This window comes from Hippocampus zosterae, chromosome 9, assembly GCF_025434085.1.
Source record: "Hippocampus zosterae strain Florida chromosome 9, ASM2543408v3, whole genome shotgun sequence".
Lineage (NCBI taxonomy): Eukaryota > Metazoa > Chordata > Actinopteri > Syngnathiformes > Syngnathidae > Hippocampus > Hippocampus zosterae.
Genome location: NC_067459.1, coordinates 18,818,812 through 19,299,318, shown reverse-complemented (window position 1 = coordinate 19,299,318; position 480,507 = coordinate 18,818,812). Strand labels below are relative to the sequence as shown.

The window sequence follows — 480,507 nt, the reverse complement described above, 5'->3', positions numbered from 1 at the left end:
ATGTAGGGTACAGTATATTGTATCAATAATAATAATAATAATAACGACGATGATGATGAAATCAATCAATGAAAATGTGACATTGGTTTCGAACTGGTTCAAGATAATTGTTTTTTAAAACGCACGGATACAAAAGACCTCGAAAAATGTTGGTACCTTAATATTTTGTTGCACAACCTTTTGATTTTTTGACCTATGGCCTATGATTTATGTAACTTTCAATGAAACTAATGGACCTCAGGCGTTTGGCCCATGTTTCACAAGCTAACTGCTCGAGTGGTTTCTAGTCAGGTGTTTTCTCCAAATGGCATATTTCAGTTCCTTTCACAGACGTTCAATCCGATTTAGATCAGAGCCCATAGAAGGCTACTTCAATATAGTCCAATGTTTTGGTGTGTGTGTGTGTGTGTTTAGCAAATGTCAGTAGGTGCATCACAACATGTGCGAATGATGATGCTTGAAGTTACTTACAACATAGGTTTTGCAGACAAATTTGTCAAAGACTTGAGAAAGAGAGTTTATGTGGTGTTATGCAATCAGATGCCTTGTCCAAGGTATCCATGGCAACTGAAACAAGTAAAAGTAAGATATGAGCTCTACAGACAATTTGGAAAAGACAGAGAGAAGGACTTGCAATTGCTTAGTAAGGACTCATTTTAGCCTCCGACCCTCTTGTGGATAAGCGGATCAGATAATGGATGAATTAACTCATTTTACGAAGGAGCATTTGGATTTCTGGATATAATGCATTATTTTTCACATACAGTATGCAGTAGCTCTGATCTTGCTTTTATAGTTTCATATTTTTACTTGTCATCAACATAGTGGCTCGGTGGTCCAGTGGTTAGCGCGTGGTCAATTCCAGCTCCTTTGTGGAGTTTGCATGTTTTCCCTGCCCCCGTGTGGGTTTTCTCCGGGCACTCCGGTTTCTTCCCGCATTCCAAAAACATGCATGGCAGGCTGATTGAACACTCTAAGTTGTCCCTAATTGCCCCCCACATACTGCCCGAAGATGGCTGGGATAGGCTCCAGCACCCCCTGCGACCCTTGTGTGGATAAGCGGATTGGAAAATGGATGGATGAATGGATCCTGTACATACTTGAAAGATATGAGTGAGACTCCTTTTTGCATGACCTTGTAAGTGAGCACATAAATATGACAAAATCAACTCCAACATTTTCTTTTGTGCTATTCGGTCCCACTAATCACGGCATTCCGCTTAATATTGCATTTGTGGAATTTCAATTTAGTCAACAGGTGCAAGCATACAGAGATCGTAGACAGAGTAGGGGAGTGAGAATGCATGACCAAGTGCAAGGATGGGCCTGACTGCTGGTTAGTATTCCTGAGGCTTATAGCCACAGAGGCTGATGGTGCAGAGTGGACAGCACGTTGGAATTTCAATTGGGATGAGACAGCTTTACTGCTTTGGAGTCTGAGTTCCAGCGTTTGTGTACACGTTGTCCTACCACCTCTCGATAAAAAATGCCAATGGATACAATACAATACAATACATGCTGATTTATATAGCGCTTTCACAACATCGGCAGCTGTAACAAAGCGCTTTACAAAACAGTTAACATAAAGTAAAATAATAAACACAACACATAACATAAAACACGAACAAGTCATGCAGTTCTAACCACTTTTCCATCACACGCTTTGTTGTTTGAATCTAATACTGTATACCAGGACAGTGATCCGTAGATATCGTGAAATATGGTCCCCTTAGGTAGCTGCATAGCAGAGGGATGAATTTCATTCGATGCTTTGCGAGGGAAAGGGTCCATGTTTAAAAGAAAAAAAAAGTCAAATGATATGTTTGTTTCAATCAACACAGACCGCCCCGTCCAAAAATACACCCGATATTTTGACTTGATCCTGATGACTGACATGCAAATCAACCTTGTTGATGGATTCCATCGAGGAGATGAAAATGAAGCATGGTACTAAGAATTTTCCGATTGAAGCTTTCCACCGAAGCACTCTGTACGGATGATTGACATGCCTCATTTCAGCGACAACCACAGAAACGAATGAACCAACCGAGACTGAATGAAACCACGGAGCTCAATACAAGCAACTGATAGAGCGTGCAACACCGGGACAAGATACGAGTGGCTGGCGTGAACTGATTGGTTGACACGAGGACCTGGGCTGACAAGAATAGGTTTGATCACAAGGGACACAAGGAAAACATGAAACAAAACAAATCTAATCAAAACAGTCACCAAAAGTATACATCGTGGCAAAAGCCACAGCCCATTGAATTCCTATCTATTTCCTGTCTAAAAAAAGTGACATAGAGCATCCCTAGTATTAATAAGTCATACAACAATGACAGAGCAATAATCAATCAGCTCAAAAGTGACCAGCGGTGGTTTACATTTAATTCAAAGCATGTGGTCAATATACGTAGTTTGGTTTAATTTATACATGATAGTTCCTGTTTTTGCCAGTGGAAGTGTGCTTTTAGCAAGTTGAGCTGACTATGTACTAAACCGTGGAAAACGGACGTGAGTCCTAAGCTTGTCCAGAAGAGGAGCTTCTGGGACCGGTGTTCTCGCTTCCTTCAAGGAAAATTTCACTCTCATCGACCCATTCATTGTGGAACCAGCTGGATTGTTACGTAAAGCACAGTCGGGACAAAATAGCCCCAAGTCCTTTTGAAGAATGTGAAACAAGATTAGCCAGGTAGACTTTCCGTTCTCTCGCTGCAGTTTGGAGTTCAGTTCCATTGATCATCAATCATCTGTGCTCATTCATCTTATCAGGGCCAAAGAGCTCCAGGGCTGTCGATCCACGGCTGAACAATTTTCAATTCCTTAATAATTTATTGATGGCGGGCAGTCAAATTGCATATCAATAATGTAGAGGGGCTCAGTACAATGTTGATACAAAACACCCTCAGCTCATTCATGGTCAAAGACCCGCTGAGATATGTTCTATGCTTGGTCCCACATGATCCAGTGGTGGCATTAAGCAGGAATCCAAATTGCATCAGTGAGCTGTGTATTGCTTTTGATACTTCCTATATTTTATTTCTGTGGGAATGTATGCATTAAAAAGGTCTATGCGTAGTTTCGGTTTGGAAGGTCATCTGATACTCTCTCAGATGAAATAATGTCAAGACACAAGTATGAAAAATCATCCCGAAAAAGTGACTATAACTGTGGAAAGGAAATAAAGAAGTACCTACAAACCTATAAAAAAAATCTCTTTGGAAAGAGAAAAAATTGTTTTTATTTATATGTCACCCATCTAAGTACTGAAATCAGCCAGCACTGCAATTCCTATTTTTTATAGGAACAAGGAGAATTCGGAGAAAGAAACTTACAAATGTCACCATGACACGATAGCATGATGACCATTCCCACTCTCTGGCTTCCTGAATGATCACTTTCTGATTTTTGGACCTGGGCCAATCACACATGTAGGACAAATTAGCGAACCAATGGCCAAATTCCATCTGGGTCAGCATCTTTTATTCACGAGGCACGCGTACACAGTTACATGCCATCCTGCCCCCGGGGGCCCTGTGGAGACCCACTCTGCCACAGCGAGATGGCCCACCATTTTGTTCTGTTTTGAAAATTATCTCCAAAGAGATTAGCTAGGGGCCCCCGAAGTGCTTCTTCCCTTTGTTGTCTATCCCACTGTGTGTGTGTGTGTGTGTGTTTGTGTATGTGTGTGTGTGTGTGTGTGTGTTCAGATGATATCAGCTTGCTGTTGGGAGATTCACAGTGCTTTATCAATGTGCATATGAAGACACCTGATACCCGAAGCACATACTTTAATATGTTGACGCATGATGTGGCTGACTTTGTTTCTATTAAACACAGTCCAAGGGAGAAAACCCCCCCAAAACAATACATTGTGTTCAGCGGCTGCAAGTCTATTTAATTGATGAACTCCGCATGACCCCATTTCTGGTGCACACTGCCGCTGTGATGCATCATGCCCAATATGATTTGGGAAATGAACTAAACCACATGAGGAAACTGCTGGTTCCAAAAGATGGAAATTAGTTGTCAGAACAGAACCCTGTGGACTACACAGCATCAGATACAAATGCGCAGAACTGTAGTTCTACTTTCAAAGACAATAATACTGAGTTTTGATTCATACTGTGAAAGAAACACATTTTTTATTCTTGGTGTAGGTTGCAGCAGACGTTCAAGTACATGGCATCACACAAAGGGATGTTTCTAATACTTTGGCCACACCAGCTATGGACAAAGAGAAATACAGAATGAAACGCTCAGTATGACGCAGCACAAGTGGCCGAAAACTGTAAAATAAAAGCTCTGGAATAAAGTGCACATTGGACGAGTGATAAGTGCAATTCTATGAAGTTGTTTCTTTGTGTTTGAAAGCATGGACGTGAAGCGGCAATAGAGCAACTAGGCACAGAGAGAAATGGAGAGGGTGAGAGACTGGTGATGTGGTTGCTATAGAAACCATCTGGTAGGTCTGAACTGTTTCTCCCTGGCATTCATTTCATCATTGAGACTGTCTCTCTCTCTCTCTCTCTCTCTCTCTCTCTCTCTCTCTCCCCACATCTCTCTTATCTGCTCATCTCCTTCCAAATCTGCCTCGTTATACTTCCTAGTCTCTTCACTTCTCTTCTTGCGGAAAAAAACCCCCCAAAACCCCCAGAGTGTTTCACGTTAATACGGCATGTTCCCTTCTTTTATCCCCTTGGCTGCTATTCCGCATTTTCATTGCTATGTGCTTACAGTCCCATCTGCTGGACTTGGATTTTTACCCTCTTGTTGAAACAACACCCAAGGACAATGTCGCTAGGCCAAGAATTTGCTAAAAATGATTTAGAAATGAAAAAAAAAGGATCGATATCTAATAGCCACCATGGTGAAAAGACTGACGTCATCGGCAATCATTAATTTAGCTGCAAGCAAAGTGGATTCTAACAGACTTAACATCAATTAATCTCCAAATAAAGACATGCTGCTGAGATACATTCAAAATTTTAAGCTTGCTGCTCATTTTCTGTGAGTTGTCGCCCTGATGACCCTTACGAAACAAAAATATATTGCAATGTATTGGAAGATATCATGCAATACACGAAGATATATATTGTCATATATGAGAGTTTGTATTTATATTTTCTAACATAATTCAAGTTATTGCAGCTCAAAATTTCGAGTTACCTCAACTCAAAATGTGTATATTTTGAAATATATTACAATCGTAACAATATATAATGGACAATATATAATATATTGTACAATATATGTCTTGACAATATATTACAATATATTCATTCATTCATTCATTCATCTTCCGAGCCGCTTGATCCTCACTAGGGTCGCGGGGGGTGCTGGAGCCTATCCCAGCTGTCTTTGGGCAGTAGGCGGGGGGCACCCTGGATCAGTTGCCAGCCAATCGCAGGGCACACAGAAACGAACAACCATCCGCGCTCACACTCACACCTAGGGACAATTTAGAGTGTTCAATCAGCCTGCCACGCATGTTTTTGGAATGTGGGAGGAAACCGGAGCACCCGGAGAAAACCCACGCAGGCCCGGGGAGAACATGCAAACTCCACACAGGGAGGCCGGAGCCGGAATCGAACCCGGTACCTCTGCACTGTGAAGCCGACGTGCTAACCACTGGACTACCGGGCCGCCCATATTACAATATATTACAGTTAATATATTGGCAAATATTGTTTCCTGTCGTAAGTGGAGTGGGAAAATTTGATCCCAATGCCAGAGGTCAGAGGAGGTGGAAAGTCTCAGTAAGGTCTTGATATTGCTCCCTTACCTCCACTATCCACATTCTAATGTCTCCTTTCCGCACCCTGTTCAAAATAGCTCAGTGACAAGGAATGGCCTAATCAAGATGTTCTGCCGATTGTCTGCTTCGTCGTGGTAACAGAGCCATACCAAAGCTGGGGCAACACCTGTGTAAGTAGACACGGTTGGAAAGTCTCCTGCAATGTCTGACAAGTATTTGATTTGTCATGCCAGATTCTGGCGCTGGTGTCGTCACATCTGATTGCAGGATGCTGGGTTAATTTGGTGAATGTGAGGAAGGCAGCACGTCCAGACAAGATCAGTTCCCGGCTCCTCAGGACCTGCTCTGACCAGCTGTGTGACATTGTCCAGCACATGTTCAACCTGAGCCTGAAGCTGGGCAGAGCTCCACAGCTGTGGAAAACTTCGTGCCTGGTCCCAGTGCCCAAGACCCCCCACCCTAAGGAGCTGAACAGCTACAGACCGGTGGCGCTGACGTCTCACCTGATGAAGACGCTGGAGTCCTAGCCCACCTTCGACCACTGGACCCGCTGCAGTTTGCCTATCAGCCTGTCATCGGCGTGGAAGACGCCAATATCTACCTCCTCCACTCAGTGCTGTCACACTTGGAGAAGGCTGGGAGCACTGTGAGAATCATGTTCTTTGAATTCTCCAGTGCCTTCAACACCATCCAGCCCAACTTACTGGGAGGCAAACTGCAGAACGGCGGTGTGGACCACCATCTCACAGCATGGATCATAGACCACCTCACAAATCGGCCGCAGTACGTGAGGTTGCAGAGCTATGAGTCGGACAGGCTTCTCTGCAGCACTGGAGCGCCGCAGGGGTCTGTTCTGGCTCCATTCCTGTTCATCCTCTACACCTCGGACTTCAGACACGCGACTCCAAACTGCCACCTTCAGAAGTTCTCCGATGACTCTGCGATTGTTGGCCTCATTACAGAGGGGGACGATCGGGAGTACAGGGGACTGACGAAAGACTTTGTGGACTGGTGCCAGATCAACCCTAGGAAAACTAAGGAGTTGGTTGTGGATTTCTGCAGGAAACAGTCCTCACCAGCACCGATGAACATCCAGGGTATGGACATAGACAGGGTGACCTCCTACAAGTACCTAGGTGTTCTTCTGAACAACAAACTGGACTGGTCTACAAACACGGACACCCTGATTAGGAAAGGACAGAACCGACTCTTCCTACTCAGGAAACTGAGGTCTTTTGGGGTTCAAGGGTCGCTCCTTAAGACTTTCTATAACTCGGTGGTGGCCTCGGCCATCCATTATGGCATTGTCTGCTGGTCAGGCAGCATCTCAGCCCGGGACAGAAAGAGACTGGAGCGACTGGTCAGGATGGCCTGTTCTGTCCTGGGCTGCTCCCTTGACACTCTGGAGGAGGTGGGCAACAGAAGGATGCTAACTAAGCTAAAAGCTATGATGGCCAGCCCCTCCCACCCTCTCCAGCCCGCCCTGACAGCACTAGGTAGCTCCTTCAGCCAGAGACTGTTACACCTGCGCTGTAAGAAGGAGAGATACCGACCCTCGTTCCTACCGACTGCTGTCAGGCTGCTGAATAAAAATAACAACAACAATAATAATAATAATAATAATTAAATGATGTGATGTGTGTGATGTGAAAAACAATTGTAAATAGCACTGTGATTTATTCATTTTGTATTTATATCGCACTTAATTGAACGGTGTTAGTTTGTTTTTTCTTCTTTCTTCTTTCTACCCACATTCTTGCTGCTGGAGGCTGTAAATTTCCCCATTGTGGGACAAATAAAGGATATCTTAATTAAATAAAGCTCATCCAGGTGTACTGGATAGTGTGTGAAAAACTGAGGTGACAGTCTGGACAGAACTGCCGTTACAGCTCTGATGCAGGCTGTGCTAAAAAGAAGTTTGTCATTACTGAAAAGTCCTTGGGAGACAATATTATCCAATGTGTCAGACTTTTGGTTAATAAAACTTCACTCGGAACCCCAGTGGAAGTAATTAATTCAGTGTGGTGTGTAATTGCAAAGCTCCTCCAGCTGAGATGGCCTCCCAGACTAATTTCACGTTGAAGTCTGCCCAGCCGGAAGTGAGCAGGAGGATATATTGTGTGTCTGTGACCTTTCCGAGCCACATCACAGCCATAAATGAAGCTCCATCAATAAGCTGCCTTTGATCTTCTACACAGACCCCAACAAAGATGACATGCGTGTGATTTTTTTTTTTTTACACGCTGAGCCGGTATTCTGGAATCAGACAATTCAGATGCCCGGCAGGTGTGACGTATCGGAAAAGAAGAATAGAAAAAAATCAGAAGCTGCTTTAAAATTGTATTCACGGTCAATTATTCAACCATCGCTTTCAGATAAAACTCACGGAAGAGGGACAATGAATAACAATGACTTGATACAGACTGACAGAAACCAGTTGAACAAACAAATTGACGAGACAATGAGGCACACTTGGTCAGGAGTGGCTGGAGGGAGCTGATTGTTTTACACATGAAACAGGGCTGATGAAAACCAAAACCAACTTCCAATTACAAAAAGCGTAAATATTGGGTTACGTGAAGACTCTAATGAGAGTGAGAACATGTCATTCATTCATCTTCCGTACCGCTTGATCCTCACTAGGGTCGCGGGGGGTGCTGGAGCCCATTCCAGCTGTCTCCGGGCAGTAGGCGGGGGACACCCTGAATTGGTTGCCAGCCAATCACAGGGCACACAGAGACAAACAACCATCCACGCTCACACTCACACCTAGGGACAATTTAGAGTGTTCAATCAGCCTGTCATGCATATTTTTGGAATGTGGGAGGAAACCGGAGCACCCGGAGAAAACCCACGCAGGCCCGGGGAGAACATGCAAACTCCACACAGGGAGGCCGGAGCTGGAATCGAACCCAGTACCTCTGCACTGTGAAGCCGACGTGCTAACCACTGGACTACCGGGCCGCCGCGGGGGTGCTGGAGCCTATTCCAGCTGCCTTCGGGCCGTAGGCGGGGGACACCCTGAATCGGTTGCCAGCCAATCGCAGGGCACACAGAAACGAACAACCATTCGCCCTCACACTCACACCTAGGGACAATTTAGAATGTTCAATCAGCCTGCTACGCATGTTTTTGGAATGTGGGAGGAAACCGGAGCACCCGGAGAAAACCCACGCAGGCCCGGGGAGAACATGCAAACTCCACACAGGGAGGCCGGAGCTGGAATCGAACCCGGTAGTGAGAACATGTGTTTGTCGATATGTACCCCAGTCCATGGTGGAGCCCACCTGTGGAAAGTCGGCTGGGCTACAACCCAGCTCACCTGTAACCTTAATGAGGAAAAGTGTCATATAAAAATGAATCGATGGAGATCTCATACAAGAGCTGTGAGCTCATGAATACAGTATGTTCATCTCATGAAGCGTTATCAACTGCATTCCATCACCCTGAAATATTTTGTTCCTCATATAGCTAAATAGGATGAGCAAACAACAACTGTGTTGTTGGATGAAGTCTTATGATGATTCCGCATTTAGGCTCCAATTCGTATTGAAAATTGACCGCAACATTTCCAGATAAACCAATGCAGCCCAATAAAGTGTCATCCCTGAAGTGTGCAGCCTCCCATCCCGTGTGAGGGGACAGGCTGTTGCTGCAGTAAGCGCCATGCGTCGTCATGGTTGACTGCTGTCTTAGAAGAAGGGACCACATTGGTGGGATAATGTGGTCACGCCACATCGTGAATAGCCACTTTTGGAGAGATAAAAGAAGGGGGGAGCGTTCCATTACAGATGGCGATGGGATCAAGCTGAGGCTCTCGGAAAAGTGTTCCGTAAGCAAATCCACCGCAGCAGCCGTCGAGCTCAAGGTGCATCTGTTACCATGGTAGCGGGCCCAGGCAGCCCCTTTCGTGGCTGTCAATAGGAGGAGGAGAGCGAGACAAGCAATATGTTAGCCTGGGCTGCAGTTGGAGCTGAAAGAGACGTGCGTGCTTCGACGTGTTCGCGTCCCCTGTACGGGCGCGTTCCCTGAGCGCATCACGGCAGTCCCCGCTCAAGATGCCGCATGTTGACACTGGCTCGTCACACGACATGAATCATTTAGAGTTGGAAATGTCACGTCTCATCAGTGTTGCACATGCTTCAGTGCCCCCCCTCTCCCCCCTTTGCACCATTCGCATCTGCGAGACCGGGGACCTCATGCAGCACTTGAATCAAGAGGCCAGCTGAGATTGGCGGATGCAAACATACGTTTTATTGCTATTGATCTGAGCCGTTTGCAACACGATAGCCACCTTTGAGATGAAAGTCAAAACAACAGCGAGGGAGCATGTTTTTAAATCCTTCTTTTTATTGGTTGCTCATTTTTATCCCATTTTCGGAATCATAGGGATGATACCTTCTCACAGTGGAAAACGCTGATTTAACCTTCCCCGGCAGCCAGATATACAATCTCGTATCAACTGTACAAGCAACACATCTCAAAAGTCTGCCAAGTTACACTCTTGTGTTTCACCTCATCATATAAAACTAAACTTTTGTGGGGTTTTTTTTGCTACACTTGTAAACATTAAAAAAAAATCCACCTCATCGTTCATAAAACAGTAAATTGTTCCTTATCATCTTTATTACAAGATATTAGGCCACTGTACAAATAAGAGTGAATGATACAGTACAGTATTAAGACTGCTGCTTGAGGTTTGTCATTCAAAGCTGTTTCACGAAGTGCTGTAAGAAGAGCCTACACACAAGTTTCAGAAGTTCTGCTGCTGGGCATGCAGGGTTTTTAGTTTGCCATGCATGAGTTCATATTTTAAGTGTTAGCCCTAACAAAACAAAACAAAAATCCTTTAGGACTCATTGTAAAAGCACAAAAAAAGAACAACTTGTCCGGTGCAGCACAGTATATATCTCATGAGGCTTGGCACACGCACAATGATGCACAATGCAATATAAATAGTTTATCAATAGGGTGTGTACTGTCATATCAACCAATCCAGGTGAAAGCCCGGAAGCTTACACACAAAGATGGTGAGGTACATCATAAATAAATACATAAATAACATCAGCTGCAAAATGGAACCCCCCACCCCCCAAAAAAATAAACAGGCAACATTGATAATTAAATTGTGTGTGTGGGGGGGGGGGGAATTCTTCAACATGGAAAAACAACAAATATCAGGCGCAAATTCACTGCAAAACACATGGTTTCCCCAAAACAAAGAGAAATAAAATACCAAACTTGTGCAAGAAAATGTATTCCCTATGTACAAATGTATAGACCGCTATATATAATTTAGACAGTTACAGCAGAAATGTGTGCTTTTGTTTCTATTTAATCATTTCTGCATCCTCGCCCTGATTTTTTTTTCCTCCCCCACCATTCCATCTTTCTCCAGCTATTAGATTTATGGCAAAACCCCTTCTGCTAGGGTGTGTGTGCTGGTGGAGGGGGGATCCACCTGGGGGTCTCTTTTGCTGCCGGTGTGTGTGCATCACCCAGAAGGCCATGAATGCCTTGGAGAGGAGGGTGTGTGGAAGTGCTGCTTGCTGCCACATGAAACAAAGTGCGTATGTACAATGTCTTTGGATTACAACTGGTAAATATCATCATTAAAAAAAAAAAATTCAAGAGTGTCTTTATGGGTGGGGGTTTGTTTCTAAGCGTCCGCCGGGGTCTTCTCTGTTCCATTTTTCATTGCATCGTCATTGCCAGCCTCATCCTCGATCACAACTGCAGATGACAAGGGGGGGAGAGTGTTAATGAAGAGGCTTAAGTGTCTGTCTGAGTGACAAATGAAAGCTCATTATCTGTATGTGCCAAGTGGCTTGTAAATGCAAGCAAAACATCAATAATCATTCGAATGCAGGCACGAGGCACCTGCGCCTGTATTTGAGGGACAGGACATGCAAACAAATGCATACATGATGAACTGTCTCCCACTGTACTGTACATGCAAGCGCATGTTGTCGTTGTGCAGCACATCAAGTGCGCATGTGTGTGCGTGGCAGCACAAAGCACGAACTCACACGTTGGGATTCACTATCGAGAATGGAGCACGTATGTAGAGCCTCTTCAGCTTCATTTTGCAAATGGGAATTAAGCATTCATCCAGGGAAGGGGGCAGTGTGCATTTTAAAAGCATTGCACCACTGACTTCTGTTGCATTGCCAATAGCAAAGGAAAAAATAAAAATAAAAGAAAGAAAATAAACACAAATGCAATGATCTTTGGGGCGGGGGAGGGGGGGTATGGTGACAGACACAGAAAAGCCATTTGGTGCAGTCAACACAACAGCCATGCCAAGCCATTTCATTTGGAATCAAAAAATGTACCCCGTTTGCTCCGGCCTATTTGTCCCAGCTTGGGCGGGCGTTTATTCTGCGAGCCGTTGAAGAAGTTGTTGGTGTCCTGAAGGCGACAGGTGAAGGAAAGGTGTCCCTCGTCGCCCTCGTTTCCATAATGACTCATTTTCTCTTCGTTGAAAGGCAGCACTTCCGACATTTCCAGATGCGTCTTTGAGCAAAAACCGAGGCGCACTAAACGTGAAGATCCTCGCCGAAAGCGTGAAAACAAAAACGTCGTCTTCAAAAAAACAAAAAACAAAAACAAAAAAACAAAAAACAAAAGGAGGGAACAACAAGATAGAAAAAAATAAAACGACACACACGACGCAGACGCGATCAAGCCCTTTGCTGTTTACCCACAACACACGTGAGTGTCTCAGAAATAAGACACCGTGATGAAATGTGAATGTCCTCAAATCATCCAATTGTGCAGCTTGGGCAGCATTATTGTAAAATTCCTTATTCTACTTTCCCCTTCCTCTCCGTCGGTTGTAGTCTCAAAAAAAAGATGATTGGTGATGTAGAGTCTTGGTGGTTGCGCCCTCTGCACGGAGTCGCTGGCACGGAAAATGTGAGGGAGGGATGCAAATAGAGGAGCGATGCAAAACGCGGATCCCGGGGCGACCTGGCGAGGGAGCTGTTTGATTGAGGGGGAAATCACTGGTGCAACCCCCCCCCCCCCCCCAAAAAAAAACACTACACAACACACACACACACGAAAGACACACGAGCTTTCACCAGGATGTGCATTGAGAAAGGATGGCGCGTGGATTTGCTGTGTGGGAAATCCACTTGACACGCCACCACTCGACGAGGCAGGGATGTCAAAGCTTTAGTTTACCATTGTACTGCTTATTTGGACAGCAGGAGGCGAAAGCTCAGGCCAGTAGGTGGCAGTCTCGGTATGATTTGACATTTGGCCTCCTGGCGCACTTCTTTTTTCCAGCATTCCAGACATGTGAATTGCTGCTCTACTCTAGTTCGGTGATTCACATATTTTCCATCACAAAAATCTCAAAGCACACCACCTGACAAAAATGGCACAAAGTATACAGTACATACAGGTGTATATAAATAATACAATACAATACAATACATGCTGATTTATATAGCGCTTTCACAACAGCGGCAGCTGTAACAAAGCGCTTTACAAAACAGTTAACATCACCTCTCAGATTACTAGTGGTGAGTGGTCAGCTGTAGCAAGTAAGTCTCTTTTAATTTAAACATTCAACTCAACTTTAGTTACCAAGCCGTTTTAATGCAATCGTCGCAACATACAAAGTGCTGTACATGGACTAACAGTCCGACATACAAAAACATAGACAGTTAAAAACAATTAATTAATAACATCAACGGCGGCCCGGTAGTCCAGTGGTTAGCACGTGGGCTTCACAGTGCAGAGGTACCGGGTTCGATTCCAGCTCCGGCCTCCCTGTGTGGAGTTTGCATGTTCTCGCCGGGCCTGCGTGGGGTTTCTCCGGGTGCTCCGGTTTCCTCCCACATTCCAAAAATATGCATGGAAGGCTGATTGAATACTCTAAATTGTCCCTAGGTGTGAGTGTGAGTGCGAATGGTTGTTCGTTTCTGTGTGCCCTGCGATTGGTTGGCAACCGATTCAGGGTGTCCCCCGCCTACTGCCCGGAGACAGCTGGGATAGGCTCCAGCACCCCCCGCGACCCTAGTGAGGATCAAGCGGTTAGGAAGATGAATAATAACATCAAAACCATAAAACACTATATTAATGCCAAGTCTGATGCTGAGTCAAAAGCCGTAGAAAAAAAGGGAGGTTAAGATGCGTTTAAAACATGGACAAAGAGGGGGATTGCTAACATCTGACCGGCAACAGAAAAAGTTTGATCCCCTTTGAGCCTCTGCTTAATCCTCCGTACCTCCAATAGCGCTTGACCTGCTGACCGGAGGCACTGGACAGGTAGGTGCATCGGTTTGGAGGAGCTTGCAGAGATAAGGTGGGGCAAGACCATTTCAAGTTTTAAATACAACTAAAAGAATCTTAAAATCAACTAACTCTAAAGTTTTTTTAACTATAAAATATATAAAGGTATAGGGAGCCAGTGAAGGGAGGCCAGAATTTTTTATGCTCCCTCCTATGAACTCCAGTTAGGGGGTGAGATGCAGCGTTTTGGACCAACTGGAGACGCTTGATGGAGTGCATTCCAGTGATCCAGCCGGGACAGCAAAAGTATGGATTACTGTTTTTAAATGCTGTTGTGAAAGGAGTCTTCACCCGACCGAGCTGGAAAAGATGAAAAAGGGTTGGCTTTACAAAAGGGGCCAAGGGGCCCAAGTCAACAGGCTGGGATGTACAAGGGCCACTGGGACTTAATACCATAACTTCTGTTTTGTTTTGTATATTTCTCAACAACTGTCACAATACGTACAACATAGGCTGGTGGTCTTGACTACACGTTTGAGGAGAGAAGCAACATAATGATGAGCAGGATTCATTTGTCACCCACCATGAAGATAGGTGGCTCAGAATATTGTGTTTTAGCAATGTCAGTCATGCAAGCACGTACACGTATAAACACATACACGCTCAAGGTCAACTGACGAGACTGCGTCTAGTTGCCATTTACATAATGATCAAGCAGCGTCACGTTGGTGTTATCCTGGACAGAATGTTTGCTTTTAGACATCTGTGTGAACCATCTGTGTTCATATGAATTCCTGCTGCCGAGTCACTTACCACAACTCTGGAAGGGATATTCAAATTGTAGATGACAGTATTGAGACACACCACGTAATCAATTTATTTCACTGGTGCAATGACGTGACCTGGAAAGACAATCGGTGCAATGTTATTGGTTAATGTTGCTGCAAATAGTGAGCATTTAATTTCGGTGGGAAAGTTTTTCTATTTTATTTAGTTTTTTGTTTTGTTTTGGGGTTTTTTTTGCCTGTGGGATTGATAACACTGTCAAATAAATTCGAATCAAAAGCACATGTACGGTTGTATGACCCATGAAGAGCCTACAAAAAGACAAAAGGAGCAGGTGTAAATAAACCGCCGACTTTACTGGCACAATGGCTCACTGGCTGTATAAATACATATGTACATACATTCATTCATTCATTCATCTTCCGTACCGCTTGATCCTCACTAGGGTCGCGGAGGTGCTGGAGCCTATCCCAGCTGTCTCTGGGCAGTAGACGGGGGACACCCTGAATCGGATGCCAGCCAATCGCAGGGCACACATAGACAAACAACCATCCATGCTCACACTCACACCTAGGGACAATTTAGAGTGTTCAATCAGCCTGCCATGCATATTTTTGGAATGTGGGAGGAAACCGGAGCACCCAGAGAAAACCCACGCAGGCCCGGTGAGAACATGCAAACTCTACACAGGGAGGCCGGAGCTGGAATCGAACCCGGTACCGCTGCACTGTGAAGCCGACGTGCTAACCACTGGACTACCGGGCCGCTCATGTACATACATATACACTATAAATAAAATCTGACTCCATTTCCTCATTCTCTCAAAGGTACAGCTTTACGGCTCCATATAAAACCATTACATTTAAAAAACTATTTTTTACTCTATCTACAAATTTTACTGTGTTTAATTCATCACACAAGAACCACACTTAAGATTTTACAGCATTAGAGCTTTCAAGCAGGAAGATGCTCCTCTATTAAGGGGCGTAGTTATTGTGCAGGTCAACTGACACCAGCTTACCCAAGACCCTAATGAGGACAACCACGACCCAGGAAATGCCTGGGCGTACACAAAGGGGTGAAGTTTATTGACCTGTTCTGGGTACAGATGGACTTCTGTCACCTTGAATGACACTGTCTATTACCGTGTGTAATGAAGCTAATCTGAAGTAACACGACCTTCTGGTGTAGCCACTTTGCTCTTATGCAATAGCTACAGTACAGGCGACCACTGTACATTTGCTACGGTGCACTGGCAGATGAGCTGGGCTAATCTCCTGGAAAGATTTAGAACCTTGCTTCCAAGCTATTTGCATTATGTACCCTTTGCAACATTGTGACGCAACAAACCTTTTTTTTTGTTTGTTTGTTGTTTAACCCTCTGCATGACATCCACTGCACTGTGGATGTAAAAATCGTTCACTTTAGACTTAACCTGCTTGACCTTATATTATTGATGAGGCAACCCAATTGCACGGTGAATGGAGGATGAACACCCTGCGTCCCCATCCAGGTTAATGTCTCCGGCATCTCCTTCACAAGCATAAATCATCCATCACCATGGACTACTGTACAGGTTTGCAATGACAAAATGTCATAATCAGCTTTGTGGCAAGTCAGCATCACACACACACACCTCCCTTCTTGTCCCACATTGAGCGCCAGATGAATAATTTATGCTCTACTCAAGAGAGACGGCTTTGCGTGACCTCCCACAGTCACATATTTCCTGGAAGGGTGTTAATCCGCCAGAAAATCTAAACAAATTTCATCCATCCACTTATCCTCACGAGGCATGCGGGCGTGATGGAGTCTATCCCAGATGTCTTCGGGCAGCAGGCAGGGTGCACCCAGAACTGGTTGCCAGCCAGTCGCAGAACAAATTTCATCATGATTTCTTCATGTGTTGCATTTCTGATGGTTGGATGACAAACATAGCAACATTTCCAGCGGTGTCGCACTGTGCATTTAGTCACCAGTAATTAGTCTTAGCCCTTGTTGTTTATGCAAATCTGTGTCTTAGCTGCATTGACACGTTTCAAAACTGAAGTGTTAGGGAACTTCACAGAGAAGTGTGAGCTCATCTGTTAGCAACTTGGTGCTAATAGGGATTGGCTAGATTTGATTTAAGGCTCTTATTTATTCATTTCGATTATTTTCAATTCATTAAAACGAATTGATTAATGTGATCATCGATTCATCTTGACACCTCTAGATTAAGAACTATGTAAAACTTTACATCAGGAGTTCCTCTCCAACATTATACCCATAAGAACAAGGTCGCCCCAAAGGACCACGTGAGTAGCCCAAAGGCCTGGTCTAAAAACAGCTCACTGTTTATTAGTGTATGTGGTGGTGGACACGTAAAGACTTGCAGAGATGTATAGAAGCATCCGCGAACAACCATCTGCGCTCTCACAATCACAGCTTGGGACAATTTAGATTGTTCAATCAGTCTGCCATGTATATTTTGGGAACGTGGGAGGAAACCGGAGTACCCGGAGAAAACCCACGCAGGCCCGGGGAGAACATGCAAACTCCACACAGGGGGGCCGGAGCTGGAATTTAACCAGCTACCTCTGCACTGTGAGGTCGACGCGCTAACCACTGGACCGCCTTGTTGATAATTATGAGAAATCATTCACAATAATATTTAGCTTTTGTGTAAAGCTTTCAGCTTATCACGTCTCGTATGCACGGCAAAATGTTTAGGTGACAAAAAGTTGCTCTCAATTTCAAAAGGTTGGTGATCCCTGCTTTACATCATTTGTTTGACCTTTCCTGGAAATTAGCCTGCTCTTAGGGGGGGGGGGGGGGGGGGGTTCTTGCAAGCCAATACGAAAACAAAACAGACTCCGAACATGTTGCTCACGGATTGCTGACATCCCAGCAGGTGATTGGCTGTGACTGACCCTCTCCCCATTCCCACGTGCCACTGTTTCATTGACATTTAAAACCTGGCCTGTGCCACTGACCCATGAGAAGACAACCTTGCTAGCACCGACACAGGAAGGTGGAGAATGGACCAAGTCAAATACACGGGAGAGCTGATGGACACCGAGGGCACGGGCTCGAGACGTTTGACCAAGGAAACGGTGAAAAAGCTGATCCACTGCTCTCAGGAGGCAAAGAAGCATGCGTACTGCCCTTACAGCAAATTCAGAGTGGGAGCAGCTCTCTTGACTGTTGACAACTGCTTGTTTACAGGTAGTGTACTTGATTAAAGCCACTTCTGAGAACATAGAACAGAGCAGAACAGGTGATTGAGCAATGTGTGTGTGCGTGTGTGTGAGTTTTCTTAAGTTTTGCTGTTATTTGACATAACGTGACTCCCTGCTATAAGCAAAGTGAATTTTAATAAAATGCATTTGTCCCATTATGCAAACACATTTTTATCAACATGGCTAAACAGTGCAGTGAACCGCCATGACCATTCATTTTTATTGACTGATTTTTAGTCGTCCTAAACTAACAGCAAAGGCCGCCCTGGAAGGGATTTTCAATCATTATCAACAGTTCAGTTTGTGTTGCGGGCCTGAGTAAAGCTTTCAGCTATTCATGTCTCATGTGCTTGGCAAAATGTTTGTGAAAGAGGGGTGGAGGGGGGCAGGGGTGGGGGGGTGGAGGCTGTCAAAGAGCTGAGAGTGCAAAGGCTGTTTGATTCCCAAACACACCAAGCTGACCGTACCAGCTGTTCTGTCTGAGGGGTCAATTTGCGGGAAGGTGTTTGTGTTGAAGTGGACAGACAATGCACCCGCTGATTGTGACATCATCGATTAGAGCGCAGGCCACGAGGCTACCGTGATATCGACTTTTATGGATTCGTACACTACTAGAAATAAATGAACAAATATACTATCTTGAAAAATGTGTCATGACTGACTCTGATATTTCAAATCAATACATGGTCAGTTATTTCTACAAATTAGCCTAACCTAAATCTAAACTTTAAAAAATAGCCTTGGAGCAAATCTATTAACTCCATTGGACATTTAACTGTCTGAGAAATGTCATATACTGTAACTCCACCTCTTCTCGACTCTGCAGGAGCTTTGTGCTCTTTTTTGATATGCTTGAGTAATCTGTGAATTTCCCCAGTGTGGGACAAATAAAGGATATCTTAAGCCTGTTTTGTTAAAAAAAAGCAAACTGTAACGGTTCGTTACAGAAGGAAGCCCTTTAGCCATGAAGGTGAGTTTGCATGCAGATTCATTTCCACCTATCACAGCAGGGGTGCCCAAGTCCTGTCCTCAAGCGCCCTTTCGATGTCTCCCTCCTCCAAAACACCCGATTCCAACAATCAGCTCGGCAGCAAGCTTCACAGATGCCTGATAAATGCTCCTGATCATCAACTCATCAAGATTGGAACACTATCATTCCCGCTTGATTAACATAGTGTACATGTTCCCAAATACAGGATGCAACGTGGAGAACGCATGTTACAACCTGGGAGTATGTGCTGAGAGGAATGCCATTTCAAAAGCAGTGTCTGAAGGCTACACAGCATTCAAGGCCATCGCAATTGCCAGGTAGGATTATCGGTATAACTATTATCTGAAAATAAGTAAATAACATCCATGATCACTCAGGCATTGTTTAAAAACATGACTTGAGTCCACAGGGTTCAGTTTGTGACCCCCATCAAGGCTATAAGAGACTCGCTGAAGCCAAGAGAGATGTTTAACATTAACCTGAGGGTTTCTTGTATGACGGTTGCTTGTTTGTGTAGTGACCTGAGTGACCAATTCATCTCTCCGTGCGGTGGCTGCAGGCAGTTCATGAGAGAGGTACATACTGAGCACTCACTGGACATTCCAATAGGTACTTTAGGGGTGACACCGATTAACTGAAGACTTTTGCATAATGGCATAAATAGCCCATATCACGGCGCTTCGACTTACGTCATGTGTTCTCTCAGTTCGGGTCCAGCTGGGATGTTTACCTGTCAAAACCTGACGGGTCGTACACGAAGATGAGCGTCAACCAGCTGCTGCCGGTCTCATTCGGGCCCGAAGACCTGGACATGAAAAAAGTACTGGACATGTCCAATGAGTACTGAAACCGCACGTTACTGTCACTTTCAACTGTTGGCAGGTTGGAATTATGCCGTATTGGCCTGTCAACACGACACTGCAATTGCTGGATCGGTTCTTGTATTTTATTGTAGCTGATGTATATATGGTAAAAGGTATGCTCTGTTAATTGCTTATCAGAAGTTGTTTCGCAGGTAATGATACTGGTTCATTGAATGTGATAATTAGTCTTGTATTAATAAGCACACTGAATCATGTATATTCCAAAAAACATTTATTAGTTGAATGGGAATAAAATGATACTTTCATAAATAAACTTTTCAAACAAACTCTTCTAGTTGTATCGTCAAATGCCATAAAAATCAAGTATTACGTCTTCAGCTGCAATTTTTTTTATCACATCATTAAGAGATGATGGTGAAACTACAAGTTGTGAGTGCAAGTTCACTTAACGTTTATGCGTGGGAGACGACCTCCATAGCTTTTTCTCCATTTAAAATGGGAAAAACATGGATGAGTGCAGTATGGCTCATGCTTCAAAATGTCAACTGGTTTAATTATCTGTTATAGGCTGTGCCTGCCTGTGGTTCAGTCATGAAGAGGTGTCACGCAGATCTGATTTTGAATTTACCGTCAAGCACGTTGAACCATAGGCATTAACATAAACGCTTAAGCACGTGATGGCCGTAAGAATAATTTCATCCAATTTGAGCATTTATTTAATATCATGCTAGCGTGCTGAATTGCCCATTACTAGGATGCTCTTTGTCTGTCATGGTAAAACAATTGAGTGCACGAGTAGAATGGCTGTCCAACTAGTGAAGTTTTTGGTACTACTGTACTGTGCTGAAGGTGATTCCACTTTGTGGTACGTGGGCACCCTCTAGCGGTACGGGAGAATCATTTCATTAAATATTCAAATTTTGCATTGTGTTACAGTTCAAAGTTCTTCCTAGTTTTTTTGACGGATACTTGGACCTATAACGTTGCTGTATTTTAGTGCTGGTCAAGATAGTGGTTTGAGAACCACTGTATGTCGTTCCTGCATACAACTAGGACAGACTAATGAAGCACCAGATGTTAATTACAGGTAGTAGAATTTTACGTCACCAGTAATACCAGTACTATGTAGTTGTTGACTTGTGCACAGCTGTGCCACACGAGTAGCTTAGTTGTTCTGGTGTGTGCCCGAGTCATTCTATTGGTGCTCTCATCTTACGAGTGAGGACAAAGAGCGCACTACTCTGATATGGAATAAATGCTCGTACCATAGTAGTAAAAGATTTTCTCGGTATACATCTTTGTGATTGAACGATTCAGTTACAGTATTTGTGCGCCCCGCGCCCTTCCTCAAATGCAAATAAATAACAAAATAACACAGAGCTGATCATTGGGCGCCATCAAAAATAAAAGCATCCTAAATTCTGGAAACTAACAATCACCACGCCAGCTGTGGAGAGGCACAAACTCTTCTGCAGTTACCTTGAAAAGAAAGCAAGAGCACAAAGGGTGAGCACGACCTCGGTGCTGCCGGCCTCAGCTCTCAGTCGGGATGTTCTCAGCGTCGTTGAGGGAAGGCCAGGAAGGTACCTGCCATCTTGGCAGAGTACCCTCCATTAACCTTTCCATCCACAGCCCCAGCCGGTCAAGCTTGTGGTGCACCTCTATGCTTGTGGCTCTAGTGGAGCCTCTCTTGGACCTAGACCCATCATCTCTGGAACGGGATCGAGAGCCTGAGCTAGACCGAGACCTGGATCGTGACTTTCTCCTGTTTTCAGAACAGAAAGACGACTCCGAGACTGACGAGGCGTCACTCAGGTCGTCTCCAGTGAAGACAGGCCTGAAGTGGCAAAAGTACTTCTTGTAGCCGTTCATGGCCAAGACGTGGCCGGAGTAGTCTGACGAGTCCTCATCCTCGTCGAAATGACTTCCACGGCACGATGTGTCTGAGCATGATCGGAGAAGTGAGGGCATCCAGTGAAGATGCTTGTCAGCGTTGAGGAAGGAGAAGTGGATAGTCTGAGTCCTATGGTGGGAGAAATTTTCAAATGACTTAACTGGCAGTTGAACACATTCAAGTAAAACATCTTGACTGCAATCCGAATATCTCTAAGGGGAACAAATGCAATGCTCAACATAAATTAATACAGCCCCAAGTTTCCTTTCACAATCAGTAGTGCTAACCAGTCTGCCACCGTGCCCCCAATATTTTCCAAACTGAATTTGTTGGCAAAAGCATTCCTTATACGGCAATCCCTTCTCCTCTGTGGGGTTACATTCCAGTAGATTCAATTGACTGATGCCAAAACAGAACAAATGTGTTGATAACGATGTTTATCATTCCCGAGCTGCTCAGTAAGATTTCCGGCACTTACCCAGAGAAAGAAAAGACCTCCTTGGCGAATTTGCACAACAAGGCATTCTTTGAGGCGTTGGTGAGCACCAGAACAACATTGATGTGGCCCGGCCGCAGCTTCACCAAGTTACTGGTGTACGTGACGTTAGTCAGCTCTGTGACCTCCACAAAATCCTTCTTGGGGGGGCGGCTGCATGGACCAGGGACAAGAGTAAAGTACAAGTGTGTGTTACAGTTAAGTGCAAAAGCATTAGTTGGATGGCAAAGAATACAGTTCAGTTGCACACCGTTTTATTACAGATTGCTCAACCTGTCCAAGATTAGGTGTAACTGTCATTAAAGAGAAATGTCCCAATGTCCTAGTTGGTTATTAGAGGTTGATTCTCACAGGAGGCATCAGGTCCTGAGCTTGAATCATTCTCGATGAATAACAGAGGAACCCAGAAAATAGAATAAACCATGGCTTCCTCCTTGGCCTAAGCCCCGCCCCTTTTATCTTGGTTGAGTAGAAAACAGACCTTGCAGATGTAGTGCTCAAAATATGTGACCACGGTTACCTGGAGGTAGTGGAACGACTTGACGGATCATCGTTAGCTTGAGGTTGCTCCTTTGGTGCTGGTTTCTGGGGTTTGTTTTCTCCTGGTTCACTAAAAACAAATCAAAACAAAACAGAAAACCCCCATAATAATGCAAAACTGAATAGAAAAGGGAATCCTCCATATCAACAAAAATAGCTGTCCTTTACTCAGCTGGTAAATTGGATGCGAGAAACCTTCCTCACTCACCTGAAGGCTTGAATGATGACTGTCCCGAAAAAAATGAAAAGAGCCGAGAACATCAAGGACAGGATGGGCATCATCTTTTGCCTTGAAAGAAGACACATCACATCTTATTGAGAGGACTTTGGTTGTGTAGCGACATGACAAAATACTAGTTTGTCCTTGACACGTTCAGAACAAGCTTCATAAGAAGCTGGCCTTTCGCCAGCCATATTGTATGTTAAAATATGAAAAAATAAACATTTTAACTTAGAGCGTACCAGTTTCTTCCTCTTTTCATGAGAATGTGTAACTTAAAGAACACGATGAAAATTTTGACTTACCAGTTTGAGTAGAGAAGTTCATTGTACATTTGATGGAAGTGATCACGGGCAGCATTCAGCCACTCAATCAGGAAAAACTGAAGAGAATGTGAACATTTAAAACGGTTATCATTTTCGGGAAAAACGCTGTGCGGTGTGCGCCGTATCTTACAGGGGCCATTTCATTGTTGAGCTCTGGCAAGGTAGCGTCCGAGGTCAGATAGGTGGGGTCCTTCTGAACGAGCTCCAGATGCTCAAGAAGGCGGGACTTGTCTTCTTCGCTTCCATTCCATCCACCAATCACAGAGCGGTACAGCACCTTGCCAGCCGGGCTCCGCCTCTCAAGAATAACCACCTGTTCGTAGTGTGGAAAAATACACACTTGTGATTTGTATTGCACTTACAATGACACCTTTCTCCTCACAGTGTCAGTTTTGACATACATACTTTTAAGAGTCATCTAAACTTGTAATGAATGTTCTTCTTGATGATGCAAACCAAAGAAGTCGTGTGTGTGTGTCGCACCACTGACCTGGGGAGAGACTACAGCCTGGTTGGGAAGCAGAGCCTGGCAGAGAGGCTGCTGCCGATGCTGGTAAACGTACACAAACCGTAGCACCTCTTTCCTGTTGAACATGGCAAAGTCCAAGAAGGCCTTATTTTGGGCAAAAAAAGCGTTGTCGTCATTGGTGATCAGCAGCACGCAATACCTGCAAAAACAATGGTCTTGTTTCCATTTTTTTTTCTAGATGTGGGGAATCAAAGCGATGATCTTTGATGTCTTACTTCCTCCGTCTGTGAAACTGCTTGATGGGACACAGCTCGTCAAACAGTTGCTGGTTGACCAGACGGGGAACCTGCAGGAACTTGTTGTTGGAGACAAACACATCCATGATCTTCCAATTCAGTCCTTCAGCCTGGAACATAAAAAAAGAAGTGCAAGACAAAAAATGGGAGGTAATTTTTGATTTAGGCGACGTCTTGGTCTCATGGCGTCAAAAGGTGAACAGCATGATGACGAGGATTTTTTATTTGCGATTCCAATTTAACCCGAATGTTTGATGGTTACCTGTTGCGATTTTATCATGTTATCCCTCCTCATGTGAGAAGAGCATGTTGTACAAAACATACTGCAACTTTGAACGCTGGACATGTACATCTGCGCATATTTGCTTCATCGTGAAATGTCATGCAAATTCCAGTCATGTATTTTTTAGAATTCGATGCCCAAAAATCCAATTATCGGTATGTCCAAAAGAGCAGACATGAGGAATGGTAAGTGATTTCGAACATGGTTATCTTAATTAATATGACCCAGAGCTCTACATGTGTGGAAAGTACCTGGATGATGTCCACTGGGTTTTTGGTGTCCTCCTTAAAGAGCAGCATGATGGGAATGTATGAGTTTATGTTGAACTGGCGCAGGAGCTGGATGTTGTGCGTGTCGCCCTGGTCGACGTAACCAAAATGAATATAGTCTCTGAAGGCGAATGCTGTTAACTGGAGAGCACAAGGAGGAAAGCACTTGCATTGAAATACATTTTCAAAACTGTTAGAGAACAAGATTTCAAATATTTTAACTAGCTCTGAAGTACTTTTAACACAAAAAAAGGTGTTATTGCTGCTCCTGCAAAAAAAAAAAAAAAAAGCCTGCCTAGTGCATACACGATTCTTCGTATTAACGTACCAGTAAAGGAGTAAAGAGGAGTAAACCTGAAAACAAGCCTCACCTTGTAGACAATGGGAACGTTGAAGTCTTTGTCAAACAAAAGAACATTGGGCTTATTTCCAACATGCCAGCTGTCCAGAAAATGCTGGTAGTTGTCATCGGTAATCTGGGGAAGAATAAAAAATCTCAAAATTGTGGAAAATGTTTGCACAGTTCCCACAATGAATGCACTGAATTCATTTCTGGCACGTTAGCTAGCTGACAAACACAGAACTAAATAACTTTATGGAAGTTAAAGGGAATCCATCGCTGCCGTCGGGCCGGAACCAACAAACATGTCCTTTTTGGGTTCTCCTGAAAAATGATTACTTGGGAGGAACAAGAATTCCACCCGATGGCAGTGATATGTATCATTTGGGAATATTTCCAAAACACCTCAGCAGAATTTCCTAAATCTATCTGCATTTTTCACCCCTTTGCAGCCCCCCCGACAGAAAGTTCTCTCTATCTGTGGGCTTTTCACCTTTTCCACCAAATTTTGGGGAAGAAGGTCCTCAACGAACTGTCGCAGGTGTTCCCGGACGACGGCCTGATGGAAGAAGGACACTCTACCGTTCACCAGTCCAATGATGGAGGGAGCGTGGTGAGCTCCCAACTGGTTGGCCAGACGAGGCTCATAACCCAGGTCCACAATGCCGATGCCCACACCTGAACATGTGAAGTGAGGCTTTATCGCACACTGGACAGACAAGCAGTGTTTGAATGGGCTAATTGCATTTTTTTTCACTTTTGCAGTGGCGATTACATTTGATTAACTGTTGCAATGCTATTTTTAATTCAGGTGATGCTAATGGACAGCACAGCAAACATCAAGTTCATGTTAGAGAGGAAAAATAAAAATGTGGTATCATGACATCAGCATTCGTCTTACTGACCAAGTGGCTCAAGTTCCTGCACGGTCTCCTTCCACACAGGCTCTATGTGGATGCACGCAAAGCACCAATCGGAGGTCACTTTGATGAGGTACGGCCTCTTGTGGCTGTCTGGAAGGACATCGCTGTTAAACTGAGCGTGGTGAAGAAAGTACTTGCTGTCTGCAAAGTCCCTGAACCTGGACAACAAAAAGATGATATTGGTCATTTTTTTAAGAACAAGTAAAGTCTGACCGACACGATACAAAATTTAATGAAGCAAATTTTGATGAATTAACCTCCAAGCCAGGTCTCAAGCTGCGCAAACACCTGGCAGTTAAGAATGTGAAAAAGGATATATTAAAACAGTGCCTGTGCTGTTAAAGTTTATATGAAGGAGACATTTGGTTAATTTAGACTGGATTGTAAAAAAATACATTTGAAAAATGGGAGAGCGGCATCCCGGAATGAAATGTCAAAGCTAAGAGGTTCCTTTGTGCCGTTCTTGAATTATCATCTAAATCTGTCTTTCAGTTTTTTTGATTGAACATCTGATTTTTTATTTGTTCTCTTGAAAAAGTCAAAAACAAAAAATATGTTATCAGCAAAATTAAGGTGATTTTTTTTTTTTTTTTTGGTCGTGTTGTCAGAACATTCAGCCAATCGCATTTAACACAAGCAGATTGAAAATTTACAGCTAATCCGTATTGGGAGTGATGGTCGGATTTCATGAAATAGGAATCGACAGCATGAAACCCTGATTGGAGCGCCCCGAATAGATGATAAAGAAACATGGACATGTGTTGTTACCTGGAGTAATGAAAGAAAGACTCATCAAAGTAGAAGCCATTTTGGAAATGTTGACGCTGTGACTGGCCATAGGGCTCATTTTCATCTATCTGCCCATAGCGGTCAAAGTTGGCCCTTCGCTCCTCATTAGACAAAATCTGTGTGCAAAACATGACGAATACATGTTAGTTACATCCTCCCTTTTGTTTTTTTTCTGACACAGGGCATTTCTCTAGATTACATTAAAGGGGAAAAGTTGTAGTTTGGATTTGAAATACATTTTTTCTGACACACCTCATATAGAAATATGACAGGTTGATTGATCCAACGGGACGAATGACCAAAAATCAAGAATAGGCAACATTTTCCCAAGATGGCACTGTAGTTGGCAGCTATTTGCAAGAGCTCTTAAAGAGCTCTGCTTTTTTGGGGGGGCATCACGTGGTGCCTGTTATCCTTCATTGTGGGCTGTTTTCAGTGTTTTGGCCACAACACTCGAAGGAAATAAAATCTGTGCTTAATGGTTGCGCCTTCTTGGCAGCATGCGTGTACCTGCACTGATTTAGATTTTGTGTGTTCCGTTATTTTTGTTTTATGTTCAAATGGTCTATAAAGCGCTGGAGCTGTTGTAAAAGCGCTATATAAGTAAAGACGTCTGGCATAGTTGTTGAATACCACACCTCATACGACTTTGAAACCCTGATGAACATATCTTCAGCAATGGGGTCTTTATTCTTATCTGGGTGCCTGGGGGGAAAACACTGGAAATTAGAAATCGTGAAATAAGAACAGGTTGAAATGGTGGAATGACAATCATAGACGTTCAGCTGTCATTCAGTCGCACACAACTCGGGAGTTGCAGAGTACTCACCATTCTTTAGCAAGGTTCTTATACGCCTTTTTGACTTCGGCTTGGCTCGCACTCCTGCTGACACCCAGGACTTTGTAGGGGTCATATCTAGAGGTTGTTTCCACCAGACGCTGAGTAAAAACTAGCAAAAAGATGGCGAGCGCCAGTGGGCATGGCTCGGGATGTCGCCTGTTTCTTCCAGCAGTCATATCTTGTCACTTTCCGACTACGCTAACATGTAATGGCTTAAAAGCAAACCCCTTGGGGAACGATACACAAGGCAAACCGATCACATTAAAATCACTCTTTACTCCCTTGCGATTAAGGCAGAATGAGACATTCCGGTGTTTCACAAGCCGCAAGTTATTATTTTTCCGGCTAATGGTACACATTAGTAAAATGTCATCAAATGAGCTTCCGGTTATTCATGTCAGAGTAAAATCAAAATGACCATATCTTGAATGTAGTTCTTGCACGTGGGTAAAGACTGTTTGTTTACATTTAACTGATTCCGATAAACCTTTTTTTCATATTCCGTGATTTATATACAGTACACATAACTACTAACAATGGCAATAACTGTAGCTGGACAAGAACAAAAGCATGCCCTTCTGACAGCATATCTTGTGTTTTGCTTTGCTTCCTCAAAGCTTTATGATTTATTTTTGGGAAACCGACATAGGGGGAGACAATTTAGCAAAACAGCTAACAACAAACAGAGTAGTACGGCGGTTTAGTTAACTAGGAACGACTTAGTAGGCAATTTTTATTTACAATATGATGTTATAGAGGCCAAATAAAATTAAAAAATCAGTTGTTCAGTCTTAATTACATAAGATCTAGTTTTGAGGGTAAAACGGTTGCTGCATTCCCAAGAAAATGAAGGAGGCAGCGATGAGATAAATATCTAGTTGCTTTTTCCACATCCAATATGACGGCAACGTTGACTTACGTCTTTGGGTAAAATGCGTAGTTGATCTTTTATTATACGATCACGGATGTATCTTGTTAAATCTTCCTCCTCTCGCTTTCTTTTTTAAGACAGGAACGTGACCGTTTTAATTATACACAAATCTAGACGATAAAGCATGATACTAAAACATGCCATATTTGCGTTCAATTTTATTTTTCTCTTTATGGGGCTAAGTTTCCGGTTTCATCTACATCACCACCTTGCTCATTGCGTAGAGGAAAATCAAAATATGACGTTTGGCCCAGTGTTGGCCCTTCGAGTTTAAACCATTCTATTTGTGTTTCGTTTTGTCGTCGCCCAATTTACGCACCATGAGTGCTTTTGCTTTTTGTGGAGACTTTTTGCGCAGGGCGTCTGGACTCGGTAGCCAACGTCAACGTTAGCAAAGCTGCACGGCCTGCTGTGGCTCGACTATTCACGGACTGGCCACCTTCGTACTCAGGTAAATACAAGAACCAACGAATCTAGCATCATGAACTAAATATATTCATAGGGCTATAGCTGGAAATAACAAACACGTAAACAAAGATAAATACTATACAGTACATAGGCGATGTTTATTCGTTAACAAGCTGAGAGGCTAGTTACTAAAGTAAATGTAACATCATCCTTGTCCAGCCACCTAAACCATAATCCGAGGAGGTTGGGGCATTTACGCAATTTTCTTTTGCAATACTGATAGAATAAATTATTTCATCTGATACTGAATGACTGTATTTCATTATATGGCAATGGAGTTCATTTAATATCAATTATGACTCATCAGTCATCACTGATTTAATATGCAGAGCAGGCTCTATGAGGATGGTTTTTAGTGGTGTTTCTGTAGCTCTTTAAGAAATTCTACCTCTTAATGGCACTGGTCACTTTTAAATTGTTTTTTTCCTTCACTCAATTCATTGTTTTACCATTTAATTTGCCATGATGTATGTAAAAAAGGGACAAAGCAGTTCAATGGACTGCAAAAATTGCCAGTACTTGACGCCTCCTCCAGGAAGGTTTATTATTGCCTACAGATTCCACAACATGACAGCAAAACAATACATGAAGCTCCTCAACGTACCTCAATGTAGTTCCTGATTTACGTAGATGTAAAACTCAGTGTCTGCATTTAAAGCACATCTTGATTGTTTCGTTTCAAATCCATTGTGGATTTGTACAGAACTGAAATGGTGACAATTGTGTCAATGTTAAAATATTGATACCGGACTGTATGTTTTGATTACATGGCCACAAATTGTTTTTTTTTTCACCTCTATGACAGGCTCAGCACCATGAATTTGGTTCGTCTAGTGTGCCGCCACAAGACTGCGCTGTTCCTGTGCACTGTGTCCACTTTTGCTGTGGTCCTTGTCTTCTTGGCCAAATGTACCTCAGAAACCCTGAAGCAAGGCCATGCTGATCCACCGGGCTTTGCCCCGCGTGCCAGCGCTTTACACCCCCGTCCAGAGCAGCATGACCGATCCGCCCTTTCCAAAGACATGTCAGCATTCCTCGTAGTCCTCATCACAACTGGGCCCAAGTACACAGAGCGCAGGAGTATCATCCGGAGCACATGGCTGTCCAAGCGGGATTCAGATGTTCTGGCCATGTTTGTTGTAGGAACTCTGGGGCTTTCCAACGAAGACCTTCAGAACCTCAACGTAGAGCAAGGACGGCACAAGGATCTACTCCTACTGCCTGACTTGAAAGATTCTTATGAGAACTTGACCATGAAGCTACTGCACATGTACTCCTGGCTGGACCACAATGTGGACTTCAAATTTGTCCTCAAAGCAGATGATGACACATTCGCTCGCTTGGACCTTCTTAAAGAGGAGCTGCGCGGGAAGGAGCCCACTCGCTTGTACTGGGGTTTCTTCTCAGGCCGAGGGCGAGTCAAGACAGCTGGGAAGTGGCGGGAAAGCTCTTGGGAACTCTGCGACTACTACTTGCCCTACGCACTCGGCGGTGGCTACATCCTGTCGTCCGACCTGGTACGATATGTGCATCTTAACGCCGGCTACTTGAAGATATGGCAGAGTGAGGACGTGTCTTTGGGCGCATGGCTGGCTCCGGTGGATGTTCGTCGGACGCACGACCCGCGCTTTGACACGGAATATAAATCGCGCGGTTGCAACAATAAATATTTGGTGACACATAAGCAAAGTCTGGAGGACATGCTGGAGAAGCATCAGATGCTGCAGCGTGATGGCAGGCTCTGTAAGGAGGAAGTCAAGCTGCGACTCTCATATGTGTACGACTGGGGTGTGCCCCCCTCGCAGTGCTGCCAAAGGAAGGAGGGCATTCCTTAATTTATCTCCCTGTCACTCAGCTGAAGTCGACATCCAGTCCCTATTCAAGTCTTTTCTCATTGTGTTTACACTACAAGCCCCGTTGTAGCTTTGTATTCTCCTCATAAATCACCAAATGATTGGATTCGATTTGAGTGGATAAAAATTGAGAACATTTGGGGAAATGGAAGAAAGGTATCACAAGCTGTACAATTTTGTGGGGTATCATGATGAAAGCACACAGTATTATATAGGTGATGCTTTTTTTTTTAAAAGGTATTTCTCCTTTTCTACAAATTAAGCGCTCTGAGATCCTTGTGAGGATAAGCGGATGATATCCAGGATGGATGATATCCAAGTTAAGAGCCTTGTCCCAGTACACTTTTTTTTTCATTAGTAGGCCGACTTCCGCATACATGTTAACTAATAAAGCAAATGTGACAATTGTCTGCTATTGGTACGACTAGTGACATTCTAATCTTCTAACCAACGTCAAGCACTTCTCTCTGAAATGGGCTTTCACTTGTATCGTGCTTTTCGCGGTTCTCAAAGCACTTTACACTTGACTCCTCACTGCCCTACTGATGACAGGAGCAGCAACTGGGTTCAATATCTTGCCCAAGGACACTTCGACTTGGTTACAAGGGGCGGCAATCGAACCTATAACATCTGGGTTGCGTGATAACCACTATGCCAGTGAGCAATGCCGCCCCGCTATTGGTACGAGTAGCGCCCAATATCAAGAGATGGCACAGTTTTGTCTTTGTAGTAACGCAGTCCTGCCTCAAGTATGACAAAGTTGTCCTACAAGTGAGGACAGAGATCATACTAGGATGTGGACCTTAAAGCGGGCGTTTGCATTATTAAAACTAGGAAGAGTTTCACGAATGAGCACGGTTGTCTAATGCGCAGAGAACTATCCAGCTTGCAGCAAACCGTTGGTATCATGACTTAATGAAAATTTCTGCCTTCAGTCGAAGCCTTCCTCAACCTATGTCAATGCAGTCCATTGTGTTATACATTTCCTCCCATTGAACATCTTCCTAACATTTGTACAAATTTGTTTGACGGTCTTTCAGCCTGACGATTCATACATTCCATTATATTTTGTGATTTTAAAAAAATATTTGTATTTATTGTTAATTTATTATGCAGTAAGCACACTGGTTGTTATGCCGGCATATGAGGAAGCACAGTGAATTTGTATTTCTAAAATTATGATTAGAGGTCCACAAGGTTTCCTGCAAATTGAGTGGTACAGCGTGTGAAAGACAAAATGGTTGAATGTGTTTTGTTCAGTTGGCCTTCTTGGTTCTTCATGAGGTCAGTCGCATGTGCGTAGGGTGTGATGACAACGGACAGACCAAGCCAACACGTTTCTACAGCACTGTGCAGTATCGTTGCTGACTACAAACTCAATGTTAGAAATTGTCAAGGAGACCAATGCCAGCAGGTCATGTTTTATTTATTTTTTTGGTTGTGATTTTTCATGTCTGATGTTTTCTAAGTTTACATTACTCTGTGATCATGTTCCAAAACATCTAACAACTGTGATAATAGAGTGGATGATGATATGTTTTTAGTACTATTTTGAACTGGTTTTGTGTTTTTGTTTTTTAATTGTACATCATGCTCCCTGGATATGTTATTAAAATGTTGTTTTGTCGCATGTATTCGTTGTCTGGGTGGTTTATACATTTCCAGTTTGCAACAACAATCGGTCGTTTGTATTAATAACTAAAATGCATTTTATTTATACAGTATAGGTGACATTGAGGACAGTGAAGGTTACCTGGCAGTAATGATAAACTGCCAGACTGATTGACATTTTCAGTATCCAAGCATTTCCACGTCATGCTGTGCGGAGTACAATATCAAAGTGCCCTAGCTTAAAACTGGTAAAGTAAAGCCATCTGCACACGGTGCACAGCCCAATAGCCTGGGTTCTCCTGGAGGCAAGAAAGTTTTCCTTTCCTCATGTCTACATCCACGGGGACACCGTGTGACCACGCAGCACCCCAGTGAGCCATCAGAATAAGTTGGACAATTGTGTATAAATGGCTACGTCACCTAAATCCTGTAAATGTATTTGGAATGTGTGTGAAGGCCATCCTCAACGAAATGTGCCTCAACAAAGCAAAATTCAGGTTCGGATGCAAGTGATTTCTCACCAACGGCCATTTTTCCTGAGTTGAGCAGGTGTGTCTTGCAACCACAAAGTGGGCAGGAACATGAATGGTAAGTGACAAATTGACGTCAAGATGGCACCAAAATCAATTCTGCTCGTTTTTTGCAGGCCTTTTCCTTTTAAAGTCTATTGCATGCAAACGACAAATTACATCGATGTACAACTTAAATCATGACAAGGTCATTTTGACCTGTTATGGGTAAAACAGTAGAACATTTGGGTTTTGAGGGTATGGGACCTTTAAAAGGGAAACCACATTATCGAGGTGTCCATGATAATGCAAATCTCCTATACTGCAACACCTGTAAAATTTGACAGCTGTGTTGAATTCAGTCAAGCAGCGGTCATCTTATGTTTACAACTTTGACCTTTTCAACTTCAGAGCTGACTTCAGTAGCGGAACATCCTCAAAACAGGTGTCGAAAAAAAAGAACAAATGTTGTGACGTTCAGCGGTGAGACATTTCAAGCCATGCAGGTGAAATTACTTCTTTGCCATGAGGAGCCCCTCCAGTTGGACCTAAACAGAAGGACATGTAAGAATGAGAAAATAAGATAATAGTTACAATACTTGCTGTATTATTGTGATGCAAGACCTTGAGCTGCTGGTTGTTTTTCCTCAGGGTCTGAATCTCCTCTGTGTGCTTCTTTTCCTGCGCTTTCTGTTTTTCACCTGCCATTTTTTTGACATCCGCATATTTCTTTTTTTGTTGTTGCAGTTGCTCCATCAGCTCCTCTACTAAATTCTCCAAATCTGAAATCTATACAAGTAAAAAGAGACTAAGCAGCAATTGAAGTACCCCAAATGTGTTGATGAAACTTTGATAGCTTACAGTACATCCACTGCTCACAAAGAGGTTGGGATATTGGGCTTTCGGGTAACATTTCATGATTAACCTCAAATGCTGTTCAATATTTCAGTAATTTCACAAAACTTTATTTTCTTTAACAGGGAACTGAGCAGCAAAATTCACAACAGGCGTTTGATCCAATCAATACATTTCTCAGGACATCCACTTCTATGCTTTTCTGTGACTCCTCCAGTCGCTGTCTCTCTATTGCAACCTTCTGATGACTTTCTGTGACACTCGGAGCTCAGTGGCTACTTCCCTCTGAGAACATTGTTTTGAAGCCTTGCGAAACTCCGACGTGTCATCTTAGTCTTATGATGTCAAAATTTGAATAGCACGATGACAAAGACTCCATTGGATCAAACATTGTGTATTTAGCTCTTTGCTATAGAAGCTTTGCAAAGGTTTGTGTAATATTGAAGCGTTGGGCACGTAAATCCAACAGTTTCGAGATGATGACATTCGATTCACCAGCGAAGGCTACAGATTAGGTTCATCCTGAAATGTAATCCGAAAGCTGAATATGCTTAGCTTTCTGTGTTTTGTAGTTCTCCATTCTTACTCTGTCCTTCAGGGCCACCTTGTCCTGTTCATCATGCAGGGCTTTCCTCATGCCAAAAACCATACTGCTCTCATAGAACGCTTGATAAGCAGCAATGGTCATTTGGATCTCGTCTCTTACCCGCAGCAACAGGAGGCCCCTCTCGACACAAATGAGGACCACCTGTCTGATCAGTTCATCTAACGAATGACAAAAGTAGATATAAAAGTGGAACACAACCAAGTGAAATGTACGCATCGAGTCCTTACCAAAGCACTCAGTGTATAACTGCCTTCTCAGAGGGCAGATTCCAGTCTCCATGGCACGCGTTTGCAGTAGCTTCTTGTCTAATTCTTCCTCCAGATTCACCACATCCACTCGAGTGGATGGTTCATGGCACACTCTCTGAATCCACTCTTTGTTTGTCTCCTCCCATTTCCTGTCAGGAGGGAGACATTTATAAATAACAGTTTTGTGACACTGACTGAAGACTAATTTGGATACCTGGGTGGAAACATGAGATTGAGAATGTCCTCATTTTTCTGCTTGATATCTTCAAGCGTGGCTGTTATGGATTTACGAGGACGTAGCAAAGAGTCCGCAGGCTGTTGAGGTTTTGACTTCACGACTTTTGTAGGACGTCCCTGAAACAAGAAATGTTTGTATTTAAAATTCACTTCAACAAATTTGAGCCAGGCATGGGAGCAAGAAAACCGTTGCACTATATTTTAAATGTGGCTATAATGTCTTATAACATATGAACAGAGTATTTTGTGTATCTATATAAAAATCTGTCCTATCAAATAAATAAACGATAATAATGTTTTAAAACCTAACTGGTATTACTCACCTTTGCTGATTTTTTATCTGCACTTTTGGGAACTAAAACTGGAGGATCATATCTGAGTAGAGATTCGGCCGGTGCACTCATTGTGAGCTCCCAAAAAAAAAATTAAAATTCTATATTTTCATAAGAAATTCCCAAAAACTCGGTCCCATCTCTCATTTTTATACCAAAACAACTCAATTTTTGAGTGTCATTTGCGCCACTTTTAAAGCATTGCATTACCTGGAACTGAGTTACAAAGGTTGTTTACTAGTTGTAATCTTGCCACTTGTGAATACGTCACCAGCAGTGACATCACCGCTTGTCATTGACGGCGTGTGAAAAAAGAGACGTGATAAGGGAATATTTTCAACGGCATATCAATACAACGTTTAAGATGGGTCATGTGGAGTTTAGAAAAAGTCAACTCACATTGTGGTAGCACAGTGATTAAAAACGATTATTTTGCGCGCATGAGTCTATTGTAATGCTAAATTCCACCAGATGGCAGTCGTGCGCTATGCACGCCAAGCAAAGAAGTAAACGTAGGTTTGAATCCGGAAGCGTCCTTCCAGTGACTGCGAAGTCGTTTTCGCTAGCTTCCCTCTCCCGAAACACAGGATGGCGGTTTGATGGGCTTTAGTTATCTGTAACGTAACGTCGATAAAGGGCCACTGCGAATATGACAAATGGTAAGCATTATTTAATAAAATGCAGGTTGAATAAATGTCAGTGCCAGAATACGGTTGTTACTTTGGTTGACGACAGCTAACTTCAAGTTAGCTGTAGACGTGGCCCCGGAGCTTTTGCTTCAGTTACCCAAGATGAGGCTGCTCTAACTAATTTATCAGTCTAGAATGGTGACAAGTTGTCATTTGAATCACATCCGACCATTCATAGTGAAATACTTTTTTTCTTGCACAAGGTTACATTGAATTCCGGTAACTATCTGCGACCAGCGGACTTGAAGAGATACTCCCTGGTGTGTTTTTTTCTCAACCGAACCCAAAATAGTGATGCTGTTGTACTGTATATATGCGCAGCATGCAACATTTTTAAACCCGTGCCTAACACTGTCGTTATCATGTCATCACCTTTTATATTGTCAGTTCATTTGAAAACGTTTGAAGTGCTTTAATGATTTGCTCAGCAGCACTCTTACAATCACAAATCAAACCTACTTAAACGATTGCATGAGCATTGACGATCCCGAAAATCTGCAAAAGCATTGCTTTGATGTCATCAACGTCAACACAGATTTTTGCTCTTAAAAAGTGTTGTGCCCCTTTTGTACCCTTGGTGCACAGTGTACTCTTTCGATGGCATCCTTGTGTTTGGGCTGCTCTTCATCTGCACGTGTGCATACTTCAAAAAGGTTCCTCGCCTCAACAGCTGGCTGCTGTCGGAGAAGAAAGGAGTGTGGGGAGTCTTTTACAAAGGTTGGTGTGTCTTCCACTGAAAATCACAAATGGTGCAAATAAATAGGGATTGCTTTATTTTAATTTTGCATTAAACACACAAACACATTCACCAACAAAGTGCAACTCACTTCTTCCCTCACTCAAACTCATTCGCTTGAGAGAAATGACTAGTGAAACAATTTTTAAAAACTTTTTATTAGTATTCCATGATAAGCAGCGACTTTATAAAACAATATAACACTCATTTAGACTTCAGTGCCCCATGACACGATGTCCTTGTGGAAACAGACTGGTAAAGCTCTCTTGGTTAGCATTGTCTTTTATTTTTCCATGCAGGTTTCAGGCAGGCTCATACAGTTTTAACATTGTGTAAGTTCCTCTGTAATAAAGATATATGCAATTGTTAATTCCCAACGTTCAACATTATCTAAGACTATTATATATTTTAAGGTAAATAATCTTATTGAAAAACAATGATATGTAACTGTTAGCTCATATTACCACCATTATATAATAACATGCTAGTTCAGAGCCTACAGTCCTTATTAACCTTGTGTTACTATTCAATGAATTGTATCTTTTGATTCTTTCTTTGTAGCTGCAGTCATTGGGACACGGCTCCATATTTCTGTGGCAATCTGCTGTGTGGTCATGGCTTTCTATTTGATCTTCCTAAAATGATGAAACCGGACTAGATTGGGAAGTTTCGAATTGGCACAAGCGAGTGCTGAACCCGGTGAGGTCATGCCTCGTCCTTGCGGGACAACTAATGGACCATGTGACCCATGACGTCACCTCAGGTCATGGACTTGCTTTGAAAGATGAGTCTGCGCTGCCCCCTTCTGGTGACTTGGGGAGATAACGGTTCCCCCAAACAGATGAGGTCATCCTGAATCCACCCCTTAATTTTATTGCGGAGACGAGAAGTGGGTGGGCCCTGTGGTGTCACTCTTGTTTTCGACTCATGCTGTTTTTGTCTTATTCATCCTCATCATTATCCCGGAGATACGGCAATGAGTCATTGTATTGTTGGCCTCTGCAAGATGAATTTAGTTTTTGGGTGAGTAGTTTCAAACTGAAAATGATACATTTGTATTTTCCCCCGGTTACCTCTGTCATGCTTCTTCAATGACTGGATAAAGAAATAATTTATGATGTAATTTGACACAATTGTGTAACCTTTCACCATATTCCCCACAAACCAGATGGATTTGAAACATGTTCTTTCTCCACACAACTCAGCCCATCTTAATTGTATACCAAATAATGTTATTTTTTTTAAATCAGTCTAATGATTACTGTTACAAATGGATGTTTGTACCAATTGGACCAACATGTATATTCAATCTGCCTCAATATATGACTATAATGCAAAATAAGGACCGTAGTTATGACCATTTCATGTTATTGAAAGAAATGATTGGGGAGGGAGTGCAATGGAATCTTGAGTAAAAATGTTAACACAACTTGTATGTTGTTTTTATTAAAAAAAACAAAACAATTGCGTCAGTTTCCCACTCTTGTCTTTTTTGTTTCATCGCATTTTTTTTAGTGAGTGTGACATCAAGTGGATTGATTGTTTCAGTCTACCACAAGTAGAACAGCATCCATCTGCTATGTAATCACAGATGTTGATTTTATGTGACTCTTTCCCACTACAAACTGTTTTTGTTCCGTTTGTTTGACACTAGTACTCAGAATTAATCAAGCCTTTGTGGGTATTTTGCATAGACGGCCACTTTGAATAAGGAACATTTCTATTACTTGCCTCGAGCGACAATGTTTTATTAGGAGCATTGCAAACTACTGTAAGTTTGTTAACTTTGCAATGTGTGTTGAATAAAATTGAGTGCAATTGCTTGCACATGTTACTGTTTTCATTTAACTTTCATAAATGACAAATGTTGTAAATGACACCACCACTTTTTAGAGTCACTTTAATAACTATCTGTGATTTCTGATTTTAAAATAAGTCGACCATCCATTTGATGTGTATAATGATAAGGTAAGATATCCTTTATTTGTCCCACACTGGGGAAATTTACATTTATAATTAGATGTTTTCAAAACATGAATTTGACATCCCGCTTAAAAGTTTCTGTTAAGTTCTGGAAATAATTATCAAATTTAAATTTACAGTATGTCATAGAGGATATCTTTCCATTTTTTAAATATATTGTTTGGCTGCAACCACTATTCCTCTGTGAACAAATATGCATTTTCTTATTAATCTTATAATGTTGTTTAAATGTGCCAATACATTAATCCGAAACCTAATATTAGAAACTGAAGTCAAGCAGTACATTGGAACTATTAGGGTTATTCAAAATTCAATTAAATTCAAAAGCATGACATTTTAAAAATCTATATCTTTCAATGTAATATGTTGCTATCACCCCCTGGCCGTTTTGAGTTCTTAAAAAAAATGTTTAAAGGGTCGCAAAAGAGGACTAGGCGTTTGATTGACAGGGATTTTCCCGCCCTCTCCGAGCACCAAAGGAGAGAGCACCCCATGTTTTCTCGATGGCGAGAGAGTTCTCGCGAGACTTTATGCCGGGAGCGCGCTGTGACCAGGACAAATACGCGCTCATGTTTCCGCATGCCGAGCAGAACACGAAAGAGGGCGAATAATCGAGCTGAAGCTCGTCCAACCAGATCCAGCGCCTTTCGAAGAGGAAGTTACCTCCACCGAGGAGGTGCACGGAACGTTGCAGAGCTTTCCTCGGAACCTATTTTGCACCGCAGGGCGCCCTTAGTTCGCGTCCATTTGTCTAGAAATCGCGTTAGTTTTGTCGAATTATTACCAAGACTAACCTCGCCTTGTTGTGGGTGCCACACGAGGAGGAGAGGGCACAAGTTTTCCGCTGCCTTGTTTTCCCTCGTCTCCGCGGAGCTCCTTAAATCCGCAGGAATGTCGCAGGAGAGACCCACTTTTTACCGGCAGGAGCTCAACAAAACAATGTGGGAGGTCCCGGAGCGGTACCAGAACCTGTCTCCCGTCGGATCTGGTGCCTATGGTTCTGTTTGGTAAGCAGATGCTTTTAGCATTGCCTTTCTTTACATTTTTACAGTTCCCAAAAGGAGCGTGCACGCTCCCAAGTTGTCATTGTACTTCCTTTTAACAACTGGTTGTTTCCTGAATCGTCTTAAGTTGAAAAGCGCAGTTTTGTACCCGCTTGATTAGTAGTAGCGCGCCTGTGCATGCTCCTTCATCGGGCCCAAGAACGGTTTGCTCATTGGATTTGATTCCAGATTAGGACACTGCGATTGTGTCCCATGCTCCAGCATGCACAAGGCAACGCTTTGCATCGGCGTTCCACATGCATTATGCATTTTCCAGTTGGGTGCAGCCGGCCTGCAGAGCACCAGAAGGTCACGTGGTTTGCAGTAAGTAAAGTAGGCCCCCTTGTGCACAGTGAGGGCTTTGAATAGGATGCAGAGGAAAAAAATGAGCAGAATGATGACTCTAGAATGATGTCACTCTTTGTAGTACACCAATGACTCACTGTCCCGAGGTGAGGCACCCAACTCTTAGTCATCACTAAATCCTGTTATGGCACCTCACTCTTCAGTCGTGTGCGAGTTATGGTGCACTTCTCGATGCTCAACGTGTGAGCAATGACATCACCTATAGGAGCGAAACATCAAGCAGCTATGCAAGTAATGCAATTTAGCTCCCTGTAATCCAATTCTGTGCAACACTGAAGTTGCTACTTTAACGAAGAGGACGTCTTTTGACATACTGTACAAAAAAACTAAAGTATACCCAGTCCAAAGATTATGTGAATCTGCAGAGCTATTCGTTTAACAGTGTTAATTAAATATTCTGGTTTTAGTTGCCGTTGGTTTACAACTGCGTTGTATTAAATTTCCCCAGTGTGGGACAAATAAAGGATATCTTTCTTTATCTTATCTTATCTTATCTTATAAGTATAGTTGTTGTTTTAGCAGAGCTATAAGCCACATCAGACTGATCAGATCTGATTCTGATGTGAATTCAACCCTAAGTGATAATTTAATGGCCTATTTCTGAAATGTATTATCATACATTGTTTTTTTATTTTTCTACTGTGGCGGCGCAGTACAGAGGTCATGGGTCATGGGTTCAAATCTGAGCTCCGGCCTTCTTGTGTGAAGTTCACCCCACACCTGCTTGCATTATCTCCAGATATTCCGGTTTCCTCGACCATTCCAAAACATGCGTGGTATGTTTGTGGAACAATCTAAATTGTCCCGAGATGTGATTGTTGTGAGTGTGAGTGGTGCTTTCTCTGTGTGTGCCCTGCGATTGGCTGGCAAGTTGTTCAGGGTGTACACCGCCTACTGCCCGAAGACGGCTGGGATAGGCTCCAGCACGGCCGCGATAAGTGGATCAGATAAGTGGGCGAATGGATTTTTTTTTTAACTGTCAAATATATGTGTTCTGCTAAGAAAATAGTTTCCCGCATTTATTAACTTGCAGTGTTCAGCAAATAGAAAGGGAAAAAAAAAATCACACGATACGCCAGGTGTCACCAACATTTTTGAGGGTGAGAGCAACTTCATGTGTACCGATTGTGCGAAGGGCTACCAAATTGATACACGTCTGAAATAACATATTTGTCCAAAATACCTTCAATAATATGAGGATGTGTTATTTTTAATACTTGATGATTTAAATTGTCAGACTTTGATCGTGTTTCGAAATGTCTCACAGTACTGCCAATGTTTGCATTTTTAAATCATAATTTCTACTAGCAAATCACAATGTCCAGGCACTGGCGGGCTACTCAAGTGGTCTTCACGGGCTACCTGGTGCCCGCGGGCACCATGTTGGTGACCACTGCGATACGCTATCAATACAATACATGCATCTTTATTGGTATCATGCTTTAACAACAGCTGCAGCTGTAACAAAGCGCTTGTGCTTTACAGAACTTTTCACATGAAATAATAATACAACACATAACATTAGATATTGAGCATAACACGATCGTAACGACTTTTCCTACATACATTTTTTTTCGGCTGGCAAAAACAATTCTTTTAAACAAGGACATTTACGAGGGATGCCTAACTTCCAACAGTTTTGCTGACATTGTTTATGCTCCCGAGCTCACGTTTCTTCATGAAGCTGCTGTCTGTCACACGGACTTTTTTTTTTTAATCGTTTGCAGAGGTTAAAAAAGTAATCGGTCATTCAAAAAACTGCAATGCATTCAGAAAATCCAACATGGGTGGCCGTGTGGCTTTGTCACTGCAGCCTAAATTTTGAGCACACGTGGCTGGAATTGATAAAAAATGAACATGCTTCTTGTCCCAACGAACCCGTTCGATGCAGCGTGATTTTCAGTTTCCTGTGGCCTGAAGCGGAAAAAAATTATTCAAGTTCAAGTAGACCTGAACTAGTGTTATGGCATGGAAAAGTTGCAAAATTTGCACTCTTTTAGCACCCAGTGCAATGCAACTCAGAAACATTTTAAGCATTTTGCATTCCAAAAGCAAATGTTTTGTAAAAAGTGCAGACAATGACATACAGAGATAAAAGAATCACAGACGCCGCATGACAAAATGACCCGGGACTTCGGGAAAAACTTCGACCAAAGCTCCCGAACAACAAATTGCATCGCAAAAGTATGAGGAAGAACGTCAATGTCATCAAAACTATCATTTGCAATTATTATCCACTTGTATTTAATTGCGAAGGATGACTGGCAGGTTTAAGTTACCAAGTACTGACTTTGTCAAGCTAGCACTTCAAGAGCAAATGCCGCGAATGCTTTTACCAAGCGGGTTTCCATGTTCTCACTCATCTTAGTGTGGTTTACTTACAGACCCCAAGGCACGCGTACATATTAAACAGTCAATCTTCAGCGACAGTAAATTGCAAGATTTTTGACATTGCAACCTGTTCTCGCACAAGTTTGTTTTGTTGATGTCATAAACTGTAGTCAGGTTGACTATGTGGACTTGTGGTCAACAAACTGGACTTGATGATGTACGCCTGTACGGAACAACTTGTTCTGCTTCTTGTTTAATTGTCTTTTGTTACCGTTGGAACTCCCCCCCCCCTTTTTTTTTGTTATTGTAACACCAGTTCCTGTCATAAAGAGATATGTCCAGTTTACTGCCAGTGTTCTTTCCGTGATCACTGAGATAAGCTTTTAGACACACGTTAGATTCCTACTTGATTTTTACGTGTGCTATGTTACTTGCTGCGCTTTATTTGTGCGTCTTGTGAAAAAGTATTTGAGAGAAATGACTGTGTGTGGGAAATAAACTAGTCCATTTATGAAATGAAAACCCTGAAATTAAAATTCGAATAAGGAACCTCCGAAGTCGAGCATAATCTGTTTTTGGGACAGAAATTGACTTCCAATCTGTTCTCATTACATGGCCATTAATTCAGAGGAAATTAAATGTAAATTGAAATATGTTTCAAAGTCCAACAGGGACCATTATTAACACATTTAATTCGACAGCGTCATCTCCTTGTTAAACTGATTTTTGGATGACAGCGGTCTAATTTACTGTAGTCAAATTCAAGGGCACTCGGTTGTCGTGGTAACAACAATAACTGCTGTATTTAGGGAACGCTAGGAATCTGCTTAAGTAAAGTGACATTCTTTTGTTGAAATAAAAGTACATTTTTAGGCTCACGCAGTTTTGATGAACTTGTGATAACCAAATCGTTTAGTAATATGTATCAGAAAGGCGAGGTATTGTACACTGTGGTCCAGCTTTACCGAATAGGGGTTTGTCTTTTTCTCTCATGGCTCGGCTTTCGTTCTCCACTCACTATAAAATCAATGTCCTAATCCCTTTTATTTTCTGTGGCATGTACATATGAAATCAGGCAGATTGTGATGGCGTGATGGAAATAAAGCGCTGTTGTGTACGTCTCGAAAGTGAGTACATCCCTCACATTTCAGCAAAAGTGTGGTAATTGCGAGTAGAGATACGTGCTGTCTTTATATCTTCTTCATGCATCACTAAGTTATCAGATCGGGACTCACTGTCTGCAGCTACTCAAAATAAAGTGACCCCCCCCCCCCCAAAAAAAAAACAACACATTGGAACATTTCACAGGTGAATCGCTTCATTGGAAACAGGCACGTTTCATAATTGAGGACATGAGGAAGAATGAGGCTCGGTCAGTCACAAGCAAGGATGGGGTGTCGTTCAGCACATTCTCTGGAAGTGTGTCAGTGCCCTTTGATGCTTTTCCAAAGACATCCAAGATATTTCAGCCAGATTAGGCCAAGTCACATTCTGCACATGTTAAAACAGCCTGGCTTAATTCGGCGAGTACTCGACTGGCCCGCTTCCACTCCAGCACTGTCTTTTATGTAAGACGGACGGAGGACCCAAATATGTGGATGTCATAATTCCAATGAGTGACAATTGTAAAAGGTCCAAGTGTTTATCAAATATATACCATATTAGGACATTGTAAAGCCATGATACAGATTTTTTTTCACACTTGGGAAAATCATACAATCCATTGTGATTCTGTCGTCTTCTTGAAAACTGTCCTTACTTGCCTATGCTCATCTCTCCCCTTCACACCGTTGCTCCTTTTGCATTTTTATGGTCGCTTTCCTATGACTCTCGCTTTTTTTTTTATGTCCTAATTGGATGCTGTTTGCTTTGACCCGTCTTGTTTGTTCTGCAGATCAGTCACTCTTTAAAACGTCAGTGCGCACGCAGCTCGGTTAAATCGGTGTTTACCAAAAGTGAGTCTTCAAGCCAGGAGACGACATCAAAGTTGTTTCACAAGGCCATGGCACAGAAAGTCCACTGGCCGCGTGTGGTTATCTCGCTCGTGCTGAAGAAGGAAAAAAACACTCTGCTTTATCTTAATGTTGGTGTTTAAGCAGATCATCACAGTGGTACTGTGACACTGAGAGACTGCTGGAAGCGTCACCCGAGGAAATGACTCAAACGCATAGTGGAGCGATTATCATCCAAGGTCATTTTACACTTGCAGACTGGGTCACTGGTGCAGGTAGTTTGACAGTGAAGCCGCCGAGGCTGAACATAGGTGATACACTCCCTGCTTGGTGCGTCCCGCCGCAGCGTAACTAGTCAGCCTAGAAGGAATGTGAGTTATTGTAAGGGGGCCATATTCTCTCGGTTTACTCGAGCAGTGCAGGCCAGGCCCATCTGGCTCGCAGCTTCTCTTCCACCTCATTGTCTTCATCGAGCGTGGTTGTCAAATCGCTCGGTTTTCCATTTCAGCCGGCAAACCTTCCAATTCGACTACCGCCGTTAGCTCAGTCAGACAACTCAAATGGGCCTTATTTTCGACGTCTGTGTTTTGCTTTTGTCTGACGCCCGTTTCTGTTCTGGTTCGTCAGTGACGACAAGGAATACAGTTACACTCGATAAATGACCCAAGCGCTCTCAAGCCATGCATGTTGCACATTTCCGCGGACATCTTCACCACAAAAGCATTCGATGGGTTTCTCATGATAGCATGATGTGAATTGACACGTCATGCTATCATTGACTAGCATGAATTGACATAAATGCTAGTCAGGAAAACTAGAGTGGCGGTGAGCAGAACACAGGCCTATCAAAGCAAAACACTTTGGGCGACTCACGTGACGGTGTTAATGAAAGCAGAGCCCTCACTTTGAGTGTCTGTGATTCACAGAGAAATATAGAAAAAGTGCGTTTAGCTAACTTTATTTGGACCTGACGTTACAATGGGTTGCATTGAGTTGGCCGCTCACACATGCACAGACATCAATAAAATGGAACCCGCGTGTTGATCGGCACCAAAACCGAATGGGGTCTTCTTTGTCTGTGCCCCACACCTCCATTTCAGTGCCAGAAAATGGATTTAGTAGTTTGTAACAAAGAAGACTGAACACTTTGGTGTGGGAAATGAAAATGAGTACAATGCCTAAATGGAAGTGCCACACGGCAGTGAGTAATAAGTGTGGCTGCATTTTTAGGGTAACACCCAAAGATAATTTGCACCAACAATCTGGCTGAGTGTTTTTTGTTGTTGTTGTTGCTGTTCAGAAATAATTTTGGAACAGTTTAGTCAGTGGTTTTCTTCATTTAATAATTATGGGATTTTTGCATGTGTGCTTTTTACACAATACAGCTAATAAGTCACATCCAATTCGGTCATGTTGCTGCTCCAGCTTCTGATCATCGGGTTTAGGGATGTTGTCTACTTGCTTTGTTAACAATGTGGCCCACAGGTTGCCATTTAATCCAGGGAAACGTTCTAGACTTTGAAATAATGCATCTTTTACAATGAACATCTTAGCATCTTCTATCTACGTTTGTGTATCTTACAGTTCATCATTTGACATGAAGACGAACCTGAAAGTAGCAGTGAAGAAGTTGTCCAGACCTTTCCAATCCATCATCCACGCAAAGAGAACCTACAGAGAGCTGCGGCTGCTTAAACATATGAAGCACGAGAATGTAAGTCGCCGTTGTCCCCCAAAATTTGATGTTATTGTTGGGTGGGCAATTGCTAAATATGGGGATCGGCTATAGTTGTATTTGCACAATAAGGGAAAAAAAATCTGCAGTGAGAGTCAATGTTTCCCCCTCTGAATAAAGCTCATTGAATAGAGATGCTGAATGTCACCATGTGCTGCATTTCGAGATTGCACCCGAATATAAAACTAGCATGTTGTGGTGCCTTGTAGATACATCACCTCCAGACACTTGCCCACATGCGTTTTAGATGCTACGTGCTGTTGCTACTTTGACCACTTACAGTAATGTTACCTAATCACAGTAGCTTTGTCAAGCGACTCCAGGCAATGGAAATGTGCAGCGCTAAAAAGCACTCTCTGCGTTTGTGAAGTCGATACAAATATGTCACAGGAAACTTCAGATGATCAAGTACGGAAGATTTGAAACGGGAAATCACATTGGAAATATACAGTATATAGACCTTTAATCCTTAATTCCATTTGAAGGAAAACGAGTGCACAAATTTTTTTTCTTGTCCCCCCCCCCCCCAAGAAAACATGAGACGTAGACATAATGTGGTTCAACAAAGTTTAGGTGTTCAAACTGACTCAAACAGCTTTTTCCCCAAAGTTACTTGATACAGTGTATCTCCTGCATCTTTGTATTAGCCCACTCGTATGTGGCCTGCGGGGAAGTGGGGGGTGTGGGTGGCTCTTTTTCAATTTGTATTTTTTGCTTCTATGCTCGTGCTGAAGAGGAAGGACAAAGTAGTGATGCTCAATCCAAACCTCCACACTTCCTTATGTTGCGAACAGGTTCCACAGAGAAGCATTTTCATGCCAAAACATGATTGGAAACGAGTCTGTGCAGGCTCCCTGTCAACAGCTTCACAGCATAGCGTCTGCCTTTCGACCGGAGTACCAGTGTCTATACAGGCTCTTTCTTTTGTGTCACTGCACCGTATGGACGTTCTTGTTTAGCTGCTGTGCAAACAGTCCACCATTTCTGCCAAGATCACCCAATACAGTACATTTAGAAACAGAAGTGACAAAAGTAGTGACACACGCCTACGGTAAGTCATGATCAAAAGATCTGAAGCTGCACAGGTGGTCATATTTATATTGCTTCTGCTCAAATAGTCGTGATCACTATAATAGACGCAGTGTCTCGTTTATTGCTCCCACTATGGACGCCTGGGCTAATCTGCAGTTGAGTAAATAAACGCCCACAGGTCCACAATATGAGTGGAAAATGGCACGTGTTATTTGTCATCAAGCTTATTGCTACATGGTTTCATCATAACATAGAGAATTGCATGCATTTTTGTGTGTGTGTGTGTGTGTGTGTGTGGTTTCTAAATTCATCAGGATGGTATATTACTTACCTTTTGTTGCACAGACAGTAAGAGAGTAAGAGAGATGTTCTGTTTTCCTTCCGCTGTTGCCGGGAGACACTCTGGGTTTTCAGTTTGGAAGGCGAGGATGAACCAATCAGATTATTTGTTGTGACTGGAGCCTGCCAATCATCTGTGTGGTTGTCTTGCGCGGGCGGGCTCATGGCGAAGCTACTACGTCACAACTGCATTTTACAGTACAATACTGTATTGTACTTATCCGTGGCACTCCGTTTTGGAGGGCTGGGGTGGGGGGTGGGGGGGGGGGGGGGTTCATGGGCCTGCATCACTTGACCTCCTTCTTGGCATGCAGGGAAACACAATTTATTAATGTATACATATATTTTGTCATCAAACATGGAATGTAGCTAACTCATTTCCATGGCAATCCCCCATCACCCGCTTTAGCATTTAGCTATCTGTTACCTGTAGTGCGTGTGCGTGCGTGTGTGTGTGCGGGCTTTGTCACTATTCAGAATAATGTGCAGTGTTGCTCCAAACTTGGCTGCATGCCACACTGATCAACTTGTTTTTAGACGCGACGATGCTTTCAGACAAACAAGTTGAGTCGGTGAACTCGCCTATTTTCGGACTTGACCTCGTTATACTTAGTGCTGTTGATTTGCATTCACACGTCATATTTCTTGGGCAAACAACAATTGTTCTTTCCTGACAGCGGTTATGTTTGCCCGACCCAGTTCGTCTGATGAATTTGAACATACAAACAAAACGGGGTGTCATTATAATCTCATCTAACTACAAACGCTTGTGTGCACTGGCTTGGCTCTCTGCTCGAGACAATTTAAGTCCGGAAATTGAATAGCACTTATCTCGTGTCTTATATCAGTGTGTGTAAACATGATCTTTACCTTTTCCCCCCCTCAGGTGATCGGTCTGTTAGATGTGTTCACACCCGCAACAAGCTTAGAAGAGTTCACCGATGTGTAAGTCACACTTTTTTGTTTTTTTCTTTCATCACTTGAAATTGTCACGGGGAAGTACAGAACCTTATACCTTACATGCAGTGTTTTAGGTGAATGTAGGTTAAGCAGATGCACTCTGCGCATTGGAGTTGTTTCCATGGTAGCAGCCATCTGGCAGTCTGCGCATTTGTGTGTGCAGACGACTCCAATGAATGTGTAGAGGGGTCTCTGCGTGGGGGCCGACATCACGTATATATGAGATGAAGCTTGTGTTTGCACTTGTAGGTCACTACGGCGAAACGTGTGTGTGGTCCATCTCAACCCAGCCCCGTAACTACTCTTTGACATGTGTCAATAATAGCGGCCGGTTCTGTTTTGCAGCTACTTGGTGACCCATTTAATGGGGGCGGACCTCAACAACATCGTAAAGTGTCAGAAGCTGACGGATGACCACGTCCAGTTCCTCATCTATCAGATTCTCCGAGGCCTAAAGGTCGGTCAATGTAACGCTGAGTAGTCGTACGCGGCTGATAAGTTGGGTGTGTCGATGCATTACTTACTGCTTCATATTTGATTTATGACATTCGAACGTCTGAAGGCCAAACTCGGTCTGCTCCAGAAGACTGCCGGAGCTCGAATATGTTTGAATTTCAAAATGTATTCCTCATTGTGAAATGAACACACAACTTGGCTATAAAAAAATAAAATTAATTCAATAAATCCACTTCAGGAGCATGTGCGTTAAAATTTGATCTTTTTTTTTTTTCCCTCTCCCCCCCGTAGTACATCCATTCTGCAGACATCATCCACAGAGTAAGTACCGTTGTGTTTACGAGCATTGAGATCACATTTCGCTTGATATCCAATAAAAGTGTAAAGGCTTAAAACGACAAACTCAGCCTCAAATTTCCAAAGTTGTGTCTTTGTTGCGATGCTGCATTGTCACACGTCATCACTGTCTTTTAAATGATCTTCTCCACTCCCCAGGACTTGAAGCCCAGCAATCTGGCTGTAAATGAAGATTGTGAATTGAAGGTGTGTGACCATTGAAAAATCAAACACCGGTAACAATTTTCTTAACACCACTGGCCACACAATTAGGTACCTGTCGTCTCATGCAGCTTCAAATAGCAATACGTAATGCAGCCACATTTTTGTTCAATTGTGTCATGACAGAGACGGTTAAAACCATCTTGCATTATCTTTGTAACTGTATCATTTTTGATACAGCTCTTATATTCGATCTCATTTCATTGTATGGAAATGTTAGCGCATCACCGATTTGAGTGTAGGACAGGTATACTCCTCCTTAACTCATGTACCATTACACAAATATTTCTCGTTCCCCCAGATCCTGGATTTTGGTTTGGCCCGACATACGGATGATGAAATGACTGGCTATGTGGCCACTCGGTGGTACCGAGCCCCAGAGATCATGCTGAACTGGATGCACTACAACATGACAGGTACACGGACTCCCATAGACCTGCTTTTCTCATTGCATCGTTCATTTTTATCTAATCGGAGTATGTTTAGGGCTGTATTCATTCACACATCATGCCGCATCCACAAAAATCATTGAAAAAAAAATTGGTCATTTCAGTCTATACATTTTTAATTGGAACCCGATGCCAACACAAAAGCTTAACACTTTAAATGCACTGCAGTCATGACAATTGGGGCTTGTCCATATAAAAAAAATATTCATTTATTATATTCATTTTTTATGATGACATGTCAAATTAAATAGATTTTACTTGGTTGCTGGTTGCTTTTTGGGTACAACCTTTAAGATAAAACTTGCAGTTGAGTTTTCAACAGTTTTCAGTGAAATTATTTTCTTGCAGCGACGCATTGATTTGTGTTTTTAAAATCCATGTGCTTGCAAAACAAACCAACCGTGTATGAATTGAGAAAATAATGAAAGAAAGAAATGCGTTGCGTTTTGCAGATTTCACTGTGTCTGCATCAGTTGTGTAGGCGGCCCGGTAGTCCAGTGGTTAGCGCGTCGGCTTCACAGTGCAGAGGTACCAGGTTCGATTCCAGCTCCGGCCTCCCTGTGTGGAGTTTGCATGTTCTCCCCGGGCCTGCGTGGGTTTTCTCCGGGTGCTCCGGTTTCCTCCCACATTCCAAAAACATGCGTGGCAGGCTGATTGAATACTCCAAATTGTCCCTCGGTGTGAGTGTGAGCGTGAATGGTTGTTCGTCTCCTTGTGCCCAGTGATTGGCTGGCAACCGATTCAGGGTGTCCCCCGCCTACTGCCCGAAGACGGCTGGGATAGGCTCCAGCACCCCCCGCGACCCTAGTGAGGATCAAGCGGTTCGGAAAATGGATGGATGGATGGATGCATCTGTTGTTGCCAAGATGGAACCGTCTTTTGTTTCAGTCATTCTGAATAAGGAGCCAACATGATCAAATTCACTGTTGTTTTATTGCTTCCATGTTGCAGTGGACATCTGGTCGGTGGGCTGCATCATGGCTGAACTTCTCACCGGACGAACACTATTCCCCGGCACTGATCGTATCCTTCCACTCGGCTCCAAAACTCAGCCTCTTGAGTTGTGGACAAGGTTGTGGCCGAGTGCAGACTGTGCACGAGCTGTACATGAGTCGCGATGTGTTAAATTCACGAGGAATCAATAGAGTGTGAATAAACTTCTAATTAGTGCTTTGCGGGAGACAGCGTGCGTGTGCGCCTGCATGCGAGATGGACTTCCCTGTGGTCTATGACTCAGCCCTGCCCACTGTTGTCTGCGCGATACGATGCACCTTCCTGTTTCCCGTTCACCCACCAAGCATTCTATGCACAGCATTTGGACAATTCTTTGGAAACCGTTAGTCAAGGCCCTTGACTGTGCTCCAGTGCGCAACGCAAAAGCAAATAAAAAGTTGGATGATCTTTGGGTGGAAGGGCCCATCAAGCTTATTTGGCATCACTTCAAATGGAGATGTTGGGCCGACATCAGTGGTTTCTGATCGCACAATCGTTCTTTGAGATCAATCCATCACTGCACCTCGTTACAGCTCCCCAACCTCGCGGTGTTTAGTTTTCCTTCATCTCAGTGTGATAGACATTGATGAATTGAAGCTTTTCAACCCGGGGGCCCAAGCTCTTAACTCATTCACTCCCAAAGACGTTTTTAAACGTCTTTTCAGACTTGGTCCAGAATCGGCTGGTACTGAATGCGTTAATGGAAATTTCCTCGGGAGTCTGTGAGTGTCAGGCACCCAAGATTTTGCTGCTCCTCGTTCCTTGTGCACAAACTTTCTTAAAGTGCCCGTGCTCTTTGCCCTTCATGATATGAGGCCCCTTGACTCAGACACCATAGACATAAACCAACTGCAGCAGATAATGCGTCTGACGGGGACCCCCCCAGCCTCCCTCATAAGCAGGATGCCAAGCCATGAGGTGAGACCTCTGACATTCACCCGGAGATGCCATCAAACACCAACTTTACATGCAAGATATATCGACGGACATCAGACGCATCGTGCAAAACCGTTTCCGACCGTTCACGACGCATTGTTCTGCAAACAAGCATCTGCTCTCATTTCACTGATCCCGTTTCCTGTCTGTCCCAATGCAGTTGTCGCGGCCATTCAGTACTTTGCCAGTCTCGAGCTGATTAACATTTGACACCTGTTTTCATATAAGAACAAAAACAAATGCACATACTTGGAAGCATATCATAAAGAATCCAGGGCACCGGGCAGTGATGCACTGAATCCGCAACAATTGCAGTGCGGATTTTTCACCTCACTTTATAAGTTGGCTATGCTCTTGTTTTTTTTTTTCTCTTGCAGGCAAGGAACTATATCAACTCACTTGCCCACATGCCCAAGAGAAACTTTGCAGATGTATTCATAGGTGCCAATCCTCTTGGTAAGTGGGCCTTTAAAAAAAAAAAAAAAGAAATCAATCACCTTTGTTCTGGCGCAGGTAATTTGTGATTAGAGCATGAACACCAAATGGACGAAAATATGACATCAATGACGTCCAATTTGAGACATTACCCGAGATGATCACATTATGAAAGAAAATCTTGATACAATTGTTTACAGTAAAGGCAAATTCAGTGATTTAAAAAGTCTCCGATTAACTTTCTTTGTCTACGCTGTTAAAACAGAACAACAGACGTACCAGGTAGTGATTGGACATAAAATTGCAACGTGTTTTTGCAAGTTACAAGGGAGTTCTTGAAGGCTGAAATGTCAAGATTTTTATGCAGGCACGGATGACGGCTTTTTATAGTTTCATTTGCATACAGCTTTCCCCTCGCTTGGGTTACGAGTGAGCTGGACTTCCTGGCTCTATTTAATCGGATATCAGAGGGCTCACAGTCACTTGTACTCTCTTTGTCCTATTGTCATCAAGAGCCGGCATAGATAGGGTGGCGCTGTGATCCGAATGTCTACCGGTGGTTCTCATGTTGAACATTGTCCTCCGTCCTCTAGCTGTGGACCTGCTGGAGAAAATGCTGGTGCTGGACACGGACAAACGGATCACGGCATCCGAAGCGCTTGCTCACCCTTACTTTGCTCAGTACCACGATCCAGATGATGAGCCAGAGGCAGAGCCTTATGACCAGAGCTTTGAAAGCCGCGAGCTGGAAATTGAGGAGTGGAAGAGTAAGTCGGCATATTTTGGATAAATAGGAGAAGGTGGAAGAGCTCATGACAGAACTTGGGATATGACGAAAACATTTTCTTCCCCTTTCCTATCCGTTAGGGTTAACCTATGAAGAGGTGGTCAGCTTTGAGCCGCCATCGTTCGACAGGGATGAGATGGAATCATGAGGAAGAGTAGAGGCATCCATCCTTAAATGGAAAATCACTTAAAAAAAACAACAACAACAAGGAAATCTGTGTGTGTGAAACACCCTCAACATCACCACAATGTTCAAGTGCCTGCCATCTTTAAATCTCTGGGGGGTAATTTTCAGGGATTGAACTAGACTGTGTGTTTCTATGATCACTCATGTTGCAAGTTTCTTTTTTTTTTCTATCCTAACTAATAATTTAGTTAGATTAGCAGCTGGCATTGTGTTCTTGATATTGTGAGCAAATTGGAGCAACTTTTATTTAGTTGATAATGAAAGTAATAATAAACAAGCAAGATTGAAATGTTTTAAGGAGATATTTATCAAATGTATCCTCTTCCACTTGCAAATTGCCTATTTTTGTACATAGACGTGTTTTAGATTGACCACAAAAGCAGTGTTTGTATACAACTGATTCAGCCAGGCCAGTAATCATATTGGACACGCAGTATGAATTATGTCTTGAGGTATGAAAGAAGATTTGTTATTTAATAAATAAAGTGTGTATGACACATCTCTTCGGTATATGTTACAGTCGAGGCTTTGTTTTTATAATTGGATTCAGTTCCTCAATGTTTCTTCTCTATGGCCCTGAGATGTTTGTTTTCTGTGTGCCTCGATGATTCCCACTCTTATCTCCTGTTAGCACTTTAGTTTCTGTACATTCTTTCCGCATCCACTCATATCCAGCAGGACCACTATAGTTTGATATTTCTTGATGTTTTAAATGTTATCCATCACAACATGAGCTGGCAGTGTACTTTAATCATATTGCGTTTATAAATCACAAGTGTTCAATGAATGTTTTGTGGATATCAGGCTGTCTTATATTTATATTATCTGTTTTGTATATTGATGTTGAAGAATGTTATTTGTTAAAAAATAAGACAAAACATTAAGCCTTCAGTTCATTATTTATGGAGAGCTATCCTTGACCAGAAACCAAATGTATTATCTGCTAATTAAAGTCCCGATGACTGCAGTTACACCTTGTATCAGACCAAAATGGGGAAATTAAGACAATCCCACCAGTGTTTTAGTAGCACGCCCATTCACTTACTGTGTTGCCAGAATGCACTGCCATACACACTGCATTTTTAGTACAATGCCCATTGAAATTATATCCAGAACTGTCAGATTGAGATGATTTGCCAGCAAAATCAGAAACATTCTGACAGTTGGCTGAGTGATCTGTTTTCGGAATGCAGTCATATTTAGACATACCCATTCTGTCTTTCTTTCATTGGCAAATACTTTTTTCATATATAGGGCTTTTTCACATTTCAACGTCTTATTACTTGTGTGTTGAATCAAGAGCTCGTATTTTGTAGTACTTGTCTTTTTTTTTCGTTGAATTTGTCACTTTCGAGGATTGTTCTTTGCTTTTATTAGCACCACTGTTTTGGGGTGTTTTTACTATGGTTATAAAATACATACCTGTGTAATACTATCCTGACAAAATAAAGGTAACTATTTTTTAAACTGGGAAAAAGTGCACCATAGATACAATTAAGCTATTGGTAGTCCTACTACCACTAGGGGGCAGAATTACATCGTCTTTGCCCGACTGTATGTCGATGGTTATGGTTTTATGCATATAAAAATGCCATCATGTAGAACAGTCGTACTGAAACGGGGGTACGCAAAGTCACTTTAGGGGATACGTGAGATTTTAAAATATATTTTAAAAAGTAGCATGCCAAAAAAAAAAGCTTGATCACTGCATGAAACAAAGGGTAACAAAGATCCTCTGTTGAATCACATGCCCAAGTTGGTCTGTTTTCTTTCATTTTTTTAATACCACTACATATTGAGTTCCAAAATGTAATACAGTACACCATACACTGGTGACACGGCACTCTGTTTTGAGCTTTTTTTTCCCATCTAAAAATACTTTTTTGCTGGCTGGCTGGAAAAAAAAAATATTTCACAGGCGGTACATCGTTGAAAACACAGGTTGAGAAGTGGATAACCAGTATAGTTACTTTGACGTAAATGCATTGTTTAATATCTGTTGTGATTGTTTCGTCTTGGCAACAAACCCTCTGGTATGCAAAGACGTACTTATTAATAGCCAAGTTTTCTTTCAAACCAGTATGTCGAACCGGGTATTATTTACAAACTCCAACGAGTCATTATTCGGCACCTCAGGAGCATTGGTTATAGTGACATTTGTCACCGTGACATTTACATATTAGTTCGATCTACAAGAACCACTCGCTCTTATGCACGACTGTCCGTGTTTTGTTATGTGTTGTGTTTATTATTTTACTTTATGTTAACTGTTTTGTTAAGCGCTTTGTTACAGCTGCCGCTGTTGTTAAAGCACTCTATAAATCAGCATGTATTGTATTATATTCTGGCTACATAGAAATTGAATATTTCTTAGGTTTCCTGAACACACCCTCACTGGTTTCCGCGACGGAAGGACAAGAATTTCGGTATTTCCAACGTCTTCTGAACGCAGCACTACCTCTGGTTGATTTGCCGCGATGGAAAGAAAAGGTATGTTTGCCGTAAACTTAAAAAAACATTTTTTTCTGCACTACATTTTCGCTGTTACATTCGACGTTATCGTGGGCAGATTATGTCAGTATGATTTGTCGTGTGTATTGTTAAACCCCGTTAAATAATAGTTGAAAGATGGACCATGCGCAGTGTATGTTGTAGCATTTATGCTAGTCGTGTCCACGAGACTACCGCTGCGCGGATGCGCTTAAACTTTGTAAAATATGTCGCAATCGTCAACACCTTAATTACGAACAGCCCACTGAACAAATACAAACTCTTTTTGTTCCGGATAAAGGCTGAATTATTCGCCAACTTGGGAGCACCTCTACGCCGGTTTGCTAATTCAATTGTGTAATTTTGGTTCCACTGAACCTGTCAGTTTGATGCATCAAAAAAATTAAATGTTAGGTTATCTATATTATGATTTTTTGTTAGGCCATCTATTTTTGTTTGTAATCAGAGAAAGCTGCTCAAGGTGGACGTGGAGTGTTTTGATTTTAATGCTTTTTCTATTTGGCAGTACTCGCTTTACAGGCGAGGAAGAAGAGGACAAAGCCTCGGAAAACTGGAAGAAAGTAAGTTCTCATTACCGGTTGCAAAAGATGTCGAACAAAATTAAGCAGACTGGGCTATTTAGCTTGTTTTTGTACGTCATTCATCTTCATTCCATTCGTGCTCTGCACGATTGAAGAACTACTTCAAGCTGGTATATACAGGGGTGTCAAACAATTTGGGGTTTTATTTCAGAGAGTTGTTAAGACTGTGAAAAGCATATAAATCTGTAGTCACCTTCATATACATGATTGCCCTTGCATTGTACATCAATGGTTCTCAAACAAGGTGCCATGGCACACTGTATTGCTTTCCAATTTCACTTATATGGGGAGTTTGCAAAAAACTTTTTTTTTTGGTCGTATTTGTTAAAACTCTGTATGACCTGACACTGAACCAAATGATCTATGAAAAAATAGCTCTCCATGGCTTCGCCTAGTCCCTTAATATTTATTTGCAAGACACTTGCATCTGAGGAAAAACAACCAGAGATGATGCACCACATGCTCTGGCTGAGACAGAACCCGTACAACTGCCATGAGAACCTGCCCCTCTGCCAGGAGACAGAGGATGTGTGTAATAGCGAAGGCCGGGAACAACTGAAGCATGTCACGGGAACCCCAATCACATTTTTCTTTGGTTCGTGCTTTTCTAACCCTTTTTTGTTGTTTGGTGTTACCGGTAATTGTGTGGCGGGTGGGCTCTTTTTGATGCTCTTGTCCTCCATTAGAGGGGAGTGTTGGCGCTTGTTGCATTGTACGTTCATGCGGCGATTACTTGGCTTAGAATTTCGGCCGTGGGCTATAAGGCTGCAGAATTTTTGGAATTTGGAAGTTATTTTTCTTTTATTTGTTGGGTGGAGAATGTTGGTGCTGCTGGACTGTCTGAGGTGGTACGGCTGTGAGAACTGCATGAAGCGGAGTGTGTCACGGGGGAGGTGTGGAGAGAAATGAGTGACGCTAAAAAGTACAGTGAAGCCAGAAGGATGACTAGTTGAGAGAATAAAATTTGAACCAGTCTTCCTGCATGTGTGGCATTTGCCAACTTGTTGGAGGACTGCAGTTGCTTGTAGTCAGTCCTGCAATACATTTTTCTTTCTGTTTTCTGGACTGTGATTACGTCTATCATCCCAGCGTCCTTACAGTGGTCAAAGGAAACGCTCTCATCAAAGATTGTATTTTGCATGGAGAGGATCTTGCATATAAAGTAAAAAAAAATTGGTGTCAACAATATGTTTAGGGACACACACTTCCTTTGATTAGAATTTATTTTAATAAACATGGGTTTAGGTAATCCTGAAAGAGGCCTTTTTGTATTAGAGATGAAAACACACTTAGGGTTTCCAGTTCTTTTGATGTTTCTACATTTTTCCTTATCACTGATACATTTTTGGTTCCATTTCAATGAGGGGTGGAGGGGCAATCAATTTAAGCAACACATTGCCTATTTTATTGCACTTCTGAATTGTACAACCTCGGAGGGTTGTTGTAAACAAAATTCCATTTGGCTCTTAATGCCAAACTGACAAACCTGTTTGATCATTTATACGAGATGGGTGTAATTACATTCTGTATAATGCATTCCAATTACCCACATCAGTTGTTCATCCCGCAGTGAGTGTTAAGCCTCAGTGACATTTTGCTGCTCTTGTGCAAAGGAGCGCGGTGTGGATAATCCATCTCGCCTATGATTGAGGATATTAATGTTGTCGAGGCTCAAGAGAGAAGATGATGGTGACACAGAAGAGGGGTGGGTGAAAGAAATGGTTGGAAGGGGCGGCTGGTGTTGTCCCTTCACCTGCAATGCAGTGCTGAGCTGTTTTTGCCCAATCGTCTGCCAGCTGCCGTTGCAAGGGGTGGGGCCAGAGGCTTATAGCAGCCAAGGAGAGTTCTCGGTCAGAGATGGAGAGAGAGAGAGAGAGAACAAGAGCAATGGTGAAAGTGAGCGCTGATGTGCGAGTGGAGAAGCGAGAGTCTGCGAGTTGAGCGCTGATGCCCCGAGTGCCAGCCCCTTGTCTTCTCTTCTCATCTTTTGCTTCTTTTTCCACCATTCTATTCTATTTATTCTTTTTTTTTTCCCCCGCCACCCACTCTTGGCTAATGGTGTAAGAGCATCTTTGAACACCTGCCCTTTTTCTGTCACTGTCCTGTCTTCTTCCCTGCCTCACGTCCCATGGGTATCCGCGCATCCTGCAGGTAACCATTTTTGGTTGTTTTCTTGAACCGGGTCCACATGTTGAATTTCCCACATTGCTCTGTACCGTAAAGTACATTTTGCTCAAATTCACCCTTGGCTTTTGCCAATCAGAGGGTGTTTGAATGTCAGTGAATTTGTTTGTACTGTATATGTGCTACAGTCCTACAAAAAATGCACATGCAGTACACAAACTCAATTATGTCTTGTCGAGCTTCTGTTTCTTTGGTTGTTTTTTTTTTTCCACCCCTGACTAGTAGTCCAATTTTCCAAAATAACCGCATGTTTTTGGCATTTGTCTTGGCCATTAACAGGAAAAAAAATCCTTGTTCAAAATAACATTTTCTGATCATTTAAACATCTCTCAATTGTGCGAGCTGACGAGCATTAAAAATAAGTAACTGTGCTAAGAATGCTGCAGTGACTTCAAGAACTTGACAAAGACAGTTGGTCAGTAGGCAAACATTGGAGCCTACGTTTTTTTTTTTTTTTTTTTTTTTAGCTGCAGTGAGCAAGACGAATGCTGTTTGGTTCACTGTCTGCCTTGTTGCAAGTTAAAAAAAAACCTGGAAAGCACAAAGTGGTGTAAAGTCTCACCGTTGGTTAATTGATTCATCAAAGCGCTGCTGTTTTTTGTTGTGGGTTGTCTCCTTCTTAAAGCTGGTGGCTTGTTTTATTTTCCCCTCGGCAGTTTGACCTTTCAGCAATGCAGGGACTTCTTGTCTTACGACTTGACTTTCCAGGTTGAGTCATGTCCAAGTTTTTTTTTTTTTTGACGCACAAACACCAACTGTTACTTTGCTTTGAGTAGTACTGTATCAGAAATGGGGAGATTGTTTTTCTAATTCTTGAACGACTGTGTTCATATTTGCTCATTACAACCTGAACGCTTCGGCACCCTGCGACCCCATCAGCTGTTCAGCTAAGCAGTTAAAGTTTAATGATATTAGGTCTTGGTTGAAGGATTCTTAAATGCGTGACTTTGTGGTCACTCATTTTAGCACACATTTAGCGTTTAGAGTAAGTTTGTGCACATTGCAACACTGTCCTCCTGCAACTGGAATGAATTGAAAAGGGGGGTACAAAATCGCCAATACAATAGTTTGGCAGCTGCAGCCGTTGCTGTTGAACAAGTGCCATGGTAAGTGAAGTGGATCAGTTGGAGTCATTTGGATTACAATTTATCCAGCAGCAAAGCGTTGCAAGGATATCTATGTGCTTGTTAATTAGGGGGTGGCTAAAGGGGGAAACTGTGCTGACCCCAATTCCAGCATTGCCCTCTCGAGTATTAGCTGCTATTTTAGTAACGGCTGCGGCAAAGGCTTTGGATTTGCAAGTGATGAGAGGGCACAGTGGGAAAAATGTCAATTTTTCAGCTGCTCAGTCAGCAGGATTTGAGCGTGTTTTGCAATGCAGCATTTCTCTGTGCATCATAGACGTATAAGGATGTGTCTGGTGCAGCAATACTTTGTCAAAGTGGGACTTACTTATATACTTATGCACGATCATATAATTAACATGATTGGTTCGTGTGTTTTGTGATTGTAAAGTGTCCTTGGGTGTCTTGAAAGGCGCTTATAAATAAAATGTAATATTATTATTATTATTGCATTCGTTCTGTGATCTGCAATTCCCTTTTCATGTGACCAAAAAAAAAGTAATGGCAAAAAGTCTTGCTCTATTACTTTTAAACAGACTATTGCCAACTTTAGCACAATTTTCCTTTTTCTGCAACCTCTGACTCCATCTCCTCCTGTCACTTTTCTTGAAGACCAGAGCCTCAGAGCTGTGGTGGAAGCTCCAAGCCAACTCAGCCAGACTCACCCGACCCTGATCAGGATGAGGAGATCCTGGGCTCTGACGATGATGAGCAAGAAGACCCTGGTGACTACTGCAAGGGTATAGACTCTCTGTTTGTTATCATAGCAAATTATTATTATTATTATTATTTTTGAACGAGGACATGTATGTCATCTTTGTTTGGTCAGGGGGGTATCACCATGTGAAGATTGGAGATCTCTTCAACGCAAGATACCATGTGATCCGTAAACTTGGCTGGGGGCACTTCTCCACTGTTTGGCTGGCTTGGGACATCCAGTAAGTTGTCACTAGACTGCAGAGATAATTTCAGAAGACACCCCCCCTCCCCACGCAAAATATCCTATGACTGCTTTCCTAAAGCTTCCAGTGAACAAATATTATGGACAATTTAGATCTTGGACTGAAAGCGCACTGGTGCACATGGTAAACATTTGAATTTGAATAATGCTTATGCAATTGGGGTCGCAAAAATGTTTTAAAATTGTGTTTTTGTCTGTGTACCTTGCAGGGAGAAGCGCTTTGTAGCTATGAAGGTTGTGAAAAGTGCCGAGCATTACACAGAAACGGCTCTGGACGAGATCAAGCTGCTGAAATCTGTAACGTGGACAACCTTGTTTCTCATTTTTCTTTGTTTCAGCCAAATAGCCCTGATACGTCTTTCTCTGTGGGGTTTTGGTTTCAGGTGCGAAACACAGACCTCGGTGATCCCAGCAGGGAGAGAGTGGTGCAGCTTCTTGATGACTTCAAAATTTCCGGCATGAATGGCACTCGTATCTTTAATGATTTTGTCTCTAGACAATTCAGGAACCGTGTCCCCCCCCCCCCTTTTTTTTTAAACAAAAGCTCTGATGACATTTAATTGATTTTGTTTGTTTTATTCTCCAGTCCATTATTGTGGTTACAGATCACTCAATTTTGCATCCCCCGCACCCTCCGCCTCATCTCTCTGCATAGCTATTTGTGGGTCCTGTACCGACAGCTTGGTGTGCGCATTGGCACATCCTTGGGTGTCACAAGCTCTGATGCACTAATGTTGGCACCATCCCCTTTTTTTCCTCTCCCGCAGCAACAAGTCTGCAGCTGTGCTATCTGACAACTCGCCCACACACCCTCCGGATATCATTATTATTCATCTGTAGTTGCTTACGTCCATTGTGGTTTGTCAAAATAGAACTCGTTTAACGGGCGACGCCATCTTCAGTTCTTCCTTGACTTGGCGACAGATGTATGCATGGTCTTTGAGGTGCTGGGGTACCACCTACTAAAGTGGATTATCAAGTCAAATTATCAAGGCCTGCCGTTGCCTTGTGTTAAAAGCATCATTAGACAGGTAGTGTAGCACATCCTCCGAAAGGCTCGGTTGCTGTTTTTGCTTTGATATTGATGATGGTCCGTGTTCACCTCGTGCAGGTCCTTCAGGGTCTAGACTACCTCCACACCAAATGTAAAATTATCCACACAGACATCAAGCCAGAAAACATTCTTCTGACCGTCAATGAGTTCTTTATCAAGAAAATGGCCGTCGAAGCGACACAGTGGCAGAAGACTGGTGCGGCGCCACCCTCTGGTTCTGCAGGTCATACTTTTATTTTCTCCTCTTAGCGCCTCCGACCAGATTCATGTTTGATCTACAATTTGCTCGTCATATCATGAAATGCTGTTCGATTGCCAGTTTTGAATTGACATCACTAAACAATTAGCTAGAGGAGTTGTTTATTGATGCCATTTAAATGATCATAAACTTGAGGTTTGGAGCAGTTAGCTATGAGTCACCATTGAGTGTGGATGTGTAAATGAGCACCTTGCTCTTTGGAGTGAGAGTCTGCCTCTGCATGAGTCTGTTAATACATCTTGGTGTGAGTCAGCTCCCATAGAGGTGATGGATATGCCGCCCATGTCCTCTCGTAATGTAATCCTCCTCTCATTTTCCTCTTCCCACAGTGAGTACAGCTCCAACACCCAGGCCGGTATATATGTTTTTAATATATATTTTTTTCTGTTATTTCCACACACAAAAAAACCCATACTGACTCATATTGGTGATTGTGCATAACACATCAGGAGTTCTTATCCATTTGTTATTTCTTTCAAGATGGCCAAAATGTCAAGGAACAAAAAGAAGAAAATGAAGAAGAAACAGAAGAAGCAGGCGGAGCAGCTCGAAGCGGAAGGAGTGACACTCGAAGCAAAAGAGGAGGACACCGCAGAAACGACATCTGACATCTCCTCTGTGTCGGCCACTCTGCAAAATGACAAGAAGCATCCTGTCACCGGTGATTGACCAAACGACCGACTCAACCAACATGATTGCAAACCCTAAATGCAAACATGTAGAATGTTGAATTAATACCTCTCTGACAGTGTCAGTAAGAATATTTGCATGATCCTCCTTGCAGAGGCACTTATTGCTAGGGCTTATCTTGTAGAACGTCTTGAAAATAATCAAGTGGTTGGTGAGAATATTAGTGTTCTCATTTTATCTGTTACAGAGTCTGCAACTGTCGGGCTACCCCAACAGATGTCACAACAAAGTGTACCCACAGAGGGCGCCACCAAGGAGGAGAGTAACATGGAGGTCAACTGCAACGGTAACACCTCCACCCCGGTTAGCGAGGCCAGCTGGGAAGGCCAGGATGATGGGACCAACCAGTCTGCGGAAGAGCTAAAGGACCAACGGAACGCAAACCAAGTAGATGATAAAACGGAGACTCTTGACAAAGTATGCAACGAAGACAACCTTCAGAGCTGCAACGGTGCCCCGGAGGATCCCGAGCCTCAGCCTCAGCCTCAGTCGCAGCAGCAGCAGCAGCAGCAGCAGCCACCTGCTTCCCTCAGCTCAGACTTTGTCACCTCAGAGATGAATGATGCCGTCAAAGTCGAGAAAAAGGATGAGGATATGGACACACTAGGGGAGAACAAAACACGAGGTCAAGATGAAGAAAATAGCCAAAACGGTACCTGTACGATTTCTAAATAGACAAATAGAACAATTACTTTGTATTTGAGTTATTGGTGTGGATTATGCTCATGTAGGTGCCGTGCTTTCACACAGATGTCATGCTTTTGATTTGTGACCGCTGACAACATTATCAACTATGGAATAATTTTATGTAAATGACAGGGAACCACGTGTAATCTCCTTGTGTTATAAGTTTGTTACTTTTGTCAAGTGCGAGGGTTCTCCTGTCACTCATCAGCTGTGCTTGGACTTCTTCCAACAGAATCATCGAGTAGCTTGTTGGTAAATCCTCTGGACCCTCTGAATGCCGACAAGTTGCAGGTTAAGATCGCTGACCTTGGAAACGCCTGCTGGGTGGTGAGTATTATAAATACTGTGGAGCTGCATCAATCAATGGATTTGTCACAAATACGTGCACTGAAAAAAATCAATTTCTGCCTCGCACAGCACAAGCATTTTACAGACGACATCCAGACTCGGCAGTATCGTTCACTCGAGGTGCTGATAGGATCTGGCTACAACACACCGGCAGACATTTGGAGCACTGCCTGCATGGTAACGACGAGGAGTGCAAACGCACATGTCGCCTTCACAAACAGAAAAATATCATTATGAAAGGAAATGATATTCCATCCGTTTGTCATTCTGTACATGAAAACACAACGTTATTACATAGTTGTTAGTTACCATAAGACACGGGTTAAAGCCAATGGGCCTGCTCAGCAATCGCATTACTGCATTCCTCTGTGAAAAAACAGAGGCACTATTTATCTGTTCAATAAGAGGGCGTCATGAGAGTGGATTGATGACACTCCAAATGATTACCAAAAAAAAAATATGTGAGCCCTTGGAAAGATGCAAGCGCTGCTTTGACAAAGATACACTTTATGTGAACTTTTTTAAAATACTTAAGCTCATGGTTTTTCTCTGTCTTCAGGCCTTTGAACTGGCAACCGGAGACTATTTGTTTGAACCCCACTCAGGAGAGGATTATTCCCGAGATGAAGGTTTGTAGGAAATCATGTCTCCAACTAATATTTGACATATCCGACATGAACTGTAGGCGAAACAGAATATAGTTGATACTGCCTCCCTTTCTATGAATTGTGACTCACGTGTTTTGGCTTCAGATCACATAGCTCTGATCATTGAGCTGCTCGGGAAAGTTCCTCGCAAGCTGATCACGGCAGGCAAATACTCGAAGGAGTTTTTCACCAAGAAAGGTAAAAACACACGGCGCAGACACAAACCTCACCTTGAGCCCGATAACTCCAGGGAGCATCCGTCTGCTGCCTCAGAGTACAGAAACTGCTTGTAGACTGTAGTGCAATTTTTATATTACTGGTTGACACAAGTCCGACCCACTCTTAACTCTTATAATCCCCATGACATATAAAATAAGTCTTGGAAAGAAAAAAAGGCACTACGGCCGCCTACCAATGACATATTTTTACATCTTTTGTGGCACTTGTCACAATTGAGTGGCCATGATTTCCCAAAGTTTAACCCTAGAATGCCCATTGAGGCTAGAAGATGGGGACAAAGCACTATTTTTCTTTTAAATCGGACTGTGGGTGGAATAAGGTATGAGTCTCGCCTCACTGAAATAGTTTCGTTATGCCACGATGCCACACGATGGCGCCAAAGCAACAATGAATGAGCTTACCAATAATGGATGATAGCTTTAAAAAGAAACGAACAAATCTGATCATTGCCAGTATTTGGGAGATACCAAATCACTCTCTCACTTTTGAAACGTCATTTTTACCCAGGTGACCTGCGACACATTACAAAGCTGAAGCCATGGGGGATGTTTGACGTGTTAGTGGAGAAGTACGAGTGGTCCAAAGAAGAGGCCCACAACTTCAGCAGCTTCTTGCAGCCCATGCTGGACCTTGTTCCTGAAAGGAGGGCCACAGCCGCTCAGTGTCTCTCACATGCTTGGCTGGCTTAAGAGGCGGCCGCCGCATTGCGTGTACATTACTGGGCTTGAAACCGCAACAAAACGGTGTGACTGTACACTCTTCATGGCCTTCAGATGCAACCTGCACATACTTGTCAGACCAGCTAAAGACGGCGCCTGTCACCTTCGATGTGATGTAGAATACTGACGAAAGAGGAAGCCCATATCCTCTCTTCCTTTTTCAGGGCAAACCTTTTTTTCCTTTCTTTTTTTTTTTTCTTTGGGTGTCTCTTCCACATAACACTTTTGGACATTTAGGTACTCTTGCAAATGAAGCTCCATAATAGAAAGAACAGAGGTTGCCGTTAAAATCACCGATTGATTTAGATGACTCAGAAGCCAAATATGTGCGGTCTTGTTTACCATTGCATTAGCTGTGCCATCTTTTATATCTTGATGTCAAAAGCCTTCAAAGTACTTAAGCGAATAAATGCAAAAATGCTGACTGCCACAGAAAGGACGAGGAAGTCTTCTTGTCCCAGCTTGGGAAGCGTAAACATTTCTACATTTGTAACGATTAAAAGCGGAAAGAGGATTAGATTTTATACATTTTGCTATGGATATTGTTGTTTTCAGCTTGGCACAACGCAATGTCGACAACCCCCACGGCCTTCTTAATAATGTGAGACTAGATTTTAGTAACTAAACATCAATCTGGACCTACATGGATTCAAGTGTTTGTATGCAATCACGACCTCTGCAGCATAAGCATTCACGTTTCGGGAATCTTTCAGTTCAGGTCCTTTCCAACGGCATGAAAGTAGGCTGTGCTGAAATAAACGATAACGGTACACCAAACACCTCATTACGTACACACCTCATGGAATTTGCTTAGGTTCTCTGTCATGTCTCCTCTTAAGCCAAGTTTTTTTTTCTGTAGGTAAGAAGAATAAAATGTTTATAAAAGTCTGTTTTGACCGTTTGTTTCTTGACTCACAATACTGAAAAAAAAATCACTGGACACTCTTGAACACTTGCGTCAAATGCTTGAGACATTGATCAGAATTTGTTAGTTTTCTTTAACAGAGTGTGTGTGTGTCAGACTTATTCGCTGAAGGCTCTGGTGTTTGGAGTCTGGATTGTACCCAAAGATGCATGATTCATCACTGATGATGACCGCGGGCTATTACATCGATGGGGAAAGCTCATTTGGGTATGAATTAGGTCTTTTCTGACACACTTCAAACTTTACATCCAAGTAGGATTTAGTTAAGCACAAACAGTTCAAGGGAGACGAGATGAACATCTCTGGATAAATTGTCCCGAAAGTCTTGCTTTGGTGATCTCTAGTACTGTCAGCTCACGCGTTATCTATATCGAAGACAGAAACAGCAGAAATTGAGTTGTCACATTGAATTGAGACACTTTTACCTCACATGCTCTCTTGCTTTTCCTTTCAGTACAACTTCTGTCCTGCTCACCCACCCTCCCCTAAATGCTGGTACCTTTCTCCTCCACCTGGAAGTCCTCGGGCAGCAGGTTGTCCTGTCTGTTGCCAAGGCTAAAGGCCAGGAAGGCAAGGATGAGCGAGTCCATGATGCTGATGATGGCCAAGATGTAAGCCCAGCGCACCGTGCAGTTGCCCAGGGTGTATTTGTCGGTCCGTTGGCCGCACATCCGCTTCACCTCCTCCGAGTCCCAGCCGTCAGGATAAATCATGCAGCCGATCACCATGCAAGCGCCTGATAGAGAAAGGGGGGTGCAGGAGGGCGATGACCTTGAGGTGAGTCGAGGATTGATGAACTGAATGGACGAAAAGTTGTATCGGGTACGTCTTTCATATTTGTCATCTGTCCAGTGTGATTTTTCTGTCGCATTTCGTTATAGTCCTACGCAGTGAGAATGAACCTGTTCCATTTGAATTTGGACAAGCGACCAGTCTAGTCGGTCGCTGGTCACATATAACAAAAAAACAACAACTTGTATTTAATAATAATAATAATACATTTTATTTATAACTTCCATCCATCCATTTTTCTGATCCGCTTATCCTCAAAGGATGCGGTGGGTGCTGGAGCCTAGCACTGCCGTCTTCCGGTGGGGCGGGGGGCACCCTGAACCGGTTGCCAGCCAATCGCAGGGCACACACAGACAAACAACCATCTGCACTCACACCTAGGGACTATTTAGATTGTACAATCAGCCTGCCATGTAGGTTTTATTTTTTATTTTTGTTTTTTGGAATGTGGGAGGAAACTGGAGGACCCAGAGGAAACCCACGCAGGCCCAGGCAGAACATGAAAACTACACATAGGGAGACCGGAGCTGGAATTGAATGTGGTACCTCTGCACTGTGAGGTTGACACCTAACCACTGGCCCACCGGGTCGCCCTGTGCTTAACTTTAGTTGAAATTATTGACATTCATGGCAACAATGTTAGTTCGTGCAACAAAAGCAAGCAGGTTAGTTTTAAATTGGGGTTCAATAAAATGGGGAACCGGTCTGTAAACCCTTGTTTCTTTGTTGTGAAATGCAGAAACAACAGTTCTGTACAACAGCAAAACTTAAAACATAAAGTTGAATTTTCCAATTTAAAATACTATCCACGTTTGAATGCTGGAAGTTTTAGTTCACCCAACATTTTTTTTTACAGTGAATCAGGGATAACGTTGTGACTATGTGTCTGCTTTTTTTGTGCTCACTGACTGGAGGCCAGCTGCATCCAGGCGCAGATCTTGTACACGCTGCCTGCGTTGCAAAAGAAGAAGAGGCTGAAGCACACGATGCTGCCCACCACCAGCAGCATGGAGATGCCCACGAAGAACATGGCCGTCTTGAAGGCCCCGGACGGGATGGAGCCGAAGTCAAGGGCGCTACCTTTACAGGTGAGCTCCGAGGTGAGCGCGTTGCCGATGCAGTAGTGGAACAGGCCAAAGTAGCCGGCCTGGGGCGTGTTGACGCTGTCCCCGATCCAGTAAGGTTGGATGAACACCACCACCGTGATGACTGCGAAGGTGATGGTGAACGCGGTCCACAGCACGCCTACCGCGCGGGCGTTGCGCACGTAGTTAGTGTGGTAGATCTTAGCCGCTTCCTGGGCTGGCAACATGGTCACCAACTTTTAAAAATGTCTGCTATAACAACAACCCCGAAGGCAAACAAGAGATAATACCGCCCACCGGAGAAGACTTGCAATTTATCCCATTAGGCGCCACTCATGTATAATTCATTGTAAAATGATAACCTGGCAGGTGGCGGCCAGGCCTGGCCGATACTTTCAGTCAGAAGGTATTACTTTCACTGTTGTTAAAGTAACATTTATGAACACAATGTTCCTAAACCTTTCTTGCACCAATAAGGCAAATCGATACTCTCTCTCTCTCTCTCAGAATTTTTTTAATCTCGCGAGAACACCCCCCCCCCCAAAAAAAAATGCAAAATAGATCCTGCCTAAATCTGCTCACAAATGCGCTCACCGCGGAATGTGTGTCTAGTTGAGCGCAAAGCTATTCTGCTTTAATCGTGATTTGGATGAAGAATAACACACTGCTCACGCAGGCAGATTCGACATGACAATTATAACGAACCAGCTGTGTGGCATAAATGCATTTTGACACGATGACCGCTAGGTGACAGTACAGAGCTGGAAATTAATGCATCAGTTTGTACGTTCCTGCTATAACTGTATATCAAGAGATTCGAACGCAAAGGCAACGACAGGAATAAAGTATATAATTCAAAACACGATTCCTTTTGTGACGTTTAGTAACCCATTTTATTGTTGATACTGCAAGGGCAGACGGTTTACAATGCCCATAAAATCCCCATACCGAAGTTACTGTTTAATCTGAAATGGAACTACTTTTCTAGTTTTCCTGTGTTGTGTTCTATTTAATGCGGACTTGTTATCATATTGCCTCGAAGGAGCCCCTCTAATGCATAATAACGATACACTTGAACTACAAACAACCCCCAAACTGTAATCAGCCAATGCTTCCCCACAATAACCCTCGCGGATGATGAGCCTGATGTTTCGCCTGGGAATTGAGGCACAATATTTACGATCCTTCTAGTTTACTTCATATATTTGTTTACACCAGGTCGTTTGGTGAATGTGTATCATATTGATGTGTAGCTCTGCACAGTGCACGCGTACTCGAGTGTAGGCACCGACGTGTCAATGCACTTAACATTATTAAGTGATGCTCCCCACCAGTGCGAGAGGGAGGCTGTGTATAATCTTTTTTTTTCCTAGAGCAGCAATCCAATTTACTCATAGAAAATGGAGTAAGGGATTTGTGTGTGCGTGTGCGTGTGTTGTGTGCAAATGAAAACAAGTTTAAGATTTCATTTCTTTGCTTACTTGTGTTTTTATATTGCCGTGTGCATGCTCAGCTTTCTCTACAGATAAATAAAATATATCGGTCCTCAAGAGAGAGAAAGCATCTTAACAAAAAATACGTTCTTTTTTAAATACAAAATTTTAACATGCATTCTTAAACATTCACGGGTGTGGCAGATGAAGAATTCTTGTTTGCATACGTGTCGGGACTCGAATATGGAAGATTCCTCAAGACCACAGAGGAGGAGCAAATCGAGAAGATTCTTTGAGACCACAGTGAGTGAGTCGATGATGCTCACCAAGTTGGAATAAACCACAAAACCAATTGTATGGGAATGTAGATTTCTCTGGATCATGTCTAAATAAAGAACAACATTGTGGAAAGTGTTGAAAGCAAATGACCCAAGAAAATGTCAATAAAAAAATTGTGCTGGAAGGGGCCACTGTAACTTTGAGTGGTTTCATTTTACCAAGACGTTTTGGACACTTTCATGGGAACAGTCCTGGACTGTGAAAGAAAATTGGAGTACCCAGACAGATCGTACGCGAGCACTGGGAGGACATACAAACTTCATACAAACCCAAAACTGAGACTCAAACCCTGAATCCCATACTATGAGGCAGACCCTGGTAACCATTACCCTAGCGAGGTGTCTGGAATTTTCTTTCCTTGATTTAGAAATAGAAAACATAGCAACATGCAGCGGTCACACCAGAATATGCAGGACATACAAACACACAATAAACAAGGCACATGGAAGACAACTACGGCCTGGAATTCTGGTTGAATCCACTCGCAGCGACATCACTCAACATATTCCCAATCACTTCAAGGCAATGATGTCATGACATTGCTTCAAACACTTACCATGCATATCATGTGTGATGTCGCCCCTGTGCTGAGAAATTGAGAGCAGACCTGGGCATCTTTTTAGTAATAACAAAGAAAATAAATGATAGGAATTCAAATGACTAAAAGACATCTCACAACTTTCAAAACTCATAAAGAAAACCCCCAACCAAAACATAAAAGACAACGATATGCATCATATCCAGTACCCAGCCAGTCCGCCAGCTCATTCCTTTGAACTCTACTAACATCTCATCTGATACAATCATCTGATTCTCCAGGTAAACAATCTCAGCGGTAACTAAAGTGCATGCTTGTGTAATATGCAACTCAAAAGTTTTATATGTTCAATGAAACCAATTTCCCTTGCATAAGGAAGTCTGATATAAATTGTGCACTTAAAGTCAAAATCAAAGTGCAGGAATGTTCAGCTAAGGGCACAGTTGAAATATTTTTACAAATAGCCCGACATTGAAACTTCAAAATTTAAACACCATCGAGGTCATGCAAATAGTTAGCAAACATATTTTTATCACATATAAATAAATTAGCTGTCTTGTTTTGCTCTATGTTGGTCGTTTTTTTTTTTTTTTGTTTGCTACCAGTAATAGCAAGTTAGATGATGACCTTTAAACTACAAGTGGAAGTTTTTGCGACCTAGCATGATGACAAAAGTGGGTCTTGTATCAGAATGCTTGAATGTAACGGAATGTTCACTGCAATGTCAGCTGTGTTCACCCGTAATGTGAAGAGACGAATTTCCCAGGTGCACACAATAATCAACCTCATGTTTATCATCACATCCGTTTCCAAACGGCTTAAGCTATATTTATTTAGCCCCGCTCAACCATAGCAAATTACTGTCTTACGTTATTTGCATTTTGGCTAAAACGTGAACGGCCAGCAAGGAGGAGACTCTGTGCTTGGTGGTTGCGCCTTCTCGGCAGCATGGGTACACCAGCACTGTTTTTGACTGGGAGGAATGTCAGCGCCATTTGACTGTCGTTTCTGGACAGTCCCGGGGCGCTTGTGTCTTGCGCCTGTAATGGGCAGCATTTTTCACAGCCCCGTTTTGTTCAGCGGAGAGATCGGTGCTGTTGAACGGTCTGCGGCTGGATGGATGTAAGGCTTGAGCAGCCGACGATGAGAAGAAAGGAGCGTTAGTGCGGAGCGCCGATGGCGGATTTGCAACTGGGAGTCGCGGCTTGGAGTTTGAAGCGGATTACGTGGGACAGGAGAAGTGAACTAATCTCTTTTCGTCAATGGACGCTACAGCTTCGTGTTTGCTTTCAAAACTTAGCTTGTAGCAGACGTGTGCACATTTTCAGCATGACGTCTTTTACCCACTGGTGAAAGGACACTTTGATCCTCGTTCTACTTCTTCCTTTCATTACTTTGCTGCTGTAAATTTGGAATTTCTCCATTGAGAGACTAATAAAGGTTTTCTTAATTTCTTAAGTGAAGTATTTTCCAGATAAACAATTTGGAAATCTATGGATCTGCTGAATTAAACCCAACTAAATCGATAGTATTTCATTTTCTTGAATACAACTCCTTAATCTTTAAAAAAGAAAAAAAACTTTCATTCAAGTTCTTTTGATCTAGTTTCAGGACTTAAATCGGAAATGTATGCAAAAACAGGAAGTCACACAGAGTTGACAAACTTTCGAGCTCCCCAGTTCTCTTTCTATCCCCTTTGGACCTATCTGGTGTGTCAACACAAAGAGGCTTTTCTACCGGCTCAGCATCTCCTCCTGCATGGCTGCTTAAAAGACAGTTTCCATAGAAACGAGGTGCAGAATCCCCTCAGAGAAACAAGGCAGGACGATGGAGGGGACTATGAGTATTTTTTACATAAAATTACATCAAATTTACACCTGCCTGGCAGTTTCTGTTGATCTTGTCAGACAGCCCCGACGTAGATTTGTTGTCAGCTATTTTTAAAATCTGAAATTGATGCTCTGGAGTGAATAAAACAATCCACTGATGCAACTTTGAAACAAGTCGTGCAATTGTCAACAGCAAGCCAGCGATTAGATTGAATTAACATCACTGAATGATTCAGTTGGCACCCAATCCAAATATTATAAATTGAAATGCTTCCTTTTGGTTTCAACAGTATTTCACTTTATGACCAGGAGGATGTTTCTTTTCTTTATTTCATTTTTTTTTTCTAAAGTGGTGTAAAACTGAACCTTAGCACGTCGAGCGGCGTTTCTTGCACTTTGTTCCTCTTGCTAAGCAAAACTAAATGACCAAAATGCTAAGTATGACAATTTGTCGTACTGATTTGAATCTCCATCGAGAACGAATGCTTGTTTGTCCACACAAACACCGTGATTGAGCGCTGACCAGTACAGGGTGAATCCAAGTCAGCTGAGATCGGCTCCAGTACTCCCGTGACCCGAGTGAAAATTAGCGGTATAGAAAATGGAAGGTCGCCGCAGTATAAGCTTGTAGCTACAGCTGTGGGGGCTTTTGGCCTCCTCGTCTGTGTCATGTGACACAGATGGACTCTATTAGTCTTTTGTGAATGAGCGTGAGGAGGACTTGCCAAGAGTTTGTAGCTGACCATCAGGGAACAACTACTCTTTGTTGACTTTGTACTCTGAACACACGCACACACACACACACACACACACACACACACACACACACACATATAGAGACACATGCACGCACGCGCACACACTTCTTTGTAATAGGGTAGTAAGTCTCTCAATGAGTGAGACTGCTGAGGCCACTGCAAGCCACTACGATCTTCCCTCCAGCCATTAAACCCGCCGCCACACATTGGCAAACCCAGCGGGGGGCATCCGAGGCTGGGCAGATATGGAGCAAAGTGTGGGTCAGCTTGTGCCCGATGGCACAAGAGCCGGAATGTTCGTCCATAGTGGAGTGTTTATTACTCACTACTGTGCTGATATCTGACATTAGGGTGGGATGAGCAAACACGGGTTTGGTTTCGTTTCATGCAACAAAAAAAAAAAGGACAACTCATGAATTGTATTGTATTATTTATCTATTTTTTAAAATAATAAATTGTTGATAACGACAATATACAAGAGATTGTGGGTTCGATCCCCGCTCTGGCCTTCCTGTGTGGAGTTTTCATGTTCTCCCAGGGCCTATGTCGGTGTTTTCCGGGTACTCCGGTTTCCTCCCACATTCCCAAAACATGCCTGGCAGGTTAATGGAACACTCTAAATTGTCCGTAGGGGTGCGAGTGTGAGTGCAGATGGTTCGTTTCTGTGTGCCATGCGATTGGCTGGCACCCGGTTCAGGGTGTGCCCTGCCTACTGCCCGAAGACAGCTGGGATATGCTCCAGCATCCCCCGCAACCCGTGTGAGGATAAAGCGGAACGGAGAATGGATGGATGGATGGATACAAAATAAAACAGGGGTGGGTACATGATGTGAATGGTGAGTGTGAGTTCTGCCTCTCTCCCAAAGTCGGATACGATAGTTTTGAGCTCACCCATGACATGAATGGGGATAACATGCATAGAAAATGGTTGGATGGATATTGTATCTTTTGTTTTCTTTTTTTCATACAATCTTGCATTAGACCTAATTGGATTGAACATTTGTACATTGTGAAATTTCTTTTGAAATTTGATAGTGTCACTATAGGAACTGCAGCGCTTTCTGCCATCTGACACACACTTCAATCTAAAACACATAAGTGGCCCCTCTGTCACACACCATTCAACGTGCCTACACACACACACTCATTAAACCCAGCCACGTTTGCCCCGGAGGGGATGACAGGAAAGTGAAACAACTGTTCTTGATTCAACATCCCCGGCTCTCACTTGGCCATTCATTTGAGTCAGATGAGCGCCAATTCAGGCAGTTTTGTTCCGGCGGAGAGTATGAGAGATTAGCTTTAGCAGCTTCAAAGCCAAATATGGAAAATGCATGTGAGGGATTATAGAGACATCAAAGAATAAAGATGGGGGGAATACATTAGGGTGCAGTCTCATCTTCCATCTTTTGCTCATGGCCTCTTTTTGAGTCGCCCTCTCAAGGGGGAGAGGAGAAAAACGTTCCATAGCTGGTATTCAACACTCAATGGACTAATCTAATGTGATTGACGATGCCAAATATTCATAATAGTGTTTTATAATCTTTATTGAACCCAATTATGGACATATTTTATGTTGGGAAAAATCCTATAGTGCACCACCAAACAAAAATATGCATATACTCAAATAATTATGATTACGTCTTAGTTTACTTACACATTTGTTCAAAACAAGGCAAATGTTTTGCTCAAAATTATTTGAGGCCATCAAGATGACATCTGCAGATGCGGGGCTCCAGTTCTGTTATAGTGGGAGGGTGCTACAAAAGTGCCGGTATTGGATCTCAGCTGTTCATAGTGTGGCAGTTTTTCAGTGATCCAAAATGAGATTTTGCATCCACTGGGTGCTTTGGACATTTGCAAAATAACTATAAGATGATTTGTGATGGCAAAATTATGACTCTAAGTCTCTAGCTGGAGGAAGTACCGGTAAATGCAAACTGCACAGGAGTGCCATTCCCGATAGAGCCTAGAGGTTTTGCTTTTCTACATTATGAACATACTGTATATTGACTAAACATATCACCACCACACCTTGGAAATAAGGATTAGGGAGCACATTGTAGCAATTACAAAACTCAAACGTTTGGGGGATTTTGCAACCCACACTGTTATGTGCTTTTCTGAGGAGGTGGCATTCAGGGTAGTAATTTGTTATGTTTAAGAACATGCCCCAAGAGGAATAAATTAAACTTGGTGATCAAACAGAGCTACGTCCTTATGTAACTACCATGTGAAGTTCACAGGACAATCAGCTACTGTACACTAGTTATGTCGTCGTCATGTGTGTGTGTGTGTGTGTGTGTGTGTGTGTGTCTGTGTGTTGACCATGGCTGTTGTGCAGGCCGCCCAGTTCCTAGCAGCAGATCTAGGAGGATTGAAGCTTTATCCTCATAACTGGATGTTAATCTTGTGCGGAATCCAATACTGCTTCCGGGGAACGTCGCCTGTGTAGCACTTACATAGCCACCTGGACCGCCGTTCAGCACCCACTAAATCATAAGCTCCTCAAGCATGCAAACTGAGTTTATATTTCTACGTTTTATAACATGCTATCATGGTTAAAAAATGTATTCTTTTACACACTGCTGAGGAAGTAACACTTTGTACCGCAATGGAGTTTATTTGAAATGCTGTTATTTCCATCACTGAGCATGACTGTTGATGTGCCCTTGAGCAAGGCACAGAAATATAATGGCTCCCTGTTCAGCATTCATGAATATGCACAGATATAGAATTTAGTTAGCCTCTTGGGTTATTGTTACACGTCTTTAAAATAGGCAAAATCTTCGTTTTTTTATTACCTTGATAAGTTTTAGAATAGTACAACTTCAGGGGCATTCAAAAACAAATTGTACATTTCAACATTAACGCTTAAACGGAAAAAAAGACGCCAATCTGGAAATTGAAAAGACAAAAGAGAAAGGACTTCCTTTTCTGAATATTTTTACTCAGCAGGAGGAAGTGGCGCTGCGTGTAACTTCCGAGCAACCCAAAGAGAAATATAACTCCTTATTCTGTAAAAAAAAAAAAAGATAACAAGCAAGGACATAAAGTGTCTGAGTTTGGACTTTTAACCTCGGGCTGTTATAACCGTCATTGAATCACCGTGCCTTGTTGTCTGCAGTGAAACAACTCTAATAGCACAGCCGGTCCTTTTATAATGTCGGCGTGGTCTCACGTTGTGGGCGTGTGTTGCTGGGCGGTTCAGTGATACGAAAACACTGCAGCAGTTGGTTAAAATGCCTTTCAATCATATGTAATCATGATGCATTCACTGATCGTCAGTCATCCGACAAGTGGACAAGTTTGACTTTCCTTTTCACATTGCAGTTTAATTTTCACGGCAGAAAAAAAGTCCATAGAATGTACCATGCATGAATCTTATTTTTGAGAAGTATACCCCCCAAAAGCTAAATGGTGGTGAGAGACGACTTCAAATGATGTCCGGATGCATTGCGCGTGAGTTAAATCATTCCGACAGTCATTGAATGCAGCACTCTCTGGTTGAGTTTAATGGTCTCGCCTTTCAATCAGCCTGCCGTGCGTTACCGGAGCGTTACTTGCGTTGCTGTGTCCAGGCGCGATCAATTGTACAGCAGACAACATGCAGCCACGGGGACTCAGTGACCATAACACTGTTGTCACATAAACAGGTTCAAGTCTGCAATGTGACGGACGCAGACGACTCGGACAAGATGAGCTCCACCGCGGGGGTGAAACAGACAAGAGTTCGGGAGAGGCAGCCGTTAAAGGGCAGCTCTTGACGGCAACTCCCGCTGAACTGAGACGCCGAGAGCCGCCGCCGCCTCGCCGCTCCTTCATGCCGCTGCAGAACACCGCGGCCAACCACTGAATCCAAACAGAGCTGTTATCCTCCACGACCCGCGTGGGACCTGGGACGAGACAATGGCGAGCCAGGGTGACTGCTGCGTGAAGGTTGCATTGAGGTAAGCCCCCATCGTTTCTCTTTACCTGCATGTGTTTCTGTTTGTGGAGATCTGTAGACCACATTGTGTCTGTGCCCCCCGGCCATCAGTCTGAAGCATCACGCATTCCAGTCTTGAGTGACTGTCTTTACATTTTGAATGATATTGCAAGGTGAGCTAGCTTTACTTTATGGATATGATTGATAAAGTGTGCGTGCATGTGCCACATTCACTACATCTGCATTTCGATGCTGTCCTCTACAGCATGTTGAGCGGAATACTTGCATTGAATATGGGGCCAGTGTCACAAGGACAACTGCAGCCAGGTGCGGGCAGTTGGAAAGAGTGCTCATTAATGTCTATTCTCCGCAAAATCATTAAGATATACTGTATGTTTCCCATTATCATGGTACACATACTGGAGCCTGCTCTATAACCCCCCCCCCATTTGGGCACAAAGGCCCAGCTTGGAAGACGGTGCCTTTGTTGAAAAAGCACCTCCAGGCTTGGACAGTACAGCTCAGCAGCTTTTGTATTCACATGAGGAGATATTGCTGCCACCCCCCCACCACCAAATACAACATGTTCATATGGATATGCTTTTGCTGGACTTTTGAAATAAAAACACTTCCATCTCCTTTTGTTTACATGAAAACAATGCCAGTTTGTATGGATCTCATTACTAATGTGATTACCACTGCTGTACACTGTACCTACATTTTGTCCAAAGACCCTCTTGAGCCCCCACTTTGTGAGGCACTCATTCAATGAGCTTAAAAGGGGGATTGGAGACCCTTTTAAGATGAGCCGTGCTTCAGTTCCTGATTCCCCACGGCAAGTTTCGGAGTCACTTTTCCATTTACAGCTGAGTGTAACTCTTTTGTGCTTGCTCACAGTGACAGTAACAGGAAGTGGGGAGGGCCGTTGTGTTGACAAAAAAAAAAAAACAAAGAAAAAAAAAAGTGAAGTCTCTGAGCCAGCTGGTGGCTGCTGTTCAACTAAAGGTATTGATTGAAGTAACAAAGAGCAAGTGGTAGCCTTGTTTGAAGATGACAGCTGCCATCAAATGGCATTCACTCATAAGTATTTTTAATAAATAGCCAGTGTGTGACAAATGATTTTACAGTACGGTACTCCTCATACAAGGTTGAGCAAATCCATTTTGGGATGCTGATTGACATGCTATTCTACAAAAACCTTTTTACAATTTTATTTGTTCCCTCTTAAAATGTAACTCCGTTTACTGACATCCATCCATCCATTTTTTCCCGCTTATCCTCACAAGGGGCGCGGGCACGCTGGAGCCTATCCCAGTTGTCTTTGGGCAGTAAGGTGGGGGACACCCAGTTTGCCAGCCTATCGCTGTGTAGTCAAATGAACAACCATCCGCTCTCACACTCACACCAAGGGACGATTTTGAGCGTTCCATTAACCTGCCATGCACGTTTTCGGAATGCGGGAGAAAACCCACACACGCACTGGGAGAACATGCAAACTCCACACAGGAAGGCCGGAACCGGAATCGAACCCTGCACCTCTGCACTGTGAGGCCGACGTGCTAAACAGCTGACCACAGTGCAATTGACTGACATGTCAAATCTATTTTCCTCATTGGAATGAAGTGAAATACCATTCATCTCTTCCGGCAGTTCTTCTAACAAAGAAGCTATCACTCTTGTATAAAATGATACTAAAAGAGAATGGAAAGAAAAATTATTGTGTCGCTTGAGCTAAAAAAAAAAAAAAAAAAAAATTCCCTTTGGAAAATACCGTTAATAGAAACAGAATTAATCCTCTCCAGGTCCAAACTATCACCTTAAGCCCCTTAAAAATTGTGCAGGCAATTTCCAAGTCCTACTATATAGTAATTTAAGTAACACACACCCTCTCCAACGTCTTAACAAGAGCCTCATATTGTAATTAAACACATTTTGTGTAATGACAATGTTGGTGGGTGAGCTCACACTGCTCCTCTCAGCCATGTGTTTGTATTTACGCGCTCCCTAAGTGGCACCAAATGTATGTTTGACAGGAAATGAGACGCACACAAATAAGCATGTGAAGAAAGATAACTTCCTGCTGTACACGGGGCACTGACTTCTCGGGCTTTAACCTGAGAAAGTTGGCCACGATAAGAGGGTGGGGGGGGGGGGGGGGGGGGGGGTTGAGTTTTGTAATTGGTCCCATGTTGTGGTGCCCTCAGGCCAGGCTGCTTAAAGCGTGCGTGAATGAGCATACACGGCAGGGAGGGCGGGGAGGTCGGAGCGAGAGCCGACCCAGTCTTGAGTCGCCGGTGTCCATTTCCTGAATGTCTGGGCCGGCTTCGCACAACAATGACCACTGACATGACCTACAATCCTGCATTCAAAGGCGGCTGCTTGAAGAATTGCTAGCGACACAATTACACATAGGGCACATGCATCCAAATACACACTGACACATACATACAGTATACACGCACAGTGCATTGAATACTATTTGCTGCTGAGGCCTAATAAAAACGGAATGGTGTTAAAAACAATCCCTGTTGACGCAGACTATCAAAAAATGACTGAAGTCACTTTAAAATGCATGTAGTTGACGATATCACTTTATGTATGATGAAACATGAGCACAAACACCAACTGGCCGGTTACCCAGGCCAAGCAATCTTTTGTATCCCCTTCATCAGTTTGAGCGATTGTGACATCATGAAAAGGAACAGCGTTGCAGGAGCAATCCACTCGGGGTCAAAGGTTCCACAAAAATCTAACTTGATTATCTTTGCGAGTGTGTCGATAGCTTGCGGGAAAACAAACACAAGTTCATCAATGAGCAAAAAATGTACACGGTCCAACTCAAGTCTGTTCTTGGATTTCAAAATCAACTCTCCTCCATGTGGCGCGATTTAGTCGTCCTTGTTTTCTCCAACTCTTCTCCATATGTCTCTGCTCCTTGTTCTGTCCACAAACCACTCTACCAGGCCATACCTGTTTGGATTGTGAGGCATGCTGGGAGATGTAGTGCCAGTGTCATTTTCAGTAAAGATATGACATTCATTCATCATCTTCCGAACCGCTTGATCCTTACTAGGGTCGCGGGGGGTCTTGGAGCCTATCCCAGCTGTCTCCGGGCAGTAGGCGGGGGACACCCTGAATCGGGTGCCAGCCAATCACAGGGCACACAGAGACGAACAACCATCCACGCTCACTCACACCTAGGGACAATTTAGAGTGTTCAATCAGCCTGCCGCGCATGTTTTTGGAATGTGGGAGGAAACCGGAGCACCCGGAGAAAACCCACGCAGGCCCGGGGAGAACGTGCAAACTCCACACAGGGAGGCCGGAGCTGGAATCGAACCCGGTACCTCTACACTGTGAAGCCGACGTGCTAACCACTGGACTACCGGGCCGCCCCTAAAGATATGACATCTGGCATATAAATGATCAGGATATAAAATTAATGATGTCACATTGTAAAATGTTTGCCATTTTACACAGCACTGCCTATGCCGATGATTGGCATTCAAAAGACCATTCTGTCTTGGCGTACAAGCAGTTGGTGCGCATTCCTGCAGCGTTTCTACTGCCAACTACCGGCGTGACAGACATCTGCTTGTGAACTTTGTCATCTGCATGTGAAACGAACCAATCGTGTAAACAAAGGGCCGGAATGACACCGTTTTCATCCATTTTAAGTTATAAATATGATTTGTTAAGCACGGCGCACTCTTTTTTCACGACATGGCAATTTGACTTTTGCCCACCCCGTCATGGGACGACCCCAGTCAGCTCACCTCCCAGGGTGTCCGCCAAACGTCTGCCCCAAATTGAATGCTTCATGCGCGCGCCCCCAAGGACGAATGCGCTCACATAAATGTCAGCAATTCAGTTTCAGTAACACGACAGGAGCGGCGCAAACATTTCCCTCTACGTGTCGATCCGTTAGGGCCTAATCCTATTCTGTCTTTCACGGCAACTCCGCCAAGGAGTTCGTCTCAGAGTGGCAAGTCACTCTCACCGAAGCGCTAAGTCAGCATGTACAGCCAAGCGTAAATAGACACAAAGACTGTTTAGCGGCGTTGTGGTCTTTGACCTTGTGATGGCTGATAGATGTTCTCCCCTTAACAGTCTTTTCCTCGAGGAGCCTCTCTCGCTCTAATTTAAGCTCTATGACCCCCGAGGAATCACCGAGTTTGTCGCCTCATGAGTTCTTGGCGACAACCGCGAGGAGGCGAGACTATAAGAGCATCAAGTCAGCAAACAAATAAATGCATCCCTTGTATGTTCCTGAAACTTATGACTCTTTTTTTTTAACCCAGATAAAATAATAGCATATTAGCTGAAGGGAGGCATATGGAGAATTTCATCACACATCACCAAAATAATGAGATATTGGACAAAAGTGAGGCCCCTCCCAGCTGACCCCCCCCCAAAAAGCTGTAAATGGCAGCGTGAAAAAAGTTTTATTGTTGGACGTGTGTCCTGTGTAGGCTACCGGTCTCGCCAGTTTCCTGTGAGTGCTCCTACTTTGCCGCACTCAATCGCATCACCGTCGAGGTCCGCTACACCATACGTACTCCGCAAATGTGGATCCGCTGCCAGAAAAACAACCAACCGCACCAAAATGCAATGTTTTTGTTCTGATCTCAAATCAGTCATCATTTTCCATAACCTCAACAAATAAAACAAATCCCCGACTAATTACATTACATTGCATTGCAGTTCCTCCGCAAAGTCCTGTAAGAACTGCACTGAAGCATCTCTAGTGGGGGAAGGGTACGAGCAGGAAACATGACATGGAGCACACCCGACCGTGTCGGCTGTCCGCAGTTTTGCATCACTTCCTCTTCACCCTCACGATCACATGCCTCTCTCTTGTTGTTGTTGCCCGCCAAACCGTTTAGAAGCAACAGTCCTGGGTGAATGTTTAGAATGGCAAAGAGGGTGGCACTACGTCCGGGTGTCAGAAAGTCCTCGACCAAATTTGTGATGGCATTGCGAGTAAACAAACCCCCTGCGTGTCGATTGACCGAAACGCAGCGATGGCTGGAATGATGATTTTTTTTAGACCTTTTACTCCTGCTAAAGTTTGAAGGCGTCAAGTGTTAATTTGTTCCAAAGACGAAGTACCAACAACAGGTACATTGACTGAAATATCAACGTGTTGGAAATTCAGCCGTAGCGGTAGTTAAAATGAGCGGCGAATGAAATTGAAGTTGATCGGATGAATGGCATAGACTTTTTAGGGAAAAATGGTGCAATGGCTAAGCCATTATGTTTCGTCAACCCAGGCAAATATTTTAGACCCATCCGTGGGAAAATGTCTTCCACAAACCTGATGAGGGAGGTTTTCTTGTCTTTTCATTTTAAACACTCGCCATTCTCCCCGTCCAACTGTTGGCAACATTAGATTCACCTTCCAGTTATAGCTGAATTTATTTGAATTTTTTTTTTCAAAGGAAAGTCGGGGAAAAAAGACCCCTTTAGCAGTATAACTGGTGGTGCAACCCCAAGCAACATTTTTTTTGTCTGCATGGCCCATTTATCAATTTGACAGTTTGCACAATATGATTGGCTGCTTGCAGAGTTAAGTAAATGAGCCGCCTCTTTGAAGTTAATCCCTTCCAATTAACTTCTCTTTTTTTTTTCTTCTTCTTCTTGGGCCCAGAGGGGAGGGGCGAGCAGTTACGTATGGAGGAGGGAGTGAGCAAGGCGAAAGAGACACTGCAAGCTTGGATGCTTGCTCTGATTAATGTACATTGTCCGAAAAAACGATCAAATAAAAATGCCGCCAGTTGGTACTAGTTAGCCCCAAGGACAACATGTGTCTGTTCTAAAATGAGCTCCCCATTGATGGGACACGGACTCACTAAGAATTAAAAACAGAAGAATGTTAACATTTATTTTTTTATTTAATCGTAAGTAGCCAGATGATGATTGTTTATGAACATTAAGATATGGTTCAGTTCAGTTCTTCCGAGCCGCTTGATCCTCACTAGGGTCGCGGGGGGTGCTGGAGCCTATCCCAGCTGTCTCCGGGCAGTAGGCGGGGGACACCCTGAATCGGTTGCCAGCCAATCGCAGGGCACACAGAAACGAACAACCATTCGCACTCACACCTAGGGACAATTTAGAGTGTTCAATCAGCCTGCCACGCGTGTTTTTTTTGGAATGTGGGAAGAAACCGGAGCACCCGGAGAAAACCCACGCAGGCCCGGGGAGAACATGCAAACTCCACACAAGGAGGCCGGAGAAAACCCACGCAGGCCCGGGGAGAACATGCAAACTCCACACAGGGAGGCCGGAGCTGGAATCGAACCTGTACCTCTGCACTGTGAAGCCGGCGTGCTAACCACTGGACTACCGGGCCGCCCAAGATCTATTCAGCAAAAATCAAATATACATCATTCCCTTTTTGAACATGTTACCTTTCCTCATCTATTTTTCAAAATTAATTCAACAATTATCAAAAATTGTGATCTTAATTTATTATGGCGCCGCTGGGATTTCATAATAATACGAACTTACTAACTAAGGGGTTGTCTGGGTTAAAAGAGCCGTAGGTGCCGTGTCCGTCACCTGCTTGAAAACAGCTGACTGTTGTGTAATGGAGCTTTGCAAGCAGACCGTGTCAGACTGAGGGCACAAACAAGGGACAAAGGAGTCGCTAAGCTACAACAAGCCGAGACACTCAACAACATTTTTTCATGGCCTCGGGACGATACGCGGCCGTATACTTGCATTTATGATGACGTTTTATTCAGATTCCAACAGGGCGGTGTTTAACTACCCTGATTATTAGCATGTCGCATATATGCCGCTGGAAAATGAGATGTTGCATTTTGGTGCATGGTAGAACCGCCCCTCATGTGGTTTGCTGCTGTTGCAGAATGACTTCCTGTCGGTCCACTCGTGAACTATGCGCACGTCCTGTTCAACGGCTGCTTTGCGAGCTTCTCCGTTGACGTGATTCATCTCGATCGAAAGATGAATTTCAGTCTCAATGGAGGAAAGCCCCCCCACCCGCCATGCTTCTTTAACACTATTCCCTTATTGCAAGAAGTTTCAAAGTTTTCACCGCGTTTAATCTCGCTCGTACGAAACATGCACATTAGGTTAATTGAAGTGTGGGATGGTGGCTGACTCTGCTTCAACCCCATGATTAAGTGCTGACCTAAGCAGAATGTATGTCGCCTCCCTATACGCCCATGACGAATTTATAACTAAGCCTTGTTATACAGTTCCTATCTATATGACTTGAGATAATCCACTGTTCATGAAATTTTATTTCCAGTTTGAAAATGCCAATCTCTTGTTCATCCAACATGAGTTGGGACTCCCCCAGAAACGATGGCAAAGTTGACCGCATCCCACAATGCTTTGCAGTTCAAGATGTAAATTGATCCACTTTATTACATCCGGGAGATGTTGCATAATGGACAGCTGTTTGCTGTGTGTTATTTTGGTAAGCAAAAGTGGGTGTTTTTCCAATCTCCTTCTCGGCTTTATGACTCAAGAAATATCAGTTTTGTTGCATATCGAGTGCTTACCGTGGCTACATTTGATGATCTTACTTCGGCAATCCAGTGGCAATTCTCTGGCAACATTGTCCCTTCACTGTTTCACTAAAGTCATGATATCGTCACGGACTTTGAGTTTGAATTGTAACTTCAATCTGATTACAATGTTGAAAATATTAACGCTTTAGCCGTACGTTACTATATGATGACTCGAATGAATTACCGGTTACTCAAACACGTTACCGGCATCACTGAACACAGAAATATGATGTGCTTATTTTTTATTTTTATTTTTTTTATCACAAACGTCTCAGAGTGGAGACTTTGGACTTGGGAATTATGTAAAAACTGTTGATCATGTCTGTTTGTTTTTTTTTAAACATGTTTATGGGGTGTGAAGTGGAAGTTTTCAGTCAACTTGGGTCAGACCATTCATAAGAAACTGCATTTTGACCTTGGTAGAGTAGTTCGCCCTATACAGAGTACTTCTACTTGGATCATTGGAACCGTGACCAATGCGTCCTCTTCCCCATCATCTGCACACACACTTTGCATATTTTCTTTGGAGCAGTTTGTGTTGTTGTGGTTACACATAAACTGACAGGTCGTGTGTGTGTGTGTGTGTGTGTGTGTGTGTGTGTTCTCAGAGAGAGATAGAGGGCATAACACAGGCCCTTTTAACTGTGCACTTCCCGGGTGAGTGTATACAGAGGATGCTGTGTGACGCTAGCGCAGGTCTTTGTGCTCTGTGCTGAGTTTGCACACACTTGCCAATAAAGTCAGAGGAAGACAAGGGGTGGGTGGTGAAGCAGAGTCTGTGGGGGGGGGGGGGGGGGCTGCTGGGCATGGTTGTAAAATATCGGCTGTGAAAAGGGCTGCTGTAAACATGCAAATAGCATACCATGTGCGTGGGAGAGCGTGCATGTGGGGTAAGGGTTTGCATGTGGTTATGAGGAGGACCATCGTGCGCCTGAATAATTTGTGACGGCTGCACGTGTTCGCCATGTTATCATACATCTCGGAATTTGGGCCATGTTGTGTACTGTGCAATAAGGTTCACGCTCCACTGTAGCTACTGTCAGAATCTGCTGTGCCGATATGAAAAATTTGGGTGTGTGTCTGTCTTGTGTGAAGTGGCGACTGTGTTGCACTCTACAGGTTTGAATAGAAGGATAAAGTTTACCATTTGGTTAGGATTAACACCAACCAGTGTTAAGTGTTAGACTGTGATTAAACTTTTGGTGAAGTGGTCTGCAAAAGTGTGGTTGTACAGAAGTGTGTGTGTGTGTGTTTGTGTGCTTGTGCTGGCCAGCTGGCTAATAATCACCTCCAATGCTAAGTAGCTTAATCGCTGCTGGAGTTTGTCTAAGAGCTTGTTTTGTTGTGAACACAAATAATAGAGATACACTTGTACACGTTTCATTCATCACCAAATGAGGAACTGAAATGAAATAGTTTTATTATGAATTTGGTGGTCTGCCTGTTCTCCGGTTGACATCATAGCATTCAGTTAGCCTGAAAGAGTCATAAAGGGGAAACCAAGGAATGCTTTAGCCATCACCCCATTTGAGTGGTCTTCCATGCTTTTTGATGTTGTGAGGCAACTCAGGACTTTATGAAGGAAAATGCATTCCATATATTATTTACGATGATGAAGATTGACGACTGCTATGTGTGGCCGCGGCCACAGCTAAAGCAGTGTTTCACGCACACATAAATAAACTGTGGCTATGAAAGTATGACTTGTGGGAGGCGTTGCCTGTACAAAATCTTCTTCTTGACTTGACCGCAAAAAAAATAAAAAAATAAAATAAAGCGGTGTCACAAGTGCTTCTTCGAACAAACGTTTTGCCTCTTGGGTTCTTAAATCGAACTTTTTACTGGAATGATTGTTATTTGTTGGGCCTCTGAGCCACTTCAAAGGGTGCCTTTGTGCCAGTTGATGGCATCTGCTCAACTTCTATTGCCCCAGTCATGAGGCAGAGAATGAATCTTTCCAGCCTTTTGTTTGTTGCCCTTCATAAACTGCAGTGTATGTTGTCTCGAGAGTTTGTGCTTTCATCTTTGGAGAACATTTTCTTTGGCCTTTGGGAGGTTCCCCCCCCCCCCCCCCCCAAAAAAAACCCAGGCCTTCATCTCAAGTGTCATGTAAATTGTTTTAAAAAACACACGTCTCATTTTCCCTGTTGGGGAAACTCAATGTCCACAAGCAGAGAATCATATTTTAGCTCTGAGGCATCTACTGTACTTTGGTGAGTTCACTTCTCTTTCTTCTGGTGGCTCATGAGTGTTTTATTTTGTAACACAGAGCTTATTTATAGTTAGCCAATGGCTTTTTTGCTTCATGCTTCATTTTTGGAGTCTGCATTCAAATGTTGTTTGGTTTCTATCCAATCAATCTGCCAATTCATTTCTTTCATCATCTTTTGAAATCCCCTGCTCATTTTAAAATGTTGGCATTACCCATCTACAAGTGACATAATCATTTCAGCCCAAAGGCAAGTACCCCTTTCTTGCAAACATGCATCTAAAATGTGTTTCATACCTCTTTATTTTAAAACGAAGCCTATTACTCAAGACCACGTTTAATCTGTAAGAAATACAATTATACACATTCAACGCTATTCTCTTGTGGAAATTTATAAACTTTAACCGAACAGTCCATTGAACATTTTCAACAGTTGTACAATTGTAAAAAGAAGCTTACCTTACCACCGTTGATTGCAGCTTGGGCGTATTATCTAAACAAGTGAGGTGGGAAGGCTTCTGAAGGCGAGCCAACATAAACTTAATTAACTTTAATTTCTATGGTACTTTAATAATTGCTTTTGACCTATTGATTTATTTCATGGAGTGACTCACACAGATTGGCAGTTACTGATTTTGTTGCTACACTACCGTTATATGCCAATATGTTTGCTTTCTAGTTCTGTGGTTCTCATCGTTCGTTTCTCATGACTGATAAAAGCAAACGACGTGTTAGTCCTTCACATGCCAACTCAGAAACTGTAGTCTGCGAACGTGTTCAATGTTGGAGTTAATTAGACTCAAGCAGTCTCGCACCTCTCTGACCTTGTCAAGGCCATCTGTCATGAAAACAGGAAAGGATGCTAATTTGAATTTTTCTCGTCCCTCCTCCTCCTCCTGTGGGGGGAGCAGACGGGAATGATGGAGGCGAGGGGGGTTGAGCGGAAATGAGGGGGATTGACCCAGAATCAGCTCTGATGATGCGCGTGTAACTACGAGCGATGAGCATCCATTCGATTGATGGTTACTGCAGTTTGACAGCCGTAGCCAGTTTGTCACACATTTTTGTTTCTCTCCCATGATTTCATGAATAGTTATCTTGAAGCTGACTATGGTAATATTGTGAAATGACCTTTAAGTAATTGTTCTTATTGCCCTTCAGGTTGACCAACTGACAACTGCTGTTTATTAGGAAATCCCCCCCCCCCCCCCCCACCCCCCACAATTTGTGGACATCAACATAAAACAATTCTATTACATGAGGCTAGGGTGAGGCTTGCTTCTTAACTCATTCAGTACCAGCCAATTCTGGAGCAAGTCTGAAAAGACGTTTAAATACGTCTTTGGGAGTGAATGAGTTAATTAATCACTAAGTCAACAAGTCAAGTCAACAGTATTTATAGAGCACTTTCGAACTAAGGATCTCAACTGCGGTTGATTTTTCCTCTCAACATCTTTTTTTAAAATTAATTAATTTATTTTTTACATCCTGTCATCGTCTGCAGAGGTTATAAAGAGTGACGAGCCCAGTTTGAAAAAGTAGCGAGTTGAAAGAACAGATGTCACATGTACGGCGTACAAATAAAAAGTTGTCATATAAATAAATAATTACACTAAGCTCGGGGACTGAAAAAGCTACTTAAGGACAGCAACTAAATATGTGGATTACCTCCCACCACTGATGATGACGGCGATGACGATGAATGTGCCAAAAGAGATTTTTCAAAATTATTGTATTCCATGTGGGGGATAAAACAATACAACAATAAAAATTGGATTTGTTGTCTTCAGTTCGCTGCAGGTGACATTTTATTGATTCCAAGCGTAACCAACTCTGGTTGCTCTCACTGTTGTCCTGTGCACTATTAGCAAAAATGGGTTATTTGAAACCCTTTGACTCAGTTCGTCCTTCTTTCCCGTTTGAGCTTTCATGTCCTCAACATTGTCACGCGATAGGGACGGCAGCCCTCCGCTCTTTTAATTACACGGACAGTTGAAAGTAACGAGCCACGTGGTACATTAAGACATTAAGCCCCTAAACTTCACTTGACAGACTGTGCCTTTTCGAAAGAAACGGACTGAAGGAGATGGTGTGCAAACGTAGTTGCGTTCAACACTTGACCTAGACTTGTGTGCACAATGTAGGACAACCCTGAGCCCCGAAGTCTGGCTCGGTTAAGAACAGGCTCGCGTTGATGTCGATGAACCAGTTCCCTCGTCTGTGCCCCGGCAAGCGACACTTCACGCCAACACAAGCAGTCAAATCAATGAGCACGGAGAATGTGAGTGCTGCTGTCTCTTATCGCTTGTTGCCAATGGCCAACAGTGCCCGAGGCTGCACTTGGCCGCCCGTCTGGGGGGTTGGCATCATTGATAGATCGCAAAAAGTGTGTCACGTTTGCGCTCGTAGAGGTTAAAAAAAATAAAAATATGAAAAAATGTGCACATCTGGGCCCCATAATGGCTGTGTTAGCGTATCATTTTTATTTGATTGCACTAAAGTCAGTCGTTACACACTCGCGCTGTGGTGCATGCATGTTTTTTTTTTTTTTTTTTTGGGCTTGTGTATATTAGTCACAGTGCACTTGAGATGACCTCGGATGGCCGGAAACATGGCATATGTGCCTCAGTGCTGTAAGCCAGTTGCCAAAGTGAGGTGGCACCAGGATGCCACGATGATTCTACCTGCTCTCTACCGGGCGGGCCTGCTGTCAACATCCTGCATCTGCTTTCTGTACCCGCTGCCTTATATGTGCGCTTCACATTTATTTATTTATTTTCTCCCTATTTTCAGCGGGGCTCAAATAATCTTTGGTATTTTGTTTTTTTTTTTGATGCTCGCAGTTTCCATGCGTTTCAATGATTGAAGAGAAAAGAACTGAAACAACGATCGTTCAATGAAGATAACCGCATGTAAAGAGATGCAGACAGATAAACAGGAAGTCAATTAAAGGTGGGAAGCAGTTGATAGGTTTATGCTCGCACTCACGGGAGAATGATGATCCAGGGACTGAATGAAATGGACAGAAGGACGGGAGGAGATTTACTTCGAAATCAAGGTGGTGCCGTTAGTCAACAATCCTTAATTATTACAAGTAGTAAACAGACCCGTTCGGGGTAAATTCAATCTTGTTTCCTTAAGAGACTTAATTTCGAAAAGTCATTAGGATTAAAATACTCATTATGATAACATGATGAAATCTATTTGAATGACTGTTTTGTGAAAAAAAGAAAAAAAACAATCCAAACAAATGGCAACTATCCCCTCTTGCGAACAATTTTATGGACATGGAACATCGGAATAAAAAAATGAATTGTTTGTTCATTTTTCCAATCGTCAGCCAGGGAAATGTTTGCCATTCGTAGCCCATGACTGTACTTAAGTTGTCACCATTCGCCCATTTTTTCCCCCTCTATTGATTAAGTTACATACACCCCCCACCCGCCAACCCCTTAATAATTAAAAGACATTCAAAACCAAAAGTTTCGGTCGAGTTATTTATGCTACTTATTTTGTACAGTGTCAAAATCCGATTGGGATACACTGTTCTCAACAGTGATGATTTTTGGAGAGCAAATATTGGAGGTGTTTTGTGTTTTCCTTTCGTCGTCGTCCCCCCCCACCCTCGACCCCCACCTCCCTCCAGTCTCCTTTGAGAGAAATTAACATCTTCAGATGCATTCCATAATTACATTCATTGAGTCATTCATTTTCTATACCGATTATCTTGATCAATGTCTCGGGGGGTGTGGGCATGCAATGGTTGCCAGTCAATCACACCAAGAGACGGAAAAATATTCACACTCGTTGTTCACATTGGCACCAAGTGAAAAGTCAGCCCACGCTGCTTGCGTTGAAGAACAGCCGAGTGAACCGATACACCGTCATTGAGCGTTCTATCTCCTGTTTTGACCTCAGCGATCAGCCTCTTGCCACTGTATTGCACCTCAGGGGGTCTCCAGTTTCATCCCTCGGTCATCAATATGCTCTCAGGCTAAACACCCAAAATAGGTCAAAGCCAAATTGCTTGTGGTCGCACGCCTTTTCATGTAAAACGATCGGCATCGGTTGCCACGTTCTATCTTTTGTCGTTTATCTCTTTCTTTTCCCGCAGTACATTTCGAGTTGTGGGTTAGGCACATTCGGTTAGAACACTGCAAAAATAAATCATCCAAAACTATCAGTCAATTCCGCACAATCACTTTGCGCATGTTTTGTACTCGGCGTACATACGGGCTAATGTGGAAGGAGAAACGGAACCACTGAATAACCGTGACTAACATTCTCGCTGAATGTAGTTCATGATTTTATTTGGGCATGAAAAATGATTCCTGATACAGTCGTCTTGTTTCTTCGTATTTCCACAATCAAGCTGACAATAATCATGACTGGGTTTCATTTGCCAAGTTTTAATTTACCCAAACTTGAGACTCCTTCTGACTCAGCTGTGATTTGATGTCCTCTTGTCAGAAATCTCTGCTCTGGTAATTCTTTTTCATATCCACCAGCTTGTCGCTAATGCTTTCCGCCTGTACTTGTCTTCTGGGCAGAACTTTTATTTTTAGACTCTCCTCTCTTCAATATTTTGGAAACAATGCCAGTTGGAGCCGAGCAAGTCCCAGCCAAGTTGTGGGCCGAACAAACCAAAACAATGAGCTGACGTCAGCCACCGATGTGTTTGATGCATTTGCGCCTGCGGGTGATCAACCCCCCTCAGCCGACACCTTATTTGTTCGTAGAAATCCGAGTAGCCTAGCGTTAATACGTCGAGCCGTCACAGCTGTCGCCTTTCATTTCGATTTAGAAAATAAAAATGCAGATTCATGTCAGCCGAACGTGCTGCTCGACCGCTTCAAGCCCTCTCGCGCGCCCACTACAAAGTATGTGAACTTCAAGTTGAAGTATGAACCTCACTCTGTTGTTTAGGCTTAACACAGGTGGTAATGGACTTTGACTTACTCGGCACGTGGTTAGGATAAAACAAAGGCACAACTGCCGAGACGTGTTTTGCCTTAAATTCTTTCAAATGTAATCAAACACCATCGAGTCACTGATTTCAACGTGGTGCAAACTTGCATGACCTTGAAGAGTGTGGTTAAAATGTCAGCCACGCAGTCAAAGTTTCTTGGCACCTGCTTCAACTGCCCAAACTACCGATGGCTGCGATATTACTGTTGTTGACTGGCCTATAACTCACCACACCTGAACCCTATCGAGACACAACGGTGCCAAAAGGAAGTTGAGGGACATCAGACTCAATAACACGGACGTGCTGAAGGCGGCCATTAGCCTGAGCTTCCATCGCACTTCAGCAATGTCACAGACTGGCAGTTCCAAGACTCCTTCAATTTTCCCCTTTGTGCGTGTGTGTGTGCATGCGTGTGTGTCCAATTCCTCGCGGCCAAGCATATGTCATATTTCTTTGCTCTCTGTCGCGCGGTCATGAAAAGCATTTTAAAAATAGCAGCGCAAAGTGGAGAGACAGAGCAGATGACAATTTGAATTGGAGTACCAAAGTTAAAATTCAAGTCAAAACACATTAAAATACAAACGTCAATATAAAACATATGTTTTGTAGGCTTCCTCTTGAGCTTCAAGTAGAATCCTGAAAGATTTCCAAATTGACAGTCAGAAAAAAAAAGTAGTCTATGGTGGTCCTTTTCTGAAAGAGAATTTTTGTAAGTCGTTATCTGACACAAATCCATGTTTTCATTCTTTACTGGCATAGCAGACAGAGCCCTATCTCCCACTGGCTCAATTTTTGTCCTCCTTTTTGTTTGCTCGGTGTTTCATTGCTCACCAAATGTCATCTTTCCCCCTTTCCGCTAAGAAAATGATATTTGATGGCTTGGAAGAAAGCAAGCCAGGGTGATAAAAAACTGAGGCCGCCAGGAACGGACCACATTGGTCTCTGCGGTTATCAGAAGGAACGAAAATGGAACTGGCCCCGTGCTGTTGTGTTTTTGCTGGCAAAGGCAATGAAAGAACATGAAGGCGGTGTGAAGACGCCACGAGATGAATAAAATCAGCGCACCAGACTGAGACTTTGTCCAGGATAACGTTGACAACAGACGGGAAAAGGAAAAAAAGGAAATGAAGAATGCTTGTTCTAACTTCCAATAGAGCTGAATGGAATTATTTACACGAGCGTGTTTGTGGGTCTTATTCTCAGATAAATGGGCCGAGTGTTGTGTGAAGCAGTAGCGGGCTTCCCGTGCCAGCTGACAAACAACAGAGCCCTGAAACACTCCCAGCTCAAGTGAATGCGATTAACTCGGCCTGTGTGTGCACGTGTATGTGTGTTGCATTTGAGTAAACTAATTGCGCGAGGGAAAAGCGCTCTTTGGTGGTCACCATTCTGCCGCTTTGAAAGCTTGAATGGATGTGGATGCCCATAGTAAGGTGCGGCGTGCTATCGGTGTCCTGAGATCGTTGGCGACCGACTTGGAGTCTTGTTTTGATTAGTCTGTGGGTCCGGATTGGGTGTGAGGATTACAGCACGAGTGGATATGTTGTCAATGGTGTACCACTAAAGAACAATTTCAAATGAGGGGGGTGTAGGGGGGGTAATGCAAAAACACAATGTCCACACTGATATGGTCAATACACGCATTAGCAGTCCCTGAGTGGCTTGTGCCGTTCCCAAGGCAACTGGACTCTCCTGGACCAGCCCGGTTGAAGAAACATATGGGATCAAGGCTACATTAGCATTCATAGCGTTAGCTTAGGCGTTAGAGTGGTCAATCTACTGGTTATAAAGTCTTATCAATAATGATGGGACTCTTCATGCCTATCTATGCCCCCCAAACATCTACCTTTCCAAAGGTAATTAGCACATGTTAAGGAGTTATGCGTGTATTACAATGTTTTATCTGCAATTCATGCTAGCCAGAGGTGTAGCTTATATTTCTTGTGACTTCAGCTCCGTAAAAGAGGCGACATATGAAATGGCTGACAGCAGGATGGAGTACTTTTATACTCCACTGCTCATTAATTTGACCTTTTGTTAAATACAGATATTCATGGTGTGCTATTCACAAATTCACCTTTTTGCACCCCCCCACCCCCACCACCCAAAATGAAATCCCTGCTATTTTTGGACTCTATATTTAACACGGCATTGTTGTATGTTGTGGTAGAGTGAAATTGAGCTGCTGTTTTTAGCAGAAGAGCATCATCTCATCAATGTTGGCGCTTTTTATTTTTTTTGGGGTGTGGGGGTGTCGGGTAATCTATTTCTTTTTTGTGGGGCTGAGGAAGGAAGTCAATTACTGTGCTCTATTGGACCCGGAGCAGGAAAATATAATTTTGATTAATTCCTACGGGTATGCTTTTTATTTATTTATTATTATTATTTTAATTATTTATTATATTATTATTATTATTAATTATTATTTTATCCTACATATGAAACGATCCTTAATGAGCAACATTTAAACATGATCCCTCAGGTGCACTGGTACCATCATAAGTCAGCGCTAAAGATGTATCGTGTAATTGGTGTCATATTGGACTAAAAGTTTACTACACATTGTAAAATTTGCAATCTTCAAATTCCTTTTAATTGCGGAACTCACTCAATGAAAATAAACTGTCGAATATATTCCAGAGCATTACCGAATACGTACTCGACAGCCCCAATTGGCATCTTTGACTTTCACTGCTGTCAAGGTTTGAAGTAGCACAGTTAGTGTATGTGTACTGTGGGTGTTTGTTTTGCCTTTTTCAGACTACTCCTAATTAGCACCATTGGATTTGATAATTAGTCTAATAAGGGAATTCCCTCGGAGCTGGTGCATAATGAGTTTTTGACTGTGTGTGTGTGTGTGCGTGTGTGTGTGTGTGTGTGTGGTCTGACTCGAGGCTATGTAATCCGTTATCAACAAAGATGAGATGATTTTCACTGTGACGAATCCGCAATCTACTTCAAATGTTTCTCTATTTTGACAACTTTGATACCATACAGACTTTTAATTGCGAGGTTTCGGGCTATTTATTGTCGCTAAGTGTCCTTGAGAGAAAGAATGTGTGTGAGAGAGTGAGCGTAAGACATTTGCTGGCCCAGTCAATGTTATGGATCCTGTCCTTTGTCGCTACAGCGGAGACTTGTGTGGGTTTGTGAAATGAGTATTAATAGCTGATCCATTTTTTTTTCCAGTCGACACACTGACTTTCATCAGAGTGCGTTTGTCGCTCTTATTGTGTCAGTCAGACATGTTGGTCTGTCCCCCCATGCACGCAGAGGTTGTTGAACAATTTACACTTTGGCTTCATCCTAAATAACACTTGCACAAGAAGTCTTGTGACATCCAATTTGAATGACTCGTGAGCAGAGAGTAATTGTCGAAGTTGCCGCATAATGCAGAGATGTTGTCTTTCAAATGACAATGGAAACTAATTATCCCGATGGGCGAACCGCTGACGAGTGCAGAGTGTGACGATGCGGCACAAAGCCTGCCGGTCATTGTTTTTAAGTGACCAAGGAGTAAATAAAGAACAATATGACAGTACATTTGTTGGCCTTTGAAAAAGGTTGCTTGTACATGAGCAAACAGTAGAGCCGATCCCCACAATTCAGACAGACAGTCATCAAACATCATTGAGCCCATTCGCTTCCATGTCCATGCCATACCTATGCCTCCTTGACTTGGAATGAATCAAAAACTAGTCTGATCTTGAAATACTTCCGGTTTTCACTCTTCTTCTTTTAAGTTTTGACAGTGCAACACAATAATGCACTGCCATTTGGTGTCCGACAGTGGAATTACATACAATTAAACTGCAAGCAGAACAAAATTCATCCATCCATCCATTTTCCGATCCGCTTATCCTCGCAAGGGTCGTGGGGTTTGCTGGAGCAAGACGTGCAGCCGTCTTCAGGCAGTGGGAGAGGTACACCCTGTGCAGGTTACCAGCCAATCGCTAAATTATCCACCCAATTGCAGGTCACAAACCCAAAACTCATATTGGAGTTTTTTTTTTAATTTATACTACAGGTGTCAAAATAAATCAATCGACAACTGATCAATTATCACATTAACAACTATTTTAATAATTGGGTAGTCGTTTGGAGGCATTGTTTAACGTAATGTTGTCCAATTCCTGTGCTTTCATCCTTCATGAAAGCAGACCGGTTATATTTTATGTTTAATCAGAATAAGATACAGTATTTGCAAACATTTGCTTTTACTTTGGAAAACAAAGTCCAAACCAGAAACTGAATCAGTTTCCAAAAGGTTGGAGAGTTCAATTCAACATCAGTCCCTCCCCCGTGACATTGCTTAATTGTTGTTTTAGTTGCATCTCTAAACAATACCAAATAACCAACCGGAATTTATGAATAAAAATGGATCCGTCAAAAATGGTTTTGGTGTACATTTTAGTGCAAAAAAAAAATAAAAACAAAAAAGTAATAGTGAAATGATTATTCGATTAGCCTCACTGTTAGCATTACAATATACATGCTAACCGAATGTGACCAAAAAGCAGCCTGCCATATCCTGTCAACAAGACGCTTCAAAGTCCCTCATTTGAGATGTGTAGTTCCATTTCTGTTAACCTTGGTGTCAGTTATCTGAAGGTTGTGCTGTGCGCTCGATTTATACAGAATTTGATCCTCGGTTACCCTCATTCATGTCTGAAGAATTGAGAGATTAGGAGGGCCTGTTAATAGTGCGTGTGTCATATTCTTGCGACATCCACGTGCTATTAGTGCACCACGTTTTGATGCTATTTGGGTCCACTTATTTGTTTCTGTGTGTGTCCTTCTGATTCGGCAACTCTCGCCGTGGCATCGGATGAATGCAGTCTTACTTTTATTACCATACCACCAATGTGTGTGCCTTTTGTTGCAACACCCCATTGGCGGTCTACGGTTTGGTCTCAGTCAGAGAGCAAGTTGATTTGCATCCCCTTTATGATCGATCCTGTGTTTAGCATGTGGAGAGGTGGGCACAGTGCTCCAATCCCGTTGGCTCATCATGTTTTCTGCCTCCTAATGTGATTACCTCTCCGCATAAAAAAAAAAAAAACGACCAATACGACCACATGACTGTGCGACAGATCTCGTGTTTAAAGTACACTGCAATGTCTGAGAGTGTTTTTCCTGGCAGCAAGTGAACATACACGTACATAAATTAAACTCGCGCCGCTCAATTCCGATACGCATTAGTTCAAGTGCTCGCTTTTACGCAAATAACAGCACTGCTGTCACCGTTATTGCAGCCGTCTTGGTCATTCTGCTCACAGAGGAAAAAAAAATCCACAATTATCTAATTACATCCACATTTTAATACGCATTTTAATGAATTTGACCTCGTTCTGCCAGCGAGTTGCCACTGTTTCACGCTCATCAAGTCAAAGATGATTCCACACCTGGGATATCAGACAAGAGCAAAGAATTACTGTGAATTATACTACCCGTCAGAAGTGGAAATTTTTAGGTCAGTGATTTACAGATGCTGGATTATAAACTTTCGAGGATGTATGATTTTCTCTCAAAGAAGACGGGCTGGGTCTATATCCACTCAGCAGTTGCAACGGGTACCTCTGCAGAGTCTGATGACAACGTTGCTCCTCTCTTCACTCTGCATCAATCCAATGGCCGCTTTCATTTCGCATGGTATGATTCGGGTTTTGTTTACGTGTCCGTACGCAAGCTGTCAGGAATTCGCTCCCTGAGCCCTATGACCCGATCCTAACCCTGAAAGGTGTTTCTGTAAAAGGCGGAATAACATCACACTTGGATATTAAAACAATCAACGCAGACAATGAACAAAAAACAAAAAGAACCAGGCAAATTCACTGCTTTTTTGTGGAACTCGTTTGTCTGGACGATGTCTGCTCTTCCATGATTTTGTGATTCTTGCTCTCTTTGAAGAATGTTTCTAGCCACGTCGGCCATTTTAGATCATGTTTAAATGACTTGCTTTTGTGCACGCCATAGCTCATCTCGAGTCCGTGAGTAATATTTGATCGCCATGCTTCATCAAAACAGCACAGCCAGTATGTTTAAATCACATCCACTCCAGGCAAATAATATTTCAGTCACTCAGTACTTGTGTTCTGTCATCTCTTAGGATACGTCCTCAGATGGCCAAAGAGAAGATTGAAGGTTGCCACGTGTGCACATTGGTCACACCCGGAGAGCCGCAGGTCCTCCTGGGCAAAGACAAGGCCTTCACCTATGACTTTGTTTTCGACATCAACTCAGAACAGCAGAGCATCTACCAAGCATGCGTGCACAAGCTCATCGAGGGCTGCTTTGAGGGCTATAATGCCACCGTGTTTGCTTACGGCCAGGTATGTTGCCGAGGTCTCAGCCTTAACAAACGTCTGGTATGATCCCGTAACAAGTGTAATGTCATCATTCCCTATCACATTAGTTGGGAACAAAACAGCAAATTATGCGTGAAAACACAGTTGACTCACAATTCCTTCTCTGTAGTCCCACCTGTACTGTCAGTTTTTGATCGGATCACCCAGGATGAGTGTTAATCCAGAAAGGGTTTATGCTTGGGATTTATTTTGGGTTTCAATTTTCTGTTTGTACAGGTTCTGTTTGCTTGTACATCCATGATTGCTAAACATACTGAATGCATTTTACTGTCTTTCCACTTCAACAGGCTTACAAAAGCTTTGCAGTGAAATTTTAGGCCCAGTAAAAAGTTTGGAAAATGGGCAGAACATTTACTTGCATTTTCCAGTAAGATCCGAGCTGAAGTAACACTACGCTCTGAGATCCAGTGCAGTTTTTACCTACTGCAAAACTACAGTTGTTTGTAATAGACGAAGATATTTTTTTATGCCTCTCCCTCTGGACCAAAATGCAAGGGCGTTTTTCTCGACCCATGTAAATCAGGGTACTTCTAGACTCATTTTTCCATTCGTAATGGTTCTAAATTAAAACGATAAATATTAAAATCTGTTGTGTAAATGTAAATATTAAATATTGTGCAAACAAAACATATCATGGGCTAAAATGACACAATGAAATAACAGTGTTAGGATTCATTGAGTCCATTTTAATTTATTTAACATACGTTATATTATAAACGTAACCTATTTCTCAGTACATTAAATTTGTAATTGATTATAGTACTCTAAACCAGTGGTTCACAAACAATTGACATAAAAACACGTCTAAAAAACATATTCAGCTCCTTAAGTATCACCAAAAGGACCGCCCATTAAAATACAGTAGCGTAGTTGGCATAAATGTTCCTGGAAAAAAAGACAGTGACAGTATTTTGTAAAAAGCATATTTAACTCATTCACTCCCAAAGACGTTTTTAAACGTCTTTTCAGACTTGGTCCAGAATTTGATGGTACTGAATGAGTTAATATTATTGTTAGTTATTGTTCTCATCATGTGATAAGTGAGTGCCCTGAACTCTATTTCGGCAGTGATTCTTTCACACAACACTAGAGGGTGCCCACGTACCGGTAGTAGAATAGTGTTAAGAAACAACATCTTCGTGAGTTGAGGTCACAGTATGTGTGATGACCTGTCAATGTAAGTTATTTTGTAATGGCAGACTGTCGGTTCCACTATGTTTGGACGATAAACACCAATTTCACTGTGCTTGATTCAGACTGGCTCCGGGAAGACGTACACTATGGGGACCGGTTTCGATGTGAGTTTGGCCCTGCTGGAGCAGGGCATTATCCCACGAGCTGTTCACCAGCTCTTTGAAGGGATCCAGAGCAGGAAGGAGCAAGCGAAAGAAGCCGGCACCCAACCCCCCGAATTTAAAGTCAGCGCGCAATTTCTTGAGGTACGTGATGCAGAGGGAATTGGATGTACATGTGTGTGTGTGTGCGTGTGTGAACTGGGATGGCCTTATTAACTCTAACCAGATGGGGCGAAAAGGGGAAAGAATAGAATCAGACCCCCTTCCACAAACGGGAAGTGACAGGCTGATGACAAATTGAGCGGGAGTGTCTCCTGTGCTTCGTCCCGATGAATGTTGGCCATTACGTCTGACATTCGTCTCCATCACTGTTGGCTGCAAGATGGATAAGAGCAAGGGATGAGTGGGGAGAGAGGGATGCAAGTCTGCAAGCCATGAGATAAAAAGGCAGCTCTTCTGGATGTTTTTGCCTCCTCCGAATGTCAGTGGAAGTACGGGTGGGTGATTTGATTATGCTTAAAAGTAATTGTATTACCCCACTCAATAATATGGATTGGTTGTTGGTCTCTGGTGGTGGGGGCTTCCAATTGCTTCACAGGTCAAAAGGTTATCGCTGTTGACGTTAAACGTGTATGTGTGTGTGTGTGTGTGTGAGGTGGGGAAAGCTGAGCTTTCATCTTACTTGTGTGACCTGTGACCTCATTAGCCTCAGCCATCACTCATCCGATCCAATCGGCAAAAAGGCTGTTTGTATGTGTTTAGGTTTCTTTTGATAAGGATAATCAGGAAACCGATTGAGATACAGTATGTCAACTTTTTTTTTACTATAATTCCGATTATATAATTATATTTTTATTTCAATACTGTATTCAATTTAGCTTTACAACGAAGAGATCCTGGACTTGTTTGACGGCGCGAGAGATCCAGAGTGTCGGAGCCGGAAGTCCAACATCAAAATCCACGAGGATGCGAGTGGCAGTATCTACACCACCGGTGTCACTTCCAGACTTGTCCAGTCAGAGGAGGAGGTCGGTGCATTTTCTTTTTCACTACATTTGCACATGTCTGCCCTTGTGTCAAATAATTCTGCCTTTGGAATAATAAAAGGCCAAGTGGTTGATGCTGTCATTGTGCATTGTATTCTCAACTGTGAAGACACTTGAGAGACAAGTGAGGCAGATGGATGCTCCTCTGGGGGAAGAACATGTCAAGAATTTGTTTGTATTTTATGTTATGCGTGTGTACATTTCTAAACAGATGAAATTTCCCTGCATGTGGCCAGAAATTGCACTTGTGTGGAAGCAACACAGAGTGACAGTGAGGACAAATTGCACTGGGTTGCCTTGTCTTCATTTCGAATGAAAAGAAGAATCCATGTGATATTTTGTGTTATGTGTGCAGCTGCTGCAGTGTCTGAAACTGGGCGCGCTGTCCCGCACCACTGCCAGCACGCAGATGAACGCTCAAAGCTCCCGCTCACACGCCATCTTCACCATCCACCTCTGTCAGATGAGAGTCTGCCAACAACCGTTACAATTGGTGAGCCCCGCGGCAGGCTTGAAGGGATCGGGGTAATGATGAATAGAGACAAAAGACACAACGCGACGGAGGAGATCCGCCGGGAGTCTTATCGGAATTTCATCATAATCTGCTTTTACGTACAAATCTCTCAGTAGGCAGAGGAAGGAGGATTAGGATTAATGAGAGGATAGAAAAGGCAGGTAAGGGTAGGGAAGTATAAATATGGTAAAATAAAGATTTTTAAAAAATTCCTCTATTTTGGTACTTGAAACTGAAATGAACCCTTTCAGGGACAGAGGTTACTATACTACTTATTTATATTTATTATACTCATTACTTATCAACCTATTAGTAGGTTACAGGGTGTATGAAAGGGTTATCTGTACTTCAATAACACTACACATAAAAAAGGTTGTACAGTATTTACCAACTGTGGCTGCTATTTCAAAACCCGTCTGTTTATAGCATAATCCCAAATTTAATGTTGTAAAGTACAATCGTAAGAGCACGGATGTATAACTATCTGAGGAATGAAGCTGTTTGTGCTCTCATATTATCTCTTCTTTTCCTCCTTTCTAACACCTGCGCTTTATTCGTTTCGTGCGCACTCTGCTTGCTAGCCAAACGGAGACGGGGAGACTGAGGAATTAAATGGTGTGGAACCCCGTGCCATTGAGCAGCCAGAGTATGAAGCACTGATGGCTAAGTTCCACTTTGTGGACCTGGCCGGTTCTGAGAGGCTCAAACGCACCGGAGCCACTGGAGAGCGAGCCCGTGAGGGAATCTCCATTAACTGTGGACTGGTAAGGCAGAAACAGACTTTGCGTGTGTGTGTGTTGTGCGTGCGTGTCTCTGCTTTCACTGTATGGAAACCTTGTTTGGTTCATGTGATGCTAGCTTATTATAGCGTGCGCTTCTTGTGTCCGTGTGTGTTGTAGTTGGCCCTGGGAAATGTCATCAGTGCTTTAGGTGACCAGACCAAGAAAGGGGGCCACGTTCCCTACAGAGACTCCAAACTCACTCGCCTGCTACAGGACTCACTCGGAGGCAACAGGTACCTGACGTACACCACGATGTTAGCTTCAGGCTAAAGCTAGACGTTCCCGCTCATTTGACAGAATGAACCCACGTGTGGTACTCTGATGTATACGAGAGCCGTTGCCTTACAAAGATCCCCATCGAATGAAAAATATGACATTTTTCTCTCCAGTCGCACGGTGATGATCGCCTGTGTGAGTCCCTCTGACCGTGACTTCATGGAGACACTGAACACGCTCAAGTATGCCAACCGAGCCCGCAACATCAAGAACAAGGTGGTGGTGAACCAAGACAAGACCAGCCAGCAAATCAGCGCCCTGCGTGCCGAGATCGCCCGCCTCCAGATGGAGCTGATGGAGTACAAGGCGGTGCGTGGCGGAGGGGACTAATGGGATGGGGGGGGGGGGGGGGACAACAGGGGGGGGAACAACAGGAAACGGTCACACAAAAACATTTAGATGAGAAAGGTTGAGACTGAGATGAGGAAAGCGTTCGATATATGAAAGGAGCTATAGCACACAGTCCTCCGTCTAACTGATGGAATTGTGCGGAAAGGGCCCGACAGAAGAGCAGGCGTGCCGGATACAATCGAGCAGAAGTATAAAGAATTTGTGCAAGATATGTTTGAGAATGAAGCTTACTGAGTAGAATTAACAGAAAGTGAAAATGTCCAAATATTTTATAATAGTGGTGCAAAGTAGATAAACGTAGGTACTTTATTTGTGTTTTTTTTTGATGAGGTTACTCAGGTAAAATAAAATTCCCTGAAACGTACGACCACAACTATGAAGTGTTTCAATAATTGCCCGATAAAAGGCTCGAATGGGATTTTCCATGATTATTTATTGAAAATGACCAAACTTGATATCCCATTTCTCCTTTTAACTCTGCATGACGGCCTTCATTCAAAACAATGTGCCCACCCTAGTAAAAAGTAGACGGATGCGATTACTATGTGAATTCGCATACATTTTGAACAACCCAAAAAATCCTACTGGCTACTGTATATTCGACAAAGCAATTAAAAACAAAGCTAGAGCTGTGAACCCCTGAAGCAGTCTCCACTATTTTGACCTCTTGCTTGTTCCACCTACAATGTGATCAAGTGAGCTGTCGCCCTGACTCGAGGGGAGCGAATCCAACTTGGGCTGGATGTGGTTTCAGCGATGATACGTGACTGCAAGTCACACAGGCTTCTGCCACCGGACGTAATGAAGTTTGCGTGCTGCGAACGGATTAGACAGCGACTCTCTGTTCATCGGTTATGCAACACAGTTTTCCAGTGTTTCGCATTCAGGGTTTGACAATGAAAACTTGAAGAGCCCAACACAGTCGAACCAGTAGATAAGTCTCACACTATCGTATTGTTTCAAAACACATTGCCTCGACTGGTACTCATTGGGGTACCGGACTCCGCCGAGGCCGAACACTCCTCATTTGGATCAGCGCCAAATGATGCTGTCACTTGTAGATTCAAAAGTCTTAGCTGGTAATGGTTGTGGTCCGAGGGTGCTTGCTCTACTTTGTGTTTAATAGCACTGTTCCAAAACTTGAAAACATTCTTCCATTTTATATTCTTGCCACCAATAATGTCACATAGCTTATTGTAGTACATTTTGGTTCCCTCTGAATTCATATAGCATGAAACAAACTCAAACCGGGCAGGTTCTAATGATCTCTTACAACACAGGTGTCAAAGTCGAGGCCCGGGGGCCAGATCTGGCCCCCCACATCATTTTATGTGGCACGCGGGAGCAAATCATGTGTGTCAATTATCATGATTCTTGCTGACAAATCCCCCACCCCCAAATCCTCTGTCTCCTGTCACTCACGTGGACTCTCTCGGCATGTAGGGGAAGCGCGTGGCATGTGAGGACGGTTCGGAGGGTTACAGCGACCTGTACCAGGAGAACGCCCTGCTACAAAGAGAGAATGACACGATGCGCCTCCGGGTGAAAGCCATGCAGGAGACCATTGACCACCTGAACACCCGAGTCACAAACCTGTTGGCCAACGAGGTCAGCGTGCTGCTCTCCAAGTCAAGTACGTGCGCTCCTCTTGCATTTTATCGTCACTTGGGAGTCGTTTTCGTCTTGCAAATGACACTCATCAATGCAATTACTTTTCCCTCCTCCTTTCCGATCATGAAAAGTAGTAACATTGTCGTAATTCGCACGCATTTTTTAGTATTTTGATTGCATCTGACTCGTGCTTCTTATTTGACATCTAGGTGAGGGCAACCAGGAGATTGGGGCTCTTATTCAGAACTACATCAGGGAAGTTGAAGAACTCAGGTAAGCATCTTGCATTCCAATCCGAAAACTTTCAGGAAAGCACAGCGAGTTGCATGAGGTGAAAAGTATCAAACTTGATGCCAGATAATAATCAATTGTACAATTGGCCAGTGTTCCCTCTTACAGTTGAGGGGCTTTTGAGCAGGGCACTCGACTTCCCGGCCTCTCTGCTTCTCTGTCACTGCCAAAGCGTATGTTTGATGTAATTGTTTTCAGAAGTAAACAAATTATGCCACCGCAAAAATTGCCAAAGTCCCAATATGATGAAGAAAAAAAGTTATTCTGTCAGAGCACAGTTGTAATTTGACCATCATAATTTTTTTTTTAATCCCGCATTACAGGAATAATTTTGAGGATGTTGTCAAGTTGCGCTTTTGTTGCTTACTTTGAGTTTGAACAATGCCATCAATATTGAGTGACAGCAACACCTTGATCGGTATCAACTTTGAATGTGATTTTACGAATTATATGTCTGTTCTTGAGGGGGGGGGGATCAGACACAAATGGAAATTGCTTCTTTTTAGGTTTGTTAAATAATATGAGCAAAACTTCTTTTTTCTTTGTTTTTTTTTTGAAACAAATATGTACTGATACACTTAATAATCAATTTCTGTGCAAATTCTTCCCCTTACACAAAGTTATGAATTTTATATTATAAGAGTATTTTTTTTTCTTCCCCTTTTCTGTGCAGTCCGAACCCCCCTAAATTTTCTCGAATCCAAACGTCACAAAAAGCTCAGCTGTCTTTCTGACTTAGATCCAAGCTGCTGGAGAGCGAGGCCATGAACGAATCATTGCGACGTCAAGCTGCTCGGCTCCCCTCTCGCGCAGCACCCTTCACTTCTTCCTGCCTGAGCCCCGCCCCCGGACACCCACCCGGCTCCTCCCCGGCGGCCATGTCCATGGAGGCCGAGATGACGGACGTGTTGCGCAGAGCCAAGCTGGACATCGAGAGGCTGAAGAAGAAGGAGAGAAGGCAGAGGAGGATGAGGTGAGGAGATCATCGCCTCATATTCATCCCTTTTTAAATCACTCTCGCCGAGCTCTACCCTTCCCGTTGCTGATCTACTTGTGCTTAAGAGGTGCAGGCCAGGTCATTTAAGCAGTCGGTCACTGAATGGGATTGGGATGCAGCCAGGAGTAAAACTGGCTCTGGCTCCGAATGCTCTATTCAGATGGCCACCGGGTCATGAGAGAGGAGAGTGCACAGTCCAAAATGCTAATTGGGATTTAATGGGATGTAGATGGAAGTCGATGGGGGAATTTTAAGATGGAGCGTTTGATCAGATGCATGCTTGTAAAACTGAGAGCAAAGGGGAGGGTAAAAATGGTAATAACATCCGCAGAGCTAAAAGCAAAAGTGATGGGACTTAAAAAAAATAGACCTTGCTAATGAGTCTGGATTTTATGTTCAGCACATCACTTGGAATCTTTTTTTCAAAGCACTAATGGTAGAGCGGCACATTTTGCTCCAAAATGATCAATACCGTTTTAGTTTACAGTCGTATAAACCACAGGGACCGCCGTGCTCATTTAATTCATTATTTTTGCAATGAGTGACCATTTTGTTTTTGACCCTCCCTCCAGCCCAGAGTTGGAGAAAGGTTTGAAAAAACGCGTGAAGTTGCACAACCACGAGAACGGCGACAACGTGCAAAACGGACTGAACGGACTGAACGGGGAGGTTGATTCGGATGACAATCACGCCGAGGTAACTGAAGGGGTAGTGCCTTGACTCATAGCTGAGATGAAAAGAAGAGAGGCTAATGTCTTGATCTGTGTGGGCAGGACATCATGTCTACGTTGCAGGAAGAAAGTGGTTGCGAGGAGGAGGAGGAGGAGGAGGAGGAGGAGGGAAGGGAGGAAGAGTTTGACAGTGATGAGAGCCTGGTGGACTCAGACTCCGATTCTGATGAGAAAGGTGCGCTTCTTTGACCTTGTACACACAAGAAGTCCCCACAAAGACATATTGTGTCTCAATGTATTTGGACTCTTTAATTCACACTTTTCCATTGTATGTTATGGCACTGCTGTCTTAAGTTATGTCTTTTATTTATTTTTTGGGGGTTCAACTTGCAGCGTCACCGTTCCCAGTATTTTCTGAATCATGTAAATAATTGCGGTCATCAAAATATAAGATCATAGCTAATTTAGCAATCCGTTTTTCACTTGAATCAGTCTGAATGAGTTCACTCTAATTTCACTTTTATTCTCAATCATCCACTCAAAATATCAAATTGATTATCCAGGGTTGTCGATAATTGGTTCCACTTTGTCCTTTTGGCGTTTGGCCTCCAACTGTCAGCCAACTTCCAGGCCGACCTTGCCGATCTGACCTGCGAGATCGAGATCAAGCAGAAGTTGATCGACGAGCTAGAGAACAGCCAGCGAAGGTTGCTGATGCTGAAGCTCCAGTATGAGGAGAAGCTCATTCTGCTGCAGAACAAGATCCGAGACACGCAGCTGGAAAGGGACCGTGTGCTTCAGAACCTCAGTGAGTCCACTCGCGAAGACCCCCGACCCCCACCACACACACTTAAATCAGTGATGTAAGGACGTTACGATATGGTTTCACAGTGTCCATGGAGAACTACACGGAGGAGAAGGCAAACCGCATCAAGCAGGATTACGAGAAACGTCTAAAGGAGATGAACCGGGACCTTTTGAAGCTCCAAGCTGCACAGAAGGAACACGGGCGTCTTCTTAAAAACCAGGGCAAGTACGAACGGGAGCTGAAGAAACTCCAAGCGGAGGTCAATGAGATGAAGAAAGCGAAGGTGAGAGAACAAGTGTGGGACCACAGATTTGAGGTACAAAGCCATGCATGATCTCACCTTTCTCACTTGTCGGCCTGCTCTAGGTGGCAGTGATGAAGCAGATGAAGGAGGAGCAGCAGAGGAGGAGGCTGGTGGAGGCCAAGAGGAACCGTGAGATTGCCCAGCTCAAGAAGGAGCAGAGAAGACAAGAGGTCAGACAACCATTATCGAGGGACCGTACAGTTTACAGGCCATTAGTTTGAAGGGCTGGGTGATATGGACACATTTCGTATCTTGCTAATCATGCCAGATATCGCATAATGATATCAAGAGTGGGAGGGCGGGGGCGATTGGAATAAGCTAAATATCACTCCAATAGGATGACGAAAGAGCTTACCAGATTTTACAGATGCAGATTTTACCTGTACATATAAAATTATAAACATGGTTAAGTGTTGTTGTAAAACACTATATGTGCATTGTATGTACTGCATTACTATGGCGTACGGCTGCGTTTTGCTTGCTTAAAACCTCGATGGATAATTTGGGATCATTCGTAGTTAGTTTTGCAAATATGAATCTGTGTAGCCATACTTTCGAGTCAAGATTTTCCTCCCTTTTCCTTCTTGTCAGTTTCAAATCCGGGCGTTGGAGTCCCAGAAGCGACAACAGGAGCTGGTCCTGCGCAGGAAAACGCAAGAGGTGACCGCCCTACGCAGGCTGGCCAAGCCCATGTCAGACCGTGTAGCTGGACGCGTGGCCCGTTGGAACCAGACCGCCCCAATTAGTGACTCTGGCGTAGAGTTGTCCGCCAGCACAACGGCAAGCAGCTCTGAACCCGAGAGCGGGAAGACTGTGAGTGGATTAGTACGGCAGTGGAACAACAAAAACAACGGATTTGGATACCTGGGAGAGAGTGAGGGGACCATGGATGGAACGCGGGTCGTCGGGTAAGATGGCCTCAATGATGTCCGTGATGTGCAAACCGTCTATGTGGCGTCTTAGTCTTTCGCACCCATCTGACCTCCTACAGCAACAGGAAGAAGCTGCAGCGTAAGCCGGCCGTCGTCGGCACCACGGCCACAGCGGGCCGAGCCGCAACCTTCTCCAAGTCGGCCCGTCAGAAGTGGCAAACTCTCGAGCGTCGTATTATGGACATCGTCATGCAGAGAATGACCATTGCCAACGTAGAAGCTGACATGGATCGACTCATCAAGGTTGGGGAGGCATTGAGCTACTGAAAATCATTCCAGATATTAAACACTTCTTATCCACCCAACCACCACCCCACTCACCCCGAGTTAGAAACGAGAGGAGCTGACGGCCCAACAGGAGGCGCTCTCACACAAAAGAGTGGTACTAATGGCGGATGGGGAGGGTCCAGAAGCGGAGGACCGACTCCTGCTGGAGATTAGTGAGGATATCGAGGTTCTGAACGCTAACATCGACTACATCAACGACAGTCTGTCCGACTGCCAGGCCACAATCGTGCAGATAGAGGAGACCAAGGTATGGAGTCATACACACACACACACACACACACACACACACACACACACACAGGGTTGTTTGTAAATAAAAAAACAAAAACTTAAGAACTCCATTGATTTCTGTTCCAGGATGAGTTGGACTCAGTAGATACCTCGGTGGTAATCAGCTCGTGTTCTCTGGCTGAAGCACGCCACCTGCTGGACCATTTTCTTAAGGCCTCCATTGACAAGGTCTGTCAATATCAACACGAACGAATAAATGAGTCGAGAAATGGTAGAACTGAAAGAGCGTGTTTTGTGTTGAAACAAGGATTAGTATTTACTTGAACTCTGAAAAAAAAAAAATCTGGTCCAGTAATGAACTTTGTCTTTGATTTTTTTTCTATGAATAATCGGGGCGGCCCTATTTTCAATCTGAAATTGGGGTTATAATAAACATGATAAAAAAAACAACAACAACAGGAAAGGGGGATGTTTTATTTTTTTGGGTCAAGTTGTATTCTAACTTTAAATGAACCTGCAACTTGCCATAAAAATATGATCCTCGAGCTGTTTCCATTCCCTCAAGCATCTTTATGTGGAACAACTTGTCCGCAATGCTTTGACCAAGTTTGAATAGAGGGGAAAAAAAGTTTGCATTGCACAGTATGTACATCAGGTTATACAGCGATGAATGAAATATTTGTGTCTCTTATTCAACAAAAGGTATTTTCGCTAATGCAAATGACAGCGTTGTGATGATGCACTCTTTCCTGTTACCAAAGGATGAAGCTGACACTCATCAACACACTCGTGCGTGTGTGTGTTTGTATGTGTGTAGAGTTTACAGGTGGCCCAGAAGGAGGCTCAGATCAGACTACTGGAGGGTCAGCTGAGACAGACTGATGTGCTTGGTTCATCCCAAAATCACATGATCCTCGATGCTCTGCGGGAAAAGGCCGAATGCAACCCCGAACTGCAGGCTCTCCTCCACAACGTACAGCAGGGTGAGAGGCACACTGTTTTTGTAAAAGTGCGTTCTTGGGAAAAGAAATGTTTAGTATTTTTATTTTTTGAAAGATGATTCTTCGTGCGTGTGCATGTTCTGTAGAGGTTCAAAAGTCGTACACTACGCACAAGTGTGAACATATTGCTGAATCACAAAAGTGTGCGTCAAATGTGCATACACAGTACACAATTTAAGCATGAGTTTGTGCAGATGCTCTCTTATGACTTTTTTCCCCCCTCTACACTTTCAGAGAATGGATACGCCAGCACAGATGAGGAGCCTTCCGAGTTCAGTCAAGCGTCAGACAACAGGTGAAACCTCACTCAGCCCTCAGCCCCCTCCCCACCCCAGCAACCCCCCGTCTCATCTGCTATTTTAGTCACTTGAATTGTCAATGTATATTTACCCAAGCTCCCCGTTCCTTCCTCCAGCGTCTCTCTAATGAAAGAATCCAACAGCCAAGATGACTTCAAAATAAAGGTACAGCATCTTATTCACTGTGGCTTTCATTTACATTGCGCGCCAACACTTTGTGGTCCAGCCTTAGTTAGCGACAATTTAATCACTCGATTAAATGTGAATATTTCGTGATGACGTGTGCCAGTCTTCATGTTTGTGAGCGTACATGTGCTTTTATGAGCCACAAGGTGGCAGTCTAAGCAAACGATTACAAGTTGGCATGTCTCTTTGAAGTTTGGTGTGAAATAATTTATCATTTGACACAGTTCTGATTTACTCTCCCGGTAGCAGTCGCCTCCATCCTTTGCTTTATTTTTTTTTTCCAGTTTTGGTCGACCACACAGTTATTGCTGTATTATGTTCCTGCTTATCGTCTTGCTGCTCGGCTTCACCTTAATTGCATTTTGTGTTTCTGTTCGATTGTGTTTTGATGTTGATTTTACCTGGCCCTGATTGCCTTCTCCGCCTCTTCTCTTGGCTCACACTTCCCACGCAAGGTGGAACCTCGTCTGTCATCTCAGATGAAGGCGGTGTCGGCCGAGTATCTGGGTCCCGCCCTGGAGCATTCTTCAGGCTGCAAGCAGCAGCAAATCACCAAGTCTCTGGCCTCGCTCACCGACATCCAGGAGGACGGTCTGAGCACGGTCAAGGCGAGCCTGGGCCTTGGTCTCAGCCTCTCTCTGCGTGACCACTACCAGAGGGAGCGGGCGTCACGCACCATTAGCTTGCCTGTAAGAGGGCACACCTTGTAAGTTGAAAACATTTCACAGTAGAACAAAACAAAAATCATGAACCAATTAGCAGTGTGCTAATCATGTTTACTCAATGGATGTGAGTATGAACACATACTTGTGCAGGAAGGTTAACCCCGAAGAGGGACTGATCAAGAGCCCAGGCTTACAGTATATTCAAACCAAAAGAATGATATCACTTGAAAAAGCCACAGCCCCCGCCTTAACGCGACCGAATATGTGGATGATCAACAAGATATTCCCTCACACAGACTTTGACATTTTGGATGAAAGAGTAGGCAAATATCGTCAAGTCAAGGTGTTCCGTGCTGATACGCCCGACGCAAATCGACTGACGACTGCAATTGAAGCTGTTTGCGCAAAAGTATAGTCTCTATAAAGCCGTGAGCTTGTTTTGTATTTACCCCCATTATTAAGTATTGTGGTTTCACGTATTTACATATTTTGAGTGTCCTGAGTGTCTTGAAAGGCGCTTATAAACGAAATGTTTTATTATTATTACAATATTGATGCTTTATGTAAGTTCTAAAATGAAAAGCGTTGCGTGCCTTTTTAGTCATAGCCCTAAAAAGGAAAGATGAGGCACGCAGGATGTGTGTCTTTGCACTTTTAAAACGAGCCAGCTAGTTGTTTTCGTCTCAGTAACACCGCTTAGTTGTGTTACAACCATATTGCTTCTACTTGGCGTGTGCTATTAGCATGCGTTTCATCTCGTGAGGACTGTCTTAGTTTGCTTTTTTTTGTGTCAGTCCCAGACAGTCGCGAGGCTATGACACCTCCCCCATCACCAGAAGGAAATCTTACGATCGTTCATACAGGTACATGCACACCTGTTCTAAAGTCGTATTGGTCATGATGTCATTGCGCTAATTCTCACATTTACTGTACTTATATGTATTATTTTTCTCCCGCCATTTCTCAGGCCTACTGATGGCTACACACCCCCTTCCTCCCCTCCCCTGAGGACCAGGAATGACCGCAACGTGTTCTCGAGGCTCACCAGCAACCAAAGTCAAGGTTCTGCTCTGGACAAGTGAGTACAATAAAATCCTTTTTTTTTCTTTACATAATCTTATATTCTTACTCACAGCCAGTTAGTTATTGTTTACATCTTCTCTTTGGTATATTGGCCCTGTGGGGTGTCTGAAGTTCAGGTCTTTGGAGAAGAAAGGGCCTTCGTCCGTGGTTTGGTGTAGCTTAAGTGTGTGCAATTTCCAGTGAGTTTATCTGCACATCAATCTCATCGTGAAACCAAGAGCACTTCAAGGGGGCATTAATGCCAATCTCCAGGGCACAAGTGCTACCAGCAGTTGTGTTTCATATGACCAGGAGGCACTGACGATGTGCTCCACAACTGCAGGATGATTGGTGCTCAGAGAAACATATAAAAGCGGAATTTAATTACGGTCTCTCTTGCAAGACATTTTTTCCCCCCTATTTAGCAGGGAATACATACAAAACAAATCTGCAGAAAGTCACCTCTGTGTTGGCTTACTTTGGCATCGGAATTGTGGAAATGTACTGTAGGTTTTGTGCGCTATGATATTCAATTGCTTGTTAGGGATGGGCAATTTTTGCTGATTGATTTGATAGGAAATGTTGCCCCCTCATGTGGAATTCATTGTTGATGAACTGTGATTGATTGCCTGAAAAAGTAGAGGTCAACAAGCCTTGCATGACTTGCCTGCATCAGGCAGGCATTGTGAAGTCAGCATTCCGTAAGTTGCCAAGTTCCCTCGAACATGCACATTTTCTAATTTTATAACATCATTACATCCCAAGGCGGCCCGGTAGTCCAGTGGTTAGCACGTCGGCTTCACAGTGCAGAGGTACCGGGTTCGATTCCAGCTCCGGCCTCCCTGTGTGGAGTTTGCATGTTCTCCCCGGGCCTGCGTGGGTTTTCTCCGGGTGCTCCGGTTTCCTCCCACATTCCAAAAACATGCGTGGCAGGCTGATTGATAGGTGTGAGTGTGAGTGCGAATGGTTGTTCGTTTCTGTGTGCCCTGCGATTGGCTGGCAACCGATTCAGGGTGTCCCCCGCCTACTGCCCGAAGACGGCTGGGATAGGCTCCAGCACCCCCCGCGACCCTAGTGAGGATCAAGCGGCTCGGAAGATAAATGAATGAATTACATCCCAATGAAGATGCGCCTCCTAAAAATATGAGACGTGAAAATATATTATTTAAGTGGGTGAAGTGAGTTATGGGGTAGGGTTAGTTTGTATACAGTACGGTCGGCAGAATTGCATAAAATGTACATTTACCGAGAAGAGTTTGTTTTGTGTTCATTCACACGGAATGCTGAGAAAGTGTCTCACGACCTCTGCGTTTTTATTCCCCGTCAATACACAAGGTGTGAGGGGAAAACCTCCAGTCGCAAAGTGGAGACCGGCAATATCGAGTGGCAACACAAATGGTTGGGTGTGGGTGTCAGGTCAAGAGGGGGCTCGACGGACAAATATCAGCTGTTATTTTAGGCAGGTTTTGCACGTTCTTGGCATTTGTTTTGCAATCTTCACCGTATAGTTGTATTTTGCCTCGTCGTGTGCAGTTATTTTCTGCGGATGTTTACGTATGAATGCTTGAGATCCTGGTTTTCACAATATGAATTGACGGAGGCGTAGGTGAATGCTTTGCTGTTCATAATCTTTCAATGCAGCTGTTGTCATTCGCATCCATTTTGAATGAACTCAGCCAAACAATGTGGGCGGTTGTTCCTCTGCATAGCTCCCTATTTATTTATTTATTTATTTATTTATTTGGTTAATGAGCTCCTCACCGGAGACTTTGTCTTGAGTCTCTTATCGTTTGGAGTGTTTTTTCTTTTTTACATTACCGCTGCACCTGTATTGATGAAAGAAATGGATTGGAATGACGTTTTTTTTTTGCACAAAATAACGAATGATGGCCTCCATTCTTAAAGTGATCTTCACATGTGTTACCATCTCCCTGTATACAGTGTACCTTAATCATGATCTTTGCAACTGTGACTTTCTCGAGTTCACAAAAGAAAACGACATCCCTGTTTATTATCTGTTAGCCCTCCAATTTTTTGCAGATACAGTAGCACACACACACACACACACACACAATTGAATAGAAGATTTCTATGCAGTGTTCTATCCGATTTCATTAAGCGGTTTTGATTGAGAGAGTAAATCTTTACTTAATCTACACTTCACAATTCCTTTCCATAAAAGCAATGAAAAATAGATGGGTCAGAAATGGAACGTCACTCTTATAACAGCCATTGGCAGTAATATTATCTGAGCTAGTTTTACATGATCATATCTAGAAATATTAAGAGCCATGTTGTTATCTTATTTCATGTTCGGTGGCTGACAAACAAAGGCCATTAAAAGTTTATCATGTAAAAACGGTTTACTGCTCCTCTATTAAACACACAAACTTAGATAATTCTCACTGAGATGATATGGAGATAAGGGAGCGGGAAGGAGGAATTCCCTCAACACTGTTCTTCCCTGCAGGCATTATGATTGATAATTATTATCGCTTCTGCCTAATTATAACCACAAAGCGAGGAGGACACTGACATTGTGGACCTTGTATACAAAGATTAATGGATACAAAAATGTGCTGTATTTGCACCTCTGTGACTCTTCGGTAGTTGCAAAGGGCTCTTTGCACATGATGCTGAGACGTGAGGCTGCGACCCTCCCGCAAGGTCTGCGCATTGTTTCGTTACATTGCTCATTAATAAATTGGAGAGTTCATGTCAAAAACTGGTAAATTACTCTGCGGTGTTTGGCTGCAACTGTACAAGTGGGAGACACAGGGCCCTATATGCGTTCCGGGCCCAAGCCCAACGGAAAACTCAGACTAATAGAGCTCATGGGTGGAGTCTTCTTTCCTTTGGTCGTTTGCTGTAGACTTTGCGCCGGTAGAATTGCGTGTAACTGTCCGTATACGATCGCTGGAATGGAGTGTTATCGATCTATCTAGCTAGCTAGTTTGTTAGCTAGCTAGCTAGTTTGTTAGCTAGCTCTCTTTTTATTTATCTTTCCTGTAAGTGAACAAACAAGTTAAACGGCCGGGTGCACCCAAACATGACATCTTTCATCAGTCAAGCATAGCATAGAGCTTACACAGAGTTTACCGATCACTGGAAAAGCCGTGTCCACTGCTTTATATCTCAAACCTTTCCTGAGTCCCTCCTTCTTTGTCAACCCATTGCCAGTAACCCTTCTGTCTTTCCTTCGCGTGATTAACCTTTCCTCTCCCTGACACCCGACCCTACCCCGCTCTTTCCTCTTCTGCCCCCCCAGGTCAGATGACAGCGACTCCTCGCTCTCCGAGGTGCTCAGGTAGACCAACTGTGTCGTTTTCCTTCTCTGTCTGCGTCTTCTGCCATGTCCTTGTAAAGTCACCCTGACATCATCACGCTTCCTATGGTCGTCAGTCACCGCCTCTTCACTGCCTGTCCTTCTTCCACCCACTAGCCTCCTCTCCACCTGCACGTGATTGTGGTTTCTTCATGCCGTTGCGAGTACGCAGACCCTGTATGACTCTTGCCTGTCACCTAAAACTTGGTTGTGCAAATGGATGCTTCCAGAGTCAAAATGTCGCCGTCATAAAATCGTTGGTCACGTTGTAAACAATAAAATAAACAAACGAATATTAAGGAGACAATACAAAATGGCTATTAGCACTTGCATACTGACGACATGCAACAAACGATGGTGGATGAGTAGATGATACAGTGTTAGCTTCCACCCTCAAAACTTAAGCTCACTAATTAACAATTTTGCTCCAAAAAGGACACCCTTTGTGTGCTAGCATGCGGCCAGACTTTTTTGACCAACACATGCTAATTGGTGTGCTTTAGAGGTTCTGTGGTTTTATCTTTTGGACAGAGTCGGTGTAAGATAAAAGGTTTTGTTTCATTATGATATACACCTTTTTCTGTCCTCACTATCTCTAAGTTTCTCATTAATTCACAACTCGAAGCGGCTTTCGCACAGGCTCTTCTGTCTTGTTTCTCAGTGTGATACAGAGAACACACACTGATCTGCCTCCACGTTTCTCATTAGTCTGTCGGTCCCCCAAAGCTCGGCACTGCAACATCCATTAGCTGCTCTTACATACCTCATAACTCTGCACACTATGAGATCTGTCACGCTGATCGAGCGGGAACAATTGCTGCTATTTGGACCGGTGCAGTGCTGCAGACAAGCTTTATTCCTGTTTGGCTCTTCAATGGAAATAAAAGGCGGGATGAATGGTGTAAAATATTTCTCTTAATATAAACAGGATAATCTTTTTTAAAAAGTGTTCAGTGTTTCATTCTATGCAGTAGCAATGAGGTCCTTGTAGCCTTGACAACAGACAGGAATGAAGTTCGCTTAGAAAAACGCACCGCCCTCTTTCCCTCTGAGCTTTTAAAATGATAATTCTCCTCCCCCGACTCTCCTAATATATATATTTTTTTGTTCCAGTTTTGTGCCTTGCCCCTTTTTTAAAATTTATTTTACCCAAAAGCACAGGTGGGGCATAAGTGGCTTTTCTTGTAATGTTTCTCACTTCCAGTACCGATTGTACATGCATTGGTGACGCTCACATAAGGGGAGAGTGTGTGTGTGTAAGGGGTGGGGGGCCAGGGGGTTATTAGGATTCTGAGGCACCAAGGCCAACAGAGGCTCAAGAAAATAGTACTTTCAATGTCCGCCCTTGACGTGGAGGGGGCCAAAAAAATTTCTTTCTTCCTGAAACGTGCCCCCATCCGATGGAGGTGGTGAACAAAGGTGCTGTGTTTGGTTGTTGCATGATGTCACCTTATGTAGTGAGGGTTTTTTTTCTTCTGCAAGCTGGACTTGCATTTTTTTTTTGTTTCATGTGACTCTTTCCTTTTTTGGCTGACTGATGACTAACATTTTGATTTGGTTTGTTAATGCAATAGAAAGCAATGTGTGTGCATTTGTGTCTCATACCAATTGCGTTTCTCTTCCCCCCCTCAAAAGCTGTTCGCTCAGCTGCGTTTTTATATTTAAAAAAATATGGCACCGCCCATTTGAGCAGAACACATACCAGGAAAAGTGTGATTAGCACTCTTTCTTTCTAATAATGGACTTTTTTTTTAATCTTCCAATTTCTCATTCAACACCAACATGTAAAATCACACAGATGACTCAAGTCATTCTTCACAGGGACATGCAGTCCTTGCTGACAGAGCAACGCAGATCAACAGAATTTCTCCCAATTTTATTATTCTTGTTATTATTATTCAACACATGCCAATTGTGCTGGGCAGAATTCACAGAGCTCCAGTCGCATCGCCCAATGGGGAAAAAAAATATGTCATTCTATGCAGAAGCAATGATCTCTGCATAGAAGGAGGAAGGAACGTGAAAATCAGATACTCGTGAAACGTTCAAGATGACAACAAATGAAAAACACATATCAGAATGACAAACAACTGGCACTGTTCAATGTTTTCTTCGCGCTTACTGTTGATCCCCGCCTTCATCCTCATGCACTTCACACACGCACACAGGCCCCACTAGTGTTATTAGAAAGCCCACCAGAGACCAATTTTCTCACAATCTCTCCCTTCCCCTTCACCATCTCCCTGCACTTGCCTCACTCTGCTGACTTCTTTCCAGGATTTATTCGACTCTGGACTGTCAGCATTACATGGGGGGTAGGGTGGGGGGCATATAACGTACAAAGACCGTATGTTTCATGCAGTGTTAATGATGGCATGTTTGGGTGTGAGCGAAGAAGTGGGTTAACTAGCAAAGAGCTTCTTCCCATAAAACACTTGAATTTGACTTTTACAGAACAGACAATAAAGTGGGAGCGGGAGAGATCAGTCTCAAGTGTGTGCTTTCAATGGCTGCATCATTCGGTGCACCTGCACAAAACAATGACCGCCAATGCAAGAGCTGTAGTAACACCCCGCAAATATATCCATCCATCGATAGACCGATCTTTACCCTCACAGGGGGCGCGGGGCGTGCTGGAGCCTATCCCAGCTGTCTTCGGGCAACAGAGCGAGGGGCTACCTGAATTGGTGGTCAGTCGATGTATTCTGCCTCGAAGCTGGTTGAAGACACAAACGGGGGGGGAAAAAAAAGGAGACTGCGCTCCCGCATGTGTCCTGAATCACATAATCGACAGTAGAAACATGCACGTTAAGACCCGGCACCGCTTAGAGCAATGGTTCTCAAACATTTGACACCATGTAACAGCTCTCTGCTTTCCAACAATAAAATACAGTAGTGTACTAAGACCAAGAGTCCATCAAAAAACAAGCAGAGGTTTTATTCTTGAAAGGTAAATTTGATATTTTTATAAGCCATTGTAACATTATTTGCAGTTTGAACATGAATACTACGCTTAAATATTTGAAAAATAACCCCCGATTCAATCAAAGTGTACTGTGCAGACGTTAAATAAGACTTAATAATAAGACAACTTAATCAATGTTTTAAAATGAGTTTTGAATTGGACGCAACTCCCATAGTACTTCAGTTAAATACAACCGAGCTGAACTTAATACATTTATTAAACTTGATTGTGTATTTTTGTCAGAGCAGAATTATTGATGAAGCTCTCAAATTGGATGTCAATATATATTTTTTTCGTTCTGGAGTGCAGGTGTATAATTTTTATTGGCTTTATAATTTAAAATATATTTAATATATATTTGTTGTTGTTTTTTTTTTAACAAGCATGTTTGCCTTTGGTTGTGCTTCCATCTGTGGAAACGTAGGAGCGAGCATATACTCTCATTTTGCCTGAAGGTAGTCACACAGCGAATGATTTTTGTTTTTGTTGTTATTTTCTTTAGGGGCGTTATCAATCCTATCGGCGGTGTGAAAGGGGGTCGGACAGCCCCCCTGCAATGTATGTCTGTAGCCGAGGGCCACTCCAAGCCAGTCCTGTGCGTGGACGCCACAGATGAGCTGCTGTTCACCGGATCCAAAGGTACACACGTCACCAACGCATTGACAAAAAAAGTCAGCGATTGGTAATGAATCCATTGGAAACACTTGTCCTATGCGTACTCGTCTTAATATATTCCTCCAGATCGTACTTGTAAGATGTGGAACCTAGTGACAGGTCAGGAGATCGCCACGCTCAAAGGCCATCCCAACAACGTGGTGTCGGTCAAATACTGCCCGTCCTCGGGTCTGGTCTTCTCAGTCTCGACGTCTTTTATCAAGGTGTGGGACATACGAGATTCGACTAAATGCGTCCGCACCCTCACGTAAGTGACCGCCCCTCAACCAGCCACATACAGTGGAGAGCCGATAAATACAGTATTTGCAAAGGCACAGAGGCAAATGTTAATATGAGCTCAGTAAAGGGCAGCGAAAAAGAGGAAATATGAAGACCTCGGCCAAGGTTTTGCCATTGGCTGCAAATGAAAGAAAACATTGTATTTCTGTTTCGACCTCGGAATGTTATCAAGGTACTTGCACTTCGCGATTTATAGAAGATGGCATAAAACAACAAGGACACATAATTCTTTGTTTCGAGGCTGCGATGAATGTTTCCATTATGAATCTGCCATGGAAAATAATGGATATTAAAGTAGGGCGACACGGCGGGTGACTGGTTACCACATCTGCCTAACAGGGCAGGGATGCAGCGTTCGATTCCCAAAAAAGTTGGATTGTTGTTGTTGTTGTTTTTTGTTTTTTTAAATCCAGACAGCAAAATTATTATTCTCGTGACATTGTGCACATTAATTTTTTATTCCTCCTCAATTTCATTTTTGTTTTTGTCATCATTTTTGTTGTTTCCTTCCTCCAGTTCATCCGGACAAGTAGTGTCAGGCGACGCGTGCGCCGGCGCCACCACCCGCACAATAACATTTGCACACGGCGAATGTCAGATCAACCAGATTGCACTCAACCCATCGGGATGTGTTTTGTATGCCGCGACTGGAAACACCGTTCGCATCTGGGATCTCAACAGGTGCAGTGCATTCTTTTGTTTGTTTATTAGTGGACTGCTATTCATCCATGCATGTGTGAGCTCTTTGTAAAAATCGTTTTGTTTTTTTGTATGCAGACTGAAAACCCAGTGTTGACTATTATCGACTTTAGATGCCTCCTTCATGCTTTTTGTATGCTTTTGTGATACTCGCACTTGATTAACAAAATGATTCTCTTCTATTGAGTACGCCACCAATTCCCACAGAGAAATTGACTCAGGTTGACATGCTTTGCTGTAATATTTTCAGAATCAGACCATCCATGTTATGGTACCACATGTTCCTTTGCTGACACATTTTGATGTGGATTGACATTTATTTTTGATTTGATTTATTCCTTTGCCAATACACATGGGGGACACGTTCATCATTAATTCATGTATTTCTTAGTTTATGCTTTTTTTTCTGTATTGATTACATGATGCCAGACATAAATCAGACATTAACTGCAAGCACGATGTTTCAGCATAAAAGAGTTAAAAAAGGCTGCAGAATACTTGTGAAAAGATACAGGCCGAGCCTTTTTTTGGGGGAAGGTGCCAACATTCTCCTGTTCATTTTTATTGTTCTTGAGGGATGTAGGGAAACCAGACAGAAATGCTGGTACCATTTATTGATGTGTAGGAATTCCGCCAGGATGAAAACGCATTTAACAAAACACCCTGTTTGTTTCATCTCGGCCTCCGTGACGGGGGCTCCGGTTCGGCTTCTCATTCGGCTCTGGCGGGCGTCTTGGTGAAATGGAAAATGTCTCTGTTCATTGAAAAGTGGTTCTTTGAAAATCAACTTCTCGACATGTGTGCGCGCGTTTTAGGATGCAAGCTATGGGCAAGCTGACGGGCCACATTGGCTCTGTAATGTGTTTGACGGTGGGACAGTCTCTGCTGGGCAAAGACCAAGTCATCACTGGCTCGAAAGATCATTATGTGAAGGTAGTTAACATGAAGACACACCGTTCAGACCATATCTGATTTTTAGTAACACTGTCAGGAGAATAGTTATAGATACTGAATGGTGCCTTGTTGCTTCCATCTACAGGTATTTGATGTGGCAGAGGGGACGGCGGGTAACGTTGGCCCAGCTCATAACTTTGAGCCACCACATTACGACGGCATCGAGTGTTTGGCTGTGCAGGGAGACGTACTGTTCAGTGGATCGAGAGACAACGGGATCAAAAAATGGGATTTGGAGCAGCAGGAGCTCAGCCAGGTGTGCAGTGTATGCGTGTTTGTGTGTGTTCCGGCCCATTGTTTCAGAAGAATGCAAGCTGAATAATGAATGCGTCTAGCACGATGCAGCATCACTCAAGATTTAGAACAAGTTGGGGTGCGGTGGGGAATCGAGGTTACATGTGACTGATGCGCAAGGAGCCAGAAAAAAACCCATTCAAAATACATATTCACACTTTTGGTCAAGTTATGGGCCTTGAACAATTAACGGGTTGTGATGAAGCTGAAGACCTCCAGAAAAGAGCGCAGACGTTTCTCAGATTGAAAAATCACAGGCTGCTTTTTTGTTTGTTTGATTGTTTTTTGTTTTTTTTTTGCAAGATGCTTCTCTATCTTCCATAGCAAAGGGTTAGTGGGTCATGCTGAATGACTGAAGTCCAGCAACATTGCCCTTCTGTCCGGCTTGCGAGTTTAATGAGCTGCGGCATGACCATAGATCTCGAGTTGATCTGGCAGCATGTGCGTTATTTTTTTTTCTCCATGAGATATGTGAGGAGTGTCGCTGGGCGTTGAGAAGGCTCCCTATCACTGCCGCGTTTCCTTCATTTGCCTATTTGTGCACGAGATTCGCTCCGTGGTGCTGGTGAGTCATGTTTAAAGTGGCAAGAAAAGTATGTCAACATCAGGGCATAAGATTCACAGAGGAAAGTTTGTGTGTGTGTGTGCTTTTGTGCGCGAGCGTGTTTACTTCTGCGGCGTCTCTTGTGTATCGACTGTTGCCTGCCGATGTTAAAAAAAAATGCATACCGCTGCATCTTGTGGGTAGACTTCATTTGCATGCACATTCATTTGCATATTAAGCAGCACGTTGTCAGGTTTTTAATAAGTAAAAAAAAATGTGTTTTTTACTTCCACCTTCAATCATATTTTCTTATTTGTCCCAGCAGACTAAATAAGAAAAGCAAGGTGCTGTTCAAAGACTCATTTAAATCCGGGTTTGTGCTGTGGTCCGTGGAGTCTCACCTCTTCCTCATTTGCCGAAGAGCCAATACGATCAATTTTACAGCCTCTTGTCTAATTATGAAATTGCATCCAACTGCAAGCGCCCGGGTATAAAACAATATTGCGTATTGCAGCTCTGGAAACGCCGCCTCCTTTAGGAGCTGTTTTGTTCTCAACTTTTCTGCGGAAAAAGCACAGCGCGCAACCTCGTGGGAATCAACGAAGCACTTTGTTTGTAATTAATCTACAGAGTATGCTAGCCCTTCCCAAATGCCGCATGCAAATGTAAATATACTTTACAAACCAGTTGCGTGCAGACACATTTGTAGTTCCGCTCGGTTGCTGGGTTGACGCAACGTTGCATCGGCATCTTTTATTTGTTCCGCTACACCATCTGATGTTTTCTGTGCCGTCGTTTGGTCAGCAGATAATATTTCTACGCACTGGTCAGTGAAGCATCCAGATCATAATTTTTTTGGTGTGTGGGTGTAATTTCAATTTGCAAAGTTTGTACTCCTTTTGGCCTTGAAGATGCAATGGTATGCCCTTTCCAGTTCAAAAGATAAAAGTGCTAAACAATTTTAATAGACCATCGCTCATGAAAATGAGAAGCGACCATCCAGCATGCAAAGCTTTAATACGATGCGTTCATACCAATGCTTTCATGCCTTTGCCCTTTCAATGCCTTTCAATTCCACCAAAACTCACATTGAACAGAAGAGAAGAGAAATTCAAACGGAAATCACCATTTCGCACCCAATTTGAAGCGGCTCAGTGAGCCTCTGAGATGTCAGAAATGAATCAAGCATAAAATTTCAGCAACTTGAAAGTCTTTCTTTTCTGTTCATGGATTCATGAAGAGATAATATCCGCTTTTGATAGAAGAGAGTACATTTGAACATAAAAATATATATTTTAGCACTAAAAACGTAAGTTTGGTGAAAGAGCTTTTACATATAGATTCGTTACGTATTACAGAAACCGAGTCAATTCTTTTCGTAGGTATTCATTCTTTTGATACGACTTGAGACGTCTCACACTTTTTCCCATTTTGGCTTCCGGGGGATTTTCTGGGTTTCGGCACTAGCTCACCACCACTATGTTCTTCAGTTTATGTCCGAATAGAGAGCAAGTGACCTATAGAACCCATCTCACACTGACAACCCTCTGCTGATCCCAATAATGAGTTCAGTGAGCACATAAAAAGCTCCACTCCCCGAGTGCACTTCCAAGACCCGCAATACAAGTACACAGTAGCTTGAAATACGTTTCACATCTCCACGGTAGCGAGCGATCAACAGGCGGATCGGTGCAGCCAAAAAGGCGACGCGCTCAATATACCGGTCGATCTACGTTCTGCCCCTCGCCTATGGTCACGACCTATGTATGGGTCGTGAACCAAAGAACGAGATCCCGGGTACAAGCGGACAAAATGAGTTTTCGCCGCAGGATGTGCGGGCTCTCTCCCTAAGAGATTAGGTGAGAAGCTTGGTCATCCGGGAGCCGAGCCGCTTCTCCTCCACGTCGAGAGGAACCAAATGAGGTGGCTCGGGCATCTGATTAGGATGCCTCCTGGACACCTCCCTGGTGAGGTGTTCCGGGCATGTCCCACCGGCAGGAGGCCCCGGGGATGATCCGGGACACGCTGGAGAGACTATGTCTCCCAGCTGGCCGGGGAATGCCTCGGGAAGAGCTGGAAGAAGTGGCTGGGGAGAGGGAAGTCTGGGCTTCCCTGCTAAAGCTGCTGCCCCCGCGACCCGACACTTGGTTTTCCAAGTGTCATTGTCATTTAAAAAACAACAACAACACTGCAATTGTCACAGGCGACTTTTTTGCAGGAACATTTTGATGTAATTAATTGACCCCAAGGTACTTCAACTCCTCCACTCGGGGCAAGATCTCATCTCCGACCCGGAGCAAAAATTGTAAGACCTCCAATTTGAGCAGGGCCGATCCCAAACAACATGAGGAAGTTGATTGAATGAGGGTGTTGCGGAAATGAGCTCACGGTGGGCCGACTTCCTGGCTCACAGGCACATTTTCCGCAAACAGCATTTAATTGTTTGGTTAAATTCACACTTTATGGATGGGCAGGCTCTTCAGAGACACAACAATTTGCATAAAAGCAATTTAAAAAAAATAATCTATTTTCCGTCGTGTGCTTTCCCTTTTGAAGCCTGCATTTTAGATGTTTGTATCGCGTTTCGTTTTGAGCTCAGGCAAGGTTCAACCGGATCTTTCTGCAGCACTTTTACTTAAAAAGTCTCCAGGGCAAGTATTCTCTCTACACGACTGCCATTTGCCAGGTATTTTTGTCAGCGTGTGGTAGTTGGTTCCAAATGTGTCAGACTCTGCAGAGACCACATATGGGCGAAATTAGAGAAAAGAAAGAAAAAAAACCACACACACAGACTACGGACTGTCTTTGGAGAGGTGGAATATCATTTTTTCTTTGCATGGAAAAAGGAAACTATTTTTGTTTAGTAACGCTTTGAAAATTGCAGAAGGTATGCCTGTGGGCTGTTCGGAGTTTTTGAAAGTGGAATGAGACAAAGTTTGTCTGCCACTTGCGCACCAATGAGGTTCAACAAGGCACAAACAAATATAGAACTTCAGGGGTTTTTGCCTTTTTTTGGGGGGGGGCACCTGCTACTTTGAGGTTTGTGTCTTTGGGACTATCATTTTGTACATGAGGTGGCTCATGTGGTTTCGTGACTGATTTGTGCTAATAACTTCGCCTGTGGACCTCAAACTGTGCTTATATTGCCCAATTCTTTTGAGGGGCCGAAGAAGCATGCAAGGCAAAATAAAATAAAAATAAAATTCTCCCTTTGATGCTCACTGTGAGATAGGCTTTTGAGAGTCTAATAATCGCACCTTAGGAATTACGACTTGCCTCCGTGTTGCCGTCGACCGAGAAACTTTTGCTGACTCGGCATCGCTCTACTGTCACCCAACAGCAAATCCCCATCGCCCACAAAGATTGGGTGTGCGCTCTGGCTTACGTCCCGGGGAGGCCGTTGCTGCTCAGTGGCTGTCGGGGCGGCATGCTGAAGGTGTGGAACGTCGACAACTTTACTCCCATCGGAGAAGTCAAAGGACACGACAGCCCTATTAATGCCATCTGTACCAACTCCAGGCAGATTTTCACAGCGTCCAGGTAACTTCGGTTCCGACTGCATGAATATCACTCAGGAGCTACTACAGTCTGCAATCAATCAACTCTGTTGGAAAAGGACCCGATTTTTTTTTTCTGAAGCCTGCGTTCAAAGCAGCCCCCCTTACCCTGCACTGTGGGATAGAAAAATCTCCCGGTCAGAAATAATTTGATGGAAAAAAAGTTTCAATGAAATCATTCAGGAGAACATTTTTCCTGTCATTGACAGTTTCAGGCGATGGTTCTAGATTTTTGTAATGATTTATGCTTTTCTTAAACGGTTTGAGCAAAGCTCCTCACGCCCGACGTCGCAGGCATTCACTTTTATTCACAAGCACCTCGGCTAACGATCTCCCCTTCTGCTTTCCGTCTTCTCCTCGTGCTCGTCCTCCTCCTCTACTCGACCGCCACTTCAATCCTACCGGACAACAACTTGTTTGTCTCAAAACTCTTCCTCCGGGATGACCGCAGTGATTGCAGGGTGAAATTATGGAACTATGTGCCTGGTTTGACCCCGTGTCTTCCTCGCCGGGTCCTCGCCATCAAGGGCCGAGCTACCAGCCTCCCATGATAAACACCTTCCCTCCTCCCTCTGGTACTTTCTTATCCTTTCCTTTTCCCGCCCTAGCGCTTGATTTCCTTCCTTTTCGTCGACCTATTTCTGTTCTCCTGCTACTACGCACGAGGTTTACGCCGCTGTACAAGTGACAACTAACGTACTGTGATACAATCCACGCAGACAAAAAACAAACTGTGAAGGGTTGGGCTTCCCCTCTGGCACATTTTAATTCTTTTCAACACAAAAACTCATTGCGATTGTCAGCCCTGTCTTCCTCCACCAATTATTTGGAATTATGATTCTTTTCCCGGCACTGCAACTCGCATTGGCTTAAAAGTAAATTCCAATTAACAACCATAAAGGGAGCCCTGTCGAGTAAAGCTCCAAAGACTGAAAGTTGGAATGGAAATAAGAGCACGCAAGCGTCGTGCAACTTTTGTGTCTCCTGGACTCAGGAGCTTTTTTTTTCATGATTTAAAAAAACAAACAAACATGTTTTTGCATTTTTTTTAGGGTGTGGAACAAAGCCATGTGTTTCTTGGGAAATGTGAATTGGCAGTTTATCAGTGGGTGGCTGGGGGGTGTTGACATTATTAGAAAATGGTTTTCACCATTCACCACTAGATGGCTAATATGGCATTGATGCGCCGGGCATTTTTTTACGGCAGCCTTATCATGACATTGCGGATTTCATGTCACATGCGGGACAAACAGTACATTTGGTGTGAGTTGATTTTTGTGGGACCACCCAAAAAAAATGGCCCCACTATCATCATTTAATTTGCCCATCCCTGCTTTAAGTTGAAACAAAATGCTCTGCTGTGCTCATGAACACACTGCCAGCAGGTAAGCCACGTCTTCACCGTGTCTCAAACGGCTTGTCTGTTTCACCCACCAAGTTCAGTTCAGATGAGAGCATTCGCACCATTTTATTTTCACGAAACCGAACTTTGCAGTTGTGAACACAGCCTAAAAAGTACACGGGAATTTGATAAAGTGGGTGCTAATTCACAAAGAGAATCGAAAAAAACAAAAAAACAAAACCTTCCTACATTGTTTGAAAGTAACTTTGGAAAAGTGAAAAAAAAAAAAGCTCGCGTTGCATGTGTGATGTTCTTGCTCTCGTATTTTCCTGACTTCCTTTGGCTCCCCCTCCCTTCCCTGAAAACGCCTCACATCTCTCTTCCTCCCCCACCGTGTCTTGTGTGCAGTGACAAGACGGTGAAGATCTGGCTGTCAAAGGTGTGGAGGAAGAGGTGACAACGCAAGTGACGGACGGCGCTTGACCATTTTTTTTTCGTGTGGCTCTCACGCCCACCACCAAGGCAACCCACTTTTATTGGTCACTGTGAAAACTTTTTTATTTTTATTTTTTCATTTGAAACTTGAAAGTGCCATTTGTCATGATGCCACTCAGACAATGCAAATGCATCTTGCAGACGCATTTGGCAGGACCTTTTTTCTCATCGTAACAAAATGGCGAGTGCCGCGCTGTTTCCCCTCCTGTTTTGAGCGGAAGCGGCGGTCCGGGGGGGGGGGGATTCAAATACATATGAAACATTTCTGGAAATACCTTCAGTTCCTCCAAAAAGGATTTTTATACTTTTAACAATCAAGTCATCATCATTCGTAGCCCGCTGTTACACAACTAGCCCTCTCAATTTTTGCCCCAGGTTTTTCCTCTTAATTATTATAATCACCCGAGTTTCTGTGGTGATCAACAAGTCGAGTAATTTTTATTTTCCCTACCTCATTTGTTTTAGACTGTGCTTTCCACGTGGGTGAGAACACCTTTTATGGGTCTCTTTGCACAAAAAAAAAAAATCTGGTGCTGGAAATGTCTGGCTCTTTATGTCTGTAAATGTGTCCTCTGGTGGCTTTGCCTGTCTCGCTGCTGACCTTGCAAACAGGAAAGCACACGTCCACTAGCACAAGCGAAGTGATACTGCCCCTGGAGGAGCTCACTAGACTTCATTATCTTGTGCGAGAAGTCCTGACGACCGCAGAAAAATGAAAATAAAACGCCCGCAGCAGACTACGGTGCTTTCATTAAAGGGCGAGATTGGTCCCACCCTATACAGTACTGACTTGAGGGCCCTGACATGAACCCCCCCCCCCCCCCTCCACACCCCACCCTTCCTCCCCATACGTAAAGTGTACAAAAATCCCTCTCAGTCCGTTCACATCGTCGAGAATATCCAGTAATTGTCTTAGATCCGATCATGCTAATCAAGCTAACGCACACGGATCATAAAGTTAGCATGCTAAATGCGCACTTCTGGACTGCGATGATCCGGGTGTGCTCCTCGGCGGACTCGCAAGTAAACTACAGTGGGACCTCTTTGGTTGAGCTTGACGCGTTACTGATTTCTATTAGTCAAGCGTACAACCAAACATTCATCGTCACTTTAAAGCACTTTAACTTGAATAACGAAGGCGCCTCATTCTTCATTCTCCCTTGCTGTGTCGTGTTGGAGTCTTACTTCAGCGGATGCGAGTTTACTTAACGTCATGTAGTTCTTATTTTAATTCATTTCTAGCAATCATGAACCTCGATGTGAAGCTCGATTTACACTGAGTGGTATGCGTGCAACTTTAACGGCCGGCCTGTTTTTCCCAAAACACTGACAGACTTACTCAGTCCCCCGCCTTTACGATATAGGAATAAGTGTTTAAAAAAAAGCCAAAGAAAAAGTAAAATGTGAGCCACTAGTCTTTTCATTCTTGTGCGATGTGTTTACCTGGTGTGATTTCATGTTGTTGAGCCTATCTTTGCAATACGAGTGTCACTCAAACAAAAAGCCAAAGAAAAAGCAAAATCCGGATCCAGAATTATTCCCTAGACGCCTTCTGAGCCGACATCGTTTATGATTTTTCTGACGTCTGATGTCGATGACATCACATAAGAAGCTGCATGAAACTATTGTGTGACTTTAGAGGCGTATCCCCCCTTCTCCCCCAAAATAGCTTTCGTGTATTCCGAATTAGGGCATTCAATTGCTGAGGTGCCACTGTACTTGATGCCGTTAGTCCAGGGATAGAATGACCACTTTGGCAAACAAGTATTTCACTTTCCATATGTCCAAAGTGGAGGACGTCACACTGTCCAAATCGCTGTTCGTCGAATAGCTTCTTTACATGTATGTTAACTTGAACAACCGGGAGGCTAAAGGGGGGGTTTTCTACAACAGCAAAGCTTGAAAATCAGTTCCTCCAAGTCATTGAGCTTCCTCTCCCGCACTCGTGAATCCTGCTGGTCCTCACACTGAAGCCCATCCCCCACCCGCACCTCCCTCGTTTTCCCGGCTAGCTCAAGTCTGTGTGAAGCCAATTTAATTAGTGCTCTCACATTTCTCCCGCCTGCTCTGCGGAAGAGACTTTCTGGTGGAAAGCAGGTCACAACTGAGAGGGATTTTGAAGTCCTCCTTCCATCCTTCTGCCGCTCCATTAAACGGCAGGAAGACATTTCTTATCCAAGCAAATGGGCACAGACTTCAGACATCAATTCCACTGGATTTTCTCTTTTTTTGTTGTTGTTGATTCTTGCGTGTATGTTCAAATGTGTTTTTTTTCTCCCCCACCCTACCTTGTCATCCGAATCCCCCAAATTTGGACACGATGCTTTTGCTTCAGGCAAGCAAAATAAGCCAAATTCACCCCCTCAATCTCATGTGACCTGTACATGAGAGAAGTCCTTTCAAATGATGCAAGGATGTGGAATAGGCGGTGCCTGTGTTGCACTAAATTTGCTACCACACACTCCCAAAAGCAATGACGCTGTAATTCTTGTTTCTACGAATGCAAATATGTGGCGCGACGTGACCGACCAGGGGTGTTCTTGGTTTCTTTATTTTTGCTATGATGAGCAAACTCAGGTACAAGATGAAGGATCATTTTAGTTTGTATTGAACTCATCCCTTGACGTGATTTTTATTTTCTTTTTTTTGGGTCACATTTTTCAAATGCCTTTTTTTTTTTGAAAAAGAAATGCATGTCTTACCCTATTCGTACTACTTCTATATTTTTTATTTTATTTTTTTATCGATACAATGTTCTGTATATAGTCTTACTCTACTCTGGTGTAAAAAATGTTAAGGAGGTTTTTGAAAATGTGGCCAAAGTGTGTCAATGTTAGGGGTGGGGGTGGGGTGGGGTGTTACCGGTACAGGATTCTTGCTTGCGGCGTTGGTGCGGGTGGTACGCTCTTTAGAATTTATTTCAACGCGAGGTTACACCAATGGACCCTTTTACTGTATTTGAGTCTGTGCCAATTAGCCAAACAAACCCAGTTGCCACCTTTCATGTTTCTAGGTCATACCTGGTGAGGATAGCATCTCACTGTGAGTAACCCAACCCCCGCCCCCCCACCTCAACATGCAATGTTTATGTTCATGTTACTGAGTGAATGATTGCACGTCTGAGGAGATGACAGTGTCTCCCATTTGGAATTATCAGCCTCAGTGCTGAACACCTGCATCCATTTTTGCATCCAATTTTCCAAAGGATCACCCTGCTTGTTGAAATTTCACAGCTTTGACAATGAATTAGTTTTCCTTCCCATCAAGATAATCTTTTAATCTGGCCGACATTACCGTCAAAGTTTGTCCCCAGCTACAGGGAAATATCAATCCGACGAGAGCGCTTTGTATACAGTCCTGTCATGTCATAACAAGCTAACTTCATTATCGTGAGACTGTTCATATTGGGGCCTCGGTGGTCATACGTAGAGAATGAAGTCGTTTACGGCCAAAAGTCATTTTGATTACATTTTTGCAATTTTAATCGAGTAAAACAACAGATGTGTCTGAAAAATGAAGACTACTGAGGATCTTGTCAACCTGGCAAAACCATTGTGACAAACTCAAATAGTCTCGTTAAATTACCCCCCAAAATGTATTCACCATTTCTAAAATAGTTTTATTTATATTTTTCTGCTCTTGGAAAACACCAACTGGAAGTTTCTCTCTGAAAAAAAAAAAAGTTTTTTTTGGTCCCCCAAAATAGCGGGGTCCACTGGATGCCTGTCATCATAGTCCCAACTTTATTCACATAAGATTTCAACTTTTCTCCCATAAGAGTGGCTTACTTTATTCCTGCCCAACCATTTTGTGTACAACGTAGCTTTGTTGTCATAATTATTCATTCATCTTCCGAGCCGCTTGATCCTCACTAGGGTCGCGGGGGTTGCTGGAGCCTATCCCAGCCGTCTTCGGGCAGTAGGCGGGGGACACCCTGAATCGGTTGCCAGCCAATCGCAGGGAACACAGAAACGAACAACCATTCGCACTCACACTCACACCTAGGGACAATTCAGAGTGTTCAATCAGCCTGCTACGCATGTTTTTGGAATGTGGGAGGAAACCGGAGCACCCGGAGAAAACCCACGCAGACCCGGGGAGAACATGCAAACTCCACACAGGGAGGCCGGAGCTGCAATCGAACCCGGTACCTCCGCACTGTGAAGCCGAGGTGCTAACCACTGGACTACCGGGTCACCGTCATAATTATTACTATTTTTATTTTCATGAGCGGGCCCCGATATACTTTCATGCACTGAAAGTTAGGACTTGCCTGCTTTTTCGATAAGTAGGCACTCCTGTGAATAGTCCACATAGGTACTGTATGAAACGTAGTCTTAGACTGAACATTGCCTGTGCGTTCTAAACACGGCATTGAAATCCTTCTGCAAAGAACAGCCTTTTAGACCTGCAGTAGGTTGAGCAGACGATTCTATTGCCATTTGTCAAATGCACAGGCGCAGAAAGACACCTTCTGTCAGCCTTTCAACAGTCCTGTATTGTAAATGTTGAGAGTGCAGCATGCAGACCTTTAATAGTGCAAGTCCAGTCTTTCACTGGCACCTTTATTAATTTCATTTAATTAAAATATTAAAAAAAACATGTTGGCAGGCTAACAGTAAAAAAAAAAGTCTTGTTTAGATACAATTCAGCCTCCAACCCGCTCGAGGCGCTATGCCGCCAAACGATTAAAAAAAAAATGACCAAAGCTCAGTACAGTATAATTTAAACGGCTAATATCAAGCTCTGTTAAAAAAAAGTGCAGAAGTGCAAGGAAAATTTCAAGTTGCCATCAAATTTGAAATCGATGACACAGTGGCTGTCACGGGTCTTTCTGCAAGATCGTCAGCCAAAAGCGGCCAGTCACACGTGATTCGCTAGCCTGCGATTAGTACTTCCCGCCCGTCAAGAATTAGAAGCTCGGTTCGGTCGCGCGACTTCAGCCTTGTGCCTCAGCCAACAGGCCTTACACAATCGCAATGTCTGTGTAGCACAAACATCAGTCCGACAAATCGGGATTCTGTTTTAAGTCCGCGGATGTCTCGGCTCACTCGATCACGAACGGCTGAGAAGAAATCTTTTCATCATCTGGGCCTCCTCCGGCTGGATGACGGTCCGGGATCGCGCTCGCTCACAATCAAGAGGGCTTGCTTTACTTCTTTGCTGCTAGCCGCCAGCTCTCAAGTCACACGTCTCTTATCATAATCCACGTTGCAATGTCTGTGAAATCAATACTTGATGCCACATGAATGCAGGGTCAAAGGTCATTTGTGCCTTCTATTGCACAGACTACTCATTCTTACGTGAGTGTAAATGTACACTTATTGGATTTGTTTTTTGTTTTTTTGTAACGTATGAAAATATGCATGTGAGCAAGCCATGTACAAACAAGTCTCAGTGTATATAGTGTAAGTAAATATTTAATGACAAATACAACGTTCCCCCCCCCGAACAGAATAAATAAGTTGACAAAAACATGAGATGACTTTGTGGCGACTGCTTTCAGTTGTTTTGGAATGCCTTGTGTGCATACAGTGAACGTCTTATTCCAAAATATATATACAGTATACATCCATCCATTTTCTGGACCGCTCAATCCTCACTAGGGTCGCGGGGGGGTGCTGGAGCCTATCCAGCCGTCTTCGGGCAGTAGGCGGGGGACACCCTGGATCAGTTGCCAGCCAATCGCAGGGCACACAGAGACGAACAACCATCCACGCTCACAACTCGGGACAATTTAGAGCGTCCAATCAGCCTACCATGCATGTTTTTGGAATGTGGGAGGAAACCGGAGCACCCGGAGAAAACCCACGCAGGCCCGGGGAGAACATGCAAACTCCACACAGGGAGGCCGGAGCTGGAATCGAACCCGGTACCTCTGCACTGTGAAGCCGACGTGCTAACCACTGGACTACCGGGCCGCCCTATACAGTATATATATTTTTTCAAATGTTAAACATCCACTGGAGCAGGTTGTCATCCTCCACTTTGAAAAAAGTTATTTGAATGTATTAAGGACGAACATGGTTATCGGTTGCCCGTGATGAAAAAGAAAATGATCATTTCGCACGCTTCTCCTTGAAAATAAAACAAGGACTTTTTTGGCGTTGTACAAAGGTCATCTTTGCTGCAGCAGCAGTTCGTCTTTTAGTAGGACAACAAGCCCAAGTACACAGCCAAGATTTCAAAGGAATGGATTCAGGACAAGCTTTGTGTATGTCCTTGACTTGACTTGAGAAAAAGGAATGGGCGCACCGGCCTAAAGATACCGGAGGTGTGCCGAGCTAGAGGCATGACAGTATATTCAAAATGACTTGCGGCTGTCACGACTGCCAAAGGTCCATAAACAATGTGGGTTTTTTTCTCTTTTAAATTTCATTCATCTTCCAAGCCGCTTGATCCTCACGAGTGTCGCGGGGGGTGCTGGAGCCTATCCCAGCCGTCTTCGGGCAGTAGGCGGGGGACACCCTGAATCGGTTGCCAGCCAATCGCAGGGCACACAGAAACGAACAACCATTCGCACTCACAATCACACCAAGGGACAATTTAGAGTGTTCAATCAGCCTGCCACGCATGTTTTTGGAATGTGGGAGGAAACCGGAGCACCCGGAGAAAACCCACGCAGGCCCGGGGAGAACATGCAAACTCCACACAGGGAGGCCGGAGCTGGTATCGAACCCGGTACCTGTGCACTGTGAAGCCGACGTGCTAACCACTGGACTACCGGGCCGCCCCTTTTAAATTTGAAAACCTTATATTTGTGGGGATATTTGTGGGGAGCGAGATAACTTATTTGCGTTTGGAATAAGGCTGTGACGTACAGTAGATGCTGAAAAGTGAAGTGCTGTGAACTCTTTTCGTAAGCACAGTTGGTCTATGTCAGGGGTGCCCAAACTTTTTGGATCGAAGATCTACTTTTCGATCAACTAACCTCCCGGGATCTACCCTTACCGGCGCGCGCACGCACACACACATACAAATTTGAGATTTATCTGCTTTATTTTATTTTTTAAATATTTTTTTTGTGAAAATGAGACTGATAAGATGATTAGCGTGCAGTGTATATTAACACAAAAAATATATTACTAACATGTACAAAGACACACAAATGGTTGTTTGTTTCTTCTCGACACTCCTCGGATCTACCTAATGGGTTATGTCAACCCAGCCTGCACACATCTCGTGCTGTGTAAGCACGAATGTTCTCGTTCAGTAGTGTATGTGTGTGTGTGTACGGTGTTTGTACAAATGATGTCATTGAAAAGGATCTGCATTCATTTAAGAAGATTTTTTTTTTTGATTTACGTTTCAGAAAATAAAAAAAAAAACGGGCCATTCTCATAAATTTGTGCATAGAGTTCTCGAAAAAAAATAATTAAGAACTACAAAATCGGACCGTCACATGAAGAATTTGAAGCTGATACACCAAAGGCCATGTCAATTAAGACCTTTTTTCCCCCCCCTATTGATTATCCAAAATATAAGCATTACACTGCTTCTGCATGGAAAATGTGTGAGGATAATTATCACCATTTTCTTTCAGCATCGTTTCATAACTCAAGAAAAAAAAGTTAGGTTCAGTATTAGCTATAATCAACTATAATGTACATCTCATTGTAAATAGCACTTTATTTTTTCATTTTTAGTTTATTTGGAACTGGAACACTTTTAAGTTGCTCCAGTTCTGCTTGTTAGCGGCGTTCATACAAAGTCAACGTTACTTTGAAAATCACTTAACTAAACGTAATACATGTCATTGTTTTCTTTTCGAGGCTAGTAGTGAATGTCCATATTCATTATGAATAGGGGTTCCTTCCCTTTCTCGCCCTGTCACAAATTGTCAGCCTGCATTTATGTCAGCGGCTTTAAATAGAACTAAAACGCACCCAGTGGAGCACAAACCTCCTCTACGGTGGAATAGATTATGGTCTGCATATCAATGCATTTGCATTCTCGTGGGCGTGAAACTAAGGTGATTTACTTCATGCATCTAAAAAAAGAATATGTTCACTGAAAAGGACAAAATAGTCCACATTTAACTTTTTTAAATATGCTGACTACTAGTTGAACATCAAAGGAAAAATATAACATATGGGCACATGGCTAGATGTTTTATTTTTATTTTTCTCCCCACCAGAAGTTCTGTCAGTGTCAAGAATTGCTCAGAAGGAATACATATATCTTCATTCCCTTTGCGAATGCCGATCATTAACTTGTGCGGGCATCGCTTGCCACAGTCGCGGCGGGACGCGCAAACGTTGTGATGTATGACGGCCATTAACGTCTCGGAGGAGACGAAAGCCATTTGAAGATGCCAGTCACAAACAAATATCCATATACACAGCACAGCCATCGCATCCCAGCAGGATGTCTTCCATCTGCTCGCGCCACATAAAAAAAAGAGAGGAAAAAAAAAACTCGCGGAATTTGATTCCGGCGTCTTCTTCAGTTTGATTACATTGCAACATTTCAGCCAAGTCTGCTCTTACTTGCTGATCCGTTGATCTCTGGCCTTGTGTGGGCTATCAATCACCCTGCAACGTAAGGAGTCCATTCAGGCAAATAGCTGCAGTGAATATGAAAAACCCTTACAGTATGTTCACACTCCTCATATGTGTGTGAGGGTAAACATTAATAACAAGTGGTTATCATTGGAAATGAAAGTTCTCACTTGCTCATCCATCACCGTGTCCCACTGCGATACATTGGCAATAAAAGAAGGACCAGTCCAAAGACTCGAGAGGGTTCAACTTGCACAGACCAACAAAATAAATGTAATCACACATTCAATGCTTTAAACAACTTCTTGTTGTGTTCGTCTGAACATGTACAAAGCGAACAGTGAAGGCTCTAGTTTTATTTTTTTTTTACATGTCTTGATTTGATTAATGGAGAAATGTTGGCGATGTCTCGCAAAAACGCTTTCTTTTTGTGCGAATGGAAATTGGACTGTGATTTATATCTCACTTTTCTACCTCGGGTACTCAAAGCTGTTTACATTGTTACCTCATTCACCTCCTGATCTTACGTATTAGACGGAGTATCTCATTACGTGCCCACTTTTGGCAGGATGTTTGCTCATTTCATTACCTCCATTGAGGCTTTGCAGAATGCGCCGTTACACCGTAAATGTAACAATGTGATTAAATAGATATATTTATGTAGGATTTACCCGGGGCTGCCACTGACGGGTTGCCATTCACTTGACGTATTTTTTGAAAAATCGCAGTTTGGTTCTGCTTTGCTGTGTGTCCGTGGCGCTTTATGTTTGCCGCATCGCTTAACGTGACTTGCTGTTCGCAATCGGCAGTGCAAGCACTCGCTGGAGTAGCGTTTAACCCTTGTGTGCTCCAAATTAAAAAAGGCCTTAAGTTACGCATTTTACAATTTTTGTAATGATGTATTTTGTGTTATACAAACATTTTTTTTTTCAAATACTCAAAAAGTTCAGAGGCATCTGTGCTATCCATACATATATAGTTTTTATTAGTTCTTTGGGATTTTATATTCTTTATTTTTTGCAAAAGGAAAAAAAAATTGTCTGGAGGTCCCAACCAAGCCCTACTAACAATCCCGACCAGACGTGTTCATGTAAAATGCATTGGTTTGAAGCCTACTGCAAAAAGGCAAACTCATTTGCGATCCTCTGGCGCCACCTAAAAGTTGCACAATTGGAATGACCTCAACCCAACAATGTGACATGCATACGTCTGTCCAAGCGAAAACAAAGCGATTGACGTAAAAATTGCGTGAAATGCATGTTTACACATTAGGTTTACGATGCATTCAAAAATATGAATTATAATGGGTCTCTATGGTGCAAAATATGTAAATTGTGAAGATTAAGGTATTAAAACGTTTTTTATTATTGCTGCAATGCCTGAGAATTATCAGCCGGTGACGTCATGAAATTTAGGCCATTTTAGAACCCCTCCATAAGTTTCAGCTCTCTCGTGTTTTTCTGAATGCCTTTGCCTTTGATTCAAATACATCATTTTACATTTATGGCAAGCGGTGCACTACGAGGGTTAAAACAACGTGAGCAAAGGTTATTAAGTTTACGATGTGCTATTGCAGTGAAGTGGATGCCTAGTTCTGTTTTGTTGGAATGTCACCACGTCGTGTTTCGGAAAAGTAGTAGTGCCCGGCGCTTCTCTTCCGGGTTTGACCACTAGCATTTTCATTGGCCACTGACTTTAACGAAATACTTCCCAAGGATAACAAAATGGCTGCGCTAGCACCAAATGATTCATCTTAACCACCGCAATGTTTTGCTCAATATTGTGACACCGCCCACCCCCCGCCCCCACCCAACGTTTTTATCATAATCGCATCATCTTCATTATTTTGCTCTTTTCATTCACTGTGGCACTTAAACTCCTTCACAGAGATATCTATTTTTTGCGTGGCCATGAAATATTCAGCGCAGCTCAAGAAAGTATATCGTCCCAGTAAAAACAACAATCACTTTGTGATCATTAACAGCTCAATTCCTTTTTATGTCCTCGATAGGGAGGATGAGAGAGCATCTCAAGACAAGTCCAGTCCAACTCTGAAATAAAACCAAAAGCGTGCAAATTGGCGGCAAACAAAGCTGCTTGAGGAGAAGCGTTGAGCTTGACGGGTGGTGAGCTACTGCGGCAAGAAATTCCGCGAAAAGGACACGGGTTGAACAGGCTTTTAGAAAGAGCAATAAATGAGCAGAATACCTGAGGGCCGCGGATATTTATTCTGCTTTCAATAATGGATGATGCAGGAGGCGGCGTTGCTGATGCGCCAATTAGGGGGTTGGGGGGGTGTAAATGAGAACATACCTCACATTCACTGCCACAAGCGAAATGGTAAACAATGCTAAATGATGAACAATGGTACTGCATAACCTTGCCGGAAAATGTTATTTTACAAAAACAACCGTAAAGGTACACAGTTTTCTGATATCAATCAACATTTAATTCAACTTGCAAACATCACGAGATGATCTGAGTAAAGCAAATCATTGTGGGAGTGTAAATGACCTCCGAAGAGGATCAGAATGATGAGGAGTGTTTGCAAAAATATTCCCATTGTCAAATTGTGAGCATCTGCATGTCTATGGAAGAGATCCAAAGACGATTAACCAGCTCGTTACACAAACAACAGGATTTATTTTTTTTTCTGGGTAGATTCTTCTCTTTGTTGAAACAATGACTCTCAGAAAGCCAGTTTATTGTCCTTTTAATGATGTCACATGTGGAGGGAAAGCGAAAGGCATTTGTGAGATGAACAGCACGACCGGGGATGTATTTTGCCCCAGTGTGCCAAATATTCACCGCCGGTGGCAAACTGCTTATTGCAGCTGTTATAAAATGTCTACACACCCATGTTCAAATGTCAGATTTTGGTGGTATTTAAATAAAGACCATAATTCAAATGCAGAGGAATATCGAGACAGCAATCCATTATCTCCACAGTCGCTATCGAACGCTATCTGGACTGTTTGTTAAACTGCAAACGTGTCTTGTTTCCTCGTAAATCAGTCCATGTTTGGTCAGCAGAAAAAAAAATACAAGATGCAGAGAAGCTTTGGCACATTTTGAACGGGTGTAGCGTACATTCTCATGTGCGTGCCTCATCACACAACTCCTCAAAAATTGGATCATTTAAAAGGAAAATAATTTGGCTTTCTCATCGTACAGCATTTATTGGTAATATGAATTTCTACAATGGAAAAAAATAAACGCAAATAACACCAATGTATCCATTAGTTTCTACTCATTAGGACAAATTCGTTTCACACGGGCATTTTCATTTGTCTTCCTATAGCCACAAAAATTTGGAGAACCACCCCCCCCTCCCTGGAGAATCTTGAAAAACATTTTTTCTAAGAATGCAAGTTATGTAGAACCTTAACCTTATCTGCTTGAAAAAAATAAATCCTTTGTGATCATTCTAACAAAAAAAAAAGTACTTCATTTTTACCCTGACCAGCAAAATATATATTTAGGAATTTTTTCTTGTTTCATCCATATGTCTTTTCATTTCATTGCTTTTACTTTTTACTAACAATAAATTACCAAGCCAAAAAAAAGGGAGAAGAAAAACATTAAATGGTCCATTTAGTCACAATACTCGGACATGTCTTTTGTCATTCAACTTGATGTAAACGAAACATTCCCCCTCCACCCCCCAATATTTTGTTTCACTTTGTCTTCTTTGGGTCTTTTGTCATCTGTTTCGTCTTCTTCCATGGCAGGAAGTTGTAGGAGACCAGCGCGGTGAGGAGGTACGTGGCCATGCCGGTGTATCCTCCCAGTACCAAACACAGTGGCTGCGCCAGTACAAACAGACAGAAGACGTTCATTGACGCCCGATCATCCAGTTCAATCCGATCCGACTTGGTGGCGTTCATCACGGCAAAAAAGTACATCAGGGCCACGCCTGGGTAGAAAGCCAGCTCCACCATGGCGGCGCAACCGACAGGACGCCTGGCAAGAAAAACTTTGCCGATTTAACATGCCTACATAGAAATGGAGAAGTTAAATAAAATACTCACCGGTAAAAGATTTCTATTCCCTCTGGGGTGAAGCGTGAAGGCGGATCAAAAAGCAGATTTAGACCTTTGAGCCGTCATTCGATCATAACAGCAGTCCATCAAACATTAGCCACCTTCCGTCTTATCTTCCTTATGAGCTCACTTGGTATGTGTTACCTTCAAAATACACGGGGATATTCGAATCTTCCTTATCTAAAATTTGGTGGCGTGCGTTTTGGAAATGAATAAAAAGGGTTCACATGGAGAGAGAGGATTTTCTGCTTTTATTCTTGCCGGGAGATAGCTGAAGCCAAGTACAGTGTGGTACTGTATCTGTTGTATTAAAAACCACTGAGTGGTGTTCCACTTGTGATGACATGCAGTGATCAGCAGGAAAAAAATTCACCGTCACGTCTCTATTATTGACGAGCTGGTGAAGAACACATTCAATTTCAAAATTCAATTATTTTTGTCATCAGGGTCAAGGGAAACTAATCTAACTGGCTCCACCAAATCAAAAGATAGTTAAGTGTCTTTTGAGTTGGTGGAGCCATTTTGATTCAATTCAAATTATTATTATTATTACTATTTTCAATTCAGCTGACATCACTGTTGCATTTTTTTTTGGGGGGGGGGACAATTTTCATTGTTGATGCAAAATATCGTAACTGGAAGATAGAAGATATGGTGTGCACTGCTGTTGATTCACTTCTGCGGGACATTTCTCCTTCATCGGTATGATTATTTTAGAGACTGAAAGCCATGGTCAGTTTTGTGCAGTCCTTGAATGGTAATTTTCATTTAAGAGCCCTTTGCACTGGAAAAAACAAAACAGTACATAGTTCTTTTTTTGTTGGGTTGGTTTAGTGGCTCTTGTCGCACATTGAAAAAGGTACGATGAAAAATTACATGTATCAAGAGAACATATTTTGCACTTGGATTTAAAATAGCATGAAGTGTGTGATCCTATGTGGCACCTGAGTAGCACTGATGAAAAATTGTGCACCCCCCCTTCCAGGATTTAAGTTGCCCCATCCCGGCCGTAATCAATTTGAATGCCAACGGTGACCTAGAGCAGCTACCGCCGCGAACATCTCTGTGGCTTTCTAACTAGTCCCCAGAGGTCAATTTGCCCAAAATGCGGTTCATTTATTGCTTGTGAATGGTTCCCATTTACAGTAAAAGTCAAAAGCTGCTCTTCGAACTGCAACACGTTCGAAGGAGAGCCTTGTTTCATTGTGATTCATTTTGACTTGTTAAGTTTTGAATCAAGACTTCCCGATGAGTTTCTTTTTTTACATGGCAGTTGCTGTTATTCACTCACTCATCCAACATGAGACTGCGCTGCTGCGGTCTGAGGGGACAGCAGACCTTCCGCCAGTCAATCAGCCACATCCCCTCCCATAAATATTGCACGCGCGTTTTGCGTGAGCGTATTTCCCTTCTGTTTGCTTGCCAGTCACCGGCTAATCACTCAGAAAATGTTCCTCTTTCATTTTAGCCACCTCGGGAGACGTTTGATTTCGGATTAAACAACGGCACCGCAGAGTGAGATTACACCCAGGGGCGGCGGGGATGGATTGTGTGTCCCCCATTGAAGGGAGATTTATCAAACCCCGTGTTTCTGTGTACGCCACCGTGGAGGCTTCTACGTCAAGCAGCGAGGGGGGGAACGCAGCGGTGCGTTTCAGTCAAACTCCAAATACAAGTCAGTGGCGCTTAGCTTTCAAATGTACTTCGAGAAAAACACATCTAGAGTCTTTATGAAAGGTTGAGATCAGCCACAGTCTTGGGGAGGGCCTGGGGGTGGATATGACAAGCATGGGGAGAACACGCCAACGCTACACAGTAGTCCAGGGCTGAGCTTTGAACTCGGAACCTCCGATTTTTGAGGCGGATGTACGAACTAGTCATACGCTAATTCTGTTTAATAAAACAAAACAAACAACGAATATGTTCGGGTGTCTATGGCCCTCGTAGTTTCTTCAAGCACATTTTCATAGAGCATTCAGTTCTTCTGGAATCTATCAGGATGACTCATCTATACTGACTAGCTGAAGCCGTCGCTCCCAAAAGCTTTCCAAATTTGTGCACAAATCCCTTGAGCTCACATTTTTGTATTTTCAGTTTGGTTTAGGTCAGAAGCAAGTTCCAAAATGGTGAATTCTTGAAACTTTGATTTGGGGTCAAAAGAACCCCTCTCCATCTTTGTACGACCTCGCCTGTAAACGTGATCCAAACCAATATTAGAAATAAAAATGTATCAGGGAATCAGGTACGTCACAGCAAATGATCCGATTCCACTTGATTGGTTAAAAAAAATATATTATTTGCGACAAATAATGCATCTCTGTTCATTTACATGCATGCCAGTTAACGTTTTGTGACGGGCAGAACTATTCAATGCATTTCCACTAGATGGCAGAAGGTACAATGAACCTGCCATTCATACAGCAGAAGAAGAGCTTTTTGTTGTGAGATCATCGTTACTTTTGACGTATTTTCTTGTTTGGCGTGTCATGAGATTTTCTTGATGTCAAATATCTAGGTTGGCTGTATTAAGGCTACTTTTCATTTTTGGATCGTTTCAGGGTCTCTTGAACGTTTCGAAGAAATTATTCAATGCATTTCCACTAGATGGCAGAAGGTACAATGAACCTGCCATTCATACAGCAGAAGAAGAGCTTTTTGTTCAAAGAAGCTGATTACCTGATTACCTGATTAAGTTTGACTACCAATTATGCGCCGGACATCAACTTTTCCGCCCCTGAACGTGTGCCTCACACTTATTTGCCCAAAATGTTACATTCAGCCATTGAGGGCGTACTTTAAATCAGACGATGAATTGGAATCACACGTTAAAGCTGCTAAAATGAACATCTTTTAACATCGTGTATCTTGCTTGACGGGACATTTGTGTGTTTTTGCCCTTGGAAAAAGACGGTATTTTTGGACAGCATGATGTCAGGAAGCCGAAACTCAGTAATTAGCGCTTACGAAGCTGCAGGAAGGAGGAAATGGGACAAGAGATGGACGGAAGGGGACATTTGAATCCCCTATGGTGTTATTAATGTCACCACCAGCACAAAGCACTGACCACCTCCTGCTCCATCTCAGTTGGATAGAGCCAAAGCATTTAACGCAGGAATCCGGCATTTTGTTGCTCCGAACGATCGATTACACAACACGCCTGCTTGGCCGTGATTCCCTTTGGTAATTGGCATCTGCATTTTGATCTTCAGTTTCTCTGTAATTAGCTGATAATTGCTTCAAGTGTTTTTCCACCACAAACCGGTAGTTGTTTGCGGTGTTTGTAGAATTATTGCAAAAAAAAAAACAGCGTCTGTCATTCGAAAGGTCTTTCTATTCACATTTTCTTTTTTCTGTCTTATCAACCCACTCCTTGGAACCTCTGCCTTCACGTGAGCATCCACATTAAACCTTTCAAATACATGAATCGGAGGAAAAGGTGCGCATGTGGATATGTGTGTACTTCTACAAGGGTTGTTCAGTGACGTGCAGGAAGATAAACGTTTTTTTTAATGAGTGTGTATGCATGTGTGTGTATGTGTGTGTGTGTTGCTGATGTTAAGCTGGAGGGCTGTGTGGGCAGAGACCTCCTTTGCTGGCATAAATTGATTTCCAGAATCCAGACAACTATAGCGGCTTTTTGCAGGGAAAGCCATGTGCTTCTCTATCCATTTATGAGTGGGAAACTGTGGCAAAGCTGTATGTGAGATTGTGCGGTGGTGTGTATGCGTGTGTACATGTCAGCAAGAAGAGAAGCTGGAGACAAACTACGGATGTGTGGTCTCTTCCGCCATATAAAATCGAAAATGCCGGCTGTGCTCTCCGTAGTCCTTCAAAGGTGATGTTTTCCCCCTCATGAGATTGAGAGTGAGGGACTTAACAAAGGCTCCATGTAGACTGCTTGCATTTGGGAAGTGTACTTAGCTCAATATGGCAAACCCATTTCATTGTTGGCAGGCGCCGTATGCGCCACTTTTGCATATTTATTACAATAGTTTACTGGGTCCAAAGTCTTAGCGGCAAACAACTGGCCAATGATGGATGCGAGCCATTGAATATGTAATTCCCCTTTGTGTAATTAATATTGATTTGGCCTCAGCCTGCTTGAACATATTTTATTTGGTAGCTGCACTTCTTAAAACTGCTTGATCACACGTCTCCGCTGGCGCAAACGTACATGGAGCAACGCGAGTTCCACCTTTAGACAATACAGTAATGATTAGGACTTTTTTTTGACACTTCCAAAGAAACAATTTTTTTATTGTGGATGTAGTTTGTCGCCAGCAGACAGGGCTGTTTCTAAAGGTTAAAAATGATTAAAAATTACGGAGCCCCAGACACGACATGAAGAAAAAAAATGACCTTGTGCACACGCTGTGGCTATTATGTATGCACAAGGAACTACTTTATGGGCACGAATTACTACTTTGTGCACATTGAATACTACATTGTGTGGACAAAACAAACGAAAGTGCGCAAGAAGTAGTTCTGGCACCTTGCCGGTCAGTTGAATGAAAAAATCCAACGCACCTTCTTTAAAAGTTGAAAGGTGGAAGGAAAGTAATAATGGGCAGGGACAGCGTGATCGAATTTTATTTTAGGCTCGGGATGAGTGACAAGGACATCATGAAAAGCTCGGCATTGCAAGGAATGATGATCACCGAGAGAAAGCCAGCTTCATCGGCGGAGCAACTGCAACAATCTCTCCTGGGGGGCATCATGGTTACCGGTGGATGTATACAAAATGAAAACTTTTTGTCATAATATCACTATTTCATTTTGGTCTAAAATAAAAAAGATCAAATGCAGTAATTTGTGGGGTTTTGAAGGCACTGATTAGGTCAGTGAGAAGCGAATCGGTGAAGGTGCGCTCAATTTGTTTACCCTCTTGTCCATGCCGCATCTCTTTCATGCAAAAGAAGAAATAGTTTGTGCACACGAAGCACTAATTGCTGTGCATGAAATAGTATTCAGTGTGAACAAATAATGTCATGATTCCGTTTGGGACCAACAGGTGGCACTGTAGGGCTCTCCCTGCAGCTGCACACCTGTTGGTCATTAGGTAATTATTTCTTTAGAAGGACTCCAGCCTGAACACTCATTGTCGGGTCATTGTTGGTCTTTTGCTGCTGTCAGGTTTGTTTGTTTTTCCTGTTTAGGTTATGTTTCTGTTATTGACAGTTTTAAGCTTAAATCATGTTTTGATTTGTTTTGTTTGATACTTGGGACTTTGTTTGTTTTGGATTTAGTTTTCTCTATGTTTAATACAATTCGTCAAATACATCCTGCTGCTCCCTCTCGCCTGCTTTTTGGGTCCACCACCACCTGGCAAACGTGACAAATAAGAATGTTTGTGTGCACAAATGAGTCATTTGTCTTAGTAACGCTGCATGTTTGCCGTATGGCACCCGCAGATTATTTTGAAAAAAATGCCAATATTTTTTTCATATTTTAAGATTAAGATTAAGATATCCTTTATTTGTCCCGCAATGGGGAAATTACAATCAGAACTCAGAAAGGAAAAACGCTGGGTAGGGAGAGGGAAAAATTTTTATTTTGGATTTTTCCTAATTTTTCATGGACACCCACTGCCCCCCAAATTCCCCCCCCGCCCCTTTTTTTTAACAGTTGCCCATCTATGGTTGTGAATGCTAAGTATTTTCCCCAGCATTCTTTAGGGCAGGTGTCCGTAACAGTTGCCATGAAATGACCCACCCCCCCCTAAAAAAAAGTACATTTAACCCGTGAGTTATAGAATAGGTATTCGTTAGGTTTTTTTTTTTTTTTTTAAATAGACATAAGCATGCGCATTCAAAGCTCTTCATTCTAAACCATTGCCATAGTTTTGCCAGGTGCAAGTGACTGGGAACCCCCCTTTGAAATCTTTAGCGCATCAACAAACGCGTTTGGAAGCCTATGATTGAATTACATGCAACCTGCGTCTTTTTTTTATTTATTTTTTTTGCGATCACGTCAACTCTTCAAAGAAATCCGCGCGTGAACGAACCACAGTGCGCACACTCTCTGCATGCCGTGGGCTTTGGGCAGGGTCGCCAGTACTTGAGTGTGATTCATTCAGGGAGGAGGACGATACGTTCGAGTGCATCTGCTGCGTTTCTTCCTCTCCACATGCTCCACCGTGCGCACGTAGCAAGGAGAAGAACAGTTTTCATCTCTGCGCACAGTCACACCGCAAAACTTCCCCGGCTGTATGGACACATAACCAACTGCAACGTCTGCCGTCGTGGGTTTTCACCAGCACATTTGTTCACTTTCATCTCCAGCTTCAACATATCTGAAGTGGCTGCCTCACCGGGTCGGACCGGAGACCACCCGGTCTCTGATCTGGTCTCCGGAGTCGGTGGAGACTCGACGCGCTCCATCGGGGCCAGGCTTTGCGCCTCCCGGATCAGACCGGAGCCGCCGCGCGCTCTCGAGATGGACGTGGTAGAAAGGGAGGTGATGAACAAGATGGAGAACATGTCATCCGTGTACGACTTCGACCCCATCACCGGCAACATCCCCGCCACCAAGGTGGAAGTCACAGTCTCCTGCAGGTCAGTCTCCGCGCTGTTGGGGGGTGGCGCAAAGTCGGGCGAAAGTTGCGTGAGAGGTGCCGCACCCACTCTGACTTTTGCGTTGAATTCTTCTGATTCTTTTTATATATATATATATATATATATATATATACTGTATACACAGCTAAAGCACGTAAACGTATTTGCTTGAACAAATTAGGTGTCACACGGGGGATACATTTTACAATTTTGTTGAGGTAAGAATTTAAGACTTGACACCAAAAAAAAGAACATGCAGTAATTTACAAGCACTCAAACCTGAATGCATTGAAAATGTCTGCACTGAATAAGTGTTTTCCCCTAATCTCTTCCCAACAGCCTTTACCTTTCCACTATTAAATGTGAAGTCAGAAAACGATTCAGTCAATAATACGTGTTCAGATAGAAAAAAAAAACGCTTTCAAAATTCAAAAGGTTTTGAAAGTCAAGGCTCACAACACCCTCAGACTTTTATTCACAAACGCTCACGCTTGCACTCACATACTTTCGTGATGGGTTTTTAGGTTGTTGAGCCATTCGAGCGAGCCAGTTTGAGCTGTGTGTGCATTATTGATGTACTGTCTGACATAAAGAGAGCTCTGTGCCACATCCCTCAGCAAAGAGTGATTAAAAAAAAGTGGAGAATTTCATTTTAATTGCTGGACAACCGTGTTGCTGTAGTGTTGCACTGAGTAAAAAAAGGAGTGGTGGGGGTTCGGTTTAGAAGGGTTCCATGGTTGAAGTCTGCAAGATTTTTTTTTTTTTGATTGCAGAATTAAGCGGCATTCAAATACTTTGTGAGTGCAATTCATTCAAGAGGACCCCTTTTTGTGCAGTCTGTGAGGACCCTTTTTTGTGCAATCTGTGATTGTGAGATGGAGCAAGAAGGTGATATATTCCATTAGGAAAGCACATTTGCTGCTGGAATCCCACTTTTAGTCATAAATAAATCATACACGTTCATGGCATTTGAACCACAGTCACATAGCGCGTGTGTGTGTGTGCTTGCGTTTGCGCATGTTGTGGTGGAGCGCAGGCAAAGACACAGCTAGACCCATGTGCAAGAGAGCAGGGTTATGTAAAATATTTACAAAAAGGTGCCACGTTTCAAGGTAAAAATAATGAATTGACGAAAAAAAGATAAGATAAGAGAAAGAGTCACCACAACGACCGACAGCACAACAGGACAAGACACATGATGGAGGACAATGAACCAAAACTGACTGAACAGCCAGGATCCAAGGCATGGGGCCTTGTTGTGGCCATTTAGGTGAATGACTTGGAGTTGACATAGCCCCGACATGAGGTCTTGACTGAACAGCTGATGACGGCTGGCGGGGGGTTGGATGATGGCCGCTGAATGTGCTTATGACAGGGTAACTGGTGCGATGGTCCCGGCCGGCCAGTGACTGGCCTGGGGCTCACGTTTGGCAACTTGAAACGTTGATGGGTGACTAGTGTTGGGGTCTGGGCCGCCCGGTCTCGACATGAACTGGTGACTGAGTCACTGGTATTGGGTCCTTGAATAATCACAGGGCCAGAAATGTGGCGCTGAGTTGCCCGCCTGATTGGACAGCCACCGTATAGTTTGGAAGGAAGTCAAAATGGGGGAGACGGGGCAACAGAACGAGGTGACTTGGATTGTGCAACGACATGACGAGAATCCGTGTTTGGAATGAGAGGAAAACCAAGCAGAACAACATGTCAAGACAAGCTAGGTGATGACAGATCAAGGCCAACAGGATGACACTGACCTTTACCTGGCCGCCTCCATTGGCCACCATGCTGTGGTCCAAAATAAATAACCAAACACGGAACCAAGGAGAAGGTCAGAGGGAAAACAAATATGTGCCGGTTGGAATTGGGAATGCCTAAGTAAAACGGACAAGGGAAAGGGTCGGGAAAATGACACAAGTGGCTGGTGAGAGCTGATTTGGAGACACAAAGAGCAGGGCTGATGAGGACATGAAGTAATGAACACATAACCAGGGGACCGGGAAGACATGAACAAGAGACTCAGGGAACCAAGACACATCATGACACAAAACTAAATACACTCCAAAAACAATGCAAAAGTGGACAGAAAGAGGCACCCTGACACCCCCCGGTACTTTCTAGTTTAGGGTGGCCTTGCTCTACCTGCCCATCCCCGACACAGCACTTGACACACTTGAAACGCGGCTGAGTAAAAGTGGTGCTGCTGTGTGTCATTCAAAGTCGTGAAAAAGCTTCTGTGCGAATGTTGTGTGAGTCACATTTGTGAAGAAAGGAGGCTTCCTGCGCATTTGTGTCATGTTCTCTGGGAGGTCTGCAAGCATGATGATAGCTGTTCCCTGTTTTGGATAATATCCCCTATTACAAATTACAGCCCCTGCTTTTGACAACATATTATTATCAGGGCCAGTGACGGAGAAAGTGGGTGGACAGGGGATAAATCGACTCAACCGCAATAATAGGAGGAAAGTATTGGTCTTCAAGCCAGGGAGGATGCACATCATGTGGTATTTATTTAGTGGATTATATTCTTATGAAATTCAAATGGTGTTTTTTTTTTATTTTTTTCATTCCAGCAGTGCTCGTAGTCCTTCGCCTTAAGCCTCAGTTGACACACAAATCTTAAGTTTGCCACCAAAAGAAAAACGAAGAACAGATTCCCATTTTCTTATTTTAGGGTAAAATGACAACATTATGAGCAATTTGTCAATTTGATACTCTTTATACTTCATAGTATACTCAAGATTTGATTACTCCCAAGGTCAGTCGTCAAAGGTCACACCTCAAATCATGCGTGAGTTCACGCAAGTCACCCGCTCTGTAGCAGTCCTAACCCCAAATTATGAACCTGGCGGAGAGGATTTGTTTCCCGTAATATTGACCGTACTTCCTGCGCGCACCTCAAATTAGCTGTCGGCTACAATGGTACACGTGTGTGCTTTACAACAGCTGCCTCGCTCGCACTCCCGCTGCATTCGTATTACGGCCTCATACATTTCTCTGTCACAGCTGCTCAGTTCGATATTAAAGTTAATATATTGCTCTATATATATTGGTCAAACACTTTTCAGAGCGTAAGACTCACAATTACAGATGGGCGAATTATTGTTTGAAAATTCACTATACTGTAATTAACTTGAGCTTACACTTGCACAGTATAAATGTCCATCCATCCATCTAATCCGCTTATCCTCACAAGGGTCGCGGGCATGCCGGAGCCTATCCCAGCAGTTATTGGGCAATAGGCGGGGAACACCCTGACCTGGTACATTAAAAATGTAAAAATGTTATTTAAAAAAAGCTGTTCACCTTTTTTGTTTCGCTTACCAAACCTCTCTGGGGTGGGAAAAGCTACCCAAGTCGGTGCCAGTCCCAAGTCTGGAGAAATATGGAGAGATGGACATTCATCTATAAAACCTCCACCAAAATGTCATCCAAAATAATGACGGCGAATAGCAAAAAAGGTCTGCGGAAAAAGAAGGATGGCCACAGTTTGGAAATGAATAATGACCGTTTTTCCTCACTATAACGCCTTCAATTTTCTCAAAAGCCTTATATATCCGATGCGCCTTATACATGGATCAATATTCAAATTTCTTGGACGTAGTTTTTAAAATAATAATGGCGTGAAGCGCTTTGTTACAGCTGCAGGAGTTGTGAAAGCTCTATCAAGAAAACTGTATTGTGTTGTATTTCATGTAGCATAGCTCCATCTAGTGGATGTATAGCGCAACCGCTATTGTGGCTTCTATTCTATGCACCTTATAACTCTGTGTAGCTTGGATTCGTAAAATAGGCCATTCATTGAAGGTGCGCCTTATACTCCAAAGTGCCTTATAGCGTGGAAAAATACGGCACATTTCTGTCATTTCTTATGAAAGAAAATGTGATGCCTACACATGACATTTTCTAAAAGGCAGCAGTTCCATGGAACCAATTGTGATTTGTTTTCTTGGGATGTGCTTGTCAACAAGCTTTGAGCCAAAGTTTATACCGTGTGAATGTAACGCGGCTCCAATTAAGCTATTACTGTCATGGATTGTCCTTTTCTTCGGCGTGACACCTCATCACCGCCGAGCTCCTCGGGACGGTGAAGATTGATCTCATAGCTGATAAATCTCACCCTAATTGGAGGATTGAGCTCGTCACACATGTTTTAATGATATAAGAAACTGTTCGTGTGCTTCGGTGCCGTGTTTCCCCAAGGGGGGCGTGGGACGTGGAATTTCTCGACTTGTTTCCTTCGCGCGAGCATCACGGGGCTTTGATTACATTTCTGTGCTAAATATCGAGAGGGTGGGCATTTGCATACAGATTTGAGTTTATGAGAAACCTGGCTTCCGCCTCGGATAGGTGCCTTTATGAATCTGGGACAGATATGAAAGCATTGCACTCGGTGTGCAGCACAGCCCGCGGGAGATCCCCAGCTAAGGCTTATCATCACTCCTCGTCCCTGTCACTCGCTTTCACGTCCCGTCTCTTTAGGTTAGAGCACTTCTGATGAGAATATTTCATAAAATGATCCTTGTTGCTAATTAGCCATACAGAACCCACACCATATATAATGGCCAAGTAACATCTTTGAATTGCCACAAATGATCTGTGGAGATTGCCACTGGCCACATCATTAGGTACACCTCTACAAGAGTGAGTCATCCTCTTTTTTTTCTTATTTCTTGACATAGATACAGAATGTAACATTTTCGTTCCACACACGTCTCAGTGTTACAGAGCTGGAGAGTGTGAAGGGGCCAGAAACTCTTCACACGACTTAGACTGAAGCCAGCGGCTTCGACTTTCTTCACAAAGGGGGCTTTCACACAAACTTCAATGGTTGCACCTCCAACTTATTAGATCATCTTTGCTTCTCTCACCCTTCCGATCGGAAAATCTGTCAGTTGTATTCTTCCTGCACTGAACCTGCTGCAGCAACACAATTTAAAAATACCGCTACGACGACGAAAGTACGACATGTCAGAATTTCTGTTCGTCTCGCCGCGTAACGTGACATGTCCTACCTCGTCCAAGACACTGAATGACATTTATCTGCTAAACTGGCAACGCGATCACCATGAACGACAAAAACAAAAAAAAAAGCCGTGTAGTTTGACAAGGCCATTAGACGCATCAGCCATCCACCTAAGTGACCCTTGAAGAAGTTGAGACTTTTCCTCCTTATCAGGAACACATCCACACAAGCGACATGTGCGAATGCTAAATATGATGCAGTACTGAGGGAGTACTCAAAATTGTAGCAGAGGGAGTGCGAGTAGAAAATGATGACCACGAATGCTTCCACTAGTTCAAATGTTGGTGAAAGCCCCCACCAAATCCCTCCACTGCACCGTCTTCTACATGGTAATAATTTGTTCAAAACAGTTTCAAAACTGTTTGGATGGCACATGCACGCCTGTACCAGCACAGATTTTGATTGGGAGGAATGTCGACGCCATTGACTGTCGGTGCTGGACAGACCTGGGGCGCTTGTGTTTTTTGCCCCAGTAATGGGCAGCATTTTTCACAACCCCGATTTGTTCAGTGGCTATGTCAGCGCTGTTGGACAGTTGGCGTTGGTGCGGCTGGATGGATGGCCGCTGAAGTTGAGGATGAGTAGAGAGGAGCGTTGGCAAAGAGCATCGATGCATATTTGGAACCGTGAGTCGCCGCTTGGAATTGAAATGGATTTCCATGGGACAGGTGAAGTGAACCTATCTCTTTTTTCGTCAATGGATGCTATAGCTTCTTGTTGACTTTGAAACTTAGCTTGTAGCCGACGTGTGCACATTTTGAGCATTACGTCTCTGATCCATTGATTAAAGGACACCTTGATTCTCTCCTCTTTCATCTCAAACTGCTTCAAACAACAAAGCGTGTGACGGAAAAGTGGTTAGGACTGCACGACTGTCCGTGTTTTATGTTATGTGTTGTGTTTATTATTTTACTTTGTTAACTGTTTTGTAAAGGGCTTTGTTACAGCTGCCGCTGTTGTGAACGCGCTATATAAATCAGCATGTATTGTATTGTATTGTATTGTAATGAGGTTGAGCGTTTTATCATTGCACCTGCATCAATTAGAAGTAATTTAGAAGTACATACAGGTAATAACTGCGCACAAGCATGCACCCGCCTGTGACGGATGAAGTATTAGATCACACTTTACTACAGTTGAACTTCTACTCTAATTAATTCACTTTAGTTGATTTTAATGGCGTCTGCCCGATTCTGTCAAACTCACATGGACATGTTGTGTCCGCGTGGGGAGTGTCGCAGAAACTGGGTACGCTTTTTATGACGCGTAACTCTCATGACTTGAGACAATCGAAGCCCCCTGAGTGATATGATATGGCAACTTCTCAAAAGTTTGCAATCGAGTGAGGACAATGCAAATGTCATCCAACATCTCGTAGTGAGCGATGCACGCCTGGGTTGCATCGCATGCGTTTCTGTGCCTATTCTGAGCCTGCGCTGCTATTTCAGCTTTGGCTGCGTGCCCCCTTCTGCAGGATGAGATGATTGGGCAAGATGGTCCCGTGTGGTACGGCAAAGCCTGATACGTGTGAAAATATGTGTGGGTGAGATGACTGTATTTGATTATAGTGCCGCTGACACCCGGAGGGGAAATGGATAATGGATGAGTGGAAGAAAAAATGTGTTTGTGTTAGTGTATTGCTTCCTCTACTTACTACATTCATAAGGATGTAATTTTATTCCGGATGGCTTATAAGAGTTCTCGTTGAATTCAATCAAACTGCTGTCAATAAAGCTGTAAATACATACAGGTGGGGAAATTCCAAGCCCGTTATTTAGCTCTTTGTCATTCATCAATTTTATTTTTTTTGGGTGGGGGCGAGGGGGCAGGAATTTATGGATTTAGTAGCGATTTCAGTATCTTTGCACTCTATGGCGTGACATTTGTCTTTTGGACACCTTTATGGTCCTCTGAGGAAGAATTCTACAGACAGCAATCATCTCCTGCCCCGCCTATTTGTTTTTTTTTAAATCACCATGATGTTGGAAACCACCTTGTGAGCTCTGTAGAGATCTGCGACCCACAACACTTATACCTCATAAAAAAAAGACATTTTAATTCCAGTTTTACGTGTGTCTGCGGTGCATGTGTCACCCTAAAACAAGTCACCTTTGGTATAATAACATGGATGAAAGGAAATAGAAAATGAATTCACTCCTGTGTGTCTGTCAGCTCCCTATATCCCGGAAAAAAGCATTTCAGATTAGTGGAAGAGTGCAGCAGTTGCCATGGAAATATATAAACTGCAAAGTATATTAAAGGGGAACATATGCTGGTTCAGCCATTTAAGAATATCTCCTGCCCCCGTTAAGTCGCTCGAGAACTCTTTCCCAGGACACAAACATTGGAAATTCCTTCTCAAAGACGATAGTTTCGCTCCACGTCTACTTCTGTGATTCAATGTATCATGCTCCAGGCTAAAACCAATCAGTCGATAACGTGAAAGCACAGATTCTCGATTCATGTTAGTGATCATTTTGACTTGCACTTTTGGAAATTGACCCACTTCAGAAAAGTTTGTTTTTGCTCAGTAAGAAAAACCGTTCATATTCATTATCCTTCTAATCTTGCAATCCAATAAAGCAGCCGGTTCTCACAAGCAGTTTTCAAAGCGCTCCAGGGCAAAGTTGTAACGCTGTAAATTATATTCATGCCAAATTTTAGCGGTTATGATTTTTCCTCATGAACACATTATCAATGCCCTAAACCATCAAAGCTGTTTAAACAAGTGTCAATGATAGCATTTTTGTGACAAAAATAGCATGGTTCTGCATACAGGCACATAATTGGAAAATTCACCAAATGCCCAACAATCGCACAAGAGATTCGTATGGATAACTAAAAATGAAGAAAAGAAAATTGAAATAACGCTGTACCTACTCCAAAACATGGAGGAGGCTCGGTGGTGGGTTGCTTTGCTGCATCTGGAATAGCTTGTCCTGAATCTGTGGTGGGTGCAACAATTAAATCTCAAAACTATCAAGAGATTTTATGAAAAAGTGTTGCAGACAGGTACCAACAACTCGGCCTACTTGTGTCAAGAATTACCACTGGCTAACGATGTCACAACATCAGCGATGTGCAATTAGCCCTTCTCCTAATTAAACAACATGCACATCTGCCTGATGGCTGACCTGTTGTGTCGGCCAACAGCACAATTTTCCCCATTGGGACTTAGGGGATGATCTTAAATCCTTCACGCTCGGCAGCGAGCTCACTGTGTGTGACTGTCTGGCACACTGACTTGGATTCTCCCCAGAGGAAGTTCTGGCCTGAATAATTCAACAGCTGGTGGATGGAATGATCCTGCTTGTGTCTGCCATCGATTGGACACTCAAGTAATGCCAGCATTACAGTTAGACTCAGGTTGAAATTGAATTGTTGCTTTCAATTAAAATTCTTGCATAAATATTTCATACAAGATCTCATGAAGATGAATTATTGTGGATTTTATTTCCCTATAATTCCATGGACTTTATCTATCTAGCTAGCTCGCTATCTAGCTAGATAGCTAGGTATCATAGATACAGTAGCTATCTATGATGGCTAGATAGCTAGGTATCATAGATAGCTAGCTAGCTAGGTATCATAGATAGCTAGCTAGATAGCGAGCTAGCTAGATAGATAAAGTCCATGGAATTATAGGGAAATAAAATCCATTCATCTAGCTAGCTAGATGAAGTGCTGATATTTCTGTGTGAAGAAGCAGCGGGGATGGCTGAGTGCATTTTTTTTTTTGGAAGCAGTCATCAATTTGCTGCTTAATTTCCCCATACGCTCCCCTCCGTGCTCATCCAGCACTGTACACAAATTGCTCTTTCTTCCATCATCACTTGCTTCCCAATCTGTGCACATGGTCCTTTTTCATCTCACTTGTAGTCTCCCTTTTTTAGATTAGGCGTGTGCACGCAGTGTTTTTAGGTATACATTTCTTATAGAAATTTGTCATATGGTTATCATTTTATTCACTGTCATCGACATGTTCATAATATACAGCCTGCCCCCACATACACACAACTGCCATGCGCGCACAAGAGGTACACTTCCAGGTTGAACCTGAAAAGAGTCACCCACTACAGCATCGGGGAAAAAAAAACAAAACGCCTTCAAGGCGCGTGAACCGCTCACCCACAATCTACACACACGCTATGTATATATGCTTCCTGGATGTGCGTTGCCAAGGAATACGCTGTTGGCGATATGAATAAACACTTGACATGCATAATGTAAGAATAAGAGTGAACACTGTAAAACACGGTTAAGGATCATTGAGAAAGAGCCGTGCCCAGTGAATTCACTTCAGTTCTAATGTAGTACGTCTTTTTATTGGGTGGAAGGCTGCAAGTGTGAAACCTTCGCAACCCATTTATGCTCACTTTTAGTCAAGTCCAAGTCCCCACATCATATCGTCTCAAATTTGCATGCCCTCTTCAAACAGAAGCACTGATCCCTTGATATTTATTATCTCCTCCTCAGTTTGCACCGGCTGAGCGGAGCAGTTAAGAGTGGGAGAGGCGAGAGGAGCCTCCCGTTGGCTTAAAAGGAGCATCTGTCTAATTATCGGGGGTACGCGATATAAATAAAGTCTGTTCAGTGAGTGTCTGCCAAACTGGGGCTTGGCTCTCCAACATGAGGAAAGGGTGCTTTGTTCTTCTTGTCTGTTTCTGATCTCATCCGCAACAATTTCTGTTTAGACTCTCGTTACTACGCCGCCTCGCTCTCGCTTTCTCTCGCAAACACTTGCAGCTACATCGGCACACTTTCTGTGACACGTTTATCTGTTGTTCCGCTCTTGTGATTGATTTTCTGTCATATTGCTGCTCTCTTCACTCTGCAATATTCTCATGTATGCAGGCGATTTGGTTGTGCACGTGGGGGAATAACACGCGCACGCACACACACACACACACACACAATACTGCCTCGGCTGAATCTCAGATCTTTTTTCGAACCTCATTTACATCAAGTTTGTTTGAAATCCCTCTAGCATTGCTAGTATATTGCGTAACATCCAAATGCAAATCTGATGACACATTTGAAATTTGGAGTGTCTCAAAATTTGTTAAAATGGCGTCCTCCTTTGTTGTCGGGACTTTTGAAGCTCGTTCATCTTACTTGCTCATCTTTCCTTTATGTACCGTATTTTCCGCACTATAAGGCGCACGAAAATCATTGTGCGCCTTATAATCCGCTGCGCCTTATATATGGATCAATATTCTGATTTCTTAGACGTAGTATTTTAAATGTTCTGTTAAGCAATTTGTTCCAGCTGCAGCGGTTGTGAAAGCTCTATAATAAATAAAGTTGTATTGTATTGTATTCCCTTTTGTGTAGCCCCATCTAGTGTATGCATAATGCAACTGCAGCCACTATTGTAGCTTCAATTTTATTCACCTTATATTGCGGTGTACCGTATATATGAAAACAGTTTTAAAATAGGCCATTCATTGAAGGTGCACCTCGTACTCCAAAGCACTTTATAGTGTGGAAAGTACGATAACTTGAATATATACTGTACAACTAATTGTGCATAAAAAGACATATTGTCTTGAGGTCAAATTCACCCGACATTACCTTTATCTTCATTGTCCCATTCACCATCACCTATGATGCAGGATTTTTTTTCCTGCCTCTTGCCACGGTCACCTGGGATAGGCTCAGCAGAATATGCGGTAGAAAATGGACGGAGGGATGAATATGGAAATGGTTTCATAATACAAGATACCGAGGGAGCAAGATTTGACGTTGATTCTTCCCAATTTCGAGATGGGAAACAGCAGATCCCTTCTCTGATAAGGTGCTCTTTAAGATACAACGGTGCTTCACCCGAGTAGCAAAGCCAGTGCACCTTTTTCTTCTTCTTCTTCTTGAGATGCAGCACTGTAGATCCTCTGGGAATCTTTAACGATTGGTTCAAAGAGCTTGACAATCCCTTTCTCAGTTTGCGAGCCCCATATGAAAGAGCTGCCTAAAATAACTCATTACTTGCAATATGGATATAATGTGGATTAGAATAAAATATATATTTTTAAAGTATGCGCCAACTATTTGTATACAAGCAATTTAAAAAAAAGTATTTTTGCATCAAATTTAAAGTTAATGGCTTAACTAGCTTTATCTGAGCATGTGTACTTTGGTGAGCCTTGTATTTAACAACATTTGGGACAGTGAAGGGGTAGCAATTGAATTTAGGGCAAGACCATTGTTGATGTGGGCTTGGCGTGTGGCAAAGCAACGCACTATGGGGGCTACCCTCGACACAGGGTTATAAAAGAATCGCTTTGATGAGAATTCATTTCAGCAGATCTGGTTCTGAATAGATGAGCTCCTCCTGCTTGCTGGGTGCTTCTGTTTGAAGTTTGAGTTGTTGTCATCTTTTGCTTTTACCCCCGAGAGCTCTTTTTACCAACGTGTATTGATGTGTGTGTGTGTGTGTGTGTGTGTTTGACTGCCTGACGCCAGTGAATTTATATCTTGCCATTAGAGCAGTGTCTAAGGGGCTTGAGTATTGTTAACAGGACCCACTAAGCCCCTGGCAATGTGCACTTTGTCTTCTCCTGTGCATGTATACACGCCCTCTCAAATCTGTGGATTTCAATCAAGGAACAATTAGAACCATTTTATTTTTAATTAGTTAATCAGAAAACAAGTGGGAGATAATTTCTCCTCTGGGAAATAGTAAAGGTTGATTAATATCATCCGTGAACTTATATACCGGTACTATTTTTCGATTCGTGCCAATGATCTTTTCTCCATTTATGCATTTCTGGTAATGTGACATCTTATTTTTGGGGAGGTTTCTGAAACACAGGACTTGCATGAATATTTTTCGTGATGGCCAACATTTTTTTAAAAATAAATAATCTAACAAGCTATTTTCATTTGCTATGCCCTCAGTGTCCTGTAGAGGTAAACCAACGCCATTACTGCCAACCATACAAAGTGACAAAGGAGGTTTCTGAGGTTTGGCAATTGGTTGCAGTTTGATTTTTTTAAAGTCAAGCAACAGATTCAATGTTAAAGGCCAAACCGCGGTCATGAAGCACCTTTGCCTCAAGCAAGCAAGAGCTAACATGCTGCCTTCAACCCAGGCGTGATGTTTTGTCAGAACTGTCCCGAGCTATTTCCATCATGTTTCGTCAGATTAGACACATACTGTACACTACTTGTGCATCATTTCTTCTTCCGTCTTTTACATTATTCTGACTATAAAAGCTGGTTTCCAATCGTAACATTGAAATGATTTGATGACCAAGACACTGAGTGAGTTCATGATGGAAAATATTGTATTAGCCTTTCAGAGAGACATTTATTGGTGGGTCGTCTCACTTAGTAAAAATATCTTTGACATTTACGTGCTCACACTTACCTGACTTTTCCAAAAGGAAAAAAAAAGCAAAGGATAGACAACCCGGCCGCTCTGATAAAAGTACCGGAATTTCAACACTGATGTGCAAATGCAAAATGAGATGAAATGAAAGGTCAAACTTCGAGGTGTTCTCCGTTGGGTCAGTCTAATTTTTAGAGACAGATAAATTTACTACACAGTATAACTTTATTCATCAAAGTATTCCATGCATGTCGAGACCAGGTATATACTGTACGTAGTTAGCAATTTTTCAAATAATACATATCAAGGCTTACTGTCTACGAATGTAGTGCAGTTTAACTGTGCGCGGGGGTGGCGTTTTCTTTGTTTTGTCACTAAAAAGAAGTAGAATGGGGCGTTTTTGCCATTGTGGGAGTGAACTCAGCCGATTTACCTCCTGGCCAATGAAAGTTGCCCCGCTCGCTTGTTGCTGAGAGGCTTTATTGAAAGGTGTGGGGAAAGACGTGTATTGAGCCGAGAAAAGATCAGCTACGAATTTGGTTTATGAAATGAAACAGCACACAATTACAGGAACTAAAAGAGCACATGAAACAAGACAGGAAGTGAAAATAGAAAGACAGAGAGCAGCAAGCGAAGGCATCTCCAGTGCGGTTGTTGGTACGATACACATTGGCCTCGGGCAAGCAATGAAAAGGTCAGGCAAGTAAAACTGAAATGTAGCTCAGCCACAAGAAATTGAGGTGGAGGGGCACACAGATTTTGGAGACAAACTTTTGCCACGTGAAGTACATTGAAATGACGGAAATGCGGAAATACATTGATATGACTTTAATCCATTTGACTGAAGTTTATTTGATATTTTGTGTTTTTTGTCAGGAGTGCTTAAGGGTACTAAAATTTCAATGAAGTATATTCTGTAGTTTGTCAATTGGTCGAAAGAGAATCTTTGAATTCAAACGGTTGAAAGAAAATGTACTTCGCGGTCCTGCTTTTTTATTTTATTTATTAATGTTTTATTATCATTTCCATCCCCCCCGGAACACCCCCAGTGATGCATTCCTCTTCTTTTTATGGCTGATCCAGGTTTACTGTTTCAGGATGCACCCAGCCGAGCTGAGCTGAAATGCATCGCTTGTTCGTAACTGGCTTCAGTACATTTAGGCCAAGGGAACTTTGAGTATTTGAGCTTCGATCATGCGCAGCCCCCAGTGAGAATACTAATGATACAATCTCTGGCATCGGTACATTTGTGAATTAAGGATGTAAAGTAAAATTAGTTTCAAACCACAAAAAAGAAGAGAGAAAGAACCCTTCCCAACTACTTAAATGATTTTGATGTTTTAAATGTATCCTATTTACTCTGCTTGTGGCATCTAAAAGGAATAATCGTAGATTTCAATGGACAGCTGTTTTCGCCTCAAAAAGTAAATGAACCCCAGGCAATGGCAAGCTTTGTTCATACAGCATATTTCACACACACGTGAACTGAATGTTTTAAAATTAAAAAATTAAAAAAAGACACATGCAGTCATAAAAATATTTCATACTGTTATTCACTGCAAATTTTGCCGAGCGAATGAAAATCAAAATTAGACTATTACACTGTAAGTTCAACTGACACTGTGGCCTAAATTGCCAACCCATTTTGACCACAAAGGCGACCTAATGAGACATGTCCTCGATTAGGGACTGGCCGTGCAAATTAACAACCACTAGTGAATTAGTTACACAAGTTTGAGAATGTAGAACTGAAAAAACACACACACATGGGTATAGATCACGTGGAAGCAATAACAATGCCAATAAAATGATCATCCAATTATGAGTTAAAATGATTGTCTGACTCATTGGCTGAAGCAAGCCTTTCTGGGATGCTCCAGTGGACTCCAGGGAGCACAGCCCTTTGCAAAGGCTTACACAGTTCGGGGATTGCGGGCCATCTAATATCATCATCGCTCAGAGACGGTTACGTTTACAGACAGAATTTTGGTCTGCACTAAAGAGAAGAAAATGTAATCAGAACAACAAATTACAGCCTGATCTGACTCTGATCACGACTGGCATGACTTTAATAAGTTCAGGTTTTCCCCTGCAATATATCTATATTTTAATTAACAATCACCCATCCATTTTAATACCACCCATCCATCCATCCATCCAGTTTTTATACCGTGTATCCTCATTATGGTTGGCAGTGTGCTGGAGCCTATCCCAGCTGACTTCAGGCAAAAGGCGAGGTCCACCCTGGAGTGATTGCCAGCTCATTCCAGATGTAACCTACTGTGCCTTCCTGTGATATATGAAAATCCATTTAAGACTGCAAATAATATCCGAGCAAAATGATCCAATAACGTGATTTTGTTATGAGTAGAATTCCTCAGTGCACAGATGCGCTCTTATTCGTGAGTATTTGGAGAGCAGAGATTGTGATGGTGACAATCAAGCTGCTATTGTTCTTGAAATCAAACCCAACAATTTTCAGGAGCTTGCAACCAATCTGAATTTGCAATATATGAATGCCTTTCATTGATGAAAATAGTACGAAAACTCTGCTGTCGTTAGCCGTGCGCGTCAAAGGCTCATGCTCATGAACCGGACCAAAAGCCTTTAAAACTTCGCAAGAACAAACAGCTACAGTTAAATCGTCTTGCCAATCTTTGATTCAAAGCTCTATTAATCATGAGCGATACAAAAAAAAAAAAAAAACAAGCAAAAAAACTATGAGCTGACCGAGCAGTGTCACAGGCGGAGCTAAATCTGCATGCTAGCTTACCTTCGTGGCACACCAGTTCCTTCTGCGCTGTGACTCAAGCTAGCCATGTTGAACAAATCAGGCTTACTTAAACGTACAGTTTCTAAGCCAACTGTTTCACTCTTTATTGTCTAAAAAAATAATAACAACATACAGGCTTAAAATCATGTGGCAATATAATGCTGCCTGGCTCCCGCATAGCAAGGAAGAGGTTGTACCACACTTCTTGTTTGTCTTCAAGCTGTTTTCAACAGTTTAAATAGATTCATCATGTGTAAATAAATACATAAGTAAATAAAGAACCCCACCCCCACCCCACAAATAACAGAAGATTTGGGGGCATACCGATTGTATTGATTTGTGAAAAAAAAAAGGGATTTGACCATATTTGGGCATACAGGGCTTCAAACTAAATGTCCTTTCCTTCGCCTTGAAGGCTACAGCACATAGGTAGACCAGTTTTTACATTGTAAATCTGCCTGTATTTTTGAGGGACACAATTTGGATTCCATATAAATGTAATAATGTGTTTCGCATTCAAAAAACTCGAATCCCCCTGTCAGAAAGTTCCACTATGCCATGTTGTCATATTGCGTCAATTAACCAACAATGAATTAAAACGCTGCCCTAGATCTTTAGATGTGTGAAAGAAAATGATGGCCACCATTTCATACTGTTTGCAACGTTCTTTTGTCAGTAACAGCGATTTGTCTTTTTGATTTGCAGAAATCTTCTGGATAAAGACACATTTTCCAAGTCAGATCCATGTGAGTGATTTGACTATACTCTTTCTTTTTCTTTTGTACTTATTCTCTCTTTTTTTTCTTTTTTGTTTTGCTTTAGTGGTCGCGATGTTAAAAAAAACAAATCATTTTTCACACAGTGTTTTGGGAATTTTTTTTTTGGTTTCTCCCTGACTCACTTAACTGTTAGTTCACTGTACTGGAGTTAACCTCCACACACACACACCAAAAATTGATTTATCATTGCGAAGCAGGCTGTGTCTGATTGATGACTGACTTTTTCCTCTCTGTGTCTTCCATCCTTTACAATCTTTTATCTCCCTCTCTGCTGACGTTGTCCTCCTTCACAGTGTGTGTCCTCTATACCCAAGGTGTGGAAACCAAACAGTGGAGAGAGGTAAGTGGATTTGCGCCACTTTCACTGCAAAACTACACTGAAAGCTCTAAAGCCGAATGTCTCTGAGGCCGCACAACTCCTTAACGGTTTCCCGTTAAGCCACAAATAAGCACGTTTTTGTCAGCAGTTTTGTCAGCAATTCAACAGATAAAAATGTAAATTATATCCAGTATATACACATTTTAGTGGTGTAACCAAAAATGATTTGAATTTGAATATTTAGCAATTTGACCTCCAATCATGACATGATGAAATATATAGTGGCAGGTATCAAATCGGCTTTTATTGGAGAGATATTGAAGGAAATGCCAAAATTGCAGTACGAACAAGCTCATTCATATGTGTGTCAAATGACAACAAGAAACTCATTGCATCGTACCCTCTCAAAGGGAGCCTAACAAAATTGAATCAAATCGTAATCTCTCTGAATCGAATTATGCCACTATAAAATTGAATTACATCGCACCTTGTGTATTGAGATACGTATCAATTCATCCTTTATGAGATGCGCACACTCGAATTGTAGCACTTGTAAATAAATCATATAAAATATTAATCGTTAATTAACTACATCCTGAATTTTGTTGTTTTCTTTGAGTTGCATCCAAATCCTCCCCCGAGTTGAAATCAATGAATTTAATGGCAGAAATTGAAGGGGGATTGGTCAAGTATTTGTCACAGGCAGGGCGAAGAGCATCTTCCGGAAACACCTGTAAGGCACGAAAACAAACGACATGTGTGTGTGTGTGTGGGGGGGGGGGGGGGGGGGGCACACATGAGCAGGGTGGGGTGTCAGCCAGAGACATCCCGCCAGATTCTCATTAGCCAGCCCCAGCAGCCCACAAGTATCTAATGAACTCTGGAGCTTGACATTGTCTCTGCCACTCAGCAGGGAAATCACATTATGGAGCTCATCTTTGCCATCACCTGCCTCATCACTAGCATGTGCTCTGTGTCTCATCAACACCTCTGGGCCTTTTGCAGCGTCTGGCTAGTGCAGGGAAAGTGAATTTCTATTGTCTTCGTCGTCGCCGAAGTCGATGAGCTCAACATTTGTTTGTCAGGAAAATATAAAATAAGATAAGAATACTTTTATTTGTCTCACAATGGAGACATTTGCAATTTACAGCAGCAAAATTTTGAGAGGAAAAAAGTAAAAAAACCAAAAAGTATTTGCATGCACAAATATATATTTACAAATGAATTGTACACAGCACAGAATGAAATATAACAAATCTTTTTATATTTTATATATATATATATAATATAAATATAATATAAATATAAATATATATAATATATTTTATTTATTTTCATTTTGTATTATATTTATATTATATGTATATGTATATTTATATTTATTATATTTAATATATTTCCTTCAAATGGGTATTAAAGAAGATTTTGGGTATTACAGAGGAGCGAACACCAGAACTAAATTTGCGATTTGATTAAGATTTCGACAGCATTTAAAAAAAAAAATCATTAAAACGTGCTGAAGTATTGCAAGAAAAGTCTGCCGGATCTTGAAAAGTTTTTCAAACATACAAATTCCAAATATGAATAGTAAAAACAAAAACAAAAATCATATCCTTGTTAACATATGGTTATATCATCGAATTTGTCTTTTCGATTACCTTCTCATCATTTTTGTCACATTACAGTGAGATTCCCACAAATTAGAAAGTCTCCGCAAACTCATACTTCTTCAGCCATTCCTTTCCCCTAATTTCCTTTGCAGGTAGTGCCTCTGCCCCCTTATCTTCCCTCTTTCCCTCTGGGGGGTTTCAAGGGAATCTTATCCTGCTGTAATTAACGTGGGAGCGGTTCAGGATGAAGAAGCCCGGAAACATCGCCCTGGTTTCCTTTTTTACGTGTCAGAGCACTCGCCTTAATCAGGCCTCTGACAGATCAGGTGTTTGCAAGTGTGTGACCAGGGAGAAGATCCCAAATTGAAAAACCATGTTAAGTTTTCAAGTGCTCCACTATTCCTCTTTCCTAACATGCTTCCGTCTTTCTTTATTTGCAGTTTGGCAGAACCGAAGTGATCGACAATACCCTCAACCCCGATTTTGTTCGGAAGTACATCTTGGACTACTTTTTTGAAGAAAAGCAGAACCTTCGCTTTGACTTGTGAGTCTGTTTTCATTTGAAGTCACACCAGATTCTCTCCAGCACCTTGACACCTTGACACCTTGTTTTTTCTTTTTTTTTTTTTTTTAATGTATTCGAGAACTAGAAGCCAGAAGGGAGAGACAGCCTTGCTCTTTCTAGAACTCACTGACATTTTTTCCTGTCAGTTCCTTAGATGTGTTTCTGGCCTCATGGCTCTCGGGCGGCCATAACTGTTGAACATCCACTAAAATTGTGATACTCATCCATGGGAACCAAAGACTATAACTGATGAAGTCTTGCATGCTGTCCAAGTGTACTTAATTAAAGTGGAGGCGAACATTTGATTCATAATTCACATATGCACCACTTATTTTCATTGCTTTTTGATGATATGCAAATGAGATTAGAGCATCACTCGTGATTGTGGATGAAGGAAAAAAAAAAGTCTGAGTGAACCCAATCACATTGCCCACCAATGCTAACATCTGGTAAGTGACAAAGGCCTTTCTTAGGTTGGATAGTAACCCATTGTGTTGTTTTTAAATTTAATTCCCTAATGCCCATGACAATGGAATGATGCAACACATGTTCAATGTATGATCAATGTACATTAAAAAATAAAATTTATAATACACCACGAAGGTCAAACATCGTCGGGACGCTGATTTTTTTTATTAATTTATTTTTTAATACTGGTTTACAGATGTCGTGACAAATATGGAAAAGAACATAATTGCTTGGACCCCCCCAGAAGAGTCCTCTTTATTGTCATTCCCACTTTTACATGCATGTGATTGGAATTTGTGGCGAGCACACGCTGAAGCCCAGAACGACTTGTGCAGCAAAACAGACTTGTGGAGTTAAACCTCACTGAGGTGAAGTCACAGGAGATTTGCATCACGCACAAATTGATTGTTGCCTGACTATAGAGGTGTCTTATTTTCACCCCAAAATGTTGATTCCAAATCAACTCCAGAGAACTTCCAGTATAAATCGATCCAAATATGCCCACTTGTGTTTACTACAATTGTGTCATGTAGAAAATGGCCATTTTGCCTTTTGGGTTTCATTTCAGGTATGATGTTGACTCCAAAAGTCCAGACTTGTCCAAACATGTGAGTGCACATTGTTCTGTATTATATTTACGTATACCACTTGACACCACAGATAAGTGCAGACCAGTTTTGGCTGAATACCAAATTTTCATTTCCTAACTTGCTGCATGAGAAAAAAAAACAATAATAGTGCATGTGAAGTTCAAGTGTGACAAAGAGGCGACCGAGCAGCCTCTTTATCTGTGGTGTTTTCAATTAGAAGCTCTCGGTTGCCTGCTGCTGCTGCTTGACGGAATAAGGCAAACCCTTCCTAGTGCTTGCTCCGTTGCAACATCCAAATATGCAATGGTTCTTTTTCTTCTTTTTTCCGTCATGTAAATAGTTTTACATGAACAGCCCATTTTGAATTCAATTCTTTCTTCTGTTCATATGCGAGTCATGAGGATGGTTCAACAACTTCTCGTGTAACCACGTAGAAGGACTTTTCACAGTCACTTCAGACCACCCCTGCTTTTCTTCCTGGTGTTATCTTGACTTCCAAAAATTGTATTTGCTCATGATGAATAAAGGACAACATACCGGCTGAGAGGTGAGCTAATAGACAGATTTGCCAATCAGGCCGAGGGCTATTCCTGCCTCATTACTGGTTTATTTAAAAAAAAAAAAAGGACGCTGGCCTAAATATTCACCTCCGAGGACATAAAATCACGTGTGGACTTTTATGTCTGAAATTATTAGCCAAGAATGCTAAGGCCAGTCAAGCTCTCATCATGAAGCTCCGGAGACACTTGTCTGCGCTTCACAACAAACACGCCAAACTTTTCTCAATTGTAGAAAATTGAAAAGTTCTAAAAGGGACTGTCAGTTTTGACTTTCTGCAATTGTGACTAATGTAAATGATTCCGCTCACTGTCACTCCTATTACGCATTTGTTTGTCAGCTCGAGAAAGCGGATGTGAAGATAACTCCAGGAAGAGTGGTCTGACATCACAATGAAAAGTGTCAACAATGCAATGCTTTTCACCATTTCTTCCTCCTACACTGAAAAAATTAACAGTGTGTTGAATTGACTCCATTTTATTTTGTTAAGTGGTGGCACTTAATCAAATGATCCGGATCCAGATCATTTAAACCACATATCTGGATCCGGATGATTTTATTTTGTGCAACCACTTGCCGTTTGGCGTCTCAACTACGTACTTGATTCAGTGCTGTCTTGGCTTTCTTCATACAAGTGGGAACGATGGTGACTGAAAGCATTGAAAAAATATTGTTTCTAAATCATCAGCTGATGATTACTGGATGTATTTGGATTCACAGGGTTTGCATTTTTCCCCATCATGAGCTTGATTTCTTTTTTTTTGGGGGGGGGGGGGTCACGGAGCAGCATGTTGTCTTCCCATTCTTACCTCATCAGTAATAGGAGCACTTTGTTCAAGTGTCATGTGATCTGGTATATGATGGGCCTCTATTGTTGTTGTTGTTGTTGTTGTTGTCACTGTTGTTATTGTTGTCGCTGCTGCTGGCCAAACTTTCTGGAAGCCTGCAGAATTCAACGTAGGTGCTAGCATCGCTTTCACCTCTGACAATGCATGGCTGCCGTCACCCATTGGCTCGAGAGGAAGGGCGATGTCCAAAGGGCACTTCGGCAATCCGCGCAACCTTTCAACACACTTGTTGTATTGAAGGGTTCCGCGATGGCCGCACGATAAAAGGACGAGGATCAGTCATGACACAGTTATTGTTTGCTCGCATTTGGTCAAAAGTTCATTACATCACAACACACCAAAGAATGATTTCTTTGGTCTGGATTTTTCAACGCTTTCTCTGCTTTTTCAGCTGAAAAAAAAAGATATATATTGAGATGAGATGTATATTACAGGCCACCAGTAGTTTAGTTCTTAATAGCTTTCCTTTTGACAGAATTTTCTTGCTCATGAGAATCTTTTTGACATCAACGGATGCCATATTTTTTTTTCCACTGTTAGAGTGATTATGCGTTCAGAATCACATATGGCATCGCCTGTCGGTTGATCATCCTCCATGAAGCAGGAAGTGGCCTGCTAACGAACCAACAGATGGCCGATGAACCCACAAATAGAACGCTAACTTTGGCGAACACTTTTTGTTCTTTGGTGGAGGTTCGCAATCTGCCAAGTGACGTTAAATATTTCAATTCTATTTCAATTCGGGACCGAATAAAAGCCATAACAGGAGATCCGGCATTTATCTGCCTGTGCCTGTGGCACGACATCCTGCAAATCATATAACAACATGACGACATCAATGCCGTGTTATTGCCATGACATATTCATAATCTGATAGTACCTCATAAAGCAGAAAATCCAGATTTCGCCTCTACATCTTGTGAAGTTGCTGTTTATACAGAACAGCAGTGTCTGAGGTGGGGGGCGGGGGGTGGCGTTAAGAAAATAAAGCCTCGACACTGCTGCATTTTAACGCAATGTGAAAGTGGCTTGAGTGTAAATGGTCATGACAGCATTGCGAAAACAACAACTCTAATGCTTAGCACAGTAGCGTCGAGTATGTGTTAATGTATTGAAGTAGCTAAATGGTCATGAATCATTTTGTTTATCATTGTCACGATATGCTTTCAATGTCATCCATCTGTTGTGCATCAGTTATTGTCCACAGCTCACTGCAGTGTGCTTACTGTGTGACACGCCTCCAGTTTGTATCAAACTATGTCAAGACGGCAAATCTGTTGTTGGAAACAACAACAACAAAAAAGACTTCAATTTGATGCACTAAATAAGTTTGAACTGAAGCTTAGTTTTAAATTTGACCTTTTGCTGGAGTGTCCACAGTAGAGAGACAGCCGGTATATTCCTCCTGATCTGACCTCGCTTTAAAACATTTTTTTCGTTGTTGTTGTAATTCCTCAAATGCCAACCTGCCTCATTTCCTCCCTTCTTTGCTTTCCCACATTCTTAGGACTTTTTGGGTCAGATGTTCTGTACTCTCGGGGAGATAGTTGGATCGCCAGCCAGTCGACTGGAAAAATCTCTTGGGTGAGTGAGCTCATTCAACGACTTCAAGCCATTTATCAGAAAAAAAGAGTGTTAATTCTGTGTGATTGTATGTATGCCTGTAAGAATGATTCAACGCATCCTGTTGTTTATTTTATTTTACTAATGGGGGAAATGAAAGTCACATTCTCCTGCATATTGGCACACCACGCAGAGAACCACCAGATCACAGACATGCACGCATGCAAGGAGAATGAAAGGGGTGCAGAACAGTGCCGCACCTGTTCCGTTTGCCGGATGGGATCGTTGACTTGCTCAAAGGCATCTTACCGACAATTACTTGCCTTTTAAATTTCATCGCGGTGTGACTTGTAGCATAACCCTCTGGTTCCAAAGCCTGAGTCCTCCTCGATGGACTTCCGCCTTCCAGTATTGGAATTATATGTGCATATTTTGTCGTGGAAAATGAGGTACTTTTAACCCACAAGCAAAACTCAAGACAATACTCCCGCGATGATGCTTTGGAGTCCACCTCAGTGTCACCTAAACATAATGCAACACTTTACTGAGTTAAATAGCAACACCTTGTGTAGGCGGCCCGGTATTCGAGTGGTTAGCACGTTGACTTCACAGTGCAGAGGTACCGGGTTCAATTCCAGCTCCAGGCTCCCTGTATGGAGTTTGCATGTTCTCCCCGGCCCTGCGTGGGTTTTCTCCAGGTACTCTGGTTTCCTCCCACATTCCAAAAACATGCATGGCAGGCTGATTGAACACTCCAAATTGTCCCTAGGTGTGAGTGTGAGTGCGAATGATTGTTCGTTTCTGTGTTTCTGCCATTACATTCACTATAAAGTAAACCTAAAAGCTTTTTGGACCTTCCAAATACCAGAAGCTAATTTGACAAAAATACGCGTTACAAAGAAAACAAGGTGTGTGATACACAAACCGTGACAGGAAAAAAAAAGGCTTAGTTGGGATCGTCGACGTGAATCATATTTTTTTTCCACTTTTATATCAAGAATCACTGATTTGTGCACAGTAACGGTTTTGCTTGACTTGACAGGGATTTCGTTTTTATTCGTGCCAAATAATATATTTTGGGACGATCTGCCGCTGAGCGATAACGTGAGCGCTCGCCAAATGTTATTTTTGTGGCTGCCTTGACTGATTTTTAGCCAGAATAAATCTTTTTTGTGGGGGGAGGTTGGGTTGAAACTTATTACAATGCTCGATGGCAATTTCTGCTGCCCAAAAGGAACGCTTGATTGTAATAACCATCAGATTTAGGATCTTTTTTTTGTGTGTGTGACTTTGAGGCATATTTACGTTCTTTTAGAGCATTTGGTGAAGAGAAATGAGTGTGTGTGTTTTTGCTGCCAATACAGTTGAATTCTTACGTTAGGCTTTTGTATTTTAGATCACATAACCGATGCGAAATTGAAGAAGAGTGAGACTTCAAAAACCCAGCAGTTTGTTTTCATGTACCTGCGGTAAACGATACAGATTATTTCCCATTCCTCTAAAATGTCACGCCATTTTTCAGAGGCTTGCCGGTTTTGACGAGATGTTTTTCGAACATACAAAAACAACACACATCCATAAATGTTTTCAGTCCTTATGAGACCGAGTGGTTACCCGTAAACAAGAGACGACTGATTTCACCGATTGATGCGAGTCTTCTTTATCGCTTCAATGCAAACTGTGGATTTCACTCGTGCTCCTGCTGTTCCCTTTTCGTGAAGATTAGTCGTGCTGTTCATCTCTGTCTATTTAATTAGGCAGAAGCCATTGTGGGTTGTTGTTTTTTTTTTGTTCCATCAGTGAAATAGTCCTGCAGGATAGATGGAATGAGAGCGAGTAAGAGGATAGAAATGCAAAATGCAAAAGAAGAGTGAAGCTGATGACAATTAACAGCAAGCGTGAATAATAGTATAAATTAGCAATACAAACGTATACAGTACATGAGCTGTGTGTCTTCGGCTTAATAACTGTGCCATTTGCAGATTTCATCGGGGGCCACTGAAGCACAAAGCAAACACAAAGTCATTTTAGATGAATTGTCTACATTCTATTAGCGTGCTTATGTGTGTGTGTTGTATCTCAACCGCAATCAGGCGCAGAGTTTCTCTTCTGCCTGCCTTTACTTCTTGAGAAGTAAACGAATCCAGAAAACAAAGCCACATTGCAATTCAACATTGTCGGCGATGACAAATTCTGGCCTTTTTAAAAAAGGATTTCTAGACTTGGGTGAAGCAGCTTGCCGCCCCCCCCCCCCCCCCCCCCAACAGCATTAGACTTTCTAACCATTTGTATTAGGGCAAATTTAAAATCAAATATTGAAATGAGAAACTCAATGTGCAGTTCTACACTGGCAAGCAAAAAAAAAAGTGATTTATACGTTTTACGTACGTATAAATCGTACGTGTTTTTATAGAAACCGGAGGCGTTGCTAATGGAGCTAAAGTCATGTTTGTAGATGACCACAATTTATGCCATAAGACAGATGTATGGAGCGGTTATCGTGTTCGGTGCAAGTCTAGCTTGAGCCACAGTCTAATTCTGCGCGGAGGCAGGTTAGACCTTGTGTTGGTATTTTCAAAGACACGTTCAAGCCGGCACAACACGGTGGATTTAAAAAGGGTGTTTTGGGCCGTTGTGGGCGTGATTCAACATCAATAAAAGTGGCTCCTCTCATTTGCTTTAGATGCAGTGCATCAGGAGTGTGCTGATAGTCTTTGACATAGCGGAACGGTTCTCTGCATGCTGTTATCATGTTTTTGAATGAAATACAATGACAGCCACCGCACCTGTCCGCGGATCTCAGAATCTGTCTGCCTGCGCCCCGATGAAATTGACCAAAACTTAGATGTGCTTCTATCAAGTGTAAGATCTTTTTTTTTTTAAATGTACGGTAGGTTCATTGAAGACTTTAAAATGTTCATAGGTGTGAATGTGCATTTGAACCGTTGTTTTTCTATATGTGCCCTGCAATGGGAGATTTGAGTGTTACGAAAATGTTACAGTTTTTTTCTTAGCACTATTTGTACCTGTTGAGATTTTTATGTGACCTCATGCAATATGGAGGTGTAGCTGTTGAGTTTGGGTGAGGAAGGACCGGAACTTCATAGAAACAGGCATTGGGTCCTTTGGGTTTCTCATTTCTGACTGGCACTCACAGCTGAGGAAACTTTATCAGTGAAGGTGTTCATGTTGTCTCATTTTTGTCAGACCGAGCCTTAATAGAGAACGAGAAGCTGCAGTTAGAGGAAAACGTAGATTTGAAAATAACAGTGGGTATGCAGCGCAATAACCGCAACGGAATTGCCTTTATTTTAACGGAGAGCACTCATTTTGCATGCAGGCTGTTTGTTTGGAGGCGCTCACCAGGTGTAAAATTGAAACTCCAATCTCAATTAAATGTGTGTGCAATGAATGCCCGAGGAAGGAAGGACACATGCTGCATGAATAAAGTGCTTATGTTCATGTTTCAAACAGCCACAGTCAACATCTTTCATTTGAAGGCAGTCATTAGTTTAGTAAATTGCCAATTTGAACTTTTGAACCGACACTGCATCATTTCTATCAGCTACTGTACATGCAAAAAAAAAGCTATCGAGCAATGTATTTGAATACCTTCATATCTGTAGTTCTATGGTTGCAAATTGGAGGCTTCTGAAATAGCGGAGTAGTTGGTTAGTCAACATGGGAGAAGAGGTTGCTGTCAGTCGAGTGAAGATGATCCATGGCAGATGCATCCTTGCAGACAGCGCCCTCTAAACGTCACGTATTTCTGTGGCTCGTACCAAGTCGTATTTTTTTTTTCAGCTTGGCCCTAATATGTATGAAACTGAACAAGTGGACAAGAACAACAATTGGACTACAATTACATCCTAAATTTATTGGCCCTTCCATTCGTACCTGCTTACATGCCGATAAAACACATCCGAAAACTACAATGATCAGTTTTCATAGCTACCAACAAAGCCGTTGACTTTACACTCACTTTCATGGAACTCAATCATTCGACCGAAGCCTTACTGGTACAGAGTAGCATCCAGTGCAGTTCTATATCTCCGCAAGCTACTTTACATCAGTACACATCTTGCTGAATGAAAACTATAGAGGATAACTGGAATGGATTACATGCAAAGGTTTACAAAATATAGATACCAACATTATAACACAACAGACCATATGTTACATTTACACCCGTTCGTCCTCCCCATTGAACGATTTACTATTTTACCGACCGATTTGTAAGCACTTTTTCTCATCTTTAAGGTTGTGGCCAAAGCGACAGAGTAATCGCTTCGTGCTCAACAAACTGGAGATAAGTGGATCACCGAAATAGCAGACACAGAAAGGAACTTTGTCACAAAAATGATATTTATTACAACACAAAATCCCCGTCTAAACGGACAACAGAAAACGCTGGTCAAAAAGAGAACCAGGAAATAATTGTAACGAGGCAACAGAAAACGCTTGCGGAAAAAAACGGCAAGGAGAAAATTTACGCAAAATACTATGATCACTCACGAGAGGATAGCTAGGAACGCAACAATTGTCAATAGTCTTTAAGGCAATGTTTTAACCGAGAAGGAATAGGCAATAGCAATGGCACGGCGTGGAATACTCCGGCAGTGAGTTGACTGCCGGAGCGCCTAAATATAGCAGGTGCAATCGCCTACAAATGGGTGGCAGGTGTGCAGGCGGCAAGCAAGAACGCCTGCCCCCTGCTGTCAAATACGGAACGTTACATGGTCGAGCGAGCTGCAAATGTCAGCAACGTGCTCATTCAGATGATTCGGTATCGTCGCTGCTTGAAGTCAGCCACTGAAACGGGATCTGAAGTTCCAATTTACCAAGTTGCTCTTCTAGGTGAAGTAGCGACAGAAGGGAAGATTTTGCACCAACTCAGCAACTCATTCACCTTATCAGTTCAAATCTGCAGCTTTGAGATATTGGACAAGTGGATCCACTCATGCTGTCATCAAAATGTCTAAGGGTGCCTTGCAGTGGCTCACCCTTACCTTTCTAGGACACATCACACAGCACAGACGAGTGGAAAAGTGGCCTCGCTGGCCGATTCTCCTGGTCACGCCGCTCGTGTCTACCTTTAAGTAAATAAGTAGCATTTTTGTTTTACTTATGGGGATTTGGTTGTTTGGTGAACCATGGATTTATGTGTGTAGGTGAAAGCGTGGGCTTTTACATCCTGGTATTTGTCATTGTGCCTGTTATGCTGTGTGTTACCTCAACTAATGTACCTGAAAAAAAATCATAGAGAATCATTCCGAAATTTCCCAGGGAGTGCCTCGCTGTGTCCAACGAGAAATGTCTCCCACGAGTCCTCTGCATAAAGCATCGAGTCTATCTTTCCAGTCTTGAATCTGGCGATCATTTTGAGAGAGATTTCCTCATGAAAATGTCTTGCAAAGTCAAAACTGCTCTCTGTTGCTTACGTTTGTTAGTGCTGCTGCCAAGCCATTTATCTGCAGAGATGTTTACACTTTTGTGAATGAACTGAGCAGTGATCAACATCAAGCGGCTTGCTTTGAAACCGAACTGTCATTACACACACAGACTAAAACTAACATGAAAATGTCAACATTTTGAACTCCATGTGGAATTGAAAAGAAATCCAATTCATCTGCTGAATTTACCCATAAAAACATAACCAAAATAACATTTCAAACTGAGGTCCCTAAAGTGTCATCGTCAAAAGATTTAGCCGAGCTTTGCCCGGTCCCTCATGTCACCTGGTCCTTAACAGGGGTCCAATGCCCTCGACAACTTCGCAGCTCGGATCACTGGGACACACGAGCAAGTCCGCCACAGCAAGCTGATGGCTCAGGGAATAGGCAACCGATCATCATGATCTGTCATCGCCTAAATGGTTGCTTACAGGAAAGCATCGAAATAAAAGAAGTCTACTGCAACAGAAGTCTTCAATGCACTTCTACGGCGCAAAGAGAATTAAGGCATTGAGACATTAAATATGATGGAGGTGGCGGGGGGCAGAGGGAGTTCATAATGGACTCCGGAGCATTGGAATTGGATTATGTGGTTTGATGAGAGCGACCTCGTTCCAGACTCATTAGCACATCAGAGTAAAAAAAAAAGAGGATGGGTAAAGAGAAGCCATCTGGCATTGTATCAAATGCATATTTAGTAAGTCAGGTCAGCAATAATTTGTGAACTCCCAAATAACTTTTAGGATGGAATGTTTGCTCCTACCTGACGGCATGCAAGCTGAGTCGGCGTCTGTTCAGTGGCTAAGTGGCGCATGCATTCTTCCCTGTTTTCCTTCACTCAGCACTCAATGGAAAATGCTTGCTGCTACAATCGAAGTTAAAGACGTGTGTACTGTGACTTTATGAAGGATGGGTATCAATTGATCTGTTACTGCCTCTGCCAAGGAGGCGATGCTTTCACCCGCTCCTCTAGGCTTTGTTTATTTGTTCACTTTATGCGGAAACACGCCACTAAATCATTCTGTGCCAGTCATTTTACATAATGAAAACTGCATTGACTTCACATCCACCTCAGTAAGTGGCCGAGTTGAGTGTGTGTGACACAATCGTAATGCAAAATAATAGCGGTTGGAAGCCACGCTTAGAGCGCCAAACACCTTCAAGAGTGCGTGAAAACACTTTTTAAGTGGCCGTTAATTGTATTTTTGTGTACCGCTGATGTCTACAAAACACCCTCGCATCCATCTGTTGTCCTCCTCGACTGAGGTGTGCTAATGGAAGTCTGGAATAGTGGACTGATAAAGCTGTCATGACACCTCCTCGCCGCTTCTTCCTCGCTAGCATAAAGTGATAAATGAAGTGCCTCTAATGGTGTCCCTTTACAAATGTAACACCACACAGAAACGCACGCCACAGAATGATGCATTCGATCCTTTGGCGCGCGGCAAGATTTTGAGAGGCTAATTATAGCTTCTAAACATAAGTGTCTCTGCGTTTTGTTCCGCCATTCATTCTCTCTCTTTACGCACTTGTCATTCGGTCTGATTGGGCTGCATTTCACTCAATCCACAATGCAGCACTTTGCGAGCCCTCCATTGGTGGTCTGGCTCTGTGACAAGTCTAATATGTATTGTTGGAGTAACTGCAGTGTAGTGTCAGGTTTCCCTCAACCATACAGTAAATACAAGTTAGCAGACTTATTTCCTTGGAGGGAGGTTTGCTGGTCAGACAAGAATAATGGTCACAAGTGTAATTACCGGTACTACTTGAGGGCTGCTTTTCCTCCTCCTCCTACCTAAACCTCCAGTGAAGCTCGATTTATCAGTCTTTAGGGCCTTGGCAGATGCGAAGCTGGTGTTTTGTTTCAGGCTCCAGCTGCCTCTCTGTCTTCTGGGAGCGGTTCATGGAATATTTACCGAGAGAAGACCTTTGTTGCTGAATCTAGATCTCTGTAAACGGGTCACACAGTCAAAAAGCAAGGCACGGTTTAACAGTTCCTCTCAGCTTGAGGCTACACGAGTTACGTCAAATAGAAGGTGTAGGAGTTGTGACTAAACATTTACTGGCTGGCTGCTTAAATATTTCTTTGGGAGTACCTCGCAGGTTTGATTCAGTTGAAACAAACATCTGTTGTGCTGTTTGTTTGAGGGCCACAATACGAACCCTGGTGTGCACCAAATAAGTAGACTGAGACCACCTGAACAGGCGGTTTGTCCGTCCGCTTGAAAATTTGTTCTGGTGTGTTTCGGGTCTCTGGAGCTGAAATGTGAACACTACGGGTCCGGTGTTCACAAAAAACAAAGCATAGAACAGTACAACCTGAGTCAGGTGCTGTTGTCAGAACCACCGTCTGTTCCTGGCTTGATATGTAACTCGGAAGTCTGAATTTCACATTGTGACAAAAACATTGTTCAATTGATTTGCAATTTAGAGCGCATTTTTACAAAGCAACTGTGGTTCAATATTAAGTCAGAGTATACAAATAGGTACTACTGTAATGCACCTTGTGCATGTCCCTATTTTGATCTGGACAAGAGAACCACGTTTCAAGTTTAAACATAGTTTTTACTCTCTATTGTCCGAAATGGCTTGTTGAAAAGTGACGACTGTAGGAGATCCGATTACCGACCGCTGTCGCCTCATAGAGTGCCAACAAAAGACGATTCTCATTTACCGGTACACTGTATTCCTACAGCATCTTACATTGCACATGAAAGCTTAGAATTGCTGTCATCAAGCCAAATGCCACAGATGGGACTCAACTGAATATAGTGCCTGTTCACAAATTCCCTTGCAAGCCCCCCCCCCCACGCCCCACCCGACCCCACCCCCCACCCCCAAAGGCTGGGGCAGCACAGGGATGGCATCAGTCCAAAATGACTAAATGGTATGATCTTCCAGTCATGACACAAATTGCATTTCGGTCAATGTTCTTGTCTTTGGTTTCTGTCAAGTGCTCCCTCTTGTAATTGAAGACCCTTTTTTTTCAATTAACTTAGGATTGTACTGACAATATTAAAAAAAATCAAAAAGCACACAAATCTTTTCCTTTGTCAGCATTAACTTAAGTCGCAATTGAGAGAAATTGAGGGAAAGACGGAGGGAGCAATTACTCCCTTCCACTCCGACTCCCATCTTTAAAATGTACTGGGAAGTCCTTGATGCCATGATGAAAAGTGGCGTCTGTAATGCCCCAAGGCAGTTCCTGATTGAGGGGTTAGGTGATGGGAAACGGATGCTTCGGGGCTGCTGAGCTCTGTAGAAATCTGTCTGACGGCGAAGAGGCTGCCCCACAGGATCGTCGACTCCTTGATCAGAATCAAAAAGAAACTGTTTGAACAAGGCTTTGTGGAGCTGACATCCCCCACAGTGCCTGTGTGGCTGCTCATTAAGAAAAAAAACTTGGCTACGTTCTTCATCCTGGATGAGAAAGGGAAGCAAACGGACTCCTGTACGGCAAATAGGCTCGTGGATTTCTCTGCATGCTGACTTTGGTGGAGAACACAAAAAAATGCAACGGGCATCACTTTAGTCAGTCAGTCATGAAGAAAGCTTGGCGGGTTATCGCTTTTAGTCCATGTTGGTCACGATGTGCAATGCAGATTTTCATTCAGATTGCTTGGTGACTGGTTCAGTTCAAAATCCGTCTTGTGCCGTAAATCAGCTGGCGTCGTCTGAAGCTTCTACGGCAGGGGTGCCCATTATGTCGACCGACCGATAGCTCGCGGACCGTTCCCAAGTCGATCGCAAAGTTTGTAGAGGGAAAAAAAACAAACAAACATTTGTGCGTCTCTGTGCATGTTAGTCATACACTTTTTGTCTTAACGCACCCTAATTATCCGATCAATCTCACTTTCATAAAAAAAAATATTAAAGTACCCAAATCGCGTAGCCGGAAGTTGTTAGTGCTCAGCAGTCTGCAATTGCAACTTGCGATCAAGGCTATTGCAATGCCACCTTTATTATTATTATTGTTATCAGGCAAAGTGCATTTCGTGTACAATTCACCGATGGCACTCACAAAGAAAGGCACTCTAGACGGCCTCTCTGGAAACGTGAGATACGATCGTTAACAGGCTGCAAAAGTGCGTCGCATGCCTCGTGTCAGGTCTCCCACTAAGGTAGGCAGTGACTTCCTTTTCACAAGCTCAAAAACTTGTTACTGTTTCGTTCATCTTAGAGGGCCGTTATGGCTGATGCTCATCGTGGCATGCGTGTGAAAGTGTGGAGAGTAAATCTTCAATCAAAAAAGTTTGGGCGGTTTCTGCGGTGTCCTTGATGAACGCAACAAAGTCGGCACAAAAGAAGACGAATGCATGGATCAAAAGGGGGAACCTGTCGTAGAGTCTTACGTTTCTAGATGCCTTTGCACTTCAAATTACTTCGTCTTGCCTGTATGTGAATGTTCAGCGACGTGACAGAAAGTTGTGTGATCTTCCAACATTGATTGTCTTTAAACCTGAGTTAAAGTCAATTTCCTCTTCCTGCAGGTATCGATCGATCACTCGTCTCTCACTGAGCAGGACCATCTGTTAAGAAAACAAATTTCTGCCCTTGCGGATTCCATTTGACTTCTTAATCTGCGAGGCAGCTTCAAACGCAAATACAAGTGCGCAAATACAAGGATGTCATTTGGAATGAGCTCTTTTATTTGGTTACTCCGCACCTTGCAGTCATCCGCTTGGGAACGAGCAGACAGATGGGAAACCCATGGAACGTTCTACTTATTCACACGTCACGCAAGGCTTATAACACTCCGAGGTAGCTGTTTTAGCAAATGAAATAGTTTTTTTTTTCCCTCCAAAACAAATGAGATGGCCTAGCATCATTGATTGCAAACAAAGCGTACAATTGGCTGACGTTGTCACGACGCTGATTGCCGAAGGTGTCATTTGCTCCCCACCGAGTGTTAGTGGGATTGGAAGCGAGAAGAGTCCGAGTCCGTGCTGAATGCGTGCAAGTGCTCCATTTTCTCGTTTTTTTTTCTCTCAACACTCCTGTCCTCCCCTGGCTTGTTTCATGTTGCACATCATGTTTCTTCTGATAGGCAAGCAGTGGGCAAATGGAAGGGCGGCAAATCAAATATTAACGACAATCTGAATAATAAAATGGACATGAGTGACAGTGTCCCGATTAGCTGAGTTTTTCTGCCTCAGAGTGCCTTGTCGTCGCGGATGAAACCAAAACTCTGACAAAGACGGGCAGTGATATCTTTTGATGCAGCGCGTGCTTTGTTTGAGAGCATGATGGATACTGAGTCACTTTCTCCTCCCAAATAGAAGCTGAACTCACAAACAGGCACACGTTGAAGTCCATTCCCTTACTTTCATGGTGCGGCTGCAAACACTTTCAGAATACAATTTGATTAATGGTGCACTTTCGCTGGTAGTTGGAATAAAGTTAGATGAGGTCATGAATGGCTGAGGCATTGCAGAATCATCGGCGCGTCTCACCCTCCGCGTGTGTGTGTGTGTGTGTGTGTGTGTGTGTGTGTGTGTGTGTGTGTGTGTGTGTGTGTGTGAGAAAGTATTCTCATCTATTATTTCCCGCATATGATGAAGTTCGTAATTTAGTCGGACCCTCAGTATTGGTTTTATTATAGGTAGACAATCAATGAATACAATATCAGTTCACATCTAGTTTTTTTTACGCTAGGCTTTTATTTTCTTCATAGATCGTTAGCTTGGCAAAGACGCAGCACACTATTATTTATTTTATACCTATACAGTAATTTGCCCTAAAACCTCAAGACAATAAAGGAAATCTGGAGCGAAACATGCTGTCCAGTCAGCAATACAGACAGCTTGGTTTCAACTGCAGGACCATGATTAAAAAACACTCCCCAAAAATGGATGATTCGGAGGTGGCTTTGCATGTGCACTTTATCAAAATGCTATTGAATGACTGGTGAAGGTGCTCACACAAGAAGTCTAGAGAAGGCAACCTCCCTTTCACAAAGTACTGAAGAAAAGGAAGATATTGCCACAACCTGGGTCTCCAATTTCTGTGTCCGTGCTTCAAATGATCTGGAAAAATGACAATTTCCAAGTTGGCGGAGTATGTGATTGACTGGTGTGCTTGATGGATGTACTTCCCCTCATGTGGTGTGTGTGCTCAGGTGTGTTTGGTACTTGCTTTCCCCAGCCCCTCCCCTCCCCCCTTCCTCTCTCTCTTTGAATGTAAAATTTCAATTCAGTGCTCAAAACGGAATGATCGACTTCTACTACATCATATAAAGAATGGATTTTTATCCCCAAAACCCTGCGACTTCTATACAGTACTTGTGGCTTTTCTGTAACTGAGACCTGCGAGAAAAAAAAAATCCATCTTCTAATATCGTGGAAAGACTTAATTGTCTACTTCTTGACTTCTTTTTTTTTTTTTTTTTAGTCAAGTCAGAGGTCATTTCTGTGGACTGATTTTCAGGGAAGGTTTGATGTTCTCAATTGCATAGTTGAATCAATGAGATACTTTTGGGTTTTATTTTATTATTATTTTTTTAACTGCGGCTCTTTGCCCAAGTGCACTTCTGGACAACATCCAGCACAATCTCACTTTCAACTGTTTTTCTCGAGTGCTCCTTGTCAGTGAACCGAAGCTTGACTTTGAACATCTCACTGTCATCTAACTGTCACACTACTCATTCATTCATCTTCCGAACCGCTCAATCCTCACTAGGGTCGCGGGGGGTGCTGGAGCCTATCCCAGCTGTCTCCAGCTGTCTCCAGCAGTAGGCGGGGGACACCCTGAATCGGTTGCCAGCCGATCGGAGGGCGCACACAGAGACGAACAACCATCCACGCTCACACTCACACCTAGGGACAATTTAGAGCGTTCAATCAGCCTGCCACGCATGTTTTTGGAATGTGGGAGGAAACCGGAGCACACGGAGAAAACCCACGCAGGCCCGGGGAGAACATGCAAACTCCACACAGGGAGGCCGGAGCTGGAATCGAACCCGGTACCTCTGCACTGTGAAGCCGACGTGCTAACCACTGGACTACCGGGCCGCCCTAATGCTCCGATAAAAGGGAATAAAATATATATAACATGTTTCTGAGGACTAGACTTTTTTTCTAAATTTTCCACTGTTGAGGTAATCAGGTTAATATTTTTTTTTTGTCATAGCACATGTTTACATGTCACTTGTTGCTAGGCAGGATTCACAGGGATCAACACTTTGTGCCCTCAAAAAGAACCAAACCAAGCAGGTTAATTTCATTGGCTTCACATCGTTAGCATCTGGTCTTTCCTCGTTGACGTCGAAGTAACCACAAAGGCTTGACCGAAAAAGTATATTAGACATGAATAATGTAGGCAAAGCCAACAACCCAATTATTCCTCGTGCTGCTTTAATGTCAGAGGTTCAAAAACGAATGTATGTATGCAGAGTCTTTGAAGCATTGCGCTGATGGATGTGCCGGTTCTATTATACATTTAACTGACTCCGTCCTCCGTGACACTCATACATGAGGTCTTTTCTTTCACTCATCCCCAGTAATGGCAAAGTGAGCTCTTTAACTTTACGGTTAAAGAGCCACCACCACCAGCCACCATCTTCCAGATACATTTCTAAGATGAATATATTCCGTTTCATTGTTTTTGGTTATTTGTAGAAGCACCATCATCTGGCGTGACATCCTCAAGAGATATCTCTCCCCTCCAGAACTGGAGTCTTGCTTTTTGCTGTGGCAAATCGATAGTGAGGTTCAAATTAGATTTGCGTTCAATAATTTTCCATCTCGTCTTTCCAATAGCTCTGAGATGAGCTGGAATTCAGGCATCTAATAGTGAAATAAGAATGTCTAGATACAGCTAGGGACAGACAGTCATTTAAGATGGACTGTTACGGGATGGCAACCCGGTGGGCCAGTGGTTAGCGCAGCGACCTCACAGTGTAGAGGTCGTGGGTTCGATCCTGTGCCTGCGTGGGTTTTCTCCGGGTACTCCAGTTTCCTCCCACATTCCAAAAGCTGATTGAACACTCTAAATTGTCCCTAGGTGTGAGTGTGATCGTGGATGTTTGTTCGTCTCTTTGTGCCCTGCGATTGGCTGTCAACCGGTCCAGGGTGTCCCCTGCCTTACTGCCCAAAGACAGCTGGGATAGGCTCCAGTACCCCCCCGCAACCCTTGTGATGTGTGATGTTATGGGATGGCCGTGATGATCATGATATGCAAAAATATGGCTATAAAAATTACCGGTCGCCAAAAAATGCAAAAATATTTGGATTAAATATTGGAGGTTAAATGCTGACTAGAACCATCTTCATATCTTTTGGCTATTTGTGACATTGCAGACATGAATATTTCATCACCAAGTAGTACATCAGTACACGGTTGAGCATCGTGAAGTTCCTTGTCAAGCATGCATCCATTATTCGCCAAAGCATAACCTCTTTTATACTTATTGATTGTTGGATTTCACAACCTCCAGACACATCTGGTGAAATCCGCACGAGCTCGTTTCAAGGCTCTACCTCCTGGCCAGTGGCTGATGATGTTTTTTGTCGAGTGGGTGTTTACATTGAATTGTTGGTGCCAAAAAGCACTCACAGCTTCTCACATCACTTGACGGGGATTTTTTTTTTCCTCCCTGCCTGAACGTTGATGGAGGTCTTTCAATGCGTGGCGTAAATGTCTCCTCCGAGTTGACCTTGTACCTCTGCACACAGCTGGAGAGCACTTTGTTCAGCGCCTGTAAACCAGAAGGAATGAGAGTCGTGTTCATGGTTCCCCTCTTTTGGGTGCATCACATTAGAAGTCATAGAGGTCTCATAAAATGTTTTAAATTTCCACCCCAAAAAACTGATAGGGAGTCATTTCAAAGTTCCTTGTCTTCTTTGCAAAAGAATAATACAAGTCACTGCAAATGATAACAGTGAATGTGCTCGGAGAAATACGGCACATGACATATTTTGACCCTCTCGAGAGATATGGTGTTTCATGCATCCCTGTAAAACTACCACGGTAAAGACGTATATATATTGAGGAAATTGAACGTTACATTTGTAAATGTGATCTTTCAAAATGAATGTTTAAGCGCTAAGCACGTTTCAACAAATGTTGTGTCGACTCTACGGCGCAATTATGTTAACAAACCTCCCACAGATTGACTCATTATTATGTTCTTATCCTCCACGTCCTTGAGATGGAGCCCCTGCTGTTACAGTCCCACCTTCTGTGATATTTCCAAACTAATATGATACTCGGCGCTTACCGTCACACACAAATGATTAACAAGGTCATTCATCAACTTGTAAAATATCGGCAGCAACCTTAATAATCCTCAGATGAGGCACACAAAAATTTGATGGCCTGCTGTTTCCAACCAAGTGCCACATTTTGAATAGAAACCACAAAATGATTGCGCTGTTATGCTTTCAAAGCACCATTGGGGGGGGAGGGGGGGTTAGTGCGCATGTATAACTCAGCTGGTGTAATCAACTCAACACAGATGACAATTCGTTTTAGGAGAGAACAAACGGGAGTGGGGGTAACAATAGAAACCATTTTTAAGAATATCTACACTGGCACAGGCAAAAAATGTTTGTCGCCAGCGAATGCAGGAACAACATTTAAGGCGAGAGGACCCAGCGGTGCAGACAGCCACTTTGTAGAGCAAAATAGACTTTCACAGCCCAATTGGTTTTTCTGAACAGAACTAAGTTTTAATAAGGCTGTGAAAAGTTTTTGGAGTACGTTTTCAGCAAGTTGCACAATGTATGCTCTGGCACATATTTAATGGTTTTCTTTGGGAATATTTGTGACAGTAAACTCGGCAATGAATTATTAAGGGGATGAACATTATTAGTCTCCCGGGGCGGGGGTGGGGGGTGGGGGCACGTTATTAAGCCGCTCTGCAATGTTGGCGGTGAACAACTCTGATGACCGAGGCCCACAGTACTTTTAAGAGGCAACTAAAATGTCAAAAATGGATTTGCAAACAAATTGAATGATGCGGCCCGGAGGCTATTTTGGTCTTTTGCATCACTGAAATCATTTGGCTTTTAAATTAATGTAAATCACCCTTTTGACTGTACGTTGTCCAATATTACTGCGCTCACATCATTTCTCCCCCAAATCTGGAAAGTATTGTGAATTCTGTATGGCGGGTAATGTAATTAGTACAATTTATAACTGAATAAATAAGTAAAAATATGTATGGTATATTTAGGATATGGCGTATATTGCAGATAACAGACTATACTTTCTGCTTCTTACATTTTTCTTTTTCTTTGATAACCATTTGATCTGGACCGTTTAACAAACATGCAAATGAACACATGCGGACCACGACCTCAATTTGCATGAGATAACAGTGCAAGCCTCGTTTGATGTTAAATGTTCAATGCGGCACTCATTGTCTTTTGGCTCATGAGTGATCAGACTCGAGTTTGTTCATCTTCCATTTAGGAATGAGCCAAAGAGAGACAGAAAAAGTATTCCAATATTTTTTTTTCTTTTTAAGTTCGGCCACTTTTCCAACGACTTATCAGACTCTTTATTCGGTACCCGTCAGAGTCATATTTATTCATTATTTTGTGAAACTGTATTTGTGTTAGGGTGGTTGGATTTGGTCGGTGTATTTCTAATATGCAGCGCTGCTTTCGTGTATCTGTACTTTGTGGCGTATGCTTTTTGTCTGATGGTACTCTACAGGTGTACCAACTGTTGTGGCCGGTGAGCGTATTTTCCAATGCATAGCAGCGAGCTATATTGCTACGTTCAGCCAGAGAGTGACATATGTTCCCGTAGACGCTAGATACAGAGGTGACCTTAGCACAGCACAACTGCCAAAGCCACAAAATATGAATTCAATGTTGCCGAGCATGAATGATGCTCTAATTAATTGTTATCACTGATCATAAAATCTTTCGTCTGTCCTACCACAGAGGGATCCCAGGGAAGAAATGCGGCACCATCATCCTGTCTGCAGAGGAGCTGAGTAACTGCAGAGTAAGTAAACCGTCATAATTATCATAATTGACCCTTTGCAGAAGTTGCTCGAAATGCTGTTCATACCGCAGAATATCGATCACGGATTTACTAAACATTGCCACTTCACATTTCGTGAGTACATTTGGGACTAAAATGAGACGACAACATCAATACAGGCGTTACGGCATATACATCTTTGTGTGACATGTTTTCGTGGTCTTTTTTGAATGTAAAATATGAGCCTTGGCTCAGTAAAGGATAGGAAACACTGCTCTCAAGACAAAAAAAACAAACCAAAAAATATGCTTGACATCAAATTGTGAAACCCTTTTTATGGTTAAATAGATACAACGATATATCAACTTCACCCAGCGGCAATCCCAGCAATTTCTTTGGTCCCTCAGGGGAGGTAACGTGGCAAGAGCCAGAGTGATGACATGAATCACTCAAAGGAGTTCTCCACACCATCAATCTGGGACTCCTCCAATGTGATCTGCTCGGAAAAGTCGGAACATATAGTACAATACTTTGACTTGATTGGGCGAAGAAGAAACTTGTGCAGGCCTACCAAACTTTTGTTTTGACCAATCACGGCAACAAATGAAAACATCTCTTGACCAACTCAAAATGCACAAAGCGTCACCCGCTGTTCTTCCTTCAAAAAGGAAACGAGAACAGAATTAATTGCAACATCCGTGCATTCGTCTTCCGGTGTCGCCGTGCTTAGTTTGTTTATCTCCCCTGGCCTCGGCGCTTCCTCTCTCCGTCACAGCAGCCGCCAAACATACTGTTGCATTCTAGACTGGTCCGCACAACCAGTGATGCGTTCTCGGAGGAAATCGGCAGGCTGGGGACAAGATGGATTCTCTGGGATTTGTGAACTCACAAACACTGCGATAATTCATCTTGCTGGCAAGGTTTGACTTGAGGCGCCCTGTCCCACAGGTTGGCGAAAGTTTCAGGGGGCATAATTTGTTTCCACCAGCGAAAACCATTCCCCAGTATTTTAACCCTTTTGGGGATAGCGGTCACTACACTGGACAGGTTATTATCAAGTACCAGGTTATCGTTATTTTTGTATGAAAGGGTTAATAAAACGTCTGTGAGACACTATTGTGAAAATACCTCAAGGTTCAAGTATTACTTTCAACCTTTGGCAAACTTTTTTTTTTTTTGCATTGCAGTTTAATTAAATTTGCCTGTTTTGAGGGGCCACAACTGACCCCGCCCACCTTTAATGTGGAGTGTCCCAATGCACACACTGCTTTGTTTTACCATAATGCCCGGCGGCAGAATGAATTGATGGCCAGTAGCTACTTGTACGCATTTGCGGGAGCACTCAGTCAGATTGGGGAGAAATGTGTGTGTGTGTGTGTGTGTGTGTAGGGGGGGGGTGGAAGCATCGACCCTATTTTCACCACTGGATTCACATTACAGAGATTGCCAAATACCCCACCCATTGATATCAAGTTATTTTATCTCCCAACCCATATATGGTTGTGTGTTTATGCTAGCGGCTAGTTGTGACCCGTTCACCCCTCTCACAACACAGCAGACAGGACATCTGTTGTCACCCAGTGGAGTGGCACATTGTTGAATGAAATGGCCCCGCGACATGATGAGGTGAATGCTGATCATTCTCTCGACTAAGCCTGCGGTCTGAACCTGGGGATGTGCTCCACTGAACTCACCGCGCACACATTAGAGCAGGATATTGGAAAGCAAGAGAGTGAAACTGAACAAATTGTGCAAAGACAGAGGCAGGGAGGCGATGAAAAGGGGGGGAGGGGGGGCAGATGTGCAATATTGAAAACCAAAGCAAATGTGCAATTAAAAGATGAAGAATTACAGCGGCCGTGTGTGTGTGTGTGTGTGTGTGTGTGTGTGTGTGTGTGTGCACATTAGTCTCACAAAGGATGAAACAAACACAGTGATGTGAATCGATATAGGATTATTTCACACCCTGCAGGTACCAACTCGTACCTCCAAAATCAGCTTGGATAATGACAGTGTGAGACCGAGATTTGCTTAATTAAAACGCAGACCAGCCTGACCTTGTCCCCATACAGAGCACACGTACACACACTCAAGCAGAAACACTCACTTTTTGCAGACATTATCCTTTAATTGAATCCCTCGTTGCTATGCGAAACTATTTTCATCCTTTAGTGCATTTGGATCATCTACTTCATTCCCCCTCCCGCCATTGTGGAGTACATTTGATAATCTGGTACCAACCAGCCAGAGACCATTCAGTACGAAGCAAACTCTGTCGTGGTTCACTTTGTGAGAAAGCCATCTGACCATGACCCAAACGGCAAATGATCAAATCATTTGTAAGGCCAACTTGAAATTCTCAGTTCAAACTCTCTTCAGGTGATTATTTCAGTTCACCACGAAAAGCTGACAAGGGGTTCCAACTGTGGAAAAAGAAGCTTCAGCAAAAACTTTGTCCGTTTCATTTATTTTCTTATCCAATTTTCTCACCCACTGAGTATTCTGTAGACAAGCGAGTGCAGTCTGAAAGCACCGTGCGCATTTCTATGCAGCTAGATATGGATCACACCAAATATAATTAAAAAAAACAAAATCCAGAATTAATAGAAATGATGAGGTTATTTGAGTGGGAGGGGCACTTGCTGATGGACAGGGACACACTCACACACACGGTTTAAATATTGATTGCCTCCCTATTAACCGATGCTGTTGATCTTCCATCTGAGCAAGAATGCAAGTTCGTGCTACACAACATTAATGGGGCAGGAGCAGATGCATATTTAATATCCCCAACACTGTTCGTCGCCATTAATATTTTCATGCGCCTATTACCGCAATAGCACTTCCTTTGTATCCGTGTCCTTTTACTCGGGCTGAATGAGAGCAACAGCAGCAGCAACACACAACAGCATTGTAATGCTCGGGAAGACTAATGGGAAGCCGAGAACAGTGTCTTTAATGTGCTGGGAAGAAGAAGAAGAAGCAGATCTAGCTTTTGTTTTGCCACTTGCTTCTGGATTAATCTCTCGGAATATGACAGGGGTTTGCAAGTTGCCCCCAAGGCAAGAGAAAGAATAAAGTTTTCTGAGAGTACAGGTTCTTTAAAATGCATGAATTGATAAGAGGGGTTCCTTTGTCCTTTCAAAAAGACATGGTATTGTGTTATATAAAAGGTAAAACATGTTTTAAATGGCTGATAAAATCGTCTACGTGTAGCACGGGGAGAATTTTGTTTTTGCTCAGCTAAAAGGTTGGAACATAACCTAACATGCGAGGTAGCTTGTTTCACACAAAATATTAAAGGAAAGGGAGAATAGAAACTGGTTGGAAAAAGAGAAACACTCCACTTTCTATGACAGACTTAAACAACGTGGGGTGCTTGTTGTCACACATCTTTTCAGAGTACCTCCTGTTCATGTCCTGCGCAAGTCCAGCGTAAAGTTTCATCTAACTCAGTGCATGGGTGGGGTTTTCATTTGTTTTTGTAGCTTTTTTTCCATGACGGGCACCGTTAGAAGTGGACGTTTGCGCCATTGTGGGAGTGAACACAGACGATCTGATTCCTGCCAATGGAATTGGCTGCCCTCATCCCATTTAAATTCAGCGCAGAAGAGGTTTCCGATCTGAATAAGATTCACATGGTCACGCAAACACTCGCTAGCTTCTGGTACAGGTAAATGAATAGATGGATGAATAGAAGAAAAAAAATTAAATGGTTTTAGGGCTCCCACGGTTTGCTCAGAAGCTTAGAGTACAAGGTAGGATCTCAGAAAAAATACCACAAAAATTCCTGTCAATGCCATTTTTAATTGTATTGTAAATTCCTGAAATGCCTATACTACGACATACATCTAAATGCTTTTGAGTCAGCGGTAGCTGTCAGCTCCTGTCAGCCTTCGAGGCTCTTAGCCTGTAGAGTTCCATCCCCATGAGAAACACAGTGAGCAACTCCTGCTGTAATGATGCAGGTATATACAGTACATGCAGTATCGCTATCTCCAAGTTAAGATAAAACGGCATTTGAGTGCATGAGTATGAATAATTTTCAAACAGGTAAACACCTTTCGGTATAATGCGCCTCATTTTAAGATCATCTTGTGTGTTGCATGATGCACAGCTGTTCATGTGTCTTACAATGTAGAGTATGTGAGATGAATGCGCACCGAGATGATATGGAATGATCTCTGCAAAACGCCAGTGTCAAATGTGACAGATGTGCAGTAGGTACTGTATATACCCCCAGGGTGACGGAAGAAAGCAGGCAGATGAAGTTCTTCTCATTACTGGAGTGGTTCATGCTTGCTGCATATTGCTTGGCTGGTAGTGATGATAAAAATAAAAATAAAAACATTTTTAAAACGCAGGCAGGAGGTCACTGTGGGGGAAAAACGGAACCAGGAATCTGAGCGGGCAGAAACACTCACATAAAATCTGTCACATTTGAAACCTCGCATCCATCCCTCAACTGATATGCCACCCGGCACACAGCTGACACGAGGCTGTGACATTAAAAAGCTATCAAGCTATCATTAGGAGAGCTCTGGCTGCCTGGTGTACGACCTCAGGCGATGAAGACAACAGCAGCAATTTATTGTTAAAGTGTGTGAAAGTACTGTAAAGAACACTGTATCACGTAGATTAGCCGCAGCGTGCATCCAAGCGTTAGTCAGGCCTCTTCTGCTGCACACAATAAGAGACAGCCACTGGGAGGGGAACATTAAGTAAGTACCTTACGCCTTAAAGGCTTGCCAATGATTTATATTTGGACATGCTCTAAGCCCTACATGATAAACTATGTGGGGGGTGCACAATAAGGCAGAGGGAAAGAAAAATGTTTTCAGCATGAATTAATCTCTCAGCAGCACTTTTGCCTCATATATGGTCACGGTAATATTGTTCCTTTTTCTTATCGATGTCAATCGAGACCTCAGATTTATTCATCCAATTAATTTATTCGTCATAGGAGCCATGCTGTCTTATCTGAATCAATAAAATAAAATAAGTTCAGCTTCATCGATACCTTGTATGGTGAACTAATTAAAAAAAAAAGATGTAATTTGTAACATGTTGACCAAAGAATATCTCCTGTTTGACTGCAAGGGCCATTTTCACAAGGAATTACTTCCCAAAATATCATTATTTTGGCATTTTCATTTCTCAACTCATTGATTTTTACTGCGTAATGGCTTTGCAGTTGTTGTTGTAAATTGTCACTCGAATATAATGTTGTGTGGATGCATGCGGCGTGCAAAATCTACACAACATAATCCACATCTACCGGAATACAATTTTTAACGGTACTTATCGTACGCCGCCCTACTCTGCTTATTGTTCTCCCCATCTGCTCACATGCTAGGATAGCGCCACTATGCAGTTCTGTGCCAACAAGTTAGACAAGAAGGACTTCTTTGGGAAATCAGATCCGTTTATGGTTTTCTACAGAAGCAATGAAGATGGAACGTAAGTAATTGTCTCTATCCATCGATCTATCTATCTATGGATTAATCGATTTTATGATATGAGAAAAAAACTGTTAAGTACAAGAAGATTCCCAGTGCTAATTTTAGCTCGCTAACAACTGCCGCTAACAAGATCCCAGACTGTATTTCCTTTGTCATATTTCACCAACTTGTTTCCATAGTGAATTTATCTTATCCCAAGACTTAAAAAAGGAGGACAGTGAGCAGCTTGGAAGATTTTGAACAGTTGAACAGTCAATGTCAGTCAGAAAAACAATAAAAGCTGAAGGGCAACCCTGCGGCTCTCTGGAAGTGAATTACCGCACGTCTCCAGCAGCTCATCATAAATCCCATATTCTGTTCCGCAGCAGGATTCCAACCTTCCACACTCTGATCTTAAAATCAGGTCCTTACAAATGCAACTGCAGCGACCCCAATATATAAACCATCTTGGAGTGAGGAGAAGATGCTGTCCAACTATAAAAGCGCCTATGTGAGAGTGTGTTGGACTGTATGGACACTATAGTAGGAGCTGCAGTGTTTAATGAGTCGGGCACAACTTCCTATGTACAGAGGCATTGGTCACACCAGCACCACAAACAACTTCACTTGCATAAATGACTCAGAGAGAGCATACTCCATCTAGGAGAGGTAATTCATGCAAAACCAAATTCTTCCCATCAAACAGTACCATACAGTAAAATTAGCACTGGGATTCTTCCGTAGCCTTTAACGCCTCATTAGCACTCTTGTAGCTTTTTGGGGCCGCAAGGAAGAACATGTTATGGGGCCGAGTACCTAACAGACTTACGGAGGTTTCTAATGCTTGTGGCACTCAGTGGAGCACAAGTAATCCAAATAAAAGTGGCACGCCTGGTTGCTTTGTGAGAGGATGGTTTGCGGCATTTAATAGGGATTTATGCTCTGTGAAGCATTGTAGATAGCAGAAATCCAATGGCACAGAAGGGCTTGGTTGAGAGAGTCAGACTCAGATATGACATAATTCTCTGGGGTCTGTAAAACAATATAAGTGGGAGACCAGCCAAGAAATAAACAAAGCCGGCCGGACACAGCCCCTATTTAAAGTGTCCCCGCATTGGAGCCTCTGTCCTTTCCGTTTTACACTCCTCCTCCCCTTATTTGCATATTTATCTCTCACGTCTGCATAAAGGGAATTAATGAGCAAATTCTTTTCACTGCCACGTTAACTCTTGCCTCCTCCTCTACACTCTTTCTGTCTAGCTTTACGATCTGCCATAAAACAGAGGTGGTGAAGAACACGTTAAACCCGGTGTGGCAGCCATTTACTATTCCTGTCCGAGCACTCTGCAATGGCGACTACGACAGGTAAGCTTGGGCAACAAAGCTGCCTGCTGTCTCTTGCACTACTCCTCTTGATTATCGACATAGTCAGGCAAGACCTGCTGCATGCACGCACACACACACACACACACACACACACACCTTGATAACCCCATCCACATCATCTGACCTCATTGATTCCTGCTGGAGTCATCTATCGATGACCTCCACGGCCCCCGGTAGTATACCTCCAACATTGTCCAGTGTACTGATGGCAGCTATTACTGAACAACAAGCATCAACCGCAAGGATGCTTGTAACCAGCAAGAATCAATCCCATCTTAAAATGTTGCACTGTAAAGTTTTTTTTTTTCACAGTCACACTATTGTACTGTGGCTACATTCATACATTACTACTAAGTATTGATTCTTACTTGAAAGCACACAATGAGTGCCATTGTGTAACCACAAATTCAATGTAATTTAATTCATTCAAAGGATTCTATTTTCTTCCACCGTTGAAGTACAGCATAAGGCGAGGTCTAAATCTGTGGAGGGGCGGACTGGACTCTGTTTTGTTATTTTTACATATACACGCAGCTGGGCGCAGTTAAAAATGAGAATTTTGCGCCGTTGTGGGCGTGAACACAACTGCAATCATACAGTGTGAATAGAAGAGGCTTTCAAATCAGCAAACGATAGGCACAATCTTTGACATGGCGGGAACAGAAACTGATTTTCTGGACTAGATGCAGGAAGTCAAAGTGTACAAAGTACCTTCGTAGGGAACTGCAAGCAGACCTCCACGGACAGATGGTATAAAGTTTGCCAGGGAGATCGCAGATTTGTGAAGTGGACTCTTAGAGACCGTTTTCCACCCTGATCATTCATTTCTGTTTGTGCCTTCCACTTGAGTTCGTCAAATAATATAATAAACAAATAGGTCATTGTTTAAGTTTAAGTTTAAGAAAACCTTTATTAGTCTCGCAATGGAGAAATTCCAGATTCACAGCAGCAAAGTTATGAAAGGAAGAAGTAGAACAACAAAAAAATGAGATGATTTAGTTTCATGTTTTCAGTTAAAGTTCAAGAGTGACGGGGTAGATCAAGGTCAGTTTTTATTCATTTATTTATTTATTTGCAAAACAGTAAATGCAGGGCCTTGGCATTAGACCATACAAATGAGACATAGCATGGAATTACATTGAATTATTTTGAATGAACTAATGAATTTCCTCATTACATTGACCTTTAGCATCCGTTGGACTGCGCTGCGACAGAATCTAATGCTATGATGGATTTCTCTTGTCTTATTTGGCATATCATTAATAAAGACACATTGTGTTATAGGGGATTTTTCACCTTGGTGAGCTGTCTGCGTTTGATTTAGAAATCCGTGATGGAAAGGGAAAAAAAAGTGAAATCAGGATGCCATAGGCAGTGATGAAATAAAAGTGACAGGCACATTTTCTCCTCTGGACGGCAAGAAAGTTTTTGTGCGATTCTTGTTTTTGTCGTCACGCGTGTACCTCCAGTTGAACTCTAATTAAGGAGGATACTGTGAAAATAAAGGACGTGTGCGAGATCAAACCCGAGCAGACAGAATGGATGAGAGCTGCGCATTCCTAAAGGAGGAGCTGCAACATGTAACAATTTTTTTTTTTTGGGGGGGGGGGTTGTGTATTACACATGAGCTCCAAAAGGGGTCACTAACCTGTCAGAGTCGATCATACACTTGGGAGAGAGGTGGACATCAAAGCCAGGAACACACACACACACACACACACACATCCAGTGTTCACAAACATGTGAACAGTGAGTAATGGAATGTGACAAGTCACAAGCTGAAACGGTTGGAAACGCTGCAGGTCTTGAAATATGACCAGGCAGCATAGAAACAGGTTATACACTTGCTTATTTTTCCTGTTCATATTTCCAGTGTGTGTTTGTGTCAACTGACGCCATGTAATATTGCCATCAATGCGGAATTCTGAATGTGGCACCCACGAAGAAGAAGCCAATCACCAATAGCAGCCAAGTGTATGTAAGACGCTCCGTGTTTTGGACATCCCAAATTTCCCTAGTATGGGACAAATAAAGTGTATCTTATCTTATCTTATTAATATAAATTTTTTTTACGAAATTAAAAATGGGCGTACATGTTTTTCACAGGGACTCATTGAGACAAAGTAACAGTCTGTTTTACGCTTCTTGCATTCGTGTTTTTAGGGCTTAAATGAAACTAAATATGTACCGTAAGTATTAAATACAATAGCCTGACTAGCATTTATATAATTAGAGTGAAAATGAGAGTGCATATGAAGAGTGTCTGAAAATATAATGAAGACGTGAAGACTGAAACGCGCACTCAATTACACAATTACAATCCGGTTTGTGAATGATTTCACAATCCAAAGTGATGATCGGCTGCTTGATGTCACACACAGCGTCTTGCCCGTACAGTTGAACAGGAAATCGGCAAATTCAGCAGTGGTGATTTTGAAATCAGGGACTTTGTTTGTTTGACGCATTACATACACGGCACACAAAAAATTCATAACTAGTTTCACAATCTGAAGTTAAGAATAATGACTGTTATTGTGGATTACGATGACAATCTGACATTTTGGTTCAGACTTTAACAGGCATCATGAAACTTGAAATGCTTCATTTGCTTTTGCGGGCCATGAAAAATTATGTAGGGGGCCAGATCTGGCCCCCGGGCCTTGACTTTGGCACCCATATTGTGGATGATAATGGTGATGATTATGACGATTTCTATAATAATATTTATAATTATCATAGTTATTGTTATTCGAATCTTTAATGAGATTTGACACATTTCCCCCAGGCTTTTGAGCAACAGTTCATAAATGAATCTACCTTCGTGATTTAATTAAAACCTCCCAAAAGCTAATTTCGTCCATATACAAGCACCGTGACTCCTAAGTTTTCCTTTTTTATCTGTGGCAAATATTACAAGGAGATCTTTGTAATTACAGCTGAAGAATGGTTCACTGTTAAATGTACTCCACTTTTTTTTTTCTTTTCTTTTCTTTTTTTTTACTCTCTCAATCACATGTCCCTGCATTACTGGAGATGAGTCATTTCATTAAAGAAGTCTGAGAATAGCAGCAGATAGTCGAGGCAGATTAGTTCTGAAGTGCATATTGTTCTGTGAGTGCAAGGGAGGCACAGAAGGATCCAAAACTCTTATGATCCATGTTTTAAATTTGAAATCACGATGAAAATAATGTCTGTCTCGAATCTGTGTAACACCGTGCGCACAAACTTTAAATTAATTCTTGTCCACAAAGCAGTCTAATGAGAGGTAATATATTACAATTTTTTCTCAATTTTTCGATGCCGTCTAATTTATTCCACTGTCCTTTTGCAATTGAGAAGAGAGGCATCCTGTTGCCACCACCAAAGTGACAAGCACATGCTTGAAGATAACCTCAAAGGACCAACCTGTCACCACACAGCAACCAAGGCCAGATGGCAGAGAACTAGTTTGGCTTATTCTAGGCCTCGGTCCTCTGTGACAGCTTTCTTTGAATCGGGGCTGGTGGAACTTCTTACGTCAGGCAACATTGCAAGGACGAGAAGCACTGCGATGAGATCAATGGAACATAGATATGAAGGTGCCCAAAATGTTGTTTTTCCTCCGTCTCTTTGCTCCACAGGAACATTTCTTTCCTGCTGCACCGGTGCGACGTCGCAACTTTTTTTTATTTTTTTTTTCTCTAAATGACTGACTTCTCCATGTGCTACAGTTTGCAAGTTACATATTTAAGGCAAATTTCACTTTTCTACAATTTTTAAGGAACGCATAGTGGTAGCCCGGTGGTTGAATTTGTTTTGTTTTGAAAACAAATTTCCATAGAAAGTGTTGTGAATAAAATGGATGTCTTCCGTCAAGCTTGAGAGACTCATCATCTGGCTTGACTTGAATCAGAATCACGTCGCCGTTATTTTTTTTAGGTGTTGTGATCAACTTTCGAGGCATATTTTTATTGAGAATTGCAGGAAGTGTACCAGTAACCTCAATCGTCCACTGTGTAACCATCCATCCATCCAGTTTGTGTTTTCTTTATCGGTTCTCCCAATTTGGCTCACTATTTAGCTGGGGTACGCCCAGTAATGGTCGCCAGCCACTAGCGGTGCATATATAGACTAAAAACCATTCCCACCCACATTCACACCGAGGAGCAATTCCGAGTCGAGATTCCTCTCAACTGAACCTCTCAACCTGCGAGGCAGGAATTCGAACCAGCAGGTATACCTCACATATCAATTAGCTCTTGCATGCAGAGCATTTGTTTTTTCCTTTTTCTTTCAGCAAAATACACTCCATCCGTACATCCACATTTCCGATCCACTTTATCCTCACAAGGCTCGCCGGGGGTTGCTGGAGCCTATCCCAGCCGTCTTTGGGCAGTAGGCGGGGGACACCCTGGATCAGTTGCCAGCCAATCGCAGGGCACACAGAGACGAACAACCATCCACGCTCACAATCACACCTAGGGACAATTTAGTGTTCAATCAGCCTGCCATGCATGTTTTTGGAATGTGGAAGGAAACCGGAGTACCCAAAGAAAACCCACGCAGGCACAGGGAGAACATGCAAACTCCACACAGGAAGGCCGGAGTGGGATCAAACCCACGACTTCTGCATTGTGAGCTCGACGCACTAACCAATTGATCACTGGGCCACCTAAAATACACTCAACATGGTAAATTATAAGTCATCACACCACACTGCACAGACCATACGATTACCGGTGTGGTATTTGTCATACTGATGATAGTTAGTGGACACTTTCTTCCACAGCATGACATAATTATCTCTCATTACATACACTGTTGTGTTCTGAGAGTATCATGTGTTTGCCTTAAAAAGATTCCACTTGACATGTGATGCTCTTAAATGCCTCTCCACATTTTTGCACCATGTATGTGGATAGTCTTCGTCAATTGATTGAAGCATTGGTGGAAAATCCACGTAGATTGGTGGGTAAAAGGATAATGATATTCAGTGAAATGCAAACTCCACTAAAAAATTCATGATATACAGAGCGGGCATTATTGGGAATTGGAGATCTGCGGGCAAATGTACTCTGCCAATCCTCAGGGGGACGAAAACATTCTGCTTCATATCGTGTATAGTACTGCAGTACGGGTAAAAAAACATCGGCCGACAGGCAACCAAAAACGCTTGGACTGAAAATAGTGTGTTGATGGCTCATCTACCTTGACGAAATAAAATTTAATAAATTCACCACACCGTTTTCTTCCAGGGTATGTTTGGTTCAGAACGCTCCCTCCATCATGCAATTGGCACTTATCTGTCGATCCCTACGCCGAACGGTTCATGTATAATTTTCTGAAACACCAAATAAAAATCGGTTCCAACTTCCCGTCAGTTGCGTCAAAATGTGCTCTTTCTTCCAAACTACCTGTGGAGCCTCTGCACATCACAATTGTGCCTGGGAAAACTTGTTACGTTCAGTCTGCCAGCCTGGCTCTCGTCTCTCTGGCATAAAAGCCCTCTTCAGTTGCAGTATTCAACATGCTCGTCAGAACATATGGACGGAGGAATCCAATGAAATTAGGACAGATGGCAATGCGGCTCTTGACAAGAATTTCTGTATAAAGTGGATTTAATTGGCAAACAAAACAGTAGCAAGCTGGTTCAAGTGGGACCGTCGCGTGTAAGTGGTCTCCAGTACACTTTCCTCATCTTTCCAAACGACTGTTTGACGTAACTGTTTGAATTCTTTCTCCAGAACAATCAAAGTGGAGGTGTATGATTGGGACAGAGACGGCGGGTGAGTGGATTGTCTCTTTCTTTGGTGCCCGTTTGTTTGTCAGCCCTAATTGACTCGCACCTTCTTCCGCTTCGCAGCCACGACTTCATCGGGGACTTCACCACCAGCTACCGAGAGTTAGCTCGAGGGCAGAGTCAGTTCAATGTGTACGAGGTAATTTGTCGGTGTTTTTTTTTGGGTGCATCGTTAAAACCTACATTGGTTGCCAGCCAATCGCAGTGCACACAGAGACAAACAACCATCCACGCTCACTCTCACACCTAGGAGACAATTCAGAATGTTCCATTAACCTGCCGTGCATAGTTTTACTATGTGGGAGGAAACCGGAATACCCGGAGAAAACCCACGCAGGCCCGGGGAGAACATGCAAACTCCACACAGGAAAGCCGGAGCCGGGATCGAACCCGGTACCTCTGCACGGTGAAATCGACCTGCTAACCACTGGGCCGCCCTTTCATGCAGCCTGTAACATGATAAAGTGTCCACTGTAGTAACCGTTTTCCCTGAAAGGGTTCAATTGTGTCGAACTCTTCCGCTAAAATCGCCTGGATGCTCACACCACGGAGTGAAAAAGGATGATGAAATACAACTGTTTTGTCAGTGCCTCACAATTTATTCATTCATCTTCCTAACCGCTTGATCCTCACTAGGGTCGCGGGGGGTTCTGGAGCCTATCCCAGCTGTCTCCGGGCAGTAGGCAGGGGACACCCTGAATCGGTTGCTAGCCAATCGCAGGGCACACAGAGACAAACAACCATCCTCGCTCACACTCACACCTAGGGACAATTTAGAGTGTTCAATCAGCCCGCCATGCATATTTTTGGAGTGTGGGAGGAAACCGGAGCACCCGGAGAAAACCCACGCAGGCCCGGGGAGAACATGCAAACTCCACACAGGGAGGCCGGAGCTGGAATCGAACCCGGTACCTCTGCACTGTGAAGCCGACGTGCTAACCACTGGACTACCGGGCCGCCCCCTCGCAATTTAAGACCTCTTGATTTAAATGTCTACTTCCGAATCAGTCTCAGTTATGGTTCCAAAGTATGGGACACATACTCGATCACTTTTATAAGAACCATATTTATAGACGTAGACACCGTTCTCTTTTTTTTTAAACTTTATTTTAAGATAGCAATAGCAAATATTTCAATCTATGAAAAGCAACAAAGACGACATGTCAGGATCTTCATGCTGCTGTGGTTCACTAGTCTCACATCAAGGATAAATACCTGTCTTTTGGATGTCATCTCCATTATGTGTTACTGCCGCTTCTTCTCTACCTCCCAGGGTGTCTGAAAAGGCTTTTTACTTTTTTTTGCATCAGCAGATTGTTCAGGGTGTCAGACAAATTGCCATTCTTCCATGTTAAATGAGCGGTTGTCACTTTCATGCCTCAGAGTAATGAGCTGAGACGTCTTTGGTCTCACAATTGACATCTCTCTCTTGTTCTCCAGCCGGTTGAATGTGAGTCATGCACCTTGAGCCCGCTGTCCCCTCCACCCATCGAGCCGCATCGTATTTTGACACGTCAGTGTTTGCGCGTATGGTTGGCGTGCGCAGGACGCCAAGGCTAAATTGTTCATCAGTGCTCTTTATTGTACCTCGTGCGTGCGTTCAGACACTCACGCACGCACGCAACTTTCGGACCTTTTTTTCCCCTTGTTCTTTATTATTATTTCTCCCATTTATTATTGTAACAACTCAGCCATATTGCACTGAGCAAAGAAAAACCCACGCAGTACGCTCCTTTCATCCGAATGCTACCGCGTCATTGCAGTAAGTTACATTCCTGTTGCTGAATAATATTTCTCCTGGTTGCCTCACAAAAAAAAAAGCAAGTGTTCTGCTCCAATTTTTTTAGCTCCAAAAAAAGGTTTGAGATATGATGATTCCTCGAACCATGATGATCAGTATCACTTTTAAATGGGATTTGGTGCATTTTAATGCTTTACGAATGACTTTATGTTTTGTGAGATGGATACACTGTAGCGGCGCAACCAAGCTTGTAGCTTATAAATTTTCCTGTGGAGGTATGGGGGGGGGGAAAACTGGGAAATTGAATTGAATTGAATGAAATTAACTGTCTTTCGTTGTCATGGAGCAAACTATGAATCAAGGAGGTGCTTTATCACTATAATCTTTAAATAATGCTTCTTTCATATGTACAGTATTTTCCCATAGTTTTAATGACATTTATGGGATATTGTTTCTTTTTTTTAAATCTGTAGGTTATAAATACCAAGAAGAAAATGAAGAAAAAGAAATATGTCAACTCTGGAACTGTGAGTGTCTGCACCCAATCAAGGCTGGAAATTTGCCTCTTTTGTGTTTCACTCTTATTCTATTGTTCACTGATTCCGCCCAATTATCACATTTGCCGCAGAGTGTCGGGAACATTTGTATTTTTTTTTTATTTTTGGTGAACACGACAGATGGAGCCACAGTAGGTGGAGTACGCCGCAGTTTGTACACGTTGATCCTTTACATCACACCCAGTTGTGGACTTGGTCAAATTGGCCAAAAACAAAAATCATTCTCCTAAAATAAATAAAAATAAAAAGAATGGCATTCAAAGAGAGAGCTCACAGTGTTAGGTGTCAATAAGCACCCCCCCCCCCCACCAGACCCCCACACCCTCTCCAAGCCTCCTTGCTAGTGTGGCCATGTGTCAGTGATGGATACAAATATAAGACATATAAATCATCTTGAAACACACTTGTCTCGAAGAGAGTAAACGAATCACCCAGCAGCAGCCATCTCTTCTCTTCCGGCGAGCACTCACTCGACATGTTTTTTTAGCCAACAAACCAAATTGTAGATCGTATTCAATCTGATTGACATTTTTTTTCATTCTTTCTTTTAGGTCACCCTGCTCTCATTCTCTGTGGAGTCAGAGTTCACGTTCTTGGATTACATCAAAGGAGGGTAAGTACGCGGTTAGTTCTCGGACTGGCTCTCACTTAATTGAGCACCGCTATTGAGCTTTGCTTTTCAAAATGAGCGTCCGCAATTCCCTCTGTCATGCGGAGAGATGCAGTCACCAAAGAATTATGCCGTTATATATATATATATATCTCGGGTACCGTGCAAATATGCACGGTAGCGGGTGAAGACATCTGATGGATGTTTTTTGTGTACTGTGAAGTGGCTCCATTTACTGTCGGATTTGGCGAGCGTTGTAATCATGAATATACAAACTACGGTGATTGTTGATTTTAATGACAAGTAGCAGGCCAGGAATGAAACCGTTTTGCTTTTGCTGCTTCATGCAAAATGCGCTCACCTATTGGATGAAGTCGCTCATGGGGAGCTTTATAGTAACAGCAACATCTATTTGGCAGGAGAGACACAACAAAATGCTAAAGATGCAAATAATAAGGATCATATTCGATGATACTAGCAACAAGAATTCTTCAACAAGCATGAGTTTCTAAATATAATTAAACACTCAAACGTCTCAAGCGTGGCGTTTTGACACACTCAGCGGGACTGCAGTGTGAAGTGTCGTCGAAAGCGATCGTTTAACAGAGATTCACCAAAGTGACAAGAGGCTCCAAAAAATGTCACAGCTTTCCTAACACTGACCTTTAAATCAACAGTCCACACACACACACGCGCCCGCACAAGCAGGCAGATAACCCCAACAAAAATAATCATTTGTTCGGCGAGTTTAAAGAATGACATCACTGTCACTCCTTTTCCCCGCAGTCCAGTTTGCAAAGCGACCGTAGCGCACGGACGGGGTAGCGAATGCATCGAAGAGGCCTCATGAATAATACAATGGCGTGTAATTAATGCTCAGGTTGGCAGGGTCGGGCGTTGGCATATTCTCAGTCTCCGCCTAAAACTGAAAGGTTAATGTGAATCTTTAAGTCATTCATTTGGTTATCATTCTGCTGCCTTACCCCCCCCCCCCCCCCCCCCCCGGGGCTGGCGTTCACATGTAATGAGTGGCTGTCATTTGGGCGCCCCCAACCCCCACCACCACCCCCCGAGATCTCGTCACTGTCCCGTAAATTAACGAGAAGAAGGCAGAACTTCATCAGCGAGGGAGAATTAGATTATGATTTGTTCTTGAACTACTCCGTCACTTTAATTACTGGTTGGCGCCGTCCGCTTGCTCCTTCCGCTGCTCCTCGTGGAGGTGAAAGTGGGATAAGTACGCAGGTATAATCACTTCAATCTTTCAGAGCGAACCGCGGCTCTGTGCTTGACTAGATATGACACGCGGCACTGACAAATTGAAGTCGTGATGGCTTTTGGACCTTTGGCACCATCGGAAATCATTGATGAAACTTGATGAGGGACGTTTCGTATTCCTGCCTGTTGTAGCCTGACATTTTTCTTCCCATGTTTTCCTTTGCACCCACCTTCTAGGACGCAGATCAATTTCACCGTGGCTATCGATTTCACAGCATCTAACGGTGAGTGATACAAAGCGTATATGCGGGGCTGTGTTGCGGCAGAACAGATTGAAGCGCTGTTTGACTGCGGAATCAATCACAAGCAGACACACAAGCGGGCGGCTCCGTCGGATACTGTACATTGTCACCTGCAAGTGATGATCTTTGTTGCATCACCAAACGGTAAATAAGGGGAATGGCTGGCAAAATACAGGACAAAAACCTTCAAGAATTGATGAACAAAAAAAATGTTGTTGCTCCTCTCACCTTTTATTCTTTTTGTCCATTGGCCCAACTCTGAACCCAAAAGTGAATGACACTGTCCAGTATTTTGACTTATAATGATAGCAGCAGCCCTGTCATTGTCGTACTTGTGGATTCCCAATTTAGCGTTTATGTTATTGATATATGTAAGTTCAATATATTGATTTTATACTTCGCAAGAATGGCTCATTTTGAACGACTAAAGAAAATGCCGTTGCAGTCGGGATATTCAGAAAGGTCACAGTTATTGACAAGCTGTCCAACAAGTCCTGGCACAGTAATGAATGTGTTGAGATTTGAATTGTAATGAGGTCATGCAGTCGTATTGGATGCCACAGGAGAGTCGTTTAAGCAATAATTGTTCCCTTTATATTTTGGAGTACGATCACACAGTCATGTTTTGTCAAATCCTATGTGAGCTACAATAATGATTGAAAGGTTGTCTGAATTCCAAATTGTTTGACTTTTAGGTTGTTTGACTAGATAAATGAATGTTATATAAAATACAGGGCGGCAAGGTGGTCGACTGGTTCGCACGTCCGCCTCACTGTGCAGAGGTCCGGGCTCCGGGCTTTGTATGTTCTCCCTATGCCTGCGTGGGTTTTCTCCGGGTACTCCGGTTTCCTACCACAATGGAGCACTCCAAATTATCCCTCGGTGTGATTGTGAGTTTGTGTGGTTGTTTGTCTTTGTGTGCCCTGTGATTGGCTGGCAACCGGTCCGGGGTGTCTCCGGCCTACTGCCCGATGACAGCTGGCATAGGCTCCAGCACGCCCACGACACTCGTGAGGATGCGCGGATTTGAAAATAAATGGATGGTTATAAAATACAGTCAAATGTACGCCAGATGTCAGAACCATTCTGTAGAAACTACATGCACTGCATATTTAACCATGATCTGAAATAACTACACATCATTGTGGCAAAACAACACTCTTGTAAGTTGAAAAAAATGGAATGGCGAACTCATTGATGTTGTTATATAACAACACCAACAACCGCATCTGTCCTGCTGTTTACTTACAGGTATTTGCAATATCAAGCCGGCTGCAGTGGGGAAAAAAATCCTTAAAGAAAAAGACTGCGTTGCATCTGTACGAGCTGAGCGCAGCCGTTTGGTGAAAGTTTTGTGTTGGTTGTGTGCTCAATAGGTAACCCCTCTCAGTCCACCTCACTCCACTACATGAACCCCTACCAGCTGAACGCCTATGCCATGGCACTGAAGGCTGTTGGGGAGATCATTCAGGATTATGACAGTGATAAGATGTTTCCCGCTCTCGGCTTCGGAGCCAAACTCCCCCCCGATGGACGAGTGTCACACGAGTTTCCTCTGGTAAAGTCACATTCCGTTCAGCCTCGCAGAGAGCAGACTGCTTTTGTGTTTCAGTTCTATATGAAACTTAAAAGTGTCATTTGGTGCGCACTGCTTAGAATGGAAACATGGAGAATCCTTACTGCAATGGTATAGAGGGCATCTTGGAAGCCTACCACCAGAGCCTGAAGACGGTACAACTATATGGGCCGACCAACTTTGCGCCAGTGGTGAACCATGTTGCAAGGTGAACAAACAATACGGGAATCTCATGGCGATAAGTTGGGGGGGCTTGGGGGGAATGGACGTTTTACATTTTTCTCAAACTTTCTCCTCAAAAATGTAACAAGAACTTTATTTAAAACAAAGCTTAGTGGGAATTCGTAAAAACAAGTCATCTCTGGTATTGTATTCCATCTCGACAATTTCTATGAATGCAAAGGAATTGAGGCATGAGACAACAAATAAAATAGCACGCATAGTAAATTCATAAATAAATTTCTGTTTAGCATGAGTGCTACGCATGAAAGTGGAAGACCATGTGGGCAAATGTCATGCCTTGGGGGGGGGGGGGGGGGGCAGAAACGCCCAGTGAGACGTAGCGTGTCCACCAAATTCACAATCACGCCAAATTTCTCCATTTGCCCCCAGCAGGAAAATGATGAAGCACCAGTCTAGCAAAATAAGGCCCTTGACTTTCGAAGCATTTGAAATTCCATCAACAAAGATGACATTCGAAATGAGTATGAGAAATCAGCTGTGCATTCGAGAGCTTTTATAAATGACAAAGAAAGAAAAGGACAACAACAAAAAAAGATCTTTTGATGGATTCAGGACATTACAGAAAGGGAAGTTCATTACTTTCCAGGGCCATCTTTGAAAATTCTCCATTCAGAAAGATATTTTCATTTTGGTAAATTCATTTCAAAACCCCGTTCGCAATGTTCTGATGTCGTATTTCATATGAAATGTTGAAATCAAAAAATAAATGAAATCAATCAAGCGTGCCAATAGTAGTCTGCGCCACGTTCTCTCGTTTAATGATGCAAACCCAAAACCGCACAGACACAATAAATTGGACCTGACATCCGCTTGCACATGAATTTAGATCACATGGCAGCTGTCAACCGAGACTTGATTTAGTTGAAAGAACAAATGAGATAGGTTGTGTCAATATTAACATGCACTGAGATACACTCGCATGGACAAATTGTGGCATGATCAAAAAGAAGAAAAAAAACCCACTTCAAAGCTAATTTTGATCTCCATCGCCTGATGTGTGAAGCGTATATGCAAACATTTCCTTCTGCAAATCCATGTTAAAAACATCATCCTTTCACCTTCTTTTTTCACTGATGCGGCGGCTAATCGACCTTTGTTTGATGTAGCGTATGAAAATGTGTACTTGGGTAGAAATGGGTGGGACAACATGACAATCTGTGAATCGAACAGTTAATTTGACACTCTGGAATCTTTTTTCGATAAGGGTTATCTGATGAGTATTTTGCATGACAAAGCACATTGTGATCGCCGTTTACTTTTTGACGTCTAATCAAACGTGTGTGTGTGTGTGTGTGTGTGTGTGTGTGTGTGTGTGTGTGTTCATGTGCGTGCGCGCAGGTACGCGGCGTCAGTGCAAGACGGCTCCCAGTACTTTGTGCTCCTCATCATCACAGACGGAGTCATATCTGACATGGCCCAGACCAAAGAGGCCATTGTTAATGTAAGTGTGGGAAAGGCCTGATTTGTTGAAGACAGTTTCATCAAAATGCTGCTCATGAAGAAAGCGGCGGGTGGGGGGGGGGGGAGGTTAATTTAATTCATTAACATTTCTACACAATCCCCCCACAGGGGTCCTATTAAAGGAACAAGCAAAGGATTACTATAATCATTACTAAATGTGTTCAAATGTGTGCTTGTAACGGTCACCGAGCGCCCGCGCTCTCATCAATTTGCCACAAATCAGAGAAGGTATCGGGTAAAGACAAAACATACTCTCGCAAATCTATTTTTTTTTCTTTCTATCCGAACAGAAGCTTTTTGCCTTGTTCTCTTCTACAAAGCACCTACCGCCTCCTCCGCAGCCAGCCAGCCAGCTGTGGGCTCAGAACACCCAGCAGACTGGATTTAAAGGGAATTTGCGACTGTTAGTCAACACATTAGAACAGCCACACCTTCCTTTTAAGATCTTGCCTGCTGCTCTATCTCACAGTTTCTTCTGTGACTGCTGACTGATGCTTGCCTGTTCTGCTTTCACCCTCTTTGGAACTTGGGAGTTGCTTTCATACATGCTGGCAAGGTGCACGCCGCCCCCACCCTCCATCCCATTCCTCAAAGTACAAAGGATTGCATGTGAAAAAAGTTGCACAACTTTGTTTGGATGTGTTATTAACCTCTGCGTGTGAGCATGAGAGTTTACAAACGATAGCAGTTTTTGCTAGTCTAAAAAAAAAAAACATGCATCAAACACTCGTCACCTACCCTCTGGCCCCGTTGCCACCTCCCTTTGCGAAAGTGAGATTGATTCGCCTACACATAATGATGACTTCTGCTGTCTCTTTCATTCTCATCCCCTCTCTAGGATCAAATCCCACTCTCAACAGACATGTCACCCCTTTCCCTATAGAACCAAATCCTTCACAGCCTTTGATTTCTTTCGCTCGCTCGTCTTCTTATTAACTGTCAGCCTTTACCCTTCATCTTGCCACATATGCCAAAAGCACTGCGCTGCATTTTAGATTCGAACCGGGATATTCTTGAATGAAACTTTGAAATGATGTATGAGGGATGCTGTTAGGGAACGAGGGAAAAAAAACGCAACGCTGAAGCAACAACGGGAAATGTTCCATCATGATGTGAGAATCCATCCATCCATCTTGTATATTGCTTATCGCGTCTATGGTCATGGGGAGCGAGAACCTATCTCGGATAACTTCAGGCAAAAGACCCATCGTAAAAATAAGCCATGTAAAAAAAAAATTAAAAATCTTTTCTGATTGTAAGATATTGGCAGCAGCCTGTTTTCTAAGAAATAGAAATCGAGATAGAGGACGGCGGGTCACCTAAATAGACATCTTGTGCTGAAAAATTGTGCATGCCTGCTTCCACCTACATCTTGAAAAGCCCCATGCCCTAACCGCCCCCCCCCCCACCCAATATAGGATATGCGTGTGCGACATTTGCATTGAATGAGCACATCTGCAGTGAGTTGCTGAGAAAATGAATGATTTCTTTATTGTTTCATTACACTGACTCCAGGCTGTCAGTGGCATAGGAAAAAAATAGGGCATGGTATACTGCCAGGTTATTTTTGGTTTTAATGTCATTAGCTACACACACACACATATGCACACACACACTTTTCTTTCAGCCTATGTGTGGGAGGACAGGCACTGACAGAAGTGTTGAATACTGACTATTACGTTGATGTGTGGTTGGGGAAGCAATGGCAAAAGAGGCACGTTAATTGGCCAGACAAATAAGAGTAAAAAGCTGCAGTCAGGTCGCCCTGTTTTCACCAATAAAGAATTTATTCACCCAATTTATTTCACCAGTCTCTCATTATCACTCCCTTTAGAGACACATTGACTTTTTGAGACCCCTCCGCCCCCCGCGTCCTCATTCGCCCCCACTCCAAACAAGCTTCCAACCAAAATTGTGAAATTGTTTACTTTTTAGACACCGTTCATGCAATCGCAGGGTCATCTACATGCCAATCATTTAAGTAACACCTATCACATATAGTATATCCATCCATCCATCCATTCATCCATTTTCTGAGCCGCTTAATCCTCACTAGGGTCGCGGGGGGTGCTGGAGCCTATCCCAGCCGTCTTCGGGCAGTAGGCGGGGGACACCCTGGATCAGTTGCCAGCCAACCGCAGGGCACACAGAGACGAACAACCATCCACGCTCACAATCACACCTAGGGACAATTTAGAGCGTCCAATAAGCCTGCCATGCATGTTTTTGGAATGTGGGAGGAAACCGGAGCACCCGGAGAAAACCCACGCAGGCCCGGGGAACATGCAAACTCCACACAGGGAGGCCGGAGCTGGAATCGAACCCGGTACCTCTGCACTGTGAAGCCGACGTGCTAACCACTGGGCTACCGGGCCGCCCACATATAGTATATATCGATCATTACTTTCATATCACGATATGCAGCGGAAAAGTCATAAGGGAGCTTGCAGATCAAAAAATTGCCATGAGTTTTTTTACGTTGTTTTGTTTGATTTGTGATTGTGACAAGAGACAAAAAGTACAAAGCCCCAATGCAAAGTACGCCTATTAAGATTAATTGTCCTATGTGTTTTTGTTCTCTGTCTGGTATTTCGAAAGTACCTTTAATATGTTACAATTAAATGTCATATTTTATGATGCATAGTATTAGATTTTTGTGTGTATGTGTGTGTGTGTGTGTGTGTGTGGACGTGTGGCTTGGGAGTGGTTGGGCGAGTGACCGAGGTTGGATGCTGTATAAACTGAAGTTGGCATCTCCTCCCTTTCCCTCCTCTCCCTGCTCACAAAAGCTTCCGCTGATTCCGAAAACCTCCCGCGACATATTTTGTCGCTCATCACGGGGCTTCTTGCCACGGCTTTCCCTGTAGACTATTGCACTTGCTCTGTCACGGCAGATATGTAAGCAGCTGTTTATCAGCGTTAGCACTTCATCTCGTCACTTGATTTCACTTCCTCCTGCATTCAGATAAATATTTTGTGTGCAAAAGGGAGATACCGGGGGAGCGTTCAACAGAAAGGAATGTGGACTGAGGAGGGCACAAAAGCATGTGGAATGGGAATGTTCCACTGCAGTCGCATCCTTTCTTACCTTGCTTATCTGAGGTAATGCGCTGTTTCTTTGGGGAGGTTTTTGTCATTCCGTCCCAGCCTTGTCGTACTTAAAGGTCATCCGGCTAGTTAAAGAGTGTTACAGAACATTAGTGTGGATGTACCATGCATAGGTGAGCATGTCACTGCGTCAATGTCACAGTGTCGGTAACATTCTACAAGCCTAGACCTCCCTGAAAAAAAATCAAAATAAAAAAAAAGATGTACAGCCTATGTGCACACGTTTTTAATTGCTGCACTTTGATTATTCTCTAGGGTGCGAAGCTTCCAATGTCCATCATCATCGTCGGCGTGGGGCAGGCTGAATTTGACGGTACGGCGACTTTCATGCTTAAGCCCGCTGCAATGATAAAGATTAATCGCCCCTTTCGTTGTAGACAGCAGAAACACGCCCACGGTAACAATGCGGTTATTGCGGGGCTTATAGCATTTCGACTGCTCAACAAACCTGTTGAAGTGATGTGAACAAGTACTTAGTAGTCGCTCACATTTCAAATAGCAGCTCATTATTGTGAGGAAATTGCTGTCCGTAATCGTTGGTGTCCAAGGTAGGTGAGTGCATTAATTATGAGCTATTGTGGCTGATGGTAATTACTGGGTTGGCGGTGTTAAGAAGGAAAGATGACCGTGATTTTCAGAGGCCATAACACAGAACTTTGCAGTTGATTACCGTATTTTCACCACCATATTAAAAAGTGTAGTGTCAGTTACGGGTGCTAGTTTTGTATTTAACATATACACCGGACACACTGTACAGTATTATTGGACGCAGGCATGCTAAGATGTGCAATAGCTTAAAATAAACGTTAGCATGCATGTACGTGAGTTCAGTTCTACTTTACTGAAATATTTATTTATTGTGGTATCGATCATTTCCTTGCCTTCCACTCATGCCTTTATATTCTTGCAGCTATGGTGGAGTTGGATGGTGATGACATTCGGGTCTCTTCCCGGGGGAAACTTGCTGAGAGAGACATTGTCCAGGTAACAACTCCCGAGCATGAACGTTTTAGCACTGTCGTTTTAGAAATGCTTTGTAAGTCCAAAAAGGGAAAGCGGAGAAAAAGTTCCATGCCACACCATTCGTTTGTATAAAAATACTGATGCAATAGGCTGCATAGATGTCCTAGATGGCCTTTCCCCCCAACCCGCTCCATTGGCTCACAGTAATATACAATTTCCAGGTCATTACTGCACTTCTTGCCTTTGCACCGCCTGTTAAATTCGGTGCTTCCAAAAGCCACCCAAACAAAACAAAAAAAAAAGCAAAAGGAGCCCGATGCTAATCTCTTGATGCTTGATAAATTGAACTTGAAGATCTGCAGGAGCCTGATAACGATCCCGATCATGTAAATCGGGTGTGTTGCAGCAGCGAGAGATGGAAAACATGCAGTTATAGCGGAGCTCGACGCCTGTGTTCTAGCACACATCCAAAGCTCGCCGAACGATAACGATCTGCAATCGGTGTGTCATTCTTTTGCTTCGAGTGGGTTTTATATCACATCTTGTGTTGTTCCTCCTCAGTTTGTTCCCTTCAGAGATTATATGGACCGGACAGGTAACCACGTGTTAAGCATGGCCCGGCTGGCGAAAGATGTGCTAGCAGAGATCCCCGACCAGTTCATTTCCTACATGAAGAGCCGAGGGGTTAAACCGAACCCGGCGCCGCCGCCCTACACACCTCACGGACTTACGCACCACCACCACACGCACATCTGACCGGATGACATTTTCATTGGTGAAGCAGCTTTTTCTCGAAGAGAGGATGCAAACGTTCCAGGACTCGTTGGCAAAAAGCCCTTTTTTAGAATAAGAACTGCGGCGTAGACTGTTTGGCGTCTAAATTGACAGCAGGTGGATTGAACAACAGCAACAAAAAAAAAAAAGAGATCATGTTGTGGTTGAAACTTGTGCCTGTCTGTGCTCGTTTCTGACATTGTTTCAGGACACGTGAACTTTGACCTGAAGCACTACTTCTCAGTTTTTGATGTGGCCTAATCCGGTAAGATTTTCAGGCACCTTTTTCTTGTCTGGAATTAGTTTTTATATTTGGAGATGATCTCCTTTACTTTACGAAGCATCAGGACTGATTAAGGAAAAATACTGGTGTGCAGTTTACAATTTGATTTCTTTAAACATCAATCAGGTATTTCACACCCTCAGACCTTGACCTTCTCTAATCGAGGAAAACTTTGGAAAGAGTACAAGATCCCCCTTTTTTTATTACATTCTACTGTCAAACACTGAATAATGTTTGACAGTAGAATGTGGCGTGCATAGTTGAAAAAGCAAAACCTATTTTTATTTCATCTGCATACAAGCAGCAGATGGCTTCTATGGGTAGCTGCAGGTTAATCCTTGCGGATCTATTTCATTACAAATAGCGGAATTTATTCAAAGAGATATGAAGCGTATTTATTGCTAGATTATTTTTTACAAGCATCATCATTATTCTCTTCCCGCACCATTTTTGTTTTCTGACAGCGCTGTACTGATCATCGTATTTGCTCGTTGGCATGTCACAATCTTTCAAAGATAATCACACTATTTGTTTTTTTATCATTTGGTTTCAAACTCTTCTTTTTGGGGGGGGGGGGTGTAGAAAGAATGTGTTGGTAAAGGCAGATCATTCCTGTGCTACTGGGCCAGTATTGTGCTACTTTTTTTTTTAATTTAGACACCTTGCTTTATTGCTGGATGCAGAGTTGCAAAGGGGCGGAAATTTATGATGGAACTTCTAAAGTCGGCCATTCCATTCCACTGGTAGATCTCTGGCTTGTTCATATCTTGGGAAATTATGAAAACGGAACGTAACGGTCACAGGGTCAAAACGACACCGTGGGTTATTATGCAGTTTGTAGTCCGGTGTATTTGTTTTCGCAGTTGTTTTCTTATTTTTATTGAACTAAGCGCCTGGTCAGAGACATATGCGGCGCAGATCATTGCTAGGCTACTTCTATCGCAGTACATTCCATTTCCGGTTCCTCTTTGACATCATTGGCATCGGTCTGTGATGATCTCATGAAAAAAAAAAAAACAAGCCAAAGAAAAAGCTGAACACGTTTTTGTAGGACCTTCAGATGCAAGTGTAAAAAGATATGACCAAGTCGTATGAGATTCGTTAAAGTCCTGTGTGATGTCATGCGTCATGAAGTTTTTGTGCAATTTACTAGCTGTTTTGATTTTCCTGTCTTGAACTCGGCATTGTTTGACTTTAAGGGCCAATAGAATTTAGAGGTTCCATTCTATTTCCGAAATTTCTCCATGGGATGTTTGGCTGGGGGATTATTGAAAGTTACATTTCAAGGATGTGGCTTTTTTTCTTTTTAATTAGATTTTTTACATTAAAAATTATAAGATAAGATAACCTTTATTTGTCCCACACTGGGGAAATTTACAGTCTACAGCAGCAAGATTGTGGGTAGAAAGAAGAAATAAGAAAAACAAAGTGTTTGCATTCACAAAATAATGATTTCATTACCTTCGAATTTGGTTTATTTATGTGAGTAGTTCATTGTAAGAAAGGGTTTCTGCTTTTTGCAGTTGGCTGTAAGATGTACATTGCAGTCAAGTCTGTCAAATTAATTGACTGTATATGTCTTTACGGGGGGGGGGGGGGGTATGTATTTCGGTGAATTCCCATGGAAAATGTCCACCTTTTGCAGCCCTAATTGTATTATCTAATGGTCAACCCACTCACAGTATTGCTCCCGAGGCACTGCAAGGTGGGGAAAACTGGGTCTGTGCTTGATTCCATGCTTACAATGGCAAATTCAACGTGTGCAAACGCGCGTCTAAGAAAGCGACTTGACATTGCCCATTCTTAGATGAATTGATATAAGATGGAGATGAGTGGGTTGTTTTTGCCATGACGCTTAACGCTCAGTCAATCTGAACCTGTCAAATTTTGCCAATTGTATTCACATTCTTCTCCATGTCTCCTTTTTCTTTTGAGCTTTTGGTGTCCGCCGTAATATTCTGCGATGACTACATGTCTGGTGTCCTTTACTCTTAAAGTAATCATTGATTGATTCCATGTCATTCGTTTAGTAGCCTACAAAGAGACTTAATGTTACAGTTCAGTGACATTGTCTCACTATTGAGCACAACGGGGGGGGCAGGCAATGTTGTTTGGAAGGCAACAACATTTGCAGTGAAAACGCAAATGAGCCTCAATATGCATGAGAATGTAAAGCATATGTAAATGATGATTTGCATATTAATCCTAATAGCACCTTAACATGAAAGAGTGCTTATTGAAAAGTTTTATTTTTTTTAGGGGGGGGGGATACAAGTGTTTTGATTTTTTTTTTTGTATTGTATGAAAGGTTTCTTCCATCAGTTCAAGATAATTTCCCTTGAGGGTTGTGATTTTTCGATACGATCGACTGCATGTGTCTATATCTGTTTCTATCCAGTTATTGCCATTTAATGAAATAGAAACCTGCCCAAGGAGACAAACATGCATGTCAGTTTTGCTGTTTCTCCTCCATTGTACCTGCCTCTCCTTGCATTTCTCCTCTCACCGCTGGTCCAAAACACTAAATTGTAGCATGTAATTAGCATGTTACAGTTGATTTATTTTCAACTGCCACGATTGATCTTTGTTGTTTATACAGCATTTATTTCTCTTTTTTGTTTGTTTGTTTTGTTTTGTTCTTGCATGACACTCTGCTTTCCTTTATTGTACATGATTATTGTCAAATGGTTGGTTGTGAAATGCTTTGTCATGAATTGCCTTAAATTAAAGTTCAATTTCAAGAAAAAAATATATAACGCTCGCAATATCATTTGTGGTCTCAGGGTGACCGTGTTCTGCATTGAATAAACTTTGTCTGATTTGTTGGCTGACCAGCGACGCGGGCAGCGTGACTGATGCGGCTACTGACCTTGACTTGACAATGAGGCTGTGATACTTGCGGCATCGGTGAGCGTCCATGTTTTTGCACCGAATACAAGTATGTGTGTGACACGTATATGACCCCCACACTTCTGTGCTGCATTCAGAAGATGTCTTCGACACAAAGTTGAGGTGGCGCTACTCTTGCACCCACTGCCCAACCTGACTTGATTCGTCTGATTGTGCATCCATCAGAAACTGCGTGGAAGCGACCAAACTGAGAAACGAGATATAAGTACCGTATTTTCCGCACTATAAGAAAAACATAAAAGCATTTAATTTTCTCAAACGCCGACAATGCACCTTATAATCAATCTTATGACAATCTTATGACAATACACCACATCAGATCACCTTATGATCTGATGTGCCTTATATGTGGCCCAATATTCTGACTTCTTAGACATAGTATTTTAAATGTTCAATAAAGCGCTGTGTTACAGCTGCAGCGGTTGTGAAGGCTCTATTTAAATAAAGCTATTTTGTATTGTATTGTATTCCCTTTAGTGTAGCTCTATCTAGTGGATGTAAAACATAAACGCAGCCCCCCATAAATTGCAGCTTCTATTCCATGCGCCTTATAATGCGATGCGCCCTATATATGAAAACAGTTTTAAACTTTACAGTGCAGAAAATAAGCTAATAATGTAAGGCCTTCCAAACAATCTAATTTCGTATCGGTCATCATCAACATATCCAGACTTGTTTACTTCCACTTTTGTCTGCCTAACTCCAATCATAGAACACTTTACCAGTACAGCGTTCTTCTGTTGAGTCAGACTTTGACACTGACGAATAATAAATCTTTGATTCTGTTCAAGCCTTTATCGTGCTCCTGAGTCAATAGTCAAAACAAGTTATTTAGTTTAAATCCGCGAGTCAAATTAGAAACAAGATAACAGAGTATGTGTGCTTAATTAAATGGGAAGGTTAGTGGGTGTCTCACTGGTGGCCAGGTTATTCCCAAGGCATTTTTTTATTATAGTGGATTAATAGAGTGAATTCACATCAGCCATGGGGCTTCTCCTGTCATGACAATACCTGTTCTGCACCACCGATTTCTGCGCTTCCTCCTTTTGCTAGCAGCCCTCAAGTGCCCTCTCTTTGCCCCGTGTTCTTGTTCATGCACTACGAGTTCCCAGTGAGCTGGCATTTGCATTCAGAGCAACCTAAGACAGTTTGTCACTATATCCTCCCCTGACTGCCAATGTGGCTATTCACTTTGTAGAATAATAATATATTTTATTTTTTTTATAAGAGGTTCGGATAATGGATGGATGGATTAACCTTGTCAATGACATGTTGCAGTTTCTGGTTGAATTCTTGATTTTGATCATCCGTATTATCTGTCATTTGGAGCAGCAACTTTGATGTTGAAGGGCAATGGACGCTGGGTGGTGTTTGAGGACCCCCGTGTTTGATGGATATATTGACTCGCATGATTTGCATTTCTGCTTGCTTCGCCGAGGCAGTAAATAAACGGCCTTCATCAGTCTGTACTTAAACTCTATTCTTCCATCAGACTTTCTTTTGCTTGGAGCATGAGAGGTTCACACGTAGGTTTTTGCGGTCAATGAGTCAATATAACTACTCTGCGTCGATATTTCAAACTTGAAGCTGACTAATTATTAATCATGTGTATTTAGCATCTCGATTTTTGACTCGCCGTCTGCTGACGTCGTCGGACTATAATGCTCTTAATACTGCTCATGCTCCAATGCTCTATGACGTTTCCTAACATCAACGCGGTCCAAGATGATAGAAAATCAGATGGTTGTGAAGGAGGATACGTGTTACCGTCGCTAGCTTCAGCTATCCCAATCTCCACTAATCTTCAAATATTCAGGTTAAATCTGCCCATCTGACACCACCCCTTGCCCCAGCTAGGTGCATCTGTAAAAGTGATCTGGAAGTGCCGTTGGAAGTACGACGCGACGGTCAAAAGAATTCCATCTCCAAGTTTAACACCACTTTATATGACGTTGTGGGCTCACACAATCAAAAGACCAACAACTACTTGAAGCGTACTTAATAATTCAGGAATGGACTTGGAATTCCACATCTTTCTCGCAAGGGATCGACAGAGTTCACAATTATAATATGATCCACACGCTTTGAAATCCAAAGTAGGTTGCTGAATGATGTTATCTCGCTGTCAATTAGTTCAGCTTTAATGATTTATGAACTGCATCTTCATCAACGGATTTGCATCCAAATGAATACTGTAACTCGGATGCAATTGTTGATACCGTCCAACCCATCTTAATCCAGACATAATTTATAAAGTGTATAACAATCCATTTATCAGATGCAGTACCATGAATGCAATCTAACGTGTTTAAGATTAGAAAGAAACAAAACAAAACCGGGACTACCCTCTTAATCTCGCAGCATGGATGAAAATAAATCGCCTAAAACGTTCATAACTTTTGAAACTACTTCTATTGCATCGAGAAATAAAAAAAATAAAAGTCTCTCTCTCTCTCCCCCCTCTGCTTTTCTCTCAGTGCTAATTAAAAGTTAACATATCACTTTGGTGTCAGCGCCCCCCCCCTAAAAAAAATACCATTACAAATTCTACATTGTGTACATGTAGCCATTATATCACTACTGCAGGAGTACTGCCAGTAGTTTTACTCATAATTTATGGCTCTTGTGCCATTTTTTAACACTATACGGATGCTATTTAAGGATTTATGAGGAACACATCACCGTGCTAAGTAGTTTTATGAATAATTATTGTAGACAACATTTTTTAAAGTGCAATCAATTGGTGCAAATAGAGTACAGGATGTACATTTTGCGTTTTGTGTTTCGTTCTTGATGCAATGCAACACAAATAAGAATACAGTATTTGGAATCAAGAGAAATATTACTTCACGATAGGTGGCAGCACTTGTGCAATTTGTAAATGAATGGATATTTTTAAAAAACACTTTTTATTCCTTTTGGATCATTCACCTCGAGGCCTATCTATTTTCCTCTCGCAAACAAAATCCATATTGTACACAATTCTGAAATCACGTTAGCTCAATCGCTGTAACTTTAATCAAATCTGTGTTGCCCAACTTCAAGGCACTTGCATGCGCTGCCACACGTACGCATTTCAACAATGGGCCTTTCAGTACCCAGGGAGAAAAAAAGTGATAAACATAGCACTGGTGTGCCTGTTGGCAACCGATACGGCATACCTGTGATGCGAGTGGGCATCATTCTGCAGTGCACCATTTGCTTACATGCATGCACAGGGCGTGTTCATCTGAGTCGGAAGGTACTAAAAAGAACGTCATATCCAGGTGGATGGCCCCATCATCTGGGGAAAAGAGGTACTGTCTGTGGACCATTCGGAAAGTCAGACGAGACTATTTGTGTTGGTCACCAATCTAAAACATGATGGATGACTCAAGCCAATATGCTAGAATTATGGTTTCTTACTTAGAAACGATTTATTTATTCATTTATATATTAGCTCACCTGCGACGCTAAATTTCCTCTTAAAGGCGTCACCGGTAGATTTAAAGATATCTCATATCACTATGGAGATGACATGCAGGCATGAATACACTTCATGGCGGAATACACTTTTGAACAGGAAATTATCATTTTAGAGGCAGGACTAATTGTTAGAGTCGTCGTCTCCCAACTCAGAGGCTGAGGGCTCAAACACCGGACATCGCTACCTTGTCGAAGTGTCCTTGAGCAAGATACTCAACTCGCAGTTGCTCCTGATGCTACGGCATCGGTAGGTAAATGGGAAACAGTGTAACAGTATACCAAAGGTAGAAACGAGAGTAAGTGTCAGCCCATGTACCATTAAAAAAGTATCACTAGATTGTTTTGTATTCGTTTTTATATGATTTGTTTCTTTGTATTTTCCTTACAATGGCAGCTAAATGTAAAGGGTAGACTCTGTTTTACACATGTATGCTTGTGTTCTCTAACTACGTTAAGTCTTGTGCGTATTTTCCATACCTGTCAAGTCATACGGTTTGCCATAGTTCATACGGATTTTGTGGTGAATCTTACGTATATGGCCTTATCGCACAAATCATACGGATTCTGAAAATTTCCGTTTTTTGTCCCCCCCCCCCCAACAGGTAGTTCCGTCTACTTTTGCCCAGAATGGTGCTCGTCTACTCGAATGCTTTCATTTCCGGAATACAACTCTGAACACAGTAATGCCACTAAGTAGAATGATGATTAGACATTAACCAGACATTGTATTATGGAGAGCTACAATAAATATCATTGAAAATTTCGTGGGGTTTTTTTGCCGTTATTTTGACATATATTTCGGCGCTCCGAAAAGTTGACAAGTATGCTTTTCTGTCATGGTGGGTCCTGACTGCGCTTGGTGAGAGAGAGGGCAAGAGGTACAGAAAATGGATGGGTAGGTGTACTGATGGCACTCGGTAGGGGGCAGCAACCAGGTGAACACAAGCGACGAAGAAGAAGTTCGTCTTCCCCAAAGCCGTGCAGTTGACTGTGATACGAAGATCAGTTGCCGGCTCACTTGACTTCAATTTCGTGAGTGGAACTGGCTTGACCACAGTAATGGCTCGACCTGCACAATCGTTTCAAGTCGAGCGACAAATCACTCAAATCGTTCAGTGTTTGTTTGCGGACGATGACAACGTTGACAACCGTCAATTCGATGGAGATTGGGAGACTGACAGCCCGGAGGCTGAAGGTAAGTTTCCCATTAAGAGAATTATGATGTTTGAATTGGAAGCGATTTGTCAAATGTATTTCAGATTTGGTTTGGTTTTGTTCTTATGTTATGCGAAAGTTTGAGCTCCGTTATTTTCCACAGAGTCCACTTCTACCGTGCTATGCGACAAATGTTTGAATAAAGAGTTACTCCACATGACACTATGAACCAAAAAGTGCATTTACACAGGACAATATCTCACATTTTCACCACCTTCAGTACTCAAATTTGAAACCGAAAGGGAAGGCGAGCGATAGTCATTTTTTTAAAAGGGCGTGTCTTTTGTTCCTGAGACAAAGGACCCTTGACAAACGATGAAGAGAAAAAGAAGGTAACAAAAACACGATGACGCTAAGTGAAACCCTTACCTTTACAGATGTTCAAAATAGGAGAATATCATTGACGCATGCTCCAGTCTTACTGTAAATGTTTACACGCTGAAAAAGAAAAAGTGTTACATCACAGGTAGGCCAAAGTGGGTCTGCACTTTACGATGGTCAGGCATACGATGTTTCTAGGTTACGAACGATGACATTAGATTGTACTCAGAGATGTTATTTTTGGCAATGTTGCAATGCTGATTCACCAAACAATATTGTCGTGTTATCAAGTCAGGCACACGTGAGTCCAGCTGTCGTGTTAACGTGGGTAACTTTATTGAGCTTTTTCGAAACGTGTATACTCTCTCTAATCACTCTCTCGTCTCCCGCTCTCGGCGCACACTCATGACGTAGTCGTCCAGCGACTATCGTCATGCTGTACACAATTACACCACATCTCCCTTTTCTAGAATCATTGGGTAGACTGCCAATGATTCAACAGACCTTGAGGATTATTCTGCCTCGTAGTTGAGAGGTCTGCTCCTATCTCAGCCTGTGTCAAAAAATCACATGCACAAAAACAAATGTCATTCTTATTTTCAACAATGGCTCCAACACACATATGATCTGCAACCAGCTAGACATCGTAGAGCGAACAAAACAGCACATTCAAACACATCGCACCATACACCTCCCCCGCTACGCTCCTTTTTTTTTTTTTTTTTTTTTTTAAATAATTCAAACAACCTTACAAGCACAGCCTCATTGATTGTACCGAAACCGTAGGAGGAAGGGGGGGCTTATAAGTCCAACCTGGTTGGTTTCACCACGACTCTTCCAAACCTGGTCTTGGTATTTGGAGTAGCTGGCGGGTCTGGAAGGTTCTGCTGCGGTGGTTCAGCCGATGGTTTTCCTGGAACGCTTCCCGAGAACTGTTCCGCTGCACCACGGTCACTCTGCTCAGGCGAGGACCTCATTGGGATGAGATGACGACGGTTTCGTCTGATGGTCCCATGGGGCCCCTCCACCAGATATGATCGTGGGGAAGCATGTCTTTCAATGATGGCTCCTTCCGCTCCTTGGTCCTTAATCCACACATCCTGTCCCGGGTCGAGTCTGACGAGGTTCTGTGCCCGATGCCGCATATTGTAACGTTGAGCATCTTTTGTCCTCTTCTCCCGTTCACTCCGTACAACGGCATCACGGTCCGGGACGGCTGGGTCGAGCAGGGCAGGAAGGACAGGCACCGTTGTGCGGAGTCTCCTCCCCATGAGAAGCTGAGCCGGACTGTACCCGTTTTCAAGAGGGGTAGCCCTGTATGCGAGTAAGGCCAGGTAGGGGTCATCTGCCTTTTTCAAGAGGCCTTTGACTGTCTGAACGGCACGTTCTGCCTCGGCATTTCCTTGTGGATATCGTGGGCTACTTGTAATGTGACGGAACCCGTAGGACTCCGCGAAAGCCCTGAAGCCCGTTCCGGAGAACTGGGGCCCTCCATCCGAAACTAGAAGGTCGGGGATCCCGTGGCGTGCATAGATCGACTTAAGGTGGCGAATTACCTCATCCGATTTTGAGGAGGCCAACGAAGCTATCTCCACGTACCTTGACATGTAGTCCACAACCAGCAAGTAGGTCTTGCCTCCGAGCACGAACAGATCTGCACCCAACTTCTCCCATGGTCGGCCCGGGTAGGGTGATGGAATCATTGGCTCCCTCCGGTTCCGTCTCTCCTTGCAGCATGTTCGGCAGTTGAGAACCAACTCGTTCAGCTGTTGGCTCAGCCCGGGCCACCATACTGATCGCTGTGCTCGCTGTCTACACTTTACCACGCCTTGGTGACCTTCATGCAGTTTGGCGAGGACATCATTTCTCATGGTTGGGGGTATGACGAGTCTCTGTCCCTTCAGTAAGATTCCGTCGTGAACTGTAAGGAACGCCTGCTCTGCTCTGTACAGCCTGAGTGCCGGTTCATTTGGACCGTGTTCGGGCCAGCCTTCTGTGCACAGCTGCATCACACGTGCACACACACTGTCCCTCCGCAGCTGCTCTCTCAGCTTTCCTAGGTATTCGGTGGTCGCCGGTAGGTTCTCCATCACCATGTCCGCGTAGATGTTCGTATCTTCGAGCAACTCCTTGTCGGCTGGTGTCTCCACCCTCTCCATGGGAGCTCGAGACAGCGTGTCGGCTGTCCACAAGCACTTTCCTGGGACATGAGAGATGGAGTAAGAATAGCGCATGAGTCGCATCCTGAAGCGTTGGATCCGCGGAGGTAAGGCGTCCAAGGCTTGGGACCCCAGGAGACTCAGGAGAGGCTTGTGGTCCGTCTCCATCAGGAAATGCTTCCCGATGAGAAAGTTTCGAAACCTCTCGCAGGCCCAGGTCAGCGCCAGAGCCTCCTTCTCCACTTGTGCATATCTCTGCTCCGTAGGTGTGAGCGACCGCGACATGTAGGCGATTGGCCTCCATTCTTCCTCCCACTTCTGGAGAAGAACGCCTCCCAACCCGTATGACGACGCGTCTGCAGACACTTTGCTCTCCCTGTTGGGATCGAACATGGCTAGCACCGGTGTGGACGTCAGCGCATTTTTTAAATCTTGAAAGGCTCGCGCTTGGTCGACGCCCCACAACCAGCAGTTCTTTTTGGACAGGAGATCACGGAGAGGCTTGTCCCTCTCTGCCAGCTGTGGCACAAATCTCCCGAGTTGGGTCAGCATTCCGAGAAAACTTCTCAACTCTGTTGTATTCGTTGGCTCCGGCATCATCCTTACTGCCTCAGTCTTGCCTGGGTCTGGCCTGATGCCTCTGTCTGAGATCACATGGCCTAGAAATGTCACCTCTGACTTTGACAGCTCACACTTTTTGACATTGAGCGTGATGCCTGCCTCCTGGATCCTCTCCAAAGTAGCATGCAGGCGGGCATCGTGCTCCTCCTGTGTTCGGCCCCATATCAGCACATCGTCCATGTGGCAAACAACACCTTCCAGCCCTTCTGTAACCTCTGTTGCCATTCGGTTCTGAAAGTGTTCGGGGGCTGAGGCTATCCCGAAGGGTAGCCGTTTGAAATAATAACGCCCAAAGGGTGTGATAAAAGTTGTCAGCTTCTCCGAATGGGGTGTTAGGGGTATTTGCCAAAACCCCATTTTTGCATCCAGCTTGCTAAAAATCCGGGCTCCAGCCAGCAAGCCCAGTGTTTCCTCCACTGACGGCAGGATATACTTTTCTCTGCACACTGACTCGTTGAGTTTGGTGAGATCTACACAGATACGTACAGCACCTGATTTCTTGGGCACCACCACGATGCCAGCACACCAGTCTGTTGGCTCCTCGATTCTGCATATCACCCCGAGTCGTTCCATGCGGGATAGCTCTTGCTTGACTTTGTCCAGTAACGGCAATGGAATCCTCCTTGGTGTTTTTAACGAGAAAGGTTCAGCCCCAGGTTTCAGCTTGATGTTGTACGGCCGCCGCATCACTCCGAGCCCAGTGCATATTTTGGGGTAATTCTCCTTTAGTGTCTCTATAGAGACGCTGCCTAGGCGTGCGACGAGCCCCAACCTGCAGCTCGCAGATCTCCCCAGCAGGGCAGTATGCACTTGACGAGCGATGTACACATCCTCCATCACCTCCCTATCACCTTTCCTCAGCAGCAGCCTGGCGACGCCCACGACCTCAAGCGGGCTCCTCCCTGGTCCCAGGAGTCGTTTTGTTGCCTTTCTGAGTTTAGGGAGATTGTTTTTGTACGTGCCCCTGAAAACTGTGTGTGGCAGAACGGTGACATCAGCGCCCGTGTCAATTTTGAACATCACACCACGCTGATTTATGTCAATTTTGACCATCCACGGGTCACGGTCTGTCGTAACACTGTCAAGGAGGAACCCCTCCTCGTCCTCATCTTCTTCGTCCTCTGTAACTTCGTGCGCAGATTTAGACTTGCACACACGCTTAAAATGTCCTTTCTTTCCGCAAGCATGACATTTTGCCTCGTGAGCGGGACAATCACATTTTGGATGGGATGGAGAGCTGCCGCATTTCTGACACACAGACTGTGCACCCCTTTCCTTATTGTAACGAGAACTTTGGGACTTGTTTGTCTGGCTATTAGCACAGGTAGGTGTGTTTTTAGCATACCTTACATTGCTCTTGAACACTCTGTCAACAGATTCAGCGCCACTTGCCTCTGAGTTGGTGTCCCCTCGCAGATGAGACTGCTGCTTCTTCACCTCCTCGCTTTGCCGTGCAATTCTTATGGCCTTTTCGAGGGTTAAATCCGCGTCCAACTGCATGCGTTCAGACAATCCACTGTCTCGTAGTCCGACGACAATTCTGTCTCTGATCAGTTCATTGCGTAGCGCCCCGTAGCTACAATGCTCCGCCAGCGCATATAGTGCAGTGACGAACGAATCCACACTCTCCCCTTCTTTCTGACGGCGCATGTTGAATACAGCCCGCTCGAAGATGACATTCTTCTTGACAACGAAGAAGTTTTGGAGTGCCCCGCGCACTTCTTGGTATGTGCGCCGTTGAACCTCGGACAGATCCAGCCCGCGTAGGATATCATCAGCCTCGTCACCCATGCAGTAAATCAATGCGTTCACCTGATTTTCTTCGGAACTAGCATTCAGGTTACTTGCCAGTCGAAATCTTTCAAATCTCCGGATCCATTTGTCCCACTCCTGCGGCTTTGAGAAGTCAAAGGGCTCCGGCGGCTGGATGTTGAACGTGGCGCACGGCCCCGCGGTGACGACCGGTCCCGCAGCCCGCTGTGCACCTAACGCCGTGGCCCCATCCGCCCGCGCCGAGGTTCCTTCCCCTCCGTCGCTCATTTCGCCTTTTGCCCTTCACCGCCGTGTACAAAGATCCTCCTCACGCACTCCACGCCAACCACAGGACTTCTGACACCATGTCGTGTTATCAAGTCAGGCACACGTGAGTCCAGCTGTCGTGTTAACGTGGGTAACTTTATTGAGCTTTTTCGAAACGTGTATACTCTCTCTAATCACTCTCTCGTCTCCCGCTCTCGGCGCACACTCATGACGTAGTCGTCCAGCGACTATCGTCATGCTGTACACAATTACACCACAAATATTACCAGATTTGTCCCTGGCGTGATCTTGTTTAAGACCTGTGGGCTAACGTTGGTCAAATAGCACAACTCTAAGAGACAGTAGACTTAAATGATTCCATTTGTCTCTTACTTGATTTTGTGTCATCTTATCTAATTAACTCTGTTTTTTGTTTTCCAGAAGAAAACTTTGACCCAGTTCCAATAGCCAATAAACTGAAGGAAGTGGCTAAGTCTCTGAATGAAGATGCAAACTTTAAGGCTGCTCTGGCTGACCTAAAGCTTGCATTAAGACAAGAGGTAGACACACACAAAAAACATCATTCCCACACACGACTGTAAATCCTAAAAATAATTGCAGGGAGGTAAAGGGATTATGTGCGTTTTCATTGTGATAATAGGAATTGTATATTGTAGTCTTTGAATGAAAATTTGCTGAGGTCAACACCAAGGGCATGAGAAACCACTTCCTCTAAATGCCAATTGCTACATTTCCTGTAACTGTGACGAGACTGTTTGGGCAGTGCTAGATACACACAAATGATGACTAAATCAAATTAAATCTCAAACCTACACAATCCATTTTATAGCTTTGACAAGATAGAAAACCAAAACCGTCAATTTTTTGCATTGCATAGCTGTCAGTTTGAACCTTTAAAATGTGTGCAAGTTATGTCCAAGTACTTTCAAGTATTGTAATTCTCCTGTTGTCTAATGCACTTTCTCAGCCTTTTCTGCCTCACACATGCAAATTATTTCGATTGCATTACGAAGTTTCCCAAACAAATCAATGCTCCCTAAGCATAGCTGTAATGTGAGATCGTATGAATGCCAAAATTATCTTCACAAGCAGCACTTAATCAAGTTACTCTGCGTGGATGTTTGTCTTTAAAAAGAAAACTGACAGAAGTTTTCTTCTGTCTGAGAAATTCTTTCATTCTCTCCAGGCCATGGAGGGAGCCTTTAGCTCTGGCGTGGATGAGTTGTTGCGGACTCAAATCGCTCTGCAGGCTGCTGATGTGGCAACAGAAATACAGCTCATCAAAATTTGTTCTGCCTTCGGGCTTTTTGTGAAGAACTCATGCCCCGAGCTGAAAACCATAGCCCAGAGTGCCATGACGGCATTGCTCAGGAGCCGTGTTGCCACATGGGTAACTCGGCAAGGTGGCTGGGTGAGTATTTTTATTTTTGGTTGTCTTGTCAATGCTGTGGAAAGTCATCTGATTGCAAACTCATTTTTAGGATGATATTATTGATGTCAGTAATGTATCAGGTTAACCGCTTTCCTGCCTCGATCAATTACTGTTCTTTCCTTGTCTTTAAAAAAGTGACTTGTGCCACCTTTCAATGACACCGCTGGTTTGGTTCGCCCTTTTAGCTCTACTCACCTCATTTTAGAGCAGTCAATTTTTCACCTCAGAGTAGTTCCCAGAAGACAGTAACAGTGCCTCGATTGCATCAGTTGGGACAAGATACAGTAAAACTAACAAGCAGCCATTTACTTCCCTGTGACTCATTTTATTTGAGAGGCGACTGAGAGCAGCAAGAAAACTTGAGACTGTCAAGTAAAATACTGATAACTGAAATACCCTTAAAATACCCTGAAAGCATCACTGCCATGCGTCTTACATATTAGTACAATAGCATGATTTCCCAAGTAATTTTTAACTTACTGTCTGAATATCAACGAAAAATTTCTATGTGCTTGCAACTTTTCATTTGTTTTCATACATTTTCAAATATGTCCTAGGTAGTCCTACAGAGAAACGTTACATATATTTCTGGCTTGAATTATGAATAACACAAACATTCCACCGTCACACCAGGCTCATCAAGAGTATTAGCTAGCATACCAGCCTGAATAACATGCTAGCTCAAACTGACATGACATGTGACATGGGCTCTAGAACTTCACGCAAACGTTATTAAGTGGTTCAAATCATCTGTGGCCATTTACACCTAATCATCAGGAAATGTGGGCATTATTGTTAAATGGGGAAAGTAGACTGCAGGTAGAAGCATTGGGAGAGGACTCAACTCCCAAGATTCCACCAGATAGCAGTAAAAAAAAATGCTTTAATTATAAGGCCTTTTCAGTCAATAACAGACGAGAGAGTCTTAAGAAATAATTGTGAAATTGGGCTCAACAGGAACCCAAACTGGGCAATCATACTTGTAAGTACCAACTTTTGCCAATGTAAAGTTATCAGCACAACCTAGATCTGTGAAAGAAAGACATGTTGCCTCACATTTTATTCGCTCTTATACGTGGCGGAAGTCTTCCATCTTAACTGTTGGTTTATGCACTTTCTGTCTGGGGGAGTCATGTTTGAGTGTTTCTTGCTTGATTTCTTGCAGGAAAAGGTGAGTGCGGCTATAGCAGGCATTTGAATCATGTTTCACGGAGGGGGAAACCTACCGAAAAAGCTAAGCTGCACCGCAACACTTCTGGAGCCACATTATCAATAAGAAGAGGAATCTCAAATAGTTCTTATTAGATGATGACGATTAAGAAATCCAAATGTCAGACACGAATGGTGTGAAATTTGACATTATGCCGCCTTACATACCCTCTGTTTACCGTTAAGTCGGTTGTTAACTTCCAGCATGTCATGAGATTTAAATTTTAAAAGCACCGTGTTTGCTTTCATGTTTCTATAAAATTAGTTCCGTCTTCAGATTTTGTTGATATTGCACTTTGCTACAAAACCTCATCTCCCTTCTTCCCAACTGTGTTAAATCAGGTTGAGTGACCGTAAAATACACTTAAGCTGTGAATATAAATAGTAACAATTTGTAAATTGGTGTTTTGTAAAGCCAAAAAATGATGTTTACGCTACGGTACATAACATGTGGCGTCGATACAATACAATTTTTATATGATGCTATTACCTGTTGTTCATAAGGTAGAACATTTGTTTTTTACTGTAGTAAACAAAACACATCATGGATACAGTAATATCCCTGGAAATGGCTGAAGTCACTCACACATGATTCAAATAACGTCAGTTGTACATATGCATGATATTGCACACAAGATCCACACTTAAATATTCTTAAGTCTAAATTTTGTGACAATTTGATATTGATTGCAAATCACCGGTGGAATTTCAAGTGAACACTATTCTCGGTCCATCACTGCGCACAAAGATCAGTAAATATGCAATTAGCATTTGTTATGATGACCTTGAAACTAGTTTCATCTTTATTATTTTTCTCAAACCTCTGCCCTTCCCCGAAGCACTCTGGCCCACCTTGGTAGTTGCGCATGACACTTTGAAAAACGTGGATCGACACATTAAAAGTACTGTATTTGCATGCATATTGTTCCGCACTGTAGCCATTTGTTATCCGAACAAACGTCTGCATTGCATTGCCAAATAAATATAGCTTAGAGCTATCGTTCATTGTGTGTTGTGTGCTGTATTATTATTAATATATTGTGCTGTTAATTTTAAAACCACAAAGAAACATGAAACTTCAGCGTGCATGTCCCCAGAAAGTGTCTGATATAGCTTGGCAATGGCTATTTTACTTAAGAACAGTCATTCTAAGGCAGGGGTCGGCAACCCACAATGTTGAAAGAGCCATATGGGACAAAAACCAAATATGTCTGGAGCCGCAAAAAAAAATAAAAGCCTTCTATAAAATTTACAATGAAGGACACATGCTGTATGTGGGAGACTGGACTGTCTAGGAATTGTTTGTTATTCATTCCTTTGTTGTGTGTTCACAAACGCCCTGTCAAGTGAGCTCACTCAATGAATCACTGAATTAAAAGAGCATCATTAATAAACCTTCTAGTTGTACATACAGCCTGTTTAAAAGTTCTTTTAAAATCCAGTACAGTAAATTTCTTTTTTTTTCTCCAAATGACAGTTAAAATGTATGTCATTTGAAGTACAATACGGGAGTCGCTTGGTGAAAAAAGTTTTGAGAATCATTGCTTTTGAATTATATGGCATACAGTCATCAGGGGGCAGCACAAAGTGAAGAAAATGCCTTCTGGCATTTGCACAAACAATTTGAAACACATCAGGGGTGTCTGGCACATTAGGCAAGCAACCATCTGGATCGACGAAAAAAAACGTTACAAGTTACATGGCAAAAAAATAGCGTTGTCACCTCGGAAAAGCACAAGTTCAATTTCACACGGGTGTAAAATTTTCTCAAACAAGAAGATTGTAAATACGGTATTTAAAATACCGTACTCGCCCCACTTTTGAGACTCGGTGCATTAAATTAGTTACAAAAAAACTGTTCATGAAAACCCTAAAGAATCTTCTCAAATCCAACCCACTTTCCCTTTGCTGCATATTCAGACGTGCACACATTATTGTGTGCTCCAAAACGTTGATTTGATCGTGTTGTTAATAATATCCATGAAAGTCACGTTTACATTTTACACTTTGACTGCACCGAATGATCAAAAACTGCAGAGAGGGCTCTTTGAATTTGTCTTGAGAGGTATAATAGTCATCATTAGGAAAACAAAAATGGATTCGCTTCTACAGTGTCCAAGGGTGTTTATTGAGTCAGCTGCAACTACTGCATGGTAAGGCTAAAGTGTAACTATGGTGGGTTATTTGTACAAATCCGTTATTTGCTTTTATAGTTTGTCTTATGATGTGCCACTCTTTCCACAAATAAATAACATTCAAATAGAATAATACACAGTTGCACCACAACTGATTCGTATTCTGGCCAAATTTTGAGTTGAACTTGTGATTTTACTGCATATACAGTGACACACTGACAGTGATCTTTTCGACGACACACAGTTGGAATGCGTTATTACAATTTTTCTTCAGAGTATTGTGCAACATGTTTTCCATTCATTCTCAAGAAAGGAATCCAAAGTTCTCAATGCATAGATGATTATAAAGCTGTCGATCATGCAGTAATCAAGATCTATCATCATTGTCCAAAAGATAGTAAGATGTGAATTACCGGTACCTTCAAAATGCGACATTGAAAATATATCTCATCTAACATCCGACAGGCTTTTGCTAATCCCTTGTCTCATTTCCAGCCAGAAAAACAAAATGAAGCCAATATCTGAATCAGTTTGAGCCCAACTTCGTGTACTTCCGTCACGCAACACAACTTCACATTGGTTGAGATGAGTCCAATCTGCTGTGTCACACGAGATGAGTGCGGACTAAAAGTGGTCTCCTAAAATCAAAGGAGACGATAGCTTTGTATTTTTCACAGCAACAGTTGTAGTGTATTTAGGAGATTAATTGAAGTTTTAGACTTGGACGATAAGAAGTCACAGATAAACAAATCAATCCCCAATGTGCTCCTGTACAACCGCCACACCTTAAAAGCATGTGACATCCTGCATGTCACTGACGGGCAACTGGGTCGTTCCGACCCGGCCACAGCTTGCCAAACTCAAAGTGCACCATTTGGCGTCCACGTTTGCAGCTTTCCTTCATCATTGTCCCTCTTAAAGCATCTGCTTAGAAGTCACCATTTTGTGACATGTCTGTCAAGCCAGTTCCTGCTGTTCACATAATTGCGTCTAAACCGTTTAACTGTTGGGGGGGAAAACACATCTTGGGATCTAAGAAGTGTGTAAAATACTGTACTATTACTATTTTTTTTGTGGAGTCATTCACATTGACGGTAAGCCCCTTATCCCCTGCGACAGCACCAAATTGTGGTGCTTGTTGAGACATAAACAAAAACATTCCTGACCGAGTCAGTCAGATTTCTAAGTTTATCCCCATATGCAACACTGTGGATGGAATAGATCCATAAGGGCCAAAATGTAATCCCTTGTATTTTGGAGAGAAACCCCCCCACCCCCAAAATCAGTTACCCATGGCCACCCCCAGTTACATGGCACCGGCTCAGTTTCACACGTCGTCATCATCATCGTCGTCGTCATCGTTGTGCCTCAGCCTCCTCGTGGCGTTCTGTATTCTCTGACTCCCTTTTTGAGGCAGCTGACCAATCGGAGCTCGACAAAGGACATGCCGATTCCAAATTTTCCAGAAAGCCGAGCGGAATTTCTTAATGCGGAAAGCGTACACGATGGGATTGACGGCCGAGTTGCCGTGGGTTAGGAGGATGGCGATGAAAATGAGGCTCGGCGGTTTGTCACACTTGGGGCAAAAAAGTGTGATGCAGTTGTGGATGTGAAGGGGAAGCCAGCTCACGGCGAAGAGTAAAAGAACAAGAGCCAAGGACTTGGCAAGCTTGAGCTCCTTGCCGAAGTAACGACTCGGGTCTGCGTGGCTCACTGTTACCTGCACAGAGACAAAGAAGCAAAATATTAGCATACATGGACCGTATATGCACTGTAGGGGTCCAATCTATGTCCTGGGGGTCATTTGTGGGCCACCATTTCTTTCTCAATGGCCCGCGGCGTATATTAAAAATGAAATTTGATACAACCAAGGCTGGTTAAAAAAAAAAGTTTTGGAGGTGGTAAGAGTGACTAATGAATTGGTGATCATAATGTTGAGCTTTTCCAGATATGCTAAGATATGATTACATTATTGTTTGTATTATTAGGACTCAAATACCAATTTCTCTTCAAAACATTTTGGTCAACTTAAAAAAAAAAATTGTTTCTTCCACTTGATGCTTTGTGTCAAGGTCTGACATTTGAACTTGTCACATGATCGATCCTCAAGTGACTGTGCCTTTTATCCACACCGAAATCTTGAGAAATCCTTCACGAATCACCTTATAAACGTCAAAATCTGTTATGCGGCAGTTTATCATATTCACTTGAAAATAAACAGATATAATTGCTTGCTCGATTGATTTTAGACAGATAAATTTAAAGTTGTCCTTCCATTTTTCTGAATGTAGCCCTGAAATGAAAAGTAATGTGGGTTGCGTTTTAACCAACAATTCACAATTACACGACAAAAAGAAGAGGCGAGGTAATTTATTTGTCACACGTGCTTATAAACATGACTTTTGTGCCTCGCTTCACAAATGGGCTACTTCTTATCTTCTCCCATTTTAGGTTTAAGTGGGCCACGAATTACGGGTACTGTTGACTGTCGTATTGCATTGTGGGAGATTTCAGTGCAGAAGACGGTCTCACCTTCTTATTAAGCTGTTTATGAATCATGTAGAAAATCTCCACGTAGATGAGAAGCATGAGGAGGAGAGGCGGCAGCACCCAACCGAAGAAGTTGAAGTAGACCATGTAATCCATGCCGATGACCGTCTCAAACCGACACTTGACCACGAGGTCCTGGCTGACGAGGGAGCCATTGTCACGGAGATGTCGTAAGTTATTCCATCCGAGCATAGGTGTGAGGCCCACTAAGATGGACACCAGCCAACACAGCAACACTGCCCAGCCGGCTCGTTGAGGGGTCACCACTCGTTTGTAGCTATGGTTACGGGAGAGAAAGACAAAGCGTTTCCAACTTGCAATGTACTGTTAGGAAGCGACAAAATGGTCGACCTTTCGATTGCATTTCTCAACCATCATTGTCACTTTATTTGTCCTAAAATTATTATTATTATTATTATTATTATTATTATTATTATTATTATTATTATTATGCAAATACGGAGGGTGAATAGTTAGCACCACATTGACCTCGCAGTATAGAGGTTGTGGGTTCGATCCCGGCTTCGGCCTTCCTGTGTGGAGTTTGCATGCTCTCCCCGTGCCTGCGTGGGTTTTCTCCGACTACTCTGGTAACCTTACGGTAGGGGTGGGCAAACTTTTTGGCTCGGGGGGCCGCATTGACTTTTAAAATTTGACACAAGGGCCAGGTCAGCACGAGCTATGGTACATTAAAAAAAACTGCATTTGTTGACAGTTCATATCAAACATCAACAGAACAAAAGCATCAACGTACTGTATTCATATACTTTTTTTATATGACAAAAGTTTTGTTGATGACCTATTTTAGCCTGTGCATTGCTGCAGATGGGTTGTGATCAAACCAGTAGAAGTCGAGCGATACAGAGGTACTAGATGGTCGAAAAGTCCCCCCGCCCCGTTCTGCAACTTCAAGTCAATGCGCCACCTGGCGGTGAAATGCCTGTCATTACAAGTCCAATTGAAATGAATGCAATCATTCACGTCGAACCTTAATTGTGGACGAATCTTCGGCGGGCCGCATTAAAAAGACCAACGGGCCGGATTCGGCCCGCGGGCCGTAGTTTGCTCACCTGCCTTACGGCAATAACCCTAACAATCGGGAAATTTCAGAGATTACATTCCAGACTGCGTTGAAGTCGTGGGAATGACGTCCACTGGTGTTTTTGTGTGCGCCGATTTCCAGTTTGAGAAATTATGCAAGCCCACCAAGCAGCCAACATGAGCCTATTGACCAATCATGCATTCTTTGTCAGAATATTCCGAGCAGGCCTTTGGTAACATGGAAAACTTGAAGTGGATTAGGGTTTTTTTTTTTTTAGGGGGTTTTTTTTCCGAGATGGCATCTTTTTACAAGAAAGCCACTTTGCCATACAGTTGGATCTTTTACAAATGGATCTTTTCCCAGTTGACTTATACTGAGAGCTGCTCCCAGCCATTCACGGGGCACATAATAATGAAAGTCACATTTTCACAATTGCATGAATTTGAAAATGCTTTGCATTCCATGTTGGAAAATATGCTTCTTCATTCAAACACGCGTCACATTCTCACAATTTCACCCTGTTGCGAAATTGAAACACCAAAATATGGAAGCACCCCCCCACACACACCCATTAGCAAGCAGATGCAATGTTTGAAATATATTTCTTTGTATAAATACGTTGTAGATTTAAGATGAAGAATGTATACATGGAGAATGTACCCAATATAGCTAAATTCCCCTGCAGGACATCGGTGGGGGCAGTATTGACAAACCTTGCCAGGAATGTACCTGTTCTATGGGCAGATCATTTTACTTTAACTGCCATATTCCTTATTTCATTTCCTTTCCCCTTGATTTTAAGATCAACTTTTGCAGCAGACTCTCGGTAACATAAAAATATTCATTCAAGTTGAGATGAAAATGTTTGAGGTATGTACTGTACAGGCCTCCACCCAAGGAAATAATAATAATAATACATTTTATTTATAAGCGCCTTTCAAGACACCCAAGGACACAAGCACCCCCCCACCAACAGACGCCTGGTAAATATTTGTGTTTCTTTTGCACTCCTTTTTTTTAGTTCACACGTTGAGCTTTTTTTCTTTTTTTAAATAAATTAAACATTTCTAAAAGTTACTTGAGGTGTTGCAGTGTGATTTTACATTGGGGTTCAACGCACAAACGGCGGCTGAGATAACAACCCTTGGCAATTAATTGCAATTAACCTCCCTTGTTCTTTTACTCCGCGATGAGATGGAAATGCCATCACTTGGTGAATTGGGCTTCGGACACAAAAGACGTCTTACCGCTCTGTGAAGATGTACTCCTAAAGCATCCAACCTACCTCATGGGTATTTTGACCCTCAGATATCGGTCGATGGCGATGGCCAAAAGGGCCAGGATGGAACTTTGCGTGAGGACGAGTACGGTGCAAGCGACCGCCAGACAGCTGTAGAAGTGCGTCTCGAGTCCGATGCTGATGGTGATGGCGAGGGGGATGACGAGAGCCCCGACCGCAATGTCAGCCAAAGCCAGCGAGACGATGAAACAAAACGTGGTGTCCCGTAGCGAGCGGTTTATGCGCACGGCCCACACCACCATCACGTTGCCGACCACCGACGAAACGGCGATGAGCACTTCCATCCCGGTGTAGACGACCCATGACCAAGACATGTTTCGGGGGAGACGGCAGGGATGACGAGTAGAGCAGCCCCCCAACACCCATGCGCTTGGAACACACCTCCCACTCACTTAAGTCGACTCCGAAAATCCTTTGTCCCGCCGAGGTGTCCGCTTGTTGTCATTCTGTGGCGCACAGCACGCCAAACTTGCTCTGCACATGCTGCGAGGAGGTGTTGCGACGAGAATGGGAGAGCGCTTCCCGCAGCCTCGGTTTGATATCGAATGAGTCACAAAAGATCCTTTCACAACAGAGTTGAAGTCTTGCTGTCTGCGCCGCCAGGAAAGCGCGATCACGTGGGCTCGATTTTACACTTGCTCACCCGGTTTCTGCTATAAGGTGAATCATTTTAACGGTTGCGCTACATCGTTGATAAATCTCTTGTTGTGATGTCATTTCTTAATAGTCTACCGGAATTTAAGAAGCTGTGTAATTCTTTTCGCAGTCATGTTACATTGAGACAGGCATGGATGTTTTTACTTGACCGCAAGTTAACAATTTATTATTATTGTTATTCATAATTTTGGGGGGCAGTACGATGTGAGAGCGGTTAGAGCACCGGTGTCAAAGGGAAGGCCCGGGGGCCAGATCCGGCCCACCACACCATTTTATGTGGCCCGCGAAAGAAAATTTTTGCATGATTCTTGCTGAGATCAGGACTGAAATGTCAAATTTTCATGCGTAATAAATGACGTTGAGATTTGGCAATAATTTTGTTACCCTCTTTACAACAAACAAAAAACCAATAGCTGTTTTTAAGACATGTCACAAGGAAGCAGTGACAGCTCCGATGAAGGCTGAAGTGACAGTCGAAACTTCAAGCAAAAAAAAAACTGTTTAGGAAAAAAAACCCTTTAAACCTAATTTAACAATCAAATAGTTGACTCGAGTGATTTCAAAACTAGTAATTCATCAATTAGTTGTGTACAAGTTATGCAAAGAGATTCATTAAACATTGTAACGGCCCGCTGAGGAAAAACCTAGCTCCAAAGTGGCCCGCGACAAAAGAGTGAGTTGAAAAAAATTTTGAAGATCTGACATGACAGCATTCAACATGAAAACACATTTTGAGCTTTGTGGCTGCTTTACCAGTCTGGGCAACTTAAGTAATTGACTGTTCAAAATCACTGCAATGGTCAGGTTTCCATTACAAATGTCTATGTACAACAATGATTTAGATTTGGAGTAGATTCCCAAAAATCCTGAAAACAAAATACCCAAGTGAGAAGATTTACGGTCAGTACAGAAGATGATGAAGAGTCTCCTTTCCCTCACCTTGACTGTCGTTAAGGTCCTTGTGCTTGAGAATGATTCATGTGTGTCTATTTGCTCAATCATTTGTCACTTACTTTTTTTCATGCCCACAAGATTATATCCGCTTCCACCAAACCGATGAAATTAGTCTGAGAAGAGCCATTGGAAAAGAAATTTGCTTCTTGTCCGCTGCCATGAGATCCAAATCATACAGTATTGACAATGACTGATTGCACAAGGCTCAGTCGAACTGCGCGCATGGGTATAATTTTCTTACTTTTGGTATTTTGGTGGACTGGCGCAGTTAGAAATGGGCGTTTGTGTTTTTTTGTATCTTGAGTTCGCCTAAAAAGCTTGGTTTTGGAATGTGCTGGGAAGTGGGAGAAAACTCGTGATAGGAAAATGCAGCTTCAAATTTGCTTCATGAAACAGCTGTTGTATTTTTTGACTCGTCTTCAAAGCACTTTGTGTTCAAAATTGGCTTGGAAACACAGTGGCTTGCTGTTTCTTAAACCCCTTATTTAAAACCAACAGTGCCATCGAGACAAGTAAAAAAACAACAACAACAAAAACAACTGGTTTATGAAGCACATTTGAAGCTTCATTTTCCCATCACGAGAGAAAACCACACAAACAATGGAAGGCTCTGCAAACTCCACACAGAAAAACCTGAGCCGAGATGTGAAGGCAAAACGGCTTGACTGTGAGGCGGACATTTGTAAATTTAATGAAACAACTTTGACATTTAGTCGAGACTACGATTTCGACGATCAACGAGCTGTCAAAATCAAAAGGCCATCTTCCATTCCTTCTTCATTAGATAATGTCGTAAATGATTGATCTACGCTTTAGCACATGTAACAGTCTTGTTAATTAAGGGCTAATGATCCCAGCTTCATATTTCCAAGAGTAAAATTTGTTTGTTTTATTGCGTTTAGGCGATGATAATAGTCTTGTGTTTGATGAAATGAAACACAATGCGTCTCCCGCTTGCCATGATTCCCATTGTGACTGGGTTGAAATTGTGTGGCAGCTGCTGAGCCTTGATCATTTCAGGAAGAGAGAGACAGAGAGAGAGCGAGCGAAAGAGAGAATGTGCAGGCTTCTCATCAACCCTGTTCAGCCCCGTGCAAATGAAGGCAACTGTTTTCCCTGCTGGGATGAGGCGAGCCACCATTACAAGGACTTCATTTGCTGACCTCCGGGCCGGACAAGAACGTGAGTGAAGATAAAATGCGCCATGTTCCTAAATGTGAACTGCCTCATCTCCTCAGGGAAGAGCAAACTAGCCAACCTTGTGAGCTCAGCTGAATGTTGGCTTTTAAAGTACTATAGTCCCAAGCCACAATATTAGGTCCACCTGCACCATCCTAAATGCTTTTCTTTTTTAATGTTTGTGCTGTAGCTTACTGTGGTAGTTACGGTAAGTGTTGGTTACCCTATTTAGGGGATCGGCTGCGGTGACTAAAATGGACTACAACGCCAGTAATAAACACATTGCTGGATTAATACTCTCCTGACTGTACAAAAACATTTTAGAATCTCATTTAATGCAATGTTTCTGAATGAGGTGTAATCAAGCGGTAGATGTATAAATTCCGCTTGAAAAAGGAATAGTGTCCGCAGAGGTCAACAGAGGTCAACACCAAGATATTTTGTGAGGTGGAATATAAATGCATAAATCTTAACATGGTGGCATAATAAGGCACTAAAATAAATTCTCACAAAAATGTTAACATAAAAGGAGTAGTTTGGTGTCGCCTCAAAATGATTTAATGCACCGAGGGACACATTTACAACATGACTGTTAAAATGTCTTACGATAGACATTAATTTTTTCAAGTCATCTTGGCTGCGCAGAACTGTGTGGAGTGATCAAGTCAGCAATGGGAATACTTTTTGTTTTTTTTAATTGACTGAATTTTGTTGAATTGACAGAAACATCCACATTGCATTTAGAAGATGAAGAAGAAGAAGCTCATGTGTGCATTTTACCATCCCATGTGCTGCCATTGCAGCAGGAGTTGAAGAAAATCAATTGAGGTCACTGAAGGCGGAGTCTGCATCATCCGACTGGTAGAATGGACTGGTGATGTGGAGGTAAGAGCAGCGTGTCTGTAATTCTTGATGAAGCGCCAATAAAACTGCGACAGCGTGTGGTCGGCATGTCTTGGCCTCTCAGAGACAATTGTTATCTTGGCTGAGTTCATTCGCCGCGCCCACCTTTGTGGTGATGTAACTGAGGAATGTGGGTTTGTGAGATGTGAAACTCAAATTTTGCAGCTTTCGCAGCGAGTTTTGTTCTCCAAGAGCCTCCGGGGCACCAGCCGCACGTGCTGTTCGTGTTTGCCGGAGGAGTGGAAGAAAATCTGAATATCATCAAGGTAGACGAAAACCAACTTGTCACTCATGTCGAGGACATCACTAACCAACGAGGATTTTTGTGTCCGGTGGGAGCGTTGCTTAAAGTAAAAGGCATCACAAATTATTCATTGTGGCCTGCTAGGGTTTTGAAGGGATAGGCTGCATGCAACTGATTACTTGACAGACTAAATTGATCTGGCGACAAGGTGGAATTCTAGGTTGGCCTAAGAGTGCAACTGATTGATTGATTTCTTGTACCCAGGTCACTGCTCCACTTGTCACTCTCCAATTCTACACACACGAAAAATTTAAAAAAGCAAACATGATCAGTCAGTTGCTGTTTTCTCCCGACAGAGACGTCACATTAAAAAAAAACACTCGCTATCCTGCATGCATTATGCATTTTGTTGAAAAATAGTGCCATGGCAGAGGTTGAAATCTTTGAAGCGGTGCACTTCACCCTTTTAGCAATGCTAATGTGCATTGGCGATTAAAAAATAGAATATTTATTGACTGTATTCTAATATTTTAAAAATGTGACTGCACACCAACCCACCAGAACATTATCACTTACCACTTTTGACACAATGTAATCAACAATGTACAATGCCCAGCCTTCGTCGACGCTACAACTGTATATTCGTCATTGTAGTTATAGTTTCTAATATTTTGGTTGCCTCAGAGGCCCCAATATGAGATGGCGTTGTCATTCAGCACACCGCTGATACAGTTTTCATAACCCGTGTCATTAAGTTGTGCAAGTGGTGGTACCGTTTTTTAGTGGGTGCATGTCACTTTTCTTTTATTTCTAGAAGCCAAAGAATCAGCTCACACAGTACATTCGATTCTTTCCAGTGACAGCTTGACAATGCTGACTGATCATCAAGCTACGTCTCGTGGGAGTGAGCTCGGTCTTCTCCAGGAATATGTTATTCATCCTCATGCAGCAGCTGTCAAACGTGTTGATGAAGTGCCCCCCCCCGACCCCCCACAAAAAATGAATTAATGAAAAAAAAACTCCTGAATGCAATGTTGTTGGAAAGAAATTTGCCAGCAAAGGAGGAAATTTTGAGATGCATGATGGGAAAAGATGTATCGGCATATTACCATTTAATGAATATAAGCGTTCATATCTGGAGATTTGCTGATTGCATTTAAATTAATGTTCCTATTGTCATACAATATCAAATTTCAGTCATTTGGAATTTTCCTTGATTTCTCTTTTTTTCCAAAGAAAGGGTGCTTGTAGGAAACTGAGGATATGTCATGATGTTTGGGGTGAAACTTGACGTCTTTGCTAACGGAAAAACCGAATTTCAGGAGCAACGTCATATTTTCTAAAGCCTATAGGCTCTCTATACCTTTGTTGCAATATGTATATATTGTTGGGAATGTACAATTTACCCTTACTTACCGTCATTTCCTTGGATCTCATCTCTTTTGGCTATTTTCATCCTTGTGCTGATTGATCAACACTTTGATCGTGGAAACTTGCTTATACGAGGCTCCTCCAATTTCCAGTTCAGATAACTATGCTGCCATGAGTTCACAAGCTTTATTTATATTTTGCATGGACAGAAATGTAAACTTGGATGCGTTTTGTGGGACTTTATACCCACGAGACACCACCTCGGTCCAAGACCATAACTAAGTTTGTTGCTCAACAGCTCCAAAAAGAAAATATTAATCAACATTCTCAGGATAAAGTCCAAAATATGAAAATGACAAAGCCAAAGTTGTACGACTGTTCTTAAGTGTTGTTAAAAAGATTCTTACTCTTACTTTGAACTGTAAAACTAAAAATGCACTCAGTTATAATTTAGACTTAGTGTTCCCAACATTTTTAATACTAGACTCATATATGATCTCATGTAAATGCACATAGTGCTTTTGCAATGCTTCTGCTGAGATAATCATGAATCTCCATTTTAATTATGGTAGTCTGATGACGTAAAATGCAAAATATAGCTGATTAGAAATTTCAGACTGTGTATTTAATTAGAGGATATTTAACAATGTGCATGGTCAGGAAGCAAGCCACTTCATCTTCTTCCTCACATTGGTGTTGCTTTGTTTACTTGTGTCCGTGACATTGGAGATTGATTGACAGGTCACTGAAGTGTTGCGTGATCTGGGATGTAAACAGAGGAGACACACGCATCCTTGTTCTCACCTGCAGCAGAGGTGGCCGATTTAGAATTCTGGTGGTGTGACAAAGATTCCAAACTGTCTGATTTGAAATTGCACTGTGGTCGTCTGTGATGAAATATACATGATTGCTGTACATGACAAACAACAAAGCGTGTGATGGAAAAGTGGTTAGAACTGCATGACTGTCCGTGTTTTATGTTATGTGTTGTGTTTATTATTTTACATTATGTTAACTGTTTGGTTAAGCACTTTGTTACAGCTGCCGCTGTTGCGAAAGCGCTATATAAATCAGCATGTATTGTATTGTATTGTATTGTATTGTATTGTATTGTATTGTATTGTATTGTATGATTGGTACACAGTGTGCTTTGTTCTATTGTTTTTGATTGCCACTATCAAAAGCATGTAGTGGAACCCACCAAGATTTTGCTTTTCAATCTATCCAGCTAGCTAGCTAGCTGGATAGATTGCTAGCTATTTTAATATGTAACGTTAAAAACTAGAAATTGTATCTACACACTAAACTTTGTGATGTACAGGTAAGTTCAGAATTATTAGTACAGGTGCCTCAGAGGTGTATTCACACTGCGACGGCTGACTTTGCGGTGTACATTCCTATCTTCTAGCTACCATATACTGTATGTATAGATCTCTTGGGCCACTTCGTTCCATCTCTGGTTCTGTGAGTATCAACTTTGCCATCCCTCGCACTGTGGCACAATGGCTTCAAAAACCAGCATTTTTTGCGGATCTTTTTCCCGCTCACTGAGTTGAAGTCTTGCGAGTTTTGTCAAAGCATCACACGACGTCATGAATGATTATTGATTGAACTCTGACTTCAAAGTCCACGTGAAGTCAAAGTACCACAGAGTGTTGGGCAAGTATATAAAATGAGACATCTAAATGTTTCAGCCATGAAAATATATCCACTTAAAGTCTCCAGTCTGTAAGTTACTTACTCTTTGACCAGTTGGGGCCTACCAGTGGTCCACGAACCACAGCCTGAGAACCGTTTATTCAAGTCATTAATTTCCACAGCAGAAAGTTTGTGGAAGGGTGAAAACTTTCAGACTCTGGAAAAAAAAAAAGTCAACTTGTATATTTATCTCAGAGCTCCAGGATGTATTGCCTCCAGAGATGCATGACCTCACTCTTGTAATGAGAGTAAGAAATATGTCGTCTAGCTAAATTAAAGCGACAAATAATTTTATTCGTCTGGTTTAATGGTTAAGCAGCATTTGGCAGATGGCCAGCCGCCTCTAATGTTGGCTCATAGCCTTGACCACGACAAAGTGCTACTCTTCCGGGCCACTATTGTAATCGCCCTTCGCTTTTGATTGACACTGTCAGGGAGGTATTAAATTAACTATTATTATTTATTATTGTGATTTTATTTTGCAGTGTAAGAGGCAGGAGATTGAGGAGTCACCACAGAAAGTAACTCACTGTATGACGCAACCCTCCCATTTATCTGGGGCTTGGGGCTGCACCTCATGAGCCGATGATGCCTGGGAATCGAACCTGCATTAAAGGTAGCTGCATCTATTCTGACTCTCTCGTGTAGTTGACTGAAATATTAAAACGCCCTTCAGAAAGACGCAGGAAAGGTAAAGATCATTAGGCGGATTGGATCCTATTAAAATGTGTAAGTGTAAATTATTTTTGTGTACAGTTAAAAAAAAAAACCCGCCTCATGCAACAGCACCTGCCTAAATCATGTACCAAAGGCAAAGTAGTGTTCCTGTGAGTCAGCGCCCCATTTGTGGCTTTGAGGAGGCACGGTTAATTTACCAGCCAGCTCCCTCGTCGCCAATAATTGTGATTTAATGGACGAAAAACAACATTACTTGGTTTTGACGGTGCCCATTATACCACCTGCGCATGGGTGATTATGAAGGTAAAATGTTTCAGGCCAATCAGTTGTAACCGTCTGTGCTTCATTACCCTTGCTTTTACGGTGTCTGGATATAATGTTGATATTTCTGCAATGCATTCTGTGTTGTAAAATGCAAAGGGCGTGAAACATCTTGATGCGCTCACGGTGGAATCATGTCTGATATGAATGTTGATGTCTATCTATGTGGCGATCCTCAATGGAAGCAGATGGCTGGACAAATTAATTATCAGCCGATTGCTAACTTGATTACTGTTCTAAACCTCCGCTGGTATTGACATGTACACAAAATCGAATGCCAGCAGCTTTGTGGTGTTTGAATCCACTGTCCGAGCGGCTTTACATCAGCGCCAAACGAAGCTGAGTGGGCTAAACAAGCCTACGCTGGACCAGCACAGGAAATTTAATCTGTTCTGTACACAATAAAGTTGTACTTGATGAAGAATGTTGAATTGTTCCAAAAACATTGCCTGTAAAATTTAGAATTCCATTTTTTTGACTGCTGTGCCCTCCTTCCTAAGACGAAGAAATTATCCTTTTTTTCACCATCTTTTATTCTGCCAGGAAATGTTTGCCGATTGGGTAATGATGTAAATTTGCCTTCCAAGCAATGTTTTTCCCAACTTGTGCATTCCTAAGTGTGTTTCGGGTGATTAGATACAGTGGAAGCGCATTCACACTGAAAAGCTTGGCATGGCAGGCTGATTCAACACTCTAAATTGTCCCTAGGTGTGAGTTGGTTGTTCGTCTCTGTGTGCCCTGCGATTGGCTAGCAACCGGTTCAGGGTGTCCCCTGCCTACTGCCCGAAGACAGCCGGGATCGGCTCCAGCACCTCCCGCGACCCTTGTGAGGATAAGTGGATCAGAAAATGGATGGATGCATGGATTTTATTTCAACTTGATTGGCTAAAGGTGGGGCGGCCCGGTCGTCCAGTGGTTAGCACGTCGGCTTCACAGTGCAGAGGTACCGGGTTCGATTCCAGCTCCGGCCTCCCTGTGTGGAGTTTGCATGTTCTCCCCGGGCCTGCGTGGCTTTTCTCCGGGTGCTCTGGTTTCCTCCCACATTCCAAAAACATGCGTGGCAGGCTGATTGGACGCTCTAAATTGTCCCTAGGTGTGAGTGTGGTTGCGAATGGTTGTTCGATTCTGTGTGCCCTGCGATTGGCTGGCAACCGATTCAGGGTGTCCCCCGCCTGCGGCCCGAAGACAGCTGGGATAGGCTCCAGCACCCCCCGCGACCCTAGTGAGGATCAAGCGGCTCGGAAGATGAATGAGGTGATTCCCAACCAGTGTGCCATGAGTGTGCCACTTGAAGTTTATGTCCGTTTTTATTTTTCTTCTTAAAAAAATGATTTTGTTCATTTATCTATGACATTGTTGCCACAATCAAATGCTCTTCATTCCATGCATTCCATTGTATGACAGGAGGTAAATATTTATTAGGTGTAATCACTTAGTTAATTGTTTTGCTAAGTAGTATGCTCTGAGCCCCCGCCCAGACCCCCCCACCCCATGTCAAATATGTGCCTTGGTGCAATAAAGGTTATGAAACACGGTCATGACAGCACATTAGTCTCCATTAAAAAAGGGGATTGCTTTGCCATTATATTGCTCTCTTTTTCTTTGATAGTTGTAAATTCATAATACAGCCTACTGTTTTTTTTTCATAATTGTAATGACTTCAATTTTCAATCCCCGAGCCCACTCACATTCATTTCAAACCAGACGTAAATTGCCATTTCACGCTCATAACACGACTGCGGGGATATGTCACGTAACATGGAAATATTTGTCATACTTTACCGCGGCTGAGCAAGTCAACGTTGCGTAAAATGGGATTGCGGCGTTTCAGATGCCTGCAGAGGTTCAGGAAATGACTTGGAAGTTCAAAGTGAATCTTTTTTTCATGGTCCCGCAGGCGGGAAGCAGCCAGACTCATTTTTGAGCGCCAGAGGAATGAAACGTAAGACAAAGGACTGCGTTACGTTTGAAGTCTGGAAAATGCACATTTAAACCAAAAGAATGCTGCCATTGGCTGAGACGTCATTTTAAGGACGATCATAATTAGAATTTGCAAATGTGACAAATGATAGAAATACCTTTTTGTTTTGTTTTTTTTGTTTTGTTTTGTTTTTTGCAGGGGGGGTCATGCTACCATAGAACAACTGCACTGAGGAAAAAATATGATGAGGATGTAATTTAATCCAATCCATCAGTACAATGAACTCCATTGTGGCTGCAGTGTACAGTGTGGCTCGGTCAACAATCTGTCGATGCCACTAAAGTCAAGTTCAAACCACAGATTTCTTTGGAGGTAACACCTGAAAACGTGCAGAGACTGACAACGGCGCCATTCAGAAATGAGCATTTAAGCTATTTTTCACCAGTTTTTTTGGGGGGGTGGGGGGGGGGTCCCATGTATTTTCCGTAGCCAAAAGGATGAATTAAATTCAGACTGAGGTTGACCAATTCGATATTAACTTGTTTTGCTTCTTTTTTTTTTAATCCTCTCTCACCTGCTCTTATTTTTTTCCAATTTCCTCTTCCTCTCCCTTTCTCGCTTATCTGGCTAAGCTCTGAAGCTTATTGTGATGCAGCCTGCAGCAGCACTTTAACTGAACAGAATTCCTTCTGGCTGCTTGACTGACCTCGATGTACCAAATGTCCTTTGCTGGGTGCGCGTTACTACTTTCTGGGCCGCAGAATCTTTACCTGCCATGCGCGTTCATTCCAATTAAATCGGCACCTAAAACAACGATTGCGGAATCCCAATGCGAGACGCGGCACAGTTTTTCTATCACTTCTGTAACCGTAGAATGGGTCCTTCCTTGCTTCCTTGTATTGTTTAAAGGACACACCGAAATGTCATCAACGAAATGTGACTTTGAGCGCTGGCCAACAGCTGATAAGCCAAGTGCATTTTTGACATTAACCGTGCTGCTGTCACACAACCCCTTAAGCTTCACTGTAATGTGCCTTATTAGGTTATTTCGCATTAGACCGGAGAGAGAGAGCCAGAGAGAGAAAGAGAGTTCTTAAAAGATCCCCAAAAAGAGAGAAAGAATTATGTCACATGATGCTCTCCAGCAGTTATACATTTTACATTTTACGAGAGATGATGTCTTTATAAAGGCAAAACTGCAGTAGGGAGCTTCACAGCAACCAATGAGATGTGGCCATACAAAATACCTAACCGTGACATATCAAAACCATGTTTCATGCAACCTTTTCAAAGATTACTGTATTTTATGATGCATGCTCTACATAGCGATAAAGAATTCCAAAGACATGTGTCAATCAATTTTGTGTATGTCAGCTTGACTGTTTCGTCAAATAACAGCAGATTCATTCATTCATTCATTCATTCATTCATTCATTCATCTTCCGAGCCGCTTGATCCTCACTAGGGTGCTGGAGCCAATCCCAGCTGTCTTTGGGCAGTAGGCGGGGGACACCCTGAATCGGTTGCCAGCCAATCGCAGGGCATACAGAAACGAACAACCATTCGCACTCACACTCACTCCTAGGGACCATTTAGAGTGTTCAATCAGCCTGCCACGCATGTTTTTGGAATGTGGGAGGAAACCGGAGCACCCGGAGAAAACCCACGCAGGCCCGGGGAGAACATGCAAACTCCACACAGGGAGGCCGGAGCTGGAATCGAACCCGGTACCTCTGCACTGGGAAGCCGATGTGCTAACCACTGGACTACCGGGCCGCCCCAAATAACAGCAGATCTAAAATCAAATTCACACAGATGCATGATAGTTGGTGGAAGGCCTTCTCCAAGTGACCACTTTAATGCGGCCAACTTTACATCATCCGCAAGTTCTGATCTTGCAGTTCCTTATAAACGTACAGTACACAGCATGCACCCATCCACAAGGAGTCCAGCTGGTCTACTTTTGGTTACATTCGCCGAAGATGCATTATAGAAAATGCCCTCGGTGGCCGGATTACCAAGCAAGGCCCAGCAAATTGCATCAAAATCCCAAACATGATAAACTAGGTCTTGCATGAAAGTGAAGATGTACCTGAGCGGAACTGCACCTGTCTAAAAAAAATAGGGCAAAGAGCGTCAGGTAAATGTTCTTGTGTGCTTTATTTTACTCATGATAATCCCCGATGAGTTCTAGGAAGGAAACAAGAGAGGAGGCCCCATAGAGAACAAAATCCAAACCGTTGGAAATTCATCCAAGCCCTTGCGCTGCAGTGAACCTTGTCGCCTCGCTTGGGTCAAAGCTGCGAGCTTGTTAGTGAGCATGCTCTTTTATGAAGCTTCTGCCCTAATGAGGGCCACTAAACTCTGTGCTCACTGAACCAAGACTCCAACTGAGACTTCCCATTTGCCTTCCCTTCTCTTTCACTGTCATTCTCCTCCCCGTTTTAGTTTTTTTAATCATGTTACATCAAAGTATCGGCCAGAGTACACATTGAGGTTCATAAAGTTTGTGTACAGACTAAACGACACAGTTTTATTTCATTTTATACATTGTTGTAATTTGTTACAACAGTGCCCTGCGATTGGCTGGCAACCGATTCAGGGTGTCCCCCGCCTACTGCCCGGAGACAGCTGGGATCGGCTCCAGTACCCCCCGCGACCCTAGTGAGGATCAAGCGGCTCGGAAGATGAATGAATGAATGAATGTTACAACAGTCAGAAAATACAAGCAAGCAAATCTGCATTCTGTAGCCAGCATTAGCGTACCCATGGGGTGAATTTGAGCAATAAGATTGGGAGTAAATTGGGACTCAATTTATTAGTGTATTTTGGCTGTACAGCAACATAATAAATGTAAGCGCCGACTGTACATGTGGAGTCTCAGACAACATTTTCTTTTCCCCCTTTTGTTTCTCTCTTTTTTATAAGAATTTTTGAAAGGCAAATAGTGCACACCACTGTTTCAAACAGCGAGTAGGTGCAAAACATTTTTTTAAACAACACAAAACACAGGGCAAGGATAACGCCATGGAAACAAAAATTCCCCCCCCCCAAAAAAACAAACGATTTTTCTCTCTGTAGCATCCTCCCCATTTCTTTCGCACAGTCCACCCAGTAAAAAGGACCCAGTCAGCAAAGGCATCTGGCCCGGATTCGGCATGAAGCTGGCACAGCTGGCACAGAAAAAAACGACCATGAATAGTAAGCCGTTTTTTGCCGAAAAAAAAAAAGACTATGTATAGTAGGGCGTTTTTAGCCGAAAAAAAATCGACCATGTATAGTCAGGCATTTTTAGCCGAAAAAAAACGACCATGTATAGTAAGCTGTTTTTCGACAAAAAAAAACGACCATGTATACAAAGGCATTTTTAGCCGAAAAAAATGACCATGTGTCGTAAGGTGTTTTTAGCCCCAAAAAAGTGAACAAGTATCGTTAGGTGTTTTGAGCCGAAAAAAACCCGACCACGTATAGTAAGGCGTTTTGAGCCGAAAAAAACGACCACGTATAGTAAGGCGTTTTTAGCCGAAAAAAATGACCATGTATAGTAAGGCATTTAAGGTAAAGAAAACGACCATGTATAGTAAGGCATTTTTAACCGAAAATGTTTTCCTTTTTTTCGTCTAAAAACGCCTTACTATACATGGTCCTTTTTTTCGGCCAAAAACGCTTTACTATTCATGGTCCTTTTTTTCGGCTAAAAACGCCTTACTATACATTGTCCTTTTTTTCGGCTAAAAACGCCTTACTATATACATGGTCGGTTTTTTTGTCTAAAGACCATGGTCGTTTTTTTTCGGCGAAAAATGCCTTTCTATACATGCTTGTTTTTTTTCATCGAAAAACGCCTTATTATACATGGTCGTTTTTTTCGACTAAACACGCCTGACTATATATGGTCGTTTTTTTTTTCGTCTAAAAACACCTTACTATACATGCTCGTTTTTTTTTCGTCGAAAAACGCCTTATTATACATGGTCGTTATTTTCGGGTTAAAACGCCTTACTATACATGGTCGTTTTTTTTCGGCTAAACACGCCTGACTATACGTGGTCGTTTTTTTTCGGCAAAAAACGCCTTACTATACATGGTCGGGTTTTTTTTCGGCTAAAAACGCCTTGATATACAGGGTCGTTTTTTGGGTCAAAAAACGCCTTAGAATACATGGTAATTTTTTTCGGCTAAAAACGCCTTACTATACATGGTCCTTTTTTTCGGCCAAAAACGCTTTACTATTCATGGTCCTTTTTTTCGGCTAAAAACGCCTTACTATACATTGTCCTTTTTTTCGGCTAAAAACGCCTTACTATATACATGGTCGGTTTTTTTGTCTAAAGACCATGGTCGTTTTTTTTCGGCGAAAAATGCCTTTCTATACATGCTTGTTTTTTTTCATCGAAAAACGCCTTATTATACATGGTCGTTTTTTTCGACTAAACACGCCTGACTATATATGGTCGTTTTTTTTTTCGTCTAAAAACACCTTACTATACATGCTCGTTTTTTTTCGTCGAAAAACGCCTTATTATACATGGTCGTTATTTTCGGGTTAAAACGCCTTACTATACATGGTCGTTTTTTTTCGGCTAAACACGCCTGACTATACGTGGTCGTTTTTTTTCGGCAAAAAACGCCTTACTATACATGGTCGGGTTTTTTTTTCGGCTAAAAACGCCTTGATATACAGGGTCGTTTTTTGGGTCAAAAAACGCCTTAGAATACATGGTAATTTTTTTCGGCTAAAAACGCCTTACTATACATTGTCCTTTTTTTCGGCTAAAAACGCCTTACTATTACGCGGTCGCTTTTTCGGCGAAAAACACCTTACTATACGTGGTCGTTTTTTGGGGGGGCTAAAAACGCCTTACTATACATGGTCTTTTTTTTTCCGGCCAAAAAAGCCTTACCACGCATGGTCTTTTTTTTCCGCCAAAAATGCATGCCGTGCGTGTACGTGTCTGCCCCAGAGCTGGGCCAGACCAATTTTGCTGACTGGGGAGGCAATAAAATCTGACACTATCAGTCATGATCACTGAAAGCTCTGTACTTGATCAAATGTTTGCATCTGAATCCTTTGCCAACCTTTCCCGTAAGTGAAAAGGTTACATGAAAAATGCAAAAAAAAAACGTTCCTAGTAGAAGATCAAACATATGCCATGACATGGGAAGGAGCTACATAAGCTGATGTCAATGTCATTAGATATATATATACGGGCAGGATGTGTAGGTTAGTTAGAGGTTAGTTAGTCAGTGCATAGTGCATTCCAGGGATGTCACAGATGAGGCGAGATAAAGGGAAACCGAGTGGGAGTACGATGTTTTTATTACTTCAGAGCAGTGAATAAAGTTCCTTCGAATTAAAACACACACACGCAGAACCCAAGCATTTCCGCTTTCCTGAACACTAAGGGGATGCTATTTGTTCTCAGTTGTGTAATCCCATTAAACAGTTAATTATTTTATGTCACACTCACAATACTTTACTGGAGATGAATGTTGCAATTAATCGACATGACAAGTTTAATTAGTGCAAACTAGCATCTCTTTCCAACAACACTTGCTTGCCTTTTGTGAATGATAAGGCAAAAATAACATATGGAAGTTGCAGTAGCCACGTGCAGACCTTTGGAGGGCAAGCAGAAATATTTGATAACTTGAGTGGGTGTTCAAAATAAATTCAAAATGATGCGTCTCCCAAACAACCCGTTAAAAACAATACATGTATTATTAAATGGTCATTTTGAAGCAGCCCGGCGCTTCAGTGGTTAGCACGTCAACCTCACACTCCAGAGGTACCGGGTTCAATCCCAGCTCTGGCCTCCCTGTGTGGAGTTTGCATGTTCTGCGTGGGTTTTCTCCGGGTACTCTGGTTTCCTCCTACATTCCAAAAACATGTATTACAGGCTGATTGGACACTCCAAATTGTCCCGAGGTGTGAGCACGGATGGTTGTTTGTGCACGCTCCACGGCCCTTGTGAGGTTAAGGCCTCTTGTCACTGAAATTCCTGGATTCGTTTCCTGCCTTCGCCTTGACAAGTGACCGGATGAGACATCTCACTGCAGGCTAAAAACTATCCGACGTGTTGAAAGTGCAGCAGCACAAGCAACAAACTAACCTTCCACTTCTTGTCAAATGGAATGAACTGGAGGTTTTACATTTGTAACTGTCACTGTAGAAAAGGTACAAACAAATTGGTTATCCAGGAAGCAGATGTCACAACTTGGAACGTGTTCTAATTAAATTGGTAAACAAGAACAAAAGATGGCAGTTGATGAAGTTGATCTGATCCTTCATTGAGATAAGAGCGCCCCCAAGTGGCTAATATGTTTTACTGCAGAGAAGTGGATCGCGACCCACAATTTAGTGATCGACTTGCGTATTTAAAAGTTGAGGCATTAAATCAAAGTCAGGTAATATTAAGATATCGTAATGTCACGTAAATGTCAAATGTTGGAACCTGATTTTTTTTTAAATGGACCTTGGAATGAAGAAGTATTATGTTTTGTAAAAACATTTACATATTTCCAAGTTCTAAATCAGTATAAAAGTCTTACTAACCGGCAGCAATCGTTTTCGTAAAAAAAATAAGAAAAAAAGAAAAATCCCATGAATCTGATTCGAAAATTCAGCGGCACTAGTACATCATTGTCCTGAAAAATAGGTCCCCTCTCGGGTGTGTGTCTGGAGATGCCTTTTGATTTTGTCAGAGCGGCTGAAGCACTTGCCGCACACGGGGCAGCTGTACGGCTTCTCCCCCGTGTGGATCCTCATGTGCACTTTGAGGTGAGCCATTTGGGTGAAGCCCTTGCCACAGATCTGGCAGCGGAAGGGTTTTTCCCCAGTGTGGCTGCGCTGGTGCTCCTGTAGTCGGCCTGCGGAGCTGCAGCACTTCCCGCAAACGCCGCAGCGGTAAGGTTTCTCCCGTGTGTGCACCTGCACGTGCACGTGCAAGTGGCCGACGTGACTGAACGCCTCGCCGCAAACCTTGCAGGAGAAGGATGAGATGTGGCCTTGTAGTGGGGGTTTCTGATGTGTGCAGTCCACTGCGTTGGCTCCTTGGTTGCGCATATGAGAGGCCGGTCCTCTGTTTGCCACAGGTCCGTTTCCTTTGGCGCCAACCATCTGCCCTCCATTTTCCACTCCTATGATATCAATGTTGTTCTCATTGGTGCAGTTTGGGTTGACCGGCGCAAGGGGCTGTCCGCTGTTATTGGAGGAAACGGAGCCCCGGTGGCAGCCTCCACTCTCCGCCTTCACGTGCCTCATGGAGCCCCGAGAATCAGGATCCCGTTCTCTGTTCTCCATGCCTTGACTCTGGGGCAAGGCGGATGTGTGAGGGCCATCCTGCACATACTCATTTGCGACATGCGCAGCGGGTGAGAACATGTTTTCGGAAGCGTTGCAAGAGCCATGGCCACGCAGTTCTCCTTGGTTGGCCGGGAGATCTCGTTTATCCTTGACTTGGATTGGAATACGCTCTTCATGCCCCATGCTAGGACTCCACTCGCGTCGCCGATGCTCGGCATCATCCTCTTCGAGCAACGCCATTGATGAACGGTCTGAGAATACAATCAACAGAGCCCCGAGCTAATCAAATTATACTAAAGCAAACTCAATGAATCGATAAAATGCATTATTAAGTTTCGGGACTTATTGCAGTGGTCAATTTTAATCTTTGTATGTCCCAAACATATTTTTCATGCTGATTTAAAAAAAAAAAAAACATTTCCTTTTTTTCTGCCACATCGGGTTATTGAGATATTGTATTTTTATTTTTGGTTTTTAGGCTTGACCGCAACATGGATTTTACCATGTGTTGTAATTCACAGCTATGACATTTCAGAAAAATGTTCCACCTGTTTCTGAACCTAACCTTTGATTCATAAGAAATATTACTAAATATATTACTTTATTACATATTTGATTATTACTGTTACTGTTATTGTTGTTATGAAAACCTGATGCGCTACAGAAAGAAATGAGAGCCTGCATGAACAAAAAAATTCCAACATATTTGCCGTTGATTTAAGAATATGTTACACTCATTGCTTTACAATGGTCCAGACATTAGACATTTCGAGGTTATGAATAGCACGCTTAGCAATATGCAGCACAAGAAGACAAGAGCCCTTTAACCGCTGTACCTACCTGTTTTTCATTTGATTGCTTTATACTTACTACCAAGAACTCCAGGAGTGTTTTTCAAACATTTACTGTACTTGTAATTCTGACTCCATCATAACCCAAGGACCTCCTGTATGGAAGATTTAAGGTAACCCCCAACAATTTATAGTTGGGGGTCTCTTTTGATTTCATGCCTCAAAATATTCTCATTCATCCAGGTCCTTGTATTCTCGAGGTATTGAATCGATCACTACTGGACTGTTGCAGTTGTCTTTTCGATTACCTGCACAACAAACACAAAACTCGGTCCACCTTCTGAGAAAACGGGTTTCCACCACCTCATGATTACACAGTTTTATTCTTGTCACGATAACACTCTTACTAGTGTGCTGAAAACGAAGACTCTAAGTTATACTGGTACTTGGTGTACACAGTATGGGAAATGTGTTTGTCTCCCTAGAATTAAGTAGCTCTTCCACGCAAAAAAAAGCATAAGTATAATGCCAAAGGCAACAGAGAAGTGTTAAAATGTTAATAGGTTTGGACTGGCTAGCAAGTTCACTCAAGAACAAAGGTTGCTAACGCGCTAGCCGCTCTACTTCAGCAACAACAACAGCAGCAGCAGCAGAAGCTGCTGCTAACGTCAACTATCGTCTGTTGACTCAGTGCTAGTGTTTATTTTGTGGGTGATGTTATTTTTTCTGATACACCTTGCGCCCAACGTTAAACCCCTCAAGTACTTGGATTAAGAAAGGAACCGTGCAAATGTTAGCGTTTAGTGGCGCTAACCTGGCCATATTTCAATCCCAGCATCTCGCAGCCTGTGTCTCAGATGGTCGTTCTCCCGCTCTCGGATGGCTATTTCCTCCTGGTACTCCAAAATTGTGTCCTCCACAGACTTGTAGATCTCTTGCGCAGCAAGCATGAGCCGCTCGGTCAAGAAGACGTTCAAAAACTGCAGTTTGGTCATCGTCCTGGGCTACGCGGAGAATGACTCGCTCCCCACCATCCAAAAAGAACCCAAAAGGATGAGACGCTCGGTCACGTGACAATCGCCAATTGTTTCTTCCTTCTACTCCAGTCTAGTTTACTTTTGGCCACAGAAACCTTGGAATACTTCGTGGATTTTGTGACAATTAAAAAACGTCACACAATTAAAATGTGTGTTTTTCGTTTCGTTTTGTTTTGATTAAAATGAAGCTGAAATTATTTGGTGGGGGGGGGGTTGTGAATGTTGAAAAGATATGCAACTGTTAATAGATTAGAATATACTTATTTACTAAATTAAGCCTCACATGTCTGACTTGAGATGGGTCAAAAATATGTTTTGAAAAGTATTGGTATTTAGAACAGACACTTATATTTCACTCCTCGATTTTCAGTCACTTCATTTCTTTTAAGTGTCTGCTCGGCTTCCTCCCCTACTCTAAAACATGTATAGATTAGTTGAAGACTAATTGTGCGAAAGAGTGGAAGTGAGTTTGTGAATAGGGCAGTTCATTTTTGTTTTATCAATTCACGCACGTGTCACGAGAACAGTGTTTAGTCATCGTGAACCTCCTGATCGATAGATGGCGGTAAAAATGAAATTGTGCAGTGAAGATGGCGGAAGTGACGTATGTGACTAGGCCTACACGTGCGAGTGCATATGGTGTCTGGCGCTTCACGTTGGAACGGTCGACTTTAGTCCAAGATGAAACGACCAAGTAAGTCGAGATTTTTAGTCATGTTCAATGTACAAGTAAATAAACAAATACCGCACGCTTGCTGGTTGCTTAACGTATTTTTCTTGTGTTCCCAGAGCTAAAGAAAGCGAGTAAAAGATTGTCATGTGCTAAACGGTATAAAATACAAAAGAAGGTAAGAATATTTTTTTCAGTTCGGGTGCCCGCGCAGTTTGCTCTGTTTTACGCAGGTGTTGTTGTTTTTTTAGGTCCGAGAGCACAACAGAAAGTTAAAAAAAGAGGCCAAGAAGAAAGGAGTGGGCAAACGACCCACGAAAGATCCAGGAGTGCCAAGTAGTGCTCCGTTTAAAGAAGAAGTCTTGCGGGAGGCTGAGCAGAGGAGACTTCAGGTTCGTATCGGAAGGCGTTTGGTCACGCATTCAATATAAGAGTGCGCTCTATTTTTCCCTCATTGGTCAAACACTTTAACACGCTAGAACGCCTGTCTTATTAGCGATCGCTACCTCAATATCATTTTTGCAACAGTCTATTCACTTTCTTTATATATATATATATATATATATTTGTATGTATGTGCATGCCCACCATCCTCAGATGATTGTTTGCCGAGATATAGAATCCAGGTTTAGAATCACTGTACTGGAGAGACAAAACTGCAAAGTTAACTGGTATAATTTTGTCAGTATTATTTTTAACATGCAAATATCAACCAGTGCAGTTCTGCCTCAATAGATCTGAAACTGTGATGAATTGTCTGAGTATGAGGGACAAAGTGGGGTGTCAAATGCCAAAAGGGCTTGCCTGCGGTTAGCTTTCTTCCACAGCTCTACTCTGGCTTGACGGTGATGATGATCGAAGAGGTGGGAGAGCCTTTAAAGATGTCCTTAATTTTACCGCACACTGTGATCTCAGATTGAAGAGGAAAAAGAGAGACAAAAACAAGCGGCGAAAGCAGAGCGCACTAAGAAGAGGAAAAAGGAAAAGGAGTCTGAAAGCAAAGACAAAGAACCCAAAGCCAAAAAAGCACGTGAGGTAACGAAAGACAGCAATGAAATTTAGATTCAGATATATATTGTTGAAGTGTATTCACAGGTGTTTGTCACTTTATTGAAGGATAAGAAATATCCAGAAAGAAAGAATGCAGAATTAAGGAAATCTAAAAAGTTTCAGTGTGCTGAATTAAACAAGGTAACAACACGGTCCTGGTTAGTGTTTTTTCCCAGTGGTTTTCATTAAACTCATCGGATCATTTCCCACTCTTCAGGTCATTGATGCATCTGATGTTATAATAGAAGTGCTGGATGCGCGCGATCCACTGGGCTGCAGGTGTCCACAGCTGGAGGAGCTGGTGCTCCAGAAGGAAGGCAACAAGAAACTACTTTTTGTTTTAAACAAAATAGGTACTGTACATGGGCCAAGACGCTTCACGGTGTTGCTTTGTGTGTGTGTGCGCGCACGCGCTCACATTATCGGCACTGAAATTGAGTGGTCTGTTTGTATTCTGCCCTAGACTTGGTGCCAAGAGCAAATGTGGAGCAGTGGATTCAGAGGTTAGAGCAGGAGTTTCCAGTTGTGGCCTTCAAAGCTTCAACACAAGTTCAACGTGAAAAAGCGGTAGGGGGCGTAATACATCAAGACGCGTAGTCCCTTCAAGACATGTAACATGCCTAATCGGGTTGGACGGCATTTTGGTGATCCGGCATCCCGCGGTGATTAAAAATAGCAACGATGTCCGTTTCAGCACTGTCAAATAAAAGCAGTGAATGGGGACCTAATATAATATTAAATGTTAGAAATATATAATTTATTATTTAGAGCGCAGCAGAATCATTTGCGTTGAACTTCCATGGAGGTCTGAGAAGGTTGAACAGCTCGTGCGGTGTTGTTCCTAACTGGTTACAACCTCCGACATTAACGATCAAACCACTCAATGACGTAGCTCGGCTCTGCACTGAGCTTAATTTGTGTGTTTGTGAACAAATGTTTGAAGTGAGATCGTTCACTTTTTTTTAACGTTATTTTCTTCATGTGATCCAACCTCCCACATGTGATTGCCTCTTCATCAGCAAGGGAAAAAAAGCAAAAGCAGGATCAAGGCCTCCAATGAAGTCTTTAACAAATCCAAAGGAGCTGCCTGCTTTGGAAGCACTTTTCTGACTGAGCTGCTCACACAATACGCCGTCGACAGGGAGGGCCACACTCGTCTCAGAGTAGGCGTAGTTGGTAAGACCCTCGTGTCTGCGGGTACCCACGTCTTTTTTTCTTTTTTTTTGTTACACACGGGGAATTTTAATCACCTGACAAGGATTAAGTTTCACAATACAGTGGACACCTGCTATTTGTGAAATGGTGAAAACCTGTGTATAATTGGCAGCCATTGAAATGGGTTAAAACGCAAATGACAAACCTTCCATTTGCATTTCGCAGTAAAATTGGGGACAGCGATGTCGGGTATAAATCAGGAAATGCGAAAAGTGATCTCATACATCGATTGCACTTTTACCTGTTATTTCCATCCAGGCTTTCCTAATGTGGGGAAGAGCAGCCTAATCAATAATCTGAAGGGAAGTCCTGCATGCATCGTTGGTACGAAGAGAGGCATCACAAAGTGAGTTATTGAGCAGTGTTGACAAACATTGCCAGTTAAGTGATTTCTGATACGGATTGGGAACCTTCATCCTGAGCCTTGTTGTTTTTCTGTCCGTCAGATCCATGCAGGAGGTGCAAATCTCACAGAATGTGAATCTGGTAGATAGTCCAGGAATCTTGGCCTGTCCATCCAACCCGGCAGCCACCATGGCTTTGAGGAGCCTGCAAGTGGAAGACGGCCAGGAGAGCGTGCAGGAGGCGGTCAGCACTCTGCTCAAACAATGCAACAAGACGCAGGTACTTTGATTCCAGTGCACGAATATGGATGCAATTCTGCCGATGTAAAGTCATCTCGGACCTTTTCTTGTTTCAGATCATACTTCAGTACAATATCGCCGACTACAGAAATGCCGCGGAGTTTCTAAACCTGTTGGCCAAAAAGCGTGGCTACTTGCAAAAGGGTGGAAGCCTGAATACAGTGCAGGCCGCTTCAGTGTTTCTGGATGATTGGACCGGGTGAGCTCTTGAACCCGTTTTTTGATCATGATGATGAGCCCCAGTCCAAATCGTGTGGAAATGAGGACAAAAATATATGGCAAAGATTTCACAATGAAGACCGTTAATCCAACTCTGATTCAAACACTGCGCCAGGCTGACAAAAAGTCGTGAGCATGGTAGTGCAATTCTCAGGTGTGTCCTTGTTTTGATTCCTCTCAGAGCCAAGCTTAGCTACTACTGCAAGCCCACAGACAAACACGGCATCCCTGCCTACGTGACAGATAGCGTCATCGCAGAGATGTGGAGCAACCTGGATCCCAAGCAACTGCAAATCGGCAACGAGAACACTCTGAGCAGTACGTGATTTGGCTTACACATCCACAAAGTGCCTGTTTCGAGCGACGTTTCTGTGTAATGTCATCGTTGACGAAGTGGTTGTTGCAATTTTTCCTCTCTGAAGGTGTAAAATTCCCAACTCCGGCCGGCAGCATTACCTTTACATCCAGTGGTCCCACTAAAGGTCAGCTGGTGGTCAGCGACCTCGCCGAAGAAAGAAATGGTGGTGGATCCATAAAGGATGAGGTCTTGGTGGAGGAAGAGGAAGAGGAGGAGGAGGAGGAGGAGAACATGGAAGAGGTACTCCACATTGTTGATGTTGCCACTTTGTTTTAGAAGTCTGAGGTCTCACCTTAGCATGGAAATGAGGACAGAAACGCAAATCTGGATTCACTCATGAAGACTTCTAATCCAACTCTGATCCTGCTTGGTGAACCAACTTCTAATGAGAGTACTGTGATCATCCTTCCCTCTTTTACGTTTTTTTTTCTTTTCCTCAGCCTGAACAGACTGCAACAAATGCAGAAGAACCAGAGAAAGTATCACCTGAAGGTACGTTTGTTTCCATTACCTGAGATGTCATTCACCATCGTGTGACCAAACGCAAACTGAAGACCTGGACGGTATTGTCTTTCCAGAAAAAACAACCCATGTCCAGTTCAAGACGGCGCCCATAGAAATCAGCTCCTCCGCAGTGGAAACAGAAGATGCCTACGACTTCAACACTTATTTTAAATGAACTTTTGCCCGAGTCCATAAAGTCGGGTGGAGGTGCTGACCTCCATTTACAAACATGCATAACATCGTATCCACTCGCTGCAAATCTGAAAGCTTTTTATGATTGATACGACTCAGTCTGAAAAATTGTATATATTGTCAACCTCTCAGATTTGGATCCTCATTGTCCTGTATGATGCAATCCATTTTGGTCGTATCTATGAGCATTTTGTATATACCGTAGATGCCACTGATCTAATAAACCAGTTCCTTCCAATCTGCTGCCCAATGAATTCAGTTGTTTCACCTGCTGGAGCCCTTTCACACTACAAAACGAAATTGTGGGTTTTGGTCATCAAAAACTCTCAAAAATAGATGCAGTACTTTTACAAAATGCGTTTAATGGACGAAATAAAATACATTTGTATCAGCCTGGAATGGAATGTTAAAACCAATGTCTGCAAGGGGTTATTTAGTGGTTTGCATATTGCACCCTTGGGGAAAAAAAACATTTTAACATCTCGCCGTGAGAAATCGCTATTTCCATACAATAGGTGTTGGGAGTCACTATGTAGCACGAGGAATATGTACAACTTGTGAAAATGAACTGGCAAAGATTGCTCATGTTAATTGACAACGAACATGGAGTACCGTGTCCTGTAACTGATACACTACTTCTACACGGCAAGTTTTGAGGTAACTCAGCATTTTAGCTTACTATAGAAGTGATGCCTATGAAATGTAGCAAACTGCATTCTAACAATAAAACAAAAAACGTTCAAATGGTGTGGTTGTGATTTCAAAGGGATTCGCAATAGTCTATAATGGAATAATTCTCAATGTTACTGAAACTATTGAGAATTAGTGAAGGGAACGTTTTCCGTCTGGTATATTTGCAGTCCTGAGAGGGGATGTTGTTCCTGCCGGTTGGGTTGACTTGACCTGCTCATCTTGCCACGTTTCACATGTTTTCAGTTTCATTTGTCCACCGCGTGTCTCCGCACAGGATGAAACTTCTCTACCGGGTCCGGAATAAACCACCTGTCCCACACGTAGGTGAAGGCGGACGTCCTCCCCCAAGGCTTATAGTGTCCATTCCAGTGAAGGAGTTTAGCTGCTTTAATAAATTGTGGCGAGTAGCGGTTTCCAGCGCCCGTAGTGCCTTAAAAAAAAAAGTTATACATTTACAGTTGGGCCTGACCAAAATTGATTTTTGTTATCTAGGCCAATGCTGACACCAGTATTTGGCTGAGTCAACTTCAAATAACATTCAATGGCCGATAAATTTAAAGAATGTGTAATGAATCAATATTTTTTGGGCCCCAAATACTTGCAACAATAAAGATAGCGGTAAGCATTACAAGCAGAACATTTGACCGTTTTCCAATATTTGGACCATTTTCACTTAACAACCGATGAAAAAAAATTTGACAAATGGGTGAACCTATGTCACACTGATTCGTATGTGGTCACTTAGGACTTTTGACCATCTCACAGACTCAGTGGCTTCATTGTACTTACCGAGGTGCCTCACGTGCCACATGGGGTCAAGCGTAGAGTGACGCTTGTAAAACACGATGAGAAGTGGAGGGGTGGTGATACTCTCGGCCAGTGTCTTGCTGTACAGGTCATCCCTGGGTAAAAGAAAAGCAATGCAGACCAATTCAAGCAACATGAAAGAGAGCCACAGTTGTGCAGTGTGAATGACTGACTGTGTGTTGAGCTCCATCCAGTGCTCCAGTTGACGAGTGATATTCATGTTCTTCCACTCTGTCAGGTTGGCGACGATGACACCCGGGTTGAATGAGCATGTGTTGGCTCTCATGCCCAGTTGTTTAATGGCCTCTTTTTTAAAGTCCAGGAAACCTATATAGTTATTCTTGTGAACAAAAATGAAAAAAAAACTATTTGTCATGTTTTTTAAGCATTCTTAAAGAACATGAAAAGAGTTGGGATAAAAGCAGAGCCCACTATGTTTGTCTTTTAAAAACTCCTCAGTTCAGCCTAGTTCCTTGTTGGGGATTTAAGAATCTGAATTAAAGTAAAGATATTGCAAGTTGTCACCAAACATTTTCCTTTTTTGAATCGATGGCACTTGAGCAAGTGTAAGCAACCATGTCCCATTTTTCATCACACAATGGCCTCATTCCCAGTGAGTACCACTTCCTGGTCGATGGTCATCACCATCTGTGGTGGCATTTTTTTCCCCCTTCAACTTTAAGGATGGTGTCACGTCCCGTGTTTGCCAGCAGGGGGCAGGCTTTTTGCCTGCCGCCTGCACACCTGTCACCCATTGGTGACTAATTTGTCAGCCTTTATTTGGACGCTCTGGCAGTCTACTCACTGCCGGAGTATTCCACGCCGTGCCAAAATCTCTCGCCCATTCCTATTCTAATTATTCGTTGGCTCTTAGCCTTGTGGCTGTTATTGCGCATCGTTATTTCTCTTTCGTGGGAAAACTATAAGCATTCGCCAATCAGACTCTCCCTGCTATTTTTCCGCAAGCGTTTTCTGTTGTCTCCTTCTTTGTATTCCTGGTCCTTTTGTTATTCACCCGGACTGATATTTTGTGTTGGTATTAAAACTCCTTTATTTTCTGACAAACATCTTTCTGTGTCTGCTTTTTCGGGGATCCACTTCAGTTATTTTGTTGTACTCGAAGCGTTTATTCTGTCGCTTCGGGTACAACGTGACAGATGGTTTCCAAATTATGTAACCTTTCCACATGCTTGTATTTTGTGATTCAACTCGAGTTTACCTAACAGCAGTGCAACCCACCATTCCAGTTGTTGCACAAATATTTGTAGGTAAATTGCTCTGTCAACTTATAAATAGCCTGAAGTGTGTCTAATTCCACACCTAACTGTCCAAATTGGTATAGTATCTGGTGTTCTGGACCTTCTACCAACATAAAAGCTGAAACACACTCACACACACACTCACCACCGTAAATCAAACTGGTGGAAAAAGAGTAAAAGAGCATTTTTTTTTGTAATTGCCTGCCTGCACAAAAATGTTGGCTTGCAGTAAAAATGGAAGAGATTCTCACCTGAGCTCCGGCCCCTCGAATAATACCCTTCGCAGATGCAGAATCACAGTCATCGGAGAACGCAGCTGCATGTCCAGGTTTTAAACTTGATTCATAAAGCTCCTTAATATCCCCTGAGACCAAAAGAGAAATATTATTTTTCCTGGTAAAGCATATCAGCCCATGATTTGGATTATATTGACACAGTCACAATGGTGTGTTTTACCTTGCACAATAATATCATCATCCAAATAGATGGCTTTCTCCACATCAGGTAGGTACAACGGCAGATAATATCTGGCAAAGGTCAGCTGAAAAATAGACCAGATGAACAAAGTTTCCATGCAGTAACCTTAAGGGCAATTATACTTAGTACTATAAACGTACAAAAAGTCACCTCACCGGTTTTACAGCGTCGATCGTCTGAGGATTTTTTGATATCTTGCCAAAGAGCAGCTCGGGCTTGAAAAGAACCATCTTATATTTGATGCTTTTTAGCCTTGGCACACTCAACCAAGTCCTGTAGGTCAACACACTTTGATGATCATTCAAACCTAATTGCGTTTTTTTCTTTCTGCTTTGGTTGTAATACCTTAAGATAAGATAAGCGCGACAATATCGGACATTTCCTACCCACCGTATTTTAGTCAGCAAGTTATTTAAACAAACAGAGTGTACAGTCTTACTTGAGGTGATCGGCTGTGTCATTCATGGTGACAATTGTGAAGACAACATTGGCTTTAGTGTTTTGGTAGATGCTGTGCATGGCGGCCACGGCAGCACCGAGCCTCTCCTCAGCAGCTGTCAAGACCACAGGGATCTCATCCCCTTGTCTCTCCAAATCCACCCCAAGAACTCGAGACAATTCCGCCTCAAAGGGAAGAATGGCCCCAGTATCTGTAGGAGAACATATCGGGGATTTTCACTTCATCTTTGGCTAGTGTATGGAAAAGCATTTATTCATTCATTTATTTCACATTTATTTCCTTGATATGCACGTTAAGTTTTTCCTTTCTGAATTCTTATTGTAATTTTCCCATTGCGGGACAAATAAAGGATATCTTAATCTTAAGGTCCATCAACTAGTATGATCTTTGTTCTCACCGGTTAGGCAATTCAGTATAACGAACGACAGTTTTTCCACTGCTGTATGACATTTCCGCACAGTAGACATTAAGAAGAAAGATGTGGAATAAATGCAATTGGCTGAAAAACACTTACGTGGTATTTCTTTGTGTAAAAAGTCACTGAGGCTCAGGAGATTCCGTTGAATTATGATCAGGAAAGCCACAGCAAGTAGCACAAGGATCACCACGTTAACTGGAAGATATAATCAAGACCACACATTTTGAATAAAGCGATTACTTTCAAATTAGGAAATAAATAAAATACCTGATTGCCAGAAACAAATATTTTACACGACTGCACGAACCTTTCCTCATCGCCTTTTTCTTTTCCGTTACTCCGTCGAATTACGATCAATGTTATTGTGCACACAGAGACGCCCTTGTTGAATTATTGGTAGGCGAATGCACTTTTACGACGCGGCAAAATAAAACCATTTTCAAGTTTGACCACATTCATCCGCCCGGGTCCAGCCTAAAACATTCATTATAAAGTTAAAACAGTCTCATGAGGACCAATATGCCAACGCAACACTTAACGTCTGCAATCGCAAGACAAATAGTTGTCCACAGCGTGCCTGTTAAAAAATGAAAACTGGCTAGATCGTTACACAATGACACAAAAACAAAATTTAAGTAAAATATCAGTAGTTTTAGTAATTGTGTATTATGCCCATTTATGTCAATTGATTGTAATAACGCTAAGATTTGCTAGCAATGATTTACCTAACCCATGTAAAGCTGTGCGTCAATATTATTTTTCTTTATTACTTTTTGAACCCATTATGTATTCATGTAAATGTTCATCATATCAAAATTGGTTTATGGAGGCCCATCGGCCTCAGTGCCACTTTTGAAATAAATGTGTACGAAAACGAAGTAGACATAGAAAATAGCATTAACTACATTATGGATTACTTGTATTCGCAAGCGTTGGTGGTATAGTGGTGAGCATAGCTGCCTTCCAAGCAGTTGACCCGGGTTCGATTCCCGGCCAACGCATACGTTTTTCTTTTCCGACCGTAAAATATAACTTTGGAGAGATTCAAATTTCTCTTTTTTTTCATTAATCAAGGGTTGGTAGGTATAGAATACAAACGAAGGTTGGCGGAATGAGAATATTTGAAACAATTTGAAACAGTGATATCGAGTTTATTGTTTGGACATTGTGAGTTTAACAGCACGCAAAGCATACAAGTGGTAGATGCGACAACTTTGAACAAGTAGAATAGTAAAAGGAATATGAAAGACATTTTATTCATTTATTAGTGAATAAAATACACTAAAATTGTTAGTGTCAGTAGATGTGATAACTGTGACGAAGCAGAAATAGTCGAAGAAATATGAGTTTATTCATTTATTTAATATTAGTGTTACTATTAGGTACATGCGATAACTGAATAAGCAGAAATAGAAGATACGAGAGAGTTTATTAATTTATTTAATATTAGTTGGGTATATTTGATGATCCACACTCCTAACCAGTAGATGGGGGGAAATGCAACATTACGCTGCTTGTCAACCGCCAGAAAATGTAGATGAAGAAGAAATGGGTCCTTCTTAATGTGACGTATCATTTCTGGCCGGAAATTACTATTGCTCAGGTTGCTCTGTCAAAGAAGAAATATGCTGTCAATATTTAACTCAATACCCACGCACATGGTAAATTTTATCAAGTTTATGCTATTGTGTCAGAGTAAGATCAAGTCTGAGCTTGCTTGCCTGGTTGTGTTTGCGAACCCAGTGATGTTGCTTGTACTGCTAGCCAAGATTCATGCTCGTCTTCATAACTACGACCAACCTCATCAGATGAAGATGTTATGCAGTAATAAGTAGATGTCGTTGGACGGTCTGGCTCCTTTTTGTCAAATTGCTTAGTTACAGGAATGTTTACGAAGATCCTAATATTGTTCGAGCGCTTATACCGAGTAGGGATTGAGCGTCTGTGTTACTGTTGAAGGGGTTGGACAAACCGTGATGTTGATTCCTTTTATTTGTTATAGGATTATAAAGGCCAGAAATTGGCCGAACAGATTTTCCAAGGGATAATCATCATCTCTGCGGTAACTATGCAACTACATGAACAGAACTAGATCAACCGAGCATTCCAGTTCTCACCTTATGCGGTTTGTTTGTGTCTTAGGTGGTTGGATTTGTGTATGGTCTCATCATTCAACAATTTGGATGGACTGTATACATAGTCTTGACTGGATTTGTTGTCTCATGCATTGTGAGTTTTTAGGCTACTTCCAATTACACGCTGGTGATGTTCAAAATTTGCATACGTTAATATCTCATTTCTTTTTTTAAGGTGACCCTGCCCCCATGGCCAATGTACAGAAGGAATCCCTTGCCTTGGCAGCCTGTAATACCAGAGACCAGTGCAGATGCCAGTCAAAAGCCTCAGGAGAGTCAAAAGAAAAAGAAGCATAAATAACTCCTAATCATCTTTCTATTGTTACATCATTGTACATTGGAAATGTTTTTTTGATTTATCTCACAACCCACATGTTACACTGAAATACGTGTCCAATAAAATTTGTGTGTGGTCGACACGTTGTCACTGCTGAACAGAAATCCTCACCACATGGAGTTAAACTTGGAGGCAGCATTATGGCATGGGCTTGATTACATGTTAAAGGAATAAGTTCATCACCCGGTGTTCATTGATGCTTTGATGGTGTACTGTTTTATGGTGCAGATGGATAATAACTATGGGATTATTTGGTACAGGCAGATCAAATATTTCTAAATAGCTATTCCAGTGGAAGAGTATGCCATCACTTCCTTAAAATCAGCAATAAAAAAAAACGAAACACAGTAAATATTTTTGGGGCATGCAAAAAGGCACGTGTTCAGGCACTCGGAAGCCATGTGCTGGTCTGTAATAAAGTACTATAAACATGAGGGGAAAAGTCAGAATCGTTAAGGGACAAATTTATCAGAAATAATTTTATTGTCAATATCTATGATACAATGCATCTACATTCTGTATAAGACAAATGAAAATAAGTCATTCTATTAACGATACTCTGGCTCACATAATAAATTAAACTAAGGACATGATTACAGCAAGTTACGTGAAGTGCTTTCAACGTAATTGAAGATGTTTGCATAGACGTGAAAAATACTAAACTGCAGGATAAGGCTATAAATAATAATAATATTCGGTTATTTACATGTCATTGTTTTGCATGGTGTCGATGCAAAAATGGACGCAAGAAGTATAAATGAGAATCTTTTTGTTGACAGGAAGTGGCACTTGTCATGGCACTTGCCTCATTGGTGAAAGCTCTGAGGTCAGTTCTTTTTCTAAACCTCAAAGGCGACCTCCTCAAAGAATTTCAGTTGCCTCACCATCACAGCATAAGCATGATACTTGTCATCACCCATCTGCCGACGAAGGCACAACTGCAATGAGAGACAAAGGAATGAGTACCAGTTGTGTTTTTGGACTCTTGACACATTTCATCATAATCTTTTAGATTCGTTTTCGACTTTACACACTGGAAAAAGAATCATGGAGCCAAAGTGCGCTTGAATTATTTGGAGAATTTCTCAAAACATACTTCTCGCTTATCGTCATCCTCCTCCTTCTCCATGATTTCCAGGACTTTGTCCAAGAGCTTGATTCCCAGGCCCTTCACCACATCAGTTCTCAGGAGCTCGATGGCCCTCCTGATCTTGGCTGGACCAGACTTGGAGCCTTTACAAATGGAAAATATTGTTAAGCACACCACAATGGTGACGATGGCACAGTTTGACTGTAAATATCCGACCTATGGGGATTTCACCCAGTGACAAGTTCTCTGATTCCTGTCGAGCCCTGCCATGGAGCACCAAGGTGTCCCTGTACTTCCTGTTAAATTTGAATTCTGGCAACAACGTTGAGCCAAATCCATGTTTGTCCAGCTCGTTTCCACCAACCATCCTCAAAGTTTGGGTCATCATGTGGACCAAATCTTGCATGTCTTTGGATTCGGCTCTTCTGCAAAACACAGTGCTTTAAAATGCATCCAAAAACGTGAACGTTGTACTTCAAAAAAGGCACTGGGGTTAAATTACTGCCTCACCTTTCCATAACATCTCCCTCCGCATGCTCTGTGGAGCTTGTGGAAGAGCTGGGTTCATCTTCTTCCTTTCCCCACGTTAATCAATCACATCACGGTTTTAACACTTGTCATGTACGGTTTTAGAAATGTTCTCACAGCAACAAGGAACCTCAAGTGTGAGTCATACCTTATTGGTCTGAGTAATAAAGTCTGAAACAGAGTTGGAAACTGGAGTGTTGCAGAGTTGGGCCTCGGAAACGGTGACATCATGAGATGATCTCTCGGCACCTGGGTGATCAGCATTTGGTAAATGAAAATGCTCCCAAATGTGATTGCACTCTTTAAAAGGAGGACTTAAAATATATTAGTACTGTACCTGATTGGCAGGCAATGTCTTTCGAGTGCCTCAGTCGTCTTCTCTCTCTAGCAGATAGAGGACGAGCCTGAAAGTTAACATTTAAGTTTATTATCAGCTTATTATTATTATTCACCCGTCCATCTTCTCTATCACTTGCTATCACGAGGCTTGCGAGTGAGCTGAAGCTACACCGTGGACTGGTGCGGGGCACATATGGGGGGAATAAAAAATGACCTTCACATTTACACCCAAGGATAATTCAGAGTTTTATGTGAACCAAAGTTTTTGGAATGTGGGAGGAAGCCAGAGTACCCAGAGAAAGCTCACCCAAGCACAGGGAGAAACTACACACCGGAAGGACAGAGCCCGGATTCAAACGCTCAATCTCAGAACTGTGGGGCGGCTTTTTGTGTAAAAATTCTCCTTGTCAAGGCCCGGGTAAGAAAATGAGTAAAACATCGTACCTTTGGCAGATCCACATGATCTCCACATGATTTAGATGTTTCATTCTGATTTAATTTCTTGCTCTCCGTGCTTCTCTTCCTGGGTTCGAACGACGGTTGGACAGGACGTGGAGGCAGAGGTCTGCAAGTTATCGTCTAAATGACACGTACCGTATAATCCTTGTTAAAAGTATTTTTAATCAAAATTTCCAGACTGAAATCGACCACTTTACCTTTTGCTGATCACCGTCGGTCTGTCTTGCGTCCCCCCCGCTGTACTCAAGCGAGACAGCGGGTTCTTGAGCTGGGAGAACCCGAGCACTGCTTACATTCTGTGTGTTGTTTTGTAAGGACAACTCTTGTTCAGGAGGTTCCTTAACAGAGACAATTAGAAAACACTTTCCAGCATGAACAGCTTTTAAAGTCCCAAGCCACAATGAAAGGAAAAAAAATCAATGAATTAATCTGTCATGTCCTTTTTATCTGGTGTTGCAAGACAATCCGGGGTTTCCATGAGTGTAGCAACCACTAAGCAACTTGAATCGTGTAATCAATCTACGTTACAATGGTGCCAAAAATTGATCTTGCTCATTTTGTCTTTAATCACTGAAACCATGTCTCCTTAAAATGATGCCACTGTTCCTCAAACAGTGATGAGAGCTGAAAGAATGAGAATTTTCTTACAACTGCTGGAGGTAATGCTTCAAGCAGCTTTTCTGTCGATTCCAAATCATCCTTAAAAAGGTGACAAAACACATGAGGCTCCTCCTACAAACAACCAACAGACATCACTAATGAGAACTGAACTTACTTGTATGTCTGCTTGCCGTGTTGAAGCTCCGTTAACAAGTTTTGCCGAATCATTTTTACACTTCATATTTGCCTCCACGTTTTCCAAGGAGATTTGGTGTGCCGATCTCTTCTCAAAATCGGTTACGCGCTCCACTTCGAGTTTTGGTTCCGGCATGTTCGCTTCTTTCAGGAGCTCCATTGTGTCCTCTTTGTCATCATTAGCTACCACCTTTTTCTCAACGACGGAAAAGGTGTCCCGAAATGTACGAAAGCCGTTTGATACTTTTCTGTCATCTCCTACCCTTTTGCCAGCTACTGATGCAGGCTTTAGTGGTGGCTTAACATGCGTATGAGGGTCAGAGGGTTGCTTTTTCTCATCCTGATTGCATGCCGCAGCGAACTGGCGTGCCTCTGATGGCCTCTTTATGGCATCTGCATCCTCCTGCGGATATACGTCAACGTGGATTTTGCTGATGGTTGCCATGGATGTGATGCTGCTTTTGAGAACATCGGGTGAAGATTGCCTGGGCGGTGGAGTTGTCTGAACCGGGTTACAGTCTGTGGGACCATTGTGATTTTGGGGGAGTTGTGATTTCTCTTTCTGTTGAATGAATAAACGTAAATAGAATTACCCCAAAATGATCTACATAAAGATTTTTTTTCTCTCTAAAATATTCGTAAAATGTTCTTCAAAGTCAACATTTGAGTGGCGATTTACTGCATCTTACTGCTAAAGCTATTACCGTGGTAATGATAGGATTATGTAGCCACACTTGATTGTTTTATGAATAAATGCATGATGACACCAAACCATTACATGCACGTGTGTAGTCCTGGGTCAGTATCACTAAAAAGTGTCATTTTTTTGTGTGCTCATCTGAATCACTCAGAAAATGGAGCAATAGTTGAAACTCTGAAGTCTTCCGAATAAACTTTTAACACATCCCAATAAAAATAGGTCATTCCGATATTGTACATTCCGCTTTTTTTATCGTAATATATTTTCAAATATTCAACACTTTACTCCCTCTTTCCGAAACCCTCTCATGTTTTCGGTGACGTTATATCTATCATTTTGTCTTTCTCCAGGGGAGGTTGAAACAGTGGACAGTTGGAGAATAAATATAGACACAAGAGTTTGGTGTGTCGTCGGATGATCCCAAGTTTAACAAGTCTTCCCTGTCATGGAGAAGTCGAGAGATTATTAAAGGCACCGTGTGATGATATTGAGTCATTTTCTCTAGTTCAAAGAGGTTTAAATGTTTGAGATCATGGCGCACGATCGACTCATACAAACATGACTTTATGACCTCATGCTGCAAGGGAAAATGCTGTTCGTCTCCAAACTATTCCAGAAAATGATGTCTTGGCATGATGAAAGATAAATATTACAAATCAGATAAATTGGTTAGGGGGATTGCCTTCATACTTTTTTTTTCTCCTTCATCTAGCATAATTCTACACCTAAACCTTCACCAACCTGTTTCAACCTGGGAATTGACTCCGGCTGAGGACTTGGAGGTTGTCGCTCAGATTTTGGCTGAGGCTGCGCCACACCGGCTACATCGTTGCTTCTGATGTCACTTCTGCCACCAGCAAATTTCTTTCTTGACTTAGCAGTTTTTCTAAGCAACAGAAACAGAAATGGATGCAGGAGCAACACAACGGGAAGAGGTTCTGATCAACTTGTCGTTAGAAACACGGTTTGAGTACGGTGATGAAGCAAAACTGAACAAACAAATGGGACTGCGACCCAGTTTTGTCTTTCTAACTTACTCCTTGGTAGCCTCTAGGAACATGGCAATTTGTCGCTTGATGTAAGGTTGCCGTAGGATAAGTCTGACATCTGGTCTGTCTTCTGGCCTTTTACACAACATGCTCTTGATTAACTCTCCGAGCTGGGGGTCGTACTTACTGGGCATCTGTGGTAGCTGAGAGCAAAAAAACAGTACCGGTAATTAAACGGTTATACATCACTGCTGATTTATAGGTAATAAGGACCTGTGCTACAGTTGACGCTTAAAAGTAGAAGCCTGGCATCTCCATATCCACATATTAGACATGACAAAAAATAAAACCTACCCTTCCTTCCACAATGCGATAAACCAGTGAGTTCATATCCTTGGCATTGAAGGCGTGTTTTAGTGTCGACATTTCATACACACAGCAACCCAGGGCCCAGACATCTGACTGGAAAAGTAAATACAATCATCAAGCCTCCCAGTAGAAAACAGTAAGATGAGATCAAGGTACCTTGTGATTGTAGGGTTTATTAGAGAAGAGCTCTGGGCTCATGTAGTAAGGGGTCCCGATAAGCGTGCTGGCCATATCATTCTGGTTCTCCAATACTCGTGCGATGCCGAGGTCCCCAACTTTGATTATGTTGGTCTTTGTCAAAAATATATTCTGCGTTTTAAGATCCCGATGCAGAATGTTCCTTTCATGAAGGTACTGAAAGTGAACATAAAAAGTGACTGCAGGCCTGCTTGTGTTCATGATTTGCCTTCACATGTATATGCAACATACCTGGAGTGCCATGGCAATCTGGACAAACCACTCCACGACCTGCCTCTCGGGTAGCAGCTCTCCCTTTTGCTGTTTGAGTCTATGGTAGAGATCGCCACCTTCACAGAAGCCCATCACTATGTATAGTTGGAGGTCCGTTCCTTCCCAAGATTCCCTGTATGTTACAATGTTGGGATGCCGCAGCTGGGACAGAAGCTGCGCCTCCTGTTCTGCAGCCCGACGTTCCCGTTTTGAGGAGGTGGTTAAATTGAGTTTCTTGATGACATACTACAGGGTAGGAAATGGGGGCGGGGGGGGGGGGGGGTACAATATGTTGACATTATTTAAATAAAGACCAAAAATGCAAATTGACTTTCAAAAACGTTGAGATATTGCAAGCATTTCGTTGTTTCCAATCCCCCCTTTTAAAATAATTGTAGCATTTAAACAGTTTACAGCTCTCCGATATCAAAACTAGTCATGCATTGATTTGTTGTGTGTATGTAATCAGAGACAACCGTAGATTTATATGGGAAGCCTGACTACGATGTGGCCCGCGACAAAATTAGTTTGAGCCCTAATGTAAAGGTTTGAAACAAATGCATAGTTGGAAAATCGTGAAAATGATAATGAAGGTGAATGACTATTAATCCTGGTTGACGTTTTGGTAAAATGGTCCAAACTGCTTGAGACCGTCTTTTATTTAAGTAATATGAATAGGATCAGTTCATTCCACAGCTTTATCGAATTGCATGTAAACTTATCACTTCAAGGTTACCTGCTACAATACGCTAGCTGTACCCACAGTCTTTTTTGTTGTTGGTGGTGGTAAAATCTTGCGCATCTCACCTGTTTTCGGTCTGTTCTGTGCTTCACAAGGTTCACCTCCCCGTAGCTCCCTTTCCCAACCACCCTGATAAAAATATATTTATCCATCTTTCTTCAAGGCTCTTCATAACCACGCCGGACGACACAAGTTACTCAACATTCACTCCGAGAGGATATTTGTTTATGCGACCCATGAGGCAGCTGGAAAGGCGACAAAAAATCATGAAATGTGTTCTGTAAAAGTTGGACACTAGCGTAAGAGGGAGATGAGATTTTGAAAAGCAGGAAGCCATCAGTAGAGTCACTAGGCAACTGGCAGCAGGAGACCGAAGAAATTAGTTCCATAAAGCCCTATTATAGAAGCTACTGCCACCTATCGACCGAAAAATGCGCAGCTCGCCACCTATTTTTTAAAGGCAGGTGGCAGCCTGCAAGAGTTACTAGTAATTTGTTCCGCACAACTTTTCACAGCTTTAACAGTTTGATGTGTTCTACTCAATACCGTAATTAAAATTGTGACTATTCTATAGATACTTCGATGACAACAACGTGAAATACATAACAGACAGAATAACAAATAGGCAAATATATATCAATTAGACAAAAGATCTAAAAGGAATTAGACAAAGTAGACTAAGTTTTTGCCCCCCCAAACAAATCATGAGAAAAAAAAGAAAATACTCAGATCAGTTAATTTACCCGTATTCATTGTTAAACAGTTCTCGGTAAAATATGCTGTGTTCAGATGCAGTTGTTTTTTATATTTACATATAACGTTCTATTTTTTAAAAAGTTGTGTTTTAATTTCCAATACACTAAAGTACAATGACACTGAAAATATAATAATGATAAACTGAATCAAATATATAATAATAAATAATGCATTATTGTAACTCTATAATAATGAAATAGAATGAAATAGGCAAGGCCCAGTTTGAGGAGGAATTTGCAATCTGATTGGTTCAATAAAGAATCCCATGACTAATAAATAATGCTGCATCTAACAACATTACTGACTCTCAAAGTTCCTGCGCAGATTTGATTGAGATGGCAGCAGAGAGTGGCTGGAATCTGATGGACACAATAAACAAAACAAAACAATTCTAACATGCACATACCTGTACACTGCTGAAAGCTGTGCAGCAAAGAGACATCCTACAAAATAAAAAAATAGACTGCTGGCAATTGGTTTGCAAATGCAATTTCATGGGGCAAGCAAGCATTCAAATTTAGGTTGTAAATGAAGGTAAGTGCTTCTGATTGTTTTAGGTCAGCGGAAAAGAAGGCCGTGCTGGTCCTGATGGCTCATCACTATCCACATGCATGATGAGAGCCTATGAGAACCAAAGCGTTTGTGCAAAAATTGTTAGTGGTGCTGATTTAAGTTATGTATAAGTTTATCATGACAAAAGTTCTGAGATCCTGAGGTTTAATTTCTAAACCCCTGCGAGGTACAGCATGAAGTCACCAATTTTTTCCTACATTTTTTAAACCAGTGTTGCAAGTAAACTTCCAGATTTTTTGCAATGATAATAAATCTGCCCTTGCTATTTTCTGTAACACATAATATTTTCATAATAAAAATAAATAACAAAAACACAATAATAACAATAATAATAATAATTAGGTGTTGTGCAGAAAAAAAGTTGATTCTACTCTGACAAGCCAAGGCCAATAATAATAACAACAATAATAATAATGTGTTGGTGCAGAAACGGGTGGATTTTATTCTGAAACGTCATACCTATAAATGACAAAGCAAAGTAAAAAATCCGTATTCTGCAAGCTTCTGTAGGTCAAACTTAATAGCAACCATTAAAACGTTTTTTTCCAATGATGAGCTAGGAAAAAAATGAAGACATTTTTTCAATCGAAATACGACACAAAACATGCCATGGAGACTACTTTCGATCTCACGTTCCACCTGGCTAGCATCATAAAAATAACAGGTGGTCCAGTCTCAGATCCACCGCAGATTGGCGCGTAACTATCGCCACCCCCTCGTGAGTAGCTCCGCCCTTCGGCTGCGAGAGGTAAGCGGTGGGCGAGGCGGCTGCTTGGTGGATAGACGCGCGCTGAGCTCGTACACCGGACCCCTCTCGCTGTCACGCCGCAGGTAGGACGGACTACCGCCGATACTTTTAGACTCTTGTGGGCTGCGAAAATGTCACGTGTTCATTTCTTGACATTTATTCTCGATTAAGCCTTGTGTTGGTTTCTTTTTAATATTTGGATTAAACGAATGGACTGTTGCACTGGGTTTTGCACGTCGCCCTCGCACACATTCCATTCTGTTAGTAGCTGTATTAACCCTGAAATCTGATGTTTATGGTTTCGCCGTGAACATGACCCGGCGTGTTTATTCTACTACTATTACTTAAACGCGACCTCAAGTATCCTTTATTTTACTTTCCTCCCGATCTCCCACACCTTCCTACCCCCTTCTTACCCACCTGCGCTTATTTGATCAATTAATCATTTATCAATCAATCTTTATCATAAAGCAGATTTGCATTTTGGATAAGCGGCGCAAGAATTTGACATGTAGAGACCACTGGCGCTGCGCTGTTGACAAGAGTGACAAGCGAACAAACAGGAAATCCATGCCAGTACTTCTGTGTTTGCACTGAACCATTTCATGTTTGCCACTGTTATAAAGTAAATATTTGGTGAATATTTTGCACCGTAATGACTTCGTCTACCCGATACGACGTTGTTGCTGCATTAGGTTGTTTTTTTTTTTTAATTTTATTCTTACTTCTTATTTAAATATTTATTTTTGCAGAACAGAAACCGAAAGATCACTGTTTACATTTCAACGTAGGTGTCCTAAACCATTCAAGTAATAGTGCAATAAAAATGTCAGAATCAAATACTTAATTTTCAGCATCATGCGATTAGTCCAAGTCAAGTGGTTATTACAGAACAGGTTTGGAACAACAATTCAATGCCTTTATAAGAAAGAAATCTCCAATAAAATCAAGAATGCTGCCAGTAAGAAACATTTAACTAAAGTAGAGAATATTAGTGTGGAATCTTAAAAATTAACCCAGATCATCATGTCATGTAAAGTGGATCGATCCATGCTAACTTTCACCCCTATAAAACCTTTACTAGCATCCACGTAATGCTTTAACTAACCAGACAAGTGTAAAAAGAAGTGAACTACTGATATACTGTTAATCTTGAAAACATTCTTTGGTAACAAGTCGCGGCGCCTACACGATGTGCAGCTAAGTGGCTTGCTAGTCAACCTCACTGATTGGAAGTGACACGTTTAATGTGATTTTTATTTTTTCATGTAACTTCTGGTGTAAACTCTTCTCTATTCAAACTCCCGTTAATGACACATTATTTTTGGAGCTGTTGTTGTTGTTTTTTAAACAACACCAAAGAAGAAAACAGCCAAGTGCACTTGGTTAATCCTTTGACACTGGCTGAATTGAGATCTTGTGAGCAAACGTGAGGTTGTTGTGGTATGATGAGATAATGAATGAATAACAGTTGGCAAATAGCAAAAGAAAAAGCACACCACACACCTCTGGCTCTATTATCGTGACCAGCATAAATCATGTGCAGTATGTGGCGTAACACTCCTGTGGATGCGGGTGAGAGCCGATGTTGGTAATTTAGCAGATGAATGCAGGCCAGTGGATCTGAGAGCGAGGGCTGCGCCGCAGTGGTAGTGGTCACAGCCGTCTTAAATCGTGGCTAAAGCGGTTCCTTCCATTCCTTTCAAATATCACGCACTATTGCACACTAGAATCTTGACAATGGTGGTAGCGTATCTGTACAATATAGTGGACACTCTGAGACCACCCCCAACCCTCGTTCGTTCGTGTGCCCATAGCTGTACATCCCAATGAGCTGACTAAAAATTAAAATATATTGATTCAGATTGTTTGATGCCTGCTGTTCACATATTTATGAATGTTCTAGCTCCCCAAATAAATGTACACGCACACACACATACACACTATAGTGTTTGTGTGTGGATGTATGCCTTTAAGGGGGTTGGCCTAGTGAGTGACATCATGAAGATGGAGTCAGTCTGGTTGACAGTTTGCCTTGTGGTCGGTTCGCTGTTAACATCTCCATGCTTTCATGCTCCTTGCGAGTGTTTTCATTTTCACATTTGTCTTTGACTGTCCCATTCAATAAATGGATGAATGTGCATTGGTGACTGTGCTTTTCCTTTTGTTCTTCACTTTCCTTGAGGGGCGGCGAATCTGAACCTCACACTTAAAAGAAAATTTGGCTAGCCAAAAAGCTGACCAAGTAGTTTGTAACACGCAAAATCAGAAAGCTGCGATTGTACTGTGATTTTTGTTGCGTAAACTTGTATGTACATGCAGATTATTGCGCAGTCGTGTGAAACATTCCTGTTATCCGGCTAAATGTTGGACTGTTTTTCAACACTGTCTGATAACTTCAACATGGCTTTTGATGTATTTTCCATTATACATACAGTATGGAACATTTGAGCCGAGATGTCAAAACATGTCGAGATGTAATGAAGGGTGTGAACTCACAGAGACGCTGAATGAGGATGTTAACCTCTTGGAAATTTTAAAACAGCTATTTAACTTCCAGTAAAGTGTATCTTCCAAGAAGCAACTCATTAGAACTAAGGTATGCTTGAAACTTGGCAGCAGACTCCCTTGCAGTTTGGTGATGTGCCATAATAGTTTGTCGAGATATTCAGGTGCGCCTGGATCAACATTTGTACTTGGTTAAAGAGACATCCGCGCAAGTTGGCTTTTTAATATTTGCTTTGTATATTTGTGACGTAAAGTGCGTAATTATGTCCACGGTCAAACAGGGCATGCGTCATAGTGTTCTTGTTATTGTCTATGTGTGTTTGTCTCTTCTGTCCATGCTCATCACAGGAATGGGAAACCAGTGAGTACAGTGACTCTCTTTGTCCACCCGCAACAAGGCTGTGTGTTGCATGTTGTGTATGTTGGACTTGCTATTGTGGATCTTCTGACCTCAAGTTTTCCCTGATTGCAAGCAACGTGACTCCACCCACGGCCCAAAGGTCATGTTACCACAGGACGTGATTAATTCTCTTATGGTGCCCGCATGTGTCTCTCCTCTTCTTTCCTGCATTTTGAAACATATTCCATTTTCGGTTTGCTCTAGGTATTGATTGGAGTCTGCTGTCTACTCTTATCCAACAGCGCTTTTTATAACTTTTTTTTAAGATACCATTGAAATAGAGTTCAACAGATTTCAAAATAAAAGTTAAAAATGTGACAGTTCCATTTCAGAAAAAGTCCTCTGTTGGATGCCGGTTCCTCTTTTTCTGGGTTTCCTGTCTCGCAACTGTCAGTGGATTCTAAGAACTTACACACGAAAAAGTGAACCAACTTGCTTTTTTTTTTTTCTAACGCAGTGGCATCGGGAAAAGCAGAAGTAGAGTGATGACATCATCAGATGATGTGACTGTAAAGTCTTGTCTGACATTGCAGAATTTTTTTTTTCAAGCACTTTGCCCCCAACCGGCGCAAAGCCCTTTGGGATGGAAAAACAAACAAATTAAAACAGGGCTAAACAATCAGTGTGTGATATATATTACTTTGGAACTGCATTTGTAGTCATATCTCTAGAACGAGTTGCCAATGAAAAGATACAAATAAATAAATAGAAAGAAAGAACAATCTGTGCTTCATCCGCACGAACAAACAAATGGCACACCTTGCTTAAGGACACCACAGCCGTGAGTTTGAGGGACATTGTACACATTCACATGTTACATACTCTACTTTGACTGCTTCCCCTTTTGTCGTTAGGGCAAAAATTTCAGATTTTCACATGGCATATTTCATTGGAGAAACTTCCTTGCACTTGTTTCCTTGTCCAGTTATCTTAAATGCTTATCAAACCTGGATTTCTCTGTTGAGAAGCAAAACATTGCAACTCCTGTCACGACATGAAAAATGGGTGTGTATGCTTACAAAATATCCTGTGTGTGAATGAATATTGTTTCAATACTTCCGACAGACCTTCCTGGTCACAAATAACAATTACCGATTGCGACATTGTTGTCTCAGGTGACTTATCGAAAATTCATAATGTGTCAAGAAAACACTCGTGTGGTTGTATAGAACCGAGCATCCTGCATCCGTCCAAAAAAATGACCAAATGATTTGCATCTCAGCTGCCACCTGCTGTGAGAGACTAAAGCAATTTGGACTCTCAAATACCATTGCTGCTCCGTTTAGGATTCTATGGCGACACATAAAAAGCTCCTGGCAAAGGCGGCAAAGAGGGCCACCCGATGTGTGCGTGACAGACACGTGAAGTATATGCTATGGAAACCTGCGCTAGAATGTATCCAACTCATGTCCACTGCCAGATAATAGAACGTAGCTTTGCCTTAATCACCGCTCATATTCACACAATTCCACCGGTATAGAAAAGTGACTCTGAGGTAATTGGAGGTGATTTACGAGGCTATTTCACTGCAACAAGCACAATGTTACATCATCTTATATGGCCTGACAGGGAAGTGCTTGCTGGCAGTAGGAACAGAGGCAGCGTGAGGCACGCTGATATGAACTGGGCTATTTTAGTCTGCCAGGTCTTGAGTTCGAGATACTTTGTGGGTTTAGATGATGATGATGTCTCTGGCAGCTTGGTGCTCTGTGATTACACTCGCTCAAATAGTATGATGGGCACAGACATCCGAATCCAATAAAATCCCAAACAAATCATTAGCCGTTTACACGTTAACCTTGAAAAAAGTGATCTGAAGTTTGCTTATTAACCCAGTGTAGGACTGCGCCCCCATCCCCGCCTTGTATGCTATAATTTCCAATATGGCAATAATAACATGTCTGAATAAAGATAAGAAGACCACCATCATCTTTTTGTTTTTAAGACCATGAATGCCGACTTCTTGATTTTCAGTGAACATAGTTGATCCTGGGGCAGCACGGTTAGAAAGTGCGCCTGCCTCACAGTGCAGAGGTGCAGGGTTCAATTCTGGCCCCAGCCTTCCTGTGAGGAGTTTGCACATTTCCCCTTGCCCGCGTGGGTTTTCTCCGGGTACACCGGTTTCCTCCCACGTTCCAAAAACATGCATGGCAGGCTGATTGATCACTCAAAATTGTCCCTAGTTGTGAGCGCGGATGGTTGTTTGTCTATGTGTGCCCTTCGATTGGATGGCGACCAGTTCAGGGTGTACCCCGAAGACAGCTGGGATAGGCTCCTTGCGAGGATAAGCGGATAAGAAAATAGATGGATGGATAGTTAATTCTTTAGGTGCTCACTGAGCTGAAGTCTCCTAAGATATGATGAAGACGTGCAAGATTTGAAGTGAGAGTTGTCTTGATGCAGAGCAACCATAAACCCCCCCAGGGTTCAATGCCTCTTTCAAGCTTTGCAACCGCTGGGATGTTTCCACTTTGGATGTTCTGCTGTACAACATTATAGACTTCATTATTCCACTGCAGGAACTGTGCCCTCCGATATATGCTAACTGGGCTAATACAAACCCAGGACAACAAGCCACAAAAATCAAACTATTGGCAAAACAACAGCAGAATGCCTCTTGAGCCATGGAACATGGAACATGTTTCTATCCGGAGGCAAATTGGAAAGAGAAATTTCTAGATCGGATATCTGTGATGCCTCTCATCCATTGCAATTATTGGTTCTAAAATGTCGTCTGATTTCAGTTCGGAATTATTGCTCACACATCTGCAGATTTAGCCATCACCATCATCATTGGTAGTCTCCTTGGTTACCTTGTTCACTGCATAACTTGCGCCGCAGCTGCTGCTGCAGATATGCATTCAGTGGCAAGTCGGCTATGTAACGTTGATGTGGCTACAGGTAACATCAACGCATCTATTTCATGGGACTGATGATGTCACATGAATAAAAGAAGATGACCTCATGTGTGAACCTGAGTCACAGTCACAATCGAATACCTCCATGGTTGCTTCACAATCTCAAAAAACTACTTGGAAGTTTTTTGGAAATCCAGGACTGTATTTTCACTTGTGATATGTTAACAGTTTGGAGAAGAATGATCATTTTTCCCCCCTGTTCCTCTTGTTCGTCGACAGTATCGTTTCTGACCGAAACAACAAGAAGATGCCGCTGGGTGACGACTGCCATAGCTGGAAGAAGAAAACATCGGATGTGAAGGAACATTATGACTTCAAAGATATCCTTGGAACGTAAGTGTGGCTTTGTGGGGCGTGGTGGGGGGTTCTTCTTCTTAGCTTAAATATTTCATTTTTAGAGTTTATACTGTAATATTGATAGTGTTCCACGTCAGACAGAGTATGTTTGCCATCTCAATGTTTCTATATGTTGAGATTGGTAGAATTCACATGGTCTCTTCTGCCTGCTCATAGATCATGTCACTGTCTGTCTCAATCTGGACTGAATCAAATTCAAAACTTTTTTCATATCTCAGGGAAATTTAAAATATTCTACTCTCATCTAGCCACGCATGACATTTTTTTTTCGAAACTTTCTCTAAAGATTAAATAGTCACATTAAAATTGGCATCAATAGAACTTTTTAATGCAATGCTGTTGTCCTCCAAATTATTTTACACCAAATAGTTTGGTTTTGTTAGCTTTGCAGCAAATTCACATCTCGGCAGTCGTTAAAAAGAAAGCGCACTAAATCAAACTTGTGATGTACAGTTTATGACACCGCGTGATGACACAATGTCAACAAACCCTCCACAAAGAATTAGAGGCTGTCGCTCTGCTGTCGGCCTGTAAATAATTGGAGATGGAACTTGAGAAAGCCTCTTAAGGAAATGCAGTTACTTTAAAGAGACTGAGAGTTCTGAGAGAGCCATGACAGCTCTGCTCCCTGGAGCTGAGTCGACACATCGGTTACAACACAAAAACGATACACTTCACATGGATGACGGTTATGGTTGGGCTGCTGCATTGAATTCCCATAGATTGTTCAGCTGTACAAAAGAGTGCAGACGACTGAATGCTTTCTAACAAACCGGAGCTCTGCAGAAAATTCTGAACTCTCTGAACTGTCAAGAATCGTAGAACACCGGCGAAAACAACGGGAAAGATCTTGAGTTGTGAGCTGTGGCAAAACGTGATACCAGCCAAATTCAGCAGTTTCGAGATGACACTTATTGATGATGTCATCGTACCTGCCTCAAGGTGAAAATGGCTCCGAGCTCTTTTGATGAGTTGAGTTGACTCTCGGGGTCAGCCATAAGTGTGTCCCGCTAATGAAAGTCACACATCCTCCCTGCTTTTCCTGATGCTTGGGAATTCCCGTCGGGATTGCTAGTCGCATGCATACTTGCGGTTCAGCAGCTAACGGTTGCGACTGGCTCGGTAGCGCGGCTAAACACCGTCACTAATCCTCACCTCCGCGGCGGTGAAATAAACTCCGCTTTTAAGAAGTATCGTTATCACTAAAGAAGGATGAGCGGTAGTTATTGTGACACACTGAGCCAGAGTGAACAGGTTAATGACAGAGAAGCTATGATCATCGTTACTGTATCGCAAAATGTCGATTCACGAAACAACCGATCAGTGTTTAGCTGTCACAGTATACTTTAAACATAAGTCTGGATGGAACCATTTTACAGCGGAGAGTGATCAACTATGAACCGAAAATTAGCAGCCGGTTTAACAAATATCAAGAGAGAAAATGATCCAACATTTAAACACACTCATGAAATACAGAAGCCTTATCAGATAAACAAATATTTTAATAGCATGTTAAATATTTATATCAGCAGTCCTATAAATGATTATTTGCACTATTTTAGACCATAGTGTGCTGAGTTTTAATTTTGAGATTTATACATATGTATTTTATTTATTTGAAGTATGACATTTTTTTGTTTGTTTTATTTATCAATTTGGCTTTGCTAAGGGATTGCCATATCGCTTTGCCCTACTACAGTACATGTATAAAAATGAAAAACAATTTCATTTGTCACCATCTGCCTTCATGGCCGGTAGGGCGAGACATGAGGTGAAGGTAAGGCCACTTCATGTATGTTGGGACATTGATCTTCATGATTTTCGAATCAGTCTCATTTGAGCACTTAGCTGTGCATGACATCATTTGCCACAGACATTGAAAGGTTAAATACTGCAGTATGGGAGGAGCATTTGGTCATGGATTACTGCTGGGAGATAAGTGTGTGTGTGTGTGTGTGTGTGTGTGTGTGTGAGGGCGTGTGCGTGCACACGCACACACGTGCCTTATTTGCCTAGTTTGCTTTTCTTGGGGCATGACAGTCTCTATTAAACCTCTTAGCTTCAGAGGACATTGTGTGCCTGTGCCATGGTGAGCATGTGCTTGTTGTTTGGAGTGGATGCTGGGATCATCTACTGCATGAGATTTGGAGACTCTGAACTCATCATCTGCGTCTCAGAGGCCAAGCTAATAACGTAGTGTAGAATCCGTGTGAGGAATAGACCTACATAGCTGTACAGGACAAATTTTCAAAGCTCGCACATGTTGTAATTTGAGCCGGTTCAGCTATGGTGAAGAATTTTACAACACTGTGTTATTTGGTTCTGTTTTATGAGCTCCTCCTGAGTATATCTCGGTTTGTGTTTGCAAATGATCCTGGTTTCTGTCTGTTAGAGATTCTCACCCAGACAGTTGAACAGAGACTCGACCAAGTAACAGATTGTCTTTAACTGCCAGGCAGGAGGTACGATTCTTTGAAGCCGCACTAGCTCGAGATCGCTTCTCAAAACTGAAAACCTGAACCCTCGCAGCTCCTGCTGTCCTTTATTTGACAGGATATGCAAATTACAAGTGACATATCAGAACCCCCTCACCCCGCCCCCATTTAAATGTCGCACCTCTCAGTCTTACACTGACGCACTGGCCCAGCAACAAAGTCGAGTTAGAACTCATACTGTATTTGAAACTAAATTTTTTTTTCCTCATGCTTGCTGATTGTCACATGCCAGGATGTTTATTCAAGATATTTGCTTGAGGTTATTACCCACACCCACATCCCTGTTCCAAAAGGATTATCTTGTGTGTGCTGTAGCTGATACAACTGAAATTCGGTCTCGTTTGAGTGATGCAAATATAAAGCATGGGAAACTCAAATGATTGATTGTGGAAGTTTTTTTTAATGTCTGAAGTTAAGCAGTGAAATTGGTCATCTGAGTGGTCGGAATAGGCAGGCACCAGTATGTCATATACAAAATAACAATTATGGACCACAGCACTGTAGTAGGTCCTCAAAGTGTACATTTACTACACCACATAGACTCCAGCAAGCCAGTTCTGCTCCTGCTATATGGATCATATGCCTCTACTGCGCTGAATTTAAAAGGAATGAGAGGAGCCACTTCCATTGTCCCAGTTTGGGTTCTGGTCTCTCGACTGTGTTCACACCCACAACGGCGCAATCACCTGTTTCTGATTGCGCGCATCGACAAAAATACCAAAAGAAAGAAAACTACACCCATGCGTAGAGTTAAGCCGTGCTTTGTGCTAGAGTTGCACTGAGCACGAAAATAGTTCCCATATACTCTCCTTAAAAATGCAAACGTGTTGGACCATTCATCAAAAAATTGTCTCATTGTCATCACACGGCTCTCCACCTGTACCAGCTCGGTTCGAGGAGCATGTTTATGGGCAGATTCCTGGCTCCTCGCATTCAGCGTTGTGCCACCTTCATTTGCTATTGCCGGATTGTTGTCTTGGTAACAACTGGAGACACTTTCCAGAATGGACTCAGTCACTATGGAAACAAAGTTTTTTGATTTGCTATTAATAATCCGCCGCATGCCCAACTGCACGTGTGTGTTAGGAGAGAAGGAATAGATGGCGCGCTTGTGGTTTTATAAGCATATTGCAAGGACTCGCGTCTGTTTTTAGAACAATCATCTTGCTGTGATAAAAGCACGTGAACACGAGCACTAAGTTAATTACACACATCTCAGAGCGCCGAAGATTGTATATTCTATTGCGTGTCTCTGGCGAAGCATAGCCCTTCAGAAAATAGAGCGCGAACATCTCATCTCAGCTTTATTTCGAACAATAATCAAATTAAATGAAACTTTCAATGCAATGAGCCAATCTGCACTGAAATGTTCTTAACTTCTGTCTTGGTTTTTCATGCCGTTGTTGTCTATTCTAAATAATATTTGACAAAACATTTGTCTTTCAGGTCTTTCAGCAGCATTTGTGGAATTTCTGTTGTGACTCCCAAGTTGAGGCGGCATGGTTTTGTAATCAAAACAGATGGGGATTAATAATGCACATATAGAGCACTTACACTGCAATCAAGTCAAATCCTCTTTGGCCTTCTCGGTTTTCTCTCTGCTATTATTTATGTTAATCTTTTCCGGTCTATTTCGCTCCTGTTTTCGGGTGTCTGTGACCTCGGACCGTTTTCTGGTTTGACACCTCGTGTGCTGATGAGGATGCATCCTTGAGTGTCCTAGCATGGTTCACAGGGGTGAAACATCTCTGATATTAGATCAAGTCATTGATCCACGTATGGTTAATTGGTTCAGGCTGATGTAATGCACACTGGCTCAAGTAATAGTCAGGTAATTTTGAAAACACAATCTCGCATGAATCTGACAAAAAGATTTGGATCAAAGTACAAAAGGCACACAGTCGACAATGTAGTCATACAGGTTATTTAGGAGAGGAACTTTTGCTTCCCTCTGGTGTTTTTCTCATGGCATCATTCCAAATATGATTCCATATTGTACATGTTGTTTAGTTTGCCTTGACATAATTTGCCAATTCTGGAAGATTCAAAACAATGTATTTGATTAGCGTCTGTGCAGCTGCATGTTTAATCCAAAACATACAGTACATTCAAAATGCATTTCTGATCTTCTGTTCATTTTTTAAAAACCTGCTTTTCTTGTTTGTGTGCAACATTTCTGCTAGCTGAAGTTCGAAAGCTGCAATAAGTACTACCTTTATTCCCACTGGCTTTAAGGCTTTCTCTACCCGACTGCACAAACAGGCCGTGTTGACATTTTAAACGTGCACGTTCTAATTTCGAGAAGATGCGCTTAGGTTTTTTTGCCATTCGCTGGATGACAGCAACTTCATTCAGCCCAGAATACTCTGCAAAGCGCATGGGGATAGAGCATTGGGGGCCCACAGGATGGGAGGAAGTGAAGGGGAAAATTTGGAGAGAGTGATGTAATCGCCTAAAATCATTAGCCATGATGGATCGGCCCCTGACATTCTGTGGTACTCTGGTAGGATGGGAGACGGTGGCCTCGGTTGTTGGCTTTGAGTGATGTGTGCGTACGTGAATGCGCGTGTGTGGGTGTGTATCGGTGTATGAGTTTATGCATGTGATTGCACGCACCACTCTCTGTGTGCATTTAATGCAAACTATTATTTTGAGTTTTGCACAAACAAATATCAAATATCTTTGGAATCTATTATCCAATCGATGATTTGATTAATTTTTACTCATAAACCGCAATGCTAATCTGCTTATTTTGAACCCGAGACATTTTTTGGGGGTGGGGTTCTCACAGTTTTGCCCTCTGAAAAAAAAAAGTTTACAGAGTTTGACACCAGTGAAAATTGTTCAAAAGTGGCATGCATGAAATGGATTTAGGATGTACCATTTAAAAATAGCGTTCTCATTTATCAATTATTATTTAATTGCTTAAATGGTGGTTTTATTGTTTTAAAGCAGCGGTTAACCAAATTAATGCTTTCACGGAAGCGACTCCCTTTGACCTTCTGGGTTTCCCCTGAATGTTTACGAGAATGTGACGTGGAACGTGCCAACGGGACGATCTGTGCTCCACTTGCTCCCTCTCAGCTATTACACTGATTTCAACAACAATTCAGCACTTTGAGAGCACTCAGCCTGTGAGTACAATGTTCGATAACTCAGTCTGCTTTGTGTTTGTGTGTGGCTGTGTGAAAATCGTACTAAAGATGCTGCGGGAGAAGAATGGATTTTATGATCCCAACTCGTACAATTTTAGAGAAATTAACACTTTTTTCCCCCTGGATTTAACAGTACATCCATCCATCCATTTTGTAATCCGCTTATCATCCCAGCTGACTTCGGGCAGTAGGTGGGGTACACCCTGAACTGATGGCCAGCCAATCGCAAGGCACACATAGGCAAACAACCATGCGTGCTCACAATCACACCTCGGGAAAATTTAGAGTGTTCCATTAACCTGCCATGCATGTTTTTGGAATGTGGGAGGAAACTGGGATACCCGGAGAAAACCCAGGCATGCAAGGGGAGAACATGCAAACTCCACACAGGAAGGCTGGAGCCTTTCACGCCAAATACAAGTATAGAAACTGCAAATGATAGATCCCACTGAAAGAAACCTCAATCTATTACTTAATTTATCCCATCACTTTACCTCCGAAACATCTCTCCCTCGGAACTCTTTTACAAACAAAATAGTTTTCCATGAAGAGATGTCTGGAGTACCTTCCATGTTGGTCATGAATAAACCAATGTACAAACATTCTGATGATGAACATGTACGCTATGCCGTTAAACTTCTTCAGAAACACTCGAGCAGCAATAGTTGCTTTTCTAATGTCAAAGGAACGCCAACCTTTAACAGCCTCTATGAAAAGTGCCGTTAGATCGTCTTTTTATGGGTATTGCCAAATTGAATTGAACCCGTCTTTAATTTAAGAACGCGTTACGATTTTGTCTAATCCTATTTAAATACACCAACTACCGCCTCTTCAAATATAAATTAATGTAACATTAGCAGTGGCGGCAATTAGTTTCTTTCACAACGACTGGAATCACCATGCTACTTGATGCGTCCCCAAGTGTTAATGAGCTAAATTTGCCTGATAGCAATCATTTTCCAGATTTCCAGGAAATCTGTAATTTTGACGATCCACCCACTGTCAATCGGATTACATGACGCTGTGCGATTGTTAAATTGAGGTGTAAACGCAGGCGTGGAAGGAGCTGAGAAAATTGTCTTGAAGATTTGTTTTGTTATGTTTGTGAGTGTTTGTTGAGCGTGAGGTCTATTTTTGTTACCTTTTATTATTCATTGTTTGTGTGGGATATCTGAATCAAATGAATTCACAGTGGTCGTTAACAAGGTAGTTGTGACTAAAAAGGAACAGCAGACACCTTTATGGAGCAGATGAGTCTCTCAGCATGAGAGCTGTCCCCGTTCATCTATTTTTCATCTCTCTCCCACTCTCTCTGTCTCTCTATCCAATGTTAAATGCGATATTTCTTCTTTCTTATATCAGCAATCCATTATTGGCCCACTGACGTCCCAGATAAACACCTGACCTCACTCCAAAACTAGAATATCTATTTTTCTCTGCCTTACTTTGACTTCACTGTCCTTTTTATAGCATCTAAATTGCAGGATGATGTTGCTTGGACCTTCCCCCATTAAAAGAGTATGAGGCATAAACAGTGTCATGGACTTCAAAGCACAGGACAATATGTTATCCCACAACTCAGCCAAAGCAATGAATAAAGCTTGTGGCTGTCATTGTCCGCTCATCTCTTCTCGCGATGCTCACACTCAAGCATCGATAAGTCTATTGGTTATCATCCAAAAAAGTAAACACAAGTTGAAAGCGTTTCCCATCTGGCCCCAAACCAGAAAATCCATGCCTGCTTTCGGCACCCACAGTCCTTCAGCCATGCCCTGACCTAATTCGTACAGAAGCCTGTATCTCAGCACAGTGCAGCTCAACATGGCCGTGCCGCCAGTCCCTGGAAAACACACAAGCACACACACACACACACACTAACATAGACACATACTTATGCACCTCCATCTGCTCCCAGCAAAATATCCCTGAAACATTTTTAAGTATACACTTGAATGGTTGACATCTTCTCATAGTCTGCCTCTCCCTATCAATATTATTTATATCCCTTCTTTCCTACATTACAAGCTCTCTGCATATTAGCGAACAGACTTAATGATTCTTCGTGTACTTTAATCTTAAGTACTAGACATCCCAATGGAAGCCTGTTTGTTTTCCACCTTAATTACACTAGAGCAGGGGTCACCAAACTTTTTGAGAGTGAGAGCTACTTCATGTGTCCTGATTGTGTGAAGGGCTACTAAATTGATACACGTCTAAAATAACATTTGTACAAATTACATTTAATAATATTAGAACATTAGCTAGCTAGATGTATACTGTAGCTAGCTAGTTAGATAGCTAAATAGGTAGCTATAGAATCTATAATACTGCCCATGTTTGCATTTTTAAATCATAATTTCTACGAGCAAATCACAATCCTAGCACTGGCGGGCTACTGGTGTGGTCCTCACGGGCTACCTGGTGCTCGCGGGCACCACGTTGGAGACCCCTGCACTAGAGTATCGTAATGTTTGTTCCCTCGTAAGCTCACTTCTGTAAATGGACCTTGGAAGTGCATCAAATACTATGTTGCACAGAATTTTACATTTAGCAGAGTACAGAATCCTAACTGTCATACAAACAGAAAAAAAGAGTAATTTAATCACTGCAACAATTCAATTTACTTGCGTATCATTTGAGCCTGTCATGGCGATAGTGCAGATGAAAATTACTGGCAGACCAGTCTTTTCCCCATTAAAGCTACTTTATGTTCTTTTAGCAATGATGATGACTCATTGGCAACTTAAGCCAAATTGTATTTATACACGAGGATATTTGAATGTACCATTTTTGTCTGTTTTAATCAAACACATTACTTTGCCTAAACAGGCCGTTTAGCCTAATGCTAGCAAACAATGCAAAACACCAAAGAAAGTCTCAAGAATAGCACCAGTGTCACTGTGTTACAACCTGGCGCATATTTGAAAACAAACAGTAGGTCATATCACTCGCATCAGGCCGACCTATCCAACATGCGACAGTGTGTCCGTGTGTGGATCCCCAGACTAAATATTGTGTGCCGCTGTATTTAGTAAACGGGTAACACTTCCTGAAGTGTCTCTGTTGTGTGGACCCAGATAATGGCACAACACCAAGCGAGGCAGTGACATATTGGACAAGACGACGTCCTAACGCCTGCTAGCTAGCTGGTAGCTAGCGCCCTTCCCACGACTACCCCGTGGGCATTTTCAAGTCACTGTAGGCTTGAAGCAGATATATAATCACTTGGGTCAAATAGACATAGGAGAGGGATTGAGTATACAATCGGTATGTGTTGACATATGCTATACGTACGAACATATTTGACTGACAGTTTATAATTTATCGAGAACATGAAGTATGACATTAAGTTACCCTGAGTTGTCTCAACATTACATGCAAAAAATATTTTCACTGTACATGGCCTTTCAGACAAAAAAAAAAGTCCAGAATAACTACATTAAAACGTGAGTTTGATGTCCTCGTCTCCAGTGACTCTTTTGCAATGTGAAAAATGAGGTCACACACGTCTGATGTGTGTCACGCCGGCTATTATCACTGTCAAACCAGATTTACACCCTTATAATATGCAATGATATTTACAAATGTGCTCGCAGCAAGAATGACTCATGCAGTTAGATGTATTACTCCAGATGTCTGCATGTAAATTGTTAGTTATTTACAGATGGAGCGACATGTTTGTGATAGAAGAGGTGGGAAGTGTGATTAATGTCTGTCACCACAGCTTGCCATCCCCTTGTTTGGAATCAGCAAATGACAGCTCATTTTTGTCAACAATCTAATTCATTTTTCCTCCAATTTTTTGGGGAGTGCTTATCCTCATGAGATGAGAAGCTTATCTCGGCTGACTTTTCTGGCAAGATGTGAGGCATACCTCGGACCATTCCCGGCTATGCAAGGAGGCGCGGGTAGAACATGCTAACTTCTCATGCACCACATTTGTTGTTGTTTTCATGTGATTTTTGCGATGCAAATGCAATTGAACTTTTAAATCAAGATCATGTATTGTTCTGCTGATACTTAAATGAGATCTCTGAGTAGAGAGTGATTTTGAGCAGCCCACAGAGCAAAGATGGTCTTTTTGTTTCACGGCCAGTATCCCAGTTGGAATTTTCTCTCAGTTTTGATTGGACCAGATGGTCCTGCGCTGTCTCTCTGACCTTTCCGCAGTCAACACTTTTGTCGACTGTGTGCGTTAGCTTCTTGACCAACTTCTCAATGGCACAGATGGTACATTTGCTTTGTGATTTGGTTTTGTCATGACACCACACCTAGCACGCAAATCTCTCTGTTTAATCTCCACATTTAAAAAACTTAATTTGGCGTTTGACACGGCATGGAACAGATGGTTAAAAAAAAAAAGAGGGATGAGGTTTCAAAAACAAAGAACTGAACTGTATTTAAAAAAAAGAGTAATTTTTAGCTCCAACAGGATCGTGCTTAAAATATACTATTTGGTTAAAATGCTTACCGGTAAATGATTTGAATGCTTAACTGTGGCTTGTATGAGTCTTGATCATACTGACTTAATCAGGAGCATTTTTTTTATTTTCCCATTGTGATGGGACTGTCACCACATCAGTAAGCTCATCAGACCTCTGAATATTATTTGTTTACTCTTACTAGCTGCTTTTATGACTTGATTTACTTAATATGTGATCGCTGTGGGATCACAAACTCATTCCTTGTGAGCATTGGCTCTTTCATCAAATGGACTCTGTGGTAACCGTAAGGATGTTATGTTAGCCAAAATGCTGCAAAAAAAAAATTCGGGACATGCGACACCATGAAAAATGTGAATTTGTCTTTGAAACTAAAAATAATCTATGTTTGGTGAGGACGCCATTCATTTTTTTCTCTTAATCATCACACTAGTGTTAACCGCTGTAAGTTATTAGGTCAACAAAACTGCCTTAGCGTTAATAACAAATGACGTTGTGTATAATGATGCTTAAGTCTTCTTGTCTCGCAATCTTCAGTTAGTTGAGGCTCTTCCCCAAAAGCCAAAGAAAAAACTAAATAGTTACAGATGTTGTCCTTTTGTCAGAGATCTTGCAGTTCTTGCAGCTTGCTTCGGGCCCATCTCCAAACTATGGCTCTGGCGCCATTTGTGGCCGGCCATTCATTTTTCATCGGCCCATTGCATATACCAAAAATGAAATTTGACACGGCCATGTACTTGAAAACACCTAATAATGCAACCCGGACACCTCGTCAGTTATGTTTCCAGGGTAATAGGGTGTTTCGAGTCTTACGTTAGACACCCTCTCCCGGACCATTACTACTCATAAATTGGTACTGTAGAAACAAGTAATGCACATCCACAGCATTGTGCTGTTGGGCAAACTATGCATGAAGGGTATTTGCGCTTATATTAGCGCACCATATGATGGATGTTAAATACTTGCAACATTTTCGTAGAAGCAAGAAAGCTAATCACAGTGTTCCGAAATGGCTCCATTGTTTGTGCGAAACACTTGGCCACAGCTCTCTGCTCTGTCAGAAGGCGTATGGTGAACATCAACTCAATCCTCCAGATGCTGCGGAGGAATGAGCAACTCTCCAAACCGCTGGATTTGTGCCAAAATGAACGACCTTTCTGTAGCCCTTTGACTTTAGTTGATGTGACCATGGGGCCTGTGGTGATTGTTGTTGTGGTCAGAAAATGGCCGCAGACTTCTGTCAGCAAGCGGAGTCCGTAAATCTTACTTTGTGGTTTTCATTGGCGATGGGAAACGTGAAGTTTGTGTGATGGTATTATCCAGGGAACCTAAAGAAATGCAATCATTCTGAAAAAGACTGCTTGCTCAATTTCCATGAAATACAATATCTGTCTTTTAGTCTGAAGCTCGGAACTGTGCCACAAACGCCACCAGGGCTGTGTGCCCCTGGATTTCGGTGGGTCATGGGAAAACGGCGTTTGTTTCCGTTGCTTTCCTCAGGAAGCGAACATGTACAGAAAGAATGTGTCGTGGCTACTATGCAGCAGAGAGAGGAAACAAATCCGGTGGGTGCACTTCAACATGTCATTGTAGGGCAACATTTCTGCAGTGTTATCTGTCCAACTTCAATCTGTGCAGTTTTTCGTCGTGCTACATTGATAGATATTCTGTGTCTGTTCATGATGAATGGTCTCGGGGCAATTTTCTGGACTTGCGACTGACAGGGGCCATAGAAAATAGCATTTTAAATTTGTGGCATTGAAATGGTGGGGCTCAAGTATTTTTTTAACAGGCCCCAAAATCCCTGATATCAACCGTGAGTGTACCAGTTTGTCAATTTCACTTATGTACTCAGAGGAGGACTTGTGATTTGACACTTACGCAATCAGTCAGCCGTACTGTATATTCAGTACGTCGTTCATCTAATAATTTAATCATCGACGTGCTTTGGGGTGTTTCAGGGGAGCCTTCTCTGAGGTGGTCTTGGCAGAGGAGAAAAGGACCCAAAGGTTGGTGGCCATCAAATGCATCCCTAAGAAGGCGTTAGAAGGCAAGGAGAACAGCATCGAGAATGAAATCGCAGTGCTGCACAAGTAAGTGGGCTTCAATAATTTGGGTTTGATAAGCTCTTTACATTCAATTCCCATGGCAGGTCCCACACTCGAAGTTCAATGTGGTGTAAGACTAACACAAAGGCACAAAGGTCTATTTGAGCTATTTTACTTGAGTGTTTGAAACATACTTTCTTGCGAATGTAGAAAGAATTACAGACCGCTGTGAAAATGGCATTTCTGCATTTGTTCCCAAGTTATTTTTAGAGCTGTTGTTGCCTGGGTTACAGCAGACATACAACTCAAGGAGTCAAAGTACAGATGGCTGAGGGGATACAGGTGGGGGTTAGAAAGTGATTCTGTTACAATTTGGACCAAATGGAGCAAATCGATGTAAAGAAGTTTGCCCCATGAAACTCCATGTATACACATTCACTGATTTGATTACTCCACCCCCCAACCCCTCCAAACTCATCAAGTGGGGAAATAATACATCTTTTGAAACCTAAATATGCATTTCACAAAAGCAGCTTCCAATGAGTCGAGGTCATTTAAAAATATGACAATAAATGAAGTCTTTACCAAAAATCACAGTTTCGTTCTACATACTAAAACAAATGGGGGTTCAATTTGTGTAATGTGGGTGAAGCCACGGCACTACTCTTCTCTAATTTGCTGACTTGAACTCTCTGATGGCCCGCGAGAGCCACGGGTGTTGGCAGGGGTCAGCAGATGACTCACCAGCCTTTCGTGCTCCCCCTTTCCTCCAGTCACCGTGACCAGTGTCAGCCTCACCGACGCCACATCTCTCGCCCACACAAACACATAAAACAGCCGCACACAAACACGGCGTGTTTAAATGTCTATGTGGGTGTGGATGTACACGATGGAGCTTGCACGCACCCGCTTGCACGTGTCCAAGCGCTAGGCGCCTTTAATCCGACATCTATCCTTCCGAGGGTCCATCAATCTTTCTGCGCTCAGCTAAGCAGATGAATGAAGCCGCATTGTTCGAGTCAGCGCTGTAATCCGCCACGAGTTTAGAGTGGCGCATAGCTCTGGTACAGCTGTGTCCTTCACGTCAATCGGGCACTCACAGTTTAAAGATATCATTAAAAAAAAGAATTTGATCACATTAATGATACACACCGGGTTTGACCAATAAATGGGGTTGTGGGATTTGGCTTTGTCACTGGCTTGCGTGACAGTTGTTTAATGCATTTCATTTATATATAAATTGAGAAAATAGTGAATTATTGTTTTATTAATCAAAATAATGTTATTTTGAGAGTTTATAGGAATTCTATTTAACATACACATTTTGACTCCTTTGGCCCATTACAAAAAAAAAAATCAGGTGTCGCTCTTCAGCACAATATTTTGCTTTTTTTTGTTGTTGTTTGTTTTATAATTAACTTTGACTCTTTCCTTTCAGGATAAAACATGCCAACATTGTGACTCTGGAAGAAATATTTGAGAGTAAATCACACCTGTACCTTGTCATGCAGCTGTGAGTATTCACATACGTGTGAGTTTGGGGCCCGCGGCTTGTGCCATCTCTCACACACTGCTTGTCACATGCCATTAATTACACGCTGTAGTGCACTCCCTTGCTTGCACGTAAACAGACACACGCAGGCACACATCGCACGACGCTTACTTGCAGACACTGTTGGGGAGTTTTGCCTTCCCATCTACAGTCCGTCAGCCTGTCGCCCGCCTGAGTGACGGAAATGTCAGGGAGAAAAGATGGATTAAGATCAGGAATTGTATTCTATTAGCCTCCAGAAACTGCACGCAATTTATGCGAGAAGTCAAAATCACAGGTGTCAATCATGATAAAGGCAGAAATGGAGGGTGAGGAGATACATTTCTTTTTTCACTTGAGGTCATTTTACTCCCTTGTAAGATAATATCTGTGAGGCCTCATAACAATTTAAGCATGACCTGATTGCACAGTGACAAATCTAACTATGTTAACTGAATAGAGCCAATTAACACTATTAACGCTTTTATTAACCGTTTCAGGGACAGCGGTTACGACAGTGGGCAGCTTACCACGCTATCGGGTTACAGGGTGCATGAAAGGGTGAAAGTGTGGCTAGGAGTGTAACAACAACAGAAGTTGTAGTTATGATCTGAAGAAACCAGTCGTTTTATGTGCTTGAAAGTTGTTTTACTCCAGCAGCACCAAGAACGTGTTACAGGCTTACTCGTGTAGTATATCAATCATAGAGCTCCCGCGACACCTTGTGGACGGGCGGTATAACAACAGGTTGGAATGGCTGTGTAACAGGGACATTATCAAACAATAATAAACAGATCTACAGATGTGTAAGCTGTTCTTCAGAAAAGTGTTCACATATTGAACGTTTGGGTACTTCGTAGGACGTTTGGAGATGCTAGTGAATAGCTTTAAGGAGCTACTACTCTGCAAGCAAAACCGTGTCTCCATCTAGTGGCCATTTTGTAGTAGCGACATATTCTTTTTTTTTAACCTTTCAAATGTATTATTTTAATCAGTGGCAAATATAGATTGATAGGTAGGTAGGTAGGTAGGTAGGTAGGTAGGTAGGTAGGTAGGTAAGTAGGTACAGACATACATACATACCCACATATAAAGTGTCTTTCTAAGAAGATGTTACCACATCGTTGTGGCATCCAAAAATGTGGGTTTGTTTCTTTGGTCCATTCAGGGTGTCTGGTGGGGAATTGTTTGACCGCATCATAGAGAAGGGCTTCTACACAGAGAAAGATGCTAGTAAACTCATTCAGCAGATTCTGGATGCTGTCAAATACCTCCATGACATGGGAATCGTGCATCGAGACCTCAAGGTTTGTCTTTTTTTCTTTTTTTTTTTTTTTTTATTGTTTAACGTGGAACTGAAAAGTGTGTCCTTGAATTGATTGCAGCATGAAAATACATGGTTTTTTTGGGGGGGTTCTTTTTAATTGTCATCCTGGATTTTACATCTGTCCTCGACTGGGATTTCAAATCATGCATTGTGGCCAGCGAGCTGAGTTTTCTATTAATGTATTCAGGACAAGAGTGACTCAATGAATTGTTCTACGTGTCTGCTTTGCATCACAGCCAGAGAATCTGCTTTACTACAGCATGGAGGAAGACTCCAAAATCATGATCAGCGACTTCGGGCTGTCTAAAATTGAAGGCTCTGGCAGTGTGATGTCCACAGCCTGCGGAACTCCCGGATATGTCGGTAAACAAGTTGCCCACATTCTGAAATAGCAAGATACAAAAATGCTTTTTTATTCTAAACGTCGTTCATGATTTATTAAAACACCCGCACCTAGGCAGAGTAACACATTGTATTAAAAAAAAAAGGCAAATTACGAACGAAATGCATACACTCATACAAACTGTACTGTATGTAACTTTTTAACAATATTACATGCCATGACAGTGTAGAAATAAATTCAATGCCGTATAGTAAAATTAAATAAAACAATAACCTGCCCTTTGCTGACACATAAGGAAAGCAAACACAGATGGGCTGAAGGTGCTTCAACTTGGATCAACTTGTACTGTCATACAAGTTTAAAAGTAAGCTAACCATTCAAAATGAAGAATATTTTTTCAAAAATATGATTATCTATGGTGACCTCATGTCTCACCTTTGTTATTATTGATGACGGTTTATTTTTGCTTGAACCATATTGTACTGATCAACCAGGACAGAAACGTTTGTACTACTTCAATCACTATATGCTCCATATATGGTTCTATGGTAACACAGAAAGTGGGAAAAAAATGTGATTCGTCATAATAATTAATCATCTTCATTGCAGCGCCTGAGGTTCTGGCCCAGAAGCCTTACAGTAAAGCAGTCGACTGCTGGTCCATTGGAGTCATCGCCTACATTCTGTGAGTACGCAGCCATCTATTAGCCGTTTTTTTGTTGTTTTTTGGAACCAGTTGTGTCTTTACGCCCCAGCTGTTCATTTATTGTGCATGTTAAATCGCTCCATGTACAGCACTTTGTATGCAGTGATGGATGTTTGAACATGCTCTATAAATACTGTTGACTTGACTTGACTTATCAACTCTCAGGTTGTGTGGTTACCCACCATTTTACGACGAGAACGACTCCAAACTCTTTGAGCAGATCCTGAAGGCAGAATACGAATTTGATTCGCCCTACTGGGACGACATCTCAGATTCGGGTAATTTACGACTGCATTTAAAAAAAAATGTTTTGATTTGAGGAGGAAGCTGCTACACAGCATCTGATAGCAGTCCTCAGATACCTGAGCGAATATCCCCACCAGAAACTGTCAACAGCATTGGTGTGGTGGCATCAGAGAAATCCTGAAGTGTAAAGTCTTTTGTTTTTATCTTGACAGCTAAAGACTTCATAGTCCACTTGATGGAGAAAGAGCCCAATATACGTTACACCTGTGAGCAGGCCCTGCAGCACCCATGGTACTTGTTGTAACCTCATCTTCCTATTACTTTAGCATTAAGACATTGTATATGTATTTCAAATGTATCCTTCATAATGTGAGGAACTTCAGATTTTGCCTGGTGAGTTACAGAAATTCAGATAGGGTGAGGTGTTTCTTCGAGGCCGTGCAGGGGACTGTATTTGTATCAACACAGTAGAGTGTTAGGATTGTTACCAGTTCATTACAATCACGCGCATGTCAAGTGAATCTGGAGCTTAAAAGAAAAGAAAACTGATGAGCAAAGAAGTGTCTCGAACCGAGGTATGCTGGATAAAATTAGTAAACCTATAAACATTGACACAGACACACAACATTTTGGAGATTGTTTCTATGCAGCAGGAGGTGCTGCTGGTTTGACTTGCAAACAGAATTCAACTTGGCTCTTTATGTCTTCAGGCGTGCAATGGGAAATTATCCAGTTTTCACTTAAGTAGCCCCCGAAAATTATTTATTTACGGCATGAAATGCGTTCTTTGGTTGTCTATCGATGCCACCAACGGATAGTGACAGGCAGGGCACTGAAATACTCTTCCGCAAGATGACAGAAGGTCCAATGAACCTGTTTATGTCCTTGTTAGCATTCATAGAACAGATTGATAGCGATAGTGCTCGACTAATCCGGCCTAGATTTTATGATGAATAAGTACATTTGTGAGTAATTTCTGAGTCTAGTTTAGAATTGATGAGAATTAATAAACAAGTCATTATTCGGATATACCGTAGTCGATGGATGGATGGATGGATGGATGGATGGATGGATGGATGGATAAATTGATACTGTATTCATCCTGTGAGGGAAATTGGATTATTAGCTAGGGCTTTGGTGCCAGCTTGTGGTGTCTTTGGACATTACAGAAAGAGCACAAAAATATGTGCCTGTATACTACAATAAGTGAACCTTTCAATAAATAGTTGAGAATAGGTTCAACAGAAAAAAAAGTGAAATAATGAATGGTGAATTATGAATGGGAAGTGTTCCAAAGTCTGTGATTAGACACACACGCACAGACATGCGCGCACGCACTGATATATCTCTTCATTTCAGGATTGCAGGAGACACTGCGCTCGACAAGAACATCCATGAGTCTGTCAGTGCACAGATCAAGAAAAACTTTGCCAAAAGTAAATGGAAGGTAAGACATTTTCTCTATCTCTTTATAATCATCATTGATTGTATGTCTTTATACTGTATGTGTCACGCAAAAATTCCAGCAGTCGAATTCCAAAGGTCTTGCCCGTTGATTGGAGGAGGTCATAGCAAACGCTTTACTCTGGTGTCCTGAAGCGGTTGTCCATTGAGTCTGAATAGCAGCTCATACACAGGAGCCAGCCTGAAAGTGGCTCTTCTGTTCATGTCTCTCCTCAGCAAGCATTCAACGCTACAGCGGTGGTCCGCCACATGAGGCGTCTTCAGCTGGGCACCAACAATGAAGGACCCAACCAAGCAACCCTGACGAGCCCGTGCCGGGCTCACCTGCTGATCCCAGGAGAGGACCCTCAACATGAAGGTGTCTGGTTTACACCCTCTTTGTCCTCTCTATCTTTTTCTGTTACACAGATGTGCCTTAGACTGCCCACAATAAAAGGCCACTTTTTAGTTTTTAAAAATAGTATGTCGCCCTAAAAAATGTATGGAGAACATTTAAACCCCTTAAAAGCAACGGCCCTCAACCTTTTTTGCCCCGTGGACCGGTTTAATGTCAGACAATATTTTCAGGGACCGTCCTTCATTACAAGAAAATAATATGATATGAGCTGCATGAAAGCTGTGGTATTTTCTAAACATAATAATAAACACGAATCATGACCCCGAAGAACGCCCTATCTGGCCGCAACACTCTCACGTCGCTATTGTAACATTTAAATGCAAATAAAAAGTGCAAGAAAAATACGACTAACCATCGCAGCATATTATGCAAAGTGGGCTTGGTGCGTGGGAATCTCCCATTGAGATAAATCCTTATTTTAAGTAGGACTCCTGATACAGTCTATTAAATGTAGCTTCTTTTTTCTTCAAAGTCGTAGGCTCCTCTTCTGTCTCCTGGCTGGGCCTTTTCCCCTTCCCAAAGACGTTTGGGGTTTTTTTGCTCATTTTGCTAGCTCCTGGGGTTGATTTTAGCAGTAACCTATCACGTGACCAGGAAGCGCGCATTGACTTGCATCAAAAGTGGCATACTGTAGACGGATATAACAGAGAATCCGGTAATTTTTCAAAATAAATCATTTTCAGATTCAGAAACGAATAAAACGGAAAGAATCTAACTTTCGCGGACCGGGTCGTTTGGTGCCGGACCGTGTTGGGGACCATTGCCTTAAAGTAATGTTTCATCATTGATTTTTGATGTACTGTACCAGTATAATTACACTTTTTTCCTCATTATTATCAATCCAGTACTTTTTGAGCTGCTGTTTATGTGGTTCTACCGCCTTATTAATTGATTTACCAAGAGCAAGTGTTTTTATTTTACTTGATGTCTATTTTCTTTTAGAGTCTTGTGGGGAGGCAGGGTGCTCCCAGGCACTGGATGGGGACGGCATGGACCCTCTGTCCAGCTGTACCTACCGCTGCCACCCGACCAGCCGGGTGTGATCCGTGTGGTGCCTCACTGCCTCGTCTACCCCAGTGATTTTTTTTTTTGCCATTTTAAACCCCCTCGGTGAAACCAGAGGCTGTGACTCCCTCACGCCCCTTCATGTCTGGTTCGGAATGAGGTATCGTTTTGACCTCTCGCCTGCAGGGGGAGCAAGTCTGTCCAGTCTGGGAAGCAAGGAGATTCAGATTCAGAAAATGGGGTGATTGATTATTATGATGACTAGTTGTCAGACTGGACGGGTAGTTTGGGCTACGAGAATTCAAAGTAAAGAGAGGAGGACTGTTTCTTTCCAATGCAGGACAGAGCCGAGACTATTATTTGGACGCAGCCTCCGTTTGCTGTTGTTGCAATTTGTTTTGTGTTATTTGTGCATGATCTGAAGAGAGAACCCCTGAGCATGTTTTAACTTTAAAATATGCCCTCTTTTTGTTGTTTGCGGAGGATGGGTTGACATTGACAAAAGCCTTTCCGATATCTTTTTGAAATCTTTTGAATGTAACAGAGTCCAATTTACCGGTAATAGTACTGCAGAGTGAACACAGATCTGTCTGCTTTGAGACACTCTGTGACCTTTATGCAAAACTCCATCCGTCCCTATGTAGCCTTTTATGAGATTTTTATGTATAAATGTGCGCGTGCGTGCGTGTAAATGTGGTGTTTCCATGCAACTGTGGCAAAGGCTTCCTTCCCCTTTGGCTTCTTTCAAGCTCTTGAACCAGGTGAGCACAGGGAACTTTGTCTATGGTGCCTTTAGGGTTTACAGTGTGAACGATTTATTTTGGGCGGGAGCTTCTCAAGTGTGTCTATCTGCACAGTCTTCATGTGTTACATTTTTGATTATTTTCTATATTCGCTACAACTACGCCAGTTTGACCGTTTTTTATTTAAAATCCAGGTGAATTGTAATCAGACAGTTAAAGTTACGCGAGCCTGAAGATAGAAGTATGGGTGCAAAAGAATACATATACTGTATGCATCTAGCAATGTGTACTGTCAACATACGTCATCTTTTTTTGCCCCTCGTTCTTTATTTGGAGCCTTTTAAAAAAAACAACTTCTCGTACATTGAAGAATGTCAATATGCGTCATTATTTTTTATTTCCTCACCACTCTCTGGTGTTGTCGTGAATCCTGTAATGTGAGTGGCTAGGTATTGAATGCGCTCCTTATGAGGAGTTTTAATGCACATTATTCTTCGAGATGTTTAAATGCGCCAAAAATATCCGCCTGATGTGGCAGCGTGCAAATCCGTTGTGAGTAGTCACCGTGAGGTCAGCGCTGGAGGGAACTAGTGAGAAACCGTGCCGAAAAACTTAATGATGTTGCTTCAAATGAAAATGCTATCGCTTTATTCAGCATTTCTGTCAAGTAAGGTAACGTGGCCGTGTTTTTGGACAGTGAACTGTAAAATGTCGACTGTATTTTACAGCGTTTCCAAAAGTGAACTTCGCTTATGTATTCTGAAATTGACTTGATTGACAAAGGGGAAATATAACATGGAATTCTTTTTTTTTCAAAGCGCTCTGATGTTCTGAGCTCTTGTTGTCATGCCAGTGTTGTGTTGTGCAGGATGATGTCACGTTATTGTTCTTCAGACCAAAAGCTAGTCGAGACTCAATCAACAGCAGCGTGCTGTCTCACTTTTGGTTGAGTCTGTTTCAAGCAGAATTCTTAACAGTCAATTAATCCACTGATTATCCCAAATGCACCCCACCCCCACCCTCAAAAAAAATATTTTATGACCATATAGTGTCCCTTGTTTGTAAATTGAGCCAAAACTCCCCGCCAAAAGAAAGAAAATCGAACATTCCCGGTCAATGAAGCAAATGATAATGACATGCATAACTATGTAGCCATTCCCTCACCACTGAACTTGCTGTGGTAGGATATTTTCTTTTTTTCTCTTTTTTTTTTAATACAACAGGGTTGAACATACACACTATTATTGCAAATGTTACTGCTTTCAATTCCAGCATTAGAAATGCTCTTCATGGGGATAAATGGAAATATTAGTGTGAAGGTGATCTCCTTTCTCCTGATTTACTCTTTTTGCTTATCCAGATGGATTTGTCATCCATAGGAGTGTTTTTACCCTGAATGTGTTTTTTTTTTAAACAGTATTTTAAACTGTACACAAAGATGCAATGCATCACGGGCTGTGGAAAAGTGGCTGTAAATGAAACACACATTAAACTCCTTGTCTATGCAGTAGTCATCTGTCCTCTGCACCAACTTTGATTCAGTCAGAACGCATGCTGTTGCAATGCAACCGCAACACAATAGAAATCATTTCATTTGGGAGACAAGCTCTCTCGCCATCAGAAGTCGGGTCGCTGGACGTCTGCGAGCGGAACGGGAAGAGAGCTGTGAGAGTGAAGGTCCTCACAGAGAGTCTAAACGATGCGGTTAAAGCGGGACCACGAGGGGCCCGATTCCAAATAATGGCATGGATGGCCGGCAAGGGAGTGCTGACAAATGTGAGTCACGTCTTGACGTGGAAAAAGGAGCTGTGTGGGGATGAAGTTGAGGAGGTAAACCGAAGATGATACTCGAGATGAGTTCCTCTGAAATACATTGTTCCAAAAAAAAGGAAAGCACCCTTTCATGCACAAATAATGATAACAATATCATTCGTCTTTAGGCATGAAAAAAAAGAATCACCTTGGATGGCAACACACAGAAGTGGCCACTGTAGTAGTTGATGCAGAACTGTGACATTAAGATTAATGAATATAAGAGAAAGCAAAATTAGAATAGCTGTCGATTTTAGTAACCACTGTGCCTGAAAGAGTTCAATCCCACATCTTTGGAATTAAATCTTCCAGTATAGAATACATATTGATGATTAATTCACTTGACAAAATAATATAAGAATGATTCATGGAAACACAAATCATGAAGCTAAGGTGGATGAGTGGAAACTGGCATTCCAAACCTAAACTACAAGTTTCCCTTTCAATGTGGAGCATATCATCAACCATCACGTCAACAAAGATCCTTTGGCTTTTTTTTTTTTTCATTCAATGTACGATAAGAGGCGAGAGTTGTAGCAGGAGAACTTGTAGATGCTTCACCTGAGCATCTGACAGATCCTGGCTGAAATGAAGATGGCCATGCTGGGGAAACCCTCATTCTCACTCTGGCATCGTGTGAGTTTTTTAAAATGTCTCTCCCAAGCTCGAGGGGCTCATTAAGCAGACCCTGTCTCAAATATGTGGATATAAAATCCTTCCTGCAGTGCATCAAAGCGTGGCAGAAAAGACTGGGAAAGTATGTTCGAGCCCTCGGGGGGTGTTACTTTGAAGAGGAAAATGTATACTTTCTATACATAACTTTGCTGCTGTGAATTGGGAATTTCTCCATTGCGAGACTAATAAAGGTTTTCTAATGTAAAACATGTAGTTTGGATTTGAAATCTATATCTTTTTTGACACTGCTCCTGGAACCTTTCTTAAACAACTCATCTATCAGGGCTGCGAATGAGATGACGGATTGTTTCCATCGCTGGTTCTGTTTGCACATAAAGCTTTTTGACAGACCAGTCAAGAAACAACAACAACACACTCTCCACATTCTTGACTGTGGAGACACAGCAAACCTCGTTGATCCAACAACTTGTGTTACGGATAACCCACATGATACCAATGGTGGTGAGGGCACTCGAAAAATGCAGTCGAGAACCCTCCAGAAACATCCGGGGGAGAAATGGTCAACACTTGCAAAACAATTCCTTAATAGGGCTTGTTTGTCCTACTTGCAGAACAGCAGAAATATATCTTGTTGTGAGAGTGAGAGAGACAGAGACGGAGAGATAGACATTTCCCAAAACCATTCACACTACGGCTGCGAGTGGATTTGTGCCAAGCATAAAAAACATGACACCCTGATTCAACATGGCCGTATCTGAAATATCCATTCTCCAAAAACAACAAAAGAGTGTGAGAAGAAGCAGCAATCGTGTGTGTGTGTGTGTGTGCGCGCGCATGTGTGTTTAACAGACACCTCTGCAGGGAAACCTCTTCTTATATGATCCCTTATAGTGATACTTGCTGAGCTGAAATGAAATGTTGTGTACAGAACGCACACGCCGGTTGAATGGGCATCTGTCAACAGGACTCTGTCGGCGCCCGCCGGAGGTTAATATGTCTGCTGTGTTTGTTGTCACAAGAATGGAAAGTTTTCACAAGGTGTTTGCCATCTCCCCCCCCCCCCCCCCCCTCCTGCACCCCCCAACCCCCAGGCAGTTCCTGTTGTTTTGAGTTTTAACTCAACTGAAGTGACAAACTAATGAATTAAAGGGATAAAATAATCAAGAACGCCTTTGATAGTTGCCACATCTGCCTGCTTCACGCATCTTGTCTGGAAGTGGAGACAGACCAAGCATCCATGCTAGAGACGCCTCTCGAGCGGCCTTCCCAACTGCCGGCAAGATTACATGATTTTGAAATGACTTTTGTCGATTCAGCTTTTATCAAATTCTCCCACGGACTCACATCCTCGATCAGCAAACCCGGCACTCGTGTTTCCAATTTTTATTTGAGGCTCATTTGAGTTTTGGGAGAAGACACAGACTGCTTGAAGAATCAATATTTTGTTTGGGCCGAAGCAGAAAAAAAAACTGATTAAAGTCATGACTGGCGTCAGATTTTCCTGTGTCCTGTGGCCTGGTTCAAACCAGGTTATTACAGCATAAACAAAACAATGTCCCTGAGGTGATGGAGAACAGTAGAGGGTGAGAGCCTTGAAATTATACAGTGAGATCATCTTCCACTTCATAGGGATGAGTGACTCGCAGATTTTTGGAAAACAAACCATTCACCGTGCGTGTTCTCCTTGGAGCAAATTTGGGAGCGAGAAATAGGCCACCACAAGGAAGCGCCTTATTTAAGGATGACTCACTGTTGTTTTGAAACTATTGCAGGAAAACAAAATCATCATGAAAGAGTGACATCTAAAAAGGCAATTTTCATATTTGTTTGACAGGATAAAACAGTAAATAGAAAACATATTTCCCATTGAATATGAAGTGAAATAACACATTCAGTGTTGTACTTTGTTTTATTTTTTCATGGATTCTATCTAATGATTAGCATGTTGATCGTGTCGGACGAAACGTGATGCCCGAGGAAACACATCTTTAGATGATTATTCCAAAGAGCCCCCCGCTCCCCAAACTGGTCACGGGGGTGGTTATCTGTGTGGACTTGCATGTGTTGAATTTCCTCTGGGTGCACTGGTTTCCTCCCACAGTCCAAACACATGCACTTTACATTAAGTGGAAACTTTAACTTGCCCCCAAGTGTGGTTGCCTCCATGCCTGTCCACATGCATTTTAACACAGTGACATGGATGGATAGGTAACAACTTGATTTGCATGAGCATTTGACTTTCTGGAAGTCTGTGTCCATCTGGTAAAAATTAGCTAAACTTTTTTGAGGCCTCATGTGGAAATAAGTTGACTGGTCTGACCATGATTTTAAACCTGAGAAATATTAGTCAGTAATTGTGCTTCTCGTGTTTCTGAAATGTTACATTAAGGATTTAACTTTTCTTCTAACAGAAAAAAAAACATGAAGAGGTGATTCAGTCTCCGGTTTTGATACTATTGCAGCTTGTCACTCTTTTTTTTTTTTTTTAAATAAACACAGAGTGGAAACTAAACTGAGAACCAAGGTTAAGCTTAGGTCTGTCTTCAACAGCTCTGTCAACAAACACATGAAGTCCCATTCCTCCAGAAGCATGTAGTTTGTGATGGATGGAAAGTAAAAAGACAAGGGAGAAGATTTTTGCCAAAAGAAAATAAAGAATAAAGAACAAAGCATCTTTTATTCCTTTAGTAGATGACATACAAACATACTGTACAATGTTGCGGCTGATATTGTAACCTAAATACACTGAACCTCAACTTTTTGACAACATTATTATGCATCGAGTCTGTCTCCCGAACAAGCGGTTAACACAATTCCTGGAGGGCAAAAACGCAAGTCAGTCACCCTCATGGAAGAAAATTTGAACATCAACAGTGTAATACTGTATCACTTAAACCTGCGGTCCCCAACCTTTTTTGCCCCACGGACCGATTTAATGTCAGACAATACTGTACTTTCAGGGACAGACCTATAAGGTGTGACGGATAAATACAACAAAATAATAACAATTTATGACCTGCATAAAAACGGTGGTATTTTCGTGACACAATAATAAACACGAAACATGACACGAAGAACGTCCGATATGGCTGCTACACTCTATGGTCGCGATGGTAACGTTTAATCGTGCCTTCAAAATGAGACACACCGCAAATACAAAGTGCATGAAAAATACGACTCACCATCACCTCATATAATGCAGAGTGGGCTTGATGCGTGGAAGTCTCCTGTTGAGATAAATCGGTATCTTTAGTACGACTCCTGATACTGTCTTATTAAAAGTAGCCTTCTTTGTCTTGGAAGTCGTAGGCTCCTTTTCTGTCTCCTGGCTGGGCCTTTTCCACTTCCCAAAGAAACAATCTCAAAGACGCTTGTTTTTTTACTCATTTTGCTAGATCATTTATTTCATTTTAGCGGTAACCTATCACGTGAACGAGAAGCTCGCCTTCACCAGCGTCAAGAGTGACATCCTGTAGAAGACGGATGTTACAGAGAATCCGGTATTTTTTCAAAATAAAACATCCTTCCGATTCCGAAATAAATAAAATGGAAGTAATGTAAGTTCTTTTTTTTTTCATTCATTGCGGCCCGGTACCAAATGATCCACAGAGCGGTACCGGTCCGCGGCCCGAGCGTTGGAGACCACTGACTTAAACGACAGCAAGTGAAAAGTAAAGGTAATGATGAGGAAAGATTTCCATGAGAACAGGAGCCATGTTGCCCCGGCAACTGACAGCTTTTTCTGAAACGAAGACAGAATGTGAGCAGAAATGCAGCTGTTTAAGAAGGAAGGCGACAATAAAAAGTGACTCCATACGGAAGAATATTAAAGTCAGCACGTGTGTATACATCTATATGTCTATCTATCTACTTTTTCCCCAAAAACATGTGGAGAAAAAGAAAATAAATAACACAATCAATAGCCGAAGCGAAAGGTGAACGGCTAAAAGAAGCCTCATGAACTATACCAAGGTTGCAAAAATAGCCCCATCCAGTGTTGAAGACCACCAGCATGGAGTGGTATTGGCTGACATGTGTTCTACAGCTTGACTGTGCACACTGCTGGTTTTTGTGAGAAAGCTGTGTGTGTTTATCATCTTTGGCTGACTTCCATGAGATTTTGACACTTAGCTACAGGCAAGCTTAGTGAAGTTGGACCAGGGAGAACAAAGACGGAACCAGGAGAGTGAGCCATCCATAATCTTTGCACAAGGAGTGCACTGAGAAGCTAGAAAAAGGCTTGTAAATGTCCCTTTTCTATCCCACTTTAGTGGGGAACAATCCCTCTACAGCTGCTCAAGGTTTCCTTTTATCCCTTTTCCCATTTTAAAGACTGTTTCTCATCCTTCGATCCCTCAGTCGTATACATGTGGAAGCCATTTGTTTTATGTCAAATGTCTTAAAAAATCATGCTGGAACTCTCAATAGGTTGCACACTGAAGTGAAAAACGTCTTCAACAGAGAATTGTGTGTGATTGTGAGCGCAAATGGTTGTTCGTCTATGTGCGCCCTGCGAATGGTGGGCAACCAGTCCATGGTGTTACCCGGCCAACTGCTCCAGCATGCCCGCATCCCCTCGTGAGGTTAAGCGAAAATGGATGGATAGGACTTGACAACCATGTGCATTGACATCATCTGTAGAACTAGAGTGAAATATCGTCAACCACAATTTTTATTGAAAATCAGCAGTCGACATGATTACATTGTACCAGCTGCAAAGGAGGACATCTCCATTGACTGGAGTTTATTCCTTCATGGATTTTATTATTGTGAAAATGTCATTTCACACAAACAGGTAGTTTTTTTCTTTTTAATTGACATTGGATTTTATTTTTCAACCAATATGTAGTTATCATTACCACCCCCTACACGACTGGGTATCAACGGTGTTGACTGTTTACAAATGTGACAGCTTTTGCCTATTTTTCCTTATTTTTGTTAACAATAGAAGTTAATAATTGCATGGAGCATCACCAACAGCACAGCTTCAACTTGCCCGAACCCCTCCCCAAAAAATCAAACTGTTCCAGGTGTCTTAGTAACAAGTCTGTGACATTCAGTCACCGAACTACACCAAAAATGAAGAATTATAGCCCACTATTCTTTTTGGCCATAAATATAAGGTATAGCAAGCCAGTAAAAATCAGTCACTACAAGTGTAACTGAGCGTGTCTTCTTTCCGAGTTATCCTTCCATCGCTGTGCTAATGCACCGCATGTCATTTGGAACTTTGAATTACTGTTACCATGCCCAAAGGATTCCCTTTCCATGTTTCTTATGTTATATATGTGTGCTAGAAGAGAGTCATCTGTCAATATCATATATTGTCCTTCCTGGGCTGTTGTTTGCCCTCTGCTACGCATCATTTTTTTTCACTTTACTTTTGAACCCTAAATGTCTAAATCTTCCACTTGAGCAGAGGCTCGAACACCCGGCTCGTGCCAAAAGACATTTTCGGAATGACGTTATGAGAGCGGTGAAAACATTCACTGGAATTTATGTCCCTTTTTAACCTGGTTTTCCTTGTAGCCTTTATGTGGTGAGACACACTCAATTACCCTTTTTGAGGTTACAAATAATAACCTATCAGTGATAAACCTTTAAAGTAAGCCTAGATCAGGAAATCAGCGTACTGTGGAAAAATACTTTAAATGTCTAAACGTATTCGCAAATCTTTTATTTTGGCATGATGACACCGTTACTTTGTCCATATGGGTCTGCTTTTACAGCTGTACATAATATGAAAGCCAAGGCTGTTAATTTGTTTACGTCATGTTTACAAATCTATATATTTCATAATAGTTGAACAGACCAAGAATGTGGGTCAGGCAGATAAATGAGAAAACAACACAGTAGACGGCGTTAAAACTGATTTATTCATTTAAACAATGAAAGCGGGAGTAATGTGCACCAATAATTTTACTGGCTGCAAGGCCAACCGCAAAACAAAACAGAAAGGCTAAAAATATCTATTTGAAGTGACAAACTGTAATTTGTGACTTATAGGAAGCCAGTCTTTGACTTTAACTGTTTCAAATGAATAGATGCTCAGCACCCGTCTTTTACAAAACAAAATTGACACATGTGGGTACACTTGAAAAATGGGTTTTCTTATATAAGTTCAACATAAAGAAGTTTCAAAAATAAAATAAGTAAAAAAAGAAAACAAAGCATCATGTGGGCTACTGTCAACATGAACTTCCAAGCATCATACATTTCTTTTTTTTCTTTTTTTGTTAACAACTGATTTGCATGACCAGCATACTGTCATGACCCATAAAATAACCAAATACACATAAGTGAGTAACTACTTTTGGCAAAATTGACACACACTTTACCCAAATATTTATGTTTTACTCAAATCAAATCATATGCTCTCCTATGACATCCTTTTCGCTGCAATTTATCACTGCAAATGAGAAGCTTTTTAATTTTATTGTGATACCACTCAGACAAATCGTCCCCCCCCCCTCAGATGTATTAAACAGTCCCCAAAAACAAACAATCACACTGCCCACACCATCATATCCGACTGTGGACCCTGCCCCAGTGTGTGGCAGTTGGAAGTTATGTCAATGTTCATATTGAATAATTTTTTTAGGACTCTTTCTGATATCACTGAGTCAAAAGCTTTTCATAGTGGACGGCTTATAAAGTTGCTAAATGGGGATTTTTATGCAATAAGCATGTTAAGATAGATAATTTAATGAAAGACACTTAGCATCATTAGCACGTGCTGAAGTTAGCTCTACTTGTTTAACGTTTTTGACAGCGCCCTCTTGAGGGGAGGCTCCTTCTGGTCTTGGGTGGTGTCCTGATGTGGGTGCGTTCGGGACGTCTTTGACTCGTACAGCTGCTTAAGGGTGAGTGTTTGTTTCTCCTTGGCAGTCTCTCGTTGGGCCTGGCGCAGCAGACGTTTCATGGTCTTCACCTTTTCCCTCAGGTGGCCGTTGGCCTTCTCCAGCGAACGCACCTTCTGAGAGAGCGTGCTCACTTTCTCCTCCTCCTCGAACAGAGCTTTCTGCACCGTGGAGCACAAAAACTGTGGAGAAAACAGAGTTCAGGAAACAAAAACAATACAAGTAGCACAGAAAGACAGACCTGAAGGATGGCAACGGGGTAGAGGGGAGCAGTGTGGTTTTATTTCCCACACGCCCTAGAGGGAGTGTTGTCTGCGAGTGGCCTTTCAATCTGGTCGACAATTTACAGGTTAATGATTGCGGCAAAACTAATATTTAATCATCATCAGCATTATTTAATATGAATTTTCAAAGTGCAACTGGCCATCTTTTACTTGAGCAAACTCATACTGTAATATTAAATTAGTTGGTCATGTTTTCCACCTGTTTTCTGATTTGGGTCGTGTGATGTTCGCAAGGTGACCTGTGAATTAAGCAGCAAAATCCATCCATTTTTTAATCCATTTCAAGTGGTAGCCATTTTGCCACTTCCTGTCGACCGAAAATGACATCACAGCGAGTGGTCGTGAACTGAGCCCTGAGCAAATGTGATATCATTTTCAGTCGACAGCAAGTCAGAAAATGGCTGCCGTCTAAGATGGATGAAAATGAGTGTATTTTGCTGCTTCATTCATATTGCACAAACACAACATTAATCAGAATACTGTACTTTGTTTAGACTAGTGGGGCCATATAGAAATGTATGTGATTTCCTCTTTTTAAAAAAGGGTCATTAAAATTGTCGAATCGATATACTGGTACCCTCGGCAATTAAATTCTTTGAATATTACTCATCGGTAAGGAGAAAAGTAAAATTATGCAGTGAGAGAAGCGAGTTTTATAGGAAATTAGAAGCCGACCAGTCTTCTATTTGTAGGATAACTTTCTGACAGAAACTTCCATAAAAATTGTAGTGAGCGAGTGAAAATTTTTATTTTTTACGTAAATGTTTGCAGTAATTTAGACATTAACATCAGGGGGCCCTGTAGCTCAGGGGTCAGAGCACTGGTCTTGTAAACCAGGGGTCATGAGTTCAAATCTCATTAGGGCCTGGTATTTCAGTGCAGGCATGTCCAGCTTCGGACCTGGAGGGCCACTGTCCTGCCTGTTTTCCATCTCTTCCGGCTGCAACACACCTGATTCAGACGATCAGATCATCAGGCAGCTGCAACACACCTGATTCAGACGATCAGATCATCAGGCAGCTGGAACACACCTGATTCAGACAATCAGATCATCAGGCAGCGTTAGAACAATTAGATTATTTAAGTCAGGTGTGTTGCTCCTGGGAGAGCTGGAAAACGGGCAGGACAGCGGCCCTCCAGGACCGACTTTGGACACCCCTGTTTTAGAGTGATCGTAACTTATCCCATGATGACTTGATGTTCCCCAGCAAAATTACCCACCTCTGTTGTCAGTGTAAATGGCGAATTTGCCGAGATCAAGAGTTGCTGAATTCAAATCTCTCTCGGAAAATCCAAATTTGGGGAAATTTTCTTCATGGAAAAATTTGGGAGAGAAAAGCTCGTTCGCCTCATGCACAAAGAGTTAAGTTAGTCCTTGCTTGTCATGCAGTGTCCAGATGGTACTTAGGTTAATCAGTTTGACAGTATGATACAGGAAGTGGCACAGAAGAAAAAACCTCCTCAAAGGCGAGGCCTCATAGCTCAGGGGTTAGAGCACTGGTCTTGTAAACCAGGGGTCGTGAGTTCAAATCTCATTGGGGCCTGACAGTTTTGAATTCCTTCCATTAAAAGACATGGTTATAAACATATAGATATATTCCAAGATGGCGACTTTGTTCTATCAGTCATTACAGCCCAAAATTAATAGATGATCTATTCTCCAGGTAGGGTAATTGTGATGCAGATGTTTCCACAACACAACAGCCATGTTTCAGTACAGACATTTTGTTCGGGAAAAAAGACCTCCAGATGCTTCAGACTGTACGGATTTTCTGCCCGAGTGTGGTTTACCTCTGCGGATGCTAATTCTTCCATGTGGGCTGGCATGCAAATTGCCTGCCCTTAAATAACAACTGCTGAAAGTTTAATGGAAATGTTGAAAATGTGCTGCTGGCTGCCGGGCGGCATCACTGGTGGCTACATTTCCTCCCGCGATGTAACTGTGGCCATACACCATGTGGCATTACTTACGCCTTATTGGAGTGTGAAAGGGCTGTGTAACTTGATAACGTAAAGGTTAAAGTGTAGAGAAAAGGATGATCATGGTATGCGAAGTAGTGGGTGACCCTGCCGCGTGAGTCCAGGTGGAATTTGGGGATAAACGGAAAGACGTCTACAGTCTGGGCAGTTCCACGCATTTAGTTGAAAATTCAACGCAGTGTATTGCCAAACTCGTGAAATGTGAATTTCATAACCAAACCATAAGCAGCCATTGGTTTTCCGTTTGTGTGTACGGCGAGGCAAGCTTTTCATGCAGTTTGGTGTTCGCAGTACATCTTGAAGCAAGTACGTGCATTGTAATGACTTGGATGTACGAATTGTGACCTGAACAAAAGTCTGCTTTTATTTACTCTGTGAGGAAATATAATCCAAAGTCTAATTTAAGAAACCGCCGCAGATATCTAAATATCACTTTGTAATTACAATCACAGGCCAATCCAACCCCAAATCTTTGCTATCGACGGAAATGCAAACTCTGTTTATAATTCCCTTTTCCCTTGGTAGATTTCTACTTTTGTGGGAAGGCAGCAAATGATTGGAAACAGACAAGGCCAAAATGAGAGGGGATTGTGCCAAAGAAGAAGCAGCGTTGAGTCAGTGGAAACTAAATACATAACAAATAACACAACAAAACGAAAAATACATGAACTCCATACTTTGACTCTAGAGCCAACTCCCTGGGATACATAGTCAAAATCAAATCACGCTTTGAATTCCATATCGCTGGCGTCGGGCAGAAACCTTACATCTCCAAAATAATCACATTTTAGTAGATGGCTTATTTTTTCAATCGTTAACATTGTATCATCAAAGAGGGCAAACCATTTTCGGCACTTTAGATTGGTCAATAATTTGTGTACTGAGCAATACAATAGATTTTTTTTGAAGAAAAAAAAATTACCAAATTGTTGCACGTCTTATAAAATCATTTTTTCTTCATAGTGTATACGCGTAGTCGTAACCGACATGTTGACACTGTATCACATGTTCATGTTTTTACATTTACTGTTCATTGTAGTTGCCTGCCATTTTATTGGAAATGGTTCCAATGAACTGTCGTTATAAAGTACAGCTTCATTATATCCCTCGAGGTACGTTGCAACGAGGTTCATCGGTATTCTGCGATATTTTCATGCCGACTGAGTGATTCGACGAGGACAACAAAGGCACTTAATGGCGATAGTGGCCCTAACACTGCATGTGTCTACTCAACATGATGTAATCTTACATAAGTGGTCCCACATGCTGCACTTAAAACAAGACTAAGCTATAGAACAAACGAAAAGCCACAGCGGTTGCATGAAAACAATGTTTTATGTTTCTAAAGTGGATTTTTCCATCAAGCATTGTGGCTTCTTTGTCTAGCCAAACCTCAGAAAAATGTCTGTTTCCCAGATTTTGGAGCCATATTTGACTCGCAGCAATCAAAAGGAGATCATTGTGAATCTTCCTTTGTGCCCTCACATGAATCCAAGCAATTGTGGCTTCTTACATTCTGGTTCCTAAACCAATTCGCTGAATCAGAGTGTTTCTGTTCAACTCTTTGCATGTGAAATTAAGCACACTGGAGCCTTTGAGCCATCTACGTACCCTGCTGTCCTCCTGAGCCTCCCACTCGGGGGTATAGCTGTGGACCTGAGTACCAGGTGTGCAGTTGGCAAACTGGAATAGGCTGGCAAAAAGGCGATGGTTGTCCGCCGTATCCGGGAAGATGGCATCTTGGAAGTTCACTCCATGGGGGACCATATTGTAGTTTTCATCCATCCTGAGCGGCAAGAAAAGATAATACATATTCTATATACTTTCACTTTTTAACTCTCTCGGACCAAAGCAGTACGAGTGAGAGTAACGTATAGCAGCATGTGAAATGTGTGAGGGAGAACGTAAAGACATCTGGAGTCCATCTCGTCTCCTCAGAGGACATCAAATGTTTGGCTGCTCGTACAAGTGACGGAGTTGGCGCGTGTGTGTGTGTTGCAAAGGTTAAAGGTAAGTGTGGAGAATTAACTTTCGTGCATTGGTTACACAACACAAATGCAGCACGTGCAAAAAAAAAAAAACGCCTCATCAGCAATTTTTATCTGGCATCACGACAGTGTTTCCCATCTGTATGAGTCGTGCTTGTTATTCTTCTGACAGAATCTTTAAGGCGAAAGCTATAGGCTAATGTTTTTACAGTGCACATGAGAACCAGACAGCACACTCAATCCGTCTCATTTTAAGATCCCATGTGAGATTGCCAGTCGCATTCTTCCCCTTACTCAGCTCTGATTCGCGCCATGTCCTGGGAGCATTTTGCCCATGATTGATTGAAACAACTATTTTTATCTCTCTGCGGACAGGAAATGGCTGTCCACTGGAGACCGTGTTGAGAATGAGAACTTCATCTCATTTCATTTGTCTCATGAAACAAAGAGTCAAGACCTTCAAAGGCGGGTTTATGGGTATCGGAGTTGTGTATAAAAAGGCTATACGTTCATGAGATTTTTAAAAAAATATATACAGTATATTAAATTAAATTTTACATTTTGCATCAATTTTTGAATCTGAAACTTGTATCTTTTTGCACCGATTTACATGTCAAGGGTAAAACTAAGAAGGCTGTCTCTCAAGTTTAGCTGTTCCCAATTTCATGTGGAACTCAGTCACTTGTCTTCTGTCTTCTACAACCACCCACTGAGCAGAACGTACAGCCGCTCGCCTCATCTGTTCTTATTGTCAGCAGTCACATCATCAATAATGGACAGTTGCGCTATCCCGCAGCAGCCATATAGACGTCGCAACCACATGTTTGACACACGATGTGATATGCTTTGGATCACTCGCTGTTCTTTTCAGTCTCCTGAAACATGCTGACCTTCTGATCTGTCCAAATAATGTTATTCCGAAACATGGGAGGCTGTTCCAAACATTTTCTGGCGCAGTCTAATCTAGACTTATTGTTTTTGAATGTTGTTGTCAAAAGAATGATTTACTCGACCCTTTCCTTTAGAGTTGAGAAGTTCTGGAGAGGAAATGGAATCATTTCTCCATGTTATCCCTGATAAAGGGGGACCAAAAAAATGCTGTTCTGCATTCTTATAACGGGTGTCCCAGATAAAGTTGGCATTGATTTTTTTTTTTATTTTTTTTTTTACCAAATACATCCGAGGTACGCAAAGTGTTGTCTAGCCACACGTTAACACACGCCTGTCTGTAAGATCCATTATGCAAAAGCACTGCTGTTGGCTTTGTGCAGACCCCTATGAGTGACTGCAAAACTTTACACACAAGGAATGCAGCACCCCTTCTCAATATCTGACATCTAATCTATGTGAGCAAAAAAAAAGGGAAAAGAAAAGAAATGTGAAGGAAAAATTGGGAACACCTGTTAGTGAGCACAGGCTCCCTCTCATCAAACGGGGGCTTTCATCAGTGCTGGGTCCACAAATAATGGCCTTAATCAAACGTTTGCTATTCTGATTGTCTCTAAAATGAGTGTATAGTTTTAACATACCGGCTGCACTGTTTTTCAACGTACATGGAAAGTATCACACATAAGGGATCCCATTAACCCTTTCATGCAACAATAATGATACCCTATAACCTGATAATGTAATAAGTTGTTGCAACGGCTGTCCCTGAAAAGGTTAAGAGAGTATACAGGAGGTGGGTGCTCTTCTTTGTGTTAGGGAGGGGCCAGCAAGGCAGCCTCCTCAGCCAGGGTGCTCTGCACCTCACACCTGAGACTCGTCAGCTCATCACTCACCTGTTGCCTATTTGCTCGTTTGGACTGGTACAAATGGACTCACAGACCATTCCTCAGTGCAAGTTTGTGACTTCACCACGCCAGTGGACTCTGTTGCAATCTCCTACAGCTTCTTGTTCCTTGTGTGGACTCCTCATGCTTTCCCCCCCGAGTGCCTTTGCGAAGACTCTTCAATAAACTACGCCAAGTGTTGGCTTCAACGATACCTGCCTGTTGTCGTGCTATTGTGGTCACATCCTAACCCTAACACTTTGTGAGTTTAGTTTTTTTTTTACTGATTAATTCCTTGGAGAATCCTTTCTCATGTTTGGAGTACACGAGTGAAGAGATTTTAGAAAGCAGAAAAAAAGTGAACCACTTAGGAATTACATGACATCTCATGTGAAGATTTGGAATCGTTGCCCTTTGTTGAAAGATGACTTGAACATGTTTACCACCAACTGGAGTGGATGGGAGAACTTTTTAATGTGAGGAGTGTATACCAAATCATATAGTGTTCTCTCCACTTCCTATATATGGCTATGGCACCTCCATAAATTGGGATTGTCTACAAAGCAAATGGAAGGATAAACAGTTGGCTTACTGTATTTTCTTGGATATGAGAAAGACAGTCCTCATTGGAAATTTCCAACAATGTGTTCGGGACAATTAATTCAAGGAATCAAACTATGACCAACATGACGTGACATTTTCAGACTTCCTCAAATAGTGGCAACCAGTCTAATAGACGATGTGCCCCAATTAATCTCCAGTTGCGTTGAACCCTTGAATAAATAAATGAGTGCCTCAAATTACCCCATTTTCCCCCACTGAGAAAAAAAAACAAGGTGGTGTCACTCGGCAGCTGTAATTTAGGGCACGGGGAAAAAATGGTAGCATTCCAAAAAATAAAAATAAAAAGGAAAACCTGGGTTGTCATTACAATAAATAAAAGATGTAATAACATTTTAAAAAATGATATCACTGGTAATGAAAATAGGGCAGTGTTTCTTTCTTTCATGTTTCAGCTCCCTCCACAGATGTTCAACAGGATTTATCTCCTCAGAATAGTGCAATGTTTTGTTCTTAATCATTCTTGTCTGTTTTTAGTTGCATGTTCTGGGTCATTATCCTGTTTCAACACCCCATTGACCTGCAGCTGAAACCAAGCTTTCCTGACAAGGGGAGCACATTCTGGGACATGCAGTGCTAGCCTTGAGATTTCATTGTATCCTGCACAGATTCAGGACACCTTGAGCCAGATGAAGTATGGCAGCGCCAGACCATTACTGAGCCTCCTCCATGTGTCACAGCAGGGGCACTGTTATTTTCTTGATATACTTCATTTTGTATCTGTAAACATTCAGTTGAAGTGAATTGCCAGAAATTTCCATTTGTATCCGCCCTGTCCAATAGACATTTTCCCAGAAGTGTTGTGGCTTGTAAATATGGATTTGTGGCAAATTCCAATGGTGTCTGGTTTAAGTTATTTCAGTCTATAACTGAAGGGCAATCACAATCTTGTGTACATTTGGTAGGACTGTAGCGCATAGTGTTGCAGTAGATGTCTGTTGAACTGGCCAACTTAATTTTTTTATCAAAAGATGTTGCCTTCAAATTCTTAGTACACCCAAATTATCTTTTTTTTTTTAACAATATGTGGATTATGTGACTTTGCAGTCAGAAAAACAAGACGCAGCACTCCTTTCCAGTTCAGGTCACTGGCAAACCCTAATAAAGCACCTATAGTGTCTTCATTTTAAACAAGATGGTGGCGATGTGGGGTCTTTGAACAGGTTAAATGTATTTTAATTCATTTCGTTGGGGAAAAATTGAGTTCCCAAATGAGTAAAATGGTCAGGGAATTAATTAAACTTGTCAGTCAAGGCACTACTGTATTTTTGCAAATCTACCAAATAAATAAATACAATTTAAGTAACCAATTTTAAGGAGAATAATTGCCAAACTGCAACATATATGACCAGACTTTTAAAGTAAATGTTCTGCTGGACCGGGTTAATGTATGGAGCGTTTGGTATGTTGCCCGTTGGCCATACTTTGCTCACCCTTGCTGTAGCTGTGTGCATTTGACATCATATGTGATTGACTCATTCAGTCAATCAGCACTTCAGCAAGTAAGGATGAGGGGGAATTACTCACTTCAGGAAGAAGTAATAATTGTTGTTTCGGGTGACACTGTAGGAGAAGCAGGAGAAGTAGCCCAGGCCGGTCACGTTAAACCTGGAGCCCGCAGGGACCTCCAGCATGCTTCCCCACGCCTGGTCACACAGCAGCTCGATCTCGGCCAAGTAGAGCAGGTCAGTGGGGCTCTGCCATGGCAGATAGTTGTAGGGCTCCTTATGCAGCGCCAACACCTTTGCAAACACGATGATCTCGGCTAGCTCAGCACGACACGCCTCCGTCTGGGGTCTCCAGTCGTGGGGCAGCTGGCACCCTTCACTCCACTCGGGACCAGCCGCAGTCAGGAGAAAAGCCACGATAATCCACATGATCCACGCAGAGTGGAGTGAACTGCAGATGGATGGAAGTTGCGGAGTAAAGGGCAGTGCGCTCACGCAGTGGACATAATCTATTCCAAGGAATTATCCGGGTGGTTTGTCGGCGGAGTGGGGAAAATAAACTTTAGCTCCACTGTAGTGCTTCTGTAGTCTCCAGTCTGCACAAGTGATACCTGTAATTTTGAAGGAGGAGGATCAGAACAGTTTTCTCTCAACTGCACCATAAAACCACCCTCTCACTTTCCAACATAAATTTAGGCGGAGCAAACAAAACCACTGCACGCAGCATCGCGTGGGACTTTTAGAAATATTGATTTTAATACAAATTCAAATTGCCCATATGATAGAGGACTGGATGACATTTTAAATTTATACAGGAAAGGACTTCAAATAAGAAGTGAACTGGAGAGAAGCTAATAGCGCCCTTTTGTGGTTTTTACTATGAACTGCACTTAAAATGATTTTGTTTAATTTCCTCTATTTTATTTCGTCAAGTGATTGGCGGAATATAATAGAGTACATTCAATATACCGTTGTTCAGTGTATGAGGAAAATGTTGAATACTTGCTATTCAGTCAAGCTAAAGCGAATAGAACAATGAGTTTAGTTAGATTTCGAAAGGAAATGCCGCTCAGATACTGTACATTGGCGCTTCTTGGTCTGTGCTGGAAATGTGATTGACTTAACTCGACATTACTTTGACACTGGCAAACGTGGAAACTAAATTGAAGATCGCGTGTTGCGAGATGATCACGCCATTTCACTTTTTATATTCTAAATGAAATAAAAAGCACAGCACATGCCTGTATAACACTATATATACAACATGGTGTGCCTCGTCTAACAGCGGGCCAGTGGCGCAATGGATAACGCGTCTGACTACGGATCAGAAGATTCTAGGTTCGACTCCTGGCTGGCTCGTACTTTTTATTTAATAAATAAAACGTTTTAAACTAAAAATGACACTAAATGTAAAATTTTCAACAAAATCTTCATAACCAACTAAATTAGAATATGTAACACAACCGATGGAATAAAATGAAATAACACATATTGTTCCGGGTAGATGAAATAAAATGGAAATGATGTATTAAATGGAACATTTTTTAAACCACTTTCTTGCAAGAAAACATATTTGGTAATTTTAACATGTAAAATTACGAATCGCTGGATATGTCACGTGTCACGTCTAACGTAATCCAAATGGAGCCCAAACAATTTTATATATGACCGCTAGAGGGAAGCATTGTATAGTACTGCATGTTTGTTTCCAGTAATTGTTATTCTGATGCGTCATTGTTCACACACGGTCGTGAGGTACTTTAACGGTTGCTTAAATATACCCATTTCTTTTCTTCCATTAGTTCGTCTTAAGTAAAATATTTTGTGATCATTGCGGTCAGACTTTTACTATATTTACGCATGACTAAAAAAATCATTGATATTCGCATGAAATAGAAAGTGGACATTTCACCACTAAATGGCATTAGATAGGTCAAGAAGAGTGCAACTCAAGTAACAATTTACTCCCCACCATTAATCGTTCGCTGTAAGAAAACGTTCTTAAATCTGCATGTCTACATATTTCCAAACGATGAAGACAGACACCACACTCAAGGCATGTCAGCTGTCACATTTCTGGTGGTTATGATCGTCACAGTCAGTGTCAGTGTCAGTAATATAGTTGAATGGAAAATGAATAATTTGAGCTACAGTCAGTCTTAATCTATGAGGAGGGTGACTCAACGTTATTCTAATGGCAAAATGCACCTATAATATACTGTTTGATTATGTCTACCTTAAAGTGCTGCTGAGAAGATCAACTAAAATGTCTCTCGGTGTGATTGTGAGGACCAAAGGATGTTCGTCTATGTGTGCCCTGTGATTGGCTGGCGACCAGTTCAGGGTGTACCACGCCTAATTCTCGAAGAGATCTCGGACAGACTTCATCACGTCCCGCGACCCATGTGAGGATAAGCAGATCAGAAAATGGATGGATGGATAAACTAACCACTTTACTTGTGGATTGAATTACTTTTTATTTAACTTCCATCGGTTTAATGGATTTTACATTTAATGAATTCATTAGAAACGTTGTATTGAGTGAACATTGACAAGTCTTCTTTGTAAAAGATCAATGGCACATATTTGTAAACGTATTTTTAGTATATGTATTCATTACGAAAAGAACGTCGAGTTTTACCAATTGTTTTGGGGTGTACTGAGTTTTTTGTGATAAATATTAATATTAACGGTCAATGTAGTAAATTCCTGTTGTTCCAGTTGTCACATGTTGATCACGGGGCTTTCCTCGACGCCTTTAAATTGGATGTACATTTACAATTAATTCAAGTAGATATTTAATATGATAGTGCGGTGCTTTGGGTGAGCGGCAATTGCAATACAGTACTACACTTAAATTATTATTTCAAAACGCTTTGTTACTTTTTCTATGGCTTTCATTCGTCACTGTTGGCGGAAGTATGTCGTTTATTCAATGTTGTGTTCAGGTACTCCCCGTAAAAACATATTCAGTGAACAAAGACTGACGTTCTCGTCTGAAAACAAATGCATTTTTCGTCGACACTGCAACGTCACAGATCACATTTTACGCTTGTTTTGCCAAGATCTAGATGTAGAACGTACGCATAACTGACGTCAGAAGGACGAAATCTTTCTCAACCGATTGTTCGCTGATCAAAATAGCAGTAACTAAAGTACATCTCGTCCCATTTAACTCGAGAAATCAATGGTTTCTTTCCAAATTACTTTACAAACGGTAGTAATAGCGATGAGTTAACATCAGCTGCTGAGACATTTTCATAGTTTCTCGAGTTCAGGGGGCGCTGCAATTGATTTTTTTCTTCCATGAGTGGGAACTCTGAAATTCAGACTTCCCAGTGCAACCCCAACGCAGCTCAACTGTACGTGTTAGAACTCGCTACAAAAAGAAACATCCGGTGCAAGATAAAGTAACGTTTACTTCACGATGTAAGTTTTAATAATTTACAGTATATGCACGTCTAAGATATCGTGTTGTTGGTTCAAACAAGATTAGAACACTGGGTCTGTATTTTTGCGGAAAATTGAACGAAGCATACGCCCTAAATTTAGCTGTTAGCACGCAACAAGTGGTAGTTTGTTAACCAGGCAATTTCCTCAGAGGTTTACATTAACTATACAGATTCTGCATTTGAGCCGAGTAACTTTATCATTTACTCTTACTTGTGTTTTTGTTGTTGTTGCTGGATGGCAACTTACACATACGTTGTACTGCTCTTCCGACAATAACTGCAATGCACTTTAGCATCCCCGAGCAGTTCATTTATATCCTCAACGTCAGAACTTCATAACTTTTTTTTCACCACAATAAATCAATTAAATCGTCAAATGGTGAATCAACTCGATAAACAGACTGCACAGCAACTGGGGGTTGTTTAAACCGCCTTAACTGAGGTTTTTGGATTTCAGGCCAAATTGTATGACAAGTCTACGTTGAGAAAATCGATGAACTGCGAAATGTAAACGTCTTTTTGGTTGTTTATAATCGGTGAGTTTCAGCATGTATGTTTTTGGAGTTACTTTGCCGTGTCAAATTATCTAATCAGCATGACTATATGTACAACAGGAATGTAGTGACATTGTACCGGCTGCATGCAGGCCTTATCCAGTGTCACAAGTGTTTTTCTGTGCTGTGTTATGGGTTGGACAGAGAGAATGTTCATACAGTCGCTTTCCAGTTTATTCTTGAAATAGATTGCTCTTTTCTAGATACTTAGTTCACCAAATCTTTTTGAACGGTGATACTTAACGTGTGGTAATAGCATCACTTGGTTATATACAAGTAACATTTACATTTAATACATAATATGCAAGCATAAATATAAAGTTGAAGCTTGTTTAAAAAAAATCCTCTCCAGGACATGTTTTTTTTTTTTACCTTCAGTACCGTTCTCTTGTTTTTAACTTTTAATTGTAGTTCAGTATGCTACATTATCATGCAATCCTTAAGAACTGTTTGTTCTTGGGTGTTTTTTTTAATTTAAAATCTTTTATTTCACAGTTTTGTACAGTTTGCAATTAGACGTGACACAGATCTGATTGGCTGTGTTGGATGGGCAGATATTTTGCATTGTTATGCAAAATCGGTGTTCGGTTGCAATGTTATAATTTACCGATTGATCGATGACGTCACTGATCGTAGCCGCAAAATATAACATTACAGTAAACACAATCCGATTCGTTCTATTCTGTGCTGTCATCGATAATAACTCTGGGGAACGCAATTTTTGTTGAGTTTGGTCTGACAGCTGTTTTTAACATGTTTTTGGGTGTAGAATCAAAAAACAGATTTCAGTTTTTCTCCATCAGGTCAATTTTTACATAAACATACAAATACTAAACTTAGGGTAAAAATTATACATTGTGTACACTGGTCTGGGTGAATATGTGCAGCTCAAAGGTGAGTATCTTCACATTGACACGCAGGCACACACACACACACACACACACACACACACACGTGTATATATAATAATATACATCGTTTTCTCCAGGTCAGGCTTAGTTCCAGAAGGTTCCGCTGCTGGGTCAAGCAACAAGCGTTTGCAGCAGACCCAAGCCCAGGTTGATGAGGTATGACAACTCTGCACAAGTCAAACTACTGTTTTCCTTCTTTTCCGAAAAAATATTGACACAACATCATTGTTGGCAGTGATGCTGTTGCTGGATCTGTTCACTGTATCACTTTTGAAAATGTTTGCGATAAATTTTCTAATTTGTTCTTGAATTGTGGTATGATGGGTTTGTTTCTTGAGCTCTTGTAGCCTGTGTCACTTTGTCTGACAGATTTTAATTATTTCTTCACTCAAATATGATGCTGGGGTGTTGCCAGGGAAATTGAACTTGGCTATCCCAAAACTGTCTTTGGTCACAGTTACTTTGTGCTTTAACGGGGTGGGGGGGTTCTTTTTCATGTAGGGATTTTTTTTTTGCGTGTGCCTTAATAAATTAAATTTGCATTTAGAAACAGCATTTTGTATTTTCTTGGGTAGTCTCTGTGCGATCCGAAAATTGGTTTGATGAACTGAAACCTTCGTGTGCGATAAATGTGCAAAGAGCACAGAAATCAGGAAGGGCGCAAATACCGTTTCAGAGCACTGTATGTGCAGAGTAGTTTTGAAATTTTACCAGATTTTGTTCAAACTCAGTGGTTCCATTGTATTTACCCAAAGCTACAAATATGTTTTCACTATAAAGCTAATGAAAGGTGATGTTTAATTGTATTCCAAGTTTAGTCAGCAATATTCAGAGCACACATTAACCTTCCATGCAGTGATGAAGTCACGTCATTTTTGGACACGTTTAATACTCACTTCCTAGTGAAAGTTGCTTTCATCAAAATTTTACCCTTTGGTTTTGTTTGTGTTGAGGTGTGAGTGATGTCAGCACAGAGCCTCCATTGATCGTCTCTCCTTCTCACTGCCCCTGGCGACCCTATGACTCACTGTTTCTTCATGTGTGTCTCGAACAGAGAATTGCATAACCTTTGGCGTCACTGTTCGGAATCGCCATTGGAGAAGAGTGTTGCACGCAAACACGTTTCACTTGTTAATTCACGTGCCTGAAAATATTCAGACAATACTCCTCTGATATGACGTATGACAAAATGCCGTTCCCATTTTTTTTTGTGCTCAAATTAGCCCCTCCTACACAGATTGTCAACTTTGAGCATGTCCACAGAGCCTCCAATTGGTTGCTGGAGTCTTATATAATCACAGCCCATGGTTATGTAATGCTTGCACACTCCTCTGCACTCTGTTGCTCTGTCTGAGCGAAGTGGCAGTAGTCGAGTTTGTGGATCAGTGGAACATGTGGGTTGTGTGCGTTCGCTGATACTGTCTGTTACTTCAAAGTGAGAGATTCAAAGAGATTTATGTAGAGCTACCACTAACAATGATTGAAATGATACATTTGTTGGTTTATTTTGGCTATTAATCAATGAATCGGATGAAAAACTAACTGCCTCTGGGTTTCAAGGGAAAGTCAACCCAATTATATTCTCTGCCCCTCCACTAATCTAAACACGGCATTCTGGTTAATAATGCGTTTGTGGGATGTGAGTTCAGCAGCAAAATCCATTAAAAATAAAATCTCGCCTCATGTTTACTGAAACCAAGCCATGATTTTTTTCCCCCTGAGTCCTGAGCAGCTGTGATGTCATTTTCAGACAACAGCAAGTGGCAAAATGGCCACCCCCTGAAATGTACAAAAACAGGTGGATTTTATTGCTCAACCCATATTCTACAAATGTAATAGTAATAGGAATGCCGTGTTTACACCAGTAGGGCTGCATAGAACTTATGATTGTAAGGAAAATTTGGGGGTTGACTTTCCCTTTAAATAATTCACATCAGTATACAGAACACAGAATTTGAATCTCTAATTGTGCTAAATAATTTACATGTGTTGCTCCAATATGGTGTTTTGTTCATTCTGAATTCTTTTTTTAACGCTACTATCCATGCAATATGCGGTTGTGGACATTTGATATGACACAGTCAGAATTAATTCATTTGTCAACTGTGGTGGTTTTGTGAGCAGGTGGTGGATATTATGCGCGTGAATGTGGACAAAGTGCTGGAACGTGACCAGAAATTATCCGAATTGGATGACAGAGCAGACGCACTCCAAGCTGGAGCATCCCAGTTTGAGACCAGTGCTGCCAAACTGAAGAGGAAGTACTGGTGGAAAAACTGCAAGGTGTGATTTTGACAGATGTGGTTGCAAAGCAGAATAATGAAATCAAGACTGTTTTTGAATAGAGTTAAGCTGATTTTTGCTCTGACGTTCTTTGCCGATTTTCCTTGCAGATGTGGGCCATCCTGATAGCAGTCGTACTGATTATCATTGTCATCATTATTAGTGAGTATCGCGCAATGCAAATGTTTGTACTAAGGAATGGTTTGAAAAGAAATTGCATTGTTTCAGTAACTTAGGTGAATTTAGACTTTTATTGACTTTTTTTTCGCCGTATAGTAGTTGAACTGTTTGCCTTGTTTGTCTTTTGTACAAATGTGCTTTATTTGTGTCCATTTTTAGTTTGGTCAAGAGCATAAAACGGCATCAGTAAGAGGAAGAAAGGAGCAAAGAGGAGATTAGCAACTTGCATCGTTGAGAGGCATAGAGACAGAGGTCACAATCATATTTAGTGGCTTCTCAGTTCCGCATTATCTTCTTTGGAAGGGGGAGGGCGTCTTCATTCCTTGTCCCGCGTGTGTACTGAGATGTTCCTCAGTAAAGGTAATGGGCTAACTACAAGCCATTCTTATGCAGTGCCACATACCAAAGACACATAAACAAATAATTCAATAATTGAACTGAAACTAAAACCCCATGTCACTTGTTGGAAACAAAACTATGCTGCCTTGTTGTAAATTATTACAAAACATACCCCATTGTCCTTCTCTACGACACAAAATAAGATGCCTTGTTGTGAACTCCTCTTGCATTTTGTTTTTGTGTTTGCTAAAAAGCCTACAAAGTGTGTGCCAAGCTAAGAGACGTGCCATCAGAAAGACTTAAAACATTTTCCTCGAAACTGTATTGTGCCTACCACTGAAGCAAATTCAGCATTTTTCACCTGAGAAAGAGCACTCCGATACTGTTTTTTGCTTCTGCCTGACTTCAAAAGACATAGATCTGTTTGATTGTATGATCATGTGACCCAATGCCTTAACTTATTTATACACATGGCTGAGGGCTTTTGTACTCGGTTGTTCGGTAGCTAGAAAAATGTACTTTATTAATTCCTTTACGGAAATATCATTTATAGTGAATTCAATTGTGACTAGATGAAATAATTAAACTGGTCAATTTTTATCAAAGATATCTGAGGAGGAACACGTATGTCTCAGTTCATGATGTTCTGTCCATTTACATCATTGTCTCAGGAATGACTTGGTGTACAGTTAGAGCTCATTTGTGCTCTAATTTGGATAAATGTCTACAGCAGGGATGGGGAATCTACTACCACAATAGCACTCAATACAACTATTAAAATGTTTAGAACCGGTTCCAGAGCACAAGGTAACTGTGATGTCAGCTGATGGCATCTAATCCACAAATGATGATACACCACAATAAACACATTACTTTGCAAGAGTTCCATATGTCCCCCGAAGGGCTTTATAGAAAATGATTATAAGAAGGTTGTGTACCCTCTCCGTTAGTGTCAGGCCAATGGATAGACACATTGTCATAAGTCAGTCTAAATGTCTGCGCCTCTTCCACCCAATGATGTATACCGGTAATTATCTTCCTGATGGAGTCAGCTGTGCCTCCTGAATGCACCCAAACATACTGTGCAGCTAACTTGCTTAAATAACTTACATGAGTGTGGAAATTACACTGATGTATCCCATCCGAATCAAGTGCACGCATGTGTAATGTCATTTTTTTGAGCTATGGTTTTTGAAACTAATGTATGTGGAACTAATCTTCAGTGGGGTTTTTGTGTGTATGTGCGCTGCTGCAAAACATTGTAGCTTGTTGAAATTTGTAGAAAAACTTAGTTCGGGGAATGACGGTGTGAGAATTACATGTACTGTGCCAACACTGGATGATTGCATACCCTGCTGTTGCTTCTATCTTATTAAAATGTGTAAGTAAATGTGTGATTGCTTGTTCACTTTATCACATTGTTAAGAGTATTGTGAATAATATTGGGTCGTTTTATATTTACTACTTTCTTATTACTGTCAGTTTTCAGCACCAGAGCTTTCACAACTTTATTAAACATGTAATTTATATATAGTGTATGGAAATAAATTCACATTTAGATATTTGCCCACAGTTGCGTTTTAACAAATCCACACCCCCCAAACACAGCAAATCCCCACCCCCGAAAAAAAAACAGTAGGATATGTGGATGACAAAAGAAATTGAAGTGAATGAAATCCCCGAAAAAAAACAGTAGGATATGTGGATGACAAAAGAAATTGAAGTGAATGAAATCCTTTTTAATGTCACGTGTGAGTTACGGCCGTTCCACTGATTTGGTGCCATTTGTCTCCCCAAAGTACAAAATGTGTAAATGCCCGGTAAAACTGTTTAATTACTACAATCTGCTTATTGTATGTTAGCATAAATTCTCTGTGACTATATTTCATGCATTAACCAATTTTAGGCTAGAAACTCCTTTATACTTTCATTGCTGTTCCTCAAATGAGGAGTTTAGTACGATAAATAAAAAATGCATGTTTTAGTGAGGGTATGTGGTTCAGAAAATGGATGGTTGCTTATGTGTACTATCCGCGTTAGAGTTAATACAGAAATGTAATTTATTATACCTATATCGATATGAAGTTTGAAATTAACAGCAATCTAATGCGGGAGGTATGAACAATTTTAACAGCAAGTGTTTGGTGTTCATTCTTTCGGTGAAGAAGAGGGGAAGATGCAACGTCTGCGGTGTTTAGCGCATGCGCAATTTGTACCGTACTTGTTTTCCCTCTGTTGTGTAACATGGAAGTCCACGTGAACCACCGCCGACGTTTGCTAAACCAAAATGTAGACACTCCCACAAATGGCGTATCAGCCATTCAAAGAACACATGTAAATTTCGTTGTCCAATCGTCGTGTACTGGGCGGGGCCATACCGAACCGGACTCACGTTGCTCAAATGTGTCAAGCGCACGGTAATTCTTAGCTTTGTGAATAAGATCTAATTTAAAATAGTTTCATTTCGACCAGACGACCTGTTCACGGAAAAATACGTTCAAGTGGAGAAACGCGTGTGGTGTAAAAGGTAAAATATTTCACTAAAAGCTGGTTGTGTGATGTCTTTAATGCTTCCAGGTCGTCTAGCTAACCACATCGTCCACTTTATTACTACACATAAGTGTAGAAGTAAATCTTGAAATTAATATTTTTCTGGGGATCAGTTTTTCATATAACTACTGGCTAACTTCGTGAATTATAGTAATCATTTTAACCTAGTCGAGTGCGTTGCTACGACGGCGGTCGATTATCTTCGTCGCGAAGCCGATAAGTAGCTAATGTTGAGTAACATGTCTGCCATAACGAAAGATGTTCTCTTAAAACATGTTTGAAATACATTCTACACTGTTTGACAGCATTTAGCATCAAGCGCTATAATAATCTTGACGACCGGAGCGGACAAGAAACTGTCATCTGACTTCCCCTCTTCGGCCACGTTTTTCACAATTTCTGGGATTTTATAGGGTCTCTTGCGCTTTGCTTTGTTTTTGTCTTTTCTTTAAAGCTTCTTTTGGAAATGTAATTGTGCATGTCCGTTTGGTGGCACAGAAATACCCACCCACCCACTTTCAACACGCTTATCCGAAGAGGGTCACGGGTGTTGTTGGAGCCTATCCCAGCTGAAGAGGGCGAAAGGCGGACTAACGACTGAACAGGGTGCCAGCCAGTGGCACAGAAATACTTCCATACAAATGCAGCTCATGATTTTCTGGTGAACGAAAGGAGGCTTGGCCGTTTGGGGAGGTGGCATGAATTTGTTTTTTTGGTTCTTAGGTTAATGTGGGAAGAGGCCTCGAACTTTCAAAAGGTGGTCAAGTATGTGTTCTTTGCATATTATTTACCACTCACAAAGGTTTCAGTTCATCAGATGAGTTTTAATATCACACAGAAACAACCCAAGATTTTTTTAAAATGCCTTTTCTAAGGCACCAAAAATCCAAACCTACCTGTCCCTGTGTGAAAATGTAACCTAACAATGGGTCGTGGCACTATTGGCAGCAATAACTGAAATCAAACGTTTGCAATATTTGGTTGTGAGACTTTCACATATCTGTGGAGGATTTTTGGCCCACTCTTCTTTGTAGAATTGCTTTGACTCCACCATATTGGAAGATTTTTTAATTGCATAAACTGCCCGTTTAAGGTCACACCACAGCATCTCAATTGATTTGAAATCCAGACGTTATTGGCCACTCCAAAAACTTTTAAAACTTTTTTTTTAGCCATTCATAGGTGGACTTGCTGGTGTGTTTCGGATCATTGTCCTGCTGCATGATCCAAGAGCACTTGAGTTTGTTGGGCTTTCTCCCTCAGAATTTTCCGGTAGACAGCACAATTCATTGTCCCGTCAATCACAGCAAGTTGTCCTGTTCCTGAGGGAGCAAAGCAGCCACAGACCATCACACCGCCACTATCATGCTTCACTGTTGGCATCATGTTTGTTATGTTGACAAATAAAGGATATCTTATCTTATGTTCTTTTTCTCAAGCACTCTGCCATTTTTACCTGAGACGTAAAAGGCCACACACAGTCCAAAAAGTTCACATTTTTGACTCATCAGTCCACAGAATGTTTTTCCAAAAGTCTTGAGGATAATCAAGATGTCTTTTGGCAAATGTGAGATGAGCCTTGGTTTTCATTTTGGACAGTGGTGGTTTTTGCCTGGGATCTCTCCCATGGATGCCATTTTGGGTCAGTGTCTTTCTTCTGGTAGAATCGTGAACACTGACTTGAACTGAGGCCAAAGAGGTCTGGAGTTCTTTGGCTGTTGTTCTCCGTTCTTTTGCAACCTCCTGGATGTCATTGCACTCTTGGAGTAATTTAATCTGGTCAAACACTCCTAGATATAGTAGCCACTGTTCCCAGTTTTATGCATTTGTGGATAATGGCTCTAGGAGTGGTTTGTTGAAGCCCAAGAGTCTTGGAAATGTCATTGGAACCCTTTCCAGACTGCTACATTTCATAACTTTTTTTTCAAATTTCTTCTTGCATTTCTTTGGATTGTGGCATGATGCGTTTGTTTCCTGAGGTCTTGTACCCTACCGGTACTTCACTTTGTCTGACAGATTCTATATATGTGATTTCTTGATTCAGCAAATGTGGTGCTCAGGTGTTGCCTGTGAAATTGAAGTCACGGTTACTTTGTGATTGAACAAGGGGCGGCGGCAATTACTTTTTCATGAAGGGACAGGTAATTTTGGATTTTTTTTGTGTGTGCTTTAATAAATTTATTAACTGCATTTTGTATTTCCTTAGGTAGTCTCTGTGTGTATTAAAATTAGTTTAGTCAACTGAAACCTCTGTATGTAATAGATACGAAAAGAACACAGAAATCCAGAGGCGGCAAATACTATGTCAAAGCACTCTATGAGCAGGTGGTTTCATTTGCTGAAGAGCAAAGGCTCATATGTGGTTTTATGAGCTCTACCTGTCTCTTTAAGGTCAAAGCAAATGATCACAATGCCTGCGTTTCTTTTGTTTTTATCAGCAGAGTTACAGTATCACAAGATGTCTTCGTGTATTCCAAATTGAGCTTCACGATTATGTAATCCTGCAGAGACTCTGCAGGACATTTTCACTGACTTCTGATTGAGCTTTTCAGCGGGCAGTGGATGTAACAAGGCAGCGGGCCAGGTTTTGGGGATGTAAAGAAATGCAACCGAGGTCAATCATTTCTAGTTTTTCCACCTTTAATGTCAAGTCAAGTCAACAGTATTTACAGAGCACTTTCAAACAGCCATCGCTGCATACAAAGTGCTGTACATGGAGCAAATTAACATGCACAATAAACAGTAAGACAAATAGGTAATAAAGGCGGTAGAAACCACCAAACAGTAAAACCAAGAACAAATCTAAGTCATGCTGAGTCGAATGCCAAAGAATACAAGTGAGTTTTGAGGAGGGCTTTGAAGATGGGCAGCGAGGAGGCTTGCCGAATGTTCAGTGGGAGGTCATTCCAGAGAGATGGACCAGCAACAGAAAAGGCTCGATCCCCTCTGACCCTCAGTTTAGTCCTTGGTACTTCTAATAATGTCTGGTCCACAGACCTGAGGCGCCGGTACTCTTTAAACTGTTTATACCTCTTGGACATTCTTGTAGCTTTAGTATGTGTATTACATTGACAACTTAAAAAAAAGGAATGGACTTTATGAACCGAACACACATTGCAGAGTTTTCTTCCAATAAGCCAACATTGTCACAAGGTTTGATAGAAGTAAGATAATTATGAAAAAAGTCCATTTAGGATTGAAATCAGAGGCTAAGTAAAATAATTCAATGAATACCCACTTGTCTGAAGACAAGTTGAATCTTTAAGAATAATATTCAGATGAGGAGGTCCCATTGTTCATTGGTCTCCACCAATTAAAACCATGTGAGATCTTATTCAAATAATTTTTTCACACTCCAAACCCACAGTGCTGAAGGCGAACCACCTCACCGGCATTCCACACAGATTCCAACAAAGGGCTTCATGGAACCCATTCCTGTTGTTGATCATACGAAGACCCCCATTGACCAGGGTGATTGGCAGAATTACTACTGAGGTGTGACCTAAGCGAAGAAATGCCCGCCAGTGTCAGCAGCCCAGATGTGGAGGAGCCCGTAATATCATCAGCTACAGGAGAAGGTGTCAGAGAAGACAGGATGTCATCGGCGCAGCAGGTCAGAGGTGCTCAATCAATAAGCGTTGGGCTTCACGTGTGCGGAGAAATGGCACAGGAAGACGAGGAGATGACTAGCGGTTCGCACGACCTCGCCTCCCCAGACAATCACAGCGCCACAGGATCCACCTCGGCCTCCACAAAGAGGTATTACGACAACCACCCACAGGACACAGAATGTAATAAGAGTAGGGGGCACTGTTCTTACATTATGATCTCCTCTTCATCCTTTCCCATTGACAAACATGCGCGCAAATGCAATTCGTGGTGGTTATAAACGCAGGAGGCTATATAATGATGTGAAGGGCTTCCTAACCCCGCCTTCCCCTCATGTGTCTTTCTCTGAGCAGCAGTGTGAATGCAGATGGGAGGAAAGGTCAGGTCCACAAAGAGATGAAGAACACAGTCACCGAGATGAAGAAGAGGCTTCCATTTGACAAACGCAGTCGTAGCAAAGCCAGCACTGTCGAGGCTTTGCATTATGCCCTCAAATGCGTCAAGCAAGTCCAAGGTAACCTGCTGCTTAATCAAATATGATTCTCAAACAAGAGAGATTGGGTTAGAGGACGAGTGCTTGCAACTTGCGTGTGTCCTTCTCTGCAGCCAATAGCGAGTATTACAACTTGCTGATGCGAAATGGCCAGGATGAGAAGAGCAATGCCACCGTTTGTACTCGTGAAGAGCTGGAAAGAGTCACCTCAGAACACACCCTGAAGAACACGGTACACAAGCCAACACTTGCTACCCATTTGTCATCATTCTCACTGCAATCTGCACTTTGATCTTACTAATTCAACACAGTAGACCAATTGTTTTGTCAGCTAATTTGATTAGAGAAGGGTATTAAAATTGTGCATGTAGTACGAACCCAAGGACACATTTGCACTTGTCCCTCATTTTTTACACCTGGGTGTGTGTGTGAGTGTATGTTTTTACTGCCTTTGTGCGTGTGTGTGTGTGCGTGTGTGTGTGCTACTTGGCTTGCTTGTGTGCGTGCGCCTCTGTGCCCTTGCTTGTGTAGGACTCCTTCGTTGTGGTCTTCTCGCTGTCGAGTGGCCGTGTGCTACATGCCTCCGAGCAGGCCTCCAGTATCCTGTGCTGCAAGAGGAAGTTCCTGGAGTCGGCCAAGTTTGTGGAGTTGCTCTTCCACCAAGATGTGAACGTCTTCTACTCCTATACGGCACAGCCGCATCTCCCGCCCTGGACCAACTCACACACAGGTGTGCTTGCGAGACAAGTATTATTATTATTATTATTTTGTAATTATTACTAGTAACTTTCATCAAGCCAAAATGCCCAAAAGTGAGAGGTTTTGAGGTGCGGTGAAGCACCACCATGGGATAACCCTTTACATTTTGGTGAACAATCCCGCTAAAGAATGTTATAATCACCATTCAGTCAATATAGCGTACCTGTGAGTGGAATTGTACACAGTGTCCACAACTACCTGTTCGCACATCATGCGTCATCTCCAAACCAGAAAGTGTCTTTCAAAAACAAGAAACAGTAAAAAGGCGTGTAAGGCACCCACTTTGTCTGTCAAAAGGAGAGCTTTTGACCAGTATTGCCAGTCTGTTGAATCATAATGATGATGAGCCTGTGGGAACAGAGACAATGTGTTTAGAACAGGAAACTTTGATATCTTTCATCACCATGTTCACATTGCTCCCGTTCAATTGGTTTGGCTCTCTGTCATTTAAAGGAACAAGGAAGTGGCCATAGATAAAAGCAAACACAAAAGATCAAAACTCCAGCCATGAGCTGAGTTTGAGAATTCACCCATACCGTAGCTCTCTCTAAAAAGTCCACTTTGTGTTTCCTCCAGGATTTTTTTCCATGGTCTTTTCTATTTTTGCGTGGGATTTTTCTGTTAAAAAAAAGTTGATCGTATTGAGCAGAAGGGCCACATTGTAGGAATGTGTTAAATTTAGACTTGAAGGAGTTGCTGTGCCTTATAGTGAATAGTGACGTTCGCAAGATTCTGTAACTCTCCTGGTTGTTTTCCAAATGGCAAAGGTAAGTGTTGCACTTTTCCATATATTTTCTTTTGTACTGTTAGGTCGGTTGTACTGGACTCCGGTATGTTATTGAAAATACATTCAATTTCTTTGTTGCTACGTCTACAGCTGGAGTTTTATTTGACTCAGCCCAGGTCAAGTCTTTCTTCTGCAGAATCAGGTCAGCATTTATGTCACAATATCTGATTTGAAAAAAAAAATCCAACAAAGCCCTGGTAGAAAAATGCTCAAACCGCAATTCTGCAGCTGTTTTATATGGTGACTTGTACGTGACATTAAACTTGCTATTGGTGTTTCAGAGGTGGCAAGGATCGCGAGGGTGAGATGCGCTACAACCCATTTCGCATCACACCTTACCTGCTGAAAGTGCAGGGAACGGGGAGCAGTGGGAAGGTGGAAGAGCTGTGCTGCTTGGCACTGGCTGAACGCATCATTTCAGGATATGAGGGTAATCCTTATCATTAACGCCGCATACACCCCACACATTCAGCTCTACCCCAGTGATAACTCACAACTTTCTGTTAACATGGTAGATGTTTACTTTTCTCCTTGATGTTTGCAGAAATAACGCTAGTGACTTAATTTGCTTCAAGAGTACCATACAAGTGATGTATTATTTGCATTCCCAGCACCACGGATTCCCATGGACAAGCGCATCTTCACCACCACCCATTCACCTGGCTGTGTGTTCCTCGAAGTGGACGACAGGTCATTAGCCATTCACGTCTGCGAGGCATTCACCTGACCACCAAGTTAATTTCGTGACATCCCACAGGGCAGTGCCATTGCTAGGATACCTCCCTCAAGATCTGATTGGCACCTCGTTGTTAACCAGCATTCATCCAGACGACCGTGCCCTCTTGCTGTCAATGCACCGGAAGGGTATGGTTTGACTTGTTTGACATACCCGCTGAATAATCTTGGATGAGTACAACTTCAACCTGCTTGTTATTTATTTATTTTCTCATTTTATTATATCTTTTATGTAGTGTTGAAGTACGCGGGTCAGTCACCGTTTGAACACTCGCCGGTTCGATTGCGCTGTCAGAATGGAGATTATATCACACTGGACACCAGCTGGTCCAGCTTCATCAACCCTTGGAGCCGCAAGGTGGCCTTCATCATAGGACGCCACAAAGTCAGAACGTAAGCAGTAATAAAACACATTCACAACCACGCAGTGGTCCCAGGTGGAGAATTAAATGTGTGAAAAGACTTGTAATGTCTGCTGTTTGGCTAGGACTCCACTGAATGAGGATGTGTTTGCTGCTCAGAGTAAAGTGGATTTAACTGTGACCCATGAAGAAATCAAAGATTTGCAAGCCAAGATCTATAAACTCTTCTTGCAGGTGATTATCAAAAGGGTATGCGTGATGCTACGCATGCACTTATTGGAGTTCATAACATTGCTCGCAAAGAAAAATTTTCAGGGCTCTTGCTCAACTTCATTAATGAGCCTTTCCATCCCGCCTCCCTTCCCCAGCCTGTCCATAACAACGGTTCCAGTGGTTATGGCAGTTTAGGAAGTAACGGTTCTCATGAGCATTACATCAGCGTAGCTTCTTCGAGCGACAGCAACGGTAACTTGTGGGAGGACTCACACCGGGAACCCGTAAGTCCCGAAATCGCCACATGCTCGTTGTGAAGTGTCAACGCTGCAACCAAGTTGAATTACATTGCGTCTTTGTGTTCTTGCAGATGACTCTTCAGCAAATCTGTGCAGATGTGAACAGAGTCAGGAATTGGGGAAAGCGGGCCTATTTTGATACCAGCCACAAAATTCCTCTGTTTGGCAAACCCGCCCCAGGTAGTGCAAAACAACAAATGATCTGAAGTCCAAATAAAGTGTTTTTTTGCGGTGTTGAATGTTAATTGAATTGACATTGTTGTCCTATAGCACACTTGGTTCCGGTAGCCTCCCATCCTGACGTGGGGGATCCTGATGAAAGCAGGAAACCAACACATATTCCCTCCTACCAGCAGATCAATTGTGTGGACAACATTATTAGGTACGTACAGTATGTGTGGTCTTTGTGTCATCTTTATCGAATACCAAATTCCTCTTCATCTGTTTATCCACTGTATGCCTTTGGCGGTGTCATACAGATATTTGGAGAGCTGTACAGGGCCAGCTTTGAAGCGGAAAAGCGAATCTCATTCCCTTGCCACTTCTTCTTCCTCATCCTCTACCTCTGAAGATGACAGGCCTGCCAGAGCCAATGACACAGCCCAAGCTGCTTCAGATGGTAAAAACACTAACGTGAATCAAGTTTGTTCGTTGATTTTTTTGTTTTTGTTTTTTTTAATAATCTAATTTCTCCGAAATGTGTTCTCTCTGTCCAGTGGCGATGTTGGAAAGCGAGGTATCGGTCGGGCCTAGCACCGCAGCTATTGTTGGAGCTCCTCTAACAGACATCACCATGTCCACTAAGGCAATGAGTGTGGTCTCTGTCACCAGTCAATGTTCGTACAGTAGCACCATCGTCCATGTTCCCCAACCTGAATCAGGTATGTATGATACATGCTCTGAACGGATTTGTATTTGGAGAACTAGTCGTTGCAGCTACAGCAAATGAAAATGATGTTGTTGAGGTCAGGGCTCACCATTTTTTCCAAACCAAACTTATCCCTGTGTGGGTTTTATTGCTCTACATAGGGCAGATTCCTCTTAAAATATTTTGAGAGCTGTCTCACAACTTTTGTTCATATATTGTATTTAATATACTGTTCTGAGATGAATGCAATCTCATAAAAGCCTTCTCCGTATGATTTTTTTGAATTTTTATTTTATTTTTTTGTGTGTGGTTCCTCTCAACAGAGGCTACGGCGCTAGAGGACGTGCCAATGGGCAGCGAGCCCACTGATGCTGCTCCAGCCACAGGCCATCTAGCGCCAAGCCCTGCCACTGAGGAGCGAAGGTTTATAGGTCTTACCAAGGAGGTGCTTTCAGCTCACACGCAGAAGGAGGAGCAAGAGTATGTGGACCGATTTCGCAATCGCATTCTGCAGAGCCCCTATAGTTTCTATCTCCAGCTGGACAACAGCTCGATGGCTCACTCACAACACAGAGGTTTGTGTTGACAAACACAAATGGCTGACACACCAAAATATTTGTGCATATTAATTAAAATGCCCCGTTTCAAATCTAATTTGCGACAGGTGAATATGCACGTCCAATGAGCGTTGGGGGGCTTAACCGCTCTCGAAGAGTAAAGCCCCGACTTAGGCGGCCCAAACCCGTGGGCTCTTCAGACAGCTATGCCTCGCCACCTGTACCATCTCGTCGTGTCCCAGACTCCTCCTGGCCCTCGTCAGAATCCTCCCAGCCACAGATAGCAGCGACCTACAATCAAACATCTCCACTTCAAGCGCCATTCTTTCCCATGTTGGCGCCCCAACCGGCCCCAGAGCAACCGTCAAGACTGCAACAGCTACCTGGAGCCCCTCCTATGGTGGTGCAGCCCCCTGACCAGACCCAGCTCAATTATAATTTCCATCTCATGCAGCAAAACCAGAATGTGCCCGGCATGCAAAATATACAGATGGAACCCATCCAGAATCTGCAGAATATCCCCAATTTTCACAACATTCAACCCATGGCGCCAGCCCAGAGTATCAATCCCTTCATGACACCAGTCATGGCTGTCATCCTGCCCAACTACCCAACTTTCACGCCAGGTTATCCATCCATTTATCCCCCCTCCGCTGCCTCCATGCTGCCCCAGGCGCCCATCACCATGGCGGGATTCGCCCCTGGGGTCCCCTTTCCACAACCCCAGTTCCAAGTGCAGCCTGTGCCCCAAGCTCAGACTTCCCCTGGCCCCCTGCTCGGCTCACAGAGGGCCTGCTCCTCCGTCGGGGAAGAGGAGGAGACGGCAGGCCCGCGTGCATTATTTTCCAGCTCACGCTCAAGCTCTCCACTTCAGCTCAACTTGCTGCAGGAGGAACTGCCCAAACCGAATGAAGGACAGAGCAGCACTGGACACAACCTAGCAGAAAGCATTCATGAGCAGGGTGACAATGAGGTGATGGCAATAAAACTTCTCTCATCACAACTACCACATTTGCCTTTAGTACAGAGTCAAAAATTGTCACTTTTTTATACAGCTCTGTTGCGGTTACGCTAGGGTTCTGACCAAACATTTTCCCCTCCTCAGGGTGATGCCCCCAGTGATTCTGGGAACCATGATGTTCAGTCCACCTCCAGTGAGCTCCTTGACCTTTTGCTGCAAGAAGATGCGCGGTCAGGGACCGGCTCCAATGCCTCTGGGTCTGGATCAGGGGAGTCTGGAGGCTCACTGGGGTCTGGGTCTGGATCCGGCTCCAATGGAACCTCAACCTCTCACACTGGTAAGCATCCCAAACAGGGGAATTTTGACATCACAAATTCATTGAAGAACAGTGGAAATGGCAAAACCAAACGCAACCAACTCCATGACTTTGTAAACCTTCTAAACTGCTCTCATTTTGAAACAATATCTGACTGTCATCATAAAGCGAATTTAACCACTATGTAATAAAGCTGAAATACAGCAAAAATACTCAGCTCAGCACTCAATTTAGTGTTTTGTAGTTGTAATCACATATTTTATTCTTTGCCCTTACTTTACCCAGCGGTGGTGATTTCAGAAAAAAAAATAGTCACAGAAAATACTTCCAAAATTAGCTTGATTGTGTGACATTTGAGGCACTGTGAACATTCTACTGCAGGGCAGAGACAAATAACTTCCTTCTAATAGCAAGTAGAGGGGAATGATTCCCACTTTCTATGTGGTTTCAGGCAGCAGCAACAGCAGCAAATACTTTGCCAGCAACGATTCCTCAGACACATCACGCAAAGCCCGCAAGAGCCAGGAAGCGCCAGCAGAGCACCCACGCAGCTTCGACAATCAGGTGGAGAGCTCGCTGTGGAGCATGATTCAGCACACGTCGGAGCATGTCATGATGACGTACCAGATCCACACGAGGTATATACATACGCAATCAGCTCCCTACCCTTTTCACTCCAATATTAATATTTTTTTTAATCATCTCTTACTTAGTACCTTGGCAGATTATATCATAACTATTAGCTATGTGAAGTAAACCTCATTATTCACAGGGACAAAGTGCCCGGCTGACTGCCTCTCGAAAAATGTTGACAATTACTTGTTTTAATAATTTGAACATTCCACAAATTATTGCCCCAAAACACTCCAGTTAATTTTAAATTCAACTTCCAAGATTTAGCTTGAAAACAAATGACTTCCATTTGATTTGGGAGGAGAAAAAAAACAAAACAAAAAAAAACAGCACAGAAAGTGTCAGAACTCTGTTGCTATCTCGCCACTGTAAATCTAAATTTATGGTACTGGGCATGTCTCCTTTGCTGAGATAATCCATCCAATCAGCATGTCAAGATGCTGATTGTTGCACAGGTGTGCATTACACAGTCCATAATAAAAGGTCGCCCTAAATTTGACTATTTTTTTTTTCTTTAATCACACTTTTACAAATTCCTTCCAACATCCAGCAACTTGGCACAGCCATTGAAGAGGAGTGGACGAACATTCCACAGGCCAGTTAACAACCTGAATAATTCGGTGATGCAAATGGTAGTCAGTAAATGTTTTATCATAGCAGCTGTTTGAGGCTAGAAGGCACGTTTCATTTTGTGTGACTGCAATGTCGGTTTTAAAGGTCTGTCATAACTAAACGCTGTGTGTTGTTTGGATGGTTCGCTATTTATTTAGTTTATGTATTACCTCCTCCAGGGACCAGAATGAGGTATTGGCTGAGGACAGGGAAAAACTGCGAGTGCTTCAGCCTCTCCAGCCATGGTTCAGCCAAGATCAGCGTGAGGAGCTGGCCCTGGTCCACCCCTGGATTCAGCAACACACCATCCCACAAGAGATAGACACTCAGGTGGGAATGCGCGTGCAAGTCCGCAGTCATTCATCTCCGTTGCTCACCTAAACATCCATGTGATCATGCCCCCACCCCAAACCCCTTGTTCTTCAGGGTTGTGTGACCTGCAACGTCGGTGCGGGAGCGGCCCATTCACCTTCGCCCCCAGACCCCGACAGCTCGTCCCCTCTGGAGGTTCTGGAGCCGGACTCAATTGTGGACACTTGAGAGCTGTGACCCCAAAATTACCATCCATCCTCAACAACTCTCACCGTGCATCTTGTCTGATCAAGCCAGATGATTTATTCTCTGTCCGTTTGGATAGTTTGATTTGAAAAGGGGGGCAAGAGCGGTGGGCGTTTCATTTTACAGGGATTTATGCTCAGTCATCCGAAAGCGAGTGCGGTCATGGGACCATGACTATTATACCTCTCTTGGTGTTGTATTTCATGTATTTCCTCCGACTACTTTGAGCAGATGCCCGCGCCCATTGTTTCTGCCCCCCATTAACATGAACCCTGTGCACTCACAGTAGGCCTGTAGGTCAAGTGTGACCATGTGGCAGGACAAAGGCCATACTGGACCGGTCCAAGTATCACAACACAAGCGGCACACTGAAGTGACAATGGAGTACAGGTTGAAAGACTATTTTAGGAAATGGGTCTTATTGTTAACGCCCCCTGAAGACAAGCACTGTGCGCACAGACATCGCTGCCCCAGTTTGTGCGACCCGACACAAAGCAAGCACTTAATGTACATTGTGTATACTTTGTACAGTACATGTAAACTCCTTCCCTGACATGTCGCACAACGGTGGACACAAGGTAGATGTTTTAACGGTTGTCTGGATACAAAGACGTGCTACTTTCTGTCAGATGACACTCTTAACCTTATTGGATGAATTGCTGCTGGAGTGTCACCTTTGTATTCTATTGGTCGATTATATGCCGTTGAGATGTCCGTTAGGTATGCGGACCCCTGAACAGCAGCAGATACACTTCATCACTTGAAGGAGAATTTACAGTGCCCCAAGAATGCTCCTTCTCTCCCTAATAATCCTGCCCTATTCCTAAACTCACTGTACAAAGTACACGTGATCCTGGGATTACTTACATATTCCTTATGTGTGTGTTTGCGCGCGCGCGTGTGTGTTTCCACTCGACTCTGAATGTTGTGGCTATTGTTATGTGCTGCTGTAAGTGAGCGCTTGACTGCTGCTTCCTTCCATACAGTGGCCCAATTATGTAAAACCAACCTGGTTTTCTTACCAATTTTAGATTGAGATTGATTATATATAACAGTGTCATGTTTTTGTAGGAGAGATGTACATGAAACTTCACAGTGTATAAAAGCCATTTGTCTTGAATTCAGGGACTGTTTGTGACACAAAGGAATGAATAAATGCACTATGATGTCTGAGCTTTTTAGTATGTTTCTTTGCTTATCAACGATAGACCTGTTGTAATTCTTTTTTTTAATACATGATTTTAAAAAAACCACAACAATCCACAAATCAAGCATAGTAAGGCAGTAACTGCTTCTGTTACTGCAACGATACTGAACAACTACATTTTGGAAGAGCCCTTCAATGTTGCTTTAGTCCAGAGAAAATAAAACAGCGGAATGTAAGTTTGATTGATGCATCAAATCTGTAATTGAAATTGAATTCATAATCCTACAACTGAGTCAGGCGTCATTTAAAACAGCGGTCCCCAACTTTTCTTGTGTCATGGATCAGTTGAGACAGGTACATGCTGTTTGCGGACCAGCAAACATCTTGTTACTGCTTTTAAATGGCCAGTTTTAAAGCACTGGTACAGTACTGACAACGAAGATAATTAGAGTAATGAAACATTTGATTAACCTGGATTCTTTTTTTCCCCATTAATTTCAAACTGCTATACAACAAATGCAGACTAAAATAACACAATAGACTACTGAGAATGGACAATGGACCAATCAGGAATAATAAATACACGTTGTAATGTAAACATAATAATTGTAAAGTTATGATCCTACATACGGCGTTAGCATCAGCATCATCATCATTGCTACTTGCAAATCATCCGGTGGCTGCATGGTAGTTACTGTATTAGCAATCTTTTACGTGTGCGCGCTGTGCAAACTCTGCTCGCATTTTCACGCTTCCAGCTTGATCACCTAGGTGCAACTTGTTCAAATTAATTCAACAGGTTTCTCGTGTTGCATTGTTTTTGACGACAGACCACGCACAACAGCTTCCTCCTCCGCGTCGCTCTGGAGAAACCGCGAGGGTGGGTGGGGACTTCTCTTGTCAAAATAGCTTCATCTTGGGAAGTCATGGCTGCCAGTCGGCGGCCCATTTAGCTGTACGGTACGTTTGGTCAATTTGTTACGATTACCTTCTGTTCTAGTTCTTCTTTCATTTATTGGCGGATTCTGTTTATCTCTACTTGCAAACCAACGTTATAAGGAGGACTGCGTTTGGCTAGAGTCGCGCACATTTCCGATGTCTGATGGAGTAAATATGCTCACAGCTCGCTGATCTGTTTCTGTGCGGCCCGGTACCAAATGGGTAGCCCTGATTTCAAATACAGTATTGCACCTCCATATAATAACAACAAGGTGGCACTGTGGTACCTTGTAGTATCGTGGATGTACGTGACATGATGAACAAAACATTCATTGTGTTTGTGCCTTAAGAAAACATGTGGGCTTGGGTTGTTGTTGTGTCCTTTGGATGACACACATTCATCTCTGTGGAGTCTCCCTTGTCAGAACGCCCAACAGCGTGGGTGTGACGAGCAGCCTCTGGACCAGCCAGTGACCCAATTGTCACTTCTCTCACTTGCGACACTTCTCCATCTCTAGAAGAGTGTAAACCCTGAGTCAGTTCAATTCATGTAATGATCTTTCTGTTCAAGTTTTACCTTTATCCAGATCAATGACTTTGCTTGTCGTGTTCATGTTGACCTCCTTCAGCAAGTTGTTCTTAAAGTCTTCAAATCACACCAGAGAAAGTGTAAATGTTGATTCATCCGCTCAAATACAAGATGGTACTGGGTTGCTTTTGGCTCACCCAGTCTGTCATCCGGCTCCCGGATGGGCAGCGATGCCTCTGCAACATCCATCTCAAACTCATCTGAGCTGCTACGACTTCTGTTGGACCTAAATGCAGATATCGTGTTCAAGGCAGAGGTGGGAGAAAATCACATGAATTCAATCTCAAGTTAACCTGAAGTCTTAATTTGCGAAGTCATACAATCTTGCTTCATCATTCTGGAAAGCTGTTTGAGCCTTTATTCAATATCTGTGATAGGACCATGTACTCGCGTGCTCCTTGTCCTCAGCAGTAAAACAATTCGGCAATGACCCCAAAAGTAGAACGATTGTCTTACCAGAATGATTCGTTACATTTTCCCCTACTAGTCCTTTTAGCCTTCAAATATGCAATTACACCTTATTTGTAAAATACTGTGCCACACGAATAACACTTGCCCAGTGGAAGGCAGTAGTGGAAAAAAAACTTTGTGTTTGTGCAGTATATGGTGTCTTGTATACTCACCTCGTGGATTCCAATGAATATATCTCTGAAACCAGAAGAAAAGCACAGTGAGAAAAAATAATTTGCTGTCTGTATTGATCTGCAATCGTCAACCACTTAATTAGAGCGCGATCTTGAGATCAAATCCAAAAGCTGTTTTCGAAATTCTCCTTTAAATTTTTTTTTTTCATTTTAACTTTCAAATTAATGTAATGCTGAATGATGTCAGGGGAATATTCATCAAAAACAAGCATGAATATCATTCTGGGTTGTGTTCATTTTTCTTATCGAATTGTATTTTATATTATTTTATTCCTGTGGCATTTTTAGTGAAAATGTGTATAATTATTATTATTTTTATCACACAAATACGTATACCTTGTTGTAATTGTATTCATTTCCGATACTTGCCTTGAAATAGGTTTATTTTTCTTCATTAAAATGATAATGGATGATAGTTTAATAATTACCTGTTACTCTACGTCTGCGTGTGATGAGGATGATGATGAGGACGACAAACGCCAGGAGGAGGAAGGCGGTGAGGACGAAGCCCAGAGGCAAGAGAAAGTGCTGTCTGTGGTCGGGAAGGACGACGTTGATGACCCGCGGTGACTCCCCTTTGTTGGCATCTGAAAGTTGAGGTAAACAACCTTTAGCTTCTTATCACCCAATGTCCAGAAGAGCCAGAAATGATTTTTTTCTTATTTTCTTTCTTTTTTTTTTAGTCTTTTCTTGAGGCACAAACAGCAGTCTCCCTTGTTCCATCTCGCTATCAAAGTGATCCTGTTACGTCACATATAATCTTTGTTCCTCTACCTATACCAGCGATGTAAAGTGATAAGCAGAATAAGTAAATCCTCTTCCACTAGATTTCAGAAAGTAAAAACGAACCAGACTACCCACCTGTTGCCGTTATTGCTAATGCCCCACCCCCAAAAAAATCACGTTGTAATGACATACGTTTCACATTATAATTGGACAATTTTCACATTTTAAAGTGATCTTAAAACGTTTCAAAGTTTGACTTCCCCATTCGGCCAATCAAAATGAAGCAATTCCTTCCAGTTGAGGTCAGTGTGTTGTTTTTTTCTTATTTTGACTTTTTTTTTAGGTGTTGCAAAGTCACAGCTAATAAGTTTGATTTATATGACACAAAAAGGACTCCGCCAGCGACCGGAAAGGAAACATTACATTCTAGTTACTAGTTATGTAACTATGCTTTTCTTTTTTTACCGTGAAATAAGTAAGGCCAATTGTTTGAAAAGACTCAAAATTTAAAAAGAAGACACAAATACCTGCACGGGGCTTCGTCAGTGACCTGAATCGAAAGCAACTGTTTTGGTTGAGTCAAACTCCTAACAGGGATGACTTGTGGTGTTTAATTCACTTTAATCTCAAGTTTATTTTAGTCCAAAGATGTATAAACAAGCCCTCTTCTCCTCTGTAAACGCATCATGTCTCCAGACTGTACTAAAATGTTGAGCTCATTTCCAGTCGGACTAAATAGTCAGCTGGCAACACTGAGCACATGTGAGCCAAACGCAAACAGTCACGCCATATGACTCGTCGTTGCCTTCAATAAAACCCAAAACGATGACGAGTGCCAGTAAAGGAAGGCGGCACAGAGACAAACTGAACCGCTTGAGCATATTCCCTCCGTTTGTTTATTTTCTCTAATTCACTTGTGGCCACGCTGCTCCGTCCGCATCTTTATCTGAGGGGGATGATAAAGGAAAGGAGAGCTGACCTACATCTCTCCCGAATTTCAACTCTCTCTCCCCCTTGTCTGTTTTTCACCAGCTGCTAGACACATGAAACACACTCCACCTTTTTTTCCCCTCCTTTTCCAACCGAAAATACTTTCCTGACTAAAGAAGACAGGAAAACAAACCTGAGTATGTGGGATTCTCAAGGAGGAAAAAAAAAAGTCCAGTAAACCGTCCAGGCTGTCAACGGTTGCCAAAGTCAACATGGCAGCAGACAGTTGGGAGGGAGGAGAAAAAAAGGAAAAATACATATAAGAGGATCCGCCTTTATATCTCTGCATGTTTGGGTCCAAAATACGTAAACTCCTCGTTGTAAAATCTCGAATTTAACCCAAAAAATATCTGAAGCATTCTAGCCACTCAAAATTAAAGGTTGAACCATCTGCTCGGAACATTATTGCTCAGAATAAAACAATTTTTTTTAAAAAGCAAATTTAAGACCAGAAAGTCAGCTGTGAATTTGGACCAGGGTGCTGTATTAAATTGATTTTTTTTAAAAAGTTGCAAAATATGACTCCTTTAACCGCTCCTCATTGTTTCCATCGTCACTGATGTGTTTTTGTTCTGACAGGGGCGGCCATTGCTGCGCGGTTCTCTGAGTTCCCCATGGTACGACCCTGAAGTGGAAAACTGACGTGTGGAGTTGAGTCTCATTTTCATAAGTTTCATTATAAAAAAATACAAAAATAAGGATGTAAAGTTTGCTTCGCACTGGAGATAGGCAACGTCTACACATCCGTGTTCGCATGGTTTTTGTCATATACTGTACAAGAATGAGCCCAAGATGAATCGGTTGAAAACTTTTTTTTCATATTCGTGTGATCTATAAACCTGTATGGCACAAGTGCACACCCTCTTATAACTGGGCATTTGGCTGTTTTCAAAATTATGTCATCAGATTCACACTCTCGTTAAATGGGAGTCAGGCCACATCTGCCATTGTTAAAAGTTCCTCTGAATAACTCCAAATTACGTTCAGATGTTTTAGTAGCCTTTTCCTGACATTTTTTTTCGAAGCCCGAAGAGTTTGTGCTAAAATGAACTGTTCAAAACAACTCCCACCTTTTTCTAAAGCCTGAAAAAAAATAGACCCGAAGCAGGATGCAGCCACCGCCATGCGCCGGTGCGATTACGCCGAACATGCCTTTTGGAATGAGAAACTTCAAACTTGTTTTCATTGGTCTGTAACAAAATCCCCCAAAGACATGGGAAATTGTGTTACGGTCTGATGAAAACAAGGTTGAACTTCAAAGCGGGGGTTCACACGTATGCAATCACATTATCTTCAATGTTTACTTTTATTTACCCTCTCAAAAATAAATGTATACAAATGAATTGAACTGTACGTGCTATAAGTCATATTAATGGTGGATTATCTTGGGCTCATGTTTCTTTAATATCACAAAAAATGGCATTTAAACAGGGCTGTTTAGACTTTTTATGACCACTGTGTTTGCCAGGTGAAATCTTTTCAACCTGTAGGCAAATGTTTTCTTTTTTCTTTTTTTTCTTTTTTTAATGAATGTGGGGTTAACTTATTGTTACACTTGTATGACAGTTGAGAATGTTAACAACTTACTTGCCCGTAGAGGGTTTAAGGTTGACCCTGGAACAGATGATCTGTTTTTTGTGTCAAATTTATTATAATCCGTCAAAAGGAAATTAAACTTTTCCACGATAATTAAATCATAAGTGGAAACCCTGTTTTTGAAGGTTCTTCTGTAGCTCTGGGAGTGGAGGATTAATTGTGAGGGCAGAGATGGATTTCAACTCCTGTGGATAAAATTCTACTGGAATGAGATCATATTGGCACACACACACGCACACACACACACACACACACACACACACACACACACACACACACACACACACACACACACACACACACACACACACACACACACACACACACGCACGCACACACAACCTAACCACAGGAATTTCCCCCAAACCTTCGGAATAATTTTGCCACATTTATACATCTACCATTATCAGCTAGGGCTAAAAACAGACTGTCTGCATTCACTCTTTCACCTCTTCTTTCCTACACGGAGAAATGTGAAGTCAGAAATGTCCACATCAACAAAAGAATGTGCTTGATGCAACCAAAACAACACCACTTCCTGTAATAGACTCAGGCAAATACACAAACAGACTCAGGATGGGAGGAGGCAATTAAATGTCCGCAATGAGAAAGGCTTAAAAAAAAATAATAGTGGCGAGTAAGCAAGACCCTAGATGGTAACCGGGTGGTAGTGCGTGTGCGGTTTTGAGGAATCTGGCGTCAGACACGCTGAGAGAGCAAGAAAAACAAATGAAACAAACAGAAAAAGGGACTTTCTCACGTTGAGGGGATGGAAGGTGAAGTCACAGCAGTTTTGAAGCCGAGAGAATCAAAATGAGGTGAAGAACAGATGTGAAGTTTTGTTTTCTTTTTGCGCTTAATTGTTCTCGTGATAGTTTTAGTTCAGGTCTGTTAAAGCACTCACGGTGACCTGGCGTGCGCGCATGTGTCTATGTGTGAGAAATAGAGAGAGAGAGCGAGGGGGAGTAAGTACACAGTGGTGAGTAATCACTTTTACTGTACTTGTTTTTTTTCAGTGTCTGTTTGAGGGTATAGACTTGCTTGTTTTAGTTGTTGATAACTTAACCGATAGGTCCAAATGGAATGCAGAACCATGTGATGTGTCCCAGCCAATCAGGAAGGGCATACAAAAGAAAAAATCCGAACCCACCACCAACTTTTTCTTTGTGACTTCTTTTTCTCAGCAGTCACTTTTTTAAAGAAAAAAACGTTCATATTAGTTCAGCAGTCACCTCCTACAGATGATAAATGTTGATATTCATTCATACGTTTCTGATAACGCCCACCAAAACAATGTACCGGTATTTGTTTTTGTGTTTCACTAATTGTCACTCTGGGAAAAAAAGAAGCAACAGTACATTATTTTTTTCTAAAATATAGTTGAAATATGGTTGGCTGACTCAGCATCAGTTATTATTATTTTTGCCTAGGAAAGATAAATTGGAATGTATGGAAATGGTTGATGTGAAAATATTGATGAAAGTCAAAGCTTCTAATTTTTGAGTTTCAAAAATATTTTTTTATGACACTTCAGAAAAAAAAAGAAAAAGTATAGTAATTGTGATAATAGTTTACCTTTGTCTGCGCTTGGCAAAGCTTTAGCTGGGACGGTGACGTGAATCACCGGTGGTTCCACGGTGACCTGAAACTGTCTCCTCTCATGCAAGCCGCAGTAATGATGATGAAGATGACATGAGTACAGCCCCTGGTCAGTGACCTAAACAGTCAGTAAACACTTCGATGGTCAACAAGTCGATTATCGACAACATAACGTGTGTGTGTATAGACGTAGTCATGAAAAGATGGAGAGACACGGTATTTGAGGGAGTTCAAAACAGCCACTTGCATTTTGCAACTATAGTGAAAAAAAAATGTCTGGGAAAATATGGTGGCGCATAGAACATATTGTAAAGATTTTTTTTTTTTAACGCTTGACTTCCCCTTTAAGTGATGACTCGCACAGACACACAATGTGGAAAAGCTCTACCTGCAGATCAGATATGGTAAGCGAGAAGTCTCCTTCTGAAAAGGCCTGGTTGCTGATGTTCATCTTCTTCCGAAGGAACGAGGGTCCGTAGCTACGCTGCTCCCCTGAAGCGTACAGGTCCACCAAGCGGTCTGCGCGATCGTGGTAGATTCCTGGGGACTGGCGGTCCCAGTGGACCACCTGCAGGGCCACAATTTTATGTATTTATTTATTCGTTTGTTTATTTTTGGGATGCTTCTCTGGGTGTAGAAAACGGGTTGGCAAACTTTTGTGCTTAGGGGCCACATGAACAGACAGATTTGTCAGACCATATGAAGATGTGGTATTAAAAAAAAGTAAGACTCCGGGAGGATTAGCTCAAAGGGAGAAAGAAATGTTGTTTGGGTTTGAAATATATATTTTGTGACACAAGTCTTAGAACTTTTCTGACTCGCCTCATAAACGCTTCAGTTGGCCGCATTGACCATAAAGCCATTATTTTATTTATTTATTTTTGTTGTATTTTTTCTTATCTTATTTGATGTAGTTTTTAACATTGTACTCGTGATTTTAACTGCTTGTTGTAAGGTGTCCTTGAGTTTCTAGAAAGGCGCCCACAAATAAAATGTATTATTATTATTATTATTATTATTATTCATACACTGGCCACCCCTGGCATGTAAGATGTCATCACACCCACCTGCTGATCCTCCTCTTCGTTACTCCAGTCTGTCCACACGTTTCTCCTGTTGATGCAAGGCAGCACCACAGTGCTCCCCAGTAGCACCACGTACACGGCTTTCTGGCCATCCCAGTAGCGCTGCTCTTTACGACCTAGAGGAGCGTGCACAGAGACGTCACGGGTGTCCGCTGTACCGCAACACCATATTAACGGTTCGGGCTTGGAGATGGCGACCTACGTGATTTGGTCACGTTCAGTTGCACTCGAACCGTCTCGTACAAGTGGCAGTAGAGATGGTGGAGGTTACAAGAGTACAGCCCTCTGTCGTTCATTGTCACGTCTAAAGACAACATTTTGGATTAGGAAGCATTGAAATATATTCATAAGAATTAAGGATGGTCCATACTACTTTTTTTAGACCGTGCCAGTATGAGTATTCACTCTATGAGTACTCACTGATACTGAGTACCGATGCCTCTAGTACTTTTGATATATAAAAGTTTATTAATACAAAAAAAAATCCTGATGCAGATGACAATTCATGCTTGTGCCGACTGCTGCCAAGATTTAGTCAATATCAGATTTTTTTTTTCGTAGGCCTTAAGTATCAGCTGCTAGCCTTTACCTATACACCTTACTTTGAATTAAGGCTGGTATGGGCACTCGCTCCCCCCTAATAAAAGATGATTACATTTCATATGTAAAGCTAGTTTACTGGCCAAAGTTTTCGGTACTTTATATAAGTATTCATAGATAGATAGATATTCCTTTTACAGGAACTACATTGAAAAGAACAAAAATGATTGCAATGCACCACAGTTCACAGAACCACATGGTCAAAGTTTGTGAGCGAGACCTTTGATGACCAGCGAGAAGTTTCCATCCTGAAAGGCTTTCTGGCTGAGGCCAACTCTTTTCAGGTTGTAGGAGTTGTATATCCTCTGCTCTCCTACAGAGTACATGTCCAGCACTCTCTCCATGCCGTTGTCCACGTGGGCCCGAAACACGTCCCAATGGACCACTCGCTGTCTGTCCCGAAGGTTGTCTCTGGTCCAAACCATGCGGCCACTTACGCACTGTAATGTCACGCTAGAGCCAGCGGGGGCGCTCACATTGTAGCCAGCCATCACAACGTTGCTGCTGCTGTCTGACTGGCCCTGCACTGAGGGCCACAAAAAGTACACACAAGAGAGACATATTACATTAGGAGAGCAAATCGGCGCAAATCAAGGGTTTTCAAAGTGTCCAGTCTTCCCTAAGGTCTTTGTCAAATGTCATTTCCGATCACAGTGATCCTAGTCTGAATAATTGTTGGCCAATATATAGTACTTTTTTTGTATTCGACTACTGTCTCACCACTGTGTTTCCTGAAGACTATATTCTGACGTTTCCACAGGGACAGAAAAATATGGCACATTTTAATTGAGTCTGGTCAGCAGATTAAAAGACCAACATTTTTTTTCTTTATTATTCTCTAATTGCAGTGCCTCGCCTGAAGTCCACTGGCGCCCACATCACACGCTTTGAAAAACCGCTGGTTAAACAAACTCATGCACGCACACACACACACACACACTCTCACACAGGAGTGTAACACACTTGCAGTGAAGAAGAAGACCACAGACACTGAAAGATAACCTCAGTTACATCACATAAAAAATCCATCATTATCTATTTGCAACATGTAAGACATTTAAACCATGAATATAATACATTATGTACAATTAAGAGTCTTCAATGAACCAAACGTATGTTTTGGAAATGTGGGCAGCAGCTGGATCAGTGTAACATCTTTGTATAAATTAGGTTAAAGTGTTTTAACTTAATTTTAGAAAAAAAATCATATTTAACTGCCTGTATTTAATTGTGGCGTGAGTATACTATGTTTTACTAGAACAATGAAGAATTAGCAAATTAGTTTGTTAAAACTCATGCCATGTTGATGAAAGCCACTAAAACTCAACACAACACAACAAAATGTACTTGCTGCTTTCCACATCGTGAACCCACAATTAGCTTTAATATTGTGTCCCATTTGCTGGTTACAGAATAAATGATAATATGTCACCGAGTGTTATTTAATGTCATACTTGTGAAAGAAAGGCTCCCTGCCCGGCAGAGTCCAAAACATCATTATTATACTATCAATAAATCATTTATATGTGAGAATAAATAATGGGAATTAATTCCATCTACCTTAAAAATGCAACAAATGAAATGAAGACATCAGTCAAACTTACTGTGGATTAAGAGCAGAGCCTGAAAAAAGATCTCCTTGAAGTGGCTCTTCATGTTGCTTCTGTTTTATACAGTAGTAACAAGACTGTTTTTCAGGTTGAATGCTGTTCTTGCGAGAAAAACAAAACAAGACAAACAAAACAACAAAACAATCAGTTGTGTTTGTCCATCCACGCGTGCTACTTGTTATTTTTTATGCGTGTGCTTAAAGAGACCCAGCTGCAGTGGAGACTTCTGCACAGAACCAAAATGAATCGTTCCCGTCTGAAGAAATGAAACCTGACACAAGCAAACCCCTCCTCTCAGAACTTTACCCGACACATCCCAGAGAAAATCCTGTGGTTTCATATTGTGTGAACGTGTGTGTACGTGTGCATGTGTGTGTTAGTGTGTTTTTACTTTTAACTTATAATCATTCCTTCACTGTAACAACCAGTAAGACAAGCCATCAAACAAATGAAAAGCCCCTTTTTTGGTAAAGGAAATTTGATGCTAGTTCTCTGTGGCACTGTATTCCTCTTTTGGAGCAAGAATAATGGTTGTAAAGAGAGATTACTGGAGTGATGCTGGCAGGAATATGAGGCAGCATGATAAATATTGCTATTAAAGAGTTCCGACAAGCTCCCAATATTTACAGCATCTCGGTTAGATTCATGTGGAAAGCGACTGAACAACGATGAGACAAAACCAAATAAACTGTACAGAGACGCGACTATGTATTAGGAACTCCATCCATCAGTCCATCCATCTTTCACTTATCCTCCCTCATTTTTATTCTTATTTATTATTGGTCTCAGCGAAATACTGCCATCGTGTGGACAATCCGCCCGCCCACAAATAAGATTAATACAGTAAATAAGTTATATATAATCGTAAACATTATTGATGCAATTTTTTGTAGCTCATAGTTTACAACGAGGTGTATTCATACGACAACCGTGGATCCTTAAACAGGGTTTTCATGCGCAGTTGTTGCCATCACTAAAACTCAAAAGTTACCACGTGCATCTGATGTCATCGTACCGATTTCAAAATTGAAATAAAAAAATAAGAAATTTTGATATTGTACGGAAGAGGATTAGGTTGCAAATCAACGTTAAAATTATTCGGTGTTCGCAACTTTACAAACACGCGTTGCGGAACTCTTGTTTTATTTTTTTGTAAGTAACCGGACCTTTTCCAATGTTACACACACAACGATTTCCAGAAACTAGCAAACTCATTCAAGGCTTTGTGCAACACAAGGTGAATTAGTTTAACAAGGATTTTAAAAAATGTTTTCTGTTGTTTATTGTATATTTATATGAATTACACATGATACTGTTTGGAGATCATTTGCTGGATTTTAAATCTATCCAGTATTTCTATTCCGGGCGAGGGATAGCTAGCATCCTCGCTAACTATAACTAGCCGGGTGTCACGTCGAACTTGAACGGGAATAAATGTTCTTTCTTCTCTCTCCTGTTTTGGTAGGTCTCCCGTTCAAAGTTAAACAATGTTCCTGACGAGATCGGAATATGACAGGTTGGTGGAAACAGCGCCGCAACACAAACTGCTTTGTCATTTCTTGGCGGCTTCTTGCTACTACTTGTGAACAAACTGGAAGGAATACGATCATGTTTATTTTGTTTCTACCGACAGTTTTAAAGATTAAGTCGTGGAGTTGATTATAATGACAACGACGGACGCGTCTCTGTTTTCTGGTTATGTGAAGCAATTCACAGTTGGGTTTCGTCGCTGGTCTACTTTCACTTTCGTTGACATTTTTCTTTTCAATGTTGCCTAATTGGCGTCACAACATCGCATTTGAAGTTTTTGTCAGTTCTAAATCTTAATATGTCTTCCCAGCATTGCAATGAACAATAATCGCCGTTCTTGATCCATTGTCTTACAGAGGTGTGAACACATTCTCTCCCGAAGGAAGGTTATTTCAAGTTGAATATGCTATTGAGGCTATTAAAGTGAGTGTTTAGCTGAATAACCTCATAAATATTTTATATGACTTTCAAACTAATGTAAATGTGGAAGGTCATATACGTATATGTATTGGTCTCTTAATTCTTCCCAACTGTTTTTCCAGCTTGGCTCCACCGCCATTGGTATCCAGACATCAGAGGGAGTGTGTCTGGCTGTGGAGAAGAGGATTACCTCTCCGCTGATGGAGCCCAACAGCATTGAGAAGATTGTGGAGATCGACACTCACATTGGTGAGTAGTAATAAGAATGCCATTTTCACTTTTTGGTACAGGGTTCGTTTCCCACACTGGTCTGGACCTTTTATGCAGGTGTGAATACACACAAACGATTCCTGGTGCAGACCACACAACTGGACCGAGCCCACTTTTTTAAGTGGTCTCGGGGTGCTTCCAAAACAGACTTAATGCGGTTCACGACAAGTCTTCATACAAACCAATGCCGATCCGCCCCAAATACAGGATATGATATGCACCAAACAAAAAAAAGTCAGCTTTTGATCCGGATCAAAGAAGAACAGCAAAACTGCAACTTGATTATATGAAAGCACATCTCTTATCTCGAAAGTAAAGTTCCAATAATAATAATAATGTCAATATTCACATGTGTTTTCTGTTGTGTGTCATGCCTCGCAGGTTGCGCGATGAGTGGCTTGATAGCGGATGCCAAGACTCTAATTGACAAAGCCCGAGTGGAAACACAGGTTTGGAAGTCTACAGTTTACTTTGCTTATCAGCTGTGGCTTATCTTCATTCTGCGCTCCTCGGCAGAACCACTGGTTCACTTATGATGAGACCATGACAGTGGAGAGCGTAACCCAGGCAGTGTCCAACCTGGCACTGCAGTTTGGGGAGGAGGACGCCGACCCTGGTGCGATGGTGAGTCTCTTTGCTCTTCATCTGCTCGAAAACGTGAGACATGCTAGTGTATCTTTGAACGTCTTTTCTGCTGCCTCTACAGAGTCGACCATTTGGTGTTGCACTTCTTTTTGGAGGGGTGGATGAAAAAGGACCTCAATTGTATATCTTTTTTTCATATTTGTGCACATTGAAGATGTCAGAGTATTAAAAAAGTCACATCGACTCCTATGTTTTTAATTCTAGGTATCACATGGACCCGTCGGGAACCTTTGTGCAGTGTGACGCTCGAGCAATAGGCTCCGCATCTGAGGGTGCACAAAGCTCCCTGCAAGAGGTCTACCACAAGGTAGAGATGTTATTTGGATGCAGCAATTATTCAATGGATTAACCCAGCTCTGCAGATTTTTATTTTTCAGATAAATCACCCAAAGTTGCCTTTTGTGTTTAAATCTTGTAGTCCATGACGCTAAAAGAAGCCATCAAGTCATCTCTCACCATTTTGAAGCAGGTGATGGAGGAAAAGCTCAACGCCACCAACATTGAGGTGTGTCTGGCTTTAAAAAAATATATATGCCTCATTTCCTCAAATAGTGGCTTCCACTCTGATAGACACCATACTTCTTTTTTTGCGTTTGGCAGCGTTGCTTGGTGTGTTTTGGACCTTAAAGTAACACACTGGTGGAAATAAATTGTCCTTCATTCCATCAGGCAGTGTATATTAACAGCCATAGAGCAAATATCAATTGCATCTAATTCCCTGTAAAAAACTGTTTAAGCCGATTAAGTGTCATAAGAAGGATCTGAGCAGCACCAATTTGATGCTGGCGGATAATCACTACCACTCTATGAGAAAATATAACAAACCATTTAAACTTAATTTTGCAATGCTTATGGATGTTTGAATTTCAATGCCAAACAGTTATGGTTGATGTTCTCTTTAGCTGGCAACGGTGGAGCCAGGGAAGACCTTCCACATGTACTCCAAAGAAGAGCTGGAGGATGTGATCAAGGATATTTAGATGGCTCTCGGCGTGAGACGAGAGAACAGGAAGTACATCTGGTCTCAGAGTCAAGCAACATAACACACCTTTCCATCAGCACATCCAGCTCGCTACACACTCGGATGTTTTTCGGATTGCATCGGAGGTTTTGTCTGTGTGATGTGCTGATGGACTTCTTCCCTATCGACATCTGTACAGAGCGCCAGGAAGAAAATGGGGGGAGGGGATTTTTTTTTCTAACAAATCAATACTTCAATTAAACCGTTGTATTCCATAACTAAATGACTGTGCTTTTATTTTCTTAACCCTCCAACCACAACTCACCAGTTCTGAATTCCAGAAAAGCCTCTTCCTCTCAAATAAACCTCTTTTTTTCCTGTGTGGCTTCGTTTTCAGTTTTGCCCTTTTTAATACGCCAAAGAATATTTTCAGTGTTTATTTCTGCTTCAGTGGAAAGTTTTTGTGTGCACTCAAAGTTCCAGTGGTGCATCTGTGATCATCCAGCCACAGCTTGTTTTGTTTGTACCATTGACAATTTCACATTCAAAAATGTTCAGCTGACTTTTCAGTGAAAGCGTGATGGTCGAAAATAATCTACGGTTTAGAATTACATCTATTACCGTTATTCTACATCCAATACCGTTATTCTGACAGAACTGCAAATTAAATAATCATAAATGGTTTCTCACTCTTCACTAATTCAATCTGGATCAAACCAGAAAAAAATAATCACATAAGGCCATTATTGCTAATTGATTAATTTCTTTTGGAGTGTGTCTCCAACGCTTTCTTTTAAATTGTATCTTTTTATGTTTTGATTTTTTTTTTCAGGGAAATCAATTCCAAAACTCTAAAAACACTATTTGCAAATGTCAAAATTCCATAAGACATTGCTGCGCACCTGTGCAAATGATAATTATGAAAATAAATTAAAAATACATAATTTCAAATTCCTTCAAGTAAGTGAAAAAACTACATTAAGAACATGTTCATTTCACCCCCACCACACAATTTTATTAGGTCATCTCAACTGTAGGATAAAACTATACTGCAGCGTACACCAGGGTGGATGTTACTTTTCTCGTTTCATCCCGGTCACATGCCTTCTTAAATCCCCACCCCCAGAAAACGCCAGAGGAAATCCTTAAATTTGTGGACTTTTGTTCCCTTGCCGAGCACTTCATTTTAGTGCTTCCTGGAATCGTAAAATTCACAGAAAGAAAAAGGGGGACATGTTCACAGAAGAAAGGGGCGGGGGTACAATTGATTAAAAGCCTGCTGTGTTTAGACAAACCACTAGGGGGCTCTAACACCCAAGGAAAGATTTGATATTCAATCGTCGAGGAAGAGTCCTGACGTCCAATGAAAATACAGGTTATTTTGGTCCTGGCCAATCACTCGCCGGTGTGGAGGGGACGTTAATGAAAGATACGTCCTGGGGGATGAGGGGCGGCACGAGGAGTCAGTGTTTGGTATTAATGAGGTACCATAAGGGAGCGTAAGTAAAACTGACCTGCCGATTTTCAACATGCTTTCTGCGACTTGCGTGTTCACATGGGGCTTGTTTACGTGCGCGCTGGCGAGAAATTTCCACGAAGGACAAAAGTCGTTTGTCGGGAGGCCGCCGAGGGAGTTGAGTGGTGATGAGGAGCGACACACATGGGAGAAGTTGGAGATGTCGGAACGCGGCGCGGCAGGACTGAATGAACACTCATGTCCGAGTTTTCCTGGAGTCGAGTCAGCGCTGTTCAACAACACTCACGCTGTAAGTCTTTTTTTTTTTTAATTCTTAACATCCAGCATAATTATCCGCCCAGTTGTGCTTATACTAACACTTCGAGACCGTTAGCTAAGTCTGTGCAAGTAAAGAAATGAAAAGTTCATCATTTGCAATTTCTTTAGATTTTTTTTTCCGTTTAATCTCTGGCGTTTACAACTGCAACATTACAAAACATTGTCATTATTCTTATTTAATTTTTAATGTTAATAATGTCCAATACAATCCACTAAAATTACGTTTTTACAAAGAAAATAATCTCCAGTTTTGATTGACGTTTTGTGATTCCTGTCTGGGGCCTTTGACACCGGCGTACTGCATAAATTTGAATTATTAACCTTAAATATTAAAGTGAATTTGAGAACATTCTCCCATTTCTTTAACAATAGATGAACTTAAAATCCTTGTTGAAGATTTTGAGTTCAAAAGTGAAACATCTCAACCCTTGTAATTGTAAGAAGATTTGATATGGTTTAATAATAACATCTTTGTCATAAAATGCGTCACTCGTTCATCTGTAATGCAACCTTCTCTGCATCCACTGACAGCAGTGATACTGCAACTGGCAAGTGTTGATTTTGCACGTTCGGTGTCACCGTGAAGGAGGCTTAAATGTAACTTTTTGTGTGTTTTTTTTTGGGGGGGGGGGGGGGGGGGATAAAAACTGTCTTCCTCCCCACTTCCTTTCTGGTCCACTTTGATTCTTTTTCCTCACAATGCTCCAACAGTTTGTAAGATGTAGCTCATCGGCATGAGAAGTGAGGGAAAGCACTCCAAACAATCATGATCGATTAAGCATTTTTATGTGATCCTGAGCATGTTGATAAAGACCTAACCACAAACCAAACCATTAATGATTCCTTTTAATCAAAACGTAATTAATTTTTATCAAAGCATTTGGGGGCACAGTATGGGCAATTTCCCAGGCAGTTGCCTGTGTTCACTTAGTCGCAATTAATCAAACAATAAGATTTATGACGCTAGTTATAGAACTACAGCTGTGTATTACAAATATGACCCTCTCGCGTAGTGAAATAAGTTGGCCACTATATTACAGCACAGTGTCCACATTTTTTCTTTCAAGGCCAGCACACATAAAACTCAAAGGGATGAAAGGGACTCTGATGTTATTAAGTTTTGATTGATTTAACATGTTATAGCTAGGGGGTACGGTGGTCGACTTCCCATGTGGAGTTTGCATGTTCTCCCCATGCCTGTGTGGTTTTTTTTCAGGTATTTCGGTTTCCTGTCACTGTCCAAAAAAAACATGCATGTTAATGGAACACCAAATTGTCCCTCTGTGTGAATAGTTGTTTTGTCTTTGTGTGCTCTGCAATTGGCTGGCGACCAATTCAGGGTGTACCTCGCCTACTTCCTGAAAGACAGCTAGTATAGGATCCAGCACACCCATGACCGACCCTCGCGATGATCAGCGGATTAGAAAATGGATGGATGGATATTAAAACTAGTTTATCCATCCATCCATCCATCTATAGAGTGGTTGGCGCATCGACCTCATGGTGCAGAGCTCGATTCCGGCTTTGGCCTGTGTGGGTTTTCTGCGGATTCTCTGGTTTCTTTCCTCATTCCAAAAACATGCATGGCAGGCTGATAGATCACGCAAAATTGTCCCTTGGTGTGAGTGTGAGCACGGATGGTTTTCGTCTCTGTGTGCCCTGTGATTGGCTGGCAACCGGTTCAGGGTGTCCACCGCCTACTGCCCGAAGACAGCTGGGATATACTCCAGCGCCCCCTGCGGCCCCTAAAGTGGTTTGGAAAATGGATGGGGAGACCGAGTTTTATCCTCTGCTGTTTGTTTAAGGAGTGAAACATCGAAAGTGTGATGATAAATTATCAGGTTATGAGAATTTTCTCTGACACTGATTAGGGTCGCGGGTGAGCTGGAGTCTTCAGTCCAGACCAGTGATTCCCATCATTTATTGCCTCGAGACACACATATTAAGTTTGAAAAAAATCGCATGACACACGACCAAACAAAATTGTCACAAAAAGAAGATAATATGTCATTTTCATGCTTCTCGCCACCTAATAGAAGATCAGCTATTTGTTCTGTCTGTCACTACAAGTTGCTGGCAGCGATAGATGGACAAAGATACATTATTTGGTATTAATACATTATTTTCTCACCAATTCAGTGAAATTTGTTAATTTGCCACTGCACACCGTCGGAGCTCTCACGGCACACTGGTTGGGAATCACTGGACCAGACCACATCCATTCGCAGCCAAGTAGGGATGGTGGGTGGCGTTTTGACAACACAAATGTTCCCGCGGTCTGGTAATTGGAGGTTCTTGGAAGAAGGACCGAGACAAAGACAACACGGTGGTATTCATTGTCCTTCCAAAACCAACTTAACAGCCTCGGTCTTCAATCACACGGACCTTCATTATTGCTTCCAGTGAAGCCAACGCACATCGTCTGTGTTGCAAAAAAATAAAAATAAAAGCGCGAGCTGATTGGCCTTGATGCCCAGAGGAATGTTCGGCGTTACTCGGCTGGTTTAGCTTCCTGTTTGCTCGTGTGTTTGCTCTGTTACCAACGTGGCTGCCTGGGTCACATATTGACGGCATGGAAAGGATTGGTCAAGCTTGCACACAACAACGCCCACCGTCACTCACGTTTTGGGTTGTGAATGGTGTCCTATCAGAGCTGCGCTTATCCATAGTCACACAAGTTTGCGTGAGTCAACTCGATTATCATGGTTCTACTGAAGGAAAAGTAAACTGTCCTATTTTAGTTTGACATTGGCAATCATAAACGGCATAAACCAAAGCAAATATTCATGCATGCAAGACCCCACAAAATCAACAGACAATGATATATATTATGATGTGATATAATATATTCTATACATTCAATAGCCTGACGGCAGTCGGGCTATTGAGTAGAGTAGACGATCCTGAAAACCTGGACTCACCCGCGCTCACCCATTTTTAATATGCTTTTATTTATATTTTATATTGATATGATGATTTTTATATACTTTTAGTCTTCTATTTTGTCTATTTCATAATTTTGCGGCTGTAAATTGGGAATTTCTCCATTGTGAGACAAATAAATGTTTTATTATCTTATTTTGTCTTATATTAGTGGTGTTAAAGTAATCTAGACTTTAAGAGGCTTTGTAATTACTTGTTTCATTTAAACAACTCCAAAAAGATTTCCATTGAAATATATTTCGTTTGATGGACAGTATATGATGTATATTTTTAAAAAAAATGTTGAAGATACATTCTAAATGAGATGAAATGTTTATTTTCCACCTGTTTATTAGACACATGCACGAGTAGTCCTTTTTAATAAATTTAAATCATGTGAATATGATATAATTTGATTTGAACTGACAATATTCACCAGACTCTGACTCATAAATTACTTGATTGAATCTTTGCTCAACTCAAGCACTCAATGCTAATTTTTTAGCCCTTTCTGCTTGAGACTCCAGGGCGAGCTACATTTGCTACCCGAGGACTCAAGACGTCAGGGATACCTGGGCCGGACTAGAGGAATATGTAATAATTTTCCCTCCACCGCCGGAATGTGTGCACACAGACTCTTAACTGTGTTTTTGCCGTGGGTCCTCGTTCTTTCTGTGCAACATTGCAGGCACGCGAGTATGTTTAGGATAGCTGTTAAGCGGAAGAAGACTTGGAGACGATTGGGAAAAGGACTTTGGAAAACGATCATCTCTCACCTTTACAGAAAATGTTAGAAGCATTACAAGAAGAGGAAAAATTACATTTCATAATGAGACATTGCCAAAATCAATGTAAACTAATTAAGCAACCGAATAAGGCAATCGACAGGCAGTGATTTAAAAGATACTGTGCGGATTTCACAGATGCATTCTTGGCCAGGGATTTAAAATCTTTTCTGCGACTGACTGGAAGCCACGATGGAGACTGTGAAAGTGGTGTGATGTGTTCAGATCTCTTAGTCCTGGTTAAAATGCTAGCTGCGCTATTCTGGATGAGCTGCAGCTGTTTAATGTTTTTTGAGGGAAGTTCTGCTAAAAGGCCGAAATGACATTTTTCAATCATGTTGATGTCTTTGAGTTCGTTCAAAGCTGCTTTGGCAACAGTTTTGAAATGGCGGTTGAAAGTCAGATGTGAATCTATTCGCGCTACCTAGTTACGAAGTTGGTCAGTGGATTTGAAAGCCTGAGTTTCAGATGTTTCACCTTCTTCTCTCTACTGCCAATCTGAATAATTTCAGTTTTGTCTTCATTTGTAGAAGACTCTCTCGCATCGAGGTGTTTATTTGCTCTCCACACTGGCACATTCAGTTTTTAGTCACGACCAAATGCTGTCAATTTTGCAACATCACTATTTACAAGACAACAAGTAAATTCTTTTGGCATTTCCCCTGGTTTAGATAGAGCTCATCTCTTGCTTGTCGGTTGTCTCACGGTACCGCAAAGACCAAAAGACTTGTGATGTTATCAAACACGCTTGATGTTGCCGTAAGCCCAAGACGAGGAAAAGACTGATCTAAAACAGCTGAGATTACCAATTTACACAAAACGATCGAGATGACGATAGATAGCACGCTGTGACTCCAGCGAAACTCTAAAACGTCCTTCTGACTTTCAGTTTTTAGTCTGAGACTGTGTATATCGTGGGGTTATAAAGCTAGCAAAAAAAGGATGCTGCTGAGGATGAGTGGGATTCACTGCAGAGGAGGTGAAGAGCTCCCGCTATGACGACATCTGGAAGTGAGTCTTTAAAAGTCCCAGTGAACACCATAAAAAGGCGCTAGATTTGTTGCTAGTCACTTTTTGGGGGGGAAATAAAGAGGCCACTGGAATGCTCTGAATACTGTGTCGAGACAAAGTACTAAGTTGGCAACACTCTCGTAAAAGGTGTCCGGGGACTGCAGAGCACGTTGCGCTAAATACGCGAAGATAACGTGTCTTAGTCCTGCAATGGGAAATTTTCTATTGTTTCAGGAGTAACGATACAGTCATTAGAAAGTCAAACAGCATTACCGACCGTTTCAAATGTTCTTGTTAAATCATTTCACCCTGCGAGTGTTGGTTTTGTGTGGTTTTCATTAAAAAGGACTTTGGCCGTTTTAGTAATGGCTTTTTTTTTTTCCTCTTTCTTTTTGTTGTTGCCTCCTCCTCTCACTCCAAGCCTGTCGTCTATCCCCCCTGGCTGAAAAATGTTGGGGTGGGGGGGGCAGTGGAGAGGTGAAGCTGGGTAGCAGCCAGCTGTTGGAGCAGCACGAAAAGCAGAAGACTTGGGAGGAGGAAAGAGTATAGGAAAGTCGTTCTTTTGTTGAATTTGTGATAAATGTCAGGTCACAAGCCGCCAACGTGCATTTGAATGAACATTGAGATCGTTTCATCATTGGTGAATGGAACCACACCACTTAGCGCTTTGCGTGGCACTTTGAAGGGAGTGATTTACCGTCGAGGTTTCACGCAGACGTTTGTGTGATCTTACACAAGTGCACCCCGTCCTCGCTTTGTGTGATGTGGTCCAACTTGAGAGCGTCGGTGTGTTAGATCAGAGGCCTGTGTTTGACCTCCTCTTCTGATGTTTTACGTGCGCAAACATTGGCGGGGCGCAAAGGTCAACGCTCAGACCGAGAGGGAACAAGCCGCTCATTGTGTCAGCGGCCGACCTCTGTCGGAGGACTTCATCAGGCACCCTCCCACTGCCAAGCGGTCCCGGTGTTCTGTGTGTGGGTACGGGCATATTTTTTTTATAATTTTGGTGACTCACCAGTGAAATGTTAGGATTTAAGATCATTTGAGAGCTCATCCTATAAGAGTCAACATTGGCTTTCAGTGAAATGTAGCTGGTTAAATCATCACTTGGAGAATGGAGACTTTTAGCTGAGCCACCTTGTAAATGTTCCTGCTGGTTCAATATAAAACAGGAGTGAAAGCAACTGACAGGAACGTTGGTCAAGATGCAGAGAGAAGATACAGTAGATCGTGAAAGTTGTTGAAATGCAGTGACTCTGCAACTGCTTTACAATCAATAAATACATTGAAAAAAAAGGATTTTGCGGTATTTATTGCAATACTGTAATGTGAGGCCCACTTGGGGGTTGCCATCCCCACGTTTGTGACTTTTTGAGTGTGTACGGTTCGAAAAGGCACAGCCTTACCTGTTGAGCGAGAGTTGGGTGGCTGTTATTAGCCAGTCTCCTTGTTCAGTGACTCGGCGTTAATTTTGACCGTCGGCAACAAGTGTATAAATAGTTTTTTTTTCTACTCGCCTCATGTTTAGTTAACTGATTGAATAAGAATAAGAAAACCTTTATTCGACTCACAATGGTGTTGACAGTGGTCTGGCGCGACATCACATTCTAGCTAACGACGCTCGGCTTGATTCCAGTTGCTAACATCAACAATCACACCTTCTGTTTACAACTCTCAGTGTGCTGCTGTGTTACACATAATGCTTAATTTTTGTTGCTAAGTGTGAAATGATCCCAAATTTTGGACTTCTGTTATTTATGGATTCTTTCCTCCTGCCTCGCTGCCATCACACCAGTTGATTTTTTTTTTGACACAAAATGGTGTGTGCAAACGCAGTACCATGAGTCCCTATGGAACAATTAGATTTTGATTTCACCAATTTTGTAATTGAATTATTTCAGGTTAATCGTGTGCGGTGACATTGACCGCATGGTGTCAGATAAGTGATTGATTTTTCACGGTTTGTTACGTTTGCACGACCCCGATGAGTTACGATTGAGAGGTGATCTCAGTTGAATGACACTTGGAACAGTGAACGTGTGATGTATTAAGGTGATGGAAAGTAATGTTAATAAAGTTTGCATCGGGCCTGTTGGCGGGCCCTTTTCCGTCCGAGAGAACTTGTCCTGTGGCTTCATAGTACCCTCGACCACCTTTATAAATATTATTGCCAACCTTTAAAAGAAGTAAGAAGGCGGGCAACTTACTCGCGCTAAAATAAATAAATAAATAAATAAAAAGGATCATTGCCAGACTTGTTGCTTGAATCCCCCCCAGACACTTGAAGGCAACTCTGGATGAGTAAACTGGGACGTTGTCCGTTGCCAAGATGGTCATTAGTCTGTATGTTATGCAAGAAGGAGCTTTAGATTCAGAGCACTATAAACCCTTCTTGGACCAAATATCTGAATTGTAAACATTTACATTCGCTCTGAAGAGCGTAACAAGTCATTGGTACAGCCTGCTGCGGAGCGTGTGAGTGCGTCTTTGTTCCCGCTGTGCTCTGGGACGTAACCGATTGTTTCCTTGTCTGGCTGCAGCTTTGTCATTTAGTCGAATGTAGGTCGCACTACACACACACACTCGCATAAACAGAAATTCCAGAAATGTGTACGGCCGGGACTGTATTTTCCAAGCTATCATGGAAAGTGCCCACATCTTCTGGCGTCCGTGAGATGTTTTGCATAGATGATGAGAGTACATTTCTTTAATTTGTTTTCTTTCTTCCTGCAGTTCAACTTCAAAGTGAGGACCATGGGCTCCCTGTCACTTGCTTGGGTGGGAGATGAAACAGGGGTGAGTCTGCTTGAATGGCAGCCAGTCGGTTTATCAAATGGACAGTGGAACCTTCCGTGTTGAGCACAAATACAGTCAAACCTCGGTTTCCGAACATCTCTGTTATCAACCAAATCGGATTTCGACCAGAAAATTCTAGATTTTTACGCCTCAGATTACGACCGAAAACCGGTTTTCGACCAAGTGACGCTTCCTTGTGTTGTTCACTGTGAGCAGGCATGTTTGTTGTGATTTACGCAACTCTGACTCTTTTTTTTTGTTATTTCTGCATAGTGTATTAGCCCTTGATCATGGGCTAATAAAATAATTTCAGATTTCGAACAAATGGCTTTTCGAACAGCCTTCTGGAACAGATTATAGTCGAAAACCAAAGTACCGAACATGAAAACGAAGACGGGCTAACATTCCATTGTACAGTTCATTCTTTCATTTTCTGTGGTCACTTCAGTTATACTGTGCTGAGTGGCCGGGATGTCTACATCACATGGCAATTTACTGAAAAATGTATTTCCAGTTCTTTGGTTATTATCTCACATGTTGGTGTCACTCGGCCTGTCCACAACATTTACATCTTCAAATTTGGACCCGTCACTCATGTCACAAGATGTTTTTCCCTGCCAGGTGATTCTGGTGTTGACCACATTCCAGGTGCCTTTGTTCATGATGCGATTTGGCCAGTCCAACCTCTACAGGAGGTGAGCGCGACACTAAATATGGACACAAAGGAACAGATTTTTTTTTTTGGTGCCATAACTGCGTGAATGGAATGCATCTTTTGTCAGTGAAGACTACGGGAAGACGTTCACTGATGTGACCCACCTGATCAACCACACCTTCATCCAGACAGAGTTTGGCATTGCTGTCAGTCCTGATCACTCTGGCAAGGTGCTTCTCCGAAAAAGTTGTTCATTTTGGTATTGTGAATCGCTTGCAATCTTGGTTGAATAACTATTGGACAGTTTGTAAGGTACCCCTGCACAAAGTGATACAATCAAATAAGATTTATTCAAAAATCTGCCTTCAAATTGATAAAAATGCTAAATTTTGATAAGATGTCGGATACTAATGAAACTACTGGTTATTGTTATTATTGTGGTTGCAATTATAATAATAATACATTTTATTTGTGGGCGCCTTTCTAAGAACTCGTGGACACCTTACAACAAGCAGTTAAAAACACAAATACGATGTTAAAAACAACATAAAATATTTGGTTAATGTTTGTATATGGATTTACATGAACTAACCCAACCCTCTAAAATCTTTACTTTCAGAAAAAAAAGATGTAAATTGAAATACACAGTTGGACATTTTGCATGTTTTCTTTCAGGTGATCCTGACGGCTGATGTGTCCGAAACTGGGGGATTTCGACTATTTCGCTCACGGAACTTTGGCCGGATCTTTGAGACATCAGAACTACCTTTTGAGCCCTTAATTCAGATGCTGTACAACCCTGGAGACTGCAACATACTTGTGACTCTCAGCATCAGGGTAGCCGCAATCTCATCTGCTCATAAATTGAAAGCACGCGCGTTCAATGGGATCAATGCATTTGATTGATTTGCATTCATAAGACAATCACCAGTAGCACATGCTGAAGTAGGCACAATGGAATAGTTAAAAGATGACACTTAACTACACGATGACCCGTTTCTCCTCCCGACAGTTGGATTTGTGGCTGTCAGAGGATTTTGGCGCCACCTGGCGGAAGATTCATGACAGTGTTTGTCTCGTCAGATGGTGAGAATTGTCACTTTTATCCAGATTAGGTATTTGGGAAACAAAATAAAGCGAGTCACATCAGTAAATGATCTGAATAAATCTCAGAATGAAATTAATTTCAGTGTAATTAATCATACACTATAATTATGAACATGCGACATTTAACCTCTGATAATGTGAACAAAAACCGAGAATGGGTAATGCTCTTTGCTTTTCTTTAAGGCAGATTGTTTTGCATGGGGCCCACTAAATTCTACAATTGTACTATAATTCGTGTCTGGCTAGTCCAAGGATGAATAAGACGTATCAATTGTTTGTCACTTTTATTCTGAATGATTAAAGCCACATCAAAAAAATGTAATCATCCAATCACTGACATTGCGGCAGTCTTGTCTAAGTCGGTTTCCTCAAGACATTCTTGTTTGTGTTTATATGCGTTCCTTGTCCTGCGTTGTTATTCCAGCTGCGCACAATTTGCAGCGCTTGCCCAACTAGGGCAGCATTTACGACCCGATTTAACATGAGGTTGTGGTGTCAACCTGCGGTTGTATTCATTGCATTGTGGGAGCATTGCGATTGCGCCGTCTAACCGCAGCTGTCATTTTGGCCTCTAAATGGCGTGCCGAGAGATGCAACGCAGACTTCTGTTGGACTGCGTCGTGAGTCAGCAACATTTCTTTTTTCAATTTATAGATACTATCCAGCCCAATTTCCAAGAAAACGTTGCTTCCCTTTTCCCTGCGTATAGTTAGACAGCACTTGGATTACAGCCTGGAATGGTTGTTTGCCGTAAAGAAACCACAAATTTCATCTCTCTGATTTTAACGCAGACAACTGCGCAACGTTGCAAAATGTTGACAACCCGAAGTTCATTCTTCATCCTATTTCTTGTTCTCACGTACAGGGGTGCGAAGAATAGCATTTACTTCACGACAAACTACAACGGATCATGCAGTAAGTGTTGTCTTTCTTTCTCTCTCTCTCTCTCACACACACACACACACACATGAAATTGAAATGAATTATAAGGCCGCCTTGTATCTGCCAGATGACAAAGGAATGTTGGAGTTAAGGAAAACGGTAGACTACGGCAAAAGCTTCCAGACGATCGCAACTCGAGTTTACTCGTTCGTGCTGGGGGGACGTTTTGTTTTTGCCTCCATCATGACTGGAAAGGTGAACATCTACAACATCTGACTCTTTTGTTCCTAGTGTCACAAGTTCTGACCTAACATTGACCATTTGCGAGGTTTTAACAGTGTCATTGTGTGTGTGAGAAATGTGGAAAAATATGGTACATTGATTTGTTTAATTTGTATTCTTCATGCATTTATTTTACTTTTGTTTAGGGCACGGAGCGCATAATCCACGTTTCAGTGAATGGAGGAGAAGCGTGGAACATAGCTCAGCTTCCCGCAGTCAACCACGAGCAGTTTTATTCAATCCTGGCAGCCAATGAAAACATGATATTCATGCATGTGGATGACCCCGAAGGTCAGAACTATGTTGCTGATTCATAATTGCGATCAAATACAAAGCAAATGGCTCGTTGCTACGACGGAGACCAATTCGACATAGTATAGTGTCCAAAGGTTTTATTTGTGTGTGTTTCCCAGACTCGGGGATTGGAACGATCTATGTGTCTGATGACAGAGGAACCGTGTTCTCAAAGTCACTGGAGCGCCATCTCTACACCACCACAGGAAGTGACACTGACTTCACCACCATTACGTCACTCAGGGGTGTTTACATGACCAGTGTACTTTCAGAGGGTAAGCCGGCGCACTTATTGACATTGTGGGAAGGAGTGTTTGGGAACAGCCTTGTGCAGGAACCATAAAAGATATGAACAAACAAAGTTAATGAGCACTTTTTATTCCCCCAAAAGAACATTGAAGATTGTTTTTTTTTTTAAATTAGCCGCCAAAATTATTTGCGTCATTCATTGTGTAAAATTTTCCTTTTCAAATATATATATATATATTTGGGGGGGGGGGGTTCCAATTTCCGGTCTGTCAAGTGAATCTCAAAGAAACGGCTTTTATCACAGTTGCTCATTTTGGTCAGTCAGAATCCTAAAGACCATCATTTTCTGAAAAGGCACCGTAATTATTAACATGACACACGTTAGAGTACGGCCCACTGCCAGTGGTGAAAAGTCATAAATGTATGACTAATGTGATCCAAAGAAATGTATCGGCAATATCTGAGTAGTTACGTTATTCACAAAGAGGGAGCCAACCCTTACACATGGTAACGCTTTCCTCTGCTGGGTCTAACGAAAAAAAATTATTGATCACGACAACATTTAATTGGCCCTTGAGGTACCCCTCCAATGATGGAAATTGTAGTCATTTTTGTGTAATGCTGCTAATTAACAAAATTAACAAGCAAAGCAGTCGTGTCATTCAAAACCTCACAATGGCATTAAAAAAAAAGAGTTGGAGATTTTGAAGCTTTTTCAAAATAAATTGTTGTCATTAAAACTCATTCAGTACCAGCCAATTTCTGAAAAGACGTTTAAAAACGTCTTTGGGAGTAAATAAGTTAAAGGACTCAAACATACATAACAACTTGTGTCTATGTAGATGGAACTGTGGAGACAATGATCACCTTCGACCAAGGAGCGCGATGGCAGTTACTGCGCCGGCCACAAAACAGCCATTGTGACACTGAAACCTCCACCAACCGGCCAAACAGAGTGAGCGAGTAACTCGACGACTCCCGAAAATGCAAACGGGCGACACCCAACTAGCCGTGTTCCACTTCCACTTGTGTCTTTACAGTGTCGACTCCACATCCACTCCACTTTCAGCACAGCCATGAAGATGAATGTCCCCATGTTGCCGCTCTCGCAGCCGAGTGCAGTGGGCCTCATTCTTGCTCATGGTATCGAACACCCGGAGAACTTTCTGAATGAGATTTGGTCTTATTTCCCATAACACGTTCCCCTCTTCAGGCAGCGTGGGGGATGGCGAGTCGGCTGTCACGCCCGACGTTTACATATCGGACGACGGCGGCTACTCGTGGTCGCTGTCCCTTACTGGTCCTCATCATTACGCTATACTGGACTCCGGGGCTCTTCTTGTGGCGGTGGAGCACACCAACTTCCCCGTCAATCAAATCAAGTGAGGAGAGATGCGGCCCAGCAATTGGCATTCATCTGCAGGACTCCTCACTCGAGGTCTGTTGTCCCTTCAATCCAGGTTTTCCACCGATGAAGGACGGTGCTGGCGCACATATAACTTTACCAGTGACCGTTTCCACTTCAGCGGAATGGACAGCGAACCGGGCTCCCGCTCCTTGAACGTCAGCCTGTGGGGCTACAGAAATGACTTTACCAAATGGGTGGTGATCACCATTGACTTCAGGAATCTCCTCAGCCGAGATTGTGAGCGATTACGTGAAAAGATTGAGCAAGAAGGTGGTTGTGTTTTGGGCAAGACTGCTTATACACTGCGAGTGTACGTGCAGGTAACGACGCGGACTACGTGCCGTGGTTGGCGCACTCTGCCGAACCCGACCGCTCCACTGACGGCTGTGTGTTAGGCTACAAGGAGACCTTCCTACGCTTGAGGAAAGACTCTGCCTGCTGGAACGGGAGGCGGTTCAGTGGCAGGCAGCGTCTGTCTCCTTGCGCTTGTACACTGGATGATTATCAATGGTACTGCATGTCGCCATCTATGGACAATTTTTTCTTTTTCTTTTTAGCCCAAGTTTGGGTGACCGTTATCACTCCAAAAAAAGTATTTTCAATTCCAGAGTATAGTCCTCTTACCAGTCCTTGTTGACGCTGGTAGAGTTATTCCCTCGCTTCTGTGTTCTTTTGTCGATGATGGAAATCATGGCTTTTTTGGCACACTTTATGTGGGGAATCACTGCTTTGAAACACATTTGACTCTGCTTTGTCCCATAGTGACTTTGGATACTTCCGACCTGAGAACAGTTCAGAGTGTGTGGAGCAGGAGGAGATGAAGAATCATCCTCTGGAGTTTTGTCTCAATGGAACCACTGAAGAGCTGCAGACCAGTGGGTGAGTATCTCTTGTTGCTGTTTTTTTTAAAATTTTTTTTTAACAACAAACCAAAAAGGCAGTAGCGCAATTCAAAATTTACAATGCTCATTGCAAAACATTAGTTGTCTCCACAATAAAGACAATAGCAGGTTTTCACATAAAATAATCCATCAGTCTCAGTTGTGTTTTTACATTTAATGTTGTATTATTGTCTTCCGTTTAAGTTACCGGAAGATTCCAGGAGACCTGTGCACTGGTGGTTTCCAGCCTGTAAGAAAGGAGACTGACCTGAGGAGGAGGTGCACCAGTGATGCTCTTCATCCATTTTCTCTGGTTGGTGCCACTCATTTTAACCCTTGGGTCCTTCAAATGGAAAAAAACCCTAAGTTACGCATTTTACAATTTTTGTAATGATGTATTTTGTGTTATACAAATATATATTTTTTTTCAAACACTCAAAATGTTCAGAGGCATCTGTGCTATCCATACATATATAGTTTTTATTAGTTCTTTGGGATTTTATATTCTTTATTTTTTGCAAAAGGAAAAAAAAAATTGTCTGGAGGTCCCAACCAAGCCCTACTAACAATCCCGACCGGACGTGTTCATGTAAAATGCATTGGTTTGAAGCCTCCTGCAAAAAGGCAAACTCATTTGCGATCTTCTGGCCCCACCTAAAAGTTGCACAATTGGAATGACCTCAACCCAACAATGTGGCATGCATACGTCTGTCCAAGCGAAAACAAAGCGATTGATGTAAAAATCGCGTGAAATGCATGTTTACACATTAGGTTTACAATGCATTCAAAAATATGAATTATAATAGGTCTCTATGGTGCAAAATATGTAAATTGTAAAGATTACGGAATCAAAACCTTTATTATTGCTGCAATGCCTGATAATTATCAGCCGGTGACGTCATGAAATTTAGGCCATTTTAGAACCCCCCCATACGTTTCAGCTCTCTCGTGTTTTTCCGAATGCCTTTGCCTTTGATTCAAAGACATAATTTTACATTTATCGCAAGCGGTGGACTACGAGGGTTAATTAAAATGAAATACTCTAATGTTCTGTCTGCAGCACGCACAACACCATGCATGTTGTCTTGTGACAGTTACAATCCGTGTTTCCTCCAGTTCTAGCCTTTGCTCTAAAAGACCGCCTTTGTCAATGAATTATTACCAAATGAACATCCTGGTGGCATTTTGAGTCAGATTTATTTATTTTTTAAACATCCCCTTAAATAAAAGTTGTATCTTTAGTGAATACCTGATACTTGCTGCTGTCAACCAAACCTCGGATAAAATCTATACAGTTCTTGTTGACTTTGAAACTTGGCTTGTGGCCGACGTGTGCACATTTTGAGCATGGCGTCTCTGATCCACTGGTTAGGGGACACTTTAATTCTCTCCTCTTTCATCTCAAACTGCTTTAAACAGAGCGTGTGACGGAAGGGTGGTTAGGACTGCACGACTGTCCGTGTTTTATGTTACGTGTTGTGTTTATTATTTTACTTTGTTAACTGATTTGTTAAGCGCTTTGTTACAGCTGCCGCTGTTGTGAAAGCGCTATATAAATCGGCTTGTTTTGTATTGTATATCAGTATACAACAGATGAGTAAATACAGTAAACGCCCCTTGTGGCTATTTTAGGAACTACAGTATATTTTTATTAAATTCAAGTTTTAGGCAACGTGATATGAAAAATTCAGTCTTCATATTCTGTTCCTGCCTTTCTGTCAGACGGAAAGCGATGCGTCGAATGCTGCGATCATTGCCGTGGTTGTCATAGCCATGCTTCTGATGAGCGCTGTCGTGGGCGTGTGGGTGGTCAAGAAATACATCTGCGGTGGACGGTCAGTCAGCTACGTTTCCGCTGTAGGCCATTACACGTTATTTTCCCACACCTCTTAATATGTGGTGATGTCTTTGTCAGGTTCCTTGTGCAACGCTACTCTGTCATGAGAGAACACGCCGAAGCTAACAAAATAGAAGGGGTTGATGACGTTGACGCCGAGTACATGGAAACGGGAACACATGGAGCACATTGCAATGAGGATTCAGATCAGGTATCTCAGACACTGTGAAATTTCCCATTTTTGTAATTTAAAGTCTTTTCTGGGGTTTGTTTTTCCTCTCAGGACCTCTTGGAATAAATTGGACATTTTGACCCCCTCCACTCCTCACTGATGCCTGCTTGTCCCACAAGCTGATTAAAATCTGTTTCTCAATTTTTGCTACCCCCTGGTGACTGGAAGATGCAACAGCAGCGGGTAGAATGATCACATGGTTGAGGTTCCCACACAGACAAGACCACAGCGACAAACCAATTGAATGTTGAGGGGTGGGGGTGCGAAAACTCGGCACAGAACAAAAGAAAGGCTCTGAAGTTCCAGCAGAGCTTGAATTGGTTCTGTCAGGATGTTGGAGTGTCAAATTGTGCTGTAAGAGACAGCGTTTGACATTTGACAATGCACTCAGAGGAATTTGAGATGTTTCAGCTTCCAGTGTTATGGAACAATCAAGTAATAGAATACAGCTACGGAGAAAAAAAATCCTAAATATAATTACTTTTTCCATCTTCAAAATATTTTTATATTCCGTACGTTTAAAACTTGTGCATTAATATACCGTAGTCATGTACAAACGACGTTCCGATGTGCAGTTTCACGTCATGCGGGCTGTGGTATTTTGTTTTTGTTTTTTTCTTTATCGACAGCTAAGCTGTTTAATTTGTGTGTGTGTGTGTGTTGTATTTTTTTACATTCCTCCCCACCCCCTCCCAAAACAAGCACTTTTGATTTGAATAACATCTGTGAGCAGTGGCATTTAAATGTCCTCTCCCATCGTGTCATGATTTTTCACTTTTGACTGAAGACAGTTGAGCTTTTAAAATAATCACGTTGGGGAATGCACTTTAGATGTCACTCTTTTAGCGCACACTGTTTGCTTGTATTGTATGAAGCTAAAACTACTACATATATATTCTTACAATGACGCACCCTAAATGTCAGTAAAACAGTCCTATCCAGTTAGTCCAGTTTACTCTTATTCTCCGTCACATATAAAAACCATGCAATTCAATTAAATACAAATCAGAAATGGGAAGAAGAAAAATATGCTGGTGTGCCAGTCCAGTATGAAGTTTGGAATTAATGTTCAAATCAATCGTTCTTTGAAGCTTGGAAACGCAAAGCATCACAATGTTAGATATTTTAGCTCCCCATTTTTGTCTAGTGAAAACATAAGACTTGAATTAATTGCCAAAGCACTTTTATGGTTATGTTTTCTAATTGTAGAGATAAATCCACCATAGCCTAGCAATTAAAATGAAGGCAATACTAACTCCAAAACGCTACTTGAAAATTATTTTTAAAGAAAACATACCGATTTATTGTTATACTGTGTATATCGATAGATATGGTTGTGTATTTTATATTTCCCCACATCAGTTAACGTGTGTCATGATATTAAAGTGGATGCAGGTACAAATAAGATAAGCAAGTCTCAACTGTTTTGTTGTTATTCATACTGGTACACTTCATCCTGTATATGCATATATTTTTATATAATATGTACATCTCATAATAAGCGCTGAAATTTAACATACAGGCAAGGATTGCCTCTTTTTGTAGAGGTGATTAAGATCCCAGCAGATAAGCTATATGCTGTAGAATTGGCCTCGTAGACAGGCATATTCTCAAGGACTGTTTGTCAGGTATGAGAGCAACTACACATGCTTGATGTCTCCATATACTCGATAGGTATTTACTGGAGTTCATGATTAATATTTTTGTACTGTATCTACACGTCTGTGAAAAAACACATTCTTGCCACATACATAATACATGGTACCATGCTCCTATTGCAGTAGTCTATTTGAATTGAGACCGTCATGTTTTCTTGACATTGCTGTGATAAGACCAGTGAGGAAGCATATTTGAATGAAACATTTCTCATAGTACAGATTGGTTAACATTTGGATGTCTTTTTTGAATTATATTCTTGATGAATTAAATGTCTCTTTAAAATACATTTTGTACTCTTGATTTTGTTTGGTCTCAACTTTATCTTTTTTAATGCGCTTTAAAACAGCCATTGCTTCATACAAGGTGCTGTATATGGAGGAGCCATCTGATTCCGGGCGGGGTGCAACTCAAATGTGCTTCACATAATTAAAACGGGAACATTTAAAAGCATTTACAAAGAATTAAATCAATTTAAAAGCAAAGTAAAAAAAGATTACTAAAATAACGTCCATTGCAAGAACATTTTGGACAATTTAAAAAGACCTTACTCCATAGTATAGTTTTTTGGTAGCATTTACATTTGTGACAGGATTGACTTGTTGGAAGTTACTGTATTCCATTTGCGAGCCGCATAACGGCACAAGCGTGCCGCTACAGAACCCTGCTTGACAACAGACCAAAGTTGTGTCTCCTGAACACCAGGCGGCGCTACTGCCTCGCCGCAACGGTTCTTGCCGAAATCTCGTTCCTTTTGAAATGCAGTTAGGCTAACTGATTAGCTTCCACCTAGCTAGCGTCTAAACCCCAGAATTCGGACCATTTTAACCCAGAAATGTCAATTTGCGTGGAAAATCAACAACACGTATGGAGCAAAGTAACGGCGTTAAAGTGATGCCCGTTAATTCCGGTGAGATCAATTTTGAACACACGTATTTATTCAGGAAAGGAGACAGAAGGCTAAATGTTTGCTACATTAAAGACACGCAAACTAGTAACGTTTGGCAGGTTGTTAACCAGTCAAAATTGACGCTGCTCTAGCTTCGCAACAATAACTAGCTATGGTTTTTAACTTGCATTTTGTGATTTGCTAAGTTTTTTTTCATATGTCGCACGAGAAATCGGGTGAAATTGTTTAACGTTACCGCTGCATGTCTGCAACTGCCATTGTTAATGCTATTGGATTTTAATGTGCATCCGCTTTTTATGTTTTGTAAGCATTTTGTAAGGAAAATGGGAGATCGTCAACAAAGTCTCTTTATAATTTAGAAAAGCTAAAAATGAAACTGAGATATGTGAACCATGTTTTTTTCCCCTTTGCGCCGAGTGTCCCTCAAGTTGTGTAATTACGTGACATTTGTGTCTTTCATTTATACTGAACATCAACAGCGGCAAGATGACAAGAAATCAAGTCTCGTCTTGATGAGCTTGCATGTAACTAATGGTTCTCATATACAGTAGAGTTGTGTTAAGGAATAATATCAACTCCTGTGTTGTAATAATTTCCAGAGTCTCTTCATTTGCGTTTGTAATAAGAGACTACATTTTTGGAGTGAGTTGACCTCGCGTGCATGACGTAAATCAACGTGCTAACGCCTACCCAATTTTCGATTGTTCAGTGATTCAGTGTTGACTATGAGCTCCCTATCGGGCCAGGCTTCCGCCTCTGGCACACCATGCAGGGCACTGCCTGGAGAAGGAAATCAGGTATATTGGATCTACAACATCAATTTAAACAAATAGCTGTTTTCTTTTTACGCATACATAATTATATATAAATATAATTCCAGGTTCAACCCAAAGCTCCCCTCTTGCAAATACTGCGCATTGCTGGAGCCCAGGAGGACGTCTTCACACTCAAAGAGGTTAGCTGGAAAGTGAAATGTTCAACATGTTAAAATGGTGGGAGTAGCTCAAATCGCAACTATTAAATACAATTTACTCATACAAGGTGACCAAGAAGGGGCATCTCCAACCTCGAACATGCTCCGTGGTGATACATATAGTAGTTATAACTTGAAATATCAGTTGGATAACACTGAAAGCCATTATTTTGACAACACGTTTTGGTCAAACTCAACTTTTTATGTGTTACAGCATCGGAGAAGTGAGTTTCCACTGTACCTGCATGTGTGGTTGTGTCTAATGTTTTGGTGTTTGTGTAGGTAATGCACTACTTGGGCCAGTATATTATGGGAAAGCAGCTCTATGACAAACAAAGGCAGCACATTGTCCATTGCCAGGATGACCCATTGGGAGAGCTGCTCGAAGTGGAGAGCTTCTCTGTGAAGAACCCAAGGTGCACACCAACATATTTTTGTTCAAAACATAACCATTTGTAAATATGTATTTTTACCAAATTATTGTGGCTTTTCTTTTTTTTTTAACAGCCCGGTGTATGAAATGCTCAAGAAATATGTCGTCATACTCGATAGTGCTGGTAAGCGACACAGAAATGTCTATTACTGATCTCCGATTGTGTTATTAATGATGTCTTTTTCCTTTTGCTCTGAATTTTAACTCAATATTTCAAATGATGCAAGATCCTGTGGACTATTATGGTTATTTTACAGCCATATTCCCACATAGTCTTAAGAGTGTGTTTGTGATGGATGTCTGTCTTGTGAGGGTCAGGGCAGATGAATAAACAACATTTCAAGCTGTTGTTACAAATCAACAAAACAAAGGCCTGAGTGAGAGAGTGTGGTGTTCTTGTTTCTGTTACTGTGTCTTATCTGAAATGCAGACGCTGCAGAGAATCTTTCTGTGGGCCGTGAGTGTGTTGAGGGCGCAGTGGAAGATCGTGGTCAGGTAAAACTGAAACATGGTGCTTCGAAGAAACGAAGCCCCAAACCTTTCTCGCCTCACTACACACGACTAGCAACCTGGGTACAAATTTGTTATACTGGCAAGAGTGATTAAGGCCTTTTTTTTGGCTGCATTGCAGTAAAGTTTGAAATTCATAACCTCTGACTAGGAAAGGTTCCTGGGAATATATTTGAACTCTGAGTTGCTGTATCTGTAGCATATATTGCCATTCAGCTCGACCAGCTCTGCTTGGAAAACTGACAGTTGATAGACGAGTTAACTATTCATAACCAAAGTACCGTATTTTCACGACTATAAGGCGCCATTAAAAGTCTTAAATTTTCTCCAAAATGGACAGTACGCCTTATGGTGCGGAGCGTCCTTTATATGCGCTGAGTTCCAAAATCTGACTGACTGCCGACACGCTGTTTATATAGAGAAAAGGCGGAAGTGACTGTGAAAGAAGTCGGCCAATCAGGGAAGGGTGGGCGTGTATACATACATATATGGAGAGGGAGAGAGAGAGAGAGGGAGAGAGAGGACAGACAAGCTAGTCCGCCAATGGTGAAGGGTGGGCGTGTAAGTGGACGCCTCAAGCCAGTACCAACACTTGTATAGAGTGTGGCAATGTGCTTTGTTGCAAAACAACTCCGGTTTTGGTTTCTAAGAACCCCTGAAAATAAATTCGACAAAAAGACACGCACGCCTACGAAGCTCAGTTCAAACTTAAAGCCACCGGTTATGCTTTTGGCATGCGTGCCCATCTCACAGCAGCGGTGAAAAAAAAAAGTCAAGCAAATGAACTCTGAGCTTGCCGTTATTCCCGGAGGCTTGACTAAAGAACTCCAACCGCTGGACATTGGCATCAACCGGGCGTTCAAAGTAAAGTTGCAAACGGCATGGGAACAATGGATGATCGGTGGCAAACACAACTTTACAAAGAGTGAGAGGCAGCGCTTGGCGAGTTACGCCACAATACGCAACAACGAGAGGGAACGCGGCGTTTTTGATGGATTACGGTACTTGCACAATTGTTCAATTCTTTCTACACACACACGCGCTGCCACCATGTTTCGCTCTGTTCTTTACTTTAAAATGTGGGAAAGCTTCACACGAGAGAAATGTTGACTTTGCTGTTGTTACTCCTTCTTTCCGCTCGGCAATGCGTAGCAACTCACACTAGCATGTGATGCATTCAATGACAACTGAGATGTGCAGTCCTCTGCTTCTGATACAGAGGATGAGGACTTTGATGGATTTCTAGGTGATGATTGATCGAAAAACGTGAGAACATTGTACGATGGCTAAATAAAATACACCCGAACTCAGTTCTGCTTTCGTTGCCTTTTTAAAAACGTGTTTTTATCTTATTTGTATGTTTTGGCATGCTACCGTATGCTTCAAGCTAACGTGTTAGAGTGCGCGCATGCATGCCGTATGTTTAAGCTGGCGTATGTTTTACCACTGTAAAACTGCGGCTATTCGTACGATGCGTCCTGTGTATGTGTAAAATACAGAAATGTCACGCATTAATGAGACTGCGGCCATTAGTACGATGCGTCGAATAGTCGTGAAAATACGGTAAATAGCTTCGTTTTTATTTTGACTTTACTCTCACTCCATTTGAGTACAGTCTTCATTTTAAACACGTTTTTAAACCCAAATGCTAAAGTGTGCAGCATGTTTGCTAGTACTGCTTTGCATAGTTTTTGCCTTGTGGGCTCCGAATGATAATGCATCAAGAAGGACCTTGGGCAGAATCCTCATTTTTTCAAAACTTTGACTTTTTGGGAGGGGGGAGGGCGGCATCTTGTTTGAGTTGTCAAACAAGTTGTCTTAATGTGGCACATCTTCATTAATCCAACACTTCCCCCATAATCAAGTTAATTTGCAAAAGAAGTTGCATATTTAATTAATGCAGTCAAGTAAAATAAATACATTAATAATAATAAAAATAAATTCTTTGCAAAGTGTTTTTTTTTTTTTTTTTTTTGGTCCAATTTGGGACGCTGCCATTTTGTTCTGTACTGCCACCTGATGTTGACTGAAAATTTAGCCAAAGTGCACGGCCTCATCTTTGGCCTTAAGTTTCAATTTGTGAAAAAATATCCATTCGACCCTATTGGGCAGATGAGGTTTCTGCCACGACAGTGACAATATGTATAAGGTATCACTCAAATTAAAACCAATAAAGTGTTACCTCTCAAAATTCTCCAGAGGCATGAATTAAATGGCAAAGAGAATATTCTAATTTCCCTGTCAGATGGTGTGTAGTGAGATGAGGCGGTAGGGGCTGCTGTCTTCGTTGGTGTCCTTTTCTGTACAGAGTGGCACCGTCTCTGTACAGCCCCATCCTCGGTCTGGTTTGGTGGAAGGGTCCGCCTCTTTAGTGCGCCCCACCGGCTCCACTCTGGATGGGGGGACAGAGTCACTGTCTCTGTCTGTCTCAGAGTTCTCTTCTCTGCTTCACAGTGGAGGGTCGCAGCTCTCAATCAGAAACTGGCCAAATTAGAACACCCCCACCCCCCGCCCCCTCCAAACCTCTTTTCTTGTCCCTCTCTTCATGCATTTTTTTTTCTCTCTCATTTCCTCTTTGGAAACTGTCAAGCTAACATTATCAGCCTATCATTACCTTTTCAACTCCTTTGTAATGTTTTTTTTTAATCAGGCATGATGGTTGATCACAGAATAATGGCTCTTTTATTGCTTGCAGATTAGAACCTAATGTCCCTGCCATGCGTGTTTAAGTGTATACGTATGTCATTCACGTTTGAAAATTGTCGAGTTATAGGTAACTTTTACATAGGTGATTCCTATGTAGTCAAGTTTATGAATATGTCCGCATGCTTGTGGTTAGGCACTACTCCGCCTCAAAGTAAACTAAAATCATGTCAAGGGATAGAAGTCATATTACATTTATACACTCATATTTTTTTTGGGGGGGGGGGGATAAAAGAGCATATGATTTGAAGATTAAAAGTTGAAATTTAATGGGGGGAATTCAAACAGATGTCAAGCCACCATCTGAAGTGGCCAGAGCAGAGACAAATGTTTCCCAACCGCTTCCAAGTCCCGATAGTGATAATAATTTGAAAACACCGTTTCATACTTTGGGAAAGCTACAACCTGCTTAGATTGTTTCAATAGCTCATCTTTGCATAACTTCTCAAATATTGTTTCACTTCCCCTCAAAAATGTGACTTAACGGTAATGTTTTTTTGTTTTTTTTTTAACTCTTGAAAAAAGTTACAATCCTCATAAAATTGCAACTTCTTCTTTTAGTGTGTCTCTATGTCATGGATAAATTATTTCCGTATGGCTCTCATACTTCATTATTTTAAAAAAACAAAAGAAAATAGAGATCTGTGGCAGTAAGTGGTCAATAGCCATTGCATGTAGGTAAATTAAATTGCTGTTTTTCTTTTATTCAGTTTTTTTTTTCCATTCATCCACAAATGCTTGTGTGTCTCTCCTCCACCCCCACCCGAAATGTTTCCACGGGCCCCATAGACAAGAGGCCATCTTGACAAGGAGCTGCGAACCCTCCAAGTAAACCAGTTGCAGCTATGTGGTCTAATGTTTTTTTTTTCTTCCCCCTGTAGATTTTTGGGGGTGTGGTCAAAGCGGGACTGGAGGCTGCCAGTGACAGGCCTCCCCTGCCGACCTGTTCCCAGAGAAGACCTCGAGAACCTGATGATGGTAAACAGTTTGTGCGCTCAGAACCATACTTGTATACAGTTCAAAGCTCTAAAAATGATTTCTTTATTTTTTTTCCAACCTATTCAAGACTCCCTTGAAGGTTTGCCACACTCTGCCTGCAAACGACCCAAATTAGATGTCACTCTTGATGACTGGGACCTCTCTGGCTTGCCCTGGTGGTTTTTGGGCAATCTCCGCAGTAACTATAGCCGCAGGAGCAACGGGTCCACTGATATTCACACCAACCAAGTAAGAACCCCGCCCGGGTCACTTTTGCTTCTTTTTGTCGTTGTTTTTGAAGAGCAACAAACAGTCGTCGGTCTGACTGACGTGTCGGCTGTCTCCTGCACAGGAGGAGGACACGGCCATCGTGTCGGACACCACGGACGACCTGTGGTTCTTGACGGAGGGTGGAAGTGAGCAAGTGAGCGTGGAGATGAAGGAGGCTGCGCTGGAAGAGAGAAGCGCCGGCGAAGGAGATGCGCCACTCGATGAGGAGGATGGAGGGGGAAAGGAGGAGAAGGCGGATAGAGAGGTAAGTAAGGTTAAAGGGGTTTTTATCCTGATTGAATTTGCCATTTGGTCAAGATGGCCAAGTTGCGAGAGGTTTTCAGTGACAAGATGCGTAATTACATTAACTACATCATCGATACACACACTGCAACTGTGTCTGACTCAATCTAAATTTGTTTTAAGTCCGTGGGAGGGTTATGTTATTTCATAATCTATTAAAGCCGAGTGAAATGGATTAATGGCATTTCAGTGCAAAAAGATTGAATTCAAGTTGTCTCAAGCTACCACTGTACTCACGACGGCAATAATGATGGAATTTACAATAGGTAGTTTTTGCAGATGCATTGGTGTGATTGTGTTTGTGTTCAGATGCACGAGGAGCCAGAAGAAGATTCTCAGTGTCTCAGTGATGACACGGACACCGAGATCTCCACACAGGTTTGTAGAAATGCTTTCTTGTCTCTTCCACTTGTCTCGAGCCTCATTTTGGCTGACTATTATCTTCATGAAAACTCATGAAATAACTAAAATTGAAACGAAAAATAAATTTTGTGTGTTGTTGTGTGTGTGAGATTTATCATACTGAAATAATTCCCACAGCCTCAATACTGACTGGGGAGGTTTGCGAAGCCCTTTATTTATTTATTTTTAATTTAAAACGCAAAATATTTCTACAAATTTGGCTTTATATGAGTTTTTTAAAAAAAACACTGAAATTAATGATAATCTAAGGCAAAACGAAACATTGTTGAAAAAATGTATATCAACTAAGAAAAACAAATTAAAATTGCCTGAAAAAGAAATAAAGACAGCTATAATGAAAATCCCAAACTGGACTCTCCTCGCCAGGATGCATGGCAATGCAGCGAATGCAGGAAGTACAACTCTCCCCTGCAGAGGTACTGCGTCCGCTGCTGGGCCCTGCGTCGGAACTGGTACAAAGACGTGCCCCGACTCGCCCACTCCCTTTCCGTCCCCGACATCCCGGCGTTCGGCTCCCTGAGCGCGCACCACGAGGACGACGACAGCGACGCGGGCATCGACGTCCCCGACTGCAGCCGCACCGTTTCCGACCCGGTCATCCTGCCCTCCCACTCCACCGCCGACCGGCCGCTGCCACCCGCCCCCACGTCCCGACGCCACGCCGGCCCCAAGGACGGCGAGGCGTCGGGCGGGGAGAGTCAAGAGAGTCTGGGCATGGAGGTTGAGGTTGAATGCCAACCGGACACCTTGCTGGAGCCGTGCAAGCTGTGTCGGGTTCGGCCCCGCAATGGCAACATAATCCACGGACGCACAGCCCATCTCCTCACCTGCTTCCCGTGTGCCAGGAGGCTTCATAAATTCCAGGCTCCTTGCCCGGGATGTGGACAGATTATCCAGAAAGTTGTAAAGATATTCGTTGTGTAGAATCCCAGCGGCTCACACATTTGCATGCACTCTGTGTATGTTCAGCACCATCTCATTTTAGCACTTTGGCGCCTCTGAAGGATGGACGGAGCCGTATTTTGTTTGTTTGGTGCCACGTTCTCAGAAGGGATCAATAAGAGCTGAGAGATATATTTATTTATGAGAGTTGCTGTGCAGATTTTTGTGCCCTTGTTGTAAAACGATTAGATCCATTGAATGGTGCTGTCTGAAAAATTTGTTGGGTTTTTTTTTTGGAGTCATGTTTGTTTTTCCCTGTCGATTGATTGCAGCCTCTGAAGAAGAATCTACGTGACTTTTTTCCCCCTTTTTTCATTTTAATTTTTTTAACTAGGCGTTTTGTTTTCAATGTGCTGTGTGGGTCACAGATACGACCAGGCTGAAGAAGGAAACCACAATGCTCTTATTACAATCATCTGCCTCAGCTCTCCCTTTGTATATAAATTAGAAATGCTCAAATAATGTCTAATTGCTCAAATTGATATCAGCACTGCGCTACAGTCATTGGTGTACTTCTTGGAGGGCAAAGGAATATTTACAAAGTGACAGCAATGCGACGCGTTTTTAACGTTTTCTCTCAAGACCAGCCCTCCAATAAAGTGAGAATGTATTTAATTTATTTATGATCTTTTAAAATTGAAGTAAAAGCCTGCACTTGTTCTGTTAAAGAGCATCAAAAGTTACATCTCAAGTAGGCTAAATGTATATGAATTGTAGCGAATAAAAAGGCCGAAGGGAGGTTGAGGCTTGATTCGAGCTTTTCACTGCCATGTGAGCATTTTCCATTAGTATTAGCAGATTTTGTTTCTATGCTTTTGTATTATTTGCAAGATTGTAATACAGAACCGCACACTTACATTACTTTTTGAGTGATGATGTCAAGCCTTCTAAAAAAGCTGTACAGATGTCACCAGGCTTCAGTGAAGTTATTTGATGGCTCTTTGCCTGCGCTTTATTTCTCTGCCTGTAGGGGGTGACAACTTCTGCGTGATGGTGGTGGTGGTGGTGGTGACACGCTGTACTTTCGCATTAACATAAAGCAAACGTAGAAGGATGCATGTCTCTTGTAATGACCACTAGATCCTCATAACGAAAGCACGGGAGAGCGACATGAGCTTTGCGTTTATAATACACAAATGTGAATTTGGCTTGCTGTGTTGTCTCTCTGACCAAATAAACATATTTGCAAACCCCTAGCAATGCCTGTTGTGTGAAGCGTGTTCACTTTGAAACTACAATACTGTACTCACAAGCAATTGTTATATAACATTATTGAGATGGCCAGCCTTGTTTACAGAGGTGGCAAACTTGGGTTTGAGGCAGTGGTGTGAGGAGGGGGAAGGTTGTGATCCACCTGAGGAGGGCTCGTGGTGTCTTACAAGGCAACAGAAATATTTAAATGAGCAATAAAATGTATTTTGCTCGGCAATGAACCAGCCAATTGTCAAACAAAATGACTATCTGCAACTCCTCCACCTCATTGACATTTATGTTTGCGGGGCTCCAACGGTGTTTGCATGTCACTGGCTCAAGAGCAAAGTTTGGTTTTTAAATTGGACACATTAGTCGGGTAGTCACAAATTCATTAACTAAAACTGTGTCGAATCCTAACCCAATCCTAAACGTAATCCTGTCCCGAACCCTAATCCCTACCCTAACCATAACACTAAACCCTAAACCTAACCCTAACTCTAACCCCCTCAACCGTAGCACTAATGGTTAGTGCTTTTCGTGGTCAGGGGTTATGGGTAGGGTTGGGTTAGTGACTAACTCAACCCTACCCATATCCCTTAACCACGAACCCAACCCCCTGATCCTGTCCAAATAAGGTCAATTTCCCCCCCAATAAACCATGTACTCTGATTTAACAACTATTGTACACCTAGAAGAAAGACCAAACAACACCTATCAGGGTGTGGAGGTGTTGCTGCCCCCCCCCACCCACCCCTACCTCAATTCCACATGAACATGACTCAGCCATCAGACATCGCAATGTCCCCCACCCACACCGCGTGTCATTCTGACTGATTTGTCCACCGCTGTCAAACACGTCACACGGCATCCAAGAAGAATGGCACGCCACAAGTGACTTGGCACCCGGTACCGCTTGGCAATCTGCAGAATGGCACCGCCCGGGGAGTGGGAAAGTGGGAGAGTGGGAGGGGGGGATTCTAGATGATTCCATAGCCACACTACCTCCGTTACAACATCCCAGAATAACTTTGCGCATTCTCGCTCCATAAACTTCCAGGAGGGAAAGTTTTCATTGGGTTGACTAATTCTTGCTCTTTATATGCATGCAGTAGTTCTTGAAAGTCGGATAATACAAATATGTGCAGTATACACATTTATTTTGAATATATCAATTTCATGAAAGAAACAGAAATACATGTTTCAAATGTTTTACTGTTATAACAGAGATGCATATTTTTACGCATAAACTAAACAGACACTTTGCCAAACTTTCTGGATTCAAGGCATATATTTTACATGAGAAACAAATTTCACAGCACGCCACCAAACAAAAAATGTCACTTTAAAGTGGACGCGCATGTCAATCACATCCCTTCTTCCATCTCATGGAAAAACCTCTAATTGGTTTTCCAGTCACTCTGCGTCGCTGGCATAGATAGTTCAACAAAGATCTCTTCTTTGTCGTAAATAAACTATTTGTGGATGAATGAAATTGAAGTGGACAGCTTCCTGCGGCGCACTTCGGTGCTGCACAGTGGGTGGGAATCATTGGCCGAATGACCTCAAATATAAGAGCTTTAGGAAAAACTGTTGACTACTTTTGAACAATTATTTGTACGCATACTCCTTCAGTGTTGCAGGGTGACACTTTCATACTGATTATTATTATGGTCATTATTACTACCATTATTTTTTTTTCTTGTTTCTCTTATATTACCGTATATTAGACGTGGTAGTAAACAGACACACACATACACGCACACCTTCCCTCTGTTGTGTCGGATTATTTTGTCGCTCCAGAAACCAGGCTGCTAAATTTGTCCCCACTGCTGACATGGGAGAAGGTCAATGGAATCAGACAAAAAAAATAATAGAAGGGAATGCAGGATAAAGCACAAAAAGAGGGAGTTTTTCAAAATTGTTTGAAAATTTTTTTGGTGATATTGTATAGTGTGGGTATGGGTACTGTGGTTTATGATTCATAAATCATTATATGAACAGGTGCTATGTGGCAAAATATGAGTGACACAAAATTGAAGTAAATTTAAAGTAATTTTAATAATTTTTGTGTCCTGTATTTTTGTCATTAAAAAATAGAAGTCATTTGTGTCATTATATAATGAATGTATTATTGGTTATGTATTAATGGTGATGATGACTATACAAACTTTGAATATCAGGTTGTTAGCATTAACTTTTGTGCTATGCATGAGCTGCGAAGCATGTTTGTGGGAAGTGGGTTACGAATGCATGTGCGTGTTTGTGTTTGTGTGCATACGTGGGTTTGTTTCCTTCCTATGTGCTGACGCCTCGTAGCGAGCGGCATGCCAGAGAAGGGAAGGGCAAGTGGATGGTCCGCCGTCCATTCCTGTGACTTAACCTGACACCATTTGCACTAAGACGGCGACAGCTGCACATGCATATGCCGACCGTTCTGTTTGTTGTCGGGATTACTGCGCGATAAAAGCGCCAGTGAGCAGCAGCATGGCCCGGGCTACACAACTACTGTTTCCTCCCTGACTTAGAAAGCCTTCTCCAGGCCTCCAGAGCCCTGCGAAAACACAGGTGGGGCCACTTCATTCGAAAAGGGAATGAATGGGAGTATTCTCCCTATGATTAACCGGGTCATAGTAGAACCGCGTCTCGTTTAGACATCGGTCAAATGGGACGGCTTATGTAAGGAGCCTCAACACAAATACTGGGTCGCCAGAGTGGAGATGCGCAGGAATCAGCTCCGGTTTTGTTTGTGTCATCGGGTCCTTGTGAACTGAAAGGGAAAAATTTGCGCGATGTGATCTACTGTATGTGTCAGTTTCCCAATGACTGAAGAGGACAAAAAGTAGAATAAAAACCCCAACATGCAAACATTACACACACACACACACACACACACACACACACACTAGTATGACAATAATATGGTGCTTAATCTTTTGAAAGCTAGTGACAATCATATGGTACCCACATGGCTGCTAGCTAGCTAGCAAGCGGCACTTAGAAGACGCTAATGTAGCAAGCGACATTTTCACGCATAATTACGAAAATGCCACTAACAGAAGAACCCGCTCCAAATGATCCTCTGTTTACAAAACAGTCCTATCAAGTCCATGGGAATAGGAAGAACATTTTGAAGCTGAAACTAGAAATCGACTTATAAAGGTTTTCTTATCTTAAATTGAACCTGTGACAGTGCTAAACATCGCTAAATATTCTTCTTTCAGAAAAACGGTAGCACTATGTTTAACGAAGCAAAATCAACTTTGGTAAGTAGATCACCTTCAACATCTTTTTAAATGAGGAGTTAAGTTTGCGCCCACATTTTCACGTGCAAACCTGGAGTAAATCAAGCCCACGGTGTGATATGCTTTGGATCATGAGTTGTTGTTTTCCTTCTCTCTACTTTTCCCTCGCCATCATTCTGACACAAGTTCATCATGGTTGCATCTATCCAAATGAATGTGTTTCTGTAACATTCTGAATATTTTCCGTTAGAGTAATTGAACAAAAGAGGCCTTTGTCTATTCCAGTCATGTGAGTGGCGACAGTATATTAAGATTTTATCCACCTATAATCAGCACTCCCACCGTTTTGTTAATTTACTCTCCACTTACATGTATGAGATTTCCTGACCGTGCTCACATGACAGGCATGCAGGTCAGCGAAGATCTTGAGGCTAACCTGGGGGTCGGAGTAGGGAGGGCGGGGGATCGGGGGCGTGGTTTGGTGATTGATGGGGACTAATACTTCCCCTTTCCTCCCTCTGCCGTCCTCCTGCTCAGCTGTTCTGCAATGTGCTGCTTCTTGTCACTGAAGAGAAGTGAAACAGTGTTGCCAGTGACAGGGCGATCCCTGGCAGACCCCCCCCCCCCCCCAACACACACATACAAACACACGCACACAGACAGATTAATGATCACCGGTAATGACAGTCCCATTCATTTCAATTGTGAAATGGAAATTTCAATCTCCTTTTGGATGGTTTGATTCATTTACTGTGTGCAAAGTAAACGGCAAGTAAACACCACAACGCACCCCGGCTCCGATTGATTGTTGTGTTCACTTGAAAATTACTGAGGAGGGATTCATCCCTGCAAAAGGCGCAAGTGTACTGACCCGACGCACCAAAGCACACGCACACACGTCTGATGTTGTGCTGACAATGGGTTAAGATGCGAGACACGTATGAGTGACTGAGACTCCTGTTGGACTCCGGGACCAACACAGGCGTCTTTGTGCTCCCTCCACCATCAGTGCCCATCCATCATAGATTAACTTGACAGGCCACTGCAGCTCAGCCTCGAGCCTGAACCAGATGAGAACACGAGCCGCTAGAACGCTACAACTTTTGCCTGTCATTTTATGCCACAGACTGCCATCGTTTTATTCACCACTGGGGCTTAACGATTTAAGACCCAATACAATCAATAGATTTTCATTTTAATATTCAATGAATGGCAAGCATAAGAATGAGTGCTCTAATGTTATTTGGCCAGCTCTAGCAAGACCACTACAGATATGAAGGGTACACTGAAAAAAAATGGCGTTTAAAGTACTCTATTATAGTTCGTTGGCCAACGGGATGCCAGGATGATGCTCGGTAATAGCCAATGGCAGAGCAGCTATAGGTATGTTGCGTTCAGGAAACTCGGAGCTGCGACTTTTACCTTTTTACCTTTCGTATCTTGAAATTTCTTTCGGAACAAGAGTCGATATTTACCCGTTGAGGTGTTTCATGAAATTTCGTATGAAGAGATGTTCGTAAGTAGAGCTACCACTGTAACGTATAGTCTACGAATCATTGCTCTGTATGAACTAGAAAAGGCTGAGTCACCTCCAACAATAGTAATCAGTTCACTCTCCGAGAAAGTGTGTGTGTGTGTTTTGGCTGTGTGTCCGTGCTAGCGGAAGCAGGTCTGAATTAGCCGGTGAGCCATGAGGTGCGACATCTCCTGGAAGGATTAACAGTTGATGGTGGCAGGAGGAGGTCAGGACAGGGAAGAACATTTCCACCGCTGCACGTTCATTTCATCACTGTTCCCGGATCCTCTGGAGTAAGAGGAGACGGTGACAACTCCACGTTGAGCTCTGCCGGTTCTTGTACAGGCTTGTCTGATTCTTGCAAGGTCACTTCAGCATCACACTCAGCGAGCAAAAGCAAGACCTAAAGACATTTTTATGTGGTTTAACGTTGTTCGTGGACGATCTTTTGACCAAGAGGTCACACATACTTTAGGATATGGTTATGCATTGTTGGAATTTTCATGATTGGTCATTTTTATTTCGTTTTGGCTTTTGTTTTTGTTTTTCGGTTAGTTTGAATTATTTTTCGCTCAGATTGTTCAGTTCAACACTAATAATAGTGTTGATTTTTTTTCACCGCTGAAAATGCTTCATTTTAGGTTATTGTTTTTAAGATGTGCTTTATTTTTTGTTTCTTTTGTTAGTTTTGGGATTAGTTTGACTTTTTTTTAAAGTCAAACAAATTTATTTTATTTTAAAAACTCAATAAATATTGCGTAATAAAGTATAGTTTTAATTTTCATTACCGGTAGTTTTCATCTGAGCAGAAAACACCAAAACCTTGACATGTCATTAGACCAAGGCAGAGTGATTGAAAAAAATAAAACAGGCTAAATAAATGACTTGAATTATGATTTTCTTTTCTTCCCCCATCGATCGACTCTGTGTCATGTCTGTTGAAAAAAAGATGTGACATGATTAAAAAATAGACATGGTGGAAATTCTTGTTTAACGATCATTCGGGGAAAGAATTGACTTTTCTGTTGCTCGGATTATTGGAAGAGACTTTTGATGGCGAAATGGATAGCAAGCAGGCCAGCTGTTATTATTATTATTCTTATTTGTGAAATGACGCAAAGAGAGCCAAGTAAAACGTTGTTGTCATACTGTATCTGAAAGAAAATGCTTTCTACAGACCCGATGACGCAGATTTGGATTTCAGTTCATCCCTTTAGAAGTAGCCTCTCCGCTTTTATATAGTCTTGTGATTCTCTCTGTACAACTATTGATGAGATCCACTGGATTTATCCTCCTTACTCCACAGGTTCAGTTGATTTGATTCATTTTTTCGTTTTTGTCATTGGTTTCAGTTCAGAGCAGAGGCCTTCAGTCAGTTTTCGGCCACCCAGAAGTATCCAGGCACTCATCACGAACAGACATCATGAAACGATGTATTCCATGCGAACCAGGTCAATCATTCCGACATTCCGGCACAAAGTGAAGAATTAATTTGTGACCTAGTTTTAGGTAAACGTCAATCCTCTGCCTCATTTCCTCTGCATCAACAACTCATGAGCCAAACAACTTTTTGTCATCGCATATCAATGGAGCAAGTGACAGCTGCCTCCAAACTGTCCACATGCCCAACTCTGCGCCCCTATTGTGGAGGACTTTATGTTTAGTGTCATTGATGGAGACGAGGGGCCGGGATTAGCTCATTAGGACGGACATCTTTGATGCGCGGTTATCTTTCCCATTTCCCTAGCAACTCGATCATATGTTGGGCTCTTGAGACGCACGCAAGCAAAAAGCCCACTTGACGCACACACACACACACACTCGTATATACGCGCACGGGCCTCGAAAGCTCCAGAGATCAGGGCCCGACTGAGATATGAAGCATAGATGTGCAGCAACAGCTAAACGTCGTGTCAGGTTTCTGGGGGCTCGTGCTAAATTTAACCCGGTGATCCTGCAGCAGGCAGAGGGGTTTAAATGCCAGCCTACAGTTGCTCCACACCAGTTGTTCCCCACACGTCTTCCACTCATCACAAACACAGGCCAAGGACGAAGGCAGGCGCGCACGCACGCGTACACTCGGACACACACGCTCCAGGCGCAAGGATCCGAACACCACGTACACTAGCTAGAGCGGTTCCAAGGGAAGCCAGGGATCCTTGTCGACTCGCGCACCAAAACGTTGTCCAATATGGAGCTTTTCGAGACCAACCCTTACTTCTTCCCAGATCAACGCTTTTACGAAGGAGGGGACAACTACTTCCCCACTCGTCTGCCCGGGGCGTACGACCAAACCGGCTATCAGGACAAGAACTCCGTCATGGGCTTGTGCGGGACTCTCTCCGGGGGCGTCGGGGTGATTCCGCCCGAGGACAAACCCTCACCGTCCGGCCTGTCGCCCCACTCCGAGCCCCACTGCCCGGGACAGTGCCTGCCATGGGCCTGCAAGCTGTGCAAACGTAAGACGGTGACCATGGACCGCAGGAGAGCGGCCACGCTGAGGGAAAAGAGACGCCTAAAGAAGGTCAACGAGGCTTTTGACGCTTTGAAGAGGAGCACCCTGATGAACCCCAACCAGAGGCTGCCCAAGGTGGAGATCTTGAGGAGCGCCATCCAATACATTGAGAGGCTGCAGGCCCTGGTGTCCTCCTTCAACCAGCAGGACACCGAGATGGGGCACTACCGGGCCGGACAGAACCAGCCTCGAGTGAGTAGCGTGAGAAGGGAATGTTAAGATCCAATCGGAGCCGTAAAGTGAAGGATGAGGGTGCCGTTCAACTGTGACGTAATGGAAGATTTTTAGAACAGGATCAACACAACAACTTTCAATTGTCTCGACGCATGATGAGAGAACATTTTCAAAGCTCATAAAATTTTAGCTAAAAAAATGTTCTCCAAATGTTAAACTCATCACCAACCTTTGCCTTCGTGTGGGGTCTAGTGTCTGTGTGTGTGTGTGTGTGTGTGTGTGTGTGTGCAGCTCCAGTGTTTCTGTATTAGTGCGCTGTGTCATAACACTTTGACTGACAGCGACTTCTGCTTGTGCGCGTCTCCATGGCAACAGGTGTCGTCGTCAAGTGAGCCCAGTTCGGGCAGCACCTGCTGCAGTAGCCCCGAGTGGAGTAGTACCCCGGAGCAGTGCACGCAAAGTTACAGCGGCGAGGGTGAGTCCACTTCACGCCAATACAAACACACACACACACACACACACAGATGGCTTCAGAACAGGTCTTTCTCATATGGGGGCCTCCAGAACTTAGACAAATGCTTACTCACATCATGCTTGACTCTCCGCAGAGCTTCTGAGTGCCGCCGATTCTCCAGAGCAGGCCACCATACAGACCCTGAGCTCCATCGTGGAGGGCATGGCCGCAGCAAACGGAGCAGTGACCTTTCCTCTGGACATTCCTAAATAAGAACTTCCACCGAGCGGACCCAGAGGAAGAAGAACACTGTGCCTCAGAGACAAAGCGATGAGACGATTGAAAAAAAAAGCAGGCTGTTATTTTCAGATTTAAGTCAGAATCCACCTTGACGGTAACTAATGTTTCAAAGGGTCTGCTCGACAAAATGAATTCCACCTTTGGCCTTATTTCCTTGATTCACTGCCTTAAGCCACAGGCCAAAGAGTCAGTCGGAAGCTCGCAGTTGAAATGACTTTGCATGAACAAGGCCTGTTTTTTCTCCTGACTTAATTTAAGCTTTCCTCTTTTCGAAACCTTTCCCTGAAACTTTCATTCTTGTTTTGTGTGTGTTTTTATGCAAACAAAGAACCAGGAGTTTATTTGTGGGGCCAACATGTACCATGGCAGTTTTGACCAAGATTGCTTAATGTTAAAACTGGTTACAAATGCTAGTAATGTAAATACGTTCCCTTTTTTTACAGAGTGGTTTTGCTAGTTTATTTTGTATTTTTTTAACTTATTTTTGACTTTTATAACTAAGATTGTTGTGTATTTGTAGATGTTTGGAAATGTGATATTTCCTGACCAGTCCTTGCAATAAAGACCATTTTGAATACAACAACTGCAATATTTATGGATACAGTAGAACCCGAAGGCCAAACATGGTCTGTTTTTAGTTCTGAATTAAAACAAAATACATATAGAATCTCAATAAGAAATAGGAAAAATTGTTTCAGGCTCAAACTGCTCCTATCATAAAACTTGAACTGTCTACTACATCGTAGACCAGCGGTCCCCAAGCCCCGGGCCTCAGAACGGCACTGGTCTGTGGATTATCTGGTACCGGGCCGCACAGAAAGAATAAATAATTTACATGACTTCCGTTTTAGTGAGTTCGGAATCTGTTTTGTTTTGAAAAAATACCGGATTCTCTGTTACATCCGTCTACAGTATGCCACTCTTGATGCAGGTCAAGGTGCGCTTCTCGGTCACGTGATAGGTTACCGCTAAACTCAAACCCAAGAGCTAGCAAAATGAGTGAAAAACAAACGTCTTTGGGAAGGGGAAAAGGCGATGAGGATGAGGAAAAGGAGACAGAAGATGAGCCTACGACTTTCAAGAAAAAGAAACCTACGTTTAATAGACAGTATCAGGAGCCCTACTTAAATAACGGATTTATCTCAACGGGAGATTCCCACGCACCGAGCCCACTCTGCGTAAAATGCGGCGATGGTGAGTCGTATTTTTTCATGCACATGATGTTCGTGGTGTATTTTATGGCACGTTTAAACATTACCATAACAACCAGAGAGTGTTGCGGCCAGATAGGACGTTCATCGTGTCATGATTCGTGTTTTTTATTATGTTTCGAAAATACCGCAGTTTTTCTCCGCCACGCCTTAAACCGTTGGGCAAAAAAGGTTGGGGACCGCTGTCGTAGACAATCACTAAGCTATGCTAGCACAACAGTTACTGTGCAAAAGAGTCAATTACACACCATCTACAGTATAACCACAAAATTCCATATTTCAGGACTGTCAAAAACCACAGACTTCCTGTATAAGAATGTAGATTTTAAAAAATGACCACATGGACTGTGGACCTGGGAGGATAGTCTTGCCACAACACGGATGACATTTCTGGCTCTGCTCCATTCTTAGACTTCTATATCAACGTCAACTTGTCCACTTTGTACTGAGCAGCCAGGACAGAGGTGTGTTTCATAGTCAATTCAGTTTTTGGTTCGGTGGTCAAGAGTCGCCGATGGTAGTGCATAGGTGTCAAACTCAGGTCCTGGAGGGCCACTATCCTGCATGTTTTCCAAGTCTCCATATGGACAGGTTCAATGTCAGGCTTGCGCAGATCTTGCTGATGATCTGATCATTTGAATCAGGTGTGTTGTAACGGGGAGACTTGCAAAACATGCAGGACAGCGACCCTCCAGGACCTGAGTTTGACACCTATGGTGTAGTGGTGCACTCGCCTGACTTGTGAGCAGGCAGTGTGGGATCGGTTCCAACTCATTGAAGGTGTGGAGGTGGGTGTGAATGGTTCTTTGTCTCTCTTGGTGCCCTGTGACTGACTGGCGACCAGTTCAGGTTGTAGTTTGCCTTCCGCACAAAGTCGGCTGGGATGGGCGCTAACACCTATGCAGGATAAGCGGTGTTGAAAACAGATGGATGGTTCTCTGGTCATCATTGCAACTTATTCTTCTTGGTTATGCCTGGTACGTTGTGGTGTGGTGAGATTACCAAACAAAAGCATACAAAAAGCAGCATACTTATGGATCAGTTGATGGGTCAACTCAACCTTTAAATATCGCGCAATATTACAAACATATTTTTCGGAATAATTTGGATTGAATTCCAGGGGGGGGTGTCATGTTTGGAGGGTTTAAGAACAAAAGAAACACAACACTCAAGTCTTTAAAAAACAGCTTTACTCATGTCTATATATTGTCATACTTTATAGGTACAGTACTTTTTTTTTTTTCAAATTGCCAAATAATAAAATCTTGATATGTCAGCATTGTTTCACACCTGGAATAAAGACACAGTACTCATAGCTGCCACATAGCACATTACATCTTTTATAGACACCTCGGAAAACCCTAAAAAAAAAGGAAAATAAAAAAAATATTGTACACCCATCCATCACTTCACTTGGTTCATATGTTGTGTTTTCACTGAATGAGGCCAGCGGAAAGTACTGACTCCTCACTTGCACGTCTCCACTGCAACTAAACAGGAAGTGATTGGACGGGAGTCGGCACTCAGTTCGAGCACTTTGACATCATCACGTGATATCACGGAAATGATGCAGAGCAGCAGCAGAAAGGAGCTACAGTTTTTACACCGAACAGCCACATAGCACGGATCAGATGATCGAATCGTTAACCCTCGCGCACATACACACACACACACGCTTTCTTCCATACAACAGCATCCTCTCCACTTTTGGCTACACAGTGTCATACAGGGAAGGGAGCATGGTGTCAAAAAAGGAGCGGAGCAAGGGGAGTCTGAAATTGGACCCATGAACCTGTGAGGAGAACTTGTCGAGACTCTTCTGAGTAAGCTCCTCCCACTGATAATTCACACACTTACATCATACAGCAAAAGACACGCAAGGTCCGACACTAAGACAAAGAAAAAGTGAGAGAACAGTCACTATTGAATACAGGGCGATAGGTTTCATACAGCCAATATATCACTTTTCCATATATAATTCCAATATATAGATTTGTATACTTTATAAAAAACGTAGTCATCCATTTTATATACAGTACAGATACGATCATTGAGTAATACCTTGCATAACCGATAAAAGGGTAATGTGTAGTGGTGAGTCGGCCATGATGAGACTTCAGGAAGGGGAGGACGACGACCCACGGCTGAGGTTCGGGGAGCACAAAAACCACGATGACAAGGCTACTGGGAGCACTGGGTTCAACTGGGAGAGACCAGAGGCGAGTGTCCTTTACAGCAGCGAGAGCGGCCCCACGGCCGCTGTCAAGAGTTCAAGGGTCAGACCTGGCCTCGGTATTGCACGTGTCCAAAGGTGCGAGGTGTCTATTAGAGGAGAGAAGCCCCGACCCCACTGGCACCCGGGTAGCACTCTCTTCAAATTTGGCAGTTCACTCTCAAAAGGCCGCAAGCATGTGTCCATACAGGTAATGACAATGCACTGAGAGACAGAAGTTTGGTAAAGGAAGTTAGATTCTGGCAATGAATGCATCTTAGAAATACTTCATTCTCTGTGGCAGCACCGTGGATTAGTGGATAGCATGCCTCACATTCCTGAGGTTCTTGGTTCAAATCTCAGCTTCGGGCTCTCTCCGCGCTTAAAGGGACATTTTGGGCCGGGATGGTCAGTTTTCACGATGAAGCTCAATTTGTTGTGTCGTATGTTTTTAAAAAATCTGGGATATGATATTGCAATTATATTAATTTATGTTGGAAAAATCAATAAAATATTGACGACTTTAAAACCGCTTACTGGAAATGGTGGGAGTCACGGCGGGAACCGGAGACTATTTGTCCATTCAAGATCCTTGGAAATACATTGCGAATGATGTCAAAACTATGTGTGTGCAATTCTCTACTTAGGTCCACACCAACCTCTTTAAATATCACAAAATGATGAGCCTTTGCATGGCTGCCTTCAATGAGAATAAGGAAATGAGCTTATGTGCAGTTTCTGTCCTGACCTCTTCTGAATTATTCATTGGTCATTACAAGTTAGATTTTAATATACAGGATACTTATTTTTATTGTTTACGCCTTCAAAACGGAGAACATATTCACCCAAACACCGTTTCTAATCGTAAATAATCTTAGTATGCTGTAATTTCATTTTGTGTAATCATGCAAATGCTCATGATTTTTATTAAATTCATCTACCCTTCACATAAGTTGTCATTGTAGTATTAAATCATTTATTTGTTGTACTACTTACGGTTCATAGTTATTAACCTAATAATACATGGCATGTGAAATATCAAATCAATAATGGGACCCACATAGATTAGGTTTTGCAGTTTGTACTACTTTATATAGTTTTTTTTTTTCAAGCTTACCTGTTAGCATCAGAGCTCCTGTTAGTAAGCAAAGTGAGTTAGCATGAGTAGGTCCGCACTGTCGAGGGGTCAAGCCTCGGGGACGCCGGGGGCGGAGCTTGGCACAAAGGGGTTATCAAGAGAGAACACAGCATGCAGTTAGCAGAGACAACATGCGCACTCGTGTCCAAAAGTTTGGGTCATGTGGTCAGTCCGCACCTTCAGGCTGCAGCTGCTTCTTAGGCATGAGGTTCATGGAGGGCGGCATGGACATAGAGGGCATGCGGAAGCCAGCGGGTAGCGTTTCCATGGAGCCCGCCATCATCCCCAGCCCCGCCCCTCCCTCTCGGGCACGAAACCTCTTCCGCCACGACGGAGAGCGGCGAAAAGATTTGTCATCTCCGCTCTGCGGGGTAGGGAGAAGATGAGGCTCGACAATTGCGAACAACAGTTGAATCGAATCAGCAACATGACATGCAGCGTGACCTCCTCGAGTCGTCGGTCGGTCCCCAAGGCTAACAGGTTGTTGAACTCCCTGTCCAGCACCTGGCGGGCCTGAAAAACAACACAACAGATATTCTCAAATGTAACAATCAAGGCAAAAAAAAAAAAAAAAAAAAAACCAGCTTGCGTGGGCTTCCTCCCACTTTCCAAAAAAAAAAAGATCTTAGGTGCATCAAGATCAAAATGATGTCATGTGCATGCCTGTATGGTTGCAACTGTATATGTCCAGTGATTAGCTGGCGAACAATATGGGGTGTATCTAGGCTGGGAAAAATGTCTAGCGAGGTGATCACAAAAATAACTGTTTGACGCAAACAACAAAATAAAACAAAGAAGCCATATTAATTACGATAATTATTGAAGTGCTACCTGATCCTGCATTTCATCTAAATGAGCAAACAAATTATTAGGCCTGACATAGCTACAACTCAAAGTACCGGTAGTAGAGGGCAGCATAAAAGACCCAGTTTAAAAGACCCAGTTTAAGCGCCACTAAACTCTGTCTGCATTCTAGTGGTGATTGGTGATATTACAACTTAAAACGAACCAACTTAACATATTCACGAATGTTTGTTCTTTTTAATATACTTTTTCATATTTTGAATTTTTCCCGGTTTTTATAGGATTTTCTTCGGGGCACGAAGAAATCACTCAGTGTGGTAGTCAGTTGCTCTTTCCTGTTCTACACTATTATAACAAACCTTTGCAGTCTTCAGAAAGCTCCTCCGATCATTTGATGAAAATCAATTCTAAAAAGATTTGACAGTACAGGCCTAGGTGCATCCTGCCTCTCACCCAAAATCAGATGGGGTAGGCTCCAGCTCTTAAAAAAAAAAAAGGATGCATAGATAGAACATTTCAAAATGTCCACACTGGAATCATGGCGACTGTAAGTGTCTAGGTGCTTATTTTTCTGTGAATTAAAGCCACTAAAATTCTCCCGAAATGACAGCGTATCCAAAAATAACTTTTTTTCGCCGCCGCTCCTGTGAGTCATTTGTTCTCCAGCGTGTGATTGGGGAATCGTTTAAGGTGAATTCGCCGGGGATCAGAGAGCAACTGGAGCAGAAGGAAATGCTGGCAGAATGAAGCCGGCAGAAGGAAAAACTGGTTTCGAACATACTGCTGCCTCATCCAGCCTTGTTGAACTCGACAAAGAGGCGGAAAATATGGGACTCAACTCATTATCACTATGAGTCATTGCAAATTGTGCTCATACATGATCCGCACGAACGACATCAACTAATGACTATTTTGCTTCTCCGTGTACTGATTTATGACGTGAGTTGTTGTCGGTCAGCACCTGGGTGTTCTGCATGGGAATCTGCAGGATGAGGGCCAGGCTGCTGTAGTCGAAGGTCTCGTCCAGGGAGAGGAGCGCTCCGTGAACGCCGCTCTCCAACAGGTTGCCGCTGTACTCCCTCAAACCAATGGACTGCACCCAGTGGATCACTTGCTCATTGGTCCACACCAACACATCTAAAGTGGACAAGAGTGAATCCATCATACTTATTCACCGGAACAAGGACCACACGGAGGTTTTTTAATTTGCAATGCGCTGGGCACCACCATAAAGATGGAAAGAGCTTAGAAGGAGACGGGGAGAGAAAGCGAGCGAGATAAAGAGATAATGTGCGTGTCCGCACAGTGTCAAGTGCCTGGCACACTCCCTTTGTCGGTTCGCAGGCCAGCTGTCGGTAAACTTTCCACGCTGGAACAGGCGGCGTGCGTGTGCGTGTCTAAACAGGCTACGGGTCTGATTTGAGCAACAGCTGAATCAAGTTCATGTCCACAACTTGGGGTCAAAAGGGTGAGAGGGCAGGCTAGATGGCTTCGCGTGTTTTGTATCTCTTCGTCACAACAGGCTTTTAACCCAACAGTCTATTTTGGATACATTCACATTTTACATCAAAGCTCGGTTCACCTGCGCTTTGTTCTATTTGGATTTAAATTACAAGCGCTTCCTTCAAGTTACACTGATACTGCGATGCCTCATCGTTGTGTGTGTTTATTCCAAAATAACGGTCAATGGTCATTGATGTATGTAGCGTTAGCATTGCTTTGTTATGTGTGCAAGTAGCCCAATTTTCCCCCCCCCCCTCATCACATTCGAAGGAGAAGACTTAACGGTCGTTTGCAGGAAAATAATGTATGTTCCGGCATTGCCATCGCAACTGCACGCGTGCGCGCGTGTGGAGATTTTTGGCCTTCTTTGGCATGACTCCATGACAGATGAAAAGTGCAGCTGTCGCCAGGCTTTGGCCACTATCTGCCACGAGGCGGCTGTATTCGAGGTTGTCAACGTGTGAAAACGTGAACATGCTTGCTTTATGCTTGTCGTCGATGCAAATCTTACCTTTCATGTCATGTTGGCTGTCCTCTCTCCGACGCTCCAATTCTTTCCTGTCATAATTGAGTCTCTTCAAGCACATGATTCCATACTGCAGACTCGCCCTTGTAAAGACATAAGCAAATAATCGTTTTAATAATCAAAGGGTGGGGGTAGGAGGGGGGGGGGGTGTTAAATCACATACTGTGACGTCACCTTCATTAAATGGCCGATGTCACGTTTTGAAAGAATTTATGCTTTTTGTACCCCCCCCCCCCCTTAATGTTGGCTAAATCGCCTCTAACCCCAATTGAACAGATCCCATAGTTCTACCCTCGTAGTGAAATCAGTCATAAATATATTTATTATTTGTTTTCTATTTGTTGTGATTTCTGGGGGAAAAAAAGTGCAAACATGACTTCGGCAATTATTTGAAGTCTGAAAAGTCGAGTCGAGTCGTTACTCGGTTTAAGCCAGTCATAAATCAAGTCAAAACATTTTTCGCAGGCAAAGAATACAGTGTATTCGCTAATGTGCCACTCTTCATCTATACTTTTATCAATTTTAGCCAAATCCTAAATTTAAATCTGGAGCCGAGTCATGTGACTGGAGCCCCCCCCCCCCTCCTTCTCATGTGCAACTGTACAAAAGCTACACGTCCATGCCGCAGACCTGTGGAAGCTGTCCACCATCTTGAGGTGGCTCCTCAGGTCTTTTTTGGTCAGGTGGTCCAGCATGCGTGCGTCCACCAGACACTCCATGAAATAAGAGCGGTACTGAGGCAGGCCAAGGCTTGGCAACCACTCGTTCCCTATCCACTCGTGATTCATGTCCCCATATGCCAGCGTCTGCAAAGAGAGGAGCGTTATTGATTTTCTCCAATCCAAGACTTCAATATGTGAAAGTATGATTAATAAATCACAACCCGTGCGATGGGGAAATCACCTCAAAATGCGGAGTTCTAGGTTAGATCACAATGTGTGCTCTTTCTTTGTTTTATTTGTTACAGTCTCAAACATTTTCATACGCCGGCAGAGGTGATGCAAGCGTAGCAGATATTATTAATCATGGTTGCAATCCATTTAGCTGTTACAGATTCAAGGTTCAGATAGTGGGGATGCTGACCGACCAGGAAACATTAAATGAACAAAACTATTAATGTTGGTGGAATGTAAACAATAGGCTTTTAAAAGTTCTATAAACCCACAAAAACCTAGTGAGTGGATTTTTTTTACCCTTTAGACCAATTAAAACACTTCAAAATTGCCGTCTTCATTCAATGCTAAGCTAACACGGATTAGCCAAATGAAATCAAAGTATTCATTTGGATACGCTGATTAAAAAAAATCTATATTTTGACAGTGACAATTAGCGAACAGTTTCCTACTGCCTAAATTGAAAGCATGCTTACAAATGTGATTGAAACAAACAAAAAAAAAATTACAGTGGAGCAATGCGAGGGTAGTGTTTGGCACAGCAGCGGAAACTTGGAATTTGAATGTTGGACAACATTGCGAATAAACAGTTTCCAGTTTGACCCTGAAACAGTTTTCATGAAACTTGCAACTTCCTGAAACGTAATTTCGTTCGACATTAGAGATGCGGCTGTATTTAGAAAGAAATTACAAATTGCACCAGCAATGATCACTCACTGAATGAGCTACGGGTGCTAAATTGCTTTCATGTGGGTGAGGGCGGGATTTATGTGATACTGTGTGATTGGACACAATTTGTCAGCGCAGCAATCTCACCTGCGCCCAGCTGCCCTCCTCATTCGCCTGAGTGGCAGCATGACAGGAACAATAAACAAGTTCAAAGAACACACTGATTAAACAAGCACATTTTGTACAAAATGCTTCTTTTTTTTCTTTCCACTCGGAGCTACCTTCAAGAACACATCTACGTGATTTGCCACAAACACAGACCCCAGCGCACATATCACATGAAGCACAGGTTACACGCCACAAACACACACACACTCACACGCACACACAAACACAAGTACCAACACAAGCACAGTGAGGCGTTAGTGTCTATAGTGCGTGTGTTTTTAGTAGACATACTGTAAGCGTGTCGTGGCAGAGGCTGCAGGACGAGGGGGCGGGAAGGGGAGGGGGGTGAGAGTGTTTGTTGGGAGTGGGGTAGAGACAGGGGGAGCACCCAGATGGTACTGACCGCTTTTGTGGATGAAGCCAGGTTCTCCATCTCTTCATGAGTCACCCACACATTTCCGGAGGACTGCTCAGAGGACGTATATATACACACACACACACACACACAGTGTGTATTTTCACACATGATGACCCCCACCCCGTCCACATGTACACGGATACAAACACACAACCACACAGACAAACATTTATTGTGTTGAGCGATGCCAAGGGAGGGAGTGTATTTCAGGCTAGAGTTGTGCGATTACGTGTGTGTTGTATGGAAAGCCATGTGAGTGTTAATCTTCCATATCTCGGTTAAAGTCCATGTACGGGTAGTAGTACAGTCCTCCAGCGTGTTACATCAAGTGCCACCTAAAACAACGTACCGCCACAATGACCGACATTTAAATACAGTAGCATAGCGGGTCTAAGTGTTTCTGAAAATAATGCAGTCTTGCAAGTCACTGTAAAATTTTGCACCATTTGAACATTTACAGTGAGTCTAAATGTAGTGGAAACATGTTTCATGTGCTAAATTGTCTTACTCCCGAGGACAAAGAGCATCCTAGTACATGGACCTCGAGCTGATATCGAGGCTACTGAATAAATACACAAATGGCTTTCCATTGTGTTGTCTCCTCCATGCGATTCATGTTCGCAGAAAAAAGGTACAGTATATAAACCCAAAAAGTGAGAAGTTATCAGCTTATCACCAAACGGTGCAAAGGGGGATGGTGAGTCAAAGAGAGGTTTTCCGTGTACATAATCTAAAGAAAATACAAGTTTAGCGTGGTTGGTACGCACATTTCCTGTCCTTAATGACGAGTATGACCAATTGGCATAGGTGTGTATTTACCGTTCTGGAAGTCAGAGGTGCAGAAGGGCTGGTAAGGGAAACCATCTCCTGGATGGCCAAGCGCAGTTTGAGTCGATGCAGCGGGTTACTGATGCCGATCTCCCTCTGGATCTCCGTGTCAGACAGGGCCGACATGATGGCGCCGCTCTTCACGTTAGCGCGGCACGCTGCCACGTACCAGGCCGGCATGCCCACCCACAACTGGAGAAGGGATCGACAGGTCAAACTGTTATGTAGTAAGGCTGCGTAATGACAAAAAAAACAAAGAAAAATATGAGGTGTAGGACAAATGTCTCCTTAGTACACAAGAAGTGAAATCAGAACCTCCAGCCAGGAGACAACAGTTGGGCCGTCCCACTGCGCAAATGCTAAGCCTCTCTTCCTGGCGTCTTCCAGTAGCTCGTGTCTAACGATGGAATTTAAGACAAAGGAAAACACAGGATTACCAAACAACAAATACAAGTTGAAAAAGAATTCCCACAATGTCAGGAGATTACTGTACTTTTTCTTCATCCGGCGATCTCTCTCCGCTTGGGTGCCCAGTTTGCCCAGAGTCATCGTGTCTCCAATAGCCATGTCAAAGTCTGAAATAAATTTACAGTCTTTATAGCCTGCATCAGCGTGCAACAGTGTGACTTAGTTGAGTCGAAGTTCTGTTTCATTGGGAGAATTATTGGGACATCCCGTTGGCAAAGTAAAATAGGACAAAAATCTACATGAGAAGATGTTTTGCAAGATGTCGGAGTTTGTCTGTTGGGATTTCTGTCCATTGGCCGAGAGGAATATTTTGGGTCAGTGATGTTGGGTGAGAGGGCCTGTTCCACATTCACTCTTTGTAAATACTACGGGTGTGTCAACACAACAGGCACATCATGGGATCCAAGTCGGTCCGTGGTGACAGGAACCATGTTTTGCAATTAAAAAAAAGAAAACATTGTTGTTGCTCATTTTGTCCACCGGAGGGCCAACTGACTACAGTATTACTTGACATTGTGAAATTAGCTGTTTGTCAAGATTTGACGCCTGATATTGTTGCACAAGTGAAGGCCCAAAAGATGGCACGTTTCAGGAGCGAATGAACCCTAGTGTGGCACCCTTGCGCTGCAAAGAATACAGATACTGTATGTGTTTGAACACCATCCATCCATTCACACCATCCATCCATGAATGGATGGACGGATGATGTCCACAACTTGTATGCATTTTTTATGTCTAAATTTACAAGACAGAGCGACAAGTGCACCATCTTTCTGAAAGGTTCTCACTTGAGCTTGTCTGGTGTCAGTTTTGAGGTTATAAAAATTTCCAGATGGATGTGGGAGTCAGTTTAAAATTTGTAGCTCTCAACATGCTGTTTTAGAAAAGGCACAAAGGGCATATAGACTCATTATTTTTGCTGCATTTATACTCATTTCTTATTTTCCAAATGGATTATAAAAAAAGGGACAATATTGGAAACATCATTATCTATACCTTATTAGGGCACAATTTTAGTGGTACAGCCCACTTGAACTCAAATCGTGGTGAATGTGGCCACTGTACTAAAATGACTTTGACACCCCTGCTGTACTATAATTTCATCTTAAACCAGACCCCTGATTGATTTGTCCAAAAAATTTGCTGAATGTGTGTCACCAATAGTCCACAGAGTGAGCCTGCACCTGTTAACGCTGCTAGTGGTTGTCCATCCCTGGCAAAATCCCTGGTCGGCTCCATTCGACCTCCTTTCTCCTTCTTGCCAAACAATCGGCCAATAGATGACTTAATACCTTTCTTCTGCTTTCTGAAATAAATTCAAATGAGACAATAATTAACGAGGCCTTTGTTTTTCCCTGGAAGAAGTGTTGGGATTCAGAGTCCTCTGAGAGGAGGATCTAAACAAACATGATCCTGAAGTACAAGCCAACTCTCATCCCTTCCTGTTGTGCGAGTGTGTTTGTACCCTCGTCCGTCTTCCAGACTGCCCGTGAACTGGGCGAAATTGGTTTCCAGACGTAAACTGCGCGGTGAGGAAGGAGGCGACGTCTCGCACTTGATCGTCGCCTTGTCCACCTCCACTGGTGACTGAAAAAGTCACAAATCTCATCAATGGGAAAGCAGAAATGGAGGAATTGGATGAAGAGGAGATTTAGGAATGAGGGGAAGGGAGACCTTGCAGAAGGAGCAAGCAAGAAATGCACAAGTTGACTTTTGCTGGTGGACTTACTGCAACTTTCCTCCGGTGTTTCCTCAAGTCGCTTGGCTACCAAGTAAAGAAAACGCATGATCACAAAAGAAAGGCCCCATCTCTTCTGAACCTTGTGCTGTCCGTCCGATTCTTACCAGAGTCATGATTCCGAGATGGTGGCTGGTGTTACGCGCGTGGTGTTTAGGCGTCGAGTGGCCGCTGGTAGGCGGCGAGGAGGATGACGCCAAGGATTGGGCCGTGGCCGACGTGGGTAGCGCCCGTGGTCGAAGCGTCACGTTGAGTCCATCCATGCTGCCGCTGTTCATGCGGGACTCAATCTCATCCGAGCGCAGGTCAGCCGACTCTCTCTCCACCTGGATCATCCTGTCCGTACCAAACAAAACATTTTAGCTGAGTGTGCTCAAACATGATCGTTTTCTTGATCTGACCTCTTGTTCCACTGTTACATTTTTTTAATGTGCTGCATATTTCAATAAGAAATGTAATGAATGTAAACACTAAAAGAATCTCTCTAAAGTACAGGGGACTCAATTCTGAGAGGTGACATCAATCAAAAATATTTCACCCCATGGTAACCAAGGTAAACAACATAGCTGAGAAGTCATTGGTTATCATACCATCCACAGTCATGGGTATATGAAGCAAAATGTGGACATCTTGCACACCCACTCAAAATACACAAAGGAGCAAGTAAAAAAGCAACATTTAGAAGTGAGAAGAATTTAGACAGTTTTGTGTTATTGTGTTTTTTACATATGATTTAAATGAATGAGCCATTGATCACAATATGAAAAATGGTGACAATTGATCACAATGATTCGCCCGAGTAGTTTCTGGCTATGCCCTTTAAAGTCTTGAAATAGAGTGTGAATGTTTTTCTAGTCTTTTTTTCTCCCCTGTGATTCACAGGTGACCATTTCAGGATGTGCCCTGGCTTTGACCCCAAAGCCGGCTGGGCTCCGGTACTGATCGTAAACAGGCTAAGAGGTAACAACAGAGGAGTCACGTCACCTTATCTCTTCATTGATGGCATCAAGCTGCTCCTGCAGCATCAAAGCAAGAGTTTGTGCGTCCGATTGACCGCTTGGGGAGAGCATGGCCGAGCTAACGTCATCGTCTAGGTCAGACTCGACCTCGATGTCGCTGCCGAGGAGGTGGCTGACGCTCCCTCGCAGCGAAGGGTAGTCCTGTTCGAACATGCCGCAAACCTAGACACAACAGACACCCGCGAGTGGTCATATATTGAGGAAATAAATACCAGAATATGGCCGGATGATGTAACAGATAAATAAATAACTGGTACACTTAAGGGTTGTTATGAAAATGAACGTGAGACTTACATTCAGAGAGCATGTCCGTGTCAGCAGGTGAGGGACAGATAAAGAGAGGTTAGTAGAGAATGAAGTTGAAGAGTGAAGATCGCGGCATGAAGCTCCTCAGCATAGACCAGCAGCACACAGTAACTTCCGAGCAAAGCAAAAGGTGTGTCAGAAGACTGGCACGGTAACTCGATTTTGGCCACCGTGCTCAGAGGGCCTTTCAGTGTGGATCGGAATGGTTTGGCAAAATACAAAGGTTATTTGCACCTTGTTTGGATCATCTCGAAGCGCTGAGAGTCTTCCCTTTTGTGCCCGCCTGATTACGGTTGTGCTGTAGTGGCCATCTTGGCCCTCCACCACAGAGAAGCGAAGGTCACTTGCACTGCCCAAATGAGACCTGAGGTGACATGAAAAAAAAAAGTCATCAGTGGAAGAGAATTGCTGCCTCTAGATGTCACTGCATACAGTAGACAAGGTTACATCTGTCTTGGCATACTCGTGTGTGCAGTGGTTGGTATTCAATACATTGTGCATAATTTACGATGTGAATGTGTGCGTACCGAGGGTGACTTGAACTTCCATCTCCAAATGCCCCACTGCGACGTTTCAAATGGTCAATCTCGTTCCTCAGTTTCTCAATCTCGCCAATCAGACGTTCCTACGAGATAAGAAAATTCATAATTTAAAGGGAAGTCAAAACTCCTAACATTGTTTTGGACAATAACATGTTCTCTGTCATTTTTGGCCATCATCTGTTTTCTAAAGGTGAGTTGTGATTGGCTGTTTCCTGAGCCCTGAGCAACTGTGAGGTCATTTTCAGTTGAAAGGAACTGACGAAATGGCCGCATGGATTACATTATTGTAAAGAACATTTTGGGGTTGGACTTCCCCTTTAAGTAAAGGCATTGAAACAACACAAGTAAAAGTCACATTAAAAATATATATAATAAAAGCATTTCTTAAATTAATGTTATTACAGCCTTTAGCCAGTTAACAAAATGAAAACAGGAAAGAGCTAGCTTTCTGTTACTGGTTAAAAATAATACATACAACAGAAATGCTGGTTTATCTTCATCTAGAAAAACGTAACCTGGTTTTCTCTTGAGGTACAGTCACCCCTAACAGATAATCCAAGCAAGCTAGTAACCATTGAAAAGTTGTAAGTTTGTTTGACTAGCATCTATTTTGTTAGCATTATGTGACATCTCAAATCAATAAAAAAAAACAAAGTAATCCTACGCGGTATTTAATCCCTCCCTATGGCTGAATTATTTGAATCCGTCAATCGATTTCAAGTACACTGACCCGTGTGTGATGGAATTCTTCCAGCTGTTTCTGACAGTTCTCGAGATCTTGTATAAGAGAGTTCTGGAAGCAAAGACGATGAAATTATGTCAAAATGGACACCAAACGTGCAACACGCATATTCATTTGAGGCCGTAACGAAGTGTTTTGTCCTCGCCTTGTCCTCCAGCGCAGCCATGCGTTCCTTCAAATGGAGCTGCAGCCGCTCATTGGACTCAGTGAGCAGACGGTCCACGGTGTCGGATAAACGCTTGTTGTGTTCTTCATTCATCTTCTCCCGCTGACGAGCCTGACGAACGCAGACAATATACCAGACCTCATTTTATTTTAATTGTTCACGCCGCTTGATCGAGATCTTTCTGCATGGGTTGAAAGCATGACGTGTGTACTTCATCAAAGAAGACTGGCTGCCGGATAAACTACGGGTCAGCTCGGTAAATAATGTGTCTTGTATATTGACAGCCATTTTGTGGCAATAAAAAGCTACGCCTATTGAAGTAAATCAAGTCAGACACCCAGACACACATTCCGAGAGATTGCCATCAACTAAATATAGACAAACAATGGCAGTGTGAGAGGAAAAAAATTAGCCAAGTGGGAATTATTCCAAATCTAAAGATAGCGCCAAAATCACTCTTATATTTCAAATCAGGGAGAGTGGGAGAATGTGTCGCGGGGACGATATGTGGATTTGGTTCAAATTCATGCAACAATGAACCAGGAAAATGATGTGTGTGTGTGTATGTGTGTATGCATGAGGTAGCACAGAAGCGAGGCATCCAACTAATATGAAGCATCAGTCGACACACACACACACACGCACATAGACACTGAGAGGTCAGAGAGACCCTGCAGGGCACGCACACACATTCTTTGGCACAAACACACATACAAACCCTTCCTAGTTCTTGGTTCTTCTCCTCCAGTTGCGATTCCAGCTGTCTGAGCCGCTCCTCCACGTTGCCATGACGCTCCTCAGCCTAAAAGCGCAGACACTTATTCATGCATCTGCACACAGTGAGCTAGTCCTTGCTAAGTGAAATCATAGATTCATACATTATAAGCTGTATGGATCAGGGAAAAAAAAAAACACTCTTCATGGTAGTGTCCCAAATGTAGAAGTCACCTTTGACTGCTAAACTGTCATTTGTTTGACGTTTCCAACCTGCTGACTCTTTTTATTCCTTGACTTATCATCAAGTTTCAATGACCATGCATTGATGTTTTCAGAATGTGTGTGTGTGCGTGCGTGCGTGTGCGTGCGTGTAACCTTGGACAGTGCGGCTACTCGCTGTGCCAACTCAGCCTCCACCTCTGGCAGCGTCTCAGCCTTTCTCATGGTTTGAGCCAACCTCTGCTCAGCCATCTCCAGCATCTCCTGCAGCTGGCGCACCTTCTCTTCGCTCTGATTCACAAAGACACACACGCATACACAAACACATATTGGAGCTAAGTGTGACAGCAGTATGCAGGAGACAGTCGTGTAGCTAGCGAGAACACGCTCATGTGGAAGACGCTGCTTGAATTCCCAGTCGAGACCTGAACTCAAATTCACCCTGCACTTCACATGAACCTTCTCCACTCGATGAAAACTTCCCATTACCTTTCATACACATACTATCGACCCAAATATGTACATTTTCATAACTAGTGCTAATATTTCTGAGACATACCTGTCAAAAATAATTTTGTGCAAATAGTCAATTTTTCAATTCTGACCGATGATGCATGTTCTGTATTTCAATGGACAGGGTGTCATCACTTAACAACAAGAGTTGCAATACAATGGCAGTGATGGAATCTTCATTTGAATGTAGGACCAGTAACTAATTCAGTTTACACCGTTTCTAACCATCATATGCTGTACCGAGCCCCCCCATATATTTTTAAATTACCTGTCTGTGATAAACCCATTATGTCCGGCCCACTTTAGCGAACCTTCACCTGCTGGTGACACTATTAAGAGACATCAAGTTATAGATTTTCCTGTTAGTTTAGCGTTTTAAAAAAATAAATGGCAAAGGAAGGAAAGAGTTAGCTTTACTCGTAGTTAACCGTTTAAAAAATACAATCATGTATGTTGTGTCAGGACACGAAAGTTGTTAACAAAGAATAATGACAGCAAGTAGTTTTACATGCCAGTATATTGAGCCATGTTAGCTATTTTGCTAGCTACCCTTATTGGCTACATTTGACAAAATGATTTTAGCCCCAACTATTCCTTATGTTCTGGGTTGCGAAATGGAGTGATTTGTGATCCGGCGCGAAAATAATATTGCTGCAGCGGAGGATAGAACAACCAACTAATGGTTCACGATTTAATCTGTCAATGCTGAGGAAGTAAGCAGCTCCTTTGTTTTCCGAGTGGCAACTTTGGTCATATTGTGCCCACTGTTGGCTCGATATGCTAAATATACCACAACTGAGATTAGCATCAAGGCAGCCATTTTATGTGCTTTGATAGTATCATAATTCTAAATTAAAGCACTGCTCGGTGTGTGTGTAACCTGTCTGTGCAGGGAGTCCTTGGTGGCCAGTTCGTTCTCCAGCTTGTCATTGAGGTCGTGGATATGTGTGGTTTCTCGCTGGGCGGCAAGGTAACGTTTTTCCAACGTTGTTATTCTTTCCTCCATGTCTTCCCTCTGCAAGCACAGAGACACAATCATATTCAAACACAAAAAAACAAAATAACTTTCACTGCAATGTGTGTCATGCTAAAAGGCATTAATACAAGTCTGGTTGGCAATATGATCATTCAGATGTACAGTATTTCAAATGTCCATATTTAAGGAATTCAAAATGGGTCTCATCTATTAAATGTCAGTTGTTGTTTTTTTTAACACAGACATAAGTATCGGTTTAATCTAGTTATTGACTGTGCAGTTAGGGGTTAACCTAAATAATGGATGTAATATCCTGTACTCAAGATTAATGAGACCTTCAAGGTCAGAATATCAAGGTTCAACGCTCATTATTCACAACTTTAGTGAGATTGATTGCTATGAGCTTCATGCGAACCATAATAAATTATGTTTTATTTCACTTTTATCTTATTTTGCTGTACCTTGCACCTTTCCTCGTTTCCACGACAAAAACATTCTACATTTTAGATTCACGCCCTTCACCTCTCTCTGGTCCCTCTGCTGTTTGATTGACAGCTCCTCGCTGCGACTCAGCTCTCGCCGGGCACTCGCCAACTCGGCCTCCAGCTCGGCCACACGACCGTTAAGAGAGGCGGAGTGCTCGCGGGTCTGAGAGAGCTCCTTAGTCGTTCTGTCCAGCAGCTCTTGAAGCTCAGACACACGGCTGCCGTCATCATGAACATCTATGGAGCCGTTGGGAAGTCTCTGCAAGGTGGACGTGCACAGTTCATGGAGATGCGAGCCACCAAAAATAATCTCTTGGTCTGAGTGGTGCCGTTTTTAACATTGTTAATGACAACAACAAAGATGGCTGATAAAGATGGATGACCTAGATAACACACTGGCGAGTTTATGCAAACGTGGATGTTTGATGCTACGCGGCCATGTTGTTGTTTTGATATTCCTTCTCTCTTCACAGCTCAAAGTGAAGTGGATTAATTGAGCAGACCTTAAGGGATACATATTTAGACAGGCAACCCAGTGGGCAGTCCATGTTATTTGGACTCTATTGCTTAATAATGAACACAGAAACAGACGGGCACCCCCCCCAAAAAAACCACAAGGTATATTACAAGTAAACCATTTGAAATGGTGCAATTAAACACACCAGGTGCTTCTCTCGCTCGTTTGTTTTTAGAGAATCAAACGTTCCAAACTGGCTGAAAATGCCCGTGATCTTTTGCTCCCTTTTTTAAAAATGAGAAATTACCCTGAAGCTGAAGCCAAATGTATCAAAAAACACTCAAAAAACAAACAGCTTGTTCAAGCACAAGATGATGTTTCAAACATGGGTTGGGAGTACCACTATTTTAATAAGCGATCACGTAAGGTCAATTCAGCCAAACACCTAGTAACCACTCTTAGTTAAATTTAAAGTAGAAATAATGTAGCCGTGCGCCGTAGACAGACTGTCATAAAAGAAAGCACAGAGCAGAAAAACAATCACACAGTCAGGAAGACCTTCCATGGAGGTTTGGATCCATCTGCTCGCTCCGCCGAGTCGCCATCCTTCCTTTGTCTCACCATGCTCAGCTGTATTGTAGAATGAAAAAAAAAGTACAATCATAGTCACATTTCATTCTTTTCTGAGTGAATCCATGAACTAAACTCCCAAGAGCTGCAAGCCTTTCTAACTTGAAACGGTCTTATAAGACTCATACAGTCCGCTTTGACTGAGCCTTTTATGAATATTTCTTTTTTTATCGTCTCTTATAGGACATCCATAGCCAGAGGCCTTGCAAAAACATTATTTGATTATTTTGACCACTCGCCTGTAATTTGATCAACGTTGATGTTTAATTTCGTTTAATTTCCATTTTCAGGCATTTTTGGATCCACGATTCAAAAAAAGCACTTTTTTCCAATGGTGACACAGTGACACACACGACCTGTCTACGAGATGCTGTCCTAACTTAGTGAAGCATTCTCACGGTAAGAAATGGCTTCTATTCTCTCCAGTTTTTTTTTCTTCCTTTTTTTTTAGTTTGATCAAACGGTTGCAATCACCTCACCTCTTGTGTGGTAGCTGACAGCTGTCCCTCCAGGGTGGATACCCTCTCCAGAGCCACGCGAAGCCTCTCACGCACCTGACCAACACACACACACACACACACACACGATAGTCTTACACCACCCGTGTCCCACGTAAATTGAGTTAGGTGTCTTTTTTGACCTATGTTTTGTTTTAATAACCAGTCTTGCAATGTAATGGAGTATAAATACTGAGTTAATGCGCTTAATGGGTTGTGATGCCAAAAATACGGGCGCACATTTTGTTTCTCTGTGAAGGCTTGCGCTCTGCTGGGTGTTATTCCAGTCATTTAATTAAGTACGTATGGTTACCAAGGAGTTTGTTTCCCACAACAGTGGCGAATTTGTAAAATGGGGTCCTTATAAGTGCTTCTAAATTGCTTAATGCCTGTGATGATGTCTTTGCAAATCAATTAGAGCACTGGTGTCAAATCCTAGGTACGCGGGCCATAAAAGAAACTTAAACAATAGGTAAATAAACCGTTATTCTTGACTTCTTTATATGGTTTCAGTCATAACGGCCCTCCAAGGAAAACACTAACTAAAATGTGGACCGCGACAAAAATGAGTTTGACACCCCTGATTTAGAGTTTCAGTATTTATAACGTTCACAAGAATGACAGAAGCAAAACGGACCATTAAAAGGTGGGCTCAATATTCCACAAGCAGTCGGTTATTCCCTTGCTGTTCTTATCAATGCCAGTGTATCAACTGATTCGCACAGTGCCGTTAAACATTCACAATCAATGAACAATTTATACTCAACTCCTGTGGTTTCCTTCCTATTAAGTGGTACCGCCGTGTGTTGGCACAAATGAGGGTATGACAGAGTGTCCTAGTTATCCATAACGTTTGAAGGCGTTCACCTTTTCATCCAGAGCCTTGTGATGTTCAAACAAGGACTTGAGGGCTTTGAGGACCTCGACCTCACTGGAGACTCCAGATGGTGGGGGGGGCTGCCTCTTCACAACCGTCATCCTGAGACTGCGCTCGTGACGAGACACCAAACACTCCAGGTGCTCCAGAAGCAACTACACACACACACACACACACCCGCATTCCCACGCAAGTGCACACCCACGTGAAACCATTTTAATCAGTACTACAATGCATATAGTCAAAGGCACACATAATGGATTGAAATAAAATAAAATATTTTGTTCAATCTCATCTGAGACGTGCTGACGTAAACGCGCAGACACAAACACAGAAGCTCATTCATGCACACGCACCCTGGTGTTGTTCCTTTCGGCTTTCAGCTCCGATATTTCTTCCTCTTTCTCCAGCAGCTGCTCTCGACATATGTTCAGCTCCTTGGTGAGGGTGGCAAACTCCTACATCACACACACACACACACACACATGTGCATCTGAGGTTAATATTGTATCAGCTATCATCTTGGTAGGCTGTCATCTTGGGGAATTAGGCGCATCTGGGTAAAAACAGATATGTTGACTTTATTCATTTGGCACCTGAGTTTGAAAGGATTGCGATGTTTCGCTCTCGAGATGTTGTTTATATGAAACATAACCAGTTAGTTGTTGTTTGTTTGTTTATTTAACATATATACAGTACTCCGGGCGGCTCATCAGCTAGTTCCTGCGGAAGGCTGGTAAGGTGGGCCTTCGGCCCACAAAAGTGTTGTTGCTTAGTTCAACTTTTTGTTCATCTTCATTGCTTATCGCGAAAATAAAGAGATGTTTAGCTCTACTAAATAACAAACAATTTCATTGCAATGCTTGTGGGTAGACAACATTTTTTCGCTAAGATGCCCGCGCGATCATAGTGAGCCACCGCCTGAGCGGCGCAGTGGCGGCGCGCAGTGGCGGCGCGCAGTGGCGGCGCGCAGTGGCGCGGTGAAGTAGGTACGTTTTGAAAAGGGACAGACGGAAGGACAGACCGCGTGCGGGACGACGCGCAATATATATATAGATTAATTTGACAGAAAATATGGTAAGTAAAAAGGAAAGAGAAATCAGTCATCATTCAACACAGTTATTATGTTCAAGGGAGTAGGAAGAAGTAAAAAACGTATCTAGTCCTACCCCGTGTGTGGGTAGTATATTGTATATGTAGTATATTTTGTGACAATTAGTGCAATGACAATTTGTTTTTCCGTTCCATTTCTGCCGTCTACTACATCTGCAAAGGTAGTGAGTACAACGAGATTGTAACTGATAGTTTTCGAATCACTTCCAAAGTTTGACCTCACTCACAAAGATTAGCCCCGGTAGCTCAATAGTGTCTCGCTTGTGGCCATGTGCTTCTATTTGTTTGAATACCTTGTTTCTTGCGGTGCTTTTCTGGCTTTTGACCAATGAAATACTCACGGGCTTATGCTTTCCCTCCTTGTCTTAAAACGCACACACACACACACATTTCATGGTATTCACCCAAACCTTCATTTCACCTCACATATATCTTCACCCTACATTCTAATGATTTATTTCAATGTGACCTGCCTTCCTGCTCAGGTCATGAAGTCATTCAGGTTAATGCGTGAGCTGTAAATCTAGATTTACAGGTCCCATTTGAACAGTTGCAAAGCATGCGTTATGAAGTCGCTGTATTTCATCCAGTCGGAGCTTGGAGCGTTTATTTACTCATCTGCCGAGAATACCAGGTGTCTATCTTAGACGATGACTTTTCTTTGTACACATTTGGGGGATTTGGGGACCCCAATTTCCCAACACAGTTTCTAGTTCGTTAGCGGGATTAATCGGACAGACCCAAAGCCATCAGAATTTGATCATTTTGGTTTTGCGGTTTCTATAAGCATATGATTCCCTTGTCTATAGTTCGCATATAGACATTGAAAAACAGCGCTGCCAACTTTGAGAAGTTTCATGATCATCACACTCCTCAACCCATTGTTGAGCATCATCATTTTTCTGCCGGCAGCCTTTGAACAGCCACAAGTCAGAAGTAACGTAACTCTTTATCGCTCTTCCAAGCATCTATTGAATCGCGTCGACTTTCCCTGGCTTCATACGAATGCCTGCCGTAGGAGGTTTGCAACGCTTGTTCCAATGTCAACTGGCGAGCCATGGGTTCCACTATGAAACGCCACCTACATCATAAACATGTGCGGCATTAAACGCGTCTTTAAATGTCATGTTGATGCGATGTTAACGTGTCAGGAGTAGAATGTATCCTGCGCTCTCCCTGCTGGTTAACTCGTGATCATGAATCTGTCAAAAGTCTATTTGACATTTATAGACCCATCTAATCCATTCAGCCATCTATCGCTCGAAAGGTCACACTGAACCCTCTTCTTAGATTTCTGAAACTACACGGCGTAATTCAGTTCCGAAACAGACACACGAGTCACGCGACTGATGGGATTCAAGGTGGGAAGAGAAAACAGGTCAGCATTTTTGATTGACTTTGCCTTATACCGCACGGGGTGCACAAGCAGACAGCCGCTCAGGCCACAAATCCACCAACAGATGTTGGCTCTCACCGTCTCTTTCAATCACTGCAAAAAAGGCTCAACGGGCCACTGACTTGCAAGTTTATCCGCTCATCCCGCTGCCTTTTGGGAGCGCTCCGCTTCTCCACATGTACTCTCCCAAAACACAAATATGTGAAAATTTCATTTTGTTGGGAGAGTCTTACAGAATTGAATATGAAGCCTATCCCCCAATAGAACATAAAATGATGCAATCACTGTCCGGATGAATAAAAATCTCCATTTAATTTCACAGCAGTTTTTTCCCCCCGGCACGAAGACATACAAACCCGCTTCGTTGTGCGCGTGATACAATCGTAACCCCTCCAAACCATGTAAGGTCGGAAGAATCAGGGGGTATTTTTTCTACTTCACAACAAGCGTAGCTGGCTGACAAGGCCGGGTCGACATCTGTCAGAGGTTATATCACACCGAGCAGAGAGACCGTTCCGGGCCTCTGCCTCCAACCACATTGTGAGATAGCAAGCAGGGAGCGAACACTGCTGAGCCCAGACATTGTCAAAGGATTGCTCTCTTTCGCTTCCTTAAGCAGTTTGGGATTAAAGGATGAGGAAAAAAATGTGTGTGTCAGTGTGTGTGTATGTGTATAGAGAGAGAGAGAGAGAGAGAGCAAAAAAAAGCTTTCAATCAGACACATGCAATCCCAAAAAGATTTTTTTTCATGAAAGTGCTCATCCTTTTGTGTGAGTGCGTGTATGTGTGTGTGTGCGCGTGTGTGTGTGTGTGTGTGTGTGTTATGTTTGGTAAACAGTGCATTAGTGTGTTTCTCATTTGCTGAGAGGTTTTCAATGTGGGGAGTTTAACCTGCATCACCTCAACTCGCCTCAATCATCCACTCAGTAGTTCCTGAAAATTCCAAGATATACAGTATTTTGCATTAAATTGTGCTTCATTCCACATTCCACAAGGGAAAAAAAAAGAAATAGACATTTATTGTTTTGTTATATTTGTTAAAACGGTCATCATGATGTGACAACAGTACCTGGTAAATGATCTATGAAAAAAAAATCACCCATCACCAAAAAAATAATTTTAAGTGTGTTCTTATTGCTCTCTCTCTCTCTCTCTCTCTCTCTCTCTCTCTCTCTCTCTCGCTATTGTTATTGTTATTGTTATTGTTTTTTTTGCAACACTTACTCAAAAAGATGGATTACCATCATAGATGACGTTACGTGATGGCATCTGAACATCACGCGAGATCTCATCATCCGTTTGTAATCTGAGCGTGTTTTTTTTTCTTTTTCTTTGACATGACGGCATTCCCTTTTACACAAGTGTCGCTCCACCACTTTTAGGGCTTTAATATTTCCACAGAAGGCGGAATATTGCCGATCTGACTTCATCCCATTATTGCATATTGGCATTTATACACAACAGACACCCAGAGGAAAAAAACAATCCATGATTTAACAGCCTATATAAAATGGGATAATAATAATGAATGAAGGCTGAGAAAAATAAAGGCCAAGAGATGATTCACATATGACACATCCAAAAGAAAAATAAGTCGGAGACAGCAAACAAGTTGCCCTCTAACACCTTTTTTGGGTGTGAATAGCTAGTGAGTTATCTGCTGAGTTGACGCCGTCTTGCACACTTCTGTTGCCCTGGCAACAGGGCATCGGGAAAGTGTTTGAGCAGGATACCAACAGCAAGTTTTGTCAAACGACTGTAGATGTTTGCACATGCAAACAAGCACAAGCCCACCAAGACACATCTCTGCAGGGAGGAGCAACTGGATGCAGCGTTGCAATTTTTCACAGGAAAAAAAGTTTATTTTACTCTCTGAGTACTCCAGTTTGGAAGCTTTTTTGCCCATAGGGATGACTGTGACCGTGGATGGTTGTCAGTAAATAAATAAGTACTGTACTTGACATTGTTAACCCTTCTAATTGCGTCAATAAGATGTTGAATGTTCCCCGATAAGAAAATGTTCATAATCTTCTTTAAAAAAGCGCAAATGAATAGGATTATGAGAGTACAAATTTGTTGATGAATGAGGCTTAGCAAATGGAGTCCTGCAGGGATAACATCTCAGGCCCTTGAAGTTTTCAGGTTGAGTGTAAAAAGTGGCACATCTTGATTTCTGTGCCGGTGCAGGACAGCGTGTTTTGTAATGTTGTCTTCAATGAGTATCTGCATTAGCTGACAGAAAGACTTTTAAAACACATTTTCGCTTTCGAGAAGGCAACACATGTTAATTTTGTCTTGAAAAAAAAAATCACAAATACGAGATCAAGAAGAAGGTCAGGGCATGAGTCGATTGAGGCGTATAAAAACTAAGTCAATGTTCCGATGTACTATAAGTGCCTGAAAAGGAAGCTTTAGGTTGTTTAGAAAGTCAATTGACATTTACTTGAAGGACTTCTGACAGTATATGAAACAAACTTCATGTACGGATAATACTTGGCGTTGATCTTTAATTATTCATTCATTCATTCATCTTCCGAGCCGCTTGATCCTCACTAGGGTCGCGGGGGGTGCTGGAGCTTATCCCAGCTGTCTCCGGGCAGTAGGCGAGGGACACCCTGAATCGGTTGCCAGCCAATCACAGGGCACACAGAGACGAACAACCATCCACGCTCACACTCACACCTAGGGAAAATTTAGAGTGTTCAATCAGCCTGCCACGCATGTTTTTGGAATGTGGGAGGAAACCGGAGCACCCGGAGAAAAGCCACGCAGGCCCGGGGAGAACAAGCAAACTCCACACATGGAGGCCGCAGCTGGAATCGAACCCGGTACCTCTGCACTGTGAAGCCGACGTGCTAACCACTGGACTACCGGGCCGCCGATCTTTAATTAAAACATAGAATATCATACTGGAAGCTTTCTTACCTTTATAACAACATTGTTTTTCCTTAAGCACAACATGCACAAAGTTTTTTTTTTGTAGTCTAAGTCACTTCTCAGCAGCCATTGAAGGCCTGAGACCGGAATAGCATCCATTCATGTATCCCAGTCAGTCTTCCTTCATTAAACAAAACCTGAAGGACAAAACCTAAAAGAGGACAGGGGAAGAGAGGATGAGAGTTGAAGTCTTCCTCTCCTCGGCCCAAAGGAGAAACACAAAGACTTTTTGTTGTGCATCAGTTCGTGTGCAGCTGAGCACATGCCACAACCGACGAGAGAATCCCACTCATTACACGACGTATTGAGTTTGTCGCTTTGTCGAAGCGGAATACGACAGGATACAAGCGCCCACATCAACTAGAGAGAAGCACCTTTTTTCTGCATATCGCTTTGAAACATCAATCATTTCATGGCAGGCTGACTAAAGCATGGGGTGAAACGTGAGAAAAGGTGGTGGCGGGCGGGGAGGTGGGGGGGGGGTGGGAACGAAAGGAGGCCATGTCAGTCCTAAAAAAGGAGCCATCGACAGTGAAATCAATACAGCCAAGGACATATGGCTTATTTCCGCTGAAGACTATCCATCACTGCTAGAGTAGTATCCGCACTCCGCACGCCATTCCCTACCTGGTACATGTAGGTATTAAAGTGGGTCCCATTCTGCAGGTGGATCTTCACCGTGGGGTTCATGGTGGAGGCTAAACATAGCAGGTCGCTCAAACAGAACCCCCATGAAAAGAGAGAGAAAGAGCGGGAGGGGGATGGCGAAGAGTTGGATTCACAAGCTGTTCCTTAACGCTATTCCCTCTGCCCTCCGACACGGTAACAACACTCTTGCTAGCTGGCCTGAGAGAGGGGAACGTGAGTGAAAGCGAGAGGGAGGAGAGATAGATAGAGAGAGAGAAACAAGGGCAGGCAGAGTCAAGGGGATTGAGGTACATTTGGGTTTTTCATCAGAGCGAAAGACAACATTCAGAGGATGCAGGGAGGAGGAGGAGGAGGAGGAAGCAGGTGAGCGGCTGGTTGTGATCAGCTGATGGAGGAAACGACAGGAAGGGTTCAGGGGAGGGGAGGACCAGCCACCTGTTCGCTGTCTCACATGGACACACAAATGCTGATACATTTAAACCACTAAAGTCAAATAGATATAATTCAGCCAAAGTATATGCTGCAAAAGTTTTTTTTAAAAATCTAGACACTGATCCACCAAAGGAAAATACCTACTTATGACTTGAAACATTTTTACAAAGCACATTTTTTCTTTTTATCTTCTCCTCTAGCTATCGACGTCTTTATTTTAAAATGTTAAAAGTTGCAGGCAGCTAAGCAGCTGCATGTCTTAAAAACGTTCGATGAAAACGTCACAGAATAAATAGCTCCGAACATTTTCGACAGTCAATAAAATGGTCCAAAATGTCAGCGTTAACTGAAATGTGAATGTTTCGTTTCGCGTTGTTTTAAGTTTGATGGAAAACAAAAAAGTGCAGAGAGTTCCCAGGCTCAGCAGCATCTCTTAGAGAATTACTAAACGTTCAAATAAAGAATTATCACACCGGAGTGAGCGGTGTTTGCGTTTGTCTGGTCACGTCCTGTTTTATTTTGAAAGAATGACTCTCCTTTCGTTTCAGTTCACTTGCCTTTCCTCTGGTGCCTGATTTTCAGGCCCTCCCTGATTGTTTCCACCTGTTGACCCTTACCTTGTATTTAAATGGCACTTGTCTCGCTTTGTCATGTCTCAGTGTTTCGTTCTTGTACCGGCGTTCCGGCATCTCGCCACTGATCTAATCAGTCCTCGCCTTGTTTCCACAACCTTTGAGTGGTGAGTTGCTGATACTCAAATCAATATATCGTTTTTAGTTTGAACCCTGCAACCGTGTCCTGTGTCCAAGCCTGGTTTTGAAGATAATTCCATAATTTCAAGATGACCTCTAATCTGCCAACAGATCATTTTTGAGTCGTATAATATTGTATATCGCCACTCGTTCCTCTTGATAAAAAGCCTAATCACTGCTCACTTAACCCAAATTGAAGAGCTCTATTTTCATCCACTATGACACTGCTGCGCCTCCCGATTCTTTCTATTTATAAACGTTCCTCCGCTCTCAGCGGGGTTTCAAAGTGCATGACTGCAGTCTGAAAGCGCTTCCGGAGATTTTCTAGTCTCAAGAACAATCAGCCAATGTCTGTGTGTCACTTTGAGCCTAGTTAGGAGAGGACATTGGCGAGTGGGTGCTGCTGTGTTGGGTAGACTCGATACTAATGCCTCAAGTGCAACAAAATGTAGCCCACAATGAGACGGAGAATTAAATGAGCGATGCTGGTAATCCCGCAAAGTGCCATCTGGAATGGCCAGGAGGTTGACATTTTTGATATCTGATAAGTTTCATTTAATGCCTGATTCAACGGTCGCTGAATGACAACCACTGAATTTTCTAATTTACTCACGCATTTCAATATGAGAACAGACTCGGTTTGAGGTTTTTTTTTTTTGTTTTTGAATAATGATTCATAAATGGATCGCGGGTTGCAATTAAAAGACACTCAAGTGTTTGTTACTGAAGTCGCAGATTTATTCCTATTGTTCCCACTGGACGTTTGTCAACAATTCTAAATGAGTGACTATGTTGAGTGTGTCTGTGTTTCCCTTTCGTGTCTTAGTGAAGTCGCACGTTGTATATCAATTTTGATATTGTCACATACAAGTGTCTGATTTGAAGGCATAGACTCGATATAAAAAGTCTACACATGAACCTTTTTCAAATGCCTTTTTTTTGTGATTTCATATCATTGTCCACCATGAATGTGACATATAATTTATAAGTGGAGGATTTAGCCGTCTTCCCGATTATTCAAACGCAGTGATTAACCGTTAACAAAGTTGATCAGTTCTGGTAGGATTTTCCTGCCATTTTTGAAATCACTTTTTACAGCGCAGGCCATGGAGATCTCCAACAGCATCGGAGAGATATCCTTGTACAAATCTGTCAGGAGATATGCACGAATGGCTTTCCAAGGCATTCAATATACAACCTCAGTTACTTTTAACATAACCGTAAGAGATCTTTCCGGGAAATATTTACTGTATATTGATGTGCCTTAACTAGGGTACAAAGAGTGGCAGTTAACAAAATGAAATGGTGTTTCGGTAAATGAGAACAGATGCAAAGCAGTGTTTTGTCCACATTGGTGGCACAGCATCTCTGTGATGAAAACACGAAATATTTGCTGGAACTGACGTTGCTGTCTCGAGATTTATCTTGGGTTGATGACAAAACTATCCATTCAGTGGCGTCTCTTTATGCTCCACGTATTTCCACCTCCGCGTTTAATCTGTCGGATTTTAATTAAAATGCTCATCACTACATAACTTCTCATGCCGCTGTGCTGTGAGCAAAAATAGTTCATGACAACAAGTCGACGTCCTTGCACCTGGTTGTCACGGAAACAAGGGCTCGCCGACAGAGGCAAAGCGTGCGCTCGTGCTAGAGAGGTTGAATTTTAGTGAGACGGGCAAGTCGCCGCACATCATAACGTCCTTTCGCAATTGTGGTGGTTTCCACCATTAACTGACAGCATCCCCGTGCACCCTGGAGCCTCTGTGTGGTTCCACTCAGCAACCAAATTGACCAGAGACCACTCCTGACCAAGTTTGTGGGGAGACAGTGCCCTCTACTGGCCGCATGGGGTTTACAAGCCGCACTTCAGAACAGCAATTCAGATCCATTATCCCGGATTGCGCCTGGGTACGAGATGATGGTTTGGCAGAACAAGAAGGGCTGAATATTCACTCCAAAATACATGTGCTCACACACTCGTGCCCCTGACAAAAAAAGGCAGTTGACACACATGAGACGGCTTATCATAGGAGAATCACCAAAATGGAAGCACTTTGTTTTATTGTCACCCATTCGCACCATTTTTCTCCTTGTTGCATGGCTTTCTCCTCTAGACTCCACAAATATTTCCTTTCGCACTTGATCCACTACAGCAAATCCCCTTTCAAGCAGTTGTGATCTCATTTGAACCTTCACTTGATGGAAAGCAGCCATTTTGTGTCAGAACATATGAGGCAGAGGGCAACCCTTCCCCCAGCGTGATCACCCAGACCGTACAATGCATTGCCACTCAGAAAATAATTACATCATAGATTCCGGGATAAGAGAGACTGGTCATGCAAATTGGCCTGTTTTATCACGAAATTAAACAAGCTATATGCCAAGTAGTTAACCAACCGACAAATCAATAAACTATAAATATACTGTATAGTCATAGATGGCCGCAATGTTCCAATAGCTGTTTAATTGCATCTCACATTCCGACACCTCCTGAATTGAGATGTTGAGGAATACAAATGAAATACAAGTATCAAACTGAACATTATAAAAGCTTTAGCATTAATTGCCGTTTTACATATGATCAGTTCAGTGGTATGAGTCGCGCAAACATCTTTCAACTTTTTTTTTCTCTCCTCATGAAACTGTAGAAGGTCACAAAAATTGCAATAAATGGCCAAAGAAAAGGCAAAAAACCCTCCCAGTATTGAGCCTTTCATGCTCACTGAGGTGATTTCTCTCAAGGTAGATAGCAATCAGAGGCAGATTTTCCTCACGGTAAATCTGGTTGAACTCCAAATTGCGTAATAACTTCCATCCAAAATTGATGTACAGTGGCTACTTGAGATACAAATGACTGGAGTTACACGGTTTTCAGAATACGAGCCATCACTTGGTTGATTTATTTTGCTTTGACGAGCAAAAACCTGAGATACAAGCTCTGTGTGATGTTAGCAAGCTCAACTCACTTCACAACAAGCAGCAGATTGGCCGCTTTCAAACAATTATGTTGCCAAATGGTAACATGAACACTCCAAACATATCAACGATGCGAATAAAACTGGCATTTCACAAAACAAAACAAAACAAAAAAATTGTCATGGTAAATCTACATCAAAGGTATGCAAATAATTTGAAAGGCCAAATACTTAAAGTGAAACCATAGGATCTCGTCCCCTTGAGTGTGCTCAAAACCAGGCAACTCTGACCTGGATTATCATATCTCTGCGTGTTTATCACTCATCTGGAAAATGACATCTGATAAAGCATGTCCTGTACAATACCATTATCACCATCAAAGGGCTGTTAATATACTACATTAAAAAGACAACCTCAAGGTAATAGTCCCTCACACTCGTCCCCACTTTTGTCCTTCTGCTATGCAGGGTTATTTGCTTCCAGTTCCAACCTGACAGTTTAAAGCAGCGATGTCAGCTTTGTTTCCTTCTCTTGTCGCCCTCGTTGCTTTGCTCGCTCTGTCTCTCCTTCGCCGCGTCCTGTTCGATCCCAGCGTGGCGTTGGTACGGCACTGCCGTTGCAACAGATGCACTCGCAAGCAACGTGTGTGCCAAGATGTTCACAAAGTAGTGTGTCCCAGAAATAGATCTATTTATAACCCTCTTTCATTGTTGTGCATCTCGATAAAACTACATAATTTAGGCTCTTTTAATTTACAAACAACTCGGTTCCTGATAGACACCCAGTTGCATACAAAGAAGTCTGGCTGATTACTTGAATATGCAAGTAGCACCACGCGCTTGGAACAGTCTCAGGCAGCCACAGAAGAGTCCACAAAACACACACACACACACACACGAGACTCTCTCGTTCAACCCTGTGTGCTTTGCAGATGAACGTGCATCATGTCAACAGAGGAAAAACGCAGAAGGCCGTCTTAATATTAATGGCCATTGTATTGAATCAAAGGGTAAATAAGGAGTGTGCCAAGTGTGTCTCCTACAGTCTTTATAATGAGCTTCTCTCACACACTGCAATGGCAGGACGTGTGTGTGTGTGTGTGTGGGGGTGGAGGTCAGGAATGCTGCCCTTGACCTTCACACTGCAAAACTGCATTGGCAAGATGTAACTTAACACAGCTGAGTGTGTGTGTGTGTGTGTGTGTGTCCATAATTTGAATAAACTGGTGATAAAGGTATGGTAGACCGAATATGCTCAAAACAGTAGAGACACATCTCCTTTAAAAATACCCTGTCAAATTAATTCAATGGTTTGTTTTGTGACATACACCCGGGTGAGGAGAAGCGGTTCAGAAAACGGATGGATGTTTAAACATAATTACTGAAAACCTGCAGGCTGCAGACTGTCGTCCTCAATTGTGGAATGATAGCATTAAACACTATTGCAATTTTCAGATTTTTTTGGGGGGGGACGTGGCTAAAACCACGCCCTGTGATGACTTGAGCTCCAACATTAGTGAGAGAATTTGGGCTATGAAACAAAGGGGTGTCATCTACAAGCGTACTAAAACAAACTACAATTGTAGGACTGATAACTGCGTCGGGCATCAAAGTGCAGGTTCATTTTTGCCGATTAAACTGCCTTTGAAAATTTATCCAACAGCTCTTGCTAGCCTATAGTGGCACCCATTTAGCGGCTAGCTGGTAGCCAATAGCTTCCAACGCTGGCAACGGGTGCCACATGATACACTCTCAGCATAATTATTGTTGAGAATTTTTCAGCATCCTTAGTGATTGAACATGATTTCAGGATGACATTGTATTGATGTTGGTGGCAACTGTTTGGGACAACAATCTAAAACGAACTCCCCCTGACAGTCGGGAAGATGAGTCAATTTAGCCGCCATGCCGTGAACAACTTCAAAAAAATTGAAATGATATAAATGTAACAAAGCATATGTTATCAGATATTATTTGTTAAGAGTTTAGAAGTTGCCATGAGCAACTGGGCCTGACTCATCTTCCCCACCGCGCACATTTAATAACTGGTTAGGTAAGGTTTAATCAAGGTACTCGAGTCACTCAAGGATTCGCTTCACACCAGTCACAACACCTTTGTCCGTATATATATATATATGCTGAACACAACTTCGATCCTGAGTGTAATTCTCAGCTTGGCTTAACATAACACATGCTGACGTTAAATGTGCTGCTTTTCCTCCCGAGTGTGGGAGGCCCTCACGAGCAGCTTAATTACTTTGCCTGCACCCATCCATCAAGCATTCCCCAATCTTACTTCATTTTGCTCTACCTCCTCTAAAAATATATGGCGTGCCAATGGAACCTCATAAATGTGCACATTCAGCATCATAGCCTTTAGGGAGCGTCTGCGAGTGTGTGTGTGTGTGTGTGTCACCTTCCTATCACACACAGGTTCCTAAAATATTCTTTGTATTGCTCAGGAAATGTGTGTGCCTGCGCGCGTGCATGTATACACAGAGTGGGACGTCTGACTCAAATATTAAAGCCAAAAGCAGGGATGCATATTAAACTGGGACGCTCCTCACGCAGAGAAGACGCACAACTCCACATTTCATATGAATACATAGTTGTATACGTTTAGATAAATGGAATGCATATGTGCCATTGCTTCACCCGTGGTCAACTGCAAAGAGGACCAGGTGTCTGTTCGAGGACATTTATTAGAAGGGAGACCTTGATTCATATTTTAAATAAAATTAGAGTATGTTTTTTGATCATATAAATTATTGCTTGTCTAAAATTACATACTTTGTATACTAAAATATAAATGTATGCATTATAACAATGACATTATATATATATATATATATATATATATATATATATATATATATGGATTCTATTGCTTGCGTTAAAAAAAATTCTGGACACGACTTGGTTGTGTTTGTCCTTTATGTAATATATTCACTCTAAAAGCTTTTTGTCCAACTCGTCACAAACTTATTTCTTATCCATCCCTCCAGCAAAGGATGCTCTTTTGTTGTCAGTGGACATAAATTTTTTTCTTGCAATCCCCCCCCAATCATTAATTCTCTCAAGTCAGCATTGAAAATGGTTCAAGCATTTTTGTTCCCGAATGTCATTCTTCCATAAGCTTCAGCTTTACAGGTGCCACCTCTCAGTCACTGGAAAATCAATTTGCCACCTTGTGACAATGACACCACCTGTTTTTCTTGAAGATAAAATAAGTGTGCTCAGATGCACGACTCATCCAGCAATTTTTTTGGGTCATGATGTCTATTATAGTGGGGCCTACTATTTGACTAGAGGGGATGCATTAGGTTTTGCGGCACAACCACACAGACGCACAGTATGGCCGTCATACTATGAACCAGATTACAGGCGAGTCATTTTTTTTTTTTAGAGCTGTGTGTGTGTTTGCGTGTGGGCGTGCGTGCATGTGAGTTATAGGGCAAGAGAGCAGCAGAAGAAAAATCACATTTCATAAATAAATCATCTGGGTCCTTGTGATCTGGTGATGGATGCCGCACACATGCACTCTCTCTCTCGCTCTCCCTGGAGATGAATTTGCTTATTTTGAGAAATGAGGATTTAAAGCCTGTGCGAGTAGTATGCACATGTTTAGGGGGAACGAGGTCATTTCAGTGCGCGTGTGTTTGCATAAATGTGTGTGTGTGTGCGCGGTCACTGTCCCAGTCCCTTATTTTCCCGCTGGTTTAATCCCTAACTAAGAACCAGTCTTTCTCCTTCTGACTCATGCAGTGGCAGCTCATTTTCCCTGGGTATATAAATGCTTTAAAAAACACTGTGTGTTTGTGTGTGTGTGTGTGTGTGTGTGTGTGTGTGTGTGTGTGTGTGTGTGTGTGGGTGTGTGTGTGTGTGTGTGTGCGTGCTCTCATGCCAAATGCACCAAACTGTTTGCCGGGATGCATTGACATAGGCATGATCCACCTGAAATCATGCAAAGCTTGGCTAGCATGTTTGGGTGTGGCCTGGCTTGCGTGGTAACTTGCGTGTGCCACTTTGCTTGTCGTGTGTATGCCAAGCCTGGCCAGTCACACAGTGATGGAGTGAGCTCATCTGTACTGGGGGGGGGGGGGGGGGTCTATAAATATTGTAGATGCTTGCAGTCGAACCTCTCAGCAAGCTACTGTATGATGTCATCCAGGAACACCACTCACGAGGACACAGACACCCCCCCTTCCCACACACACATACAATGTTGCCCGCTGCCAAGGTGCAATTACCATGGCAACTGTAGGTGTGGTATCTAGTGAGGCAGAGACTCAAACTTCCCTTTTTATCCTTCATTGTCTTCAATTAATCTCTCGTACTTTTTCTCCTATTTATCGAGTGTGTTAAAATTTCATTTACCGTACAGAACACCCTTCCCATACCGCCTCCTAGCGAAGCGAAGTGATTTAGGGCACTTTCTTTTTTATTTATTTATTTATATATTTTTTGATATTTTAATTTTTTTTATTAAGAGCCTTTCAACAATTTATCTGTTGATCAACATAACCTTTTCTGTTTTACTTCTTTATCTATACAATATAATACATCTCACAGTAGAGAACTGACAGTTTAAAGAACCCTGGTCGACCTTTGATCTGATCACTATTCATAGCAAAAAAAAAGGCTTTGACGATGCGTCGGATGACAGTGAACCTTTAGCGCAGGGGTGCCCAAACTTCTTGGATCGAAGATCTACTTTTCGATCAACTAACCTCCTGGGATCTACCCTTACCAGTGCGTGCATGCGCACCCGCACGCGCGCACACACACACACACACACACACGCACACACGCATGCACGCCATGATGAGAAACAGCCTGAAACGGAGGCATGCTACGCACTTTTGCAGCCTGTTAACTATCGTAGCTCACACGTACCGTTTTAAAGTGCTTCCCTGGGCCCACCTGGATTCCTATTCTTTGCTCGTGCCCTTGGTGAATTGTACACGAAGCAAACTCTGAATGAGAATCATGACGATAAAAGAGAGAGCGCAACAGCTCTGATCACAAGCTGCAATTGCAAACTGCTGAGCACTAACAACTTCCGGTGACGTAATCACGCGCCAACGTAAATTTAAGATTTACCTGCTTTATTTTAATTTAAAAATATTTTTTAGTGAAAATGAGACTGATAATATGATTAGTGTGCAGTGTATATTAACACAAAAAATATATTAATAACATGTACAAAGACACACAAATGGTTGTTTGTTTGTTTTTTTCTTCTCGACACTCCTCGGATCTACTTGGGACCTGTCTTAGATCTACCGGTAGATCAGGATCTACCTAATGGGCACCCCTGCTTTAGCGGAATGCGAGTCCCCTTTACTCCGCGTCGCTGTTTTTCTTCCCTTGTCACATTTGTACCTCTCTTTATCTGGGGATTGTTGTTTCCAAAAAGCCAAATAAAGCAGAAGAACGACAAACCACACAGAGATAGCAGAACAAACTTCTTTTGAAGTAGGCGTGGCATAATCACGTGATATTCAGCGGTCTCTCATGACATCATCAATGATGACGTGTTATGTCACTGTAAACAGAAACGTTAGTGAAATTTTTTACAAATTGCAAGATTTTACCGTTTTGGTGCTGCTCTATAGCTAAAACCAATGTTTTTCGTTTAATTTTTTTTTTGGTTCTATATACAGTAGTTATTATACAGTAGTATATTAGTAGTTATTATACAGTAGTCAGCAGTATTTTACTTTTCAATGCCAAAGCGTCAGTCCAACACAATTGTAAATACGACCGCAACTGGCTCATACACGAGACAACGGCCTCCTTGTTAGCCATCTCGAGCTGTTGAAGCAAAAGCGGATGACCGCCATTTAAGTCGGAGTTAATTTTCCTGCCTCGCTCACCTAGTGAGACAAATGAAACAAACCGGTACAGAAGCTTTTCATTCTTCCCTTTTGTTAAGTATGGCTTTCATCCCTCCTACCGCATTGAACAGGGAATTCCTTCACACTGATCTTCAGCCAGACCCACTAACACACTGAGCGGCTCCGCTTTGGCAGCCGATCAGAACCAACCACCGAGGTTGAAGCGGCGCACACACACACACACACACACAATGGATAAAAACAAAAACAAATGCTTAGAAAGCCAAACATCTTGAAAACAGACATTTGTTTTGGGTCGTTACCTCATCACGTGACGTCGTGTTTAAATGAACTGCGCACGCACGCACTTCGGTGTTGCTGACAGTTGGCATCCCGTGAGACAGAAGGTGTCAGGAAGTCAACATTCACCCCCATCGTCCCGTTTCTATGGAGACCAAATGTGCCTAGCCTCGAGAGGTTGAGGTGGGAAGGGAAAGGTCTGAGTCGGCACACGCAGACGTAGATCGACTGATGGAGCCTGATTGACTTGACAGTTTGATGTCGCAAGTGGCGCGATGTTGGATGATTTGTCGTGTATTGTGTGTGCTAAATGTGTGTGATTGCGGGAGCCCACCCCACGGTGCCCTTGGGGGGGGGGGGGGGGATGCTGAAGGGACTTGTATCCCACTGGGTCAGCATTAAACATGCTCCGACTGGATCTTGCCTGCTTGTGTGTTAGACAACAACATAAGTCGGTGTCATTTGAGACGGAGAGGAAAGAAGAGTTGATCACGACAAATGAGGGGATTAAAAAATAACCTGCCAACAATGACAGATGATGGAATAGACCTTTACTAAGTTTGCTGACTTGGCACAAACACACACGCATACACAAAACTAATGACCATTATTTGACTCTGGAAGCAAGGGTAGCTCTTCTCCTTCTTGATCACACGCTAATGTTTCATGTCTGGACAAAAAGCGCAGATTTGATAAAAGAAAATTGACTGACGCATGCAGAGCTGTCGGGTTCTCCCCCAGAGATTGTCGCTTTAAATGCTCAATATCAGCCTAACTGGATGGACTTAAAGCACCCTCTTTAAGGAGGTTGGCAAACAAGAGCGCCCCTCCCCCCTCCCCCCATTACTCTTCTCACGCAAGTGCCGAGTGACACAAGACGCAGTGATGTCGGTCCACGCAGAGCCGAGAAGCGCAGAAACTGTCGATCACCCTTGAGGAGGCAAAACCAAACAAGCCACAATGACAAAAAGGGTGCAAGTGGAAACTGGATATGGATGAGGAGGAGTAATGGAAGATGGCAGCGGAAGTGTGTGCGCAAAGGGGTTGCGATCGAAGGGGCGGGCGCTGCCATCGTGGAATGGAAGCCGCACAGCTTCAAGTGACCTTTATGTAACATAACTACAGGCCCCTCCTCCGTCACCTCATTCACAGTTGCCTTTTGCCCGGTCTTCATTTTCAAGTGGACGCATTGATGGAGTCAAAATCGAAAGAGATTCACATGCAGAGACGAGTGGACAAGCCTCTCTGACACGTTGGGGCAGAGTGGCTGCAATTTGGGTAGCGCATCTTCTTGTTGCCGCTGTGAATTCTCGGTCAAATGCGCTTGCTTGAAAATCACTAAATGTTCTGTCCTCTTTCTTTTTTTTTTTTTTTTGAGCAGCCTAATACCGAGGTCTGCTTAGTTAAATTGTTCGGGCCACAAATTGATTGAGACAGAATCAAAAGGGCGTCTGCAGCCAAGTCATGGTTCATCGTGATTAGTCAATGCCCTAAAACGGTCACAATTTGGAACAATCAATTAATAAACCTTACAAACAAGGTAAGATACCAAAAAATAAATAAATTAACCTAACGGTATTACGCTATAGCACAGCTATCAAATTCAAGGCCCAAGGGCCCCGATATGGCCCACCGCATAATTTTGTGGGGCCCACAAAATCAAATTATGTTCATCGACTTCATGTTTCTTGCTAAAATACCAATACAGTAAATTGTCTTCACTCTTTTTTTTCCCCCCCATCCCCCTTTCAAATCAATGTACTGTAATAATATCTGCACAAACAGTTTTACCGGCCTCTAGTGTCAAAACTCGTCATTCATCATTTGGGTTTACATGTCAAAACCATAACTACACGCGACAAAAAACAAAAAAGCTTGATTCACAATGATGAAACCTCGACTTGTACAGTACATTTTGTTACGGTAACTGCCGTAACAAGAAGACCTCCACTACTTCATAATATAATGAAGTAAAACAATTCATCTTTGAATACACTTGAGGAGGGAAACATTTGGACATTTTTTGTAGGCACAATGAATGAATGAAGGTGAACTTGAAATCTGATTGATCAAAAACCGTCCCATTGTGAATACACTGTAAATGACGGCCCTTGCGACTGACTCCGAAGGTCTTTAGTTGGATCAGATTGACATGGCAGCACACGGACTGAAATCTGACAGGAAAAAAAAATTAAAAAAACAACACCCGCATACTCCCACTGGTACAAGGTCGATTTTCAATTTCCAGTTCTGAGGTGATCAAATCACGCCATTTGACATGCAACGAGTATGTTTTGGTCCAAAAGGGAGCGTAAGGGCCAAGCTAATGAAAGGGCAGTGGGAGGAGTGAGTTATTGAGGGCAGGACAAGACAGTGGCAGCTGTAGAGGGAGCGGAAGGCAGCTCGGCATGCATTGACGCATTTCAATTCAAAGCCCCCCCAGTCATCTAATGGGGCACTGCAATGCTTACTGACCCCCAATCTTATCGAGTGAACGCCACTTCTTCATACAATCAAAACATGTGATTTCAGGCGAGAACAAGAATTAAAAGCTGACGCCAGCGGTGGTACAGTGCAGTCACTTATGTTACCTTGTTCCAAAAACACACACACATTCATTTAAAAATCATGCTCTCAGGCCACGGAGACACGGCGCTTAGTTTAATGAGCTGATTTGGGTCTATTCGTTGCACACGCGCGATCGCTAAAGGACATCTTTGCGCACGTTCGCACACGAGCGCACACTGCCCACCTTTGTGGAGTCGCAGCGAGGCCGCGCGAGCGAGCGGAGAGATACGAAGCTTTATCTGATAGACGGATAGCTAACTAATAGGCTTCTCGGCGCGGACGCTAACGGTGAACGCCGCTGATAAAGCAGAGAGCGAGAAAAGCCAAGACACGAGAGTGGATATAAGGAGAGCCAAAGTGTGCAAACTCTCCCCTTTTGCTTCTGACTCGAGTCAATTCAAACGACTCGAGTGTACACCTCTGCAAGATTGCATTCAGATCTTGAAATAAAACCGGAGCGTGGCTTTTGTCAGAGCATGTCACCTTGTGTTTATCACAGACGACCCTCAGGACACGGATACATTTGGTGTGTGGCCGGCCATGACGCTGCTTTCAAGTGGCTAATTTCTCATTCGCATCAGGAGAGGCGGCTTTCGTGTGCAAGCAGAAGTCATCGTGCACGTTTATCCCCGTGCGGCTGTGTGTGAAGGATGTTTCGAGCCAGGTGCACACAGTCTGGGCAATTTAGCAATGATGGCTTTTGACTTGTCGAAATCGCATTCCTTGCTCTCCAGTGGAGTCTCAACTCAACTGTATTTATCCAGCACTTTAGAACAACCATCGCTGGACACAAAGTGCTGTATGAATATCATATATACAACAATAAAAGCACAAAACGGTCTAACCGAGATCAAGTCTGAGTCACGTGGAGTCAAATGCCGCAGAATACAAAACAGAGGGACCAGAAATGGAAAAGGCTCGATCCCCTCTGAGCCTTTGCTTAGTTCTTGGTACCTCCGAATAATGTCTGGTCCGCAGACCTGTGTAGGAGCGGAGAGGCTCAGAGAGGTAAGGTCTAGTGAGGCCATTTAAAGATTTGAAAACAAATAATAGGATCTTAAAAAGAACTCTACAGGGAGCCAGTCAAGGGATGTCAGAGTAGGAGTTATGTGCTCCCTCTTACGAGTACCAGTCAAGAGGAGAGCAGCGGCATTCTGGACCAGCTGTAGACGTTACTATTGATGTGTGAACGTAAAAACCTCAACCTGACTGACAATTTTAGAAGTACTGGATTACAGATTAACGAGTTTTAAAATATATATGAATACATTTTGGGGAGGGTGTGGGGGGGGGCGCGCGGGGTTGTCACGAGTGATGCCACATGGAAAAGTCATAATTGAATATAACACGGCAGAAGTCACACACAAGACAAGAAACATGTTGAATGTCAGCCTTTCGTTAACGAGCCAAACTCTGTGTTGTAACTCTGTGTCCTTCTCCTTCTCCCAAATCATCTCTTTTACTTGCGAGTCACGCTCTCAGAAAGTGTTGTGTGGTCGTGTGCGTGTGAGGTAGCCGAATGGGAGCTCGCGGAGAGTGCTTTGTGGCTGACAAACTGTATTTCATAGAGTGCATTTAGCATTATGAATTTCTTTAAATCCCTTTAACGGTTCAGCTACGGACCTTAGCCTCTGATGTCACACTCTGTCTATGCTGGTTGCAAAAAAAATAAAATAGTCTTGAAGATGTCCACACATGTACGTATGTGCATGCCCTCCTCAAAACTCACTTGTATTCTATGGCATTCGACTCAGCGTGACTTAGATTTGTTCTTGATTTTACTGTTTGGTGCTTTCTACCGCCTTTATTACCGATTTGTCTTACTGTTTATTGTTTATGTTAAATCGCTCCATGTACAGCACTTTGTATGCAGCGATGGCTGTTTGAAAGTGCTCTATAAATACACTTGACTTTACTTGACTTGACATTGTGTATGCGTCTCTAAAGTACTCATAGTCTCATACTAAGACCATTTTGATTCGATTTCCTTTCAAACTTAGTCTTACCGCTCATCCTTTCTAAATCTAAATTGTATATCTTTCTCATTCTCTCGCAGTCCCCACTTGATCTCCCATGATGCAGAGGGGACAAATTGGCTCCCCGCTGAGCTAAATGTGCCTTGGTGCCGAGAGCCAGATGGCACTGGCGCGGGGACGGAAGGAGCGAAGGATGGATGCTAGTAAAAGATGGCGCGCCGAAGCCGTGGTGTGAGAGGGCAGCGTGGCGGTGATAGCGATGCACAATTATAATCCATTAGTTCCCAGAGGGGGCTAAAAGCTGTGCAACCTGGTCAGACACCGCTCCAAGGAGATCTTGAATCAAACTTTATAGCTGCCGAGCGGCCGAGAAGAAGAGAATGACACATTATGTAAAGCTGTCAAGATGCTCGCCAGAGAAGAGTGTGATGTTAGTCTGCTGCCGCTGCTGCTGCGGGAGGTACAGTACACTCCCTTCCAAAAGTATTAGTACGTCAAAGTCAATTCCTTTGTTTTTGTTGTTAAACTGAAGACATTTGGGTTTCAGATCAAAAGATGAATATCAGACAGAATTTTCAGAATTTAGCATGAATTTCATGGTATTTACATCCGGATGTGTTAAACTACTTGGGGCAATAGGAAACTGTACATAGATGCTATACGCTATCTATTTCATCCATCCATCCATCCATTTTCCGAACCGCTTGAGCCTCACTAGGGTCGCGGGGGGTGCTGGAGCCTATCCCAGCCGTCTTCGGGCAGTAGGCGGGGGACACCCTGAATCAGTTGCCAGCCAATCGCAGGGCACACAGAGACGAACAACCATTCGCACTCACACTCACACCTAGGGACAATTTAGAGTGTTCAATCAGCCTGCCATGCATATTTTTGGAATGTGGGAGGAAACCGGAGCACCCGGAGAAAACCCACGCAGGCCCTGGGAGAACATGCAAACTCCACACAGGGAGGCCAGAGCTGGAATCGAACCCGGTACCTCTGCACTGTGAAGCCGACATGCTAACCACTGGACTACCGGGCCGCCCCGCTATCTATTTCATGGGCTTTATATTTCATTCATTCATTCATTCATCTTCCGTACCGCTTGATCCTCACTAGGGTCGCGGGGGGTGCTGGAGCCTATCCCAGCCGTCTTCGGGCAGTAGGCGGGGGAAACCCTGAATCAGTTGCCAGCTAATCGCAGGGCACACAGAGACGAACAACCATCCACACCCACAGTCACACCGAGGGACAATTTAGAGCGTCCAATCAGCCTGCCGTGCATGTTTTTGGAATGTGGGAGGAAACCGGAGCACCCGGAGAAAACCCACGCAGGCCCGGGGAGAACATGCAAACTCCACACAGGGAGGCCGGAGCTGGAATCGAACCCGGTACCTCTGCACTGTGAAGCCGACATGCTAACCACTGGACTACCGGGCCACCCCGCTATCTATTTCATGGGCTTTATATTTAGTTTTGCAATTTATGAGAGTCATTTGGTAGATTTTTTTTTTTCCAGTTGCGAGGCAAGTTGTGACTGAGCATCAGCTATTCCCCGCTCAAATGAAATGAAAAGCAATGGTAGGGGTAGTTTAATGCTCACTCAAGTAGGCGACAAGAGCCACAGTTGCGGGTGCACTTTCAGCCCTTTATTGAATAGTCAAACACTGAAATAATACAAAACGTGAATTATTGCTGCTGTTGCCCACTACCCACGCCCAGCTACTCACACATGGACGAACCAGCCACATTGCTCCTGACATACCTCACAAGGCCACACCTCTTAAAGGCACACATCCCAAAACAAAGAATACTACAATATGCTCACAAGTGGCCTGCGTGGATTTTCTCCGGGTACTCCGGTTTCCTCCCTCATTCCAAAAACATGCATGGCAGGCGTAGTGAGTGTGAACGTGGATGGTTGTTCGTCTCTGTGTGCCCTGCGATTGGCTGACAACCTGTTCAGGGTGTACGCCGCCTAGTGCCTGAAGACGGCTGGGATAGGCTCCAGCACCACTGTGACCCTTGTGAGGATAACCGGGTCGCAAAATGGATGAATTGAAGTATCAAATGTTCCAAGTTAAAACACCAGTAGAAAAAAGCCCCACGAAAATGCAGATAGCGTCACAAGAAGGCCCTTGAGAACATTTTCACGTCCTTTTGTCTTGACTTCTCATGTTCCGTCCCATCTCTCTCTTTTGCTTCCTCCCTCTCCTCCTCTAACAGGGTTTCTTGGTGGCATTCAGCTGCTCACTTTACGCTCCACTTTGCTCTCCATCAAGCCAAATTCCCCTGTTTGGGGCTTATGTAACACAGCGAAAAGATTGGGCATCGGCAGCTCACCAATGAGAATGGGGTCCATTTTTTTAAGTGACTTCACTCGCCCTCCCCAATATTGGCCTATCACGCTGCCGCTACCAATCATGTGTAAACAACACTTGCTGTGGGCATGCGGACGTACCCATCACGCGTTGTAACATTCGGAAACCGAGAATGTTTCTATGACGTTAGTTCACGGGGGTGGCCGGAGGCTCCCAAACGTGTGTCTCTTCGGCTCCCAGAGAGCAGCTCGTGGCTCTTCTGTTTGTCAGTGTTTCAATTGGTTTTCCCAAAATACACCAAATGTTATTCCTCTGAGTGTTTGAAAATAATGCCATCCAGTTACCACTATTTATAAAGAAAAAATACTTTTGTCAGCCGTATTGGCAGCCTGCCCAGGTACCGACAAGTGTTTGTTTTTTTTCTTGTTTGTTTCCCAGTTAGCCATACGTCGCTTCTAGCTGTTAGCGGCCTGCCAGCACTACTATGGGAATTAAAATGACAGAGTCGGGATAATAATGTACAGCAAAACAAAGTCTTATTGCAATGGTAAGAACTGCATTTCTTTGCAGAGCCAATTTAGATTTAAGCCTTTGGTTTCTCGCTGCCGCACGCATTTTAACACTTGATCCCGTGGCGTCAGCTCAACATTGGCATGGATGAGGGCAAACTTCACACGCACAAAGTGAACACGTTGCAACTCCGAAAAAAATTGTGTTTTTTTTAAATGCCTTTATGCGGTTGACAATGTTTTATTTTTTTTCCCCTCCAGTAAAACGTGATTGTAAAAATAAAATGTGAAAACATGTCTGTTGACCGAGAAGTATGTAAGGAGTTACCTCCAGTAAGAACGATGAAAGACAAAATTGTTAATGGTAATAATGAGAATAAGCAGTTTGTTGTTTGGCTGCAATAATATTCGACAGAAATATGCATATTTCATTTTGGCGGCTTTGTGACGTAGATTCGTCGCTCATTATTCAAGAACCTGCCCACTTTGTGACTGCTATGTGACTATGATATTGAGGAAAAAGGGCTGCTAATTGGATTTTATACAACACACACATACGCGATTGCATTTCCTTCACAGTAGCCAATCGCTAATTTCACCCACCAGAAAACAAGGCTGATATTAAACCTGAAAACCACGTGACTCAGAATGAACACTACAAAAAAATATATGGTTTATCGTCATTTATGGTGGCCTAAACATTTCAGATCCAAATACTAAACCTCTTGTGACATCTGGATTGTGTCACTGACGCATCAGCGAGCCTCTCGTCTCATGTCAGCGCAGCCGGAGCCAATGTGCCTCCTGTCTGCCAGCTCAAAACGCTACCGGCAAATGGAAAATCAGGGCTAAAATGCCGTAATTCGAATTAGCTTTGACTCAGTGCGCTCTGAGCACAGATAAGGTACAAAATAAATGCACCTCATTTACCAGCCTAACCATCTTACAAATATTATGCTCTGGGGGTGTTTTTATTAGTTTTTTGTTTTTTTAATTCCATTTGGCATCATCACGGAAACAACAATGCACTTGTTTTCCTCCAAGGAACTTATTTGTAAATCCTATTTAATGTTTCAAGTAAACAAAACTGAGCCACCGTTTGTTATTCTCTGCAGCACCCAATTTTGCAACATATTGTTTTCACCAACCAGCACCAGACAAGCAAATAATGAAGTAAATATAACCAAAAAAAATGCTTTTCATGCCTTTTGCACTGAGGACTTGCTTTTCTTAGACGTTAACCAGTCCCAACAGTCCTGAGGAGCTAAGTGCAACTGAAGAGTACAACCTGGTTAAAATGGCTCTTGAATCCTGAAACCGAAATGGAAAGAATGTGTTGGGACAAGGCGCACTGTTCTTCAGAAGATACCCGTATACTGGCACTGTATCAAAAAAATATAATCATAGTACATAACTAAAACTATAAGTATCAAATTGATACACGGATAAAAGTTTGTACACAAATGCATGTCCGGCCAGTACAATTCAATACAAGAGTTGGTTGCTGTTTTGGAATGGCTCCATTGTGTGCGTGTGCGTGCGTTGGTGTATTTGTATGCTGGCAAAAAATAGCCAGTGTTGCATCTGACTGGAACAGGTGTCCAAACATCACTAGACACAAACACATGGCTGAATACTGGAAACTTTTTATAACCCTTATAAGACCTCATGCTGGGATGTGGTTAGCCGTTCTTGGAATAAAGGTGAAAACGGGACAGCCTCCATCCGAAATCTTCACCGTGAAAAATTTGGCATCGTAAAACGAATGGCAAGGAGGCCGCAGGATTCCCTTGTCATCACTCTGAGGTTGCTTGGCAAAGTAACTAACTATAGATGAAAATGAAACAGGAGGGGAAAAAACCCAGTGATCCAAAGTCTATACTACCGTACTTGAAAGACTTTTTTTTTTTTAATAATACAAGTGGAAAACAAATTGCATCACTGTGAGAAAGTGACCCAACTGACCCCACCTAAATGTGAAAACTGGATTCAAGACTTCTCAATAACCAGCCTTGCTGTTCTTGTTCATTTCTGTCTCAAGGCTACCCACTGCGCTACACACTTGAAAATCAGCGAATGCCTCATAACCTACACTCCAAAATAATAGGGGGCATCAAATTACTGCAAAGTTAAAGTGTCTACCTCCCATTGTGAGGTATATGGAAATAACAATTCAGTACGCCCATTAGCAGCAGTGTACAGTTTTCGCACCACTTTTAATGGCTCAAGGTAATGACGAGAAAAAAGTTTAGACGACAATGTAAAAACAATCCCCGTTATCCGTTCGCAAAAATGACTGAAATCGCTGTAACACACAGGCAAGGCGAGTCACATGGAAAACTGGAGCATAACCGTTTTTTTTTTCCTCCAAGTTTAAAATAACGGGACTCCGTAAATGTTGATTTTGCTAGAGAAGCGCTACAAGGACAAAAACAACAGCCTGGTGATCCGTTGGTGTTTTAATTGTAAGGAATATGCCGACATTTGCCTGCTGTCCAGTGAATACATTCACATTTTTTTTCCTTTTTCACTGTTCATTTTTTTTTCAGCACAGAAATGCTACAAAGCTTGTTTTCAAATGTTTCCAGTTTCGGGATGCGCTTGCTGTGAAAACAACCTACCGAAATAGAGTATCTTTTAGTTGAAAACACGCAAATGCTCGGAAAAGTGAGGGCCTTAGAGCATGGGTTTCAGTTGAGATTTATCGGCATAGTAATTGGCGATAGGACGAATAAATGGAAGAAATATTGTTGCGCTGATTTGCTGCTTACTAATAAATCTGTCTGTCTGTGGACGGATTTTATCCTTGTAACAGTCACTACTGACATCATGAGAGATGCAGGTCAGTAGCTGAGACCAGAATGAAGGCCAAATTAAAAATGCATGTCGGTCTGGGCAAGGGTGGCAACTTCAATCTCAGCATCACAGCAATTGGTTTGCTGGTCGAAATATTTTACATTTAAATACAGTAGTTTTGACTTTATGGAGGGGCAAAACCAAATGATTTTTAACTGTCTAAACCAGTTCAGTGTATGAAACATTATAGGGCTATACGTCTAATATCTACAGTATTTGTTTAGCCTGATTTCAATAGAGCAGGATTGGGGCTAGCTTGCATAATGTGCTTTTTTCTTACTATACATGGTCGTTTTTTTGTTGCTGTTAAAACGCCTTCGTGTTTTTTTTTTTCGAATTAAAACGCTTACTATTCGTGGAGGCGGCCCGGTAGTCCAGTGGTTAGCACGTCGGCTTCACAGTGCAGAGGTACCGGGTTCGATTCCAGCTCCGGCCTCCCTGTGTGGAGTTTGCATGTTCTCCCCGGGCCTGCGTGGGTTTTCTCCGGGTGCTCCGGTTTCCTCCCACATTCCAAAAATATGCATGGCAGGCTGATTGAACACTCTGAATTGTCCCTAGGTGTGAGTGTGAGCGTGGATGGTTGGTCTATGTGCGCCCTGCGATTGGCTGGCAACCGATTCAGGGTGTCCTCCGCCTACTGCCCGGAGACAGCTGGGATAGGCTCCAGCACCCCCGCGACCCTAGTGAGGATCAAGCGGTACGGAAGATGAATGATGAATGAATGAATAAATAACTCAATAAGGCATGCTGAAATCATGATTAGCATGTCTTTCTCATTGTTCTGAGACAGTACGGACAGTACTGCTAGGCACACCGGTCTCCACTTTCTCCATGGATCCAGGGCGTATCCGGCAGCAAGTGTCCCCGGAGGGCAAGCAGGCTCCCCACTACCCGCTCTTTTCGTCGAAATTTTTTTTGTCGATTACATCAAGAGTCCAGCCAACTAATTCCATGTTTAGTTCTTCGGATGAAAAATACGGTAGGAGGCTAGGAAAAAAGTTAGACAAAGACAGCACAAGGACTAAGTGGCGAGCACGGAAAGGATGGGGTGAGGGCAGGAGGAGCAGTGCAAAAAGCATCCGCCTTCGTCGAGAGCCAAGCAGAAAAAAAATGCATGATTGGATGAATGAATGAGCATAAGAGAACAGAGCAATGCTATTGCTATTATAATTGCTATTCCTCACATACATTCTCCTCCTTTTCTGAAAAGAACAATGACGTTTAGCGTGGCGCTCACTGACTCGTTGAATTCAGTCAGTGAACATGAGGTGCAGAATTTATTGAGAGCCGTATCACAAATTTAGACATCACAAAACAATATGCTCAGTTTCGATGAACATCATCATTGATTTAACCAGACATTTTCTTCCCCTATGTTTTTGTGCCTGTACATTGTTCTGTCTTCAGTGTTTCCTGACTCTTTGGGAGCACACTGGCCCAGAACTGTCAAATCACACAAACACACACATACACACACACTCGCAGATAAAGTAGGTGTAGATGATGCATGTTTGAAGACAAATGTTTGTCTGGCAAAATCAGCAGAGGACAAAGTGTTTGGTTTGAGGAATAGCAACGCTGTCCTGCCAATGCTCATACTGTCCTCATGCATGAGCTACACCGCCTTCCGAACAGAGGGAAGTGAACATGGAAAAGAAAAAAAAAACGATTGAGACACTTCCGACCGGGGGGCTTCATAGAATCGTTGGCTCCAGCAAAGAGCACAATGCTGCTCTAACACATGCAGTGCATCCAAAGCTTTGATTCACTCCTCCTTTTTTTATTGTTTGTGTGTGTTTTACACTATAGAAGTGTATTGAGGCCAGACGTCATTCTTCAAATAAGCACAGCAAATCCTGGAATAAAACGTGTACCTGCTTGATGATCAATACGATGGCTTCTTACAGTATTTTATTCGGACAATCCACAGCCCAATAAAAATTGACCCTTGAGCTTTGACTCAATTTATCTTCTGAACCTGAGTTTGAGAAACTGGCTTAGCCCACTGCATCATTTCCATTCAGGACAACTGGTGTGTGTGAAAAACCTGCACGTGTGTGCGCGCAGTCAGCTTATAGTCAAGCAGGCCAGTCATAATGTGTGTGTAATGTCCCTGAGGTGCATGACAGTATTACTAATACTTGAATTATAGCTACAATTACACATTACGCTCAAGCAAGATTGGAAAACAGGCATGACAGGCTATTGCCATCCGAGCTCTCTCTCTCTCTCTCTCTCTCTGTTTCTCTCTCACACACACACACGGCCACACATACATAAAAAAAACACGTGACACATAAGTGTATGTGTGGAAGCAAGTAGCCCAAGGCGATGTACACTAGCAAGCAGCCATGTTTCTCCCACAAGCGACTGCAACGATGCTGTCATCTCCAGCATGGCTCTCTCTCTCTCTCTCTCTCTCACACCAACACACATGCATGCAGCACACCATCGTGCTCGGTGTGACATCACGCCACGCATTTAGACCTGATAGTCGGAGAGGATAACACAGTATTATGTGCTGAGGCCTTATTGTCGCCATGCAAAGTGGCTGCGACATCGCTAATTCAGCTCCCTTTCACTCAAACACACACTCACGGGCTATCGTCAAAAGATATTCCAGGTTGCCATAAGTACATAAACGGCCCTGAGAAGTAGACAGGTCACCACGTGAGGCCGTTTCAATCATATTAATGATAAGGTGGGCCTTGGCCTCTTCTCTGCGGGGTTTCCAAGCATAATGTGGTTCAGGCCGTGATAGTCACAACTCCACTTTTCGACTTTTCTTAGTCGAGGATGGCTGATCAAGATCAAGAGCTGAAAAACAGCAACCCATTAAGCTCGATGCCAGTCACGACCTACATCGGGAACATCACAAGAAGTAACTCACAGGCGGGGAAACTGTTTTTCACTCCTTAATTGCTGCACTCAGTTGATTTATCTGACATATGACAAGTACTTGGACTCATTGGTTGAAATTATTACAATGTGAACAAGCTTTATTTGCCCAATTACTGCTGGGTAAGACTCTTACTGATGCAAGGTTTTCCAAAGCGTTTCAGTTGAAGACCCAAACTGTAAATGTGTTTTTCTCACAGGTCAACTCACAAAATAAGATATTGAAAGAGAAGCACCGTATACACCAAACAGCCATAATATCATCATCATCATTACAAGGGAATATTGACATCCAATTCAAGATATGCTTACAAAGACTATAATGTTCAATTTTGATTGACACTCGGCAGGATGGTCTTGATTCGCCTTGTTCATTATTGTGGTTGCAGTTTGCAGTGGTACAGAAATCTGTTTTCATGAACAGTGTGAATCCGGCACAGTATGTGGCACACATTCTAAAACAATGTTTAAAACATCACATCTGCATTCGTGCACTTGCCAATGTGGGCCATCATTTTGGGGTCTTTTAACTCGCAAATTCAGAAGACTGGGACCTGCGTTCGCCAATACATCTAACTTACATTTCTAACATATTTTGACGTAACCCAGTCGTGAGCGACCACTGGAAAGTCAAATATGTGCAAGGTCTCTGTAGAAGGACTCCGCTCACTTACTCTGACCTATTTTCATACAACTTGAAGATCACGAGTCCCAAGTCTTTCACACAATGCTTTGGAAACAAGGCTACCATGACGTGATCTTTCTTCACAGTATGTGCGAATCTATAAACGCCTTGCATTCACCAACCACAATGAACCGACTGTTGCCTAAGCCAAGCAGGCTACCACAGAGTATCAAATAACAAGCGCAATATAAATGTATGGAATCTGTGCCCCTCCAAAGACCGGCTGCTCCTCACCTGAGGCAGGGCCGCGTTGATCTGACGCTGCAGCACGTCCCTCTCGTGCAGCGCCCCCTGCAGTTTGGTCTGCGACTGGATGAGGGTTTCCTGTGTCTCCCTGAGGGACTCGAGTAGCTTGTCCCTCTCGTCCAGCATGTTGACCATCAGCTGCTCGAAGTTGGCCTCCTGCTCGGAGCCATTCGGGACGCTGCCGGCTCCTCTCGGGGGACCGGCCGAGTCCCCCTCGCTGATGGTCGGCATCACCTCGCACATCATCTCTGCTGCGCTGGATGTACAGGGGCGATGCGAACTGTCGTTCAAGACCGTTGTGTGTGTTACATATAAACTAACCAACGCATCTCAACTGATTGAAGGCCATGAGCAAAAAAAAAAAAAAAAGGCAACGTGCAAACGCGCCACTTACTGTTTCGCGCGTCATGCGTGTTCTTCCAATAGTGCACCATATTCTTACCTATTCAGAGTGATCGAAATGATGCGAAAACTGGCGACCTTTCATCCTCGTTCACCACCGTCGTTTCTCCCCGTGTGCAGATCCGCCCAAGCCGGCGCGCCATGCACTCTCTCGCTCACATGTACCAAGCCCGGCGTGACGTGATTGACAGCTTAGGCGCGCGGCCGTTCGGAGGGGCGGTGTCCGCGAGCACGGCGGGGATCATAGTACGAAAGAATTCCAAAATGCCAGAATAGATCCGTGACAGAACGTCTGATCTGCTCTTGGAGACAGTCAACGTCTATGTATGTGTGTGCGCGTGTCAGAGAGTCTTATTTGCATCCGCCTTCTCTGCTTCTATCCCCATAGACCCCCCCCCCCCCCCCCACACACACACACACACGCACGCCACCATCCCCCTTAACACAGACACATCTGCAATTGTCGCCCGTCTCCCTCATATGATGTACACTCACAAGGTCGTGTTTTTCTTCCGCTTCACGGGTGAACGTATACTTGTGCAGCGCTATTTGCATGATTATGACCCAGTCGCTCCATCACCACCACGCAGGCACACGCTCATTACGATTGTACATGTTTGCACACTTGGACGCGCAGCGCTCCCTGCAGGATCTCCAATGAAAATGAGATCTCGCCATGCTTTTGTAATGGGAGACATAAAACGATATTACAAGCCTTCTTAGGTTTTAACTGCTCTGGCGTGTGCCATATACTTCACAAATTATACAGCTTTGTGGGGGAAAAATGTCAATAGCCTCACAGTGCTTTCTTTGCTACAACCCAACCAGAAAATACAATAAAACAGCTCATTTAGGCTAAAGTTATGGAACGGAAGAAGAAGGCCATGAGCTCAGATTTGTACCCGCATTAAATCATATTGCATATATCCATTTGAAATTTTGGTAGATTTGAACGAGAATCCTGGAAATTGATGCACAAGATTTGCTTTTGCGGGTCACGTAAAATGATGTTTTGGAACGCAGCTGGCCGCCAAGCCTGAGTTTGACGCATTTTCTTTTGAAAAGCTAGGCCCACCAGGTGAAAAATTCGATGGGAAACGTCAAAAGAACCTCTGTCAGTCACAATTCACGTTACTGAGATAATTTTCGCTCAATGTTCGATGCAAACAGTGAAGTTCGTTCTTTCCGGGGCTTTTATTTCTCCATATGTTGATCATAGCATAAAACACGCAATAATAACTGCGTTTTCTGTGAAAAAAATAACAAGTCGTCAAGAACATTGGCAACGTAAAATGGTTGCGCTCTGACTTCAGCCGCGATGTGACAATTGACGGTCCATTCATATATAAATCCGACCAACACTACTTCCTGAATTAGACAATTCTACTCTCGCGATGTTAGCCATAACGTCATTCCATGATGGCTGAAGATCCTGGCGGGGTAATTTTCAATATCTCTCTCATTCTTTTTTCTTTTTCTGAATCCCAGCTTGCCATAGAGCCATGGCTGGATTCACAGCCACGTTAAGCGTCCACAGAACATTAGTGTCGACATGCCCAAGAAAGGGAACCGAAAACGGCTGAAATTTCGGGCTGGGGACGTTTGCTCGGAATCAGGTCGGTCGAGTTTGTGTTCACTTTTTCATTAGCCAACAAGCTAGCAGTTCCCTGCAACAACTCTGGTTAATAAAAAATGGCGTGACAGCTTCAGAACGTTCTAAAACCATCAATTAATTATATTAATAATACAAAATACCATATCTCTTCCATACTGCCCTAGGTTTCAAATAGCTCGCAGGTTAAATAAGCCAGAGGTGTTGTGCATGTTCTCTTAAAGATAAATGCTGCATGATCATGCACTTTTTCCCACTTCAGTGACTGTGGCTGATTACGCTGATGCCGATCCGGCCGTTGTGAAGTCTGGTAGGGTGAAAAAGGCTGTTGCAAATGCAATTGAAAAAGAAGGTAATTCAACAATGACTGCTGCACGCAATTTCTTCAGGTTTTGTGTCTGATTTACTTAACTGATTAACTTGAGCCCTTTACCTTTCAGTCAAATTATTATGTAGCCTGGAAGCATCTCAGGGTACTGTAGAAGCGGTTCTCTCCTCTGCTGGGACCGTCAAAATAGATGGTTTGGACAGCAGCGATGACTTTGACGCAGAAGAAGATGGCGACAGTGAACCTAAAGTGATCCACAAGAAGAAGAACAAGAGGAGAAAGGGTATGATATGACAGCATTGATGAAGAACAAGTGAGAAGCAGCTTTGTTTTAAATAAATACAATATGTGTCCTTCTAGAGAGCAGTGACGGACAGGAGTATCCAGTGGACATCTGGCTTGTGCTTTCTTCTTATATTCGACCAGAAGACGTTTGCAGATTCTCACTAATCTGTAGAAATGCATGGATGGTCACATGCACTGCAGTTTTTTGGACCAGGCTATACAGAAGGTGAGGTTAATTTTACCCCGTGAATTTTATGTTACATATTTGCTGTTTAAAGTGGCTGATTGTTATTGAGGTTGGCCCAAAAAGTGTTTCCAAAATAGCGGTTGCGTTGCAGTTCAAGTATAACATACCTGACATATATATATATTTTTTTTACTCCCTCCCATCATTTCTCCCATTCAAAGGCATTACAGGATCGATGTTGACCTGCCGTTTCGTCTGCAGCCTGATTGCATTGACAAGATGTGCAGTCTCAGGGCCCGTGTGATTCGCTCCCTTTTCCATTTGTATGAGCCGTTCAGCTCGCGTGTCTCCAAAATTCCAACCATGCCAGAATCTACACCTACAACTTTGCTCAATTCCAAGGTAAACTACCCTGTAACCCTGCTCTCAGATATGATTAAGACCTTTTTTTCCTGCAGATGTTTCAGTTTTCTGTTTCTAGTTCAACTGGATATTTTTTGTGCTCAATCTCTTAAAATAGAAATCATCTATGATCAGTTTTTACCATCTTGTACGATATAACTGTAGCCAGGACGGAGGCATGGACCTTGAATCACATTGAGTTACAGTACATTGACATTTATAACTCATATTTCTCCTCTTTGCCACCCCTGCTATCTGGTGACATCACAAAAAAAGGCAAATTAAAAGCAAATACCTGTGCAGTCCGTTTTTTCAGGTACTCACTGAGCTGAAGTTGAGGTCTCGCAAGGCTTTTATGCACAGCGGCAGATTTAGAGGTGTCAAGTCCTAACAATATTGTTTTGTGAGTTCTTGGTTCGACTGTGGAAGCAAAGGACAAGGCTTGGCACGGACTGTATCTCGTTGGAGTGAATGTCTGACTTAGTTTTCTTCTGCAGTGCTTATTGTTCTGGATAAAAAAGTTGACTGGGACTCGACCAGAAGGATTGTGGGAGTTCAACTTCAAGTTTTTAAAGCAGGTAGTTGTCTTTTTCCAAAACGGCTACTGCACTAATGCTTAATAGTTTACCTAATCATCATTTTTGCTCCCGAGCAGGGAAACACAAAGAACGGACATGCAAAGTCCTTGCGGACGCCCGAACAGTATGAAGAGGTCCACACAAATTCGGACTCTGACTGTTACATGCTTCAAGTGTCAACGTTCAACTTCATCTTCACCCCTGTGGTCATGGGCATGACTCTTACCTTGGTCAGTCTGATAACCTCTCCATTTTTATACTTACTGCAAGATTTAGATTTTGCAGTTGCCATTTGAACATAGACTACTGAAACATGGCAAGATGTTACCACACCCTAACATGACATTTATCTTGATCATTTATTCTGATTTCTTTCCCCCCATCGCCTTTGACGGTCATTGCTCTCTGTGCTGTCGTTGTAGTTCACCATCAACGTCAGCACGGACATGCGCCATCACCGCGTTCGTCTCGTGTTCCAGGACTCGCCGATCCGAAGAGGGAAGAAAAGAGGCGATCATGGCGGCACACAGGTTGTGCTGGATCCTGTACACAGTGTGAGGCTTGTGGACTGGTGGCATCCGCAGTACCCTTTGTCCCAGTAAACATAAATGGCTCGCTCTAACTGCGACTACAGCAGAGCGTCACATCCACAATCCTCACCGTTTGCTTGCTGCTCGGCCAAGAGAAATTTGTTCCAACCTCCTGACTTACACAAACTGAGCATTTATTGGTCGATAAAAATGGCCTTCCCAAAACTCCCTTCAAATCGATCACTGGCGAGTCGTGCAGAAAGCCACAAAAGATAACGTGAGAGGGATGCAAAGTCCTCCCTCCGCTGCCTGCTTTTTTAATAGATAATCATAATACATGGCCACTTGATGACCGCTTCAGCAAATTCTGTTAAGTTATGTGAATGCATGCACACAATTTTTATTTTTAAACCATAAAAACTGTCCCTGTCCACATCCTGATAGTGATAACCATATATTGATTTAATCAGATAATTTAATCATAAACTCACAATGTATTGTGTGATAAGTGGCCAGTGAGAACATTTACATCGCTGTTTATCTTTTCATGTTTCTTGGCTTTACACTTACATACACACACTGGAAAAAAAACTTGACTTTGTGTGAATTGAATCCCTTCCTTCGACCACTGTAATAACTGCCCTTGTGTTAAGCGTATTGAATGTCAAATCGTACATGGGTCTGCTGTACTTGATCATAATGTGCAGTGGAGGGAAGACGCTACCTCAGAAAAGGATTCAATCTGAATTGTTTAGCAGCTTTAATAAAACGTGGCATCTCTTCATCTGATAATGTGCTTTGAAGACTCGTAGAGACAAACATTTGGCAGATGCCAATTGCGTGTTTTAGTTGGGGATCAACTAGTTACTCTAACATTAATTGTCTTGAAATGAATAAAAAGCAAACTTCCCCTTTGAATGCCATACTGACTGTAGTTTGTTTGAAACAGCACACTTCCCTCATGTGGTGACACGTGGTATTGTGATCACATCCAATTTCCATGATAATTTCATTTAATTTATTCATTTCAGGCAGCGGTCAACATTAACAAAACAACCAAAACATAACGATCAAAATTAAGACTTGGTAGGAAAAGGAGTGGGAAGAAGAGAGCATTTTCCAGTTCCCAGACACACCAAATGGTTATCAGTATGGTATGTGCTTTACCCAACAATTGTTACACCATGGTCTGCTGAATTTAAAAACATATTTGTAAGTAGTACATATAACGCACTACTTGTACACTATTTGAAAAGCTTGGGACTCTTTAGAAATGTCCAACGTTTTGAAATAACTGCATATACAAGGACATAATTAGAATTTGTCAATACCCGTCTGCAGGCATGTATGTATGTATAGAGATTATACACAGAGAGAGGGCGATTATGGGAGACATATACAGTGGATATATAAATACACACACATATGTCAACTCACGAAATTGTCAAGGTGACCTGACCATTATACCATTACCAAATTCTGACAACTAAACAAAGACCTTTTATGAACCAATTCAAGCAGATATAAGTCATCCAGTAATGTCAGGATCCTCCAGTCCACTGTTATAAAACCTGTGGGGGAACCTTATTCCTACCAATTCAGTTTTTAGAAAGACGGATGGAACAGTCCTGGTTATATAACATTGGCAGCGCCTAAAATTTCAGCTATAAATAAACAAAGTTGCCTCTTTGCTTTTGGTCTTGTTGGATGACCTGTTCCCTCCTTCCGTTGACAATTCTCACGTCACTGTCTAATAATAGTGCCGGCTGCTTGCGCGTGAGAACTACATTACCCACAAGCCCGCGAGCCCGATGCCAGTGGTGACGGTACAGGTGACAGTAGACGAGACGAGAGGCCGCCACGGCGAGACGGGCAAAACATTGCACGCTCCCGAGCGACACGTGCAAGTGGCGAAAGACGAAATCTTTTTGGGGCGTTTACTTGATCAAACTCAGCACTGTTTTTTCAGTGGTAGAGGTTGTTGCTGTTTCCTCCCTGGGGAGTGCACCAGAGAAGTTGTCGCCAAGCTACTCTTAACTGCGTTCTGTCTGACCTTCAGAGCTGGTAAGCGTGCCGTTTCAACAAAACCTCACTTTTAAAACAACGCCGGCGTAAATCGGACAAAGCGTATTTCAACTTTGAATGGATTATGTTATTAATATATGTATTTATTTGTGTGTGGGTTGGGGGGGGGGGTTGGGAGGGGGCGTTTGTATTTAAAAATGTTATTTGTGCTTAGAAAAGCCAGACACGTTCAAGAACTTTAAGATGCTCTGCAGTCTCATACATTTCAGATCAGTCAAACAAATTAAAATCGTGTTTTTAATTTTAAATGTGTCAGAAAAGTCTGTTATTGTAAGCATCTTATTGAAAACGTTGAAAGGCTCTTATGTTCAGCTCTATCAAGATTTTGTCATTTGAAAGTGCACGACTTGTTTCTTTCTCACTAAGCGTCAGCCGCTTGCCATTTCTCAGCTGAAGCCAGGCCAGTATCAGTAACAACACCTTAGCCCCAGGCTGTGCTGCTATGTATAAGCTGTGACTGCATCAATTATATTGCCTGCTCAAATACTCTGGCTTGCAGTTAATTGCACACTGCCAACATAACTTTTTGAAGGTACCACAAAGTATGTCTTCTCTTTGCCTTCAGACTTAAATCACGACCCATAGGTTTACTATTAGTGGGGATCTAATTTGTCATACTGGTTGGTATCACTGTTACAAAAAAAAAGACAAAAAATGTGATACTGTACAAGGAATATGATTTTTTTTAACAGTCCAGTCATCAGGATAGTTAATGTGATGCATTCCCATAGTATTTCTCAGTGATCTAACTTTACTCCCCTTCGACAACTCCTCATGACCCCCACCTCCCCCACACACACTCCCCATAATTAGTGAAGTCGTACATAACTTGTGGCTGTATTACAGATATGATTAATTCAATTTTTAAACAAACAATCAAGCAAACAAACAAACAGGACATATGAGTGCAGTGAGAAAATGGGACAGAATTATGTAGTAAATTGTGCTTTACGGCAAGTTTCACATGATGGCAGAGGTCAGTTGATCACTGCGAGGTGTTGTGTTGTGTTTTTGGTGAGTTTTGCGTTTTCTGTGTTGCTTTGTGGCAAAAGATGACCTGCGAAACTACACGATTTTAAAACTTCCATCTCTTCTTTACTGAAGGCCTGCAGGAAAAGTTGACCTACTCGAGCACGAGAGTTGGTTTAGCCCTACTTCAAACCTTTGTGCCCCAGGGCACATATAAATTTGATTCAAAAGTACCGGTATCCATATTGTGCTGTTGTTCATCATGTTTAATAATGCAATCTTTTCAAAATGCCACCTATCCCCGTCACTCCTTGCTTCATGGGTGGTCTCTCTTCTTTTGTGGGAGCATCCAATTAGACCTGCTCAAAAGTGAATGCAAATTACGTACTCACTTATTGTAATTTCTCAAATAGTCATCTTTGCTGTAATAGACGACACAACTTAATTAATGTGCCCGTGTTGTCCACTTAATTCAACAAACTAGAGATGTCACAGTTAATCAATTAATCAATTAAGGGTGGCAATGGATTTTGGAGCCCCAAAAAAAAAAGCGTTATTGCGTCTGATTGTCCTTGCTCTGCATCTCTGTGGCACCTTGCTGAGGGCAACAGGTCAAATAGGTCACTGCCAGGGTGAGAGCTGTCCTGATGCTTTTTGCTCGGCTGAGGCAGCGTAAGGCCGACGCTCTGCTTTACTGCTTCGACTTAAATAGCAGAAAAGTAGCATCTTCTAACATTTGTACAAATGAGCTGCTCTCAATTTCACTCTCTCCCTTCAAATAAATACCTGATTACTATGAATCGAGAACATCTGATAGCATATGAGGATTTGAGCTTTTAATTCCCTTGAGTGTTTTTGTATTGCCAATCTGGTCATGCTGAAAAATGTTCCGAATACAGTGGTGCCTTGAGATATACGTATATGAGTTACTTCTTTTTAAAATGAGCTTCTCAAAATACGAGGTGCCATTCAGCCATCTTTGCGCTTTGACTTCTAAGTGCAAACTTGAGATACAAGCATTGTATATAGTGGCAATGAACTCAATTGAACCCACTACACAATCAGCAGCACTTTGGCAAATATTTGAACAACTCATTAAAAAAAGAGGCTTCAAGCTGTTTAATGCCACTCCCAGTTGAAGTGTTAAACTAACTATGAAACAAATTACACAATATGTATAACATTACCACATAGCTTTGACATGTGAAAGCCCACTTAGTTTAATGCTAACATACAATGCTAAAGGCCATTGATATGCTAACCTTTAGCGTTGACACCGGAGTCACGTTTTTAGGAGCTACGGATACATGTAGACAGACAATACAAGAATATTCACAGGTGATTCTTTTTAATCTGCTGCAACACAAATGTCTATTATTACAGCCTCCCGGTAGCCAAGGCAATCACACCAGAGGGAGCAACACAATGAATTAGAATGCAGCATTAAATCATGTTGCACCAACGATTGAACTTTTAGAAATTCTCTTTAATTATCAAAATACAATATCATGGAGTGCCATTGTTTATTTAAAAACATGACCACAAAACGGATTTGTTGTTGGGGCGGCTGGAAAGTATTAATAGAATTTTCTGTTCCTTTCACTGGAGAAAGATAATTTGAAAAGTGTTCATGGAACAATTGAAACTCAAATCTCAGAGCACCACTGTACTTATTTACTATTATTCTCAAATAATTGCGTTTCAGCAACATAATGCTGGTCATCAGTCTAATTCTTTAATTTGCAAGTTATTTGTCAAACGTCATTTAAGATTCCTTGATGATGACATCAAACCCTTTGCGGCCTCTTAAAATTTGGACAAGACTCCATCTGACTTCCAAAACCTCTGCAGCTCACAAACTGAGACAGATGTAGACAGACGTTGCAAAGTGCGCACAGTGACAGGAGTCAGGTGTAGGTAAATAAACTCACTCAACAGTGTGGTCGCTGTCAGCCAGGTGTGAGGTTGATTCCTGTATTGAGCAGCTATAAAAGCACCACATTACTTTCATCGAATTCTCTCTGCGTTCTGTGGCCTGGTGTCGGTCTGCACGGGACTTGGTCCACCCCAATATACTGTATCATTGTAAGGCATTGGGTCACATTGTGACCCATGTAAAGAGTGTACAAACTCGGGCAAGCGTGTGTGCAATCCATGTCGAAAAGTGTGCGCGTGCGAGTGGTCCTATTTCAGCCTCATTGGGCTTGTGTTTGCCTATACGTGTTGGTAGTGGGGCTAATTTTCCTCAAGTAAACAGAAGCGTCCGTGCAAACACACAGAAGTCAGCTTGGTCCGATGTACTCCAGTGTGAAAGCGCACTCGGTGTGTGTAAATGCAACTTCAGCAGCCATATGGATAGGCACTAGGTTTTTTTTTTCGTTTTGTTTTTTTGCCTTGTGACTGGGCCAGGAAGCGCCTGTGTGATTTACTGGATTTTACTTATAGAAGAGAGATTTAAAAAAAAACACACACAGAAAATGTCACGTAACGGTGCTTCTTAGAAACCAGTGGAATGACAGCTTGGCATGTGATATTTGATGACCCATGATCTAGAAGAGGTGAGTGTGGGTGGGATATTTTGGGGCATGTGCTGAATGTGTGACTCCACTTCCCCATCTGTGCTCATTTCTACTGTCTCATATCCTCTTTTGACTTGCAGACTGTAGCCTCTGTCTTACACAACAAGTTTTTGTTTTTTTGTTTTGTTTTTTGACCGAGAGGGACACACAAACACATACAGACAAAAACACAAATGCAGTTGACCTGGTTATTGGATGAACCGCAAGGGTCGTCTGTGATTTGTGTTTGGGGCTCTCTTTCATTGAACAAACGGACCAGAACAACTTTTGGAGAACTGTACTTTTACTTACACTGAACATACTTATCTCGAAATTCTGTATATGTTAGAAGGGGGGGGACTAACCCCCCCGTTATTTTAGACCACAGGTTTTTGTGTTTCAGCCTAACAGTGGCAAAACGTTCAAAGAAAGTCTCTCCTTGACAGCACTCAGCAGAATCTGCTCTTTTGAAACGGTCTACCGATGATTCATAGGTGTGCGTCGCTCGGTCAGGAAATATACGGATTTCACTCAGACGCCCCAGACTAAGCCAAGCAATTTCGACCCCATCGATTGAGATGACAACACAAAGGAAATATTCATCAGAAGCCATCACTCGCGAAACATTTCCGAAAACACCCTGTTGTGATGTCATAATTAGAATGACCATCACTGTTGGTCTATTACCAAAAAGCTGATAAAACCATTTTTGTAAACGGTGATCATGGATCACCTGTTAGTAATTCTCAAAACAGTAACGACGTGAATGAATAATTCAGTCATTTAAAAATGCTTCCCGTCAACTGCAGAAACACCCATGCTTGCAAAGCTTTGGAATCTGTGATTTGCACACCCACATTATTCCAAGTTACTGTATTTGTTTCTCAATGCTTCACGGGGGTTTCCACTGTCTTACTATTAAATGGCTATTAGCGCGCAACGCATTTAGCAACAAAGCAGCCCGGAGTGACTGGCATTAATTTCGTGTGACCCTTATCTGAAAACTGAGCTCACAAATACCTCCCATTCCATTTCGCTACGCATGGTGACTTTCAGCCATGCAGAGAGAAATGCTGCAGGGCGGCTTCGCAGGTTCTCGGACGTGGTCTCTTTTTGACGCAAGCTCATTTCTAGTTCTCCATTTGTTTACATAGCGTTAATAATGGACACTGAATATGTTCTGAAGGGAAGAATATTTTTGGGCTATAAACATCAAGAGGTTTGGCTACTTTCTTGTGACTTAAATTTACCCTTTTTCGCTATGTTCTTGTTTGTGCTGTTACAGCCAATGGATTTTGAGTTTTTATATATATACATATATATATATATTTTTAAAATATCACAACAGTTAATCCATCAATAAATAATGATGGTGTAAGTGAAATTGCCCAAGGCAAGAATTGAAGAAACCCATTTCAACTGTACAGTGGTACCTCTACATACGAACATCTCCTCAAACGAAAATTTCAAGTTACGAAACGCCTCAGAAGAAAAATATTGCCTCTAGTTACGAAATAAATTTGACAATATAAAAGGTAAAAATACAGTATGGGTTGCTCCTCGCATCTCCGAGTTTCCTGAACGCAACATACTTATAGCTATTCTGCCACTGGCTATTCCCGAGCATCATCCTGGCATCCCAGTGGCTAAGAGGGACCTCTATCGTACACGTCAATGTGTGTGGATAGATAGATATTTGTCTATGCAGCTTCCTCGTCATTTGCCCCTCAGACCAGTCCGATAGTTTTACATAAATGTGACTCGTCCAGTTGGGCGATCACTCACTATACTCTATTTCCCTTGGACATTTTCAAAGGATTTTTAAAAGCCGACAAAAACAGACGTCCTTGTATCAGTTCTTTACAAAACGCCAGGCAAAAACCACTTCTGAGAGAAAGAACATGAACTAAAAAGGGCAAAAAACAACACAGATGAGAATACAGTTAAAAGTTAAATGACCATCGTTGTTATTCTTTGTTTTTTACCTTATGCACAACTCTCTTTTATTGTGCAATAATCTAATTTGTAACATGTATTTGTGACATATTTTAATGCATTTTTATGCTTTAGAAAACATTTATATCTGAATTTTGGGGGGCTTGGAACGGATTAGGGCATTTACATGGAAAATGCGTCTCTACTTACAACATTTTATAGTTACGAAATTTCTTCCGGAACCAATTCATTTTGTAACCACTGTATTTAAGCCTCATAAGTGTCCATTTCCTAAATAGACTTAAGACTTTACGTTTTGCCCAGTCTGTCTTGCAAAACAGATCTAGCTGAGGTATCTTTCCACAGATTCTCAATTGGATTCAGGTCTGTACTATGACATGGCCATTCTAAGGCCTGACATGCTTCATTTTAAACCATTCAATTGTCGATTTTGCTTTATGTCTACGACCATTGTCTTGTTGAAAAAGTAAACTTCCGTGTGACGGAACCATTGTCAAAAGCGTACATGACTGTCTTGGTTCGTGATGATTTCTCTCCTTCTACCTTCTTTTTAAGATTGGCTGGTCTTGACAGGAATGCAGGTTTCCCAGCCAATAAACCGAGGGCCTGGAGGGGTCCTGCCCCTCGACCAAAATAGCCCTGTAAATACACTGCAAGCACTATGAGAACTGGAGCTTGCCCAGCTGATGAATGCTTTGTGTACAAACAAGGCATGTTTGTCAGTCGTGTACTGCTGAACCATGCAGGCCTATAAATGTTGGTCTTTGTTGTGATAGGCGCCAACCTCTCGCAGAGGGGCACTTTGATACCGATGCTTGTGTGCATTCATCGAAATAAATACTGTGGGCAGGTTGCAAGCAGTTTTCTTGAAAGCCTTTCTCAACGTGAGTCTCAGCCAGATATCTTTTGTGGAAGTTTTGTGAGGACAGATGACGGTTTGCTTTCTAAAACGCGTTTTCATCAAATTGAATCATATCGTATTTCGTATTTCTTTTTTCATTTAATTTTTCTTGATATGAAGTCAAGTGTTCCTTTGTCCCTGCCCAAGTTAACACAAAGATGATTCCTTCGGGGGCAAAATGCTGTCATTCGATTCAGAGTGGCTGACGACTACAATCTAATCAATTATAGTCACTTCAAAAGGAATGTCTCGCCATTAAACGTGGTCTGTTCTTCATGTAAGTCAGTGCAATAGACAAATGCAGTTTTCTTCAAAATAATAACGCAAAAACAAAATGATTTTTACTGAACACAAAACGGAAATGTCAGAACTTAAAAATATGTGAACCGTTTGGATTTTATGAGTGGTTCAGCCTTGTTCGACATGACCTCAAGCAAACATTATGATAGATACCGATCAGAGGAATGTTGGACCATGACTCTGCTTTCATTATTCCTTGGTGGTCAGGTGTCAATCGCCCTCTAGTGGTCATGCTGCAGCATCTTAATCAGGTTATGGGTGCATTTTCTTCTGTTGAAAACATTCATTTGTTAGTTTACTTCTGCCTCCTGGTTATTGTCGTGTTCATTGCCCGTCCTGTGTCGAGCTTCAGTTGGTTGTTGTGCTTTTTTTTTTTCTTTCCCCCTCCGTGAGTAGCATAGTGTGTTCATTACAAACAACTCAAGTTCGGGATCATCTGCCCACACCGCTCATTGCTTGCCGGTAGCATCCATGGTGTCCTCCAAGACATCCGTTTGTTTAACATTTGAGGCTAATTTGTTGTCGTCAACAGAGATGTCCCCATGGGCCAGATATTCCTGGAAGTCTTTAGCTGACTTTTTGGATTCTTATTCGCCTCATTGAAAATTCTGTTAATGTGCTCGAGCAGTGCTCTTTACAGGACGACCGCAGCTAGGAGACATTGCATTTGTTGACGGTTTGTCTGAACCTGGACTGATGTACGTCAAGGCTTTTGGAGACCTTTTTTGGGACCTTTTCAGCTTGATGAAAGTTAACAAGTTTTAATTTTAGGCATTGTGGGAGCTCTTTTGTGTGTGCCACGGTCTCCTCAGAGCAATGCTTCTTTGCAAAATCAAAACTTGTGCGTGTGGCACCACTATATAAATCAAAAACAGTGATTTTACAGCCATCTGTATGTCTGTCAAATCAGAAGTTTCTGCAGTCGCAATAAGACAAGAACAAAACAAAAAAAAATTGGGGATGAATTCTGTAGACAAAGTTCTTCTTGTTGTTGCTGTTGACTCCAGCTTATCAGCCTAATTTAGGGGAATAGTACGAGTGGGAGGAGGAAGCTGAGCCAGTTTTTAGAGCAGGGGTGAGGAAGATGATGAATAGTGACTGTAACTCCGCCAGTTGAAGGAGGGGTGACAACACAACCATTGAACTCGCTTTTGGAAGTTGGTGAGGCTCAGCAAAGCAAAAGTGTATCTGCCGGCACGTGGAGGAGCGGCTTTCACGCGGATGTCTTACTTCTGAGCTTGTAGGAGAACTGCCGGTAAGCATTTGAGCTCCTACATTCTACAGTTGACCAGAAAGTTTTTATTTTTTTTGGGGGGGGGCTACTACAACAGAAGCACTTTGATGCCGTTGTTGTCTCTAACCGATCCCTGAAATACGACTGCGTATAGAGAGCATTCAATATATTTTTTTCAGATGACGTACCGTCTCGTTTGTTGCACTCAAGTGTACAGCGTGTATCAATACTAGCGACAACTGTTTGTATATCGTGTGATCTGAGTGCAAATACCTGTGTGCAAAGTGTTCGCTAAGTAATTTTTGTTCAACCAGTTTGGTTAGGCATGAGGAAGAGCTGTTTTCATTTTCGGGATTCAAATTAGACACCATTCTATTTTACTTAAAAACATAGTTGGAAAGGGAAAGGGAACGCCAACCTTACCTGCTTTAAAAGAATATTCACAAGTGTTAGAAAAAAGGACACAAAAGTCAGTTGTTTTCCTGTGTTGTGTCTAGAGGAAGTTACTTTAATTCTGACAAAAGTAGGAGTTGTGATAACCGAAGGGAAGAAAAGGGAAGTGATGCGCCGTGTTTTGTTGATGATGATCATCTTTGTCTTTCCTGTGCCTTAGTGGGAGCTAATGTTTACACATTCACTAGAGGTGGACTAAATATAGACGTTTGTTTTGCATTGGGACAGAACGATTCGCGGATGTTGGCGGGTCCACGCTTCTTACAAACGGTGGCCTTCCTTCAGAATGTTGGTCACTTCAAATCTAATCTGGAGAATGAACGTGAAAGTGTCCAACTATTTATGCCAGGCGGCTGCTTTAGCCACAGACAGCATTTTGGAAACACGATCAAGACCTTCATACTATATATATACTGTATATGCCTTATTTTTTAATCGCGCTCTGTTCACATAGTCCTGTCGGCGCCCCGTTTGGAAGCAGCGTCTGTTGATTTCGTGCCTCCTCCGTTAGGAGTCTTCAAGTGTTGTTCTGCGGGTTGTGCACCTGTTAAACGATATGTTCCCCATTTAAACATGTCACTCATTCACATCACATTTGCCAATCTTAGCTCTTGCATCTGAGCACTATTCTTTCCTTAACGCCAACGGTTTTCAAATTGTAAAACTTTTGACGTGTGCCTTGGCTTCAGCAGCAGGGTTCAGTGGAGGCATGACTAAATATATATATATTTTTAAGAACTTTCTCAGCTCACCTCACATTTTATGCTGTGTAAAGGCAACATTTTTGTTGTTGTTGCTTGCAGATTTAAAAAAATTCAAAAACAGAAAATCTTGCCAACAACAAATTAACATCAAATTAACAGTTGATGTTAATTTGCATCAACAATACAAAAACACTTTAACAGCTGCAATTTAATTTAAGGTGGTATCACACTGCCTTGTCAGTGTTTGCGAATGTTGTTCTTTGGTCAGGGTTCATTCAAGGTCGCAAAAGATCGCAAAGACGTTCGCGAGACATTCTCAAACAACTGGCAAAATGGCCGCTCCCTAAGATGGATACAAACTGTTAACTTTTGCTGCTTGATTCATATCCCACAAACAAAATATTAATCATAATAGATGAGTGGGGCTACAGAATTTATTACGGTACTGTAAAGAAAATGTTTAAGTTGGTGAGCTGTGATTGTTTGTCACCTGAGCCCCGAGCAACTTTGATGTCATTTTCAGTCGACAAATGCAAAATGGCCGCCACCTGAGATGGTGGGATGGTATTTTGCTTCTCAATTCATATTCCTCAGACACAATTTGAATCCGAATACTGTATTAAGATTAATGGGTTTTTGGTTTGTTGTTGTCGATTTGAATGAGGGGGTGGGGGGGATGACTGTCCCACAAGCCCGCTGATTTTTACATTTCCATTTGATAACCAAGCATCTTTTCTGTCGTTTTGTCTTTTTGTTTTTGTTCCATCCCATCACCGCTGTCCTGCATCGTCGTCGTCATCGTGCTTCAGCTTCCAGACATGTAATCATCATCAACATCAGCAGCAGAGCGTAGTCCTGTCGGGAAAAAAAACTATTTTTCCTCTCAAACAAGGTAAATGCCGTATGTCTGCACTCTTGAGTTTCAAATCTAAAATCAATAGAAGACGTCCATTCTGGCAGTCGCGCTTTGTAGCACCTTGCAGTGTTCCCAATGCTCATAACCTCCCCATCAATTTAAAGAATGATTTGATATTTTAAATGAAGTCCCATGAACGGATCCCATCGGGATATCAGGAAGCGTGTACGGCATGAACACGAGACGCGTGTCTGTCCGTCTTCATCCAGAATGTTTGGTGTGCTCTTGTCACCAAGGCCTATGGCTGTTTGTGTTTGTCAAGTCATATTTGCCGGGCCAGCCGACTCACATAATCCTCGCAAACAGAACCTGTAACTGAAGAAACTTTGTGTTCATGCCTATAGGCTCACCTCAAGCCCCCGCACAAAAACGTGCGCTTAGCAGTAAACCAAGAAAAATGCCTGTTTCATAGGAAAGCTGCAACATGTTCCTGAATAGGAGAACAGAGAAAGCGAGCATGTTATTTTAGTCGCTACCCAAATTGTGTCTGCGTTGAGTCTGACTGCGTATGTTCCATTCGTGTTTGTTTTGGATTCAGACTTTTTGCGCTAATGACACCACTTGTAAATTATAATTTTCGTTTCATGTGTAGCACTCACGCGTCTGAATGAGAGGCTCCACCTTTGGGATACACAAATTCTCCCCCCCCTCCATCTCCCTTCCCGTCTTTGGCTGCTAATAGCCCTTTGTTGGCATAGCGCACGCCTAAAAATACCCACGCATATTAACACCATATCTGTTAGCACAAGTGTCATGGCCCCACACTGCCCCCAAGTGTGTGTCCGCACACACTAACAAATATGTGCTGAGTTGGTTTGACGGCAGAAAAGCACTCCTTGTAATAATTTCTCAATGGTTTAACGGCGCCTGTTTTCCGCACACCTCCGCTTGACGCGCATGTTGGTGGTGAATTTGTAGAGTTGACCTCTGCGCCCGGCTTCCTCTGTTCCGTGTCTTCCCACTGGCGCCGAGCGTTTGAAGTGGCGGGGCTTGTGACATCACAGCGTCGGACACAACAATGGTCCTGCTGTCCCTGCGCTGCGTCACAGATGCCTGCTTCCCCCGGTGGGGATGCTTGGCAATGGAAAGGCCAGCGTGGGATGTTATACTGCCTGGTAGCCGTGTGTCACCATATGAGATCAGGAAATGATAGCCCATTTGCGTGCGTGCGTGCGATACTTCAAATCTTACATACCATGACTTAGTCAGAGCTGCAAGCCACACACGAGTTACGTCACGTGTGTTTGACAGCATATGGATTTCATACGAGCCCTCAGGCTTCTTTTCCACGCCCTGTGTAATCGTTTGTCTTTTATCCTGTTGTTCCTGTTGTTGTTTCATTGCGCAAACGAATAAACAACACGGCAGTGGAATGTCACCACGAGATCTACTTTTAGCAGTTGACCTGTTGGAAGTTTCAATTGATTTACAACAAACTGGTGCACATCTAATGTGTTGAAATGAATTTGCTAGATTTTTTTTTGGGCACGTCTCAAATGATACAAATGTATCTTGTCATTTATTTGATTTGTTATTTGGACTGACGGAGAAGCTTTTGATGATTATTGGTGCAGATCGCATCAGTGCAGCTGCACTTAAAAAAAAAAAAATCACATCCAACGGAAAAGAAGAGTGTTTTATAGCTCTTCAGAAGTAGAAAGGGTTTTGGATGCCGCGAAATAGTGGGCAAAATTTGATTCAACATAACTTTTCTTGTGTCATTTCCAGCAGATACAGTACACTTAACAAATCAGAATTCACTGAATTGCATATTATTAATCATTTTGGGCTTTCTTAAGGTATGTGTGTATAATTAACTGACATTTCATAACTTTTGGTCAGATGTGTAAGTTGGTTGATTATGTATTGAACAATTTTGAACATAAAATTTAAGATTGTATATTTGAGTTCGTGAGTACCTTGTTTTTATCAGTCACATATAATCTGTAAACACATACGCATCCGGAAAACATCGCTCTTTCCGGTTTTTTTTTGGTGTCATTTATTTCACCTCTGATGGTCTTTGACCGTGGATCAGATTTCCACTTGACATTTATGTGTTTGAATGCAAGTGTTTCAATTTGTCATTATCTGCACGGGTGTTTCTTTTTCATGTGGGCGATCCTGCAGGTACAAAGCGGGCAGTGTATGCCGCCTCGGGTGCTGAAATGCATACTTTGGACAACAGGCAGCTTCAGCCTCCCTCAATAGGAGATGCCATTCTTATTGTACCTCATGCACAATGACCTTTTCTCTCTTTGCCTCGTTCCACTCCGTCGTCTTCGTGACCATGAATGTCCAATGTCTGAGTCTGGCTCCGATTGGTGGTTCAGAACCTCATGTGACTGCATCTGTGGCTGTCAAAACAACACCGAGACAAGGAAAATGAAGTAGAAACCGTCAGTCGCTTCACTCCAGTCGAGCTTAGTCATGCAGGGAAATGAACACGTGTCATTGCAGAAGGGGAACTGGGAGTCCCCACTGAATGTTTATATCTGAATGTCGCAAGAGGCTATGCGTGAGAGAAAACAGAAGGATGTGCTGTAAAGAGGTCAGGGTGTTCCCCATTACCTCTTTGCTCATATGACCCGAGTCAGCATGCATCGCAATACTCGTTTTAGCACTCCAGTGCCCACCATCGGCACGATTGCTCTCGCCATTCATCCTATATGATTGCAATGGAAACCGCCCAAATTTGATCGCTCTTCATTTTTCTTTTTTCTTTTTTCAACTTGCATTCACTCTCTCACAGCTTTCACCACCTCTCGGACTGGACTGTGGTGCGTTGACTTCGTCTCGCCCTCCCCTGCCCCCTCGACCTCCAGCAATGGGCTCACGCATTGGTCTGCGTATGCAGGTAAAAGAAATGAGAATAACTTGTTTAACGTTAGTATTGTCCACTTTTTTTTTTTTGAAGTTGGTAGGAGAATAGAAACAAACGGCTCACCTTGTAATTTTGCAGTCACCAATTGTTTCGTGCTCAGCGATTGCACATATTTCCATCCTCAGCTGATGCGAGACCAGCTGCAGCAAGAGGAGCAGCGCGAGCGGCAACAGCAGCAAAATGCAGCCCTGCAATACATGCAGCACCGCATGGCCGTGCCACCTGCCCCCACTGCGGCCATTAGCACCCCCCAGAACTACCAAAGCATGCAGGTGCCCGTGGAGGTTCTTAAGGTCAGTAGGACTGCTACGATTGATCATTTTCACATCTATATTCCCCATTGTGGGACTACAAAAGAATTAAATTATGACTCTTTATTGTATTACCGCAATGTGCTTTTAACCTTATAGGCCCCTCCTCTCTGCTGATTTATGCAGAGATGTCCTTATTCATTTCTTTTTTCCGGTTCAGTGTGACGTTATTGTTCATTATTTTCTCTTGCGGTTTTAGCCGGGCAATTTGTGGCAAGTTCACTGTATCGCCCAATCACTTACTTCATGATTTCCCATGAAATAATTAGTTAATTGGTTAATTTGTTATTAAATGGTTAATTAGTGACCGGGGCGGCCTGGTAGTCCAGTGGTTAGCACGTCGGCTTCACAGTGCAGAGGTACCGGGTTCGATTCCAGCTCCGGCCTCCCTGTGTGGAGTTTGCATGTTCTCCCGGGGCCTGCGTGGGTTTTCTTCGGGTGCTCCGGTTTCCTCCCACATTCCAAAAAACATGCGTGGCAGGCTGATTGAACACTCTAAATTGTCCCTAGGTGTGAGTGTGAGTGCGAATGGTTGTTTGTTTCTGTGTGCCCTGCGATTGGCTGGCAACCGATTCAGGGTGTCCCCCGCCTACTGCCCGAAGACAGCTGGGATAGGCTCCAGCACCACCCGCGACCCTAGTGAGGATCAAGCGGCTCGAAAGATGAAGGAATGAATGAATGAATGAATAATTAGTGACCCAGGTTGTGGTGGTATCGGATGCGAAGTCAACTTTCACCTCACAACTCTGCATCAAGTTTAGCCACTTTGGCTAGCTAGCCAACAATCATTGTTTTAGGCGTAATTAGTGAGTGATTTCGGAAACAAAGTACGGATGCTCGGTAAACATTTGGCACCTCTAAAATTCCAACGGAAATGGCAATACACATTTTAAAGCACACTCGGGGAAAGCAGACGGACACTCGCTCGCTACGAGCAACACACGAGTTGCTTTTAAAATGCAGGAATTTGCAAACACACCCAAAGCCCTTCATCACATCAATCCTTTTTCTTCGCTCATAATGTTTTAATGATGGTGAGAAGGCAAAATGTTCAAAAATCAACGAGTGTTTTGCTTTCCTTTCCGATGCAGGTACAAACCCACCTTGAGAACCCGACAGACTACCACATCCGTCAGTCTCGGAGGCAGCAGGTGAAAGAGTACCTCTCCACCACCTTTGCCACCAAACAGGTATCTGTCACTGATCATCCTTCCTCAGCTGCCATGACATCGTTACTGCATATTGGAAGTTGCTCAGCCGCTATTCTGGTTCTCTCTGGCAGATGGTTCACGCCGTAGCAGGGCCAATGCCACCATCTCCCCCCGCGGCCATTGGGCCCACGGGCGGTTCGGCCTCCCTCCCCCCACCCCTCCACTCTCCACACAGGCGCACTGAGCAGCTCATGACCGGCAGTAGCGCACCCAACAGCCCAATGGCCATGCTCAACATCGGCTCCAACCATGAGCAAGAGGTAGGGGCGCCGAGACTGCGGCCTGTAAACATATATTGGAGGTCATGTCAAATAGTGCAGTTTACAAGAAAACATCTTGAACAAGTCTCCCCTGAAATATGACCTTATTGCATACATATAACATTATGAGGATTGAAGATTATCCCCATTACCGGCACATTTTATGACGGGTCGTAATGATTTAATTGTCCTTTGGTAAGCTGGTAAGCTGAAGCGGCATTCTAAAAGCCATTTGTGTCGTGCGCACCGTCGGTGAATAACTGTATTGACGAACTGACACAGGCGTTCATTGAAGTTTAAATGCTCCATTATGGCCTCGTAACACCTATTACGACTTTAACAAGTGACAGACCAACAGTTTACTATGCCAAGGGCCTTTGAACCTGGCAGACTTTGACCAAAATCTCGTTTATCGGAGCTCTCAGACTCTTTTTTTTGTCAGTCTTACTGAGAGGAAATAGCCTAAGCAGTTAGTCCATGGAGAAGTCATCTTTTAACTCGAGACTGAAACATGTGCCTGCAGGTGAGTTCACCTGAAGGCCTCCCGACATGTCATTTTGGGTGTGCAAATGGGGCTCCGATGCAGGACTCATCTTAAAGTTCGACGTTATAGGCTATGATAATACTCTCATTACAAGTGTTCCCATGTTTTGTTTTGTTTTTTCAGATGGATGAGGTCATCGATGACATCATCAGCATGCAGTCCAGTTACGATGATGTTCAAGCCTACATTGACCCCGTCCAGATGCCCAACACAGTAAGTCCGGCCAAAAGGAACATGTGAATGACGATTGTGAGCGGTATTATATGGACAAGGGTTTTGATGCAATCTTATTGATCAGTTCATGAATCAATTGGTGCAGAGTTCAACCGCACCGATTAGTTTTCTCAGAATTCTCATTCCTCAGCTCACCCTGACATATTGCAAACATCTTTGCTTGTGGATAACTGGAGAACAAACCCTCAAAGGCGCAATCCAAAATGTTAAAGATTTATTTTCTGAAAAGATTGGAAGCCTTTTTAGATTCATTGGTTCCATTTTAATATTGCGTGTGGAATAACCAGTCTGAAAAGATTGAGCAGAATACTTTGGATGCATTTTATGCAATTATACCTTTACTACACAATAACAGTAAATTCATTCATTGCTATCGTATTTTTTCCCATACATCATTTCTACCTCCAGGATTTGTATTTATTCATTTTGACAAAATGTTGAAAAAAATGTTACCTCGCTTTAGGCATTGAACAAGAAGTTTTAAATAAATAAAAAAAGATCCCGTCATTACAATTTAAATGTAAGTAAGATTCAAAGTGTTTATCACACATTTGCTTTTTATTTTTTATTTTTTTTGGGGTGTCCAAACCCAAGCAACAATTTGTGATGTCACAAGCATTTTCTTGTGTAAACACCCAACGGTTCCATTGATTTGAACATGCTGAGCAAGGTTATACACGCCAGCAAAAACATGTCAATTGAAGACTGAGGGTGAGGGCCAAAGTAAGAATTAACAATTAAATTGCCGTCAGTTAGAGTTCAACGTGTTTACAAGGTATTTGGAAAACGGGAGGAGGAGGAAGAGGAGGAGGAGGAGGAGGAGGAGGAGGGGGCAATTTGTGCAAAGGGAAAACAAGGCTGAAAGTCCAGTTAGGGGAAAGTTCACTCTTGTTTGGTGGCGGGGAGAGGAGTATCTAGACGAAAATTGGATCAGTGCTGCTGAGGTCGTGTCCCGACACAGTCTGCTGTGGAGTGAGGAGGAAGGACCCCCTCCGACCTTACTGGGGGGGATTAGAGGATGAAGGAGATGAGTACGACTTATGCCATTGTGGAAGTTATTGAAGGAGAACAAATTCAGCTGGTAAGATATTGACTTATTATTTGAACTGCTGCGGGCAGCGTTGGTGGAGTTGGTCGGCGCTCATGGTTGTTGGGCGAAAGAGTCGGACCAAGATGGCGGTCGTCTTTAAGTATCACCCTCGGATCGCTGATTGCGCACACAGAGTGCTGGGGTGGGAGGCATTTGCAGGTTGTGCGACGCATGGCATGAATGTTTGATTTCATCACATTGCAGAGTTATTGGTCGGATACATTTCCTCTGACCTTGATTGGTTTAATCTGAGCGGGCACCTTTGTCTGCATGCGTTTTCCCGTCGATTTGTCATCTCGCATCACAACAATAGATTGATGAGATTAAGACAATCAACACTGACGCGTCTTGTGGTGTGAAGCCCGTGAACTCGACGAACTGCCGGAAAGCGAGAGAAGAATATACATGTGTGATTTGTGCAGTTTTCGGATTTCTTGTATTGCGAATTCACCAACCAGCGAATCAAACTCACCTGCTAATCCGGACGGGGATTACAAAGGAATACTCCTGGAATTCTTGGAATCTCAAAGTTTAGTAAGAGCCCGGACGGGATCACCGCTGAATACCAGGAATTTACTCTGGGGTGGAAATTAAGAGTTTGTGTTGATGTGTGGCCTTGCACGCTGAAACCCTGATCCACATAAACCATACAAGTGCCCCGTTAAATGACATTTCTTTTGGAATATGACGATCGCCAAGGGGTTGCAATGCTTCTGTGCTGCAATTTGACGCATAACTTACTCTTAACAGACAATTTAATACATTAAATTCATTTCAATGGCACCGGGTTGAAGTCATTATTTGCATTTCACAGCAGCCGATTTACATACAGAGCAATTTGTTTGTGTGTGCGTGCGTGGGATGTGATGTTGGAGCTCGCACAGTAGCCAGTCGATAAGGTATCACTTCCTTTGGACGTCTTTATCTTTCAGGCCTCATTAGCGAGTGCCCCAATCGCCCTCACGCCAGAGAGTAAAACACAATAGAAAACAAGGCATTCAGTCAATAAATGAATCCGATAAAACAACATTTGGTCTTTCTGTAGCAAAAAAAATCACAGCTCGCAGCATTAGCGTTAGAAGTGCGACCTTTATGAGCGTTGAATAAAGCCATAGCGACAGATAAGATGACGGTCACTCCTTGCTGCATGCTTGTCCAAAAATCCTCAGGTGTGATATTGTCGCATTACGCTAGGTTATCTAACCTTTACAGCGCACTAAAAACATGGACGCTGACTTCATAAAGGTACTTAAGCGGGGATGTGAGATCGTAAATACGTCGTCTTGGGGCCCACACAGAAGTAATCTGAAGTTACGCCCACTTGCCCGATGTTTGACTTTTCACTTTTTATGATCGACGCTATGCGACGTCACATTTCGGATTTTTGCCGTGAAATGGATTGAAGTATTCATCAGTGTTTCCCTTGAGCAGACCGAGGCACCTATTTTGTCTTGGAAGGAAATCTCACGGCACAAAAAGTAGTTGATTTATGTCATCGAGCAGAAGTTTCATTGTTTCATTGTTCCGCCTGTCGTAACAATGTCGTAAATGACCGTTGGAGTATTTGCTTCGGCACAGCCGATGCTCACCGACTGCAAACGTACGAATGTCCTACGACTCGTTGGTTGGGAATCCCTGCAAGTCTTTGCTATCATCTATGTCAAGACTCGGCTCTCTTAAGGCCACGTATGGGTTCAGCCCAATGTTAATATGAAGTTGACACTTCCGCTTGTTGGTATTTTGATTGCGTTTGCGTTTCCATGCCTCCTCCACAGCTCCCTCTGTCTAGCAGCCACCTGGATGTGTACACAGGTCCAGGGATGAAGGGGCCAGCCATCGCGATGACCAGCAACTCCTGTCCTGCCAACTTGACCATCAAACGGGAAATTTCAGGTGCGTCCAACTTTCTACGCTTGTCGTGACACCGCTCATTGCACGCAATTGAAACACTCCGTAATTGTCCGTATATTTGGATCACGGATTGGTTGCCATTTCAGTTTTTCCAGGGTCAGACTCAACCCGTCTCCGTCATCACATTTTTATGAACTGCAGAGGCAATGTTTTATTCAGTAACATTTTAACATTCGTCCCAGATATCCAAGTGCAAAAAAAAAAAAAAAGTTGGCTACTTCCAAATGAAGATACTGATCCAAAAGGACTGCTGCAAAGCTGATTGGCCGATGTATACAGTTGAACACGTCTGTAAAACAAGTAGAAAAACAAATAAAATAATGTCAAACTTTATGGTTACACTGGATTGAATTCTCTAACTTCTGGCATATTTTTTTATTTGTTGAAGTGTCTCCTAAACGCCAAAGAAAAAGTGCAATGGGCACTGTGTTTATTATTTGACTCTTGTTAGGCCCTGGGAAAGAAACTCCTTTTTGGGCCACAGTGACTTACCTTTTGAGAAATTCGACCATTTCAAGACCATACAGACAGACCAGACTGCCTTGTAATAATAAAACTTTAAAAAAAAATAATAATCTGCAGTACTTATTGTCATATACGGTGTTTGTGTCAGCCATTCGTTGATGACTTTTTGTTATTGCAAAGACACAGAAGCCCGTGCCCTGGCCAAGGAGAGACAAAAGAAAGACAACCACAATCTCAGTAAGTCTTTCCAACTTCCAGTGTGCAGTTTTACTCTAAATGTCATGTTTTTTTGTTTTTGAGTGCATTGCGTAATCTTATACAGGAGAGACACACACACACACACACACACACACACACACACAGCTCCGCAAGAATAATCTTGTACAGTTGTATATGCCGTTTTGCTGATTTGGCAGACTTAGTGCAGTGAGTGGGTGGCTAGATAACCTGTAAATTTTTTGCTGCTCTGGCACTGAAGTATACTTAATTGCCCATGACTGTGTGTGCTCATGTGAGCGCCAGCCAATGTGTATAGAGGTGTAACTCTCCCGACGTGTGTCTTTCTTTTTTCCGTTGTGTCTTTTAACTTGTCCTCTTTTGTCTTTCCTTCTTTTGTTGAATCATTTACAGTTGAAAGAAGACGGAGGTTCAACATCAATGATCGTATTAAAGAGCTTGGCACAATGATTCCCAAAACCAATGATCTGTGAGTAGTATTTGTTCATATGATTTTTTTTTTTGTGGGGGGGGGGGCTGTGTTAATGTGTTTGCCCTGCAGATAAACACACTTTGAAAAATATCATTAAATGAGCAATCAAATGTTTGTCCAGTTAATGAGGTTGTTTCTCTTCACGTTAATCAGATTATGTTGGGGGTTAATCACATGCCGCCAACTCAATTAAAGATTATGATCATTTTCCGTTGCTAGTTACTTGAGGAGATTAAAAAAAAAAGAAAAAAGCTTTGGGCACGGTACAGGAACGCTGCTCGGTGACGTCAATGAGTCATTTGCCTTTATGCGTTGGATAGTGACGTTCGCTGGAACAAGGGCACCATCCTGAGAGCGTCTGTGGACTACATCAAACGTATGCAGAAGGATGTTCAGAGGACCAGAGAGGTGGAGACTAACTTTAGAAGGATGGAAATGGCCAACAAACAGTTGATGCTTCGAATTCAGGTAATTTGTCATTGTTGAAGTACGCCCCCCCTCCCCCAAATGTAGTTGGGGTAGGAATCATTTTGGGCCTCACTGTATGTCAAGACGCCTCTGCATTGAAAACCTTGGCGTTAACAGGAATTGGAGATGCAAGCTCATCTGCATGGCCTACCCAGCAACTCTCCATCTGCCCTCAACCCAGTAGACGTGATGCCTCCATATATAAAACAAGAGACCAGCCCAGAGGAGAACCGTTCCCACACTCAGACACAAGCTCCCCACCACCACCACCACCTAACCCAGAATCAGGCTCCGCCCCAGCCCCAGCAGCATCACTTCCTCCCGCAGACCCACCTGCACCCCCCAAGCCAGGCTCAGCCGCAGCCTCAGCAGCCCAGGCAGCTGAACGTGCTTCCGCAGCACCTCCAGCCCCAGCCGCCCATCCAGTACCCGGCCGTAGGCAGCTCCCAGCCCTTTGACTTTGCCCAGTCGCTGGACTTGTGCGACGGCATGCAGGCATTCTCAGACGGCATTTCGGCGCTCGGCGATCTGGGAGGACTGGATATGCAAAGCCGCAGAAGCGATATGGATTTCCTCATGATGAATGAGCCGTTGTCCCCCATCGGCGGCGACCCTCTGCTCTCAACTATGTCCCCAGAGGCCTCTGTCGACTCCAGTCGTAGATCTAGCTTCAGCATAGAGGATGGTGACATACTGTAGGCATATGCCCGCACGCACGCGTACACACTCCTGCCAGCACACACTTTTTTTTTTTAGGGGGGGGAGTGGTTAGTACCACTATGAACCACCTAAAAAGTTTCTCACGTTGCATCCAACAAATGTCAAAACTGATAGCTTGCACTGATCTCACACACGCAACACTTCACAACAACAGAAAAACTGAAGAAGACATGAACTGAGGATCGTGGAACTTTCAAAGGACATTTTCAATGCTGAGGTCGGGGAGTTCGACCGTTTTCATGAAGGTGGTGGCCATTTTTTATTCACATGATGAAAACCTTGTACATTGCCCAATTTGCCGCATCACTAGATATGACTACACAATACTGAATCATATACAGAAGGAACAGCTTTATGGTGTGCATAATTTACAGGTAGCCTGCAGTGATGACCGTCTCCGTCTCATTTTTGTTTCGGTATATCGGTGATTGCACAATTTTGGCATCATGATGAGCACTATGGGGTTGGTGTCAGTCAGTCCTTCAAGCCCTTAAAGTGGCCACGTTGACAGGCACATTGTGGGCTTTACGGGTGTGACTTTTCTAATCTTCACTCTCTGTGTACTTTTTGTCAACTCACACATCCACCAGTGCCTCTTCCTACACCTTCTTTCTGTAAGTGTGTTCATTGCCATTTAAAACCATTTCATCCATCCATCGTGCTACTCAGGTACTAAAACAGAATTCACAAGCAGGGTCGGTTGAATTAAGTGCCGATGGGAACTCGAACCAGGCCGTGACAGAAGTTGATATGGTTAACTTTTCTTTATGGTGGTAGAGGCCCATACAAAGGATGGCTTTTAATCATGTACATATTGCAGTAGAGATCACATCTTTGGTTCTCATATACACACACACACACACACACACACACATATTTGAGCTGTTGATTTTATGCTGCCAACACCCATCATCCAAGAGTGGGATCGGCCGATACCGATCACATGTATCAGCTGCACATTTTTCAGCGTTAGAGCTGCTCACTAACGATTATATTAATAATCGATTCACACACAAAAAGGGGCATCTTTTGATCCACGTTGTCATGGCAGTTTGAGGATTTAAGGCATTGTAGTTGGTTAAAAAAAAACAAATCTTGTGGCGGTATTTTTCATTATAAGTAGGGATGGGCATTTGACATTTCCTTGATTAATGAGGGTAAAATAATGCTTAACGGATCAATTGTTTGTTCTTTTGTGGAATCGAGAATTGCTGTGTGGATGTTCAGAACTCCTGTTTCCCAAGACCACAAACCAGTTTGTCAATAATTTATTCCACGCAGTCGACCAAATTCGTAATCATTATCACTTTATTGGTAGGTGATTGTGCCCATCCCTACTTATAAATGTTTCTTTAGCGTAGTTTGTTGTATTTCCCAAAGCACTGGAAACTATATTATTGTTTTGACTTTGTACCAAAATGATTATTATTATTTTGCAGTTTTCTGCCACTAAGCAGTTTTTAAGTATTTCGTTTGTATTATTTTTATGCAATTTTCATTAACCACCCACCCCCCAGTGCAACTCTTTCCTCCTCCTTTTAAAGGCAGTTAAAGCTACACACGTGTTACTTGAGATGGAGTAAAGAGCCATTTGGGAACTTTTGCTTACCTGGAAGATTTGTACATCTTGATACCTTTTATTTTTCTCGTTATTATCTTTGAAGCCAAATAGTAGATACAAGTTGATTCTTTGATCTGAATGAATTCAATTTTCTCACATTGTGAATGTAAAGTTTACCAGTAGGTCTGGTCAGTGTGAAGTCAGTTTTGTGCCTCTTCCCTATTTTTGTAACGGTGGTTTCCATGGAAACCGGAGGACTGACTTCACCTCAACTCTCTGCTGCAACGTTATCAGTGCCTGATCGTGTTATTTTATTTTCCCCCACCAGAGTTGTGTCTTTTCCCATTTCAACCACAGTTTGACTGTTGTTGATAACCTTGCCAACACTCCAAAGATTCGCTCGGAACCCCTCGGGAATTCCACAAGAGGGCGCTCCGCAGCGCAACATAACACATGGGACATCTCTTGATTTGGAATAAGTTATAAAATGTTTTACCAGAATCCATCAATTTGCTTCAAGCCTTTTTTTCTCCTTCTGTGGTGACGTATTGCTTTCTCAAATGATCTTTTTTACCGGCCTAATATAATTTTCTACCGATAACCTTGGCTGTGTCAGCTGCCAAACTTGAAGTGGTGGTAGCTCGTTAGCTGCGATGGGGGCTATTAGCTGCACGTAGTCAAACCGAGACGACAAAAAAGCAGTCCTGAAATCATTTTTCCATAAAGACCTATTATTTTTATAAGTTCCAATGTTCAGCCCAATCAAGTTTCCCTTTAATAAAAAGCTACAGACAGAATAGATCAGTGTCATTACGCCATGGCCCCATTACAGAAGGTAGTGCACACTTCATATTCACGTATCTTTTAACGTATGTAAATATTCAATGAAACAATGTAACCCAATGTCCTTTTTTCTAGACAATTCATTGTGTGGTGTGTTTGATGTGACGATGTCGGTTTCCAGTGACAGAAAAGCAGTGCGGTTCAGAAGTTGTCTTGTTTTAAAGTGGATGTGATATGAGATGAGTGTTCGTGTGCTGGGCTCCAGTCAAAGGTAAGGCATTGACTCCAAATTCTGTTCTTTTGCAAAAATGGATATCGATATAGTGGACTTGCCAAATAATAAGCCGGCACTTTCTGTTGACCTCTTGTAGGTCATTTCCAACTGCTTATTAATGGCTTTAAACAAGCTTTTAAAGTCATTAGTAACCTATTTCTATCCAATTCATAAAGGCCATTTTTAAAGGGAACGTTTGCTCCATGTCATTATAAAAATGTCCATGAGGGGGCATTAGAGATCTATGGGCTGTTGAATGCTAGTTTCTTTTTTGAAACTAAACTACACTTATGAAACAGAGTTGTCATTTCGAAAAAGAGACACACATAATAATTTGCAACCCAAAAATGGTTTTAAATATTTTTCGCCACACGGTTGAAATTAAATACAGAAAAATAAAATACAAACGTGCAGAAGGACATTAAACCCAATGCGCCTTCAAGAAGGAATGCAATATTGCCTCGGTCTTATTTCGCCGACCACCTTTTGTCCCTTTTCTCTCAATCTTCTTCTGATGTATTAGCCCAAGTCTCCTTCAGGATAAACCATAAATTGTTTAATAGTCCTTAACTTAAATCGAGGTAATCTTATTTCTAATCCTCACATAGACATACACATCATTGATGCACAGAGAGGATGTTAGTGTGTAGTCGTGGTGTGTGCAGCCCATCCGCAGGCCCATTCTCCAGAGTCTTTATGATGCTAATGTACTCCCTGGTCTAATAAATCCCTGTAGAGCTGCAGAGAGTAGATCTTATGGCTCACTCCGATCACCACCTCCGATCTCCCTCCAGCACACACACACACACACACACACACGCACACACATATAAATGTGCTGCTATTACTGTGGCAGAAGTGCCTGCCTTGCATTTCTATTGACACTCAGGGGGCTGTTTTGTAAGAAGAGGCAAGGGTAAAGGTTAAGACAAATCAAACACAAAGAAGCAACTTAAGAAACGCTGGCACTCTCGTGGCACGTGTGTGGCCGCTCAATTGCTGCACTCGGTTGAGGGTAAAGCAGAAAATGTCATTTTTCTGGCCTCTAGGAGGTTTTAGCATCCCAAAATTAAAACTATCATACTCCATCCTACTCAAACCTGCTCCCCTACTCCATCGTCTTCCTCTGGCCACTCGGCTTGGCGTTTCACCCTCCACCTCCCTTTGTCCCGCCTGCTTCCTCAGGGGAGCAGTGTGTCACTTTGCTGGAAGCCCAAGGAAGAGAGGTGAAAGGGGCCTGATTGAGCTAATTTAGCCCCTGGATGTGAGAGCAGGCAAGGCCTCACCTCATGCTAATAGACACACATCAAAATGGTGATGAGGAAGATTGATGAAAGGCAGAGAAGGACTATAAAAACTGGGAAGATTTTTTTTTTGGATGGATTTATCTCTTTTTTTTTTCTTAGGGAATGTGAAGCAAAGTTTTTATGAGTGACATTGTGAAGTTGGTAAAGGTTTATGTGTGTTGCCTTGCTGATATAATATCAGTAATATTACTCATTGATCCATCCTCCTCCATTAAGTCGCTGTCAATCACGGCCAGTTTTATGATTTCCTCCGCATCGGGCCGGTACTCTTGGGCAGCCAAAAATAATGGAGCTCACCACATGATGAAGATTAGAGCCACAATTTATAGCTTCCGTGGCCGTACATCATTGAGTAGCACATCCCAAAGAAAGTGACGCAAAATTGATTTGAGAGCCATCCTTCATTACATCGAAGTTTCCCGCTCGGTGAATTGCAACGGAGCCCTTAAATTGAAATATACCTGTAGTTAAACAAAACTTTTGAGGTCAAACTCATGCTGACATTGCACAATACGAAATTTCAGTGAAGTAATCTTTTTTTCTCCTTCATTCTCACCTTATGTGACCATATCAACTGTAGACTGATTCATATTACAAATCCCAGGAGTCCTCAGATCCAAACACTGTACAGCGGAACGCTGAATACCCACAAGTCAATGGTTTACGAGGGTGAAGTTGGAAGCCAACATTGTTCTTTGGAGGTTTATCAGGATACTTTGGGGGGGGGGGTTAGAAAAAGAAAGGGCAGCTGCAGCCAAATAGTTAACATCTTGCAACATAGTTTCTTGACACCAACAAGTCACACACAAGATGTCAAAACACTATTTTTTTTTTGTCCAAATAAAACTCCTCAACTTACTCAGTTCCTTGAATGGCCACCAACCAATTGCACTTTAAATATACCACTGTGAACTGAATTGTTAGACTTGTATGACAATAAATAATATTCAAATGTGATTGAATTAATTGCAACAGTTTGACCATGAAAGAGTGTGTTTTCATTTTCTATGGGAAAATGTTTTCCAGCATGGCGGAATGAATGGCATTTGACCTCCGAGGTTCCACGGTGACAGCGGCCACATCGGACTTTGTCACTTTTGAGCCCTCCTCATTTGAGCTTCATTGGCTCTACATTCAAATGTGGAAGACAAAGTGTCCTTTCTTGAAAGGTCAAAACCGAGAGCACATGCAGCTACCCGTGACAGAGGCGAAGCGTCTTCTCTTTTCTTTCTGCCATCTTCACATTCTCTCACTTTAACTACCTCGACATCAGCGCCGCACACCTCCCGTCCTTCTTCATTCCCACCTCCGCTGCCCTCTTTATTCCGCCGCTCCTTTTGTCCATCATCTTCTACATATTTAATACTCTTCACTGACTCCCCTCAACCTGCGGTGGTTCCATTCCTGCAAGAAAAAGAAACTCAAATTGGCTGGAGAGATGAATAATGTCCTCGCCATTAACAGCGGCAAAGGAAAGGTTTGGTCTTTTCAAGTGTGTGCAGGTGATGAGATGGTGTATTGGTCAGTGGTCAGGGTTTGTCTCTTTTCCTTTCTTAGACAGCCGCCGAGAATGATGTGCGGTGGTGACACGTTAAGAGACTTAATCATGGATGAAAATGAAATGAAATATATATTTTCCTCTTAATTTTGCTTGCCTATTTTTCGAGGAAGGGTGGGCAAAATTAAGAATACATACATTGTATTGTCCCCTAACTATTTTTGAGTTACTGCCGCGGTGTTTTACTCCTCATACCCAGTAGGGGGAGTTAGTGGTCCACAACCTAAAACAAACCCATTAAGAAGATGATTAGTAAGGCTTGATGAACATTGTGTTGCAGTGACAGCAATTGACATTTTCAAGCAGTCGGGGGTTCTTCGTCCTGAAAATGTAAATCTTCATCATTCCAAAACATTTTGGACAATTCTTTGGGAGCAGTTATGTGAAGGCCGTTTTGTGTCCCACTACGTCAAGCAAGGCTCGATTGGATGAGTTTGGTGTGGAAGAACGTGACCGGATTATCCAGAGATTAGAGATTATATAGAGATTATCCAGTTTTACCCAATTGGTATGATTTTTTTTTCAAAATTTAACTTAATACAAATAGTTTTTGTTTATCTTTCTGCCAGCAACATGGAGTGACGTGGAGAACAATTGGATCCTCTTCCACAAGCTGGCAGAAGTTACATTTAACCCGTGTATGCACTTTAAGTGACTTTTTGTCTCGTCCTGTGATTTTTTTTTTTTTTTGGTATCATATCTTTGAAAGACTTGTATGTTAAATGTGTTGCTGGGAAGAAAAGTATCATCTCTGTCAAAGCAATAAATTGTGTGAAGCCAGCTCGTTGGTCTGTTAGAATGATCAACGAGGGAACACAAATATGCCACCATCATTTAACTTTGTGCTGGCTGCTAATTTAAAATCGTCATTATTAAGATAAATAATGCATCCGGCAGGATTTGTCTCCTTTTGAAGGTTACAGACTCCATCTTTTGTACGGCTGTTGAGAGGGATGTATCCTACCCCGGTACCTTTTCCTGATTGCAGCCTTCTCCTGGCAATAAATTTACGTATGGGACAAAGACTGGCTAAATGATGGCTTATTTCATTGTCCTTGATAGAAGAGCGCAAGTTAATGGTGTGGCACACAGGATTCATTCTAGCTTGTAAGCTCCTATTAAGATCTATTTGTTCTGTTGCTGTATTTGTTTCTCTCCACCGGGCACTCATCCATTCATCCATCCACCTTTAAAATCCATTTGCAATGGTTGTGAGCAAGAGTGTGTTTGACTGAACTTATGATGTGAAGGTCGCAAAGATTAGATTTTTTTCCCCCCCGCATCACTCCATGAGAAGAAGCTTATACAGCCTACAGCTGTTATCACATTTATGCCCTTCTTCAAGCTTCTTTTTTAGTCTCATACCGCCGTCTCCCCGAAGATAACGACACGCCACATGATGCCATTGTTCCCCCCCCCTCGCCCGACTCTTTCTCTCATAGGTGGAGATTTAAAGTTGTGTTTAAAAACTGCCACTGTTCCAATCCTACTTAACCCCCCTCCTTCCGCCTCCTCCTTTTTGTCTCCCCCCCTCCTGAGTATACCACCTAACCCCTCTGAACTTCAGTCAGAGTTAGTGAAGACTGAGAGTACACTGGGGAGTCGAGATAGACACAGACTTAGCTGACTGCTATTTCCCTACTTTCTCCACTAATAAGAAAACTTTCTCTTCTTGTGTGTGCGCAGTGATCACACACCCTTTTTCACCAGTTTGCATAAACACTTTTTGGACGATACTGTTGGGACACCTCACAGTCAAAGGTTCGAATCATTCCAATTGGACTTTTCATTTTCGCATTGAACACTCTAAAGTGGCCTTGTGAGTGGCTGGTGACATGTCGAGGGTCTAGCGATTTGCCTAAAGTCACCTGGGATAGGCCCAGCTCAACAGTAGAAAATGGATAAATGTTTTCATTGATTGTTGAAATTCCTACACAAGATTAGATGTTGAACATCTCTGGTCAGTTTCGCATGATCACATGGATCAATGTCAAATTTTAGTGCATGTATGTTTCTGCGGAATGCATTAAATAAATTGCTCATGGCATATGAACACAGTCGGGTTCTGAGGTTTAGCAGACCAAATAAGTCCGTTAGTGGAGCCCAGAGTTCAAAGCAAACATAGTACATCGGCATTTGGCCGTTATGCTTCAAACCAATGGAATAAGCAAGCTCCCTCCAGCGCTGCAATTAGCCAAAAATGTAAATGCTTTTAAAGTTTATACCATATAATAATGTTCTAGCTCTGTGTATTCTTTTAGTGATCAGTTACCTTGTGTATGAAACGCACAATATAAATAAACTGCCCCGCCTTTTCTTGCCGGTGTGATTCTACGAGAGACGCGGGTTCTTGTTTGAAAAACAGATGACGTCAGCTCCCTCAAATTCTTCCACATCGTCATTTCATATCGATTCTTTGCAGCTGATTTGCCAAGGGAAATGCGTCTATAATGTATCCAACCATGTTGATGAGCCAAACGGTAAAGGTCTTCTTTTCGTCCTGGAAAATGCACAAACACACAAAAACCACGCCGTCCAAAAATGATGCCTTAATGTCTAATAATGACAACATGATGTGCAATTTACATTTAGGCCTCCCGTCAATATGAAATAATAATGTTATCCGCATACGATGATGCATTTTGCATTGGAGCCATAAGCAACAGAAACAAGTTGTGCGCGCGCGAGACGGTGATTTGAGTGAGAGGCTTTTCTGCAAAGGTCAATGTATTCAACACGCTATCCTAAGAGGCAGGAAATTTAATACCCCCTTTTTGGTTGAATTAATTAATTATAATATTAGGCTAGCTCTGGGGGCCCTTTTCTTCAGTGATTAAGTGAGCACATATCTTTAAAAGAGTGCGCTGGTCTCTGGGGTTGCTGGGGGCTTGTGAACCTTGGGACGGGTGGGAGTGGGGGGGGGGCGGAGCTGAGAGAGAGATGTTTAATACATGAGAGGACAGAGGAACACTGGCCACATCGCTCACCTCCACAGTCAGAAATACACACATCATGTTCTGTGTTTAGACCTTCAATAGGTTGTCTTTCTCTGCGGCGCGGAAGGACGGGGGTGGGGGGGGGGGGGGTATCTCCTGGCATGTCCTGTGTCTGGTGTCTCTCGATACAGATTAGCCCTCCAATATGCAGCGACTTTGTTTTGACAGATTTTGTATTCCAATAGAAGTTAACACTAACGCGTTTGGGTGTTAGTGTACAGGTACAGTCGGTTAAAACATTTATTATGCAGACCAATCCTTCTCAAGGACGCTTTAATAATTAATGGGGTGGGGGTGGGGGGCGTTGTCATGTTTAGGTCAACCGCCTGGGGCCAAGCTTTTTTTTTTGCCTTTAACTCATTCACTCCCAAAGACGTTTTTAAACGTCTTTTCAGACTTGATCCAGATCAGGTTGATACTGAATGAGTTTTAGAGATAAAGCCAGAATCTTGTTATAGTTTCGATTTGGGGGACTGTATCGGGGACGATTCAACACAAACTTTTACTCTTATCAATTGAGTTTACTCATTTTGTGATTTAAACACAAAGTATGTCGGTGGAAAAAAAGGTGATGAAAACAGCATGCTGATTCTATTGATGTAACGGCTATTAACTTCATCAACAAACACAGTTGAGATGCCGCGCTGCCATTTTTGCACACAGTTAATTATTTTGTATTATTTCAACACTTACATTTCAACACTTTGACTTACATTTTAAGTCAACACAACAGAAGTGCACAATGGGTTAATTGACGTTTGTAAGTGTTTCCACGTGATTTGAATAACAATGAGTGTTTGGAACATCTTTTCCTGCAAAATAAATTATGTTGCATTCAACATCTAAGAGAGTGTACACGACGCGTGTACGGTTGATAATTGTCACAACATGGAGTCATTATAATTTGCGGTCTTTGAACATGCATGGGTAACGAGCCTGCGCTAACCGGTGAGAAGCCTGACTGTGTGTGTGTGTGTGTGTGTGTGAGTGACAGGGCTTGGGCATGACGTCTCAATCGTGACGACTTAATGATTCTTTCTGTCTCCAACAGAGGTGGACGATAGAGACAAAGAGGAAGGGCAGTGATGACAAGGAGGTGACGACGGGGTGACAGACAAATTAGGACTGGCTGAAGGAATGCGTGTGCCCGCGTGGGAGTTACCCGACCCCGCTAAATATCCAGGTACAATTAGGAATTCACTCCTGATCTAACGCACACAGCGCACTGATTGGACACCCTGAGGGTACTGGGGCACAATTCACTTTCAATTCATGAATTTTAATCACTTCAAATATGCTGATCAATTATTAATTAAATGACTTTTAAGTGCTGATTTTTCAGGGTGAGATGCGATGACACGTGAGTGTTTGAGTAAGTCTCAGAGGCCTGATTTTGCTCCTTTTTTGTTGTTGTTGTTTTTTTAATCATAAGTCATCCAAAAATGTACTGTGGTCTACGCAAATTGCTGACCTTCATCTATGTATGTATGTACATACGTATTTATTTATGTATGCATTAATTTATGTATGCATTAATTTATTTATTCATTTTAGAACCTGTGACTCACTCAAAATTGTCCCTTGGTGTGATCTTGAATGTGAATGTTTGTTCTCGGGTGGCTTGGTAGTCAAGTGGTTAGCGTCGACCTTACAGTGCAGACGTCGTTGGTTCGATCCCGGCTCTGGCCTTCCTGTGTGGAGTTTCTCCGGATACTCTGGTTTCCTCCCCCACCTGAGACTTGTGTATCTGGATCCTAACAGCCCCTTTTTAGCATGGATGCGACTATTCTGTAGGTTAACCTCTTAAACAAGACCCAAGCATTAACGGAACAAATCACCTCCCCCTATTAGGCCTGACCCCAAATTTTCGTTCATGAATATTCATGATGCCAGCATGCTTGGCGCACCAAAGAAATGAATTTGCCCTCTCCTCAGAGTGGACTGAGAAAAAGGAATGATTAATGGAATTCTGCGTGCTATGAATCCATCATTCCTCAGATGGAGGCTAGCCTGGTAATAAGGATCCAATTAGAGGCACGCTGGGTGGGACACTGCAAGACAGGCCCAAACACCTCCGCACACACACACACCGACACATTTGGTAATTCTGATATTCTATCAAAAGATTTCATTAAGGAAGAAATTGAGAGTCGGAACGTACACACTCACTCCTAGTCCAGCAAATGTATCTACAGCAGATGTTTTTTTTGGTTGTTGTTGTTTTTTTTAATGGTACAAGCCTTGCCCCTTTGTTGGCTCAAACCCATACATTTATTGTTAGGAATGTTTTGTGTTCATATAACTGTTTATTTCTCATACAGGTGTTGAATGTCTAGAAGCAATGGGATCAATATCGAAGACAATACTTGCCTGCAATCAACCGGAGGAGCTGTTTATCTGATCAAAATTACTTTGCTGACTAAAGAAAGGGAGGAGCACTAGGTTACGGTACGTGTATGTATACACACACACACACACACACACACACACACACACACACACACACACACCGATGCCTATTTGTCACTTGTGGCCAAAGTAAATCTCACTTCCTGCAGCGTCTATAATATTCCTCCATCTACTTCCCTGCATCCATTTAATGAGTCACTGTGTTCATCCATCCTCGCCAACTCAAAAACCTTTTAGATGAGTTACATCTCCTTCAGATTGATCCGCAGCACAGCGGCTCCCTCCGCTTGCCTTTCGGATCGTACTTCATCCACATCACATCTTCATTCGGAACAAATAGCCTCCGTGTGATACATCGCCCCGGCGCAGGCGCTCGGAAAGGCAAGCGGGTCGAAGTGGAGATGTGCCAGCTTGCTCTCTGATCACATCCCGGATAAGACTTTCAGCTAATTAGCCAGCGCCCGCCTGTGAATGGAGACAAAGACAATGGAGCCGCCTGCCTGCTAGCTCAATAGCCAGAAAGGCTGTTGAAAGAGAGACAGATTAACATTTGTTCTTTTACATGCCTCCCTCTTGCACTCCCACAATAACTTTGCTTATACTAATTAACAATTAGCAAAGACTAGTTGGCTAATTGCGTTATTGCTCCTAATCAAGGGGCTAATTACCTGAATGTCAATTTAGATTTAATTACTCAGTGCTTTGTTAATTCCCACAGAGCATACGGTTAACCCTCCCTCCCTTCCCTTCGCACATGGCTCTCGTTCTTACTCTTATTCGGTCGGTGCCCAACCTGCTCCCAGGTCCTGTGTTGGCTTTGGGGGTAAGTGAGTAAATACGCAGATAAATGAGGGAAGGTATTTGAAGGCGCAGGCGTAATGAACATATTTTACCACCGGGCCTCCAATTAGTCGCCTCTCTGCTGCCAACCCCGGAGACAGAAAACGTTCTCCAAGACCCACCCAGGCGTGCCTACTCCACAGCCACCATTACCAGCATTGACACCGTGACCCCATCATTACCCCCACCATCAGAAGAGTTTCGTATATTTAGGGCTTTACATTTACTTCAGTAACTTTTTGCGTTTGTTGTACTTGTTCGAGTAGTTTTAATGCAACATTCTAAATATACAAAAAAAAATTTTTACCAAAAACAATTTTACCCATCAAATATTTCAACACCGTTCGTCACATTCTCACCTGTGGACAATTTAGAGTCCCCAATTCACCATTCAGGGTCTTAATAATTTTGCTGCTGTAAATTGGGAATTTCTCCATCGTGAGACAAATAAAGGTTTTCTTATCTTATCTTAACTTAGCTCCTCCACACCAGCGCAATATGATTATGACTGTCGCATTCAACGGTGCCGTCTGTCCACATGAGCGCCTTTCGTTGATGTATGGCAAACGCAAGCCATAACATTAGGCCACATTTTGGGGGCTCTTGTCTCCCAATCATTCCATTACGTGGCTGGAGCAGCAAAGAAGATGGAGCACACCCACAAACACACGCGCATCTCTTGAAAAAGAGCAAGTACTTTTCACTCTTCCTCGCTAACTGCCCGGCTCCTCATATTCCTGCCAAAATACCACAAGACAGGGTATAATATATATAATTATCCCCACTTACATTAGCCATTATGCCAGTGGAGCATTGCCTGCAGAATGACACACGACCTGTCAAGACTTCATTCATGCCATTAATAAGCGCCATTAGTGTCTGCTTTGAATACCCCTCTTACTCACTGCAGTCATTTCAACATGTCATAGATTTTAATTTGAGGGTAAAAATAGCTGTGAGGATATTATGCACTCTCCCAGACAGTCTTTGTGGTCTTCTGATGGCGAGGAAGTTCACAGTGTGACCTTGGATTTTCTCTTTATTGGAATTAGAACCATTACTGCTCTTTAGTGCTGCAGGCCAGCCACGGGTGCTCACGTGGCGGTGCACCTTCGCTTTGTGGTGTCCATCACCGGGCTTCAAATTTCAAGTTTGAAACCATTAATGTGTCACAAGTGACATTGATGTAACCACCGGCATCTCACACAAAGTGGGTTAACGTGTCATTAATTATTGCTAAAACACAATATACCCACACAACCAACCCTGGAAATGGTGCTTTTTGGGCTATTTTGACTTTTTTTGCTGCTGTCAAATGCGGTTGTTCGTTTTTTTGTTTCACCAAAGTCGACAATCTTTGTGCTGTGGATGCTGCTAGGTTAGCATTATTGATCCTGAAGCGTATTCCGGACCATGACTGTAACTTTAAGTGTCTGGAATTGGCCAACACTGAGGGGGAAAAAAAAAAGGTGTGTTGAATTCCCTGGATTTAGCTGCATTTTTAAAGTTGATGTATCGTCTATTTAAACCCGTGGGAAACGGCTAATTCCTGTGCACTGTTCACTTGGCAACCAGCGCCTG

The 480,507-nt window shown here is 42.6% G+C and overlaps 29 protein-coding genes, 5 long non-coding RNA genes and 5 other non-coding genes across 64 annotated transcripts; 25 read left to right on the top strand and 14 right to left on the bottom strand.

The window, feature by feature from the left end:
- Positions 1 to 10,091: 10,091 nt before the first annotated feature.
- camk2n1 (calcium/calmodulin dependent protein kinase II inhibitor 1) lies at positions 10,092 to 12,743 on the bottom strand. Its single transcript, XM_052076545.1, has 2 exons — positions 12,097 to 12,743; positions 10,092 to 11,494 (listed from the first exon to the last, which is right to left on the bottom strand). Exons 1-2 carry the CDS (start codon positions 12,263 to 12,265, stop codon positions 11,421 to 11,423), a joined length of 243 nt encoding a protein of 80 aa, XP_051932505.1. The 5' UTR covers positions 12,266 to 12,743; the 3' UTR covers positions 10,092 to 11,420.
- Positions 12,744 to 17,717: 4,974 nt separating this feature from the next.
- cdab (cytidine deaminase b) lies at positions 17,718 to 20,153 on the top strand. Its single transcript, XM_052076543.1, has 4 exons — positions 17,718 to 17,998; positions 19,209 to 19,320; positions 19,521 to 19,578; positions 19,710 to 20,153. Exons 1-4 carry the CDS (start codon positions 17,812 to 17,814, stop codon positions 19,848 to 19,850), a joined length of 498 nt encoding a protein of 165 aa, XP_051932503.1. The 5' UTR covers positions 17,718 to 17,811; the 3' UTR covers positions 19,851 to 20,153.
- Positions 20,082 to 27,881, bottom strand: LOC127607834 (dnaJ homolog subfamily C member 16-like). The gene is made up of 15 exons (XM_052076520.1): positions 27,502 to 27,881; positions 27,311 to 27,377; positions 26,652 to 26,788; positions 25,866 to 26,041; positions 25,454 to 25,638; positions 24,992 to 25,096; positions 24,603 to 24,761; positions 24,048 to 24,178; positions 23,794 to 23,971; positions 23,434 to 23,616; positions 23,283 to 23,359; positions 22,966 to 23,046; positions 22,738 to 22,827; positions 22,200 to 22,370; positions 20,082 to 21,850 (listed from the first exon to the last, which is right to left on the bottom strand). Exons 1-15 carry the CDS (start codon positions 27,687 to 27,689, stop codon positions 21,361 to 21,363), a joined length of 2,418 nt encoding a protein of 805 aa, XP_051932480.1. The 5' UTR covers positions 27,690 to 27,881; the 3' UTR covers positions 20,082 to 21,360.
- A 142-nt stretch (positions 27,882 to 28,023) lies between these two features.
- On the top strand, positions 28,024 to 32,399 carry b3galt6 (UDP-Gal:betaGal beta 1,3-galactosyltransferase polypeptide 6). The gene is made up of 2 exons (XM_052076534.1): positions 28,024 to 28,895; positions 29,718 to 32,399. Exon 2 carries the CDS (start codon positions 29,728 to 29,730, stop codon positions 30,745 to 30,747), a length of 1,020 nt encoding a protein of 339 aa, XP_051932494.1. The 5' UTR covers positions 28,024 to 28,895; positions 29,718 to 29,727; the 3' UTR covers positions 30,748 to 32,399.
- Positions 32,171 to 35,440, bottom strand: LOC127607846 (axonemal dynein light intermediate polypeptide 1-like). 2 transcript variants are annotated; one of them, XM_052076541.1, is made up of 6 exons: positions 35,156 to 35,440; positions 34,810 to 34,949; positions 34,575 to 34,744; positions 34,447 to 34,505; positions 33,510 to 33,674; positions 32,171 to 33,433 (listed from the first exon to the last, which is right to left on the bottom strand). In XM_052076541.1, the coding sequence occupies exons 1-6, from the start codon at positions 35,234 to 35,236 to the stop codon at positions 33,398 to 33,400; spliced, it is 651 nt and encodes a 216-aa protein (XP_051932501.1). In that variant the 5' UTR covers positions 35,237 to 35,440; the 3' UTR covers positions 32,171 to 33,397. The 2 variants fall into 2 exon arrangements, with proteins under 2 accessions (XP_051932501.1, XP_051932500.1); XM_052076540.1 differs by having other exon boundaries at positions 34,327 to 34,505; positions 35,156 to 35,436.
- Positions 35,441 to 35,655: 215 nt separating this feature from the next.
- On the top strand, positions 35,656 to 38,056 carry tmem167b (transmembrane protein 167B). The gene is made up of 3 exons (XM_052076546.1): positions 35,656 to 35,823; positions 36,439 to 36,570; positions 37,151 to 38,056. Exons 1-3 carry the CDS (start codon positions 35,814 to 35,816, stop codon positions 37,231 to 37,233), a joined length of 225 nt encoding a protein of 74 aa, XP_051932506.1. The 5' UTR covers positions 35,656 to 35,813; the 3' UTR covers positions 37,234 to 38,056.
- Positions 38,057 to 39,118: 1,062 nt separating this feature from the next.
- mapk14b (mitogen-activated protein kinase 14b) lies at positions 39,119 to 54,008 on the top strand. 2 transcript variants are annotated; one of them, XM_052076524.1, is made up of 12 exons: positions 39,125 to 39,579; positions 45,849 to 45,978; positions 48,257 to 48,315; positions 48,676 to 48,787; positions 49,078 to 49,107; positions 49,282 to 49,329; positions 49,646 to 49,760; positions 50,745 to 50,816; positions 51,625 to 51,704; positions 52,100 to 52,178; positions 52,751 to 52,924; positions 53,025 to 54,008. In XM_052076524.1, the coding sequence occupies exons 1-12, from the start codon at positions 39,152 to 39,154 to the stop codon at positions 53,090 to 53,092; spliced, it is 1,395 nt and encodes a 464-aa protein (XP_051932484.1). In that variant the 5' UTR covers positions 39,125 to 39,151; the 3' UTR covers positions 53,093 to 54,008. The 2 variants fall into 2 exon arrangements, with proteins under 2 accessions (XP_051932485.1, XP_051932484.1); XM_052076525.1 differs by lacking the exons at positions 52,100 to 52,178; positions 52,751 to 52,924; positions 53,025 to 54,008 and adding an exon at positions 51,835 to 52,035 and having other exon boundaries at positions 39,119 to 39,579; positions 51,625 to 51,796.
- Positions 54,009 to 55,455: 1,447 nt separating this feature from the next.
- Positions 55,456 to 66,023, top strand: srpk1b (SRSF protein kinase 1b). Its single transcript, XM_052075371.1, has 16 exons — positions 55,456 to 55,620; positions 56,147 to 56,201; positions 60,143 to 60,270; positions 60,360 to 60,468; positions 60,701 to 60,788; positions 60,875 to 60,962; positions 61,416 to 61,522; positions 61,603 to 61,768; positions 62,134 to 62,159; positions 62,285 to 62,465; positions 62,682 to 63,146; positions 63,414 to 63,508; positions 63,599 to 63,706; positions 64,089 to 64,158; positions 64,282 to 64,374; positions 64,924 to 66,023. The coding sequence occupies exons 1-16, from the start codon at positions 55,608 to 55,610 to the stop codon at positions 65,103 to 65,105; spliced, it is 1,974 nt and encodes a 657-aa protein (XP_051931331.1). The 5' UTR covers positions 55,456 to 55,607; the 3' UTR covers positions 65,106 to 66,023.
- Positions 65,818 to 68,421, bottom strand: lhfpl5a (LHFPL tetraspan subfamily member 5a). Of its 2 annotated transcripts, XM_052075373.1 has the most exons (3): positions 67,762 to 68,421; positions 66,560 to 66,796; positions 65,818 to 66,425 (listed from the first exon to the last, which is right to left on the bottom strand). In XM_052075373.1, exons 1-3 carry the CDS (start codon positions 68,162 to 68,164, stop codon positions 66,415 to 66,417), a joined length of 651 nt encoding a protein of 216 aa, XP_051931333.1. In that variant the 5' UTR covers positions 68,165 to 68,421; the 3' UTR covers positions 65,818 to 66,414. The 2 variants fall into 2 exon arrangements, with proteins under 2 accessions (XP_051931333.1, XP_051931332.1); XM_052075372.1 differs by lacking the exon at positions 65,818 to 66,425 and having other exon boundaries at positions 66,546 to 66,796.
- A 7,928-nt stretch (positions 68,422 to 76,349) lies between these two features.
- Positions 76,350 to 132,068, top strand: kif21b (kinesin family member 21B). Of its 4 annotated transcripts, XM_052076235.1 has the most exons (35): positions 76,350 to 76,784; positions 97,591 to 97,813; positions 99,106 to 99,288; positions 100,023 to 100,172; positions 100,546 to 100,683; positions 101,286 to 101,468; positions 101,604 to 101,719; positions 101,876 to 102,071; positions 103,557 to 103,746; positions 103,934 to 103,997; positions 104,755 to 104,988; positions 105,585 to 105,708; positions 105,786 to 105,918; positions 106,303 to 106,491; positions 106,575 to 106,774; positions 106,858 to 106,965; positions 107,387 to 107,703; positions 107,787 to 107,970; positions 108,059 to 108,262; positions 108,373 to 108,474; positions 109,064 to 109,229; positions 109,482 to 109,542; positions 109,663 to 109,711; positions 110,188 to 110,438; positions 111,192 to 111,260; positions 111,365 to 111,475; positions 114,728 to 114,766; positions 118,252 to 118,388; positions 118,491 to 118,671; positions 119,220 to 119,384; positions 120,218 to 120,335; positions 120,442 to 120,612; positions 124,535 to 124,734; positions 125,203 to 125,326; positions 126,502 to 132,068. In XM_052076235.1, exons 1-34 carry the CDS (start codon positions 76,744 to 76,746, stop codon positions 125,300 to 125,302), a joined length of 5,097 nt encoding a protein of 1,698 aa, XP_051932195.1. In that variant the 5' UTR covers positions 76,350 to 76,743; the 3' UTR covers positions 125,303 to 125,326; positions 126,502 to 132,068. The 4 variants fall into 4 exon arrangements, with proteins under 4 accessions (XP_051932195.1, XP_051932196.1, XP_051932197.1 ...); XM_052076236.1 differs by lacking the exon at positions 114,728 to 114,766; XM_052076237.1 differs by lacking the exon at positions 125,203 to 125,326.
- A 2,630-nt stretch (positions 132,069 to 134,698) lies between these two features.
- Positions 134,699 to 135,819, bottom strand: LOC127607696 (uncharacterized). Its single transcript, XR_007964123.1, has 2 exons — positions 135,078 to 135,819; positions 134,699 to 134,966 (listed from the first exon to the last, which is right to left on the bottom strand). It is a non-coding gene; the product is annotated as an uncharacterized LOC127607696 (long non-coding RNA).
- A 1,968-nt stretch (positions 135,820 to 137,787) lies between these two features.
- LOC127607695 (uncharacterized) lies at positions 137,788 to 141,183 on the bottom strand. Its single transcript, XR_007964122.1, has 2 exons — positions 139,121 to 141,183; positions 137,788 to 139,052 (listed from the first exon to the last, which is right to left on the bottom strand). It is a non-coding gene; the product is annotated as an uncharacterized LOC127607695 (long non-coding RNA).
- A 3,998-nt stretch (positions 141,184 to 145,181) lies between these two features.
- cpne5b (copine Vb) lies at positions 145,182 to 211,335 on the top strand. 2 transcript variants are annotated; one of them, XM_052076241.1, is made up of 21 exons: positions 145,182 to 145,686; positions 161,518 to 161,558; positions 161,885 to 161,931; positions 163,961 to 164,064; positions 165,122 to 165,161; positions 166,644 to 166,658; positions 168,057 to 168,133; positions 184,458 to 184,521; positions 189,857 to 189,960; positions 191,202 to 191,306; positions 197,051 to 197,092; positions 197,170 to 197,245; positions 199,321 to 199,374; positions 199,956 to 200,017; positions 201,470 to 201,516; positions 202,911 to 203,092; positions 203,191 to 203,318; positions 204,692 to 204,794; positions 208,178 to 208,235; positions 208,833 to 208,906; positions 209,447 to 211,335. In XM_052076241.1, exons 1-21 carry the CDS (start codon positions 145,259 to 145,261, stop codon positions 209,639 to 209,641), a joined length of 2,046 nt encoding a protein of 681 aa, XP_051932201.1. In that variant the 5' UTR covers positions 145,182 to 145,258; the 3' UTR covers positions 209,642 to 211,335. The 2 variants fall into 2 exon arrangements, with proteins under 2 accessions (XP_051932201.1, XP_051932202.1); XM_052076242.1 differs by lacking the exon at positions 166,644 to 166,658.
- A 1,092-nt stretch (positions 211,336 to 212,427) lies between these two features.
- LOC127607697 (uncharacterized) lies at positions 212,428 to 215,483 on the bottom strand. The gene is made up of 2 exons (XR_007964124.1): positions 213,177 to 215,483; positions 212,428 to 213,125 (listed from the first exon to the last, which is right to left on the bottom strand). It is a non-coding gene; the product is annotated as an uncharacterized LOC127607697 (long non-coding RNA).
- An 11,935-nt stretch (positions 215,484 to 227,418) lies between these two features.
- Positions 227,419 to 232,927, bottom strand: LOC127607686 (adenosine receptor A1-like). Its single transcript, XM_052076253.1, has 3 exons — positions 232,327 to 232,927; positions 229,982 to 230,276; positions 227,419 to 229,169 (listed from the first exon to the last, which is right to left on the bottom strand). Exons 1-3 carry the CDS (start codon positions 232,653 to 232,655, stop codon positions 228,777 to 228,779), a joined length of 1,017 nt encoding a protein of 338 aa, XP_051932213.1. The 5' UTR covers positions 232,656 to 232,927; the 3' UTR covers positions 227,419 to 228,776.
- A 743-nt stretch (positions 232,928 to 233,670) lies between these two features.
- On the top strand, positions 233,671 to 242,799 carry LOC127607694 (uncharacterized). 3 transcript variants are annotated; one of them, XR_007964120.1, is made up of 5 exons: positions 233,671 to 235,134; positions 235,855 to 236,016; positions 238,995 to 239,113; positions 239,833 to 239,963; positions 242,244 to 242,799. It is a non-coding gene; the product is annotated as an uncharacterized LOC127607694 (long non-coding RNA). The 3 variants fall into 3 exon arrangements; XR_007964119.1 differs by lacking the exon at positions 235,855 to 236,016; XR_007964118.1 differs by lacking the exon at positions 233,671 to 235,134 and having other exon boundaries at positions 235,152 to 236,016.
- A 4,876-nt stretch (positions 242,800 to 247,675) lies between these two features.
- Positions 247,676 to 251,447, bottom strand: LOC127607685 (zinc finger and SCAN domain-containing protein 22-like). 2 transcript variants are annotated; one of them, XM_052076251.1, is made up of 3 exons: positions 251,179 to 251,319; positions 250,414 to 250,672; positions 247,676 to 249,824 (listed from the first exon to the last, which is right to left on the bottom strand). In XM_052076251.1, the coding sequence occupies exon 3, from the start codon at positions 249,811 to 249,813 to the stop codon at positions 248,908 to 248,910; it is 906 nt and encodes a 301-aa protein (XP_051932211.1). In that variant the 5' UTR covers positions 249,814 to 249,824; positions 250,414 to 250,672; positions 251,179 to 251,319; the 3' UTR covers positions 247,676 to 248,907. The 2 variants fall into 2 exon arrangements, with proteins under 2 accessions (XP_051932211.1, XP_051932210.1); XM_052076250.1 differs by lacking the exon at positions 250,414 to 250,672 and having other exon boundaries at positions 251,179 to 251,447.
- Positions 251,448 to 251,940: 493 nt separating this feature from the next.
- gnl3 (guanine nucleotide binding protein-like 3 (nucleolar)) lies at positions 251,941 to 256,491 on the top strand. Of its 2 annotated transcripts, none has more exons than XM_052076244.1 (15): positions 251,941 to 252,095; positions 252,191 to 252,249; positions 252,323 to 252,463; positions 252,987 to 253,106; positions 253,188 to 253,262; positions 253,339 to 253,474; positions 253,585 to 253,688; positions 254,141 to 254,297; positions 254,595 to 254,682; positions 254,783 to 254,960; positions 255,037 to 255,179; positions 255,381 to 255,517; positions 255,622 to 255,797; positions 256,007 to 256,049; positions 256,136 to 256,491. In XM_052076244.1, the coding sequence occupies exons 1-15, from the start codon at positions 252,083 to 252,085 to the stop codon at positions 256,234 to 256,236; spliced, it is 1,671 nt and encodes a 556-aa protein (XP_051932204.1). In that variant the 5' UTR covers positions 251,941 to 252,082; the 3' UTR covers positions 256,237 to 256,491. The 2 variants fall into 2 exon arrangements, with proteins under 2 accessions (XP_051932204.1, XP_051932203.1); XM_052076243.1 differs by having other exon boundaries at positions 255,998 to 256,049.
- On the top strand, positions 253,922 to 254,057 carry LOC127608329 (small nucleolar RNA SNORA47). Its single transcript, XR_007964246.1, has one exon. It is a non-coding gene; the product is annotated as a small nucleolar RNA SNORA47 (small nucleolar RNA).
- Positions 256,492 to 256,595: 104 nt separating the features above from the next.
- glt8d1 (glycosyltransferase 8 domain containing 1) lies at positions 256,596 to 260,941 on the bottom strand. Its single transcript, XM_052076249.1, has 9 exons — positions 260,675 to 260,941; positions 260,464 to 260,562; positions 259,929 to 260,139; positions 259,645 to 259,762; positions 259,469 to 259,553; positions 259,264 to 259,376; positions 257,927 to 258,093; positions 257,736 to 257,848; positions 256,596 to 257,376 (listed from the first exon to the last, which is right to left on the bottom strand). The coding sequence occupies exons 1-9, from the start codon at positions 260,682 to 260,684 to the stop codon at positions 257,192 to 257,194; spliced, it is 1,101 nt and encodes a 366-aa protein (XP_051932209.1). The 5' UTR covers positions 260,685 to 260,941; the 3' UTR covers positions 256,596 to 257,191.
- Positions 260,942 to 261,296: 355 nt separating this feature from the next.
- trnag-ucc (transfer RNA glycine (anticodon UCC)) lies at positions 261,297 to 261,368 on the top strand. Its single transcript has one exon. It is a non-coding gene; the product is annotated as a tRNA-Gly (tRNA).
- Positions 261,369 to 261,864: 496 nt separating this feature from the next.
- Positions 261,865 to 262,919, top strand: spcs1 (signal peptidase complex subunit 1). Its single transcript, XM_052076258.1, has 4 exons — positions 261,865 to 262,028; positions 262,370 to 262,429; positions 262,510 to 262,596; positions 262,678 to 262,919. Exons 1-4 carry the CDS (start codon positions 261,993 to 261,995, stop codon positions 262,801 to 262,803), a joined length of 309 nt encoding a protein of 102 aa, XP_051932218.1. The 5' UTR covers positions 261,865 to 261,992; the 3' UTR covers positions 262,804 to 262,919.
- A 372-nt stretch (positions 262,920 to 263,291) lies between these two features.
- Positions 263,292 to 269,682, bottom strand: nek4 (NIMA-related kinase 4). Its single transcript, XM_052076259.1, has 16 exons — positions 269,366 to 269,682; positions 268,538 to 268,804; positions 268,265 to 268,462; positions 268,094 to 268,201; positions 267,788 to 267,942; positions 267,492 to 267,636; positions 266,031 to 266,612; positions 265,904 to 265,954; positions 265,453 to 265,593; positions 265,241 to 265,375; positions 264,795 to 264,861; positions 264,606 to 264,706; positions 264,440 to 264,504; positions 264,146 to 264,354; positions 263,936 to 264,072; positions 263,292 to 263,777 (listed from the first exon to the last, which is right to left on the bottom strand). The coding sequence occupies exons 1-16, from the start codon at positions 269,450 to 269,452 to the stop codon at positions 263,679 to 263,681; spliced, it is 2,547 nt and encodes an 848-aa protein (XP_051932219.1). The 5' UTR covers positions 269,453 to 269,682; the 3' UTR covers positions 263,292 to 263,678.
- A 1,625-nt stretch (positions 269,683 to 271,307) lies between these two features.
- camk1b (calcium/calmodulin-dependent protein kinase Ib) lies at positions 271,308 to 298,477 on the top strand. 3 transcript variants are annotated; one of them, XM_052076247.1, is made up of 13 exons: positions 271,356 to 271,460; positions 274,234 to 274,246; positions 277,423 to 277,536; positions 289,614 to 289,745; positions 291,139 to 291,213; positions 292,400 to 292,538; positions 292,795 to 292,921; positions 293,511 to 293,586; positions 293,773 to 293,885; positions 294,066 to 294,144; positions 295,213 to 295,300; positions 295,534 to 295,675; positions 296,657 to 298,477. In XM_052076247.1, the coding sequence occupies exons 2-13, from the start codon at positions 274,236 to 274,238 to the stop codon at positions 296,755 to 296,757; spliced, it is 1,197 nt and encodes a 398-aa protein (XP_051932207.1). In that variant the 5' UTR covers positions 271,356 to 271,460; positions 274,234 to 274,235; the 3' UTR covers positions 296,758 to 298,477. The 3 variants fall into 3 exon arrangements, with proteins under 3 accessions (XP_051932208.1, XP_051932207.1, XP_051932206.1); XM_052076246.1 differs by lacking the exon at positions 271,356 to 271,460 and adding an exon at positions 274,359 to 274,385; XM_052076248.1 differs by lacking the exon at positions 274,234 to 274,246 and having other exon boundaries at positions 271,308 to 271,460.
- Positions 298,478 to 305,767: 7,290 nt separating this feature from the next.
- Positions 305,768 to 315,525, bottom strand: ccdc3b (coiled-coil domain containing 3b). Its single transcript, XM_052076254.1, has 3 exons — positions 314,943 to 315,525; positions 310,646 to 310,820; positions 305,768 to 306,952 (listed from the first exon to the last, which is right to left on the bottom strand). The coding sequence occupies exons 1-3, from the start codon at positions 315,290 to 315,292 to the stop codon at positions 306,659 to 306,661; spliced, it is 819 nt and encodes a 272-aa protein (XP_051932214.1). The 5' UTR covers positions 315,293 to 315,525; the 3' UTR covers positions 305,768 to 306,658.
- On the top strand, positions 307,849 to 307,921 carry trnat-ugu (transfer RNA threonine (anticodon UGU)). The gene has a single exon. It is a non-coding gene; the product is annotated as a tRNA-Thr (tRNA).
- trnat-ugu (transfer RNA threonine (anticodon UGU)) lies at positions 308,526 to 308,598 on the top strand. Its single transcript has one exon. It is a non-coding gene; the product is annotated as a tRNA-Thr (tRNA).
- Positions 315,526 to 316,149: 624 nt separating the features above from the next.
- Positions 316,150 to 316,222, top strand: trnar-acg (transfer RNA arginine (anticodon ACG)). Its single transcript has one exon. It is a non-coding gene; the product is annotated as a tRNA-Arg (tRNA).
- A 1,823-nt stretch (positions 316,223 to 318,045) lies between these two features.
- On the top strand, positions 318,046 to 323,972 carry vamp3 (vesicle-associated membrane protein 3 (cellubrevin)). The gene is made up of 5 exons (XM_052076257.1): positions 318,046 to 318,292; positions 319,858 to 319,936; positions 321,905 to 322,063; positions 322,174 to 322,225; positions 322,403 to 323,972. Coding segments are annotated over exons 1-5 (309 nt in total). The 5' UTR covers positions 318,046 to 318,290; the 3' UTR covers positions 322,420 to 323,972.
- Positions 323,973 to 324,940: 968 nt separating this feature from the next.
- per3 (period circadian clock 3) lies at positions 324,941 to 338,067 on the top strand. The gene is made up of 22 exons (XM_052076240.1): positions 324,941 to 325,109; positions 328,500 to 328,891; positions 329,095 to 329,255; positions 329,348 to 329,466; positions 329,766 to 329,964; positions 330,871 to 330,922; positions 331,062 to 331,210; positions 331,392 to 331,470; positions 331,538 to 331,644; positions 331,752 to 331,908; positions 332,003 to 332,111; positions 332,246 to 332,374; positions 332,461 to 332,569; positions 332,660 to 332,771; positions 332,869 to 333,008; positions 333,106 to 333,270; positions 333,581 to 333,832; positions 333,922 to 334,787; positions 334,920 to 335,112; positions 335,543 to 335,729; positions 336,516 to 336,666; positions 336,763 to 338,067. The coding sequence occupies exons 2-22, from the start codon at positions 328,647 to 328,649 to the stop codon at positions 336,874 to 336,876; spliced, it is 3,795 nt and encodes a 1,264-aa protein (XP_051932200.1). The 5' UTR covers positions 324,941 to 325,109; positions 328,500 to 328,646; the 3' UTR covers positions 336,877 to 338,067.
- A 205-nt stretch (positions 338,068 to 338,272) lies between these two features.
- On the bottom strand, positions 338,273 to 348,701 carry LOC127607681 (matrix remodeling-associated protein 8-like). Its single transcript, XM_052076245.1, has 11 exons — positions 348,414 to 348,701; positions 347,030 to 347,335; positions 346,412 to 346,513; positions 346,192 to 346,325; positions 345,513 to 345,692; positions 345,101 to 345,242; positions 340,642 to 340,800; positions 340,193 to 340,217; positions 339,707 to 339,795; positions 339,558 to 339,626; positions 338,273 to 339,494 (listed from the first exon to the last, which is right to left on the bottom strand). The coding sequence occupies exons 1-11, from the start codon at positions 348,463 to 348,465 to the stop codon at positions 339,472 to 339,474; spliced, it is 1,281 nt and encodes a 426-aa protein (XP_051932205.1). The 5' UTR covers positions 348,466 to 348,701; the 3' UTR covers positions 338,273 to 339,471.
- On the top strand, positions 340,670 to 345,016 carry LOC127607693 (uncharacterized). Its single transcript, XR_007964117.1, has 2 exons — positions 340,670 to 340,812; positions 342,509 to 345,016. It is a non-coding gene; the product is annotated as an uncharacterized LOC127607693 (long non-coding RNA).
- Positions 348,702 to 349,542: 841 nt separating the features above from the next.
- Positions 349,543 to 352,528, top strand: psma5 (proteasome 20S subunit alpha 5). 2 transcript variants are annotated; one of them, XM_052076255.1, is made up of 10 exons: positions 349,543 to 349,656; positions 349,885 to 349,935; positions 350,306 to 350,372; positions 350,492 to 350,618; positions 351,021 to 351,088; positions 351,156 to 351,263; positions 351,346 to 351,404; positions 351,489 to 351,591; positions 351,703 to 351,789; positions 352,187 to 352,528. In XM_052076255.1, the coding sequence occupies exons 2-10, from the start codon at positions 349,907 to 349,909 to the stop codon at positions 352,262 to 352,264; spliced, it is 726 nt and encodes a 241-aa protein (XP_051932215.1). In that variant the 5' UTR covers positions 349,543 to 349,656; positions 349,885 to 349,906; the 3' UTR covers positions 352,265 to 352,528. The 2 variants fall into 2 exon arrangements, with proteins under 2 accessions (XP_051932215.1, XP_051932216.1); XM_052076256.1 differs by having other exon boundaries at positions 349,559 to 349,656; positions 349,900 to 349,935.
- Positions 352,529 to 353,649: 1,121 nt separating this feature from the next.
- On the top strand, positions 353,650 to 371,324 carry LOC127607356 (sortilin-like). Its single transcript, XM_052075572.1, has 20 exons — positions 353,650 to 354,011; positions 361,492 to 361,554; positions 362,176 to 362,249; positions 362,337 to 362,439; positions 362,885 to 363,046; positions 363,222 to 363,295; positions 364,182 to 364,231; positions 364,326 to 364,453; positions 364,627 to 364,771; positions 364,894 to 365,049; positions 365,866 to 365,978; positions 366,064 to 366,166; positions 366,237 to 366,405; positions 366,484 to 366,668; positions 366,752 to 366,941; positions 367,194 to 367,310; positions 367,517 to 367,625; positions 369,035 to 369,147; positions 369,228 to 369,360; positions 369,433 to 371,324. Exons 1-20 carry the CDS (start codon positions 353,775 to 353,777, stop codon positions 369,445 to 369,447), a joined length of 2,439 nt encoding a protein of 812 aa, XP_051931532.1. The 5' UTR covers positions 353,650 to 353,774; the 3' UTR covers positions 369,448 to 371,324.
- A 444-nt stretch (positions 371,325 to 371,768) lies between these two features.
- mdm4 (MDM4 regulator of p53) lies at positions 371,769 to 380,678 on the top strand. The gene is made up of 11 exons (XM_052075359.1): positions 371,769 to 371,947; positions 372,657 to 372,744; positions 372,828 to 372,902; positions 373,203 to 373,336; positions 373,428 to 373,477; positions 373,784 to 373,848; positions 377,448 to 377,544; positions 377,633 to 377,793; positions 377,897 to 378,079; positions 378,427 to 378,495; positions 378,907 to 380,678. Exons 2-11 carry the CDS (start codon positions 372,673 to 372,675, stop codon positions 379,462 to 379,464), a joined length of 1,464 nt encoding a protein of 487 aa, XP_051931319.1. The 5' UTR covers positions 371,769 to 371,947; positions 372,657 to 372,672; the 3' UTR covers positions 379,465 to 380,678.
- A 6,738-nt stretch (positions 380,679 to 387,416) lies between these two features.
- myog (myogenin) lies at positions 387,417 to 389,460 on the top strand. Its single transcript, XM_052075614.1, has 3 exons — positions 387,417 to 388,141; positions 388,499 to 388,598; positions 388,732 to 389,460. Exons 1-3 carry the CDS (start codon positions 387,626 to 387,628, stop codon positions 388,848 to 388,850), a joined length of 735 nt encoding a protein of 244 aa, XP_051931574.1. The 5' UTR covers positions 387,417 to 387,625; the 3' UTR covers positions 388,851 to 389,460.
- A 1,799-nt stretch (positions 389,461 to 391,259) lies between these two features.
- ppfia4 (PTPRF interacting protein alpha 4) lies at positions 391,260 to 440,771 on the bottom strand. 8 transcript variants are annotated; one of them, XM_052076840.1, is made up of 31 exons: positions 440,434 to 440,771; positions 439,980 to 440,271; positions 409,956 to 410,057; positions 409,590 to 409,754; positions 408,705 to 408,779; positions 408,154 to 408,225; positions 407,176 to 407,397; positions 406,558 to 406,692; positions 405,321 to 405,455; positions 404,947 to 405,030; positions 404,208 to 404,339; positions 404,051 to 404,113; positions 403,306 to 403,403; positions 403,013 to 403,142; positions 402,438 to 402,634; positions 401,561 to 401,789; positions 401,445 to 401,480; positions 401,181 to 401,302; positions 400,900 to 401,021; positions 399,741 to 399,822; positions 399,563 to 399,644; positions 399,239 to 399,439; positions 398,405 to 398,467; positions 397,981 to 398,007; positions 396,902 to 397,077; positions 396,257 to 396,354; positions 395,204 to 395,379; positions 393,883 to 393,951; positions 393,616 to 393,802; positions 393,418 to 393,514; positions 391,260 to 392,525 (listed from the first exon to the last, which is right to left on the bottom strand). In XM_052076840.1, exons 2-30 carry the CDS (start codon positions 440,235 to 440,237, stop codon positions 393,456 to 393,458), a joined length of 3,597 nt encoding a protein of 1,198 aa, XP_051932800.1. In that variant the 5' UTR covers positions 440,238 to 440,271; positions 440,434 to 440,771; the 3' UTR covers positions 391,260 to 392,525; positions 393,418 to 393,455. The 8 variants fall into 8 exon arrangements, with proteins under 8 accessions (XP_051932800.1, XP_051932802.1, XP_051932801.1 ...); XM_052076842.1 differs by having other exon boundaries at positions 402,438 to 402,613; XM_052076841.1 differs by having other exon boundaries at positions 439,980 to 440,247.
- Positions 440,772 to 441,782: 1,011 nt separating this feature from the next.
- tmem183a (transmembrane protein 183A) lies at positions 441,783 to 445,238 on the top strand. Its single transcript, XM_052076893.1, has 8 exons — positions 441,783 to 442,009; positions 442,268 to 442,357; positions 442,446 to 442,616; positions 442,694 to 442,844; positions 443,027 to 443,207; positions 443,705 to 443,785; positions 443,863 to 444,015; positions 444,208 to 445,238. The coding sequence occupies exons 1-8, from the start codon at positions 441,946 to 441,948 to the stop codon at positions 444,385 to 444,387; spliced, it is 1,071 nt and encodes a 356-aa protein (XP_051932853.1). The 5' UTR covers positions 441,783 to 441,945; the 3' UTR covers positions 444,388 to 445,238.
- Positions 445,239 to 445,926: 688 nt separating this feature from the next.
- Positions 445,927 to 469,268, top strand: tfeb (transcription factor EB). 5 transcript variants are annotated; one of them, XM_052076873.1, is made up of 12 exons: positions 445,927 to 446,379; positions 456,285 to 456,367; positions 459,144 to 459,248; positions 459,401 to 459,568; positions 460,678 to 460,776; positions 460,869 to 461,057; positions 461,725 to 461,814; positions 464,701 to 464,818; positions 465,482 to 465,538; positions 465,932 to 466,007; positions 466,331 to 466,478; positions 466,596 to 469,268. In XM_052076873.1, exons 3-12 carry the CDS (start codon positions 459,219 to 459,221, stop codon positions 467,175 to 467,177), a joined length of 1,557 nt encoding a protein of 518 aa, XP_051932833.1. In that variant the 5' UTR covers positions 445,927 to 446,379; positions 456,285 to 456,367; positions 459,144 to 459,218; the 3' UTR covers positions 467,178 to 469,268. The 5 variants fall into 5 exon arrangements, with proteins under 5 accessions (XP_051932833.1, XP_051932835.1, XP_051932834.1 ...); XM_052076872.1 differs by lacking the exon at positions 445,927 to 446,379 and adding an exon at positions 454,168 to 454,339; XM_052076876.1 differs by lacking the exon at positions 445,927 to 446,379 and adding an exon at positions 454,169 to 454,339 and having other exon boundaries at positions 465,488 to 465,538.
- The last annotated feature ends 11,239 nt before the right edge of the window (positions 469,269 to 480,507 follow it).

What these genes read in the sequence shown, in the direction of transcription:
- myog (XM_052075614.1), top strand. Translation starts at nt 387,626, where the DNA reads ATGGAGCTTTTCGAGACCAACCCTTACTTCTTCCCAGATCAACGCTTT. An exon ending in CCGGACAGAACCAGCCTCGA is followed by an intron (nt 388,142 to 388,498) that starts GTGAGTAGCGTG and finishes CCATGGCAACAG; the next exon opens with GTGTCGTCGTCAAGTGAGCC. An exon ending in GCAAAGTTACAGCGGCGAGG is followed by an intron (nt 388,599 to 388,731) that starts GTGAGTCCACTT and finishes GACTCTCCGCAG; the next exon opens with AGCTTCTGAGTGCCGCCGAT.
- lhfpl5a (XM_052075372.1), bottom strand. Translation starts at nt 68,164, where the DNA reads ATGTTGCCAGCCCAGGAAGCGGCTAAGATCTACCACACTAACTACGTG. An exon ending in CTGGATGCAGCTGGCCTCCA is followed by an intron (nt 66,797 to 67,761) that starts GTCAGTGAGCAC and finishes TTTCTCTATCAG; the next exon opens with GCGCTTGCATGGTGATCGGC.
- per3 (XM_052076240.1), top strand. Translation starts at nt 328,647, where the DNA reads ATGCCCGCCAGTGTCAGCAGCCCAGATGTGGAGGAGCCCGTAATATCA. An exon ending in ATGCGTCAAGCAAGTCCAAG is followed by an intron (nt 329,256 to 329,347) that starts GTAACCTGCTGC and finishes CCTTCTCTGCAG; the next exon opens with CCAATAGCGAGTATTACAAC. An exon ending in AGCCCAAGCTGCTTCAGATG is followed by an intron (nt 333,009 to 333,105) that starts GTAAAAACACTA and finishes CTCTCTGTCCAG; the next exon opens with TGGCGATGTTGGAAAGCGAG.
- psma5 (XM_052076255.1), top strand. Translation starts at nt 349,907, where the DNA reads ATGTTCCTGACGAGATCGGAATATGACAG. An exon ending in ATGCTATTGAGGCTATTAAA is followed by an intron (nt 350,373 to 350,491) that starts GTGAGTGTTTAG and finishes CTGTTTTTCCAG; the next exon opens with CTTGGCTCCACCGCCATTGG. An exon ending in GGAGATCGACACTCACATTG is followed by an intron (nt 350,619 to 351,020) that starts GTGAGTAGTAAT and finishes CATGCCTCGCAG; the next exon opens with GTTGCGCGATGAGTGGCTTG.
- LOC127607685 (XM_052076250.1), bottom strand. Translation starts at nt 251,359, where the DNA reads ATGACCAAACTGCAGTTTTTGAACGTCTTCTTGACCGAGCGGCTCATG. An exon ending in TGGGATTGAAATATGGCCAG is followed by an intron (nt 249,825 to 251,178) that starts GTTAGCGCCACT and finishes TTGTATTCTCAG; the next exon opens with ACCGTTCATCAATGGCGTTG.
- tmem167b (XM_052076546.1), top strand. An exon ending in GTGGGGAGTCTTTTACAAAG is followed by an intron (nt 36,571 to 37,150) that starts GTTGGTGTGTCT and finishes CTTTCTTTGTAG; the next exon opens with CTGCAGTCATTGGGACACGG.
- tmem183a (XM_052076893.1), top strand. Translation starts at nt 441,946, where the DNA reads ATGCCCAAGAAAGGGAACCGAAAACGGCTGAAATTTCGGGCTGGGGAC. An exon ending in TGGACCAGGCTATACAGAAG is followed by an intron (nt 442,845 to 443,026) that starts GTGAGGTTAATT and finishes TCCCATTCAAAG; the next exon opens with GCATTACAGGATCGATGTTG. An exon ending in ACTTCAAGTTTTTAAAGCAG is followed by an intron (nt 443,786 to 443,862) that starts GTAGTTGTCTTT and finishes GCTCCCGAGCAG; the next exon opens with GGAAACACAAAGAACGGACA.
- gnl3 (XM_052076243.1), top strand. An exon ending in TTTTGTTTTAAACAAAATAG is followed by an intron (nt 253,475 to 253,584) that starts GTACTGTACATG and finishes ATTCTGCCCTAG; the next exon opens with ACTTGGTGCCAAGAGCAAAT. An exon ending in TTTCTGGATGATTGGACCGG is followed by an intron (nt 255,180 to 255,380) that starts GTGAGCTCTTGA and finishes GATTCCTCTCAG; the next exon opens with AGCCAAGCTTAGCTACTACT.
- b3galt6 (XM_052076534.1), top strand. Translation starts at nt 29,728, where the DNA reads ATGAATTTGGTTCGTCTAGTGTGCCGCCACAAGACTGCGCTGTTCCTG.
- srpk1b (XM_052075371.1), top strand. An exon ending in CCCTGGTGACTACTGCAAGG is followed by an intron (nt 60,271 to 60,359) that starts GTATAGACTCTC and finishes TTGTTTGGTCAG; the next exon opens with GGGGGTATCACCATGTGAAG. An exon ending in TGAAGAAAATAGCCAAAACG is followed by an intron (nt 63,147 to 63,413) that starts GTACCTGTACGA and finishes TTCTTCCAACAG; the next exon opens with AATCATCGAGTAGCTTGTTG.
- spcs1 (XM_052076258.1), top strand. Translation starts at nt 261,993, where the DNA reads ATGCTGTCAATATTTAACTCAATACCCACGCACATG. An exon ending in GGATAATCATCATCTCTGCG is followed by an intron (nt 262,430 to 262,509) that starts GTAACTATGCAA and finishes TTTGTGTCTTAG; the next exon opens with GTGGTTGGATTTGTGTATGG. An exon ending in GATTTGTTGTCTCATGCATT is followed by an intron (nt 262,597 to 262,677) that starts GTGAGTTTTTAG and finishes TCTTTTTTTAAG; the next exon opens with GTGACCCTGCCCCCATGGCC.
- camk2n1 (XM_052076545.1), bottom strand. Translation starts at nt 12,265, where the DNA reads ATGTCGGAAGTGCTGCCTTTCAACGAAGAGAAAATGAGTCATTATGGA. An exon ending in AATAGGCCGGAGCAAACGGG is followed by an intron (nt 11,495 to 12,096) that starts GTACATTTTTTG and finishes TGTCATCTGCAG; the next exon opens with TTGTGATCGAGGATGAGGCT.
- LOC127607686 (XM_052076253.1), bottom strand. Translation starts at nt 232,655, where the DNA reads ATGTCTTGGTCATGGGTCGTCTACACCGGGATGGAAGTGCTCATCGCC. An exon ending in AGGGTCAAAATACCCATGAG is followed by an intron (nt 230,277 to 232,326) that starts GTAGGTTGGATG and finishes CCGTAACCATAG; the next exon opens with CTACAAACGAGTGGTGACCC. An exon ending in ATAAACAGCTTAATAAGAAG is followed by an intron (nt 229,170 to 229,981) that starts GTGAGACCGTCT and finishes GTCTCTGTGCAG; the next exon opens with GTAACAGTGAGCCACGCAGA.
- cdab (XM_052076543.1), top strand. Translation starts at nt 17,812, where the DNA reads ATGGACCAAGTCAAATACACGGGAGAGCTGATGGACACCGAGGGCACG. An exon ending in AAGGCCATCGCAATTGCCAG is followed by an intron (nt 19,321 to 19,520) that starts GTAGGATTATCG and finishes TTGTTTGTGTAG; the next exon opens with TGACCTGAGTGACCAATTCA. An exon ending in GCAGGCAGTTCATGAGAGAG is followed by an intron (nt 19,579 to 19,709) that starts GTACATACTGAG and finishes GTGTTCTCTCAG; the next exon opens with TTCGGGTCCAGCTGGGATGT.
- camk1b (XM_052076246.1), top strand. An exon ending in GAAATCGCAGTGCTGCACAA is followed by an intron (nt 289,746 to 291,138) that starts GTAAGTGGGCTT and finishes CTTTCCTTTCAG; the next exon opens with GATAAAACATGCCAACATTG. An exon ending in GGAGTCATCGCCTACATTCT is followed by an intron (nt 293,587 to 293,772) that starts GTGAGTACGCAG and finishes ATCAACTCTCAG; the next exon opens with GTTGTGTGGTTACCCACCAT.
- cpne5b (XM_052076241.1), top strand. Translation starts at nt 145,259, where the DNA reads ATGCTCCACCGTGCGCACGTAGCAAGGAGAAGAACAGTTTTCATCTCT. An exon ending in CAGAACCTTCGCTTTGACTT is followed by an intron (nt 164,065 to 165,121) that starts GTGAGTCTGTTT and finishes GTTTCATTTCAG; the next exon opens with GTATGATGTTGACTCCAAAA. An exon ending in GATTGGGACAGAGACGGCGG is followed by an intron (nt 197,093 to 197,169) that starts GTGAGTGGATTG and finishes TCCGCTTCGCAG; the next exon opens with CCACGACTTCATCGGGGACT.
- glt8d1 (XM_052076249.1), bottom strand. An exon ending in TGATGATATTATTGTGCAAG is followed by an intron (nt 259,377 to 259,468) that starts GTAAAACACACC and finishes TTTTGGTCTCAG; the next exon opens with GGGATATTAAGGAGCTTTAT. An exon ending in TTCGAGGGGCCGGAGCTCAG is followed by an intron (nt 258,094 to 259,263) that starts GTGAGAATCTCT and finishes TTTGTTCACAAG; the next exon opens with AATAACTATATAGGTTTCCT.
- LOC127607681 (XM_052076245.1), bottom strand. Translation starts at nt 348,465, where the DNA reads ATGAAGAGCCACTTCAAGGAGATCTTTTTTCAGGCTCTGCTCTTAATC. An exon ending in TTTGCCAAGCGCAGACAAAG is followed by an intron (nt 340,801 to 345,100) that starts GTAAACTATTAT and finishes CTCAACTTTCAG; the next exon opens with ATGCCAACAAAGGGGAGTCA. An exon ending in GGAGCCGGATGACAGACTGG is followed by an intron (nt 339,627 to 339,706) that starts GTGAGCCAAAAG and finishes TGTGATTTGAAG; the next exon opens with ACTTTAAGAACAACTTGCTG.
- LOC127607834 (XM_052076520.1), bottom strand. Translation starts at nt 27,689, where the DNA reads ATGACTGCTGGAAGAAACAGGCGACATCCCGAGCCATGCCCACTGGCG. An exon ending in AGGCTGTAGTCTCTCCCCAG is followed by an intron (nt 23,617 to 23,793) that starts GTCAGTGGTGCG and finishes CACTACGAACAG; the next exon opens with GTGGTTATTCTTGAGAGGCG. An exon ending in GAACTTCTCTACTCAAACTG is followed by an intron (nt 23,047 to 23,282) that starts GTAAGTCAAAAT and finishes TCTTCTTTCAAG; the next exon opens with GCAAAAGATGATGCCCATCC.
- vamp3 (XM_052076257.1), top strand. An exon ending in CCCAAGCCCAGGTTGATGAG is followed by an intron (nt 319,937 to 321,904) that starts GTATGACAACTC and finishes TTTTGTGAGCAG; the next exon opens with GTGGTGGATATTATGCGCGT. An exon ending in ACTGGTGGAAAAACTGCAAG is followed by an intron (nt 322,064 to 322,173) that starts GTGTGATTTTGA and finishes TTTTCCTTGCAG; the next exon opens with ATGTGGGCCATCCTGATAGC.
- ppfia4 (XM_052076840.1), bottom strand. Translation starts at nt 440,237, where the DNA reads ATGATGTGCGAGGTGATGCCGACCATCAGCGAGGGGGACTCGGCCGGT. An exon ending in CTGTTGTCTCCTGGCTGGAG is followed by an intron (nt 399,440 to 399,562) that starts GTTCTGATTTCA and finishes TCCCTTCTCCAG; the next exon opens with TTGTGGGTGGGCATGCCGGC. An exon ending in TTCCCATGCAGAACACCCAG is followed by an intron (nt 393,952 to 395,203) that starts GTGCTGACCGAC and finishes GTTGTTTTTCAG; the next exon opens with GCCCGCCAGGTGCTGGACAG.
- mapk14b (XM_052076524.1), top strand. Translation starts at nt 39,152, where the DNA reads ATGCCGAGCAGAACACGAAAGAGGGCGAATAATCGAGCTGAAGCTCGT. An exon ending in AACATATGAAGCACGAGAAT is followed by an intron (nt 45,979 to 48,256) that starts GTAAGTCGCCGT and finishes TCCCCCCCTCAG; the next exon opens with GTGATCGGTCTGTTAGATGT. An exon ending in GGAAATTGAGGAGTGGAAGA is followed by an intron (nt 52,925 to 53,024) that starts GTAAGTCGGCAT and finishes CCTATCCGTTAG; the next exon opens with GGTTAACCTATGAAGAGGTG.
- mdm4 (XM_052075359.1), top strand. Translation starts at nt 372,673, where the DNA reads ATGAGCTCCCTATCGGGCCAGGCTTCCGCCTCTGGCACACCATGCAGG. An exon ending in CAGTGGAAGATCGTGGTCAG is followed by an intron (nt 373,849 to 377,447) that starts GTAAAACTGAAA and finishes TTCCCCCTGTAG; the next exon opens with ATTTTTGGGGGTGTGGTCAA. An exon ending in ACACCGAGATCTCCACACAG is followed by an intron (nt 378,496 to 378,906) that starts GTTTGTAGAAAT and finishes TCTCCTCGCCAG; the next exon opens with GATGCATGGCAATGCAGCGA.
- LOC127607846 (XM_052076540.1), bottom strand. Translation starts at nt 35,236, where the DNA reads ATGAGTGCACCGGCCGAATCTCTACTCAGATATGATCCTCCAGTTTTA. An exon ending in AATCTCATGTTTCCACCCAG is followed by an intron (nt 34,745 to 34,809) that starts GTATCCAAATTA and finishes CCCTCCTGACAG; the next exon opens with GAAATGGGAGGAGACAAACA. An exon ending in AGGTGGCCCTGAAGGACAGA is followed by an intron (nt 33,675 to 34,326) that starts GTAAGAATGGAG and finishes TTACTTGTATAG; the next exon opens with ATTTCAGATTTGGAGAATTT.
- tfeb (XM_052076875.1), top strand. Translation starts at nt 459,219, where the DNA reads ATGGGCTCACGCATTGGTCTGCGTATGCAG. An exon ending in GCATTGGTCTGCGTATGCAG is followed by an intron (nt 459,249 to 459,400) that starts GTAAAAGAAATG and finishes TTCCATCCTCAG; the next exon opens with CTGATGCGAGACCAGCTGCA. An exon ending in CATCAAACGGGAAATTTCAG is followed by an intron (nt 464,819 to 465,481) that starts GTGCGTCCAACT and finishes GTTATTGCAAAG; the next exon opens with ACACAGAAGCCCGTGCCCTG.
- kif21b (XM_052076235.1), top strand. Translation starts at nt 76,744, where the DNA reads ATGGCGAGCCAGGGTGACTGCTGCGTGAAGGTTGCATTGAG. An exon ending in ATGAGATGAAGAAAGCGAAG is followed by an intron (nt 106,775 to 106,857) that starts GTGAGAGAACAA and finishes GGCCTGCTCTAG; the next exon opens with GTGGCAGTGATGAAGCAGAT. An exon ending in CCTGTAAGAGGGCACACCTT is followed by an intron (nt 110,439 to 111,191) that starts GTAAGTTGAAAA and finishes TTTTTGTGTCAG; the next exon opens with TCCCAGACAGTCGCGAGGCT.
- ccdc3b (XM_052076254.1), bottom strand. Translation starts at nt 315,292, where the DNA reads ATGTGGATTATCGTGGCTTTTCTCCTGACTGCGGCTGGTCCCGAGTGG. An exon ending in AATTATTACTTCTTCCTGAA is followed by an intron (nt 310,821 to 314,942) that starts GTGAGTAATTCC and finishes CTTGCCGCTCAG; the next exon opens with GATGGATGAAAACTACAATA. An exon ending in AGGCTCAGGAGGACAGCAGG is followed by an intron (nt 306,953 to 310,645) that starts GTACGTAGATGG and finishes TTTTCTCCACAG; the next exon opens with TTTTTGTGCTCCACGGTGCA.
- nek4 (XM_052076259.1), bottom strand. Translation starts at nt 269,452, where the DNA reads ATGGATAAATATATTTTTATCAGGGTGGTTGGGAAAGGGAGCTACGGG. An exon ending in ATCGCATTGTGGAAGGAAGG is followed by an intron (nt 267,943 to 268,093) that starts GTAGGTTTTATT and finishes TTTTGCTCTCAG; the next exon opens with CTACCACAGATGCCCAGTAA. An exon ending in ACTGGGTGAAATCCCCATAG is followed by an intron (nt 264,073 to 264,145) that starts GTCGGATATTTA and finishes CCATTTGTAAAG; the next exon opens with GCTCCAAGTCTGGTCCAGCC.
- LOC127607356 (XM_052075572.1), top strand. Translation starts at nt 353,775, where the DNA reads ATGCTTTCTGCGACTTGCGTGTTCACATGGGGCTTGTTTACGTGCGCG. An exon ending in TGTTCAACAACACTCACGCT is followed by an intron (nt 354,012 to 361,491) that starts GTAAGTCTTTTT and finishes TTCTTCCTGCAG; the next exon opens with TTCAACTTCAAAGTGAGGAC. An exon ending in AAACTACAACGGATCATGCA is followed by an intron (nt 364,232 to 364,325) that starts GTAAGTGTTGTC and finishes TGTATCTGCCAG; the next exon opens with ATGACAAAGGAATGTTGGAG.